Source organism: Mauremys reevesii, linkage group 11 (assembly GCF_016161935.1).
Source record: "Mauremys reevesii isolate NIE-2019 linkage group 11, ASM1616193v1, whole genome shotgun sequence".
In the NCBI taxonomy this organism is placed as follows: domain Eukaryota; kingdom Metazoa; phylum Chordata; order Testudines; family Geoemydidae; genus Mauremys; species Mauremys reevesii.
The window spans coordinates 19,149,011-19,725,726 of NC_052633.1; the positions used below are offsets into that span (position 1 = coordinate 19,149,011).

A 576,716-nucleotide genomic window follows, 5' to 3' on the forward strand; every position below is an offset into this window, starting at 1 on the left:
ATGATGCTGCAATATGAATAAAAGGGCAGCCCTCTGCACCCACTCAGTGCCTCCAGAACTTGCTTGGGTCTCATTGCAGGAACCTAGATAGGCCTGGAGACAGATTTACTGCTCAGCCCTACACGTCTGTCTTCTGTGATAAAATACCTTGGATAACAGAAAATAACCTGTTTAAGGTTTTTGAACCATCCTATAGGATTTAAGAGAATTATAGTTTTGCTACAGAATACAGTAGAACCTCAGTTACAAACTGACCAGGCACACGCACCTCATTTGGAAGTCTGCAATAAGGCAGCAGCAGAGCTAAAAACAAACCAACCAAACCAAACCCAAATATAGCACAGTACAGTGTTAAATGTAAACTACTAGAAAAATAAAGGGAAAGTACCATTTTTCTTCTGCACAGTAAAGTTTCAAAGCTGAATTAAGTCAATGTTCAACTGTAAACATTTGAAAGACCAACCATGTTTTGTTTAGAGTTCTGAACATTTCAGCGTTATGAACAACTTCCATTCCCGAGTGCTCGTAACTCTGAGGTTCTACTGTAGAAGTTTATAGGACAGTTTAAAAAAAGCCTATAGAGGCAATTTCTCTACCACCCTATTGGTTTTGTTTCTATGGGACTTTTCCACAAGGGCTGTACTGCTGCTGCATATGTTGACCCTGTTCTTGACTAGAGGGGCTTTCTGTCTGAATGCTTTGACAAAGGCGCTAAAATGGCAAACCTAAACATTCACTTAACACCCCCCCCAGCCAACCAACCCCACACACATTGGAGAAAAAACAGTTGCCTACTGGAAATGACAAAAAAATGTATTTTTGAGCTTTTAATATGAAAAATGTACTATGTGTTGGTAAGGGAGCAGATAGCAAGGACCCTTGAACTGCTGCCTGTAAAATAAGGCATTTTGTTAAGAAAGAAAAAAGTGCAGCTGGGCTGATGACTCATGAACTGAATCTTAAGACTCATCCAATTTGCAATGACACATATTAAGCAATGAAGAATGGTTGCTTACAGTGTTAAGCAAATCATTCAGTCACACCTTTAATGTCACTCAAAGAAGTGTAATAACATTAATGTACCCATGCTAGAAACTTGTATTCTGGGCATTTATCACTTTACTTCCTCCCATTTCTATCAGCACTTGGCACAGTTTCTAGCTGATATGGGCAGTGAATTATATGGGCACTGACCACTACAGCTAATACAAGCTATTCCTCAGATGTTAGCTTCCTCCACCAGACTGCGCCAGATTCTTCTCCCACTTACTGATTTTTACACCAGTGTATTGTTTGCATTCCAGGAACCCTAACTGTGCACAGTGCAGATATAGATAAGTTTGCAGCTGCTGTGGAGTTATTCCCAATTTACACCAGTATAAGAGGTGAATAAGCATTGTGTGTACCTGACACTTTAATGGACATCACAAGAATACATCTTATCCCAATTCAGGGAACTCCGAACAGAACTAACAGAAGGTTGATACTTTTGGACAATTACTTTTGAAAGAGCTTCCTAGTGTCTAAATCATCATTCCCATTGTGTGACAATCAGAAAGCGAATGATGGCCTTAAGTATACTACAAAGTCAGCTATTCTCAGATAAGTTCTTAACAGATACAGTGTTATTCTGCCACTCCGAGAATAAATTATCCTCCATTTTGGCTCCCCTACAAACCAGGGATATTTTAAAATAAAATTGTGTATACTTATTTTTTCCAAAGAGAGTTTTGGAAATATCTGCAACCTTTCGGAAAATTGAGTTTTACATAAGCAGTGAAGCAAGGCTTAGGGTGCATTGCTATCTGGGACAGGCCCAACCTTCAGTTACATGGAGGTCAGATTAATGGAGCTTTTGTGTAATTCATTATGAAATAAACATCAGTGAGGTGCAAGGGGCTGAAGCACACAGTGATAGTTCTTTTTCTGCCAAGAAAACAAAGATAGTAAAATCTCTCTTTTCCTCCCACTACTATCATTCTGAAGTTTTGAATCTCATCAGCTCCACAAAAGCAGAGCAGATGTTCTGAACCCAAAGGCAGGATTTTCTGTTTCAACTGAAGGTGGCGTCAGATGTTAATCCAATCAGAGCCACTAGGACACTGTTTAGGCTGGCAGTGAGCAACAATAAAGAAACAAAAAGACACTTCTAGAAGAGCAGTGTTTCCCAACCTGGAGGTGCCAGAGAAAAGGAGTAGGTGAAGAAAGCTGCAGCTGCCCAGATCTATCTTCCCCACCTGAAACATGCTGACCCTTCTGCAGATAAGGTAGAAGGTAGCTCCTTGGAAGCTTCTCCCCTTCTGCTGTGGCTCTTAAAATGGCTGGTTGCAAGAGCAGCTCACATGTTGGTGGCTGCAGGCTGAAGTAGCAGCCTTACAGCCCAAGCTTCTCTACTCCACCCCCAGATGAGCACGGCCAGCACCGTGTTGAGAGAGGGAATGGGGATCAGAGTCATCAGAAGTAGGTTTAGGGGGAGGGAGAGCAGTGGGAAGGGGGTGAGGAAAACACGTATAAAAGGAAAAAGGAACAAGGAAGAGTGAGAAAATGGACAGAATAAAGGAGAGAGGACAGCAAATGTGTCAAGATTTAGGGCAAGGGGGACATGAGGGCACCAGCCTGTCTATCCCATCCCAACATGAGGACAGGGGACTGGACTCGACCTCTCGAGGTCCCTTCCAGTCCTAGAATCTATGAACATGCTAAAAAAAAAGCGAGGTTGGGAACCACTGTATTAGGGCAATGAGAGGGAGAGTGCACAAACAGGCTGTACTTGGTGCTAATTTGGCTAACAATGGTTGGGAAGAGGACTCTTTTTACTTGTAAATCAGAATGTTAACCCAAAGGCTTATAAAATCAGCCCTCTCCACTTCCCCCAGTTGCTCTGCCAGCCTTGCAGTGACCTGATGCTGTGCGATGAATGATGTTCAGCAATCATTCCTGATGCTGATTAAATCAGATTCTGGTCTCAAAATCTGCTGGCTGCAGAATCCCTGCCTGGTTCTTTTTAAAACTGCCACTGCCGTTTTAGCAGGAATTGGACAACCATTTCCCTCCCCAGCCCTACGTGACCAGCCAAGGCTACCCCTCCCCACCAGCACAGTGCAGTGGACTCCCTCACAATCAGGGAAACTAGGACTCAGGTGATGCCTCCTGGCTTCCCCTCACCTCACCCTATGGCCTTGAGGAGAAACTGGAGAGGAACCAAGCAGAGACCCCAACCAGCTGGAGCTGCTGGGCTGAAGCATCCAAGCAGGGGCCTGGGCCAGTCAGAGAACTTCCTACAGTTTTGACGGGACTGTCTCTGCCCTGCACTGATTGGCTATTTGCTCCAACTCTTAATCTCCCTATTCTCCCTAGTTGCTTCACTTCACACCTGCCCCTTTCCCTCTTCTCCCCTGCCCCCAACACTCCTCTTTTCTCCAGCATCCCCTCACCCCTCCCTTTTCTTTCCATGTAGTTTATCCTAACTAAAAGCCTCTAAAAAAGGCTTTTACGAAACTAATATGCTATTTGCTGCCATCACACTCTGCTGGGGTGTTCTACCCCTTCCCCCACCTGTGGGCATCTTGCCTATTGAGACTGTAAGCTCTATGGGGCAGGGACCAGCAGAAGACTGTGTGTATACAGTGCCTAGCACAATGGGGCCCCATTCTTGGCTGGTCCTTAAGCGCTATTCTGATAAACATGATTAATAACAGTCAGTTCTATTAAAAATCTCTCCATGCCAGCAGGCGTACACAGCTAGGGATCCAGTAGCTGTAATTCCCATCTCATTTTCTAGCACCCCTGCGCCCCATCTTATCAAGATTGCAGTGATACAGATACAGCTAGAGCTCACAGGGAAGGCACATACTAGTTAGAACAAAAATATACAGGGCTCTCAATCTTCATGCCTCCTGAGCCTTATCAGTAGCTGGGGTCAGGAAGAAATTTCCACCTAGTACAGCCTTGCATTAGAGCAGAGGTGGGCAAACTATGGCCTGGGGCCACATCTGGCTCTCTAGATGTTTTAATCCAGCCCTCGAGCTCCCACCGGGAAATGGGATCTGGGGCTTGCCCCACTCCAGCCAGGGAGCGTGGTCGGGGTCTTGCCCCACTCCACACAGCTCCCAGAAGCAGCAGCACACACCCCCTCTGGCTCCTACGCAAAGGGGCAGCCAGGGGGCTCCGCACGCTGCCCCCATCCCAAACAGTGGGGTGCCTTTGCACAGGGGCAGCGCCTCCGCATAGGAGCTGGAGTAGGGACATGCTGCTGTTTCTGGGAGCTGCTTGAGATAAGTGCCCTCCAAGCCCCTCCCATGCCCCAACCCCCTGCCCCATCCCTGATCCCCCTCCCGCCCTCCTAACCCCTGGGTCCCAGCCTGAAGCACCCTCCTGCACCCCTAACTCCTCATTCCCACCCCCCACCGCCGGAGCCCTCATGCCCTCCTGCACCCCAGCCCCCAAATTTGTGAGCATTCATGGCCCGCCATACAATTTTCATACCCAGATGTGGCCCTCATGCCAAAAAGTTTGCCCTGCATTAGAGGGCTTTATGGTTTCCTCTGAGGCATCCAGTTTTAGCTACTGTCATACAAATAATGGGCTAGCTGGAGTACTGGCTTACTCCAATACTGCAGCTCTTATGAGTAAACTTTAAGATTATGTTGCTTCCTTGAATACAAAATGGCTAGAGGTCAAAATAAATGTATCCAAAAGGCATAAGGGATTAAATCTACTTTAATATGACAATTTTTTTGAGTTATAAAAAATACCAAGAGGCTGCTGGGTTAAGAACATGGAAGGTAATGAAACGGTGATGTTAAACCCTCGACCAGTTCAGCATGATGCAGGAGGGTTCCTTTCTGAGGCTGGCTCTCTCTCACTCCTGGCTTTGTTCACTCAGCTTCTCTTGGATACAGTTATCCATGCTTCTTCCTTTGGCGAGGTTACCAGCTCATATTTGGTCTCCATGACCTGCCCTTTCACGGGATGCAGGTATAATTTCCTTACCAACATACTCAGCAGCACTGTAGCCACCATATAGGCAAACCTAGGGGGAAAGAATTATAAAAGACAATAATGAGATGAATTCTTCTGCCAGGGCTGGTGTTCAATACTTGACAAGTTGAAGAGGAACAAGCTGTTCCTTCCTATCCCTGCATCCACACATACACAACTGTTTCTTTATCTCACCTCAACTCCGGGCACTCCTGACTTCCCGAAAAGCCCAGTAGGGAAAAGTTTTTCATAGCGGATTCATCATTGAATCTGTCTGGATCAAATCTGTAAGACAAAACAGGGACTGATTCCTTCCTGGCTATGCATGCGTGTGTGCACATCTGTACGCATAAGGGGCAGAGACTAATGAAATCCTAAAACTCGGGAACCCACTACTTTGCTATCAGCATCAATCGAATGCCTTCTCCCTCCTACATCATGCAGGTTGCGAAGAGCACATGCAATCTAATCTCTCTCTCCTTTCCTTCTCCACTGCTTACATGAACACTTCCAATTCTTCTTGCCCCTCACCCTCCACTTCAAGCAGCTGGCATGTGTGTGGGGGAAGCTGATGATTCATTAGGATGAGAAGAACTTGTTTAAGCATTTGGTTGATGAAAGCTTTAAGGGAACTACTGGTTTAATTAAAATGAAATTCCCATAATCAAGAAACCGACAGGAGACTAAAAAAATGCCAGGCAGCTTAAAACACGAGCTATGATATTATAGAAAATATGCAATTAGATGACTTTAAGGCAATTCTCTCTCACCGTGTATTAGATCCTTTCCATTACACTTCAAACCTCTGGCTCCCTGCCTGTACCTACGAACTACAGCTCTGATCCTACTCCAATTACAGTCAAAAGGAGCTTTCCCATTGACCTTCAGTGGCAGCAGGAATAGGCTCTACATTCGCACCCTAATTAAAAGTGGCAAATTACAGATGGTATAACAAGAAGGGAAACGCGGTCATTTAGAAAAACCTGTTGAAAGCAGATGTTCACCCACACTATATTAGGACTGGACTGTGGCTAAACTTGCTCAGGTGGGGAAAAGGAGGGCACACAAGAAACCCTCCTCCCCCAAGTCAGCCACAATCTCAGCCCTTGATCTACTGGCAGGCAGTGACTGGGTGTGTGTTGTGCTGACTGTGGGCCATGGCCCTGTTCTCCAGCTTCCTCTCCAGCCAGTGCCCCCTTGCCGAACTAAGGACAGTGCAGCTATCATTCTGATGTATGATCCCCTAGGAGGCATCAGCTAGCATGATGCTGATAGGGCAGAAGGTGTCTCCACCCTCCCTCTTCCCCTGAAGCAAGGGTTATGGCTGTAAGAGAAAGAATAGAGCCCTTTGAGCAATTTTTTCTCCCACAAGCTCCACTGTCTGTTCTCTCAGACTAGAATCACTGACCCACATTCCTTCCTGCCTAAGCTATGTTAAACCAGTGTTAAAAATTGCCACCTGGAGGCCAAAGCAAGCTACAGCATTTCCTTTTGCCCTCTGGAGTCCTAATTTTCAGGCCAGGATCCTTTTTGTTTTCATGGGTGGAAATAATGAGGTAGAGTTTCCTTCCCCTTAAAAAACAAAAATCTTTGACTGACATTTCCTCCCGTGAGCCATTGTTTTATAGTAATGAATAGTGATTTCAAATCCATTTTAATCCCTGTTTTCCCCTTGCAGCAAACCTGAAAATTGGCCCACAGCATTTGCCAAGGGAGGGCTGTGAATAACCAGAAAATCTGTTGTTGTACTCCTTAATACACAACGAATATGTAGCCTGCAAGATCACATTTGGAGTTACCCAAAACCCTGTCCTTGGAGACAATCAAGAGACCACAACAAATCTTAGCAGGGAGTTCCTTCCACCTCTCTCCTCGACAGGCTACTTAAGGAAGGTTTGACAGCCTACCCACAGGGACACAGAGGCAAAATCCAAAAGAAAAAATGAACAAACTATAATAAAGTTTTTGGTATCCCATACTTATAGGGTGAGGCCCAAGCTGAACTGTCCTGAAGCACCACACCCAGAGCGTAAAGCACAAGAGTCTGAAATGAAAAGAAAAGAAAAAACACATCTGAGTCAGCGTAGAATACACAACAGGGATAAAGTTACCTCTACACAGTAACCATTAGACAGCCCTTATGGAAGAGTTCTATATAGAACATAACAGAAAAGGACACACCATTCATTTGGGGGTTTTGGGACCATCACATCACATTTAATAGCATATCCTATCCCTAACACCTTTAATTTTTAAGCTATCATTTTCTATTCAATTGCTATAGGTCTTTAGAGCAACTTTAATTGGACCCTGTTGGTCTCTATAAAGTGTGGGGAATCAAGCCACTAAGTTCATATTCAGATCCAAACTTCCAGGGTGTTCATATCCAGAGTTCAAATTTAACCCATATTGAGATAGAAGCCAGTCACAAGTTCAGGCACAGATTCAAACTTCACTAAAATTCTGGAGGTGTTGGCCATGGATCTGGTTAAAACCCATCTCTAGTACACAAAGACAAAACCTGTTTCACACATGATCTCCTCATTCCTCCCACAACTAGTCAGGCACAAATGATACAAAGTATGTTAAAGATTAGGACTGAGCCCACCACTAGCATAAATTCAAGCCATCACTTTCATTTGTGCAAGGAAGCTACTCAAAACCATATTGAAATTAAAACAGAGCATGTGTGTCAGGGAGCAGTTTAATGTAAGCAAAGGGGAGCCAGCACCATCGTGTCAGCTCTGCTCAATCCAACCAAGTACAGAGAGAGAGAGAAAAGAGACCCAAACACTCAAAAAGCAGCACTGCCTTGTAAATGTCAACCTTATATGGCTTCCAAATGTCCTTAATCACAATCCCAGGGCCCTTTACTTTTTTTTTTTCTTCCAGCGCCTCTGTTGTGACATACCTGTTCTGAAGAGTTTACAATCTACAGGCCAAGTTCTGTTCTGTTTATGTGAGTCAGTCCCATTGGACCAAATCACACCTGATGCAAGCTGATGCGACTCAACTGAAATAAATGGAATTGCAATAGATTTTGTTCTGGTCAGTGAGTAAGGCAAGCAGCATCTGCCAATAAATTAGGATTTTATAATTTAAGGGCCCAGTTCTGCCACCCTTGCCCATAGTTAGGAGTACCTTAGGGCCTGATCCACTGCCCTTCTCCCACTGATTCTATGGGCTTTGCATCAGTCCCTTACTTTGCAAGTAAGTCCCACTGGAATTAGTGGACTGCATGCAGAGTAAAGTCTTTCTCTGTATCTGTAAAGGTGACAGTATCAGACCCTACTTGGTGGAATGATGCCAGGAACTTGGTGGAGTGATGACAATCAATGGGACACCAATACCAGGGGACCTAATATATAGGCCATGCTTGTGGGGGCATGGCACCATATGTGAAAGAAAGCATAGAGTCAAATATAATAAACATCTTAAATGAATCCAACAGTACCACAGAATCTCTATGGATAGAAATTATGCTTGAATAATAAGAGGATAGCTGTAGAAATATATACCGGCCACCTGACCAGGATGGTGATGGTGATTGTGAAATGCTCAGGGAGATTAGAGAGGCTATCAAAACCGAAACTCAATAATAATTGGGGATTTCAGCTATCCCCATACTGACTGAGTACATGCCACCTCAGGACAGGATGCAGAAATAAAGTTTCTAGATACCATTAATGACTGCTTTTTGGAGCAACTAGTCCTGGAACCCAAAAGGGGAGAGACAATTCTTGATTTAGTCCTAAGTGGAACACAGGATCTGGTCCAAGAGATGAATATAGCTGAACCGTTTGGCAATAGCGACCATAATGTACATGAGTGTGGGGGAGAATACCAAAGAAGTCCACCACAGTAGTATTTAACTTTAGAAAGAGGAACTACACAAAAATGAGGAAGCTAGTTAAATGGACATTAAAAGGAACAGTTACAAGAGTGAAATGCCTGCAAGGAAACTTTTTAAAAACACCATAATAAAGGCTCAAACTAAATGTATATCCCACATTAATACGAATAGTAAGACTACCAAAATAATGCCACCAGACTAAACAGAGTAAAAGAAGTGGTTAAAGTAAAAAAGGCAGCCTCTTTTTCTCTCCTGCTGATAATAGCTCACCTTAACTGATCACTCTCCTTATAGTGTGTATGGTAACACCCATTGTTTCATGTTCTCTGTGTATATATCTTCCTACTGTATTTTCCACTACATGCATCTGATGAAGTGGGTCTGTAGCCCACAAAAGCTGATGCTCAAATAAATTTGTTAGTCTCTAAGGTGCCACAAGTACTCCTCTACAATTTGTTGTGTAAGACTCAACAAGGCTTTTGTAAAGAGAAATCATGCTTCACCAATCCATTAGAATTCTTTGAGGGGGTCAACAAACACATGGACATGGGTGATCCAGTGGGATAGTGTACTTGGACCTTCAGAAAGCCTTTGGCAAGGTCCCTCAAAGCTCTTAAGCAAAGTAAGCAGTCATGGGATAAGAGGGAAGATTCTCACATGGATCAGTACCTGGTTAAAAGACAGGAAACAAAGGCTAGGAATAAATGGTCACTTTTCAAAATGGAGAGATGTAAATAGTGGTGTGCCCCAGGGCTTTCTACTGGGATCAGTGCTGTTCATCATATTCATAAATGATCTGGAAAAAAGTGTAAACAATGAGGTGCATGGTTTGCAGACAATACCGGTAACTATCTTGAGTAATTTTTTAAGTCCAAAACAGACTGAAGAGTTACAAAGGGTTCTTGGAGAGCTAGGTGACTGGGCAACAAAATGGCAGATGAATTTCAATGTTGATAAATGCAAAGTAATGCACATTGGAAAATAATCCCAAGTACACATACAAAATTATGGTCTCTAAATTAGCTATAACAACTCAAGAAAGATCTTGGAGTCATTGTGGATAGTTCTCTGAAAATATCTGCTCATTGTGCAGTGGCAGTCAAAGATCTAACAGAATATTAGGAATCATTAGGAAAGGGATAGATAAGAGAGAAAAAATCATAATGCCATTACATAAATCTATGGTATGCGCATGCCTTGAATACTGCATGCAGTTCTGGTCACCCAATCTCAAAAAAAGAGATATATTAGAACTGGAAAAGATACCAAGAAGGGCAAAAAAAATGGTTAAGGGTATGGAACAGCTTCCATACAAGCAGAGATTAAAATGACTGGAACTATTCAACTTAGAAAAGAGCCAACTAAGAGGGGGGCATGATAGAGGTTTATAAAATCGTGAATAGTGTGGTGAAAGTGAATAAGAAAGTGCTATTTATTCCTTCCCACAACAAGAATCAAGGGTCACCCAATGAAATTAATACACAGTAGGTTTAAAACAAAAAGAAGTACTACTTCACACAATGCACAGTCAACTTGTGGAAATCGTTGCCGGGGATATTGTGAAGGTCAAAAGTGTAACTGGGTTAAAAAAAAAGAACTAGATAAGATTATGGAGGATAGGTCCACTAATGGCTATTAGCCAAGATAGTCACAGATGCAACCCCTTGCTCTGGGTGTCCATAAACCTCTGACTGCCAGATCTGGGACTGGATGACAGGGGATGGATTCACTTGATGACTGCCATGTTTTGTTCGTTTCCTTTTAAGCATCTGGCCACTGTCAGACAGGACAGTGGACTGGATGGACTATTGGTCTGACTCAATATGGGCATTCTTATGTTCTTCAATTAGGATCTTCTGTGCACAACTTAGCCCAGAAACAGACACCTCAGCAGAAGGAGTTCATGGAAGGGCATTATAATGAACCACTCAGGGTTCTAGAATAGCCTCTTCACCGAGGAAAGGGGTAGAGCACCTTTTAGGCGCCAAGATAAACTGCACAAATATCAAAGACAGACTGTCATCTTGGTGTAAACTGTGCTAGAGAAATAATCGGGCTCTGACAGTAACTGGGCGCAGTGCTCCCCTTCTCCACCGTAATGGGAGCTTCAGAATCGCAAAGAACAAAGTCAAGCAAGAGGAGAGGGCGAGTTTGAGCTCCCAGCTCTGTCCTACCTCTTTGGGGATAATATGCTGGTCAATTCTTCCCTCCAGCTCCTGCAGCCGTGCAGCAATTGGCGTAAGCTTTGCTGTCCGCACTGTCTCACACAGGACCTGCCGGCAATACCTGCAACCAGAAGTCTGTGCCAATAAAACTTTTTCTGAGACAAGCAAGTGCGTGTTTCTGTGGTATCAGGAATGGCTGTTCTGCGGAACGCTGCCCTAGACTTGCTGACCCTCTGCATTTGAGATCACAGCTCCTCTCCCAGAGCTGCTTCCGGGACACACTCAGTGCGGAGTCCTGAAACATTTGCAGATGAAGCAAGAGGGTTTTTATGGGCGGTTATAAAAATAATATATCTGTTCAGTGGCCAGCTGATAGCAGCTAGACAACAAACGACATCAAGGAGAGACTAGGAAGCTCTCTCTCCAGCGTTCCACTGCTCCACAGGGCCCTACAAAAGCTATAGCAGGGGACTGCAGAGGTATGCTGCATCAGTGGCTGCAGAGAGAGACTCTGAGGTTTGTTTAAGGCATCTAGCACTGTGGCATCCAAGCGCTGAGGGACACGCTTTAGGGACACTGGCAAGACTCCTAATCCTCCTTGTTGAAGGTGCAACGCACTGTGCCCAGTCCCCAACCACCACCTCAGATCATGTCCCCACTGCTCCCAATCACACCTACTTTGGAGGGCCCTAATCCTGTTAATCCTCTGCACCTTGGTCCCAACTCAGTAAAGCACTGAAGTGCTGAATAAGGGTGGGGACTGTGTTGTACTGCACCTCACGTAAGAGGGCCCACTCCTGATTGGGCAACACAAACACCACCTACATTACTATTATTAGTAAGGCTGAAACTAAGAGGTTCTACAGAAATTTAACATGGTACTAGTGAAACTGTCTAAAAACCTACACAGTTGAATAGAGTCTAACATGTTTTTTTTTTAACCATCTGGTAGAATCCTATACCACGGATATAATTCTCTGTTGCTTTCTATAAGGTGGTTCTAACACCTACAGAAAAGGTCTCTCTCCTATTCACTCCTCTTGGACTTTAACAAAGGGGTACATAGCCATCAACAGTCACCAGCCAAGGATACCCCCTTTGTTCCTGTTCAAAGGAGTGGCAAGACATGGTTCAGAGCATAGCTTCCAAGCCCACCACAAGGCATCCTGTTATGGGACCCAATCCAGCTCCAAATGAAGTCAAGGGAAATGCTCTCATTGACTCCAAGCAAACTCTGCCTGGGCTTCTGATGGGCATGCTCCCTGAATCACTGGACACACTGTCAGTATTGCTGCTCCCCCTCCTTTCACCAGCATGGAGAGGAGTCAGCCTTTAGCATACAGGATCACAATGACATCTTATTTAGCTTATTTAACTCCCACTCTTAACGTGGACCCACCTGAGTTGCTCAATTTTCTCATGTGTAAGTGGGCCCTTTCCGAGAACTCGGTCCACCTCCTTGTAGAGGTTCTGCTGGACTTCTTCTGATGTTGTCAGGAAATAGACTGCCCAGGTGCACACTAAGAAAGGAACAAGGAGAGTGCTGGCTCAGCAAATCCATCTCCTCATTTAAGGGGGACAAATCAACTCCAGTCTTCCTGCTCTTTGTTTCTGCAATGTTACTCTTCTAATGCAGTGAAGAGGCATTAGGGAGACACATGAGATGCAAATGTGAAAGGAGAACATCTGTATGAACTATAAAATGTAGCTGTATAGAATTTACCCAGTAGACTGTATTGATTCTATACTGAGTAATAGGACAGAGTCTGAATGATGCTATCTAGGGATACTACAATCTGGAATCCTTTTCCAGAAACAAGAAACTTGGGAAATACTGGAAAATGATCAAACCAAGTGGATTAAGAAGGAAATGGTCATTTAATGGGCTTGGAGTGCTGCAGCCTCACAGCTCCACGATCCAAACACAAGAGAATAGACAGTCCTAAGAAGGATCAACCACTCCATACTGCTGCTCCTCCCACAATCCCCAGAGTATAGCTCCTACAACAGTCATACTGCCTGCACACAGGCCAGCACTCAGGGTAATCGGAGAATTTAGACCATCAGGCTGGATTTAACTAAAGGGTCCTGAGTAGTAAGTCTACCAAACTGAGGCTCCAACACAGGTGGAGAACACAGCCAAAACCTCCGCTCCCGCAGGTGGGTAATAGGAGAGTGGACAGTGCTGGCCAGGAAATGGATGTTACTGAGCAGTTGGGGATTCACTGATTTAGCACTTTCCCTCAATGGAGCTCTTATAGCCCCCTGGTGGAGCTCTGATGGGAAGGTGGCAGCAATATTGTCACTTGCCCTCCTTTTCTCTCTGTGCACAAGAGGGATTCAGGTGGCACAAGGGGTGTATAACAACTCCCTGTACCATGGGGCTGGATCTGGTCTTTTGTGTATCTGGCAACAGACTTATGATATACTATCTAGGCAGATTTCTCCGATAAAATTATCAGAAAGATAGACAGCTCTAATATGAAATAAGCCTATGTCAAGTAGTGTTTCCAAGCTGCAAGAAGCAAGAGTGAGCAGGCATTTTGCCATTTTCTACTCTTGAGGTTGTACAGGGGCTCCCATCAGAAAATTAAACAGACAAAACACTGGTAGAGAGAGTTCCCTGTATCAATTACATTCTCTTTATGTGAGCTTTGCTACTTGACTTTCAATACCCTTCAACATCTTGGTTAAGTGCTATATTTGGATGGTTGTCTTCGGGATTCCAGATAAGTGGATGACTTTGGGCCTGTTAATCTTGCAGATTTAGTTTAGAAAAGTTCCCCAACATAGTAACAATTTGTGCAGCCAAAAGGTTTCCATTTGGTTCTTATTTCTGTTTCCTTTTCTCATAATCCTTATATGAAATCAAGTAACTTAAAAAAAAAAAAAAAAGTCAATAGCATACATGCTGTAGGGAAACATGAAACAGCCAGTCAAACATCAGATTGCTCTAAATCGTCCAAGCGCAACACAGTTTATTTCAAGGGGTGATCATTTTGGGCTGCTTCCCTTTGGTACAATTTCATCTAATTTAGCATCACTGGATGGGTTTAGAGTCCAAGTGAAGAACAGCAGCAGGAAATTCTAAGACTCACTACATGACATGGAGGGCTATCTAACAGCTTGGCTTCAATCCACTAGAACCCACTAACTAGAAAGGTGCACCAACAGGGCACCTGGACAACGCTGTAGAAATACCTGACTGAATACATTTCTAGTATAAGAGAAAAGGAAAGGGAAATTTTGTTTTTGCTTTACATGAAAATAAATTTCATCTCACCATGCTTTTTTTTTTTTAAATATAGATTAGTCCCCTTATCTCTGTTACAGAGTTGAAAGCTGCCTGCGTATTCTACTTACGATTAGCCGTGATTACACACCCCGCCAGAGAGAATATCATCGTGTCTTCCAGAATCTATGAAACAAAATCTGGTTCAGGGGTATGGAGTCAAAAAAAACATTAAAGAATTTAATGACAAATCACATCTTCCATTCCACCACACTAAATCAGCTTAACTCAAGACAGCATGAAATCCAGCATGGAAGGATAGGACTGAACTCTCTCTATAGTGCTTCCCCTGGAAGGGTTTTGGGATTCCCTCCAAGACCTTTTCCACTTGGCTTATCCAGAACGCCTTGTCCAGTTTTGGGAGAACACTTTATCCAGTCCTCTGGAATTCAAAAAACTCAGTGCAAATCTGGACTTGTCCCTGATGTTTCTTTATTGGAATTTCATAAAGCTATAACTGAGGTGATCAGGCTCAGGTGTAGGGGTTGGTTAGGGTGCACCACAACTCCAACACACATAATTAATTATATACCGTATTTTCCGCACTATAAGGCGCACCTAAGAGCCTTAAATTTTCTCAAAAATTGGCCGTGCGTCTTATAATCCGGTGCGCCTTATGTGTGCACTGAGTTCCAAAATCTGTAAAAATGTTGTTGTGCGACTTTGGTAAGCGCTTTGCTTGATTGACTGTCGGACCATTTTTCGCTGACACAGGGACGTAATACGTAAACTACGTACGCTGGCAGTGATAAACCAATCAGAGAACATTACGTAATACGTACAGTACGTACGTTTACCTTCTCCACTCCTCCTTAGACATTTGTTTGTCTAAGGACCCCTGAAAATGGCACCAGTGAAGAGACATGCTTACGAGGCATAATTCAAACTACAGGCTATCAGTTATGCGGTTGTAAATGGGAATAGAGCAGCTGCGAAAGAATTCAACATCAATGAATCTATGGTTCGGAAGTGGAGGAAGCAAGAAAATGAACTGCGCCAAGTTAAGAAGACGAAACAGAGTTTCCGCGGGAACAAATCGAGGTGGCCACAGTTAGAAGACCAACTTGAACAATGGATTATTGAACAAAGAACAGACGGGAGAAGCGTCTCTACAGTCACCATTCGACTGAAGGCAACAACGATAGCACAAGACATGAAGATCGAACACTTTCAAGGAGGTCCGTCTTGGTGCTTTCGTTTTATGAAAAGGCGTCATCTCTCCATCCGCGCAAGAACTACCGTGGCGCAGCAACTGCCGGCGGATTACAAAGAAAAGCTGGCCATCTTCCGCACCTACTGCAGTAACAAGATTACCAACAAAAAGATCCAGCCCAACCACATCACCAACATGGACGAGGTCCCCCTCGCTTTTGACATCCCCGTGAACCATACTGTGGAGAAAAAGGGGACCAGCACGGTATCGATACGCACCACAGGGCATGAGAAGTCGGCTTTCACTGTTGTTCTTGGTTGCCACGGTAATGGACAGAAAGTACCACCTATGGTCATTTTTAAGAGGAAGACGCTGCCAAAAGAAAAGTTTCCAGCTGGAATCATCGTAAAGGGCTGGATGGACGAGGAGAAAATGAGAGAGGTGTATGTAAAGAGACCGGATGGTTTTTTCCACGCATCACCGTCCCTGTTGATCTGCGACTCCATGCGTTCCCATCTTACCGCTACTGTGAAAAACCAAGTGAAGCAAATGAATTCGGAGCTTGCCATCATTCCGGGAGGATTAACAAAAGAACTCCAACCGCTGGACATTGGTGTAAACAGGGCGTTCAAAGTGAAGTTGCGAACGGCGTGAGAGCGATGGATGACAGACGGCGAACACACCTTTACTAACACTGGGAGGCAGCGCCAGGCGAGTTACGCCATCATATGTGAATGGATTGTGGATGCCTGGGCTAAGGTATCTGCTTTAACTGTTGTCCGAGCTTTCGCGAAAGCCGGCATCATTGCTGAACAGCCACCTGGCAACGAGACTGACTCCGACAATGATGAGAGAGAACCTGGCATGTTTGATGGCAAAATTGCCCAGCTGTTCAATTCAGACACAGAAGATGAGGACTTTGATGGATTTGTGGGAGAAGATTGATTAAAAAATAATGTGAGTGTATTGTTAAATAGTAGAATAAAGTTCAACTAAACTCACTGTTTTGCTTCCGTTACCTTTTTACTACACTATGAACACTGTTACCTTTTTTTGTAGACCGTATGTTTTAGCATGCGCCTTATAATCCGGTGCGCCTTATGGTGCGGAAAATACGGTACATACTCTAAAAGAGTCCAACACATGTGCATTATATTCTGCATTCTATATTTACATGCTTTATGAGTGGCTTACTAATTTTGCAAATCAATCCTTGTATAGATTATAAACTGTTCATGCGCTACAAAGTGTGCTAGTAAGCAAAGCTGCAACTGCAAGCTTATCACACATTACTCTTCTTCTTACTACTTCTTAATCTAATAGCTACGTATTAGTTACAACGCCACTTGTGAATTCATGCTTTGTCCATTGTTAACCTCTGTTTCCTTACTTCTGTTTTTTTCATAGTTAATGCAAGGCTTAAAACGGGTACTTAAGCAAAGAAAGATTCTTAATACCAAATACCCATCCAGTTCATAGAATAATAAAGCAGCAAAACGGAAAGTAACCAAAAAAGATTGGAAGATGAAAATAAATGCACGTTATACTCTAGTGAGGAATCTGGACTGAACGAGATGCAAAACAGACAATTAATCAAATGCTAAGATGTAATTAACAACTGATCTAGTGAAACTTCATTAGCATGTAATGGTATGTCCACAATAGCTGTACATACCTGCTTGTCACTCAGGTTCCCCTGCAGTAAGGAGTCTATGAAGACGTGTCGGTTGAAGCTCCTGCCCCGCCGCTCCTTTGTGACTTTCTTTAAGACGGATTCCATCTCCATCAGAGCTTCAGGCACACAAACAAATCATTATTTTAAAAGCTGGTCACCCCCAAAAGCAGCAGAGGACTCTTCTAGAATCCATCTTCCCAAATAGCCTTTCAGGCAAACTGTCGATCCTGAGTCCACTGACAGAAGAAGACTCTGTACGGAGCATGTTACTTAGTGTCAATTTGCAAAAAGTTTACTGTAATTTAATCTAAAAATGTGCGAGTCAAATGGAGAGATCTCACAAAATAAGCAAAGATACATAAATGGTACAGCTCAGATCTTGAGAGCAAGTTCAAATAACATTCAGGGTTTAACAAATCACCCCACAAAACATCTTATACTTCACTCAGATCTCACAGCCTGTGTAGTCTATAGAGTTATTGCTACTAATAATTCACATTGTTGTAGCACCTCGATCAACATAAGGGCCCCATTGTGTGAGGGATTGTACAAACATATAGTAAGAGACAGTCCCCCTCCTGAAGAAATTGTCCAGCTAGAAAAGACAAATGGTGGGGAAAGGGAAGTATTTATTATCCCCATTTTACAGATGGGGAACTAAGACACAGAGCGATTAAATAACTTGCTCAAGGTCACCCAAGAAGTCTGTGGCAGAGCCAGGAATGGAATCTAGATTTTTCAAGTCCCAGGCCAGTGCCTTCAGGACAAGACCTCCTTCCTCTCACATGCTGTCTGGGGACCCCAGCAGAACGTACACATAAAATAAAGGAGATCAGAGTTTGTTGTTGTGTCATACTGCTATAAAACTGGTGTAATACTAATGAAGGCAATTCTGGATATACATCAGTTTAACAGAGCAGAATTTGGCCTAATGTCCTTAAACACAAAGCACAAGTGCAAGAATGGGAACACCCTGTTTTTGTGGGTTTAAATTAAGTCCTTAAAATTAACTTTAATATTTTCATAATAATTAAAGAGAGACAAAACAGCACAAAAATAAAATAATCTGATATGGCAACATATGAAAGTTGCCATGAGAGAACCAGATGCATAACTGAAAATAGTAAGCTGTACTGGGAATACCAATGTACAGCACGGAAGGCATTGGTTAAAGCCACAATTCAGGACTGCTACATTCTGCTTCATGGCTAACTAAGGAAGAATGGTCTTGTAGTTAAGTCACTAAACAGGGACTCAGGAAATCCGAGTTCAGTTTCCGGCTCTGCCACAAGCTTCCTGTGTGACCGTGGGCAAGTCATTTAACCTCTCTGGGCCTTGTCTGTAAAATAGAGATGACAAAAATTCACTACTGCACAGGAAAATCGATAATGTATGAAAGGTAATCAGATACTATGGTGATAAATTCCACAGAAAAGCCAATACATAAATAAATATGGGCAAATCAAACACCTTCATATGGTAGTTACCTCAAACACAGTAACCACAGGTGTGTGAATGAGTCGATAGGGGGATTTGGGGAGTGGTGGAGAAACAACTTACCATCTTCATATATCTTTTTCCTGGTCATACTTTTGTCAAGTGACCCATCCAAGAAACCCTTTCCAATTTCTGCCCAGATCTGAAAGAGGTACAGATGAATTCCATTACCCTCCAAGTCACAGGTTGCTGGCAGCTCTGCCTAACTTTATCCTGACACACGCCCAAAAAAAATCAATACTTCTCCTTCCCTATAGGAATAGGAAATAGGTCTTGTTTTAAGTGTGGGCACAATCACATGTGCTGCTGTGTTTGTGAGGCTGTTTGCAAAGTGCTGCTGGAACTGAGCTGAGATGATGCAGTCCTGGGGATTAATTACAACTGAAAAAATGATATATATCCTGAGTGGGAGAAGAAAGGCCCTTTACTTTTACGTCACTGATTGGGATCTGTGAGGCTCAGTTGGTAGCCCAAGTCTAAGTGACTGGAGTTAAAAGGAAGAGCTTTTGGTCAGACTGTAAAATTCTTTGGTTCTGTTAACAAGCATTTAATTCCAATGACTACTCAACATCTCAGAGAAAGGATATCTTTGTTAAAGATCCAACACCCCTGTCATTCTAGGTGAGGTGCAAAAGCTCACAATGTACATTCCAGAGACACCTCAGGGATTCCTCTAGCACAGAGGTTCTCAAACTGTGGTCTGCAGACCACCAGTGGTCCAGGAGCTCCATTCAGGTGGTCCGCGGATAGCTCCCTCTAAGGTGCGTGTCTGGGGAGCCACACACAAGAGAATGAAGGGCCACCCAGTTAATTAGTGGACTCTGGAGAAGACACACATGTAAGGTGAGATGGCGGCCTGAGGGGAAATAGGGGGTAGGTGGGAGGGGGCAGTGGGATGAGAAGAGGGGGTGGGGGGAATCTGGGACGTGCAGGGCTGCCATGGCCAGAGAAAGAGGCGACTTCCCCCAGCTCCAGGGCTGTGGTGAGAGAGAGGGGCCTCCATCCCAGCCCCAGCTCAGGGGCTGCCGCAGCAGGGCAGAGGGGGAGAGACCCCCCCTCTTTCCCAGCCCCATCTCGGGTGTTGCTGCGGCAGGGGAGAGAGGGTACATACATCGCATTAGAAAGGTAAGACTACTGATATTAAAATATGAGTTGTGTGCTTTAATTTGTAGAACAAAAAAACATTAATTATTATAAAGTTTTTTTTTATATAGCACTTTTATCCAAAGTGCTTTACAATAGTTAGCTAACGGTACAAACAACATTTGAAAAGATCATTAAGTGGTCCATCGAGACCCTCAGCAATTTTCAAGTGATCTGCAAAAAAAAATTGAGAACCACTGCTCTAGCAAAACCTGGGAAGACGAGACTTAACATTCCTAATATTTATAAAGGGTATAAAAAAATCCGCTGTATGCCTCATTTATCCACAAGGAAGCAAAAAAGGTTACAAATCCAAATAAAAAAAAAAAGCCTTTGCAGATAATCTTTAAGAGGCCTTTATCATATCTGACAGAACCACTGGGTTCCTGTTTTCTTCCATTCCACCCTTGAATCCTCATCTTCGGAGCCATCAGCATTCTGACTGAAGGCTGGAACTCACATGATGGGTCTCAGAGATTGCTTTTGAGAGAAAAGTGTGAAACTATGGCCTCAATTTACAGAATTGCCAAGCACCCACAGCTCCCACTGACTTCAGCTAGAGTGGTACTCAGCACCTCTGAAAATTAGTTCCCATATGTCCACTTCCTGGAGGCTGAACCTACCTCTATTAGCAAAGACTTCCAAGCCATGGTGTCCCAAGGCACAAAAACACCAGGGCCACAAATTCAATCTACTTATTCTGCATGTTAGAGGAGCATCCTACCATAGGTCACATCATATTTTTACTCTTGATTTTAGAAAGGTCCATAAAGGATCCAAGATATGCTGGTCAAAGGGAGATGGCACAACATCCAAGATTCAAAGTAACTTATAAGAACTAAATAGCATTTACCCCATTTAAACCTTTACAAAGGGATTGCCATTCATTCCCAATTTCACCTCAGTATTGGGCTTCCTGATCACAAAATACCAATCTTGCATAATTACCCTTGCAGGTAGCGTGATGGTTCTGTAAGTGTGGATGGCGGCCTCTACTTGGACTAACTGTGGTCCCCTCAGACGTTCTCTTTATTCACAACACTGAGGGTTTAAGAAGGGACCAGAAATCAAAGATTTGGGATGGGATTTTTGTAAGAGTTTAAGTGAGTTAAGCACTCAAATGCCATCAGATTTCAAAGACATTTGCACACACCCAGTTCCTGTAGGTGCTTTAGAAAACTCCAGCCTTACAAAAATTACCATATACTTATAAGCTTATGGCCAAATAAATCTGTTAGCCTTTAAGGTGCCACCGGACTCCTCATTGTTTTTGCATATACTTATTAGCTATTTCTTTATGCTGACTAAATGTAATTGGGACAAAATAGTGGAGAAATCACCTGCTTGGAGACCCTACCAACCTGAACATCCAAGGTTTTGTACCTCTTGCTCCAGCGTTTTGTACCTCTTGCTAAACTATGCAGTGATTGAGGCTAATGCCATCAACCTGGAAAATTGACCGGATCTAGGAGAACATTCCTGGCTCTTTCCGAGACTTACCGCATCATGGTTCCTGCGAAATCGAATTACTTCCAGGTCATCTTCAAAGCTACTGCCCATTGCTGTCTGTGTGACAGACTTCATGGCAAAGCCCAGCATGTGTTGGCAAAGGGGCACATGTTGAGACTCAGGAAAGGACAGCCATTTTGCTAGCAACTCTTCAGACAGCTAAAAGAAAGGAGATCAGAAAGCTACAATAATCTCCTTGACCTATCACTTCACCCCATTATTCTCTAGAAACACACCTTAAAGAGGAAGTATTCTCACCCAGCTCTTAACAGTCCAGACACTGGATATGGCTCATACGTAACTCCTTCTTGCAGGTTTTTTTATTATTATTATATTATTATTATTAACTTAAAGAACAATAAACTTCAGCCTTGGGTTCCTGCTAAGGTTGGCTGTTCCTACGGTTTTCCCCCATAGGACCCCTGAGAGCCTGCTCCCTCTACCACAAAGGAATGCTTACACCGTTTAGTACTCATGGGTTGGAGCTAATAGGACTTACTATATTTGGCTGCCAGGGTGAGTCAGCAGAAGAGCTCTGTATCCGAGTACAATCCCAACATCTGGAATCCTGCCCTGCTCCCACCCTCTGGAGATACACCTAGAACTCAGACACTACAGCATTTTTAGTTGTACCTAATGTCTTGAAATAAACGTAACCAAACCCTGTCCTTCCTTCTAAATGTATTGAGCTAATGCAAACAAAAGCATATTCATTCTGTATTTATACAGTCAGATGGATACTACCACCACCATTACATTTATCTGTGAAACTTGCTATCCAATATTGTTGCAAGTAACAAAGACAACCACACCTGGAATATAGAGGGGAAAAGCATTTCTTTCACTTTGTTTACTTTGTGCATCTGACATCAATTTATACATCAGTTCCATTGATTCCTCTGTCTTAATATAGAAAATAATGTGCTTCATCCATGTGTCTGTCTCTTCACAGTGTGCATGAGTGCCAGTGATCTGTTCTGGAGGGAATGCCAGACCTGCTCAAGAGTGTGTGCCAATCAAGTGATTTATCCCCTGTCACCCATTCCCAGCTTCTGGCAACATTTTGTGTAAATAACCTCAAATTTACCAAATCTCAGACCAGGAATATGTAAAATGCAAAGTGGAAATTATATTTGTGAGGACTTTGAGGGAGAGAGCAAAAATAAATAAATAAAAATCAGACTTATAATGGAAAGCTACCACCTCTCCATAATAATAATAGAAGAAATAAAAGTCCAGAAGTTAGAATACTGAGATTTTAAAACATTCTCAAAATTAGCACATGGTTCTGGCTCCAGAACCAGCCTTCCCTCTGCTCCTTTACCCCAACCTCGATCCCCATTAACCTCTCCACTAAAAGGCCACAAATTGCTGTTCTCTCTGGGAAAATGTTACAGCTGGCCTGCAAACTGCAAGCCTTCAAATCAAGTAATTCACCTTCTGGATGACAGCAAAATTACTCTGCAGGGACTTGGTCACACCGTTTTCATACAGCTTTTTCCTCAGATGACTCTCCCCCGCATCCCCACTGAGTCCAGACTGGTACCTCAACAGGGACTTTAGCATCATTTCAAAGGGATCCGCTGAAACAAACCAACAACAAAAAGTCTGAAATATCATCCGTCAAAACAGATTTTTGGGGGGAAGAAATGGGAAATTTAGAGAATCCTCTAGGATTTCCTCATTTTGCCCTTGATGTCCTCCCTGCTCAAAGGCTTCCAAAAGTGGGGCAACCTAACCTTCTGAATAAGGACAATGAACACAGTTGCCTTTGAACTCAGTTGGTGCTGCTTCTAAGTTGATAGCAATACAAGGCATTTCCTCCTTCCAGGAATGGTCTCCACAGAGCTCAAAACCTCTCTTGTTCCATGAAATCTGGGACCCAGAACTGGATCCTCCATGTCACAGTACAGCATGCTGCTCCTCACATACCTAGGAGTGTCTCCCTGGAGTGCAGTGCCGCCAGGCCACATAAACAGTCAACTGGCTCTTCTCGCCATTTTTATGAGAACTGCAGCAATAAGTTATAACTCGTTAAAGGTCCCTGGCTGATAACGTCATCAACTTGGTACAGCATCACATGACACTACAACCCGACCCCAAAGCAATCAGTTAGCAGTCTGGCTCACTTACAATCTGTTTACATCTTACCTCATGGATACAACATTGCTGTTCTACTGCTCCACAAGCTCATCTTAGAATCAATTATTTCATGGGATGGAGGCCCAGAGAGAGGCATGGATACAGTGCTGCTCGTCCCCTTTCTCCTACCGCTCTGTGGCCTCGCTTTACCCACTAGCATTGCAGACATGCACACAATATTTCAGACAATGTGAAGGAGCTGGGGGATGTGCACTACCTTCAACAATCGTGTCAGGATATAATACGGGGAGATCTAATTCCAGAATCTTTTACTTTCGGCTATAACATTGCTTCTCATACAATCCCTAAAGTGCCACACCAATGAGCTCTTATTGCACTATGGTTACTAACACCTACTCCTCTTGCCCATCTGCAGAGGAGTGCCAGGTCTCTTATGGAACACAGTGTCATGTTAAATTATACAGACCCCCTTTCACCTTCTGCAGCAGTGGATTTTGCCATTTCAAAGGGAAACAAAGGTCCTGACCCTTATGATAGTAAAGGAAACATTTCAATTGTAAACAGAGTGCAAACTGAGACAGTGATGTCTGGCTGAGTCTCCAGAGAGCCTGAAAATTTAGCTCAGTGTGTGAACTGCATCCATTCATCTCAGTAAGTTGGTAACTTTAAAACCTAATGATGACAATTTAAACATGACCATGGGTAGCTAGTTAGCTGCTGATCCAACCAATGTGCTTATTCCTACTGACTCAAAACACCTGCCACACCTTCCCAGTGCCAAAAGCCCCACTTCCCTCCTACCCTGCTGCCAAAAAACCCAGTAGGATATTTCCCTTGACAATTTTTATGAATCCAATGTTTTTTCAATACAGAATTTTGCTACACAAAGAAAAATAAAATATACAGGACTTCTTAAAATAAGCTAAATTTAATATCTGCACTAATTGTATTATCCATTTTCAAATTTAATTTAATAAAAAAAATTTATGCAATGCACGGTCAACCTCTGGAACTCCTGGCCAGAGGGTGTTGCGAAGGCCAATACCATAACGGGGTTCAAAAGGGAGCTAGATAGAAGGGAATGGAAGGTAGGTCCATCAATGGCTATTAGCCAGGATGGGCTGGAATGGTGTTGCTAGCCTCTGTTTGCCAGAAGCTGGGATTGGGTGACAGGGATCATTTGATGATAACCTGTCTGTTCATTCCCTTTGGGGCACCTGCCATTGGCCACTGTCAGAGGACAGGATACTGGGCTTGATGGACCTTTGGTCTCAATATGGCTGTTCTTATGTTTAAAATCATCCCTTTTAAAATTCATTTGAAACTACCACAGAATCTGTCCTGCTGCCTTAGAGTGCAAGAAAATTCAGAGGCCTTGATGCAGATATAAACCAAGCTTCTCAATGAGTACATGGGGAATTGGCTATATTTGCCTTTTTAATTCATTCATGTCACCAAAGTCTAGTGCTTAGAAGAATTCTATTTTCACAGAGAAATAGAATTTAGTCAGGAGACCTGTGAGATCATCTAGCCCAGTGCTGGGTTCGTCTCTTCCCTACAGTACAACCCACACTATTTTGTCCAATCTATTTTTAAGTGACCCAAAGTGAAGGAGCTTCCATTTTCACTCGAGAGACAGTGTAACAGACCTCACAGTAGAAGTTTTCCTACATTTTTCCTGGTGGGACTCCCTACTGAGGTGAGAGGTTGGGTAGATTATTCTCCATGACCATTCTGGCTTTGGGCTCTCTGTTTAATGAGGGCTGGTTTGTAATGTGGATACTTGCTCACTGGGAAGTGGACACAGATCACCAAACTCATTTTATAAAGACCACTGGATGGTTACAATATTTTGTCACTTAAATGCAATCTCTATAAGCAGTAGCAGAGACTCAAGCTCACACCACTCATTCAGTTTCAAGCTGAATCTCATTCCTTTAAATACTGTGAATGAAATCCTACCTCCCTCAAAGTCGATGGCAAAACCCTCATTTACTTCAGCAAAGCCAGGATTTAACCCTGGGCAAAAGTGAACAGAGAAACAAATCTGAGAGAAAGCAAATTAAACTTACATGTCCTGTTGGGGTTAATGTGTTGTTTCAGGAGATCAATGGACCCCACGCTGACCACAAGGCGTCTTCCAAACCAGAAAGAGATAACAGGGCCATACTTCTCATGCAGATTCACCAGGAACTCATGCAGGCTGCCACTGTTTACAATGTCTGGCAAGTTCCCATCTCTGAGGGAAGAGTAACAGAAATAAAAAACACAGTTATATGAACAGTGAGAGCAACAAAGGTCAAATAAAATGAATGGGAAGGAGGAAGCCACTTACTTTTCATCTGTTGGAGTCATCCCTGGAATACCTGAAGCTTGTCTAGAAGCCTAAGAGGAAAGAAAATGATGCTCAAAGTTCTGCATCAGCCTCAGAAGATTCACATTTTAGCATCTATTGGCTTGTTGCTTCAAGCTTTTCATAACAGTTTAAAAGACCAGTTTGCAGGTTTATAACCTTTCATCGAATTAATAATTTTGTAACAGGACAAAATTGTTCAACACCCCCCCACACACACACACGTCTCTCCCTCCCTTAAATAGTCCTATACACACAAAAATTAGCGAATCTTCAGAGATTTGCGCTCTCCCTGTGTATTAAGGTGAGCTAATCAAAAATCATATTTAACTAAATGCCAATAGCATTTTTTGAACATGGACACCAGAGTGTTGACTCAACAGTTTGTCACTTGCCCCTCCAAAGTGATGGTATGGTTTTAGGACCATAGTTTTATCAATTTTACGATTGTTAAAAACAGTGAGAGAGAATCCTTTTTTTTTTTAAATCAGAAAAATGTTTTTTGAGAATACCTTCCATCACCAAAACCTTTTTGTCTAAAATAGCCACTATTATCATGCAACCTGCAGAAACACTATAGTACTCTCTGCAGCCGCTTTTAACTAACACCATTCCTAGTGCAATCTCAACATTATCAAGAACACCGGCCCCATACAGTTCTGTTATAAACTCAAAACACTGGCACTAAGCAAAAAACAGCAGTTTGCTTAAGCATCTCTAGTTAATAAACTGAGGGGAAAAAAAACAGTGCTTGTCAAACAGTGATGCCACATTTGCACTGAAAAACCCTATTTTGTTTAACTATCAACAAGGGAGAGGTTAAAAAAAAACTATTAAAAATGTGTCAGTGCATCATTTGAAAGAAAAATAAATTCCAAAACTGGGCAAGATACATCCCTTGGCCCCAATCCTGCAAAAATTTACACAGGTGCTTAACCAGCATGTGTGCGGTCCCACTGATTTAAAGAGACATCTTAAAGAGAAGCACCTGCAGGATCAAGGCCCTATCACTGATGTTTTGCCTTGATCCTGCAGTGGAGACCTGCACAAGGGTCCGCCCATGAAGACTTCATTGCAAGGTGCTAAAGCACTTACTGGGAGAAAGGAATCACTGTCCAGAAGGGTGCTCTGCAGACGTATTTTATAAGATCTACATTATACTAATTTTCCAAACTTCCATAGACTGTAGGTTCTAAGATCTATTGCAGTGGACACAAAGGCATTGTCTACGTCAGGATTAAAGTCATGCTAGTTACAGGACTACCATCCTCAATCCCATCGGCATGGTAGAAACCAATGCATTGAAGGACTCAGTTATAGTTTAAAAAAAAAAACAGAAAAAACAAGATTTAAACATGGTTCAGTCTTGCAAGCCAAGAGCAGATCTTGTTTTCATCATGTCCCCAAGGCACGGTACAGCCCCTGAGCTTGTCAATACTTAAGCATGTATAAAACTTTACACAATATGTGAGTAAGTGTTTTCAGGATTGGGGCCGTAAATCCCTCAAAGTTCATGATTTGGGGACATGATTCAGTCCTGTTTTAATACCACTGGGAACTTCCATACCATAACCAGATCTCCTGACACAGATAACTTTATTGCATTCAGATACGATGGTGCTGGGGAAACCGGCAGATGGACATAGCTCTGGACAGGGCACATCTCCGTGCAGCAGCAAGCTGTCTGTGATCAGCATATGCCCCTGCCTGTCCCACCTCCCTGACTCTGTACCGTTTGCTCCAGCAACTTTCTCCTTACTGCAGAACCTGAAGTGGGCACCGAGGGGTGATGGACACAGACCCAGCAACAATAACTCATTGAATGGTAAAAGGTGCAACCAGGTGGCCAGGGACACCACCTCACCCCAGCTGCTGCACCAGGGTATGACAGACCCTGCCCCCGCCTCGCATGGCATGAAGCTAACAACGGGCAGGGAGGGCTAAGCCTGGGAGAGCCCTGGACATGGTGCAGCTGCCCCCACACCCAGACAGGATATTGGGGGAAGAGGGGTGAAGAGCAGTTCAGGAAGGACGAGATAGTGCACCTCAATGGGAGGGAGGGGATTCGGCCAGTTACCGAGCACAGGCACGGGTAGATCACGCCCTGCCCCGCCCCGCTGTGGCAGTTACCGGGTACAGGTAGAGCACGCCCCGCCCCGCCCCCTCATGGCAGTTACCGGGTACGGGTAGAGCCCGCCCCGCCCCCCTCCCCCGGCGGCAGTTACCGGGTACGGGTAGAGCCCGCCCCGCCCCGCCCGGTGGCAGTTACCGGGTATGGGTAGAGCCCGCCCCGCCCCGCCCGGTGGCAGTTACCGGTACGGGTAGAGCCCGCCCGCCCTGCCCGGTGGCAGTTACCGGCACGGGTAGAGCCCGCCCGGTGGGAGTTACCGGGTACGGGTAGAGCCCGCCCCACCCTGGTGGCAGTTACCGGATACGGGTAGAGCCCGGCCCGCCCCGGTGGTAGTTACCGGTGCGGTAGAGCCCGGGCCCGCGCGCCCGTGGCAGTTACCGGGTTCGGGTAGAGCCCGGCCCCGGGCCGCCGTGGCAGGTTCCGGGTACAGCCCGGCCCCGCCCCCGGTGGCAGTTACCGGGTACGGGTAGAGCCCGGCCCCGCCCCCCCGTGGCAGTTACCGGGTACGGGTAGAGCCTGGCCCCGCCCCCCCGTGGCAGTTACCGGGTACGGGTAGAGCCCGGCCCCACCCGGTGGCAGTTACCGGGCACGGGTAGAGCCCGGCCCCGCCCGGTGGCAGTTACCGGGCACGGGTAGAGCCCCGCCCCCCCGCCGGTGGTAGTTACCGGGTACGGGTAGAGCCCGCCCCGCACCCCGTGGTAGTTACCGGGTACGGGTAGAGCCCGCCCCGCACGCCGTGGTAGTTACCGGGCCAGGTAGAGCCCGGCCCCGCCCCCCCGTGGCAGTTACCGGGTACAGGTAGAGCCCGCCCCGCCCCCTGGTGGCAGTTACCGGGCACGGGTAGAGCCCGCCCCGCCCCCTGGTGGCAGTTACCGGGTACGGGTAGAGGCCGCCCCGCCCCGTGGCAGTTACCGGGTACGGGTAGAGCCCGCCCCGCCCGCCGTGGGAGGTACCGGGTTCGGGTAGAGCCCGCCCCGCCCCCCCGTGGCAGTTACCGGGTCCGGGTAGAGCCCGCCCCGCCCCCCCGTGGCAGTTACCGGGTACGGGTAGAGCCCGCCCCGCCCCCCGGTGGCAGTTACCGGGTACGGGTAGAGCCCGGCCCCGTGCCCCCGTGGCAGTTACCGGGTACGGGTAGAGCCCGCCCCGCCCCGTGGCAGTTACCGCGTCCGGGTCGCGCCCGCCCCGCCCCCCCGTGGCAGTTACCGGGTACAGGTAGAGCACGGCCCCCACCAGGATGAGCAGGAAGGTAACGGCGAAGATCGCGAAGTCCAGCATGGCCCAGGCCGTGCGCGCCGCTCCAGGGGCTCTCCACGTCCCCGCACAGGTCGATTGGCAGCTAGGCGGCCTGGCCCAACAGACCAGAGCAATCGAGCCCGGCGCGGTGACCCCTCTGAAGGCCCCGCCCCCAACAGCACGGGCCGGACTCGGCGCGCGCGGAGAGCCGCAGAGCCCGAGGGGAGGGGCCGGTAGCCCCGCCCTCCACCGGGGCCGAGGTCAGGGCGGGGCCGCGCGCCGGCTTCCGCCCCTGCTCAGCGGCGCTTTACACCCGCCTGCGCTGATGGGGCCCCCTAGGCGGCTGCTGCTGGTGTCCAACTCCAGCCTGCGCGGCGGAGGGTACCTGGGCCACTGCCAGCAGCAAGTCCGGAGCTTCTTGGGGCAGTAGGTGCCGGCGCCCGCCACCCCGCCGGGGCAGTAGGGTGATCAGCGAGCAAGTGTGAAAAACCCGGGGCGGGGCGGGGGGGGAAAATAGGAGCCTATATAAGACAAAGACCCCAAAATCGGGACTGTCCCTATAAAATGGGGACATCTGGTCACCCCCTAGGAGGCGGCTCTGCTCTCGTGACTTGTGCTGGGCACTGCCCGGACAAGCCTTCAGCCAGACTCCGCTGCCCCACCGGGCTAGTGCCTGCGGCGTGTGCAGAGCCAGGGGGCAGCTTGTGCCTCCCCCCCCCCCCAAGTGCTGCCCGAGACGTGGTGCCTGCTGGCGCCCGCCAAGAGCTGGAGGGAGGCGCGTGTGCTGGCCTGGGCCAGTGGCCCGAGCGAGCGGAGAGTCTGTGCCTACTCTGCAGTGCCTCCCTCTCGCGAGACCCCCGGGCAGGGCTTCCAGTGCTGCCTGTTCTTTAGTCCTGTGCCCAGACAACCAGCAGCACCTTCCAGTTGTACACCAACGCAGGTGCTTTTCAAAGCTGCTGCCACCGGTGTTTGGATGCCCAGTTCCCGATCATTTAAATAGGAATGGGGTTGCCCAGATCCCCTGGGCAGTTTTGAAAAATTCCAGCTTAAATGCCTGTGTCTGAACTAGGGTGTAAACTCATGGCAGCCGCCTCTCTCTGTCTGCTAAGCACAGACGGGGTGTGCTGCCCTGTGCACTTCATAATGGTATAGATCAGTCTTGGATGCTCTAGCGAAGAGAACATAGTGGTTACATTTTAAGCAGATGTATCAAACAATGTGCTGTAGAGTGTGTGTGCGTATGGGGCAGGGAGGAAGGGCTCCCTGGACCATGAGGCACGGCTGGATTTCTGGTATAGACAGTGATGCATTGGGACTGTGGCCCTTCTAGGGCCCTATGTAGGGTCCTGGACCAGAGACTGGTATACTGAGAAATAATGCTGCAGTATTTAGTTTTCAGAGAAATTCGTAGGGCTGAACACAGGCTGATAGAAATGGGAGTGTAAATCACGTGTCACACAGCAGGCATAAGTTAGTCACAGCCTGGACTTTATTCATTTTTAAAAGATTGTTAGTACCCATTATCAGCATTGTCACTGAAGATGATTTGATGATGTTCAGGTCTTTGGAAATCAGATGTTGTGGGTGAGGGAAGTAGAAAAAGCAAACAGTTTTTTTTTTGTTTTTTTTTTAATAAAAGGAAGGAAGAGGAGGGCTACTTTATCTTAGGCCTTCTTAAAACCTCTTCTTGGTTGTATCAGGAAAAGCAACCCTTCCCTTTCGCTCCGTTAGCGTGCAACTTTATGTCCACTCAGCAATATGAAGCTTTCATCACCACTTGTGATCTCTGCATTTAACTCCAACTTGTTAGGTCACAAGGAAAATTTAAATGGGGGTAGGGGACAGAGAGAGAAACCAAGTAGGTTAAACTTTGGGTCTGCTGTTACAACTAGTTAAGCCCATATAACAAAGCTGATGAAGCCCAAACTGTTTGCCCAAGTTGTGATCATGTTATCTGTCCTTCCTAGGAAGGTGAAGAGAGTTTTGTTTATTCCCTACGCTCTTCATGATCGAGATGCCTATGCCAAGACTGCAAGAGAGAAGTTTGAAAGTTTAGGTAAGACAGCATCCTGCTTATGGACCTGGAGTTTCTGTAAGGGAGGGAGGGGGAAATCAACATGGTGACTGATAAAAATATTTTGCATGAACTTTAGTTCAGTGTTTTTTTTCTGGTGAACAGACATGCGAGCTTTTTCACGGGGCCAGTATCCAGGATTAGAGGCTGTTGCATGACTTCTATATCTGTCTAACTGGTGTACAAGATCTAGTTAAACAATTCTGCCCTTCAAAAATAAAACAAAATCCCCCCTCAACAGATAACAGCAGATGTTATCTTTGAACTGTCCACAATGACACCTAACAGGCCACTTTCCTGTGTGTCTCCAGGTAACTGAAACCTCAACAATGTAATATGAATAGTTCATTTATTCATTCCAGTATGTCTTTGTCTGAATAGTGCAAATTATTCCTTGCCTTGCGTTTTGCACTGTATTGCCCAATCCTGTATTTCTGTTAGGGCTCTCTGGTAATTTCCACACTCTCTCTCTCATCATGCTTAGCATGAATAGTTTTGTCTACTCATCTTTAAAGTTTGCCAGCTTCCTCTTAATCTCCTTTTCCAGAACACCCATAAATCTATTTAACACCACCATTGCTATAACAATCCTGTGGTGCGCATACCTCTTAACCTTTTGCCAGGCTGAAATTGACCTCCTCCTTCTACCTCCTGCCTCCTAGCCAGCTTGTACTGTATGACAGTACTTTGCATCTCCACCCTGGCTGCTATGTGTCCTTAGTAGCTTCTTGTAAGAGGTTTTGGAAAATAGGTGAGACTTATATCTTATCTTTATTTAAATAGAAATGGCAAAGGTAGATAAACACATGTTTTCTTGTAGGATATGGGTTAGACAGTATTCATGAATCTTCAGATCCTGTAGAAGCTGTAAGGAAATCTGAAGCAATATTTATTGGTAAGTGTTAGTTTTTGGACCTTTTTTTCCCTTAAGTATAACATGGAAAAATTAGTGCAGTCTCACCCAACACTTATATAGGAGAAACGGGCCTGAAAGACCTGATTCTGTCCAAGAGGGCTAGTCATTAAAAACAACTCAGATAAGAAAACATTTCTAGTTCCCAGTGGCAATTAAGAGTTCCCTTTTTAATTAAGATTAGGAGTGTATATTGGGGTGGGGGCTACATGTTAAGACCTGATCTTGCAGAGACTTAGACATTTCACTGTTTATATTGTTGCGTGTCATATTGCATCTGAACAGTGAAAACTGACATCTGTTTCAGGGTCTCATGCTCTAGTGGAATGCTGAAATGTTGGGAATACAAAAATTCTATAAGGGTTTGATGTCTGTCTCAAGAGCTCTCAATTTAAAGAGAATTAATTATATTTGGAAAACCCTATAATTTAAGTCTAAACTCTGATTGGCCCTCCTAACAACATACTACACTGTCATGGCTTGGGTTGGACATCTAAACTAAAAATACACTTGAGGCAAAGGCAGAACAAAAAAGGTTAGTAACAGAATATTGCTTTAAAAAACCAAGAGAATCCAGGCTGTTTCCCATTTGATGGAGGCAGAAATAATAATGTGACTTGAATTCTTCTGGAGTTCAGGTACTGTGACTGAATGCATTTTCTACACCAACCCTTGCTGAGCATAACTTTAGACTATAGCCCATAAGGCTAGCTTGCCTTTATTACATTCTCTACCTTGCCTTCATTATATTCAGCACTAATGCAGGGAACTGACAGGCTTGTATCCTTGAAGACATTGGCTTCAGCAGTTAGCATGAGGCTTGAGGCCTATGAACTTTGGCACAGATACATGGCCCAAGAGTAACTCCTAAATTTTGGGGAACTGGAGAAAGAGTGTAAGGGGAATTTTGTCAATATTGACATCAGCCACCCACAGAAACATGAGCTAAACACCAGCTTTTGGAAAGTTCTGGAAAGAACATCCAACCACAAGAGTGCCATGGCAATGAATTGACATATATGGTATATGATAATAAATTAAAATGATTAATATACTAACCTATATAAGAAGGACACCTCAACATTAGTAGGATGAGGAAATACAAATAAGGAAGAGTGGAGAAACCCCTGAATATGCATTAGACACAATGGTGTCAGCGTAACCTATTGTAAAAGTTACCTCCCAGCTTGTGGGCTACATCTCTTCAGGGCCGCCGAGAGCGGGTTTGGGGCCCGGTGAAAAATTTTTTTTTCAGGCCCCCCAGCAAGGGTGGACTGGCTAAACAGGGCCGACGATGCCAGGGAAGCTGGGCCCTGGACCCCCTTCCGGACCGCCAGGCCCCAGTAATTTGTACTGGCTTCCTCCCGCCCTCCTCCCCCCATCAGCCCTGCATCTCTCGCCCACTGCCCCGGAGATGTACCAGAATGATGGCCACTGGTGATGAGGAGGAAGGTAACGATGAGGAAGATAATGGCTAACATTTCAGGTTGTTCTGCAAGAGATGTAGCGAGCATGGATACTCAGAGATAATACAGAAAGTACATCTATCTACCTTACTGAGTTGGAGGGTTTGACTGTGCTAAATGTATTTATTTGTAAATATAGAAGAGTTCCCAACTATATAATAATCTGAATAATACTGGGACTGAGCTTGGGACAAGAACCTGTCTATCCTCAAAGTGATAACTGAGGATTCTTAAGTAATCAATATAATTAATACATAATCTATGGATCAGGCTACAAGACCTAGTTTTCAATTTATTTGTAAATGCTTCAGAAAATGTTCTTGTTCTCCATAAGCGCACAAAGTGTAGTCAAATCATGAACCTTGACCAAGAGGGTCTAGTCTGCTTCTTGTACAGACATTAATAAACTTCTTCTAATCACGACTGTCCAGAGTGCAGTTGCTGCATTGGAATCAATTTGCCAATAGGGAATCTAGTTGTAGTCACAGCACTGAGCCCGCTAAATTCACCAAGCTTTAATAAAGACACTTCTCAGAGTGTTAAGTTCTTACCAGTTAGATCTGATTCTTGCCGCCTTCTCTAAATTCTTTGTCAGCATAGGAAGGAATGATCTTTTGTAGTTTGAATAAACAGAAAATTGAGTTTTGGATTCTTTCTCAGACATCAAATCTTCCTAAAAACTGGAATGAGATCACATCGCTATAGTATAGGATTGTGTTGAGACTAATAATTTAAAAACTTTACTCATGTGCATATTAGACTGGTATCTTCAATTACATTAGCTAGGGTAAATGTGACAGAGATTGTCTAGGGCATAAACTGATCCCCAGCTGAGGTCAGTATTCCTTTGAAGCAGCTAGCTCTATCTGCTGCTGCAGGCAGGATACCAACTAGATGGCCCATTGGGGTTTTCCAATCTGGCAATTCTTACAGTCTCAAATAAGGCAAAGCTACACTGTTTTCCTGCAGGTGGTGGAAACACATTTCGGCTCTTGAAAGCTCTTTATGACAACAGTCTGCTCCAGGAGATCAGGAAAAGAGTTCTTGAGGTAACCTAAATGATTCACAAACTAAATTACAAAGGACATGGATGGATATTGTTCGGTTTGTATTCCTTAGTGTTTGGAGAAGCTTTTTAAATTGCTTATACATGGTTGCTACACTTTAGAATACTATGGTTCAAGCCTGGAGGCTTTATGCAGGAATTACTGGGTGAAATGCTATGTCCTATGTTATACAAGCAATCAGACTAATGATTATAATGATCCTTTGTGGCCTTAACATTTTATTGATGTCCATATCTTCAACTGCAGACTCATAGCCACCTCAACAAAATTTAGTAACTCATGCTGTAATCTAGTAATAGCTGCCATATGTTTCTCCCAAGGATAAACCACCATCTCCCTACTTGAGTTAAATCAACCATTATCTCTCCTTTAAGAAACTCATGTGGGCAGAAAGAAGAGATGGACTGGCTCAGGATACAGGTAGCAGGAGAGAGACACTTGAAGGTCAAGTATCCATCTTGTCCACTATAAACACGATTGAAACAACCACTCCTTTCACATGTAATTTGACTTGGAAGGATTAGCTTTATCAATAAACATCCATTTCACCATACACACATAAACCAAACAAAAAATTAATCATCAAAATGTACAGGTATGCAAAGTAAGAAATGCTTGAGAACTTGTTTGTGTGATTTAAGGTTGTTTATTTTGTATATTTTTGACATGATGATACTGTGTTTAGCTGTTATAAAGCTTTAACTTTTTGAATTGCAACGTGTGTCATTAAATATTTTCTGACCCCTCTAATGTCCCGCAACTGTGAAAATGTAAATAGATAAAAATTGAAAAATACTCAAAACCCATAATTTTGTGCAACTGAAAATTTAAATTGAGAATGCTTAAAATAGATATCCATAGAAATGATTAAAAATAAAAATTGACTTCTGCCAAGCCCACATATAGTGTAGAGTAGATGCCAGATGCATGTACTTCAGATTCAAGCCAGTCCCCAAGAAGTGAGACTCTGTATCTTAGTACCAATCCCCCAAGTCCTCCAGCTCCCTTAGCTAGGCTTGGGTGCATGGACTCAGGCTTCTCAGCAGCAGAACATCAAGGAACTCTTCTCCCATGAAGAAACATAACTGTTTCATCTCTGACTTCAGACTAGTCTTTGTAATGCAAGATTTCTCAAACACTGCCTGGATGGGTTGACCAGGCCCAGGAAGACCAACTGACTAAAAGGACTGGCTGCCTGAAGACAAGCTCTGAGTAGAAGGGCTGGATCTGGCTGAAGACTCCTCAACCAACCCTGGTTTTGAGTTTATGGTATTCCTTTATTTTTGGATTTTAATACCCCATAAGAGACGGGAGTCAAGTTTGCTTTAGCCAGAGGGCCAAAGCGCCATGGCCCTAGCCCCTGTGAAAGGCAGCAGCCGGCTGTCAGAGACCCTGTGACTGGGTGAGTAGTGCCTCTTTGGGCCACAAGGCGATACCACTGAGGCAGGCCCTGTTGTACCCAACTACCCTTACTCATATTAGACTGATGCAGGATGTGAGTATGCAGCAAGTTGCCAGAACCTATGAGGGAAAATTGAAAAAATTGGTTTAGTCTGGAGAAGAGAAGACTGAGGGGGGACATAAGTTTTCAAGTACATAAAAGGCTGTTACAAGGAGATAGGTGAAAAATTGTTCTCTTTAACCTCCGAGGATAGGAAAAGAAGCAACAAGCTTAACTTGCAGCAAGGGTTGGACATTAGGAAAAACTTCCCGTGAGGGTGGTTAAGCACAGGAAAAAATTGCCTAGGGAGGTTGTGGAATCTCCATCATTGGAAATTTTTTAAGAGCAGGTTAGACAAACACCTGTCAGGGATGGTTTAGATCAGGAGCGTCCAAACTTACTGACCCTCCGAGACACATACACACAGAATCTCCCTCACGGAGCTCTCATCAAATACCGCTGACTTGGGCCATATTAATGATGTGGCTGAGAGTAAGGGTACGTCCATACTACCCGCCCGGGCCGACGGGTAGCGATCGACTTCTCGGAGTTCGATATATCGCGTCTCATCTAGACGCGATATATCAAACTCCAAACGCGCTCCCGTTGACTCCGGAACTCCACCACCGCGAACGGCAGTGGTGGAGTCGACGGGGGAGCCGCAGACTTCGATCCCGCGCGGTGAGGACGGGTAAGTAGTTCGAGCTAAGGTACTTCGATTTCAGCTACGCTATTCGCGTAGCTGAACTTGCGTACCTTTTTTCGAACCCCCCCCCCCCGCCCCCCGTGTAGACTAGGCCTAATTGAGCAACTGCTTTCAACCCAGCAAAAATAGCTACCTAGCAAATTGCTTGGATCCGTCAGTTGATCTCTGATGCTGCACAGCTTCTAGTACATTTGAGGTACACTTAACATCTCTACTGAAGACATGCAGGAAGAAGCTACAGATTTCCACACTATTTGGGGTGGTTTACTGCAGTCCACACAGATGAAGCCTGGGTGATTGCGGATATGAGCTATGGTATTATGTTGATCCAAATAGCCTCATCGGAATGCTTCCTACACCAAGCTCTTTCTGTTAAGAAAATTCCTGACACTCCACACCAGGTCCTTGTTAGAACAAGGAGCTGTTTTAAAAGGTCTAACATTCTCCGTGCCTTGCATTGGTCTGGTGGCATAAGCTCCCTTGAACTATTCCTTTTTACCTTCAGAGCTACTTCACTTCAGCGTGAAGTTGGTAGCTTGACTCTTCCCTGAATTATTGGCACCTTCCCCTTGCTGGTACTTTTGGTAACCCATCTTGGGTGGCACACTTAGCCCACATTAGCTAACATCTCTGGGCACAAATGAACTCAATTCTTTCCTTCCCGGGTGGAACACAAATATTGTCTGTGCAGAGCAGTAGTATTGAGAAAGAAAACTTGGCCATTGCTCTTCTCAAATGTGAAGAGGAGGGTGGCGTTGTTCCCCTTTGTCTTGAAGTCTGGAGGAACTGAGTAGCCAGTTGGAAGCCAGCACAAACTCAAAATTGGCATTCGAGAGAACATGAGACCCAGCTGCTGGCCTGTCTTCTTGATGACACTTTCAAAGGGAAGGGGTGAATCAACACCTCAAACTAGATGCTGTTGATGTGACAAAGCTGACTGGAACTGTAAGAAACTGAAAGTTGTGGCCTTTTGAAAAGAGCTTTTTACTGATACTCTAGGCAGGAACTCAGCAGTCTACTATCAAAAAGAGAACCAGGCTTTAGTTGTGAAAACCTTGACGTTCTCAGCAATTTTGTACACTTATCTCTGTGAATCAAAGGCCAGATTTGTAAAGGTATTTAGTGCCTAACTCCCATTTGAAATCAGTCTGATTGGGAGCGTATATACTTTCAAAGATATGGTCCTAAGTAAAGTAGTGATTTAAAAACCAATACACAGTAACCACTTGCCTCTCCATTCAAACCAGCATGAAACATTTTTCCAGCAGGGACCTTCGATAGTGAACATATCTCAAATTCTGTACTTGCATTATAACAATATTAACTTTTCAGAACTTCAGATGGTATGGTTAGGATTGCAGCACTCAGCTCACAGGTTGTTTAGATTGATGTATCTCCACGGACTTCACTGGAACTATGCAGATTTACACCACCAGAGGATCTGGCAACCTTACCTGTGTTTAGGGGTAGAAGTCTTGGGGCAAAATGGTCTTAGCCTCCAAAAGCACCAGCGACACCAAAAGTTTAGGCTATTTTGAACAGAATGAAAATGAATTCATAAAAATATAATAGACACACACTTGCTGTGCTGCCAACAGAAACAACCCCGGGACATGCTTGGTAAATAACACAAACAACGTAAGCATAATGTTGTCTAAGAATATGCATGTTTTCTCACCAGTGAGTATTGTCAGAACATATGCACTATCATTTCCTACAGAGTTTGACATGTTAAGGCACAGGATTGAGTTTATCTGGATTTAGTATCAGCTCTGCCTCAGAGTATGTAATTTTGAGGTAGTTACTTCACCTCAACTTTCCCCGTCTAGCATTAAAGATATTATAGTTGGGAAGTTTGACTTCACCAATTTTTTTATCTTACTTTTTACATCTCTTCTCTCAGACAGTTTCAAAAGGCATCTCTGGCATCAAGAACTGAGTTTCCTATTACAGTGCTGCTTTATCTTCCAGGATGGAATTCCATACATGGGGTCCAGTGCAGGAACTAACGTAGCTACTATCAGCATCAACACAACCAATGACATGCCAATCGTGTACCCACCTTCTCTGCAGGCCCTTGGATTGGTTCCTTTTAACATCAACCCCCACTACTTGGATCCAGATGTTAACAGCACTCACATGGGTGTAAGTAAAGTACCTCTCCGCCAGCTGCAGAGCTCGTACACTAAAGTATGAGTACAACGTGCATATGCTGTGACTTGTAAAGCTTGCTGCTGTCTAGCAGCTGCCTGCTGGAGTTGTCTGAAGTGTAAATGAAGCAAAGGAACCTTTGTTACTGCTAGCCTCCTCCTGGAAGGTTTTCCTTGGGAATGGGAAGGTTACTTGGCAACAGTATTACTGAGGTTGAACAAGTTTTGATGGCTAACTCAGGCCTTTTGATGACTAATACTGTTAATATTACTGTGATGTGTACTGCTTAGGTGGGCAGGGGAGAATACTAAAGGGCAAACTTAAAACAAACTTGAATAACGATACCTGCAGCATTGGGTAAAATGCAGTATTTCTGGAAAACTTTCAACATAGACTGTCTAACTTGCTGGTCCACTGTGACATTCCATCTAGAAATGTCTTGAGGCTTTATACACATCTACAGGAGTTTGCTTTTGAGACTTTCAGGTCAGGGTGGAGTGAAGGCCATCTAAGAACCCCTGGTTTATGGAACATGTAAGGGATATGGAAGTTACTACACCCACCCCAAGGCACTTCAGCAATAAACCTTAAGTTCTCAAATAAAGTGAGCTCAGATTGTAAATGGAATTCAGAGGGGAAAATATAACATCAAATATAGAGTCCATATACATAGACTAAGGTGCAGAGCTGTGCATTTAGGTCTACTCAGTAAGAAGCTAGGATAATTTAAAGTGTAATAGCTGAACAAACTACCTATAATTTGCAACTACACCGCTACCTCGATATAACGCTGTCCTTGGGAGCCAAAAAATCTTACCACGTTATAGGTGAAACTGCATTATATCGAACTTGCTTTGATCCATCGGAGTGCGCAGCCCTCCCCGGAGTGCTGCTTTACCACATTATATCCGAATTCGTGTTATATTGGGTCGCGTTATATCGAGGCAGAGGTGTAGTTAACTCCTAATAGCACAATTCCTGGAATTTTGCTCCTATGATACAAAGTACTTCAGCCTTTTATTTACAAGGATGGTATCCATCCGCACACAGGCAGTTTCTTGGAGACAATAAAAGATACTCTCCAGCTCAGAACCATGGAGAAATGGAGGACCCGGAACCAAACTTTTTAAATGTAGGTCTGTTTTAAGATGTGGATATACAGGTACAGTTAAATCAGTTTTGCAGGGAGAAAAAACTGGCTGCTGCTCTAGAGGCAAGCTAACAGTATTTCTTACTCAATTTTCTGCAGAACTTCTAGGAGGCAAAGCTCTGTGGAATATAAAATGCTTGTCTCTGCCCTTTGTGTTCCTCTGACCTTTTCATAAATCCTTCTGGCTTTCTTCTTTCCCTTTGTGTCCTTCTATCCCTTCTTTGCGCTTGCTTATTTCTGTCCCTCAGCTCACCAACAACTCCAAGGGAACGTGGTTACATGGCAGAGTTCTCCACCAAGGAAACCTGATTAGGGCTTTAAATGTCATTTCTATTAAGGAGAAATATGTAGCTAGTTCAGTGGTGGAAACCTTGTCCCCTTTCTCTGGAGACTCCTATCTCCTTCATTAAGAAATAACTTACAGACCTACCTCCAGAAGTATGAGGGACAGAGCGATATTTAATCAAATAGTTCCTTAACCTTAAAATAAATTGAAGTGGAACCTTTCTGGGTTTCCAAATTTAGATTTTTTTTGTTTGCTACATTTTAACAAAAGGTTAGTATTTGAGATACAGGGTGAACTCCTGGCTGCAGTAAAGTCAATCTTGCGATTGACTTCAGTATGGCCAATATTACATCCATAAGCTTCAAGGAAATGAAATTTTTCAGGTGGGAATGATACTTGCCTACCTCATAGGAACATTAGGAAACATTATCAAGTTAACATTTCTTGAAGTGCTTTGTGATATTTAGCTAGAAGTTTCTAAATTCTAGCTAAATATCATATAGCGGAAATTACTTAAACCTAGACTCACACTAGATCCTACTATTCCAGGAGACTCGTGCAGAGAGGATACTTCAGTATCATGAGGAACCAAACACCCCTCCAGTACTGGTGAGTAATACATCCCAATCAAACTCTCATCTCCAGAACTCAGTCATATGAATGGACCCTCTCCAATCAGGTATTGAATTTTAGATGTCTTAATCTTTCCCATAGGCTTTTCTATCCATCTTCTACCACAGAGACTTTTCACTGCTAGCTTCAACCTTGTTCAGGTTGCTCTAATTTGCATCCTGTATATTCAAGGCTTCTCGTTCTATGCAAGAAAGACCCTGTATGCAGCACTGCCTCTCTCTGCCATTAGCTGCAGAGAGTAGAGCAGTGGTGCCCAAACTCTTCCCGTCACACTCCCCTTACCAGTAATGGAATCTGACCATGCCCCCTTCCATTACAGCACAGTTGGCTCAGCAGAGGAGCTTAGGCTGAAGGCAGAACTGGGGCTAGAGGCAGAGTAGGGGACGGAGTGGACCTGAGGCTGGAGCTGGGGGCAAAGCATCCTTATCACTAAACACTTGTCATGACAACACACTGCTGTGTAGGAGGTCAGCATTCAGAGGTTTTCCATCCTAGCCAGCATACCCAATCCCTGCTGTCTGCGAAATACCTAGTTGTGGTTTCTAACAGACTCCACTGGTTGCTGTATGGCAATCTTGACAAACTAGACTTTGAGAATGATGGTAGTTAAAGCTAATGAAGGATCACAAGGAACCATTTTATTTCTCCTTCACGTGTTTTAAAGACACAGTGAACTGATTGTAGAAAGTGAAATCATCCTTGTAACACTAGCTATGATTTACCTACTTGTCCTAGTGCCTCCGTCTCTGAAGAAGTGCCATCCTTATTAGGCACAGGGGATGGAGTCAGCATATAGGCAGTAATTCCTGTCTGTGCCCAAACAGTGTATCTTGGGACTTGCCCATCTGAGACCATACGGTTCACTGTGAGAACTACTAGTTAAAATTAACACCAGGTTGCCAGAGATGAGTCAAATGCTTTAAGCGAGCTGAAATAAAATAACCCTTAAGGTAACTGGTGGTTAGATGCTCAATCAGAGATACTTTTTGTATTATCGCTATCTACCTTACTGAGTTAGTGTTTGTGACTGTGCTAAATTTATTAATAATACTTGTAAATTCAGAAGAGTTCCTATAGTGTGAGTGTTGCAACTGTGCACATCGAGAGTCCCAACTATATAATAATTTGAATAATACTAGGTCTGATCTTGGGACAAGAACCTGTCAATCCTCAGTGATAAATTCCCAGTTAAATTAAGAATTCCCAGTTAACTTGGATCTCTGGTTTTGGAGCGCAAATGACAGCTTGGGGTTTTATTTCTTGTCAATTCAGGGTTTGCGCGAAGGAACAATGTTACTAGTGGAAGGAGACAAAGCCACCCTGCAAGGAGTAACTGGAGCAAGGCTGTTTTTGAGGTATTCAATTTGCATTCAATTCTGTGCAGCTTTTAATCAAAGTTTGTGTTTTTCTTCAACAGCAGAAAGGATGATGATTGTGGGGTTAAGACACTGGACAGGGACTCTGAGATCTCAGTTCAGTTGCTAGCTCTGTTGGTTCTTCCTGTGTCAACCTACAGTAGGGGAGTCATTTAATTTCTTGCCTCCATTTCCCACCTGTAAAATGGGAATTCTTCCCTGCTTTGTGGGGATAGTTTGAGGTGGGCTGATATTGTAATAAAGGAGAACCACGGATAAAGCTAAAGTTTTGGTTGCATTTGTCCTTTATACTGTACCCTTGTGGGGTGTTACACCCATTCACAGTTACTGGGCTACAACGTGCCCTTTCAAAAATGAGTTGCAGCTGTGTGTACTGGTAAATGAGCCTTACTAGTTCAGGGCCTGATCCCATAGGGTATAGCTCCAGTGCAGCTCAAACTGGGGTGCTAAAAATAGCAGTGTACCTGTTCCAGCTTGGGCAGTCTTGAGAGTGCAAGCTGTAATGTTCACATTGCTACTTTTAGCATGCTAGCTTGAGGTGGCCTTCCCCAGGCTGGGAGACTCACTCCCAGCTATCTGTAGACACAGCAATCCTCACTTACTGGATGGTAATGGGTGCCAGACTGAGTCCTAAAAGCCTAAACTTGTAGTTCTTAGTCACATGAGGAAAAACTATGGATTGGAGTAATGGTGAAGGACTAGGCCATAAGATTCAATACCTAATAGCAAGTAGCCCAAGAGTTCCACATAGCTTCCAGGACCCAGATCTGATAGTAAAAGGAAGCAAAATAGACTGTTCACCTTTGTACTTTGACTGCCAAGTTTACAGCATGGTTCTTGTCTTCGGTCCAGAGGTGAGAAACCAACTGAACATGAGCCTGGAACAGATTTCAGTTTCCTTCTGACCGATAGCAACTCCCAGAAGCCCTGACCTTTCCTGCAGTGAAATACCAGATGCTAAAGGAAGATAGTGAAAGGAGGAGATCCCGGGTCTGGAAACAATACATTTTGTAAATAAAGCACGATTTAAAGAACTCATTACTCACCATTTTTATTTTTGTAGGAATTGACTAATCTCAAACATTACCTTGCAGCACTAGGGGAGAATACCCTCCTGAGGCTAGTTTATACAGGTTTAACCTCTGTAGTCTGGCACCCTCGGGACCTGACCGGTGCTGAACCAGAGAATTTGCCAAACCACAGGAGGTCTCCACAGGCATGGGAAGTAGGCGTGCGGGGGGTGCTGCAGCACCCCCAGGCTTTGCACTCAGCCGGCCGCTCCAATGCTGGCCTCAGGTCCTCCCCCTCTCTCCCAGAGCTTGAATGCCACGAATCAGCTGTTCACAGCGCTTTGCAAGCACTGAGAGGGGGGAGGAGAAGTTGGTAAGTGTGGGGCCGTCGGCGTGCAAGAGGAAGAGGCAGAGGGGGCAGCTTGGCACCGGTGGATGCTCTGCACCCACTAATTTTTCTCTGTGGGTGCTCCAGCCCTGGAGGACCCACGGAGTTAGCGCCTATGCTGGACCACGGATGTTGACGGACCAGAGAGTGCCAGATTAGAGCGATTCAAGCTGTAGTATGGATTTAGTAGTTTGTGTAGCGAATTGTGGGGGCACGAGAGAAAGCAGCTCCCTCTTCTCCCCTTAGCTGCTGAAATAAGGATTTGCCATGCAAGGGAGACTGAAATAGGATCACCAGAAACCTATATCCATCTGAAGATTTTATGGTTCTCCAGCCTTTCCTGACAGCACCTTACCTGGAAGCACAAAGACTCCCCTATTCACTTGCTTGCTGAAGGGAGATCTGCTCCTTCTTCACTAAAGGCCAGGAGGCCAGGTCACATCAGTTCATGCTGTCTAGCCTAGGTTTTTTCCTCCCACTTGTTATTCCCCCTCCAGAGCCTATTATTTATTACCTGTTTTAATAAAAAGTGCAACAGACTAGTAATGGTTCCTGTCTTAAATACACCAACCCTCTTGGTATAGTTATAAATACCTGGACCACACCATGAAAAAAGCACAGAGAAATCATACATTTGATTATTATTTATTTTCTCCAGCCCCAGCTGTTATATACAAAGCTAATTTAATAATCATTATGTACAAAATAAGTGTGCATTTAAAAATTTAGATTACAAATTTGCAAATACTAGAAAAAGTGCAAAATTTTAAAACATCTTCCATCATGCTGTACAGAAACAAATCCAACATTAGCCAATATACACACTTAAAATTATTAGAACTTAGCCATTGGAACATAATACATATTAAAATAAGACAAACAGTATGTACGAAATCGTAAAAGCACCCAGAAGGGATGAAGGTATTGCACAGAATACTAACAGCAAATTCATTACACTGCTAGAAGGTTATTAGTGTTGAATATATCTAGTTTCAACTAACTAAAATTTGACTTTATTTAAAGGCATTTTTGGCATTAAATCCATTTGTAATCATATAATTGCACAATCATAATTACTAGAATTAAGAGATGGTTAATTGTCACACTATAAATAAGGCTTAGTGTTCTCTTTCCACCAAAAGTTATAGCGATTTAAGCAAATGCTGAGGCACATCTTAGTGAGTTTCATTTTCCACTCTTAAAACTCCTTAAGAAAACTTTGTTTTAAGTAGCAGCACTATCTCCAAGAAATTGATCAGAGAGGGTGGCTTTTTACAGACAGCATGGCTCTAACCCTTCACTGAGCAATGCCTGGACTGCTCCTGCAGAGCTCATTACAGGAGCAGAACACAAAGCGAACTTTCACTACTTGAGTCCTTACAATTACTTTCTTTAAGTTAGGATACCACTGAACACAGCTTTTGTTAATGACTAAAGAAAATCTCCTAGTTAGATGCACATGGGATTTCTGGTTTTAAGGGTTTGTTTCTAGGCAAATTATGGTTTCAGTTTAGGAATAAAAATTCATTATTGGCATTTGAAAATTGTCCTTGTTATATTAAAAAAAATTGGCCTCTGCCACTCCCTCCCCACTGGCAAATTTTATTGGATATTTAATCTCGCTCTCTTGCTTGGGTGAGGTCATAGTTTAAAACTGGAAACCCTGTATCTACCCTCACCCCATGGTTGGGAACTATGATTGGAACAGGAGACCCTCCCTGCCCAGCATTTTGGAAGGATGGCTAGAAATAGCGGACAGTTTGCAGTGTCGGAAAGAGCCAGTACGATTTCTATACACTAGTAGCAAGACCCCATAGAGCAGTCAGATTTGAGCACCAGAAATGTCTAAGAATCCAGATGGGAGCAACACATGAATAGAGCTAGAGGAACTGGGTTCTGAGGATAGACTGAAATAACTATATATGCACAGTTTGGCAATTAAATATAGGATGTGAAAGACTTAGGTATCAAACAGAAAGAAAACATCCCCAGTGTCCAAGGGAATACAGCTCAGTGTGGGAGAAGAAATTGAACAAAGGGAAGTCTAGATTAAATATCAGCAATAGTTCCTCAAGCATCAGGTTTATTAGACTGTAGAACTATTTTCCAAGAGTAGAAATGGAAACCCTAGCACCTGACACATTTAAGCTACACCAAGCACTCTACGTTTAGTGTAAGGAACAATTCTGGACTGTCACCTTGGGATAGACAAAATAGACCTTTTAGGTTATCTTGCTTTCTTGTACTCAGTCCCGAGGTCAGTGATGCTAAGGTGCTTAGGCTCCAACGGAAGGGGTCAACCCTATTATACTATCTGTACAGCTCCCGCTACCTAGTTTGAATTGCAGTAGCCTGGCAGGAGACTGCAGACCTTTGGAAGAGTGGAATAACAAGGGGTATTAGAAGAGGTGAGGAATATAGAGTGAAACTGGGTTCCTCAGAATGCATGGACTCACCCACTGAACTCCCTGCCTGTATTGCCTCAGATGTGGGCATCCAGAGAGGCTATGTACAGATGGCTATTAGAAAACTCTACCACCAAAACAAGGGAGGAAGTTCACCTTTGTAATACTGAATGCAACTCTTGAGATTCAGCAGAAGAAATGATTTTAAAACTACATCTATAAATCATTACAGTTTGTCACGGGAGCACTTGATTAAGTACCTTCCTGGTACTTACATCTCAGACTTGTGGATCTTAATTATTTGTTACATAGCCACCCATGACTGCACTTCTACAAAGAATGACAAACTCAATAAAATGGATTAAAAATAGCCCAGTTTGCACCATTACTGCATAGCAGTATCGTGAAGTGTAAATGATCTAAGAACAACCTCTTTTAAAAACTTCTTAACCCTCTTAATACTTAGCTTGTGTAGAACTATTAACATTTCAGCATATAGTTAGTTCATTCTGTTAATCAAATCTGAGACTGAAGATTTGTTCAAGATTCCTGATTTGTAGAATTTAATCTGATGTTTAGAGAATCTATATGCCCAATCCTCTGAACATTAACAGATATACTGCTCACAACTGCAAGTCACTCCATTGCTGTCACAGTAGTAAGCTCAATGAGCTGGTTCAAGAAAGCATTCCCCTTCAGGACAACACTTGAGTGCTTTCCAGAATTAGGGCCTTCAGCTGGTTCACAGGATTAGGCCTAATAGTATATTTAATAAAGAGTCTTAGCATTTCCTCCAAATAAAAGATCAGATTTTTAAAAGAAAAGAAAAAAATGTAACCTAGTCTCAAACTCTCTACAGTACTGCAGTCCATACACAAACATACTTCTTCAAAAAGTAACCTACAAGATGAAATCTTTTTCTAGTGGATGATAGCTATATATGGAATCTCAAGTAAGAACATTTAAAGATAATGGGCAGGATTTTCGTAAGAGCCTGAGGGAGTTAGATGGCCAACACCCACTGAATTCCATTAAATCACAACCATCTTAACCCAGAGTAATGGGAGATCACTCACTGGCTATCCCTTCCTAGATTGTGGGGTTTATTTTTTTTAAACGGGGCGGAATACTATTGTTTTAATCCTTTGCATTACAAGAGAACTCTGTTTTTAAGACATTAAAGAGGCTCTTTATCAAAACAGTCAATTCAGTAGGCTACTTAAAAGCCCATATGACATTTAAATTTAAAAATTTATAACAATATTTGTAGTTAAAGCAGGTATTGAAGAAAAGCTTTGCTTAGATGAATATCTAGATTAATCAAAGATCTTACTGGTGCTTTCTGAATTAAGATTCCCCCCCCTCCACAAATATTTTAAATAAGAGGAAAAAGATTGTTTAAACAGGGTTTTTTTGTGTGTGTGCTGGTGGTGGGAAGATAGGTGGATGATGGAAAAGATAAAGTTTCAAAGATTGCATAAGGTGAGTATGATACACAGAAAATAAAGAATACGCTGATGCAATATTACCCACGTGTTTTTTTTAACCTTAACTTGGACAATGAGCGTATAACTCTTTGAATGCTGGCATTTCCCCAATGAACACTTAGTATGATATTAGATAACATTCTCCCCAGTACATAAAAATAAGACAACCAAAAAGAATTACCACCACTGAGGCTTGCAGCATAAATGGATAACATTGATAATCTAACACAAATTTTATTGGAAACAAAATTATTCTAAGCACTTCCCCAAACTGTAAGTGGAAGTTACTGAATACTGCTAACTGGTGAATCCAGTTTATTAATTACTAGGCGGAGATGAGCCAATATTCAGCTTTTTTTTTAAAAAACAAACAAACATATGTTTACAGTGCTGACTTAGCTTTTCTTTTAAGTCCACCTCACAGGTAAGCTATATTTTTTAGTTTCCATAGATATCACTGTGGCCTCCAATGGTTAAACAAAAGACAAGAACACCTACAAAAGGGACTTTAAAAATTCTTAGTGTTATAAAGCAACTGTGTATTCAGACTAGCCTGATCTGAATTCATAGTCAGAACTGCATCATGTCACAGCTTTACTTTCTAAAACAAAGTTAAATAAATAAATCGTAGTGTAAAAAGACTAAAGAGAACTTGTATTTTGAGAACTACTTTCCCTCTCCGAGAAGAACAGAGGGGATGGTATCCAAGAGCACTATTAGCTTGAAGAGTCATCAAAAGTAAAAATGTAAATCTTAGAAGAAGTGCAGTGCACTAATTCAGTGTCCACTGCTCAATGTGGACTGCAAACCAGCCACAACCTATAAAACCACAAAAAAATGGTATAATTAATTCAAGAAAAATTGAAAGAAAATAAGTTAAACAAAAACAAGTGGAACACCAGGTAAATTCTTCCTTACTTATAGCTCTCACATACACACTGCATCTTTTATTTACAGCTTCCTTTTACAGATTAAGCAAAGTATAGTGCTGCTTGCAGATAGACATTGTTGAGCAGTTGAGAAAACTGACTGCTGCTGGTGCATGAAAAGACGACAAATTGGAATTTAAGTAGCACCTTTCATTCTCAAGGGATCAGATGCTCAGCTATGGCCAATCTGCACAAAATGCAAGTAGTGTGTAAATGTGATTTAACACTCACCTTTGTACTCCCATGATCTTGCTGCTGCTTTGCGCAGGGTTGGTCCCTTAGCGCCAAGACAGAGCATTATGAGGGCAGCTCTAATTTATACCAGTAGCTAACATTTGTGAGGCTTAACGAATTTCAGTTTGTAAAGCACTGAAATCCTTGGATTAAAGTGTTATATATTCAGATTATCATTATTATAATACAAATGCCCGCATCTCTCCAATTTCTGAACCTACATTACATTTTGTGGAGGTTGACCAGTTTCCCTGATTTTCTTCCATGGATACAAATGCTAAAATGTTCACCAGTTCAAAAATTAAAACTTTTGCATAAAATACCTAATACGAATAAAGATGCTTTCAAAAACTCACATGTGAACCTCTCTGTACAAATGACAACAGAAAGACTTATGTTCTGGCCAAGCATTACGCAGAACATTAACTTACTAAATTTCTCCACTTTGATTCTGCTAGTTTTAAAAAATTCCAAATATACACATTTAAGATCTTAAATGTACAGTTGTAAAACCATCACCACAGTACCCTCAAGCAAATTCATTTGAAAATTCAATATAATCCCACTTAACTATAATAAAATCACACATTCAAAACTGTGATTCTTCTAAACTTCTGTCTCAATAACTCTTCAAAATCTCTTACTTTTGAAATTACAATAGACAAACCTACTTCACATTCACATACACTTAATACTTCCAGAGTATCCTTGCTATTGTTATTGTATCAGTAACTAGTTAATATTTTTTTCCATGTAGACTTTCTTCCCATGTCCATAACTCAATGCAAAGTGGGGAGGTGAGGGGGAGAGGGAGTGAGTGACAGAGAGAAATGGGGTTAAATATCATACTGACAAGTGCCACAGAGAAATGTTTCCATTTCCACATAAATTCCAGATGATTTGATCTGTCACAGTGATTAGTGTTACAGTTATACATAATCTCATTTAATTTGTTCACTGATCAGATATAACAATGTAATAATTGATATAATTTGAAAGTAACGGTTAAAACAAGCAACACAATTCTTTTTAGATTAGTTAGTAATAAGGTCATTAAAATATTCAGTGTATAAAAGCATGATATAGGATCATTATTTTCTTTATGAAATTAAGAATGGGATGTTGGTTTAAGAAAAAATGTGTCTTGGAAAAAGTGATTACTACTTCTATAGACTATCAAGAAATATTGCACTAAAATGAATGAAATTAGATTATACTGTATGGGGTGCCTCGGTAGTTCAACAACTCCCCAGTGGTAGGGGAAATCAGGCAATATTTAGAAAAGATACAACACATACTTCCATAAGTAATAAAATAAGGAAGAAGAGGGGAGAGGTGTCTGAGAAGTATTAACTAAATCAATTCTGTATCTGCATTGGCTACAGAGACATCTTGTTTTCAATTATTACCACTTCCACAAACGATGTAAGGGAACAATATTTTCCTCTATTTATATAGTCATATTCCCACCTAAAAATTTTTACCCTTTGCCCTGAAGGTAAAGTTTTCCCAAGAGTACTTGAGCTTTTGAGTACTATTTTTGTTGTTTACCGTATATGCAGGGCTGTGATGTCTTCCTCTCCCACATATGCATATAGTACCTGGATTTTTCTACTGACTTTTCCAGCAACATGAATATGGCTAAACCAGGTTACTTGTCTGACAAATACAGAGCCAAGAAACAAGGTATGGTAAAGGTAAATTATGATGCAAAGTTTTTCAAGTGATCTTAATGTTGAAATTAGACATTTTGGTTTGCAGTAATTATGCTATTAATGAAGAACAACTCAATCTTGACAGACATGGAAATGTGATTCTCATTCCCTCTGTATTAATACGAGGCCTTAAAACATGCAAGGGATTTCTAAATGTGTGTGTTGCTTTGCCAAACAACATAAAGAATGCTCTGCAGCAAATATTCACCCTACCCCAATTCCTACCAGGTTATAATTCATTGTTGTACGTCAGTTAAACAATTTCTGACAATCAAGTAGTGCCATTGAGGTGCTCCCTGCAGAACATTCTCAAAGGGATTCTCTCAGGAGCCATGCAATAGAGGATTATTAATAATCATTTACAGTAGTACACAGCAAGCTGATTGGTCTGAAGAATATATTTGAGGTCATAACTCTCAACTGTCTCAATTTTATCAGTATATCTGCAATTGAAGGAATTTTAAGTTTATGATCCTGGAATTACAAAGATGTAAGATGAGAATGGGATGTTTTCCTTGAATTTGAGTTAATATCTTCCAAGCAAGAGAGGAATATCTAGCATTATTCACCTGTATATGATATCATTTGTGTTTTAATGCACTTAGAGGTCTTTCTCTGAAACTCAGTTCCAGCACATAATCTTGAAAGAGTTCTTCTGCTACCAAATCAATGTGATTAGGAAAAAAGCAATAAAAGCAATTGTGGGCTAATTTGCATGTGTGCATATGTAAATTACTGTACCTCTACCATATGTTGGTCTTCAACTGACTGTCAAGGACAAGTCCCTGAAACACTCATCAGAAAGTTGAGAGATATGTTTAGAGTGACCAAAAGACTAAACAAATTTCTGGAATCCATGAGAGAATTCAGGAGCAGCAATCACTTGGAATCTTGAGTGTTATATTCAGTCTCTCCCGATGAAATCTGGCTGAGCCGTTTGCTTGATCCCCACAGCTTTCGGGAAAGCTGACCTGAGCGCATCTGTTTAAAGTAATCCAGAGAAACAAAAGGAGGGGGAAGGGATAAGGTGGATAAATTAAAAAAGGAACTTCAGATGCTGATTCTGGAGAAGTGCAGACAATACAAGGTACTGCACAAACACAAAATTATACCAACAGAAATTATTTCAGACAAACAAACAAAAAAGGTAACATTTTGGGATGATTCTTCGATTGGCACGAAAGAACAAAAAGACAAATGTTGATCATTATCTTTTCCACTTTTGAACAGTTAAAGGGACACTGTCAGGCAAGATAGGTCTAATATTTTACCTACTTTAAAATTGTTCTTATTTTGTGGGGAGTGGGTTCTGGATTCTAAATTGCTATTTTGTTAAAAAGAAAAAATGATTGCCAAGTGGAAATGAACAAAATTAGTAGGAAGAGCATTTTATTTTAAGAGGGAATTACTAGAAATGAAGAGTAAAGATAATTAAAAAGGGTACTTGACAATGTCCTGTAAGTGATGGACTACTGCAGGGCAGCGATGGCAAAATGGGAGAAAGAGATAGAGAGGAGTTCTCATGATGCCAAATTTCTAGACTTCCACTGATCCTGGGTGAAGTGTTCAGTGCAAGAATTATTAAACAAATGTAATCTACAGTGAATATTCCATAAATAAAGACATGTAATAAGCTGTTAACAGTGACAAGTAACCAAAGGCAATGTTAAATCATGGATTTAGTGAATTTGTATGATATTTGAATATCGGACAGTATTCTGTCAGAAACTGTTTTAATTAACTTCATAACTACCAGACCTGGGATTGACCAGTGGTGATCCTATTCTGGCAATAGACCAGAATATGAAATCCCCTATGGTTAAAGAAAATCATCCTTTAATGGCACAAAGTTCAGAAAAAGTTTCTCATCATAAGTCTGGCACTTTGTAACTATATATTGAGTGTCAGCTCAAACAGGGAATGATCCTGCAGACTTCTGCAGTGTTCTAAGCAACTATATGGTTTTCTAAACCAGAACACAAATTCATTATACTCCATCTCTGATTATACTGTCAAACATAAAGGCAAAAGATCAACCTTAGTCTCAACAGCATTTTACAATTCTGTTTAATAGAATATGTAGAAAGAACCTCCTTTTGTTCTAAGGCTAAATATAGTATCACCACTGAAGCCCAACTCCTAACAGAGAGTACCTTCTGTAGGAGGAATTTGAAAGTCCTTAATTTCTTATCTCCATATTTTACTTGTCAAACAAAAAAGTTAATACCTTTTAAACACAATAAAATGATTTTTACAAATCAGAGGAAACAGGAAAATATGGAATAAATGTTGTCCCTACCATTATTGTTTTTTAATCTGTTTATACAGATATTAATCCTCCAAATGCTCTGAATTATAAACTGAACACACTGATAAAGCTTGTGGAAAAACCTGCATATCCTTAGGAGGAATCCAACCCTAGGAACGTAGCATAGTGGGGAACTCAGATTTCTTTGTTCTTAATTAAATTTACTTTAAGTCTCAGATAATGAATGACAAATTCCAGCCTAGCAGAGTTTTTCTAAGACTGGTGATTTTTAAAAAGCTATCAGAAGAGCCTCTTATCTACAACACAAGAAGCTATCTATTAATTCTATAATAGAAAAAGTTGTTTAATTTGAAATGGATGGAAGTTTTGCAACTGATTTCAATAGAAGCAGGATCAGGCTCTCATTCTGTGAAGATCCTAAGCAGGATGTATTTCAGTAAATTATGTTCCCTTAACTAGAAAAATTTCAGACACTTAGAACTAACATGCCAGTATGTTTTCAAAATTAATAAAATATACATTACTTTAATACATACTTTTCTAGCAAATACTGAAGGTCAAGCAGACCTCAATTTAAAGTCACCCTTCTGGCTGTAATAGTTAATAGTACGAGCTTTCAACTTAAAATATACTGTTGCACTCCAGAAATTCAGAAAGCCTAACCCTGCCTCTCTTCATAATATTGGTGAAATACTTTGACAGAGGTGTTACAAGTAGTTACTGTGAAACCCCTGTTGTGAACATGACAAAGTGGGTATTGCTATTTTACATAGGGATGCTCTGTAAGTGATAGTGCATATGCAGTACCTACAAATTTACATCCACCGTAAGGAGCACAGAGGTGGCTACTCAGGGTATCTTTGTGCAGTTACAATGAGAGATTCTGAATGGTGAGAAATATGGATTTTTCCAAAAAAAAAGTAGCTCATTCTTTTTTGTTTCCAATTTTCTTCTGGGAAGTTACTTCCTCATTTATAACGAAGGTATCACATCCTATTCAGAACTTGTTTGTGAGAAGTGACAGACAACACTAGCACATGCAGAAAATGTTAGTTACTCTGACCTCTTGCTTATTCGACTATGACAAAGTCTGCAGGTTAGTCCAACTGAGTCTGCTTTTTCCCATCTGCGTTCCCTACATGCTCGTTTCTTATAGAGAAATCTCTATGCATAGAGCCGTCTCAAAAATTATTTCTTCCCCACTGAAAACTCAAACTTGCTCTTAAGTTTGCCCTGCCATAGAGGAGACCTCTTGCTCAACTGGAAAGCAGAAATAAGTGAATTTCCCACTGTTCGGTAGACAAAGTTCTTGATGGTGGGTTTTACCTCAGCTGGCTTGCCAACACCAACGACAATCAATTTGCCATCCTCCAAGCCTACAAGGATGTGGCTGTATTCTTTGGTAACAGAAATGCAGCGAATCGGCAGTCGCATGGCTAAGGGGGAGATGCTGAGATTCAGGCTGAAATAAGCAAAACCACACAAAAAATACCTTAAATACTTGACTGCTATATATTATACATAATGGATAGAGCCATACTACAGCTGAACTCACTGAGTGTGAACTCAGATGCATTATCGAATAGGGTTTCACTGTAAGTCCCAATGTGTTTCAATACACTATAATTCAAGTTATAGTGAACTTCTACATAGAGCAGGGGTGGGCGAACTTTTTGGCCCAAGGGCCACATCTGGGTATAGAAACTGTATGGTGGGCCATGAATGCTCACAAAATTGGGGTTGGGATGCAGGAGGGGGTCTGGGGTCAGGCCAGAAATTAGGAATTCAAGGTGCAGGAGGGGGCTCTGGGCTGGGGAAGCGAGGTGCGGGGAGGTGGGGGGAGTGAGGACTCCAGCTGGGGATGCGGGCTCTGGGGTGGGGCTGGGGATGAGGGGTTGGAGGTGTAGGTGGATGCTCCAGGCTGGGACCAAGGGATTCAGAGGGTGGGAGGGAGATCAGGGCTGGGGTGGGTGAGGGCTCCAGCTGGGGGTGCAGGCTCTGGGGTGGGCCTGGGGCTGAGCGGTTTGGGGTACAGGAGGGTGCTCTGGGCAGGGGGTTAGGGTGGCCAGGGGTATAGGCTCTGGGCGGCGCTTACTTCAAGTGGCTCCCGGAAGCAGCGGCTTGTCCCCCACTCCGGCTCCTATGCGGAGGCGTGGCCAGGTGGCTCTGCTGCGTGCTGTCCCGTCTGCAGGCGCCACCTCTGCAACTCCCATTGGCCGTGGTTCCCGGCCAATGGAATGCATGGGGGCAGCGCTTGAGGCAGGGGCAGCATGCGGAGCAGAGCCCCCTGGCTGCCCCTAAGCATAGGAGCTGTAGGAGAGACTTGCCGCTGCTTCTGGGAGCCATGCAGAGTGGCCCCCTGACCCTGCTCCACAGCTGGAGCCCCAGAGCAGGGCAATCCTCAGACCCTGTTCCCCAGCGGGAGCTTGAGGGCTGGATTAAAACGGCTGGTGGGCCGGAGCTGGCCCGAGGTCCGTAGTTTGCCCTCCCCTGACATAGAGGGTCAAATCCCATCCCCAGGCTATAGCCTTATTAACAGGGTTGTGCACTGGGGACAGAATCAGTAAAGAAAGAAATCCTCTCTGCAGAGTGACAGGAGAGCAGACTTAGTGCTGCAGTTACCCCTGGAGCAAGTATGTTTCCGCCTTCTGGGGGCAAAGGCCAATGAATCTGCACAGCAGAAAGAAATGGGGATTTTAAACTGACGTTACAGCTGCACACCATGGGCTTGATTCTGCCAGGAGCTGAGCCCACAGCACCCACTGATTTTGATGGGAGTCTTGGATACTCAGTATCTTGCTGGATCGAGCCCCAAGTCTGCATCCAACTCTGTCCCTTCCCAGATATTGAGGGGGACATTCCCAGTATTGGGATAAGGGCTGTCAGTGCAGTCATGCACCAGAAGTGGCATTCCTAGCTTACAAATAGATCTTTTCTGCCCTTCAGTGTCCAGAAAATCCAAATAGGAGCATAAGGGACCCGGTTGTAGTTTTGGATTTCCTTTGCAAATTGATTTTCCAGTATCAGGTGACAGGGCAATGAGAGAATAGCCATCTGTGACCTCTTTTTCAAAAGAATGACAAGTCACACCCTTCATGATCTCCACATCATACACCAATACCTATATGTAAATAAACCACCATGCTGGTGCAGTACATCTTATCTACTGATGCTGGTCTCTTACCTATAGAGATCTCGTATGGAAAGGAATCCTTGTAGGCTCCCCATCACGATATATTCGCCAGTCACACACATGTCTGACACTTCCTCCTTTAGATTCTCAGAGCCCAAATACTTCCCGTTCACAGAATAGAGATGTAATGCATTCTTATCCTGAAGAGATTAAAAAGAAATTACTCATGGAGGACTGAATGGATTAAGGATTTATTACTTATAGATTCAGCTTGTTAATAGGAATTTAGCCAAGGTTGGTAGTAACTAAAGCTGTTGGTATCTGATGGCAGTTTGTAGAATTAAATACAGGTTGAACCTCTCTAATCTGGCACTCCCTGGTATGGCAACATCCGTGGTCCGGCATAGGCGCCGACTCTGTGGGTGCTCCGGGGCTGGAGCACCCACAGGGAAAAATTAGTGGATGCGGAGCATCCACTGGTGCCAAGCTCCCCCTGCCTCCTGCTCCTCTTGTGCACCAGCCCTGCGCTTACCAACTCCTCCCGCTCCCTCCCAGTGCTTCCGGAGCACCGTGAACAGCTGATTAGCGGTGTTCAAGCTCCGGGAGCGAGGAGGAGGACCTGGGGCCAGTGGCTGGAACCCCGGGCGAGGGGCTGGCAGCTGGGGCCGGCATTGGAGCCCCCAGGCGGGAGGCTGGCGGGTGGGAGGCTGGTGGCTGGGACCCCAGGTGGCAGTGGGGCCCCCACTGGGTGCGTTGCAGCACCCTCTGCACCCCTACTTCCCATGCCTATGGAGACCTGCTGGCACTCTTCATTGACCTCCCATAGTTTGGCAAATTCTCTGGTTTGGCACCAGTCAGGTCCCGAGGGTGCCGGACTAGAGAAGTTCAACCTGTATTTATTTATATTTTTACCGCACTACAATCTGATCTATGGGCATGCTGACAAACTTAAAAATACATTCATACTTAAACAGCCTCTGGCACTCACCCACAGATAGCACTACCCCAGCAGCAACACGAATACAACAAACAAATAATAAGCCGCACCAAACAAACCAGAGTCCCCCTTCCCAGCCTCACCCAGCCTCCCAAATCCTACAGGGCAAGGAGAAAAGCTGGGGCTTGTGGCATGTCCTGAAAGTTAACAAACACAGTCTGTTAACATTAGGTACAAGCCTCTTCCTAATTCTTGGCGCAATTACACAAGCCTTCATCAAAAGAGGCATCCCTACACTGAATAGGCAGTGAGAATGAATTACATCATGAACCCTAAAGGTTGTCCCTCTAGGTCAGGCTGTCCCTCTCAATGTTTGAGAAACATTGGTGCATCTGTGGAGCAGCTTGCACACAGAATTTCCTAAGAAACTAGCTCTACTGCAAAAAAAAAACCAGGTACATTTATGGTTAGTGTTTACAGCAAAACACACACCAGCATTCTATGACCTTGGGTTGAAACTTGTGAAGTACCTTCAGAGTAGTCTTTCCTTCTATACTGGTGTGGACAACTATGTGTCCTTCCCAGGATACAGCCAGGTTGGGAACAGTCAGCAGAAGGGAACTCTCACAAGGTGGTCGCAAAGTCCTCATATACAGACCTTTCCGAATAGTATGAATAATCACAGTGCTATCCTGTTAAGACAAAAAACTCAATGCTATTTCTTTATGGTAATATTCACATACGGTAATTATTTGGAGCAAGGGAAAAGAACATTTTAAAAGATCGTAAGGTGCAGCAGTAGTTCTGGAAGAAGGAACTACTCAGCGGCGTAGCCAGGTGGAGGGAAGAGGGGGAGCGAAAGGAAAAAAGGCACCACCCGCTGTGGCGCTTTTACTGACGGGGCGGCGCCCCAGATCTTTGGCGGCACCTCGGCGGCGGGACCTTCATTCGCTCCGCAGGTCTTCGGCGGCATTTCGGCAATGAAGCTTCAGTGCCGCTGAAGACACCCGAAGCAAGTGAAGGTCCCGCCGCTGAAATGCCGCCGAAGACCCAGAGTGCCGCCCCATCAGTAAAAGCGCCGCAGCGGGTGGTGCCTTTTTTTTTTTTTTTTTTTGGCTTCCAGGTGAGTAAAATGAAAAAGGCGCCACTTGTGCTCGGTGGGGGAGCAGCTGCTCCCCCGCGCCCCCTCTAGCTACTCTACTGCTACAGGTAGCAGACAGGAATCAGGGCCCCACTGTGCTAGGCACTGTACACAGATAGTGAAAAAAACAGAGTCCTTCCCCTTAAGAGTGCCAATCTCAGCATATGAGGAGACAACAGGTGGAGAAAAAACAAACAAATGCGGATGGGGGAAGGAGGAAACGGTAGCAGTGAAACAAATCATATTTCACACAGAAAGTAGCAGTCACAGGACACCCCGGTGTAGCTGTTATCAAGCGTCTTGGAGGCATCATGGCAGAACAGCGAATTTGAAGGAAGACAAAAGAGTGGCTTTGCAGATCTTTTATGGGGAGCCTCCTCCCATGCCTGAGGGATGGAATGGGACAAAATGTGAAGGTGCTTGAGGTAGAATTGGGCTATTTAGTGATGGAAGTGGGCCATCATCAGAGTGGAAACAGAGGTCAACAGCTTGATAGAGTTGGTAGGTAGGGTGTGGTTAAGCTGTGGAGAGCCTCAGAGGTAAAGACAAGTAGTTTGTGTTTGCTGAGGCAGAAAAGGAGTTCTGTAGCATGAGTATTCCTATAGGAAACTGGATTTCTTCAGATGGTTACACACACTTCAGACATTCACCTGTGCAAAAGAGCTGTGGCCTACTCTGTGAGAGCAGTATGAGAGTAAGTGAATTATGCAGTGTGTGTGTTGACATGGTGCAAGACTTGCTCCTTACCCAAAAAGGAAAAGAGGAAACAGTAATGTTTTTTCCAGCTACACTAATCCTAGTAGTAAATATCACTCCTTCGAAGGAAAATCATGAAGACGCTTACCCTGGCTCCAGATACCACCATGTCCAGTTCAGTGCTGATGCTAACACTGGATACCTCATCAGTATGTCCATACAGAATCTGCAAGGGTTTAGGTGCCAGGCCTACAGGAACTCCTCCCTGATATCAACATAAAATGATACATTTATAGATTTTCTCACAGCTGAAGAACACATACAGGATATCTTTAACATCAGATGCACTGGGTGCCAGACACCACACTTTACTTCTATTGTTGCTCACATTTATAGCCACTTCTTTTTGTGCCTCAGTTTATTAAATCACAAGGATGAATTAAATTCCTTTGATCTTTGTGTTCACTGTCTTCTTCAGAATGTAATTAAAGAGAGTGAAGACTATTTTGCATAAAAATTATATCAACTTTGTTTCATATCCCGAGGCAATATAGAAAAACAGCCAATCTGATTCTGCTTTGTGAGAGATATAATGTATCTCTTACAATATTTTTCACAAAACAACTTCCTGTAAGGGTACAGCTTTCATTAAGGGCACTCCAACACTCCAAAACAATTTGGTACTTCCATTTCACTTTGACATAATGTAACTATATTCAAAATCACTTTAAGTGGGGTCTGTTGCTGGCATGCACAGTGTCTAAAGAGATGGGTACGAAAACAATTTCTCTTCTGCCTTACAGTATGGAGAGATGAATGCCAATCAAAACTTTGAAAATATGAGGCACACATGACAGTGCCAAGAAGCAAGAAGATATATCAGAACACACGACTGGATGAGGATCCAGAAAATAATTTGACAATGAAGAGCAACGGAGTGAACAAGTGGCAATAGGCAGGACATTTGTCCCACTGCTTTCATATTTGTGGGGTCAAAAACTCTTGGCACTGTAGGGGGTGCTAGCAGATGCACGCAATGGGACACACCATGGCAACAGGGATATAGGTTCAGGGAAAAGTAGCATGATTGGTTCAGAACCCAGCGAGTGCAAATGCTGAAAAACACAGCAAGTGCAAGATTTACTGATCTGTCTGCCATGGGTATTTATAGAGCACCAATCCCCATAATATCTAGGCACTGAACACCCCTTGGGAACGGGTCATATTGCACCAGTACAGCAACTGAGAAAGTGAGTGTGAGCTTATGGTTGTAAGCACCTTTGCATTGCCCTAGTCGTGGGGCCATTAGGTATTGGTTCAGTCCCCAGTTCCCAGTTAAATGTCTATGGCCCTCATGGCAGCAGGGATCTGGCGGAGATTGCAGCTTCTTGGCCACACCCTATTTTCCTGACAATGACCCCTACATGCTCCCTATACTGGACACTACAAGGGAGGGAGTCAATTACACAGGCCTTAAACTACCCAATGATCCCCCCCCCCCCAAAAAAAGTGGCTTAACTGGTTTCTGGGGATTCCTTTGAACGCTGCTTTGCACTGTTGGGTAGGGCAAAAGAAGCAGTTTTAGCAGGGGCCTTAGTCTGACTAATAAAATAAAATAAACAAGGAGAGCTTGTCGGGACTTTCCCATTGGAATGATTTTCCGACGGAAAACGCAGTTTCTGCAAAACCAAAGTTTTCCACAAGAAAATTTTGATTTTGCCCAAAATTTCAATTTTCCATAAGGAAAACCTAAATGAAATATTTCATTTCAGGTCAGTTCAACCTAGATTGGAATATTCTGGTTTTCTTAATTGACCAGAAACAACTAGCTTTGAGTCATGCGTCTGACGAAGTGGGTATTCACCCACGAAAGCTCATGCTCCAATACATCTGTGAGTCTCTAAGGTGCCACAGGACTCATTGTAGCTTTGAGTCAGTTCAACAAAACCTTGAACTGCATTTCCCTATCAGTACACTGTCTAACGAGAGTTGTAGTTCAGGCCCCTGATTCTCTCCTATGGCTGGGCTCCCTGGAGGACAACATCTCCCACAATGAAATGCAGATTTCTCTGCCTGAGCTGCATGGTGAATCATGGGAGTTACATGATTACATGCATTACAGGAGATGTAATCCACCCAAGGATCACGACCTGTATGGAAGAATGCGTGCATCTGTCTCCTATTAGGTAATGCATCACTATGGGAATTCATTTCAATCAATAATATCAAAATCTTGACATGTCTTAATCAAAAATTTTCATAATTTCTGTACTGACAAAAATTTCAAAATTTAAACTTTTAGTCCCAATTTGGCACAAACAAATGCTAAAATGTCAGAATTTCTTGTGAGATGGAAATTCTGAGGTTGCCTCCATTTGCGCCAACTACTTTCTTTCTGAAAGCAGCTGTAAAATGTTCTCAGTGTATAACATGTCAAACATGTGGTATCCTGCTAAGTGACAGCACGATTTCGTGTTCACTGCATACATCTGTCAGAGTATCTGTTTACGTGCCAATGCGCTGACATTACAGCGTGCTAGCTGGATTTAGCCCTAAATGACTCTTATACAAGACACAAGAAGATAAAATCAGGCATATTGTCCACAAGACACAGCAGGAGCTGTAGCTTGTAACACTTACATTTTCCCTAATAGCCTTAATAAATGCAACTTGCATGTTGAGGGGCAGAGGTCTGCAAAGAACATCTGGTAAACCAAGATAATCAAGGGGTATCGTAGGGCTAGGCTAAGTTTTATTAACTCAGAAAACTAGTAGCCCTGCTGGTACATCAGCATAAAGACAATGATGCCAAAAGCCACTACTACCAAGTTAATCTGTTTGTGTATGCAGTCCACTTTACTTCTTCCCACTCCTGCTTTCATGTACAGGAATTACCAGGCTTTCAAAAGTGTAAACAAGGATATTTTCCTAGTTGAAAAGTTGCCTTTTATAAAGAAGAATGAAAACTTATACTAAAATGATCTTTCCACTATCATCACCTTTGGGTCCTTCTTTTATTTAGACCCTGCCATTTTGTGCTATGTTTAACATTGGTAAAGGCAACCTCACATATTAGGGGCTTAAATTCGCACGCTAAAAATCATATCTACTTTCCATTTGTGAAATCACAAGTTAGATATTAAAGCACCCTGGCGGGCCAGGCAGGTTTGTTTACCTGCCACGTCTGCAGGTTCGGCTGATTGCGGCTCCCACTGGCCGCGGTTCACCGCTCCAGGCCAACGGGGGCTGCGGGAAGCGGCGTGGGCCGAGGGATGTGCTGTCTGCCACTTCCCGCAGCCCCCTTTGTTGTGCCACTTCCCGCAGCCTGGAACGGCAAACCGCGGCCAGTGGAGCCGTGATCGGCCGAACCTGTGGATGCGGCAGGTAAACAAACTGGCCCGGCCCGCTAGGGTGCTTACCCTGGTGAGCCATGTGCCAAAGGCTGCCGATCCCTGGTGTAGATGTTCAGGCTTGGGCTGGAGCCCAGGCTCTGGGACCCCTCGAGGGGGGGAGGGTCGAAGAGCCCAGGCTCCAGCCTAAGCCGGAACACCTACACCGCAATTAAACAGCCCCGTAGCCTGAGCCCAAGTCAGCTGACACAGGCCAGCCCTGGGTGTTCAATCGCAGTGTAGACATACCTTATCTCCCCCTGGTCTCTCATTACCAGACCTCTCCCTTACCTATCACAGAGGCCTGATTGAGTCATATGACCCAGAGGTCAAATACCTTCATTGTCCCCATCTGGGGAAGAGAGTTGGCTGAGACCCACTTCTCTTTAAAGAGCCAGCCACCCAGTGACAGTTACACATCAGTATTTCACACTAAGGAAACAGAACAGAAGAGAGGCGACATGGTCTAGTACTGTGAGCACAAGATTAGAAATCAGGAGCACCCGAGTTCTAATCCTGCCTCTGACACAAACTCTTGAGATGCTGGACAGGTCACCTTCTCTAGTTTATAGCTTCAGTTTCTCCATCAGTAAAACAGGAATAATATTTACTTATCTACCTCAAAGGGCTGCAAAGCACCTTAACCAAATAAAAGTGCTCTAGGTAACATTATTAATGCCACTATAATAAATGGAGCAGAGACACTAATAAGTGTACTTGAAAACCATGGAACAGTCTAAGAGAGATACAGAACTCATCATCATTTTTAGAAGTCTGTTTTACCCTGCAAACATGACAGACAGAGCAAACAAATAAGCAAACAACAACTCTAATGAAACACTAATGAGTCTGTAAACATACTGGACTGGTAGATTGGTGAACAAAGCACTAAAGCAAAACCCTTCAGAAGGCTGCTTCTAAAGCTCTGCAGGAATACTTACTTGCTGAACTATTTGCCATATCATACACGTTGTGTCTCTGGAACCTGAAATTAAATGGATTCCACAGAAATCTATAGCCAAACAGGTCACAATATCTATAAAGGAAAGAAAACAAATTACCTTAACTTTCCATCTTATCTAAACATTTTATCCAGCTTTAAAACGGATGGACATTTGGTGGGAATGGGATGCTGTGCAGCATGTCAGCAATGTAGTTACATTTGCAAACAAACACAAACTCTACACCGGGAATGTGGTATACATTTTCAAGACTGATTAAAGTCGAAGATCCTAGTTGTAGTAATAAAGCCCTAGCCAGGAGCAGGACAAACATTACAAGTAATCATTATTATCTTATCTTAAAAAAATAAAGATTGTTTTTAAAACACACTGGACTATTATTGGAATGACTATATAAATACATGAGCGCATAGGTTTTCATTAGTCCTACTTGAACCAGAGAGTGTGATGGCAAGAATGGGAAAAACTAGCGTAGTCTCTCATTACAATGTGGCCCAAGTACACTATTCTATTATTCTTTATAAAAGACTGAGCCTTGCAATAGTCAAAGTGTCAGATTTTTGTGTTACAAAAACCATGTATAAAATATGTAATTTCATAATTCAAAACAAAAATAGTTTACTTACCCATGTGTCTGACATGCTGTCCAATTAATTTGCCCTTTGTGAGCGATGTCACTCTAATACTATTGTCCCAGTGCCCTCCACTGAACAGCAACTTTGCATCATGGGACACTACAAACAGTTTAGAGGTGATCTCTAGCCCTGGAGCGAAAGGACCACTTATGCTACGTTGGGTTCTGCAAACAAATTTTACAATTAAGATTTGCCCTATGTTAATATTATGATCTATAAAGAGTATGTACCTAGGAACACTAGGGGTGAAATCCTGGGCCCCCCGATATCAATTAAAAATTTCCCTTTGTCTTCAGGGCAGGTCAGGATTTCATGCTAGTTCTTTATGCAATATCCTACCTGGCTTGAGACTCTGTGGATAACTTTAATCCGTATTAAATAGTATTTATAGAAAAACATTTTTTCAAAATTCTGTAAAAAGACAAACCTCTTGTAAACAATCAAAAGGCGTGGTACAGTTTGTAATCTGAAGTGTGGTTCTGCTGTGAAAAGGGACTATAAATGGTAGTTTTTACTCAGGAAATCTACTCCTCCCATGTATTCAGTCTCATATCTGTTCACTTTGATGAAAAGTGTTTTAACTACTCTTGACTCCTGTTAATACTGTCGAGCTAACATATGTAAGGAAGAGTGAGCTCTATTCCTCTTAGTCCATCACCAACAGAGGAGTTTATTAAATTCCATTCGGTTACCCTTGTGCAAACCCAGTGAATGCAATGGGAGTTGCAGAGATGTCACTGAAAACATAGCGGGAAGATATGAATTGCATAGGTATAAACAAGGCCACATCTGCAGAACATTTATTATGAACAATTATGCATGAGAATAATGAAGCAAGCTTGACTCTCAGATACCAGAATGAGTTTGCAGGGCTGGCAGTTAGAAAAACATTTTAGTAAATTGGTTTGAAAGTCAGTAATGGACAATGAAGACAGAACCTTACAATAGTGTTTTTATTGTCACTTTTCAAAGAAAAACTGTAGTTTAATTAATATTAAGAGATGTCAAAGCTTTGAAAAATGTAAAGCACACTATATAGATATTAGGTTTTAATTAAAAATCACAGATGATTAAAGCAATGCTATCAAATCACTATATAAGAAGACCGTGTACCTATCGTACTTTGACTCATACTATTTTTATAACAGAGTTCACTACTGCACCTTTCCTCCTCTTTACTTACTTGGGATTTGTCACAGTTGGATCTCTGATGAACGTAAAATAGTTGGAGATATTTCTATCATATGGTAGCCACCCGTGGGTTCCAATAATGCAGTTCAGATTTGCTATCACCTGAAAAAGTTTGATAAAAATCAATGAAACTGTGTAATGTTGCAAAGCCCTCTTCTTTGCATGTCTTTCCCAATAACAGAGCTTGCATCTGAGCCAACATAGGTTTCTTGACAGTTTACCACCAAACGGATCCAGCTGAGGCTAGCACTATCATGAGGACAGGATGGAGAGTCTGTGAGGTTTTTTGTTTTATTATTTTTTTAAAACAACGAGTTATGACTAAGGCTACATATGTGTCATGGACGCCATGGAAGTCAAGGAATCCGTGACTTCCAGAGACCTCCATGACATTCTCTGCTTCAGACTCTGGAGCTGGCAGCTAGTGGGGCCCTGGCAGGGTTCCAGCAACAGGCGGCCCCCTGCAAGGTTCCAGCGACAGATGACAGACTCTTGAGTGGGCCCTCCTCAGGGTTCCAGCAAGAGGCAACAGACTCGGGTAGGGAGACACACCTCGGGTGAGTGGCTGGGGGTGTCCCATTTTCTCTTTGGGAAATATCGTCACTGTGCCGCTCCCAGCCACAGTGGGTGGAGGGGGCCCCCCCTGCAGCTTCCAGCCACCATGGTGGCAAGGGAAACCATGGAGCCACAGCAGCAAAAGTCACGGACAGGTCACGACTTCCCTGAATTTTTGTTTATTGCCCGTGACCTGTCCGTGACTTTTACTAAAAATAACCCTGACAAAATCTTAGCCTTAGCTATGACTCTAACGTGTAGTATATACTGCCTAGATAGAACAGTGAATGATACTTGTGTGTGATATATATATTGGCTAGATAGAGCAGCGATTGGTACTTGAGATGCAGGCTGGTAAGAAGGCCTATGCTTTGCACATGCATTTCATCATAATTATTTAATTCTTGTATTTTATTTTCTTTGAAATACTCAGTGGTAGTAACTCGCATTTAAAGTTATGACAAATTAAAAGACATTCCCAGAGTCATTTTGTTACTGAGCCAGTGTGAAAGTAATTCCATCTAGTTTTAATGTAGTGTACTATTTTTTTCAGTGACTTGAAAGGAATAGAATCAAATCTTTAGACACAGGTGTACAAAATCTGACTAGCCACAGGTTTATTTATGCCTAATTTGGCCTACACAAATGTGAGTAGAGGAAATTAAACAATATATGAGCACTTCCAAAGAGATTATTAAGATGGAGACTGTTATAAGAACCTAGATTCAGATTGATAGTAACACATTATCTCATGATGACATCTAGAACATTACTAGCACCCACATTTTGTAAATATAAAGGTTAATTTTAGGAACAGTGCAGTCATATGTAACATAGAGTTTCAAACAGCTGTACCGACACATCCAACTCACCAGGATCTCTGGGCTCCCTTGAGACATAAAGGAACGTGACTGGTTCCTGGGAACACCAGCCTTGACAATGGGAACACCATCACTGATACCCTATGAGAAATGACATTTTCAGTTGACAAACATCCATAGGTAGAACAAATACTTTAGTTACCTGGGAGACAAAGAATCCTGTGGCACCTTATAGACTAACAGACGTTTTGCAGCATGAGCTTTCGTGGGTGAATACCCACTTCTTCAGATGCAAGAGACTTGCATCTGAAGAAGTGGGTATTCACCCACGAAAGCTCATGCTGCAAAACGTCTGTTAGTCTATAAGGTGCCACAGGATTCTTTGTTGCTTTTACAGATCCAGACTAACACGGCTACCCCTCTGATACTGGGAGACAAAGTTGCACTACCAGGTAGAGGTACACACATCTTAAATAGCTAAGTTCAGCCACTAACACTAGGGGAGAAATCCTGACCACTTTGAAGTTAATGGGAATTTTGCCATTGACTACAGTGGGGCCAGGATCTCTCTCTCCAGCCTGCATGTAGGCACTTGGAAAGTAGGAAGGCTAAGGAAGCAAAAAAGGATAAAATGTAACATTTAGACAGTTAAAATAAGTGTTACAGAATCACTGCAGGATGAGGGTAAGTAAACTTACTCAACCTCTATAAGTTCATTGCAAAGAAACATCTCCTTCTATACAAATAGTTTATTAGATGTTTTGTACAAAATTTTCTTTACATTATAAGCAAGTTTATTTTTAGTCTGCTGACAACCTTTTATTCCAACGTATTAGATGTTTCAGACTAGTCTTAAAACATGCAATGCAATAATGTGTCAGCTGCTACCTCTACGAAGAATGACTTAAGTTCAGGGAGATGCTGGAACAGATTCAGGGTTGAGCTGTCACTTTTGGTCTGTCTCTGTACTACCTCCTCTGCAGATAATCTCGCAGGATGAGGCTCCTAGGAGACAATATCGATTTTTAAAAAAAATCAAATTTATACACAATCTCAGCATAGCGGGAAATAATCTTTTTTTGAACTGTTCAAGTCATGTACGGTATTCAGAGTCAAGAGAATGTAAATTCTAGCTCAGTATATTAATTTCAGATGAAGGAATTCCTCTGGAGTTACTGTTTCTAGACCATTTTTCTATACAAAGAAAACCTTGGCTGATTTACTTGGAAGATTTACTCTACAGGGGATAGGGAGAGGGAAAGATTTTGTTAAATTCATTTGGTGGCTTTTTCTTAAAGCTGGTTTTATTATTTGAGAAAGAACGATTTACCATTCATACCAAAAAAAGGAACATTTAGATTTTATTACAAGCCATGTTGCTAATCCTTCCTCTCACTGAAAGCTAGCATGAAAGGGTTACTATACATAACACCTGTAGAATGTCACATCTGTTCTAGAATTTAGACAGCCTTAAGACTAGACACTAAGGAAACTGGAGTGGAAACCTGGACAGAAAGGAATGAAAGTGGAGAATGAGACTAACACCAACAAAAATGTACTTCCTGTCTTACAGGAGCATATTTAACAAAATACCTAGTACTATACAATAATTATTAAAGGCATGCAGACATGCAGAAGGCAAACAACTCCTATGAATAATCCAATTTAAAAAATTGACTGGATGGCAAGTCTATCTGAAAGGGCTTTTCTCGGAGCTATAATTAGCGCTCAAAAATATTAAGTGGCAAAATTATGAAGAAAGTTGTTTCCACATCTATTTAAGTTACATCAGAAGATGAAATACCAGAGATAAATTTTTTAAAGACTCCTAAGTGACTTTGGAGTCTAATTCCCATTTTCAAAAGTGACTTGGGCCTGGTCTACACTGGGGCAGGGGAGTGGGGGGATCGATCTAAGTTATGCAACTTCAGCTACGTGAATAATGTAGCTGACGTTGACGTACTTACATCAACTTACCGCGGGGTGGACACCACGGTGAGTCGACTGCTACCACTCCCCCGTCAACTCTGCATGTGCCTCTCACCGAGCTGGAGTACAGGAGTCGACGAGAGCGCGCTCGGGGATCGATGGCTGCCCCTCAATCCAGCCGGTAGCGAAGACATACCCTTAGATACTTAGGTGCTTAAATTTAATTGAAAGTCAATGGAACTTAGGCTCCTAAGTGTCTAGTCACCTTTGAAAATGGGAATTAGGCTTTTTTGAAAATTTTATACCAGGTCTCCTTTATTAAAGTTATGGGTTTCCTACAATTTACAGGTTATAATACCTGGAATAGACTCTTAAAGGAACAATGGCCATCACAATGGTTGCATAATCCTTCTACAAGCCCCTGCCATTCAAGTGTATATCTTCCCAAAACTGACTGATATGGAACTTGTGTGTTTATTGCTACAAAGAGAAATTTACCTTCAGCAGCTGACAGGGTGTTTGTCCAAAATTGTTAATCATCCCTTCTAAAGCTTTCCTTTCCTTCTCATCTGTTAAGGCATCTAAATCCACAGCTCCTGGAATCATAACCAGAGTAGTAGAGGGCAGTAAAACAAAAAGCAGCATTGTCTACACATAACTCACTGAAGAAAGAGATACGAAACAGATGTAGGAAAATATACACTAACTGCAAAACCATTACCCCTTCTCTCTATAAAATTATCAACCACCATCAGTTTTATTTTACGTAGTCTTCTAAAAGTTCCATTCTGCAAACTTTCTCCTACAGAAGAAAGTAAGTGTTTTGGTTGCAGCATCTGGCTTTTGGGAAGATAAATTTTCTTTATTTAATGTGCGCAAAAAGTAACCCAGAATATACTTTCTTGATTAAAGACTTTCTAAAGTTTACCTTCTAAAATATGTTCTATAGTAAATTACTATGACTAGACTCTAAAAAATAAGTTCCAATATGTTTCCAATGGAATCTTACAGAACTGTTTGTTAATGGAACAGAAGCAATTATAAAGTCCCTACAAAAGGGCTAAAGAGGGTTTTTAATTAAAAATTCACATTTCCTTATCTGAACATCAAATATTCTGTTCTTTTACCATATGGCACTATACTGCATTCTTGATGAGGAATCTGTTTCCAGATATTTCTCAAACCCCACAAATATGATTGCAGTGACAAGAAGAGAGCACAGTTTTGTACCTTCATAAGTACAGTAATAGAACACATTGAGCGCCTCCACTGCAGCTGGTCCCCTCTGTTTGTAGCCAAAAATCAAATCTATCCATTCATGGAGATGAGCAGAGACATACTCAGACTCCTAAGACAGAAAGAATTAATATCAGCAATTGAAGTACTAACTCTTTCTCCCAGATATACAAAAAAATTAGAGTGTCCACAAACTGCCTAAGATGCATGCACATCAGCAGCAGTTCAACAGATGTGTAAGAATATGCATATGTGCTAAGGACATTAATGTGAAGAAAGGAGAGGTATTATTTAATAGGGCTGTCGATTAACTGCAGTTAATTCACACGATTAACTCAAAAAAATGAATCGATTAATCGCCCTGTTAAACAATAGAATACCAATTTAAATTTATTAAATATTTTTGCATGTTCTTCTACACATTCAAATATATCAATTTCCATTACAACACAGAATAGAAAGTGTACAGTGCTCACTTTATATTATTTTTATTACAAATATTTGCACTGTAAAAATGATAGAAATAGTTTTTCAATTCACCTCCTCCAAGTACTGTAGTGCAATCTCTTTATCATGAAAGTTGAACTTACAAATGTAGATTTTTTTAATTACATAACTGCACTCAAAAACAAAACAATGTAAAACTCAGCCTACAAGTCCACTCAGTCCTTCTTCTTGTTCATCCAGCTGCTAAGACAAACTCTTTTGTTTATATGTATGGGAGATACTGCTGCCTGCTTCTTATTTACAACATCACCTGAAAATGAGAACAAGCTTTCGCATGGCACTTTTGGAGCCAGTGTTGCAAGGTATTTACGTGCCAGATATGCTAAACATTCTTATGCCCCTTCATGCTTCAGCCATCATTCCCAAGGACATGCTTCCATCCTGATGATGTTCGTTAAAAATATAATGTATTGATTAAATTTGTGACTGAACTCATTAGGGGAGAACTGTATGTCTCCTACTCTGTTTTACCTGCATTCTGCCATATATTTCATGTTATAGCAGTCTCGGATGATGACCCAGCACATGTTCATTTTAAGAACACTTTCACAGCAGATTTGACAAAACGCAAAGAAGGCATCGATATGAGATTTCTAAAAATAGCTACAGCACTTGACCCAAAATTTAAGAAGCTGAAGTGCCATCCAAAATCTGAGAGAGACCAGGTGTGGAGCATGCTTTCAGAAGTCTTGAAAGAGCAACACTCCAATGCGGAAACTACAGCACCCGAACCACCAAAAAAGAAAATCAACCTTCTGCTGGTAGCATCTGACTCAGATGATGAAAATGAACATGCATCAGTCCGCTCTGCTTTGGAGCGGTATCAAGCAGAACCCGCCATGGATGCATGGATGCTGGAATGGTGGCTGAACCATGACAGGACATATGAATGAATCTTTAGCACATCTGACACATAAATATCTTGCAAAGCCGGCTAAAACAGTGCCATGTGAAAGTCTGTTCTCACTTTCAGGTGATACTGTAAACAAGAAACGGGCAGCATTATCTCCTGCAGATTGTAACCAAACTTGTTTGTCTGAGTAGTTGACTGAAAAAGAAGTAGGACTGAGTGGACTTGTAGGCTCTAAAGTTTTACATTGTGTTATTTTTGAATGCAGTTTTTTTTGGTACAACATTCTACATTTGTAAGTTCAACTTTCATGATAAAGAGATTGCACCACAGTACTTGTAGGAGGTGTATTGAAAAATACTATTTCTTTTGTTTTTTACAGTGCAAATATTTGTAATAAAAAATAAATATAAAGCGAGCACTGTATACTTTGTATTCTGTGTTGTAATGGAAATCAATATATTTGATAACGTAGAAAACATCCACAAATATTTAAATAAATATCTTATTGTTTAAGAGCGCAATTAATCGCGATTAATTTTTTTAATCACTTGACATCCTATTATTTAATAATTGCAATAAAGGATTACAGCTAGGAGTAAAGGAATGAAATTTTAAAAAGGAAAATGTAAAAGATCAACAGTAAACTTCCTGATGCTTAGTCATAGATTAGAAAGCAAGAAGGGACAATTGTGATCATCTAGTCCAAGGGTGAGCAAACTTTTTCTGGGTGGGGAAATTGCATGGAGGGGCATGAATGTAGGGCTGGGGAAGGGGGTTGGGGTCTGAGATGGGGTGCAGGACAGGGTGCAGTGTGCAGGAAGGGGCTCAGGGCAATGGGTTGGGGCACAGGAGCGGTGCGGGTGTACAAGGGATCTTAGGGAAGGGGGTTGGGGTGCAGGAGGGGGCGCGGAGTGCAGGAGGGGGCTCAAGGCAGGGGGTTGGGGTGCAGGAGGGGGTGCGGAGTGCAGGAGGGGGCTCAGGGCAGGGGGTTGGGATGCAGGAGGGGTGCACCATGGGTCTCAGGGCAGAGTGTTGGGGTGCAGGAAGGGTGCACCAGGGTTCTCAGGGCAGAGGGTTGGGATACAGGGTGCAGCAGGGGGTCTCAGGGCAGGGGGATGGGGTGCAGGCAGGGAGCTTGGCAGGGAGTTGGGGTCCAGGAGGGGTTCAGGGTGTGGGCTCTGGCTCGGCACCTCTTACCTGGAGCGGCTCCAGGGTGGCAGCGGCGTGCAGGGGGGCCTGCCCTGGTCCTGCACCGTTCCTGGAAACGGCCAGCACTACATCCCTGCAGTCCCGGGGGGGTGGGGAGAGGGCTCTACATGCTGCCCTCACCTATGGGTACCTCCCCTGAAGCTCCCATTGGCCACGGTTCCCCATTCCCGGCCCTTGGGAGCTGCGGGGGAGCGGCTGCTCTGGCGGTTTTCCAGACCAATAATCTCTCTTGTGGCTCATCTCTGAACCCTCTCCAGTTTATCAATATTCTTCTTGTATTGTGGGCACCAAACTGGACCCAGTAGTCCAGCGGCAGCCACACCAGTACCACACACAGAGGTAATATAATCTCCCTACATCTACTCAATACTCCTTTGTCTATATATCCAAGGATTGCCTTTTGGCCACAGTGTCGCACTGGAGCTCATGTTCAACTGATTATCCACCATGACCCCCAAGTCCTTTTCAGAGTCACCACTTCCCAGGATAGAGTCCCCCATCCTGTTAGTATGGCGTGTGTGTTTTGTTCCTAGATGTATGATCTGACACTTGGCCATATTAAAATGAGCAGTATGCTTGCTCCCTGCTTATCAAGCAATATAAATCTATCTGTATCCATGACCTGTCCTCTAAATTATTTACCACTCCCCCAATCTTTGCGTCATCTGAAAACTTTATCTGTAATGATTTAGTTTTCTTCCAGATCATTAATAAAAATGTTAAATAGCAGAGGGCAAAAAACTAACATCCCTGGGACCCCACTAGAAAAACACCCTCTTGATAATGTTGCCCTATTTACATACTGAGACCTATCAGTTAGCCAGTTTAAAATACACTTTGAAGTGCACCGTGTTGATTCTGAATCCTTCTAGTTTCTTAATGTCATGTAGTACCAAGTCAAATGCCTTACAGAAGTCTATTACACCAGTACTATTACCTACAAACCAAACTTGTAATCTCATCAAAAAAGATAAAGTTAGTCTGACAGGATCTTCTTTCCATAAACCCATGTTAATTGGCATTAACTATACTGTCCTCCTTTAATTCTTTATTGAGTCCTATATCAGCCATTCTGTTATTTTGCCTGGGATTGATGTCAATCTGACAGGCCTATAGTTATTTGAGTCAACTCATTGAAATATCGGTACAACATAGCTTTCTTCCGCAGTGTTCCAAGACTTAATGAAAATCACACACTAGTGGGCGAGAGAACTCCTTGGCCAGCTCTTTTAAAAAACTCTTGAATCAGACCTGCTGATTTAAGAATGTCTGACTTTAGTAGCTGCTGTTTAACATCCTCCTGAGTTACTGTTGAAATCCAAGACCAGCACAGCCTTTGCAGACCTGTCATTGGCCTATGATACGGTCTGGATTAAAGCCCTGATTTTGAAAGCTTGCAAGGATCATCCCCTGCCTCAAAACACTATGCCTGCTATGGACAATGCTGAACAATAGGTGACTATGTGTCCATTTGAGCGACAGTCAGTTTGCCCCGGTTCCTCCACAATGGACTGCCACAAGGCTCAGTACTCACCCCAACACTCTTCAAATGTCTACACAAGTGACAAGCTGCCAATGAAGTCATGCAAATTTGCATATGCGGATGACGTTGCCCTGGTAACGCAAGCAGCCACCTTCAGTGACACTGAGTCCACCTTGAATGGGGATCTAAACATCAGGGAGGAATATTTCCAGAAATACAGGCTCAAACCAAACCCCCACAAAACAACAGTCAACGCATTCCATCTTGGTAAAAGGAACACTAAGCAACCCTGAAAGTGACCTGCTGCTGCAACACTGTGGAACATGACCCCACTTAAAAACTTATCTTGGAGTGAAGCTGGACCACATGCTAACCTTCCACGACCATCTGAAGAAAGTAGCCACCAATATGAAGACAAGTGTCAATCTTGTGCAGAAAAATAGCCACACTCGACTTGTTGATGTCAAACTGAACACTGCAATATGGTGCACTGGCGGAACCCTCAGGTCAACCCCAACACCCTGGCTGCCTGTGCTGTCACATATCACTCCCCCCATCCGTTCTCCATGATGCTGCAACCCTCTGGGAAGTCCAGCAAATCAAAGAAAATGAATATCTCCTCTTCCACCAGGACCTCAATGGTATCCCTCACCACTGGTTGAAGTCACGCAAGCCCTTTTCGACCTATGCGCTTAACCTTCAAAATGCAACTTCAACACTGATGAAGCTTGGAAAGCTGAATGGAGTTCACAAGAAGCCACAAACAAACATCTTGTGAAAGACCCAATGCAGAAGATTCCTGGTTTCAATCTTCCCCAAAGCTTATGGGCAACCCTAAACCTCATCCATTCAAACCATGACAGATGCAGATACTTGATGCACAAATGGAAAATTAAAAACTCTCCAGTGCACGACTGTGGTCACCCAGAATAGACCATGGAACATATAACAACTCAATGCCCGATTCACAAATACGAAGGAAGCATCACAGTGATACACTGTTACTCCTGACGCAATTATCTGCCTTAATCACCTACATGTAAAATTATAGTTGTTGCTCTACATCTACATCAGCCATACGAAGTAGACAACCACTGTTGAAATGGAAAGTATATTCTATTTATATGATATGACTACATCATCTGGCTTTTTCCCAAGTACAGAACAGAAATATTTATTGAACATGTCTGTCTATTGCTGCATCATTATTTATAATTATATCATTTCCATCCTGCTATAGACTAGTACCATTGGTAGGACTTTTTTTTTTTCTTAATACATTTAAAGAAATTCATTATTATTATCGTTAACTCTGCTGGCCATAGATTTCTCCTTGTGTCCTTTTGCTTCTCTTATCAATCATCTAGTTCCTAGCTTCTGATTTATATTGATTACTATCAACTTCCCATTTCGTGTGTGTGTGTGTGTGTGTGTGTGTGTGTGTGTGTGTGTGTGTGTGTGTGTGTGTGTAAAATAAAAATAAAAGCATGTACTGTATTTCTGTTTCATTACTTCATCCAAAGATTAAGGTAGTCATTGTCTTACCAGTGCTTTCCTGTGTTTACAAATGAAGTCTTCAGGTGACTTGGCCCATTTTGGGAGAACAACATCATTCACTACTTCTTTGGAGATTTGTAGCTGACCCAAGTTAAACTCTAGGGAATATAATTAAGACAATTTGGTTTCAAAAGTTATTACAATATGTTTCAAGTATCTTGATCACTAGATCAGAGATTAAGAAGCTGAATAAGTAAATCTAATAAGTGAAATGCAAGAAGCCAAAAAGTGTAATGTCTCATGTCAACATGCAGGGAAAGTTATCTTTAACGACATAGGTTATGTTTAACAAGAGCTTTCTTACTTCTGAAGAATCCTGGAGTCTTAGACTGCTGTAAATTCAAGTTATACAAGACCACATTGGAAAATACCAGTTATGAGTCTAGATTCTGCAGGCCGGTCTAATTACAAAAAGATCTCATGTTCCGGGTTAGCATATCTCTTCCTGAAGAGGTGGGTTTAGGATCCAGAACAGTTAAAGCAAGTTAACTGTAATGAGTGCAATTTAGACTGTTTAACTTTTTAAAAAAAAAAAACCCTTTTCTTCTTTTGGATTAAACCAAACATCAATACTTTTAGCCATCCCAGAACTCTGGGTAAGAATTTTAAATTACAAAGTTAAATAGTGGCTTAACATAACTGGCATCTCACTAAATGGATAAAAGGTAGTATGACCGTAAAGTAATTTTCACATGTTCAATCTAATCAAGAACAGTTTTCCTCAATGTTCTTAAACAGGTTCTGACAATGCTCTCTAGTAGTGTGCGGGATGCATGTGCTATTCAATAAATTCTGAAAAGTCTGTTTACTATTTTGATTCTCCAAGAACTCTGGGAAGTAGAAGAACTCTGGGATAAGCTCCTTCACATCATTTGGGTTATCCATAAGGGCTTGCCATGTTGCAGGAATGGAATGGAACTGCCGATCTGCACAGTCAAACCTGCAGGTTGGAAAGCTCAAGTTACATTTTGAAAGCTCCCATTAAAAAGCCATCATTGAAGCTGAGGGAGAAGAGACAGATATTAATGTTCATTCACAATTTACCTGCCACTCTGAAGCTGGATATGCAGTGTGGTGAAAGGCTCTACTCGAATGAGATAATGCATGACACCAGCAGCATTTGAGTAGTGAGTACCATAGTGAAACTTGTCAATCGTCCCAAGAGGATCCTCAAAATTCTCATATCTAAAAGACAGAGCTCAAGATCTTTAAAATCATAACTACAGCACTCTACGTCTGATACACACAGATTAAAAATTACAGCAACATATACTGAGTGCCTCTGATTGCAGGAAGAAGAGGTGGATTTAGGACTTAAATAACTATTTTCCCATTTCAGGTCCCAAAAGACACAGCCAGCAAGTTCCCACCCAGTTAATGCATCAGATAGCAGATGTATCACTGAATGCCATGAGGCTGGCAGGAAAAGCCATAGAAACAAATTCAGTGCCCAGGAACCAGCACTGACTCCAACCATGGATATCAGGTAATTATTCACAGTAAATCCTCCGTTCCCAGGAGAAACCCTGTTTGGGAAGAAACTTGACAAGTGCTGCCTGACAACCAAGACAAGCCAAAGTGTTCGCTCCCCACTCCAGCAAAACTTAAGGATGACTACGCTCACATGTGAGTGGAAGTAGCTGTCATTCCTATCTACAACAACGTTACCAGAGAAGAGATTCAACTTATTTCAAGGATAAAATTTGGACTCAGAACACCAGGAGAAAGCCCAGACCCAAATAGGATAATCCCTCCTTCTAGTCAAATCCATCAGCATGGCTGTATCTGGGATGCCTTTATCCAGAAACATGTATAGGGGACAAGATAAATTTTCAATCATCTGGATCCAGTCAACTTCAGACAGGTGCCCCTTAGTTCCTCTGAAACCCTGTGTTTCCTCTCTTGAACCCTGAGAAACAAACCAACCTGAAAAAGATTTCTTACCTCCTAGAGCTAGAGGCAATAAAACTTGACTCTTTAATGTTGCATATGCTGCTGTTAATATAACAGTATCGCTGCCTAATAGTTCCAAGCTATATGGCTAATGTATGTCTTTGCCATCAAACAGGCTAATTTTATAACAATTAATGTCACAGTTACAAATAGTTATGGAATTCTCAGAATGAATTATTATTAGTCTTAAAACGAGAAACATAACTGGGAATTTTAATACTTACTTTTCTTGCACAGCTTTGGCATTCTTTTCATTCACCACCCCAATGGGTTTGGAGAGATCCCTAAAGACAGCAGGATTATTCAAGTCCAACTCTTCTGAAGTGTAATCTCGCAGGACCCAAGGAAACTAGAAAGCCACAGTTCAAAATTCAGATATAAAATCCATCTTTCCACAAAATAATCACATTTATCCAGTGACAATTAACAAAAAAAAATTTACCACAGGATATTGGGCAAGGTCATTGTAAGTTCGTCCCGCCATGGTGTTCAATTGAATGAGATAGTCAAAGTTTGATATTTCTCTGTTCACCCATTTCTGAAGGAGACAAAAGGCGACACTAAAATCATTAAACTGAAGAAATTCTTGTCGTTGTAGAGTGTCTTGTCAATGCTTAGCTACCAGGAGATATTTCTCATAGTGAGGGGCACTAAACACATAAGAATTTGCAAATTTCAATTTTCATAACTTAGTTTAAAATTCTTCCTGCATCTGTGGCTGTGCTCTGTTTCTTGATGAGATTATCTGACACCTGACAGAGGCAAGGGGTTATCAAATTCAGGTTAAATGCAGGGGACAGCTAACAGCCCCAGGCTGGCAATAAATTTTTTTTTTAAACTAAATGAAACTACACAAACAAAAAGGACAGAAGAAAGGGGGAAAGAGCAATAGTGGAGAAAAAGCAAAACAGAAAAAAAGCTGAAGAGGTAAAGGAGAGAGGTAAATAAATATTGGAAAAAGGGAGCATTTGATAAAGAATTCCAATAACCAAAAAAAAAAAAAAAGTCTTTTGATCTTCCTCAGTTAACTGTATATGCATCAGTGAAATATTCCAGTATCCTTGTGAAAGTGCTGCAGACTAAGTATTTTATATCCTTAAGAGGAAGGAGTGCCTTATGTAACTCTGAACCTTCCTTCTAACTAAGGATTGGTGGTGATAACTTCTTTCCCATTCCTCTTTGTCTAGGAAAGTGGCTGAGGTGCAGAGCTAGGAAGGCCAAGGTACAAAAGAGGAAACTGGAGAATTCTTAATGTTAATAAGATCATACATTTCTCTATTTCTCACAGAAAACTACAGGATCTGTTGATGCCCAAAAAACCCAAAAACCAAACCAAAACAAAAAAACACCCCAGAAAAATAAGACTGCCCTGTGAAGTTAGATAAATTGCCAAAATTTCATGATGTTTCTGAAAATTGACTCTTCGCTTACAAGCCAATAATACTGCACCTGAAGCAAGGAACCATGGCCACACCTCTACATCTTTAAGTGGGTTTTGTTGAAAGCACCCATAATAAGATAACAAAGCAAATAATTTGTACACAGAGCAAAAGAAATTTTCACCTAAGCCCCATGTACTGACACCAGAAGACAAATTTGCAAAACTGTCCTCTAATTTTTGTCGTACGTCTAACATCTGCAGACACAAATAGGCCTGCAAAGTGGTATAACTGCAATAACTGGGCGCACGCACAACTGCACATGCAAAAGTTTAGAGGTCAGATGAAATATCCTAGTTTAACTACTTTATTATTAAGCAGTTCTTTGAGAAGCACTGAAACACCCTAAATCATTTCAGCTGAATTCATCTTACCTGCATCAAGCCTGAAGCTTTAAACAGTTCCTGTGGAGATCTGGTCCCATAAATATTTGGAGAACGGAGTGACAAGATTCGACTGTACACTTTGTTTCTCACCTGTAAGAAAACATTTACACTGGAAAATTCAGCTAATAAAACCAAAAGCAACTGCTCTACGGATTAAATTCTTAATGAAGCAAAAAATTACTACATTTTTTAACTGTGCTGCCCTCTTGTTGCCAAAAAGATATTTATTTATCTTTAGATACTTATTTAGCTGCAGGAGTTAAAAATGGGTATTATTTGTGATTAATTTAAATACTACTTTTGCAAAATCATAACCCAGCAAAATTACACATTATTCCCACGTAAACATAATAGAAAACACTGCCATTTTTCATGTTTAATATTATATCAGTCTTTTTCTACACAAGGTACTCTGATGAATTATTCACTTTAAATATTCACCAGGTAACAGCTATTCATAACATTTACCAATTCATCAGTATCTAACCCAGCCCTGTTCAGTTATTCATTTTAGCCTCATCCTATTTAAATTATCCAAGAAAACATTAGCACAGCATTTGCAAACCATCCGAAGGGCAAGATATAAATAATTTCCCACTCTGCATGATAGTAGGATAGTAATTCTCCATTGCTTTGTAATTCATTTGTACAAAGTTTTTATGATTTGTTTAGTACAAAGAAGTTGAAATTACCCTGGTATAATTTCTCATGAGGCAGAAATTAAATAGTAATTGCACATGAAAAAATAAGAGTTTTGTTCTTCTTTTGACTATTCAATTTTACTGGAAACCAGACTGGGGTTTTCAACAACATAAAAAGATCCATATTCTAATTTCTCAGAGCAGCTCAATCTAGCAAGTACTTTGACCTAATATAATGCTGCAGAAGCTGCCAAAAATCACATTAGCCATAGCCAGTAAACTAGAATTTGTCACTTATGCTGACAGTCCACCAGGGGAGCTTTGACAATTCCATACCTCCTTATTGAAGTTAAGGAAGTAGTTGGTCTGATCAGTGAGGAAGATCTCCAAGGCTGACCGCCTCAGGTTGTATCGGCGCAAGTGTATCTCTCGAATTTGAGAAAGGGACCATTTGAAATCAAAACCTACTCCTGTGAACAGAACAACTTCAGTTATTGATCCAGTTTCTTTTGGTGAAACAGTGCAGTTAATTTTCTGAAGATCAGTTTCACGTATCAGAGTTAAACTATACACCTTTTTATAAAAGCTCACCAAACAGATATCGCTGATTAATGCTTACAAACTACTTTTCTTATCAATTCATACAGGTGACAAAGCTCATGTGGTTAGCATAACTGGTGAACACATGGCAGAAATCATAGGGACCTGTCAATTACTCGTATAAATTATACAAAGAAATTTTGTTCCTTAGACTATGATTAGCAGCCTTAATGCTACCCCAGGAGAGGGGGAAAAAATTTAAGACTGCACTAGTGAAATGGCTCAGTGGATAGGCTACATTTACAGACACCTTGCTCGAAAGGAACAATATGAAGTCATTAGCCTAATGAACATTACGATGCCCACGTGCTTGGCAGATAAGCGGCCGGCGGCCGGGCGGGAGGGCGGGGCGGCCGGGCGGCGGGGCGGCGGGCGGGGGGGGGGGGGGGGCGGGCGGGGGGCGGCGGGGGGGGGCGGCGGGGGGGCGAGGCGGGGCGGGGGGCGGGAAGCGGGGGCGGCGCGCGGGCGGCGGGCGGCGCGAGCGGGCGGGGGCGGCGGGCGGGGGGGCGGGCGGGGGGCGGCGGGCGCGGGGCGGCGGGCGGCAGGCGGCGGGGGCGGGAGGCGGGGCGGGGCGGCGGCCGGGGGGGGCGCGGCCGGGCCGGGCGGGCGGGGCAGGGCGGGCGCGCGGCGCGGCGGGGGGGGGGGGGGGTGGGGGTGGGGCGGGGGTGGGGGGGGGGGGGGCGGGGGGGGGGGCGGGGGGGGCGGGGGGGGGGGGGGGGGGGGGCGGGGCGTGGGGGGGCGGGGCGGCGTGAGGCGGGCTGGGGGGGGGCGGGCTGCTGGGGGGGGGGGGGGGGGGAGGGGGGGGCGGGGGGGGGGGCGGGGCGGGGGGCCGGGGGGCGCGCGGCGGGAGCGAGGCGCAGCGGCGGAGCGCAGGGCAGGGGGGAGGCGGGGAGAGGAGGGGGGCGGGGCGGGCCGCGCCGTTTAGTAGTTTACCGCGGGTAAAGGCGGCGTCTTCGCTGCTCTTGAGAGATATTATTATTAGTGAGATTAAAGAATCGACATAACATAACCGAAAAAAACCGAGACAAAGAAGAGGAGTGGTTTTTCTTCTAAAAACGTCGACGACTTACGATTGGCAAGTTAACCGAGGTCGAGATAAATGGGTTCGACTGTATATGCAACTCTGTTAATTAGCTAAGAGAGAGGTGTCTAGAGGTCAACAACACTGGTATTTGTTCTAAAAAAATAAAGTTTAGCTGGAAAGAACATGTTGCTGAACTAAAAGGAAGTAGCGCTATTGTGATGCTCACCTTCCTCTTTTTCAATGCTCCCATCATAGAAGCAGATGTGCTGGGTAGTGACCTCCAGTCTGCCAGGTATTACATCAATTAGTGTAATGAGTTCACATTCTTCAGACAGTACCAATTTTTCTTTCTGACCCTGCTCCTCCTTTTCATCCCTACAACAACAACATCACCATCCCATGTTATGTGTTTTTCTAGACTGCACAGTTCGACCAGGCACAAACTAAAAGCACAATTTAGAAAAGAATCAAATCTGAACTGTCTTAAGAGCATGTCATACAAAACATTCCACTATTTCACTTTAATTAGTAGGCTCATGAGTTCTCTGATTCAATGTTTATACCTCAACCTGTTTATTTCATAGCAGAGCTTTTTAATCTTTCTATTCCAGTCACTTATTTTGTATAATAAGATCTTACAGGATGGATCTGCTATTGTTACGGTATAAGGTATAATGCCAACTTTCATATCTCTGGATTAATAAAAAGGCAAAAACTTAAAAATAAGCCAACACACAAGCTCCAACTATAAAAGAGTTGAATCTGGGTAAGTCTCCTTGCCCCCCTAGTTCCAAGAGACAACAAACTGTGGCAATATTTTAAATAGAAGTTACTGAAAAGTTCATAATACAAGGTTGTTTAGTTTTTAAATAAATACGTGAACTTTTGTAACTTTAAAAGGTATAATATAAGGCAGTATATAATTATTCATGTAAATAAAAATATTCTGATTACTTTTACAGGCCTCTCTAACAAGGCTACTTCTTTGCACCTACAATTTTATGGTACAAAGAATTGTTTGTGCAATTTTGCATCTGCAGTTACTGGGGCAGATTATCATCTCCATTTCACTTCTTTTGAGCCACTCAGATGGCATAAAGAACACATTTCCCCAGATTTAGGGGATGTCTCTGGTAGGCACACAGCCCAGCATAGCTGGCAACTACATGGCTCTTTTCCTGCCTCTTTTGGTGCGGCAGACATGTCAGAGGCAGGTGGGGAGGGAGCAGAGGAAGGGGCAGGACTGAAGTCTGCTATGGGGGGAGGGATAGCTCAGTGGTTTGAGCATTGGCTTGCTAAACCCACGGTTGTGAGTTCAATCCTTGAGGGGGCCACTTAGGAGTCTGGGGCAAAAATCAGTACTTGGTCCTGCTAGTGAAGGCAGGGGGCTAGACTCAATGACCTTTCAAAGTCCCTTCCAGTTCTAGGAGATAGGATATCTCCATTAATTTAAATGTATGCTTCAGCTATGCTTAATTTACTGATGGCCCCATGGGAATCATTGCTACCTGGCACACGTTAGAGTAGCCATGAGGATGGTCCAACTTGAGCCCAGGACCAGGGCTAAAGAGAATCAGGGATAGGCCCACTCCCCATCTACAATTCTACCCCATTATTTTAGCAAGAAGGGTGAAGAAAGCCTGTTTCTGCTTGCTGCTGTTTTTTTTATGAGTGGCGTATCACTATCCAATCCCCATGCTTGTTAGACAATCTGCGTTTATCCAATAGTAGCTCCCTTAGGGTATGTCTGCACTACCCACCGGATCGGCAGGCAGTGATTGATCCAGTGGGGATCGGTTTATTGTGTCTAGTTTAGACACAATAAATCGATCCCCGAGTGCTTTCCCGTGGACTCCTGTACTCCAGCGCTGCAAGAGGCGCAGGCAGAGTCGACGGGGGAGCAGCAGCTGTCTACTCACCACGGTGAAGATGCCTCGGGAAGTCGATCTAAGTAGGTCAACTTCAGCTACGTTATTCATGTGGCTGAAGTTGCGTAACTTAGATCGATCCCCCTCCCTGGTGTAAACCAGGGCTTAGTGAGGAAGAGCTACCACTGCTCAAGGAGGTGCCATGCTACCACCTGGGAGTGTAGCAGCCCTCCTGCTTGTCCCTGTCCTGCAACCTGAGCTGGCTGTGAAGGGCTGCCCCTTTCTAAACTGAGATTATATTATTGTAAGCCCAATGGCAACTTTTCCACTGGCAACACTATAAATACTGGATTGAATGGCTCAGGGCTTGTCTACATGAGAACACTCAGGAAAATTAATCCAAATTAGCTAAGCTCTACACTCTACTACTCGAACTACTAGTACAGGGCATTCAGCTTGAACTCAGAGCCTTGAAAAAGCTTGACTACCTAGTTTCTACTCTACCGATCCACAGGCCGCGCGGGCGCGCGGCTCAAGCTCGAGACTCCTCTCTCCTCCCTCTCGCGCGTGGCCGAGTACCGGAGTTGAACGCCGCGCCGGGGTTCAACTATCGCGATCTAGACAGCGACGCGTTCGTTCTTCACTACTCCGAACTTCGCGCCGCCGACCCGTCCCGTAAGTGTAAACGTACCCTAAGTGTGTGAATTTAATGTGGATTAGTTAAACTACAGGCCCTTTAATTCTGAATGAGGGTCTCCACACAGAGGTTTAACACAGTTTAACAAGTCCAACTAAAAATCCACATCTTTAGTTAATATGGTGTAACTTTCCTGAGTGTCCCCATGTAGACAAGCCATTAGTCATAACAGGAAATAAAGAGAGCAGTTTTGTGCACCATCTACCCCAGTCCAGGAGATATTTCCCACTCCTTATCCCTAGTGGAAAGATGAATTTCAGAGTTCCCCAAAGTGCTGTACATACATACATGCTTGCACCAGCAGTTGTGTCCTCTTCTGGCAGTTCAAGTATATCATCCTCCATGTCACTAACTTTCACCTGCTTCACCACCTCCAGGAGCAGTGACTCACTAGATGGCTGTGTCTGCTGCATCCCTTTTGGAATAAAGATATTTTCAGCTCAAATAAAATATAGATTTGTATTTCACCACAGTACTATTGGATAGCTAAACTGTGGCAGCTGACTACAATTACTGGAGTTGAATAGTATCCACGGGCACGTCTACACAGGGACATGCAGGAAAATTAATCTAAATTAACTAAAGGTGCAGATTTGAAGCGGATTGCTTAAACCACATTAAATACCCGTATGGATGTTGTTTTTCAGAATTCAAATGGACTTAATTCAGTTTAGTTTAATTTACTTTGGAAGTGAATTAAACCAAATTAAGGCCACTTTAATTCTGAATGAAGGTGTACACACAAGAGTTTAATGTGGTTTAAATAATCTACTTCAAATCTATACCGTTAGTTAATTTGGATTAATTTTCCTGCATGTCCCCATGTAGACATGCACTGGGGAAGGGATGGTTTGCAATCTTACAAAATATGGTTCTGGGGAACATAGAATAATTTAAAATACCCCCAACTGTGAAAAATGCAACACTTAACCTCTCAGTTTATAACTCACAGTTATAACTGTGGCCAAATATTCGATCACATTTATAATTCTTCATGATACCACATAGGCTTGATTCAAGTTTAATGCGATAACTTCAACATATTTTAGTCTCAACATTTACCTTGCTTAAAGAAATATAAATATTGTAAAGGTCCCTGAAAAACTATTTGTTTGCTCATATGAAAAATAGAGTTGGGAGGGGTTCTTTTGTTTTTTTCTTTTTAAAAACACACATCATTTTTGGCAACATGAACATGCAGACATAAAGCATTCTCTAGGGATGCTGAATAAGATTTATTTTGAAGGACGATTCCGCTTTAGATCTAAGCAAGTTGACAGTATCCCATTAAAACAGATTTTTCAAGAAAACTTTATTCGAATCAACCATATATCCTTTTTTTAATCTTACAACATATATTTCCATTATAAGGAAATGTGGTTTGTTTAGAGGAGAAAATAAAAAAAGCATTTTAAAATAACTACAAAACCCTATTTAAATTTTGCAAAAGGTTGCTAAGGAATCAGGAATATAAATAGTCCATGATCTAAATTACAAGTGAGGAAATGCAACAGTGAATTTGGATCTTACCTAAATTGTCTCTCAGGTCACTGGCCTCCTGATGGGAGTGGAAATTGTAATTTTGCACTAGTTTTAACCTCATACGCGAGTAGTTTTCCACATTTGAAAGTTTCCAGTGAATGGGATTCTGTATTCTAGAAATAGCAAAAATATTTATTCTAAGATATAAAAAACAAAAACTTAGAGGGAATGAGTTGATTCTATCAGAGTCTGTATTTAAAATCATAATGTAAAAAAAAAAATCATATACCCTTAAGAGTAATAGATAACAAATGTAAGATACATTGTACAATATCTAACATTTCAGCACCTAACATACTATGCACATCCTCCACTGAAATAAAGCAGCTGTTTAACAGCTCACAGCAAGAGTACCTGACAGTTCTGGACAGGCAGTAAAGAATATCTTATCCAAATGAAATTGATGGGGAAATTCAGGTAGGCAAACACGATAATCATATTCAAATTTGTCTTAACCCAGGTTTTAGCCTTTGTGTTTGTTACAGAATACCAGCACTGTGTTAAATATCCATTATATCTCATCATTCTGAAACATATTACATAACCGTAATATTGGTCTTTAGTACATTAAGTTTCTCTCGTGTAAGTTTTAAATTTCCTTCATGCATAGCTACTTTTTACACGTTACTTTTCAGTAAAATCTAGTTGAGCTACATATTAAACTTTAGCACTGGTATTTTGCTAGTTAAATGTAGATAAACATTAAAAAGAGAACATTCAATAGTAATCTTATATATCAAGGATGATTACCAGAATACTTTAACAACCTTCTGCAATTACAACCATATGAAACAGAAAGCAAATTGATTGGACAACTTTCTATAAGACGTAAGATGATGTGAGAATAAAGTATTTCACTCTTACCTTTCAGCCCAGGGGCCCTGTTCACAAGTCAAGTAAAGTTGGGCTGCTCTCCACTGCCTCAGAGTAGCGGTGTGTTGACTATTAAGCTGTTTTAGCATGCTGTTATAACGCAGGTTCTCCTGGCGTGCCTTTCGGTTAAATGGCTCCACAAAACACTCCTGAAAGCAACATTGCAAGTAAATCTGATGCAGTTTCCTGTAAGAACCTTGTCTTCAGTAAAAACCATTTTGCCTCATGCAAAGAATAAAACCTTCACCAGTAAGTAGGAAATATTAAAGGTAACTGCAAAAATTCTGCTTACTTCAGCAGTATGTGCTGAATAGCTTCACATCCACGTTAAATGAGGACAGGAAACACAAGCATCTAGGCCAGGATCCACAAAAGGAATTTAGGCGTTACAATGCTGAGTGTCACAGTGCCCAACTTTTAAGTGCCCATAAAAATCACAGGAACAACACGGCACTGTACAAACCTGTGTTTGAATGGGGAGAGACAGGCGCCTTACAATGTGCCTCTACGCTAGCCATTGGGAGACGCTGATGAGAGGGATGTGTGCTGAGCCCCAATCCTCTCTCGAAGATGGGCACCTATGCCCAGCCTGCAGGGAGACGACCAGCTCTGCTTAGTGATCCACGAACAGGAACCAGCCGTATGGAGTCACAGGGCATTTTTTGTGAGAATGCCTGCCTTGCTCCACACAAAATGGTCAGAGTTGGAGGAGATTGTGGTGGTGCCCATCATCTAGCTTTTAGTCCACAGGTGAGAGCACTCACTTGGGATCCGGGAGATCCAGATTCAATTCCCCATTCAGGCAGAAGGGGAGAAAAATATTTGAACAGGTGTCTCCCATGTCTCAGGAGCAGGCTGAACTATGAGATATTCTGATGTGGGACTCCCTCAATCTCTCCTGTTGAAGCTGTTCCACTTTGGATAAATAATGAAACAGTGACTATTTAAGTATTAATCCACAGTGGAACAGTAATTGGGCCAAAGAGAGAGAGTGAGAATGAGAATGACTCTATAATCCAATGGTTCAGGCATCTATCTGGGAGGTAGGAGACCACGGGTCCAGTCCCAATCACTCCAATCGCTCTTTCACTATTTACTCGATACCTCAACAGGTAAACTTCATTCTACAGTGAAATTTCTACAGAAGCTGTCAAGGTGGAGCATGGTACGTGCTGTATATCACACTCAAGCATCAGCCAGTGTGATCTGCAACTCTGGGGAACCAAAGAGCTAACACCAGGGAGTGTTTACTTCTGCTACATTGTAACTACCATGGAAATCCATAAGAGCACGGAACTAGCCTTGGGAGAATCAAAGAAGGACCAGATCCAAAACAACAAACAAGGAGACATTACTACCATATTTCTGAATAAAAAAAGATCCACCGGACAAAATCAGAGTAGCTGTATTTGACTGTTCTTTGTTAATGAACCATTAAGATGATATTCACAGAGTTTAATTAGGGCTGGAAATCATTTCAAATGACCCGGGGGTCAAACAAATTTGTCAAAATCACCATTTAAAATAAGTTTGAAATATTAAAAGGTTTAATACTGGAGAACAGACAAACAGCATTGATTTAAATTAGTGGGAAAGTGGTTATCAATACTGGATCAATAAAATAATTTCGCACAATCCGCATGCAAAATGGAGGTATAATGATGATGAAGGTTAGGATCTCTCAATACACATGATCACTGGCAGTGCTTTTCCCCCAACAATCACTGGGGTCAGATCAGTTTCAAACTAATTTCCTACCCTTGCTCCTGAAAAAGTACAAACTGTTTTTAGAAAAGCTAAAGACTTTACCTGAAATTTGAGTTTGCTTTCTCCTCGTTCTCTGTCTCGCTTATGCATATTCACCATTAATGCCTCATAACAGTCCTTCCAATAAAGTGCCATATGCTCATGACCATCACTGAATGTACTGACTTCATACTGTTTCATATATGGAATAATCTGATGCACAAGAAATATTTAAAAAAAAATCAGGATGATTGCTGAACAGATTCTCTCCTCCCTAATGGAAGAAAATAGAGAAAAAGCCAAGAAGAAGCCATTACTTACATATTTATCAATATAAACTTGCCATTCATCAGAGCTGCAATACTCCCGGAAGTCCTCAAAGAAAGAGGGGCTGCCATTGGTGAGAGGCAACGAAGGTAAGTGCAGGTTCATGAAGAGAAGTTGGTAAACTTTGGATACCAGCGTTCGAACAAGGGGAATCAAGAATGCGTATGTTTCTGTCTTCTCTTTGATTGATCTACTCAGGATGCCTTCCAACTTCCCCAAGAGATAGCACGCCTCAGCTTGGCTTTCAATTACTTTGGTCTGAAGAAGAGTGTTTAGCTTGGCTGCTGCCATAGCACAAACCTGGACAGAGAAAAACCAAACCAAACCCCTGTGAGACTAGTGCATGCTACATTTCACCACAGGGTTTTGTGTGACTCCTACTGCTGTTTGTTAGGTAGTGTGAAACTTCCAGTAAGTTAGAGAAGTATAGGATTTCAATACACTTAGCCATTATTAATTTATTTGCATTATGGTACTGCCCAAATGCCTCTGGCTGGATCAGAGTCCCATTGTGATAAGTACTGTACACAAAGACACACCCAGTAGAGATGGCTCTGGCTTCAAAGAGCTTACAATCTAATGTATTAGAAATGCAACTGCTTTCAGGAGCTGAGGGTGGAGAGGAATGTGTAACAAGTCTGCATGTGGTGGCAGCAGCTGAAGCCTCTCATTTATAACAAGTTTGAGGATTGTGACGACATCAGCAAGCTCACTGAAGCGAACTGCATCCCTACAGTCACTGAAAGTTCTAGTGTTACATAATCAGCATGAATGTTACATACAGTATTAGACACATTAATATATAACAAACCTGTAAGTTATCTTGTCCAATGAATCCAAGGAGCAACTGGACCTGCACTTGGGAGAGCTTGATCCATTCTGGGCCAGCAGAGTACCAGAGTGACAGACTGTCAATGAGTGTCACCAGCTCTTCTAAAAGCTGTTGCAAAAGTGAAAGATTTGTGTGAAGAAAAAAGAAACAAAATACGAAATGCTGAGACACTAGTATAACTACAAGTAAAGTCACCCAATAATCATTTTGAAGGCCTGATGAGGACTATAAGGGTATGTTTACATTGCCCATGGCAGCAAGCCCCCCAGCCCAGGTCAACAGACTTGGGCTTGTGCTGCCTTGCTAAAAATACCTGTATTGAGGATGTGGCTCAGGCTGGAACTCAGACTTAGAAGCCTAGAGAGGAGGGTGCGCCTCAGAGCCCAAGCTCCAGCCCAAGCTACAATGTCTATACAATTATTTTTAGTGCAGTAATGCAAGCCCAAGTCTGTCAACCCCGGCAGGGAGGCTCACTGCCACCGGCTGTTTAGGCATACCCTACCACAACAAACAAAGCAGGCTGTCCCCCATACTTCAACTTAACCAAAATTAATTAATTAAATATACTCTGTGACAGAGGTTCAACAAATAATTGTGACAGAATTCAGGACTGCAACAGCTACCGGTGCAGTTTGACAAAATATCTATCCCCTGAACAAAAATAGTTATGTGTGTATGTAAAAATAAAATTAATACTCTATTTCTCTAAGTCATTCCCAGTAAGTGTCAATTCTACAAATACAGTGGCTGAGAATATGATTGTTTTGATTAAAAAAGGCTCTACTCTTAAGAGCATACACACCATAAAAGGTAATACATTTTAACTCAGGGTGCATTTATGTTACATTCCTTTCCATTTAAATGAAAAATTAATTTATTGTTTCACTACCCACAGTGGTGTGCATGATGCTTTTGAGAGAATTAAGCAAACAGGATCCCTGCCCTGTTTGTAATCTTCAAGTTTGATCCTGTGAGGTGCTCAGAACCTTGGGCCACTTCCATTCTTTCTATTTTTATTCCCAAGCTTATATGTTGATGTCATTAATCATATACTAGGAGTAAAATTAATCTTTTTATAATCTAAGAAACATAGTGCATTTCGCCTTCAGCAGCAGCAGCATCCTCGTCACTGGATAAAGGAGGAGCTGGGTGGGGGAGTAAGTTGGCACAGTACTGAGCGAGCTAGAGTAAGGTCGGTACCAAGGAGTGGGGATTACAATCCTAAGAATACCAGAAGATCTTTGGGGTGGAAAAGCTGCTGTGGTACTGAGAGCATCAGTACCGAGGAGGGCGTTGTCGGCAGTACCAATGTCTTTACCACGGTTGTTGGTGCCAAGGGTTGTGCACTATGAGTAAGGCTACGATTTAGTCACGGGTATTTTTAGTAAAAGTCATGGACAGGTCACGAGCAATACACAAAAATTCACAGCCCGCGACCTGTCCGTGACTTTTACTAAAAATACCTGTGACTAAATCTTAAGGGGGTCACTGCTGGAGGCACTGGGACTGCTGCTGGGGGAGGGATGTCTGGAGGGGCCACTGCTAGGGGAGAAGCCAGGGGGCTGCTGCTGGGGGGGTATTCTGGGAGGCGCTGCTGGGGGCTGTCACTCGAGGGTGGGCAGGGCCAGCTGTGGCACCAGCTGCTGGGGGCCACCAGCAGCGACTGCACCGGCTGCCCGGGCACCACTATCAGGGGCTGTCCGGGGAAGTAGCTACTCTGGCCACTCCAGCCACCGGGGACCATGTCTGGCAGCAGCCGCATCGGCCACCCGGGGAAGCAGCTACTCCGGCCGCCCAGGGACCACTGCTCAGGTGGTCCCTAGGATCGGCCACACTGCCCAGGGCTGGCTGCCCAGGGCTGCCCGAGCAGTGGCCAATGCCGCAGCGGCCGGTGTAACTGATTGCGGGTCCGCCAGAGCGGCTGGGGTGACTGTCCTCGGGGCCACCTGACCAGCTAGTCCTGGAGCCAACTGCTTGGGCAACGCTGGGCCCAGCCACACTGGGCCCTGAAGAAGTCACGGAAAGTCACGGAATCTGTGACTTCCGCGACAGACTTGCAGCCTTAATCATTATTCATAGATTATACAAATGTTAGGGTAAATTGTAAGTCTGTGTAACTTGCACATGGAGCAGACAGAAAGCAGCCCTGTAGCAGGAAACACAACCAACAAGAGGATGGGAGCCTTCTTTATTTTATACCTCCTTATGCTTTCCTGTTGGTTGCTTTTCCACTACTACCTCACCCTTCTGTCCCCCTTGGCATGTAAATTACACCAGCTTGACCTAGGGTGACCAGACGTCCCAATAAAATCAGGACCGTCCCGATATTTAGGTGTTTGTCCTGCGATCTTTGGTCGGGACGCAATTTGTCCCAATATTTCACTCCGTCAGCAGCACTCGCCTTATTTTTTTTGCTCCACCGGCGCGCCCCCCCCTCCACCCCATGTGTCTCAATATTTTCCCCGTCTCATCTGGTCACCCTAGCCTGACCTTCCATCTGAATTTGGAACTTTCACACCCACCCACACACTTCCACCACCCATTTAAGTCACTTTTGCATCTGACCCAAAATCTGTTCAAAAACATGCTGGAAGTAAAATCAGGGTTAAAAATCCAAAGTGCCCTTCCTCAGTTTGTGACAAAGAGCAGAGAATGAATGAATGCAATGATTTTGGCTGCCACTTTAAATAACACATACAATATGAAGCATACCATTTGACCACTGGACCAACACCTACTTAGAAAATGGTTAGCACTGTTTCATTTGTTCTAGCATTCATGTAGCTTTTCTGTAGTCTGTAAAGATAAGGCTCTTTAATCAGGAGTGCCATTAAGGACTCATGTACTTGCAATATTAACTGTATTCCCTATGGCATGTGCTTATAAAATTCCAGTATTTAAAGGGGCAGTCAAATCTAATCCACACTCTGCTTAGTCTCTAGTTAAAACAAATGTCACACGATTAGGGGCCTACCAAATTCACAGCCATGAAAAACATGTCACAGACCATGAAATCTGGTCTCCTGCTGTGAAATCTGGTCTTTCATGTGCTTTTACCATATACTATACAGATTTAATGGGGGAGACCAGTGTTTCTAAAATTGGGGGTCCTGACCCAAAAGGGATTTGCAGGGGGTCACAAGATTATTTTAGGGGGTGTCATAGTATTGCCACCCTTACTTTTGCATTGCTTCAGAGCTAGGTGGCCGGAGAGCAGAGGCTGTTGGCCAGGTGCCCAACTCTGAAAGCAGCACCCCGCCAACAGTAGCACAAAAGTAAGGGTAGCAATACCATACTATGCCACCCTTATTTCTGCATTGCTTCCTTCAGAGATGGGCAGCCAGAGAGTGGCGGCTGCTAACTGAGGGCTCAGCTCTGAAGGCAGCAGTGCAGAAGTAAGGGTGGCAATACCATACCATGCCATGCTTAACTTCTGCTGGACTCCTGGCCAGCAGCCGCCGCTCACCGGCCACACAGCTCTGAAGGCAGTGCTGCTGCCAGCAACAGGGCATAAATAAGGGTAGCAGTACCCCCTGTAAGCCCCCTACAATACCCTTGCTACCCCACCACCCAAACTCCTTTTTGGGTCAGGACCACTACTAATACAACACTGAAATTTCAGATTTAAATATATGAAATCATTAAATTTATTATTTTTAAAATCCTATGATTGTGAAATTTACCAAAATGGACTGTGAATTTGGTAGGGTCCAACATATGATTGAAGAAAAGGGTGACATTACTCAAACTGACAACTCTTTCATAAATGTTTTAGCCCCATATCATTTACAAGAGTTTCCATTAGGCAGCTACTATACCTTTTCTGTCCATAAGTTTGAATTAACTAGCCCTTCTGCCTGTAGAAAGTCCTGTACAATGAGCAGGAGCCGGAAGGCATTTTCAGCATGTGTCGGAAGAGCTTTTGTGTCTCTGTTATCAGTGACCGTCCATTCCAGCATCTTCTCTAGCAAGCTGAATGGAAAACAAAATCCCAAAGTAATTATCACATGTTCTAAGAGTAAGTGGCTTTTAAAAAAATTCCATAAAGTATTTAACTGAGCCTAAGTGTACGTAGTAATATTACGGTCTTCTACTCTGTAAACCAGTGAGATTAAGGAGATTGTGATCTTCATAAAAATCAGGGGCATACAATTTTAAGTTCTGTCAAATAAATTCAATTTATAAATAGGTACAGATGTGTAGATATACGTCTGATCATACTTGTATGAGAATGAAGGGGATCAAAGTAAATCAATTCAATGTCTTTCACCAGGATTTAATGTAACTCTGATTCCATCTTTTTTTCCCCTTCCCCTCCAAAAGAAAAGACAAAATCTATACTCACTTGAGTTTTATTTCATCAGAAGGTTGCAGTAACTCATTAGATATCCCCAGTTTGGTCAGTGCAGAAAACACCTGTCCCCTCTCAATCCAGACAGCATCATCAAACCTTTCTAAACCTTTCCACATCACACAGAGCAGGACATCTGTGAGCAACTGTATGAGCTCCTCTTCAGATCCCTATGAAACAGTCAAGGAATTCACACGCTTTATAGTTCGGAATGCCTCGAAGAGGCTTGTTATTCGTTACAGTACACAATGCTTGGAAAGTTTCATCATCTTTAACATTGTAGCCTAAAGAGTCTGCCCACTAACTAAATGAAAACATTAACCTAAAATTATGCTGCAATGATGTTTAGTCCAGATTATTAAATTAATATTTGCTTTACTTTCTATGCAAGAATTTAGATTTGAGTCTTAGTACCACTGATTTGGCCACAACAGAACTTTTTCCTTGATGAGGATGATACAGGTCATTCCAATATAGCTTTGATTTAAAGAATAATGTTACAATTTCAGCCAGCAATCTTAAAAAAATCCAACAACCTTGAAAGCTGGATGTTTATTCTGCAACAAACAGCACTGATATCCACAGCCAATGAGCTGCTTTATCCGCTCTTCTGTTAGAGGGAGAAGAGCATAACTATCTAATTGGGGAGGGTATTTTAAAAGAATTAAAAGTACTGTGAATTATACATGTTTAGACAGGATGGGGAGGATTACTTACTCCTTGGTTTTCAAATAATGAAAGATCAACGCTGAATCCCATATCACTGACGACGCTTGATTCTTTGTCAGGCTGACCAGAGAATGGCTTCGAATTTTCAATGGGTGACGGTGTGCTGGGTAGGCTATCTGTCATCTGATTCCCACTATCAGCCAGCTCATAAGAGTCCATGCTAGACAGATCTAAACGCAAATGTGAAGGATTACTGTGCCATAACTCTTCTTGATCCTCTGACCTGAAAGTCATCTCTTCCACAGAAGTACCTTCCAGCAATGTACCAGAAAAACAGCTGGTGACATCTAAAGATCTGCTATCTTCCACGCTCCACTGATCATATGAACCATTAATTGAGGCAAAGCTACCAGCTTTCCCCCCCTCTGCCTGATCAGGATAGCATTTCCCAAGCTCTTCAGAAGGAATTTTTTTTTCATCTTCCTTTGTAGAGTCAGTCCTGCTCTCTTTAAGTCCATTCCTGATGTCAGAATTTTCTTTTAGGAATAGTCTAACCAATGTCTCCTGCCAGGCTAGCTGTTGAGAAATCTGCTGCGCTGCATCCAGCTGGGAATGTAAAAGCTGTAAAACCTGTAGAGAGCACAAGAGGTCAGGCTAAATATCCAAGCATGTACACGTTAATCTTTGCTACAGAACTGCAATCATTCTAGCCTTTAATCACACATTTCGTACTCCATAACATTTTATGCCTTCTGTGAAAAAAATGCTTGTAATATAAATTAGTCAACAGACATACAGCACATATGAGCTATAGATAATTCTTCACAGAAGAAAGTGAAATACATATTTAACTTTCTCGTGTTTGTACGGATCTTCAGTATTTTGCATGAATTAAGATCATCACATAGTAATCATTTACAACAGAAAACAAAGTTAGACATCAGACAGCCATACAATCATTTTGAAAATTGCACGTATTTCTTTTATTCTACTAAACCTACATCTTATTTTAATGAAGAAAATAATGATTGGTGTGGTAAGAAATAGAATGTAGATGGTTAAAAGCTAACAATGTATGATTTAAAAAAATACAAAAAAACCCTATTAATTTATTATTAAATGCAAAAACAAAGTTTCCTTGATATTGAAATAAAGTACAAAGCTAACTATAGCACATTGGTAATGTTTGCATCTCTTAGGCACTGTTTTGCAACTATTTCCACAAAAAGCAGTCATATACCCATATTCAGAACACTGGTTTACAAAATCAACACAACAAACTACAAAATATATCAGATTAGAAACAGCTGAGCTAGAATAAAAAGGACAAATAATGGTGCTCTCTCTCTCTACACACACACACACACACACACACACAGAGTAGAGTTGCATCATATGCGCATTAACTTACGCAAATTCAACTATACGCATGCAATGAGTGTATGCCTCGGAGTGAGTATGAGATGGGAGACGTGAATCTGCTGTTCCTTCAGTTGGTCTCATTCCTGCATGCTTCTCATAGTGTGAGCATCACCGCGCTAAGTGTGATTCTAGTGTTTAAAGATACGTATTTTTCGTACAACATGGTCCCTAAACACAAGCTAACTATTTCATCTGGTGCTCAACCAAAGAAACAGCGATCTGTTCCAACACTGGAGGAAAAACTGGCTGTGCTGGACTTATTGAGAGATGGTACGGCGGTCTCTAACGTGGCATGTAAATATGGCCACAACGAATCTAGCATCCTTGCCATCAAGATTCGAGAGAGAGGGAGAAATTCGTCAAGCCGTGGCATCAAGTGCTCCAATAACTGCTAAGGTGACAAGCTAGGCCCGTGATAAGACTTTAGGGAAGAGTGAAAAGGCATTAAACTTATGGCTGGAAGACATGAACCGTAAACGTGTGCCTATCAATGGCAACACGTTACGAGAAAAGGCTCTTAGCCTCTACGCACTCTTCAAACCTCCCGCCGAAGAGGGACAGCCTTCTGATGAGAAGGAATTGGCTTAACAGTTTTAGGAAGCGCTTCAACCTCAAAAATGTGCAGACTATTGGTGAAGCTGCATCTGCCGATGAAGAGGCAGCAAAAGCCTACCCCGAACAATTAAAGAAAATCATAGAAGAACAGTATCGGAGGGGTAGCTGTGTTAGTCTGGATCTGTAAAAAGCGACAAAGAGTCCTGTGGCACCTTATAGACTAACAGAAGTATTGGCACATAAGCTTTCATGGGTAAATACCCACTTTGTCAGATGCATGGCGTGAGTCTGACGAAGTGGGTATTCACCCATGAAAGCTTATGCGCCAATACTTCTGTTAGTCTATAAGGTGCCACAGGACTCTGTCACCTTTTATAGAAGAAAAGGGCTATCTTCTAGAACAAGTTTTTAATGCTGATGAGACTGATGGAAAAAAATGCCCAACTGCACTTACATTTCAAAATCAGAAAGACAAGCCCCTGGCTTCACAGCAGCTAAAGACGGTGTGACTGTGTTGTTTTGTTGCAATGCGGCTGGGCATTTAATAAAGCCGGGCTTGATCTACAGGGCTTCAAATCCCCGTGCCCTAAAAGGCAAGAACAAAAATCTCCTGCCTGTGTTATGGCAATCAAATAAAAAGGCTTGGGTGATGGCGGTATTATTTCTGGATTGGTTCCACAAGTATTTCATTCCGGAGGTCAAGTGGTACCTCGAAGAGAAAGGACTTGACTTTAAAGTGTTGCTGATGGTAGACAATGCTCCTGGCCACCCTAAGGCACTCCAGTTTGCACATAACGACTTGAAGTCGTTTTTCTCCCCCCCACAATACCGCTGCCATCCTCCAACCTCTCGACCAAGGTGTGATTAGCTGTTTCAAGGCCACGTACACAGAGTCCTGATCCCAATCTTAATGTGATGGAGTGCTGGAAGTCCTTCAACATTGCCAATTGCATCACTTATATTAAACAGGCAATGGATGCAATCAAGCCTGAAACAGTCAATGCATGTTGGCGAAACCTATGAGAAAAAAAAGCGTGAATGATTTTAAGGGTTTCCTGACCACTGACAAAGAAGTGAAACACATTGTTCAGGTAGCCAGGCAAGTGGGTGGTGACGGCTTCATTGACATCCTTGAGGAAGAAATTGAAGAATTAATTGAGAGCCATAGAGAAACACTGACTAATGAAGAATTACAGGAACTGATAAAATCTTCTACAGAAAATGAAGATGATGACGATGAACAGGAAGAGCCAGCAAGTTGGAATCTTCATAAATTTGCTGAAGTGTTCCAAGAAGCAAAACACTTGAATGATTTAATTTTTGAATACGATCCCTCTATGGAACGAAGCCTCAAAATCACACGTAGTATAACGGACAAATTTGAGACAGTATCAAGAAATGTTTGAGCAGCTCAAGAGACAATAGTGACAGTTGCCGATCACCATGTTTTTCAAGAAAACACAACCAACAGCAGATGAGCCTGGCCCATCATCTCCTGGATTGACATCAAGCCCTGACGACCGCCCAATAGTGTCATCGTCGTCATAGACTAGCAAGAATATCCAGGATGAATGGTGAGTGTTTAGGTTTACTGTTTTCCCTTTTTATTCTTTCATTCTTCCGTCTCACTCTCTCTTTTATGTAATTAAAAATACAGTACCGTAAAATTATATTTTGCATATGTACTCTTTATTATATACTATACATTACTGTATACATATTACTGTACAGGGTTGTATACTGTACACAAAACCATGTATACTGTACTTTATGGGTGATTTAAGGGATTTTCAAGGGTAATTTTGACTATATGCGATTTTCACCTTATGCGCTGACTTTAGTACCTAACCCTCGCGTACGATGCGACTCCACTGTACGTACGTACATACGTACGTACGTACGCACACACAGAGTTGAGCATTCACGCACCAACACTACAATCAGAATCTACAGCTCACTGGAGAAACTGTGATGCAACTTATGACAAACAATATATTATTGCTCAGCCTTTCCCTACACAGTAAAATATTTCAACAATCTGCACCACCACCAACAGCTTAGGATCACACTAAACTCGGTTTCTGCCTTGCACCTTTCCTCTGCTCACAACCTACCTTTTTAGGAATGAATTAAAATAAACCCAAAAAAAACACAGAAAATGTTCTATTAAAATAACTGAGTAAATTCTGAAAGTAACCTCTGTTCATGACCTTTTGAACATCCTTTGAGAGAAGTTGGTCATTAAAACAGTTCCGTGTTTCCTTTCTGTAGAAAATACACGACATTTGACAATCATAGAACGTAGAACAGTTTAAAAATTACTGATAATACAGTAATGTGGAGTACAAACAGCAGGTCAGGTTCATCAGAGATTCACATTATTAGCATGAGTCATAATTTAAAATTAACATAATGTCATATACCCCTAATATATGCACGGCAGCTACCCACGTCACTACCAACAGGAAAAATGGCCTCCTGTTTTTAAGAATACTAACCTTTTTGCAGATGGCCACTCTAACATTTATATCTGCTCTATGAGAGAGGTGCACCACAGCTACGAGGTCTCTGTAATTCACAACAGGATCTGCAGGGTGGGAATACAAACAAACAGGCATCGTGCAAGCAGGAAAAAAAAATGAACAAAAACCTTTAAGGCCATCTTTATACATCAAGGATTAGTAAATGGGACAAATGTAAGTTTGTTTTGCAGCTCACTTTAAGAAATTATGTTTAAACACTAAGCAAATTGAAACCATCAGCATAAATGTGTTAACCTGGAGCACATTTAGAATAGAATAACTTTACTAAGTAGCTTGGTTTTCATCATCACTATACAGACTAGGGGGTGGAGGTTTAAAATAAATAAGGGAATAATTCATAATCACACGTTTGTCTTAAAAAAAATCCAGCAGGGATTTAATACTAGTAGGCAATCTGTCAACGTGTCTTGGATTACCTGCATACAGAATTTGGTTAAGAAGATTTTTAATAAGAGAAATGGTAACTGGGGATTCATTCAGAAGGAGCCCTAGCCCAGAGTATCCCACGTCTCTGAGTCTCATACGTTGTTTACTCCGTTCATAGACTTTAGTACATTTCAGCATCTGCTCTACAATCTGTGAAGAAAGATCACATAAATCACATACATACAGAAAATTACACATGCCTTCTATATACAAATACCAAGCAATCTTATTAATAGAGTCTGAATTATAATTTGTCTGTGCATAATTTTTTTAATAAATATGCCCCAAAAACATAAATACTAATACAAAAATAAATGCAGGTGCTCTCTGATCTTCAAAGATACCAAATCTTCAAATATTCTACTTCACTGGAAGACAACATTATGGAAAGTACAGTAAGTAGCAACTGTGAGGAATTTATAATTTCTAGTCAGTGTACTACTACTACTAAAGAATAACTATAAGCAGGTTCACTAAATTAATATATTCTACATAAATTTGTATCCATTTTAAAACAGGGTTTAACTGCCAAAGAGATTTCAGATGAAAGAGAGCATACATTTGCAAAAGTTACCATTAAAGAACTTATACTAAATATATTACCTTGAATACAAGTTCCCTTAGCCTGTCAGAATATCTCTGATTCAGTAACAGAGCATAGAGAATATCAGCATTTCCTGGTTCAAAAAGCAACAAGAAAAGCTGGTCCCGGGTTGGGCTTGTATGAAGTAGGCTGAAGAGTACATCAAGAATCCCACAGAGCTACAAAATAAAAACACACACCTAAATAAACCCCATAATCCATGCAACCTTGACTATAATGCCCAACTCAAGGGGAAACATCCTATTTTCCCTCTAAATACAGCATCTTACATCACATTTTCAGAACAGTCTCAATGCCCCTTTCAACCATATTATATTTACAATCAGCTTTAGTGGCTGTAAAGGTGTTCCTAAATATATATACACACATGCACAGAGGGCACTTGCATAAAACTGTAAACAAAAGAGGCTTAAATTGAGCAAAAGGATTTGTCATTACTTGTATTACCGGAGAGCCTAGTGGCCCTAGGACCCTATTGTACTAGGTGCTATACAAACAAACACAGAAGAGAGGAACTCCAGACAGTGATTATATACAACAATGAAGAATCCTGTGAGGCAAGTAGATTGTATGTGTTTTAGAGAGAGAGCTGCAGTGAACACCACCCACTTGCAGTGAGCAAGCACAGGTTGGCAGGGGCAAGTATGTATATAAAGCAAAGCAAGAAGCAGCAAGCAAGAAGAGGCAAGGAGATCAGGAGAGGATCAGGAGGGAGGAAGCAGCTGAGGAGTGACTGTGAAAAAGGAGGAGAGCCATCTGCAATTGATTCACAGTCTTTATGTACAGTCTAAACTTAGTCCTGTTGTGATGTCAGTTCAACAGTTTCTCTTTTCTGGAGGCTCTGGTTTTTTTTTTGCTGTTTCTCTGGAAGTTAAAATTTTTTTTTTTCAGTTTTAGACTAAACAAAAGACTGTAATTCTCTTACAATTACACCAATGGTTTCTCTCCTGGTTTTTCCTCCACCTCAGCTGTCCTCTTCCTCAATCCTCCCCCATCTCCTGCTCTGATCTAACCATCTCTCTCTTCTTCTGCTTTGCTATATATTACATGCTGCTGACCCTTCCAACTGCCACCTGCTGTATCCAAGAAGTGGTGGGTGTTCACAAAAGCTCAATGCTACAAAACAATGTTAGTCTATATAGTGTGCAGGAGATTTTGCTGCTTCTACAGAACCAGACTAACACGGCTACCCCTCTGATACTATATACAACAATGTGCTCAACGAGCTTCAAGATGAAAGCGAGAAAGGAGATAGGGCTTTGAAGAGGCAAGTGAAGAGGAAGGGTAGGTATTTTTACAATGGGAAAGACTAAAGCGTGTTTGTATTGTGAGATGAAAGAGCCAAAACAGAGTGAGAGGTTAAGAAGAGGAGTAAAATAGGGAATGAGAGTGGGCAGAAGGGAGACCAGGAGATGGGACGGATCACTGGGACAAGTGGAGGCGTTAGAGAAGGAGAGCAGATTAGAAACTTCTGCATCAGTGATCAGCCAAGGGGAGGGTGAAGGTCACATCATCTTGTCAACTTTCTCTTGAAAGAATCCTGTGCTGAAAGAGAAATGGTGGCAAGAAAACGGGAAGGGAGGGTTTGAGGAGTGAGTCAAAAGGTGGCTAAAAAGTCAGTTGGGACTGTGGGTATGAGATTCAATTAAGTTGGTGAAGACGACTTTAGCTAGGAAGATGGCAGAAGTGGAAGAAAAGAAAACAGATTTGTAATGGAGGAAGTCAGCCTGGTCACAGGACTTTTGCCAGCAATGCTACACAGCACAAGAGCGGGAATGTAGGAAGTAGACACTGGGAATGAGCCAGGGTAGACCTTGTGATGGGAGAGAGGGAAAAAGAGAGTCAAGGACAGAGGAGAGGGAGAATGGAGAGAACCAACCACCATATCAATGGAATATAAACAGAAAAAATAAATCATTACAACTTTAGAGCAATGAAGTCCAATTATCTCCATTTTATTCAGGCTTAGAAAAATACTGATATCCAATCACGCTGCATTTTACCCAACTCGCATGCTTACCAGAGAAAAAGGAATAGGATCATCAGTTAAAGTCTTGCCCATTGCACAGTCCCCTATACAGTTCCACAATGGGCTTAATTCTATAGCCTGCCACAACTACAAAGTAGTAACATATATGCTGCACTAGATTTTGCCTGCATCTTTTTTTCGTCTCTTCTTTCAACAAAGCTATGGTCAAAACTCCTAAACGCTAAAAGGTAGGAAACAACTGCAGATGTTCACTGTTGCCATATTAAATACCTGCTCCTCTTCACTGGTCGCAGCTATATATCCCATGATGCTCTGTATTTCTTCATGTGTCCCACCTTTGCTTAGGAAATATTTGATCAGTCCATATAGGAATGTTTGTATTGTTCTGAGGTCATCTGGAGCTAAGTCACTGTCTTTATAGCCACTACTAACACAGACAAGGAAAAAAGGACAGTTAAAAAAATACATTTCTTGCATTACACATTTGTGATTTACAAATATTAAATTTGTGATTTACAAATATCACTCTGCTAATACTTCCACTACTTGTTTTAGTAACCCTGCTACCTTATCCTTGGAGTGATACTGAAGATGACAAAGTGGGAGTAGCCAAAAGCAAAACTGGGGTTTTAGAGCCTGATAAACCCCTAGATGTGGACCTAAACCTGATTTGGGGACTTACTATTATTACTAAGCATTTTTATTATGGTAGTGTCTAACGGGCAACCAAGAACAGGGCCCCGTTATGCTAGTACTGTACTAACAGCAGATGGTTCTTGTCTCAAAGAGCTTACCATCTAAATAGAAATGTAAGAGCATTTCAATTTTCATTTTTATAAATAAATCTCTAGCCACTTTCCTTGAAGACACCGTTGAAAATTATAAGCAGTTATAAATTGATGTAAGCCTATCACACTAAGGGTGAAAGCTCGTCCTGAAGATCCCAAAGATGATGTTACTCAAATTCTTTTGGGACAAAACTTTCCTCCCACTTTAAATCCTGAACATAAAGCTTGTAGTCAGCCTATATTTTCTTGATAATTGGGATGCTGGGTGATTTAATTAACAAAAAATAAGAAGAAAAAAAAAGGTGTCCAGAATGCTGCCCCTGAAATTGTGCCGCCCCCACCAAGCACGTGCTTGGTTTGCTGGTGCCTAGAAACGGCCCTGGAGCTTACTACAGTCTAGTTCTAACACAGGGGTCAAGGGAAAGTAGTAATTTAAGTAAAGGAGAATTAAACTCAAAAACTTGATCTCTCACTTTTAATTCATGTTTTCTGCCTGGCCTTTTGTGAAAAAGGTAACAATAGCATACAACAAATTAAGGCGCATAAACCTCATACCCATAATAAATCCTGAGTGTGTCTAGTAGAAACTGCACTCCATACTTCTTTCTGAAGAGCCTCCTGCTGTCTTTGATGATTGTGGAAAGGTACTGTATATGTCCTAAAATACAAAGCTTTCCATTAGAACCTAGACAGGGGTTTATGAAGAGCAAAGGTTCTGTGTTTTAGCATAACTAGCTCAAGTTGTATGATCTCACCAATCCGGAAAGGGAAGTCTCCACGGTTCCAGATACTAAAGTCAAAAAGTAAATGTTGATACATCTGTTGCAAAAGTTGCACATTTTTTTCCACGGAGACCTGTTCTATCAATAACTGCAGAGCCATCAGTACATTCACATCCATCAACCTGCCTGGTACCTAAAATTCAAACAGACGGGTACAGGGTATATAATAGTAAGTTATTTATTTAATGAGCAGCATATGCATTTTCTATTAAACTGATATTTAAAAATCAGATCAACTCCCTAGTCTTGCACAACAATACAGTATTTGTTTTCCTTACAACAACTCTGTTAAACCGAACAGCTGTTAGAAATAATTCAACAATTCCTTTGTCATCTGAATTAAAGGTTTTTGACTGAAATTTTTATCTGATTTTTGTTCTAGTTTAAATAGTTGAACTGTGAAATCTATAACACACACAGCAAAACATAAGAATGGCCATACTGCGTCAGACTAATTGTCCATCTGGCCTAGCATCCTGTCTTCCAACAGTGTCCAGTGCCAGCTGATTCAGAGGGAGTGAACAGAACTCTATGACTAAGAGTCATCAATGTGATCGAGCCGTGAAAAATTGCTAATGCAATCCCAGGATACATCGGGAGAGATAGGGAAGTGTCATTATCATTATCCAAGGCATTGGTGAGATCTCATCTGGAATACTGTGTGCAGTTCTAGTCTCCCATGTTTAAGATGAATGCAAACTGGAACAAGGCTACAAGGATGATCAGTACAGAATAGTACAGAAGGGCTACAAGGATGATCAGACGAATAGAGAACCTACCTTACAAAAGGAGGTTGGGCTTGTTTAGCCTAGCCAAGCGAAGGCTAGGTGGAGATATGATTGCTCTATATGAATGCATCAGAGGGATAAACATCAGGGAGGGAGCGGAGTTATTTCAGTTAAGGGCTGAAGTTGGCCCAAGAACAAATGCATATAAAACTGGCCATCAACAAGTTTAGGCTTAAAATTAGATGAAGATTTCTAATCATTAGAAGAGTGAAGTTCTGGATCAGACTCCCCAGGGCAAAAATCCTAACTGGTTTTAAGACTGAACTTGATAAGTTTATGGAGATGATGGTATGATGAGATTGCCTACAAGGGCACAGGCCCCATTTGTGACTGCTAGTAGCAAATATCCCCAATGGGTGGAGATGGGACACTAGATGGGGAAGGTTCTGAGTTCCCCGGGAAAGCATTCACTGTAATGTCTGGCTGGTGAATCTAACTGATTGCCATATTTGGGGTCAGGAAGTAATTTGCCCCCAAATCAGACTCGCAGAGACCCTAGGCAGTTTTCACCTTCCTCTGCAGCATGGGGCACAGGTCACTTGCTGGTTTCAACTAGAGTAAATGGTGGATTCTCTGTAACTTGAAGTCTTTAAATCATGATTTAAAAACTTCACTAACTCAGACAGAGGTTATGGGTCTATTACAGGAGTGGGTGGGTGAGGTTCTGTGGCCTGCAATGTACAGGTCAGACTAGATGATCAAGATGGTCTCTTCTCACCTTAAAGTCTATGAATTATCAAGTGATCCATATTGTCCAGTCCCACCTTCTGGCACTCAGAGGCTTGTGGACACCAGGAGCATGGGGTGCATCCCTGACCATCTTTTATCATAGCCATTGACAGACCTATCCTCCATGAACTTATCTAATTCCTTTTTTAACCCAGTTATACTTTTGGCCTTCACAACATCCCTTGACAATGAGTTCTACAGGTTGACTATGTGTTGTGTAACGAAGTACTTCCTTATGTTTGTTTTAAACCTGCTGCCTATTAATTTCATTGGGTGTCCCCTGGTTCTTGTGTTACATTAAGATGTAAATAACACTTCCTTATTCACTTTCTCCACACCATTCATGATTTTATAGTCCTCCATCATATCCCACCTTCTAGTCATCTCTTTTCTAAGATGCATAGTCCCAGTCATCTTAATCTCTCCTCAGATGTCTTATTTCCAATCCCTTTCCTAATGGTTCCTAACATTCTATTAGCCTTTTTGACTGCTGCTGCACATTGAGGGTATGGCTACACTTACGAGTTGCAGCGCTGGTAGTTTGCAGCGCTGGTTATCCAGCTGTGTAGGAACAGCGCTGGTGTGTGGCCACACTCACAGCTACCAGCGCTGGTATGTGGCCACATTTGCAGCATTTGCAGTGCTGTTGGGAGTGATGCATTATGGGCAGCTATCCCAGCGTTCAAGTGGCAGCAACGTGCTTTTCAAAAGAAGGGGGGGGTGTAGTGTGACAGGGAGCATGGGGGGAGAGAGAGAGTGGATTTTTGGAGCCAACACTGTGTGTTAGCTTCCTGCCTTGAAAAAATCAGAAAATGTTTCCGACCCCTTAGTCTTAACTCTTAATTGCAAACAGCCTGCATCTTCTCTGTCAAGCAAACACTCACTCCCTGCCTGCCTCATTCACAGGGGTTATCTCATTTGATTGATCACAGCAAACAGGAGCTGTGTTGGTTTTTTAGATAAGCAGCTCCGGTAGCAACGAGCCGGAGCTCCGAGTTCACAACAAAACAAAGAGAGGCTGCATAACAAAACAAAGAGAGTAATTTAGTTAAAAGCATTCTGGGATATCTGCTAATACCCTGGAGGCCAATAACAGCGCTGGTGTGTGTCCACACTTGATGAGCAGCGCTGGATCACCAGCGCTGCAATGCTTATTCCCCATGCAGACCCAGGTGTACGGCCAGCGCTGCAGCCAGGGAGTTGCAGCGCTGGATGTGTCCTGCAGGTGTGGACACTTACTAATTGCAGCGCTGGAAAGCCTCCACCAGCGCTGCAAATCTCAAGTGTAGCCATACCCCTGTTTTCAGAGAACTATCCACAATGACTCCATGATATTTTTCTTGAGTGGTAACAGCTAATTTAAATCCCATAATTATGTATGTATAGTTGGGATTATATTTTCCAATGTGCATTACTTTGCATTTATCAACATTGAATTTCATCTTCCATTTTGTTGCCCAGTCACCCAGTTATATGAGATCCCTTTGTATCTCTTCACAATTTGTTTTGGACTGAACTATCTTGAGTAATTTAGTATTGTCTGCAAACTTTGCCACCTCAATGTTTACCACTTTTTCCAAATTATATATGAATATGTTGAACAGTATTGGTCCCAGTACATATCCTTAAAACATAAGTAGACAAAGTTTCACAAGTATCATAACATCTTGTTTTCAGAAATTTACAAGAATGTAAAAATATTATACTTGTCTATGTATTGTATCTGTACATATGCAAGACAGAAGGGAAGTACAAAGTTATGCTAACTCTATGTTCCTATGCACCAGCAAGCACAGATACTCGCTTGACAATAGTCTGAACCTCAGAAAACCTTTGAAATTTAGAATGAAACCATGGCCTAATGGATTTCAGTGGAATCACCCATAACATTGATTACATGAGAAATAACTTCTCACCTTCTGTAACAAAGCTCCTAGGGTAGCAACTCCATGGGAGTGAATGAGATTATCTTGGTTAATAGGGTGTCTTTGAATAAAGTGCTTTATCATCAAGATGAAAGTTGCAACAATATTCTTCTCTAGACGAGCCTCTGCAAAACAGATCGTTCTGTTAAAACCCTTTTTTATCATTTCATTATCATGTCAAATTAGGAGGAATAAGAAGTGAAATCAAATGTTTTTATTCTCCACTATTTTCCTGAGCTTCCTCTCTCCACTGATATTTGCTACTTTGCTGTAGATGGTGTTTAGATCCTGTGATGCTGAGGCAAAGTCATTATATGCTTCCCCAGAACAAAGCAAATGCCAGTCGTGACTTCAGCTGCTTTGTCCATTCACCTGTGGCATTGGACAAGATACTCTTCTCTAAGCCACAACCTGGATCGTCTTTTGCATGTTCTGCACTTGCTCTAAACATACATTTCCTCCTCTTTCCCCACATCTGGATATGCCTATTATATCTAGAACTACTTTAATTGGGAGGGAGAAATAATGAAGCAAAATCAAAAGTTGTATCATATTTCTTCACAAGTCTTAATTTCTAAGAGGCTTCTGCTAAGATTACAAGAATTCTCTTGAAGCTGTTAATTCAGCACAAAATTTAAAGAGGGAAATCTGTGGTTTCATATGGGTTTTTTAAAGCATATTCATAAATTACTAAGAACTTCAATAGTTTAACTAAAATTCTGCAGGCTACTGGTTTGTAACATGAAATACGACATTATCTCCCCAATTCAGGGCCCACTGAACAATGGGAAAATGTGCCATTGACTTCAGCGGGATTTGGATCGGACCCTTTTTAATTTTTCTAGGTACTCAAAAGAACCACTTTATTTAGAAATAAATGTGCACATTTTGACTCAGTACATAAAGTTAATACAGCAAAATACTGCTATTAAATTCATTCTATGAATGTGTCCTGTGTGTTGTTGAAGTTAATTTTAAACAGTGCTGAAATCCTATCTTATTAGATGTCCAACTCAGAATAAAAATAGTTTATTAAAATTACATGGCTACTATAACAGAGTTAATACGTAATCATATAAACCAATTCTTTCCACTGTTGTAGTCCTCCGTTTTTATTAAACCTTTAACTTTAATATGGTCGCAAATCTATAGTACTTTCCTACCTGAAGCCTTTGTGGATGATAACACCACCCAGTCTCCCTCTATTGGAGTCACCAGTTCCTGAGGTACAGTTTCCCCTTCAGACCTCTCAGGCACCTGTCCACTGAGAAAACTGATCTGCTCCAGTAGTGGAAACAGCACATTCAATCCACCAATACAATTTATCATATCCTACAGGGAGGGAGAGAGAGAAAGCATGCACAAATTTGTAGGGTTTTTGTTGTTGCTGTTGTTTTAATGTAAAAGAAATACCCATTTAATATTTAATGTAAAAGAAATAAGAAGGGCACTTATGTACTTATGAGTTAATCAGAATTCCATGTCACTTGGAAACTAATTAAAAAGAACAATAACAACTTCACAACAGTTTTAAAAGTAGGTTTAAAGGTGTTTCAGACAACAATTGTTAGCAAGTCTTCCAGCTAACTTCTGCGGCTTTACAACAATTTGTTTTTTCTCTCCTCTGTTGCTGCATGAAACACCTGCACAAATAACATGGGAAACTCATTCTAAGTGAAACAGACTACGTGACAGAAAATACTGTGAAATACATATACTGGAGAACCAGAAAGAAATTTACTCTCTCTTCTGATCTCTTTGAATTAACACTAAAAAGTATATTAAAAAGTTTAGATACATGTGAATTTTAGTTTAATAGTGTCCCTATGAAAAGTCTCTGCTTCAGAAAGTTTAAATACAAATAAAATGATAAAGCAAATTATTTCATTTGCTGAGTAAAGTTAATGAAACTTATATTCCTTTACTACTCCTTTACTATTTCCTAAAATTCATCATCATTTGTACACTAATAGGGATAGCATGGAATTTGACAAATCCAGTAAGTGGTTAGCAAGCTAGCCAGGGATACTTGTTATGCTCTCAGTGCATTGAAAACCAAAGTGTATCAGAGTTTTTTAATAAATCACATGAATGGTCACAATTTAAAGACTGATTTTGAAGAGATATTTCACAGCACATACCATACCTACAGACTAAAAAGAATTATTTTTCTCTCATTCTCTCATATGCAGAAATCTCAGGTGAACAAACAATAAAATAAAAACCACCAAAAACTATGTGGGTACTTCCCCACTTCTTCCTTTTGGGTACTGGGAAGGGGACACCACACTCCCTCTCCAATGTTTACCTCCCCATCTCTCTCATTACTATCTCCTTCCACTGCTTCGCTCCACCCCATACCTCTTCACAACACCTCTCTCTTCAGCCTGCAGAATCCCTCCCCTGCAGGCCCGTGTCAAGTTTTTTCACACCTAATGTATCTCTCCAATAGGCCCTTGCTGTCTCTGTGAGAACAAAACAGGAAGCACCTCTCAGAGGCAGTACAGAGATATGCTACATAGGGACAAGCACAAGCCAGCTAGTTAACATGCAGAACACTTGTCTGAAGTCTGAGACTGCTATCTCGTTTCTCTTTAACCCTGCAGAATTCCTAGACAGTGCCCCCACCCACCAGCACCTATGCAGTGTCTTCATTATGGGGCTTCTAAAGACCACGATCGGGGGTGGGGGGCTGCTGGCTCCTGACACTCCCATAATGAGCTCTTCACACTTTCTGCTGAGCAGAACTATGCTCAACATAGCTCCACACAGAACCAGTGGTGTACAAGCAGCGTTCTTACACTTCTGGGCAAGGATAACAAAATCATGGCATTTTCAAACTGTTCATATAAATTGGACCACCCAAAATTAACTAGTAAATGTTCCTACACTTTCTGGAAGCATATCAGTCAACTAACACAAAGCCTATTCTCCTACAACATTCACTTTGAGAGAGACAGTGAGAGTATCAGTACAGAATAGCTGTCATTAAATGTACACTATTACTGGCACAGGAAGTCTTTCAGAAGAGTCTGAACTTCATGTTCACTGCAAACAGCTACCATTTATTTGTGGATATATTAGTCCTCAACTATAGTCTTCTACTACAAATTCCCTACACTCACAACTCAGGTCAACCCCTTTTGTAACTTGTTCTTCGAGGTGTGTTGCTTACATCCATTCCATTGTAGGTGTGTGCGCTCGCCACATGCACCGGTGCCAGAAGTTTTTCCCTCAGTGGTATCCATAGAGGACCGGCTCTGGCACCCTCTGGAGTGGTGCGCGTATGCACCAGTATAAGAGGTGCCACTGGCTCCCCCCTCCCTCAGTTCCTTCTTGACAGAACTCCAACAGAGGGGAAGGAGGGTAGGTCATGGAATGGACACGAGCAACACTTCTCAAAGAAAAGTTACAAAAGTTAACCGTCTTTTCTTCTTAGAGTGCTTGCTCATGTGCATTCCATTGTAGGTGACTCCCAAGCAGTACTACTGGAGGCAGGTAGGAGTTCACGGAGGCGGGTAGGAGTGCCGATTGCAACACAGCTCTGCCAAAACCAGCGTCATCTCTGGCTTGCTGGGTGATGGTGTAAGCATGAACATCTGAACTGAAGATCACGTCGTGGCCCTGCAGATGTTCTAGATAGGGATATGCACCAGGAAGGCAGCTGCACCCTAGTTGAGTGAGCCTTCACTACTGGTGGAGGCACAGCCTGTGCCAACTTGTAACAAGTGCGGATGCAGGCGGTGATCCAATTCAAAATCCTCTGAGAGGACATCGGAAGGCCCTTCATCCTGTCAGTGACTGTGACAAAGAGCTGGGTCGATCTATGGAAGGGCTTGGTGTACTCCAGGTAGAAAGCCAGGGCGCACCTGACATCTAGAGTGTGCAGCTGCCTCTCCTTATTGGTTGTGTGAGGCTTTGGACAGAACACTGCGAGGAAGATATCCTGGTTGACATGGAAGTGTGACACCACCTTTCGCAGGAAGGCCAGATGGGGCCACAACTGGACTTTGTCCTTGTACAATACCCTGTATGGGGGCTCCAAAGTGAGGGCTTTAATCTTAGAGACACATCTTGCCGAGGTAATAGCTACAAGGAATGTAACCTTCCATGACAAGTAGGAAAGGGAACAAGAAGCCATAGGCTCTAAGGGTGGACCCATGAGTCTGGAGAGGACCAGGTTGAGGTCCCATTGGGGAACTGGGTCCCGGATCAGTGGAAAGAGTCTTCCAAGGCCTTTCAGGAACCTGACCCGACACCTTATGCAAAAGCACCGATCTACCCTGGATGCGACAATGGAAGACCGATATTGCTGCCAGATGAACCTTGATCAAAGAGTATGCGAGACCGTGGTGCTTTTAGTGAAGCAGGTAATCCAGGATGGACTGCAGAGACACCTGAGTCGGGGAGATATTCTGCTCTGACGCCCAGCAGGAGAAACAGTTCCATCTTGCCAGGTAAGTTGCTCTAGTGGAGGGCTTTCTGCTCTCCAAGAGAACCTGCTGTACCTGACTAGAGAAGGCTTGTTCCTCTGGATTCAGCCACGCAGCATCCAAGCTGTGAGGTGGAAAGAGGTGAGGTTCGAGTGCAGGAGTCGACCGTGATCCTGCAAGAGTAGGTCCGGGCCGCTAGGAAGTGGACACGGGGCTGCCCCAGTCTGGTCCATGAGTATGCCAAACCAATGCTCGTGAGACCATGCTGGAGCAAATCATAATGACCTGTGCCTTGTCCCTCTTTATTTTTTAGAGGACTTTGCTGATGAGTGGAACTGACGGAAAGGCGTACATCAGGTCTCCTGACCAAGAGAGGAGAAAAGCATTGGATAGCGAGCCTCCGCCGAGGTCTTGGAGAGAACAAAACCAATGACACTTTTTGTTCTGTCTGGTGGCTAATAGGTCCACTTGGGGAGCTCCCCACTTGTGGAAGACCACTCTGACAACCTCTGAGTTAAGGGACCACTCATGGTGAGAAAAGAAGGACCTGCTGAGGAGATCAGCCAGTGTGTTCTGGACACTGGGGAGGCGAGAGGCTTCCATGTGGATTGCATGCTGGATGCAGAAGTCCCACAGACGGAAGGCCTCCTGGCACAGAGCCGACGATCGAGCTCCCTCCTGCCTGTTGACATAGAACATGGAGGCCATATTGTCCGTCGATACCTGCACCATCTGCCCAGACAGTTGGGGAAGGAAGATATCACAAGCCAGGCAGATGGCTCTGAGTTCCCTGACATTTATATGCAATGCAAGCTCCTTTCAAGACCATAACCCTTGAGTCTGCAGTGTACCGAGATGTACTCCCCAACCGAGGTCAGACGTATCCAAAAACAGGGAGACAGTGGTTGTGGGCTCACGAACAACACACCTTCCAACACCAGAACCAGGTCAGACCCTTTTGGGAAGGGATCCCAGTCTGTCCCCAGTACCATGGGGTATGGTAACTCCTCTACTACCCCAACCCGTTACCAGGCAAAATTGCCCTTCACTCCTAGGGGCACCTGGGCCACGGGGCAGGGCTTCCAATCCCCTTGGATGCATTCCAGCTTCAGCCTTGCCTCTGGGATAAACCAATGTGGTGAGAGGGCCAAGGCCCTGTCCCCCGAGCCCCTCTGGGGCTTCCTCCTCGCCCACACGGGGATGGTGGGCAGCCCTTGCTTCTTTTTCTGCCCTCCAATCTCAGTCCAGATGCAAAACTTGGCTAGGCCACATTCCATCTCTGGCAGTCCCTACATTTATGTCCTGGCCGTCCACATCACCAGCACACAAGCTGCTCCGGAAGACTAGGGGCTCCCTTGATCGCCTCCTCCTTCTTCTTCTCCGAGCTTCTCCCAGGGTTTCCTCCCCCACTCGAGGTCTCGGCATGTCCTATCCTCCTTTCAAGGAAAATTCACCTCCACATACTCCATCAATTTAACAGCAGCCTCTACCGTATTCGGCTGCTGTCGCCAGGCCCAGACTCACATAGTCTCTTAGAGGCCCTGTAGAACTGCGTAAGGATCACCCTTTCCATGATTTCCCCCACCATTTGGGTGTCCAGCCAACACGTGGCCCAGTCTGTCAGCTTTCAGGCAAAGGCTTGGGACCTCAAACCCCTCATCCACCGGGCTAATCGAAATTTCGGTCGGTACTTCTCTGCCGAGTGTTCCACCCGGTCTAGGGTGGCTGCCTTCACCATGTCATAATCCTTGGCCTGTTCATGGTTTAGCGCCATATAGGCAGCCTGCGCCTTGCCAGCCAGATAGGGGGCCAGTCATAGGGCTCAGGTTGCCCTATCCCATCCGATGCCCATGGCCACCCGCTCAAACGTATAAAGGAAGGCATCGGGGTCATTGGCGGGGCGCACCTTACATAGGCCTAGTTCTGGCATTTGGGTGCCATATCCTCCCAGGGGCCTCACCAGCTTTTGCAGGAGCTGCTGCTGCACATTGGCCTGCTCTCTGATAAAGTCCTGGAGAGTCTTTGGCTGTCCAGCCTGTCAGGTGAGTAAGGCCAGCCTCTCCACCTGGTGGGATTGCTGGAAGGCCTGCAGTGCTTTCTGCATCTCCTGCTGCTTGGCTAGCCACTGCAAGGTTCCCTCCATCTTCGGGTTGCAACACCCTGGTGATGGCTTGTAGTCCTGGACAAGCCCCCATGTGTAACGGGGTCCACAGTGCGCCTCTGGGTATTCGGCCCCTTGGCCTCCCTCTTCAACGAGTCAGGGACACTTTAGTCTGGTGCAACACCCATGCTCTTTATTCTCAATAGGTTTCCTACCACCAGTTCCCAACTGTATACAGACTTCACAGCTACTTTGCCTACAACAGGCCTAGCCTGCAACAGACTAGGAGATTCCCACCTCCTTCTGTGCTTAACTTTTCTCTTTCCCTTCCCCCCCCATTCTCTGGCTTCCTCCCAGCCTTTATAGCTCTGGGCTAATAAGACTGGGAGGTGTGGCCAGGTACCGGGCTATTCACCCAGCTCCAATCTATTCCCCTTGATCAGGGCTGGAGTGGCAGGAGCTGACTAAGGGCTTCTCAACCAATACCCTCCCACAAGCCGGTACCGGGCATGAGGATTGGCGCTGGTTGGAGGTTGGTGCCAGCAGCGTGCTCTGGACCAAGCCACAGTGCTTGGAGCAGAGTGCAATCTCGTTGGTTCCGAGGCCAGTGCAAGAGCTGACTCCATAAGGAGCGCTCAGAGATGAATGTCCCGCTTCTTTTTAGTCCGTGGCCTGAAGCTCTTGCAAATGTGACACTTGTTTCCCCTAAACACTTCAGGCAGCTTCTATGGGGATGTTTTTTCAACAGTCACAAGGTTTGAAGCCCGGGGACGGAGGCATGCCCCGTACCTAGGCCAAGTCCCATACAGGACTGACTGACTATTCCTAACTTAACATTAAGGGAACTATTAACTAAACTACTTTATAAAACAAACAGTAGAGACAGAAAAGCTTGCTGAAACAAGGAGATGTTCCAGCACCATCACTGGCAGTAAGAAGAAACTGAGGGAGCGGGGAGCCAATGGCGCCCCTTATACCAGCGCATACACGCGCCACTTCAGAGGGTACCATAGCCGATCCCCTATGGATACTACTGAGGGAAAAACTTCTGGCACCACTGCATGGGGGTGAGCACGCACACTTACAATGGAATGGACATGAGCAAACACTCGAAGAAGAAAAAATATTTTGTACCTGAGGATTCCAGCTTGGTAGTTCATTTCGAATTGTACACCAAGTAAGTGAGCCCTAGCCTAGATGATACTTTTGGGTCAAAGTCAGACCTGGAAATCAATGTTGCTCCTATATACAGTAGGTCTGATTCTGATCTTTGAGATTAGTGCGTGCTAATGAGTTGGCAGACGGGTGAGTTAGTGAATAAACAGGTAAACAATGACATAATAGACTAAGCTGGTGCACACTCAGTGAATCTCTTCCTCTCTCCATGAATCTGCAAGAACTAAATCATTAGAGTATTTTTGGGGAAGTGGGAACATGAGAGAAACATTGGCCTATATGGAGGACTAGGTAAATTAATTAACTGACGTTTGTTCAACACTTTGAAAATGTAATCGCTAGTACTAAGTGTTATTAGGGAGAAAAAGGTAGAGGTCATAAAATGCTTTCAAAATATAAAACGTATTACTTGCAGTACCACAAAACTTTTTAATATTCTAATTTTAAGTTTGTTTTTAAACATTATCTATGACTGTGTTAGCATGACTCCGCTTTCCCAAAATTTACTTTGACACCACCACAACCCTAAAATTCGCTTAATTCACTTTGAAAACACTGCTATGCGTGGTGTTGCTCCTGCACAATGGGAACTTCTAGCACTCCTTAAGCATCCAGTATACGATAACTACTTTGTATTTACATCAGACTGTGATGATTTAATATTAATTTACCTTGATGTCCCAGTTCACTACTTTGTTTCCAGTTAGTCTTCCATGTAAAAGATTTGTGGAGAGGTCAAGGCAGATTGGGTTTCTGCAGGCCTAAGAAAGGAAGAAAACATGAGCTTCAGCATTACTTCTGAAACAAATGCAGGGTCATTGAATTACCTATAAATTTATGTAAGAGTGCATGGCATACTGAGGTAAGGCAGGAAAGCATTGTGGTGATACTAATGGAAAGATTTCAACAATATGGGATACCCAGAATACATTTCCTAATACCTTGGATTCACTATTCACAATTTCACCACTTACAGCATTCTTGGCCTTTTGGTAGAATAAGAAATAAAATACACAAATGTTCAGTTTAGTTATGGACAGTGCAAGGCCTAATCATCCAGGAACCCACACTACTCATGTCAATGGAAATTAGTTAGATTATCAACTTGTCCTTCAGGAGAGAGTGCTAACTTGTACCCTTTATACCAAGTGAGGCATTAATACCGGTGCCGGGAGATAGTTTATTCAACCATTCTAACCAAAAGGTAAATGCACAGAAAAAGCTACCAACCCTAAAAGGGTGGGAAACAAAACACACTATATTTCAGTAAAAGCAGGAGGGCAAGAATGACAGGCTCACAACACTCACACTCTGATACCACCCCAAAGGGCCATCCAGCTGTGGTTCTTTAAGTTTTATTCCACAATATCATGTAAAATGACCTCACCCTTCATTAAGCAGTGGAGGCTATTGTCTGGCTTGTAGGAAAAGGTGTGTGGCCCCTTTAAAGGCTAGACAGCCAGAGTGCTGCAGCTTCAGACCAGGTTAGTGTGGGGATGGTGACCCATCCCCCACCCCAGGTGACTGGAAGAAAGGGGGGACTATTTAGGTCCACCCCAGTGCAGGAAAAGCCCTCTTTTAACTGGACCAGCTGTGTAGCAGGAACAGCTGCATAAGCTTCACTCTTTGGTGGCTCCACATGGTAGCAGACTGGTGAGAACAGGGAGGTGGAGCGGGGAGGAGTCCTCCCTCCAACCTGCAGCAGGAGAAGCAAGTGTTTTGTAGCAAAAGGGGAAGAAGTTGCAAACTCATTAGAGCAGAGCTCTAGCAGATTTGTGAGAACAGGAGGAGGGAAGGTGTCCCCCTTCCAGCCAGGGATGGAAGTTCCAAACCAGTTCAGGGTGCACAGAGTAGGACTTGAGAGATCATGGGAGACTGGAGATGTGGGATCTTCACTGCATGGGCAAGGCCCGGGGGTAGGTGGTCCCCAGCGTGGTCTGTCTACCAAATGATTCCCCTCTGCTGGGAAGTAACATGGATCCTGGGGAAGCAAACACTCCCCATGGTGAACTAGCTGCATTTGGGGGTGGGGTAGGCAACAGAGAATTGATTCAAGCCATCTGGGTAGTTGCTTCCAAAATTGTTTCCATAGCACTACAAGGCTTATAAGGTGCAGTGGGTCACCCACAGCCAGGACATTTGAACAAACAGATTGCAGGACAGGAGAATGACCAGGCTGGTAGCATCAGAGTGTGACCAGCACCGGATGGAGGTTGCAGAGGCAGGGCATGAAAGGGAGTCCTTTGTGTCCAATACTGCAATGGGTATCCATTAAGGCTGTCAAACAATTAAAAATATTAATTGCAATTAATCAGGAGATTAAAAAAATAATCACGATTAATCACAGTTTTAATCACACTGTTAAACAATAACAGAATACCATTTATTTAAATATTTTGGATGTTTTCTACATTTTCAAATATTTTGATTTAAATTATTCCACAGAATGCAAAGTGTACAGTGCTCACTTTATTTATTTTTTAATTACAAATTTTGCATTGTAAAAAAGATAAATTAAAGAAATAGGATTTTTCAATTCACCTCATATAAGCACTGTAGTGCAATCTCTTTATTGTGAAAGTGCACTACTGGATGAGGAATTACAGGTAGGATCCCATAAATGTAAACAAACTTGTTTGTCTTAGTAATCGGCTGAACAAGAAATAGGACTGAGTGGACTTGTAGGCTCTAAAGTTTTACATTGTTTTATCTTTGAGTGCAGTTTATATAACAAGAACAAATCTACATTTGTAAGTTGCACAGTCAGGGAGGCATTTCCAGTAGCATTTTTTGGAGCTTTAGGATCAGTAAACTAGTACTTGAGTCCTGTAGGGATTCTTCTGGGAGGGCTTTAGAATTGAGGGTTATATATTGGGAGGGGCAATCGGTGATATTAACTTTGAAGATGTCAAAGGCAGATCAAGGAGGCCAGAGTGAATTCATTATTCTACAACAGGGCGGTGAGCCTGGGATCTGCAGAGTGGAGGCTGTGAGAGCACACATGGCAATAAGGCCAGGAAAAAATGGGTCCCTCTTTGATTCATGACGATGGGAATCCCCTCACAATATACTAGTTTGTTACAGTTTTAAGACAGGGCCTGACAGGGTTGGGGCTTTAGCACATGAATTGGTTCCCACTCATTCAGGATCGGGGTGGTAACAGTAGTGGCCCATCTAGGTCTGGGGCCTAGTGCAATTCAGGTAATTGGGTGTAGGCATTCTGAAGCAAAAAGAACGTATGTGAGACCCCAGGTGGGGAATCGGTGTTAATTTTCCCTTATGTCTGTATTCCAGACGCTGGCAGGCCAGGCAGACGGCGGTGTAGATCTGTGGGCACAGTATTGTTTACTGGGCACACATGCAGGCTTCCAGGTTGTCTGGAGGTTTGCAGCTGGACATCAGAGGTGAGGCAATCCTGAACTGGCAGGGGAGCGGGGGCATGTTATGGCCCATCTGTACACTGTGATGGCGTCTGAGCAGGCAACAAACAAGAACATAAGAATGGCCATTCTGGGTCAAACCAAAGGTCCATCTAGCCCAGTATCCTGTCTTCCGACAGTGGCCAAATCCAGGTGCCCCAGAGGGAATGAACAGAACAGGAAATCATCAAGTGCTCACTCCCATGTCGTCCATTCCCAGCTTCTGGCAAACAGATATGATTGTGGTTCACCTCAGGGAAAATTATTAGGGAATGTGTAAAAGGGTGGACCTTATTGATCAGAACTAAAAGGGACTTGGGGCAGATCCTGGAATTTTTACTCCAGGGAAAAGTTATCTGGTTTGACACATTGCAACGCAGGGTGTGGCGGGGAGCTGTGAAGCCCCCTCAGGTTGACAAGTCTAGGAGCCATGTGAATAGGGAGGTGGCCAAATCCACAGATGGCACTGGGGGGTCAGTAATTTCTCATCCGGACTCAGCATAGGGGGCATCAGAATGATTCAGGGAGGATAGGGTTTACCCTATCAGACTTGGGAGCTGACAAGTTTTTAACCAATATTAAAGAGGACATTAGTAGATGTCTGGGAGCCTGACTAGGTATGAGGGGGGAAGCAGACAAGCTAATTGCTGGAGCCTCCTTGTGGCAGATATCCAGTACAGGTTCTCCGTGGAGAAAGGATACGGTGATCAGATACAATGGATTGGTAAAGGATTTAAAAGAGGTATTCTTTAAAGGAGCAGAAATAGGAGTTTCGGGGCTAGGACTGGTACGTCAGCGAGTCAACCCTCTCTCCTTTATAGTCCCCACTCCCCAACCTCACTTGATGGGTGGGGCTGACAGCACTCATTCCCCCTGTGTATATGTAAATTGTTATGGAATTACAGTACTTGCACTGTACACTTTTATCTGCTGGGTACTCACAGACATTTAGGAATAAAGTTGTGGCCTAATTAAACCACAGCCAGTGTCTCCTGTCCTTCTTCCGGCATAGCCGGACAACATCACTTTAAGGAATAAAGAAAACTTTGTCCATAAAAGCAAACCTGTTGCATTCTAAAAGTTAATCAAAATTAATCTGTAGACATTTAAAGCTACTATTCAGAACGTTTTAACCTTAGAAAAAACCAACTACTGTAAAGTATGTAAGCAAATGGAAAACGTGCTGATTACTACCTTGGGTGTATAGTGAAGAAGCACTTTACTGGGCAGATCTGCCACTTCAGACTCTTGGGATTTCCATGGAGTTAAACAGTTTGGGCCTGTAAAATATTTTTAAGTACATGCTAGATTTAAAATTTGTGTTAATAAATTTTACTACGCTACACTCTGCTAGAGATACAAATAGGACACCTTGAACTACACATATCCTGACCAAATATTTGACATATCTCCTTAACCAAAAGATTATTTAAAAAAATAACTCTGATTCCATGGGGTTTTACTCTTTACAAATAACCCTCCGGCTAAAAAACAAATTAAGTTATATGAAATGAGATTTGTATGTTCAAAAATTGTCAGTATTTTGTCTTTACAAATATTCCATTTCACACTTAACTGTCATCTCTCCCTAAAGATCACCAGCAGTTAGGAAGATCAGATCCTGAAGACAGATTTATACAGTAACAAAATGAGATTACATTTATTTTAAAATGCTGTGATTATTCACTTATCAAAGTGCATTCTTTTTACAGTTTTTGGTAGTAATAAGACATGTAACTCATACACCTAATCTTTTTAAAGATAGTTTTATATACATCATCAAAATGATCTGGAAAAGATTATCTTTCAATTGCTAATGTAAATCCTAAAGGATGAGCTCCCAAGGCTGAATAATGACTTTTAAGTGGCTTATCAACCACAGCAATACACTTGAATACTCTCACTTACATGCCCATATGTTGACAAATAATGTGAAAAGATACTCAACGTTGCAGAATGGTTCACACTTCAAAGAGCTCAGCCTTTCAAACCCTTCAGACAAGTTTACAGTTTTCTTTTCAAGATCACACAGAAGTATGACTTATTTTTAAGCTTTATTAATTGTTAAATAATACATGGACTCTTGCATGAGGTTTCTGAATGGACCAATAATAAAACAGATACAGAACCCTGAAAATATCTTTAAAACACATGCAAAAGTAAGATGAAAATTGATATGGACAAAGCTGTGGCCTTTAACTGAATAATTTAATTGCCTAATCTTAATTGCCTAAAGATTTTAGCTGATGGGCCAAATTCTGCTTTCAGTTTAATTTGTTTAAACCCAGAGTAGCTCCACTGAAGTTAATGGAGATACTTCAGATTTCGCTCATGTAAATGAGAGCCCAAATTGGTTGATATCTGTCTAAATTTTTTTTTTTTTAACACCTCTTCAGGATTGGTGGATATACATTTTTGTGGACTTCTCTGCATGTCTATATATTTGATACATAATAGGGGAACAGGAGAATTCTGTGTAAATATAGCAAATATATTATAACATAAATGTGTTACTATAAAAAGATATGAATCAGCTCAAAAAACTGACACAGTTTATTTTTAAGGACATATCTACCAGTTTGCCACAGTGCAAGCTGTGTACTTAGACTATAAATTCTTTGGGGAGAGGGATCATCTTTTTGTTGTGGTGTTTGTACAGACGCAGCACAATGGGATCCTGGTCCATAGCTGGGACTGTAGATGTTCCCACTATACAACCGCCACCAACAACCACTTACCTGCCAAATATAAAGCTTTCACCTGAGAGGACTGCAGTGCTTCATGGAAGATGATAACTGACCCAAGCTGGCCCTCCAGTGATGTTGGACATCCCCATTCACTGTCCTGGGTACCCGCAGAGATCAACTTGGTGATCAGCTCTGATTTCCCAAGCAGTCCGCCCCAACTAGCTGGAGAGAGAATCCCACCTAGAGATGTTCGATGAGGCGTAATAGGGGAGGAGAAGGGTGGGTCCGGTATCTGAGATGGAGGAGGAGTGGTTGTCCTCTGACCAGCTGAACCAATGCAGCAAGAAGTAAAAGGCTGGAGATGTCGGTGTAGGAAAAATAAAAATAAATAAAATAATGTTATAGCCAAATGTCAAACATCCTTGAGGCTTTCACAAAATTAAACATAAAAAATAAGTGAGTTGAACTAAATCTAATGACCTTTCAGAGCAAATCTGCCTTGACTGAGGAAACAGGTATAGAAAGACAGCAATACATTGCTGGTGTACATTATGCACAAAAAGCACTAGAAAGTGCATACTAATCCTTCTCCAAGCAGGAGTAATTTGTTCCCCTGGCCTGTTACTGGCCTCTGCAGGGAGCATCAAGGCTTCTGTCCCAGCAGGCCATTCCCCTTGGATCATACTTTAGCAAGATGCATCTCCTACAATAATCTTGTCATATGAAGTATTCTGCTTGATTGCTTGCACTAATAAAAAGCTTCAATGCCATCATCCCATGCCATGTTGTGCAGCAAGAGGTGTCCCCCACCTCAAAGTGTATAAAAGAAGCTGAATAAATGTTTTAAAGTTTCTAAAGCTGTCACAGATGCATTAAAAAAAATCAATAGTTTTATCTTACAATCAGCGGTTATGTTTGCTTTTAATAACTAAGTACTTGATTCTTCAACCTTTACAGGAAGCACGTAAGTCATGCAAGTAAGTCATAATGAAGTCAATGGAACTACTCGTATGAATATATGCCCCAAACCAAGGAGGATTGCAGAACTGGGGCCTATAAAAATAAAAATAATGGCTCAGTATCATAACATTGTAATCCAGGTTTAAAACTGACTTGTTCCACAAAAAGGAGCAACCGTTTACAACAGCATCCACATATTATACATAATCATTTTGGCATTCTATTGGCTTGTGCTTATTAAGGTTAATTTAGTATTTAGCATGTAGAAATGATCAGTTAACAGCACCGAAAAGAAATGTCCCTATTAATGTATCCCCCTAACCAATACAGCACAGACAGTGTCACATGCAAGATTACTCAAACTTCCTGTGTGCTCTCAAATGTACTGAGAACCACTACGTGAGACATGGTAGTTCTCCGCTGTGCATTAACCTACAATCCTCTCTGGCAAGACTGCCAACAAGGGAGGCAGTTAGTGCTAATTGTGAGAGTGGTTTTTTAAAAAAAGAAACATCTCACATAAAAGGAGCTAACACAAGGTTACACAGGCCACTGAACCACCATCAAAAGATATTTCTTGGTCAACATCTAGTCCTCTTCTATTCTGCTGTATTTGAGATGGCCCAAAGAGACATGTTGGGGATGAGCTTAACTATCCTCAACACTTGAAAAATGAAAACTGCTAATCAGTTTCTGTCACGTTTTTAATCACGGATGACCCATTTTCCCTTTTTATTTCTTAGTTTTATCTGACCGCCATTTTACAAACCTTTGTTCTGTAAGAAATCCCTAGGATAGTGGTCTGATGGGAAGAACAGACTTACTTCATTCATCGCAGGAAATCTAAGTGGGGCAGAGATCTTCTGTTGTCCATTGACGTAGATGTAGACAAAGCTTTGACCAAAGGGCCTCTTTCCAGGCATATGAACAATAGTTATGTTGTGCTGGATAGGCAATATAACAGTACAGTTTGATTAGGTTCTTATTAAAATGCAACAAAACAATTCTGCATGTCTGCCCAACATTGCTACCATTAAATGGGTGAAGAAATTATAGCAGACAACAAACTTTTATAGCATCACTGAAAGAGTAGATCAAGTATCAATCAATGCCTTCCCTTTTTTAAAAAAAGTGTACATTACAAAAAGGTTTTGGGGGAAAAAAAAGATGTGTCGCCCTTCATAATAATGCAATGCAGTCCCTAAATACAGCCTCAGGAATGGGATGGGGCAACAGAGTAACTTATTCACATTTTCTAAGCCTTAGCTTTTGAACTAAATTATAGTTTATCAACTTTAGAAGTTCCCGTAACACATCCCACCACTCAAGAGCCATCTAACTGATCCAGCTGCATTTATGTTTCTTTTCCTTAAAAAACGTCAAAGGAATAGAGAATTACCATAACACTGACACGGCCCCTTTACAGAGATTGCAGAGACAGTAAGCATTAGTATGCTTATAAAATTTGTGGATGACACCAAGATGGGAGGGGTTGCAAGCACTTTGGAATTCAAAAAGACCTTGACAAATTGGAGAATCAGTCTGAATTCAACATGATGAAATTCAATAAAAACAAGAGCTAAGTATTACACTTAAGAAGGAAAAATCAAATGCAAAACTACAAAATGGGAATAACTGGCTAGATGTTAGTACTGCTGAAGAGGATCTGGGGCAGGGGGTTATACTGGATCACAAATTGAATGTGAGTCACCAATGTGATGCAGTTGCAAAAATTAACAGAACTATTATATTTAAGACACGGGAAGCAATTATCCTGCTCTACCCAGCATTGGTGAGGCCGCAGCTGGAATACTGTGTCCAATTCTGGGCAGTTTAGGAAAGATATGAAGAAATTAGAGTCCAGAGAAGAGCAACAAAAGTGATAAAAGGTTTAGGAAACCTGACCTATAAGGAAAGGTTAAAGAAACCTGGCATGTTCAGTCTGACGAAATGAAGATTATGGGCGGGGGGGATCTCTTAATAGTCTTAAAATACGTAAAGGGCTATTAAAGAGGACAGCAATCAATTGTTCTCCATGTTCACTGAAGGAAGGACAAGAAACAATGGGCTTAATTTGCAGCAAGAGAGATTTAAATTGGATATTAGCCATTTTTTTCTAACTATAAGGATTTCTTATAGTTATCAAATAGCTTCCAAGGGAGGTTGTGGAATCTCCATCATTGGAGGTTTTTAAAAACAGGTTGGACTAACATTTGGCAGGGATGATCTAGGTTTACTTGGTCCTGTCTCAATGCAAGGGGCTGGAATTGACTTCTCAAGGTTCCTTCAAGCCCTACATTTCTATGATTCTGTGATTACAGATCCTATCCTGTAATCATTACTTGCCTAAGTAGCCACATTGACATTTATTTAGATTTACCACTAAAAAACATATACAAAATTTCTAAGCCCCCTGACAATAATTAGACTTGCAATAACCATCCAATAGCATAAATATTAATGAACAAATTAACTCCACAAGCCAGCTGCATTAACTAATTAAATGGAGACAACACTTTACCTCAGCCAGCTGATAAATAAAAACAGCAACTCTTAAAAGCCTCTCACTGTTAAATCACACCCAGGAACATATCCTCATCCTACCCTCAAAACCCTATCCAACAAATAAGTCTACAATAAGATCTACTCAAGTGTTTAAGGATTAGGCCTTATCTTTAGAAGTGGAATGTGTCTTTATTCAAGAGAAAAAACCTAAATCACTTGTTAAGATTATCAGCTGCTTCTCTTTAGCTAAGGCTATTCCGTCCTAAACAAAGTACATTTAAGTAGCAAGTAGCAGATCTTACCCAGAGGGAATCACAAAAACAATGCTCTGGCAGCATCACTGTTGCATATTCTCTCTTTGTGCAAACCGCAACCACCAGCATTCCAGAGCAGGTAATGAAGGCCTCGAAACCCATCCCACTTCCTGTAAAAAAGCTACAAAATGAAAAATCCATGAGATAGTTTATCAGAACTGTTGAAAGGTATCTAGCAGTACGTGAATTCAGTACAAAACCTGTTTAAATTGTTCAGCGTGCCTGAAAACATTCCATCATCACTAGTCATATCTAATGAGTAAAAGGATCCTCAAAGTGACATTCTGGTTCACTTAATAAAAACAAACAACTACAAGTAAACCATAGGCACAAGGAAGCCTAAAACATGGTGTGCAGGACAAACTTTTACATGGAGATGCAAACCTTGGTTCCAGCATGTAACGTTTCAGCTTCAATCCATAGAGTTTATGCTGGTTTCAATATAAAGCACTGCATGTGGGGGACTGCAGTCTCTGCAAGCAACACCTCTATAATAAAGATGAATCTAGGCTTCAATCTGTGCCATTTTGTAAGGAGGGGGTGAAGTAAAAGGCTGCCTTTAGACTTGTGGTAATTTGCCAATACTATGTTTACTTGGGACATTTTGGAGGCTCCTGTTATAGGAATTAGGAAGTATTTTTCTAAATTTACTTTACATACAAAAGTCACTACCCTGTTATATTCGTGCTTTTACTTCTAACACTTTTTAAGGAATCAGATAACAGAACAAGGAGTAATGGTCTCAAGTTGCAGTGGGAGAGGTTTAGGTTGGATATTAGGAAAAAAAAACTTTTTCACTAGGAGGGTGGTGAAGCACTGGAATGGGTTACCTAAGGAGATGGTGGAATCTCCTTCCTTAGAGGTTTTTAACGTCAGGCTTGACAAAGCCCTGGCTGGGATGATTTAGTTGGTGTTGGTCCTGCTTTGAGCAGGGGGTTGGACTAGATGATCTCCTGAGGTCCCTTCCAACCCTGATAGTCTATGATTCTATGATTTTGACAGAAATTGCATGAAGTTTGAAATTGTTATAGGGAATTTTTTGGTCAGGTCTACACTTGAAATTTTTGCTGGTAAAGTAATGTCACGGGAGTGGGGGTGGGGTAATCTTTTGCAATATTTCTATACCGGCAGAAGCCCAAATGTAGATGCAGTATATACTGGCATCAAAGTGCTTTTGCTGGTATAGCTTATTTTGCTCACCCACCTGGTAGAAGATATATTGACAAAATCACTTCTTTGCCCGTAGAAGCTACGCTAGGAAGGCTTGCCAGGTTTTCTAGTGCAGACCTGGCTTGAGGCTCTTTTCATACCTTGAACACTTCATTATGAAAAATATGTGAAAAAATTATTGTCAAAGCCTGTTGCATTCCCTCAAATGTGGTTATTATGAGAAGCATTTTCACTGCAATTGTTATTAATCATGGCACTTACAGAATAAGCAGACTATATTAAGTGAAAGCTATATAAGTGTGCAGCAATTCTCCAAAAAGGTCCATAATTTGGGAGTTTAATGTACCCATCCTACACACATGCATACCACACATAATTTGAAAGCTTATTTTATGTATGTTTAGATGAGGTATAATGAGGAGCTCTCAAGTGGTGCTGTAAAGTAAATGAAAAAGTCTCATTTTTTGCACAATTCCAGAAACACTGCAAAATGACTATACTTACAATTTTTACTGTTTAAATTAATTTCAACACCTTAATACGGTGCTTCTTGGTCAAAGCTACCAAACAAGAATGTATTAAAAGACTTTGTATTGGTTTTGCATGGGCAAGACCCTTCCCAGAGATGGTGAAGCTGTTTAACATGACAAATACGGCAAATACCAACATTTTGGAATCATAGAACTGGAAGGGACCTCGAGAGGTCATCTAGTCCAGTCCCCTGCACTCAGAACAGGACTAAGTATTATCTAGACCATCCCTGACAGGTGTTTGTCCAACCTGCTCTTAAAAGTCCCCAATGATGGAGATTACACAACCTCCCTAGGCAATTTCTTACAGTGCTTAACCATTCTGACAGTTAGGAAGTTTTTCCTAATGTCCAACCTAAACTGCCCTTGCTGCAATTTAAACCGATTGCTTCTTGTCCTATCCTCAGAGGTTAAGAACAACAATTTTTCTCTCTCCTCCTTGTAAACAACCTTTTATATATTTGAAAACTATTATGTCCCCTCTCAGTCTTCTCTTCTCCAGACAAAACAAACCCAATTTTTTCAATCTTCCCTCCTGTTTTCTAGACCTTTAGTCATTTTTGTTGCTCTTCGCTGGACTTTCTCCAATTTGTCCACATCTTTCCTGAAATGTGGCACCCAGAACTGGACACAGTACTCCAGTTGAGTACGCCTAATCAGTGCGGAGTAGAGCAGAAGATTACTTCTCGTGTCTTGCTTACAATACTCCTGCTAATACATCCCAGAATTATGTTTGCTTTTTTTGCAACAGCGATACACTTTTGACTCATATTTAGCTTGTGATCCACTAAGGCCCCCAGATCGCTTTCTGCAGTACTCCTTCTAGGCAGTCATTTCCCATTTTGTATGTGTGCAACTGATTGTTCCTTCCTAAGTGGAGTACTTTGTATTTGTCCTTAATATACTACCATGAAATGTTTTGACATCACATATTCTTAATTGTCAAAGTATCTCAGAAGTGATAACAGTTATCTATAGTTTTCCGTTGAAATTTGCTGACTACATCAGTCCCACACTGAAGATTGTGTACCAGTAGCAGTAGAATGCATGCCCACAGTTTGTATAGCATAGTGGGTAGATATAAATGAACCTGAAGTATTAATATAATGCTGCTTCATTTCTAAGCTATTGCAGATACAATGTAGCAACTAGTCTGCCGGCTAGAATGTTTTAATTTGTAATTGCCTATGTATGCAGTGCTAGCCTTTGAAATATTCTAGGAACTAGCTTTTTAATTCAGTGACACTTATGCATAGGTCAGTATTAGTGCTAAAGATGGACTACACAGCTTCATATTATGAATATGCAAAGGCTATGAGAGAAAGTGGCTAACAAGAAATAGTGAAGAAAAAGTCCACAAACTAGTCTTGCCTTCTCACTTAAGAGGGAAAAAGAGCACGTTACAGATCTTATTATATGACAATCATATCCTGTGGCGCTTATCAACATATCTACTGGACTGCATGTAACATAGGATGTACACAAGTCTCTACTGAAAACAGAAGATGTTGGTGAAGAACAAATGGAGAGATTTGAGAGAGGTGCACTTGATTCTGATGGGACATATAGTCCAGTCAAGAAATCTGGCATCAAAACATTTACTGATATGGCCAAGATGACCAAATGTAAGAGGCAAGGGAAGAGAAATCACAGCAGCTGTCAGTTCAGAAGTTTTTTTCCTGCAGAGCCTTGTCCTTAGCAAGATGTAGCGGTGATGTTTCAAGGGGAACTGTTCTTAGTCACCCAATAGGGTCTATGCCTATGTTCCTCTTCCATGCTGATGGAACAATAAAAACCAAGTTCAATTAGGACATCAGCTGGAAGCACTACGCAGAAAGAATCCATGAGCTAAAAGCACACAACAAAGAAATGGAGATGCCAGGACAGTGTAGATCAGAGAGGCCAGGGCTGTCATACAAATGATAGCTGGAGACAAATTTCCCACATTCAATGAACCAGCTGCTAAGTACTGAAGGAAGGTCCTAAAAGCAGCTGACAACGCTAATTCTGTAATCAAAAGTCTGACAGATATGACAACAGTAACTCTGTGAAAACTGCAGAAAGACAGTGCTGGACATGATCTAAGATTGGATGCAAGAAATACCAGGTGATTGGTGGATGCCCTCTGTGCCACCATGGAAAAGTTTCTAAACATGGCATCCAACAAGCAGTCACTTGTAAAATTCCTCTGTGAATCTAGGGTTCAAAAAGCACCTGAGAGCGTAGGAGCACACTCAACACAAACACTCCTTCTTGCTGGAGGCTTTTCAAATGGTGAAGTAGCAAAGTCCATCACTAGTAGAGGTGGTGAAGAAGCCCAAGACTTGTATAGTACTCAAGAGGAAGAAGACACAAGGATGCTTCTGCATGCAGTATGTGCCAATATGGCTTTTGGGTTTCTTGGTGTCAAAAGAACCATAGTAAGGAGGCCACCTGATACAGATGTTTTCATCCTTGATGTTCACTACTTTCCAAAAATGAACACACAGATAACGTGGATTGAAACAGGCACCATTTCTAGCAAAACTGACAAGTGTCGCTTCATATCAGTGCATGCAATTTGTGATGCACTCACTCCTGACTTCTGTAACATACTTCCTGCAGCACATGCATTAATGGGATGTAATTCTGTATCATCCCTATTTGGTACTGGGAAAAAAATTGTATTTAAATGTGAAAACAAAAGGAGCTTACTGCTTCAGAGATCTTGCCAAACTGGGAGAAAATAATGGACAAGTCAGAATTTCTGCAGCAAGGAAGTTGGCAGTAGTGCTATGTGACCAGAGCGAGAAGGAAAAGGAGACTCACAGAGACCTGAATTGCTGGTGCCTAAATCTAGCCATCAAAAAAAGACAAGTCACTGGCCAAACTCCCACCATGTGAGGACAGTTTTGAAGAGCATTTCAAAAAAGCATCTCGACGAACAAAAATTTGGGTGTCTTTGCACACAGGTGAGCTGTATATTGGTTCACCATGCAACATGGATGGAAAAATGTGTATGCTGAACTACTTCCTGTATTCTTCAAGGGCACAATGGCATCTGAGCTTCTATAAGACCTTATTTGTGCCTGTACCAGTAGGTGTTGCTGCACAATCAACTGTCTTTTCAGTCAGAGCAAAATTCCCTGCACAGAACTTCATACGCACCAAGGCAACGAAAACTGGTTCCTCTTCCCATGCACTCTTGATAAATATCACAATGAAAAAGATGACAATAATGATGTTGACTAGAAATGTCACCAGTGCTATTACATTTCAATGATACCTATACAAATTTATTATTAGATTTTACTTTATCCTCTTGCAATACTTGTTCTAGAGGGATCGTTGAGGACCATCCGGCCCTCTGACTGCTAACCCATGCTAATCATTCATGTGGGCACTCATATACATATGAGGTATGACCATGAACAGATCAGAAGTGACTGCTGGGCTCTGGGAGTAAGGATGAAGGAGTTGGGGGCACAGGTGGCATTCTCTTCAATCCTTCTGGTCGAGGGTAGGGGTTCAAACAGAGACCAAGGCATCCTGGAGGTGAATCCCTGATGTCTCCAGCAGGGCTTCAGCTTCCTAGACCATAGGATGCTGTTCCTGGAAGAAGAACTATTGAGCAGAGATGGGGACTATTGAGGAAGGGGAAAAATATCTTTGGATACAGACTAACTAACTTAGTGAGGTGGGCTTTAAACTAGGTTTGACAGGAGATAAAAGCCCACAGGTAAGTCAAAAACATGAAGACCTGGGTGAAGGGTCAGAATCTGGGGGGGGAACATGGGCAATCACAGCTACGATGTGAGAAAGATAAGAGGGAACAGAGGGGAAATCAAATCAGTATCTTAGGCCATTCTTAATTAACAAATCCTAACATACATGAACTTCGCACCACAATTCTTACCTTCACAAGTCCCAAGCCCTTCCCCCCCAGTGGAATCCCAAGAATCCCCCCACTCCCAAACCCATTGAATTAGGATTTGTGGGATTGAAGATCAATCCCGGAAAATTTCCGCCGCCCCCCGCTCCCTGAAAGGTGCTGCGCTCTTCGAAAGCAGCACTGCGAGCATGGAGCGCGGTTACAGCGCTCGCGCCCGGCGCCCGCCATGGTAGCCGCTGCACACTTTATCGTCCACCTCTTCCACAGTCAGATGCTGAGAAACGCCTCGCGCGGCATCAGATGCTGAGAAACCCGCAGGGAGGCTCTCGGTCACAGCAGAGTGAGCGAGGAGAGTCCTGCCAGGCATGCCGGCTCCCAAAGCAGGGTGCAGGGAGCATGGGGCAGTCTGGTGGCAGTGGGTTCTGGTGGGGGGGGGGCCCGGCAGAGCTGGTGGACGGGAAAGTCTGAAGTGTCTGTCTGGATGACTGTGATGGCACAGCCTTCAACTGCAGTGACACTTTGTGAAGCCCTGTCTTGGTGCTCTGAGACCTGGAGGCGCCAGGGCGCCAGGACACATGGATATGAGGCGCCTGAGAACTGTGGATGCGAAAGCCCTGAAACTTGCACGCCTGAACTTGAACCACTTTCACTTGACCACCAGACAGTGGGATGCCACTTGTTCGCAAAATTCATGGGGATTTGGGGAACTCTGCTCGTCCACTGTGACTGCACAAAAACTGGACAAATCGCAAGTGACCGTCTGTCGATGGCCAGTCATTCATGATGGCTGGCGCCAGACAGGTCATCAGCGGCTATCCTGCGCGATGATGGGACTGCCAGCACATCCAGGGCCACCAAAGGGCCATACCAGCATGGGGCTACTTTTCAATGGTGCTGCAAGCTGTCAATGGTCAGCGTGGACGGGTGGTGGGCACATCAACTTCAGTGGTGGGTGGGCCTTTACCAACTGTGCTGGAGGCTGTGGTGCAAGGTAGGTTTCTTCCTGGACCTTCGCTTCTTCCAGGCAGGCACTTTTCCTGTGACCACAAAATAACGGTTGGGGATGTGCACATGCCCTATGTGAGACCCCTCGCCCCGCGGCCTTCTATACAGAATGCCCTCATATATGCTTTGGCCATACAAGCCCCTGACACTGACACACGAACGCTCCTGGTGGTGCTGAGCGGAGCAAGCAGAGAGGTGGAGTCTGCTGACCTCACACTCTCGTCGGCAGCCGGCTGACCCCGCAGCGAAGCGTGCGAGACCTGGAAGAATATCGTTGCTTGAGAGCAACTGCTGACCTTTAGTTTTTGAGCCTGGAGGGGGAGGTTATTTTTTGTCGCTGGGAGGCTGAGGCAATCCTGGCTCTGGTTGCAGTGCAGAGAGACACCAATGCCGATAGAAGAGATAAAAGGCCTGCATGAGCAGAATCACAGAGCAGGTTTCTGTGGATTTTCCTGCAACTTGCAACTGTTTAAGAGAGCCTGATCATAAGAGAGTAGAGACTCTAACAAACTTTTAGTTTTCCCACTTTTACTTTTTAAAAAATAGGACTAGTTTTTTGTTTTAATAAATTTTGAGATCTTTTTGCTGGGACTTGTTTCTTCTGGTTAAGTTAATTGGCTGACTTCTCAGTTGTGCTGGGTTGGGGGTGGGGTGCTGGTCTGATAGTGGGGTTTGGGGGGGCTGTGGGGATGGGGGTTAGGTGAGGGTGGGGGGGTGGGGGGGTGGGGAGGGGGAAGGGGATGGGGTCTCTCTTTGGGTGGGGAGGGGCCAAGGGGAGAGGATCTGGGGGGGGATGTGATCTTGGATCGTGTGCCTGCACACGGGGATGATGTCAGGCACCAGGCTGCACCGAAGGGCACTGGGCACAGGACCCTGCACAAGCATACACCCCAAGCAAAGACCCGGGCAGCATACAAATGCCCTGCTGTGTCTGTCTGTGTGTGTGACCCAGCTGTGTCTGCCTGTAGCATGGCACTGTGGCTATGCAGTGACATTACCTGACACCACAAACTGACACAAGAAGCTGACACACCAGAAATTAGACGGAAAAACTCCTATAAACTGACAAAAAGCTTTTTTACAGAACAACAGACAGTAATAAACTTTTAATAATGTAATACACAGTGGGGTTTAAACTGCTTGGAATAAGGACTGGTTGATGCTGTGTTCTCACTTGTTGTGTGCTACGTGCAGGGACACAGTTCTCTGCACTTGTACCTCTCGCCGGGCGTTGGCAGTCGGTTGGGGGAGGACTGCAGGTTGGGTGACTGAGGGAGGGCGGGGTGCAGGGGGGCTCTCTCCTCCTGACGGCGGTCTTGAAGGCTCCGTCTACGCGGCTCAGGCGCCGGCTCCGCCTGCACACTCCTAGCCTGCCCAGCGCTCCGCGCTGCTCCTCCTGTGCCCCCCTCTCCGCGCCCTCGGCTCAGCCGCGCCTGCTTGCTCCGCCTCCTCTCTGGCTCTCCTCTCTGCTCTGCCGCTCTGCTGTCTCTGCTCTGCCGCCTGGAAGCCTCCGCCTGCCCTTGTCTTTTCTTTCTTCTAATCCCTTGTCTTTTCTTTGTTCCTCTGCGAGGGGATGGCGGGCAGTCAGGCTGTGGAGCAGATGGCGGTAGGTGATTTAGGTGAACATTGAACACAGATGTGAAAAACAGAACACAGTCCAGATAGTATACATGTTGAACAACAGTAAAAAGGAGGAAAGTCTCCTCAAGAGACAAGACCAAGAGGAAAAGAAGTCTCAGGAGATCTCATGAATCCACCGCGAGATTGCACTGGAGAGATAGTGCATCCATGCAGATAGAGAGCACCAGTTGGAGGAAAGATAGCAGCATTTACAGTACATGCACAAGTCCCTGCTGGGCTGTATGCCTCTGTTATGGAGGTAGTGCAAAGCAAAGATGGAGGCAATGATGTGCAAAGAAAAAAAGTGAACGGAAAAAGTTCTAGTGGCTGCCTCAGCTAAAGTGCCTGTTGCAGCCGAGGCATGCCACAAGTGCTATAATAAGTGCTGTTTTCATTAAGCGAGGTCATTCTTATGCAAAGTAAAAACTTGCAAAAGAGGTAAAAAAGTAAAAAGGTAAAACTCTTCTAAAGTAAAGCAAAGTATAAAAGTAACTCTGTTCACCATGCATAGTAACACTACACTGCTAATTCCACACAGCACACTAAGCACCACGCACACACAGTCAGAATTGAGGCGTGCCAAAGGCACACAGATGTTAACAGAACGCTGCCAGAGAGCGAGACCCACAGGCCATGCTAACAGTGAGGCGCTGGTCCCGCATGAGAGGACCATGGTTGGGGATGGGCTGGCGATGCCCGAGGGTACTCCCAAGAAACCTCCCCAGAAAGCTCTTCTGGAACCTTCTTCTTGCTCTCTCCTTTTTTCCTGCAGCTTTGAACTATTTTTGAACTACTTGCTGTCCACCTATTGCATGTTCCTATGCTGTTTTACCTTTTATTTGTATATTTTTTTATTTATAAATTTTTTATTTTATATTTAAATCCTGTTATATATATCTTGTAGCTCCAAAAATAATGTCCTCTGTTTGTGATCCTTCCCGTTTCTCCTCCCGGACGGTGAGGAGGGGAGTGGGCGGCTAATAGGGTGATGAAGTGATGTGGATGAAGGTGGAAGGTGAGGGGAAGCGGGTCAGGTTGTCAAATGGGCCCCTCATCTTCCTCACGCCTCTCCTTCCATCTTCCTATTCCGTCAGGGAGTCAGGAGTGTGCCTCGGAGTCCTCCTCCTCAGGGTCACCTGGTGGCAGACCCTGGGGCATGGCAGCAGACCCACCTAGAATGGCATGCAGTGCCTCGTAGCGTCTGTCTGGGGTTGGCCCCCTCTGGGACTTTTTTGATACACTTTTTACCCTTTGTCTTCACTTTCACTCACACTTTTACTGCACCATCCCGGCGGTATCCTTTCTCTTTTTCCTGGCTTTCCTAAGGTCTTCTCGGTCTGTGGAGCGCTGTTGGAGCCAAGCAGCACAGACTCCTCGCCCACACATCAGATCAGCGATGGACCTCGGGACATCCTGCTTCTGACTTTCTATTTCTGGATTGGGATTGCTCTCTGCCTCTGCATCGCAGCTCTCTGCTGCGGCAGGTGCCGCATGTGTCGCAACCAAGGCAAACAGAATTCAAAATCGATTCACAGGAAAAAGAAAATGAATTCAAATGCCTGGCTGAGAATGGCTGGCCAGACTGGCCAGAGAATCTCGCTGCGACCAGAACAGAAGTGGTGTGGTGGTGGACTGTGGGAGCTGCGCTCCGGAGCGCAGCCACACCACACCCAGCCCAACGAGTGCCAGCAAGTGCGACTTAGCGCCTTACACCACCTGCCGGTGGAGTAATCACCAAGAGCCCCTCTAGTTTTCAATTAAATGGCTTCCTGTGGACGGTTGGTTGAGTTAGTTCGAATTAACGCTGATAAATTCGAATTAAAGTCCTAGTGTAGACCAGGCCTTAGATGTCTGTATACTAATGCAAGAAGTATGGAGAATAAACAGGAAGAACTAGAAATACAGTGAATAATCACAACTATGACAAAGTTGGCATCACAGAGACTTGGTAGGATAACACACATGTCTGGAATATTGGTATAGAAGGGTACAGCTTGCTCAGATTATCCAACAAGTTTTTGGAATGCACTGGAGACAATTTTTTGTTTCAGAAGGTGGAGAAAGCAGCTAGGAGAGAGGCTGTTCTAGATTTGGTTTTGACAAATAGGGAGGAACTGGTTGAGAATTTGGAAGGCAGACTGGATGAAAGTGATCATGAAATGATAAATGATTCAATGGAATGGTAGGAGGGAAAACAGCAGAATAAAAAGACCATGGATTTCAAGAAGGCAGACTTTAGCAAACTCAGCGAGTTGGTAGGTAAGATCCCAGGGGAAGCAAGTCTAAGGGAAAAACAGCTCTAAAGAACTGGTAGTTTTTCAGAGAGACATTATTAAGGACACAGGAACAAATTATCCCACTGCATAGGAAAGACAGGAAGTATGGCCAGAGACCACCCAGGCTTAACCAGGAGATTTTCAATTATCTGAAACTCAAAAAAGAGTCCTATAAAAAGTGGAAACTAGGTCAAATTATGAAGGATGAATACAAAAAAACCCAACACAAGACTATAGGGACAAAATTAGAAAGGCCAAAGCACAAAATGAGATTAAACTAGCTAGAGACATAAAGGGTAACAAGAAAACATTCTACAAATACATTAGAAGCAAGAGGAAAACCAAGGACTGGGTCGGCCCATTACTCAATGAGAGGGGAAAGATAATAATAAAAAATGTGGAAGTCACGTAAGTGCTAAATGCCTTTTTTCTTTCCGCTTTCACCAAAAAGGTTAGTAGTGATCAATGGTCTACCAAATAGTGAATGCCAGTGAAAATGAGGTAGAACTTGAGGCTAAAATAGGGAAAGAACAAGTTAAAAATTTTGTAGACAAGTTAAATGTCTTCAAGTCACCAGGGCCTGATTAAATGTATCCTAGAATACTCAAGGAGCTGTCTGAGGAGGTATCTGAGCCATTAGTGATTATCTTCAAAAACTCATGGAAGATGGGAGAGATTCCAGAGGACTGGGTGGAGAGCAATTACAGTGCCAATCTATATAAAGGGGAATAAGGATAACCTGTAGCGTTACAGACCAGTCAGCTTAACTTCAGTACCTGGAAAGATAATCGAGCAAATAAGCAAGCATGCAATCTGTAAACACCTAGAAGATAATAAGAGGATAACAGTCAACATGGATATGTCAAGAACAAATCACATCAAACTAACCTAATAGCTTCCTTTGACAGGGTAACAAACTAGATGGAGCTACTATAAGGTGGGTGCATAACTAATTGGAAAACCATTCCCAGAGAGTAATCATCAGTGGTTCACAGTCAAGCTCGAAGGACATATCCAGTGGGGTATTACTCCTGGGGGCATTCTGTGCCAATGCAAGGGCCCAGAATTCATATGGCCTGCATTTTTCTGTGCCCCCTGCAAAAATGCAAAAAAAAATCTTCCAGGGGACATGCACCTCTTCCCTGACAGCCCAGGCAGCATGTCTGTTCCAGTGTACCTGCAGCAGCCTCAGAGATGGGGGAGGAGGGCTGGGCATGCGTGCCCATGTGATCACTGTTGTGGGGAATCAGGGCTAAGTATACATGTGTGTCAGTGACTGTACTCCTGGGGGGATTCTGCGGGACTGCGCGCCTGCAGCAGAAAACGTACGTTCCCCCAGACACACACCTTTCCTGCTTTTCCCTGCAGAAAACGGCAGGGAAGCCTTGCGGGGGCAGGGAAATGCAACCATGTGTGCAGTTTTGGGGGGGACAGAGGTGAGGCATGGGGGGGCGCACGGGATTACATGCCACTGCCCCCTGCCCCTCCTCATTTCTGCAAACACAGAGCTGCCCAGCTTGGAGGCTTGTCGGGCTCTGCTGACTCTGCAGCTGAACGCAGCCTCCTGGGTCCCAGTGCCAGTTGTGCTCCCTTTCTGTGTTCTGGGAGCCTTCCTATTTTCTGTGGACCAGCGAGTTCCCGCGGTGAGGCTGGGCAAGCAGGGGTGGGGGAAATGAGGGAAGGCGGCTGAGGGGGTGGGGAAGGAAGGGCAGTGGAATAGGGCAGGGGGAGGGGTATGTGGGCACGAGGAGAGGGAGATGGAGAAGAAAAGGAGATAGGGGAATCAAGGGGGGAAGTGGAACCCTCACCCTGCCCCCTACACCTGAACCCCTCTGACAGGCCCCCCTACACCCAGATCCCCACCCCACTGAGCTCCAACCAGCTACACCTGGACCCCCACCCCATCAAGCCCCACTCCCCCTGCACCTGACCCCCCACTGAATTCCCACACCCAGACCCTACTGCCAAATCCCATCTCCCACACACCCAGACCCCACCGCTGAGCCCAACCACCATCACCTGGATCCCCTGCAGAGTCCCATTGTCCCTGCACTCAGAACCCCCCAACGAGCCCCTTTGAATCCAGCTCTCCCATTGAGCTGTCCCACAGTCATATTGCCCCAAACAGAAACCTCTCACCCCACACAGGATCCCTCCACATTTGGATCCTGCTGGGCTCAGCCTGCCGACCCACATCTGGTGCACCTGGCACAGAGGGTCAGGGCCCCAGGGTGTTTCTGGGACAGACCCAGCCCTTGCACTGTGTCAGGGTCAGGTGCATCCTCACTGCTGAGTCCCTGTACTGGGGGAGGAGGGGGCTTCAGGGTGATCTTCCACCTCAATGCATCCAGTGGCCTGTGCTCCTCACTGCCATGCTGAAGCCACATTCATTTATTGACAAATACAATTTGCAGAATTTTAAAATATTGTGCGCGTAATTTTTAATTTTTTGGCGCATAATTCCTTCAGGAGTATAGGTATTGCAGGGATTGGTCGTGGGTCTGGTTATGTTCAATATCTTCATAAATTATTATGGCATAGAGCATATACTCAATGTCTGACATATACTCAATGTCTGACAATATCAAGAGGGGTTGCAAGTGCTTTGAAGGGTAGGATTAAAAATCAAAATGATCCGGACAAACTAAAGAAATGATCTGAAGAAAACAAGATGAAATTCATGAAGGACAAATGCAAAGTGCTTTACTTAGGAAGGATCAATCAATTGCACATATACAAAATGGGAAATGACTGCCCAAGAAGGAGTACTGCAGAAAGAGATCTGGGGTATACAGTGGCTCACAAGCTAAATATGAGTCAACAGTGTAACACTGTTCCAGAAAAAAGAGCAAACATCATTCTGGCATGTATCAGCAGAAGGGCTGTAAGCAAGACAGGAGAAGTAATTCTTCCACTCTACGCCACACTGACAAGGCCTCAATTGGAGAACTGCATCTAGTTCCGGGCACCACACTGCAGAAAGATGTGGACAAACTGGAGAACGTTCAAAGGAGGGCAACAAAAATGATTAAAGAAAACATGACCTACGAGGAAAGATTGGGTTTGTTTAGTCTGGAGAAGAAAAGACGGCGGGGACATAGTAACAGTTTTCAAGTATCTAAAAGATTGTTACAAGGAGGAGAGTGAAAGAGATTGTTATCCTTAAAATAGACAAGAAGCAATGAGCTTAAATTGCAGCAAGGGAGGTTTACACTGGACATTAGGAAAAACTTCTTAACTGTCAGGGCAGTTAATCACTGGAACAAATTGTCTAGGGAGGTTGTAGAATCACTGTCATTGGAGGTTTTTAAGAACAGGTTAGACAAACACCTGTCAGGAATGGTCTAGTTATCACTTAGTCCTGCCTTGAGTGCAGGGGACTGGACTAGATGAGCTACCGAGGTCCCTTCCATTCCCACAGTTCTACAATTGTTGTTGTGATACATTAAAATAAAAAAGAAATCCAATTTTACATCTTGAAATAATACGTAGAATCATTAAACTCACAGAAAAATGCAAATATTTCAAAGTGGTCATTTTAATGTGTTGATGGTATCATTGTTCAGCCCCCACTTCTAAGGTACTAGCACTACTTGACAGGTCCACATCATACCTCATCTTAAAGTAGACATAATACATTTTCAAATGATGAATGCAGTGCATGTGTGTAGAGTGGGTACATTAAGTCGACCAAATCAGTAGTGTCTGCCCTTCACCTAATCTTTCACATAGAGACCACAAAGCATGGAGATAGCAGCTAGTTCAATCTTTTCTGTTGTATATTTAAAAAAGCATTTTCCACTGAAACAAAGTAAAGTAACCACATGTGTTTTTAATCGTTTATTTATTCTTGTTATCTATTTCCTATTTGCTATTATATTCCCTTCAATCAAGCATTTCAGAACTTAATCTGAGTAGAAAACATCAATCCCTATCTGGCAAGCAGCATATGCAGAGTAACATAGGATACCCTCTCTCCACCACACACTAGAATACATCATATTCTAAATTCAATTTAATGACTAAACATGCAAACTACTATTCTAGAACCATCACGTCCAAATGCAGCTGCAGCCATTTCTCCTTATGCTATAATACCATTAGATTTCAGAAACTATGCGGGTTTAGGTCAGGATTGAATGGGAGATCTTTTTAAAAAATAAAAGAAATGGTGTGGGGAATTAAGCAGATGGCACTTTTAACCAAGTCAGTACTATACTAATACCCCAGCATAGTATTCTGGAGCGCTGTGCTGCTGGAGGGCCTGTAGTTCAGATAATAATCAGAAGTGGTCGTTTATATCTTAAAACGAGTCAATCTATGGCATTGGTTATATGAGAAAAGGGTTAAAGTGGTGTCTTGGCCAAATTCCAAACTCAGAAATTTCCCCCTGCAGTTCCAGTTAGAAAAGGATATTTTTCAGATATTATCCTGAATGTTTGCACTTGTTTGCTGTTGAACACCTGTGTAAACACTAGAGGCAGTTACATTTTATGGCTCCTATACACGACAAAAACTATACTAATGCATGGTTACCTGTCTCAATTAGGGGGTCCTTTTTTCTTTTTTTAATGTCATCATGGATGAGAAAACATGTTAATATGCATTACTCAAATAATTTAATCTTAATATAGTTATAGAATTGCACCTTCCCATACACACTAGCAGTATAATTGTTCCAATACAGAAACCCTTAACCATGCATTTGCATGGCTATTCCTTTAGTATAGTCATGTCTTCGGTGGTGGATGAAGCCATTCCTGTTTACAAACTCAACCGATATTCAATTTATCAAGTATTTTGGTATGAAATGTGCTATAAAAATATAAGCATTGCTACCACGTATGCCATGGGATGCAGATTACCAAGAGATGTTCCTCCACACAAAGTAATCACAGTAAGCATACCTGTATAGTTGCTTCCTCTTGCCTCCTCCCTTGCTGGTGATGTCAGGTGTAACTTGGCCCTGGTCTAGACATAGCCAAGCATTGAAGGAAAATGCAGACCCTGGCCATTTGTGAATAGGTGGCACAGCAATTCCTGCCATGCTGGGGGACAAATTGAAATATTGCATCGCACTGTCCAGGCCTTGCTTCCGAGCCATTGCCAGAATTGCACGCATCACAGGGATGACGTAAGGGTGAGACTGCTTTGGTTCATTAGTCCTCAAGAGTCGTATTAGTCGATGCAGTTCTTCAGAGCTCATTGACTGACTTCCCAAAGAACCCTGGAGGGCAATCAGGTTCTCAGCACAAGTGCGATGGAGTGAAGAGTGGAAGTTTAATGTCTCAATGATGCGGATGCCCATGTTTGCATTGACACACGTGGCACGACTCTGCCTATTAATACAGCAGATTCGCTTCAACCAATTTGAGATGAAGATCTGCAGGTCATGTGACTCTAGCTCTGGAAGCCACTGGATAAGCAGCAATAAGGGCTGGACATTGCTAATGCCCAAAATTCCAACAGACACGTGATCACCTTCAGCAGCCTGGAAAAAAAGAGCATAGAACACAACGATGAACTATTGGCCTACTACAACAAAACAAGGGCAGAAAAGCTGTCCAGAAGTTCAGCCATTTTAGATAATGTTCAAGGCAAGCACGTCTCACCATATTCATAAGTTCTTCTAGCAACTCTCGTGAGGGCTGACCCAGAGATTTTAGTACTTCATAGATATGTGCATAACCAATCCGCTCTTTAAAGACTTCCTGAAGAGTTTAAAAAAAATAGTAACATTAATAAAAGTATGCAGGGCAGTTGTAGCTGTGTCAGTTCAGCATTTTAGAGAGACAAGGTTGGGGAGGTAATTATTGGACCAACTTCTGTTGGGGATAATAAAAGAGAGACACAACTAACTCCAGTCGCTAATTACTTACCTGCATTAATAGGGTCTCATCTAACAAAAAACTAGCTTTATTGTTATGTTACCCTTTATGAGAACATACTATAAACCTTATCTAAAGGCTAAAGAAGTTAAGGACAGTCTTTTGATTGACTTCAACGAGTTTTGGATTAGGCCCTATAGTTACAGATTCATGACACTACTGCATACAATATTATGTCATGCAAAAATATATTCTGTAGCTTAATAAATGTTTTAATTCTAGCTGGCAAATTACAACAGACGTGCACAGGCACAGAGAAAAGCTTTATTTTACTTGTTATAAACCATAAACAAAATCTCCAGTACAGTTGTTTTAATATATTTCAAAATGTTAGTCTTTTTAGTTTATTACAAAACACCAATTGTTTTATTATATAGGTGCAGAAGCTGAAGTAGTATATAATCATTTTTGAGTAAAATAGTCTCCTAGAAAAATGTCTTGATTTAATAATATTTGAGAAATATTTGAGATAGAAACTTTATTAAATATGGGAAAGTATTCTGAAAACTGGTTACCTTGCACAGAATTTATGGAAAACAACTCTCAAGCAGTAAAATCGACACAGTTATATACATCTATTATTAGTTAATGAACAGCAGTTACATCCTATTAAGTGAATTCCCTTCTCTTTGCATGGGCATTTTCGATTGTTATCTGTACGATGTGGAAAACACATTTTTAAATATGAGTGAATTGGTTGGAAGAAACAAGATTTTATGTGAAGTGCTTCTGGAATAAAGTAGCGAGAGGCAAAAAAGTAACTGGTGAAAAATTCACATAAAATGTGGACTATAGAGGTATCCCTTCAAACATTCATGGAACTTAACGCAATTTTCATTTCAGGAAAAGTTGTCAGAGAATATTACTTTACACTCGGTTTTTAAAGTTTCTGTTTTTTATTAACCAATCAAATTAGCTCTAATCCCAGAAATCATGTTCCAACTTCACATAAAATTAAATTAATGTCCAGCCCAAATGATGATGTAGTCCATAAGAGGAGCATGAGGAAGAAAAGCACAACGGGTTTCTTGATCTGGTTGGGGTCTGCTGTCTACTACTACTACTAATAAACAATTCTTCTAGGTTTTACATTAAAATGTTGAACAAGAAATCAGAAAGATGGCTGCCATAAGCAGACCTATGCGTGTATATGCTTACCTTCGCAGCTGGAGATTTGTGCAACACTGCTGTAAGGGCTTGAATGGTGGATACTGCCAAGCAATCTAGTTGTCCCTGAAACACCTGAAAGCAGCAGAGACAGGTGTTACTTACAAACATATTAAACAGAATTCTGCTCTGAAGGGTACTCTTTGCACTTCTGCCAGGATGAAAACCAAAGTTAATTAACATGCTTTACAATCATCTCCCCACCAACATGGATTTCATGACACCACAACCTACAAGAAAGGACACAATGACAGAAAACTAGCCATGTAGTTCAAGAAGAGGAAAGAAGCGTTGACACACATTACAGTAAAAGGTTCTGATGGACAAATGTACAAACTTTCCTCATGCTGTTAATGGACAATCTCAAGAGGGAGGGAGGAAAAGAAAGTAACAACCCCTTGTACTGTATGTGTGCACTGCAGAGTATATAGCTTTCTGACAATCAGTTCTTTAACAAATGGAGATGAACATCATTTTAATCTCAGTGCAGGCTCCTGCACACACCAAAGCAACACACACACACACTAGAAGTGATTAGTTATACCAGCACAGTCCAATAACTTCATCGCCTCTTACATCCATCCTAGAGGATGACACTCTACTTTCAAACCAAATAAGTCTCAAATAATTCTTTTCCTTTTATGTTTTCTATTAGTTAATTCCTCTGAATACTGATATTTTTCATGATAATTTATGAACAGAAAATTATGTGCCATATATCAGCAGGTCCCTTTGTAAACTTGACCAGTGGAACTATGCAAATGAACAGACACCATGTGACAGTCTCTGAAATAATATATTGCATATTGGACAATGAGAAGTTAGTGAATAAATGTTTACATGCAGATCCTCACACTGAGTTACCAACAGGATTGGCTATTTTTAAACAGAATCAACATTTCTAGACTACATACTTTCATGTGCTCAGCACTGCATTATCTATTTAAATGAGAACAAATCAGTAACAATCTCCACACTCCTATAAGGAGTGATACAATAAGAATTTGCATTTCATGTTTTCCATTATGCTAATGGAAATTCAAGACGACAAACTCTTCTCACCTCCCACATTCAGCCTGTCCATTGTATTGTGATCATCTGTTCTTGATGACAAGCAAAGAATCAGGACATCAACTACAACCATACAGATTCACAAACAAAGCCCCAGAACCCAATAGACCACCGTGCTGAGACAGAAGCAAAAAAGAAAAAACGAAATCACCACCAGGTTGATCGCATTGATACTGGGATTCTATTCCTGTACTTCACCCTCCTCAGATTAAAAGGAGCAAAATTTGTACTTGATATTTTTAAAATACCTACAGCTTGAAGCATCTCCATACATGTGAAGTCATGGGTGTAATTTGCTTATCATAAAAGATTACTTTCCAAAGACAATATGCATAGGTCTCTGCAGCAGTCTGAATTCATCTAGCTGCAGCAGTTTCAGGAGGATGGATAAGGTAAAGTACAGGAATCACTTTTCCCACTGACTTCTACTCTGTCTTGGCTTCAAGTGAAGCAAAATTATGTAGGTACCTGGTCCTCATTCATTTCTGTCAGTAATTTGTTGGCAAGGTCTTTTTCACTCTTGTCTGCCACCTTATTGTTAGCATTTAAAAACAGCTGTTAGAAACAGAGACAAGAATAATGGAAAGAGGTGCATTAAACATTACCTGCAGCTAATATCGTGAAGCCTGGGATTAATTTATGTTTCACATACAGCATACATGATCTCACACTGGTGAGTTACACAATTCTTAACAAATATCAGTCATTTGTTAATTCTTCCAATACTACATCAAACTATTGTTAATTATTCATTAGCTTATTCTGTTTTCCAGAAATAAACCAAAAGATGTAATTGCTGAGACATGGAAACGGTACTAATTACAAGTTATTTTTGTTACTGGCTTAGTGTTCTTAGATGCATGGCAACCAAGCGCAGGACCGGAGGCTCTCAACATTCACATTAAAAAAGGAGGGAGGATGATTGTAAGACATTAGAAATGTGAAGGCAAGAGGGAAGCACAGCCTCCTAGTTTCTCTACTTATGTTTCATCTTGCAGGAGGGCTGAAGTGACACTAACAAACAATCTAGAGAAGCCTGCTGTACAACACTTCAGAATCCAGAGATAGCGATGGCAGCAGCTTTGTGAGGGACACAGTCTTCAAGACTGGAAGGACTGGGGGAAATTTTCAGTCATCCTGATGAGTTGGCAGCTTGGCAAGAACTTTAACTCAGTCACCCAAGGATGGATCTATTCTGAAGCTTTGCCCTCTTCTGCTTTTAGATTGCGAGTCAAGAGGCTCTTAGAAATACATAGTTTTCCAGACCAAGTAATTAAAAAAAGACTCTTGAAAACAGAGGAGAGTGACAGCTTGTCACATTTCAGAGAAAATATCCAACAGAAAAATGAAATGGTATGCAAAAAACTATTTTTTAAAACCACTTCTTTTGTACTCACTGAAGATTGTGTGTTCAGTATATGGAACCTCACTCTGTAATCAAGGGCAAACACAGGACAACAATCAAAGATACTACTCTGCATTAAAGAAGTATTAAAAACCCCACAAAGTTAGAAACATTGCTTAGTTTGAAAGGCATCTGTCATGACCAAAGCTGTTATACTTTTGTTAACACTGCAAAATAGCTACAATATGGGGAGAGAATTACACCATTAGCAACTGAAGATAAAATTATGAACAGGAGGCAAGAACAGACATAGAAAAAACAAACTCATTCTAACTCATTTCCCATAACAGATATATAGAAGAGAAAAATAAGCAACTAGAGATTTTAAAACCATGCATTTATTAAAATGCCCAAGTAGATGGCTCTCTCTGGTTTTGAATTCTTGTATCCAGAAGACTATTCATAGAAGAATAATGTTTTCTTCACCCCACACAAGGCTGGGCAGAGTAACCACTGCTATTCTTCAAATTTGATCTATATTTAAGGAAAGTTTCCCATCAATATAAAACGCTCAAGATACATGAAGAAGCAGTGTCAGATGTTCTTAGTGTACCAATAAAACCCCTTTCAACAGCTATAAAGTGAAACCTCAGTTACCTCAACATTCCAGGGGACAGCCCTGAATAAACTGGGTTTCAGATCAACATCTGAACTGGCTGAACAGCTTTCAAAAAAACCCTCATGTTTTGGGTCCCCAGCCCCAAAGAAGAGTAAAGAGAAGACATCTCTCTTCTATAAGCTTTGAATTCTTTAGCTGAAGTTCATCTATCTTCTCTGAAGACAATCTGCAAAGCTGAAGACAATTTTGAGGTAAGATCAGAAATATGCCTCTATTATGTGGCTCCTGGGAGTATTCACAATAGAAATCAGTTTTGATTTCTTTTTTTACTCCCTCCCCTCTCTGCAAGTCTCCTAGTCTCCAGGTTCATAGACACGCAACACATTCTATTGTGTCAAGAACAACTGCTGACTCTTCTGTTATCTGTGGTGTTATACATTGGGGGGGTCACCAGCAAACCCAGAAGTGTGGCAGATTTTCAAGAATGAGGAAAAAATATTTTTAGCAAGATTCTACCTGGTTAGTGGAGGCATTTGACAAAAGAAGTGTACTAACCTCACAACTGACTTCATCTTTGTAGTCAGCCTCTGAAGAGCGTTGCACTATATGTGGAAAACACATGACCTTGTCCTTGGGGTCATTTAGAGTGTAAAAAAGCAAAACACTTGCACAAATTTGACAACACCGAAGAACCCCTCTGTGTAATAATAGTAGTAATATACAAGCCAATATACAATACAGAGGTCTGACTCAGTGAAGAGTTCTGATGACAAAAGGGTAGAGTGAAATTCAAGGAGAGAAGGATGGTTAGAACACAGGCATAATGCTGCTGGCCTTGAAGTCAATGGAGCAGGCCTAGAGTGCCCATGAACCAGCTAAATAATACCATCATATGATAATGTAAGAATCAGGCTAGAAAAAACATAAATCTCTCTTTTGTAGCAGCATTGCAAAGAGTGTAAGATCAGTACAGTAACAGGTACAGATTCCTAAAAGGAAGTGCAAAAAAACCTTGGTAAGGCCAAATAATGTACTTTTAAAATAAGTTAAAAACACAAACACGATACAACACACTCAGTATGGTTCCCACTGAAGTCAATCAGAATTTTGTCCCTGACTTAAATCAATGTAAGAAAGACTAGGTCAAAATTTGCATGTGGGCATTTTAAAGTACTGTTGCATTCAAATATTCTCTGACTAAATGGAATATTGTACAATAATTTACACATTGTAGCTAGCATTAAATTATCTAGAAGTGTTCAATACAGCCACGTCAACAACTTGCATTGTGAAGACAAAACAGAAATGAAATATGAAACTCCAGGAAGTTAGGCAGTATTCATATTTATGTAGTTTTTTATTTGGGAAAAATTTATCTTATAAAAGCATAACTTCAGTGAAAGGCGCTGGCTTACAATCAATGGTCATCTGGGATTAATATGGAATCAGAGAAAGTAGGAAATATGAATACTATGTCCTTTCTAAAAAGGAAAGGCATCCAAGAAGAGCATTTTGTAACAAATTAAATTCATTCCTAATCTCAGCTATGCAGGAATTCAGACCAAGTATTCTGAAACCCTTGCAACTGAACACCAGTGATGATGATGATGATTTTTTTTTTTTTAAAAGAAAACTGGCTAGATCGTCAGGCCCAACCGTTAGTCATCAATGGCTCGATATCTAGTTGGCAGCCAGTATCAAGCGGAGTGCCCCAGGGGTCGGTCCTGGGGATGGTTTTGTTCAACATCTTCATTAATTATCTGGATGATGGGATGGACTGCACCCTCAGCAAGTTCGCGGGTGACACTAAGCTGCGGGGGAGAGGTAGATGTGCTGGAGGGTAGGGATAGGGTCCAGAGTGACCTAGATAAATTGGAGGATTAGGCAAAAAAAATCTGATGACGTCCAACAAGGACAAGTACAGAGTCCTGCACATAAGATGGAAGAATCTCATGCACTGCTACAGGCTGGGGACCAACTGGCTAAGCAGCAGTTCTGCAGAAAAGGACCTGGGGATTACAGTGGACATGAAGCTGCATATGAGTCAACAGTGTGCCCTTGTTGCCAAGAAGGCTAATGGCATATTGGGTTGCATTAGTAGGAGCATTGCCAGCAGATTGAGGGAAGTGATTATTCCCCTCTATTCGGCACTGGTGAGGCCACACCTGGAGTACTGAGTCCAGTTTTGGGCCCCCCACTACAGAAAGAATGTGGACAAATTGGAAAGTCTCCAGCGGAGGGCAATGAAAATGATTAGGGGGCTGGGGCACATGACTTATGAGGAGAGGCTAAGGGATTATTTAGTCTGCAGAAGAGAAGAGTGAGGGGTGATTTGATAGCAGCCTTCAACTACCTGAAGGGGGGTTCCAGAGAGGATGGAGCTCGGCTTTTCTCAGCGGCGGCTGATGATAAAACAAGGAGCAATGGTCTCAAGTTGCAGTGGGGGAGGTGAAGGTTGGATATTAGGAAACACTGTTACACTAGGAGGAAGGTGAAGCACTGGAATGGGTTATCTAGGGAGGAGGTGAAATCTCCATCCTTGGAGGTTTTTACGGCCCAGCTTGACTAAGCCCTGGCTAGGATGATTTAGTTGGGGTTGGTCTTGCTTTGAGCGAGGGGTTGGACTAGATGACCTCCTGAGATCTCTTCCAACCCTAATCTTCTATGATTCTATGAAATGGAGAAATGCATCCCTCAAATTAGAAATCAATCCACCATCTGCTAACAGTTATAAGTGACTTCTCATAGTAGGAAAGATTGATTCTGACACCAAGCTAAACAAAATTTAGAGACAGATTAGAGTATATACAAGCATTTCTCAAAGAGAATTTGTGAGCATTCACTACTCAGTGTCTTATCAATACAAGCATGGTTAATATATTTGGAAGACAAGATGTACTTCTACTTCATAAATTACACATAGTTATAGAGTCTGAAACATTCACCAGGACAGTGGTACAAGTCCAATACTTGATACTCATAAGGATTATATTTAATTTAGAGCCAAGATACAAAGATGATTTACACAACTGAACTCTTACAAGAAGCCCAACATTTTGTTGAGATCAGAAGTAAATAGTTATTAATAATGGAACGTACCTTGCAGTTCTGCAGCAGTCGGATGAGATGCTCAAAGCAGTTACTATTAAGGAAAATGGCCTGCAGAACAGGCCTATCAGTGCAGTCTAACATGGCTGTGATGGTGTCTATCAAAATAAAAATAAACATCACAAAAATAAATAGTTACACTAATCCTTAAGCATTTTTTAACATTATACTGCTGACAAATTTAGAAACACTACATAGAAGACTCCATGGAAAAATTTTATGCACTGAGAACCATAGTTAAAAAATTATGAATGCTTTGATAAACACTGAAGTGAATTCCAGCATAAAATACCAGGCCTTGAGCAAAACATTCTGAAGCAGCAGAAACCAACATGTAATCTACTTATCTGGAGGAAACTTCAGCTACGGAATATATTCAATTGTTCTGAGGCTCTGTTTAAAATCACTGTCATTTTCACGTATATAAGAAGCATACCTTCTTATTTAAAATATGTATAAATATTTGCTTCCTCATCAACCAGTTATTCCTCAACATTCTGAAGCAGTCTTATTTTGTTTGCCAACAGTCAGTATCATCTCACACTGATATCAAAATGTTGAGAAAATGAAAGTACTGGTGGGCAAGAAATGCCCTTATTTACATCTCCCCATTCTCTACATCAACTTTAAAAAATACAAATCATAAATGAATGCTAACCAATGAATTATATCCTATGGTTTAAGGCTATTGTCTCATCTAAGGTATGCAACCTAGGGAGGTAGTGGAATCTCCATCACTGGAGGTTTTTAAAAACAAGTTAGACAAGAACTTGTCAGGGATGGTCAAAACTTAGTCCTGCCTCAGTGCAAGGGACTGGACTAGATGACCTATCAAGGTCCCTTCCAGTCCTACATTTCTATGGTTCTATGCAATAATTCCCATTACACAACTAAAAACTGGAAATATCTGCCACATTGGACTAGCTCAAATATTCCAGGTATTCCCTTTTTATCGTATAGGGGTTAACTGCAATCTCTCAGATACTGTTGTCTGGAAGCTGTTGCCAAATGATAACTTTTAAATGGAAGTCCATAACAGGAACCCGATCTTCTAATCTTTTTTCACTGCCCCTAAACTGTTTGTAGGCTGACATCCTTAAAACCAAAAAGTAACCAGTACATGCTGATTAATATTTTTTGAACAACAAGAAAATTGGCACATATTTGAATCAATTACAACAAGAGGAAAATATTCAATTTCTTACCTAAATAACAGTGAAAACACACTTGAATAAATTTATACTTATACTTGCTTAAATCACTTCATTAAAAAAGTTATGAAAATTTTAACAAAACAGATTTAGAGGAATTGTCTGGATGTATCACTCACTCAGCATTTGGATCTGTAATGCAATGAACCTATTCTCCCACTGCCTAGATCTCCTGGAGTTAGGCAACGCTGAATGGTCTGAATTAAGCAATTTGAAGTAGTTCTCCAGTATAGTACTGGTCTCCACTTGCCGCTGGTCTGAACTACTGGTGAGAAGGATATGCACTACTTCTGTCAGGCACTTAAGAGTCAGCTCTGCCTTCCTGCTCACTTCCTCAGGATCCCTATCATCCCAGGTGTCACAGTCTGCCAAAACACGCATCAAGACTTCCATGGTGGCAGGAGATATGGCTTGAAGAGCATTTCTCTGAAATCCACAATAAAAACAACTGTACTTTAATCTGAGGGTATCGAGCCTCTTCCAAATACTTAAAATCAACAAGTTTCAATTTGAATCATGCAAGGTATATGAACTCTAATAAGTATAGTACTAATAAGAACATTGTTAATTTATCTCCTCAGTCAACTATGATTGTGTTGATCAACATAGATTTTGGGCCAAATCCTGGTCATTCTACTCAATTAGACCTAATGGCTTCAAAGGGTACATTTACAGGGGGAAAGCAGAATTTGGCACTATATATCGTGAATACATAATGTATGTAAAGACCAAAAAAAGCCTGTTAATGACATGGTAGGGTTACACAGTTTTATAAAAATATTCTGAAAGAAATGCAAAAAATATTTTTCTAGTAATATTAACCCACTCATTTTATACATAAATGTACGCGATCTCTAAACCTCAGTTTTTGCATATCTTGACTTTTTTCTGTTTAAGTCTGTAATCTTAAAGTTGCAACAGCAGGGTTTGGTGTGGGGGGGGAATAAGATTTGGGTTTTTTTAATTAATTGTTTTTAAATTAATATTATTTAGCTATATGTCTAATATACATTGATTTCAATGTGAAAGGGATACTTATTTTGGTTGCAGGCTTTTAATTTTAGTGTGCATTTGAATTATTCAAACTGATAATAGAATATGTATATTATCAGTGTGTAATACATCTTTTGCCTTAGCAGAATTTAGAGTACAGTTTAAGTTCAGACTTTCATACACCCCCCCGTTTTCACATATCCCCAAATTTCTCAATTGGTTCAGAATTTCAACCTAAAATAGAATTAACTAATGATAAACATTTTAAGAACACCAGCCTTCCTGTATTACCCAGAGCAATTTTTATCTATGATTGGAGTACATACTGTATTACAGTGGTCACTGAGGGCCATGTAAATTCTCTTTGCTCATGGAGAATTGATTTTCTTTTTTTTGAGGTTGGATTACTATTCTAAAGACACAGTGCTCTCTGTTAACCTTTTACAAGATAAACCGGGTAAGCACCAAAGTGCCTTATTCTGTCTCGATATGTGTCTTCTTACAATTTGCAGTCAGATTGTACTGGACTAGACTTGCACAGAGGAAAAGAAATTCCCATACTTCCCTCCTATCAGTTATTAAAAAAAAAATTAAAACGGTCCTCACTCATACCAAGTCCTGGCTAACAGGCTACTTTTGAACACTGACATATCACTGATTTGACAGAACAGGCATGACACATTATAGCATCACTTGCTCAGACAGCAACATTTTTTCTGAGCTATATCTGAGAAATTCTGAACAGGAGACTGATGTTCAAATTAAATTCAAACCAGTGATTAATCTCACTCTTCATCTGATCTCATTTCCCTTTCCCTTCCCCACCCATATATTCTGTGCCACTTATGCTGCACAGGTATACTTCAAATTCCTTCCTCAGCAATGCCAGACCAAATGATTTAGTGTAAATACACTGCAATTCCAGTCTATTCTTGTACTCCTTTCTAAGTTTCTTGGCACCTAGCAGACACAAACACTCCTTTAATTTAGTACGCTATGCTCATTGTGCCAGCAGAGAACATATTTAGTTTTAGGGCAGGTCTTCGCATAAAATGCTGTGTCAGCACCACTGCACCGGTGTAGTTGTAGCGCTTCAGTGAAGATGCTACCAGGCTAACAGGAGAGTTTCTCCCATTGGTGTAGTTAATTCAACTCCGCGATAGCTATGTCGATGGGAGGAGAACACATATACACATGTGCATACACAGTTATTACAATTCACGACTACTCTTTGGGGCAGGAACGGTCTCTTACTAGTCTTATATAGCACTAAGCACAATGGAGTCCCAATCCCGGTAACACACACAACCAACTAATCCAGTCAATTGTTGATACAGTCCGTTCTGCAATACACACTTGTCTTTTGATAACCTATATTCCATAAACCATAAAGTTTACATGAGGAACAGAAGATGAACCCTACACATTGTAATAGCTGAGATTACTTTATAATATTTTTCAATATTCTCCTCACCTGTCCACCAGCCACAATGGCTCCAAAGAGATGTAGCAGGCAACACTTCAGGCTTTCCTTGAGATGTTCACTTTCTTGAAAGCATTCTATTGAAATAAGAGAAAAAGTCGTTTGTGTATCCCAAAATAAGGAGACTCATATCTGTTAATCTCTCTCCTCAAAAGAAAGTACCACATATAAACAAGCTTTAAAAAAATCCAATATGGAATGGCTCAGTGCAGCTGGATCAGTCCCAAACTGCCTGATCTTGCTCCGGTTAAAAAGTCACTGGGAAAACTATTGATTGCAATAGCGGTATGCACAAGCCCATTGTCCTGCATCTTTGTTCATACCATAACTTGACATAAACCACTTACAAATAGCCTTAGGAATTTTTCTGAGCAGTAAATGTTAACCTGGAAGTGTTTCTATAGCAATAACCTTAGACACACAGAGTAGCTACAACAAAACCACAAAGGATTATTTTGTTTGGAATTAGCCCTGTAAGAAACTTCCAATAATGTCACAAGCCAGCAGTAAAAACGTCACTTTTAAAATGCCTGAATAGTCTAACAAAAAAACAAATTAAATATATTAGAATAATTCAATGCAGGCTAAAACAAAAAACGACGTATATGTAAGAGGAACTAGCTTAACATTAGTGCCAAGCATATAATAAAACCATCAGCCCACTTTAACAGTGTATGGAGAAGTACTCCAACCCGATGAAGTGTCTGGTAGCTATTTTTATTTCTCCCAGTTCATTCTAAGCACACTCTTTTGCTCTTACATACTAGTGCATTTTGCCATACATACAAAGAAGAAAAAAAAGAATTATCTGAAATCATTGTTTACAGAAGGTAGCATTTATACCAGATCCACACTCTTCAATACATGGTTTGTGCCCATGATTAGGCTGAAACACCTCAACCTTAGAACTCACTCATATGTGAGTTGTTCCTCTTACCCGCTGGAGAGGCATAATGGGCAGTAACTGCCTTCTTCCTTCTTATGAGAAATGAGGAAATACAAAACTCATCTTCAACTATTCAAGGAAGTTTGATGGGTGGATAAATGAACTGGACAACAGTGGAGATTTGTTCACAAGGACTTATTGATTTTATTATCAGAACAAAATGTAAGGGAGCACTCATTAAGGCACCAAATCAGGACAGCACTTAGGTATGCACTTAAGCTCCACTGGATTCAATCCAATCTCCACTGTCCTGAATAAAAAGGCTTTCCTGAATCTGGGCCTAAAACAGGGAGATTACATCCATTGCATATGCAGCTTTTTTTTTTTCTTTTTTTAAACTTTCATGTACAGCATACAGTAACTCCTCACTTAGAAAGTCGTCCTGCTTAATGTTGTTTCATTGTTACATTGCTGATCAATTAGGGAACATACTCATTTAAAGTTGTGCAATGCTCCACTCTTACGTTGTTTGGCTGCCTGCTTTCTCCACAGCTGGCAGCCTCCCTACGCCCCCACCCACCCTGCACCTCCCGCCCGCTGGCAGACCCTGTGGATCAGCGCCTTCCCCCTCCTCCCCTGCCTCCTGCCCACAGCAATCAGCTGGTTTGCAGCTTTCTGGAGGAAGAAGGGAGAGGGGAGGAGCAAGGACTCACATGCAGGCTCCCCCTCCCTCCCCTGCCTCCTGAATGCGACAAGCCAGCTAATTGTCCCGGGCAGGGAGGAGCAACGGGCAGGGAGGAGCAACGAGGACTCAACACGCCTCCCCCCCTCCCTCCTGAACAGGGAAATCAGCTGGCTTGGGGTGTTTAGAAGGGAGGGGAGGGAGGAGGGAGGAGTCAGGACGCAGCGTGCGAAGTAAAGGGGGAGGAGGTGGGGGGAGAGAAGAAGCAGGTCAAGGGTGGGGATTTGGGGGAAGGGGTGGAGTGGGCGGGCTGAGGGTTGAGCCCCCCACCCCTGGCGTTTGCAGAGTAGGTGAAGCTGCCCTGGAACCTAACCCCCCCATTTACATTAGTTCTTATGGGGGAATTGAATTCGCTTAACATTGTTTCACTTAAAGTCGCATTTTTCAGGAACATAACTACAACGTTATGTGAGGAGTTACTGTATCATTTTCTTGTTTATGCATAAAAAGAAAAATCTTATTGCTGTAAATTATTAATACGAAGAACTATATGAACAAAATCTGAGAAAAACTGTTTTAGAAGGCAGAAGACAGTTGGGTCTACACTTTAAAGTTTTATTAGCATAGCTATGCCAGTTAGAAGTGTGAGGGGGAAAAACAAAACACCCTCCCTAACCAACAAGCTACGTTGGCAAAAGCGCTAATGTAGACACAGATGTTTCAGCAGAAGTGTCCTTTTGCCAGTACAGCTTATTTTGTTTGGGGAACTGACTATTTTTGCTGGTACAAACTGCACCTGCACTTGCTGGCATAGTTGTGCCATGCAAACCCTTTCTAGTGTAGACAGAGCCTAAGAGATGACTAAAAAAAGTAACTCCGACAAGAGCAGAACATGGGAGGTTTCATCTATCAGTAGATATAAACTAACAGAGAAGGCAATTATTGGCAGTTATGCGATATCAACAAATGTTTTGGCCGCATGCAGCTGCAGGCATTTAACAATTAGAGGGTTGAGTAAAAGAGGGATAGCTCAGTGGTTTGAGCATTGGCCTGCTAAACCCAGGGTTGTGAGTTCAATCCTTGAGGGGGCCATTTAGGGATTTGGGGCAAAAATCTATCTGGGGATTGGTCCTGCTTTAAGCAGGGGGTTGGACTAGATGACCTCCTGAGATCCCTTCCAACCCTGATATTCTATGATTCATCCACAAAGCTCCTTTGCATAGTTCTTCCTACCTTTAGAGAACAGGACAAAACTGTGTAGAGTGTCCTACAATTACTGTATGTCCTAGACACAGTAGTCTATGTAATGGTGTATCAAAATACAGTACATGCCTCTTGAGGCCCTCCCCTTTTGATTTCTCCTGAAGCCATTTGTAATGCTAAGAACGTTTGAAATCTAAAATACACAGTTGTCACAGCTACATTTAATGACTTGACCAGAAGAAACATAGCTTAGCACAGACGTTAGCAAACTATGGTCCAAGGAGCATTTGCTGGTTACGTGGTTCTGGCTTTTCTTGTTTCCAGTGGCTAAAACACATAAGAGGCAACTGAAAATACATAAATACTCTCCTAATATTACTTTTCCATGCCATAACTTCTGCTGTTGCCACAGCGATGTTATGTGAACACACATGGAAAGGCAGGTTGCGTGTGCAACAGAATAGGAGACAGCAGGTGAGCCATGAGACCATCTTTTCATTCAAATATGGTATGCTGCACCATGAAAATGCTTGAAAGATCCAGACTGAGAAAGTCCACAATACCACGGATGAGGATGGCATGATGGCACGCCAAACAAAGCCAAATTCTTAGGTACAAAAAGAGGTAGAGCAAACTTCAATAAGCCCTCACCTTGGAAAGGAAGCTTGGAACTATAGCACCAAGAAGTTTGTTCCTTGAAAGGTGATCAGTAACACACACACACACACACACACAGGCAATAGTACTTACGGTAAAAGAAAGGGATGAATTCCACTGTGAGGGAAGCAGGTTTATACTTCTGTCTGCTCTTTTCAACACTACTCAGGATTCGCCTACAATCAAAAAATGATACATGAGAGAAATCAGAGATGGCACCAATGTTTATTTGTGAATAGGTCACAAATACACTGCAGAAACAAACTACAGTATCTATCCTATAAGATCAAAAAGAAAGAATAAGTGTTTTCATCCTGAAAACTGAGTCACAAATAGTCATGTGTTCGCTGCTCCACACTTAAAACGGCTTGACATTTACAGTATGGTTTTGGTTTTTTAAAAAGAGGAATCTGTTATTTGATCGTAATAACAGCAACCAAGCCACCAAATTTATGCCAAATTTCTAAACCATGCAATTTGAAAATGGGCAAGAAACTGTATTAGGGGTTTATTATGGAAAAAGATTAATTTTAAGGAAAATTACTCACTGATACTGCTCTTAAATCTTTATTTCAACAGTGATTATATTAGCATTTTAATCTCATAAAACCAAAATGATTCCTTCTGTCATACTTCTCTCTCTCTGTTCATTCTGGCTTCCATCTTCTACCATTTAAAAAAAATAGCGTAGTTTTTAGAACAGAGAAAGAAATTGACAGTTTGAAGTGGATCAGTTGCAATCAAGCTCCCTCTAGATAAATGTTCAGCCTTTTTCTTTATAATACATGGGTAGGTGATAAATGTACGCAATCTCTAAACCTCAGTTTTTGCGTATCTTGACTTTCTTCTGTTTAAGTCTGTAACCTTAAAGTTGCAATAGCAGGGTTTGGTGTGGGGGGGATTAGGATTTTTGTTGGCTCAGATATCTCCTCAGTCAGCTCCTTGAGTATTCTAGGATGCATTTAATCAAGCCCTGGTGATTTGAAAACATCTAACTTGTCTAAGTAATTTTTGACTTGTTCTTTCCCTATTTTAGACTCTGATCTTACCTCATTTTCACTGGCATTCACTATTTTAGATGTCCACTCCCACAGTGGCTGGCAGGGGAGCCCGGGGCCCAGCTTCTACTCCAGGTTCCAGTTCAGGGACCCTCTACACAGCAGCCACGGTCTGTTCTCTGCATCTTGCTGCCTTTCCCTAAGCCGCTTCCATAAGTCCTTGCCTTCGCCACTCCCCTAGGTTTGCCAGTCTTTTCACTCCCTTCTCCCAGGGAGTAACTTCAGGCAACTTTGTCTCTGCAGCCCCCCCAACATTCCTTCCTTCTCCCAGGGAGTGACTGCAGATTTCTCCCCGCCCCCTCCTCTGCTCCCAATTTCCTGTCTATTGTAGAAGCCCCACCTGTCCCTCACGCATGATGTTCTCATTAACTAGCTACCTCCAGCCTAAAGCTCCCCTGTTTGCAAACCAATCGGCTGATTTGGCCCACCTGGCCTAACTCCGCTCTTGCAGGGCCAGTGTAGGGAGCACACCCCATCTCACCATGTAATGAGGAAAGCGTCTCCTAGAGATTGGGGATTGAATCTCCATCTAGAACAGAATTTCCTACACTTTGTGTTTGCTGCTATGGCAAAAAGGTTGACCTCTGGAAATCCACAAGCTAGGAATATTTTGTTGAGGATACGAGAGATAAATGTCTACTCAGGTTATCCGCCATGGTGTTTGTATCCATGGGAGGTAAGAAGCCAAGATGATTATTCGCTTGGCTATGCACCAGTTCCAAAGCTTTATTGCTTTGGTGCAGAGTGAGGGGGAATGTGTTCTGCCCTGCTGATTGATATACTACACACATGCTATGTTGTGATGATCTTAATGGACTTGATTTTGAGTAAGAGAAGAAAGTGGCGGCAAGCATTTCTGACCGCCCTTCATTCCAACAGGTTGATGTGAAAGAGCTGTTCCTGTTGTGGCCATTTGCCTTAGACTGTACATGGGCCCAAATGGGATCCCCAGCCCAAAAAGGTAAGCATCCAGTGTTAAGAAGAATGTAGGGGGATTCCAGCTGAACAGGATTCCTGCATAAATTTTGGATGGATTCATCCACTAGGTGAGTGACTGTAGGACCTGACTGGATACAGATATCTGTGCTTGTTGAGTATAGAAACAGTACTGAGCCACTCCTGGAGATGTCAAAGATGCAGCCTGGTATTTTGTGTCATAAAAACACAAGCTGCCATGTGTCCCACAGTTGCAGACATGTCCTTGCTGGAACTTGAGGGCTCTGCTACATACACACTTTGTATAATGTTCTTTAAAGCATGGAACCTGTCAAGTGGGAGATGAGCTTTGCCCATTATCAAATCCAGAAGCGCTTCTATAAAGACATTTTGTTGGGTAGGGAGTCAAGATCAATTTCTCGAGATTTATCTTCCTTCCTTCCTGAACTTGTTTGAACTGCTTGACCATACCTCGTGATATGACCGACTCTGGAGGAGCCAGTCATTGAGGTAGGGAAGACAGTTATTCCTAGATGACAGAGGTATGCAGCTATGACTGCAATGATTTTTGAGAATACCATGGGGGTACACTGTAGTACCCAGTACGGGTAATGATTGCAATTGAAAGTGAAATAAAGAAATCTTTTGTGAGAAGGACGAAGCACTACGTGGAAATAGACATCTTCGAGGTTGAGAGTCACAAAGCCGTTGCCAAATTGCAGGGAGGGAATAACTGCTAGGGACACCATTCTGAATTTCAAATGTTGGACATGCTTATTCAATCGCCTGAGACCTACTATTGGCCTCCAACCCTAATTTTTCTTAGGTTTCAGAAAATATCTTGAATAGAACCTTTTTTCTCTGTGTTGAAGTGGGACTGGCTCTATGGCTCCTAGACTCTGGAGTGATGAGATCTCCTGTGTCAGCAACTGCTCTGAGAGGGGGTCCCTGAAAAGGGAGGGGAAAGGGGTTGAAAGGGCAGGGTGGAGGTAAATTGGATAGTATAATCTGAAGTAATGGCCTCCAATACCCATTTGTCCAATGTTATAGCCTCCCATCTTTGATGAAATAGAGAGGCAGTTACCAAATTGAGGAAGCGGGGTTGTATCATGCAGCTGATAAAACCTAGTCATTGGGTGGTCAGGTCTCATGACCAAACCAGCAAAACTGGCGTTTGCACGATGGTGAAGGCTGGGATAAAGCAGTCAAGGTAGTTGCAGGCTTTTTCTTTGAAAACCTCAACCACTTAAACTCATTTCCTGTTTTAAAATTACCAACAGGGCTGGGGTTAGTCACTCCACTTTAGCAGTGTCCTTGAGACTCCAGCTACTCCAATGCTTTTTTTGCCTCTGTCTTCACGAACAAGGTCAGCTCCTAGACTGCTGCACTGGGCAGCACAGAATGGGGAGGAGATGACCAGCCCTCTGTGGAGAAAAGTGGTTCAGGACTATTTAGAAAAGTTGGAGGAGCACAAGTCCATGGGGCCAGATGTGCTGCATCCGAGGGTGCTAAAGGAGTTGGTGGATGTGATTGTAGAGCCATTGGCCATTATCTTTGAAAAGTCATGGCGATCGGGGAGGTCACGGATGACTGGAAAAAGGCTAATGTAGTGCCCATCTTTAAAAAAGGGAAGGAGGAGGCTCTGGAGAACTACAGGCCAGTCAGCCTCACCTCAGTCCCTGGAAAAATCATGGAGCAGGTCCTCAAGGAATCAATTCTGAAGCACTTGGAGGAGAGGAAAGTGATCAGGAACAGTCAGCATGGATTCAGCAAGGGCAAGTTATGCCTGACTAACCTAATTGCCTTCTATGAGGAGATAACTGGGTCTGTGGATGAGGGGAAAGCAGTGGACGTGTTATTCCTTAACTTTAGCAAAGCTTCTGATACAATCTCCCACAGTATTCTTGGCGGCAAGTTAAAGAAGTATGGGTTGGATGAATGGACTATAAGGTGGAAAAAAAGCTGGCTAGATCATCAGGCTCAACGGGTAGTGATCAATGGCTCCATGTCTAGCTGGCAGCTGGTATCAAGTGGAGTGCCCCAAGGGTTGATCCTGGGACTGGTTTTGTTAAATATCTTCATTAATGATCTGGAGGGTGGCGTGGACTGCACCTCAGCAAGTCTGCAGATGACACTAAACTGGGAGGAGTGGTAGATATGCTGGAGGGTAGGGATACGATACAGAGGGATCTAGACAAATTAGACGATTGGGCCAAAAGGAATCTGAATAGGTTCAACAAGGACAAGTGTAGAGTCCTGCACTTAGGACGGAAGAGTCCCATGCACTGCTACAGACTAGGGACCGAGTGGCCAGGCAGCAGTTCTGCAGAAAAGGACCTAGGGTTTACAGTGGATGAGAAGCTGGATATGAGTCAACAGGGTGCCCTTGTTGCCAAGAAAGCTAATGGCATTTTGGGCTGTATAAGTAGAAGCATTGCCAGCAGATCGAGGGAGGTGATCGTTCCCCTCTATTCGGCACTGGTGAGGCCTCATCTGGAGTACTGTGTCCAGTTTTGGGCCCCACACTACAAGGAGGATGTGGAAAAACTGGAAAGAGTCCAGCAGAGGGCAACAAAAATGATTAGGGGGCTGAAACACATGATTTATGAGGAGAGGCTGAGGGAACTGGGATTATTTAGTCTGCAGAAGAGAAGAATGAGGGGGGATTTGATAGCTGCTTTCAACCACCTGAAAGGGGGTTCCAAAGAGGATGGATCTAGACTGTTCTCAGTGGTAGCCGGTGACAGAACAAGGAGTAATGGTCTCAAGTTGCAGTGGGGGAGGTTTAGGTTGGATATTAGGAAAAAAAATTTCACTAGGAGGGTGGTGGGGCACTGGAATGGGTTACCTAGGGAGGTGGTAGAATCTCCTTCCTTAGATGTTTTTAAGGTCAGGCTTGACAAATCCCTGGCTGGGTTAATTTAGTGGGGGATTGGTCCAGCTCTGAGCAAGGGATTGGACTACATGACCTCCTAAGGTCCCTTCCAACCCTGATAGTCTTTGATTCTAAGATTCTATGATACTTAGCCAGTGGTTCCAGTAACCTAGGGAAGGTGGAAAATAGAGCAGGGCGAGATCTTCGTGCTGATTGAGACCTGCTAAACTTCCTTTTATTTGCAGGCATGTATATCCCTAAAGAAAGGCTTAAGTGTTGCCCTAGAGTAGGTTATGAAATGAGTCATCCATGGAATCTGCAAAAAGCTTCTGGCCACTGAAAGGTAAATCTTCCACAGTTGATTGATTCCAGTGAAGCTGGTCTCTTAGTAGTAGCATTCTTTGGTACTAAGACCTTTTCCGCTGAGGTATGGGATTTAATTGGAATCTTAACACGCTTCATGGTTCTGGAAGTACTCAGAGCCTCACTAGCACTCCTCTCAGGGCCTGAGGTCTCCTGTGATTGGATCTTATTTGATAAGGAGCTCTGTATTGTTTTCCTCCTCTTATCTCCTTCCTTTCCCCATATTTCGGGCAGTTGTAGTAGGGAAATGTTGTTATCCCTTGGAAAAACTGATAGATTCAGAAGACACCATTTTCCGGGAAAATAGGAAAGCTACTATAAGAAATTATTACTAGTAAAATTTTCAGATGAAGATTGGGCACATATTTGATTCAGCTATCTAGGTCTTGGTGCAACAGCTTCCAACTAAACTCAGAGCCTTTTAAAATTTTGTTTTGATACTATGGTAATGAATACCACAACAATGCTAACAAAACAACATCTGTTTTGTAAATAATAATTTGTATACTTGAAATATTTAATAAATGTTTTAAAAGTAAGCAGGAGTATGTAGAGATTTGTAATAGATTAATTATTTCCTCTCAATCTCTATTTTTAGCACTAAAATAAGGGAACAGGTAGCATCTCTAGCAAAAATCACACACGATTTCAAGTGATTAGAAACCAGCATATAGCATACATCATTAATCTGCTTCTAAACATGTACCTTAGGAAGTCCTCAGCTGGAACCCTGGCTATCTATTCTCTCCAGAACTTTCAAATAAAAAAACCTGGGTTTTTATTTGATGGAATTGGGATAGATTAGTACGCCAATACTCTTAGTGGCAGTGTAGTACAGTACCCTAATAATTATCAGTATGTCTGCTTCATAGTATTGATTTTGGTGCAAAGAGATACTTTCTTGATTCCTTCATTCATGTTTTCAATACAGAACATATCTTTGGGAAAGCTTATTGGTATCAAATCTAGTCCTCAGTGCTACCAATGCTAGTAGCTGCTAAAATGCAAGAGTACAAGTGTGTCAGTGTAATTATGTCTCATTTCAGCTTGGTGCGCAGTGACCATGGTTGCGCTGAAACCATAAGATATCATTATAGTAACATTTTAAAGAAATTATCACAGTACTAGAATTTAGTATATTAGGTAAACACATACCCTGCAATTTGCTGCCTCCAGTTTCGATACGGATCATAGAGACTTTCACAAAAAGCCAATGCGTGTCTTACAAACTCTTCTATAGGTGACTGATCTGCCACTTCTTTCTCTTTAGTTTTGCTTTTTAACTGAGAGAAAAGAAACAATTATGATCAGAATCCTTCTAGGAACACAAATTTGGTGAAGAAAGAAGTTCACCAACAGAGTTAAGGCTGGGATTCTCCAGAGACCTTAAGGGTGTTGGGCATCCGATTCTCACTGACTTTCAATGGCATATCTGAACCTGCCTCACTTAGGCTCCTTTGAAAATCCCAGCAGAAATTCCTTCTGCTTTACTGAGATATGCAATATACAATGTACTAAAAATAATCATCAACTCAAAGGTCCTACTATCTTCATGATATACGTGCATAACACTCACTGACACTAATGGCAATTTCACATGTACACTGTGGGGAACAGACCTCCACAATTTTAAATATTCCCTACCCAAATACTTCCTAAGTATGGCTGACATTTCAATATTGAAATCACCTCCTAACTAAAGAAACCAATTCTTCTAAAATAATTCTTTTAACTTCAATTGCTTAGAACACATTTTAAAACTGTTCTATTAAGACTTTTCAGATGCTTGTAAATAAGCAGTGAAAAAAAATGCATTACTGATCAAGAACAGGGATCGCTACATATAAACATGCAATGATTAAGCCTTCTCTTCAGCCTTTCACTAAATTCTACACTCATCCAACTTAGTATAAATTCCGAATACTTGGCTGTTCTAGAGTACTCTCAACTAAGGATTGTAAAGCCCTTTTGTATATATAAATAAAAGAAGCCTTAAATCATTGCAGTAACGTGGGTAGGTACTGTTGTTCTGATTTTAAAGATAGAAAACTGAGGTACAGAAAGAATGTGTGACCTGCCTAAAGACATACAAGAAGTTTGTGGCAGAGTTAGGAAGAAAATCCAGACCCCCTAGTTCCCAATCTTGAGCCCTCAATCCTCCTTCTGTATTTCTAGCAGCAATATATACAAGAGTTGTAATTCCACGTACCTGCTGAATGTAGAGTGTAGTCATGGTGATAATATGGTTAATGTAGGAGCAAGTCCCAATTTCTTCCACATTAGCCAGATTTCTGTAGGAGCAACATGAGCCACAGTTGTTTGTATATTGTAATATTATTTGAACAGGCCCCTGAAGCTTTTTTTAGCATTCAATAAAAAATAATACACGTCAATATTTTAAAAATATCCACAAAAATAATATACTGTAATGTTTATTCCTCTCACATTAAGATACTATACATGTGTGTCTTCCAGCTAGAAGAAAATTAGAGTACAGTCAGAGCTCCAGTCATGTCTGTTTTATCTGGAATCTCAGATTCCAGAAGTTAAATTGATTCACAGAGCATTCTAAATAAACAAAACTCAGAAATGGAATCTGATACCAAAGACAACAATTATTCCTCTGACATCACTAAGAAAACTGGTGGCTTAGCCACAAATGGTTTCTAAAACCCCGAGTGAGTTTTCCACAGGCCTATTATCAGTTTTGGGTTTTTTTCTTTTAATTAAAAGGATAGGCATCTGAGTGTATATTTTTAGAACACTACACAAAACATAAAAGGCAAAAGAAAACCACTCCTGCTTGCATATTGTAGGTGTTACAAACACACTTCTCAACCCTTGAGACGTGAACTAAAATAAGGAGTTCAGTGACAAAAAAGAATATTTTTTCAATGACTAACTAAAATTGACAAAGCACAGAAATCTGAAGCTACAGTTACTACTGTTTCCTTAACTTATCCTTAGGCCTGGTCTACACTTGGAGTGCGGGGTCGATGTAAGATACGCAACTTCAGATACGGGAATAGCATAGCTGAAGTCGATGTATCTTAATTCGACTTACCTCCCATCCTCACGGCACGGGATTGACGGCCGCGGCTCCCCCGTTGACTCCACTACTGCCGCTCGCTCTGGTGGAGTTCCGGAGTTGACGGGAGCGCATTCAGGGATCGATATATCGCGTCTAGATGAGACACGATATATCGATCCCCGATAAATCGATTGCTACCCGCCGATCCGGCAGATAGTCTGGACATACCCTTAGAATTTTAACGCAATTTGGGCACAACTGTCTCTTGCCATACAGTGCCTTTTCATTGTTCTGGCAGGGTGAAAGGACCACAAGGTTGGAAATGGTTCGTGAGGAATATCCCCAGCAAAAAGAGATTTCTCTGGCCAGAGTAGAGCTGGGTCCTTTCTAGACAACATCATGGGGACATATTGGAGGTGAGGAGTGTACATGGCCAGTGAGAGAGCTATGCTTATTTTGTAGATATTCCTCAGGGGACAGTCGCACAGTGTAAATTAGAGCAGCTCTGTCTCAATAGACATTGTTAGAGATAAAACTGTTGTATTCTAAATTGTGTTAATGAACAATTTAAAATTTCGGAGGAATGGACATTTTAGCCCTCTACTTATATGGTTGTTTGATATATGGTTAAGCAATAGCACAAAAAAGAAGATAAAAGTTTCAGAAGATGCCAGTAATATAAAATAAAATATTTTCCTAAACTAAGGGACATGTAAATATGTTAAGAATGTGAATCAACTTTCCCTGGACAGTTCCCTTGGAAGTTATTTCATGGCGAAAAACATATTAGCAATCTGTTTTGGGTTTGTTTTTAAATCTTGTTTCCGTTATGTAACATAGATTTGAACTTTCAATACAAATAATATGCTGTCATTTTCTCCACTCAGTCCCTTTCTCATCATGGCCTTCTTTATCCATATTATTGTTTTTTTCCTTTCATTATACCATGTGTTTTGACTGCAATATGGAGAGTCTCTGTCTCTACTGGGCAATGTTTTGTCACACTGCATGTGTATTAAGAATCTCTATCTATATCGTTTTAAGTAAATCAAGATTTCCCAGACAAAACAATACACTGGTGAAAGAAGCAGCCAGACTGAATAAATACCTGCAAAGGATAATAAAGAATTTGACAAGTAAAAGTGATAGGGCTTGTTGCTCCTCCTCTAGTCCATCTGACATTTTTTGGACACATTGTAGCAGCTGAAGCCTCAGGACCTGCAGAATATTATCAGGAAGTAGTGATATTCCAGGAGGTACATCATCCACCCTTTAAAAAAATACACAAAATAATTAATGTATGTAAATGATTTTTTTTTATTTATACATCTTGTGTATCTGTGTGCACTGTTTCAAGCCACTATAATACACATGTTCCTAAACTGGGGCTATTGGTGGTTCACAAATATTTGCTGGTGATCCACAAAAAACTGCCCGGTCACATTGTGCCGGATCTTCCTCCTTGTTCTCACCTGCTACATTGTATTGAAAGGCAGCTAAAAATACATTAAATGGTTTTCTTAACATTACTTGTCCGTGTAAGTAACTGCTGTAGTCACCACAGGAAAAACTAGGGGAACTGGTCTGTGCAATCCCAAATCAAGGAGAAGGTGATACAAAATATATTAAGGTAGGGCCACCCTATTAAAAATTTTTACAGTCACTGGTACTGATCAAAAGTAACTAAATAAATACAATATTAACTACAAAGTAGCCACTGAAGCCCAATTACTAAATATCCACAGTGAAATTTTTTAGTATCCTAAGTATACAAGACACACAAATAAAAAATTTAATGGGACTATTACATGTGAGAAAACTGGAAAATAAGGGGTCTGGCAGACAGAAATCCCCAGCAATCCATCTGATTCCTGGCACTTGGCTGGTGTATTAATAATTACTGCCCCATCACTACTTGTTTCTGGAGATCAAACCAGGAAATAGATTTGTTCCTCTACTTATTTTTAAAAAGAAACAGAAATCACAATACTGTTATGTTGGCACAATCAATGTATCAGAGTCCTGCCATGCCCAGACTTTGCCCTAGGGAACCATTATGCATTCTCACCAGTTGATCTTCCTATGTTCAAAAGATTTGTGTAAATATCAGAGAGGCTCAGAAGAAGAAAATTAGAGACAAAAACAGCAGCAAGACCAGAACACACAATACTGCTACATAGATTATTCTGGTTCAATAACATCCTGGAAATGCTCAGATGGGTTGGAGCAGCAATGTTTACTATAGACTCCTTCTGTCATTATCTCACTTGCAGGGAGTGCAGTTTTCAGTCCAAGAGCTGTTCATTCATTCTTTCAGCTGATGAAGAGATGCTCTGTCGTGTCAGCTGTCTGACCTAGGGAGGATACTTGAGGGAAACATATGGGAAATAGTTATGGGAAAATTAAGAGCTGGCAACAACTGGAGGACCCAGCCTGCAACAGCCTTTAGTTAGAACTAGATATGGTAAGCAAGAGAAATCAACCTCCAAAATCAGGTCCAACTCCAAAAGTGGAACTTTATGGATGGGGGGGAACAACTATTCAGATGATACCTACCAATATTTAAAAGGAAAATACAGCACTATTTGGGGCCAAAATAATTTGTATCTGTTAGCACTGGAGAAGAAATCTCTGCAGAGGAAAAGAGGGGAAATTGATATAGTTTGCTAAACCAACCAGAGAGACTCTCTCTCCTAAGTAGAACCCACTGGTATATATGTAAACATTGTATATTTCCAGAATATTAGTGCCATCTAGCTGAACTCAAAGTACTCATATACAGTACAGCTGTGCACACTCTTCTGATCCTTTAGAACGCTATACAAATGCTGTCTGAAGTAGACATACAGAGACAGGGCAACTACTACCTTCCACACAACCTCCAAAAAAGAAATGCATCTTTCTGTGAAGGCAGCCTCCTCTTTCTAGATACCAGTGTATATGCATAAGTCAATGTACACAGAATCCTTTATAGGCCACAAATTTCTCCATTGATAATTTCAATTAAGCTGGACAAGTAGCTTTCCAAAAAGGCCAACTGTAGTTTCTCAGCAAGAGGTTTAAATGCTGCACAGTAAAGTAAGCAGCAACTCCCTCATGCCACACACCCCGCTCCCCCCCAAAGACAGTGTGACCTGATAGCAAGTGTGAAAAATCGGGACGGGGCGGGCAGTAATAGAAGCCCATCTAAAAAAAAAAAGCCCCAAATATTGGGACTGTCCCTATAAAATCAGGACATCTGGTCACCCTACCCAAAGACAGGCTGACTGATGAGACAGAGGGGAAAAAAGCCTCAGGGAGCAATACTGGAAGTTATTACAAAACCACATTTGCTGTGCTACTGCACAAGCCACTGCGAAAAAAATTATAACAAGAGATTGTGTGCAGAGCAAAAAAAAAAGTCCATTTTTGTAGAGCTGCTCTGACTGAAAATATAATACAGGTTTATTTGAAACAAGCAAGATTTCAGCATATCACCTCAGCAAATCAGTCAGATTTGTGGAGGGTACATAAAGCACAGTATCAGCTTTTCCTAGTATAGTTAGCTGTGTAAACAAGACTATTTCAAAGGGGAATTGGAAAATCTGGTATTAACTGATGTTTGTTTTTTGTATGTATTTTTCTTTTAAAGACGTGGGTCAGAAGTTCATCCACAAGCCAAAATAAAATTCTAACTTGTGTACTGATTCACTAGCCATCTCACTTTCTTCTCCAGAAATGTAGATCTGAGCCCAAAACAGACTTGTTGAGGAAATCATAGTTAACAGCAAGGGACTGCAACACAGGGCCAGGCCTGAGAGTAGGAGTATGCTCTACACTGCAGACTAAGCCTGGGCTCTGACTCAGGTTTGAGCCCAAGCACCCCTTCTGTCCACACATAAATACAGTATCTCTGACTCAGGTCAATGGGCACTCGGGACCCAGTTCTAAGACCCTGCTAGGAGTGTTGGTCAGAAGCTGATTTTCCCTTGTAATTGAGGTCCAAGCCCTGTCATTTTGCAATATGGACACAGCTGAAACCACAGATCTGAATCAGAAGATCTGCACAGCACAGTATGATGCGTGAGCATGGCTGTGAGACTTGGGTCCAGCAACTGTAAACCCGGGTTACAATGCTGTGTGGACACTCAAGTGCTGGCTTGGAAACACTGAGTCCAGAAGCCTGGATCCCAGAGATGGGTTTACAATGCGGTGCAGATCTACAATAGGAGAATCACCTGGAGACATGTGATAGAGACATGTGATAGGGGGTTACACTGGAAGAGATTAGGAGGGGTCAGAGGTGCAATTCATTGGTAAGTGTGAACCACTGTCTTTACCGTCAGACTGTCAGCAAATCATCAAAACCTGGAAGTGAAAGAAATCTGATGCATCCGTGGAACTAATATAGTTCTCTCATTAATTATTTTCTCAATCTTTGCATTAACATGGGTGAACATGTTAATCCACCACAATAATTGTGTGAATGGAGTCAAACCGGTCTCCAACTGTTGTTCATCCTGCTGCAGTTTAACTACAGATTAGCATTTTTACAAAAGGAAGCACACACTTAAAAATATAAAAACTGCAGAAAATCACACTTCACTTTTTAGCCATAAACTCCTGACAAATGTGCTATTTATGTGACTTTCATGTGTCTTAAGTCATTTTTATGTGGGTTTGAACTCATACCATAAAGTATGTAAAAATATGTTTGATTTGTTTTTCAACAACTTCCTTTAAGCTTCTTTGTTGTAAACTGATAATATACTCAAACTGCCTTTGCAGTTATTAACAGTTATTAAACAGAGTGAAAAATTTCTTCCCAATTCAGCAAGGAAAATAACCTCTAACCAGCTGCTAAGACATTATCTTTTCAATTGTACATATAGTAAGATGCAACAGATGCTTTGAAAAATGCAAAATAGTGGACCGACAATCTCTCATGTTCAATGTACACAGATGGCAACAGATCTATTATACTGCTGAGTACTCAGCTTCCCAATGGAAGTGGTATAAACCCCACTGCTTGAAACACTTAAATCTAAACTAGATAAAACACTATAAAAAAACTATAGGTAGCAATCGTGCTGAGGCATGGGGTTGCAAAAGACGACCAACTCTACAACCAATAGTTCTTTCTCTGGCCTATAATACCTTACCATATATGTTTTATCCACCCTTCCAGAACAAATTCATTCAGAGTTTTTTGAGACATGTATTACACAAAATGTGATTTTTCAGGTTCCCAAACTAGGCATACAAGATTTAAAAGGAAATATATTTTTATGTGCAGAAAAATATGTTCTTATAATCAGACCCACTTGTGGTATTACCCATTTAGATTCAAATCTCAGTAGTGCCGACTCACTCCTTCATGTCTCAGAGACTAGTAAATTAGAGTTCCATGAAGTCAGCTGTGTTTTGGTCTTTTGGCTGATAAAATTGAAGTCCCATATTCTCTTCATGGACATAAATCCCATGGTATTTTTCATTCAAGTAGGGTGCCTTAGTTTGTTCAAAATTTCCTCTCCTTGCCCTGTTTTGCAATACTCATTCTCAGTTGCCTTTCACTCAGAAATGTCTATCAAGTGCTGCATGCATATGCAGTAGCTGTAAAGCATTTTGAGATCCTATCAGATGAAAGTACATATAGCATCTCTCTCTCCCTCAACAATTCCTCATTTCAGCTTGCAGAACGCAACCACTTCCAGAATCGAAGGTAGAATTAGCTTTTGATTAAAATGTATAAAGGGGAAACAACTCCGGGACACAAATTAGAGATTAGCTTTGGTACAAGTGAATGTCATGGTGTAATGTGCAGATTATAAAGTGATCTCTCCATATTTATTCTGAATTGTTTCTGATTCTTTTGTATTTCTTCTCTTTGAAATACTGCACCATCAAAGTTACAACATTTTATAATGTATGACAAAATAAATCCAGAAGGATGTCACCAAGTGTGATTATATCTAAACTCAATCAGGGACAGAAACCGATTTATTGTTAAAATTAACATAAACTGTCTCATAGTAGGATATTTATTTCTGGCCATCAAAACACAATAGTCACCTGCCTTCTCCCTTATTTTGCCTAGACATTTTCTCTCTACATCTGTTACAAAATGAGTCCAATCCTATACAGTCCTACTCTTTTAGGTCACAACACTAATCCTGTCATTAATCTCAGCAAAATACCAGATTTTATACTGAGCTCTTGAAACTATCACTCTGCACAATGAAGGCATTGTCATTGTTTTTGCACAGTTTATCTTTATGTTTATGTTTTTTCTTTTAATCTTCTGCCAGGTTGCTATTGAAAAAATAAAAACAATTCTGTAGTTGATAAACACTTCTAATTTAGTCCAGTTATTCCACTGTTAACATTTCTCATACTAAACTATGTTATAGAATGACAATTTAGAAGTTATGCACTTTCTAGGCAAAAAATATAACCCTATGAGGACACATTTTTGCCTCACCAAAGCAAAACTGACAGACTATGCAATACAAAACAGAACATTTTTAATTTTTGTTTAAAATTGGATATAATCAATTCTATATGAATATATTATATTAACTGAGAAAAGTATTATTACACATAGCTAAGAAAAAGTACACTTTTAAGCTGCTAGGACCCAATTTCAGGGTTCAGTGTTTCCTTGCAACAATTGTGGACACTGATAATACTTAAATAAAACCTGATCCAACATTGATTGTAATGGATTTAGGACCAGAACCACAGTACAGGGAGCCTCATTCTCTGCATTCATCACTATCACCTAAAACAGTGTAATATTGGCTATAGTACTATGGCTAGGGTGACCAGACAGCGAATGTGAAAAATCGAGACAGGGTGGGAGGTAATAGGAGCCTATATAAGAACAAGATCCCAAAATTGGGACTGTCTCTATAAAATTGGGACATCTGGTCACCCTAACTATGGCCAACTCTCATGATTTTTTCCCTGAGTCTCTCAGTATTTGTTTTTTCTTAAAAGCCCTAGTTCCTAAAGCCATGCTTTCGTTAAAAAAAAAAAAAAAAAAAATTCTAGCCCTCATGGCTGTGAAGAAAAGCTTGAGAACATGAACCCTGAAGGCTAAAAACCAGAAGGCATAAAAGAACCAAACATTTATTATATTTTAAAATTTCATGCTTCAAATCAATCTCATGACTTTTCAATGCTTGGGGGTGGTAACACTGCTGTTGCAGGACAATATACAAAAGCCTGAACTAAGGTCTAAGCAGACAAGTAAAGAAGCAGCTTATTTTCACATTTTTTCAACTATATTAGTCAAATTTAGAATTTTATCTCATCCTTAATATTAAAATAATCCCAGAGATTAAATCGCAAAACTATATCTACTATCCAGATCTTTCCCTTATATATTCTTTTAAACCATCAAAATATTATTTCACGCACCAGGCTTACTGCAGAATACTTATTTCAGCAACGTACAAAGAGCTGTAATAAGTAAATTTCTGCTAACAAAAACAAATTTATGTTGATGCCATTTCCTGGTTTGATGCAAATACCACTATTTACCTAGTTTCATCATTAGCAACCCAAATTTGACCTTTAAAGAATGGGACTGGGAGTGCCTGTCAAGAAATACTGGCATGGAACAAACCATTATATAATATATATTTTAAACAGGATTTGGAGCCCAGAACACAGTCAGGTTCTCTCCAGATATCAAACACAAGATGAGCAGATCTGAATTTCTACATACCTCGTGGGAAGCTTCTCAAAGTCCACATCCAGAAATTGTTCATAGCTAGAAACAAAACTGTCCAGCCAAAGCTGCAAATAATCTGGGTCTTTCTGTAAAGTGAAAGGAACACATTAAGAAAAAATTATGTTTACTGATGATCTACAGAATTGTATGAGAAATGGTATTGTCTACAAGACAGAAAACATTTAAAAATATTACTTAAAAAAAGCTTTGATGGGGAAAATTAAATTTTAGTCCCAAACCAAAAGATTTTCATCAGAAATTCTCAACTAAGTTGAGCTCTTTCCAACTGGTTACACATCCATTTTAGTACTTCTCTGCTTCCTGATATCAATTTCAAACAAAATATTTTAGACAGTCTATAACAAGCCTCAAATACTCTCCAGTGGTTGTCAGCTTCCTAAAAGATGCTAACTTTTTTTTTTTAAATCAACATATCCTTAGTATAGAGATTTAAATAAAATGCTCTGTATTTTGCACTAAAGTTAATTAGGATGACACTAGACTCTTGTTTTAAGGAATGTAACTTTTTTTTTTGCCCCATATCCCACTTCCTGTATCAACTCAATATAGGACTCAATTTGTCCTGCATTCCATCAATAACCATGCAAAGGATCATATATGGAATAAAAAACGTATAACGTGCACTGTATATAACTTCATACCATGAACACCACATTGGGGAGTGATCTCTATTAAAAATATACTTTTCCATATTTTTCATAGTTGGACTTCATCTCCTGGTAATAAGGGGGGGCAGCCTGAACATGAATTATTTTTTGTTCTTTATGATAGCACCCAAAAGCCTACTGTCAGGATTGTCCTGGGTGCTGTACAAATACTAAAACAGTCCCTGCTGCAAAGACCTTATAAATCTAAATAGACAAGACAAAGGGTACGTCTACGCTACGGGATTATTCCGATTTTACATAAACCGGTTTAGCAAAACAGATTGTATAAAATCGAGTGTGCGCGGCCACACTAAACACATTAAATCGGTGGTGTGCGTCCACGGTCCAAGGCTAGCATCGACTTCTGGAGCGTTGCACTGTGGGTAGCTATTCCGTAGCTATCCCATAGTTCCCGCAGCCTCCCCCGCCCCTTGGAATTTCCGGGTTGAGATCCCAGTGCCTGATGGGGCAAAAATCATTGTCGCGGGTGGTTCTGGGTAAATGTCGTCAGTCGCTCCTTCCTCTGGGAAAGCAACGGCAGACAAGCATTTCGCGCCTTTTTTCCCTGGATTGCCCTGGCAGAAGCCATAGCATGGCAATCATGGAGCCTGTTTTGCCTTTTGTGACTGTCACCGTATGTGTACTAGATGCCGCTGACAGAGGCGATTCAGCAGCGCTACACAGTAGCATGCTTTTGCTTTTGCATGACAGCAGAGATGGTTACCAGCCATACTGTACCATCTACCATACCATGACTTGGTAATAAGATGATCATGGTTACCAGTCCTTTTGCACTGCACCATTTGCTGTTGTCATAAGTGCCCCTGGCTGAGATCAGCCAGGGGCACAAAAGCCAAAATTGGGAATGACTCCCTGAGTCAATCCCTCCTTTTTGGTATCTAAACATGGAATCAGTCCTGCCTAGAATATGGGCAAGTGTACTAGAGAACCACTGTATCATAGAACCAGAGAGCACAGCTGCTCTGTGTCAGATCCAGCAGAAATTATGAGCTGTATGCTATTCACAGGGGGTGCTCCTGCAACAACCCCACCTGTTGATTCCGTTCTTCCCCCAGCCTTCCTGGGCTACCGTAGCAGTGTCCCCCCACTTGTGTGATGAAGTAATAAAGAATGCAGGAATAAGACACAGTGACTTGTTAGTGAGAAATGAGTGGAAGGCAGCCTCCAGCTGCTATGATAGTCCAGACAGGACATTAAGCAGTGTGGAGGAGAGGAGCCCAGCATCCTGCTGCTAGTCCAGGGACAATTGAATCTTTTCTTTACACATGAAGGGCGGAGGCTGATGGAGCTCAGCCCCCTGTTGCTATGATGAAGATGGTTACCAGCCATACTGCACCATCTACCAGGAAAAATCAGGAGCTTTTTATACAGGCGCCCATGATTGACCTCACTGAATGCTAGTCGGCATGGTTACCAGTCCTTTTGCACTGCCCCATGTGCCAATAGGCTGATGATGACGACGATGGATATCAGCCATATTGTACCATCAGCCACCCATGGCGGGGGGGGGGGGGAGAATGAGGATGTTGGTGTTGACTGCTGCAGCCTCGCGTCTATCTGCAGCATTCAGTAAAGATAGGGTGACATGTAAAAGAGTCAAGAGAGGATTGTTTTCCCTTTCCCTTCTGGGGGTGGGGGGGGGGTGCGTAAATTGCCGAGCTATGCCCTGAACCACCGCGGACACTGTGTTTGACCCTAGAAGCATTTGGAGCTCAGCCAAGCATGCAAATGCTTTTTGGAGACTGCAGGCACTCTGGGATTGCTTGATTCCTCCAGTCCCCGCTCCAGTCCCCCCTCCATGAGCGTCCATTTGATTCTTTGGCTTTCCGTTACACTTGTCACGCAGCAGTGCGCTGAGTCCCTGCTATGGCGTCTGTGTGGAGATTTTTTAAAAATAATTTTGAATTTCGTCTTCTGTAACGGAGCGCTGATAGAACAGATTTGCCTGCCCTTACTGCGATCACATCCGCATGGTCCATGCTGGAGCTCTTTTTTTATTTTGATTTTGGACTGCATCGCCACCCGTGCTGATCGGAGCTCCACGCTGGGCAAACAGGAAATATTCAAAAGTTCGCGGGGCTTTTCCTGTTTACCTGGCCACTGCATCCGAGTTCAGATTGCTGTCCAGAGCCGTCAGTGGTGCACTGTGGGATACCACCCGGAGGCCAATACTGTCGATCTGCGGCCACACTAACCCTAATCCGATATGGTAATTCCGATACTAGCGCTACTCCTCTCGTTAGGGAGGAGTACAGAAACCGGTTTAAAGAGCCCTTTATATCGATATAAAGGGCCTCTTAGTGTGGACGGGTGTGGGGTTAAATCGGTTTTACGCTCCTTAAACCGGTTTAAACGCGTAGTGTAGACCAGGCCAAAGGGTGAGTGGAAAGACCAAGTGATCACAGGAACGACAGGTTGACATCATGTTAGTAAATTAGAACTACCATGACATCAGCCAACCATCGCCTGTATCACACACAGATGTCCAGGGGTTCTGAAGATACCTCTCCTCAAGCCCAGCTCCTGCTGACACTGCTCCCCTAGTTAGCACCTCAGAACGAGTCTTTGTGCACTGGATAAGGACTGGCCTCCAAGGAGGCTGCTATTTCTCTCCCATCCCATGTGGTTTAAGGATATGCCCACTAGGGGCCCAGTGTGGGCTTGGAAAGGCATCCTTGTTTCAGTGTCTTATGGACAACGTTTTTTGTGTAAAGGCATTAAAGACTCATTGGTAAATCACACTATATACCAATACTGGATGGCAAAAATAACAAGGAGTCCGGTGGCACCTTAAAGACTAACAGATTTATTTGGGCATAAGTTTTCGTGAGTAAAAAACCTCACTTCTTTTACCCAGTGATGAGCTGCCAAAATACTAACAACCAGTTCCCTCCTCCTCACCCCAGGAGGGGGGTCATGCCCCCCCCGGGGGGGTCCTGCCCCATCCAACCCCCCATGTTCCTTGACAGCCCCCCCGGGATCCGTACCCTATCCACCCCCCTTCCCTGTCCCCTGACTGCCCCTTGCCACCCCATCCAACCCCTCCTCTCATTCCTGATGGCACCCAGGGACCCCTACCCCATCCAACCACCCCTTCTCTCTGTCCCCTGGATGTTCCTGGAATCCCTACCTCTAACTGCCCCCCACCGCCCCATCCAACCCCTGCTCCTTCCTGACTGCCCCCCCGGGACCCTTCCCCCGTTCAATCCCCCTGTTCCCTGCCCTCTGACTGCCCCGACACTAATCCACCCCCTGCAACTCCCCTGCCCTCTTCCAACACCTGCTCCCTTACCCTGCTGCCTGGAGATGGGGGCCCAGCTGGGCTGGGACTGGAGCCACCCGGCCGACGTCGGGCCGGACCCCGGGGGCCGGGGCAGGAACCGCAACCACGCCGCCCGGCCGGACCCCGGGGCCGGACCCCGGGCAGGAACCGCAACCGCACCGCCCGTCCGGACCCGGGGCAGGAACCGGAGCCGCGCCGCCTGGCCGGACCCCGGGCAGCAACCGGAGCCGCGCCGCCCGGCCGGACCCCTGGGCCGGACCTGGGGCAGCAACTGGAGCCGCGCCACCCGGCCGGACCCCAGGGCCAGACCCGGGTCAGGAACTGGAGCCGCGCCGCCCGGCCGAGCTCGCGGCAGGACCCGGGGGCCGGGGCAAGAGCTGCGCCGCGCTGCCCTGCCCGGCGAGGTCGCAGCTGGACCCCGGGGGCCAGGAGCCCCGCCATGCCGCCCTGCCCCAGGGTCCTCCCGCGACCTCGCGGGGCAGTGCAGTGCCTGGAGCCCTCCTCCCGCTGGGGCCCCGCCCTCCAGCCTTGGCCCCAGCTCAAACTCACCTGCAGGAAGCCTCTGCTTTCTTCTCAGCCCTCCCAGGCTTCCCGCGCGAACAGCTGATTCGCGGGAAGCTGGGGAGGGGGAGGAGAAGCCAGAGGAGATTTGAGAAGAGGAGGCGGAGTGAGGTGAGCTGGGGCCGGGGGAAGGGTAGGGAGCTGCTAGAGCTTTTATTAAATTTAAAAGCCCTTTTGGAACTAGTTGTTCCTCCAGGAACAACCGGTTCTAAACGGGCTTCTAAATTTAACAACCGGTTCGCTCGAACCGCTGCGAACCGGCTGCAGCTCACCACTGCTTTTACCCATGAAAGCTTATGCCCAAATAAATCTGTTAGTCTTTAAAGTGCCACCGGACTCCTTGCTGTTTTTGTGGATATAGACTAACACGGCTACCCCCTAATACTAGATGGTGACTCACTCCCAGAAAAAACAGGAGCCTTTGGCTTGTTTGTTTCTCATTTAAAAAGATTCATTCACATGCAATTTACAAATTAGTCACTACCTGCACAACAGCATGGAAAGAAGTATACCTGGGACTAGCAGAGAAACAAAAAGTTGTTTATCTCGTTAGAGCATATTAGTGACATTCACTATCTTTTGACTAGAGGCCAAATTCCATTCTCAGGGCACCACTAAGGGCTGTATTAATGGTTGCTGGCATTTCAGTGGGCGATGTCACTAAAGCTCCCCCCCATACATTCCTATCTCCCTCTACATTCCTCCCTTACACTGCAGGGTTCAAAGTGAGTAGTTTGTAGAGGGAAAGAGGGAGGTAACCTTGGCAGAAATGTTGGAAGTAGTGTCCCCTGGGAAAGCTTGTCAGAATATAGGTCATTTGGTGTACACTCATTTCAAAAGGCAAAAAATTTGATTTTTCAGAAGTAAACTGATGAACCAGAGATAAGCCTTCCCTGGCAGAGATGCTTTGGCAATATCTAGACATACACAAAGTGTAAATTCAAACTTTCGCATATTATTTATCATAAAATTTTGGTTCAACTTATTTTTGTTCTGCGGCCTTTTTCGCTTTTCCCATACTCTCTTCCATTTTTGCGACAGCTGCACTTCTCTAACAACACAGATCAAAAAGCTCAGGGCAAAGTGTGTATAGTGGGAGACAAAACATTCTTAGTCAATGGGATACAGCTATGGAATAATCTTCCAGAGGCGATCAGGCAAATCCAGTCTGACCATCTGTAGGAAATGCTGCAAAGCCTTCCTCATTGAGAAAGCCTTTCTCCGTAAGTAACGCTTGCAGCATGGACGTTTCTTTCTAATCCCAAACCCCTAACAGATGGGAGACACCTCCTAAAACAGGCAGGCACATAAGCTGTTAATCATTTTCAAGATACTTTGTTTTATAGAGAAAATGTGTTTATTCAGAACAAAAGCATTATGAAGGCTGGCTGGTCACTCGTTAACCCTGTCATTGGGAGAGAATAGGATGGAAGGTCCTGAACTAAACTCAGACTTGCTAAAATGACCACAGTGAATTGCAGAAGGAATTGCAGCCTAAATCCCCGGGTCTGGAGGGAGAAGAACACAGGTTCCCACTCTGAAACAGGTGATGGCTAGGGGCCTGAGACCTGAGTGGGGTGCCCTGAAAGAGGGATCAATATGATTTAAAGTACAGTGCTGTGATATATAGACAGGCCTTTTCCTCCCTTCCCCCCACCCCCTCCCAACCTCCAATGTCTGTTCTTCATTCTTTCCTTCCCTCCTGCTTTCTCCTTGCATTACATTTTGTTATTCCTTCCCATCCCCTTCTCCCTCCCTTCCTCCCAATCTCACTTTCTCTTTTTTAGCTCATCACTCTCAGGCTCTCCCTTTTTCACTCAACCCTCTTGGTTCCTTTCCACTATCTCCCCACTCCTACTCCCATCTGAAAAATACTCACTTTTCCCTTTCCAATGCTCCTCCTCAGGCTCTCTCTAAAGTACAATTTAGAGGTGTTTTAGAAGTATTCATTATGTTCTAATAGCCTAATGTAGACAAAGCTATGTATATTTTAATATGTTCTAAGCTGGTCAAGCTATCGTGATATACTGAAATCTATTTCCATCACTATAGCCAAATTACAAAAAGACAGCTGCTCTATTACAATGCTATTGAAATTTGGGGGGAAAAATCAAGAAACAGTAGAATGAAATACCCAACAATAAAAGTTAAATTGCAGGCAATGGAGAAGTAGATTCACTTATTCCACCTCATTTTCTTGCCAATATTCTCAATACAAAGTACTTGGGTAGATGCTGCTATGACATGGGCATCTATTCATGTCAACCACAATAAGTCAGGGCTAGAGATGAATCATTCAATTAATATACGTTTGCTGACAAAGTTTTAAAGAAAGTCAAACCACTGAAATGTTGGAAGTCATTGGCTAAGCACCTGAACCTTGTTGAAGTGATAAAGTAGTTTTTGATGGCAGTAGCCTTTTCTGCAAGATACAGAAAAAAAAATTTCTTTCGTTTGAACTAGTTCATTCGAAGTCGAGAAACTTACTCGGAGTTTAAAAAAAAAGCTTACTTTCTGTTTCCAGTATATGGGTGGAAAAGAATGAGATCTACTGGTTCTAAAAACTTGAAGGATGTGGAAACCAGACACATAATTAGCTCAATTTACCAGTGGTAGTAATTCCTTCATTTAATAAGTAAGTTAGTTTTAAATGCAAAGCATGTTTTGATAAACATTTTCCCTTATGTATCCATCACATTTAAGGTAGTTTCATTTATCTAATAAAAAACATTTAAGTGCTGTTTTTATGTATTTTTAATTGAATTCCAATTTCCATCTAAAGGCAGCTTGACACAAATGAGTAAAAAAAAAATCAATCTATTAAATAAGAAATGCCTCTGACCATTTTCTAACATGAGAGTAAAAATTAAGACTCTGAATAAATGTAAATTAAGCTATATAATTGCTGTGATACATGTATATAAATACTGTAGTGTATCTTCCTGATTAGCAAAACCTACCAACAGTGTAAATCCATATTTCTTTGCAAATCTACATGTTTTAAATGGATATACCAACCAGTGAGAATGAACCTCTCTTTAGAAAAATAACTAAAAAGTACAAATGCAAAACAAAATTAAAATCAATTATTTAAATTAAGGTTTCAATCCTGCTTTCTGATTAAAATTATGATTAAGATTGATGATTTAAATCAATCTACCGTGGTATCCATCTCTCCTAGATGGGGCCAGGGCAGCCAGCTGTAGACTTGAGAAGTTGAATATACAGACTACCAACAGTAAATGATGGACAGGAATTCAGACATACCAAAATCCAAAAAAGAATGGTCTAAAAATAGCATAAAATGATTTTAAAATGTTGCTGGCTTCAGATTAAACTATTATTGAAATATCAGATTTACTTTTCTTGATATGGTTTCTAAATTTTCAAAACACAGAAGCTGTAGTCATTTATTTTCTAATAACCCTACAGCAAATTATTTTCAGCAAACATATGGATTGACAGTCACAGGCATGTAAAGACTTCAACAAACAGAAAAGAGGGAGAAAGGGAGCCATTATTTCAGTAATTACTAGAGTATCTTCTTGGTTAGGAGAGATACAGTGATACTTTACAAATGGAAATCCATATGTTTATAGCTATGAATGTGTTCTTTAATTTGCTCAGCCTACAACTACAATAATGCTCACTGCTAGCACAGAAACTGGATCTGTTTACTTTCCTACTGATGTTTTCCTTGGAATGAATAAGCTCTTTTTGAAATGTAAAGTCAAATTACCAAAGTGATATTATTCTCAAATAAATTTATGTGTTGACACTACTGAGCTCCATCTTTAGTTGACAGTACACTTCTGTGACAGTGTTGGCAAGTAATGCAACCAACTCCAATATCAGACTCCATATTTGGTTTGTCAAAAGATAGTGGGGGAAGGAAGTCAGAAAAAAATTAGGTTAAATGCCTGTTTTGCTCCTTTTTAAATGGATATTGTTTTATTCTCAATCTACTTCAATCTTAAAATTCAAGTAAAGCTCCTTATCCTTAACTTGTAATGCCTTTATAAGACTAACAGTGCAGACAAGCAGTACAAGAGAACGTTACCAGACATGCAATACCGGTATGTAAGAAATAAATGATTATGTATGCCACAAAAGACAAAAAGCCAAAGATGTTAAACAGGGCCACAGATTTAAATAGTCTAATACTTGTAATGCACAGAATTAAATTCATCTTTGCAAGTGAAATGCCTGTAATGGGGGAACAGTTAACACAGCAGTGGGCACTTATTTCCTAAACATACATATTATATATCTAATATATTTTTGGTAAAACCAAGAGCTACAATATTATCTGGCTACTGCATGTAGCTTACTTTTTTTAATTCAACCATCTTCCTCCTCACCCTCCAAGCCAAATTATTATTCTCAGTCATTAGAATGATGAGTTTGTATGTCACAACACTGGTGTAAAGAAGTCTTTCTTGGTACATAAGTGTTGATACATTCACTGAGACAAGATAACTACAGGTTTTCATCCAAGTAACAACACAAAGCAACTTAAATCAAGGCAAGAAGGAAGGATAAAGTGTAGGCAAATAGACTATCTTCCATAATAGAAACAGAAGTTAAAGCTAGATTTTAAATTGTGAATCTAGTCATGCTTCTTCCTTTTTCACACTTGTAGCTAAACCATGATCAGCGCAGCTTCAGCAATATCCACCGCGGGCACTCGCTGTGAGCAGTCATACACATTTTAATTATGAGCAGTCCTAAGAGACTGAACTCACACTGGGGAGTGTTGATAGTGGTCAAGCAGTCACAAAACCTATGAGCTCCTGGAGATGGGGCTGAATACTCACCTTCATAGGTATAGTTGGCCCTACCTCTACTTAGGGGGAGATGGACTAGATGACCTCTTGAAGTCTCTTCCAAACCTACATTTCCATGATTCTATGATTCTTGAGGGCCATCCAATTTGTTTAGAAGACATCCCTTGGTTTGCAAAGTTGGAGTTTGGTGTTTTTAAAATACCGGTGTCTTCATTTTCCTTTGATATTATATTTCCATAATATAAACAGATACTTTATTAATGGATATCAACTCCTTTCTGTGCTTTTGGTGTACATCCACTGCATATCAGTAGTTTCTTCTTGCAAAGAAAGACATATTATGGTAAATTTTGATCCCCAATTTAAAATTTAATAAAAGTGGTTTTAGAATATTTTCCTGTCTGATTCCTCCTTCATTCATTTTCTTCTCCACTCCTCCTCCTCACAAGGGTTTGGAGTTTTGAGGGGGAAAAGGGGGGTAATTTTATTTTTCCACCACTTACTCTCTTTCCATGATGTAATTTGTAACCCAAACAGCAGCAGATCAGTGGGCAGGAGTTCATGTGCCAGAATCTTGGCAAGTGCATTTGATTACTAAGCACTGTTACATACTGGCATGCAGGTAACAGTTTTCATCTAGTGTGCGAATAGAGAAGCAGTTATAAGTTCTGAGGAACAACAGAAAACAAGAAAATTTGTTCCTTCCCAGCACTGAGAAATTGACATGAGAGGGTCCCCTTGTGGTGACACTCCTTACTACTCTGTCCCACCCCTACAAAGGGGTTGAGGCAAGGTCCCTTAGGATGCGTCTTCACTTGGGGAAAAAAGGAATGTTTTATCTTGTGTAACTAACACATGGTAATCAACACGAGGTAAAATCCTAGTGAAGACAGGGCAGTTTGTAGTTTTCACATGTTACCGGGTTGTGGTAAAGACTGTTGGGAGCTGAGGGTTGGGAAACCTCCGGTTCAATATGAAATGGGCAACGGCTTGCATCCTGAGGGGTTTTATTAGGGTTGACTGTACCAAATGCTTGAGCCACTTGGGACAAGATCTTTGGCTCAAGTCCAATTAATTCAATACAGTCATATGGATCCCCCTTCTGCTACAGACAAGAAAACAAGTATTACACTGCACTGGTTCAGCCCTCCCACAATATAGTGTCTCACATCTGAAAGTTACTCAAAGGCCCTGCTAACAGTAACAGTGGTAGAAGCCATGGAATAAGACTTTATCTTTCATGCCATAATTAAACTTTGCTGACATCTTGCAAGCAGAAATCTGGAGTTGGCCTAGATCTGTAATTCAGGCAACCATTATAAATTAATGTAATGCTGCTATGGGGAGATGCACCACACTCTCCTGACAAAAACTAGACGGTAGTATACTATAGCATCACAAGGAGAAACAATACGAACCACTGTGTATAATCCAGTGTCCTTGTACTAGTTTTCTCATGAAATGTAGGGACACTTTAACTCACGAAATAGGAAGAAGGGAATTTGATTTGCACTGTGGAGGGGGGGAATGGAGAAGCTGTAACTTGGTCAGACTTCATTATCTTATTTTTTATTACTATTCTTACTACTGTTCAATTGATGAGAACACAAATTAGGTCAACCTTCTACAAAAATAAGAGATTTCGCTAAGTTTTCTGTGATTAATATTTTATTTATTTTTATAAGAAAATAATCGCACAGCTCTTTATATCTTTGGGATTCAAATCCACAAGTCCATGGCCTAAAACAACTGATTTACCACCAAGAAAACTACCTCAAATAGTTTGCAGGATATGTTTCAAAAATTCCATCAATAGTTATTTAATATATATCTCCATATCTGTTAGGAGTTTCAAGACATCTACAGAATTATTTTAAGGCTCAGAATTCCAAGAGGTTAAATTAGAAAGTAGAAGTTAAATAATTATCCATTTACCTAAGTTTTTAGCAAGACAATTATAAAATATGTTTCACTTGTTGTGGAAGCAAAAGTGGGTTCAAAAATGTGCTAAGCTCTTTACATAATGATCAAGAAGCAAACCACAAATACTTAGGGTCTAATGCTAGGCTTTTGAGCTCAATGGGTTTGCATAGGGATAAAGAAGATTAGAATTTGGCCATTAGCCTTTACAGCTACTATGGCAACATTATTCAGTCATCTTGAAAAAAATGCAAGTCAACTAAAGCAAAAGATCTCTCAGATCATAGGGAAATGAAAATGTTTTCCTGTTCTTTCCTTTCAAATATTTTACCTCCCCCCCCCCATCAAAATAGCATACATTAAGCCTCCATTTTATAACAGACTCCTAAGGGAGTAATAATATTCACAGCTAGTTATAGTTTAAAAAGAAATGTTGCCAGATCATACAGTATAGTGATTCTTACAGGTCGTTTTAGAAGTCAATTGTATATTTTACCACAGCAATCATTACATCCCTTCAGAAAACAGCTTCAAAATAAAGCAGGTTAGCCAGCGTGTTAGACTACCTTATAGAAAGTTACCCTTTGTGAGCAAATACTTCTGTACAAACAGTAAATACATTCTGACTATTATATTAAATTTACAGGGAAATTCTAGCTCTAGCAAGGCAGTCTTTAAACTCGGTAAGTAATGCAATGGAAAAGTAAGCTTTCAATGATGGAAATCTTATAAACACAAATCCAAACAAAGCACAAAGTACCTAGAATTATCAGGTTATGCTCTCTTGAAGAACATGGCAACTTTCAGAAGCAACAATATGAAAAACCAACTGCAATCCAGTGTTAAGCTTTGAACTCAGTTGAAGACCAACAGGAAAATGAAAATTTTGCATTAGGAATAGGCATTTTTTTTAAAATGGTGAGAAAAGTAGCATCCAGTTACTTTTGATTTTTTTTTTATTGACTAGGTGTAAAATTTTTTAAAGGACCTAAGAGACACAGAACCCTAAGTCTCATTTTCAAGGCTCCTAAATCTCACTGAAAGTCAGTGGGGCTTGAGGGACTTAGGCTCAAGTCACCTAGTCACCTCTGAAAAATTTACCCTGGTTTCAAATTGACAATGTCCCTTGAATACTCTTCCAGTTTTTCATTTATTCATAAATCAATTGCTTTTAGGTTTAACTATATTTAGATTTCAGTGATCGCCTCATGAAACTTGCAAGAAAAGCAAAGAAGAGGTTTCACTGTGCTTCAATCAAACTTCAAGATGGAATTAGAAGAGCAAAGTTCGGTACAATTTTTATAGTTATATACAGGAAGTACCGGTACTGAGTGCTATAAACAAAAGTTGGATCTGCCTGCGGCTATTTTCAGCGTTGACATTCCATGCTCAACAGGCAAAAATCCCCAGCATGGCAATTCAGAATGCATGTCAGACTTGTCTGACAAGACAGTTGTTTGAAGTCATTAAATTTAGCTTGCTGTCACAAAACACTGAGCCTGGGTGAAGTTAAATAGTATGTGCATCTTTTTTCAGTCATTCAATCTTCCAAAGTCGACTACTAACCCAACAAGCTCTTCCTTGTATCTCATTATTGGTGCCCTTACAACAAAAGTAGAGCGGCAACTATTTTTTCCTGAGTATTATTAAAACAATTCAGACAATACTAAGATTGAACTACACTTACAAAAATTAATAGAAATAGAGCATTAAATATGAAAATCTGCCCTTAATTCACCTCCTAAGACTAACAGCTTTCATTCTAATTGAACTTGTCTATTTAAAGCAGAATTTTATGATAGTCTTTAAAACAGTTTTGGGTATTTTCTTTTATCATGGGGTCTGTTTTTTTGTGTGTGGGGAGGGGGGTTAGGAAATTTTTTTATAAAGACAAAAGAACGGTCTCACTGTAAGACCCTTCTGTGGTCTTCATTTTGACATTTGTTAGAGGGCACAAACTTATTTTAAAACCTTTTCAAAACTTTCCATTCTTCGTCTTAGCTGAAGTATAAAATATGACTACGGCTCCCACATGCTACAGTATTACAAGTAATATCTGTCCAAGTTTAAAATGAACAGCAGCTAAAAATGACTACTAATATCAGCTGACAGTCTAAGCTCAGATCTTGAACTAGTCCTGTTTTGACTTACATGGTTTAATATTTATTGACTTGCATTTTAAAAACTCATACAAGCATTTTGGTCAACTTTTAGAATTAATATTTTTATTAACATGGAATTGCAACAAACTATAAGACAAGTTATAGTCTCGATAAAGCAAGTAAAAAGAAATACCACTACAAACAGTGCCACTTAAAATATTAGAAATGAACTCAGTATTATTTCTTCTCTTCTCCACATGCTAATCAGGAAAAATGATCTTTCAGTATCACCTTTGACAGGCAATTGGATAATCACTAAAGAGCCGACACTCACACTCAATTACTTTTCTGATTTCTGAGGTTCCAAAGGCATCAGTGTTTAATGGAGAAGTCTGGAGAAAGTAACAGGTAGAAATGCAGCAGTACCAAAACACTCACTATCTTCGTTATCAAGCCAATACTTACTCTAAGACCAGTTTAAAAACCAATCAGAATCTTGTTCGAGTAAAAATAAGAATTCTCCTCTTTTTAAAATCTATTTATTTATTGGTGATGAGAACCCAACTGTGCACCTTTGGAGTTGGTGCATGGCTGTGAAATCACCTAAGAGACCCAAACCAGATAATAAAAAACACAGATCTGAAGAATGCCACCACAGTCACATTATGGTGACCTAGTGGAAAGAACAATGGACTGAGATCCAGATCACCTAGGTTCTATTTTCAGCTCAGCCACTTGCCTGCTGGATGACACTGGACAAGTAATTTCACCTCCCTGTACCTTAGGTTCCCCACCTGTAAAATAGGGATAATGATGCTTGTCTCCTTTGTAAAGCACTTTGAGATCCACTGATGAAAAGCACTATATAAGAGCTTGGTGGTATTATTCTTGTAAAATACCAACGATCCACATCAACTCTCTGTTCCAGCCCGCCCTACCACAGAAGTGCTCTGTACAGCTGAGATATAGCATTCCGCTTAGCCAGAGTCAACTGCTCAATAAATTATGAAACAGGAAGGGGCAAAAAACACAGGATTTACAATCCTGTGATATATTGATTCTCATAATTTTCACTTTGCTGTCAATAGAACTGACCCAACAGAGCAGAACTAGTAAAAGACGAAAGACACATGTAACAATTAGGGAACAGGGAGCATCCCAAGCAATTTCCAAGAGATCTAGAAAAAATATTTCTTGAGTGGCAATCCAAAGTCAGAGGGCAATGACCTTGGGTTAATGGAAATTCTGATCACTAGCTCAAAATAAGGTGTATGGTAAAACCCTGCTCCCACTGAAATCAATGGAAGTTTTGGCACTGGTTTAAATGGGAGCAGGACTCAGCCCTAAGTGCCTTTAGATTTTATTTTTTTAAAGTAGCCACTTTATTATGTTTGCGCAAAACTAACAAATACGAGACAAGTTTCATCCTGAAGTATATTTTTATAGCCAAGTGATAAACTTCTTATTTTTATTTTGAGAGTTTACTTCATGATCTGATTAATCACAAACCTACCCTCACTATATTTCTGTAGAAGACTGGCAATTGTCATGCCTTATCTGACTTTCCCAGTGTTCTTCCCATCAGCAGAAAAATGCGTACCTATGAGCCATATGACGGGACCGAGCTGATTTTGTAAATTAATGTCTAGATAATGGCTTAAGTAATTGATGATAAAAAGACAATTATAATATACCAATAGTTTTACACATTTCAAATAGAAAGTAACATTTTCAGTGGTTTCAATGAAACCAGACTAAAGCACTTTTGGCAATTTTCCCTCAGTTAAAAACATCCACATGTCAGAACAACGTGCCTGATAATGCCACTGTATGTTATACTAATCAGTCTCTACAGATAAGCAGTTATATCTGCTTGAGTAACTTGCTTAAAAAAGTTACTTCGTGCATGTCTACTATCAGCTAACAAGGCCTCAGATATACTCCAAGGAGATTCAAAAACCCTAGAAATTTCATCCGATTGTCCACAATATTAGAGAGACAAGGTAGGTGAGGTAATATCTTTTATTGGGCCAACTTCTGTTGCCAAAAGAGACAAGCTTTTGAGCATTCTAATATCTAGGAACCAACATGGCTATCATTACAATGGACACAATAGTGTAATTTATAGGAATATCACTCTGTTTGTATTGCCTGAGACTTGTTACCTGAAGACTTTCATTTCTGGGATACTAATACTAATGTATTATTTTTCCCCATTCTCTCTAACTGCTGGTAGAGGTAAAGTGAGGTCTACAATTGGTGCTGGGATTGAATTTTGAACCTTAGAACCTCATATTTTCTCCAGCTCTAACTTTGCTTAAACAACACAATAGTTCTCATCTCTTTCCATAAGGATAGCAATTTACAACACACTGAAATAGTTTCTGTTAGAATTTGAGGAGTGTCGTAGGGATATATCTGCTACTACCACCTGGACTGTTCATTAGAGTCCTATTTATTTTAAAACTAACAGTGGGTCTTATTTTGAGGCAAGAAGTCATTAAAGAACACACTTATCTGGGAACCATCTGCACCTTATTACTAAAAGGAATTTTCTTCTTGTTTTTAAGACAACTTCTCAAATTTCCCTGGTCACCTCATGAGCTTATTTGGAAGAAAGGATGCTGAAGCAATTAGAACCAGAAGACCTCAGTTCTAATTTTTGTTTTACCACAGGTTTCCTGTGGGATCCCATCACTCAACCTTTCTGTGCTTCAGCTTCCACAATTGCAAAATGAAGATAACATTTATCCTACAAGGGTGTGGAGACTAAATTCACGAATGCTTGAAAAGAAATTTGAATGCCTCTGATAAAAGGCATTATATAATGGAACATTATTTCTTTTAACATATTTTATTTCAAAGTGACACCTACTTTACTACCCATCAGATTCGGATTTTACTGAGTGTTGATTATTGTTTGTATAAACATGGATTTAATTGTTTTTTTTCCTCACTGCTTGATATCACCAGTTCTTGGCTTATGTTATATTGCAAATTATTTCATATATATTATACTAGTTTACATTAAGGCTGCAAAGACTAAGATTCAAAAGTTAGGAAATGCCAGAATTTGGCCCTCTTCTGTGACTTATGATAGTCTCTAACTACATGATCACATGTAACAAATGAGGCAGAAGTCCTACAGACACTGGCTCCAATCATTACACAACCCCATTCACTCCCGGAGCACTGTCCATCCTGTACATTGACGGAAGCAGGGGTCCTGTGGGAAAAAAATAGTATGCAATCAATTGTGTATGTGCTAGTAAGTGATCTGCAATTCTTCAGAGACCTGTAACTTGGCTGCATTTGGGTGAAATTCCACAGAGGCATATCTCTGATGCTAGGTTAAGCCTCCTGTCAAATTTCAAGCCCTTGTTCCTGAGGACCTAGAACTTCTCAGTGAAAAAGGCTGTAAGAATTTTTAACATGGGCAAAAATATACTTTTTCCAAACTTTGTTCTTCAAAGTTACTGAATCATTTTAGCTGAAAATTTCCAACAAAGTTCAGCCTGACGCAGGCACCTAACTGGAAAGTTTCAGCCCAAACAGTTAAAGTTTGGCAAAGGTATAATCAACTGAAAGCTGGGACTTATACACCTTTACCTCGATATAACGCTGTCCTCGGGAGCCAAAAAATCTTCCTGCATTATAGGTGAAACCGCGTTATATCGAACTTGCTTTGATCCGCCGGAGTTCGCAGCCCCACCCCCCGGAGTGCTGCTTTACTGCATTATATCCGAATTCATGTTATATCGGGTCATGTTATATCAGGGTAGAGGTGTAATTGAAAGCACTAGGAAAGCTTAATTATAGGTGTTGCTACCAACACGGCCTATGAGTCTGCACCTACAGTAACCAGATGTGTTAAGAGTTCTACTATAAAACATAACTATTTTTGGAGTTGTGGTCACTGAAAAAAGCTTAGGCTAGGCTTGTATTCTTGTCCACATAAACTTTCAGTTACTCTTTCACAGCAGCCAGGATCTCTCTTTAATCTTTGATTGATGCTTCTGGACAAAATAATTTTTTATTATTTCTTTTTATTCCTAGTGTCATCCTATATTCTTCCCACCAACTTTCACTCAAATGTATAGCTTTTTCCTATGGGGATGACAAATATCATGTGTCCTATCTTGTGATAATTCTAAAGGAGAGTCAAACTATGAATCCTTAATCTTCTCTTTGGATTCTATCGATATTTCTGACCTTATTGCCAAGGTGTGTGTCTATCTGCCCACCCCCTTTTCAATGTTTTTCCCCAGTAACTTCTGCCTTTCACATCCCATTGCTAGTTTTAAATTGTTTTATGGGATACTTCCATACGCTCTTAAGCATTTTCTTGTGAACATTAAAATAAAACTCCATTGGAGTCTCATCGCACTGATAATTAAATCAACCTAATCCATTGTTTGTTTCTGTCCAAACTTAAACATGTCCTCAAAAACATTTTGGTTCTTTTTTTTCAACCTTATAATTTAAATCCTGAATAGTCTGGCTTTAAGGGTGGTTAGCTACATGAAATTACATTATTTACGTTTTTGTAGCCAATTAATGGCTTAATACCTGCCTTCATTTTATTAGCTCTTACTGCTGTACAAGAAGAATAGTGCTAACTATGTGATGTTTATTTATCACCTGCTCATACTTATGTCAGGAGTCTACACTGCAGTGACGTTGTTCATCTCTCTTCAACTGTTCTTTCTGTAAAGTTTTCAAAAGTGCGTAAGATCAATAGGATTTAGGATCATAAATCACACAGGAGTTTCTGAAAAATCGCTCTTTTAGACAGAGGGTGGGAATAATACATTATTATATGTTCTTAGTTCTACTGCAATGTGAGGTCTCAACCCCTACTGAGAAGCTAAAATTGAATATTGTTTGTACGAGGGTGGAAATCAGGTTTAGATTTCCTTCCCCACACTTTTGGATGTTTGCTCCTGTTTTTTTTTTTGTTGGTGTTGTTGGTTTGTTTTTTTAAAGGTTGACTAAAAAGTTTTATTGGTTGGATCTTTTAGGAAGCTTTTCATTTTTGCCATTAGTAGGTGTTTGTTTGCTCTGATATTCTTGAGCTTTTGCACATTTCACCACGGTTTCATGGTATGTGATGCCTTTTAAGATTCAATGATTATTCTTTTAGTTTCTTTAATATTTGATTCTAAATAATTTTGAATGGTTTAACTTTTTTGTACTTGGAGCTGAATGTTCCTTATTAACTTGTAAAGAACAATACTTATCAATTAATAAGGGCATACAAAATCTGTGGCCATTTAGGAACTTCACAGTGTTGTCATTATACTGCACAGTAAGGACACTTGGAATTTGATATTAACAATGGGGACAGACTTCAGATCCTTCTTTTCAAAAGCAAAGGCCCTTGCCACCTAACCAAAAAAAAATTCCCATTAACTTAGTTCTAATATTGGGACTACTATGACATAATTAAATGGTTCAGATTCTATACAGTAGAGGGCAGGGGCACAAAACACATATTAGCCTGCTCATTACAATACAATCATTTTATATTTATTCAAACAACACTACATGAATGATTAGAAACAAATCTCTTTAGAAGTGAATAGTGACACTTTGTCATATGTTTCTAGAATTCAAGAACGACTTCTCTAGATGTCTGTGGAGTACTAATTTTTGTTTTAAATGTTTCATTAGTAACACTGTAGCTAGCAGAAGAACAATGTATGTTTCGCCCACTCATGGATACAGATAACTTTAAAAGAAAGAGTGTTCCCATGTCTCTCTCTCTGGCTGACAGAGAGCCTATCCAGTAGAGATTGAAAAATGTTATCATTGTACAAGGCACTGTTGAGACCTCATCTGGAATACTGTGTGCAATTCTGGTCACTGATGTTTAAGATAGATACATTCAAATTGGAACAAGTGCAAAGAAAGATTACTAGCATGATCAGAGGAACAGAGAACCTACCTTACAAGAGAAGCCAAGCTTCTTCAGTCTCAACCAAATGAAGGCTATGGGGAGATATGATTTTTGTCTATAAATACATGAGAGGGATAACTTAAACAATTCATCTCCCTCCTGGTGTTTAAGGGCCACTATTGGCACAAGAATAACCTTATATAAACTGGCCATCAAACAACTTTAGGCTTGAAATTAGATGAAGGTGTCTAATTATCAGCAAAGTGAACTTCTGGAACAGCCTCCCAAGAGGAGCAGTGAGGGCAAAAAATCTAAAAGGTTAAGACCAAGCTTGTTAAGTTTATGGAAAGGATATTACGATGAGATTGCTTACAATGGCATATGGCCCCTCGGTGACTGTTATTAGCAAATATCTCCAACAGTTGGAGATGAACACTAGTTGGGGAGGACTCAATTACCAGAGAGAATTCTTTCCCACATGTCCAGCTGGTGGGTCTTGGCCACATGCTCAGGGTTACCTCAACACCATATTTGAGGTTGGGAAGGAAGTTTTCCCAGATAAGATTGGCAGAGACCTTGGTGGCTTTTCTCTCTCTGCAGCACAGGTCACAGATCACTTGCTGTTTGAACTAGAGTAAGTGGTGGATTCTCTGTCGCTTGAAGTCTTTAAATCAAGATTTAATGACTTCAGTAATTCAGCCAGAGGTTATAGGCATATTAGAGGAGTGAGTGGGTGAGGTTCTCTGGCCTGCGATGTGCAGGAGGTCAAACTAGATAATCATGATGGTCCCCTTCTGGCCTTAAAGTCTTTGATATATTGCCTCTAATTAAATTAATTGTGAGAAAGCTGATTTTTTTTAAATAGTTCATTTATACTTCTGTTGCTTTAAATAAATCGAAATCCTCCAAGAATACAGGTAGAGGCAAGAAAGTCTAGTCTTATATACAACTATTTCAAGCAATCCAATATTTTCTTTTTGTCACTTTATACACATTCAGACTGTGTATAGAATGCTTGTTTATTTGACATAGAATTATTGCTCTTTTATGTAGTATTTTGTGACATAAATCACGTTGTCAAATCAGCAATTATACAACAAGGAAGACCTGTGCAAGTTCAACTGAGGATGACATCGGGGGGGGGGCAAGGAGGAAGACGTGGGATGGAGTGCGTTTCACAAGATTTAAAGTTGAATGCCAAAAAAGGTTATATTCTGGTTAAATAGCATACCTGTCACCACAACTAAACAATATAATTTTGCAAGAGCCAAGTTTGTTTTAGAAACGGAACTATAACATCATTTGTCTGAATGAATCAGTTTCAATTATGTGGTTCAACCTGGTCTTACAATGCAAAAGGCTGGTCTGATCACAAATCCATTTATTCTGTTTATAAACACACTATAGAAAAAACATGTTACAGCACAGACATCGCTAACCAAGACAGAGAGAACACTGTATACCAGCACTGTTATTGTAATGCAGATAGACTCTCTGAAAATAAAGCAGAAATCCAGTGCTCACAAGCATGGGTTTTTTTAAACGACTGGTTATGCACAACTTTTTGTTTGTTTGTTTTTCAAGGAAAAGCCCAAAAGGTTGGCAGTCTGATTGTCTCACCTGTCACTGTTACCTGCAGATCAGAATTTTAGGATGGCCTTAAGATTCTCAATATGCAGGGTCCTTATAGGTTGAAATAACACAAAGGTAGCACTCAGTCTCTTGGAAAAGTATGTATCCAATATCTGTCCTTCGTGCTTGTATTGTCCATATTGAAGCCTCTGATGCCTGTAGCCATTTACGCTATTTTTACCCGTGCTAGTGCAGATATGTCATACCTCAAGATCGTGGTGTAGACATACCCCGAACACCTGGCTGACAGACAACAATGTTGCCTTCAAGTCAGTGACTGACCTACAAGGCCAAAGATTAAGGGAAAATGTGAGGAACAAACACAGTAAAACCTCCTTGGGCAGAACTATATTACTTAAAGGGGAAAGGCTTCTCTACTGGTTACAAAATGCCGGAGTACTGGGGCTGCATGGCTGTGACTATATTTTACCACTCTACATTCTTTATCCTAGTTGTCTATAACATGGCAAATGGATTTTTAAGGTGACCCTCTCAGTTTTTAAAGCCCTTAAATGTAGTCAGGTCACATCCCATTAAAATCTTTGCTATGAGCCTTGTCCTGTGCTCTGGCACGACCAACTTTGTAGGAGCTTCACCACTGAAATTTAGCTTGATTACCTACCAATCCTGCCGGCTGTGGTGCAGCCATGTGCACCCTCTCCATTCCTCCCGACTTCATAGACAAGGTCTCTAAAATGGTTCATGTTTTCAGATGCTTCCCATTTAAAATTACTCTATATGCCTGTCTGGAAACTTCTGATTTGCAGAAATGCTGTGCACTCCCAGCTGCCACTGAAGTCAACAGGAACTGTGCTCTGAACATATGAAGCACTACATAATGTTAAGTATAATGGGGATAATGCTACTATCCCTTCACTTCATAAGGATGCTTTGAAAATAAATTCATTAATGTTTGTGAAGCACTTAGATACTGTAGTGATGAGCACCACTGGCTTTACGATCTTCAGATCAAGGTTTTAATAGTATGAAGTAAATGAGGCCTGGGGCCACATGTTGAACAATGAGAAGAAAACAAAATATTGCATAGCTGCTAATTAAGTAGGAACCATCCATCCTGTGCACAGAATGAAACGGGTCCTGTGGAAGAAATACTAGGTGATCATAGGAAAGAGACTAATCATATTAAATATACAAAATTGTGCCAAATTAAGGTTGCACAGGCAACTTTAGTTCTGGCATTCCTTAACTTCTGAGTGCTAGACTTTGCAACCTTAACAATGTTCTTTTAATGTAAGGTTTGTTTGGGTTAGGTTTTGTGTAGTATATATTAAACAGAAAAAGAAAAGAAAATGTAAAGTCACAAATAATGTTATCTTAATTTTTGGTGAGCTGGAATCCACACAGAGCTATTAAATAACCATCCAGGGGACAACAAAACAAACTAATACCTCCTGTTATTAAGGTGTGCAAAGAAAAAGTGTCTAAAAAAAAGAAAAATAAGAAAATAGTTACCTTGTTACAATAAAGCATCCAAAGTTCATACAGCCTCTCTCTGGATGCCATTCCTTCACCTCCTCTTCTCTCCTTTTACAACAATTTGTGTTCAAGATCCTACCATGCTCAGTTTATATTCCAAATTGTTCCCCCCGTACGTTTTTGCTTTTGTATCAGAATTCTGCCATAACCCAGGTGGAAACAATGTCAAGGATGAAAGCAAATGGATCTCAGTGTATCTCCTGGGTAAACAATGCTGCACAATTCAACCAGTCGAAGGCAACTGTCAAGTAGCTCCTCTTCATCAATGGCACTTCAGTATTAACTTCGGAGAGTAAAAATAAACTTTTCAGGCTTATGTTGTGGGAGAGAAATCCATATTTAAACACTGGAGACCTCAGGAACTAGGTATAGAATCTCTATTTCTCTTATCAGTGACATTATCTCTAACAAGGAACCAATTGGTTTACAACCTTCATGATCTTGTGTTTAGCAGCTGAGTTAAACAGGAAAAAAACAGGATAAAGCTACAAGGCAGAGAATACAATAGTCTTGGAGGTGTAGGGGGGAAAAAAGAGCCAAACAATATTAATGTGGATAATTGACCTGTAGAAAAAAAGAGAAATAAATTATGAACCAAAAAAACAAACACAAATCCTATATGCTGTGCATCTTATTTCTAGACTCCCATAACCCTCCCATCATTTTAAAAGTTAAATTAAATCTCTATGTTAAGTTTACAAAATTAACTAAGGTTTGTTGCCTGCTTTGTTTTTGTTTTTTTTTCTATTCCCTGAGACTACAAGGGCAAGCAGAACGCAGAACATCAGTAAGTTAAAACCCTCCCACCCTATGCCCAAAGCCAGGCTCTCCTGAGAGAAAGACGCAAATTAAGAAACCTGCAGCTCCCAGGTCTAAGGGCCAAAACACAGCGCTGCTTCCTAGTGTAGACACAGCCCAAGAGTTTCCCCCTCAAACCCCAGATGCAAAGGTAACAACAAACCTCGGAGGGTTACAAATTGATAAGAGCCGATAAAGGGCAAGCGGGCAGAGACCTGGCCACAAACTGCGATCGCTGCTTCGTCCCCCTCTGGCAATGCCCGCCCGCGCCCTCAGACCCACCCGCTGCCGACTGCCTCCAGCCCCACTCCCCGCGCCCTGCCCCCGGGGCAGCGATCTCTGGGGCGAGGGGCCGACTCCCTCGTTCCTCCCTCTGACACTCGCCTCCTCTTTCCAGCGGTCCAGCCGCCCTTTGCCCTGTCAGCCGCCCCCGGCTCTCACGCCTAGGCTGCGCCGGGCCCCGCTCCTCCCCACCCCGGCAGCTTACCCCGGGCGCAGGGGGCGGCCGGCCTGGGAGCGGCTCCTCTCCGCGCGCAGCCGCTAATGCAGGGGCCGGACACAGCTCGGCGGGGCGCAGGGAGGAGGCCGGGCCCGGCCGCACCGTCCCGCCCACATTCCAGCGCAGCCGGCTCCGGCCCCGCCCCGCCGAGCCGGGGGGAGCGGGAGGAGACGCCGCCATCTTGACTCCTGGCAGGACTAGGCTCCCTTGGCTCTGCGGGAGCCAGGCCCCGGGCGGGGGGGTCAGGCCAGTCGCCAGGAGGGAAGGGGCTGTCCCAGGGAGCCAGCAAGCTGGCCCTTAGCATGGGTGTCTCTGGCCCCTTCAGGGGACCTGCCTCCTCAGCTGACTGCCTGGAGGGACAAGGCAGCATCAATGTTAAGGAACGTCCCCAGCCAGCACACAGCAAACACGCAGCAGGCGTGGGGTGTGGGAGAGGGGCTGAGGGGGGCAGACAGGAGGCACCAGGGTCTCTTTTCGAGCGGGCGTTCCAGTCGAAAGCCAGACACCTGGCACCCCTATAAAGGTGGGTAGTGGGATATATCCAGAAAGCACTAAAAACGGCATTTCTGCTAACACAGCTTTTACTGTACAATGCTTAGCTATGTGGAAGGAAAGATACCAATGGTAGCAAGGGGTTTGTACATCATTTGAAATAAAAGTATTTAATTATGACATAAAACAAGTATTCAGTACCTTGAGCACTCCATGAATGGGAACAAAATATTGGAGATGCAGAGAAGCCAAATAATTTAATCACGTAGATCAATACCAGAAAAATCCTGCTCTCACACTGTATACAGGTCCAGGATTCCAGTTTATGGACTACAACAGTAATAAAAAACACGAGTTCCCATGTCTTAAGCAAGCTCTCCGAGGATTGGTTTGGGGCATATTGGCCATTATCAATTAAATATTCTTACCCCTTTTCTACTTTTAGTCTTATTTGAAAAATGTCCTTTATGTACAAAACACCAGTAACCTCCCATCATCTGCAAGTCATATAATCTGTTGCTATTTGAAAGTAGTTTAGTCCCCATTTAGAATGGGTTTTGGTTTTTCCAATAGTTCTTTTTTAGCCCATAGGACTTTCACTTACTTCCTTTTGCTCTTTCTCATGCCTGTTCTCAAAATATCGGTCTTGTGATGTCTACCATGTTAAAGCAAAGCTACCACAAGTTTCAGAAAGGAAATAAGACTTTTCTTAACAGTCTTTATTGTTTAGAGAGTTTATTTGATAGTGCCACTGTTTACATTGTTATATATTACTGCAAAAGTCATGCTCTCCTTTAAAACACAGAAATAACCAAGTTGTTATTTTAGTACATGGTAATTTGTTTAATTATCCTGTCACTACATGGTATTTCCCTAACTGATTAACAGTCAGGTCCCAATCCAGTAAACAATGGCTCTGCTCAGGTGCATAAAGTTAAGCAGATGCATAAATGTTTGCAGAATAGGAGCTTTACTGCTTAAGTAAAGGCTATTTGTATCAAATATTTGCACTTCAAAATAAAACTTTGCAAAATAAAGGTTATTATATTACAGCAAGACTCCACAGGCTACCTTACGTTTTGTATTTCTTTTCTGTTGTTTACATTGTGTGATTTTATTTCATTATTACAGATTTGTCATTTAATTAATTTTTCACATTTAATTTTTATTGGCAGAAGTAATAAAAGTAAAACAATTTTTATAATTGTTTAATGTAAAGAATATGTTTTATATATGTTTTATAAAGTAACTTAACTGGTTTGCAAATATTACAAGGGCTAGATAGTTTACCACATTCAACAGCATTGTGGGATCAAATCACTCATTTCAGAATGAATGAGAAGACTTATTTTATATCTGTCATAAGAAAACGGACAGCTTATTTGTAATATCTACCAGTGCACATCTAATTTTTTCTTCCAATTTGTTTGCACTGACTACTCTCCCCCCAAAAAACTCGAGGACAGCATAGTCAAAAGATTGCAGAGTTCACCCAGAAAAAAATTCAATTAATTATCCACATAAAAACACTGTGATACTTAAGGCATTCCTTAGAAATAATTTATTTCAGTTCACTGGGACAAGTTAGACTATTTTTGTGTTTGGATTTTTTGTTCTGGAGTACATGCCATGTTACTGTATTTTCTTCCATTATGTTTCCACGTTTACTATGTTTACTTCTGTTCTTTCACATATATACATTATTTCTGTTACTACATGATGCACGGTTTTTCAAAAACTTTTTAATAATATGGTTCACATTTTAATACAGACATCTTCTGTAACCACCTCTCCTCTCATCTCTGACTGTAGAACACCTTCCTTCCAATTTATCATCAAAACACCTCTGTGGCAACTAAAGCAATTGCTTACATAGAAAGTTAATATTGGGGGGATATTTTAATTTATTTTAAGCTGTCTTTATTGTAGTTTAGCAACAGAAATAAGTAGGAACCAAACACATGCAGATGCTGTTCATGAACCTTTGTTAGGGCCTCATCCTGCACTAATTGAAGTCTATGGCAAAACTCTCTGACTTTATTAGGAGAGGGTGAGGACTTTAGAGAGTATATTGCTGCTACCTATGGATTGTATATTTATTCAAAATCCAATAAAAACATTTAATCATAAAAAAAATATGGACAAATGTATATATCAGATTGTCTGCAGTTTCTGCTACCAAATTCAAGAATTAGTATTCTCTAGTCCAGGGGTCGGCAACCTTTCAGAAATGGTGTGCCGAGTCTTCATTTATTCACTCTAATTTACAGTTTTGCATGCCAGCAATGCATTTTAACATTTTTAGAAGGTCTTTTTTTTATAAGTATATAATATATAACTAAACTATTGTTGTATGTAAAGTAAATAAGGTTTTAAAAACGTTCAAGAAGCTTCATTTAAAGTTAAATTAAAATGCAAAGCCCCCGGACCAGTGGCCAGGACCCGTGCAGTGTGAGTGCCACTGAAAATCAGCTCGCGTGCCGCCTCCGGCACCCATGCCATAGGTTGCCTACCCGTGCTCTAGTCAAAAGTAAAGGAAACAAGTTTATAATATTACCGAGTTTATGACTCATTCACACTGCAGATCTCAATGGTTAACTGTTTAACATAAAACAAGCAAGATAAGATAGAGCCAATAGCTAAACTGAATGTTACAAAGTCTTTAATCGCACAATCTATTGAGTTGGTGGTGCTGCATAGAATACATAGTTCTAAGAAAGTCTATTTCTTTAACATATCCAAGTTTCTTTTTCCTTTTCCTTTATTTTAAGAACATTCACGTGGAAACAAGATCTTTGCTTCTCACAGAATGGTTGGAATGGTTTTGTGCAAGCTTGTTTAAAATTAGTGTTACAGAGAAATGACTAATTTTGATCTTTTAAAGAAAATATAATTTAGGATTTTTGAAGTCCCCATAGGCTCTGCCCCCTGCTGATATTTGCTATTTCTCTTAGCAGCAGAGGGCAGCAGAAGCTGCCTGAGGTTTGCACAAACAGTTTGGAAAGAAGTGCTACTAATATCAGTGAGGAAGGGGACACCTGCTCAACCTCACACACATCCTTTAAAAATCTGGTAGCCTAGGAACTAAGCAGCAGCCCCAGCAAATAGAGGCAGCTGGCTGAGCAAGAGAGAGAAGAGGATGGAAGAAGACATATCCCATCCAAGCAGTCTGAGGAAGGGGCTGGGAAAGAACTTCTCTACTCCAAATCAAATAAAGGACAGCTGGGCAATGCTGGGGAGTTCAGTCAGCTGTTAGTGCTGAGCTCCCACTTCCTCCTGCTGCTACTTATAGAGCACCCATTAGCCCTTCCATCCACTATGGAGAGGGAGAGGAAAAAAGGTAGGGCCTGTATAACTCTCTTCCACCTCCTCCCCTCAGGACTTGTTCTCTTGCACCTGCTGGATGTGGGGGTGGGGACTCCTTCCCACACCAACCCTGTATTGTTTACATAGCTGTTGTTTGCCAGACAGCTGCACCCTTGGGCAGTGTCTGCTGCTTGATTCCTGATGACGATATAACAATAAGCTCTCAGCAGGGTATAGAGCATGGGGAAGGAGGGAAAAATAAGGGCCAAAGACCCACTAATATATACACACGTTTATTTAAAAACTGGTTATTCATTTAATTTGCCACTCAAACAAAAGTGGTATAAGTTGTTGGAGTCAACTTTTAAGGGTTTTGATGCCTTATTAACTGTACTAATTCCCATCCTGGACTCATAATCCATTTTGACATGATTGGTTGCTGTGTAAATGATTATGATGTTACAAACAAAGGAGTAGGCTTTCAAGCTGTGACTAATCAGCAAGAACAAATAAATCCAAAAGAAACAAAACTGGCATTTTCCTACTGACAGCTTCATAACAGCAAAGAAAGAAATGTTTTAAAATATTTGCAAAGAGACTTTTGCAGCAGCTTTTCAAGAACTGGTTTGCTTGGTTTTTTTTGGTTTGTTTGTTTTTTGCATTAAATGGGTTGCTTCAGTCTTTAGTAAACATTAGTGTTCATATTGGCATCACTTGAACATACAAAAGAATTACTATACCAGCTCAGATCAGAACAGTGGTCCATCTACCAGCAAGCTGTCTTTGATAGTTGCCAGTACCAGACACTCTGGATTAAACTGCCAATCCCTCCAACTCCCCCCCCCCCCCAAGGAAAAATTATGGAATAATTTGCCTGTAAACAAAGTTTCTTCCTAACCTCCATCAGTTAGTGGATGGCTTATGCCCTTAAGCATGAGGGTTTATATCCCTTGTATGTAAAAAAGATAATGACTAATTTTATTTTGAATCCTATTCAATTCTTGGCTTCAATACAACCTTGGGGCCATGAGTTTCTCAGATTAATTATGCTCTGTGACAAAGTATTTCTTTTTTACAGTTTTAAAATTGTTGCCATCAACAAGGGCACACAGGATTGCTCAATTTAGCTTGTCTATCCTAATCATTGTTTTTATACCTTTTGTATACTAGGTTTTCAGCTGAGTTATCCAGTACAAAATATGGTATTGATCCACAGAATAAATACAGCAAGAAAAAATGAGGCATATACGTTCCCACATTTCCTGTCAGTATGACAACCTTGTTCTGCCGACTTCCTATAGTAGTGAGAACGTATTTACATATTCAGGTCTGTTCAGTCTGTGTCTTACCTGATGAGACTGCCAACAAAGATATCAATTCATGACAGTTTGGAGCTGTGCACTATTTACCAACTAACCTGAAAACAACACTTCATTGCACGAGCAAACAAATCATCATATTTTAAATACTTTAGGTTTCCTACCAACTGGATTTGAACCAGTAGCCTGGCCTGTAACTGCACTAGAGAACTGAACTAATGGGAATTGAGCGGATGGAGTATTTATGAGTTACCAGTAGAAGACTGTGTATGAAAATACATATGTAATTTAGAATGAAAATGATCCAATAGTTATTTATCAAAGAATCACCTGGATTCATACTATGAACAAGTTAGACAAGTTTGGTGTGGTTTAAAAAAAATAAATCCATTACAACTGCCCAGCATTTTGGGAAATCAGACCCACAATTTCTTCCAGTATCTCACCTCTGTTCATATGCTCCTGTCAGTAAATTCTCTGTTGCCTCATTTTAATTTTCTTTGTTATGATGATTCAAGGTACAAGAGACTTCAGTGCTCTACTGGATGTTTTTAAGTGATATCTCTCAGGATTAGTTTTCCTCGGACAACAGAATGTCAGAAATATATTAATTGCTCATGCGCAAAACTGGGTCAGCTAACATGTGGAGAACTCTAAAGCCTACATCAAAAATTTACACCATACTGCATTCATCATGATTAATGTCCTACATCTCAGTCCATGAACTATAGAACCTGTTGGAACAGACAGAAGCTACATTTTCCAATCCACCTTCCAGGCTTCCCCACCCCCATTTTCAGTATGATTTGTTATTATGTAGCCACTTAGGATATGTATTCCTATAGGTGGCCTAACCAAAGGTACAATTCTAAAGTCCTCACACATGCAACTTTCACAGAAGTAACCAGGGCCAGCTCCAGGCACCAGCCGAGCAAGCTGGTGCTTGGGGCGGCAGATTCCAAGGGGCGGCTTCCCGCCCAATCCTTTTTTTTTTTTTGTGCTTTGCTGCTTCCGCCGCCCCTGCAGTTTTTTTCTTTTTGGTTTGCTGCTCCTGCTGCCCTGTAGGGGGCAGCGGCACGGAGGAGGGGAGCTGCTGGGAGCAGTGCCAGGGCTGCAGCAAGCCCAGCGCAGCAGCCCGCGTCCTTCCCTGCCTGCCCACCGGAGCGGCGCAGCGGGAGGGGCCTCATGGCGAGCGCCCTGCTTAAGGAAGCCCTGGAGCCCCCTTCTCTCTCCCCCCCCCCGCTAGCTGGGGTGTGCACTCCGCTGCCCGGGGTCTGCAGGGCTGGGAGTTCCCCTGCACCCGCCGCCCCACAGGTATTTCTTTTTCTTTTTTTTGTTTTTTCTTTCCCTTCGCTGCTCCGGCCGGCTGGACGGTTTGTTTCACGCCCCCACCCCATTCGTTGCGCCGACTGGCCGGCAGGTTTTGCGCCCCCCACCCCCTTCGCTGCTCCGGCCAAGCGGCAGGTTTGTTCCCCCCCTTTGCTGCTCCGGCCCCCCGCGTAGGTTTTTGTTTTTGTTTGTTTGTTTTTGGGGGGGGTTGGGTTTTTTTTGCGCTTGGGGGGGCAAAAACGCCAGAGCCGGCCTTGGAAGTAACAGATACACATAAATTACAAGATCAGACTCAGTGAATCATCAGCTCTTCAAACTGTTTTCCTTTTGAGAGATGAGCATGTGCCTTCACCTCACATTTTACCTTTTTTGTACTTTTAATCGTTAATGACAAAAGAAAAGGTTTCTCCATTTCTGACTAATTCTCTTGGAAACTCGTTTGTACAAATACATTTTAAGTGGATATTCTTTCTTTAAAACCATATCTTGTCTTACTAACTTATTCACATCCATTGAGATAAAAATACTATTTGATTATTTTCAGCCTTAGCATACATGTGTTTTCATACACTACCTTGTATAGCTAACACAGAGAAAAATACTGATACATCTTAGGCCTCAATCCTGCATAGACTTATTCACATGCTTAACCTTTTGCACTGTGAGAAGTCATGTTGACTTAATTAGGATTATTCACATTGCGTAAAGTTAAGCAAGGATCACATTGCAGGATCAGGGCCTAATCTGTTTTATGTTGACTAAGGTACCAGAAATATATTTTGCTGGTGCAAGCCTGACATAAGTGGCGAATAGTTCTCAAAACTGCTTTTGAGAGGGAAGACATGGGGAAAGAGCACATATTTTTAGTCTGTTATATTTCTAAAATCTCACTCTTTATAATAATGATCACACATTATGATTTTAAAAAATATGAATTAAATGTTTTAATTATTTTGCATTTAATTGAAAACTTTAATTTAAAATTTCATCAGCAGTGTTGGAAACTCAAACATGTAAGACTGTGTGAAGCACATTTTAACAATCTAAACTTTAAGCCATATTATCAGCATCCCAAACATACTGAAGCACAACAAAAACTACAGCAGTAGTCAATGAACACTTTAAACTTCACATGGCTTCCTGATCAACTGAACTCAGAGACATGTTAAAATCTTTGTTCAATTTCTATTTGTATTAAACATATTGTTTAGAATGTGAAGGTATCTTAGGATCAAATATAAATAACAGAAAATCTTAACCTTATATAAAAATATCCATCTTGCGGAGAAAAACAAAATGGTGAAAACAGGTTTCCTTCTCAAAGCTAATAGAAATCAGATTACCACAGTGAAAAATAAGTTTACTTCAGAGTTCACAGCAGAAATCCAGGCAGGAACATTTACTTGTTGCATAGAAATTGGGTGAAAACTACTTTTATTTAAAATTCAAGTATTTTTGTAATATTCAAATAAAAAATTTGCGGTTTCACTTTTGGGCTTCTCAAGCTGCATCTATGCTATTGATCCCACCGGCCTGATTTCCTCAAACTCACTAGAACAATCCTTTCAAACTAGGTCGTGGTACAGCAATACCATGAATCAACCTTAGCTCAATATTTGGCAGGCCCTCAGAATCCTTTCCCTGTCCTATGTGGACAGGGACGTATCCATGCTGTAGTCCTTGAGTGCCTGTTGGAAGATGATGGTGGGTAGTGGTCAGGTCTAGAATACCTGCTTGATTCATGCTCCAGGAACTATAAATATCTTTCTTGGCCTTCACATGCTGAGAACTTGCCATCATTGTGAGTTTTCTCTCCAGGAAAAGATTTATCAGATCTTTCTTGAATATTTTCCAGTGGTTCTGTTCCAGAAAGCTTTGACACAGCTCATTGTCACTGAAAAGGATCAAAGATACTTGGTGAAAGCCTGGCTCCATTTCAGTCAGTGGTAAAACTCCCATTGATTTAATCAGAGCCAAAATTTCACCCTTGAATTCTAATTAAGTGAGAACGAGTTTGGGTAAATGATAGCCAACAAGCTTTTTTTATTTTGTTGAGCAGTAGTTCATGAGTACATGTCTCTGCCCAGACGCATTCATTTCACTTACCTGGGATACTTCGGCTGTAATTTGTGTAATTTCATTATTGTCGTATGATCTGCTAATTCCTCAAACTTCTCCTTTTTCAACCGAATGACCTCAGCTCCCTGACTGACCAAAACCATGCTCCGATCATCTTGCTTATCTTCAGGTAGAAGATGCTGGCTTATCCCCTGAGGGGTAAACAAAACAATAAAGAGCTATCTGCACATCACTGTGTACTCTGGATTGGTGTACCGGTACCCACACACCTGAATATGTGGTTTATGTTGAGTCGTGCAGAATTTGACAGTAAAACTTCTACAATATATTTAGGAGGTAGTTTGAAAATTTGTCATTTTGGAAATTCTTTATGGTTAATTAGTGATTTTTTTCTAAATTTTGAAGGAGATTTTGCTACTGTATAAACATTGTTTAGAAGAGTCACCCAAGCAAGTCCGGGAAGGTCTCAATTACCACATCCCTGCACCAACCTGGACACCAGAGGAAATTCATCTTGAGGAAGAGCAATTGGTGTTATCACTGGCTGCTCTCCCTCGTGGTTTTTGTCAGAGGGGAAGCAGATACAAGTTTCTGCTTGGACTCCATAGGATTCCCATCAGCAGAGAATTCCTAGGGGATAACCAAGGCAAGCAAAGATCACCGAGTCCAGGTATAACTCCTCCCTGACTACCTTAGTAAGTGGAACACAACAGCCCAGAGTTTGTGGTTATGCAGAAACTGTCCTCCATGAGGTCAAATGACATCATCTCTCACTCTGCACTAGTGTGAATTAATACCACAACACTGATCATATGTCAGCTCTTATGTAAGGTAATAACCCCATGGGCCTTAAGATAACAGGAAACAGCTTCTAAGACAGACAGCCTTGGAAATGTTGAGGGTTTTCTGTGATCCACAGACTTGGAAAGTACATATGATTCTTTGGGGCAATCTGTTCCCTTCAGCAGGGATAGAATTTCTCAAAGCATTCCATGCCATCTCTTCCACAAAGAAGTCCTCTACTGCAGGACTGATTACTAAATATATGGACCGTGAGACATGAAGAGCTGATTTGCACAAGTTCTCTACTTCATAATATTTGGAGGAACAGGAATGTGTAGCCTTTCACGGTTTGTGTGACTATGAGGTTGGAAGAATTTTTGCTGCTAGATAAGACACAAACTTATAACAGCAACTTTCCCTTCTGGATGTACTCACCAGGAGTTCCCCTTTATGCACATCATTGACCCTAGTGTAAATTGCTGTGGCAACAGCAGTGGGTATTTCTCCATGTGGTGTGAGAACAGTTAGCTTCTTCCGGAACAACCCTGATATTTCTTTCTGAATGACTTCTTTCTCATCATCACTGAAGTCGTCATATCTACAAAAATGTTAACTTATTTTCAACCATCTTTTACAAATATTTATTGTGACACCACCTCAAGCAAGGTAATTGTTTTTCACATCTAACAAACCAACAGGAATAGAATTTAAACAACTTTGTCATTTAATACAGTCAAATGCATTAGCCTCTCCTCTGTCCTTATTCTCTTTGATTTCTCTGCTACCTTTGACACAGATGAGTTCCCTCCTCCTTCATTACCTCTTCTTCCAAGGTGTCTCTAGCTTGGTACATTCTCGCTTTTCTTCTTATCCTTATAACTGTTCCTGGAGCAACTTTTTAGATGCCGCACCCCCTTTCTCCCTTTCCCTGTTTGAGGCCCCGAGTGCCCTGCACTCCCTCTTCTCATTGTAGACCAGTGGTGGGCAACCTGCGGCCTGCAGGCCACATGCAGGCCATCAGGGTAATCCACTGGTGGGCTTCCAGACCGTTTGTTTACATTTTCCTGGCCACCCGCAGCTCACCATTCCCGGCCAGTGGGAGCTGTGGGAAGCAGCATGGGCCACAGGGGCATGCCGGCTACCACTTCCCACAGCTCCCATTGGCCAGGAATGGCAAACTGTGGCCACTGGGAGCTGTGGGTGGCCTTGCAAAGGTAAACAAACTGTCTGGCAGCCCACCAGCGGATTACCCTGACGGGCCGCAGGTTGCCCAACACTGTTCTAGACTCTCTCCATGGGTGACCTCATTCACTCACATAGCTTTAACTGCTACCTCTATGCTGACGACACCCTAATCTCTCTCTCTATCCCCAACTTTCTCCCTTCAGCACCGTCAGTGATCTCCACCTGTCTATAGACTCAGACTTTAAGGTCAGAAGGAACCAATATGATCGTCTAGTCTGACCTCCTGCACAATGCAGGCTGCAAAATCTCACCCACCCACTCCCGCAACAAACCCCTGACCTACGTCTGAGCCATTGAAGTCCTCAAATCATGGTTTAAAGACTTCAAGGTGCAGAGAATCCTCCAGCAAGTGACCCATGCCCCATGCTGCAGAGGAAGGCGAAAAACCCCAGGGCCTCTACCAATCTGCCCTGGTGGAAAATTCCTTCCCGACCCCAAATATGGTGATCAGCTAAACCCTGAGCATGTGGGCAAGACTCACCAGCCAGACACCCAGGAAAGAATTTTCTGTAGTAACTCAGATCCCACCCCATCGGGCATATTTACTGCTAATAGTCAAAGATCAATTAATTGCCAAAATTAGGCTATCCCATCATACCATCCCCTCCATAAACTTATCAGGGTTAGGGTGTCCTGGATGTCTCACCATCACATTCAACATGTATGAAAAGGAACTAGTTATTTGAAACCCATTCCCCCTTTTCGGTCATTACCACCACAACTACTATTCCTGTTTTCCTTTGCTCTGCATAACCAGTTCATGTATTTATATATATACTCTAAGTTTTTTATACCAGTCTTCTTACAATGAAACACACTGTAGTCATTATATAATAAGGAGGTGACATTTTTTTCTTTGTAAAAGCTGTTCTGTGCTTGCAACATTGGGCCTGATTTTCATCTCCTTTTACATCAAAGTAATTTCATTCGCTTCAGTGGAATTGCTCCTATTTGCACTACCATAAGCAGAACTTATCGAAAAATTAAAATATATGTTTGTGATAAATTTTGAAGTTCTCATTTTGAAGCGTTCAGAATTGAACCATCTTTCTTTTTTAAATTTCTCATTCTCCACAATATTTTTCTCATAAACATTGATATTTTTGTTGTAGTAAATAAAAAAATTGCAATAATTTTTATAATGTTTTAGATTAACATTTCCAAAGTTTAAAAAGCACAAAAAAATGCAAAAAACAAGAAAAAAAATCAACTGACAAATTTTTCTCACACAAAAAATCGTTTTCGAAAAAGGTCTCCCCTCCCCCCCCAAAAAACCTTTTCATTCAAGAACCTTTGGCCAGCACTAACCATTAGTGAGAAGAGAAGTGGGGCTCAGAAATACTTTGGGAAGTATAACTTCATTTATTTATTTATTTAAAGTCCTGGTATAGAAAGCAAGCCTGGGGGTTCTACTGTTATTGCTCCAGATCAGTAATCTATGGAGGGACCCATAACTCATCCTACCTTCTACTGTCCCCTCTGTCCTGTTTCTCCAGCTTTGTGTGTGCATTTTTATATTTCCTATTTAAAGCCAGGTATTGCCTTTCAAAAATTTCATCCTTCTGATGATTAACAGGTGGGACATACAGCGATTTCAGATTACTCAGATCCTGCACAGGAAAGGACTTCCACATAAAATTACTGAATCTTTTTCTGCCTGTGATACCTGCAAAGAAAGGAAATGAAAACTCCTTTATAACTAGTCAAAGCTAAATTATTTAATTCTGTGAGCTCCACCAGCATGGGTCCTTATACCTGCATGGACTTAATAGGACATAATGTGGGCACAACTGTCTGCACGAACAGCTCCCTTTGCAGGATTGAGACCTTGCATGCCATTTAATTATGAAATGGTAATAAGATCCTGCTCACCAATGGAGCTCCAGGACTAGAGGCCAACGAAACCAGGGTGAATTGTCAACTTCCCATTCTCTTTCCTACTAGAAATAAGATTTTCGAGAATGGGAGTCGAGAAAACACGGCTTTGACCAATTGTATTGTGTGCCTTGGAGGTATGTGTAACCACAGGCGTTGGCTTCCTCATTTCCCTAGGGGTGCTCAACCCCCACCCTGCCCCAGGCCCCGCCCCCACTCCACTCCTTCCACCAATGCACCATCCCCACCCCCACTCCATCCTCGTCCCACCTCTTCCTGCCCCTGCTCCATCCCCACCCTGCCTCTTCAATCCCCGTTCTGCCCACTCCCCAAAGCACTCCCCACCCTTGCTTTCCCCTCCCCCCAGTGCCTCTTGCACACTGCTGAGCAGCTGATTGCGGTGGGCGGGAGGTGCTGGAAGGGAGTGGGAGGAGCTGATCGGTGGGGCCACCAGTGGGCGGGAGAGCTGAGAGGGAGGGAGAGAAACTGATCTGCGGGGCTGCTGGTGGGTGCTGAGCACCCACTATTTTTTTCCATGGGTCTTCCAGCGCCTATGTCTGTAACCCTGAAAAGCACAGGATTAGGGCTAGGTTCTGTTTTGTGAGCATCTGTGACTCCCCCTTCTCTATCTCCCACTGCTGAGTTCTAACTTGGCCTGTGTTATACAGGAAGTCAGACTAGAATGATGGTCCCTTCTGTCTTTAAAATCTATGAAGTTATAACAAAAAAATACAGATAAGAATAACACAAAGTTAGGAGTCACTCACTACTAAGCTATAGGCTGGTAATGCTGAAGTTTTCGAAATTATATGTCTGGAAATCACTGTAACATACCAGTCTCCATAGAGTAATAAGGACTGGGTTTAGGAAAATCCATTTGCTGACTGATCCACTTGTGATAGGATGGGCAAGCAGTGAGATCAACCAGACGTAAAACTTCACATTTCCCCTAATAAAACAGATGAGGAGAATAAAGTTAATACTGCAGCACTGCCTCTGACTTGCCATGTGGCTTTGGGCAAGCCATTTCCTAGTGCCTTGATTTCTCCACTTGTAAAATGCAGATGATATCTACCTTCTAAAGCACTTGTAGATCTATGGGCGAACAGTACTAAGAGTTAGGTATTATTATATTACCAATGGACTACCATTCAGTAATAATACTTGACACTTGTGGAACTTTAGGTCTTCAAAGTGCTGTGCAAGCACTGATTATATAATCCTTGTAATACCCCAAGGTAGATAGAGAAGTAAGCATTATTTTCATTTTACAAATGGAGAAACTGAGACACAGAAAAGCTATGAGGCCTTGGAAAAGGTACCTATTAATTCACTGACACTGCCAGGATAAGAACTTAGTTTCTAGCCCACACTGAGGCCTTGTATACACTACGGGGGGAGATCGATCTACGTTATGCAACTTCAGGTACGTTATTCACATAGCTGAAGTCCACATACTTAGATCTACTTACCGTGGGGTCCACACTACACGATGTTGACTGGAGACGTTCTCCCGTCAACTCCCCTTGCACTTCTCATTCAGGTGGAATACAGGAATCAACATGAGAGTGGTCTGCAGTTGATATAGTGGGTCTTCACTAGATCCACTAAATCAACCACTGATGCATCAATTGCCTTATGTCAAACCCCCAAGTAAGTGTAGACAACGCCTCAGTCCATCAGAGGACAATGCCTCTCAGAAGTACTCAATAATCCCATCTCTGGAGAAGTGTCTTTTTCCTACACAGATTATTATACTGTCCATACTGTAAATTATCTCAGATATAGCAAACAAATCTGCTCTAAGCAAATTAGGAACCAATCCTAAAACCCCTAAATCAAACAAGCAGTTCCACTGAGGACAGCAGGACTACTTGTGTAAGCAGAGAACACTTGCTGTCAGAAGGTTCTTATAACTGGGAATCTTTCCATCTACTTCAATGGGTTTTAAATAAGACCTTTATAATACAGCTGTTCAGCAGTAATTCATTGAATTAGGGCAATCAGGCCTTTGGGACCTGGATTGTCCTTCCAAATTATTTTTGTATAATTTTTTGTTGCCAAGTGACAATATATTACACTGAAAATAAAACAATCATTCAAACCACATCATCTCAAAATGGTTAGTGCATATAAATGCTAAAAATACACCAATTATTGTCTTTTATTCTGGATTTGAGCACAGTGACTGAACAAAACATCTACCACTGCATCATTTTGTTCTGCGTATTGGCATCATTAAGTTGGTGTTATCAAGCTAGTGTGCCATTGTTATTAAATATTTCGGAGAGTCCAAAAATATGCTAGATACCACTCAGGAACAAGTAAAAAACAATCCCTGCCCCAACAATCTTACAATGTATATTCAGACATGACTCAATAAATGACGATCAAAAAGTGACAAAAAGGAAGAAGAGGTAAATAGGAAAAAATAAGGGTTATAATAAATGGATGACATTGCAACTCAGTATCTCTGTGGATTTTAAACTCACTTTCCATAGGCAACTTGGCAGAAATTATTTGAATTTCATTAAAATTCCATAAACCTGTTACTATATATATATATATATATATATATATATATGTTTCATATGTAGTACTCTCTGTGTACAAAGCCAGTGTAACCCATCAGGAAATATGGATGATCATTGCAGTATTACACCTGAAAATTTGCAGGGTACTTTTTGCATGACTAAGTAATTTTAGTACCTGTTCCCTTAAGAAACTATGGTGCCATCCCTGTAAATTAAATTTGTTTCTGTCTGCCTGCCTATCTCAGGCATTTCTGTTGCAGCCAATTTTCTGTTACCAAGGTAATGACATCTATATTTACTCCTGGGGGAATTCTGCACCACTGTGCATGTGCAGAATTCACATCCTCTGCAGATTTTTCTTCTCTCCAAAGAATACATTCTGCTGGAGAGGTGTTGCAATTACACCTTTTGCCCACCAGGGTACAGGGTTTGTTTGTTTTGGGTGGGAGGGCAGTGGGAGGGGATTGTTAGAGAGTTGTGGCGTTTCTTTGATTTAGGGGTTTTAGGATTGGTTCCTAATTTGCTTAGAGCAGATTTGTTTGCTATATCTGAGATAATTTACAGTATGGACAGTATAATAATCTGTGTAGGAAAAAGACACTTCTCCAGAGATGGGATTATTGAGTACTTCTGAGAGGCATTGTCCTCTGATGGACTGAGGCGTTGTCTACACTTACTTGGGGGTTTGACATAAGGCAATTGATGCATCAGTGGTCGATTTAGTGGGTCTAGTGAAGACCCACTATATCGACCGCAGATCACTCTCATGTTGATTCCTGTATTCCATACTTCTCCCCCACACACCCAACAACCCTCCAGATTTACTCCCAGGCTCCTTACCAGCAATTAATTCCCTCTCCTTCAGCTCCTCCATTACCCTGACTCCCCCAAGCCTTTGCACTGCTTCTGAGGGGTGCAGGAAATACGGTTCTACGTTGTAGTTTAAATGAATTATTACTCAAAATTCTGCATTAATATGCCTAGTAACAGGTTTCAGAGGAGCAGCCGTGTTAGTCTGTATCCGTAAAAAGAACAGGAGTACTTGTGGCACCTTAAAGACTAACTACTCTTCTGGCTCTGTCAATCTGTTGAAAAGAAGGGAAAAGAGGGAAAAGAAGCCCTCGAGGAATTCCACCGTGATTTTAACAATTTCCATCCCACCATCAACCTCAGCCTAGACCAATCCACACAAGCGGTCCATTTTCTAGACACTACTGTGCTAATAAGCGATGGTCACATAAATACCACCCTATACCGGAAACCCACTGACCGCTATACTTACTTACATGCCTCCAGCTTCCATCCTGGACACACCACACGATCCATTGTCTACAGCCAAGCTCTAAGATACAACCGTATTTGCTCCAATCCCTCAGACAGAGATAAACACCTACAAGATCTCTATCAAGCATTCTTAAAACTACAATACCCACCTGCTGAAGTGAAAAAACAGATTGACAGAGCCAGAAGAGTACCCAGAAGCCACCTACTACAGGACAGGCCTAAAAAAGAAAATAACACAACGCCACTAGCCATCACCTACAGCCCCCAACTAAAACCTCTCCAGCGCATCATCAAAGATCTACAACCTATCCTTAAAGATGATCCCTCACTCTCACAGATCTTGGGAGACAGGCCAGTCCTCGCTTATAGACAGCCTCCCAACCTGAAGCAAATACTCACCAGCAACCGCACACCATACAACATAAACACTAACCCAGGAATTTATCCTTGCAACAAAGCCCGATGCCAGCTCTGTCCACATATCCATTCAAGTGACACCATCATAGGACCTAATCACATCAGACACACCATCAGGGGCTCGTACACCTGCACATCTACCAACGTGATATATGCCATCATGTGCCAGCAATGCCCCTCTGCCATGTACATTGGCCAAACCGGACAGTCTCTACGCAAAAGAATAAATGGACACAAATCTGACATCAGGAATCATAACATTCAAAAACCAGTGGAAGAACACTTCAACCTCTCTAACCACTCAGTGACAGACTTGAAGGTGGCAATTTTGCAACAAAAAAACTTCAAAAACAGACTCCAAAGAGAAACTGCTGAACTCAAATTAATATGCAAATTAGATACAATTAACTCTGGCCTAAACAGAGACTGGGAATGGTTGGGTCATTACACTAATTGAATCTATTTCCCTATGTTAAGTTCTCCTCACACCTTCTATGGGCCATCTTAATTATCACTCCAAAAAGTTTTTTTTTCCTCCTGCTGATGATAGCTCATCTCAATTGATTAGACTTTTCCTGTTGTTATGCATACTTCCACCTTTTCATGTTCTCTGTATGTATAAATATCTCCTGTCTGTGTGTTCCATTCTATGCATCCGAAGAAGTGAGCTGTAGCTCACGAAAGCTCATGCTTAAATAAATTTGTTAGTCTTTAAGGTGCCACAAGTACTCCTGTTCTTTTTATGCCTAGTAAGGAATCTATTTGTCAAAAACGTTTCCTGAATTTTGTTGTTGTTGTCTGTATCGTTACAGACATACTTGCTGACACGTATTTTGAAATAAATTACCAAAATAATTGAAACTGGCGTGATTATATTGTGTTTTTTTGACAAATAAAATATGCAGAATTTTAAAATTTTGTGCACCGAATTTTTAATTGTGTGAGGCAGATTTTTTAATTTTCGGTGCAGAACTCCCCCAGGAGTATATACTAGTGCAAACAAGTGCTCCCATCGAGGCAACAGAAATTAATCCATTCCAAAGTGAAGGAACAAGAACAGGGACAGGTAAGGCATTCATAGCAAAAGAGTTTTCTCCCCCCGCCCCCAGCATGTTTTGATAACTACCATTAATAAATATTTGTTTAGCACTGAAAATGAACTAGGTGCTTTACAAAACTTAGAGGAGTCTTAGGGTATATCTACACTGCAATTAGACACCCACAGCTGGCCCATGCCAGCTGACACAGGCTTGAGCTAAGGGGCTGTTTAATGGCAGGGTAGATGTTTGGGCTGCAGCCTGAGCTCAAGGACCCTCGCACCTTGCAGGGTCTTAGAGCCTGGGCATCTAGCCTGAAACATCTACACTGCAGTTAAACAGATCCTTAGCCCAAGCCCTGTGAAGCCAACTCAGCTGGCATGGGCCAGCGGTGGGATTTTAATTGCAGTGTAGATATACCCTACTTACTTCTGTGAAGAGTTTGTGGTTGACAGGTCAGATTCTGAGAGCCTCATTCATGTTGAGTAGTAACCAGGGCCGGCTTCAGAGGTTTTGCCGCCCCAATCAGCCCCCCCCCGCTCGCCCTCCCAAAAAAGCTGCGATCGCGATCTGTGGCAATTCAGCAGAACGTCCTTCGCCCCAACTGGGAGCGAGGGACCCTCCGCCGAATTGCTGCCGAATAGCTGGACCTGCCGCCCCTCTCCGGAGTGGCCGCCCCAAGCACCTGCTTGCTAAGCTGGTGCCTGGAGCGGGCCCTGGTAGTAATGTACTCTGCACAAAATCAGTGGGATTCCTGGTGGAGTAAGGTACCACACAGTGTGAGCAAAGATGTCAGAATCTGGCCCTTCATAAAGATATGACACCATTAACAGAAAAAAAATCACCAAGGCGATGTATCTGGGCAAGTGCTTCATTCCCCACTTTCACCTGTAATGGCCGCTGGTCACTGTTTTAGTCTGCTGGCCCAAGATGAACAGTATTGGGATGGATGGATCATACCTGAGTAATGAATATTATGCTGGCTGACTCCGTGATGTCCCGGACTACCACTTGTCCATAGTGAAATTTCTCTGCTTTGCAGTAATTAGCAATTTTCTCTACTGAGTAATCAGGCCATGTTGCAAAGAGATCTAGACCTCTGAAAAGGCAATAATACAGATATCTTTTCATATGACCACTTAATTCCAACTAAAGGACTCAAGGAAAAACTTATGTCACTGAGGAAAATGTGATCTTTTTAGTGTTCCAACTAATGGGAGGAAGGTGCTTTTACTGGCTTATGTCCTGATTCTGCAAGTTACACCATGCAGGCAGACCCATGCGCATCCAGGGAGCCCCAGTAACTTGCCTTAGATTATTCTAAGATTGTTTATAGAGTGGATACAAAAAGCAGGATTATGTTTTTTTAATGGAATCAAAGCATAAACATCCTTATGTTCATGAACTTCAGCAGACTTTTGTGCTCTATTCATTCATTACAATGCAAAAATGGTTTTCTCCCTCCCATTTCTTTCAAGGTATAATGAAAATTGTACACATCACAATATTCCTTCAGTACAACTGTATATAAGACTCTGTACTACATGAGATCAAGCTGTAGAACTGTAACAGTCATGAAGAAAAAGCATCCATTAACCCACGTCCCTCTAGAACAGGGGCAGGCAAACTTTTTCGCCTGAGGGCGACATCGGGTTTCTGAAATTGTATGGAGGGCTGGTTAGGGAAGGCTGTGCCTCCCCAAACAGCCAGGCGTGGCCCAGTCCCCACCTCCTATCTGATCCCCCCTGCTTCTTGCCCCCTGAAACTCCTGCCCCATCCAGCCCCGCCCCCCGTTCCCTGTTCCATGACACCCGCCCCGGGACCCCTGCCCCATCCACCCCCGCTGCTCCCTGTTCCCTGACCACTGCCGCACCCCCCACCCGACTGCCCCTCATGCCCCATCCAACCCCTCCTCTCATTCCTGACTGCCCCATCCAACCACCCCTTCTTCCTGACCACCGCCGGACCCCCCTGACTGCCCCCCACCAAACCCCCCTCTCCTTCCTGACTGCCCCCTCCTGGAATCCCTGACCCCATTCAACCCTCATTCCCCGCTCTCTAACCGCCCCGACTCCTATCCACACCCCCCGCCCACGACCACCACCCCGAACTCCCCTGCCCTCTATCCAACCCCCCCTGCTCCCTGCCCCCTTACTGCACTGCCTGGAGCACCGGTGGCTGGCAGCACTACAGCCGCGCCGCCCAGAGCTCCAGGACAGGCAGCCACGCCGCCCGGTTGGAGCCAGCCACACACCACGCAGCACAGAGCACCGGGTCAGGCCACGTCTCTGCAACTGCGCTGCCCAGCAAGAGCTCGCAGCCCCGACACCCAGAGCATCGGGCCAGCGGCGCAGTGAGCTGAGGCTGCAGGGGAGGGGGAACAGCAGGGGAGGGGCCAAGGGCTAGCCTCCCGGGCCAGGAGCTCAGGAGCCAGGCAGGAGAGTCCCGCAGGCCGGATGTGGCCCGTGGGCCGTAGTTTGCCCACCTCTGCTCTAGAATGACTGCTACTTCATTTCCAGTAACATCTTCAGTGAAGGCAGGAAAATCTTGCATACAACAGAGGTTACTACACTGTTTGGGCACTCGTTGGTAGAATTAGAATTGCTCATACTGTACTTGAATAGCCAAACGATTCAGCAAGTAAAAATGAAGTGGCAGAGACAGGAGTGAGTGATCTCAGTGGAAGAAATTACTTGAAGAAGCTGAAACGATACTGAAATTCTTTCTGAAGCTCCTCATCTAATTTATTAGCAAAAAAGTCCTCTTTATCCACTACCAATAGTTCTGTTTCCTCCATACAGACAACTGTAGCAATTCTCCGCCTGTCCTTTAAAAGAGCAACTTCCTATATACAGAGAAAAAGGAAAAACTGAGATACAGCAGGGAGTTCATCCTTCAACTTCATGCGCCAACTATTGACCTTGTTGGGAAACATTATATAGTCATCTAACCTAGCACCCTGTCACCAACAGTGACCAATACCAGATCCTTCAGAGGAAACCCTGTAGAAGGTGGTTATGGGATAACCTGCTCCCAGGGAAAGTTTCCTCCTAGCCCCCAATAGTTAGCTTAGCATAAATGCTGAAGCATGAAGGTTTATCTGCCTTCCAAAACTCTTGCTTATTTATTTTACTGTTTGGTAAGCATACAGCTCCCCTCCCACACTAAGACTAACAGGAGTTTTACTATAAATACCACTCACTCCAAATCCAGCACCTTTCCGAAGCAAAGTTGGATCTGGGTCCGTAAAGGCACTGCTCCCATCCTCATCTTCAGTAATGGCAACAGTACCAAAGTAGATAAAGTAGAAACTGTTGCCACAGTGTCCCTTCTTTATGATGACTCTCCTGCGTCCAAACCTAGAACACAGGAACACCGATTCTATTCCCACCTAGCAGAAAAACAGGCCTGCACTGGGACTTCTCCTGGTCAGATTCCCTCCCCACCATCACTAATCTTTTAGGGAGTTTGGAGCCACTTGGCAGCTAGGGTCTCACTCTGCAATGAACTGGAACCTCCAGAACTGTAGGGAACTTCAGAGCGCTCTATTTTCTAACTCAGAGTGATTTTATCTGGCAGATATCTGCTGACATCTGTTTTATTTATATAAGAGCTATAAGAAGTCAGGAACATATGTGCTTGAACTGATCAAAGAACATTCTTGGTATTTGCCTCTGCAACTTGAGTTCAGTTCCTGTTCCCTGTCAATCACTTCTCAGGGCCAGTCTTGCAGAAGAGTTGTGCCCATCTTCTAGGAAGGAGTGCCTCAGCTTACTCTACAGTAATCACCATCAATGAAGGAGCTGCAAAAATAGTCCAATCCAGACCTCCATTGGTGAGAAGGCTGGTGGCTGAGATGTCAAGGTCTGTAGAGGAGCTGATATTGAAGTGGGAAAAGTGAAGGGTTTTCTAGAATTATGAGAGAAGTGGAGCCCAACCCCTTCCACTGCCCTCATGGAAACCTATATAATTAAATATTTTATAATGCAATCAAGCAATGAAATAAAACCACCATAATGTATGTAACTATGGGGCACACTGTGAGGGAACTCATCACTTAACAATGAAACCCTGATTACTCTATGGAAGAATTCACTATATAGAGGAAACTTCTCTGTTCTTCCAGATAGGAGAAAAGAGTGCTGGCCAAAAGAGGGAGAAATAGCAAATGAAACTAGAGGTGAAAAACATTAGACTGATTTTTCTAAAGGCACTGCAGTGAGATGCAGGAGTCACTGGGGCAAATTTGATGGTCCATGTTATGTTGGAGGACAGAGTAGATGATCATAATGGTTCCTTCTGGCCTTAAATTCCATGAAATCTGTAAGGCCATCAAAACACTCATCATCATCATCCAGGAATAAAGCATGTGGAGCCCCACTTCACAGATCAGCACTTGTGCGGTGAAAGGAGGCCCTGGCTCCACAGCCCTGTCTAGCTAGGAGGATGGTCAGGAAGAAGATATGGCTTTCTCTACCCCCATAGAGCCCTGACTGGCCCGAGAACTGGCCCCTAATTCCTGCTGACAACTCTTCTCCAACTGGATGAGTGGGGGGATGCCACCCAAGAAGGGACTGCGTGAGCTGCAGGAGAGGGCACATGCTGCACTGCAGGAATCCAGGAAGCCCAAAGGGAGCTGAAGCTCAGGATTAGGCCCAAGCAGCAGCCTGAGTGCATGATCCCTATGAGCCTGCACCACACATAAGAATCAGCCACTGCCCAATGGGAAGAGGGTCCCTTAATCTAGGACTAAGGGGCTGAGGATGAAGGGGTCACTGAGAACCTTTGTAACTGAGATAGAGCTCCTTTTAGGCCTCTTGGACCTATGACATATTCCCATGGACTAACAGCTTTTTGCAACAACAGTGGGGCTTTCTACATGCTACTAAAGACGCTGGGATAGATCTGTACGTTGGAATGATTCCTCGGTGAATTCCTGCCTCCTCAAAGTCTGGAAAAACCTAGCAGAGCGGGGAGCCTCCACCACAATACACACCAAGGGCCATATTCAGAGGTAGGTGTGCACAGGAAGAGAGGCAGGCAAGCCGGGCTCACACCCACTCGAAGATAGCGTCCCACATGGAGTTCACATTTGGCTCCAGAGCCATGGGGAATGATTTCCAACATGAAGGTCATGGGACATAGTTAACACATTTTAGTGTGCACTCCCTGACCTTGACATCGCGTGCTTTGTGGAGAACACAGTCTCCTATTCCTGGCAGGAATAAATTCAGGCAGGAGAGGAAGTTCTACGTAGGAACACCATTAACGCTGCTTTTGTTTTTGCAGCATTAATGTACCCCCTTTAATACCATACACATGAACAGAGTCTGAATGCAACCCTCTAAGAGAAAGGCAAGAAGGACCAAAGAGCAAGAAGTGGGAGACAGATAAAATTTAAACCTGAAAAGTTTCTCACATGACATTTTTGGTTGAAATCTCAAAGTTCCCTAGGGGATTTGGATGCCCAATTCCTAATAATATTTATGAGAACTGAATGTCCAAATTCTTTGATCAGTGTTGAAAAATCTCACTCTAGAGTGAGAGAGACAGATCAGCATGTCACCGACTACACAGAGTAAATTAGATAAAGACAGCAAAAACACAAAGTCATCATTCAGGCTAATGTACATTCAATAGACACACCATAGACTGAAGATAAATGGAGAGTTACCCATGTAATTGTTCTAGTTTTTGGCTAAAAGGTATCATTTGGAAGCTTGAAATATGTACAATTCTAAAAACAGCTTTAAAGAAATATTATACCTCCCCAGAAGGACGTTTACCGTTCAAAGCGAATCACTTTAGCCAGAAGCAGCTGCAGATTCAGGCTATATTTTTGGTAGCTTTCCACAAACTGTAACCAGCTTCGTAACAGCTTTATTTCCTTCTCAGTTCTCCATTCTGGTTTCTTCTTGGTTATCTGGATTGCCCTGAGAGGAAAGTGATCCTGGCAAAACATCACACTCTCATTAGATTAAGGAGTCTCAAATGGGAAAAAAAAAAGACAAAAAGAACCTGCACTCCAGAAGCCTGAACAGTGTCATTTTCCAGAGACATAATAGAACTAATACCAAATTGTCTGTTTTCCATTTCACTTGAAACTCAGCCATCAGTGTCCAGAAACCAATTTATGTGGTCCAATGCAAAGCCCAAGCACAGACAAGGAAAACAACTTACAACTTACAGTGGTTGAGCTATCCCTGCCCATAACTAAACAAAGTCTGTGCAGGCACAATATTTTCTGAAGAATTGTTTTGATTAAATTGCTTGTGTTTATGTCACACTGTTAAATTCTATATATCTGTAAATGTTGTGAAATGGTTTCCTTGGAAGTATTCAGAAGGACATGTCAAATGACAAACAGGGTTCAATAGATGGACAGTTGACGTGTCCTTGCATGACAGGAGTGAGTTCCCCATTGTGTTTCCTGGAACTCACAAATTCCTGCTCCTCTCGCATGGGGACCCTTAACATATTTCAGTGTCGTGCACTGTAGATGAAAGGAAACCTGGCTGTAAAAAACAAGAGAAAGTGCATTCAGACCTTTCTGATCTTGAATTCATTGTGGTCGAAGGACAGTTTGGTATATTTCTTGTCCTGAATAAAAGAGGGGTAATGAAAAGGGAGAGGCATTGATTGCATTAGAAATATCACAGAGCTAGTGAAATACACAAACATTTCAGTGACAAGGCAAGCTTCTGAAAAACTATTGTACAAACATATTTTAACTTTAGTTCACCTCTTTGATAAAAAAAAACAAAACCACACACTGGAAAGGATTTAAAATAAAAGCCCATCAGATTTACTGAGAAAAACAATATATTTAAATTAAAATATACATAGTGGGCAATGCAGAATCAGGAGGATGCCACTAGTTCCTAGAACTGAGCCTTTTCTGTGCTGGCAATTGGTCAGGCTTTGATGTAAATGCTCACAGCAGCCTGGATAACTGCCACATTTGAACAGAACACAGAGAGAAATCATTATAAAAAAGGAAGAGGATGATTTTATTCTATGTTGTAAAATCCCTTACTTCTTCCATACCAAAGGTCAGGGATTGCTGGGCAGTCATATCAATGAACTGAAATCCCCTGAACCCCATCAGTCCCTTCCGGAATATCTTGCACACCCTGTTCATGACCACGATATCCAAAGCAAGCCTGTAGAAAGTCTTAAAAGAACAAGCACAGGAAATCATTAAGTCCAAATTAAAGTATAAGCATTTGTATTTATAATGGGAGGCACCATGGTCTAGGTGATAGACTGGGCATTAGTAGACCTGGGCTCTGTCACTGCTCCATTTTGTAACCTGAGGCAAGTCACTTCACTTATTAATTAATAATTGGAGATATACCAATCTCCTAGAACTGGAAGGGACCTTGAAAGGTCATTGAGTGCAGCCCCCTGCCTTCACTAGCAGGACCAAGTACTGATTTTTGCCCCAGATCCCTAAGTGGCCCCCTCAAGGGTTGAACTCACAACCCTGGGTTTAGCAGGCCAATGCTCAAACCACTGAGCTATCCCTCCCCGCTCCCTCTGTGGCTCTGTTTCCCCTCCCCCCTCTTTGTCTGTCTTACCCGTTTAGATTGTAAACTTTTTGGTCTCTCATTATGTGTCCCCCCAGCACCTAGTCCCATGGGGCCCTGATCTCAGTTAGAGCCTCTAGAGCTACTGAAATACAAATAATAACCATTACCATTTAATTTAACTAAGGCCTTGTCTGCACTGCTGGTGGCGTGTATGGTACATATAGCAACGCACAGCAGGATACAGCCTTTCACTGCTGCCTCCTCCCTGCCAGAGCCTTTCCCGGTGGCAGGGAAAGGCTCCAGCAGCAGGGAGGCAGCGGGACTCTACACTGCTAAAGATAGGGGAGGCAGAGCTTGAGCAGGTAGAGCGCCGTGTAGGTTATATACCCTAAGGTTCAGGTTTGTTGTTATCCTACTTGGCTAAACGGTGCCTCACCTTACATTGATATTCATACCCGTGCTAGGGGGGACATGCAGTGTAAGTACTCTATACACTGCCCTACGTGTACACAGCCTAAAGAGCAGAGCTACAAATCCAGTTCAATTATACTTTATTGGCTGAAAAGCTGTACAACTGCTGCCACAGTGTAAAAGACACAGACCGCATAGGTATCTTTGGAAAAATGACTAAAGATTGGATCTGAAGATCCACTATGCATATGTTTTTACTCTCCATTGCCTTCATATCTGGTACCTCAAAGTGAAGTGATCACAATACAACTAAGAATTTCTTCCTCCTGCAAGCCTTGTCGTTCTTCATTAGAAAAGGGCTTGGGGAAAGGGAGACATTTAATTAACTTAGACTAATGTCCTGTTTACCAATTACAGAATGGAAGTTTGTGCTCTGTTAGCTGTCAATAAGGCTGGAAAATGGATGCCAAGGAAAAGCAGACATTGATTTTTGAGGTGGTTACAGACTTTTGGAGAGAGCAAAAGTGCATTCTATTATCATTACTACTATTATACCAAATGGAAGGGGGAAAATAAGCAGCTATTTGGATGGTGGTGCAGAATGTTCTGCCTTTTTAGACCAGCAGCCAATCACCTCATCTCATTGGGAACAAAATGCCTCCTTAATGGTAACAAAAGAGTCATTCGGAAAAACTAGAGAAACCCCATTAGCCTAACAAGTGCTGAATGGTTCACAATCACCTCGTAAGCAGAACACTGAAGACACTGTATGGAAGACACATTTGAAATATGACAAATATGGCTAAGTAATCTGAATTGTAAACAGTTTCATGAATGCCAACCCATTTAAAAAAATAGACCTTGACTACCAGCTTCTCAAAACACAAATAAGAACATTAGAATGACCATACTGGGTCAGACCAAAGGTCCATCTAGCCCAGTATCCTGTCTTCTGACAGTGGCCAATGCCATGTGCTTCAGAGGGAATGACCAGAACAGGTAATCACCAAGTGATTCATCCTGTCGCCCATTCCTAGCTTTTGGCAAACAGAGGCTAGGGACACCATCTCTGCCCATCCTGGCTAATAGCCATTGATGGACCTATCTTCCATGAACATATCTAGTTCTTTTTTTTAACCTAGTTATAGTCTTGGCCTTCACAACAAATAAATCTATTATCTGTGTCTCTTCACTGCACTAAACGTAATTGGATTGGAAAGCTAGGCAACCTCTACCATAAACCCAAACATTTAGTTTAAACTGCTATATTAAAAACTAACTAGAAGCGGCAATGGTTCCTAGATGCAAAGATAGTGAGAGCTTGGGATGGGGGAGGTATTGGATCAGCGGCTTCTCTTTAAATAAAACCAAAACTCTCAACTTGGGAGGGATATCATCCCCCTTGCTTCAGGGCTTAAACTTTCTTTTTGCTATTGGGGAGTTAGGAAGCAACCTTCCCTGGAGGCAGGTTATCCCATAACTGCCTATTAAAGGATTCTTGCACTTTCCTCTGAAGCATCTGGTACAGACCACTGTTGGTGGGAGTATGCCAAATTAGCTGGACCATTGATCTGATCCAGTGTATTCCTAACTCTGCCAACTCCTATGCTTGCTGAGAGTTCCCACCACAGGGGGAACCCCTCAGCTGTTGCCTTAAGGCAACTTTCAGTCCCCTTTGCATTGCTGCAGATGAGGATGTAGCTCTAAATGTTAAATGTCTGCTAATCTTTCTGGATAGTTAGCATCACTCCATTGATTTATTTAAAGTAAATATACTGCCTGAGAAAGGTGCTGGAGGCTGTCAGCTATTTTACTCAAAGTAGCAGAAGTAAGTTTATACTGTCAGAAAAAAAGCTCAAACACATTGAGGTTTCTGCAGGGGAAAGGATCATACCTTCATTCTTCTTTGCTGGTTAGTCGTATCCAGCTCACTACCTACAATTAAATAATAAAGCAACTTGTTTTAAACAGTGCCTTTAACGCTCACTAATCAGATCTCAACATGTGCTGCTGTAAGAAGATAATTATTTCTGATGGGCTATTTGTTGCAGTTTATTCTGGGGTCAGAAAGCTTTGTCTAGACTGGGCAAATGAAGTTTCCTTAGCAAAGAGCCTATAAAGGACAGTGCAGTCTCCACAGCACCCAGTTACAGCCAGGTTCCATCACTACATGATAGAGAAACGGACAGACTGCCTGGTCTCCTGAACAGATTGCTTGTTGGATGGGCGTAGGGGGAGGAGTGCGCCAGAGTTTATCAGTAGATGGGGAAGTAGGCAGGCAGCTATCACCCAAACTGTAGTGAAGAGCTGGCAGGGTATGAAAGATAAGGGGATGGGACAGTTTCTCAATCCAGACCACTGGGAGGAACATCAGTTTAATCTATTCTCAGCATGGGGTGGAAGAAGCAGCAGAGATGGTGAAGAGAGCTGCCCAAATCGAACACAGACCCACACTGCTGCCCCCCTACCTTCCCCCCAACTACAAAAGATGTTTTGTTGCTGTGAGTAAAACCAAGTAGCTCCATGCAAATTAGCTGCCTGCCATTCCCCCTGTGCCTGTGCTGGTCCTTGTTGGGGAGTGGGAATCCTTGAGACGGGGGGAAAAAACCACAAGTTGAGAAAAAAAACCCACCAACCATAAAGGAAGGAGGAAAAAACAAGAGAGAGAAAACACCAGGAAAGAAAATGAACAGAAAAATTGACACACACAGAGGCAACCCTACCAGGATCTGGCAAGAGGGGCACCCACCAACCCCTCCCAGTGGACAGGAGAATCCAACAGCAGTAGACTGGGAACTGGGGTAGGTGGGCCTGTGATTGGTGGGCTTGGCACTGGTAAGGGGACAGGCTGAAGGAACAGAGACCTGCAGGGCTTGGGTGGAGATTGTGTGCATTTGGGATAGGGAGAGCTGAGGCTGTAGGAGTGGGGAGCTTTTAAAGGGAGATATAGGCTAGTAGGAGATATTAGGCCTAGGAAACAAGGAGTGGCTTCCTGGTAAAGCTGAGGGGAGAAGCCTCTCTTCTGGGTCAGAGGCTTGGGGAAGGGATTTTCTCTCCCCTGCTACAGGATGGCAGTGCCTATCAGCCTAGGGCCGGGAGTTTACTTATCCCTGGTACTGACCGAACCAGGAATAGAGCTGCAGGTCTGTGGGAAGTGAAGAGTGTCTTATCTTGTACATGGTTGCAGCTCCCCAGAGCAGCCTTTACCTGCTACAGCCACAGATTCCGCAGCCACGTCAGGCCTTTGTGACAGGTTCAGAATCCAGCTACAGAACTGAGGAACCCCATGGAAACAACCCATTGCAGCCCACATCAGTACCCTACTGAGGGACACTCAGCCCCAGCACCTTCCTCCCTATGGAGGCTCCTCCACCACCAGATAGAACACCCCAAGCCCAGCTCGTTCCTCTGCAGGGACCCCAGCCCTCAAACACCTTTCTCCTCATGAACACTACCCTACACCTATACCCCTCTGCAGGGAAACCCACCCTCCCAGAGTAGCTTTCATGCTCTTCCCTGTTGTGTCTCCTACCATCTCCCACAGGTTGCACTTTCCTGACCCCTCCTCAAGCAGCCCAAACATTCCTTCCTTTGGGACTCAGCTTTGCTGCCGCCCCTCCCCCACCAAAACCCTCCTCCCACCTCAATCCAGGAAAATACAGTATGAGGCTGTACAGTTTTCCCTGCTGAGCCCTCTCAAACCTACCCTGAAAGCACAGCTCCAATGAAGCCACACTGCCAGGAACAAGGTGAACCACCAGGAGCAGACTGAAGAGGCAAAGGTCCATCCCACCTATGTTTTTTCCCAGAGGCGGCAGCAAACTATGCTAGTATGTCTTAAAGCTAACTTGAGACTTCAAGCCCAATGGGGCAGGAACTTCATCTGCACATATCAATATGTACACCTGTGTTGCTGTAAAATAATATATGGATACTTACTTGGATTTAGGCATTTTCAACCTTTGCATATTGCAGTTAGGAAACATACAGTATAAGGACGTGTGGGTTTCTGGCTAGGAAACACACAATTCTATAGATTTTTTGTTTGGGAAAAAGAGTCCATGGAAATTTTCCTTTTAAACAAGCAAAACTTTTGTCATGCTGAGAATGGCCAGTTAACTCTAGGGTTTTTTTGTTTGTTTTTTTAATATAAGGCTTAGCATTTTCAAAGTTTCGGTATTTATGGACAGTTTCATGAGTCCATATTAATATATCTGTATCAAAAGCAATTATTTTAAATAAGCAGCATTAACACAAACAGCACCTCAAACTGTAGGAAAAAATACAGCCAAGACAATCATCACACAATACAGGCTGTTTCTTTAAAAAAAAAAAAGTTTACATTTGAACAAAGAACACTATACATTAAGTTACAATATATATAGATTTGTCTCTCTTTAAACTTTTTACAAACTGAAAGATTCTTCAGACCACACGATCAAGCTTGTGTCTTGACAGCACAAAAAGGAAAAGAAGACATTTCAACCTTGCTGGTTTCCAGCCTTGAATAAGAACCATGGACCCATGTCTTTTAGGTGATTTTTCTGCATTTTAACCACGAGTTTTTGCATGCGCACAGCCCTTCTTATGAAGCAGACCAATCACTCTTCGTGAGCAACTGACATAAGAAGGAAAGATTGGTGAAGAATTAGTTCATTTAAAACCCCGTGGAAGCTCAGAATTAAGAGGCTTGCAAAATAAGTGTTTTGAGCACACCAGAGTTAACTTTAGAAATGTTTCTAATACCTATTGTGAGCTCATATCTAACTGTTTTACATGTAAACTCAAATTAAATGACTATGCAACATACTCAGAACAGCACCCGGCTCGATTAATCTTTCATTCACACTAGTTTAACACTGATGTAACTACAATGAAATCCATGTAGTTTATACATGTGCATGAGAGGAGAATCGGGCCTTTTATCTGTAACCTTCAATTGGAACCTAGCGAACCAAAATACCAATTTGAGTACAAGTGGGCCTATGTGGCCAGATAACTTCAGCCTGTGTGAAACATAACACAAGTAACATAAACATAACTTTGTAAGAGGAAAGACTATGCGCTCTGCAAAGACAACAATGACATAACCAGAGTATACATTTAGAGGGAAAAGAATTAGAATTTAAAGAATTTGAAGTTAATTTTGAAACTACAATTTGAGTATCAGCCACAGAAATATTTTAAATAAAATCAGTTATTTTACAATGTTCTATAAATAAAAAACAGGAGATTTGGGATGGCAAAAACCAGGGATTAAAACTTGTACATTTATATGTAATTTCTTTCACTCCGTAACGGACCCCTTTAAATTTATCTCTATCTGCACTCTCTTGACAAAAAACTTCTGGTTTGATTCTTTTCAGGGGACTGTGCAATTCAAGCTAGATTGAGAAAAGTCACTCCTTAGTCTGCTATTCAAAATGGCCTAAAGGACCATTTCCTTTAACAGCCTGTATTCACCAAGAGTAAAGTCTATATCCTTTGAATTTTCTCCTGTTTAGTGTAGAATCAGATCATGTGTTACATTAGGAGGAATAGTAACTGGCAAAAAAATAGTCATTCCTCAGCATTGTCTCTGGGGAAATAAGTAACAATTGATGGGTATTTAATCAATGCAAAATTTTTGCCTTAGATTTTACATTAATCAGGAATCTAGAATTCTTTTAAACCTGTCACTGGTAATTTTTTAATATTAATTTGCTGTTCTGAATCAGGATTTTGATGTCAATATCACAGAATACCGAGGAGGGTAATTTATCCTGGAATGTACCAACTGAAATTGTAAGAGTAGCAGGAAAAGGTAAATGATATTCAACAGTAGCTGAGTGGGAGGAAGAATCAACTTCTAACATACTGTTGACAGAATTTTAAAGAAAAAGATAATAATCTGTATGCTATGCACTCCAGAGCTATAAATGAAGCAGGACAAAACATCCATTCTAGATGAGATGCCACAATTTTAACGGAAATATAAAATGCACAGCAAAATATCACTGAATTTACCTACACAGAAATGTATAAGGCATATCACAAAAGAAATGAGTTTAAATGCAATCTATGAGACTCCACACGAATGGAGATTCTATAACTGCCCACATGAAGTAATGTTGGCTCTTACTTAAAAAGAGCAGTCCCTGTTGGAACGTTCCATTTAAACCACAAAAATTAGTTTTTAACAATGTTAATAGTATTAGCAATACTCTCTGGAGTAAAGATTTTTAGAGGTAAGACCTTAATTGATGCAGCATGTAAAGATATTTGGAGATCCTAAGCACAATAGGAGATTTCAAGGATCTTTAGCTTTAAATGCACAAAAGTAAGGAATTCAGGATTATTTCAGATTTCGAATATTTAAAGACGTTTGTGCATACTTTGAACGCACATTAATAATATCAATCTGAACCATTTTTATCCTTTATATGCACAAATAATATTTGTAATCCTTTTTCCTTTGCAAATCTGTAAGTAAAACCATAGCCAAACTGATCTTGCAAGTTATATAAACAAGAGTGAATTGTTATGGCTGAGTTATCAATCCCTGGAAATATTGGTTAATAATGGATATGCTTGTAGAGCTGAACCTATAATGGTTCTGAATGCCGCTATAAACAACATCTGAAGCAAACCAACTGTTATTTAATTTGGTAGTTATGTTGTATCAGTTTTATTTCCTTTATTGCTTAAAACTGATTTAAAAATATTTGTAAGTATGAGTCATTCATTACGAATTCTGCCTGGCACATAAAATATAACTCAGTTCTTGCTGCTTGTTACGGACTTGACTTTGACGATGCAGGAAAAAAAATATTCCTCTAGCATTAATTCAATTAGCTCCTGAAACGCAACTGACAAGAAACAACACAGACCCTTGTTCAGTCCTAACAGCTGTCTTAGGCAAAACTTGAGACCCATTTATTTTCTGACCACCACAAAGACAGCTCTTCTGTATATTGTTTGTTTTTCTACTGCTTATCTCAGCACAGCAGATGGCTTACAGATTTGGAATATTGTTTTTAATCATGGTATCACTAATACCTACGCCATGACCATCAGCATATTAAATCATATGCCTATCTGAATGTAAACGATAAGTAAGCTAAAACACTACTACCAATCTTTCCACAGGAGATGCAACTACTTCATTTACTCATTATGACCAGCTGGCTACTGCCCTTTCAGAATAAAGGCTGCAGGTTGAGAAAGTAAACCCCATGATAAAGCCAGAATGTTAAATGCATCAAAACATAATCCTCTACTACTTTGCAATCTGTCTACCCCTGTTCATCACCCAGTTTTATTTTCACCTGGTAATTTCACCTTTCCATCACTAACATTCCTATCAGATGCAGTCCACATTTTTCATGCATCCATTGCCCTTGGCACTTTTAAAGTTCTGCATCTTGATTTCCAAAGACTTTATTTTTCTCTCAAAATGACTGCCATTGTTGATGCATTTAAGGGCAGATTCCGTTGTCTTCGGAGTACCAGGATAGGTGAGGGTTTGAAAGAGATTAGTGAGAGTAGCATTCTGATTCATATTATAAAACTTAGGGATTTAATTTTGGAAGACCTATTGAAATACTGTGCAAAATAGACCATCTGGATAGTATCTGAATTACTCAAAACTTGGAAGGAAAGAAGGAGGAGGTGTTCCACATGGGAACTGAATGACCTGGAATTGGCAGTGAACCGTATCAGCTGTAAATCAAAGCAGCTGTCTCTCAGAACTAGTGTATGGTGTCTATACTGACTGTCACAATGCCATTTTGAAGAATGGCATTGTTTGGAGAATATCCGCCTTCTTTTCCAAGACATTTTAGAGTCCTCTGAGTTGCAAATCCTTAATGCCTTCATGGATTTAAATAGTGGCAGAGTTCTGGCAGTCTCTGATTCTATCTGCCTCCACAGACAATGCTTGTTCTCTGGGTTCTTGTTTAACTTGGCCCACACAAATGGTACCCTCTGGATTTTCTTCAACTTTAAAAGCAAAACACAAAACAAAACATTAAGGTCAAAACTCCATCAACAACACTTAGCTCTTAAGAACTGTATACAATTAGAAGCAAAAAATGACTGTAGCTTCAGAAAATATGATGATTTAGGCTAGCACATGGGGCATTTGAGAGATCTGCATTTCAGTAGTTTAACAAAGTCATACACTTGCTGTGTTAAAAGATGAAGCAAGCAGAACTGAATTTGCTGAAATAATAAACTTCTGAACAAAAATCTGAAATATTTTTATGGACAAAAAGAACAAATGGACTAGAATCTATAAAGTTACTTTCTCTAAGGAGTTCTTTTTTTAAACAATATGAGGAGTCCATTCTTCAGGAATGAATCTTAGGTGTCTCTTATAAATATACTGAGACAAATTCAGCCGCGATATAAGTAAGTACTATCCTACTGAAGATGTGGGAGCTGTATGCAAGTACACAAAAACTGAATTTGGTCCGTCCACTTAAATACACAAACTTGTCATCTTAAACAAGTACTTTTTGGGAAGAGGGTGTCAATGAACAATTGTGGGTATGAAAGAGAAAGATTACAATAGAAAAGTTGTTTTAAATAATAGCTTAGAACTTCATCCTCAGTACATAGAAATGATTATACTGGACAGAAATGACCATACTGGACAGGTTACATATTTTCATCAGCCAAGCTACTCTAGTATTTAACTACCAGTCAGATAAGAGAGAGAAGCTGGATTGTAAGGAATGATTTTAACTGACTCGTCCTGAATGTGTATCTGGGACTAGTATCTCAGAATCCACAAAGTCCAGCACAAAAAAGTTGATTTATTCCTGTAGATGATCTCAATTTGGGCCTGCCCAATAACACAGGACTAACTGGAGAAAATTCTGGATCTCTCTCTAGATTGTCTCCTGGCTTCTCACTCTCCAGGATTCTCCAGCAGGATTCCCTGGCCCCGTAAGAAGGTGAAGTATCTGGTGTTGTTTAGAAACATCTCCTCCCGACAATAAAGGGGTGGCACTGCTCTGGGTTGAAAGGAGTCCCACACACTTCCCAGGCCAAGAAGGATGGTGACTATGAAGTGATTAGGGTGTACAGCACAAACAAAAAGAGGTACCCTCAAGGGATGTGGAGAGGCCTCCAGGAAGATATAAAAGAGCTACATTTTGTTGTTAAATTGTCTCATTTTTATAATTGTACTCCCTTTTGTTCTTTTTCTGTTTTGTATAAAATATTTATTTAAAAATGTACATAACTTTGCACCAATATTTTGCTTTTATGTATTTTAGAGAGACAGCACCATCTAGCTTGAAAGGCCACGCAGAATGACTGAAGAGACAATTTTGATGACCTCTCTGGAATCCTTATACCAACAATAAAAACAGAATTTTTTGAGGACAACAGTGAAGGTCAATTATAAGAATTTGGAATAGCTTCAAAAACAACATTCCAGTGCAGCAGACTGAAAGTCCAGGGCAATTTTAGGTACATTTAAACACTGACATTTTGGTTGACTTAAATTAGAAATAGATGATAAAATTAGTAAATGCTCCTTTGCATAATTTTGATGTTAATTTCAGTATATTCAATGCTTTTCCTACATTTTGAATTTTCAAAGTATTGCAGGATTTAGTACTGAGAAAACATAAGTGCACTTAAAAAGCTGTCAGTGAGGAAGCTGGATGGAGCTTGGCAGATGGTTAGGAGAGAGTTGTGGCTTTGGGCACTTGCAAAGATATGGGAGGCAATTTGAGATTGTAGGATAAGCACATTATTAGCTGGATATTTCTGCTAAACTGCTCAGAAGTCACATTTCAGAATTCTCAGACACTGAGAAAAATGGGCCTATTTGCAGTTATTTCTGGCTGTCTGTAGAGTCAGGAAGACAAGATTGCTTCAGTCTACATGTGGTCCACATTTGGAGGGTTTACTTCACAACCATTAGGGCTCAAAACTTTAGGGTTTTTTAAATGAAAGCTTAGATTCTGGAGCACAATTTATTAGCAGATGATGTATTCTGTACCAAATTCTATGGCAGAGATTCACAGAATATAAGGTCATGATGATAAGGGCTTTCAGGGGCTCTCTATTCTATGATAGGAGAACATTTTTGTTTGGCTTTACTATGATTTTTTTAATGCATTTTTCTGATAAATGTTTAAAATTCCAAGAAATTATATAATTTTAAAAGTTGCAACTGATCACCCCTGCACTCCATTAGGAGAAACCAGAAGAAAAATGAGACCTCCCAGAAGACAGTTTGAGTCAGACTAGCGAGGGGGGGAGGGAAAAAGAGTCACACAACATTTTCAAGTTGCTTATGTTTTGCAGAGTTTAAATGCATTTAAAACAAACAAACAAACCAAACAAACAAACCAACCAGCTCTCCTAACAAAATTTTCTTGTTGAAACTGTTAGTTTACCAAAACATACAGGGCTATTGTGAAACAAAAATATTTTATTTACCACAAAAACCTGTTTTTAGTAAACTAACATGTTTTATTTAGTAAAAAGCAGTTTTCAGTAAATGAAAAAAAAATGATGAAGTTTGAGTAAAAAGTCATGAAAAATTCCACAAACTGAAGTTTTTAGAAGTTCAACAGTTTTTGACACAAACAAGTTTTTTTAAAAAGGCCGTTTTCAGCAAAAAAAACGTTCAAAAATTTCCATTAGCTGTTTTAGAAACTAAGTAGGATCTGTTCATTCAGTTATTCAAAAGAGTATCCTGGTGATGACAGATTCCCCACGGCACCCCAGAATGCAAATGACTAAGAAAATTAATTCTCAATTTGTGCATTTAAATACCGTAGGCAGATTTAAACTTACTAAGAGCTGGATGGCTGTCTACAATCCGTATTGGAATGGTCTGGACGTCTCCCAAAAGAAACTGATGGATCCCTCCCTCCAGGCTTCCTGTATCCTCTACACCTCCAACAGTTACCAGCTGGCCCATAGTGACCAGATTTTGATCTGATATAGGCAGATTTCCAGTAGCGGAGGCAGCATTGTTGCTCTGGGTTAGACTGGCACCTGTGTGAAGGTTGTGTCCCTGACTGAGTACTAGAGAGTGGTTGGTTATCACACTCCCTATGGAATCCAGAAGACTTGCAGGGTTGGGAGAAGAATGGTTATTTACTGCTATCAGGGCTGTTGCTCCATCCACGGAGGTGAATGTTGGCTGCAGCTGTAATCCCTGTGAAACAGAAGACAGTAAAGTCAATATCACAGTGTTTCTACATCAATCAATACCATAGTGTGAAGAGTTTGTGACCCTCAGGGCTCTGAATTGGGGCTCCTGGGGCGACGTGCCAAACAGAAATTTGCATTTGATTATGAATGAAGGCTGGATTCCCCAACAGTGCTTTTTCCCAGGAGTAGAGTGGGTGTGAAGAGCAAAGGAGTCTGTGTCTGAGCAGCTGCTCCTTTAAGAGGAGGGAGCAGGCAGTGAAAGAGCAGAGGACTGGTGCCATGTGGTCTTCAAAGGAGGAGGACGGGGGAAAGCAAGCAAAACAGCAGCTACTGCAGGAGAAGGTGGGGTATCCAGGACAGAGAGCAGAGGGAAGATGGGCAGTGATAGCAAGGGACCCACAAATTCAGATGGGGCTCAGGAGCAGTTGATTTTAAGGGTGTCATGCTCCTATGGTAATTCCATGTAGGAGCATCATGGGCCCTCAGTAACTGACTTCAATTGATTTTGGGGGAGGAGAGAATTGGTTCTGGTCAGATAAGAGGAAATAAGCCAGAAAAGAGGAATTATTGAGGTGTGGGTGGGGGGGATGTGCCTGAGGAACATGGTTTGGGGAAGGAGGGAAAGATCTGCAGTTCCGAGTTTTTGTGGAGAAAGCAATGGTTTGAGTTCCCGGGGGCTGGTTGGAGTAGGACAAGACTGGGGTTCTTAGAGAAGGAAACCTACGGCTTCTGGGTCTGAGTTGGGAGCTGCTTTTTGGTTATCAATACAATTTTACAAGTGAGAGAGAAGGGAAATAAATAGAAGCCTTACATTTCCATTCCCTCACAATGGTGGCCTCTCCCCATTATAAAATAACACTTTTGGCCCTCATGAAAACGGTTGGACACCACTAGTGTAAGAGGAGTGGCTGTGGGGTTGGCTCACTGACTGCATTTATCCTAACTCGTCTATATGACAATCCCTGGATTTAACAGTGCTCACAGGATAGCAGTAGGATCACTTAGACGCCAAGTAAAAGCCAAAATATGTAAAAATACACGAAAGTTGCCACAGAGGGGGCTGACAGCTACTTCAGTTCTGGCTTCCCTTACCAAAAATTTGGGGGGCATGGATCAGTGTTCACATTGCAACCCAGGCTGGGGAAGCTAATGATCCAATTAGTGGACCACATTTGGTGATGAATCTTGGTCATGTGCCACCTGAGGCATGCCTCGCATATGCTAAGAAGAAGAACAAAAATTAATGTAGCGAGCGTCTGGGATAGTTAGCCGAGAGGAAGCTTACAGTCCTCAACCTCTCCATCAGGATTCCCAGAACAGCATAGGTTGAAATTCTGGCCATCTTGGTGAAGGTGTTAAAGAACTTGACTACCTGAAGCTGTGCAAATATCTTGGGCTGGAGTGACGAGAGCGACGACAACAGCTGAGCTGTCTCTGGAGGCAAGTTCTCCCCAGTCTGACTGGATTCCACTTTGGTGATGATTGATTCTCCTGGTGAACTCCCTGCTGCACCACAGAGACCAAATGAACAGAGATTATGACAAAGATTCTGTTAGTTTATAGAGCTCTTAATACCTACCTAAACCTCATGAACAAAAGCTCAAATACATTATATCACAACATTGAAACATATAAAAACATTTACATTTGCATAATAAATAGTCTGTATTTTGTGTAGAAAAACTTAGATGCCAAAGGAAGAAGAATAGGTTGGATGTGAGAAAAAGTAAATACAGGGGTGTATAAAGTTAGAGAGTTTACATTTTAAAAAAAGACAGGGACATTATTAAGGGAAATAAAGCAATTGCTCCCTATCATTCCTGTTATAAATTCATGGGAATCTATAAGCAAAAGAATTTCCATCGAAGCAGCAAGCAAATTGTTTGAACATACATACATCCTAGATAAAGCATAGAGAATAGGAGGAAAGACAAAATTAACTATGAATGACATGGTTCTTCAATAAAGCCTTATGCTAGAAATCCTTTAGGTTTCTTTCCACTGTTCATGGAAGTGGGGTAACTTCAATACAGGTAACTATTTTTCAAAGCCTTTTTATATAGAAGCCCTTCTGGTTTCCAGACTATTGTATTTTTCCATGCAAACCTCTATTTTATGGACGTTTCAGTTGCTCCTGAAACTTTATAAAATCAAAATTTGCCTAAATGGTTTCCCAAAAAAACCTCCATTGGCTCATCATATATTCAGTCCCTGTGAGACCCAAAATATTTGCAATTAATGACTCAAGTCTCAGACAGATAATCAGTTGTGCTGACCCAGTGTCCTCCTGGTATCTTGCAATTTTACCTTTGAAATCAGCAGATGATTTTTTTTCAGCAAGAAATCACATAATATTTCCAGCAACGTGAGAAGTGGAGAAGTCCTTCAACATGCACTGAGTCCCAAACTCTAGCTGCTTATGAAATAATCTCTGATTCTCTTTGAATACAATTATCTTAATATAGTGCAGTTGGTACAGTAATACTGTAGTTCTTGTTAATACTATATAATTAATCCTTGTGCACAAGAGAGAAAGGCTATTGCCTGATGTCCTATATGATACTATTGCAGCACATGTAAGAATGTTCCAGCTTCCTAGTCAGTGTATTAAATACATCATATGGATCTGTTCTGTAGATGTTTATTAATTCCATATGTATATGGAACACATATCACAACAGATATGAAAGAAAACCAAGGGAACTGATAAAGACCTCTAAAGCTAGATAATTACAGGGATTCCATGCTTATGAGAGGATAGGAGAAAGGCTGAAGGAGACATACATTGAAAGAAATGGATTTCTTCACAGTAAGCAAGCAACCCAGTTTTCCCCAGGTTGTTGCTTGATCATTTGAAGGAACAATTCTATATTGGCACAAATTGCAATAAAAGAAAAACTTATACACAAAGGAGACTGCTTGGACAGTCAATGTCTTTTACCCTTGCTACTTGTGCTTGAATAGAAGCTGGTATCCTCAAAGTCCAGCTTTTCTTTTTACACAGTCTTGCAATGAAGTTATCCTGTTTGTGACATTATATTCAGTTTCGGCAGAAATGAATGTGATGTCATAACGCAAATGGATATATCTGGGAAGGAGGATGCCATCTAACTACAGACAACTACAGCACCACCAGAGGAGATGGGAGAACTGGCTGCTCCGCGAGGAGGAGATTGGCTGCTAGCTATCAAGACCAAGAACTGGTATGCTGTACTGGCAACAGCAGGTGAGGAGCAAATCCCCATGGCTGAGGAGGAGCAGCCATTCACTCCCCCTAGGCTGGGAGGTGCACTTCCACTGCACCTACAAGGAGACGACATAGGATGCTGGTAGTCAGGGACTCCCTGCTGAGGGAAACAGACATCCATTTGCCAACCTGACATTATGTCCTGAGGGTTGTGCTGCCCGCCTGGAGCCTGCGCCTGAGACATTATGGAAAAGACGACGATGCTCATCCGACCCTCTGATCACTATCCTTTGATGGTCATCCATGTGGCCACTAATGATACTGCCAGGTCTGACCCTGAGCAGATCAGCTGTGTGACTACAGGGCTCTGGGAGCGAGGGTGATGCAGTCAGAGGCCCAGGTTGTGTTCTCATCTATCCTTCCAGTTGAGGGTTAGTGCCCAGGCAGGGACACATGCATCCTGTAGATGAACACGTGGCTGCACAGATGGTGTCGATGGGAGGGCTTCGGCTTTTTTGACCATGGGATGCTATTCCAGAAAGGTCTGCTGGGAAGAGATGGGGTCCACCTGACCAAAAAGGGGAAGGGCATTTTCGTGCACTGACTTGACAACCTAGTGAGGAGGGCTTTAAACTAGGTTTAATGACAGCAGGTGACAAAAGCTCAGGTAAGTATTAAAAAAAGTGACCTTAACAGATGGTTAGATGTTGAGGGGAGGATGTGGAAAATTACAAAAGGGTCAAAGGACTAACAAGAAGGAAATCAGGGGGGAATCTGATCAACATTTTAGATGTCTGTACACAAACAAAAGGAGTATGGGGAATACACAGGAAGAGCTGGAAGTATTAGTACATAAGCTAAATTATTAGTTAATTGGCATCACAGAGACTTGGTGGGATAATGACTGGAATATTGGTATAGAGGGGCATAGCTTGTTCAGAAAGGACAGGTGGGGGGGAAAAAGGGAGGAGGGGTTGCACTGTACATAAAGGATACATACACTTGTGCTAAGGTCCAGAAGGAGGTGCGAGACAGACCAGTTGAGAGTGTTTGGGTAAAAATAAAAGAGTTAAAAAAATAGGAATTATGTCATGGTGGGGGTCTACTATAGACTACCAAATCAGGAAGAGGAGGTGGATGAGGCATTTCTAAGACAAATAACAGAAATAGCCAAAACACAGGACCAGGTAGTAATGGGAGACTAACTAGTCTATTAATGGGAAAATAATATAGCAAAACACAAAATTTCCAATGAATTCTTGGAATGTATCAGGGACTATTTTTTGTTCAAGAAAGTGGAGGAAGAAATTGGAGGAGAGCCATTTTAGACTGTCATTTAAGGCAGCTGCAGGGTCCATCCACTAGGCTTGGGGCTGGGAGCTGAGAGGATGGGGCTAGCTGGGAGCTCCAACCCCAGGACAGAAAATATCACGGAGGTCAACTGAAGTCACGGATTCCGTGACATAATCATAGCCTTAATAAAAACTGCTGACATCAAGAAAGCTGAGGTGCTTAATGCCTATTTTGCTTCAGTCTTCACTAAAAAGGTGACCACCAGATACTTTACACAATTAATATTAGCAAACAGGGGGAAGGAATGCAAGCCAAAATAGGAAAAGTACAGGTTAAAGACTATTTAGATAAATTAGATGTATTCAAGTCATCAGGGCCTGATGAAATTCATCCTAGAGTACTTAAGGAACTAGCTGAAGCAATCTCGGAGCCATTAGCAGTTATCTTGGAGAATTTCTGGAGGACAGGAGAGGTCCCAGAAGACTGAAGAAGGGCAAACATAGTACCTATTTTTGAAAAGGGGAACAAGGAGGACATTGAGAATTATAGACCAGTCAGCCTAACTTCAATACCTGGAAAGATACTGGAGCAAATTATTAAACAATCAATCAATTTGTGAGCACTTGGAAGATAATAGCGTTATAAGGAATAGTCAGCATAGATCTGTCAAAAACAAATCAGGCCAACCAATTTAATTTCCTTCTTTGATAGGATTACTTACTTAGTGGATGGGGGGGAAGCAGTAAACGTGACATACCTTAATTTTGACACAGTTCTGCACGACATTCTCATATACAAACTAGGGAAATGTGGTCTAGATGAAATTACTATAAAGTAGATGCACAAATGGGTGAAAGAACATACTCAAAGAGCCGTTATGGTGTCAAATTAGGAGGGCATATCTAGTGGGGTCCTGCAAGGGGTCAGTCCTGGGTCCAATACTATTCAATATTTTCATTAATGACTTAGATAACAGAGTAGAGAATATGCTGATAAAAATCTGCAGATGACTCCAGGCTGGGAGGGGTTGCAAGCACTTTGGAGAACAGGTTTAAAATTCAAAATGACCTTGACGAATTAAGAGAATTGGTCTGAATTCAAGAAAATAAAATTTGATAAAGACAAGTGCAAAGTACTTCACTTAGGACGGAAAAATCAAATGCACAATGCGGAATAATAATTAATAATAATAATAATAATAAAGGATCTGGCGGTTATAGTGGATCACAAACTGAATGAGTCATCAATGTGCTGCAGCTGCAAAAAAGGCGAATATGATTCTGGGGTGTAATAACAGGAGTGTTGTATGTATGATACTGGAGGTAACTGTCTCACTTGACTTGGCACTGGTGAGGCCTCAGATGGAGTACTGTATCCAATTCTGGGCATTACAATTTAGAACAAATGTGGACAAGTTGGAAAGAGTCCAGGGGAGAGCAACAAAAATGATAAAAGGTTTAGAAAACCTGATCTATGAGGAAAGGTTAACAAAATGGGGCATGTTTAGTCTTGAGAAAAGAAGACTGAGAGGGAACCTGATAACAGTTTTCAAATATGCTAAGGGTTGTTATAGAGGATGTGATCAATTGTTCTCCATGTCCACTGAAGGTAGGACAAGAAGTGATGAGCTTAATCTTCAGCAAGGGAGATTTAGGTTAGATATAAGGAAAATCTTTCTAACTATAAGGATAGTTAAGCTCTGGAATAGGCTTCCACGGGAGGTTGTGGTTGCCATCATTGGAAATTTTTAAAAATAAGCTGGACAAACACCTGTCAGGGATGATCTAAGTTTACTTGGTCCTGCCACAGCACAAGGGACTGGACTTGATTATTTATCAAGGTCCCTTCCAGCCAAACATTTCTATGATTAACACATCCTTACGGATCAAATAGAAGACAAATCAGGCTGGAAAAAAAAGACCATCTAACTATACCCAATGGAGCCATGCATTCAGTTTCTGCAGAAGTCTCTCTGAATTCAGGTAGAATACAGTATCTCACTGGATGCTTACATATTTAATGGGCTCATTTGTCTTGGGGAGCCATCTGTGGAGCCAAAATAAAACAAGATTTGATTTTCCTTCATTACTGCCAGCATCCAGGAACCAAATACTATAAGCCCACCCATTCTCACATTATCGAGAACCACTTCTAAATGGCTTCTGGAGGCACAAATACCCGGTGTGTCCATCCAAAATACAGAAATACCTCCAGCCACTACTTGTTTTGAGGATAAAGGTGAATGCTATGAATCAGGTGGTTCTGTAAGATCCCCCTTTCTCTAACATGCGAGCCTTCCTCAAAAAAAGGGACACTGTTCAAATTATGAAGCCTTAAAAATTGACCTCCTGTATTCTGACAGTTGCCCATACTGAAATTCTTACCTTAAGAGTTCCAAGCATAAGGGGTGTTTTTCAGTTCAAAACGATCCATTGCAGCAGCAGCTAAAATAGAAGTTAAAAACAAAGGCCCAGCTTAGTGTGCAACTCACTGTAAATACACTGGTGTGCACAGAGCTTCGCATCATGAATCAGGTGCACCAGGTTATTTATGAAGATTCACACATCAAGCCAAACATTTGTTTTTGTATTTTTCCTGCTACAACAAGGGTAAGAATCAGTTTTGTGGGTGGGTGGGTGGATGGGTGTGTAGTGTGGGGCAAGAGCTACATGCCAGGAATCCTTCAGGCAAGAACTGCAACATAGGAGAACTGTTTCTGTGGGTAAATCTTTAAGCATAACATTAATAGTGCCCCTTTAATATGCTACAATAGAGTCCTCTATACAATATTCCTAACAAGTCTAGGATGCCTTGTCCCGAGGAGACAAAGATACAAGATAGCCAACTTGAATAGCGCTATTGAAGTTAACTAAACCACAGATCTCTATGGTGTTATTCAAACATCTTGCAAGAAGACAATCTTTCACATGGCTGCTATTGCTCCCTTACTAAAACTGCCAGGTTTTTTCAAGAGGTTCATCTTAATCATGCTGGAAGGGCATAACAAGTGGGGTCCCGCAGGGATCAGTTCTGGGTCCGGTTCCGTTCAATATCTTCATCAATGATTTAGATAACAGCATAGAGAGTACACTTATAAAGTTTGCGGACAATACCAAGCTGGAAGGGGTCGCAAGCGCTTTGGAGGATAAATTCAATTAAAAGTCAAAATGATCTGGATAAACTGGAGAAATAGTCTGAAGTAAACAGAATGAAAATTAATAAGGAAAAATACAAAGTACTCCACGTAGGAAGGAACAATCAGTTGCACACATACAAAATGGTAAATGGACTGCCTAGGTAGGAGTACTTTGGAAAGGGATCTGGGGGTCATAGTTGATCACAAGCTAAATATGAGTCAACAGTGTAATGCGGTTGCAAAAAAACCCAGCAAACATAATTCTGGGATGTATTAGCAGAAGTATTGTAAGCAAGACATGAAAAGTAATTCTTCCACTCTATTCTGTGCTGATTAGGCCTCAACTGGAGTATTGTGTCCAATTCTGGGCACCACATTTCAAGAAAGATGTGGACAAATTGGAGAAAGTCCAGAGATGTGCAACAAAAATGATTAAAGGTCTAGAAAACATGACCTACGAGGGAAGATTGAAAAAATTGGGTTTGTTTAGTCTGGAGAAGAGAAGACTGAGAGGGGACATGATAACAGTTTTCAAGTACATAAAAGGTTGTTACAAGGAGGAGGGAGGAAAATTGTTCTTCTGAACCTCTGAGGATAGGACAAGAAGCAATGGGCTTAAATTGCAGCAAGGGCGGTTTAGGTTGGAAATTAGGTTAGACATTAGGAAAAACTTCCTAACTGTCAGGGTGGTTAAGCACTGTATGAAATTGCCTAGGGAGGTTGTGGAATCTCCATCACTGGGGACTTTTAAGAGCAGGTTGGACAAACACCTGTCAGGAATGGTCTAGATAATACTTAGTCCTGCCTTAAGTGCAGGGAACTGGACTAGATGACCTCTCAGGAGCCTTCCAGTTCTGTGATTCTATGTTAAACAAGAACAGGAGAAAGAGAGCAGGGAAGGGGGTGTGGGTGTGTGTGTGTGTGTAATTTGTTTTAGATTTCCTACCTAATGAGGAGCCTGATCCAGCAAAAGCACTTAAGCCAGTGCATAGCTTAAGGCATGTGAGTAGTCAGTAGGTCTAAATCACAAGCTTTAGAATTTTGTTTTACTATATGGTTTAATCTGAAATAATAATAGTAGAATCCCATTTATGGCAAAGACACGATAGTCCAATGAACCTCTCCCAACAACAGATTTTAGAGCAGAATTCATTTTGACAAGGCAACTTCCTTCAGAAATCCATATTCTGGCTTTTCTTCGCTTCCTTGTTAAGTGGTATAGTAATTGCTGTGAAGAGATACTGCCCTCACTTTATGCATTCACCAAGAAAAATGATACTTCACAAGAATATCACTGAAGAAAGAGGGTAAGAAATGTGTCTCACTGCCTGGTTGTCAGATAAAATCTGTATTTTTACAATAAAAAAGTTAAAATGAATATCATCTCCTTCTGCACCATTCCACTGAGCAAGCACTAGAAGATTCTTTACACAGATGTTGTAAGGGTCTGAGCATTTCCTTCCAACCCAAATTGTTCTGCTCTTCAGTACACGTTAAAGGATGTTGTAAAAGACAAAGTCAACAGTTTTCAATCACTGCTATCTGCCATATCAGGAATTGTAACAAGTTCCACAGAAATGTAGTAAAGGGTGTGTGGGGGGAGAAAATGAGAATGGTCACTTCTTGGTGTGTTCAAATAAGGGAAGATAACGGCAAGATCTCTAAAAATCACGGAGGATATCTGTACTTTCATAATGCATGTAACAAAAAACAAAAATTGAACACAAGTAAGATATCAATATGCTCCTACCCTCTGTAGGTGGTGAGGCAAATGTAACAGTCACTGTTTCTGTGAGAACATTCCCACCGTCTGTGGTCCACTGGAGCTGAAAGGAAAAAGACCTCAGTTCTCAGAAATGGGACGGGTGCTGAGCAGGATTCCCTACAATACTGGTACAGACTCAAACTACAGTGAAAATCAGTGTCAAAACATCTTATTTCTGTATAGTGAGTGCTTTCTGAATTTTTGGGTTATTTCTTAAAACTCTTAAAGGTGAAGGACTGTGCTTTTAAAAGGATTCTAAATCACTTTCTGTCTGGTAGGCTAAATCCTCCTCAGAAGGGAGGTAGACTTTAAAACTGAAAATAGATATATTTTAAACACAAACTATTTGAAAATAATTTTCTCTATCATTTACAGGCTGGAACGTGAACTCAAGGTTCTGCATGTATCCTGCAAAAAGCAGACAACATCAGAAACTCCTAAGAAGGGTAAAGGAATTCTGTGCCGTGCCGTGCCCTGCTTTAGGTGGGATCACCAGCTATCACAGGAGAACCAGTCTTGGCAGATATTAAAAAACCAAACAAACTTTTCAGCTCTTGTGTAAAGTACATTTGTGAATTAAGCTCTTAAATACAGTATGTTTTTACCTATTTTTTTAAACTAAACATTCCAATTCACCTTGAAATGCTATGAAATTAAAGTGCCACCAGATCAGCGATACACAATCTGAGGCTCTTGAAACCTCACTTAGCCCTCCATGCGTTGGCTTGGAGTGAGGCATCACCCAGTGGCTGTCTGGGTCTCAGTCAGCCAAAAACCCAGTGGGAGTCACCAAATCTTGATACCACTTTCTCTACAACATACCAAAATAAATAAATAAATAAATAATCCATCCATCCCTCATCATCGATAGTTCTCTCTCACCTGGACTGCTGCAACCTCATCGTCTTGTCTCCCCATCTCACTCCCATTTAGTCCATTCCAAATGCAATACACACATCCTCACTCACCACCCAGACCACATTACTCCACTCTTCCACTGCCCTTCATCCAGGTTAGGATTCAAATTGCTGTCTTCAAGGTTATGCACCTGCCTTCATTTCAGCTCTTATTTATTACTATGTCCCATCATAAGGGATACCAGTCACTTACTTTCCTTCTTGTCTTCATGCCTTCTTCCATGCCATCCAATACAGATGAAACAGACTTCCAGTTCCAGCATGCGAAGCAACCATCCTTCATTCAAATCCCAACTAAAAACCTACTTCTCTTATAAGGCTTACAAATGCTAACCTGTGTCAATATAACATCCTCACCAACCCAGGTCTTCCAGTCCATGTCACTTTTCTATGTCTCTCAAAGTGTTTTTATCTGATCTTTGGTTCTTTAATGTTAACCTTTAGGCTAAATATTAAACATGCATCCAATTTACAGGACCAAATGCACTTGGGGGTGGTGGAGGAGGGCCTGTCTATCGCAGCAGCCTATATTAAGCAGCATAAAATCTTGTCCACATTACACTCTCGCAGAGCTGAGTTTGCCAGTTCCTTGACAATTCCTTCATAGCTAATAAAAAATCCTGTCTTACAATTGAAGAAATCCTTGTCAATGCCTGCCCAAAATTACTCCGTATATGAGAAGAAAATTAAGGGGCAACATACATTGAGGTACTGTGCACTTATAAAGATTTATATTTTGTATTTACTGTTAGACACATTTACTACATAGTAGAGTAATCATATTTAGCATTAATATAGCACTATACCCATTCAAAACATTGTACAGACATTAACTAGACCACGTGAGGTAGACAGGTAAGTTTCATCCCCATTTTACAGATAAGGAAAGCGAGAGAGACTTGTGAAATGACTTCCCCAAGGCAACACAGTGGTAGAGCCAGGATTGAAACTTAGGACCTTTGAACACTATGCTCATTTCTTCAACCACACTGCCTTAAATTCATGTTCTCATTATATACCTCAGTACTGCATAAAGTATCAACTGTTAGCAACATTTCATTGATAATATATGCTTAAAAAGGCCTACATTTAATCTATCCTTACTCAGACAAAACTTCCTTTGAAAATTTAACTAGTGGGAATAAAAAGTCAGTGGGAGCTTTGGCTGAATAAGGGCCAAGCAGTAAAATTTAAGTAAAGTCTGCAGGATTCATCTCAGAGATTCAGAAAGAAAGAAGGAGAAGAAAGCATGAAGCTCCAATAATACCGTTGCTGGGATGCTTTCTGAGTTATACACCATCTCCCCGTTTCCCAGGGACTTCTGCACCTCATGGATGTGGTTCTTGATGTCATTCACAGTTGGGAAGAAGGACAAGTTATGCCTCTCTGGTACTTCCTCAGGCTTGAATAATTCTCGCTCCACAAACTTTCTGTCAAGTAGTGGAAAGGGGAGGGGGGGAAAAGGGTGTTGTCAAAAGTTAAAGCACAGTTACAATATTAGGAGATGTTTCTCCTTCTTCTGCAGCCACCTCTGTCTCTGCCCTCAAATATGTTCCAAACATGTTAAAAATTACAAGACAAGAACAAGTTAGTAGATCCCATGACCTGGCTCTTCTCCTCAGGTATCCTGGAAATTTTACAGAGCTAACTCAATAATATGTACATTTCCAACACTAAGAAAAAAAGCAGCCCTAGATAGTGATCTGGTATGAGGCACTGCAAGGAGCTGAAATACTAGGTAGTTACATCTAAGGTAAAGTCCAATAAAAAAAACTGAGATGCTAATGCCATATGTGGGGATAAATTCAGCTAATGCTATATGTGGGGATAGATTCGTGAAAGCATCAGCATTGCCACATAGCTTCAAGTCAGATTAACTGAATGTATAGTTGATAAAGTGCTATGGAAAGAAGGCAGTACAGTTAGAGTAGATTATGCTATACCTTAGTTGTTTCCTCACTGCATAGACTTGTTCTATTCCCTGAGACACCAGTTCTCGGATTTTATCTGCTACTTGTGGGTGAAGTCGGGAGGGCAAAGTACAGTTCTCATCTCTCACTGCATCTTCCTCTTCCTCAGGAGACGATGTGGGGAAAGCGGACGGTGAAGGAGGGAGGCAGGTCTCCATTTCGTGATACTGGTGGGCCTGCTGGGTGGGTAACTGCACATACCATCTGACGAGAAGGAGCGTTTCCAGATACAATTCCAAAGCAAAGACAGTAAATCAAAATCATTTATTTAAATCCTTACCCAGGAAGGGAACAATGCTATTGAATGAAGACCCTCTAATCAGACCATCAACAAGACTTGTATATATACACACAACTAACAGCATTCATTACTAGCACACCCCCACATAGAACAGTGACTATGTCTGCCTTGTACTGCAAACACATAGTTAAAGGAACAAATTTACATAATTTTGAGTACAAACCTAAAACAAAACACTCCCAGAGATCACTCTTTTCTTTCAAGAAGCTTTAAATCTGTGCCCCAAAGCTTCCATAAAAGAGTACAATACTGCAGTACAGGATTTTTGGTTTGAGATCTGAAGGGAATATTCATTGAGCCACCCCTCTCACTGAATCTCTGCACTGTACCATCCTTACAGCTAAGCACTAGATAGGACGCCTTTCATGTCAATGATCCTCTTAATTGACAAGAAAGGTGGCTATTTAACTAGATAAGGTACTCTTCCTCTCCCACTCCTCCAGCTCCACATACTGCTCTGTAGCACTCCCCAATCCTGATGGCCCAGTGACAGAGAGAATCAACAAGGAATCAAACACAGCTCTCCCAAATGGCAACGCAGACATGCTGAGAGTGCTGAATCAGTCCATATGGGGGGCATCTTAAACAATGCTTTGACACCACATGCTTTCTGACCAATATGTAGATGAAATACATAAATACAGTTGCTCTGATGGACAGTATATTCCCAAACATGGAGGGTCCATCTATGCCTTTCTTTTTGAAATACTGTGGGACAGATTACAAGTGTGGTATAATCATTAGAGAAAAACTGGACAGCAGCACACTGCGAGGGTTATGCAACTGACTTGCTTTGTAGCTTTGAGCAAATAATTGAACCTCACTATGCTTCAGTTTCCCAGTCTGAAAATTGATAACAACAATAGTTAGTTACTTTGCAGGGATGCATGAGGCTTAATTGTGACGTGCTTTCAGATCCTCGGATGAAAGACATTGCACAGAAACATTGTTATTCCACTTTTTGTTTTTCTATTTAATACTTTTAGGTATTGCATGTAAACAAAAAATAATGTTCAAATAATACTAATTTACATTGACAGTCAAATATTCAGACTCACTACCCTTGGCTCACTCAGTTTTGCCTAAGCATTACAAGCAAATATGGGGCTTAATTCATCTCTGCAAGCAGAGGGAGGATTAAGCACTCCCTTCAGCCCATGGAAAGAGCTGCACCTAAGAGTGAATTCATCTCTTTGAAAGGGTAGACAGTGGTACTGCTGCTGCCCTTCGCCAAAGGGAATTACTTTCATTTGCAGTTAGGGCTTCAACAGGACTATACAGACAGAATCTGCGCCGATTCAGCACATCTCTTGGGTTCTCTCTAGCCTTGCTTTCTCCCTGGAAAATACCAGTCTGTTCCAGGTCCCCTAATGGAGTATAACTTTATAAAACATCCTCACCCTATGACCCTTCCTAGGCAGACATTCTGCCATTGCATGACTGCAGCCTGGATTTTGCTGGCAGAGGTGAATCAAATGCAGAAGATCAAACCCTTTAGGTAGATCCCAACTACACTTACCCATTAATGAGCCTTCTATGCTTACAGTATACAGGTTTTAATATCGTTCTTGAAACTGACATCTTCACCAAAAATTATTAATGTTCCCTTCCCCCCCCCCTCCACTCACTATGGTCGTATGCAAATAAAGCAAATGGGTCCAGTACTGCAACCCTTCACTCGTGTATAATCCCACTGATGTCAATAGGTCTACGTAAATACGTTCTACCACATGAATAAGGGTTTGTAGGGGGTGAAATCCTTCTTTTGGTCTCTCCGTCAGGCTGTTCACAGATGCCACACCTAGGATTTGTCTATTAACATTTTAAAAATTCTAGCCCAGATCCCTGCCTGTGAATCAGCAATGTTCAGCACGATTCAGCTTGGGGGTGGGTAGTGGGGAGGGAGTGTGTTATGTGTGCACAAAGATGGTTTTAAGTCACCTGTGTGCTCCTTTGATCTTGGGGCTACTCTGGTCTCCTGGCATAAGGAAGAGCAACTGATTTGAGGCTCTGCTACCTCGTGCTGGCTGCCAACAGCCCCAAGGATAAAGGACTGCTCTGACCATACCCTCCTCCTCTCCCAGTCATGCTCTCCGACAGCCACAGGAAGGCAGGTTGTGAAGGAGAAGCCATTGCACCAATGTACAGCATCTAAAGATCCTCCCATACTGGGAGTGATCCTCCAATTGTCATCTGTCTTTGGGACATAAAGCCATCCAGGTTGGGAGAGGTCTGGCTCATTGTTGGTAATGCCCACAATCCTATAATTGCTTCTGTCTGTGTTCTGAAGCATATTTTACATAACTCCCACAGTACAGTATGTTACACATTTACAAAACACTTAGGAGTTCCCTTATGAATGGTTTTCTACCTTTTACAAGATATTTTAATGAAGCCCCTTTTAAAAATAGCCAAACAACTGATTTTCCTCCCCTACCCCCCACCCTCCCCCCCATTTCTCAAGATAAGAAATGAGTGGAAATTTCACCTGAGGACCCCTCCAGCATCTATCAAGTTCTTCTTCAGCATGTTGAAAGCTTTCTCTTGCTCCATTCTTATGATTTTCTTGTCAATTTTGGGGTCAGTGGGAACTCTATACTCAGGAAACTTTTGAACCTTTTTAATATAGATCCTTCCAAGAAAAAACAAAACAAAACAAGAGAAATCCAGTTTCATTATACTTCTCCCTCAGGAGAAGGCAGAAACATCAACTATTTTATTTCAGATTATTTTTCTCATAAAGAAACTGCAGGAAACTCAAGCAAAGAGGTTCAAAAGGTGGAGAATCCCCAGAAGTACTCTAAAGAATTGGTCAGTCAGGTAAGAAGTGAACTAGAAGAGCGCAGAGCCATTCCTGAAACCCAGGAAGTTGACAGCAGAAAGCTCAAGGGGGGATGAGAATAGAGAAGATGCCACTGGAGTTGGATAGGAAGAGGTCTTTGGTGAATGGCAAAAGCTATACATTCCCTGATAAATAGAACTCCAAAATAACAGATTTAGGAGACCTCTCAGAGTCTAGCCACATCCACTTTCACAAGAACTTATCCTTCTTCTCTCTAAATGAGCATTAACTCCTACTTGTATAGGAGACAAAGCAAAATATATTTATAAATTTATGTCACAACAGAGTTACCAGTTAGGTTTTTTGAGATGCAAGCTCTTTTATATCAGTTATCAGCTTACCGTGCTGGACAAGTGGCTTTGTACAGCTGGCAGGAGGCATTTTCTGGCTCGCCAGTTTTTTTGGTCTGGAAACCTTTCCTCCTGGGCCCATACTGGCACTCCATCACAATGGCTCTGCTTCCTGTGGACAGAAAGCAACTGGCTCTGTTATTAATTCAAACATCCAACTGTTCCAGCCAGCAGACAACAACAACAAAAGATTTCTGAGGAGAGAAGAGTGATTTGAAGCACTTATTTTCATGCTCTTCTTGGAAGAACACATGTTCAAGGTTGTGGATGCCTGAGTTACAGAGTGGCTGCTTTCCCCATACTACTACTTAGCACTTATGGAACACATCACAGTTTCAAAGAATTTTCCAAACTACACCTCTACCCCGATATAACGCTGTCCTCGGGAGCCAAAAAAATCTTACCGCATTATATTGAACTTGCTTTGATCCGCTAGAGTGCGCAGCCCCCCCCCCCACCCCCCGGAGCGCTGCTTTACCGCGTTATATCCAAATTCGTGTTATATTGGGTCGCGTTATATACGGGTAGAGGTGTAGCTAATCTTCACAAAACACCTGTGAGGTAAGTAATTAAATATTATCATAGCCATTTTACAGGGGTAAAAATTGAAACACAAAGTTTTGAAGCCAGATTCTGCCACCTTTATTCATGTTTAGCACTAGCACTTTACACAATTAGTAGTCTTATGGCCTATTTATTGAGTAAGTTGCTCGTACTAAATGCAAGCAGAGGTGAAAGAATCTGGTTCTAAATTATCCAGCAAATCAAAGTGAAGTAATAGAGGTAGCCTGACAGAGCTGGGAAGAGAACCATTATTTGTTCTGAAGAACATTTAACTTTGTTCCCCAGCACCTACCGTTCATAATCCAAATACTTTAGCATCCTGATTTTTAAATATCATTTTCTAGCTTTGAAATAACAGATGCGTTTATTGTGTCACACTGCTGAAATATGAGCTGATTCTAAATGATGATCAATACTATTTTGCATGGGCATGTGATATTAAAATATCAACGCAAATAGAGATGCTATTCAAAAAGGAACCAGATGATATAGTGGAGTAGTGCACTGACTTTTCTTACTGAAAATTTGGGAATAGACATTGGCTTAGTTCACTAATGAAAAAGAATTTGGTAGTTTCAACCTCTTCCTTGCCTGCATGCATGACAAAAATAATTTGACGGGACCCTGATTTTACCAAGGTCTCAAGTGTCCAGAATCTTACTAAAAATCAGGGTTTGGATAATTCAAACTTTCTGTTTAACAATACGGAATGTTGGCCAGCTTCTTCAACGCTAACTGGTTCAGCAGAAGCAGGGACTGAAGAACAACTCCACTTATGCAGCGATTAGAAACTCCACAAGAACAGCACTTCAGTCCTGCACTGCTCAGGACCTCTGCAGGCCTGAAACTCTACTTCTGTAGAGCCTCAGTAAGTGAGACACCAGAACAACATAACTGATCTTCAATTAACTAAGAAGTCAAGTTAACTGGAGTTTGGTGAATCAGGGTTCCATTTTAACCCGCAGCCTCTGTTCAAAAGAAGTCTAGGATTTTAACAACAGGGGTGTTCAAACTAGAAGTAAAATTCATGAGTAGAATAGTGTGTACAACGTATATACAGTGCTTCCTTACCTCTCTGTCTGGCCAAAGCAGGCAATATTAAAACCAGGGTAAATTAATCCACAATATTTTTTAAAACGAAATATTAACTGAGCATGTTTTTACTCTCACTCTCTCTCGGAGAATCATTTGTTAAGCTAATCTCACAAGTTGCTAAAAAGATCTAGTTTCTCTTGGGATGGGGGAAAAAAAGCTTGTTTTGCTGGATTTGTCCTTTAATATATTCTTGCTCCTCTTCATGGCTGAATGGCCTTAGCTTTAAAATGGGTGATGACATTTCACTTTTTCAGTTACTTTCAGCTCAAACAAATGCATCCTGCAGTCAACCATGTATCGTATCCCATAGGTTCCATTTAATCAAGAAGAGACTTGACCAGTTTCACATCTAAAATTCACACTCACGCTCATACAATACTCACTCTATGACTCAAGAAATATGAAATCACAAACTAGTAAAGTCTACATATTTATTTAGAAGATTCATCTCTCTGGTTAAGTTTTCTGAAAAAATTGTTTAGAGTGATTTTAAATACCGTATAGGTTCCTACTGCCCAAGGTTTTCAGCAGGATCCCCAGAAACCTTAGTAATGTTGACGGATTAATCCCTTACCACCCTCATGAAAACTTCAATGTCCATACAGAGCAGACAGGACCCTCATCTTTAAGGCCTCATTCAAAAGATGCTTACGGTAATTAACCTAACTCTAAAGGATGAAGGGCTTGAATCACTCACATTGGAACATGAACCTGTGTTCCAGGGAATCTAAATGTTTCAAACTTGGGTACAGATCACTAAGCCATCCTTTCCCAAGTCTGTGCCTTGATTTTACCAATATCTAGTAACATTCTGCCAGAATACTAAGGTATAGCTTCATGAGGGTCCTTCTTTTGGCCAACTGACTGGTGATTTTGAAACTTTGAAAATAATTATTAAAAAAAAAAAAGTTAATTACCTGCATTGATAAAAGGGATCCCATCATATGGGACATACTGAGATTTCCACATCAACCGTGTGGCGGGTTTGGCTGGGCTTGGAGACTGGCGTGTCCCCCACACACTTTGTGTTTGCTGCTTGTGTAGCGTTAGAACACTCTCTAATTCTGTCTCGCTCACACAATAGCCGCGGTACGAGTCCCCAATTTTCTGCATGGAAAGGAGGTGAAATAATAGGATTATTCACCAATCTGACTGCTGTTGGTACCCAAGAAAATGAATGCAGTCAGGGACTCTGGCATGGTGGCAAGCGAGGAGACTGTCTGAAATGCTTTGTGCACTGGTTGCATCACAACCAGATTTACCATAGGGTCTAACACAAGATCAGCCTTCAGTGAGTTCATACCATAGGTGTTTGTCAGCAATCTGAGACCATAAGTAAAATACTCTGAATGTCTGAGCATTGGTCCATTATTATAACCCAGTTATCTACAGCATAACCCAATTTCTAAAGGTTTGGGAGATATCCAAAACCTTCCAAACACAAATACATTTTGGGTAGGTGAGGGAGCAAGGCATGCAATCAGGAGATGTAACTGACCTTCCATTAACTGATGTTTAGGTAAATGGGGTTATTCTCTATTACCAAAAGACAGAACCAAATGAGTTCCTTTATTCTGGACCATTCCCTTCATTTCAGACTTTTCTACTAAAATTAATACTTATTAAATGTCAGTGCATTTTAGAAAATATTTTTTGGTAACCTGCTGGTCAGATCTAAGAGGAGGAACAAATAATTCAAGCAGAGTTTCTTCCACACACGCCAGTCACTTGCATGCCATCTTGCATCATATCTCCAGCTGACTACAATGGACCTCTGTGGGCTCAGTGCTAAAAGTTCTTCACACTGACTCCACTTGACTTTCGTTGTTGGCTATCTGCTAAATGTATTAACTTAAAACAAGTGAATTCACACCTCAGCACCTCACGCAGCATCCAGACTCTGCAGGTAGTCATCAATGGGCTTCATCTATACCCCAATCCACCAACCAGGAAACAGATGAGAAAACCACAGAATGAAAAACAAATGCCACACAACACATAGCTGGCACCCGCCCCATCCCTCCCTCTGAGATGCTACAGGTTCTCTGCAAACCATTCTGGAGCAACTTGAAAATAAATACAGCCTCTTTGGGCTGCAGAGCTGGAAAACGTATGTGCTAGAAAAATGATAGTAGCAGATAGTTTGCTAGATGCCAGACACAGAAAGTGAGCACATTAAAACCCTTATAAAAGAAATGATTCAGAGTGGAAAGGTGTAACCAGACTTTTAGAAAAGTAGATGATACCATAGATTTAAGATGAAAGCTGAAAAGGGCCTAATGTACACAGTAAACCCACTGATGGAAGTACATTTTGTGACTGAGAAGGTAGACAGAGACAGAATAAAAAGCAGCAGCAAGAGTGCTACTGGACCTTAAGAAAAACCAAAACACGGTAGCGTTTCACGTGTCTTCATTCCCTTGATGTTTTTCCGGCCTTGCAAACAATAATAACTTGACTCCTTTGCAAGTCAATGGTTCCATGTTTTGAGCCAAATTCAACCCTGGCAACAGTAGATGCAACTCCACTGAAGACAATGGAGTTGTGCATACTTACAATATAACTGAATTTGGCCCAAATGATATATGACTAAGATTCGGTGTGAGTGCAGATGCTTGCAGAGTGAGAATAATAGTCTTTATTACAATTTTGACTATCTTTAGAATTAAAAATACAAATTTTTTTAAAAAAATGCAGAGTTGATAGAGTGAAGAACAGGTTGGACTGAATCAACCATGACAGCAGAGAAGTAGGGAAGTAAAGCAACTGAATTGGATCTGAAGATAGATAAATCATTGACTCTCAAGAGCATAAAAGCAAAAGCCTTGGAAAGTCAGGTTTTTAAAAATACATGTTCTGAGAGTTCTTGAGGGGGCTGAAGACCCAGACAGAAAAACTAGGTAAAATTCTCTCTCTGCAACACAAACATTAACTTTAAGGGCTAGTCTACACTTACCAGCCGGGTCGACGCGGTGAGTTCGACTTCTCGGAGTTCGAACTATCGCGTCTAATCTGGACGCGATAGTTCGAACTCCGGAAGCGCCGCGGTCGACTCCGGTACTCCACCACTGCAAACGGCAGTGGCAGAGTCGACCTTGGAGCCGCGGACTTCGATTCCGCGGCGTCTGGACGGGTGAGTAGTTCGAACTAGGGTACTTCGAATTCAGCTACGCTATTCACGTAGCTGAATTTGCGTACCCTAGTTCGACCCCGCTTCTTAGTGTGGACCAGCCCTAAGGGAGTTACTCTATGCTGGTGTGTACAGAAAATGTACTGTGTCTTTAGCTATTGGAAGAGCTCCAGGCACAACTTAGAGAATGGGGAGGCAAAATGCTTGTTGCTATTTCTAGCTGCAAGGACAGAAGGGATTTTGGCATCTGCCAGAAATTAAAAAAATCTGCTCTGTGCAGGTTGTTAACTCAGAGCACAGGTTTGAGAGCATTAAACCAAAGAGAGAACATTTAGTGTTCTCTGGAGAAAACATTCTTGAATAAAATACATCAGAGAAAATACATTCGCTTTATTCTCTGCAATGAAAACAATGGTTACATATAATAAAAACATATTTATTTGGATTCTTTCTTCCACTAAACACCTGATCAGGAAAAAATGATGAAGAATTACACAATGGATTGTGATTTTGAGATCATCATCATTTAACAAGTGGCAGCCTTGTACTTGCTGTAATCCCTCCCCCACCCATTATTTTATTTAATTGCTTTATTTATTGTGGGGGGCAGGCTCTCTTTTTTTAAAGTGTTACTTCAGACTTTATTTATTATTTGATTGGGCTAAGTTAAGAAAAAGTTTCACACAGAATTTAAATATTAAAAAGAAGGCTGATATCTGCTATACACCCCTTGTATTTATTCTTAATCTTATCATGTAGATTAGGCATACCAACACAAGATAATTTTCTACTCACGTTCCCACAATGGTATACGTCCATTGCAAAAGTAAAGATGCTCATGCATTCTTACCAGAAGGTCATGAAAACCTGCTTTGAGCTGGTTTGCCTGATGGTGGCAAGGAATCCCCTCCATTTGTATGTTTATTTTGCTTAGCTCTGAAACTGATATTATTACCTTGTATGTTTCACTCAGTCAACATTATAGTCTACACTAGAATATAAAATACAGAACAAGCTGATGCAATTAAACATATGCCCCACAACAACCACTATCATCAGGCAAATGCCTGAAAAAAAACAAAAAACCCAATTCTCTGCACCATGCTGGTCAACAGATTTGGGCTCTGTGAGACCAATGAGGGAAACAACTTCTAGAGAAAAAGGACCTCCATTGAGATTCCTTGCCTCCAGCCCGCCTCTACATTCAGATCTTAGGGATTTCTTAGCTCAGACACCCAAGGTTGAGCTCAAACCATCACAATGTTACACACAGAAAGAGGAATGCTCAGGTAGCCTGGACCCAGACCACATAAGGTTCTGCTGATCATACTAAACATCTTGAATTGCATGTAGACGTGAACTGAAAGTCCATGTTTGTGACAGAGAATTGATGCATTGTACTCCCTGCAGCCAGGTCTGCTATGTAAGTGAATAGCTGTATTCTGCAATAGCTGAAGCTTCTGTGCCTTCAAGAGTAGCCCCACCTACAGCACATGGCAACAATCCAATCTGACGGTCAAAAAGCTATGAGGCTAGTTAGTAGAAGGATGTCTAGTGAGAAATACAGTAACTTTACAGTAAAAGTTTGCAATTGCCTAGCCAAACACCGAAGATAAATAATTGGTCTTTTGGGCCAATTATGCTACCTGGGAAGCCAGGTGCAGTGAGGTTATCCAAACAAGCATCAGATTACACACCTCCTTTACAAAAGGCAGGAACATGTCTTCAATAATGGGAGCAAATACATCACCACCACACTTCCCAGAGGCTTCCATAACCAGCACCCCATCTTATTTCATTCGAGCCCCTACGTGTGCCAGGTACAAGCACAATGGACATGCCATCCTAGTGAGGTAAGACAGGCCTACAGTTGTATGTTGATGGCCCTGTAGCCCAAATAAAGTCAGTCTCCCACTGCTGCTTTACTTACACGCAGAACAAAGTATTTTCCTCAAAAAGGGGCCTTCAGATGGATGATCAGTTGTCTCATATCAACCCCTGGGATCTTTCTGGGAGGAAATAATGGAACCACAGAAAGTGTGAACCTATCTGCTCCAGTCATGGTCCACAAGTGAGTCAAAAAAAGCTTGCACAACTGTCCAATAAATCTGGCTTCTAGGAATGCTGTGAAGTGTTCAACGTCCTGCCACAAAGCTGAAAAGGCATTTCATTAATTCAACCCATCAAAAATCCTTTACTGTAAATTATAATCCTTCACTTAAAAAATAAGCTACATCAAAACGTCTGCTCCGATTCACCTCAGTGAAGTAAACTCCATAGCTTACGTGGGCCATTTAAATGCACAGACAAAGCTTGTAGTTTTGCATAAGTGATGTGTGATAAGTTGCCTGAAAAGAACAGATGTAGGGAGAATGGCTCAGTTGGCACAAGAGGAGCATGGTCAGCAACAGCCTTTGATGCTGACTTTGGAAAGGTGCAGCTTTTGCTGCTCTGTCCTTATTGCCAGACAGACATCAGTCCTACAGTCATGCACAGGAGCTGACTGCCTCACCTTCTTGAGCTGTGGAATGCTACTGGGTCCTGAGCCTAGTGCTCAAGGGAACAACAATTTTGTACTACAGCCAGCTCCTGCACAAGCACAATACGTAAAGCCCCCATGTGCTCTTTTCTCCCAGGGCACCCATGCAGGCGCTAACATTGTTAATGTTCAGTTTGTCCTGACAAGTGACTGAAAAAGTGGAATCCTGGGGTATCATGTTTATTGTCTCAAGTGTGCTCAGCTCAGCTGAGAAGTAAAGAAGGGTTTTCTCTACCTGCCAGCCCGGCAAACTTAGCTCGAGTTCTTTCCTTCTAACATATCGCCAGCAATAAAAGGTTCCACAGGACAAGCTCAGCTACGTTACATCTGAAAACCCCAATGGCTCCAAATTATGCCCTCAATGATACTTGTGCAACCCATTTGCCTTCAATGGGCTTGCACAGTATAACCGACTGGAACTTAGTAAAACAATTCTACTAATGATACACAAGAAGGAATGGAATTCAGCTCATTCCTGCTCTGCAGTGCTAACAGGAATAAAAAGCAGTAAAACAATAAAACTTATTTTTTTTACTAAAGGGAACAAAGTATCTCTGAATAGTTCTGTGGAGCAGCAGAGTGCAGATCTTACATTCTCACTATTCAGAGTAGAACTGCCACTTTAAACAGAAAAAAATACTGCTTCTTTTTCTTACAATATGAGAACATTAAATGCTATATGGATGCAGATCTTACAGTTATGAATTTAAACACAGTTGGTGGAAATGTTAAAGGGGACTCAGGGACCTAATCCCCATTTTACTTCAAATAAAGTTTTATATAAAATAAAATACTTTAATAAATGATTAACAGATGTTATGCAAATGTTACAGTTATGAGCAGCATGTGTGATATAGATGGCTATAAGCACAATAGAAGGGATTAGAGATGATTATCTGCAACAAATTGACCTGTTGGACTCTAACAGTTGATTAATCATTTATTAACCTGTTATAAGCTATGTATAAATGGAACCTTAATATGAAGTATGACCAAAAATTCTATCCCCAAATGATATGAGAGCTTTAACTTTGCAATATCCTAACAAGATTAACTCACCCATGTTGTACATACTGCATATATTTTTAACAGTCAAATTAGTAATCAAAATTAATGTTCAGTATGGTAAAGTTAATGTTACCAATTTCCTGGCTTTTGGGTGTGTATATCAATATACTTAATACTATATTAACACTTGCATGTTAAATAAATAAGGTCTTACCTGTGTTTTTTAATTAGTTTACAGATTATTTGAAGGTGTACACAGAGAGGAATTTTAAATTGCTCAGAAATTTAAAATCAATTGATGTTTACACGTGTCAGCAGCATCAAATTTAGCCACAAGGTGACATTTCTGCAATCAGACATTTGACAGCTTAAGAATATGTAGTTCTCAGATTTAAAAGCTGCTGATTCCTGGTTTAGTTAAAATGGCATGCTAGGTGGAAAGTTTAATTTAAACCGACTATGTAAATTCTGTGGCATTTATCATGGTGCAATGCTTGCACTATATCAATGGAAATAAAATCATTTTATGGATTTTTTTTTAAAATAACTAAGGGTAGGAAGGGGACCAGTCTGGTTTATAAATCTAAAGAATTTTCTATAACAAAATTAGCTGCATATGGGAAAGCTAAAGGAAAAAATATTCACTTCAAGGAAGAAAACTAATTGATAATATGAGAAAAGTCCTTTGATGAATGAGAGAAACAAGTACATATTGTGGTATCTGGGATAGAAGACTATTAAGTAAAGTTGTGTGATTTTATTAAAATATAAATGCCCTTCTGGAATACTGATATTATGATACCTTTACTCTCATAGACTAAGGGTCTGATCCTGCAACCAGAAATGGACCCTTACTCTCAATAGCAATCCCATTGAATTCAATTCCTGTTAAGACTACTCATGAAAGTAAAGTTACAGGCACAGTTGCAGGCTTGGGCCTCAAGAAAGAAATTATCCAATTAACAGATTGTTAAATGCAATCAAATGAAGCAGTGTCTTAGTACAAACCACTGAAGTTTGCACAACACCCAAGAATGGCTATAAAGCACTTCCACTTTTTAAAAGTGGTAGACTTTTTTTTTTTAATAGCATTGTGAAATTTAAAATGCAAATAATCTACATAACTAAAATTTTTATTCTGTGAGTTTCTTAATCTAGATGAATGGAGTATAATTACGATTGTTTGCAGCCCACCTCGCAGTTCCTGAGACGACGGGCCCACGTAGGAGTGTTTGGGGGCAGCGGCTGGAGAGGGACAGGAAAAAGGTCTTCCACTATCCTGAAAAATAATGCAATAAACATAGAGACAGATAATCAAAAGGGACATCAAATACAAAGTAAAAGCAATATTTGATTCCCTTTGTCAATATCCTTGTATTATGACTGCAGATAACTTTTATTGCCAAACTGTAGATATGGTAACAACACCTGTAACTGACAATTATCTTTGAATTTTTTCATAAATTTCCATTCTCAACATGACTCACAATTACTGTAAAACTTCACACAATGCCATATTTTAAAATGCCACTCTCTGGCTTCTGTATTCTCCTATTTAGTTGGGTCACCTAATTCAGCAAAAAAGAGACCTGAGCACTTAAGAACAGACCTGAGGAAGAGCTCTGTATAGCTCCAAGGTTTGTCTCTCTCAGCAACAGAAGCTGGTTCAATAAAAGATTTACCTACCCACCTTGTCCTCCCACAAAGCTCTTAAGCACATACTTAAAATATAAGCCATATAGCTTCCTGACAAAAATCACAGCTAGAACACTGTTAAAACAGACTGGTGGAGTTTGTTAAAGATTCCAGTACACAAGAAAGTCCATGGTAGAATTCTGGAGCCTACACTGACATCAAATACATGTTAAATGTTACTTGTTTTCAAATATAGCAATTCTTAAATTATTGAAAACAGCTACCAAAAAGTGCTTCAAGTGAGCATAATGGGGTCCCTACATGAAGGGTCACATTTTGTTTCTAACTCACTAAATCCATCAGCATCTCTCTACCATTCCAAGACTCAAGTAAATCACCTACTGCCAACACAAAGAGCCCTAAAATCCAGCTACAGATATGTTTGACTTTCAGGACATTTATTTTCCTGCATAACATCTCCAAAAACTTACATTCAAACGTCTATTCACAAAACATTTTTACTACATTTTAGAGACATCTTCAATATAGTCAGTTTGCAAAACAACATTATGCTGCAGTGATAATGACCTAACATGTTTTCTTTCCCACCAAATCCTAATGTAAGAAGGGAGGCTCACCAAAGAGGGCACACATGAAAGAAAAGGGCAAAATTACAATTTGTAGAGATTTTCTCTTTTTAAAATCAAAATTAATTATATGAAAAGAATCCTAATTTATTCTCAACTAAAGGCACAAGAAAAAGTGCATTGCCATATTGGAACCAAAAGGATATAAGATAAAAAGTGAGAAAGTAGCTTATTTCTAATTTTAAGAAATTGTGCTGCACTAATATATTTTTCAAAGGTCAACTACAGAAAAACTCTGTTAGCAAAGATTTCTACACAGAGTTCTCAGAAGAAGCCCAACGAATTTCCCCCTGAACATGAGCTGAAACAGGGCTTTCCCATTGACACCAACAGCCTCTCCATGTCTAATTGACTCTGAGTTCTTTCAAATTCCATTTTAAGATTCAGCTCTGCTTTTTGGCCTATAATTCCTAATAAATAGCCTCCCTCCCACATAGCAAATACAAAAAACTGTACTCAGCTTCACAATTTCCCTATGCTCAGTCACTGAGTCACTTTCAGATCTCATTTACACCAGTATTAATCTGGAGCAGGGGTAGGCAACCTATGGCACGTGTGCCAAAGGCGGCACGTGAGCTGATTTTCAGTGACACTCACACTGCCTGGGTCCTGGCCACCGGTATGGGGGGCTCTGCATTTTCATTTAATTTTAAATGAAGCTTCTTAAACATTTTGAAACCTTATTTACTTTACAATAGTTATTTACTAAACAATAGTTAGTTATATATTATACACTTATAGAAAGAGACCTTCTAAAAACATTAAAATGTATTGCTGGCATGCGAGACCTTAAATTAGAGTGAATAAATGAAGACTCGGCACACCACTTCTGAAAGGTTGCCAACCGCTGATCTGGAGTAACTTCAATATTTAAATGGAATTATTCTAAATGTACACCAATACGAAATCAGAACACATCCCACTGTCTCTGGAATTTAGATATTTTACCCCTCTTCTCAGGGCTGTGGCACATCTATAGCTGTTCCCTGCATGATATATTGCAGCCTACAATATGTCATTCAATAGTATTTACAGACTGCAATCACTTGTGGAGAGTTCTATAATAATTTTACAATAACAATTACAAAAATGAACTGAAATTGACGATATGACTAATTGTATGTGTCTGTGGTACAACGTGATATTTGATCTGCTCTTTACCGTCTCACCTACCTGGTTGTTGTCTTTTTGGACACGGTGAGAGATGCTTGGGGATGAAGTATGTAACTGCTTGCACTGTCTGCGATAGCAGCCACTGCTACTGTCTGCAAGTTCCCGTCACTGCGTTTCTCTTCTGAAACATCTTTGGGGGAAAAAAAAACACACCACCCTCCTGTTTAATAACTGCACAAAGAACGGGGAAATGACAAGTTATGATTTATTGTGATCTGTTGGAAAAGCAAGCATTTTTGCACATGAAATAAAGGAATAGAGTGAATGGCAGATTATAGAGAAATTAAATAATTATGAATGAATAGTGATGATTTATAAAATGTAGGAATATGCATGCAAATATATCACTGATGTTATACTGTTTCATCTTTGTAACTCTACTATAGCAGATAAATCCCTACATGATTAAACAAATAATTACAACTTGTAAAATAATCTGTCCTACATTTTCAAAAATCTCTATCATAGTTGCAAGTCTAACCTGGTTCGCTACAAATTACACATCTATTCGCTTTAATATTTTCAACAAGGGAGGTTTAAGACACTAAAATCTGTTTCACACCTAATCAGGAGCAAACAAATGGGGAGGCCCATGCCTCAGGTCATTCCATATAAGCATGCAAGGACATCTTCAACATACAGTAAATGACTAATCCTAATGGATGTATGCACTGCAGTTGTAGCTGTGTGGGTCCCAAGATATTAGAAAAACAAGATGAGTGAGGTAATATCTTTTATTGGACCAACTTCTGCTGGTCTCTCTTTCACCAAAAGAAGTTGGTCCAATAAAAGATATTATCTCATGCAACTTGTCTCTCTAATCCTAATTGATTTATTTGCATGTGAAAGTGATCATACTCATAGGCATAGTTTGACTTCTATATTTTGGAGGGCAGCTCCAGTCAGGCCGAGGCTGCACACTGGGGAGGGGCAAATGTCACACCTGCCCGAGGCTTGCAGTTTGGAGGGGACAATGCCCCTTGGCCCCCACAAACCACACCCATGATCATACTTATCACCTATATAGTTTTTTTAATCTTCAAAACAACATATTACCACAAATTAATCCTTACACCCCTAGTAAAGTACGTTTTTATTACTACCCATGTTATACAGCTAGGGAAATTGAAACAGCAAAGGTATTAGTCCAATACCACAGAGAGACTCAATGTCAATAGTGGGATTATACTTCAAGAATTTGATTCTAAGTCCATTTTTCTTTACTGAAAAATGTAATGGTTATTCAATAAATGGTTAGGATAAACGTTTCATCTACATTTGATCTACTAACAGCAGTTAGTACACACAGCAAATATTCCTAGATTGAGACACTTCCAAATTGTCTGCAGTTAAAGGAAAATTTGAAGAAAAAATGTGAATGTAATTAAACCAGTGTTTGTCTGAGAACGAAGACAAATTCTTGGTAGAAGTTATGTGGTGCAGAAATAATTCAGCTAGAAAGGCCTGTGGATGTTTGTTAATGAGTATCTCTTTATGAAATTCTGAGCAGCAGAACTTGTCTCAGAAATTTGGGATAAACAGATAAAGTCTCATGTTCAGCCAAATTTACAAGCGAACAATCAAATTTTTGAAATTCCACTAGGTTGCCTAAATTTTTCTTAAGAAAACAGCACAAACAATGGTGTCTTTCGTCGCACCTTACTGTGTGCTTAAAATGTATTCTTGATATATCAAGGGTGAAATCCTCCTGGCCCCATTAAATCAATGGCAAAATACTAATTTTTCTTCAATGAATACCCTAAGTACTCAGCGTATGTGGCTTCAGAGTAGATTTTTTTTTTTTTAATTTCCATTGTCTTCACTGGTCTTTGGATCAGGCCCATCATGTAAAAACACCACTTTTGGCATCATTTACTGCTTTGAAATGAGTTACCTCACTTTTATAAATTTAAACAATATAACAATAACTTCAAACTGGCAGTACCTGCTAACCGACGAAGCAGTCAGATTTGTCTGACTCATTACAAACATTAAAAAAATTTTCCCAGGAGAAAGTATTAAAGTAGATGTTACACATTTTTAAGTGTAACATCCCAAAAATCTCAATTTGGAAACATAATAAAATCCTTTTAAATTAAAAGAAAAATACTGCATTTATGAAAACCCCAAACATGTAATTATGCACGGCTTTTCTCTGTTCTAGCAGACTATGTTGCAAAAGACAAACAAAATAAAGAGCACACCACCAAGCCCCAGGGATCCAGCTTCTGAAGGTTTCTTTGTTTTTCAAATAATGCTTGAGGGGTAGGCTGGTGACATTTTTTTAAAAGGTCTGCCATAGGAAAGTTTCTTGAAAGCTGAGACTCCAGTGAAAGTCACTTTTCAAATGTAGGACTATTTTTAAAAAAGTCAAAATCAATGCTATGTACTGTAATTGAAATGTACTGTTCTCATAGCCTAGCTAAATAGTATAGACTGCTACCTACTCAACACAAAATTCAGATAAATTTGTTGATGTACAGTGTTAAAGTTAGGAGGGAAGGCTCTCTGAGTATTTGCTTGCACAGAGGAAGGCTGGACTAGGGGTTCGGGCATCAGCGTGGGACTTGGACATGTGCATTCAATTTCCTGCTCCACCGCAGATTTTCTGTGAGACACTGTGCAAGTCATTTGCCCTCTCAGTGCTCTCCTCTGCGAAATGGGGATAATAGCACTGACCACCCTCATTCCCTCCCTGGGTTTCTGTGAAATGCTTTGAGATCTACTGATGAAAAGCCCCATATTATTAATTATAAGATTACATAAAACTAGTAAAATGCAGATAATTTCATATCCAGAGCTATCACGACAGACTCATTGGCTGCGGACATCTGCTTCAAATGGTACAGTCAAAAGAACAGAACGCACAGGAAATAACATTCCAAAATCTTGACTAAAAAAAGTCATTATGCCCCAAAGCTATTTATTCACTATTGGCAACTTCATCTGCTTATTCTTGTGGGAATGATGCTGAAGGTGCCTCCAGAGATTTTATTGTTACCGGGTCTGGGGTTCCTCACTGATTTTTCACAGATTTTTTAGAATTATGGGACTGAGCCAAAGCCCTCTGAAGTTAAAGGCGGCTTTCCATTTACTAAAGCGGGCCTTGAAGCAGGCCTTATATGTGGACCACAGATACTTGTTCCTTCAGAGAAGGAGCAGAAGCCCCTAACTGCATAGATAGCCAGGAATACTCAAATTTGGTGACATACAATGTAGCTGAGGAAAGTGAAAGATAGACATGGACTCTATTTTGGCTCTACCTAGGGTGACCAGATGAGAGGAACAAAATATCGAAACACATGCGCGGGGGTCGTGGCAGCGGCGCTTGTGGAGGAAAAAAATGGAGTGCCACCGGCAGAGCAAAACAAAACACAACCTCGGTCGGGATGCAGGACAAAGAACTAAATATCAGGAGAGTCCCAATTTTATCGGGGCGTCTGGTCACCCTAGCTCTGCGAATCCCCACTGAAGTTTATGGGATGGCATGGGATGTAAACCAGGGCAGAATTTCACCTTCAATACCTCCACTTACCCATACTACATCTCAAATGGGCATAATATGTAATACTTATTTCACAAGGATCTTGTCCCAACTTAAATAACGTTTGTAAAGTGCATGGTGATCTTCAGATGAACAGTGCTGTAAATGCAAATACCGTATATACTCGTTCATAAGCCACATTTTTTAGCAAAAGAAGGGAAGCACCAGAGAAGGGGGTCGGCTTATGAACGAGTATAGAGAGGGAGAGGTGGGACACAGCCCCTTCCCCCAACAGAGGGAGCAAAGAGAGGCAGCACAGCCAGCAGAGCCAGAAGGGAAAGGCGGGGCCAGAGTGTCTTCTGACCACGCTGCTCTCCCCCCAGCCTCCAAAGCAGCTGCAGCCGTGCTGCTTGGTCCCGCCCCCCAGAGCAGGCTGTGGCTGCACCGCTTGGCCCGCCAGAGCAGGCTGTGGCCGCGCTGCCTAGCCTGCCGGAGCAGCTCCAGCCAGGCCAGTGACATCCAGATAAGGTGGGAAGGGATGGGGTGGGGGTCCCGGGCTAGGGGTGGGGTCATGTGGGGGGTGGTCACTGGGGTTACTCCCCTGACCCCCAGCTTCTCCCCCCCCAAAAATTTCCCCACCAGTTGTTGTCCCAGCCAATCAGGGTAAGCAGCTGGTGTGCCGGGACACTTTGTTTACTTAGGTTTACCTCTGTGCCTGCGGACGCTCGAGGTAAACAAACCAACCATCTCGGCCCACCAGAGGCTTATCCTGATGGCCCAGGAGCTAAAGTTTGCTGACCCCTGAATTATAGGGTCGGCTTATGAATGGGTTATAAAAATTTTCCATTTTTACTTATCCATCTTGGGGGAGGAGGGGGTCGGCTTATAAATGAACCGACCTATGATCATGTATATACGGTATTTAGTATTATATCTACAATATTAATTGAAAGAAAGGGGAAATAAAGAATTCATAAAGATGGATCATTTGATATGTGTTTGGCCACAAGAACAGACAACCCTCAAGTCCTACAGGTAAAACTCACCCTGCGTCCCAGTGACATCCAAAAGTTGCCCTTGAGGAATAATCACTTGTGCCATTCCTGGCTGGGTCGAGGGAATTACATGTAGCACCTGTCCATGTTCTGACTGGCTGGCAACAATCATCTATTAAAATAAGAATTAAAAATACTTTGTAATACTAACTATATAGCATGATCTGGTTAACCAGTTTTCAGTGGCATTCGCATGTTTTGGTTACTACCAGAATAATAACTACACCGCTACCTCGATATAACGGCACCCGATATAACATGAATTTGGATATAACATGGTAAAGCAGTGCTCTTGGGGGCGGGGCTGCGCACTCCGATGGATCAAAGCAAGTTCAATATAGCACAGTTTCACCTGCAACACAGTAAGATTTTTTGGCTCCCAAGGACACCGTTATATTGAGGTAGAGGTGTACCTTTGAACTTGTTTTACATTTGCAGAGTAATTTGATTTTACAGTATGAGAAATTTGAGAGGTTGTTTATTAGGAATTATAGGCTAAAGAGAAGAGCTGAATCTTAAAATTTGACAGTCCACTTTAACACTCTAAAATACAGTATGTGTCATTGATTTCTAACTGCTCAAACCCTTTTAAAAACTTAACAGTAAGCTAAAAATAGAGAGAAGCAATTGTGATTTTGTTCTGACATCCAAACAGCCTTGTTTGAAACTTTGAACACTGCAACCAGCTCTACTGAAAAAGATTTTTAAAAATATTCACTATCTGAAACAGAAAATCATTGCTGTTTCCCTAAATTAAAGTTAGAGTCACTTGTGAGGCATTGTTATATGCAAATTAATCAGGGGAGAAAGGTAGAAGGGGTATATTATTGGCTGACTTACCGCTGATGCCATATGTCACGTTGCACTCCATATGCTTTCTGAAAATATGCTTGGAATGTGAATATAATGTAACTGGAATATACTTCATGCAAAAGTTTTCTTGTAAGGTATCAATACAAAGCTTATAATCTACTGAGTGTGTTCATCCTATTTGTGTGAATGTATCATTCTTGTATCTGTAGCTAGAAATATGAAGTATTATTCTGAAGTTCTATTGTAATTATGCAGTGTGGGGGCCATTAATGGTGGTTTAGAATCTGGATGGCTTCCATTGACCAGGACAATTGGTTGTAAATGGCTCTGTTTACTTGTAAGCCTTCCTGTGTTCCTGTGAGTCAGGCCGGAAAGAATGGAGGCTTGGGGTCTCACAGGACATGTGACCATGTCACCTGGTACTGGAATCCATCTTAAAACTGGTGCTTTTCCATTTAGAAGGAAGGGTGGGAACCCAGAGAGAGACAAAGGATTTCCGCCTTGTGCCAAAGATATAAAAGGGAGTGGAACAGAACAAAGGGGAGTTAAGTCATGAGAAAACCCTTAGTTACCACCTGAGCTGGAATTAACAAGAACTGTACCAGGGGAAAGGATTGGGCCCAGACTAAGGAGAAGTCTAGTCTGTGAAAGAAGCTTACTGGAACATCTCTGCGCGTGACATTTACCCTGTATTTAGTTTCTTAAATGTATTAGGCTTAGACTTGCGTGTTTTGTTTTATTTTGATTGGTAACTTACTCTGTTCTGTCATTACTTGAAACCACTTAAATCCTACTTTTTATACTTAATAAAATCACTTTTGTTTATTAATTAACCCAGAGTAAGTGATTAATACTTGGGGGAGCAAACAGCTGTGCATCTCTCTCTATCAGTGTTATAGAGGGCAGACAATTTATGAGTTTACCTTGTATAAGCTTTATACAGCTAAGCAGTTTTTGGTTAAAGTCTTCAGCTTTTGGGGGTATGGACCAGACCTGGGTCTGTGTTGTTGAGCCAGACACGCTAGTCTGCTGCAAGGCAGAGTTCTAAGCCCCAAGCTGGCAGTGAAAAACAGGCTCAGTGGTAGTTTCAGCACATCAGGTAACAGTCCCAAGGGGGTCTCTGTGACCAAACCTGTCACAGTGGCGTAGTCAACCAGCATCTGTGCACAGTTGATTGCTTTGAGACACTTGTAGTGATTTTAAGTGAATCTTAAGTGTGCTGGCTGGAGAACAGACAAAGTGATTACTGGTTTGTTATTTTCTGTTTGCTTATTTCGGGTAAGAGAAATAGGGACAGAAAAGTAAGCAAATAAGTAAGAGTGAAGACGAGAAGCTAGAACTACACAGGTTGCAAATTGCCCAGGAAGGCTGAACACTGGGCGCTGGGAAAGTCCCTGTTAACTAAGAAGCCCCTGAGCTGAGTGGATTTCAGTTTCAGTGAACTGCAGTGAGGCGTGGCCCAACCTCTGGGTCTGTGCTGTAGCTGACTGGAGTGTTTAATTCCGCAAGACGGGAGTGGAGGGATGCCTGTTCTGGCAGGAGGGTTGTTCTCTGTGGTATCCCAGCTCACCGAGCAAATGGAAATTGATGCGCAATATGCACAGCTGCCATAAAGGCAGAAGCAGCCAAACAAAGGGCTGCACACCAGCAAGCACTGGACTTAAAAAGACTGAAGCACAGAAAGATGCTCAGGAGGAGAAGAAAAGAGAACTGGGTAGCAAATGCCCTATCCAAAAAAAGGAATTTTAGATGTACTACCTCCGCCATGGACAATGTCGCTGGCAGTAAGTTCAGGAGGAAGGTGTGACATTGCACTCCATATGCTTTCTGAAAATATGCTTGGGATGTGAATATAATGTAACTGGAATATGCTTCATGCAAAAGGTCTCTATAAACTTTGTAATGATACCTTACAAATCTACTGCGTTCACAATTCCCAACATTCAGCAAAAGTGGCTCATAGGGTAGCAGTAGAGAGACGAGGAGGAAAGAGTAAGCAGTAAAGGGGAGAAAGAAGAATGGGAGCTTTGAGGACTGTTCCCACTGTGAGATGGTCTTCTATACAGTTTGAGAATATGATGGTAGCACATTAGATTTTTATGAATTAAAGTCAGTAATGGCTTAACTCAGGATCTGGAGACCTCAGCAGAGGCAACTGAGAACTAAATAAACCACTCTGAGAAGCATCATCTTGTTCCCAGAGTCTGAAACATTTTTATATAGAAACTCTAAACCACTTCAGGACATTGTCCTAAACACTGTTCCTCTTTTGTGAGCTCAGCAGGTGTGTGGTTTTATATGTACTCACCATCTGTGTACTGGAATCCCCTAGTGACTGTAGTTCATATAGAGGCTGGCCATTCTGGTCTACCAGATGGAACTCTTCTGTGGAAAGAGGTTGCGCCTGGGATAGCTGCACTGGTGTATTCGATGACACAGACGAATTGTCTGAAACATGCACTGTGATGGGCAAGACTGCTGGAGAGTCATTCTGTTCAAAGGATGGATCCCTGGAATCCATGCAGGTTAGATGCTTTTACAGGGAAAAACAGTGAAATATACCTTAATCTTAGTATCAACTTGTTATTTCTATTTTAAATAATAATTTAAATATATTTTATACATATCTTGCTACGTTTCATTCTCATAGGGAACTTTCCCCCCAAGTGTTCAAGTGTCTATTGGCTAGTGATTTTATTTTCTGTTCCTGCTTCCACGATGAAAATATTATATTCTGCCTCCTAAAATAATCACTCTCTGCTACGGTGAAGCAAAACCACTTGTACCCAAGACTTGCTTCCAAAAATAGTTACATTTCAAAATAAAATGCTTGGATCCACCCAGAAGACTTAAAACCAAGAGGGCAAAGGTTTAAAAGGAAGGGGGGAGGGGAAAATGAGCTAATATAATTTTTAAAATCTCTAGACATTTTTAATTCAAATTTCTTAAAAATGCTACTTGAGTCTCAAATCAATACTTTTTCATTTTTGGCTGTCAATAGAACCACAACATAGAAATTGACACAGTATCTTTGTCAATTTTTTTATACAAATATGAAGCATGGAGGCAGTACAAAAAAGTAATACAATGCATAAGCTCCATATGGCAAGACTGAGAATCAGTGGGCTATGTAAACATCTCTTAAAAATCTATACTTATGATCTCACCAAACCTGTCAAACTTGGTCTAGGGTTATAGCGCATTCCATTTTCGTTTGGCAGCTATCAGCTGAAGCTAGGAAGCTTCTGCACTATTAGCAATCTGGGTACACTCAGAAACAATACTAGACTGAAGGAAAAATATGTATAAGAACTCCAAAGTAGACAGCTTTCTTGTAAGAAACCCATATGATGGGGTGTTTTAATGTCATCTGAGCAACCTAAAAAGAAGAGTGGAATTTGCTTAACTTCTTCCAGAAATCACACATTCATTATTTTCTGAACCTTTATGACCTAATCACTAGTACAACAGAAAGTTTGTTAATGACGAATTCTAATAACTGGAAAAATGTTTCTAAGTTCTATATGCAGGTCAGAAACTGGCCACATAGCATGAAAAATCTAGTACCCATTGTTGTACAATCAGTAGACAAAAGATTTGTGGCTTGGGGCCTATAAATAAATTAGAGTAACGGCAATGAATGCATGGAACTATTTGTTTTAAGATACACCGTATGGTACAGGGTACACGATCACATTGCCAAAAGAATTATTTTAAATTGTAGAATTAACTAAGAAACACATATGTATGTTGTCTGGATTAAAGACATTTTGATTAGAAATATATAACTACAGTCAAAATTCTCACACCTCAGTACCTAAAGTTAGACTCCTACATCAAAATGTGCACAAATATATGCAGCCTAATGTTCATAAGTGCTGAATACCTGAAGCTCCCACTCATTTCAATGGGTATTTCCTTCAGTGAAATCTTTCAGTAATGTTTAAAATTAAAAAAGTTCAAATACATCCATTGAAAGAAACAAAATGTTTTTATGTGATTTTCTAGCTTTGCTAACAGAATGCAAACTGATGAGAATCACACCAGATATTCACTCATTCCAAATTAATCTGTATTAGAAATCAATGTAAAGACAGTAGTATATGTTGTGTAAAGCCATTGTGAAATAATGAGAGAAAAACGGATTGCTTATTGATGTGCAGGGTAAACAGATTATTATGTTGTAGACTCTTCACCGAGGATGGAAAGAAACCAGCTTCAAACACAGTCATGTCCCAACTATTCTCTCACCTGAAACACTTGGCCATCTGTTTCCGACTCTCCTGTACTATTACAGTTGACTACCAGTAAGTCATTAGATGTTTCCAGGCTGACGTCATGGTCAACTCCATTTTCTTCCATTACAGGGCAGCCTGGAAAAGTCACAGTACTTTAATTCAGCCTCCCATCCAGGATGTACTTTTACCTCATCCTATAGGTCACCGCATTTATTTTTTATTATTTTAAAATGTAGAGCTTATGAACTTAGGCAAAGCCTCATTCCATTTTAAATCAATGGCAAACCTCCCATTGACTTCCATGAGACTGGGATATAGCCCCTGCTTCATAAAGTGCCAAAACTTGACATATCTTTATTCAGTTCTCACCCAAGAAAAATGTCAATTGATTTCTACAGGATCATGGATAGGCTCTTACCTCAAAAAGTTTTGCTTTAGTAAGACCGGCAGATTTTGATCCATTGTTTGTGCATATATGTAGTTTTATACAAAAAGTGACCATATACATTTATATAATTAGTGTCTTTCATCCAGAGGGATCACGAAAGCACTCTGTAAAAAATCCATTAGTGAAAATTTTATAATGAACACACAAGAATTGCTTCACCCATCTCTGACATGCAGCCAACTCTGAAGTGAAACAACTATTTTAAAGTACTGTAATACTTAACAACAGTGTCAGAATGAAGGCAAACATCTATTCTGTTAATTTACCAGGGGCATTTTTAGGCAGGAAGAGTGCAGTTACCCAAACTGGAATTTGGCCAGGACCATGGGATGAACAGAAAAAGTGCCAGAGGCTTTTAGAACTTCAGTTGTACCTCTAATTCCACAGAAGGCACCCCCAGCAGCAGTTTCCCAGAACACAACATTCAAGCATACAAAGAGAAGCGATACCTACCACTTTCTGCAGGACCTACGTTTTGCCTGGATTGAGCACTTTTTATCTTATACAATGATCGATAGAACACCAAGTGAGTTAATTCATTACATATGTTAAAGTGTACCACACACCATGAAATATACATGGCATAAAACAAGGCCATCTTTGTAGAAGACATTTTAATTTTGGTATCCTGATTTTTTCCAAGAGTTTTTTCCTCAAATAATTTTCTTTTAATAAGAAAAAGTATTCCACGGTTATTCAGCTTGCATATTGTACAAACTTTACACATTCGATCAGTTTCACCAGTGCGGCTGATAAATTGCGTAACTGGACCTATTTGGCTTTGCCTTTCAGCCTCTATTTCCTTCATCAGCAGAGCTTCCAAGTTCCATCAGGTTAGCTGGTAAATTTTTTGAACATAAACATTCAGCCTGTTTAGCACACAAGTTCATTTGGCTAAGCCACACGAGATGGATGGAAAAGGAAAGCCTGACCTATTTGGCTTTTGGAGCTAAGTGAATCATCCTTCAGAGATAAATTCTTCCAATGCATTTGAACAACATTTCAACTTCAAACATTCATCTTTAAATTTATTTAACCTATCTTCATCAAACTTGGATTTTTTTTAAATTCTCAATTACTAGAAATTAGGAACCTGTCCTTTTGTATAGTATCTGCCATGTTTAAACCAGGTCACAGAGGGAAAGCATTTTTCCCCCTCAACACTCCCATACCTCCAAAATATTTGAAAACAGTTAGCTTAAACTTTCAAAATAATTTCACTTATGGGGCTGAGACCAAATATGGAAAGTTTCAGCCACAGATACTAAGGATGTCAAGAGCAATAGAAAACATTGAATGTAAATTGAATTTTATTATTAAATGTATTATTAATCTCTCTAATAAAAATAGTAAAATAGGGTATTTTAGTCTAAGCAATAGAATTTAGTCTTTTGAGAAAAGTTAAGTGCACTGTCTGCAAAATGGCTTTCCACAGATGTAATTTTAATCTCATTTAGGAGTAAATAAATATTTAATAATAGATTACAAAATAATAGTTGCTATTATGTTCTTCAAATCAGACAGTTCAGTTATACACATGTTGAAGATTTTGTCTGGGTAAACTAGTATACCCAAATAACTCCCTCTCCCTTTGATGCAGCATTTACAAATCTGGAGTATCAAATATCTGGATTCTTTAAAATATATCTGGATTATTTAATACATACATTTATTTTATATTATAAATTTTACAGAATGTTGAGAATGAAGTTCTATTTTCATATTGGTTCCTCTATTGGCCTTTTTGTGTGAGTATGAATGAATTTAATGTTTCTGTAGTGCTGGATTGAAAGTAGAGCTCTCTGCAGGTGTGTCAGATAGGTACTGCACAAACATTTGCTGTACCCTGCCAATAGGCCTCAGCTCCACCTTGTAGGGGTAAAAGTGTATAGCCAATGGCTCTGTCTACAGTATGAAATTTAAAATGTACCACTGTTGCTATCACTGGTTCAGTTCTATAGATATAAATACTGGCAAGTGGAAGTGCGAGCATAGGCAAGGTGTTGACTGGCATCAGCGTTTTAAACACTGAGAAATATATACCTGTTCTGAGAAGAGTTACACAACATGAGACTTAAAATAATAGCTACCACCTAGAATCCAGTTGTATGCTAGTTCTCCCAGTTGGCAGTGAAGCTGAACCACTGTAGCTTTGATGAGACTTTTTAGTGAAGGGGAAAAAAAGCCTAGGGTACACAGAGACAATGCCCGTTCAGTCCTTTATTACTCTGATGAGACTATGGTCACCAATAGCAGTGGTTCTTTTAGTAATGTGCTGTATGTTCTTGCCAACTACTTTGAGATCAGCAAACTTATATTTATTGCGTAGGACACCAAACTCTAGAGAGGGACTGGGAACCAGCAAGATGGAGATGAATTTTTTCCTCTTTACAGCCCAGTTAACCCTCAGCAAACTACAGCTGTGAGACCAGTATTGTGACACACTATCCAATATTTTTATAAGAAGCTCTTACTGTAGTCAGAACACGATTTTTAAAATTTTTATAGGTTTATTAATTTTTTTCAACCAGAATATTTTTAAATTTATTTTGTGTATTTTCTTTTTTCCAACACTTTAGAAATTTATATGACATTTTTAGGTATCAATTAATAGAAACAGTAACCTGGGCATAGCAAGCAGTGGTTCCCAATGAGTGGCAGTTCCAGACTGAAGTGACTTTAAGTTCTCTTACCAAGTCTTGCTCCTGTTTTCCATAGATCTATTATTGTGAGGCCTCCTACTGAAGGCAGTGAAAGAGTGGTCCCTAAATACAGATGAGAGCACTAAGATTTAGAACTGAACTTCTAATTATTCTCATGACTACAGTATTTTAGTTATAGAAGAAAACTATGGCTGTGGCTACACTTGCATTTCAACCAGCGCTGGGAGAAAACTCTCCCAGCGCTGTCCTCCACCTCCCTGTGGGGAATAACGACAGCGCACTGGCGCTTTGTAGCGCCGCAATTTGCAGCGCTGCAGAGGGTGTGTTTTCACACCCTGCTGCAGCGCTGCAAATTTGTAAGTGTAGCCAAGCCCTAAGTCACAAAAGGGACAGGTTATTCCACTGCTCTGGCAGATAAGCATGCTTTGCATAAGAAGCATACACTGAAAAAACAGAGAGGGATTTGGAAAAAGACAAAGACACTTCTTGAAATCTGTACCTGGAGTAATACAAAGGAACAATCAAATTTGATATGTGCAATTCCATATTTTCTGGTACCAGTAAGAGAAGTTATGATGAGTAAATACCTTACTGTTGATCTTATTTCCATCTTATGATAGAAAAAAAAAGAGTTTTAAAGAAGTTAGTTATGTCTAGGGACCTACCAAATTCATGGCCATGAAAATCTGGTCTTGTGTGTTTTTACCCTATACTATGCAGATTTCACAGGGGAGACCAGTGTTTTGCAAATTTGGGGTCCTGACCCAAAAGGGAGTTGCAGGGGGGTCACTAAGTTATTTTAGGGAGGTAATGGTATTGCCTCCCTTACTTCTGTGCTGACTTCAGAACTGAATAGCCAGAGAGCACTGGCTGCTGGCCAGGCACACAGCTCTGAAGGCAGCGCCACACCAGCAGTAGTGCAGAAGTATGAGTGGCAATACCATACCTTGCCACTCTTACTGCTGCCTTCAGAGCTGGGTGACCAGACCGTGGCAGCTACTGATTAAGGGCCCAGCTCTACAGGCAGCAGCACAGAAGTAAGGGTGGCAATACCATACTCCACCATCCTTACTTCTGTGTTGCTGCTGGTGGCAGCTCTGCCTTCAGAGCTGGGCTCCTGGCCAGCAGCCGCTGCTCTCCAGCTGCTCAGCTCTGAAAGCAGTGCCTCCACCAGCAGCAATGCAGAAGCAAGTGTAGTAGTACTGCAACACCCCCACCAAAAAAATCTTTTTGGATCAGGACCCCCTACAATTACAACATCGTGAAATTTCAGATTTAAATAACTGAAATCATGAAATTTATGATTTTTAGAATCCCATGACTGTGAAATTGACCAAAATGGACCATGAATTTGGTAGGGCCCTAGTTATGTCATACTCAAGGAATCAATAGCAATATTGTCCCCAATTTTCCATGAAAATAGTGCTGAGTTATGAGAAACAGTTTGAGACAGTCACACAGCCTTGATGCAATTAAATGCCCCTTCAAAAGAAGTGTGTTTTATGAGACATTTCTACATCAACTAAATCATTAATAATGGGTACCGGTGAGAGTAAAGTAATTGAGCATATTCAATAGTCATGGCTTCTTGAATGAAAATGAATTACACTGGCCACACACATATTTGTAACATATGACCTAAATTTTCTTAATCTTTGTTGTGAGGGGAGCTAAGAAAGACTCAGAGAAACTGCTTATCCACTTATATGGTGCCTTTCATTTTATTTCTATAAAACTATAGAAATTATTCAGTAGGCTTTTTAAAAAAAATTGTGGAAAAGCTATTGCTTAGTGTCTTTCTGCAATTATTAACTAGGTGTACAAATTACAGATATAAAAAACCAACAAAAAAGCATTTACATCAATTACACTTGCAAGACATTGATTTTTTTAAAAAATGTGTTTCTGAAGAAAGCATATAAATCTTACTAATTTAAAACATCAAGACAACCCTTCCTTCTCTATGAGGTTACCCATAGAACCACCACACATTACAGACAGATACAGCTACTCACTTAGTCCATAACTAAGGAATCAAACAGATGCAAGGTAAACATCTTTCTCCAAAATACTGAATTCACTTATAAGTACAGTACTTTTTTAAAATCCACCAAATTTGATTTTAATAAAACTTTATTTTTAGATGTTGTGTTACATGAACATTAAGGTTCACCAAATCACATCAGTAAATCATCAACAGTGAACAAGTACATGAAACATACCCAAATCTTATACACCAGTAACTCAGTATCTCATAGAGAACTGTACAGGATGTGTGCATACATGTTATACGCATACATCCCAGGGGCTGTGTCCCCAACTCTACCAGCATAATTTGTAGAGGGAAATGTCAAACAATGATGAATGGACCTGTAAATGTCTCATTGACATATACAGCAAAAGCCCTCCGCTTCAAAAGGAAGAAGACAGTGGATCTAGGCTTGATAACCACTCTTCCATCTCCCCATGGGCCTTAACCTGAACCCTTAATCTCTCTCCCCACCACCAAGGGTATAGTAGGTCACGACCTGACTCCAGGAGGCACAGCCGGTCCTGTCCAGAGCACCCCCCGCCCCGACAGACAGCGGGTCCTGTCCTAACTACCCCTCTCCCGTCCCCTCACTGGGGGGGCAACGGGTCCTGCCCTGATCCCCCCCTCCCTCCACTGGGAGGGGCAGCGGGTCCTGCCCTGATCCCCCCCTCCCCACACTGGGGGGCAGCGGGTCCTGCCCTGATCCCCCCCCCTCCCTTCACTGGGAGGGGCAACGGGTCCTGCCCTGATCCCCCCTCCCCACACTGGGGGGCAGCGGGTTCTGCCCTGATCCCCCCCTCCCCACACTGGGGGGCAGCGGGTTCTGCCCTCCCCTGTCCGTCCCCACACTGAGGGGCTGCGGGCAGGGTCCATCCCCCCGGCGGGGGCGAGGCAGGGCAGCGGCTCTACCTCTCCTCACGCCGGGCGGCGAGCAGCGCCGGCGGCCGCGCTGCCAGGACCTCCCGGCGGCAGAGCCGGGCCCCCGCCATGTTGGCCCCGCAGAACAATAGCCCCGGGGGGCTGCCCCCCTCCTCCGCGGCGCCGCCCCACAGCCCCCGGCAGGTCTGGGAGCCAGAACGCCCCGCGCGCGCTGGGGGTGGGGAGGGCAGGCTGGGCGCGGCTCCTCCCGCCTCGGCTGCCGCGAACCCTGCAGGGGAGTCAGGGAAGCGGAGAGAAAATTCAGAACGAGTCTACTCAACCTCGTCTTGGCTCTCGCAGGCACCACCATGGAGACAGCCGTACAGCGCAGGCGCAGCAACGCACTCCCTACCGTGTGATCTGGTCCCCACGGGCCACCGTACAACCCGGAAATAATGGCCCCCAAATGCCCTTACTGAAGCTTACAGGTTGCACGGGGAAGAAATCGCTACCCTGCTGTGAGGCGGCGCATGGCACGTTGGGAGTTGTGGCCTCTCGCGCTATGCATGCTGGGATTTGTAGTCCCGGGACACCTCGTCCACTGCCATTCCCGTGGGCCGCGCTGCATGCTGGGACTTGTAGTTTCCATGGAGCCTGCCGTAATGAAGGGTGGCGTCTCTGCGTTTGCCTCACAGGCTGCAGCGTGAGTGCGTGCGCGAGTAGCTCCCATTCTCACCCAGCCAGGAACTGGTGGGCGGGGCGCCCAGAGTGGCTTGACCGGGGGAGCGGCTCCGGGCCCTTAAGAGCAGCCCCCACTAATCGCTGGCGGAATGCTCGATCTGCGCCGCTGCTCCGGGCTGATTGACTGCGGCTCCGAGACACGTGCTCGCTGTGCTTCGCTGGCTGGGGGGAGAGCGCTCAGGGCCGCGTCCAGCCTTCTCTCCTGCACTCCGTGTCAGTCCTCAGCTGGGCACAGACGCACACGCAGCCCCGGCCCAGCCTCGCCCTCTCCGACCCAATGGCCCAGCTCCAGGCTCGGTTCTTCACCGAGAACCACAAGTGAGTCTGGGATGGCCTAACTGCCCGGGGGGGAGCAAGGGAAACGCGGACAAGAACGATACTGATGAGCGATGCCTGGCATTGATATAGTCCTGGGCGGTCATACACCATGTGCAGACTACCACCGCGGGAGGGTGGATGGGAAGGAGAGCAACTAGGAGAAGGGAAATTGAGGATACTGCGACAGGGTCAAATCTTACTGGGGTAGGTGGGTGAGTGTTGGTTGGGGAAGATAGATTTATTTACTTCATCTTTCCTGGCAACAGCATTTCCCAACAAAACTCCATAAACTCCTACAAGTTAATTGAAAAGATCTGTGATCAAGATTTACACAGTGGCCTTTATTTTGCTTCCACTGAAGTCAGAGGCATCCTCTCTGATTTTAGGGGGAATAGAATCAAGGCCATAATCTAAGTGTTGGTAAATGTTGTAAGGGGTGGGGCTTTAGCAACTCTTTTAATATTCACTCATTTTCTATACTTTCTCAGTGCTACTGGCTTCTCTACCAGGTAGATTTCGCTTGGATCTTAGAGATTAATTTGGATACACTATAGTGTATATTATGAGCTATTGTATTTGTGAATGTTAGAAGAGTAGGTTTCAAAAAAGGTGGAAAAAAATAGTTCCTGGTTCTTGCTTGGCTACAGACGAGTTGAACTTCATAAAATCTTACCAAAGTGAGCCTAAACTATGCAGTATAATGAGATTATGATGGGCAGGATTCTTGAAACAACTGCAAATAAAGTATGCGTCCATTCAAACTGCAAAGTGATTAAAACCCTCACTTGCAAAAAGAGCTGTATCACAGACTTTTAGATAATGTGCTTATTTTGTACCAGTTGAGAAGTGCTGAAACTGATAGCTCAATGAGTCAATTCCTATTTTCTTCCCTTTAGGTATGTAGTAGATGATGTTCCATTCTCTATCCCAGCAGCCTCTGAAATTGCTGACCTCAGTAACATCATCAATAAATTGCTGCAAGCTAAACATGGTATGTATTTGGAAGGTGATTTACCTCTTTTAGAAAAAGGAATACTTTAAAAAAAATAGAAACTTACTAAAGTATTTAGAATCTCTTTATAAGTGTGTAAACTATAGGGGCTTAACATACAAAGGTTCCACTCCTGCAAAGACTTATGAACGTGAGTACAGCAAAGCATATAAGACTCATCAAGATTCCTTGGTTGGAAAAACAATTGTTTTCACAGTTGGACAAAATTCTCCTTTCAAATTTTCATAGAGGATCTTACCTCCCTTATTGTTCTTACTTGTCTTATAGTATCTATAACAGTTTCTAGGCATCGTACATGATCATTAAAAATATAGCCCTTGATTCTGCACTCAGATCTATGCAGATGGACCTGATGCCCACAAAGATATACTGTACATGTATACAGTATGGTGCCTATGCTGGCAAAGCTATGTTGGCATAGACCCCTAGCGTAGAAATAGTTTACACAGAGAGTTTTTATGTCAGTGTAGGAACATCCCCTCCCCAAACTTTAGCTGCATTGGCAGAGGCATTCTTCCGGGTATGGGTTTTTTCCACAGTGCTGACCGACATAGCTATGGCAATATAACTTTTAAGTGTAGACCAAGCCAGAGTTTGATTGAAGTCAGTGGAACCATACACAAGTACGGGTCTGCTTGCACAGGACTGATCGCATGAATGATTGGGGGAAATCAAGAGTAAAACTCATAAGCAGTCCTGCCCTTGATGGGCAGGATTCTTGAAACAACTGCAAATAAAGTATGCGTCCATTCAAACTGCAAAGTGATAAACCCTCACTTGCAAAAAGAGCTGTATCACAGACTTTTAGATAATGTGCTTATTTTGTAGCAGTTGAGAAGTGCTGAAAAAAAATGTTTTTAAAAATAAAAGAGAGACATACCTGTTGTGTCAATCTCACCGTTACTTTCTTCTCACTTTGTCTCTTATCTACCTTTTGTCTGGCTACGTATTTAGATTGTAAGCTTTTTGGGGAAGGGACTGTTACCAGCCCTCCATTCTATTTATACAGTACTTATCACATTGGGAGAAAAAAGAAATAAAAACAAAATTTTAATCCCGTTGACTGACTAAAACCTTGCAGTGTTATTTGAAACTCACCTGACTCTTTCCCTGGTGAGTAGTCAGGAGGGAAGTTCCAGAGGTTGGTACCTGGACTGTGGTTAGCCAACAACAGAGATGCTCCAGCAGACAGAAATGGAGGTATAACTGGGTCTCAGCCCATGTAAAACTATAAAAGTTGTTCTTAACTTCTCAAATTGTAACTAAAATTGAAGAGGTAACACCTTAGAAGCCTGGAGTCCTGGCTACAGAGACGCTACTTATAGAAACTTAGGTGCTGTTTTCCCCAAGGCATCCTTTGGGTCAAGATCTGCCCTCAGTTAAATCTGTGTAATCCCTTTTAGATAAGGGGGTTGCACAGTTGTAACTGGGAGAAGAAGGTGGCCCTTGAATTTATTTTAACTAAATTTAGTTTCAGTTCCTAAAATTTGCTCTTTTTTTCTGGATTGTATAAGTTAAGACTTGAAATTTAAACATTGTTTCTTGTTTGTCTTAGAGGACCACAAATATGTGGAGTTTGATTTCCTTGTCAAGGGCCAGTTCTTGCGTATGTCGCTGGTCAAACACATGGAAGCAGAAAACATCTCAACAGTAAGTCATACACACTTTCTGTGGACCACATTGTAGGATGATGGGATTTAAAGAGCCCGACCTAGACCATTTAATTAGATACAGATTTTAAATTTGATCTGGTTTACAGTTCTGATTAGGAAAGTTCTCCATATTCCATGTATTTTTCTCCCTTAGTATTCCTTTGCCTTTCTGATGAAGCCCAAATAATTTCCCTTATTTTCCTCTGAAGACCCTGCATTATTCTTTTGCCCATGGAGGATTCACCAAGACTTGGTTTGGAGCCTGAAAGTGCTCCTAATGACTAGAGTTTGCTATTGAGCAATCTGAGACACTTCCTTCTCCTGTTGTCTGGTTTCATACAGTTCTGGAGGGAGATTGGTCCCATTTTGGTCACCATCAATGTACTTTTGTCTCCTGCTCTGCTAGTCTGTGGTCAGTGGCACTATATGGGTCAAATGATATGAAGTATTATAGACACTCCACTACTAAGCATGATAAGCATAGTGGGGAAAACCTAGAAAAGAAAAGGAACAACACTGTCTTGCTATGGAAATCATTTGCAGCTACTTTTAAACACTGTATTAGTAATTTGATAAGCCAATAGGTAGCGTTGATCAGTAGTGACGTACTTGTACTTAAGGTATCGCTCATTCGCTAAGAGCCCAATCCTGCAAAAGCTTAAGCATTTATGTAACTTTAATCATGTGAAGTGGGCCCATTGAAAAAGGTAATTGGTATATCTCTAATTATTACCTATCTCCTAGAACTGGAAGGGACCTTGAAAGGTCATTGAGTCCAGCCCCCTGCCTTCACTAGCAGGACCAATTTTTTTGCCCCAGATCCTTAAGTGGCCCCCTCAAGGATTGAACTCACAACCCTGGGTTTAGCAGGCCAATGCTCAAACCACTGAGCTATCCCTCCCCCTCCTATTGACTTCAATAGGACTGCTCACCTAAGTAAAATTACACACATTCTTAAGTGTTTGCAGCACTGGGCCCTTAATTATGAATCTTTGTGCTCTGGGTCCTGATGCATTGCTACCATCTGTCTTCTGTTCAGTTATGCATATGCTTGCCTGTCAAGGAGTTAGGGCTACCTGAATCCCCATTTGCAGTAGCAGCTCAATTTCTAAGGCAGAGTAGAGCGCACACAGTCGCATGGAAGGTAGGGGACTCTGGCTTGTATAGTTGATACCTTTGTCTTGCCAATTGATACCACTGCTCGGAGCGGTTGGGAACTACTGTACTAGATCATTATGATTGTTTATTTAAAAAGAAAAAACACACTGATAGGCTTCTTGTCTTTTGAGAGTTTAGGAGGAAGTGGTGGAAATAGAATATGTGGAGAAGTACACAGCACCTCAACCCGAGGAATGCATGTTCCATGACGACTGGATCAGTTCTATTGAAGCTACAGAAGAATGGTATCGCAGACCCACTAAGCCAGTCATAAATATCCATCTTGGTTTCTCCCACTGTCTGTAGCTGATTCCATAGTTATTTATTGGTACTTCTTTTTAACAGTTTTCTTTCCATTCCAAATTTATCTTTTCTTTTAAATGATTTTTCTACCTTTTAAATAAATTTTTATATGCAGGCCATATGCCTGGGAAATTAGCTGAAGTTTGAGCTCCTCCATGCTACCTTGACAGTAACTTTAACCCAAGTAGGAAGGTACCATGCATAAGAGGATGAGATTTGCTCCTGGTATGAGTTAGAACTGATGAGTAGCACTGATGATATCTCCTTTAATAAAACAATAACATCTTGCTGTCTTTTTACATTTATTTCTAACATTTCAATATTTTATACTTCAAATATTCATTTTAAGTTATTACTATAGTTTCAAAACCCTTATCTGGAGTGCTTTAAAGAAATGTTTACCACACTACTTGTCTTTTCTACTACAGTAGAACCTTAGAGTTACGAACACCTCAGGAATGGAGGTTGTTTGTAACTCTGAACAAAACATTATGGTTGTTCTTTCAAAAGGTTACAACGCAACATTGACTTAATACAGCTTTGAAACTTTACTATGAAGAGGAAAAATGCTGCTTCACTTTTTTTTTTTTAGTAATTTACGTTTAATAGTACTGTACTGTATTTGCTATTTCTTTTTCCATCTCTGCTGGTGACTTCCGGTTCCAAATCAGCGGTGTGGTTGACTGGTCAGTTCGTAACTCTGAGGTTCTACTATAGATATTTCCAGAGCTGTTGTTCGCTATTGATTATACTGAGACTCCATTTATTAATGGATTGAAAATGCTTTGCTAATCAGTGTAAAGAATTTATTATAATTATTTTTCTTTGGTTGGTCTTAAATTAGACATGAGACTTCAGCATTTAATTTACCAGAATGATCAATATTCTCACTTCTCTCTCCTGTATACCTTGTCTAGAAAGCCACAGCTAATTCATTCCTTAAAGTTTGCTTTGAACCTATTAAAATCTAAATTTGATCCAGTTTTTTCAAACAAGTTAAATTTTAATGTTATTTTTTTTTATTTCAAAGAGGACTAAGATTTGCATAAAGGAGATGTTTTCTTTATTCATGTCTCTCAACTGGTTATCCTTCTAGTAGTCTCGAAGTTCCTCATGGAAAAGAGCTCCCATGATGCACCATTGGCTTTAAAGAATGTTTCAATATCTGTATCCCCTAGGATCTTGACTGGCTCTTATGATCAGACCTCTCGAATCTGGTCTTTAGAAGGAAAATCCATCATGACAATTGCTGGGCACACAGAGGTGGTGAAAGATGTGGCATGGGTGAAAAAAGGTCAGTACACCTTATACTGGTTGGGAGTGGGGCTAGAGCAATTTACTGGAAAACATACAGGTGCAATTCCCAACCTAAATGTTACAGCTATTGTAAGCACTGCTTGTAATATATTAGAAATGGAAATAATGGAGTAAAATCCCTCATGATAAAATACTTCTTAAACAAACGCCAGTATTTTCTAATAATTATTTAAATATTCTAAGTTAATCTTCATTAGTATTTGTGCATTTAAATCTGTGATTCACCAGACTCTCGCTAGAACGCGTGTCTGTATAGCATGAATTCACACATAACGCAGTTGCAATTAAAGTAATTAAATTTAGGATCCATGGCTGCAATTCATTGTAACGCAGTACCGCGCATGGATCCCAAATTTCACGTTCTAGTGAGGGTCTGGTGTATTTACATGAATCTCTTAATTTGTATTGGATCACTGTGTAAATTTTTAAAATCTTAATCTTGCTTCCTCTAAAAGGATTTTTAGAAGGACTTCCTTAATTGGATTTGTATGTTGGCACTTTCTTCCTTCCTTAGATAGTTTGTCATGCCTGCTACTCAGTGCCTCTCTGGATCAGACTATCCTGCTGTGGGAGTGGAATGTAGAGAGGAACAAAGTGAAAGCCCTTCACTGTTGTAGAGGACATGCTGGAAGTGTGGACTCTATAGCAGTTGACTGCACAAGAACTAAAGTGAGTTACTTGCTGAAAGAGGTCTGTGTTGAGCTAGTGAGTTGTGGATTCTGTGTTGCTTGTTTATATGTAAAAATCACATTTTTTTGTCCTGTGTGTGTGAATTGGTCATATGTTGTCAAGTGCATACAATTTGTATAAACCTATGTATTAATTGTGGATACCAAAGCACTTATAAATTGGTGATAGCCTTGCATTTGATATAATGGAAGTAATGCAGTGTATTGAAAAGAAAAGGTACATAAAACCCTTAATATTGCACAAAAAGCTGAAGATGATTTTAGTAGATTAGGCAACATTTTGAGCAGAATGATGACTTTCTGTGGCTTATGTGAACTAGTTGGATTTTACATAATCTTTTTAATAAAAAGTTTCTGTTTATCTAGTTCTGCAGTGGATCTTGGGATAAGATGTTAAAGATCTGGTCTGCAGGTAAGATGAATATTTTATGAATACTTTGCCTGAGATTTTTGGCTGTAACTTAGAGTTTTAAAATTTAATTATTTGGAATGACTGAAACTTCTGAATAGATTTTTATTTCAACCACTTAAAATGAGTATTGTCTTAATTTTTCACTTTTGAAGTTATATATATATATATATATATAGATACATATATATATATACATATATATATATATATATACATATATATATATACATATATATATATATATATATATATATATAGCTACTCAGTTATACCAGAAACTCTTATTTTGACGTGTTACTGCTTTTATACATTTTCCATTTGAGAATAATATGCTTGTTCTTGTGGGTTCCCCCCCCTTAAATATAGTTGCCTATAGTGGGGCAGAGCAACAAGCTGTTTCAGGCCATCCAGCCTAAGCTGGGGAGGCTACCAACTCCAGGGGTGGGGCTGGTAGCAGGGGGTGGGGAGGTTCAGGCCCACCCTATTCCACCGGATCCTAACCATGGGCCCTGACTATGGCAGAACCTTCCACCGCTGAGTGAGCAGGGATCCCACTGAAACACACTGACCTAGACTCTGGCAACCAAACCGGACTAATGTCTAGTGCCCCAGGGCTGCTTCCTACTGTACCTCCATCTCCTGGGTTCCTCCTTCTCCTCAGGGTACATGGCCAGTGGCAGTCCCAGCACCCCTTCAGGGGCCTCGGCACTGTAGAGCTCCGTCTTGGGCATAGGGCTCAGCAGCAGATGAGGGACATCTGCTCCTTTCTCCGGCTCTCACCCAACTGAGCTGCAGAGCCTGACATTTAAACTTCCTGTCCCACCCTTCTGCTTGGGGTGGGGGGGCCGCATGGCTTGCCTGGATCCACCCACCAGGGGATGGGGAGTGGTCCCTCCCCCTCAGTCTCTGAGGAAGGCCACACCTCCTCGCTATAGTCATTTATTATGGTGCAACGGTAACTGTGCCAAGATTGTATTAGAGAGTTCAGTTTTAACAATTTAACTTCTGGTTTTTCTGCAATAATGGACACTATTACTTAAAACAGATTAAAGCCCCCAGTCTGCATTGACATAATGTGGCAGACCTCTGCACAGATTTTAATTACAGGGTCATGGTCTAAACTTAACTTAAACACTTAGATTTCACGTATAGCTGCCAACTGGGTGCCTTTTCCCAAATACTATCTACAGATTTTAGCGTTCAATAGGCTCGTACAGTTTGTAGTTTTTAAAATATGGACGCTTTAAGAAGTTGTGGACTCTTTTCCTAATCTTCTTTCATAGGCATCGTGACTTGAGGGACAATAAATTGACTAAACTGATCCTGACCTGGTGACATAAAATAACCATACAGTCCTTCTCTAGCCAGTTGGATGCCTCCTTTCAAAGTGCCCATTTAAGTTTATATATAAATGTGTAAATTAAAATATAGAGTGACTGTGTACAGAATATAGGATGGATTTATTGAGTTTTTTTCCATGAAGGAAGGGATGGTCTTGTAGAGGAATTCCTCTAGGATGTGGAAGATCTGAGTTAATTTCTTTGTGCCTAAATTCCTCAGCTGTAAAATGGGAATAATAATACTGATCTAATTGGCAGGAGTGTTGAGGATTAAATTTATATTTGGCAGGCAATTGGATACTATGGTGATGGGGGAGGCCATGTAAGTACTTAGCTGGGAATGCATCCCAGACCCTTCTAAACCAAGCTTTACTTTCTTTCCATCATAGTGCCTACAGATGAAGAGGATGAAATAGAAGAAGCAGCAAACAGACCAAGGAAGAAGCAGAAAATTGAACAGCTTGGACTAACCAGGGTAAGAAGTGCTCAGGATTTATGTAGAACCTCAGCTGAAAAGCATGGAAATGGAAAATATTTTCCTTTTTTGATAAGTGTAGGGGGAAATTTCTGATGAAATATCTGAAAATTAATCTAAATACAAACATTTATTTGGTGAAATAATGGTTTTTTCCTACAATAACTAAGCCACCATTTTTCTGATCTTAATATTTTAATTTCTAGACTCCCATTGCAACTCTTTCTGGCCATACTGAAGCCATCTCCTCTGTGCTGTGGTCAGATGCTGAAGAAATTTGTAGTGGATCATGGGATCATTCAATTAAAATATGGGATGTGGAGACAGGAGGTCTCAAATCAACTTTGGTGAGATTTCTTTACATGTTGTACATTAAAACTTTTCACCAAATTCCCACTGGTGTAACTCCAGTTCAGTTTGAATTTAGAATTTGTACAAGAGTAGCTGCTAACTTATGACTTCTTTTCTTATGCAGACCGGAAACAAAGTGTTTAATTCTATCTCCTACTCACCATTGTGTCGGCGTCTAGCATCTGGGAGTACTGACAGACACATTAGATTATGGGATCCCCGCACTAAAGGTGAGCAGAAGTGAATGTGTGGGTAACACAAATGACTTTTCAAATTCATAATGAGTGTTGAGAGAAGGGGGTACATCTCAACACATATCATGAGATATACACACACAAACTTTGGTATTTGTCTGTTTCCTAACTGGGGGTACTAGACCATTTTAGCCAAAAATTAACAGGAGCGGTGGGGACAGGGAAAGCTGTATGAACCTGGATCCTTTCCACATTCCATTGCAAAAATGCTCCCATGACTGTGTAAAGTGATGAGAAGCTATCCTCATTCCCTCCCTGCTCTCTGAGTGAGCCTTGTTTCAGCTGACCACAGCAGTAGCTCATTTAATTGGCTATTCTAAGTACTATTGCTTTTTGAGGCTTGACTTTTTCATTCTTAATAACTTTCACATCCCTCGGTGCGCGCCGCTTCCTGCCACCCCCATTGGCCTGGAGCGGTGAACCGTGGCCAGTGGGAGCCGCAATCGGCTGAACCTGCAGAGGCGGCAGGTAAACAAACTGGTCCGGCCTGCCAGGATGCTTACCCTGGTGAGCCGCGTGCCAGAGGTTGCCAACCCTTGCCTTAGACAGTAACTTGGAAAACAAATCAAATTCTTCTCTTTTAAAGACATTTCTTTTTTTACTGAATTTTGAAAGCTGCCCTGCTAACAGCCTTGAAATCTAAAGTCACTTTTATCAGTGGGTTAAATGCCACTGTTTTGTCAGGGTGCCTAAACCCTGAATAGGGGAGACCATCTGTAGAAGTGGAAAAGTAGCTGATTACATGTCTGATCAATCTTTGGACTCCTTACAAGTCTGAAATGGCTGCCAGTCATTGCAGTTCATGATATAGACTGAGACTATCACACATCATAAGCCAGTCAGGAATATTTTTTTAGCCACTACAAACCAGGCCAGATTTGAACCAATAATCTAGAGATAAAAGGCTTCATATCCCATTACTGATCCCTAGAGCCATTCAGTCATCTTCATCAAAGAAACTCTTTCAACAGTGGAAAACGTGCCTCTTTGGTAACAATAAGGTGGTTAGATTTTTATCCTTTCTACAGGAGATTGTGTGCATGCGTGCGTGCATTTTAAGCTCTCATGCTGTCTGAAACAATCTTATGACATGATCAGGAAGAACTACCCGGCCCCCACCTGTGTTAATCTTGACTGCTTCTCATATACTGGTGGATTTTATAAATATCTTAAACTGACCTGTATACATTTCTGTAAATTGGGGTGGTGGGTTTTCATTTTTTCTGTCCCAGATGGTTCCTTGGTACTCCTCTCTTTGACCTCTCACACTGGCTGGGTGACATCTGTGAAGTGGTCTCCCACACATGAGCAACAGCTAATCTCAGGTTCTCTAGACAACGTTGTCAAGATTTGGGACACAAGGAGGTAAATGCCATTCTTTAATATTCACAGGTAGCATTTAGAGTTTCATGAGCCTAGTGACACAACAAAAGTATATGGGGAAGTTAAATGGAGACTCCAACTAAATTTCTGGAATCCGTATGGAGATTAGAAACACCTAATAGATGAGCGAGAAATGCACTTGCCTTCTGTCAGCAGCTCTGTGGCTGGACGTTGAAATCAACTGCATTGACCTTCCCACCCAGGATTTCTGTGGCAATACTGCATTGAGTGAGATGGCGTGGAAAGAGGTTTCATTAGTAATCTTGCTAGTGGGTTTAATTTTTTATTTATTTATTTTAAATCTTAGGTATGCTAGCAAGATTGTTAGATGTGTAGTTTGATTTGCTCCGCATTGTGGACATTTCATAACACGTAGCTGCAAGGAAAGGAGTAGTTTCTGTCTGAAACAGATACTTGCAAAAGCAAGAGGTCTAGGTCAGTGGTTCTCAACCAGGGGTCCATGTACCCCTGGAGATATGCGAGGTCTTCCGGTGTACATCAACTCATCTAGATATTTGCCTAGTTTTACAACAGGCTACATAAAAAGCACTAGCAAAATCAGAACAAACTAAAATTTCATACAATGACTTGTTTATACTGCTCTATGTACTATACACTGAAATGTAAGTATAATATTTATATTCCAATTATATGATAAAAATGAGAAAGTAAGACGTTTTTCAGTAATAGTGTGCTGTGACACTTGTATTTTTATGTCTGATTTTGTAAGCAAGTAGTTTAAGTGAGGTGAAACTTGGGCGTACGTAAGACAAATCAGACTCCTGAAAGGGTTACATTAGTCTGGAAAGGTTGAGAACCACTAGTCTAAGTCAAACGAGATCTGACTTGAAAGGGGTAATGGTAGAGAAGAACAATTGGTCTAGGGTTCGATTGCATAATCAAGGCTTTTATAATAAACTGTGTACCTAGTTTTTCACCTGCCTGCAACTTGTTTAATGAGATTAGTATTTTTGATTTTTTTCCTATGCTGAACATGGCAGGAGTAGAGCTCAAAACTCATGTGAGCTTCTTGGGGAGGTGTCTTGGACTTCATAGACTTGTGGATATCTGATGTTTGTGTTACCATGCACACCTTCATAACAATAGGTCCCACAAGACTTCCCAAACACAAAAATGGTGCCCTACTCACCAGTAGCCATCTGGGGTAGTCAGCTGCCACAGAGGAGTCACCACTCTTTTTTTCCCCACACTGAACAGAGCTTTCATCCTGTTGGTTTGGTGCTGCAGTGTTAAGGCTAGCTCACCACAGAAGTACAGTCAATTGTTTCCTCTATTCTGAGTTCTGTACCTACTGTTCCTGATGCCACACCTTGAACAACTTTCTCTTATCAGTCCATGGCCCTAGTCAGGATCCAAAAATTGCATTCCCTACGTGCATATAATGCTCAGATACTGCATAAAAGCTAGCTACTCCAGGGTGGGGGCACCAAAGATTTTGTCAGTAGCTACTGGGCTCTAATTTTGTCGCTCTGGAGGTGCTCTCAGAACATTCTCCATGGCCTTGCCTCAGATGCTTTGCAACTGCTCTTCATTAGCCTCATCAGAATCCTTTCTTATGGAGTAAGAAACAAGAGCTAAGCGTTCATCCCTGGTTTCCATTTTGCGAAAAGGAGTAGGAAATGGCACCGCTACTCAAAGCCTTATGGGAGCTTGACCTCTTATTCCACAATTCCTCTGGGCTCCCAGAAGGCCCTTCAAAATTTCCAACAAGGCACTGCTCCAGAGCGTACCCAAAAGGCAGTGCAACTTTCTAATGGTGTAATATAGTACAAGTGAGCATGTGAGCTAAAAGAGCATGTCTTGTGTAGACATCCTGCACCACTGATGCTATCTGACTGGTCTAGTTACCAATGATCCACTTACCTAGTATAGACACAATCGTACAAAAATACATCCTAGAATCAGGAACAGCTGTTGTCTGAATTCAGTGGTTGGGAAGACCAGCGTATGGCTTAATTCTGTTCTCCCCCAAGTAGTATAGTGGTAGAAGTATGGTTTTTAAATGTTACAAGATTATAGTGTGATCAAACCCAGAATTTTCTAGGAGTGAAAACTTTGTATATAATTTTACTTAATTTATGATTTATGACTCTAAATGTCTATCTTATCAGTTGCAAGGCTCCTCTCTATGATTTGGCTGCTCATGAAGACAAGGTTTTGTGTGTGGAATGGACAGAAGCAGGGGTAAGAACTTGAGGAACGGGATTTTATTCCTTACATGTGTGTGTTTTGGATGGGAAGGGGGCTGATGATGATATGATTGATGTTCTCTAGTTTAGAATTAAACATCAATGAACTTTTTGCTATTGGATATCTCCTGTTGGTGTGTGTGGATCATATTCTTCCTTTTGCTTATATGGCATGGAGGAGACCAGAAGGCCTTAATTGTAGCGTGATGGGTTAGGATGGACTCTCCATAGGGGAAAAGTAGATATTTGGCATCCTTACCAGATGGCCACTCCCCACCCATCCATGGGGATTATATGAAAGCTCTGCACCACAGCATTTGGGGGACAAAATCAAGGAAGGGTGGAAGTCAGAACACCCACTCAAGGTGGCATGTTTCTTTCTCTGGACATGGGAACTTATAATGAAAATTACTCTTGTGCTCCTCTAAGCAGCATTTTCTTCTCTGTGGCATTAGACTATGGAGGTAGCATGCACAGGCAGCTGGACCTGGCAAAGGTGTGCTGCCACTTCTTTGTGGTGTGGGCAGGAGCATGATGTTTACCTTGGGGCCCAGCTGCATGTATCTAAGCACAGCATAGGTTTTGGAGACCCCCAACTCCACAGTCCCACCTCTTAGACCAGTGAAAGCCTTAGACATTTTCACATAAGCTTTACCTTCCCCTAATTGTTTTTTGTAGGAGGGTAAGATATAGGCCTGTATTTCTGAATTTGAACCAATTAAAATGGACTATGGGGTTCACATCACCATTGTTTGTTACTCCTGACATTTAGCTCTTCAGAGGAAGAACAGAATCAGACTGCTGAGGAATAATTTTAAATATTTATTCAGCTCATATGTGTTGCCCAGGGACAAAAATTGTGCGGATATTTACTTGGTTTGACAGTGAGCACAACTTGTTTTTCCTCATTACAGTTGCTGTTGAGTGGAGGGGCAGACAACAAGCTATATTCCTATAGATATTCAGCAACAACCTCTGATGTTGGAGCATGAAAATGAATGGCAAGAAGATTTTAGAGGTTACTTTCCAGTAGCCCTAACCTGTTGGAAGTTTTTAGATAACGTACAGTTCAGCATCTGAAGAAAACAGCCTCCTAGAAAAAATGTCTGCTTCTACTTTGTACCAGAAAGCAGCCCTTTCTGGTTTTTGTATTATAGCAACATGTATATGTATTTATAACAGAAAGACAGAACCACCAAGCAACCTCACACTTATCTGGTCTGATACTGAAATCAAACAATTGTCCCCTTTTCTCTCATAAGGACTATATAAAGAACATTGGAGTTTACTTTTAATAGTGTTACTGAGATTGCTAGACAAATTACTCACTAGACTAAATTATTTTGTATTAATTCACGTTCTTTTTTTATAAAGCTTTTATCTATAAAGTTCAGTATATTATGGTCTGAGCTCAAGTAGGTACTTGAGTTACACAATTTTCAGTTTCTTCAGTGGGGGCTGGAGGTGCTTATTAGCTCAAGATTCACCCCTCACCCCTGAACAATGTCTGATCCTGCTTCCACTGAAAGAAATGGAATTAAGATAAGGTTCTTAATAGGGTTGTGATGCAAATTATGTCACCATTATAGTTTCAAGGTGTTCTCTCTTGATTTTATTGGCAAATGGAATATTTTGATTCCTGTCATTCATAAGTTAAAGTGGTGTAAATGTACACTTTAAAAAAAAATTACTGGCTGATATTGAAAAAATGCTCAATTCATTAGCCAGATTAACATACTAAACAGTAACGCATTAATGGAATATCCAACTGCTAAGGAAACCCTTATTGTGCAATATAGGGTGCCCAGTCCAAACTGAAACTCTAAGTACCCATTGGCAAAAAGACTGCAGACAAAGCAATGTTTTATCAGATCCATTTATTGTAACTGTCTATTCTGAGCTGTATACCCCAAGGAGTTGTGTATATGATTTTTTTTTCTTTTACCCTCCCCCACATAAAATTAGTAAATCATCTTAATCTGGGGTCTTCTGAGTAATATTTCCTATTAAATAATAAGGGTTCAACATGTGTGAAAGTTGCCTGAGAATCTCAGTACTAGAACACATTCTTTAACAAAGAGCAAGTTAAATGCTCAGATCTCTCTCTTTATATTTTCACATCAGCAAATAACTTGCATTAGAGAACTTTCTTTACAATTTAGTAGAAGCAATCTGTGCATTTAGCTGGGTTGAGGATGTGGCATTTAATGCACAATCAGCTTTATTTTAGAGGATGTAGATCAACAATTCACCTGTTTTCTGGGGAGAGGAAAACACAGAAATTTCACAAAGCTTCAGTCTTGTATCAAAATAGTTAGACATCCATGGGGGCTCACTTCCTCCCCTGGTGGTACTGTTTTCATTACAAGCTCTAGTGGAAGAGCTCTGCCTCATTAAATAGTATACAAATAGTTCAGGGTATCAAAGGAACTAATCATTCCTAAACTACACATTCTTGTTATAAACCAACCCCAAACATTTAAAGTCTGAGTGTTTTTGCATTTTTTTAAAAATGATATAGGTCTTGGTTTTCAATAAGATTAATATTTTTACAACATAGTTAAGTCACAGGCTAAGAATGGAGGTCCCCATATTATTCTTCACTGAGGACTGCAAAAAAAGACATTAAAATAATGAAGCAAAAACCATTTATGAATTATTAAAAGGGGCTAGAATTTAGTATTGTGGTTTAATTTTTTTTTTAAATGTAAAAATGTGGTATTTTTGTGCCTAGACATGTAATCCTTAGGCAAAACTGCATTGTAGAGGGGGTCTTGACTGAATAAAGACTGATGGAGTGGCCTTTTAGTTGATGGAGGGGGTTCAGAGATCAGTTTGCTCTCCTTTATCCTTTTAGAGTATTCCAAAGGCCATTTCTAGGTTTGTAATTTACATTCTTGCCTAGTCTTTATAAAAGTAACTGAGGGAAAAATTCTATTTTCTGATTTATTTATTTTTAACTTGGAAGAAAAAAGGGTCTGTGGTTTGAATGTATAGTGCAAGGACATCTAAACTTGCATTCTGATATGAATGATTAGAAGTAAATAATGTTCCAAAGGTTAAAATATACATTTTAATTGTAAAGAAAAAAAATCTCATGCACACAACCATTGTTACTGTGTTTTAATCAAATATACTGCTGCTTAGCTGTGTTTTCCACCAGCAGCCAATTAAAAAAAATGGATACATCAGTCAGTGAGTATTATTTCTCTGAATTACCAGTGCGTGAATGACCTATAGTTCTAGTTTCCACTTATTTTTGTAGCTTTGACAGACAAAATAAGTAGTACAGGTTATACACATGAGTTGTTCTTTTAAGATTAATGGATGCACATAAATAAATACATAATCTTGCCTTCCTCTCCTCCCATCCCCCAAAAGAACTCATGTTTTAACACACAGTCTCATAGGCCTGGGCACCTTTCTAATTGTTTCTGCTGTTGGATTTCCCCTTTAATACCAGAACTCAGAGTGAGCTGCTGATACACCACTTTCGTATTTCTTTCTAGTTATCCCTGTTGCCAAACTTGTCCTCTATTCAGAACAGTGTGAGGCTACTGTAAATGCATCTTCAGAATTCTGCTCTGCCTACAAATTTTCCCTGGGAGCAGGTATCAAGGCTGATTTTAAAGAAACAAACTAAAAGAAATCCAACAGCCAGTACTGGTAGAACCATATCCATAATTGCAAGCTCTGCATTCTTCCAGCATAAGAGAATTGTGACATGTTTCAGGCAATGAGTCAAAATCTTGTGTCTGCTACAGTTGCATCACTGAAGTGACCAGCTGAAGTTTTAAGTAATTATCAAATATTGTATCAATCAAAAAAAGCCCACTTGAAATTACAGTATTATGATCCATTGTGTTTACTGTAAGTGGTCACCTTTGGATTACACGCAGGTTGTAGTTCAAAAGGTTCACTTTTTTTTTTTTAAATTTAGAAAAGCACTATAACTTGCCCAACATTATAAAATGATACCAGATGTTACACAATACAAGATTACATCAGTATCTCCCCTGCTCTCTACTCAGTTTACATTCAGAGTCTATCTAGAGATTAAGGAAAATTGTTTAACTGGCCTTGAAAATGTTTTATAGATTCTGTTCGGGTCCTATGCTCTAATTTACAAAGGTCTTAATGAAGCAGTTTTTCCAAGAGTATGTGTGTTTACCTCTCATCATACCAATTTGAATGATCAGTATGAGCTGATTTTAAAATAGGGGACAAATAGTGAATCAATTCTTGGAACACAATGAAAATTCTCTAGAACCAAGGATGCTTGAGTATCCCATCTGAAGATGATTCTACTTCTTACCAATATATTTTTGTATATTTTTCTTCTACAGTTTTGTGTGTCCTAACTATACACGCAGACCAAGGAACTATATAAATAGACTGGGAAATAGTTTGTTTCTTTAACAATAAGATGAATGACAAGTGATCATATTGCAGCATTTACTCATTTTTGCCTAAGTGAGGACTGTAGGATTTGCAATTAAAAGTGCCTTTTAACGTTTGGATAGGAAAGAAGTGCCATGTCAGATTTTTACTTTGTTCCTGTTTAAGTTAAAAATAATTTCCTTTCTTCTACACCTTGTCTAAGCAATAGCCTGCTTGTGAGTTTCTTTTTTGAAGTTGGCATTAAAAAAAAAGAAAGGAGAATTCTAGTGCTGATTCCCTTTTAAGCCCTGATCCTGCATTTTATTGTACATAAGCACAGGGTCTGGCCATGGAAATTTGCAGGATTGGGGCTGTAGTGTGGAATAAATCAATAGTTTAAGAATACTGGACTGGATTTATGACAATTCCACAAAGATATTCAACTATGTTTCACTGCTGTGAGGACAGAATTGTATAGCTAACTATTCTTTCACCAGTCTTGTGCTCTAAGAATCACAATTTTGGTCAATCTTAACTGAAAAGTCTTAACAATTGTTCTTCATTTTTCTTATACATTTTACTTACATTGAAAACTTTAAGCAATTAGCAAAAGGTTTGCTAGCAGAAGCTGTCTCTTAGTATACATCAAATAATACTGTACTAGACAGTATAGAGCAATATTTTAAAGCGGTTATTTAAGACAAGAGGCTGCCTATTTAGTTTTTGGCACAGAGTAATACTTAAGTTTTGTGTTCATTTTTTTTTCCACTTGACTTTCCTCGTTTCTCTTTTTACCTCAGAGGTACATCTTTCACTCTGGATGATTTTTGTTGAATGCAAGAACAATAGTCTCAGCAGGATTTCCTCCCTCTCCCCACCCCATTTTAAATGTTTTGTTTTCAGGGCTCCCTCAACTGGAACACAATTAAATATTTGGGAAAAATGTGAAATTTTAAATGTCACTGGAATACGCAGTAAAATCTGCATACACCTATTACCTTTGGAGCTGGTTACCATCTTCAGAATTAAATGGGGCATAAGTAGTCCATAGGATTTGGAATGACAGTAGAGATGACTTTCTCAGAACAAAATTACTTCCAGGTTAGCTTTCCATCAGACATCGCTGCTCTGGCCTGTGCGATTAGCTCTCACTTTTATGCCTATATAGGAGACAAGGAAAAAACCTGTATCATCCCCATCCCCATCCTTGGCTGGTTGACACTATTAGGCAATGTCATGTCTAGTTTAGAGTGGAAGTTTAAAAAGGGCAGAGCCCATGTCTTCTTACTTGCCTGTAAAGCCCCCTGGGGCAAACCACCTCCACCAGAAGAGAACATGACAACACCAGGTAAGGCTGGATTAAATATTTGAGGGCACATGCACCCTTTCACCCCACAGTAGGTCACACCCCCATTATTTATAAAAGGTACCACTGAAATGCAGCCACCTCTGGGTGTCAGGGCAGCAACCAGACAGCACAAAGTGGGATGTGGGGCCTGCTGGCCCCGGGCAGATCCAGGTGCTCTGCAGGTTGGGGTCACGGACGCCCCCCGTTCCCTACTAGCCCGTGTCAGTTCGGCGGGGCGGGGCCGGACGGCAGTACAACCCCCAGCCGCCACCTGAACCGCCCCGCCGTGACAGACAGTCCCTACCGGTCTCGAGTGCTCGGAGGCGGGGCGGTTCGCCTGGTCCCAGGGACGCTCCACAGCCGCACCCGGTCCAGGGCGGCCCGCGGCTTCCTACAACGCTGGGTGGGGGCCAACGGGCCGAAACCGTCAGCGGCACCGGCCCCCGCAGGCTGCATGGCGGTGAGTGACTGGCCGTGGCCGTACGCCGGGTTGGGGAGGTGGAGACGGATTCCTGCCCCACACGGCACCTGACCGTAAACCTACTGCCCCTCCGCAGGGCTCCCGCCCCCCCCCCCCCCCCGCTGCCCGTTATCCTCCACACACTCAGGGCACGCGCCCCCCTCACCCCCCGTTATCCTCCACACACTCAGGGCACGCGCCCCCCTCACCGCCCGTTATCCTCCACACACTCAGGGCACGCGCCCCCCTCGCTGCCCGTTATCCTCCACACACTCAGAGCACGCGCCCCCCGTTATCCTCCACACACTCAGGGCACGTGCCCCCCTCGCCCCCCATTATCCTCCACACACTCAGAGCACGCGCACCCCGTTATCCTCCACACACTCAGAGCACACGCTCCCCACCCGTTACCGCCTCCCCCACCCACTGCCTGCCCTATGAATGCCAGTTACTGCTCCCCATCTCCCTCAATGACACTTACTGCACCCCCCAAAATCTTAGTAGCTCCACAGCGTTCCCCCTCAATGCCAGTTCATGTCCCTGGCATCCTGGCACCTCATCACTACCAGTTACTGCTCCCCCAACACACAGCACCACATCACTGCCAGTTACTGCCACGCATGCCTCTCACTGTTCTCAGCAACTTTTTCTTCTTCTCCTGGCTACCAGGGCCTTTCCACCCCAAATTTCCATGGGGGCCCTTATTGCAGGGCTTAAAATGGGATTTCATTTCCATTGGCTCCTGGGGATGCTACTTGGCATCCCTCTCATTTGAACAACATTTAACATACTGATCAGATATCAACTACTGCTACTAACATTTCTACAGCATCTACAGATCCCAATCAAACTGGAGACCCAGTGTCCTGGGGTCTGTACTAACAGGTATGAAGACATTGTGGGTATGTCTACACTGCAGTATAAACCCCAGGTTTGGACTCAGACTTAAGCCTAGCCTTCCCCCCCGCACCATGCATCTACACACAAATCATGCTAATCCAAAGCTAAGCAGCCACATTTTGGGAGTACACTAAGAAATCTGGGGTATGGGTGGCTGGACTCAGGCTTGCATAATACCGTGTAGACACTGGAACCCCACGTTGGGACACAGCATTCAACAATTCCTAAGGTGGAGCTACAAATGACTGTCAATGCTCAAACCCTAGGTTAACAAGCCCAGGACTGCTAACTCAAGTTCTAACAACCCTCGGCTTACATTCAGTGTAGATATACCCTGTCCCTCTCCTCCAGCCTTTACAACCTAATTAGCCCAGCTCAGAGGCATAGGTGCCCAAATAGGCTTTTAGACTAATCTCAGATTTGGATTTCTAAGGCCTGCTTCCAAAATCTCACAATTAGTGGAAGTGCTTTGGCAAGACAGTTCTTCCTTCCTGCTAATGTCCAGCTTCACTTTTAAAGTTAAGTTTGGTGTCGATCATTTTTTAAATGCAAAGAGAAACACAAGGTTTGGGGCAGAAGGGAAGCAGGTGAGATTAAAAGAGAAGACAAGCTCTGGCTTTTCAGTTTCCTCCACGTAGGCAAGTTAGCTCCTGCAGCATTATCCCCATTTCATAGGTAAGGAAACTGAAGCACAGGGGTTCAGTGACTTGCTCATGGCCACAGAGGAAGTCTGTTAGAGCCAACATCAGAAGCAAAGTGTCTCCAACTCCTATGTTCTGAATCCATTTCTATCTTTGTCCCATATGAGGATTTTGGGATTAGAAGAGGAATAGCATCTGTTGTGGAAAAGATGCTGGGGCAGGTGTTTTGTTTAATTAAATCCCATAGGGGTAGTGATGTTAACGGCAGCTCAGGAGCATTGAATTCTCTCATTTATACAACCACCTGTGGTGGTTAGTCGCATTTAAAAAGGCAGCAAGTAGGAATGTTAGTACACTGTCTCTAGGCCCTATGAACCTGATTTCTGGGCGTGGGAGGAGAAACAAGGTTTCTATGTGGCTGTGTAGTTTTAGAAGAATAGGAGTAGGCTTTGTAATGTACAAAATAAAAGTTACCTGTAATCAGAAAGTTGAAAAGGACACCAAGTTACACACAACAGCACTAATGCAGATATTCACAAATTTCACCATATAAAAAGCCATTCTTTATAGAGAGTATTTTCTTTGAAATTCTTGAAAAGAATTTCAGGACAAAAATATCTAAGACTTGTTAAAATATATAGATGTCAAAGGTGGTTTTGTGAGAACCATAGCCTTATTATTAGAGAGAGCTGGTCGAGCTTTTAGTTTAATCAGCTGATGTTGATCCTAGGTTCTAAAAGGTGCTTATTGAAAGAAATTAGACTCAGTTTTAGTTTCTGTTTGCTTCTTAAACAAACTAAAATAAAATCAAGAAAACTTATCACTAAAGCTAAGCTATTAATAATACTAGACTAAAAACAAAACATTGCATCAAAAGCAACAAATAAAATGTCAAGTTAGTCTCAATAGTGTACTGGAGTTAAATCCTCAAATTAATACAATTATAATCAATCCTCATAGAAATTCTAAAAAGGTGACTGCCCATTTGATTAAGAGTCCCAACTAAAGAGTTTGACCCAAATCAATCAAATCTATTATGTGAATTTAGTATTAAATTACTTAAGCAAAACCACTTTATTTAATGTCTAAATGCAATAATAAACCTTCCTTTTCAAACTTCAGTTCTTATGTGGTAGTTCACTCTCCTCCCACTCCACCAGAGATATAATTTAAAGTCTAACAGAACACTCTTAAAACAGAAGTTTGCCAAAAGTTATAGATGACAATCTCAAGTTTCTCAGGACTTTTAAGCACTTTTGATTGTCTTTGATACAATGTTTGGGGCTATTAAAACCCAGGGAAATTTTCTTTCTGGTGCATTCCCTATGTGAGCTTTTGGGTGTTTTCACACACATGGATGCACACAATTGCTTTCACATCCTAAAACTAAAGTAAGAAGGCTGTTACATCTCACAGATAATGAAAAATAGAAAATGGAAAAATAAGATACTTAAAATTTGTAGGAGTTCACAAATTCTTCAGTTCTCACAGTTTTCTGGACTCTCATGGAGTAGGTCTGGAACTGCAGTCAGGGAGCTATACTGTGATGTTCTGCTGGCACAGTGCTTCTAGTTAGCAGGCCTTATTTGGGGGCATGGAAAGACTGGTCAAATATTGGCATAGACTGTTAATTGATGTTACTTCCTCTCTCTACGGTGATCAGTCTTGATGATTCTGGAACATCAGTCTTCCATCAAATAGCTTGTTGACCTGAAAGGTGAGGTCTCTCAGCCTTACCCTGATTCTTATGATTTACAAGTTTCCCTTGGTCCACCTTGCATCTCCTTCCTCCAAGGTCTTTGGACAGATCAGGTGCAAGGCTTATTATGAAGCCATACAACTCAATCTAGTTAAGTTTGAATTAAGCCATTATTAGCAAGTGTCAACTTGGAAAAGGCCTTTTTAAGCCAGCAGTTTTAAAAAAATATTTGGTATTTTCAATATCACAGTAACTACTGGTCTGTAGTTCCCCCAAAATATGAAAAATTATGACACATAAAACCCACTTTTGAGGAAGCTGGCATGGTCTTATCAGAGTCAAATGTCTTAAAAAGTCACCAGTTATCAGAAAATTCAATATAAAACTCCTATAAAAATAACTAATGAGAAAACCCTTAACACAACCAAGCCAGTTCCTCAAACATTCATTCATCCATCACCAAATGAAAAATAATCCAGACTGATAATCCTAGTGAGGAGGGCTTTAAACTAGGTTCACTGGGGGATGGAAACCAAAGTCCTGAGGTAAGTGAGGAAATGGGATACTGGGAGGAAGCACGAGCAGGAGAGCGCAAGAGGGGAAGATTCCTGTCTCATTCTGAGAAAGCAGGACGATCAGTGAGTTATCTTAAGTGCCTATACACAAATGCAAGAAGCCTGGGAAACAAGCAGGGAGAACTGGAAGTCCTGGCACAGTCAAGGAACTATGATGTGATTAGAATAACAGAGACTTGGTGGGATAACTCACATGACTGGAGTACTGTCATGGATGGATACAGGGCCCGCTCCAGGCACCAGCTGAGCAAGCAGGTGCTTGGGACAGCCAAAGGGAAGGGGTGGCACATTGGGCTCTTCGGCAGCAGGTCCCCCGGTCCCTCTCGGAGGGAAGGACCTGCTGCGGAATTGCCGCCGAAGAAGAAAGCAGCGCGGTGGAAGTGCCACCGATCACAACTTTTTTTTTCCCCCCTTCCCTGGCTGATTGGGGTAGCAAAAACCCTGGATGTATATAAATTGTTCAGGAAAGACAGGCAGGGCAGAAGAGCTGGGGGAGTTGCATTGTATGTAAGAGAGCAGTATGACTGCTCAGAGCTCTGGTATGAAGCTGCAGAAAAACCTGAGAGTCTCTGGATTAAGTTTAGAAGTGTGAGCAACAAGGGTGATGTCGTGGTGGGAGTCTGCTATAGACCACCAGACTAGGGGGATGAGGTGTACGAGACTTTGTTCTGGCAACTAACAGAAGTTACTAGATTGCAGGCCCTGGTTCTCTTGGGAGACTTTAATCACCCTGATACCTGCTGGGAGAGCAATACAGCGGTGCACAGACAATCCAGGAAGCTTTTGGAAAGCGTAGGGGACAATTTCCTGGTGCAAGTGTTGGAGGAACCAACTAGGGGCAGAACTCTTCTTGACCTGCTGCGCACAAACCAGGAAGAATTAGTAGGGGAAGCAAAAGTGGAGGGGAACCTGGGAGGAAGTGACCATGAGATAGTCGAGTTCAGGATCCTGACACAAGGAAGAAAGGAGAGCAGCAGAATACGGACCCTGGACTTCAGAAAAGCAGACTTTGACTCCCTGAGGGAACTGATGGCCAGGATGCTCTGGGAGAATAACATGAAGGGGAAAGGCGTCCAGGAGAGCTGGCTGTATTTTAAAGAATCCTTGTTGAGGTTGCATGAACAAACCATCCCAATGTGTAGTAAAAATAGAAAAAGCAGATGACCAGCTTGGCTTAACAGTGAAATCCTTGCTGATCTTAAACACAAAAAAGAAGCTTACAAGAAGTGGACGATTGGACAAATGACCAGGGAAGAGTATAAAGATATTGCTCAGGCATTCAGGAGTGAAATCAGGAAGGCCAAATCACACTTGGAGTTGCAGCTAGCAAGAGATGTTAAGAGTAACAGGAAGGGTTTCTTCAGGTATGTTAGCAACAAGAAGAAAGTCAAGGAAAGTGTGGGCCCCTTACTGAGTGAGGGAGGCATCCTAGTGACAGAGGATGTGGAAAAAGTTAATGTACTCAATGCTTTTTTTTGACTCTGTCTTGACGAACAAGGTCAGCTCCCAGACTGCTGCACTGGGCAGCACAGAATGGGGAGGAGATGACCAGCCCTCTGTGGAGAAAGAAGTGGTTCGGGACTATTTAATAAAGCTGGAGGAGCACAAATCCATGGGGCTGGATGCACTGCATCTGAGGGTGCTAAAGGAGTTGGCGGATGTGATTGCAGAGCCATTGGCCATTATCTTTGAAAACTCATAGTGATTGGGGGAGGTCCTGGATGACTTGAAAAAGGCTAATGTAGTGCCCATCTTTAAAACAGGGAAGGAGGAGGATCCAGGGAACTACAGGCCAGTCAGCCTCACCTCAGTCCCTGGAAAAATCATGGAGCAGGTCCTCAAGGAATCAATTCTGAAGCCCTTAGAGGAGAGGAAAGCGATCAGAAACAGTCAGCATGGATTCACTAAGGGTACGTCATGCCTGACTAATCTAACTGCTTTCTATGGAGAGATAACTGGGTCTGTGGATGAGGGGAAAGCAGTGGATATGTTATTCCTTGACTTCAGCAAAGCTTTTGATATGATCTCCCACAGTATTCTTTCCGGCAAGTTAAAGAAGTATGGGCTGGATGAATGGACTATAAGGTGGATAGAAAGCTGTCTGGATCGTTGGGCTTAACGGGTAGTGATCAATGGCTCCATGTCTAGTTGGCAGCCGGTATCAAGCGGAGTGCCCCAATGGTCGGTCCTGGGGCCGGTTTTGTTCAATATCTTCATTAATGATCCAGAGGATGGCATGGACTGCACTCTCAGCAAGTTTGCCGATGACACTAAACTGGGAGGAGTGGTAGATATGCTGGAGGTAGGGATAGGATACAGAGGGACCTAGACAAAATTAGAGAATTGGGCCAAAAGAAACCTGATGAGGTTCAACAAGGACAAGTGCAGAGTCCTGCATTTAGGATTGAAGAATCCTATGCACTGCTACAGACTAGGGACTGCATGACTAGGCAGCAGTTCTGCAGAAAAGGACCTAGGAGTTACAGTGGATGAGAAGCTGGATACGAGTCGACAGTGTGCCCTTGTTGCCAAGAAGGCTAATGGCATTTTGGGCTGTATAAGTAGGGGCATTGCCAGCAGATCGAGGGATGTGATCATTCCCCTCTATTCGACATTGGTGAGGCCTCATCTGGAGTACTATGTCCAGTTTTGGGCCCCACACTACAAGGAGGATGTGGAAAAACTGGAAAGAGTCCAGCGGAGGGCAACAAAAATGATTAGGAGGCTGGAGCACACGACTTATGAGGAGAGGCTGAAGGAACTGGGATTGTTTAGTTTGCAGAAGAGAAGAATGAGGGGAATTTGATAGCTGCTTTCAACTACCTGAAAGGGGGTTCCAAAGAGGATGGATCTAGACTGTTCTCAGTGGTACCAGATGACAGAACAAGGAGTAATGGTCTCAAGTTGCAGTGGGGGAGGTTTAGGTTGGATATTAGGAAAAACTTTTTCACTAGGAGGGTGGTGAAGCACTGGAATGGGTTACCTAGGGAGGTGGTGGAATCTCCTTCCTTAGAGGTTTTAAAGGTCAGGCTTGACAAAGCCCTGCCTGGGATGATTTAGTTGGGAATTGGTCCTGCTTTGAGCAGGGGGTTGGACTAGATGACCTCCTGAGGTCCCTTCCAACCCTGATATTCTATTCTATGATTCTATAAATGTAATCAAGGCAGTTATGACACCAGTCCTATTTTGGAACAGGGCTATTGCTCAGACAATTTATCTTCTAAAATCTAGCTTTTTACAGAGCAAAGTTACTTTAAAGCTCATCAATTGTAATTAACTTTTTCAAGCTATGACACTGAAATCTGACAACTGGGTTTTAAAAACTTGATTGTAGCTTTATTGCACATTTCCTTGCCAGCTAAATGAACCTTGTTAAATTGTACCAATGACAAAGAGACCTATTGCAAGTTACTGAATTTTGCAAACTATCAAGTGAACAAAAATAAAAACATTTATGATGCATCATCTGTTTTTGTCAGTTATAGTTTAATTAGTACTGTATAATGTACTGGTAATATTCCTGCATATTATTCTTAATAACTGAAGACCTTATTACAGCGCTCTGTTATCACATCTTTGGGAAGTTTAGTTTAATTTAGTAATTTACTAGTACATACTAAACAAGGATTAAATGAGTTTAAGTGCATCTGCATTAGGGAGCATCATTTGTTTAACTACACAGATTTCAAATTAATTTAGTTAAAACTATACAACTTTTTAAATATAGACTAGTCCTAAATATTGAGAAAAGATGCATATTGGGTAAATGTCAATATGTATTTGTATAATACCGCACTGACTCCATTCATTAGATTTGCTTCATTTCAGCATGCAATCTGTTTTCTCTTTTAAAAATAAAAAAAGTCCCAGAGAAGATGTATGTGGTAAGCTTATCTACAGAACAGGTGAGACATTTAATGAACGCTCCTAAGGGCTAGAGTTTTTTTCTACATGATTTTTCTGTGGAGAACTTTGTTGTAGAAAGGAATCAAGGATGAGAAAAAAAAGTTTTCCAAAAGGTAAAGAACAAACACTTATTTTAAACCTCTCATGCTGTTCTAAGTTTCATGAATCAGCAAGCACCACTTGCTCAGTCACACAAGCTTCCTCCTCTCTGGTACTAACTCTGTAGCACGAAGAATAAGAAACTTACTCTTGTGTGGCAAGAAACTTGACACAGCTGATCAAAAAAGATTGCAGGGAAGATTGATGACATTGGCAAGTAAACAACTTGAAAGAAATGGTAAGAAAAAATGAAGATAGGTTAGAAGTGGCAAATTATGAAGCCTGGAGTGTCACAATGCTGGATGTAAAGCTTTTAAATCAACCACTTCCCACATAGACTTTTTTCTTTAAAAAAAGTCAAAGCACTAGAAAACTAGATGTAGATAAATCCAGGAACATTAGGAATGATAATCAATAAACCAGACAGATAATTCACCTTTTTTTTTAATTTACCAGAAAATCTGTTGGCTTGTATGATGTTTCTGGCTGCTCTTAAGGGGAGTCAGAGCTGACTGCATAAGCAGTGTCATGTTGGTAGCATATTTTGATCCTTGAGAAAGAGTGGATGGGGTGAGAAAAGAAAACTGGAGTTATGCATCATGAATATTCCCTCTGATTTAATGCTAATACTGTATCCAAAACAAATTGCATTATCAATTAGGAAAGAATTTGAGAAAGAGAAATGGTGGCATTAATAATGTAACCAAGGAAGCAATACCTCAAGGGAAAACATTTTCTGAGATAAGGATTCGGCCTCCCAACTAGATACAAGTGAGGAGGACTCCAGGGTAATCTAGTAAGGATTATCACTGCACGGGATTATACTGCAAAATAGTGGGATAGGTACCCTTTATCCTGTTAAACAGAGCAGGTTGAATATAATTTGGCATCTGACAGACATTGATATCAAACAAGTTTCACTGTTTTTCATTAAATGATTTATTTACTGGATATACTTTTCAGTATTCAACCCGTTCTATAGCTGTCTGAATATTTGGCAAATATTAAATATCTATTGGTGAAATACAAATACATTTGAATACTTTTTTCCTATGCTGTTTGACCAGCTCTTTTATTGAACATGGACTAGCTATACTAATTCTATTAGTTTCTCTTAGAATTTATCAAAATAAGAGGAGATACGGAAATACACAAAAAGGGTTCAGGGCATCTGGAATTCCAGAGATGCTTCAGTAAGGCTTCAATCCAAACCAAATAACAGAAAGCTAATATATAGTTAATACAGATTAGAAACAAGCAAGACACTTAAATAAATGGTTAGGAAGAATGGGGCTGCTACAGTTTTCTTTCCCTGAGGGGAAAAAGGGGGGGGGAGGGGAATTATATTTCAGGGCAGAAGACTTAATGTAACATTATGTGGACTTTAATCACCAGAGGAGAATAGTCAGTCAGATTGTCCTGTCACTTATAATTCAGCCACATGGCATACATTACAGTTAATATCTACAGAAGTCAAGAATTATGACAGGCTGATCAGAACAGTGGTAGATTGTCCAAGAAACTGTGCATAACTATCTTAGAGTTTGAGCACCTCTGAGGTACTATTTATTTAAAAGACCAGTCACTATTAACATACATTCTTCCCATTTAAAACCTCAGAGTTGAGATTTTTTCAAAGTAGCATAGGAGTTTTTAGACACACATCTTCCATTAATTTGTATGGGAAAGGCATCTAAAACCTTTGGGCTGCTTTGAAAATCTCAACCTAGATACAAAGATGAGATTTCATGCAGCTACAGCTCAAATAAAAAAGTAAGGATATGTTTTCTTCTGCCATGTATATAGTATAAAATATATATCTTTTTTTAGCAATCATGAAGTAGAAAACAACAACACACATGCCCTCTAATTCTCCTTTTGTTTTCTTAATTCTCTTGGAACAAGTTCCCTGCTTGTTATATTGCCTGCCCATAAATCAACTGCCTCAGAATCATCATCATTCATCTATCAAGCACCTGCTAATCCACCTATTCGCAGTGTACACAAGCTGTTTCGCTGTTCATTGCCAAAGCCTCTGTGGAGTCTCTTATGCCATAAAATACTACATATGTAGAAAAGGGCCAAGTACAGTTGATGCACTTTTTGACGTACCTCCAGAGCTTTATTTCCACTGGGCCCTATCCGTTTTCCCTAGGCCTTGCCTCCACACATTAGTCATCTAAAGTGGGATCTACAAAGGGACTAGGCATAGCAATGCCGAGCATCATGATGCTTTACTTTTAGACTCCTAGAAAATCACAGGAACAACATTGCAACCCAAAAAGTTGAGTTAGGTACCTAGGCTCCCTATACAATGAATGAGGAGAGAAAGGTGCCTTAGAATACAATTCACAAAACCAGTGTGCCAGGCAGGGAGCTGCCTAAGCTAACCAGTAAGAGATGCTGACGAGAGGGGTGTGTGTTAAGCCCTGCTCCCCTCTCAGTGATATGCACTTACGTGTGTGCTGCAGGGAGGAACCTAGCTATAGTAGTGATCCATGCACTGACCGAAGAAAGGTGCATGATTGCCTAAATTGTGTGCGGGACTTGAAACAAAACAGCCTGGAGAGAGAGGGAAGGAGGACCCCTGTTATAATCTTTAGCCTAGTGGCTTAGGGTAGTCACCCAGGATTTGGGAGACCACCAGTCAAGTCTCCCTCCTTCTCAGGGAAAGAAGGGATTTAAACAGGGATCTGCCACCTCTCAGGTTAGTGCCCTAACCACTAGGCAGTGGATTATTATTAAGTGGGTCTCCCTCAATTTCTCCTATTAAAGTTGTTCAACTTTAATTAAATACTGGAATATTTAAATATTACTTGAGCAAGAGAAAGAGTTAGAATATCCCTGTAGCCTAGTGGTTAGGTCCTCCTCTCCCCCAGCTGTTCTGTGTGAACTTGCCTGAGAGTCTGCATCCCAGATCAGGTCCCTGCACATTACTTGGGCAGTCTATCTTTGCTAGTTTGTGAATTGCTTTGGGGCTTTGATGGGAGACAGGTTCTGGTTTCCTATCATCAGACAGTAGTGTGCATGCTCAGGCAGGAGATACGCATCCGGGCACCTAAAGTCAGGCTGCAGTGCACATGCCCAGCATAAAAACCTAGGTACAGTATTTGTTTAAGTGCCTACAGGGTTAGGCAGCAGCTGAACAGGAGTTTTGTGGATCGCAGTGGCACTTAAAAACAGGACTTAGGTGCTAAATACTTTCAGGGGGTCCCACGGTGGTCCCTTATCTTGCAATTGGATCAGTGCAAGTGGGTTCTGTACCCTACAGAGCCTCCTTGAATATGCCTATAGTGCACGCTAAGCCCAGGTCTGCGAGATACAGGCTTGTGGACTTGATGTTTCCTAGCCAGCTTGAGCATCCACACTGCATTGTAAGCCTGGGTTTACAATTGTTGGACCCAGGTCTCACAGCCATGTTAACATGTCCGTACTGCACTACTCAGACCTTCTGGCTCAGCTCTGCGGCTTGACCTGCATTCACTCTGCAAAATGGCAGGGCTTGGACCCGAGTCACAGTGGGACTTGGGCTCTAACCCACACCCCTGGTGTCCTAGGACCCAGACTGATTTGTGCTATTTGAAGCCTAAACCCACCCAAAACTAAAGACCCTTCCCCTCTATTGAGAGGGAGGAACAACTTGACCTAAGCATCAGCTGACTACAGGAGACAACAAATGAAAAAACAGGAGCAGATGATGTTTGGTCAGAGTAACATCTTAGTAGGAAATAAGAGGAGTGGGAAATGGACACTAATGTAGGGTTGCCAACTTCCTACTCGCACAAAACCAAACACCCTTGCCCCATCCTCTGACCCCTTTTCCGAGGCCCTGCCCCCACTCACTCAATTTCCCCATCCCTCTGTCGCTCTCTTTCCCTACCTTCACTTACTTGCTCATTTTAACTGGGCTGGCTCAGGGGGCTGGGGTGTGGGAAGGGGTGAGGGCTCCAGCTGGGGGTGTGGGATGAAGGGCTTGGGGTGCAGGAGGGTGTTCCAGGCTGGGATTGAGGGGTTTGGAGGGTGGGAGGAAGATCAGGGCTGGGGCAGGGGATTGAGGTGTGGGATGGGGCCAGGGGTGCAGGCTCCAGGCGGCACTTACCTGAAGCAGCCAGCATGTCCCCCCTCCGGCTCCTGCATGTAGGGGCAGCCATGCTGCTGTGCTCTTCCCTGTCTGCAGGTGCTGCCCCCACATCTCCCACTGGCCGCAGTTCCCAGCCAATGGGAGTTGCACAGGGGTGTGCTTGGGCTGGGGGCAGCATGCAGCACCTCCTGGATGCCCCTACACGTAGGAGCCGGAGGGGGGACATGCCGGCTGCTTCCCGGGAGCCGCATGGCACGGAGGCTAGCAGGGAGCCTGCCAGCCCCACCAACCGGACAGTCAATGGCCCGGTCAGCAATGGTGACTGGAGCTGCCAGGATCCCTTTTTGACCAGGTGTTCCGGTCAAAAAACAGACACATGGTCATCCTATTAATGCCCAGTTCTATTCTGGGGATTGAAAAAGTAGGTTTTGTTTTCATTACAACTAGGTAGGAAACTAGTTTCCCAACCCAAAAGAATATGAGATTTCAGAAATTTTCCCATCCCAAATTGGGACAAAGTCAAAATCTCAAATAGTTGTGAACCAATAATCTAGATTGGATCAATTTAAATGTTTCATTCTGACCTTTTATTCCACCTTTTCCCCCCCTATAAATTAACTTACATTTTGAAACAGAAAGTAGTTTAAAAAAAAAAAAGAACTTTTTGGTTTAGAAAATGTTGAAACATCCCATTTCAACAATTTGAAATTAATTTCAACCTGGGAAATTCACTGAAACTGACCTTTTCCTGTGAACAGTTTTGGTTTTGATGAATTGTCATTTTCCAACAAAAAAACAATTAATAGAAAAATTCCCAACCAACTCTAGTTTTAATTTCTTACTCCCACAACCCTGAAGCTTGATTTCTCCAAGTTCTCAGAAACTTTAGATAAGTGTGAGGTTTTTTGTCTCTCTCTTTTGAAATATTGTTTTAGGTCAAGTCCCCTTCTTCCCTCCTGTAACCATGCCCCTGACCATGGTATCCTGCCCAACATATAATAAATTTCTTTTTATTGCTCTTTTATGATTCAGCTTTCAGTTGCTGTTCCTTCACTGTACTAAGTGTGCTTTTTCTGGAATGATGTGGTGGAAGTAGAAAAAAATGTTTTGGTCTATTTCCATAGGTGTAACAAGAGCCACAGCAGAATGGATAACCATCCTAGGTGAGTCAGGAGTGTGTTACTTTATAGCAACATATAATACCCAGAAGAAAAATATTGCTGAAAAAAGAGAGCCTATTGAAAAAATTTAGCATTATCCTTCCTGGGGGAAAAAGGCTGTAAAAAGATTGCACATGGTTTATAATGTTAAAAGAAAGAAAATAATCTTTTAAAAAATGTTTCATTTGACTAATTTCTTTTCCTACTATCCCTCTATCTCCTGTCCTGTGCATTGAATTTGTTTTCTTCGTGACTCCTCCACAACATGAGTGTTCCCTGACCCTGAAGTGGTTTACAAGAAGTGACCTGAAAAGTGTTTCAGGTAGCACAGCCATGTGGAAAAGAGGAAAGCTTCACACTGTTTTTGAGCCAAAGGAATAACATAGGCTTGAAAATTATATATATTTTTAAAAGGTCACCTTAGATTAAGACAGGCTACAAAATTATTTCCTGTAATGGTTTTCAAGATTGCTTTTTGAAAAAAATGTAAAAGCCAGTTTTGGCTAGGGCACAAATACTCTCTCTTTCCCATCTTATCTGATGTTCCTCTCCTTCAGTACACAGCCACCTTTCTCTTGTTTAAACAGTCTTCCGTATGAAAGTTCTCCTAGGTTGAGTCCACACTGTATAAAAGAACTAATCCCCTGGATCCCCTCTCAACTGGTATTGAAGTAATTTGCCTTGCTGATGTGTCAGGAAGCAACACTCCAGGTAGACTTACACTATCAGTACTTGCAGCCTGGGTTCCACAGGCACAAGTCTGTTCTAGTGTGTCAGCCTTAGCTTTGATATTCCCTTTTTATTTAGTTTTGTCAACCTAAATGTTTATTTTAACATTCTGCATTTATGTTCTTGAAGGAGATTTCCCCTCCCCGCCATGTTTGCCTCCTAGGAATTCATCTATTCTATATGGCTGCATACACTGTTTACATAGTTAGACCCCAGTCCTGCAAACATACAAACACATGAATGATCCCATTGAAAGTTATGCAATGTTAAGCATATACATAACTGTTTGCAGGATTGGGGCTTCAAGCACTAATCCTGCAAGCTGATCTGTGCAGATCGACCCCTATGCCCATGTGGAGTCTTGCTGAAGCTGATAGAAAACTGCACAGAGTAGTTTGCAGGATAGGGTCTTTAATAAAAGTGACCGTTACTTTTTGGTAGAAATAGCCCCAGTTAGGTCTTCATGAACTTCATTTGAGAAACAAAGAGATGCTCAGTATCCTGGTTACTGGGCACCTCTGTCCCCTTTCTGGTCTCTCTAAGTGCATGCCCTCAAGTATCTGGTCAACCCTGGGATGGAAATCTCTCATAAATAGACCAAGTTATTAGCTACAATACCCTGTGTATCAACTGTTCTTACTCTGCAGGACCAACTGAGTTCAAACACCTGCAGTTCTTCTCTGGGAGTCTTTGACCAATGGCATGCCGTAATAAACCTGTGATCTTAAAACATAAGTATTGTTTATTTTAACAGTAAGAACAATGCATTTAGAGAAAAAGAAATTTAAAACAGTCTACACATTTCTCTCTTACCTAAAGTCTTATCGTCACCTGGTTGTAAACTAGGCAGACCTAACTTCTTCCAACACTCTCAGTAGGTCCCTGTGTCTCAGTGTGGTTCCCCCAAACAACTCTCTCTCCCTTCTTTTGAAAGAGTAGTCCTAGTTAAACTTGCCACATCTCTTTTGATCTCCTGTGTTCTCAGGCTTTTCCTTTCTGGGCATTGTTACTTAACTCTCAAATGTGACTTATTCTGCGCCATTCTTTCCTATCCTGCTTGTTTTTCTCATCCTATTAAAACTAAATCAATATACTTATACTTTAAACATCCCAATAACCAGGTCAACATGCAGTATTCATAAATTACAGAGCAGTTCCAAATCAGTCACACCTAATAACCTGCAGGATCAGGCCTCAAGAGCAATAGTATCCAGTAGTGCTAATCTGCAATGCAAAGCGTATCTGATCCAGTTTCTAAATCAAGCTTGCATGTATCAAATGGAGATGTTGTGTCTGGCATCATTTTACAAGGCTTCTAGAATTGCAAGGTTTCAAATAACTTTCTTCTAATACACTATCTGACAGGATCTTAAAGTTGTGAAGCTGTTTAGACTTTCTCTTCTTTATTTAAGATAAATATATTGAAAAATGATATAGCAATGACAGATGGTTAGCCCTGATCCTCTAGAGCCACCTAACATATGTGCATGTCCACAGGCTTTAATTTCTTCATTAAAAATTACAGTATCTTCTTTATTATATAGACATGTTTAGCATTTGTTGTTGTTACCAGTTCCAAACAGTACAATGAACTGTCCACATATCTAAATAGTTGTAAAATATCTGGGACTATTCTATTATAGCTTTTTTTTTTAGTCCCACTCTTGCTAGTGTTCCTATTTATCCTGGCATGTTCTAGATGTGGTTTAAGATATTAGGGCTATGTCACATAAATATTTAAACAAGTCAAGAGGTGGAAATGTTTGACAAAGAGTAAAAAATTGATGCTCACTATTTCATTTCTGTTCTTTGAAAGGACATGCCTGCAAATCTGATCGTTTTTTTCACAATACAGGAGCTGAGGGATCTATAGTATAGTTTCTTTCATGATTTACTATGCCATTTCATTTAAACCTTGACAAAAAAATATACTAACTAGAATTTATATAAAATATGTAGTTAGTTATTACAGCCTTGGAATACATAATTGTGATGGCCTCTAGAAGGGGTGGCCCTTCCGTTACACTATCCCCATTGCACCTCTGTACAACTTCTTCTGTATTGCTGTGGAGAATGGACATTCATGATGGACCAGAGGCGCCAACTTTCTAATGTGCCGGGGGAGTTCGATCTCTGCTCTGCCCCAGGCCCTGCCCCCACTCCACCCCTTCCCCAAAGCCCCACCCCAGCCCTGGCTCTTCCTGACCCCCCACTCTGCCCCCTCCCCTGAGCATACCCCACTATCACCCCCCACCCCCTCATGCACACTGCAGAACAACTGATCATGGCGCAAGGGAGGGGGAGGCACTGATTGGCGGGGCTGCCAGCAGGTGGGTACTGATTGGGGTGCTGCTGGTGGGTGCTCATTTTTCCCCCCTGGGTGCTCCAGCCCTGGAGCACCCACAGAGTCGGTGCCTATGTGACGCACACCCCCTTTTGAAGAACAGAAATTAACCAGTCAGATGTCTTTCCTCTATCCCTGATAAAACAGAATGAGTGTTGTGTTGTTTTAATAGGATGATCAAAATTGCTCCAGTTGCCAAGCTGGGATTATTTTGGTCTAAGGATATGTCTTCACTGTAGAGTTAATCAGGTTATTTAGCCTCAAGTTAACTTTTCTTAAATTAGCCTACATGGAGTGAGAGTGGCCGCACTCTGAAATAACATTTGAGCGGTAGAGTGGTCATGTTAGTAGCTGACAAGTTGTACTAACTGCAGCTGTAGCCTGTACCCCAACAGGCCAGGAAACTCCAGTTACGAGCACCCCCACACTCAAGGGTTTTTTGTGGGTGGATGGGACTTGAATTGGGGCACCAATTGAGGTATAATTCTAACTTCTCTAACTCAGCAGTGAAGACAAGCGTTAATTGTCCTGTGAATTACAAAGAGAGGTGCAGCCGTATACAGTTACAACATTGTAAAGTTATATGAACTTTGTTTAAATGAGACAGATGCCTAATCAGAATGAAATGGAATCTACCAGATTGTCCCAATTAAGTGAGTTATACTAAAGAATGCTGAAGAAATCATAAACTATGACAAATTTTATTTAGCTTTGTTCTTTTTGTGTGTATTGTCAGTTTGGCAATTAGATTATTTTTATACAAAATTAAAACATGTAAACGTTGCAAACCTGTGAAATGTCTTCCAATGGACTCTTTAGTGAAAGTCAACCAATACTTGTCGGGTCTTCACATGAGATCTGAACTGGTGTGACTTTGGAGAACCTGAAAGATAAAAATTTTGAGGCAAGTTATGTCCCTTTGACTTTGTTATTTGGGGCAGTCATGATAGGTGCTGACTCTGAGGATGCTCTGGGACTGGAGCACCCACGGAACTGGCAGCCCCGTGAATCAGCTCCTCTCCCTCCCTATCAATGCCTCCCATCCACTGCGATCAGCTGTTCAGCGGTGTGCAAGAGGCTTTGGGGAGGAGGGGGAAGCAGGGACAGAAAAAAGCGGGCGAAAGGGGCATAATGGGTCAGGAATGGGGGCTTGTGCAAAGGGGTGGAGTGGGGGTGGGGCCTGGGGCAGAGCAGGGGTCCAGCATCCCTCAGGAAATCACAAAGTTGGCGCCTCTGGCATTCAGTATATATTTCATGAACAGATGTGGTTTTTGTTGAGTCAGTTGGAAATTACCTTTAAACCTTTGAAAGCATGCTAACATTCAATATATCTAACTGCTGTATAGACAAAACACTGATATAATTTCTATTGAATGAAAATCAGTTATCTGAGCTGTTGAGCCAAAAAGTTCCCCCATTTAGTGTTTCCAGTGCCTATATTCTACACATTTTAAAGTAGCTAGGAATTCTGATCTTTGTTTAGTCAGTGGCCATAAGCAGAAGCACCATGTCCAGTGAAGTAGCTAAGTATGGGGTAGAAAATTGGAAGTTACAGATACCTGCAACATTGTATATACAGCTGGTTGCATTTTTTTTTTTAAAGAACCTATTTCTCCCATTGGAAAATATGGGTTTGTCAAAATTGAACTTTCCTGTGGGAAAGTTGATTTCTGCAAATTTTTTTCCTTTCTTTCAGAAATCAAAACATTTTCTTTTGAGAAAAGTGAAATGTCAGCTCCAAAAGAAAAATATTTTTAACGGTCTATTTAAAAGTAAAGAGTATTATTTCAAATTGATATTTTGACAATATTTTAAAAATAATTTCTTAAAAATAAAATAAAATTCTTAAAATAATATTTGCATAATAACATTGTCAAGATGTTAATTTTTTAGACCTTTTTGTTTTGTGAACATTTGAGTTCCCATCCCAGTTTGGGATGAAAACAAATATTAAAATATCAAAATTCCTTTTTCCATATAGCTCTAATTGTACTAATCACTTTCAAGCTACGCTGCAGTAAATAGTCCTAATGATTAAAAATATGTAAGTACCCATTCAGACATCATTATGATGGACTATGGGGCTTTCATACCAACTAGACATAATGTGCAAATAGATTTCAAAGAGCATTCAGAAAGTACTATGTCAGCACTGATTGGCTAAATTGTTTTGCATTGGTAATATTTTATTAATTTCTTGCTTTGTTGTATACATAGTAAATTGTTGAAACAATTCTTTGATCTGTTTACTTATCTCTTTCTCATAGTCACTCCAAGGATGCCAATGGAAAATATAGGTCAGAGGACCAGTCTGTAGTCAGCAGAATGCAGAAGAAATACTGGAAGACAAAGCAAGTTCTAATCAAAGTTACAGGAAAGAAAGAAGACGAGCATGTGGTTGCATCTGATGCAGAGCTGGATGCCAAACTAGAGGTAAATGTAAGGATTATGTGACTATGTCTATACGACAAACTTTAGTTGATGCAAGTTACATTGCTGTATAGCCACCAAAGTTTGTGCATTGCTCGTGTGCATTGCTCATGTGCATGCATACTTGGCTGCTTGCGTCAGCACTGCACATATTCTCTAGGTGCAATTGTGTTGATTTAAAGTATGGTGCACCACGGGTAGATATCTCAGTGTGCCTCATGCTGCTGTTTGACGCAATATCTTTTGGGAACTTTTCACAATGTGTTGTGGGCCTGGAAATGGGACTTTGAAATTGTAAAGGCAGCAATAATTTCTTTCCATTTCATTGCACAAATGTAGTCCACTGTGGTGACGCATACACTAGCTGTGGCTCTCACATAATTGTGAAACTGTGGTTTTCCTTGCTGTCCCCCCATATGAAATGGTGGGGGTAAGGAGGTGGCCTATGATGCCACATGGAATGTGGGTGGGGGGGTGTAGGGAGTTGCTACTGTGGAGTTCTCCAAGGACAGCAAAAAGTGGGGAGGCTAAGATTTTTGGACATGTAGGTCAATCAGGGTCTGCATCATTTGGGTTTGCTGCCTGAAAAGACCCATAATGTCCTGATGCATCTTCCTCTCCTTTTCCTGCTGGGATTCCTGGGCCTGTCTCCTATCCCCTCTTTCCTTCTCCATGCTGTCTGACATGCCTGGTGTTTGTGGTCCAAAGCAGCATTGGTTTGCACAATCTCACTGAACATGTTCTCCCTCATCCTCTTTTTTCTCCTCTTCATCAGGGTTAGCTCTACTACACATATGGAGGGGGCATCCCTCAAAGCTGCAACGGCAGTAACTGCTGCTGATAAAAACAGACAGATATATCATTGGATTTACAGTCATAACAGAAAGAGAAAGAAAATTTTCAAAACTCCCTTCCCTTATTCCCATAAAAACTTTTAATAAGACACGTTTATTGACACTTTGGCTGTGGAGCACCTCTGCACAGCACCGCTCCACAACCCCAGCCATAATAACTATTGCCCGCTAGGGATGAGTATGGGGGAGGGAACTTCAGTTGCATGAAACAATAAATGTTCAGCTCTTATTCCATGGGTATGAGTATAAGGCAATGGCACAATTCTTCCACTCTACTCTGTGCTGATTAGGCCTCAACTGGAGTATTGTGTCCAGTTCTGGGCACCACATTTTGGGAAGGATGTGGACAAATTGGATAAAGTCCAGAGAAGAGCAACAAAAATGATTAAAGGTCTAGAAAACATGACCTATGAGGGAAGATTGAAAAAATTGGTTTCTATGATTCTATCCACAGGCAGTGGTGGTTTTAAGATGATATCCCATTCCTGAAGGCAACAGAGGCACAGAGCGCACAGCTGCTACTGGCGTTCTGAAACCACCTGGGTCCATATGCCTCTAGTCTGTTTACTGCAATGGTGCCAACCAAACTTATCACAGAGTGCTGTGGGAAAGTGTCCTACCAAGAAGGATGAAATAATGCAGCCAGCCTTATCACCCTTTGGAGATTATTGCAGAGTATTTTCATTCAAGTTTCCTCAAGATCTCACTGGAGGATACAAGGGACATCTCCCTATGTATATACACAAACTGCTCCACATGGCCTCCCCTGTCTTCCCCTCACCATTTAACTGAACAGGGGAATGAAAAACAGATGCCAACGCTACCTCTGCTTGTTGTACTGCTACCTCTTTAAATTTAAACATTGTAAGAAAAAAAATATGTGCACACTTACCCAAGGTCCCTTCCCCTTCATTAGGCTTGTCCATGCTCAGCTGCCAGGACTGTGGTGGGGTCTTGAATAGGTTCTGGTTCATGGGACAGCTGAAGCCCCCCAACTGTCCCCTCCTCTCTCTCTTCATCACTGTTCATGGCAGGGCTTTCTGTCTCAGGCTTCTCTAAGGTTTCCTGAAGGGTACTGGTAGGATCTCCACCAAGTATGGCATGCAGGCCTTGTAAAAGTAGCACATCTGTGGCTCAGCACCAGATTGATTGCTGCACTCCCTGGCCTTTTGGTATACCTGGCGCAGTTCCTTAGTTTCTGTGTGGCGCTGCTACTGATCCCTGTTATTCCCCTCTGCCTGCATCCTCCATGCATTCTGTTTGCAGATGTCCATGTTTCTAGAGCTGGTCCATAACTATGCTTGCACAGCCTCTTCTCCCCACAGGCCCAGGAGATCCAGTATCTCCTGTCTACTCCATGGAGCCAGCATGGTTGGTTGGGCAGATGCATACAACAAGGTAGAACTGCTAGCTGTACTCACCAAGGCAGGCAATCATGAAAAGGCATTTCAAAATAGGGTGACCAGACAGCAAGTGTGAAAAATCAGGGGGGTAATAGGAGCCTCTATAAGAAAAAGACGCCAAAATCGGGACATCTGGTCACCTTATTTCAAAAATATGCGAGGCACTTTAAAAGGAAGGGCTGTCTTCTGGTTTCTGTGACTCCTGGGCGGTGGAGTTTGCAGTTGTGACCAGAGCAGTCATTGTTGCAGGGAATGGGGCATTGTGGGACAGCTTCTGGAGGACTGTTAGGGTTGACACAGGTCATGCACTACATGCATGTCTACACTTGCACTGCATTGACCTAGATAGGTCAACCATGGCTCCATGCTATTTGTGGAGGTGGTTTTACTGGCTCACTGTAATGGGGCACTTACTTAGAGATAAATTTAAGCACAAGTAGATCGACAGCTGGCAATTTAAATTGACTTAATGTTAGCGTAGACTAGGCCTGTGCACATTGAAGCAACAGAATTGGTGTCTGGCAAAGCGGTGGAAAAAGTATCCATAGCACACTGCAGAAGTCTAGTGAATACATTAAATTTTCTTAGCATTTACTACCAGTGACTTAATGGTATATTGACAAGTACTATTTGCTTGCAGTAGAGTGGGCAATTCACACTAACTTGTGTACTTGAAGCTCACGTGGATTAATGTAAGAGTGGCCTTAATGTATTACCAATTTTTTTCAGAAGCAAAAGGAGTTATCACAATAAAATATTTTGTAGTTAACTGTATTGTCATTAGTATGTCTACACATAAATCACTGCATATTTTTAACAAACAATAGTGGGCTAATTTAGCTGTTTACTGTTTTCTGCATTATCTTAAGTGTAGCATGTAGGTTCTGCCAGCTAGATTGATGACTCTAAGGATATATTTATGAAAGGATTTTGGAATATGCTTTTCTGTTCAGTTTTGAACAGATGCAGCATTAAAGGCTACTGGGTGATATAACTCCTCCATGTGTCTGATTTGATAACTGACGGCACACTGCCCATGAACTAGGGTATATGGATGCCTTAAGTCATTTTCTGACAGTATGTGTTCTGAACAAATGTCTGGGGCTTGGGGTGCTGGGATTAGGGGTGCACTGGTGTAATGTGGGTTTATGTGTAATATGATATGTTTTTGGTTCACAGTAGACTGTGTCTTTTACATTCTTAACACCTGATAACACATACAGTAGGTTAGCCTCCAATTTAAAAGGCACAACTTTCTGACTCATTCCCACACCCTTGGCTATTCCTGGGTTGTTCATAATCTTCAATTTGAATCTTCTTTGGTTGGTTAGTGGAGACTTTAGACCTAATTCTGATCTCTTTTACTGCAGCCTAAATCTGGTGTAATGTATTTGACTTGCACTAAGATCTGAATCTCCACTATCTAGGTTTTTATACTAGTCCCACTCCCAGGATCTAGTTCCCCTCTGGAATCTAATTGTCCGAAAGCTTGTGTCTCTCACCAACAGAAGTCAATCCAATAAAAGATATTGCATCACCCACCTTGTCTCTCTAATATCCTGGGACCAATGCAGCTACAATAACACTGCATACTCTCTCTCTTCCACTCGTTGTACTTCTTTAAATATCACATTGTTGCCCCTGTTTGACCCGAGTGGTGAGTCAAAGTTTGGGGCCCTGAGGATGTTCTAATTGGAAGTAGAAATTGATGGAGTCTGGTATTTTATTTGATGAAATCTTGTTTATTTACAAGGAATGTACAAAGTCCTGCTTCTCCTAACGCAGGAGGATCCAAGAACAAAAGGAGCAGTTCTTCTTCGAGTGATTGCTCATATCCATTCCAGTTAGGTGTGTGCGCGCTGCGTGCACTTCGTCGGAAGACTTTTACCCTAGCAACCCCAGTGGGTTGGCTGAGCGCCCCCTGGAGCGGCGCCATAACGGCACCGCATATATACCTCAGCCGACCCACCCGACCCTCAGTTCCTTCTTACCGCCCGTGTCGGTCATTGGAACAGTGGAGTGCAGCTTGCCTGACCTCCACTTCCCTAGCTTCCTCATAGTTCTTCTCTGTAAAAATTTGTACATAGTTGATATCTTAGCTTAGGTTTTCTTGTTTTTGATAGTTTATTCAGTTCAGTGTTAGATAGTTAGCGGGTTCGGGGATTAGCCCCACCCGCACCCGGGACCGGAGCGTATGCCCGGCTCCCCGGGTTTCAAGCCGTGCTCAGCCTGCCGCAGGCCTATGCCTACAGGAGATCCTCATAGCTTCTGTTTGAAGTGCTTAGGAGAGTCGCACTTATCCACTAAGTGCCCAATTTGCAAGGCTTTCAAGCCTCGCACAAAGAGGGAAAGAGACATTAGGCTTAAACAGCTCCTAATGGAGGCAGCCTTAACCCCTCTGGCCGCGGCACCGCCCGCTGTCCCTCTAGACTCTTGCAGCGCCGCCACGGCGCCGGGCCACTCTGCTGTGCCACCGAAGGCGCCATCGGCACCAAAACCAGCCCAAAGACGCTCGCTCTCGCCAAAGGCGAAGAAGGGGAAGGCTGCTGCCTCTTCGGCACCGCCTGCTCCGAAGCACCAGAGTGCGCCCCGTCCGGACTGCCCGGCACCGAAACCTGCTGCAGCACCGGTTCCTCTGCCGCAGATGCTTCTGCCAGCACCAGCGACTCCGGCCCCTCAGAGGCCGTCGAGCCCGGCACCTGTGACTTCCCCGGCTCCGACCGCGGTAGACATGCCACTGCCGTCGACTCCGGAGACCTTCGACGCGGCGCGGGACCTCATCGCATTGACAGACCCAGCTGTGCCACTGCCCCCGGCGCTGCCGGTGCGGGCACCCCGTTCCATAGGCAAGCCGTCAATGCTTAAGCCGCCTGCCGGCACCGACCCCGACCAGCACCGATCCCATTCCCGCTCTCGCCGCCGCTCACGCTCTCGACGCCGATCTCGATCGGGGCACTGATCGCAACGCCGCTCGCAGTCCCGGCACCGCTCGACTACGTGGCACCGGTCAGACTTGCGGCACCGATCATTCTCCCGCTCTCCGAGTCGTCATTCCCGGCACCGTTCCGGATCTCGGTACCGCTATGGCCGCCGCTACTCGCGGAGTCGCTCCCGGCACCGAACATGGAGATCCCAGTCGACCTCCCGGCACCGCGCCGGTCGGAGGTCCCATTCTCGCTCCCGCTCTCGCTATTGGGATGCCTCCCGGCACCTGTCACCACAGAGGCGGGAAATGCGATCCGTGGGCACTTCGGCACAAGGGTTATCTGCTCCACCCTGGCCCTCTCGGCATGCCTTGACCTCTTCGCACGCTGACAGCTACTACGTCGACGACCATGACCCTCAGGTCCCTTCGGGAGTTTTTCAGCAGTCCCATTACGCGGACCAAGACCCTCATCACTGGGGTTATTGGACCCCTTGGGCCTACCATCAAGCCCAAGGTGCTCCTGTGCCTACCATGCGTACCGTACCACACGAGTCGCGCATCCCGGAGGCTACTATAAGCCGCCCCCCAGTTGACACTGAGGTACCATCGTGCGCGGAGGAAGGTAATCAGCCTGCCTAGGAACCTCTGGAGCAGGAAGCTTCACAGGTCCCAGACGCTGACCGGGACACCATCATGCCCGGAATTTCTTCTTCCTCCTCTTCCCCAGATGAGGCGGTGGTGGGGTCGTCATCGGTAGGTCCCCCGCCAATTGACTTACGGGCACACCAAGAGCTCCTTCGCAGGGTAGCACTGCGAATGGACCTGCAGGCGGAGGAGGTATCGGAAGTGGATGATCCGATAGTGACCATTTTGTCAGCGGACGCCCCTACCCGCATAGCCCTGCCCTTCATTAAGACTATCCAGGCGAATGCTGATACCATATGGCAGACTCCGTCCTCTATTGCGCCCACAGCCCAAAGGGTGGAACGCAAGTACATGGTCCCTTCCAAGGGATATGAGCATTTGTATGTGCACCCTATCCCATCGTCGTTGGTGGTGCAGTCTGTCAACGATAAAGAGCGTCACGGCCAGCAAGGCCCGGCTCCTAAATCAAAGGAAGCCAGGCGAATGGACTTGCTTGGTCGCAAGGTCTACTCTGCTGGTGCCCTGCAGATCCAAGTGGCTAACCAGCAGGCCTTGCTAAGCCATTACAGGCATGACACTTGGGCTGAGGTAGAGAAATACAAAGAGCTCCTGCCTCAGGATTCCCGACAGGAGTTCATGGCCTTCGTAGAGGAAGGTAAAAAGGTAGCGCTCACCTCATTACAGGCCTCCTTAGACGCAGCTGACTCGGAGGCACGTACTATAGCCTCGGGCGTTACCATGCGCCGGATCTCTTGGCTCCAGAGTTCGACGCTCCCTCCTGAAGTTCAGTACACCATTCAGGACCTTCCTTTTGATTCCAAGGTGCTCTTCTCCGAAAAGACGGATTCCAGACTCCAAAACCTAAAAGACAACAGGGTCACCATCCGTACTTTGGGGATGCATACCCCTGGTACCCAGAGACGTCCATTCCGCCCCCAGTTTAACCGGCCTTACTATATGCCTCGCTACAGGCAGGACTCTGGTCGGCGATGGGGTCGCGGGGGACGTAGACGGCAGCCTGGCAATCAACCGTCACAGGGGCGAACCCCCTCTAAACCACCAGGGCCTAAACCAGCCTTTTGAAGATGCGCCCGGGGACAACATACCAGATCTTTCTCCGGATCCCTCCCTGCCTTTTTCCAACCACCTTTCCTATTTCCTCCCGGCGTGGGCCCGGCTGACCACCGATGCCTGGGTCCTACGCACCGTGGAACGTGGTTACCAACTACAATTCATTTCACCCCCACCTTCCCACCCTCCTTCCCAGTCCCTTTTCAGGGACCCCTCTCATGAGCAACTCCTCTTACAAGAGGTGCACTCCCTCCTCGCCATCGGAGCAGTGGAGAGGGTTCCAGAGAGGGAGAGGGGCAAGGGGTTTTACTCCCGTTATTTTTTGATCCCCAAGTCCAACGGGGGACTCCGGCTCATCCTCGACCTGCGAGACCTCAACGCATACATGCTGAAGTTGAAGTTCCGCATGGTATCCCTCGGGACGATTATCCCTACTTTGGATCCGGGAGACTGGTATGCCGCCCTCGATATGAAGGACGCTTATTTTCATATCGCCATCTTTCCACCGCACAGACGATACCTCCGATTTACAATCGCTCACCTGCACTTCCAGTTTGCAGTCCTCCTCTTCGGACTATCTACGGCCCCAAGGGTGTTCACGAAGTGCATGGCCGTCGTCGCCGCCCACCTCCGTCGGCGCGGCATCTGCATTTTTCCCTACCTGGACGACTGGCTCATCAGGGGGGATTCGCAGGCTACGGTCCAGCACCATGTCACGGTGATCAAGGACTTATTCACGCGCCTGGGCCTAGTTCTCAATATAGAGAAGTCCACCTTAGTACCAACTCAGAGGTTGGACTTTATTGGCGCGACCCTGGACTCATCTCTAGCCAGAGCCTACTTTCCTCAGCTACGGTTCCAGGCCCTTACACAGCTAATCCGCGCCCTTCAGGCCTCTCGTATGACCTCGGCCCGTGCTTGTCTCCGCCTCCTCGGTCATATGGCGGCTTGCACACACGTCACTCCATTTGCCAGGCTCCGCCTCCGCCCGCTCCAGCTGTGGCTCCACTCCAGATACCGTCCGCATAGGGACCCTCTGGATACCCTACTCACCATTCCAGCGGGTGTCCTTCAATCCCTGGATTGGTGGCTGACCCCTTCACACATATGCGCGGGGTTCCCATTCCATGCTCCTCAACCTTCCCTTTCCCTGACAACGGCTGCCTCATCCCTCGGGTGGGGGGCCCATCTCGGCGCTCTTCGTACTCAAGGCCTTTGGTCGGTACAGGAATTGAATATGCACATCAATGTCAGGGAGCTCCGGGCAGTGCGCCTGGCATGCCAGGCGTTCCGAACTCGCCTCCATGGCCGTTGTGTCTCAGTCTTTACAGACAACACAACGGCCATGTACTATATCAACAAGCAAGGCGGGACCCGCTCTTCCCCCCTCTGCCATGAGGCGATGCTACTGTGGGAATTCTGCATAGCCCACTAGTGGCGTCGTTCCTTCCCGGCGTCAAGAACACCATCGTGGATCGCCTGAGCAGGTCCTTTCTCTGCCACGAGTGGTCGCTGAGAGCAGACATCGCTCATGCCATTTTCCAACAGTGGGGATTTCCCCATGTAGACCTGTTTGCATCCCGATCGAACCGCAAATGCCAGGAGTTTTGCTCCTTTCAAGGCCTGGCACCGGGCTCTCTGTCAGACGCGTTTCTCCTTCCATGGACTCATCATCTGTTCTACGCCTTTCCTCCGTTTCCCCTCATACACAAGGTCCTGCTGAAGCTCTGACGGGACAAGGCTCGTCTCATCTTAATTGTGCCAGCGTGGCCCAGGCAACACTGGTTCACCACGCTGCTCCGTCTGTCGGTAGCCAGCCCAATTCCTCTGCCGATTCACCTGGATCTTATAACACAAGATCACGGCACTCTCCGTCACCCAGACCTGCTGGCCCTCCACCTCACGGCGTGGCTCCTGAGTGGCTAGACCAGTCGGAATTACGCTGCTCTGCTCCCGTGCAGCACGTTTTGTTGAGCAGCAGAAAGCCTTCCACTCGATCTACCTACCTGGCCAAGTGGAAGCGCTTCGCTTGCTGGGCTCAAGCGCGCGACGCTATTCCTTCCGAGCTTCCGCTTCCAATGGTCCTTGACTATCTCTGGTCGCTGAAACAGCAAGGCCTTGCACTGTCCTCTATGAAGGTGCATTTAGCGGCTATCTCCGCTTTCCACCCCGGTGAGGGAGGGTATACGCTGTTCTCTCACCCGCTGACTACTCGTTTCAGAAAGGGCCTTGATCGTCTCTACCCCCAGGTGCGCCACCCGATTCCCACCTGGGACCTCAATTTCGTCCTCAGCAGGCTCATGTCCCCACCATTTGAGCCACTGGCCACCTGTTCTTTGCTGTACCTGTCATGGAAGACGGTTTTTCTAGTGGCTATCACATCAGCCAGATGGGTCTCTGAGCTCAAAGCGCTCGTGGTGGACCCACCGTACACCGTTTTTCATAAGGACAAGGTACAGCTACGTCCACATCCGGCATTTCTCCCGAAGGTAGTGTCCGCGTTCCACAATAACCAGGACATCTTCCTTCCAGTTTTCTTTCCAAGGCCTCACGCATCCTCGCGAGAGCAACGACTTCACTCCCTTGATGTTCGCAGGGCATTGGCTTTCTATGTTGATCGGACAAGACCGTTCCGCAAATCCCCGCAACTGTTTGTGGCAATTGCTGACCGGATGCGAGGTCTTCCTGTCTCGTCGCAGCGAATCTCCTCGTGGCTCACAGAGTGCATAACTTGTTATAACTTGGCTAATGCCCCTTTGGGCCATCTCACCGCCCACTCTACCAGGTCCCAGGCGTCCTCCGCTGCTTTTCTGGCGCAAGTACCAATACAAGAGATATGCCGAGTGGCGACCTGGTCGTCCGTCCATACTTTTGCCTCGCACTATGCCCTGGTCCAACAGTCGAGAGATGACGCAGCCTTTGGCTCTGCGGTCCTGCATACCGCCACGTCTCACTCCAACCCCACCGCCTAGGTAAGGCTTGGGAATCACCTAACTGGAATGGATATGAGCAATCACGCAAAGAAGAAAAAACAGTTACTTACCTTTGTAACTGTTGTTCTTCGAGATGTGTTGCTCATATCCATTCCACACCCACCCTCCTTCCCCACTGTCAGAGTAGCCGGCAAGAAGGAACTGAGGGTAGGGTGGGTCGGCTAAGGTATATATGTGGTGCCGTTATGGCGCCACTCCAGGGGGTAAAAGTCTTCCGATGAACATGCACGCGGCGCGCACACACCTAACTGGAATGGATATGAGCAACACATCTCGAAGAACAACAGTTACAAAGGTAAGTAACCGTTTTTTTCTTAGCTTACAACTCCAAGCCTCTTTAGCCAACATTCCCAAAAGTGCGCACTCTCTCTCTCTCTAGCTTTTTCCAGGTCACACTTTGTTTACCAGCTGCTGCTTGGCCTTTTTCTGTTTGTCTCTGCCTCCCTTTGTTCTTGTCTGTTTAGTTTCTATGTGGTCTGCCTTCCTTCCCACCCCCTCCATTTAGCAAAATCCCTCCACTCATTCAGTCCAAATTTCCTGAGTGGGTTCACAACATGCTTTTGTCTTAGGTGGGGAACTTCTGATTAACTTATCCTGACAGTTATGTCAACTGAAGGATGCCTTTATACCCAGTCTCAAAGAGGTTTGTGGTCCAGTCAGTCCCAAGTACCTCTCAGCATAACAATATTTTCGTTAGCACTTTTACATTTCAGCAGGTACCATGTTCTTATTTCATTATTTTTGGACAGACACCATCAGTGCCCAATCTGTTTAGCGATTTGGGAATTTGCTGGCTACCTACTTTTATACTCTGGTGTCTTTGCACTGCACAAAACATTTCCCCTGTTTCTTAGATCAAGAGATCAGTGGTTCTCTTGATGTAGCTACAAGATTTATAAGCAAATTAAATAATTGCCCTCTTACTGATAGGAACACAAAGTAAAACTATTAACCTGCCTCCAGCAGTGGACAGTTATTATTTTTAACAAGGTTACAGTAGAATAAGAGGATGAGAAAATCAGAAGGAATCCTAGATCTAAACTCCACTGAGCCAGATTCTGACTTCATTTAGACAATTGTAAATCCGGAGTAATTAAATTAAAAACAATGGTGCCATTCAGTCAGCTCTAGCAAAATCAATGGTGTTAATCCAGATTTACATGGCAGTAATTGAAATCCAGATCTAACTCACTGATTATATGACTTGAGGTAATTAATTTGACCTCCTACAGCCTTAATCAATCTAGTTTAAAATTGATAAAAGACTTAGAACTCCTTTGAAAAAATCAGATGATGTGTTTTAAAAAAAGCCTTCTCTTGGAGGAAAGAAATTACAAAATGATTTCTCTGTAGTAACTTGAATTTTTCGAAAAAATATGGTCAATTCTCCTCTTCTAATCCAGTCTATCCAAGCAAGGGAATCAGAGCAACAGATGTCTTATTAAGAAAAATAGTCTGAGATGTAGATGCCAGCCATTTTAAGCAATCTCTAATCTGCTACAAATTAAATGTCCAAATCCTGTTTTTTGCGTGCTAAATGGAGGCATTAATTTTTGCAAGGAAAGCCGCTTACAACCCAGACATTTCTCTACTATCCATTCTTCTGAATTTTTGGAGCATCTCCAGACCTTTGCTTACATGTAAGACACAACAATAACATTTGTGGTATGAAAGCTATTTGACTGCAATATGAACTATTGAAATAAGTGAGTTTCACATTACATTCATTAACTTTTATCCACATCATTTCAGTAGCCTTTCCTTTACTACCTAGGTTCTCTCATGAAGGATAATCTTTGGTTAAAACACATCTCCTTAATACATAAAAACAGAAGAATTTTTTCTTAGGTTATCACTGTCTATTCTTTCAAGCATGCATCATAATAGTGCAACAAACTGAAAAAAACACCATTTTTCAGACATTTGTGAAGCTGCATTTAAAACACCTTGACACACACTTGTAGCTAGTCAATTTCTTTAGCTAGTCTGACCATTGCTAAGGCAATGTTTTAGTCCCAGGTATTTTTAGTAAAAGTCATGGACAGGTCAGAGGCAGTAAACAAAAATTCATGGCCCATGACCGTTCCATGATTTGTACTATATTCCCCAAACTAAAACTTGGGCCAGGGTCTGTGGGTTTTCTAGGGGTGCAGTCCAGGGGTGGTGCTGGTGCTGTGCAGGGGCAGGTGGCACACAGCCTAGGATCCCCACTGGTGCTGGGGGCGGGGGGAGAGCAGGCGGCAGCATGCAGCTCAGGACCGCTACTGGTGCTGGGGAGGGGGAGGGTTGACTGGGCTGGCAGGCTCCCTACTCGGCTCTGACAGCATATCCCTGCAGCTCCAAGGGAGAGGAAAGGCCAGGGGGCTCCCTGTACTGCCCCTGCCACGAACTCTGGCTCTGCAGCTCCCATTGGCCAGGAACCGCAGCCAATGGGAGCTACGAGGGCGGTGCCTGTGGTGTAGGCAGCGCACGGCTGCAGAGTCCCCTGGCCCCTCCATCTAAGAGCTGCAGGGTCATGCCAGCCACTTCCATGGAGCCCCCCCAAGTAAGTGCCACCCTGCACCCCAACCCTGAGCTCCCTCCTACACCCAAAGTGCCCCAGCAGTGGCCGGTGTGGCTGGCTCCAGGGGATGCCTGATCTGTTCGAGCAGCCCTGAAGCCAGCTGCACTGGCCGCTGCAGAAGTCATAGAGATCATAGAAAGTCACGGAATCCGTGACCGCCATGCAGCCTTAACCATCACCTTCCACATTTCCTTATTCTCTGATCTCCTGTTACAAGCTTTTGATAGTGCTCTTTTAGGTCTATTATAGAGGCTTTAGGAGGGAAATGGAAACTATCACCGATGGCTGGAAGTGGTATTGCAGCAGCCTTGCCTCAATTTACCCAGTATTTATCTCTGACTCATTCTAGCTGTCTGGCCAAGCCATGTAACAGAGTCCAATCTTTTTGGGGTCTCAGAGTCTGTCACTTAAAGTCTACAGAACACAGCAAAACAACCAAATCTTCAGCCCAACCAGGCTTGGCTATTTGCCTCCTCCTTTGCAGGCTAACCCCAGCTGCAATAAACTGCCTAGAGGCTGGCATACTCTCCCTTTACCCAGGCTTTCAGGCAGGCTGTAGTCCCTGACTGGCTCCTGTCTTCAGCTAGGCCATAGGACAATCTGTAGCCTCAATTTTCCCCACTGCTGGGCTTCCTTCCTCTTAAATCCAACCCTACACAGATGTAGCAGGGTGGGGCTAACAGAACAGGGCTGACTGTCCCAAAGCCTTTTACCCTTAAAAGGGGCATGCCACCCTGTTACAGAAACATTTTACTCATTGCTGCAGTAGTACCATCTTGACATTTAGCTTCCTGAGTATTTGCTACCCTCTCTTCTCACAAGGAAAAGATCTAAACTGTCTAAAAAGAAACAAATCTCGGCCAGTCTCCCTGGCATCTCATGGGTGACTGGCCATCAGTTCAAGCTTCCCCTCTAAGCCCTCACCACCTATCATGGGTAGCAGCTACAACTTATCACTTCAGTATTCCTATATTCCCACATATATAACCAAAAATTGTTTACCGTATTATGGCATTTGAGTTGCCACTTCAAGCAGTGGCACTTGCGTTTGACAAACATCCATTCATGCTTGCATTCATCCTGCAGATGTCCCTGCTACTGATTTTTTCCACCATCAAAAGAATTACTAAACATCTGGAGAATGGATGGTGACTGGAAAGAAAATACAGATGATGCTGTAATGGTATTAGTTGTAAATGTCTTGGTTTTCAACCACTAAGAGGGCCCCATATAGTCCCCAGCATGGAAATAGCCATGGAATCTATATTTTGCTGTCCAAGTACTTATCTGTCTGAGATGGTACACACATACGTGGGGTAGCCAGCCCCTCCCGCTGCTGTGACTACATGGTAGCTTGAGCAGAGCTAGTGGAGATATATCTCCTTGAGCTGGAAATTCCACTTCCAGCTTGAAGTGCAGACATACCCTGTACAAGTAACCTTCATTTCTTGTGTGTGTCTATCCTGATTATATTGAGTAAGTTTGTTTGCAGGTCAAATTCAGCCCCGGTGTAAGGAGGTGCAAGATCCTTTGACTTCATTGCATTTGCTTATGCTAGAGATGAATTTGGGCCATAGGCTTTGGATAGATTCTGCCTAGAAGAATATTTGCCAATGGAAGTCATATATATGATTATCTCAATTGAAACAGACAAGTGATTTCTAAAAGAATCTCTCTAGCTTTAAATTTCTTTTACTGGTAAACTTGCTCAATCCTAGACCGTAGAACATTATATACTAAGCAGACATTTTCTTATTTATATTAACATTACTATTTCCATAGACTAATGTACTAACTCTTCTTTTCCAAGGTTTTTCACTCCATTCAGACGAGCTGTATAGATCTTCTAAAGACTATTGAGAAATACCAGCAGAGACTCAATGGTATGCAATAACATATGTATTTTAATTTGGTGTAATAACAATAACTACTTTTTTTTTAATATTTTGAATTTAAATCCATTGTTAAAACCAGATAACTGTTTAACCTAAAACAACCTTCTGGCATATTTGAAACAGTTTTTAATTTCTGGAGAATGTCACTATTTTAGTGTAAACCCTGAGTGCCAGATTTGGGATTTCTTGATAGAATACATTAATGCTACCTATATTTGTACTAAAGGCAGAAAATGAAGTACGCCGTTATATGGCTAATTCAACTAGTTCTAGTAGCCCTAATCCCTTATCATTAAACTAAGGGAAGCCATTACAACTATTAGAAAACATGACCAGTGGTTTATATAAAACTTAATTTTAGTTTCCCTAAATTTTCAGAAAAGCTCCTCCTTGTTAATGAAAATTAATTATTTTAAATAAAATTGTGAGTTTTTCCAGCTTAAATTATGGCACAGTATTATCTCTATAAAGTTCTACAGATAGTATAAGTAACAAAGGATAACAAAAGTAAGCAGACAAGGATCACCTCTTAAAGTACATCCTTTATGAATCAGAGTTCAATTAAAAGTATTTTTAAATGTAGTAATAAATTACCATAAACAACAGGATACTAATAATGAAAGTCTTTTGTGTAGTATGCCTCTATATTCTTTATCTCTGTCTCCTACCAAAGGGAGTCTCAGATGCCCAACTATCCCACATGAAAAAAAGTACTTGAGAAGTCTGATTTGGACATTTGCATGTTTTACTTTCAAACGTATTCCTTCTTTCCCTCCTCTCCCACCAATACATACCATATCCAACTGTAAATCTAAAGAACTTTCTATGCATCTTATCAATTTGAACAATAATGTGCTTGTTTTCCCACCCTCTGGGGACTATTCTTAATATGATTAAATACATTGGAAGTGTTAGTTTATTTATATTGTGCAATTATTTCCTTTTATAGTTATGTCTGAGGCGGAAAATGAGCTAGGGCTCCTTTTAAAGGTTCAAGGAGAGCAAGATGCTACTAAAGCTGGCAAAATGATGGAAGCCACTGGAAAGATCCTCTGTTCTTCTGCTCAACAAAGGTTTTCAATTATTTTATGTAGTCTTCCTTCAAGTTACATTTGGTGCTATTAATATAAAGTTATGTACATGAAATAATGCACCTGTTTGGTGCTTTAAGATTCTGAGGTTAGATCCATGGAAAGCAAATACAATTTTATGTAAAACAAATAGACTATAATAGAAGAAATATATACAGAAAATACAAATAATCAAGAAGTACAGACAGGAAGATCAGTGTAATTTGAATTGCAAATATAAATATAGACTTGAACTGAACTTACAAAAAAAAGCATATTGCTGCAAAAAAAAATACTGTGCCAAATTCTGCAGTCTACACTGTGGGGTAAATTAAATGTCATGAGTAAATTGATCAAAAAACATAAGTGGGTGCAAATGATAAAGTAGTATAGCTTGCACCAATATACTAAACATGTGTAACACTGAGAAGGGGCAGCAGGAAAATTGCAGCAGGGAACAGATCAGCATCTCCCCTATGCTGTTACACCATACTATTAGCTGGTTTTCCTGCTGTATTCCCTTGTTTGCACCTTTGGTGTGTAAGTTACTCATTTTAATCTCTGCTGAGATCTGTATTCTGCCAACCTTATTCATGTCAGGGTAGTACCTTACTATGTAAGCAGTCCCACTGCAATTAATAGGCCTATGAGTATGAATTATTACCTATTATGACTAAGGGTGGCAGAATCAGGCCTGATGAACTTCTCTTGCAAATTAGACTACCATATCATTTACACCAGTTTTCTGATTAATATACAGCATAGAAGTTAACCAGAGACTTATATGGGTGTTGCATTTATTTACACCATGGCTGCATTTTACGCAATATCTTCAAGTTCACAAAGGAAAAAACAATCTGATGTATAGAAGGAAGTAATATTTCTCTTTAAAACTGATTTCTTTGCTATCTCTGCCTTGAAATGGGTACTTCGGTTATTGAAAAGAGGTTCTTTAATAAGGGCATTCAAAATAGGTTTCACTGCTGTTTGAAACAAAGATAGAAGTGTCACAGAACATTTTAATTAGTATGGGGTGTGTTAGTTTATCTTAAATAGGGTGCTCCTTCAGAAAACTGAGCATGACACACTGGTATATCAAAACCTATTTTCAATTTGAAAGGATTTGGTATATGGACGTGTGACTTGGGGTCAGGAAACCTGGATTTCAATCCCAGGTCTGTCAATGATCTGATGAGTAATCTTGGACAAATTACTTCATATATTTGCCTCAGTTTTCCCCAGGTGTAAAATGGAGATGATAATACTTACCCTCCTCTAAAGTGCATTGAAGAGTTATATGTAAATTCTAAATTTTAACCTATGTTTAAGAAAAAATTGTAAAGTAAAGCATACCAAAACTTAGCAAGTTAAGGTTACCCAGACAATCTTAATTATGCCACTTTTGTCTTTGCATCATAATACATTCTTTTGTTAGTTAATGATCACATACTGTTATTTCCACTATAAATATGACTAATTCAGAGCACAGGTTGGATGAAGGCCAGTGGATTAAATATGTATTTTTAATCATGCTTCATTCACTATATAAAGTCTACTCTGTCCATGGAGGTCCCAGATGTGCTCTCAGGCTTTATCTAGATTAGGAATTAAAATAGATTAGCACACATTAGCTAACATATGCTAACACATCAGTCTAGTGCAGACAAGGCAAACTGCCTTTAACACATGCTCAGCTGGTCGAATTGAAGCCTGGGCTCCCCGCAGGTTTAACTTGACCAGTTTAGCATGTGTTAAAGGCAGCGTGCCTTATCTATAGCAGACTTTCAAGTTGTTTTATATATGCTAACACAGGCTAACATCACACCTTCAATTCTAGTCTAGAAAATGCCTCAGTTACACAAGTGTAAAGTGACTGATAGTTGCAAACAATTTGGCTCTCAGCACCTCTCATTGACTGTCTTACCTTGCCTCATTCACTATTCACCATTCAGCTTACACATCAAATGCAGCAAGGGACCTGTAGAAATAAATATAACTGAACAAGAAAGTGAATTTCACCTCTTCAAAAACAAAACAACTTGGGGCGTGGGGAAAAAATTCAGTTCAAATTGGGACAAATCAAAACCTCAATTTCTTGTGGAAATCAAATTCTGGAATATTTTGTTTCTGAAATGAAATATGCTTCTGGGTCTGTAAAGGAGTGTGGAGCCTGAAAACCCTGGCCTCCACTGCTCCCTGACTGCTCCCATCCCAGGAAACCTGTCAAGAATCTGGGAGCCTTGGAACTTGGCCTTGATATTTTCAGGCTGCTGAGGAGCCAGACACCTGGAACCCCTTGGAGCCTGAGCAGCCACTAGGCAGACTGATGATGAGCCAGGAGCTCAGAAAGCTCTGGCTAATTTCCTTTGAAAGATTAGCTGAGCCTGGAAAGCCCTGGGCAATTTCCTTTGAAACCTGCAGAACATTTTGCTTTTCACAAATTGGCATTTTCCAGCAAATAAATATTCTATTGGAAAATTTCAAACCAGGTTTAGAAATAATAGCATGTGATTGTGTAAGACTATCATAAGTCATATGAATGTGGGACAAAGTTAATTAACTTTTTGAGTTCTTCACCTTACATATTAAGTCCTGATACCATGAACACTTGTGCAGGTCCTTAACTTTATGCACAGGAAGACTCACATTTAACTTTGTATGCAGAAAATTAATCAGGATCATGGTCTTCAATTTCTTTTAATGCAGTTTTTTTCTTGGAGTTTCCTAGGGTTTTAAAAAAATTAAATGATAAAGTTAATTTCCAAAATGTAGAATTATTTGCCAGACAGTGCTATGAGGCAAGGCTGAAGCCCTTCAAAGACTGTATGGGACAAGGCAAGGATCCTCCTTAACCCTGCCTCAATGATAACACACTTGTGCATTGAAGGAGATAATTTTTCCACAAATTTTTAATGTGTTGATCTAAAATTTCACTCTGTTCTTTTGTGCATACATGTGCAGTGGTAATAGAATGTTGGGATATTAACGATAACCAATCTCCTACTCAAGTATCAGAGGGGTAGCCATGTTAGTCTGGATCTGTAAAAAGCAACAAAGAGTCCTGTGGCACCTTAGACTAACAGATGTATTGGAGCATAAGCTTTCATGGGTGAATACCCACTTTGTCAGACCCATGAAAGCTCACCCACGAAAGCTTATGCTCCAATACGTCTGTTAGTTTATAAGATGCCACAGGACTCTGTTGCTTTTTACATCTCCTACTATAATTTTTAAAGTTACAGTACCTTCATGATAAATTTTTAAAACCTTAGAGCTTGTCAAAATATTTGTATCGGACCACCAAAAAGCGTCAGTAAGTCCAATTAGGTATTACCGCTGTACCAAATGTTGTTTCTATTGCCTCCTGCTGAGGTGAGAACTGTAATGTGTGTGTTTGTATACATTAAACACAAAAAACTACCTAAAAAGACATCATCAAGGTTGCAAAATCAACCACTCAAAAGTTAAGAAATACCAGAATTAAGGTTGCCTTTACAACCTTTATTTGGTCCCCTTGCATGTAGGCATTATGATACAGTCTTTAAGTACATAACATCTTTTTTCCCCACAGGACCCTGCTTCATCCAGTGCAGAGAATGAATGGTGCTCACTCAATGAGCAGCTATTCAAAATTTTGTTTTATCCTCATTGTTCAATGTGTGGCCCCAGGCCTTATGTACTCCACGCTATTCAAACCCTGCTCTGAAGTCAGAAGTATTAATTTCTTCATGGGCTTGTCTATGGCATGCATTATTATAGTATCTGAGTGCTTCACAAATACCAATTTGTTTTCACAAGATCCCTGTGAGATGAATGGATACTGTACTCATTTTACAGATGAGGAACTGAGGCAGAGATTAAGGTCAAAAGTATCCACTAATTTTAGGTGGCTGATTTGTGACACCTGAGACCTGATTTTTCAGATTACATAGCATTATATAGCACTTCCTATGATCAAAGCACATTTGATATTGACTTCAGTTGCAGCTGTGGATGCTTAGCACTTGTGCATTTCATACCCAGCAACACACAATTGGTGACCACCTATGAAAAAACTAGTTTAACTTACTTGCCTAACATCACATACAAACACTGGTGGAGGCAGAGATAGAATCCAGTTCTGCCAGGCAGCATTCAACTGCCTTAATCATGAAACCATTCATTTCTTCCTGAAATCCCCTGCCTCATTCACTACACATTTTCCAACTCCTGGAGCAAATGAAGCAGGGGTTGTACAGACAACAGCCTTCTTCACTACACAACCCTGATTTATCCCCAGAGCAAGTCCATCCTATGCAGTGAATCAAGCAGGACTCCTGTGGGAAAAAATAGTATGTGATTATGTAATTAAAGACTGTATCATAACACATATGCACAAGGGAGCCCAAAGTAGCTTTTGTTTAATTTCTTAAGTTTTTAAAAAAGTGAATCGAAAAAATAGAAATTCCATCATATAGCATCATATTGGCATCCACAGAGGTCTTTTGCAGGGTTGGAAAATTTAAATTCTCCACACAGACCTCTGCCAGTTGAGCTAACAGAGTAACTGATAGTGAAAATAGGTTGTCATCCTCTATATGGACCTGGACTAGAGAGGGATGGGGGAGCTTTAAAAGAAACACAAGGCAGTACTTCTTCACACAATGCAAAGTCAACCCATAGAACTCGTTGCCAGGGGATGTTGTGAAGGCCAAAAGTATAACTGGGTTCAAAAAAGAACTAGATAAGTTCATGGAGGATAGATCCATCAATGGCTATTAGCCAAGATGGTCAGGGACACAACCCCATGCACTGGGTATCCCTAAAATTCTGATTGCTAGAAAGTGGGACTGGATGATGGGGGATGGATCACTTGATAAATTGCCCTGTTCTGTTCATTCCTTCTGAAGTATCTGGCACCGTCAGCTGTCAAAAGACAGGTACTGGACTAGATGGACCATTGGACTGACTCAGCATGGCCATCCTTATGCTCACCAGAATTCTTATTACATGGGCAAAACAACTTATTTTTCCCTTGCTTCATACTCGGAAATGGCTGAACCGTTTTGGCTGAAACTTTCCAAAAAAATTCAGCTTAAGGCATAGACCTGGCATGGGAAATTTGAATGGTTACAGTGTTACAAATTTATAAGCAACTGAAAATGTGGTCTTATAATGGGAAGCATTGGGCACCCTTGATAATAGGTGGGTTTGTCACCCATTTTATGCCAAAGGCATATTTTTTCTCCCATACTCTTTTCTCAAAAAAATGGTTCAACTGTTTTGTTCTCCCAAGGTTTGGTCTCCCAAGCAGAGACCAAACCAAGCAAGTTTCAGCCTGACCTCTGAGAGTTTGGCAAGTTATAAACAGCTGAAAAAGGGCCTTTAGAACAGAGTTGCTTAGGCAGTGTTAAACCGTAACCGTTATGCAGTCAAGTTATAAATGCCCACTTTCAGCCAGCTAGAGGTAGAAGACATTTTTAACAGTACTGCTGCTAGTGTGCAGAAACATACACTCATGGTATCAGGACCAGAACCTTCACCTGCTTGTCTAGTATGTGATGCCAAGAGCACAACATTACTCATTACTATTGTATGATATTTTAATTCCATTTGTGTTCTGAAACCTGGGAATTCCAAATGAATACTACATGAATGCATTCTTTCTGGTCCTGGCGGCTTGCTACATTTCTTTTAAGTTATGTATGACCATTCTCTTTTACGAATGTTGGCATTTGTAGCGTTTGACCACTTTAGGGTATGAGTACACTGCAGCCACACATGTGAATGGCAGCTTGTGTAGATGTACTCTTGCTAGCTTTTTCTATCTAGCTCACTAAATATAGAACTGAGGATGTAGCAGCATGGGCTTCAGCATAGGCTGCACAAGTGGGTATGTATTCGGGAGGGTCAGATGGGTATGTACAGCTAGAGCAGGGGTAATCTATTTTTTGTCAAGGTCCAAATTTCTTGGTTAAGGTATAGTCAAGGTCCGGACCCTAGAGAGAATAATACAAAGATAACAACAATGATAATAATAAGTAAATAAAAAGATTTTGTAGTCTGTTCAAAAACATCTGGTGGTCCAGATTTGGCCGCTGGTCCAGCTGTTGACTACCCCTGAACTACAGTATGGCTAGCGTGCGTACCTCTACATAAACTGCAAATTACACTTGTGGCTGTAGTGTAGTCATGTACCCTAGGTCTTATCCTGCAAAATAGCAAGCTCCATTCACTTCAGAGGGCATCTAGCAGGAGGTGGTCAGCACCTTTCAGAGTCAGGCCCTTTGAGGTGTTTTCTACATGCAAGAAAGCGTTCACCACAACATATAGTCACACACAAAAATTGTAGCGGGTCTCCTACTGGAATTTACTGTTTGTTTCCTCCCAGCTCTCCCCCACAACCTAATATGTATTTGCATTTGGCATATAACCTATTCTACTTGTTCCTTTCTTTTACCTCCAGGGTAGCCCTTTGTACCCCCTTGTCTCGCCTTGGGCAGGAACTGGCAACATTCAGTCACAGGGCTGTGTCTGATACCTTGTTAACTATTGATCGTATGGAGCAGGCCCGCACAGAATACAGAGGGGCCTTGCTGTGGATGAAGGATGTGTCCCAAGAACTGGATCCTGACACCTGCAAGCAAATGGAGAAATTCAGAAAAGTATTTATTTCCTTCTTGTTGCTAGCAATGAGTTCAATTGAACGTGGTTTAGTTGCAAGTGTCGACAAGGACAAACCATGTACAGTACCATTTCAGCTGTGGGGAGCCTAGCAGCTGCACCGACTCCAGGCACAGAGCTCACAGCTGGGTGTGTCTGGCCACCACAGCTTTATCTTTTATACTAGGATGCACCAGTAGGATGTTTTAAGTTTTCATTATAATATAGAGGTTCCATTTTGGTTAAGAACCCTCCTCCCACAGGGGTAACAGAAGACAGATCACCTCTCTTGACAAGCAAAGCAGCTTGCCTCATCATCTCCCCCAATTCCTGTTGTTGGTGGTGTAACTGCTGCCACTGCATAAGTTACTGGAGCTGATGTTGCTTCTCTTGTTTCTGTTGCTGTTCCTTTTACCACTTCATCAGGTTCTTCTGCTCCATGTTGTTAGTGTACACATATTATCCCTCTTGCTTTAAAATCCCTGACACTACATGTAAGCTGCTGAGGTAAGTCAGAAAAAATAAAACTGAAAAAAAAATTTACTGATTATTGAAGCAGAAGAAGGTGCTTATCAGCAAAAATCAGAGTATGTTACCATAAGCAAAAAATATACATCATAAAGATTTCCCAACTCAGGTGTAGCGCCTTGCCTTCCTCATTCTAGCCTCCCTGCAACTATTCTTTTAGCACTTTCCCTGACCAAAGAGAAGGGTGAAGGGACGTCACACTACTTACTTACTAACAGATACTGCCCCTGTATGCAGTCACAAGACCAGATTGTAGTGTATGCCTGCAAGTGGGCAATTAAAGGTGCTGTGGATTTCTGAATTTCCTGAGTGTTTATCTGAATGTTATGTCAACTTTAACATTGCTTTCTTGCATATAAACAGGATATCTTTTCATTTTGGCAGTGAAGAGACCATAATTAGCAGCTAATTTCTAAAATTTTTTACATTTGATTATAAATTCTTTAGGTCAGGGATAATCTCTACATTATGTGTGCATGTACAATACCTATAACAATGGGGCCTACAAATTACTCCTACAGATTGCCATGCAATCTTGAGTTTATAGATTCTCCAGGATGAGACTGCTATACATACTAGCACTGTGAAACATTTCCAGGGGTTCTTTTCTGCAAACACACACATATCTACAATCTCCTTTTGCTATTATATATTTCAACTTTCATGGTTCTAGGTGCAGATGCAAGTGAAAAATACCAAAGCCCAGTTTGACAAGTTGAAAATGGATGTCTGTCAGAAGGTGGATCTACTTGGAGCTAGTCGCTGCAATATGTTGTCGCATTTCCTTGCTATCTATCAGGTATCCGTGTTAGCTTCACAGAATGCCTTGTACTGGATATTTGAAGGAAATCTAACTTTTTAATATAATGTGGGAGAATGAAGTTGTTAAACCAGGGCACTAAAGTGTACAAGATCTTATAAGCAGCAATGCATTGGTGATGGCATCCTCTCTTCTGATATTTACAGGACATAGTTGATGGCCGATATCTCCATTGTGAAGGAAGCATTTGAATACACACACTGATTAATTTATAAATATTGCAATGACATTTTGAAATACATAGCAAACTTGTACAGACAATGCTCCTTCCTTTGGGATTTCTTGGAAGAATTTCTATTTTAATAAGAGGCTGTGTTGTATCCCAGGTTTAGAGAGTCAATGCATGAAGTTAAATTGCCATGAAGCTGAAGCAATGCTATGGTGGATCAGGCTCAGTAAGTTTGTGATCCATCCAACTTAAGAGTGTCCATTTTCCTCATTTCAATGCTTTTTGAATTTTAGCACATCTGGAGAAAACTCCAGAATGAGCTGAAAATAGGAGAGAAGGGAATGGAAACTAGAAATATGTATTGAAGAAAGGCATTTAGGTGGAAACATATACACACTATAGAAAGATGGGAGTCTTAGTTCTGATTAACGGGACTTCTTTTGAAGGCAAATGTTGCCATTGATGTTATATAGCCATTTTCTCACTTTGTCCCTAAAGTTACTGTAACACAGTCTCCACAGATTCAGCTATCAAAACAGAGCCTCTAACCAAAGAGCTTGTGCTTCCATGCAAGGCCTAACTGAGCAGAAGTACATGCCCAGATTCTGTTGCTCAGCTGTGTTTATTTTCTGCCACCTGCAGTGCTTCTGATATTCTCAGAACTCCCAAGCCGAATTCTCCATCCTGCTTTCCTACCTGAAGTGAACCCCAAAGGCTTTGCTCATCATTCGTCATGAGAACAGCTCTTAAAGCCTTCTGGATGGATTACAATGGCCCCTGGACAAGAGAACTCAGCTATAAGAACGAACCTGATCCCTGAAATAAACTGAACCCAAACAATTTTTTCCTTGTTTGGATAAATCTTCCCCCATCCAATATCAATCTTTTTCACTGCTACTCTCCCCCTAACTCTGCAGGCTGAAAAATCAGCGAGTCTCAAGTCACTCCTGTCCATGTTTCACAAGTAAGCGTGCTTCTGGCAGGAACCCTCAAAATAGAGAAACTTGCACATTTTTGGGCTTCTTGTTAAGAGGAGACTATCCATATTTATATATATTTTCATTCTTGTTGAAATAAAAAAATGGCAGAAGGGGTTTTACAAAATTGTTCCAAAAGATATCATGGACAGAGAGAAATCCTCCTTTCCAATCTTTCTCTCAACAGAAGAGTCTGTGCTCCTTCACACTAGTGAACTTTTCTGTTTTCTCTCTGTCCTGTCCTCTCCACAGCAATATCTGGAAGAAAAGACTGTAGTTTCAGAAGCAATTCTTCCCTCTGTGGAACATACAAAGTCCTATGAACAGCTGGCTGGGAGGATAGAGTTACACATTTCCATCTTGAAACATCCCTTACATATCATTCTTACTGAAATGGGATTCTCAGGATTGGGAAGAACTCCCAATTTGTTTAGAATTTGCTTATGTCAAAGGAGACAGGGAAATAATGATATAAATAGCTGTTAGAGGTAAGTCTGTGTAATATCTCCTTTGACTTTGCCCTTCTCAGATAACCCTTTTGCACTTCTGCAAGAAGACAGCAGGACTGATGTCCAAAATCCATGAGGAGTTCATAGGTGTCCACCCATATCACTCTGTTGCACTTGAGGTGAAGTTTTCATGTTATTTCTGTAAAATACAAGGTTCTTGAAATGAAAACTTTTTTTTCTGGAGAAGTAAATTTCAAATTCGAATAACCATTGTAATTTTTTTGTCTAGAATTAAACTAATGACAAGTCTGGCACAAACAAGTCCATTCCCCATTCTCATTTTGCAAGTCTATCAAATGGATAAATAAGTTGTTCATTTATCGGATTTTTATTTAAAATAAAACAAAACCAAAAAATCCTGTGGTCACACTTTATATTAAAGGTTCCATTTATAAAAATAGAATATATAAGGGGCTAATAAATAAGTGATATTTTAATAAATAGTTAATTGTTAGAGTATTATAGAGACCAACAGATCGCTTATTACTATCCATGACTTACAACTCCGTCTAATGATGTGCTCATAATCATCTATAACACATACTACTCATGTCTGGAACAGGCCTAAAATATCTATTAATCTTTATATAAATCATTTATAAATGGAATCTATATAAAGTATGACCAAAATTTTAGTGCATCTGTGATATTACAGTGTAATTACAGTCACAGTATCAAAAAGTGTAACCAGAATTTCTTAATTACAAAAAATGGTTGTTACAACCAGGTAATTGAGAGAAAAGTTACTGCTACATAGATTACCGTGTTCAAATCATTAGACTGGAGATGTGAATTTGTAGATATCATCAGTTCCCTCTCTTAAAATATATTTTCTCCACTTCTCAGCAACCACAGGAGCCTTCCCTAAACAATCCCACTGAAGAACATAAAGAGAAGATAGAGAAAGACACCATCAGTACAAACCTTGATAAGTAAGCAGGAAGAAAAATGATGTGAGATTGTAGAAGATTAAAAGCAACACGTTGAACATGTTTGGTGTGGGTATTAGGAAGAGGGTCTCTGCTTCCTAGTATTCATAAATAATAATATATAAACTTACTTTCTTCTCCAACATGCATTTTAAAACCCTTTTCATTCTTTTTCCACTTTGGCATTTTCTTGATTTTTTCTGTTTCCCACCCCCCTCCACCAAAAACAACATCTCATCTTGTTAGGTTAAAATAATTGTTTGTAGTCAGTGTTCTTAGCCAGATTAGACCTTCTTTGATGATAACTTGTTTATTAATTTATATATGTTAAACAAAAAATGTTACACAACTTTGCCAAAGTTAGCAAAGTTACACAATTGTTTATAAGAAATATGTCAATCTGTAACATCTTTTAGAACCTATTGCAATCTTAATAAAAACAAAACAGATATAGTAAATAGATATTAGCTTATATGAGTTACTCTCTATATATCTGTCAATACCATTTTCTCACTTCATTGTCTTGATCAGTTTCCATTACCTTAAGTTCACCAAGCACAGAGAAGTTAATTTAAAAAGTAAAAATACAAAATGAACACAGGCCAGGATGGTCTGAAAAGGACTGCCTAATGTTAGACTTCTAAATCAATAGTTGGGCATTTAATAAATGATGTAGTTTATAGAAGTGCTGAACACTTATTGGGAATTAAGGGAGTTCAGCCTTTTCAAGATCTGGCTTTAGCCCTGTAAATTTTGAGACAAGGGGCCAGATTTTCCTCTCTCTCATACCAGCGTAAAGCCAGAGCTACCTCATTGAAATTCTTCGAGTTACCTAAATGTAAAACCAACATTAGCGAGAGGAAAAGTAAGCCTTAATTCTTTCTTTAGCATTGAGCCAGTAACATTTCAACACATCTTGCATTTTAGTGCTCAATCTGACCAATTCTCTTTGGTTTTTGAATCAGGTTAATTTTGTTGGATGATGAAACTTCTATCAATTTGGAAAGTGAAGCAGGTAAGATGTTAAATACACATATATTTTGGATTTCAGGTAATTTGATTGGGTGACACAAGTAATGAACTCACTCCCAATTCATGCCTATAAAACCATTAGCTTGCCACACACCAATGTGTAGTTTATAGTCCTGATCTTACATGGTATATCTTTAAACCCAAACACACAGACTATATGCCTGTACAACCTTAATTCAGCGTCCTTGTGTATATACATTATGATACTATTGTTTCCACAGGGCTGAAGTCTCATTCGGTACATATGATGGACTGTGTTCTAGGGATGAGTTCCCTAGGTTTATAAAAAAGCAATGCAAAAACCAGATATTCCATTATATGAAGTGCAATCATAGCAACATCCAGAGGGGTCATCTGCAGGATTAGAACCTTTTGATCCACAGCACAGACCTCTGCTGCTTGAACTAACCAACAGCAGTAGTAGATTGGTTCACGTAGAGGATGACAGTCACTAGAAGGGGAATGAGACACAAACTTTGACAGGGCGGTTCACAGGTATTTGCTAACAGCAGAGGAATATTGAGATTTGGGAATCTTTGGTTCTATTCCTCAACCATTCTGGGTTTGAAGGGGATATGTCTAGTGGTCACAGATCCTTCTGCCTATTTCGTTGCAAGCCTGACTCCTGCCACATCACCTCCAGCCTGAGCTTTTCTCACTCTTATCTCTTCCCTGGCTCCTCATTCCAGTTCCAGTCTCTGCCAACCAACCCCAGGCTTCCCCAGACTCTCAATCCCAGTCTCCCCCAACTCCTTGTTCAATCTTAGGCTCCAAGTCCCCCCCGCCCTCCTTCCCCACAATGTCTCCCAGTCTCCTTGCCCACCTTTCCTAGTCTTTCTCTCCTCTCCACCCACACTGGCTCCCAGTCTCCTTAACTACCCAATCCTAGCTTCTCCATTAGTTCCCTGTTCCAGTTTCCCCATTTAGGTTTCTAAGTCCAGCTCTTGTCCCCTCTGTAGTCGACTCAGCAGCTTCCTCCTCCACATTGTCTGGTGAGGATTGAAAGCACAGGTAAGGCAATCATCCTGCTCTCAGTTCCTGTGCCCAATGCTACAACAGCAATTTCAGAGAAAGTCCTGCTTAGTCCTTTTAGTGCTGGGCTAGAGACTGCTCAGTGGAGATGGAATCTTCTGAGCATTTAGCTGCCAAATTCTAACAAGTTTCTATTGAGCAAATGCAAACAAATTTTTCAAAGGCTCATAGTTTGGCTAAATTTGTGTATTTTTTTCATACAAACAGCAAAAGGCAGATCTTTGATCCCAGGGGGACCCCAGACCATTTTCAAGCCCTTATTTGAAAGCATGTAGGCACTCCAGCTTCTGAACAAAACAGCTTTTTAAAAAACAACAACATAGGCAAAACAATGTATTTTCCCCTAATCATTCTTGGGAAAGGCTGAACTATTTTGCTGAAACTTTCCCAAAACACTCAGCCTGAGGCAGACATCCAACATGCCAAACTTTGGCAAAGTTATAAGCAACTGAAAACAGTTAACCGTTAATTTATGCACCCCCCATAATTGTTTTTGTTTTTTACATAAATGTAAGGTGCTTCTTAAAAAGAGATGGGCACTCTATTCCAAAGAGTGAAATCCACCTTGATCTGTGTGTGTGGGGGAGAGAATTGAGCAGGGGTGGGCAAGCTACAGTCCGGGGGCCACACCCAGCCCTCCAGACGTTTTAATCTGGCCCACAGGGGAGCGGGGTCCGGGACTTGCCACGCTGTGGAGCACCAACCGAGGAACTGGGTCGGGGGCCTGCCCCACTCTGTGCAGCTCCTGGAAACAGCGGCATATCCCCCCTTTGGCACCTACATGTAGGGGCAGCCAGGGGGCTCTGCACACTGCTCCTGCCTCAAGCGCCACCCCTGCAGCTCCCATTGGCTGGGAACAGCAGCCAATGGGAGCTGCAAGGGTGGTGCCTGCGGACAGGGCAGCGCACAGAGATGCCTGGCCATGTCTCCACATAGGAGCCGGAGGGGGGATATACTGCTGCTTCTGGGAGCTGCTTGAGATAAAAGCCACCTGGAGCCTGCCCTCCTGACCCAGCTCTGACCCCCTCCCAACCTCCAAACCCCTCAGTCTCAACCCGGAGCATCCTCCTGCACCCCCAAACCCTCATCTCCAGCCCCACCCCAGAGCCTGCATGCCCAGCCGGAGCCCTCACCCGCTATCATACCACAACGCTCAATTTCGTGAGCATTCATGGCCCGCCATACAATTTCCATACCCAGATATGGTCCTCAGGCCAAAAAGTTTGCCCATCCCTGGAATAGAGAAACAATCTCAAGCCCTATGTATTACATAGGTCTCTGAGTAGATCTATTGGGGAAGGCAGTGGACAGAGAGGATACACAGGGAGGACTTGGCACCCTCTGGAGGAGGGTCAGTGCTGGCCCCAAGTGGGCTTGTGCAAAAGTGGTGGTGGTTGGGCTGGAGGAGGGACTTCTGTGTCTGTGACAAGGCAGATCTAGTGACCAAAAATTCCTGTTGAGGAATCTGTGGAGGAATTGGCCCCTATTGCCAAAAAATTCTTTATGCCACTATGCATTATGCTGATTATATTTACCATCTTTTAAAAGATATTTTTAGAAAACATGCAGTTTTAAAATGTTTATTGATGCTCTTCCATATCACTCTGCCTGGTTGCCTTAAGTATCATGTACAGATCCGAGGGTGGAGAAGAGTTAATACTATTATATTTTTTAATTCTTGAAAGTTATAGAAAGCTATTTTAGCTAAATCAGGATGTTATGAATTTAAGGTCCAGTTTCATGCCTTGCTGTGGTTATGGATGAATGTTGTATATTGCTGGTCATCTTCTCAGTGGTATAACCCATGTAGTTCTAGCTATGGAAGCTCATAATTTCAGACCTTAAAACTTTCATGTTTCTTCTTTGAGTACTATCTCTGTGGGTGCTCCACTGTAGGTGTGTCTGCGTCCCACCACTGCTGATCAGAAAACTTTGGGAGCAATGTCCATTCAGCCCGTGCATGCGCTGCCCCTCATGCTCTGCCATGAGGCTAACCAACGCTGTGCAGGCGAACCCTCCTCAATTCCTTCTCAACTGCCCCTGGTTAGAGATGGAGCTTTAGCTGTCCATTAGCGCATTATTAACCTCTTTAATATTATTAATCTTTAGCTACCTTTTGAAGCTTCTTTTTCTTTCTTACTTAGTTTATCTTTTATTTGGCCATTGCTTTAAAAAACAAACAAACAAACAAACAAAGGACTTTGTTCTTTCTTCAACCCCCTGTCTGGGGACCCTCTGGGATAGGGTATATCTGGCTCCCCAGTCTTCAAGAAGTGTCTGTGTTGCAAGGAATCTATCCCAGTGACTGATGGACGGTCTCAATGCGTCCACAGCCTGGGAGAGAAACATCCCACAGAAGTGTGGTTCATGCCAGCAACTGAAGCTGAGATCCAGAAAGGTCAGAGAACTGAGGCTCAAACTCTAACTCATAGAGGCAGCCCTTTAACCATCCGAGCTTCACCAAGACCCTGGATGGCGGGAAAACTCACTGCAACCCTCTACATCTAAGAGAGGTGAGCCCAAGGTGATGTCTACGAGCCACTCATGTAAGGCCTCTGGGAAATGGGCTGTGAGTGCCCATAGTAAGCCTCGATTGAGCCAGAAACAATCTCTGGCTCAATCAGTATCACAGGTACCGACGGCACTGAAACTTTCTAAATCCGGTACCCGGGGCTTTCACAGTACTGTCCTAATTGAGCATATGGGGTTGCTGAAGGAACCAATAGGCACAGGCAAGGAACCACTGATACCGTCTGGGTGTGAGAAACATAGAAAATCTGCCTCAGGGAAGGCACTGCCGATACTGACATTAACATCAGTACTGCTTATGGCACGCCGGGCACCAACAGACCATACTACCAAGCCCACATCACCGATGCCTTCAGTATAGACATCTCAGCACTGACAACACTGGTACAGACACCTTTGGTGCCGCCAAACTTCTGGTATGTGCAAGGCCGGCTCCAGGCCCCAGCACGCCAAGCGCGTGCTGGGGGTGGCATGCCGTGGGGGGCACTCTGCCTGTCGTCGGGAGGGCGGCAGGTGGCCCCGGTGGACCTCCTGCTCCACCGGAGCCGCGGGACCAGCGGACCCTCCACAGGCATGTCTGCGGGAGGTCCACCGGAGCCGCGGGACCGGCGACTGCCAGAGCGCCCCCCACAGCGTGCCGCCGTGCTTGGGGCGGCGAAATTGCTAGAGCTGCCCCTGGGTATGTGATGGACTTTTCAGTGTCTGACACACCGGATTCACATCTGCTCAGAACTAGGGCCACAGTACCAAGTTTACCCAGAGCTCTTGACTTGCTGGTGACCTCTTGTCCTGCACTACCCTTTTCATCCTCCAAGTCAGAAAATGAGCAAGAGGACGTGGTCTCCCACTCTTCTCACCCTCCATATGGTGCCCAATTCCACTATGGACCACAACCACCTGATCCACCTTATCCACAGCCTCCCTGGTTTGGGGAGCCAGGGTACCAACCACCGGTCCCCTTCCCACCCTCACAGTGGCCCTACTAGGATTCCTGGCAGTCTCAAAAACAACATGTCTTCCATAACTCTAGTGTGGCCTACCAGCAACCAAGAAGACATCCTCCTTCAGCTGTCGCTGTGAGGGCATCTGAACCCTCTGAACAGATGAGGGAGGAACAAGAGGCTGAAGTTGAGGAAGAAGTTACCCCTCAGGCTAATTTCTCATCGACATCTGCAGATGAGATGGTGATGTCCCCTCCGCCATTGATGGCAGATGACTCTAAACTATTTCAGGAACTGGCATAGCAGGTGGCAGAGGCACTACAGATTCCACTATTGGAGGTGACCAAGTCGCACCACAAACTAGTGGACATTTTACATTCTTCTGCCTTGTTCAGAATAGCCCTACCTATTAATGAGGCTCTTTTGGACTCTGCCAAAATCATGGCAGACTCCTGTATCAGTCCCTCCAACATGTAAGTGGGCCAACAAAAAATATTATGTGCTGGCAAAAGATAGTGAGTTCCTCTTCTCACACCTCCCAATTCGATCATAGTGGACACGATTAATTCAAAGGGCCACCCGGTACAACTGGGATTGGAAGCACCTCGATCTTTTTGGCAGGAAAACACACTCCTCAGCCACCCTTCAATTCCACATTACAAACTATCAAGCCCTAATGGCGAAATATGATTACCAGAACTATTCAAACTCAATTCCTTTATTGAGCAGCTCCCAGATTCACACAAGGAACAATTCAAGGCCATTACCAATGAAGGCCAACTGGTGGCAAAGACATCACTCCACTCTGCAGTCAATGCAGCCATGGTGGTGGGTGAACTGCTGGCTTGGGGAGGATAGCCCCCCAACCCCGCCCCTTCTGCCTGAGTCCCCATCCCTTCTGTACCCACTGTAGTCCAGCCCCCACTGTGGCCGCAGGCCCTTGCCCCAGGCTAGTGCCCCCCAGCACCCTCCAGCCCCAAAGCGCCAGTGAGCCAAGCAGCACAGCCCCAGCCCCAGTGGCCCCAGAGAGCTGGGCAACGCGGCCCCAGCCTCCCCAGGCTGTGCTGCCTGCCCCAACCCCCGGCCAGCTCCCCTGCCCCTGAAGGCACCCCCTGGCTGAGCTGCCAGCCTCAGCGCTGGGCAGGTAGCACAGCTGGAGCAACCCCGGCCCTAGCAACAGGCGGGTGGTGCAGCCGGAGCGCCCCTGGCCCCAGAGACGGGCAGGTGGCATGACCCCAGCACTGGGAGGATGGGTGGCATGGCACGGCACGGCCCCCAGCCTGCCTGCCCCAGAGAACAGCAGGCAGGTTGGGGCCTGGAAGTGAAGCATGGGGCGGGGGACGTCAGACTGTTTGGGAAGGCAACGCCTTCCTGTACCTATGATACCCGCTGCCCATGAATGCAGCTGACATGGTGGCATGTTCCATCTTTATTGCCATCATGATGAGATGACCCTCTTGTTTGCACCTATCTGGCTTCCCAAAAGAGGTTCAAACAACTGAGGAGGACCTTCCTTTTGAAGGTACAAAACTGTTTGCCAAAAAGGAGTAACACTTCCCTCTATATCTTAAAAGACTTCAGGGCTACTCTTTGATCCCTTGGGATCTACACACTTGAGTAGAAAAAGTCCTCAGCCATCATTCAAACCCTGCTCATTGCAATATTCATCTCAAAGGTCATATGAAGCTCAGAGGAAGAAGTCCAGGTTCCCCAGACAGAAACCATCAGGATCTCAATCTACTTCCTCTCAACCTTCCACCTCAAAGCGACGGTTTTGACGGGTTGGCTGACGTGCCCACAGAACACTCTCCTCAACACCACCTGATGCTGGAAAACCTCACCCATTCCTTTGGATGCCATCTCACCCCTTTCCGCAGCACCTGGGAATGGATAACCTCCAACCAATGGATGTTGAATGAAGTACCCATCTCAAATAATCTCCGTTTCACCCCTCCCCCCCACACACCCTCCCAACACCCTTCCCCATCCCTCTTCAGGGACCCTTCTCACAAGAGCCTGCTACAACAGGAGAGAAACCATCTCCTCAGCACAGGAGCCATAAAACCAGTGCCCACACACCTAAGAGGAAAAGGTTTCTACTTTCAATACTTCCTGATACTGAAGAAAAAGGGAGGTTGGAGGCTCATACTAGACCTCAGCGCACTCAACAAATTTGTCAAGGCTCAGAAGTTCACGATGGTCACATTAGCAACAATTATTCCAGCGTTAGAAAAAGGAGACTGGTTCTTGGCCCTCGACCTTCAAGATGCGTATTTTTACATTTCAATCATACCAAGTCACAGATGATTTACACTAGGCCAAGAGCACTCCCTTTTTGGCCTGTCTTCAGCCCACAGAGTATTCTCCAAGGTCTTCTTGGTAGTGGCAGCCCATTTACACTCCAAGGGCATCATGATTTATCCTTACCTGGAGAATTGTCTCCTCAGGGCACATTTCTTTTTCGAAGCCCAACCAATCATCCATACCTCACTGGATCTATTCCAGAATCTGGGCCTACAAATCAATGCACAAAAACTCAAAATTAATCCCAGTACAGAGGTTAGAATTCTTAAGAACAGACCTTGACTCCATCTGAGCAAGGGCACTCCTCCCACATCACAGATTCCTCAGCCTCTCCACGCTTTTAGAAACAGTGCAATCCAGCCCCTAAATTTCAGCCAGACACTGCCTCCAGCTTCTGGGGCATCTGACCATGGACACATTGGTTATAGCTCATGCCTCCAAGCATGGTTCGGTTTACAGACGGAACAGAGACAACCTAAACAAGCTACTATCGATGCCCACCAAGATCAAACAATCCTTGAATTGGTGGAAAGACCCAATAAATGTCTGCACAGGAATCCCGTTTGTTCAGCCTGCCCGACTACTAATGCATCCTTCATAGGATTTGGCTCACATCTCAACAATCTCACAGTGCAGGGCAAATGGTCTCCATCTGAGACATGCCTTCACATCAACCTGCTCAAACTCAATAGTCAGGGAATGTGTGTGCTCACTTCATCCGGCTGATCAGAGGCATGCACACAAAAGTCATAACGGATCACACGGCCTGCATGTATTACATAAAGAAACAAGGAGGGGGTAGGTGACCCTCCCTGTGCATGGAAGCACAAAAGCTGTGGAACTGGTGCATTTCCCACAATATCAGCGGCCTACCTACTGGGAGTGCACAACATGACAGCAGACAGTCTCAGTCACAAATTCCCACACGACCATGATTGGGGACAATGGGAGACACAGACAATAGACCTCTTTGCCACTTACCAAAACAAGAAATGTCCACAGTACTCCTTCAGAGTGGGGATTGGACAACACTCCCTGGGGGACTCTCTCTTCCTCTTATGAGGCAAGGGCCTTCTTTACACCTTTCCCCCATTCCCTCTATTACTGAAAGTCCTTTTGAAAATAAAAAGCAAACATCATAATTGACCGCCCCTAGCTGTCCCAGACAGACATGGTATCCTTGCCTGTCACAACTAGTGCTATGTCCACCAATGACTCTACTTACAGGTAGTAAGGTACTCCGTTTTCTCCGACACAACTACTAAGAGGTTTCTCAAAGGCATAGCGAACCTCTTTCCTCAACCCAGACTTCCTACCCCACAATGGGATCTCAACCTAGTACTAAAAGGACTGACCAGACCGCAGTTTGAACCCATGGTCATTTGTCCTTTAACTCACCTCTCCATGAAGGCAGCGTTCCTGATCACCATCACCTTGACAAGAAGGATAAGGGAAATAGGGGCTCAGATGGTGTACACCCCTTTATAGTGTTCTTCATGCTTAGACCGCATCCAAAGTTCACTCCCAAGATGACTTCCGCACTTCACATGAACCAACTCATTCACCTTCCAACCTTTTATCCCAAACCTCACAGGATACTAGGGAAACCATCCTCCATATGCTTGACATGAGGAGAGCCTTGGCCTTCTATTTGGACGAGGCAAGAGTTTTTAGAAAAATCTCAGAGTCTTCCTCTCCATTGCAGATAGGCACAGTGATTTCAGCTCAAGGACTCTCCAAATGGGTCTTGAACTGTATCAAACTCTGTTACCAGATTTGCAGTGTAACACCCTCATCTTCAATACTTTCACACTCTACGAGATCGGTCACCTCATCCATTGCCTTCTCCAAAGGTATCCCTATATCAGAAATCTGCAGAGCAGCTACCTGAGCATCTGCACATACCTTTACAGAGCACTATGCCATCCTGGGGACTCTGCTGCAAATGCCAGATTTGGTGCCACAGTGCTATTATCTGTAACAGACTCAACTCAGAAGCCCCAGCCTCCAGTGAGGGGTACTGCTTGGGAATCACCTACAGTGGAGCACCCATAGGGACACTACTCAAAGAAGAAGAGGAAGTTACTCACCTGGTTCAGTAACAATGGTTCTTCAAGATGTGTGTCCCTAAGGGTGCTCCACAACCCACCCTCCTCTCCTCTGCTTTGGAGTTCTTGTCAATGACTCTGCAGTAGGAAAGGAACTGAGGAGGGTTCACATGCGCAGCAGAGCATGAGGGGGTGGCACATGCGTGGGCTGAATGGACACTGCTACCCAAGTTCTCTGATCAGCAGCTCAGGGATGCAGATACATCTACAGTGGAGAACCCATCAGGACACTCATCCCGAAGAACCATCATTACTGCATAAGGTGAGTAACTTCCTCATCCAAGACTGACTATTTCCAGTCTTGGACCAAGGTAATTTGCAGTCCCTGTGTCTGATCCTCTTCTTACACTGCTGTAAATGATGAGTAACTCCATTAAAGTTGGTGGAGATACAGTGGAGTAGAACTGGTATAGAGAAGAATCTGGCTCTCAGTGTTTACCTGATCCATACTTGGGAAGAAAACTGAGAAAAAACTTATGTTTCTATTCTTACTTTTAACAGCAGCTAACAGAAAGCTGCTCAGAGGATTGGAATGTTTGCAGTAGTCCCACTGGAGATGGATTAGAAGGAAATTGAGGCAGCCAGAAGTGCTAAACATATAGAATAAACTGTGTAATTATGGAATAAAAACTATGGTTGTAGATACAAAGGAATTTATTCTTTGGTTATTATAAACCACATATGCAGTATAAATCTCTATATAGAGCTCTTTCTAAAACTGTACTAGAAGGCCCTAAGCGATGGCTTCTGCAGATCAATCTAAATTGTTTCTATTAAATAGCTGCATAGATTACACATGGGTACTCCATCTTTAAAAATAAATCTCCCACTCTTACTGGAGGGGAAGCCACTACCTTTGCAAGCAACAAAAACAATGTTTTTCACTCCACTCATACATTTCCTGGTTTTTGTTTGTTTTTTAAGTAAATATAAAGGTGCTTCTTAAAAGGGGGAGTACCATTCCAAAGTGTGAAATCTGCCTTGGGTGTGTGCGCATCTTGAGGGGGAGAATAGAGGAGCAATACCATGCCCCTTGTATTATGTAGGTCTCTGGGTAGAGCTGTTGGGGAAGGCCATGGACGGAGAGGATACATAGTAAGGACCTTGGAAAAATGGGCAAAACAATGTGTTTTCCCCTAATCTCATTCTTGGCAGGAGTTGAACTATTTTTGCTGAAATTTCCCCAAAATGCTCATGCTGAGGCAGACATGCAGCCTCGGAAATTTCCGCCTGAACAGTTAAAATTTGGCAAAGTTATAAGCAACTGAAAACAGTGTTACAATGGGAAGTGTTGAGCTACCTTAACCTGCCATGATCATTGTTTTTTTGTTTGTTTTTTAAAATAAATGTAGGTGTTTCTTAAGAGGGGCACACTCTTTATTCCAAAGGGTGAAATCCAACCTGTGTGTGTGGAGGGGGGGAGAGGGGATAGAGGGAAAATATCTATATTTGCTTAATATAAAACAAGACAAAAAACTGATGGGTACAGAAAATATTTGTATTATTTAAGAGGATATTGCAAACAGTGGAGACTAAAAATCAAATTAATCAATATCCTTTTTAAGGAACACTATGAAGATGTAAAGTTTGGGAGTTTTTTAGGTAGGATAACAATATCCTTCTCTACAGTGGACTATTCACTGCCTACATTTTATATATGAACTTTAAAAAAAAATAAACAGTGATTAACTGGATCCATTCTTTTGGGAATTTCATCTGTGCTGCTGCCTTTACTTCGCAGCTTTTCTGGGATAGTTCTCTTGACTTAGGCCTTTCCCCCTCCCCCCGGTTTTATTCCTGTGACAGAAGAAGAAAAAAAATTCAGATGAATGAGCTTTGTGAATCTAAGCTTTTTTGCCATGAGAAAGTTAAAGAAATCTCAGTATATGGAGAAAGTTAACATCAGATTAAGCACTTTAAAAAAAAATTGATATTAGGACGTGTAATTTTTTAGAACACTTATTTTTAAGATCCTTTTGCAGAATGATCAGCTCTTTGTGCTGGCCTGGTAGGATCAGTCATAGTAAAAAAAAAAAGTCCGAGATTTAAAAAAATAGTTAAAAGCGCAGCATCAGGAGGGCCTCAATTAGAAATACATATACAAGCTTACATCCCACCCTAGATGGCTTAGTAAAAACACAACCATATTATACTGAACCAAACGTTAAATGTGAATGTATATGTGAATTGATAGGATTTTTGCCAAGCAGTATATGAACCCCAGAGTAGCAAGTAAAGGAACATATACAGTAGAATCTAAGAGTTACAAATTGACCAGTCAACCACATACTTCATTTGGAACCAGAAGTATGCAATGAGGCAGCAGCAGAGACCAAAAAACAAAACAAAAACAAAAGATAAAACAGTGCAGTACTGTGTTAAATATAAACTACTAAAAAATAAAGGGAAAGTTAAAAAAATATTTGACAAGGTAAGGAAACTTTCTGTGCTTATTTCATATAAATTGAGATGGTAAAAAGCAGCATTTTTCTTCTATATAATAAAGTTTCAAAGTTATATTAAGTCAATGTTCAGTTGTAAACTTTTGAAAGGCCAACCTTAATGTTTTGTTCAGAACTACGAACAACCTCCATTCCCGAGGTGTTCATAACTCTGAGGTTCTACTGTAGCAGCAAGTCTGATAATCTCTAGACTGCATTTAATGAAGCTGTTTTACAAGGCCCAGCCCTACTGTCTCTCAGGCATTGTCTACACATGAAATAGCCCCAATTTAGCTGTGTCTGTAGCTGCACCAGTGAGCTGACTCCTAAGTGTAGGCAAGGGCAATCCAGCCTTAGGATGGATTGAGCTAATCATGGTTTATATGGCCCCTGATTAGCACAATGGGTACAAACTCAAGCTTGCCCTTCTATGCACATAAGGGTGAACACCCCTGTATCTACACAGTTTGTTGAATCAGGGCAATTCCTGGGTATAGAAAAAGACCTAATAAGTTCCTGCTTTTTCAGCCAAATAAAGACCTACTTGGTTCACTTCAAAGTTTCTCAAGAGAGACAGACAATTAAGGCAACTAAGTAGTCACAGGGAGAAAAGTAAAGTTCTGTCATGGATTAGAAACTAAGAAATGGTAAATTCTCAACATGAAAGTAGGTTAATAGTGGGATAACTCCAAGGATCCATACTGGGATGAATAGTGATGAATATATTTATTTATAATCTGGAAAAGGGAATAGACATGAAGGTCAATAATTGCAGCTGACAATTATTTAGGTTAGTCAAAACAAGGAAGGACTCAGGAACTTTAGAGGGATCCAATAAAGTCAGTCAACTGGGCAACACTGTGGCAGAAAAACTGAGCATAGATAAGTACAAGAGAATGCACAGTGGAAAATGGCCAGACCAAATTTAAAAGTTCTTCCACACACAAGTGACCCTTTTTGATACAGGAAAAAAAAATCTCATTTTGGAAAAGAGGGCTTGGATATTTACTCTAAAGCCAACGCTCACTAAGTCTCTTCCTAAAATCCCTCAATTCCTCAGGCTACTTATTCAAACAAGGTTTATAATACAAAATAAACACCCATGTTCTGCAACAATCCTTTGGGGAGTCCAAAGTACTGGTCTCCTACCAGCAACAATTTTCCTAGGAGACTACCTGCCTTTGATGTGCTTTTGAGAACTAGGTGTAGTTGTTTTGCCTCCTTTCCTTGACTGCCCTTTCCTCTGGATCCTATATTTCTACCTCCCAGAGAAGTATTGCCTCCTTTCATTAGGGAAGCTGGGATGTGGTATAACATGACCACAGAGCTCCCCCTCCCCCCGCCTTTTGGGTGCTGAAAAGTCTATAATACCCTCACAGCATTTGTATTACTCTCACACATTGCTGGATTATAAATTAATTGTAGTTGTTCAGGAAGAGATCTGTACTCACTTTGGACTGCTCAATGAAAATAGCTCATTGACCAGTTGTCAAAAATGCAGAAGGATATTAGGATGTATTAAAAAGGAGAGAAAATACATACAATAACAGTATACTATTTTCAGTAAGTCAATAGCACATCATCACCTTGAATACCCTGTTCAATTCTGGGTATACATGTGGTGTTATTTTAAAGACAAGGTGTCACTGTGCCTCAGTGGGTCACAGCGGAGGATGCCAGATTCAGGACAAACTGTTGAGAAATAGGGTAGACTTACCCCAGACTGGTGGTTATTATTCAACCATAAGCTATACCATGACAGTAGCAAAAGTAAACTTCTGGCTCACCACACTGCTTAACCAGAAGTCAAAAATGCCGTCACCTTAGGCATTTCACCACCCAGACACTAGACTTAATTATGAGTGGTTATTGAAAATCAGTTTAATCAAACAAAAGGTTCTTCTGATCCCAAGAAATCAGCCACAAAATCAGGTTAGTATATAACTCAGACCTTACCCAATAATCACGCTGCTGTCTATCCTTTAGTAACTAAAATCTAATGGTTTATTTATAAGAGAAAAGAAAGATTTACAATGGTTAAGGAAATCACATGCATGCAAGTGATTGCACAGTTCTTATATCAGGTTTGAAGCAATGATGGAATAAACTGCTAGTTTGCAGAAGTCTCTCTGGAAATTATCCAAACAGCTTGGGGGTCATCAGTCCTTGTTTAGAGCTGCCTTGTTAGAAGTCCTGTCCAAAGAAGTGAATCAGGAAATGAAGACAAAATGGAGATGTTTCCAGGGTCTTTATACCCTTTCCCATGTTGATGAAATTTTACTGTCCCAAACAGAGCCCACAGCACAGTTTGTGGAAAAGTACAGGCACAAGATGGAGTCCAGGGTCACATGCCATTACATGGCTTTGACTCGCAGGAGCAGCCATTGCTCACTTGGAGACCAAGGCATCCACAGGAAAGCCATATATACACTAGCACTTATGTTGGCAAAATTTTTGTCACTCAGGGGTGTGAAAAAACCCACCCCCTTGAGTGACATAAGTTTTGGCAGCATAAGCGCTCGTGTACACAGTACTATATCGGCAGGAGAGTGTGTCCCACCAACATAGCTACCAGCTCTTGTGACCCACTAACTTCAGTAAAACCACATGCAGATGTGAGGGTCTGTCTTGTTATCTTGTCTTCTGTGCAATATGAATTCATATTTTTGGCCAAATCCTGCTTTCAGTAACAGAAGTATAAGTCAGAGTGAACTTATGGGTACACCTTTGTAACAGAGCAAAATATGACCCTTCATTTTATATTACAAAGTTAGCAGGAATTTAGTAATCATAAGGACCACAGTCTGTGCTATTATTTTCTCAAAAAATGCTCTTCCAACTTATTTTCTTTCTTCCTTCAGTTTCCAGCAATCTGCTGGTAGATTATTTGGAAGGAGAAGATTTTGAGAAAGAGCTGTCATTACTGGATAACATACTGAGTCCCTGTTCAAGTGCTGGAGAGATCATCCAGGAATGTCAAAATGTGCTTGGGAGTCCTCATACCAGTCTCCTTTCACATAATCCTGCTACAGAGTCAGAACCTCTGCCTAGTTCATCTGGATTCCTACCTTCACAGCTCCTTGACCTTGGCCTTCATGCTGCTGGAAGCTTCAGTAGTAAGCATCTGAATTACTCAAACTATAGATATCTTTTTTATGTTTGTACAAAAGGCCAGGTGCTGCTTCCATTTGACAATAATGGCAAAACTTCCATAGAAGGATTAGGTGCAAATGTATTAGGGACTAAAAAGAACTGTCTTGCAGTAATGATATTGCAGTAGAAGTTGGGCAAGTACTGCAGTGATAAAGCTCAGAGTATTAACTAATCCAGCCAGGAAATCTGTAAATTATCCCCCCTTTCCAATAACAAAGTTTTGCTTCTTTCCAAAAATAGCGTGCTTACCTTCTGGCATGTTATAGACATAACCAAAATCTATTGATTCAGATTTGGAAACACGTAGCTCTGCAATTTATTAAATTAGGTTTTGATCTTCCAACCTTTTGTGAGTAGCCCTCATGTCAATGGGACCACTTGCATGAATAAGGATTATTTATGTGGGTAAGACTTGCACAAATCCTGAATTTGTCATGTATACAATAGTGCTTTTGAATCCACAAAGTATGAGCAAAATCTGCTAACTTGATAGCACATGTTGAGAAAATCTCCACTGTCCTTATTTTTGGTGACCACACACTGTATCTATAAAATACACACTGTTTAGACATTTTAAATATTTATATTTTCTGGCTTTTATTTTTAAGCCCTTTATAATATAGTAAAAAAGTCAGATACAGACTTTGAAGTGAACTGCTGAGTCTGAGTTACCCTAGAATTTCCAATTTCTTCAAGAACATTCAAAGAAAGTGTTGGGGCAAATTCTGTTTCCAGTTACACAAGCCTAAATCCAGATTACCTTCAGTTTTTCTTGGTTTACACTTGTGTAACCCAGAACAGAAATAGCAGGATTTTATATACTTTGTGAATAAAGTATCACACTGTAGCATGTTTGCAACTGTGGGACATCCAGAACTATCCTAAAGTGTGTGTGTGTGTGGGGGGGGGGATTACTGTTGATACATTAAACATTTTGTAGGTGGATAATATTTTCTTAGGCTATCCAAAGCAAAAAGTCTGAATCCTACCAGCATTAGTGCAAGTTCATAGTTAATTGCATTTACCACAAAATAATCAGTGTTCTACGTGGGATCTGTGTGTTTCACTCAGATGATGTTTTACAATATCTTCGGTATGTGGTTGTTGCTCGGTAATCCATTACTTTTTCCTCTAAGGTTGGACATCTCAGTCAGAATCTGTGCTGTCTCTTACGCACTCACTGCCTGGTAACCAGCCATTCCCTTCACACAGCACTCCAAAGATATCACCAACGTGTAAGTTATTTCTGTATCTTTGCAGCAGCGAGGTTTCTTCATAAGCAGTGTTTCATACCTAACATTTTTGGCTTACTATTCCAAACAGAATACTTTGCTGGTGAGAGACAAGATAACTCTGAAAGTAGTGATATGTTTGTCCACATCTCTTAGCATTGAACAGTTAAAATAGAAACAGGACAATTACTTTAGCACATGGATCTGTGAATACTATCCTTCTGTATTTTATTTCAAGGTTGGATGCTAGTATCTTCCAGCAAAGACTAGCATCATATCAATACCAGCTCATATATATTAGCACGAGTAACTACTGTAAACACTTACAAAATGAGATTGGAATTTGGGGCTCTGACTTGTAAAACAGATACTGTACCCTTATGGTCATGTTTTCAGTAGTGTACTCAGTACATGAACCAGTGTCTTGCTGTCAGCAGATGTAAAGTCCAAAGTAACTTGGAGAGCTGAGAGTTTCTACAGCAACTGCAGTGCATGTGCTGGTGTATAACAAACACTTCTCAATTTCATGTGTCTGCATGTTTTGCTTGGTCTAGAGAATTCACATGCTGTAGACAGTGAAGATTTAATCCAGCCAGTGAGCAAGAAGGGAGCTTTCGTCAATAGGGACAATATAATTTTTACTACTGTTTTATTTGAAATTAATGCTTACATAACCAGCGTTTATCTTTTAAAAATTAAGTTATAAATAGATTATGTGTAATGATGTTTCAGTGTTTCACTAGGTTTATAAAACCCACAGGGTTTTGATAACCCCCCCCCAAAACCCCCACTTCCATGGTTGCATTTATATGCAAATGAAGTGTGCCTTTCCCTCTCAAATTATATTACAGTGAACTAGATTCTACTCCTCAATGTGCATTAGCAAGACTGCTTACTAAAGGTGTCTTCACTGTAGAGTTAACTCAGGTGGCAGCCAGGTGTGAGTACCCTGGTTGGCCTACCCCAGATCTGAGTGGCCACACTGCAAAGCCCTACCCAACTATGTCCACTTGACTGTGTGCACATTGGTGCTGTAATCACTGAGGTGAGGGGCTAGGACTTCTGGAAGCATATGCCATGGTTTTGTGCTTCAGTAAATTGAGCTCCTCTATGATTTTTTTCCCAGTGAATTGTTGGAAAACTTGTCTGTCTTTCTGGACACATGGAGGGAAAAGTGGGAATGCGTTCTCACTGTCTTAGTGATGTCATTATTCTACTGCTTCTCCAAATGCCCATGATGCCTTCCAAGAAAAACAGGGTAGAAAAGACCTGAATTTCTCATGGAAAAAATAAGTAGGGGAAAAAAACAAACTTATTTTAGAAAAAAATCAGACCACCTTTGTGCCCTCAGAAGATGCCAAAAATGGCACAAATCTATTTTCTTTCCTGTACTCTCAACATCCAAATGAACTAATCAGATACTATAGTGATGGGCAGCAGGACAGAGCACTAAGAAGTAGTTGGCATAGGGACAAAACTGGACCTATAATTTTTTTTATATTTCAAGAGGAAAAATAAAAACAAACAACTATAGTATTTGACATTTGCCACAATGACACATTCCAGTCATGTATTGCATATGCTTAAGGGGCAGAAAAAAAGTTTGGAGTGGTTTCTGTGTCTAAATTTTCATCTTTGCATTATGAACTGTTTTTTGGGGGGATACTAATGGAGGTTTCTGTTTCAGTAACACTTCAAACCATTTTACAGTGCATTTATTTAAAATTATCTTGCATGCACCCTGTGGAATAGTAGATAAGCTAATAACTTATCTTCATTCTTAATAAACTGTTCTGAAGTGCTAATGGAGTTAATAAATTAGTCCAGTAGCTATGGCTTTTGATTAAAGAGAACACATAGCAATTATCCAATTCATTTTACTAAATAAATGTGATAAGGCCAACTTAAATATTTTATTACTTAAAAGGTCTGGTTGAGTCAAAGAGCAGTTCAACAAAGAATGTAATTTTATTTGCTTTTTTTTTTCTAGCTATGGAGAGCAGTAATCAAGATATGTCAGCCTGGTTCAGTTTGTTTGCAGACTTGGATCCCCTTTCAAATCCAGATGCCATTGGGCGCTCAGACGATGAACTCCTCAATGCTTGACTACAGTTACCCAATGGACAAGCTCTTACTATGTCTCACTACAGCGGCCTTAAATATAGAACCTTACTTCCTCTTGCTTTTCTAGAGAGGATTTCAGATTCTAGCCCAGAAACACAACATCGAAACTGTAATCATAATGTCAGTCAGTAAAGTCCCAAACTCTAGAAAAAGCATTAAGGGTGGTGTTGAGAGCAATTGAGGAAAGTCACTTTATCTTTGATGCCTTGGTTTTATGGCTATTTTCAATATTATATGAAAATATGGCAAGCTGGTTAGGATCAACACTGAAAAGGCTCAGTTTCATCAAGACAAAATTACAAGACAAACAAAGCTATATCAAACTAGTTACTTTCCTGCATGCCCCTTTCCCCCAAAAAAGAGTTACCTTATGTCAATGTGAAAATGTTAATTTCCAGAAAATACTTCAGGACAGATAGTACCTTGGCTCTTTTACAGGACCCTCATTAACCTTCAAGACAATTGCACATCTTCAGCCAGACCCTCTAATCTGGCCAATTTGTGCATGAGGCAGGACAAATGGGGAGGGAGCAGAGGTAGTTTTAGATTGTCTTTGTGACTTCCTGATCCTGGGGGAAGGCATGGGCACGTGTGGCTCCCAGCACAACTTTGAACAGCCTCAGGGCTATTCTAAATTGCACTAAACTGCCTGTGCTTCCAAGGGCCAGAGTACAGGAGTACACTAGTCACATCCACTTTTCCCTTTCAGCTAGGCCAGGAAAGGCATAGAGCCAGTACATTAGCTGTGAGACTGCTGAGGTAGAGGATCTCTAGGTACCTGGTTAAACTGGCTTTACAGACACTTGGCTACACTTACAAATTTGCAGGGCTGCAGCAGGGTGTGAAAACACACCCTCTCCAGCGCTCCAAATTGCGGCGCTGCAAAGCGCCAGTGTGGTCAAAGCCCCAGCGCTGGGAGCGCGGCTCCCAGTGCTGTCTGTTATTCCCCACAGGGAGGTGGAGTACGGACTACACTTAGTGCTTCAGTGACAGAGCAGCACAGAAGGCCTGTATCATGGGCAGGACACAGCCTATTCATTCAATTAACCTTAGACAAGAAAGCACAGGCCAAATTCTGCCTTTGTTTGCTACTGCAGGTACTTTAGAGGGGCTGCAGAGATGGTAATCACGACTGAAGTTGGCTTACAGTAAATGCCATTAGAGTAGCAGTTATTCTAACAAGGAGCCATTTTATTCATCAGTTACAGAAGTGTAAAACTATAAACCAGATAAAGCAGCAGCAGAATTACCCAGCTTACTCCTCTGTAGAGACAGAATTTTTCTTTTCATTGTATTGTTAATTAGATTAAGTATTTTGTTAAAAAGGGAACAAGTAGAGCTCACCTGTACATTTTGAGCCTTTGGTGAGTGGGAGAGATTTAACACCTCATTACATGATCACTTGCAGCATGTTGGACAACTCACTCCCCCACATATACGGTAACTTTTTCTAATTTTTTTATTTTGAATTACAAGTTAAATCTTGTTGGGCAAGTTTGTATCTTTTTACCTTCATGCTTCAGGTTGCTGGGAGCTGTTTACTGTGATCCAACAAGATTCTTAAAGAGGAATATTAATGGATTGGCAGAATTATGGTATGATGTAAATCTCATTGTAATTAGGTGAGTGGATGATTTGTGATTCAGGTTCATGAGTGTACCTGCCCCATCCCAGTTTGGCGGTGGTAGGTCATAACTAAAGCCAGGCACCTGGTGTGGGGTCTGATTATCTCCAGTCAGATGAAGATAATTAAGACATAATCCTCAAGTCCTCCGAGACTCTCTGCAAGCCACAATGGAGGCCATAGTTTTCTTCTCACTGCAAGACAAGGAATTCCTGGTACCTCTGTGACTGATACCCCCCAAATTCTAGCAAATCATGCTACTCTCAGCTCTGGATCACAAAGACACAGCAATGAGGTTGCTGCAGGGGAAGAAACCTCTCTACAAGCCCATTTAGACACTCACTGCTGCAGCATGGAAATCTACACTGTACTGCTAAACAGAAATGTCATTCGGACATAAAATGTGAAGAAAAGTGAAACCAAAAATTGGTCACATGTTATTTGAAAATGAACACTGATATGTAGGAATTAATGAGATTCCATGTTAGTGCTTAGCAGGATAAGCAGAAATTTTAGACTGGAGCACCATTTTGCTTGCAGCAGTTAGTTTTCAGGCTAATATTGAAATACTTCATATAAGCAACTACACCAAGAGGGATGCAAAAAAGTGTTATTCATTACTGATGTGCTATTGTATCAAAACAAATCCAAGAGTCTTTGATCTTGGTTAGGGCTGGGGACCTTTTCTGATGCACGTGCTTTTGCTGCACACCAAGGCCTTATCTACATTAAAGGGAAAAGTCGATCTAAGCTACACAATTTGAGTTACATGAATAGCATAACTCAAATCAACATAGCTTAGATCTACTTATTGCAGGGTTCACACTAAGCAGTGTTGATGGGAGATGCTCTCCCGTCAACTCCCCTTACTCTTCTCAGTCAGGTGGAGTACAGGAGTTGATGGGAGAGCAATTGGCGGTCGATTTAGCGGGTCTTCATGAGACCCGCTAAATCAACTGCCGATGCATCGATCGCCACAGCATTGATCCTCCAGTAAGTGTGAACAAGTGCTTAGAGACAAGAATTTACATACCCCTGTATGCAAAAGACTTTTGTGTTAACACTGTTAGGGGCCTGCCTAGTTCTTACTACACATTGCATTGGGGAAGGTCTAGAATAGTTCTACATAGACTCGTAGACTTAAAGGTCAGAAGGGACCATTATGATCTTCTATGATCATTATGACCTCCTGCACAATGCAGGCCACAATCTCACACACCCACTCCTGTAACAAACCCCTAACCTATGTCTGAGCTATTGAAGACCTCAACTTGTGGTTTAAAGACTTCAAGGTGCAAAGAATCCTCCAGCAAATGACCCCTGCCCCCATGCTGCAGAGGGAAGGCGAAACCCCCCACCAGGGCTTCTGCCAATCAGCCCAGGAGGAAAATTCCTTCCTGACCCCAAATATGGCAATCAGCTAAACCCTGAGCATGTGGGCAAGACTCACCAGCCAGACACCCAGGAAAGAATTCTCTGTAGTAACTCAGATCCCATCATAACTAACATCCCATCACAGGCCATTCGGCATATTTACCGCTAATAGTCAAAGATCAATTAATTGTCAAAATTAGGCTATCCCATCATACCATCCCTTCCATAAACTTATCAAGCTTAGTATTGAAGCCAGATATGGTTTTGCCTCCATTGCTCCCCTTGGAAGGCTATTCCAGAACTTCACTCCTCTGATGGTTAGAAACCTTCATCTAATTTCAAGTCTAAACTTCCTGATGACCAGTTTATACATGATCAAGTTAGATCTGGTGACTACCTTTCTTCTATTCAAAATCTTCAAGGGATTTGGGGGCAGCAGGGAGAAGGGAAGGCAAGTAGCATCCCAGTGGTAAACTCTTTGAAGTGCTGGTACGCTGCTTGGAGAACACAAGCAAGGCAATACTGGGAAATGGGCGAAGTCTGAGCTCAGGGTTGATAGCTGGGAGTAGCAGGTTGTGGAACTAGGGCCTGGATGCTGCTAATGAATTGGGAGGTGATAAGGCTTACTTATATGTGGCAGTTCTACTGGGAGAGAGGGGAGGGGAACTGGAGAAAAGGTGTAGTGGTGATATAGAGATGGAATAAAATTTCCTCAGGAGTCTTGGGCAATACAGCATTCACCTGGATATTTCTTTCAACTGTTGAGGGAAATGGGCAGTCAATGTACTCTCCAAAGGCCACTCTAGCTCATATAATGTCTCCAGGAGTGATGATTTCAGATAATATATAAAACCAATTGAAATTCTGGAAAGAGTAATTAAAATACAAAAATGAGGTGTGGGGGGTACTGTTCTTGTCACATGGCAAGAAAGCCCTTTCCCACTCCTCTATGAAGCAATAGCAGAAAGGCAAGTCAGTCTCTCAGTTGTTCTGAGGACAATTTGGGGTGGGGGTGGGGGAAGAAAATGAACAGACAGCAATGTAAATGTTCTTACCCAATAATTTCCTTTCTGCTAGCAGCATCTCCCACAGTTCTGTTATATCTGACATCAAAATTGTGCCACAGTTTCTCAGCTGGATGCAGTAGCCTTGGGCAGAATGAGGGAAAGATAATGTCCTGGGAGACAAAGAAAGAGGAGTTCACTTTGGGGAGCAATGTCTGTGGAGTTCCCAGCACCACCTTATCATGGAACATGCAGTAAGTTTCCTGCATAGATAAGGCTGCCACCTGGTATATTCACCTAGCAGACCTAATGATGACCAATAAACAGGCTTTGATGGAAAGATGGAATGCTGATACTGAAATCAGAGGGCTGAAGCGGTGAGCTATTAGGGCTTTCAACACCAGTGGTATATCACATTTTGGGAAGACTGACCTGACCACCAGTTTGGCCAATTTCACTACTCTTGAACCTGGATACTTGGGGGTTCTTTGCCAAGGAACACAAGGATCCTGCTACTAGAACGCTACTAACAGCTGATACCTGGCTGAAGATCTTAGTACAAGCCTTCTTGGTGGAAGTCTGAAATAGCTGGGATCCCTGCACCTTACTGCAGTGTGCTCCTGGCACCAGACACTGACGTTGGCCCAGATGGAGGAGTAGGCTTCTAGTGCAGAGACTCTCCTGGATGAGAGAAAAATGTCATGACTGGAATGGAGGCAGAGTGTTGCTAACACTTATTTTTCAATAGCCAGGCTGATAGTTGCTGTTGGTCTGGAAGAAGAGGACGACCTAGTAGCTGTAATGTTGGTTCCATTTTTAGCTCTCTTGGGTCAGAAAACCAGGGTCCCCTTGACCAGTGCGGGATTATCATATAATCACTGCTTATTCCCACTTTGTCTGGATACTTTCCCTCGCAGTGGGAAGGATAGGTATGTGTATAGCAGGCCTTGGGCCATTTGTGTGACAGGGTATCTGTTTTCCTGGTGTAGTTCTTTGGACTTTTTGCATTCCTTTCGATTTGCTAACAGGTTGGCTGACAGCAGACTGAACTGCTGTGAGATCAGGTTGAAAACAACTTGGTTCAGACATGATTCCAAGTTTTTGATTTTGCATCTACTCAGCCAATCCACTTTCTGGTTCAGTTCTCCTTTTATGTGAAGTACTCTTAAGGAAGAAAGAAACTGTTCTGCACATCCGATTATGTCCATTGCTTCTACATGTAGCATCAGGCTCCTTGTCCCTCCTTGGTTGCTTATGTATGTGACGCTGGTCATGTTGTCAGACTGAACTAAGATGCGATTTCCCTCTAGGTGGCTCTGGACCCTCCATAGGGCCAGTTTAACAGCTCTCAGCACCAGGAGATTGGAGCCTTGGGAAGAGGAAACACAGCATTGGATTCCCTTGTGCTGTTTCAGGTCCCCACCTGTCAGGCTGGCATTGGTTTTGAGAAGCAGAGGGTCTGTAAGGTCTATAGGGAGGTCCTTGTGGACATACTCTAGGACTGTGCACCATCTTAAGGAGCAGAGGACCTGATTTGGGACCAGCACCTGATCTGTCATGCACTTGGGGAGTGGTCCCATATTTTGAAGTCAAGTCATAACGTAAATACTCAATTCAATTACAACAAGTGGTTGATGGTGCTATAGGTTAGAAGCACTGCAGTAACACAGATGATCTTCTTCGAGTGCTGTCCCTGTGGGTGCTCCACTCTAGGTGACTGTGCGTCCCGGCGCTGTCGATCGGAGATTTTCAGTAGCAGTGCCTGGTTGGGGCGCACGCACCCAGATGGTATCTCCCGTCTAGTTGGAATCTTCCTGAGTGCGTGCGCCCCACACCCTCCTCAGTTCCTTCTCAACCGTCCTCAGCTGAAGACGGGACTCGGAGCAGTGCTGCCTTCTCTTCCCTGATCTCTGTAGGAAACAGTAACAAAGAACATGGAAATAATTATTAATTACTTCCCAGTTGTTTCCCTTCCTTTAGTATAGTTACATAGTTAGTTACTTAGTTTAAAAAAAAAATCACTTCAGACTTGTCTCTCACTGAGACACTCTCCCCTGCCATTTCTAATTTACAATGCCAGGGGCTTCAGGATTCAAGAGGTGTGTTTTCTGGCACAACTCCATACCAAGGTTGGATGGGCACTCACATTGTGTGAAGTGCCTCGCGGAAGCCTACATCCCTGCAAAGTGCCTCTACTGTATGAGCCTCGAGTCGAGGGCTCGGCACGACAGAGACCTGCAGCTTAAAATGCTTCTCATGGAGAAATCCCCGCAGCCGCTTTCGGAGATGGGGAAAGTTAAACCCACTCCCACATCCTCCCCAGCCAGATCAAAACTGGTGGGGAGCGTTGCTTCACCCTCCCTGGAGCGGAGGCAAGAAGCAGAGCAGTCTCATAGGAGAGACTCTAACAAGGGTAAGGGGTCTCCTGCGAGATCCCTACCTCTGTGCTGACAGCGCCAAAGCTAGGCGCCTCAGCCCCGGATCACGCCTCAACAACGGCTCCCACAGACCGTAGAGGCGGAAATTCAACCTCCCGAACACAGAAGGATTCCGCGGCACCAAGCGCCTCAGCGCTAAAAACAGCCGCGGAGCTGGCTATGCGCTCTGCCCCAGTGCTGACAAAGCCGTCGGCACCGCAAGCCTCAGGGCGAGAGGGAAAAAAACAAAAAAGCTGCGGAGCCGGCTGCGCGCTCTGCCCCGGTGCCGACAAGGACGTCGGCACCGCAAGCCTCAGGGCGGAAGAAGGAGGGAAAAAAAAAAAAAAGAAAGCTGCGGCTCCGACCGCGTGCTTTGCCCCGGTGCCAGGAAGGACGTCGGCACCGAGCCTGCCTTCTGCCCCTGCATCAACAGCAGACCCCCTGCAGGGCACCTCCAACGGACCCACTGCACCGCTTTCACTTTCGCTTCTTAACATGACACAGCGCAGTCCCACCACCTGAACTGGCTACCTTCACTGAGCGCGAACCTGATCTACAACGGCAAGCAGAGTTCTCCGCACCTCCCTCACTGGAGCCTTTTTCCACCTCAGACTAAGGTCCGCAGCCTCCAGCCTCAGTTTCCCTACTTCGCTCCCTATAAATGAGGCACTCTTGGAACCAGCTGACGCTCTCTGCAAACTCCAGCTTCTTTATTACCAACCTGCAGAAAAGCCGAACATAGATACTATGTTCCTGCTAAGGACGCTGACTTCCTATTTTTTTCACAACTGAACTCTTTCATTATCAATGCAGTCGCACAAAGAACTCCGCGGCTCCCCCATCGACTCCACCACCGCCGTTTGCAGTGGTGGAGTACCGGAGTCGACCACGGCGCTTTCGGAGTTCAGACGCGATAGTTCGAACTCCGAGAAGTCGAACTCACCGCATCGACCCGCGCGGTGAGTATGGACCTGCCCTATGTCTGCCTACAAGGGAAACTGCCAGGCCTGAGAAATTTCCTCATAGCTGACATTATCCTGCCCCAGGTTTATCTTCACCATCTCACAAATAAATTATGATTATTTAATGGAGGAAATGAATACATTCTCTATTGTAAGTACATTGGGACAACACTCAATCTCAAGAATTCAAGAACTGTCTTCTTTGCAACTTGACTAGACAGGATCAATCTTTCCATTTCTTTTCACTTCATGCACTGATAAAAACCTGTACGAATTTGAAAGCACTCCCCATGGCCTGAGAAATTCCCCAAAATATTTCAGTATTAGTAACCTGCTTATCATTAGTCACACAGGTAACAATCTGCCTTTTAAAAGCAACTCTGAACTTGAATGTCTTTTAGTTACAGTACTTCAACAGGAAACACCTCATACCAGTCTAGTAACACCCAATCTCATCAACAGTTTCCTAACAGTCATGAGGAAAGATCCATTTTTCATTCAGTGAATTTGATTTATCTTAAGCAACTTGGTTTTTATAGCTTTTGTTCTTACGCTTTTTACCCATAAGAAGAATAAGTGAAAATAATTTATTTGGTTTCTGCACTTCTGTAATATTTCCAAAATCAACTGGATAGCAGACAGACATTTGAAATGCAAAGGAGGATCTGTTAAAAATAGAAGGGGAATAGCAAATCTTTCTTGTCTGTTGGATTCCTTCTAAACTTGTAGTGACTGGAGACATATTAGTGAAGATTGGGGAATTACGGCACTGGTTTGTTGAAGTACTCTTAGTTGTTAAGACGTTGCTAGTCTTAATCTATGGCAGTTTTACAGAAAATCTCTTACATTAAGGCAGTAAACAAATCGGCAACATGGTCTCACTTATGTTGTTGTTTTTGTTCTTGTCTGATGTCTCCAGTGATGAGCTGCCAAAATCTTAACAACGGGTTCCCTATAAAAAGTTCTGATGTAACAACGGGTTCCCTATAAAAAGTTCTGATTTAAGGGATGTGCGACAGCATGTATTTTTTGTACCAATAGGGTTACCATACGTCCATATTTTCCCAGGAGGTGATTAAGAACCGAAAAGCCTGACATGTCCAGGAAAATACAGATGTATTTTAACCCTACCTAAAGTTCTTTTTTAAAAAGATGGGGCTGAACTAGAAATGAGCTCCGTTTCACATGTGTGGGTGGTGATCAGGGACAGTCTCAATTTTTGGGTCTTTTTCTTATATAGGCTCCTATTACCCCTCACCCCTGTCCCCATTTTTCACACTTGCTGTCTGGTCACTCTAGGGTGTGCACATGTGTGGGTCCCAGCTGCTCCCTGCCCCCCCCCTCATTGAAGCAGGTGTGCAGGGTTACTGCCCTGGGAACTGCAGGGCACCAGTGGATGTGGGGCTGGCTGCAGATAGGGGCGTGGGGCAGGGCTAGCTGGAGGCAGGGAGTGACACGGGCTGGCTGGGGGCAGGTGGCTGGCAGGGGGGCAGGCTGTGGGCAGGGGCTGGCAGGGGGCTGGCAGGGGCAGGGGTTGCGCTGTGGCAGGGAAGGCGGGGAGGCGCAGATACTCACACGGGGCTGTGAGCAGCAGGACGCAGCCGGGGACTCACCAGGCAGCAGCAGGAGTCCCAGGGCCAGAGGTCCAAAGAGCAGGAGCAGCAACAGGGCCAGAAGGCAGCTCACATGGCTCTCGCAGCACAGCGCAGCGCCCCCCGGCGGCCGGGAGGAGGAATTACAGGCTTCCCAGGCAGAGCCCATCAAAGCTTCCCTCGCAGGGAAGCTAGTTAACAAGCGGTTCTAAAACCGCTTCTAAATTTAACAACGGGTTCGTGCGAACCGGCTCCAGCTCACCCCTGGATGTCTCCTATAATTCTAACCATGCTCCAAGGCATGCAGTGTCTTTTGTACTAGGAAAAAATGGCTAGAGTTATTTCTAAGGGTATCCAACCAACCACCAGGGAAGAACAAAAAACAACAAATATGATCAGGATTTAAAAAAATGCATTGAAACTAAAGAATCGTCTCCACTTCTTACACACCGTATCTGCAATTGCATACAAGAACTCTACTGTAATAGTGGTAAGTTTGATTACTGTCCCATCATCCTGCTTACCTGAACTGATTTTACTTAGCAGGCAAAATTTGAAAAGAACAAGTGACCAAACACTAATAGTATCATTGTCTCCCTATAGCAGCAAAGGTTAATAAAATATCCCAGAACCTAAACTCTCTCTCGTTCATGCCACATATTCATCAAGGGGGTACTCATGCATCACTTGTGCCTATTTCTATAGGGCACTACCTTCATAGGCCCACAGAATCCTTGGGCCCACCTCAACAGCAAATTGCAGGAAAGGCTTTTGGAACTTTGGCATAAAAAGAGGGGCTTTATGACAACACTTAAGAAAAAAAGACAATTCCATTTTAAAAAGGGGATTTCTGGGGAAGCGGTGACACCAAGCTGACAGACACCTTATCGCTGTCTAAAAGAGATAAAAGCTCCTAGGATTCTCCCAGGAACCCCATGTGGAGAATTAGAGAGGCCAGGCTGGGGTGAGAGTCTCCTGAAGTCTCTAAGTGGGCTGAGGACAAATCACTTCTTAATAGGTCTCCTGCCTCAGGAGCCCTGATGAGCATTAAAAAAGTCAGTAATCTTGTTCTATTATTCTGAATTTCTGATTAGCAGAATATTTATTTTTCTGTTCAATCTATTCACTTTATTTTTTAAAAGAAATCTAATACACTTTGACACTCACCTTGATTTTACTCCTTGTGGGCATTTCCAGGAAAGCGTCAGTCCTGCTCCTCCATCCTGAGCTCATATATGGCTCAGGATGATTTGTCAGAAGGGAAAATGTTCTGGCCTTCTAAACAGAAAGGATCTACCGAGAGCAGACAAATCTTAGCAACAATCAGCACTCTCACCTGACTTCAAGGAAGTTGCTCACAGGCATAGGATGAGCATAGTTCCAGTCTCTGCAGCAAAAGCCTCCTCCATCAGTAGGTCTGATTTGTGTGTGTAGAGATCAGCAAAACAAGCCAATTCTGACTCAGGGGCTGAAAGGGTATTTGGGGAGGCTACTTGAACCAAAATACATTAAAAAGAAAAAACCCAGAACGGTACGGAGCTTGATTTGCAGGAAATGTCTGAGCAGCTTCCTCTGTAAGGTTGCCCTCTCTATAGGCCACTTAATTAGTAATGAAGTGCAGCGGCTTCAGTGAATTAGGTTCCAGAGGAATGCACGTGTCCTCTTCTCTCCAGTCATCCATTCAGGGAGCCATCTGTTGGAGCTCGCCTCTCCAATTCTCTAGATTGCTGTTATTTTCCTTAAACAGGGTGGATCATAGGCATGAGGGATGTCAAAGGGTCTATAGAACCTACCAAATAGGTGGGAAAAATCACTCTCAATGTGTCTCTTTGAGGCAGTGGGGAATAGGGGTGAGGATTAACCTGTCATCTTTCAACCTAATCTTCCATATATCCTCCCTAACTTTTCCTTTGAAAAGGCCATGGCTCAGGTGTGATGCAGCGAAAACATCCACCACCCTCAGGATAATTAATGAAGCACCCCTCATTAGGCATGAGGAAGCTTCACACCCCTCATGCCTTTGTTCAGGCCACCACAGCACATAAAACCTTCTCAGCTGCCAAAAACAACAACAAAAGGTAAAAAAGTAGCTGGAAATTTTACTACTTTATTGTAGGCAAATTCACCTATTCTAGATTTTGAATATTTTCAGTGGAAAGAGTTCACAAATCAGAACTCGGATTCATGCTGTTAGGCAAAAGTAGCATGGGCACAAATAGCCTATCAAAGATAGAACGGTGTAAATCCAGAGCAACTCCATTTAACTCAATTGAGTTACTCCAGATTTACACAGCGTAAAATCAGAAATAGGTCCTTTTGGCACAGTATTTCTGGAAGACACCTCACTCACTCAACTTACATGTAACAAAGCCTACAGCAGAACCTCAGAGTTACGAACACCTCAGGAATGAAGGTTGGTTGTAACTCTGAAATATTTGTAACTGAACAAAATGTCATGGTTGTTCTTTCAAAAGTTTAGAACTGAACATTGACTTAATACAGCTTTGAAACATTACTATGCAGAAGAAAAATGTCGCTCTCCCTTTATTTTTTTTTAGTAGTTTACGTTTAACACAGTACTGTACTGTATTTGCTTTTTTTCTTTTGGTCTCTGCTACTGTCTGATTGTGTACTTCCAGTTCCAAATGAGGCCTGTGGTTGACTGGTTAGTTCATAACTCTGTGTTCTGTTGTATCAGTACAATATATATGAGCATCTCCACAAATTATCACTGTAACAGAGGAAAGAAATGACAGTTAAAGTTAACATAGAAAATAAAATTGAAGGGGGAATTCAGTATCTTCTTACCGCTATCCTCCCAAATTACACAATTTAATAAAAAGCAAGCAGTTCACAAAGTGTAAAATCAAAATTATATTCTTAATTATCAATATACTGAGGATTCAGATTGGAAGAAGTGACTAAATAGGTTATTTCTGAAGCTGTGAATGCTTGCAGGATACATTTCCTATGAAGATCTGATTTGAAATGTTGACTGCAATTTTTGATTACCTTTCTGCAATTCAGCCCTACAAGAGCTGCTGCTTTGCCAATTGGGGGGAGGCATAGCTCAGTGGTTTGAGCATTGGCCTGCTAAATCCAGGGTTGTGAGTTCAATCCTTGAGGGGGCCACCTAGGGATCTGGGGCAAAAATTGGTCCTGGTAGTGAAGGCAGGGGGCTGGACTCGATGACCTTTCAAGGTCCCTTCCAGTTCTAGGAGATTGGTATATCTCCAATTATTACCTTTATAATTACCTTTTGCCAAACATCAATCCTTTAGCAAAGTTGAAGTTCACAAACCTATGTGCAAAAGACAAAATGAATCCAAGAAAGCAGTGTTTGAACCGTTGGATGAAATATGGTTAATATTCTTTCCCCGTAACTATACACACAACCCAACATTTGCAAAAAAAGTGTCTCTGAATTAAATACCTAAATATACAGGCTGAGCACCCCCACATCCCATCTAAATCAATGGGAGCTGCAGGACCCTGCATTTTTAAAGTGCCCTGATTTTTGTGCCTATGTACCCAGCTTTGAAAACTGTGACCATAATCTCATAAAAGCTCTTTAACAGTAATGACAATTAGCTCTTACATTGTGCTTTTTTATCCGTTTTGATTATGATGGATGATCCCTTTACTAACTTGAGCTTTATCAAAGAAAAACAGCTTTGGTCTGGAGAGTTCTCAACTCCTGTTGAGTACAATAAGTGTGAAGGGCCCCTTGACTTCAGGACTGGATGAAGAGGCCCTGGTCCTCTAGTAACAATCATTTTGGGTGCCTATGACCAGGCCCTTTATTTTTGGTCACTGATTGTTTATTGTGAGGGCAATAATTAAATGAAAACAAAGAATAAATGAAAAACAACACACAAGCCCTGTTTTGGAGATATTTATTGAAAATGTGTGAAGAAATTCTGGGTGGGTAAGACAAGTCTGAACGTTTGTTCAAGAAGAAATTTCTAGCAGACATAAGTCTCACATCAATCTATAAAAATAGAGGAAAAAGGCCCCAAACAATACTAATATGTGCATTAAGAGACAGAAGTGGATCAAAATACCTGTGGGTACCCAAATATTATTGGTCTTTGCAACTACATGTTACACATTTTATTTCCATGCAGTTTACCAGATCAGATTGTTTCCCCCTAAAGTTTATGTGGAAAAGATGACTGGTCTTCAGCAAGAGAGAAAATAAATCAGAAAGGGTAAAACCTTTTTGATACCACTGGCAGTGAACTGATGTGTGGAAGTCACACCACATTATTTCAGAGATGGTGAAGAAGGAAAAAAAAAAAAAAGAGGGTACTCTTGTAAGGGACTTTTGCATGACCATTTATTTGCCACCGATGACACCAATAGCAAAGCTAAGTAAATCCTGAGATTGGGGAAAGGCTAATGGATGTCCCTAGTTGTTAATTTTTCTCATTACCAAAATTTATTTTTTAATTTCTCATAACTCCTTGCTTGAAAAGCTTTCTTGGCAACTTTAACCCATTGGGAATAGGAATTAAAAGTGGTAAATTGAGGCATAAGCACTGAGAAATGCTATCCTTGCCATAGGCCTAAAATTCACCAGCACTATGTTTTTTTCATGTGTTTGCTAACAGGTGTATAATGTTCATAATATTTTAACTTCCCCAGATACTACAAGGATGAGGGATATGTAAGTGCCTATCTATATAGGTCCCCTATTTTCCCCAATAGGATCAACTTCTACAGTACTCTCCAATAATTGCAATGTTTTGAGATTGGTAAACCATAATTTAAAGTAAACTAAAAGAATAGCCTTGAGAGTAAATATCCTTAACTGCTGTTGGCTTTATCAAAAACAACAAGGAGCACTTGTGGCACCTTGGAGACTAACAAATGTATTTGGGCATATGCTTTCGTGGGCTAAAACCCACTTCATCAGCTGCATGGAGTGGAAAATACAGTCGGAAGATATCTATAACAGTACATGAAAAGTACATTTTTTCATGTACTGTTATAGATATCTTCCAACTGTATTTTTCACTCCATGCAGCTGATGAAGTGGGTTTTAGACCACGAAAGCTTATGCCCAAATAAATTTGTTAGTCTCCAAGGTGCCACAAGTGCTCCTTGTTGTTTTTGCTGATACAGACTAACACGGCTACCATTTTGAAACTTGTTGGCTTTATGGAAATAGTATTTTCTGTATTTTCCATCCTTTCTTCTTTACTGGGGTCGCATGGATGAAAACAGGATTTTTCTTAAAAGTTAATACTCCTGGCATGTCATTCTTTTTTCTCTGACATCCCATTAAACTGTGATGTCACACACATTATGGCATCAGGTGAGGAATAAGCAGCAGAAGCAAATGAAAATTTAATAAGATCCTATTATCCTGTACCTTGAGTAACGAAGGAAGAAAAATATTCTAATAGCTGCAACTGCCAACCTAGAGCTGTATTACTACTACTACAATGGCACAGGCCTTTTATACTCTAGAAAGCTTATGAACTCCACAGACATTGGACTGTCTTTAATGTCGGTAGAAAATAAGGCCTACATTTTCAAGTGTTCACTAACTTTGGATGCTTCACGTTTGGGATGTCCAGTTTAGGATACTAAGGGCCTGATTTTCAGTGATGGTAAGCACTGAACCACCCACTGCTTTGAACTGTAGTTGGGAGTACTCACCACCTCAGAAAAACAAGTCTTAGGTGTATCAAGTTGTGAACCCATGTAAATCGTCACTGGAAAATTTTTGACTAAATAATTAAGAATTAGAGAATTCAAAAAGGTAGCTAGCCTTGTGCACTAGTTTTCACTGGGGATAGGTATGTCACAACTAATTTGACGTCTTTATGTCATACCATATTTGAGATATGTATGGAACACCCCCCATTTTCAAGACATTAAAAACCAATACACTATTCTAAGATCCATGTCTTTAAAAAGACCTATAAAACTTTACCAAATACCTCTGTTCTGGAACAAGAAAGAACATGAAAAATTTAAGGCTAAAGAATTTTTTTTGCAAAGTTTATCTTCAAATAGAAGCCATCTTACCACCTTAATATGAGTCATTGCTGTGGCATGTTCAAAAAAATTTAACATTAAAAAACGTCTAATTCAGTTTTGGGGTTTTTCAGCTTTTATAAAAAACTAGAATTTACATTTGGTTCCTAGGGGAGTAGCCCACTATTTTATATAGTACATTGTCTCATCATGCACTTCTATGTGAACTAACCAAATGAGGGGGTAATGTTCAACTATTACAATGATGGATACTACAGAAAAATCTAAGAGAGGAGATCCCATTTCCTATTTCAAAATATTCACTATGTTGAACAAAGACATTAGAATGCATTTGGACGGACAACTGTTAACCCCAAGACTAAAAGTTTTATTATATGCTGACTGTAGCCCTTTGGTACTTAACTATCCAGTTAAGATCTCCTGATAAGCACCATGCTGTTTGGCATTAATGGCAGAAGCACTTTACCTGTTACTATGAAAGAAGTAGAAATTAGTTTGGATGCCATACAAAAAGCCCCTTTGCCTAAGTATTCCCATCTTCCACAAAGCCAAAAATATCAGATTTTGTCCAAACCCCAACGCTGTCTAAACAAGCTACCATGATTTTTAAATTTTTTAGAAGGGAGACCTCTCTTAGGCGTCCATAGAATTTACTAGTAATGTCCCATTTATTCCTAAAATGGTAATCTTTTATAATGTAGCTTTGACCTACTAACCACTATCTTATCAAACTCTCCTCTCCTCCAACTTTATTGGTGTGGACCAAATATGTTCATTCGTGACCAAGTCCTCTTACTCACATGAGAAATCCCACTGATTTCAATGGGAATAAGTAAAGTGAGCAGGATTTGGTCCTCAATTTGTTAAGTAATTTAACAGATCTAATAACCCCATAAATAACCACAATGGACTAAGTGGTGAAATTTGGTTATTAGGTAACTTTAAAGAGGGTGCTCATTATACCACAAATGCAGCACTTATGTAGGCTGGTGCATTTTACAGTTATTCTTTTAGTAGATTTATTGCTATATGTTATTATGTGGGATTTATAGGAACTACCCAATGTGCATCATAAGTACGTAGAAACTATCAGCTGCTAAGACACAAGTATTTTTCCTGCCTCAGGTGTCTGCAACCAAATTCTCACTGTGTTACACAAAGAACAAAACTATTACATTTGTGATATGGTTCTTAAAAAGATGTAATTACAAACAGGTGTGTGATTATGCAGCTGATCCATTGGAGTTGTTTGTATGTAAGTCAATGAGAGCTGCACATATGCAGTGGGTGACTATTCAGACCCAGAGACTATACATTAAAACACCTACTTTGAAATGACTGAAGCCACCACCCCAAAACAGGGATTCTGTCAACTGATTTTTGTAACTTGAAGATACTTTGGTATCAAAGCAGCTGCAGATGTTTGGACTGTGATATTTATCTAAAGGCAAGAAGTGCATTTCAGTACTCTGGGAGAAACCTTACTGCAGTCCCTGAACAAGCTCTCTTTGAACATCCCTCCCCATTTTCATTTTTTATTTCAACAGTCAAAGAACCACAGAGGCATACAGGAAACTGGTAACAGCTGCAAACCAGAACCAGGTATCAACATATCTTCTCTCTGACACACTCGACAATGTTGCTAGTCAAAAAGGGAGAACATATCTGTTGCTGTTGACTGCTGTGTAACAAATACCATGCCTAACAAACTACTACCCTCAACACACCCACAAAACAGCATTATGACAAAGACGAGGAATCATGCATAGCCATCTCAGTACCATATGGCTAGGGTCTATAGTACAGTGATCAGCCACAACAGAGTGAATTTTGTGCCAAAAACTGATGCATGATTCAGACTGAATTACACAAGTAACCAAGAGGTCTCTCAAGAGTCAAGTGGCAGGTTTTGTTTTTGTTTGTTTGTTTGGGTAGAGGCAAGGAAGAGACATTTTTTAACCCAAACAAAAGTTCTATGGAAAAGTGATTACACTACTGGGACAAGTGCTCTAAAATGCTATTTTCTGCCCATGTAATTAAATGTACACAGGAATTCTATCTAGGGAGTAGGAGTTCAAGAACAATGTGGTTTACCAAAGCACAAATCTCTGATAACAAAAACAAATGCACATAACATACTAATATTGTTTTCTCTTTCCTTTTGTTTTACATTTTGTATGCATTAATTGATTTAATTTTGTTGGGGGTAGGAACTGTTGAACAAGGTCACATGATGAAGACTGCTAAAGTATTTCAACAATCCTTTGGTCCCAGCAGCTGGAAAACAGCTGAGAAAAAACGTACCACCCAAAGAAGGGAAAACAGTGGCTATGAAAGTGTCTTTTGAACAACCCGCTCTGTATCAGAAAATGCAAACTTGTTATAAAATATTCATTCCTCATACAAAAGATGGGTCTTGCAGTGCCATATGGTGACCCCTCCCTCTGTAAGTTACAGTGGTTGCTGGCATCAGCTGTCTCTCAGAATTTTTGCTGTTGCTGAAAAAGTCTAAAGGACACAAAGCATCACAATAACTGATCCTTCCAATGGCAAAGAATTAGTAACAGTCTGTCTTATCAGAGCTTGGAAAAAAAAATGCAGGTGAGAAACTGAACGTGAGTCTTCACAAGCAGAGAACAGCACTGCTTCATCTGCTGCTTCCTCCTAGATTTCTCAGCATGCTATCAATATTGTCATGGAGATCAGGAGAATATGACTATGACAATGTCATGAACTGTTAAAATGAACAAATAGGTGTGACCGCACAACTAGTTTAAACAAGGTCTTCCTAGCAGTCTCTCCAGAACAATGCCTGCACAAATGGAGACTCATCACTCAGCTTCTTCGATATGTCCTGATTGCTGGAGTATAGAGGTCTGTGGTATTACTGTACTTGTTCCACGAGAGATCCGGTCTTGCTCAGTGTTTGCAGACAGGGAGGCCATGGCAATGGGCTGTAACAAATTAGGTGTCATGCCAGAGGAGACAGTCAGGCTATGAGTAGTGCCTTTGAGTGTAAGATCCGGTGTGGGAAGAAGCGGCTTGAGAATACTGACAAGGCAGAAAGCAGAGCCACTTTTAGGAATGAAATTCACTTTGTTCTTGTCAGGACAGTAGAAGGCTGGAATTTCATGCAATGGCTTTGGCCTGCAAATAAAACAAAACGGTTTAAATTCAACACAGAAAAATCAGATTCACTCTCTGGCAGAAAAGCATAGACCATCTTTAAAAGGTGACCTGTGCATACTGTGACAAAAAAATCAACATATTTAGAATAATTTGCAGCATGCCCATACAGCAAGAGTAACAGCATTCATCATATAACTGACAGCATTTGTGACTTGGAGAAGAACTGAAGATCAAACACTTACGTCCCACCTTGCAGACCTACTGTCTCCTGATTCCCAAGATGCACTATGGTATAACTATGGAAGTCTGCTCTAGACTACATTAGGCTTAAGTGTGGTTCTACTCTGAAAAGTAATTCTGTTCAGAAGACATTGTGGGTTTCCATGTGTTGTTTCTCAGACTCTGAATCAACTCTGCCTTTTTTAGAGATAGATCTTTTTTCTAACTGCCAGTCCTGCAAACTGCTCCAAGGTACTGAAATGAAAAATCAAGCTGCTTTCTGATTTTTGCATCACTGTTACTATAGATTCTACCAACAAAAGTCAGCTCAGTTCAACCCAACTGAGCCCCAGGTCATCTGCAAATGTTACACATTTGTAATGGAAAGTAAATTACAGCCCCCAAACTAGTTAATTCTTGCTGATGTAGGAACCAAAACAGAGCACAATTTACTTCTCCTTAGGCTGTGTTGGTGTAAAGTAGGAGTAAAAAGTAGTCAAAGCTTATATTTTTTACACTAAAGTTAGCGGATAGGACACTGACATACACAGAGAAGTGGTATTGAGTAAGAAAGTACCCATCGACTTTCCAAAGCAAAACCACATTTGGAACAAAAGTTTGTAACCGATACAAGGAACCAGAGGTACAACTGCAAAAAAACAAAAAAAACCAACAAACATTTGGGAGCTTGTTGAAGAGTATTCAGAGGAATAGCATCTTTAACTATAAACATATCCATTTTGACTCCCACTACTACCCTTCCTGATGTTTCCCCAATTCTCATCCTGGTTTCCCTTCCAGAATACTATTTCTTTATTCCCATCTGGATACAGTGAGGAGGAAGGAAAGTGATGAGATGGAGGTGGTAGCTGCATAACAGCATCACCAGCAGGGAGAAAAGACCAAACACTGCAGTTTTACCTGATGCCTCATTTGTCAACACGTGTGTTCACCGGGACTCAGCTGGCAAAGGGTGTGGCATGGTTGTGGTGAAAGGAGAAAAGCAGCAGCTGGGAGAAGTCTATAGCATTGTTTCCCCCTACAATGCATCAGCAGCGCTGTGTATGCACATGTGCACAGAAAAGCACTAAGAGGAAGGAAAATGTGTGTGCGCAGGTGGAGGGGAACTATGTCCCTTTTATCCCTGTCACGTTGTGCCTATGCATATGATGCAAACTAAGTCCAATTTAGATTTTACAAAATCATGGTATTGTTAAATACACACATTATGGTATATTTTTCTTATAGGATAGCTTCTCCGTGGCTGCTAGTACACAGCCATAAAGGAAGATGTCCAATGGGAGTACAGTCCCTGAGGGAGCCATGCTGTTGGGTGCAAATGTTGTTGGTGGAAGATAATACCACAGGGGGCCAGCCTTCCTCAGAGTACCATGATGCGCAAAGCTGATAGCAGAATTCCCCTGGACTCTGGGTTTGGGAATTCAAACCTTCTGCCTCGTCTAAACTCTCCTCCTTCTGCAACTGAGGGTACTGATAGAAGGAAATTACAGTGAATTTTGAAGTTTTCTGGACCCCCAGTCATCCTTCTATGGGTTTGACTGCAGGAGGGTACAATATGGTCCTATATTATGTACAGAATACACCTCTTACTCTTGCTATTCAAGATATTCCTTATATAACTAAATTTATTTGCAGGTCATCTTAAAAAGGATAAAGGTCATAATTTGAAAGGTAGATTCTGGATTGATGATTTCTGCATGTAGTGTCATGTCAGAGCTTCAACAGCATACAATTTCAGAATCAGGAGCGTTTAAAGCTTTAAATCCTCCCTTCTGTATAACTCTATATAATTTGGAGACCATATGCAGCCTACACTGCACTACAATATATATTAAGTGCCCTCCTACATGGAGCAGAATCCTGGAAAAATAGTAAGTCTGTCCACTGCAATTTTATATGGTAACTCCTCACTTAGCAGATAGATATATGGAGATATGCCTATATCTCATAGAGCTGGAAGGGACCCCGAAAGGTCATCGAGTCCAGCCCCCTGCCTTCAGTAGCAGAACCAACTACTGATTTTTGCCCCAAATCCCTAAGTGGCCCCCTCAAGGATTGAACTCACAACCCTGGGTTTAGCAGGCCAATGCTCAAACCACTGAGTTATCCCTCCTCCCCCGGTAACGTAACTACAACTGAAAAATGCGACTTTATGTGAAACGATGCTAAGCGAATCCAATTTCCCCATAAGAATTAATGTAAATTGGGGGGGGGGGGGTTAAGTCCCAGAGAAATTTTTTTCACCAGACAAAAGACCTTATATACATATACAGTATAAGTTTTAAACAACTTCAAACAAACAGTTTAATATTGTATGCAGCAATGAATGACTGTGAAGCTTGGCTGGAGTAAGAGGATGGAATATTTCCCAGGGAATGCCTTGCTGCTAAATGATGGACTAGCACTTGGCTGAGCCCTCAAAGGTTAATACGCTGTTAATGTAGCCTCACACTCTACAAGGCAGCATGGACTGAGGCAGGAGGGAGGAAACACAATAGATGCAGGGCAGTCACTGCAAACACTTCTCTGCAAAAACTGAACATGATGATGAGCCCACACTATCCAGCTGGAGCGCACCCCTCCCTCCTCCTGACAGCACATGCACGGCTGCACAGGTGCTGACTTTCCAAAGTGCTGGGGGGTGCGTGCATGAGAGAGAGAGAGAGAGAGAGATGTGCATTTTCCCTTTAAGTATGCTGACCCCACTTCAAGTGCATTGCCCTTTTAAGCAGATGAGAAAGTTACTCACCTTGCAGTAACTGAGGTTCGTCGAGATGTGTGTCCCTGTGGGTGCTCCACTCTAGGTGATGGTGCGTCCCGGAGCCGTTGAGCGGAGATTTTCGGTAGCAGTGCCTGGTTGGGGCGCACGCACCCAGATGGTATCTCCCATCTAGTTGGAATCTTCCTGAGTGCGTGCGCCCCACACCCTCCTCAGTTCCTTCTCTACCATGGAGAATCATCACAGTGCTCCAAAGTAGAGGGGAGGAGGGTGGGGAGTGGAGCACCCACAGGGACACACATCTCGAAGAACCTCAGTTACTGCAAGGTGAGTAACTTTCTCTTCTTCTTCGAGTGCTGTCCCTGTGGGTGCTCCACTCTAGGTGAATGTGTAGCAGTACCCACTATGGCCGGTGGGACTTTGGAGATAAGGCAGGGAGTACTGAAGATAGTACTGTATGACCTACTATTGTGTCTGCCGTGGTGTCTTGCGTTAGAGCGTAGTGTTTTGCAAACGTGTGTTCAGATGACCATGTAGCCGCTTTGCAGATATCAGGAATGGGAATGTTGTGTAAGAAGACAATGGATGCCGACATGGCTCTAGTGGAATGAGTTCTAATGTCGTCGGGCGGTTGAAGATTCTTTGCACGGTAACAGGATCTGATGCAGTCAGAGATCCACTTGGATAGACGTTGTTTAGAGATAGCCATACCTTTTGATCTTTCGGTAATGGAAACAAAGAGTCATGGTGACTTATGAAATGGTTTAGTCCTGTCTAAATAAAAGGCGATTGCTCGCCTGACATCGAGAGTATGCAGGGTTGCCTCTTGCGGACTCTTGTGAGGTTTGGGATAGAAAGTAGGTAAGTATATAGGTAGGTTGAGGTAGAAGGTCGATACCACGTTAGGAAGAAATTTAGGATGTGGTCTCAAAGTGACTTTGTCTTTGGAGAAGATTGTGTAGGGAGGGTAGGCCATCAGGGCACTCATTTAACCAACTCTCCCTGCTGATGTTATGGCAACTAAGAAATGCACCTTCATGGACGTATGGAGATGAGAGGGAGCCAAGACCTCAAATAGAGGTTTCATGAGAGCATGAAGAACGAGGTTAAGATTCCATGCAGCCGCTGTTGGGTAAATTTCAGGGTATAGATTTTTCAGGCCCCTTAGAAAGCGTTTTATGGTGGTGTGGGTAAAGAATGAATAACTGTCTAATAGGTCATGGAAGGTGGTAAGCGCCATCAGGTGCACTTTGATGGAGCTGAGCGAAAGTCTGTCCTGTTTTAGATTCAGGAGGTAGTCTAGAATGTTCGGGAGGGTCACGTTATTGGGTGCTAAGTGATTACGTGAGCACCAGAGGGCGAAACGCTTCCACTTCTGCAGGTAGGTTTACGACTGGAGTCTCTCCTGCTGTGTAGGAGGACATATTGGACTTGCTCGGAACAGGCTCGTTCATGGGTTTGGAACCATGAAGGAACCAGGCTGTGAGGTGGAGCTTTTGGAGCTGGAGGCGAAGGACCCGTCCGTTGTCCTGGGAAATGTGTTCTGGCCTGTTGGGGAGAGCCCGTGGGTGATGGGAGGACATGCAGAGTAGGTAGGAATACCACGTCTGTCTTGGTCAAGCTGGGGCAATAAGGATGACCTGGGTCTTGTCGTCCGCAATATTCCGAAGAACGCTGTGTAACAGAGGGATTGGTGGAAGGCGTACAGGAGGGAGCTGTTCCATGGTATGAGGATTGCATCTCCTAGGGATGCAGTCCCGAGTCTCACTCTGGAGCGAAAGGGAACATTTTCGATTCTGGGTTGTGGCAAAGAGATCTATTGACAGGGTGCCCCAGAGGGAGAAGAGTTGTTGGAGTACTGCGGGGTACAGTTCCCATTCGCGTTGTGTCAAGAAGTGCCTGCTGAGTGCGTCGGCAGTAGTGTTGTGGCAGTCTGGTAGGTAGGAAGGGATTATCTGTATTCGATGTTGTATGCACCAGTTCCATAGTTTAATGGCTCCCCTGCAAAGGGAATGTGATCAGGCTCCCCCTTGTCTGTTTATGTAGTACATGCATGCTGTGTTGTCTCTTAATGCCCGAAGAGATTTGTTCTTTATGAGAGGAAGAAAGTGAAGGCATGCTCGCCTCACTGCTCTGAGCTCTAAGAGATTTATGTTTAGGCGCATCTCTGATGCGGACTACCGGACTTGTGCCCTGTGTTCCCCTAGATGCGCTCCCCAATCAATCAGGGAAGCGTCCGTGGTGAGCATGAGCGTTGGGGAACATTGCCGGAGGAAACCCCTGTGCAGAGGTTTTCTGTAGTTGTTTATCAATGTTGGGAAGCTATAACAATGGGAGGAGGAGTTAGCAGCATTCGTAAGGTGTGTCTGTTGGGTTTGGAATTGGAATTGAGCCAGTCCTGGAGACATCTCATGTGTAGCCTGGCGTGATGAACCATGAAGGTGGTGGCTGTCCTGTGACCAAGAAGCTGTAGGCAGAGTTTTGCCTGTGCCCTGGGACGAATAAAGAGCGTACGTTTGACCTGAGTGATAGCGAGGAATCTGTGATATGGGAGCGAGGCCCTGCTCTGGATTGAGTCGAGATGAGCTCTGATGAACTCGATCTGTTGTTTAGGTGTCAGGGTGGATTTTTGGATGTTTATTTGGAGGCCTAGGCTGTGAAAGAGGGAGATGGCAAAACGGGTAGCTTGAAGTGTCTCGCGTGCCCTTGATGAGGCAATGGTCCAGATAGGGGAACAGCGTGACCCCGTGTTTGCGGAGATGAGCCACGTCTACGGCTAGAGTCTTGGAAAAAGCTCTCAGTGCTGTGGCGGGTCCGAAAGGAAGAACTCTGTATTGAAAATGGTCGTGACCGATTGTGAATTGGAGAAAGCGTCTGTGAACTGGATGGATTGATATATGAAAGTAAGCATCCTGTAGGTTGAGAGCTGTGAACCAGTCCCCTTGATCCAGTGTAGGTATTATTGTGCCCAGTGTGACCATCTTGAATCTTTGTATCCTCATGAATTTGTTCAATCGGTGTAGATCTAGTATAGGGCTCCATCCTCCAGTCTTTTTCTGAGTTAGAAAGTAACGGGAGTAGAAACCTGTCCCTTGATTTTGCAATGGCACAGGTTCCTCTGCACCTAGCTGTAGAAGATGCGCCACTTCTGTGCGAAGTAAGTGGTCGTGAGAAAGGTCCCTGAGGAGGGACGGGGAAGGGTAGCAGAAAGGGTAGCAGTTGTACAGACTGCTGTGTCTGCCATGTCTAGAGATGCCTGTAGGGCCGTTCTAGAAATCAGTTGGTTCTCAGGTCAGGATTGATTTGAAGTCTGCTCTCCTATCCTCTGGAATGTAGGAGGCAAATTCAAAAGTTTATTGTAAATATCAAAGTCGTAACTGAAGAGGGGTGCAGAATAGTTTGCAATTCTGAATTGTAGTGTGGAGGACGCATAAACCTTGCAGCCCAAGACGTCAAGGCATCTAAGGTCCTTATTATAACTGTTTTGTCCTCTGTGCAACTGCATCCATGACCAGGGAGTTGGGTGGTGGATGAGGAATAGGAAGTCAGCGTCTTTAGCAGGGACATAGTATTTACGTTTGGCCTTTTTGCAAGTTGGTACTAAAGACGGTGGGGTTTGCCAGAAGTGTCAGCCGGCTCCAGGAGTGCTTCGTTTATAGGGAGCGCGATTTTTGAGGGTGCAGACTGTTGAAGGATTCTGAGGAGTCTGTGTTGCATCTCCTGAACCTCTTGAAAGGGGATATCTTGACTGAGTGCCACCCTCCTGAAAAGTTCTTGAATTGTTTACAGTTGTCCACGGCCCGTGGAGACGGAGGGAGGAGGGCTCCGTCCAGGGCTAATGGAGAGTTAGGAGTCGCGTAACTTGCATACTCAGGAGGGGGCTCAGGCACCTTAGAAGTGGATGGAGCAGGAGATTGAGGCACAGAAGGAGGATGATTGGTAGGAGGATGTTGCCAAGGGTACCACTGAGGCCAAGGCATAACGTAGGAGAACCCAAGTGTCGCCCCTGGGGGGCGAAATGGGGAAACTGAGGCTGGTGGCCTTGAACCATGACCTGAGGTGGCAGAGGTGCCTGTGGAGGAGAAGCAGGAGTGGAGAACTCCACTTGCTGCTGTAAATCAAGTTCATGGTCAGTGAAAACCAGTTCAGTTGGAGAGAACGGCAGTTCAAAAAAAAATATTAGCCCTATGTATCTAGGAGCAGAGAGTGAGGCTCAGGTGGCACCGAAAGCTCACATTAAGCGAGAAACTGTTGCTCCTGCTCCCTGGGCTGAGTTGAGCCTGCTCGCTGCTCTAGCTCCTTAGCAGGAGAGTGAAAGTGACAATAGTGCTGCAAATTGCTTGGAGGTATCCTGCAGGGGATCTGCTACTGAAGTCCGGGTGGAAAATAGGCTCCGTGCCAACATTCTTCTCCCTGCAGGGGAGGATTGCGCAGCCGGCGCCCAGGAGGGGCGCGCAGCCGGTGCCGCGGCCGTTTGCGGTGCCCGGGAGCAGCGCGCTGCTGGTGCCGCGGCTGTTTGCGGTGCCGAGGGGACCGGAGCCACAAGGACCTTCCTTCCTGACACAGGAGGTCAGGTCCCTGCCTCTGCGCTCTGTCCGAGCCACGGCTGAGGCATTAGAAAAGCTGAGGCACCTGTCTTTGGTGCTGTCAGCACAGAGGGTAGGGATCTCGTGGGAGACCCCCTACCCTTGTTAAAGTCTCTCCTGTGAGACTGTTCTGCTTCTTGCCTCCGCTCCAGGGAGGGTGAAGCAACGCTGCCCACCGGTTCCAATCTGGCTGGGGAGCATGTCGGAGCGGGTTTAACCTTTGCCGTCTCCGAAAGCGGCTGTAAGGATTTTTCCATCATCAGTATTTTGAGCCGCAGGTCCCTGTTGCGACGAGCTCTTAACGAGGCTCGCGCAATGGAGACACTTCACAGGGACGTGGGTGTCCCCGAGGCACCTCACACAGTATGAGTGCCCGTCTGTCCATGGCATGGAGTCCTGGCAGGAGATGCATCTTTTGAATCCTGAAGCTCCTGGCATTATGAATTAGAGATGGCCGAGGAGAGTGTCTCAACGGGGACAAGCCTGAAGGATTTTTTTTTTTTAATTAAACTAAGTAACTAACTATGTAACTACACTAAAGGAAGGGAAACAACTGGGATGTACCGTATTTTCCGGCGTATAAGGCGACTGGGCGTATAAGACGACCCCCTAATTTTACAGTTAAAACATAGGTTTTGGCCTATACTCGCCGTATAAGACTACCCCCCCTTCTGAGGGGGGGAGCCCAGAGCCTTTGAAATCCCAGCTGCGGCCGGGAATCAGAGGGCTCTGGGCTGCCCACTGCGTCGGGGAGCCCAGAGCCTTTTAAATCCCAGCCGCGGACGGGAATCAGAGGGCTCTGGGCTGCCCGCTGCGGCGGGGAGCACAGAGCCTTTTAAATCCCAGCCGCGGCCGGGAATCAGAGGGCTCTGGGCTGCCTGTTGTTTATACCCGGCGTATAAGACGACCCCCGATTTTTGGGGGTTGTTTTTTAGTATAAAAAGTCGTCTTATACGCCGGAAAATACGGTAACTAATAATTATTTCTATGTTCTTTGTTACTGTTTCCTATAGATACCAGGGAAGAGAAGGCAGCACTGCCCCGGGATCCGTCTTCGGCTGAGGATGGTTGAGAAGGAACTGAGGAGGGTGTGGGGCGCACGCACTCAGGAAGATTCCAACTAGACGGGAGATACCATCTGGGTGCGTGCGCCCCAACCAGGCACTGCTACCGAAAATCTCCGATCAACGGCGCCGGGACACACCGTCACCTAGAGTGGAGCACGCACAGGGACAGCACTCGAAGAAGAATTTCCTTTCCCCCACAGAAATGGGCTGCAGTGCTACTAGCCACCACTAGGGGCTGCTGGGCCCAGCAGAGCCCAGCTCACACCTAGAAGTCACTGCTGGGGCAGATGGAGCTAGAGGGTTCCCGGCAGCTGCAGTTCCCAGCATGCTCTGAGGGAAGGAGATGGTGGTTAGCAGGAAACTCCAGATCTCTGGGCTCTCAGAGGGCGGGTGTCTGGGCTGGGGGGTCCTGTGGGTGGGCTCTGGGGGCTAGGGGCTGGCCGTGACTGGGCTCTGAGGGGTAGGGGGTTAAGGTGTATTGGCTGGGCGGGGGGACGGGACAGAGAAACAGGAACTGGGTTATCATAGGGGTTTCTTTAACTCTGTACTCCTGGGGGGAAATTTTGTGTGTCTCTGCATTGTTACAGACATACTTGCTGACAGGTATTTTGAAATAAATTACCAAAAATAATTGAAACTGGCATGATTATGTAGTGTTATTTTGACAAATAAAATTTGCAAAATTTTAAAATATTGTGTGCAGAATTTATATTTTTGGCACAGAAGTCCCCCAGGAGTAATATGGAAACGACATCTACAGGTGCCTGTCATAAGAGCAATTATTTTTTCTTAACATACTATTATTTTCTTTGCAGAGAAACAAAACAATTTTTACTGATTCTACAAATTACAAATACAAAAAGAGAGGGGCAGGAAGTCACATGAATTGGAATTTTTATGGGAGCTAAACCAGTTTGTAAAATGTACCTCAGGACCGTTAATGACTACATGTGGTCAGGGTTTTGTTTCATCTAAAAGACAGCAACTCCAGTAGCCAAGTCCCCCTAGCAGTAAACAGATGCACTAGTTCTGTGCCAACTCAGAGCCAAAATCGGACTCCCTTAGTAGATGCTTAGGATTGTAGAGGACACAAAGAGCCTCTCTCACACATCTGCAGATCTTCTGTAAAGACCACTCACCATTCCACTCTCTGTGCTCAAAGGAGCAGAGCGACTGCTCCCTCTGTGTCCTCCATGCGAGATAAGACACCCCCACAGGGGTGGGGGAGCAGTCACTGCCCCACTGGCTCTGCACTGGCCCATGAAGAGAAACCAGACGCTCCAGGGAGAGCAAGTAGCACTAGCCTAGTGGACTGTGTTGCCTGTAAGTTCCTCCTTCTCCCAGTGTACGCACCAGTGAGCGCAGGGAGGGATCACGTCTCCCCGAGACAATTCCTTTAGGACTCTCCCTTGGGGCAATGGATATCCACATTGTCTGTCCACTTTCGTCAGTGCCTGTCAGGAACAATGTGGTCCTTCAAGAGAAAAGTGCCACCCACTGACTCACCAAGGGACCAATCCAAAGCCTACTGAAGTCAATGGAAAAAAAGACACTCATTGACTTCACTGGGCTCTGATTAAGGCTTTTGCTCCTTTTCCTCTAACACACATTTTTCTTGGACAGAAAAACTCCATGTGCTGAATTTAATTATACATAGTTTATAAGATCTAATGAGATAATAGCCAAGGTGGTATATATAAAATCAAACCAATTCACACTCACCCTATTAAGGCACTGACTTACACCTGTTTAAAATATTCCCACCATTCTGTAACTAGCTTGGGAATATTACTGAACTCTCTAAATACATTGTTATCGGCTACTGTACACTTTTGTCAGTTATAAAAGTCCTGTAAGCCTCAAGGCTGTATTTTTTTTTGCACAAATTATGAACATTTACATAAGAGTAAATGTATCTCAATAGATTATCCTATGCTAAATTTTCATTTTTTTCATCAGAAATAAGGAAGTACATATAGCCAGTTTTCCTAACCCTCTAGTACTATAAGTTGTCTTTTATACGTTATTATGGCGTAACATTTTCTGCTGGGAAGAACGATTGCTGACATGAAGGTTTTTTTTTAAAAAAAACATATCTTTCTAGATTTTTCCAACTGTTTTACTTATTTCCATAATTATTTTAAACAGTAGTAAATATACTAAATAGTAATTATTGAGAGCGAATTCACCCTCTCAGACCGAGGTCAGCTTGTTAAACAAGGTGCCAAGACTTCAAAAAAAAAATAAAAAACAAGGTGGAGGTCCACACGCAAAAACTCTGTATGTACCTTGTTGTATACAGAAGTCAACTGGGTATTATTTGTGCATGCACTTATTATGAGAGTGCAGTTACCCCATTTGTATGCACAACAGACAGGTTTTCCACAACTAACTGTAGATTCCTTCATATGTATGTATTCTCTGCCTCCCCCGTGTATTGCAGATGGACCTCATCACCTTTCCAAAACACTTTGGCTCTCAGTGTTTTCTTCCTGTTTAACTACTGCATTTTTCTACTGACTCCGGTCATCAAAACTCTAGGCACTAATGCAGAATAAGCTTTAGAAAATGCAGGCTCCTACGGCCAAATGGTTACATTAGCTCCCGAGCCCTGAACCACAAGCATCTGCTCATTTTTTCCTTTAACTTCTCCTCCCCTCAAAAGGCTCAACTTTGCAGTGACCTTTTCTCTACCAAATGAGGGTTGGAGAGACTCTCTTCAGAGCCCATCAGTGCTGTTGCTTGATGTTTTTTGGCAGCCTCTCTGGTTGATGCAAGGAACTCTCCCTCCTCCCAGGGACTGAGCAGACAGCCTTCACAGCACCATCCTGTTTTATTTACCCAAGTACAAGGGAATGTTGATCTTCCAGTACCACTGGACCAGATCGCAAAAATAAGTCTCACCTTTCCCAATATACCTAATTTCAGTTTGGAAGAGGTGTGTCTTAAGCCATTATGAACAATACTGAATATTGGCATCAAAGCACGTATTGCAATTTTTTCCACTCAGTCAAAACATATCCCTTTGATATTATCAATAGGAAATGGTTACTTACTATAACCATGGTTCTTTGAGATGAAGATGTGTATTCCACTTTGGCTCCAGTGTGCTGAGCGCACAGACACCTCAGAAATTCATCTAGCAGTATCCATAGAGGGACGGTGCTCACACCTCGTGGCCGTAACTCCTGCTCTGGCTACATGAGATGGCGTTCCACCACGACCCTCCCGCAGTTCCTTTGCGCCGAAGGCCCAGAAACAAGATTCTGATGCAGAGGGTACGTTATGAAATACGACTGTGGTTCTTTGAAATGTGACGCAGATGTGTAACCATTTCTTCTTTTTCAAACAGATGCAGACATTTATTCCACTTAGGTGACTGACAAGCATTACCTCCCATCCCCAGGAGGCAGGGCTCGGTGTTTAGATAGACAAGGACTGCAGGACCGCCCTACCAAAGTTTGCATCCACCGTGGAAGATGTAGTTATAGTGTAATGGTTTGTGAATGTACGTATTGATAACCACAGAGCAGCCCTGGAAATGTCCAATATCCCTGAGGAACGCTACAGACATTGCTTGTGCGTTCGTGGAATGAGCTCACGCCAGCTGAGGGGGCATAGCCAAAGCTATCTCATATGCCGTTTTGAAGAAGGATGTTTCCATTTGGAGATCGTCTGCAAAGAGACTTGATCTTTTATGTTGCATATGACATGAATAAATGAAGCAAAGCATGAAATGCTTTAAGTCCTGTCCAGATAAAAGGCTAGGCATCACCTGACATCTAAGGTATGGAGATGCTACTTCTCCGGAGATGTATGTGACTTAGGGAAAAAAAACCCACATGTAAATATCCTGCCTGGTTCAAATGTAGCTGAGAGACCACTTTAGACAAAAGTTTGGGGTCTGGTCATGAAGTCACTTCGTGTTTGGAGAATTGTGTACAAGGAGGCTCTGCCATCAGAGCCTGCAACTCTCATGCACTCCTTGTGGATGTTATCGCTACCGGGAAAGCAGTTTTTTGACACAAGAGTGGAAAGGGACAAGATGCTAGGGGCCTGAATGGAGGACTTGTCTGAAAATTGTCAATCAGCAGAAATGCTCTTAATGTCATGGAATCTAACAGGGCATCAATGGACTTGATTTTTTGAATGGGAGCCAAGGCTGACTTTCTGCTGCGTATGGTGAGTTTCAGATGGTCGAGCAAGCACAGTGTAGTGTAGTGTTGCCATGAGCAAGAACACCCTCTCCGGATCTGCCCTCGGTAACCAGTCATCCAGATATGGGAAGACGTGAATTCTCTTCTTGCTGAGATACACCATAACAATGACCATGCATCTGGTAAAAACCCAAGGAAGTGAGGCTGAATGGAAATGCGGTGTACTGAAAGCGGTGTTCGATCACAACAAACCAAAAAAAACTTTCTGTGGCTCGGCAAAATCGCCACATGAAAGTAGGCATCCTGAAAGTCCAGAGCAGCAAACCAGTCGTTCTGAGACAATGCAAGGATGGTTGATAGAGTGACCATTTGGAACCTCATGCACCTGATACATTTGTTGAGGCTGTGTTCCTGAGGATGGTGAAAGCGGGCCAGCCTGTCCCCAAACTGCGGAGATGAGGAGGGGGGAAGCAACCACTGGAACAATGCTTCAGTCCAAGGAATCAAAATGGGCACTTGGAGAGTGCAGTCGGAGGGCGTATGGATTGACCAAACCTGAGCCCACTTTCTTCTGTGGAATCTGTCCCTATTTCTGGGGTAGTCCTGTTACCTCGGAAGATGGAAAGGCTGTCCCAACATGCACAGTGGGCAATACTACTGCTGCTGAATGTGGTAGTGGTGCCTCTGCACTGCCAGCATGTACACCAAGGACCACAGGGTAGCCCTGGAGTCCTTGAAGGAGTGTGGCATTTCGTCAGTTTTGTCCGAGAACAGCGTTTGGTCATCAAAGGGAAAATCCTCAATGGCTTGCTGGAGGATTAGGCTTTAGGCCCTGAGAAACCATAGGAATCTGGAGCCACAAGTCTCTCTCCCTTCTAGTGTGGGGTGCAAAGCATAGCAAACCTCACACCAGAATACTGAGTGGGTCTCCATCAGACACAAAAGGCACCAAATATGGAGATCAGTCTCCGGTATGAATGACTGGCAAGAGGGGGCAACTCTTGAAGCCCTTAGAGGGCTAAGGACCTCCCATGGTCCCAATGAGAGCCAAAGACTCCATTGGTAAGGGCAGGCAATGTATGCAGCACTATTCCCTGCTACTCTATACTAACCTACTATGCAAGAGAATAAGCAGCTAGAGTAAGGGAAGAACTAGCCCGCAGACACAAAGGCAAGTTCCATTCACAGCGAAGGAAGTGAAGTGGATGGGGCAGGATGATCTCTCATGCACCACCCCAACGTACACAGCTTTTCAAGACAATTCCATAGCTCGACGCCAGGAGCACCACGGGACTACAAAGAGGCCTTTGTAGAAGTAGTAATGTTAACAGTAATAGTAGTATTAATAGTTAAGAGACTGTTTGAGGAGCAGTTTCTGTGCCAGACACTGAACTAAATTAACTGATGTCAGATCTGCCAGAATGATAAATTAGATATTTCTTATGAACTGAAGAACTACTTACAAACTTTCTTCAAAGACTTTCACCTTCTCGCAGCCCTCAGGAGGTTCACGCTTGAACATGTAGCTGTTATTGGGTTTTGGCGAGGTAGCATATTTGGGCAAGGGAGAGTTGTTCCCATTCTCTGTGTGAAAAGAATATCAAATTACTCAAATATACCAAAATATTTAAATGAACCCACTTATTTTAAAAGAAAGACAAACAAATCCAAACTGACTTTGTTACCAACATTACAAAGTTAAATAAAGAGTTTTCCCATTCCCCGTTACCCATGTTCTATGGAACATTTTTCTCCTCCACCTGTAGATGGACTTCTTCATATATCACAACTCTCAACCTCCTCCCTCCCACAACTCCTTTATATTCTTTTGAGACCCCTGCATATGCTCCACAGCACTCCAATTTTACAATCCCACATCTGAATCTTAATCACAACCTATCCAGCCAAGATGACCGGACAGGTCTCATTTGAGGTCTATCAGCAATGCACCTTAAATCAGGACAGGCTTCTGATGAATTGTGTTAAAACTTTTTAATCACACTTTTCTTTTTTAACACTATTTATACAAGTTTTTAAATCTTTTTCTTTGTAACAAACAAAACAAATTCTAGATTGTCAACATACAGAACAAGTACTATATATCCAAAACAAAACCAAAATATTTACACAACTTTTGGATTGCCATATGTTAACTGCAATATTCCCAACACAAAGATTTTTGTGGCACATATAAAAAACAACAAAAAAATAAAGAAAAAAAGATTAATGAAATTAAAAGCAAGAGGGAAAATGGACCATGTGGATTCATGCCTTTCATCCAGTCCTCCTTTAGTCAAGCAGTTCTAGGAAATTGTCCCCAACAGACTCAGATTTTAAGGCTGTGCTGTCTTTAATCACATTTTTCATCTGCCGATCTCAAAATGTTTTTTTAAAGCTGGATAATTGTTAGCAGCCCCATTTTTACAGATTAGGAAAAAGGTTAGGTGACTTGCCCAACATCACATAATGAGTCAATGGCGGAGCCACCAAGAGAACTCAGGTATTCTGATTGCTTCAATAAAGCATCTACTGAACTACATTGCGTCTCCTACTTCCTGTTGCTGAATAAGCAAGATAATGTATAATTGGCCAAGTTTTGGAAGAGTCTACACTTTCTAAAAGGTGACTTGATTTGGGGTGCCTCAATTTTTGGTTGCCCAACATGGACCACTTTAAAGGAGTCTGATATTCAGAAAGTGCTAAGCACTTTCCTTGTAAAGGGGGGAGGGCGGGAGGCAAGATCCCTTATAAGTGTTTCAAGTTGGGGAACATAAAATTGACGTACCCTAAAAATCACTAATCACTTTTGAAAGTTTAGGTTAATAATATCTGTTAAGATGGCTTACCCGAAATCCAATTTTAGTTAGTGTAATGTTTATATAGCACCTAGTTACCAGAATCTCTTGCCAGGTAGTTTACAAATAAAAGGGAAGGAAAAAGAGTAATTTCCCCCTCTTTTAAAAGGTTTATCTTTTATTTTATTATAAGCAGAACTCAATTCTACTAAATAAAATCTGTCATTCATAAGTCCAATGATAGCAAACCTTTAGCTAGTGATAAGATACTTTAATAAGCACAGTATTAAAAATCCAGTAACCTTTGGAAAAAAATTATGAAAATATTCTAGATACACCTCTACCCCAATATAACACGACCCGATAACACAAATTTGGATATAACGTGGTAAAGCAGTGCTCTGGGGAGTGGAGCTGCGCACTCCGGTGGATCAAAGCAAGTTCGATATAACACGGTTTCACCTGTAACACGGTAAGATTTTTTGGCTCCCGAGGACAGCGTTATATCGAGGTAGAGGTATAGTAAGCTTTATAATTTTTAATTACTAGTAACATCTATATAAAAACGAGACCTTTGCTTATTAAGAATTAAAGTATGCTGTTTTATTCATCTTGCAAAATCAATGGGAGATTGCAAATGTTGGCCTGATATAGCAGGTCTGTCTGATTAGGCCATCACAATTAGTTACCCTAGAGATACAAACCAAGTCTTCGAGTGAAGACTAAGCAGCAGCAAGAGATGAACTCTTATTAAACAAAAATCCTTTTACTGTTACCAGGGCCGGCTCCAGAGCCCAGCGGGGCAAGCAGCCGCGTGGGGCGGCTCCTTCCCGGGGGGGCGGCAGGCTGGGCCGGACCTGGACCGGAGCCCCGGGACGACCGGACCTGCCGCAGGCATGACTGCGGAGGGGACGCTCGGCCCGCGGCTCGGCTGGACCTCCTGGAGGCATGACTGCGGCAGTTCAACCGGAGCTGCCGGACCAGCGAACCACCCGCAGCTGCGGGAGGTTCAGCCGAGCCGCGCGACCAGCGGACCCTCCGCAGTCATGCCCGCGGGAGGTCCGCTGCTCCCGCGGCTCGGGGGCGCCTCCCGGGCATGACTGCTTGGGGCGGCCAAATTTGTAGAGCCGCCCCTGACTGTTACCACCTAAATGTTCCTAGTAACCAAAGAGAAATTAAATATAGCAATGCTAGGGGGTGCATGTAACAGGCAAGTGTTTTTTTTTTTTTTACTATTAGCCATTCACTACTTTCTAATTGGAGGTTTAGACATACAGAATATTCAACAATGCACAATTCTCCCATTAAAGGTCATGTTTTATATGATAGGATATGATAAAATGGCTAGTAATAGCATGTTCTTGTGGAATTTATTTTAAGGTACAACTAGAACAAAGACAAATTCCCATATTAAGATAGGGTTCCTTTACTTATAAGGAAAATCCTATGCTTTTATTCTCAGTCTATAAAACACAAGAAAAAAGGAATGGGCTACAGAGACCCCTGTCAGTGAGTTAATTTAAGTAAGGTTTTTATAAGCACTATTTTCAGTCTCAGATAAAGACATATCAAAATATAAGTTGCTAAACCTACTACAAAATTTATGAAAATATTTGTCATGATGTTGCCATCAAAAAGTAACCTTATATAATGGCCTAATTTTAAAAAGTCAGTAAACTGACAGGTGCCATGGCAAGTTCCATTTATACTACTTCCATCTTTATGTTCATCAGTCACTGGTTTATTAAACTTTTAGAGGAGTTTGTGTAGTGTTTTTCACTGTTGTCCATAGGCAGTCTTTTCTTCACTGTTTATGAACACAAATCATCTGAGTTCTCTGGCAATTTTTTAGAAATTTGTGTATAGTACATAAGAATGGCCGTACTGGGTCAGACCAATGGTCCATCTAACCCAGTATCCTGTCTCAGACAGTGGCCAGTACCAGAACTTCAGGGATAGTGTACATAACGGGCAATTTTGGAAATTTAGAGTTATGCCAAGTATGGCATTACATCCCTCACCATTTTGGCTAACAGCCATTGATGAATTTATCTTCCATAAACTTACCTACTTCTTTTCTAAACCCAGTTATATTTTGGCCATCACAACATCCCATGATAATGAGTTTCCCAAGTTAATTATGCATTAGGTGCAATAGCTTTGGGTTCTGATAACAGGAAACCTATAACTAAATAACCACACAATGGGTCTGATCCAACGTACATTGAAGTCAACAAGAGTCTTTTTATAGATGTCAGTGTATGTCCGATCAGCCTTATGCTCCAAATAGCATATAGGCATTGCTTACATATCTCCAAAATATATCTGTAAGGAAGTTAACAGGTCGGTCTCTCTCTTTTTAATTAAAGAAAAAAGAAAGAACAAAAACAAAACATGCACACGTGCACACCCATACCCCGCAAAAAGCCTTCAGTAAGTTACCCTTATGGCTTGTTTGATAGCAGCTATGGCAACATGTACCTCATGGTCTGCAGAGTTGGAGCTCAAAGTCTCAAACAGAAAAAAAGAGAAATATAGTATGCATTGTCCTTGCATTCTCTAAAAACTAGCTAAAGCAGTAGTTTCTGATCAGAATTTCCCCCTCTCAATTACCAAACTCTGATAGGTGTACAAGAGCGCACATGCACACACGATATCTTCACGCATGGACGAATTGGGAAAATAGGGTTGCCTAGAAGAAAAAGAAAAGTTAACTTTCCATCACTATACTAGGGACGTGAAAACTCCTTCTCCTAGTATACACCTTGGGGCAGAACAGTGAATGAGGAAAATCCATCATTTGAATATGGGTGGCTACATGTTATTTAAAAAAGAATGAAATAAATACTAAGACCAAATGCTGAATAGTGCAACTCTTTCTTAAATTGTAAGAGCAGCATAACAGTAGAGCTCATTTATGTAGTACCTTTATCTTTGGAGTCAGCAAGAAGGTCATCAGCAGAGCAAGGGCTTTCCTCACTGCCCTCATTTGAGATAGTAAGAAATGAGGTGGGGGACACAGACTGGGAACGGCTGCTGTTGTTACTGCCTCTGTCTGCTCCACCGGGTGTTTGGGTATCCATGTTGCGAGTACTGCTACTGCGCTGCGCCAGCGGAGGGGGAGCACGGTGCCCATCTGGAATATCTTGTGGCTGTTACAAAACAAAAACAAAAACCATACTTTTTCATATGTGTGAGGCTGCCCATCTCATCAGGAAAGGGATTACTTTACAGCTTAAGCAGTTTCTTATACCTGGTCCACTACATAACAGAAGCCTATTCTGAGGAAGATCAATTATTGTACTACACAGACTCCAACAGATTATATGATAGGTCAGATTTCAGGAGAGTAGGAAATTCCTTGAAGAGCAATACACTTAAAGAAAGCCATGAAGACAGTTTTCCCAAAGGCAACAGTCATATGAAAACATAGCTAGGCAATCATTGAAGAGTGTAACAATTTAATATAAAACACCAGTGGTTCCTTTTTAGGGTTGGGTGTGTGAAATAGTTACTTCTGAAAGTCACTTATAAAAAAGGACAACCATGAATACTGATACAAAAAAGGCAAGAATTTTCCTAATTTTGGGGGGGTGGGGGGGCAAGGGGAGGAAGAAGAAAGTAAATGCTATGAAAATGACTAAAGCAATTCTCACCAAAATACGTTTTAGAGAATTGTTCCTTTTTCTGTTGATTATTTATGGCATAAATGCATCCGTGTAAACATGGTAAACATGAAGAGAACAGCAAAAGATTTAAAGGAAGTTATTTTCTATTCATGTGGTGGTGGAAGACAGTTAATCATTAGGAAATTTTTTATTCTGCTTCAGTAGAAGACAACAAGTTAATCATGTGCAAATTTACATTACCAAGTTTGTACAGTAAGTCAATCTGAAAAGAAAAATTCTCTTAAAAAAAAGGAAGCTTATTTTGAAAACAGTTTTTTGGGGGCAGTAGATACTTACAATCAGCTGTTCTTCCTTGCTTCCTGTCTCCTTAATTATTATCTCAATCTCCTGATTCAGCCCCTCTATGCTGTTCCGGAAACGTGATCCTGTCGATTTGGTTATGGGTATAACAGGAACAATTACACTTTTTGGGATGGGAGCCTGGAAAACCAAAAGGGAAGATGAGTAAATAAATATTGTAGATTTACACTTAAGAAAAGAAGCTAAAAAATTTAAAGCATACTGTTTTCCACTGAAAGAATTTTTATCAAAACAAAGCACAAACTTAGTTGTGTTAAGACGAAAGATGTGCCTTTAGATGAAAACAGATGTTCTGAGATGATTTTGCAAGTTTATATGCAACAGGAGAAAAACTATTAACTAGACAATTTCTAAATAGCCACCTAATCTCAAAAGTCTTTCCCTGACCACTACCCAGTCTGCCTCCAGCTCCCATGTTGCTCTGCAACACAGGAAAGCTAACCTTGAATGCTTATTATTATTAAGGAATAAAGGAAGAAAAACCTTTTGTAATAATAATAGAAGTCAATATTAAGAAATTTTCCATTTGGAGAAGTAAATTTTCCTCAGAGATACCTTCCTGCTCTCTGCCTGGGATTTCCTGGATTTGTGAGTGCTCTACTTTGGAAACAATGTTATTTTAACAGTATTTTTTAAAATGTAGTTTAAAATACTCAATTCCACTCCATCTGCATTTCACTTACTGTATATTCATAGCCTTGCTGAAATTTTAAGGCAGTTTTGTTTAGCAAAGGAAATAATTTTTTCTCCTTAAAAAGTACCTCCAGAAGGTTACTTTGAATTTACACTGACTTAGTACAATTGGTGAAGAAAAAAATTACATAGATATGGATCTATGTTTTGTTTCCTCACCACATATTAGATATGAAGACATGGAATGCCCACCTAAAGTACTTTTTTTTTTTTTTTTTCCAGATCTCTCATATTCACTTGTAAATGATTGGGGAGCGTACTAGTAAACAAGGGCCAGAGAAAACCTGCCCTGCCCCCAGTACACACCCCCGAACCTCTTCTGCAGCTGAACCCCCTGCCATACCCCGTACCACTCCTGCACCCCAACCCTCTGCCCTAAGCCCCCTGCTGCACCCCTCATCCCTCCTGAACCCCACACCCCAACTCCCTGCCCTGCACCCCCTGGTGGAGTTGGGGTGGGGATTTTGGGGAAAGGGTTGGAATGGGGGCAGGGAAGGGGTGAGAAGAGGCGGGGCCTCATATAAGGGGTGGAGTTGGGGCAGGGCCACGGGCGGCAGGGGGGAGGTGTCAGTAATGCGGCTCTCATGTGGCCCTCGTGATCATTTGAGTTTGAGACCCCTGTCTTAGATTCTAGGATTAGGAAGATAACGGAACCCCATCTCAAACAAGAGCAGATCTTCTTTAGGAAAGGACGAGGAACCACACAGACAAATGTTTTTAATTCAGGAAGGAATGGAAAAATGGCTAAGGGACCAAGAGGATAGCTTCTGCGCTTTTATAGACCTAGAAAGATATACCAGAAGGCTCATAGAAGGATTCCCAGACCAGTGCTGAGGAAAGATGGAGAGTCTGAGGACTTAACTATGGTGAATGCCTTAGACAGATCACCAAAACAATTATCTGAACATGTTTTGGAATGACACACCCTTTTGAAAGTCAGATTGTGCTGGGTTTGGCTCTCAGTCTGCTGCTGTTTATCATATTGATGAACTATGTTAGTAGGAAATGGTGAGAAGCTGCTATATGCAGATGACATAGCAAAAACGCCATCCTCAAAATATGACCTAGAGGAAATATTAAACCAGTAATGTGATCAGCTGAGTAGGCGTGGAACGAAAATGAGCATGACTAAAACTGAGGTCATTTAGGTCTGAAGAGATGCTACAAGAAACTGGACACAGTGATTAATGGAATGAGACTAAATCAGACTGACCAGTTCAAGTACCTTGGCGGTTGGATTACAGAAGACTATGTGTTTTAACATGCGATACAGTGCAGACTGGGGAGTGCTGGACGAGCATCAAATACGATCTCAGGGGTTGCGTAGGACAAGTGTATGCCACTGAGACTAAAAGCCCAACTGTATGTAACAACGGCATGCAATGCTATACGGTGCAGAAACATTAGTGATACAGAGATGTTAGTTCAACACCTTCATGTGTCTGAGATGAGGCATCTTTGCCCCGTAAGAGGAGTTACACAAATAGACTTCAAAATGTAAGTATTAGGATGAAAGTCAAAGTTCATGATGTGGTGAATAAAATCCAGGAACCATGACTTTGCTGGTTCAGATACATACAGAGAATGAAGGAAGAGGACCTGGCAAAGACAGCATGGAAGAAGAGGGTAGTAGGAATGAGACCCTGAAGAAAGCTGAGGAAGCAATGGACGTATTGCATCTAAGCAGATGGGAAGGAGGTGAATCTTAGTGTCACCTCAGACAGACGAAGATGGCAGATGCTTGCACAGTGACCCGACACCTATCGATGTGATAAGGGAAAGAAGATTTGGACAGGGCTGCCGGGGGGGAGGGCAAGTGGGGCAATTTGCCCCAGGCCTCGCAGGGGCCCCGTGAGCCCTGGCCTGGCGGTGGTCTGTGTCTTCGGCAGCATTTCGGCGGTGGGGGGCCCTTCAGTGCTGCCAAAGACGCGGAGCAACTGAAGGCCCCCCTGCCGCTGAAATGCTGCCGAAGACCCGGACTGCTGCCGGGTGAGTACAAGCGCTGCAACTCCCCTGCTTTGTCCCAGGCCCCCTGAATCCTCTGGGCAGCCCTGGATTTGGAGCAGAGGGAAGGGACATAACATGAGAGGTAGAAGGCTGATTTAAGCATTAGTGTTTTTTTGAACTAAGTGGTAAAGTTGAATAGCAGACGAAGGAAACAGAGGAGAGAGGAAACACCAATAACAAATGGTTATTTACTCCACAGTAACTGTCGCTCTTTGAGAAGTTGTAGTGAGTGTGAATTACATTGTAGGTGCATATAGCCCTATGCACACAAGCTTGTAATCTTTTCTAAGTAGCAGTATCCATCAGCATGCACCCTGACCCTCCTCATGCTCCCAAAGGGAAGACTAGCCTCAGCACTCCCTCAGTTGCAGTTTGAAACCTGTGTCTGCTGTGCACTCCAAAAAGTGGGGATGGAGGGCAGGGCAGGGATCCACATGGACTACAACTTCTCAAAGAAGCAGTTTCTCTAGGGCTAATTAACCATTCTCTCCTCAAGTGTCAGTATGGATCCCATTGTAGGTGGCTGATGAGTATTTCTCAGGAGGGTGGGAATAAGTAACATAAATTCAATAGAGATTGGAGCACTACTCTCTCAAATTTGATATCCAATCTAGCAGCTAAATCCAATCCATGCTTGACAAACACAAGTGGATTGCTCCATGTAGTTGCCTTGAAGATTTCAAATATCTGCACATTTCAGAAACAGACATGTCTCCACCTCCTAAACAGCAGTGGAAAGACTGGGACCAGAACCTCACATAATACTTCACAAGGAAGGTTGTAGCTGCTCCCAGAGAGCCAAGAGGGGGGTAGGGAGTTTCATCTCATGATATATTTTTTGAGGATGAGGGCTATCAATATAGCTTTTGGTGGAAATAAAAGGACAAACTATGGCCAAACTGGCCACCAGGACTGTGATTTCCAGTCCCTCCCCTTCCTGCTACAGGCAGAACCAATCTAGGCAGCCATCTTCCTGTAACACGGAATAATGGTTCTTTGAAATATTGTGAGTAGAGAGCAGAACCTGCCCTTATAGGGTATGTCTACATTGCATGCTAAGCCCAGGTCTGTGGGACCGGGGCTTGTCAACTTGGTGTTTCCCAGCCTGCACCTGAGCATTCACACTGGACCAGGGTCTCACAGCCATGCTAATGTGACCATACTGCACTACCCTGACTTTCCGAGTCCGGTATGTAGCTTGACCTGCATCCACAGTGCACAATGAAAGGGCTTGGACCCGAGTCACAGCAGGATGAGGACCCAAGTCTTAAGTGCTTGCTGACTTGAGTCAGACTGATTTGTGTGCGGACAGAAGGGTGGCTTGGGCTCAAAACTGAGTCACAGTCCGTGCTTAGTGTGCAGCGTAGACACTAAGGTATATGTACTGAAATGTAATATATTCTTAGAGTTGTACCTTATATAAAACTCAAATCAGGGTCCAACTTTATAAATTTAGGACGTCATTTTCTTCTGTAACTATACATTACCTACTGTACATTGTAACTCTTGGTTTTTAAATCCTGTCATAGGTTTTTAAAACAGTAAAGTGGGAGAGGGGAGCAACAACTTTTCTCAAAGGAGGGAAGGAAAAAAGTTAAACCACACTGATAATGGAACAACTTCCCAAACACACTGATAATGAGTGATTTTTAAATCATTCGTATTTACCAAAAGGCTGGCTTATTTAATTCCACTGAAATAAAAAAAAAAAAAAATCAAAAGTATTAAGGACACCTTATTTATGTACATCAGCATTCATCATACTAATGTTATTTTCGTTTTAATTTCAATGTCCTTGAACTCTTACCTACATCCTCTCAGAAGCCCACTTCTGAATTTTCAATGTACTAAATGGCTTGGTTGAGACAATTATTAGTTTTCAAAACTTTATTAGTTCACTTTAGGGTGTTGGAAATGCTTACTTAGATTGCACAGATATACACATTATCTATACTGATTTTGTACAGAAAACTGAAAAAGCATTGAATCGTTTCATTAATATGAAATTACCATAATTTCTAACATTTTCTACACTGAGATCATAATTATCTTCATTTAAAAGGAAGTAAATTATTGTATTTGAAACAGTTAAGAACTATAAGCATCCAAAAGCAGCTATACAGAGTTCAAGGGAATCCACTGACAGCATAGTTAACTTGGATACAGTGAAATTCCACGTACAGGGCAAAATTCTTAAGTCTTTAAATGCTATTTTTCCCCCCCTCACTAAAACTATCACTATTCCCCTTACTAAACTATTAATATACAGGAATTTGTTCCAATAAGGAACTCAAGTTTGGCTCACAGCCAAGTAGAATGAAAGTCCCAGTTGTTTTAAGCACTGCAACTCAACTTCTAGGGAAATTGTTCCAAATCTGAGGCAGAGGAGGAAGGGCCAACAATTTAAGAGGAGTGCACTGTATATGTTGTCAAGGTTCCCTCCCCACTTTGAACTCTAGGGTACAGATGTGGGGACCCGCATGAAAGAGCCCCTAAGCTTATTTCTACCAGCTTAGTTAAAAACTTCCCTCAAGGCACAAATTCTTCCTTGTCCTTGAATAGTATGCTGCCATCACCAAGTGAGTTAGACAAAGATTCAGGAAAAGGACCACTTGGAGTTCCTGTTTCTCCAAAATATCCCCTCAACCCCTTTCCTGGGGAGGCTGGAGAATAATATACCACTCAAATAGGTAAACAAGGTGAGCACAGACCAGACCCTTGGGTTTTTAGGACACTAAAAACCAATCAGGTTCTTAAAAACAAAACTTTATAATAAAGAAAAAAGTAAACGCAGCACCTCTGTAAAATCAGGATGGAAAATAATTTTACAGGGTAGTAAGAGTTAAAACAGAGGATTCCCCTCTAGGCAAAACTTTAAAGTTACAAAAAAACAGGAATAAATCTCCCTCTTAGCATAGGGAAAATTCACAAGCTAAAACAAAAGATAATCTAACACATTTCCTTGCTATTACTTACAGTTGGTAATCTAAGATGCTTATTTCAGATATGGCTTTAGAAAAATATATATTTCCTACCCTGGTCCCTGTCTGTCCTGGAGATAAAGACAAAACAAAAACCTTCCCCCCACAAATCTGAAAGTATCTTCTCCCCTTATTGGTCCTTTTGGTCATGTGCCAACCAGGTTATTTAAGCTTCTTAACCCTTTACAGGTAAAGGAGGGATTTTATGCTACCCTTAGCTGTATGTTCATGACATGTGTACTTTGTGGAAATCTTTGCTTATGCTTTTTGTTTTGGTCTCTCACCGTCGGCAGTAAGGAAAAAATAAATGAGTCACTAGTTGCTTTGGAAATTTTCCACAGGAGTTACATGACCTTTCTTGCAGCTTAATCTAGATCATTTTCCTGGAACCAGTAGCCCATAGGGGATTCCACATGAAGAATGGAGATTCATGCAGTTTTCCAAAAAGTTTCTGCAGCTCTCCTATACTGGGTTAGAAACATTGTAACATCCACACTGCAGTTTTTAAAGTAACTGCAGATGAGGCATGGTACAGCATTCAAGAAGGACCTTTTCTTGCATCAGCAGGAACTTTAGGGACTGTCCTGAGTGGTATCTTCTCTAACAGCAAGAAGAGGTTCGGTACTGGTACCCCAACCATAAGCTAGACAGATCAGTGGAATGCTCTGCAGAAGCCTTTGCTCAAGTGCAGCTTTAGTCATAGGCTGACTAGAGAATGGCCTAAACTGAGAGAGAAATATTTCATTACTGCCAATCTCCTCATCTTTTTGCATTTCAAGATTTAGTACATTACAAATGTTCACTTGGTTTGTTTTACATAATTTGTTTTCTGGGCTTTTTTTTAAAAACTCAAGACATTTTCCACCATTTCTATTCTAAGACTTTCCAATTACTTTCAGCTTTCCTCTGTTTGTAATTGTTAATCTGAAACAGAGCGTGGTAAATACAGTCAGTCAATCAGCCTGCTCCCTCCTGGTATTCATTCTAATTTTTACTGATGGTGCTGCTTTGGGATTTGCCTGATGTTCTTCCTAGCAACTGAGCGTTCTCTTCCACTGAGCTCTTGCCAGTGATTGGAAGTGTGAGGCACTTTCAAGTCTTCAGGCACATTAGATTTGACTCTCCAGGGTTGGAAAAAAGTCTCTCCACAACACAACTAGTAGGTCTTCCTCCAATTTCAAGGGGTTTAAATTGGTAATTGTTAAAGAAAAAACAAAAAAACAAAAAGCAGTCTCTTCATAGAGCTATGATTAGCTGTGTGCTGATCTCTTGAAGGACAACGCGTAGGCCCAGTGTTCCAGTGACAGCTGATCAAAATAAAAGAATAACTCATGATTCCCAACCCCCCCAACCCCATTTTGGTCAATTTTAAACTGAATTTTTTTTTCCCAACCTGCTCAAGTTCTTTTATTATGGAATGAGAAACATGAACTGTGTACCATCTTCCTTACTTCTCCTAGAAAAGAGGTAATCTATTTAATGAAGCACCTGTTCTGCATCAGCCGGTGTGGTGAGTTTAGATGGATTGCACATCATAAAAGACACCAGGAGACACCACAAGTTTGGCAATCTTCATCCATGTTATAACCAAAGCACTAGCTGCTCCATAGTTCAGGTTGTCATTACTTTTTCAACTCTTGCTTCTCCACCTTCCACCCCTGCCCTTCTTGTCTGAAAAAATTTAGACTTTTCCATAAGAGGAAAAACAACTGAAGGCCAGTATAAAGAATTACTTCTATTTTTCCCAAACATGTCCAAAATCTTTGACTCCAATATCCTATACCTCCAAGTAAGTGTATATTATGCTTCTCTACATTTATATTCTTTCTTGGTCAAAGATAATAACAAGGAAGTGATTGGGAGGGTGGAACAGGACAGACTGATCCAAGGCAGTAAATCAAGAAAGCAGGTCAGTAAGTAAGAGCCAGACAAGTCAGTGGGATCATCAAATATCCAAGGATGAATGTGGGGAGACTGCGAGAGAAGATAAAGTAGTGAGGTCTGAGGCTGGGGGAAGATAAAGATGGGGGGCCAGATCTTTTAACTGGTGTAAAATCAGCTTAGCTTGATTTACAGATAGGTAGGGCAGTGGACTGTGGAGAGAAAACAGCGTTCTTAGGAACAAAATACAGGGGAGGGAAGACATTTGAGCTAGAAACCATGAAGTGGTCTGTAAATCTTACCGAAGTGAAAATGCATTGCAACATTAACATCAGAACCAAAGGACAAAACAAATAATAATGGAAGAGGGATCATCAAGCACCTTCAGTGCTACTCACTGCATCAGGAGTAAAAATTCATGTAAGAAAAATAAATTTAAAAATAGCTAGAAATTCAAAGGTTTGCTGAAGTAGTGGCCCAAATCAACATTGAACCTAAAAAGCCAATCTCATTCTGTTCTTGCGTCACTAAAATAAATGTAACAATTGCCTCATTACTCACCTGCTTCCCATCCAACCTTATAATGGAAGGTTCCAAAAGACCTACTGGAGACAGCACAACTCTGTGCTGACTACACTGCCACCCAAAGGAATTCCCCAACTACACTGAAAGAACAGGCTTCTTTGGCGGAAGCACTTGCTCAGGCAACTTAACACACGACATAAGCAACATATTTTGCTTTTTCTCTTGAAGCAATGTGATGGCCTTCAGGAGACCACACTACTGCATGCTCATGGGTTTTTGTGTTTGTTTTTTTTAAACAATGTATTTCTGGCATTAGTAGTCCTCTCTCTCATTGCTGATGTAAATGGTGATAATCTCAGGGTATTTGGGCACTGAAAATTATGGTGAAAAAGATAATAGCACTAATAAAAGCTGTTATCAGAGCAGATGTATTATAGATAAACTTGCTAATTCTGTCGCTCTTGCTTCTCTCCCTGGTTAGAACTGGGAGGGCTGCTTCATCAGTGACTTTTCACATTTTTCTGCTGGCTTATCTTTACTCTCCTTGCATACTTTTCCCACCACCACACATGCACTTCTTCCATGTTCTGCTGAAGTCTGAGTACTGTTAAAAGTCTTTTCCAAGTTTGGTGGTTCTGGGAACGCTGAATTTTTGTTGTTTACATGAACAATGAGTTACAAGCATTTCCTGGGCAGAAATTGCCACAGAGTTCTCTCTCTCATATATTTATGTGGTAACATTTCCTAATATACTAATTACACTATTACTCTTGCTACTTTTACTTATTACTTACTACTATTACTAAAGCATAGCCCTGCCTTAGAGAAACTGTTGTCTTTAAATAATCCAGAAACAAATCTACCCGGTAGAAGCATTTGGTCAGCTTCTTGAGAATGGGCACTTACTCAAAATAGTCCTATCAAGAAACACTTAGCACTAGACCTTGGGAGACTCCAATCTACATCTGAGGAGCCTTCCTGGGAATGTTCAAGCTAGCATGTGAGCAATGTCTGCTGCCTGCAAACTGAGTCATGCATGGACATGTGACTTGCCCATGTGACTCTAAACTCCATCTTGCTTCTGTGATTTTCCACAGTAAGAACAAAGGGGTTTCCTTCCACGTGGCAGAAGATATAAAAGGCCATGGAAACCCCTCCATTTGGTCTTCAATCCTGCTTCTGACCTCTGGAGGAACTGTGCTTGAAACTGAAGCTCTGAACGACCCATCCAAGCTGGGATGTTTATACTCCAGAGACTTGATTGGTTTAAATCAGCAGTAATCTTATCAAACCTGAAACAAGCCTGAACTAAGAACTTTGCAACTGTTGTATGTATTTAATTCCATTTAACCAATTTTAACTCTCATCTACATTTTTTTCTTTTCATGAATAAACCTTTAGTTTTTAGATTCTAAAGGACTGGCAACAGCGTGATTTGTGGGTAAGATCTGACTGGTATATTGACCTGGGTCTGGGGCTTGGGCCTTTGGGATCGAGAGAACCTTTTTCTTTTACTGGGGTATTGGTTTTCATAACCATTCATCCCCATAAGGAGCAGTGCTGGTGGTGATACTGGGAAACTAGAGCGTCTAAGGGAATAGCTTGTATGACTTCTGGTTAGCCAGTGGGGTAAAACCAAAGGGGAGAGGACGGAGGCGTAGTGTGGCGTATTTCGTCACAAACGGGCAGGCCGCCATGTGACCCAGGAGACCGAGGCAAGTGTGAACTGAAGTCAACGGAGCAACTTGCAGACTCTGGATGATGGCCACCATTGCGGTAAGCAGGCTCTGGCAAGGTTGAAGTCCACGGTGGCGCCAATGAAGTCTATCCTCTGAGTGGGAGTCAGAGTTGATTTTTCCGCATTGATCATTAGGCCTAGACGTAGGAAAAGGTCCTTGACAATGCCGATGTGATGGATCACTTGTGCCTCGGAGGCCCCTCGGGTGAGCCAGTCGTCTAGATACGGAAAAACGTGTATCCGACGGCGGCGGAGGTGGGCGGCGACTACAGCCACGCATTTTGTAAATACTCTTGGGGCTGTAGAGAGTCCGAAAGGTAGGACCACAAACTGAAAATGTTGGCGGTTGATTACGAACCAGAGGAACCTCCTGTGAGGTGGGTAGATGGCTATGTGAAAATACGCATCTTTCATGTCGAGGGCAGCATACCAGTCTCCAGGATCCAGGGATGGGATGATGGTCCCCAGGGATACCATACGGAACTTCAACTTTATCATGTATCTGTTGAGTTCCCGCAGATCCAGGATGGGTCTGAGACCCCCCTTTGCCTTGGGGATTAGGAAGTAGCGGGAGTAAAACCCCGTGCCCCATTCGTGTTCCGGTACCTCCTCTATGGCTCCTTTGGCAAGGAGCGTCTGCACCTCCTGTAGGAGGAGCTGCTCGTGAGAGGGGTCCCTGAAGAGGGACGAGGAAGGGGTGTAGAAGGGGGGGCATGAAATAAATTGGTAGGTGGTACCCCAATTCCAGCATGCGTAAGACCCAGCAATCTGACATTAGCTGGGACCACACAGGGAGGAAAAGGGAGAGGCGGTTGGAGAAAGGAGGGAACGGATCCTGTGACGATACTGGTATGATGCCCTCGGGCGCACCTTCAAAAGGAGGGTTTTGGCCCTGTGGAAGGTTTGGAGGAACCTTGGTTCTGGCCACCTTGGTTGCCTGATTGCCTCCGGCGACCGGTTCTACCCCGCCTTCTAGCAAAGTCCTGTCTCTGTCTGGGCTGAGGGTAAGAGTGGTGTGGCTGGGGGTGGAAGGGCCTGCGCTGGGTAACTGGCGTGTGCATGCCTAGTGAGCGCATAATGACCCTGTTATCTTTTAGGCTTTGCAGCCTAGGGTCTCTGTCTTATCAGAGAACAGGCCTTACCCTTCAAAGGCGCTCCGGGGGGAGGCCTGAGACTTGCAGCCATGAGATACGCCTCATAGTAACCCCAGAGGCTAGGGTCCTGGCCGCTGAGTCTGCGGCATCCAGGGAAGCCTGGAGGGAAGTTCTAGTGACCTCTTTTCCCTCGTCCAGGATGGCCGCAAATTCCTGTTGGGAGTCCTGCGGGAGCAACTACTTGAATTTGTCTGCCGCCGCCCAGGTATTCTGGTTATAGCGGCTAAGGAGGGCTTGTTGATTAGCCACGCGGAGTTGGAGTGCCCCTGCAGAATAGACTTTGTGCCCCAGCAAGTCCATGCACCTCACGTCCTTTGATTTCGGGGCTGGGGCCTGCTGGCCATGGCGCTCTCTCTCGTTGACCAACTGGACAACTAGGGAGCAAGGAGGGGGATGGACATATAAGTATTCATAGCCCTTGGAGGGCACCATATAATTTACGTTCCACTCTTCGGGCAGCAGGTGGGACAGAGGCCGCAGACTGCCAGATTGTGTTGGCATTGGCCTGGATAGTCCGTATAAAGGGGAGGGCCACTCTCGTGGGGGCATCAGATAAGATGTCCACCACGGGGTCCTCTACCTCTAGGACCTCCTCGACTTGCAAGTTCATATTCTGTGCCACACGCCGGAGGAGGTCCTGGTGGGCCCTCAGGTCGATTGGTGGAGGGCCTACAGACGACGTTCCGGCTACCGCCTCGTCAGGGGAGGAGGATGAGGAAAGACCTGGGACAAGCGGGTCAGTCAAGGGCTCTTCTTGCTGGACAGCCTCTGTCTCCCGTGGGATCTGGAAATCCTGAGGCTGGACCGACACTTCCTCCGAAGCAGAAGGAGGAGGGTGGCTTATCATGGCTTCCAGCACTTGGTGTTCTGATGTGGCAGAACGCGATGGACCTGGATGCGCACCTTGGGCCTGATGATATGCCCAAGGTGTCCAGAATGCCCACTGTTGAGGACCGTGATCCTGAGCCTGGGGCTCGTGGAATATCGCGGCAGGCACATTGGCGTCCTTGTCTTGGGCATACGCACTGTCCGCCTGCGAAGATACGGATGGGTGCCGGGACGGCCAGGGAGGAGCTGAAAGACCCTGGTAGAAAACCCTTTATCTTGCCATTGGTGATCTCCTCGGCACCGGGGATCGGTACCCGGAGTCATACCGGTGCCGAGAGTGAGACCGGGGCCTGTGACCAGCGCGGTGCCGGGAGGTCGACCTGGATCTCGAAGGTCTGCGGCGAAAACGGCTGCGAGAGTTGTGGTGCTGGGAGCAGAGCCGAGAGCTGGAGCAGTACCGAGAGTACCGGGCCAGAGGCTGAGATGTCGATCTATGCCGTGAGTACGACCGGTACTGAATGGGCAAGCGGTGCCGGGACTGCGAGCAGCATTGGGACCGTGATCGTCGAGACCGTGAACGGTGCCGGGACATGGATCGTCATCGGTACTGGTCTGCCGAGCCGACTGAGGGAAGCCTCATTATGGCTGGCTTGCCTCTGGAGTGTAATACCCGCACCGCCGGTGCCGGGGGTTGAAGCAGGACAGACTCAGTCATGGCAATAAGGTCCCTGGCTGTGGAGAATGTCTCTGGTGTAGAGGGGACCATAAGCTCAACCACAGGCCTCAGCGGGGAGCTCTCAGGGACCAGACTCGACGGCCCCCGCGGGACCGGAGTCAACGGTACTGCAGCAGTCGGTGCCTCAGCAGGTGCAGGTGCCGGGCGGTCCGAACGGGGCTGTGTCTGTGGTGCCAAAGGCACAGATGTAGAGGACTTAGATCTCTTCTGCTTCAGGGAGAGAGATCGGTGCTGAGCAGGACCCTGTGCCGGAGATGGCCGGTGCCGCGGTGTTTTGGCGGTGCTGGCACGGTCCGGTGCCGGAGGAGCACTGCTAGCAGTGCGCTCAGCGGTCGGTGCCAAGGACAGAGGGTTCAAAGCTGCCTCCATGAGGAGATTCTTTAGGCGAAAGTCTCTCTCTTTCTTTGTCCTCGGCTTTAATGCCTTGCAAATATGGCACTTATCTGTAATGTGCAATTCCCCGAGGCACTTTAGACAAGAGTCATGGGGATCGCTTGTGGGCATCGGCTTATGACAGGCTGAGCATGGTTTGAACCCCAGTGAACCGGGCATGGGCCCCGGCACTGGGCGCGGGGAAGGGGCTAATGCCCAAACCCTGCTGAACTATATAAGAACTATCAAATTAACTACAACTATAACTATACTATACTATACTATAACTATATACAACAAAGGTAGCGAAGAAATAAGGAGTAGCTAGGGAAGTGGAGGACAGCTAAGCCGCGCTCCACTGTTCCAACGACAGACATGGGCGGTAAGAAGGAACTGAGGAGCAGTTGGGTCGGCAGGGGTATATATCCGGCGCCATGGTGGCGCCACTCCAGGGGGCGACCCAGCCGACCCACCGGGGGTTGCTAGGGTAAAAATCTTCCAACGAACGTGCACGCGGCGCGCGCACACCTAACTGGAATGGATATGAGCAAGCATTCGAAGAAGAACTTACTGTTCTCTTGAGGGAGTACAACCCATATGATAACCTAAATATTAAATTATAAAAACTCCAAAAATAAGGATGTTTAGACAAAGCACTGCTCTCAAATGCAAGTCTCATTGTATTTCCTAAAATGATAGCAAAAGCAAATTTTTTCTTGGTAAGGAAATGAAATCTGCTACTTGAAGACCATAACTTTGCCCAGTATGCTGCAAAGCTATTAAGGAGTTCACAGAGTAGATGAATGAAGAGTATTACTATAACCAGATTCTTGGACCAGCCTCACTCACCAAGAGTGATAAAATTGCCAAGGGGTGGTTAGGGATTGGAGAGAGACCCTGCTCCCAACCTATTTACTAAACTAACTATGAATTAAAATGACTTAACAGAAGAACACTAAGGGAGCACTTGCTGAGCAATGGAGCACTATTCCAATGGTCATCACAGACAGTAAAAAGGAACCGAAGCGGGGGGAGGGTGGGAGCTGGTCGGCAGGGTCATATATTGAGCGCCATGAAGGTGCCACTCCAGGGGGCTCCACAGCTGACCTGATGGGAGCTGCTAAGTGAAAACTTTCCAATGACCAGGCACATGATGTGCGTACACCTGATTGGAACTGACGTGAACAAGCACTCAAAGAACTGTTATTTTCGGTGCAAATGCAAATCATAACAACCCAAATGCATAGGATCCTCCAAGCACTACAGAAAAATTCTTGGACATTTAATAGTCACCTTTAACACCCTCCTATAAAGAGAGCTTTATAATGTAATGTTTAGAGAAACTATTCAGACACTCAAATTGATTTCTTTACAAATCTCTAAAAACAGTGCTCTGCTCAGAAACCTTAACATATTTGGACACTAATTTACTACTACTGGAGTAGATTTTTGAACAGGCACTTATTTATTTATTTTTTTAAAAACAGGTTGTCAGACTATAAACAACTATAAACAACATGTTTTCACCTGTTAAAGTAGAGTAAGCATGTGGAAGAGATTGCTTAGAACACCAGCTCCATTAGGATAACCAAAGCTGGAGAGCTCTCTTCCAGACACCAGTTGCTCGGAACATTTCTTTGCAACAGATAAATCTTAGTAGCTATAAGGCTTCTTGAATCTTGCAGGGATATGAAACTTGTTAAATTAACAGCTTCCACCACCCACTCCCCCAGAACTAAAGCTCATTTTCACATGGGTTATTTATTGTGATTATTGCCTAGAGTTTTTGTCCTAGTTTAATCAGGACACCAAAGCTCTGAAGTGTCCAGTCAGATTGGGAAACTATTTTGACAACCAGTTTTAGAGACAGGGTACAAATCAGCAGTCATCTAGATAATGCTCACCCTTCAATTCCTTAAAGCGTTCAAATTTAATTCTACTGTCACCTCTGGAGAGAACTCAGAGGATAGGTGCTAGCCCAAGTGGCAGGGCAAAGAATTGGAAACACAGTTTCCCTAGAAGAATCTCAAGTACCGATAGTGACAGGGTCTATTAGAGAAGCATTCTATTAGTCCCTGGATTAACTGTGAGAATGTTCTTGTTGATTTAATCCAGAAATTCTTGATTAAGATCTGAGGTGTGTTTGTTCTTCTTTGGAAGACACATTAAACAAAAAAGGAGAAACATCCCAAATTTTGCTCTTCCCCTAAAACTAGACTTACTGCTCATTTTGGCAATCAGTGATGATTTGCATGACCATTTTTTTTCCCTGCCCAAGGGGAAACAAGAACAAAAATCTGCAAGGGAAGGAGCCAGAGACCTATGCTTGGCATGACTGGTCCTGTTTGCAATTTGTTAGATTAGAATGGAAATGTGACACCACACCCCATAATCTCCATACTAATATTATGATATGAGTATGTCATATTTATGATGCATTTTATGCAAGATAGATCATGTAAGATATCATTGAAAGGTTATGATTTACTGAATATGATTATCCTACTTATATGCAAGCATCATTTTGGTATTTGAAGTTAAGAATATTATCTATGTATCTATTAGAAACGTGTTTACACCTGGGATATGCCCACTAGGCAAAAGATCGTCAATCTAGGTGTCTGGCTGGGAAGGGCCCATTCAGGAGTACAACAGGTCTTAGAAGAAGCTAATTCTGAGGATGCTACAAACAGCCTCCTAGTCATGGCTGCTATGACACTACCGGGGCACGTGACCATACCACTTGGTATTAGACTTCATCTTGGAATACCAGTGTTTTTCCACTGAAGAGCGTTGGAACCAAGCTTGGAGATGAAGAGTTCCCACCATATCAAAAGCTATTTAAGGCAGGGGAGTGACATCATTGTGGTTCTTCACTGACTCTGGTCCCAAAAGGAGACTCTTGGAAACACCTGAGGAACAAAGACTGAACTGGGATAGAACTGCTGGACCCAGGCTAGAGGGATTTCTAGCCTGTGAAAGGAACACCTGGCGTTTTTAAGCTGCAAGCAAGGGCAGCTGGCCCCTTAAAAATCTGCAGCTGGCTTAAATCATCATTTAGGGTGAGAATTTGCTATTTATATCCAATCTCTTTAGTGTATTAAGCTCAGATTGCATTTGTGTTTATTTCCTAGGTAACCTGCTTTGATCTGTTTGCTACCCCTTATAATCACTTAAAATCTATCTTTTGTAGTTAATAAATTTGCCTTTGCTTCATCACAAACCAGTGTGTGGAAGTTGTACCTTGAGGCAAAAAGCTGTTGTATATTCTCTCTCCACATTGAGGGAGAGGGCAAATTTCATGAGCTTACACTGTACAGATCTCTGTGCAGCACAAGACGGTGTAATTTTGGGTTCACACCCCAGAGGGGGGAATGCTCTTGAACAGCGTGGAAGTTCCTTAGCTGTAGCTTCCCCATGCAGAGCTGATCACAGCAGCCTGTAAATTCTGCAGCTAAGTGTGTCCCTACCTGTGTGTATGCTAGTGAAAGAGCAAGCTTGGAGGGCTTGGAAACTTATAGCAGCACAGTGTGAGGGGAGGCCCAGGCTGGGGAGTCAGGTGGGGTCGGTGGTACCCCAGTTCCAGGTGGCACCCTGGGGGAAACCCGTCAGAGGAAACTCTCTATTAGGAACAATTAACATGATCATGAAGAACATTTTCTCAAATTCACATTGCTAGATACAAATGGAACTGATTTGAAAATCTAAGATGTGCAGAGATCATGATCTGCAACTCCGACAATTTCTTCAACTGGTTGTACATGTCTGATACTAAAATTTAAAGAAGTTTTTTTTTGAGGAATCATGGTAGGAATTCAGACTGTGATAAGATACAAGAACATGCGCCTATTGGGAAGATATCTATGCTTCTCCCTTCATCCTAAACACAAGGATGAATTTAGTGACACAGAAGTAGTAAAGAACTTTTGAATGGATATTTTCATACCCTCTACAGTTCTAGAGGAAAAATTAAATGCTTTGTAAATATATTCTTATCATCCTTCCTCTGCAGTTTGTGACTGAGGATTCACTATTCTTCCCTGAGTCACTCACAAGCTACCATCTTTCCAACCAAATGGGACTCCATTCAAAGGAAGTCAGCGTCAACTCCTAATCCCTTCATGTCTACCAGATGGACAACTGGGATACCTCCATAGCACTCAGCCCAGGACTGCCCAGTACCCAAGAGCCAAGAAGAAACTAAACTTTACTCTCAAGATGCTACCACCAGGCTGGTTCTATGCAGTTTTCTATATGCAAATTCATAACCCTAGACACATCACTTTACCTGTAAGATTATTTCATAGAATTAGATTAAATTTATCTATGCTGACTGACTTCTAATTCAGTGAACTGAACTATATTATCCTTCTGCCTCGGAGTCCTTACAAATTACGTTGTAAATTAGTATATTCTTCACCAAACTCCCTTTAAAGTTTTTTAAAATTTAGAGAAAACACACACACACACCCCACTTCAGCATGCTACAGAAAATCAGTTTCATCTCATAAGACAAAAAGGTTCTATACATTTCACAGATATACATCATTCAGCAGTAATCAAGTATTTCAAAACATATGGTGGTATTTTTTCTATAAAAATCACTACCTGGAACACACAGGAGTTAACATTATGTTAACTCCCACAATGCCCTGAGAAGTGGCATAGCCTTACCTGGCACTGATTAATGGCTGCATGGTTACCATGGAATGGAGACTGTCTCTCTTTATCCCGATGATGCCTGCTGCTGTGTTTACTTCTCTGCAACTGCTGACGCAATTTTGCAATCTGACAGGGGAAAGAACAAGAGTCTCAGATTTCCCTTTGCATATTCAATTCAATTACTACATGGACTATTATCAAAAAAGTAAAAGTGGAAACATTGCTAATTATGAGAATCTACTTGATATAATGTTGAGTCAGCTACTCTACAGATAAAAAACAATACTAAAATATTAGCTTTCATTTTTCTATGAAGACCTGCACATATTTCCAGTTCTCACATACCAGTATGACAGTACCTGAAGATAACAGGGTTACTTACTAGTAAACAAAGGTTATTTGAGATGCGGAGCCCCTATCTGTATTCCAGTGAGCGTTACGTGCATGCACCATATGCCCAAAGCTGGAGCTTTTGAACGTAGTGCCGCATTATAGTCTCACCCAAGGCAATAAAGGGTATGGCAGACTGCCTTCAGTTACAGGTAAGTAACCTTGTTTTCTTCTTCCAGTGATGGTCCCTTATTGTATTCCACTGAGGGCAATTAACAAGCAGTACCTATATGGGAGCATGGTGCAAGGACACTGTGGAATGGAGGACTGCTGCTCCAAATGAAGCATCCATTGTGGAATCATGCACTAGTGTACAGTGTGTGGAAAAGGTGTGTACTGAACGCCACATGGCCACACTTCATATGTTACTCCTGGGGGAATTCTGCGCCACTGCGCACATGCAGAATTCATGTCCCTCACAGATTTCTTTGCTTCCCTACAGAAAAATTACTTCTGATAGGAAAGCTGCAAGAACGGTCACAGGCTCCTCTCCGGCAGTGCTGGTGCATGGGGGGGAGGGGGGCTGGGGATGCCTCAGGTGGTGGCACCTAGCTTGCACTAGGCTCAGCTACTAGCCTGGGCTGAGGATGGAGGACCGACTTCCTCTTCACTTGCAAGGAGAAGGAGGGGCCGGGGCTGAGCCACCCTCAGAAACCTCCCCTGGCTGCAGGAAGCTCTGCACCCCCCTCTCCCCTGCTTTCTGCCCCCATCCCTCCTCAGCCACAGGGGATGGGGTTACTGTATGGGGGGTTACTGTATCTGCCCAACCCCCATGCATCTGGACCCCCCCATACCCAGATTCCCCCTGCCGAGCCTCACCCCCTCCACACACCCCTGCTGAGCACCCACACTAGAACCCCCACCCCAATGAGCCCCACCCTCTCTGCATAAGGACCTCCCAGATGAGCCCCCCACACCCAGACCCCCACCTCACTGAGCCCCAACCAGTTGAACCCAGACCCCCACCCCACCAAGCCTAACTGCCCAAGCACCTGGACCCGCCCAGAGTCCCTCACACCCAGACCTCCATTCCAAGCCCCAGACCCCACCCACTGAGCCCCAACCACCTTCATCTAGACTCCCACTGACTGGTGCATGCTCTACCAAAGGCCGCAATGTCTTTGGCCTGCTTGGTAATCGTATAATGTGAGGCGAACGTATGTATGGAGTACCACATGGCTGCTCTGCATATTTCCTGGGTCGGAACCTGTACCAGGAACACTGCTGAAGAAGCCTGAGTCCTAGTAGTGTATGCTGTAAGCGGAGGGGCAGGCATTTCTGCCAGATTATAGCATTCAGGGATGAAGGGCGTGATCCACAATGAAATTCGTTGGGAAGAGACTAGAAGACCCTTCATCCTGTCAGTCATGGCCACAAACAGTTGAATGGACTTCATAAATGGTTTTGTTCTTTCAAAAGTAGGCGGCTACTGCTCTGCGGACATCCAATGAATGAAGCCTCTGCTCCTTGCCGCTTGAGTGCGGCTTAAGATAGAACACTGGGAGAAAGATGTCCTGGTTCATATGAAATTGGGAGACAACCTTTGGAGGAAAGCTGGATGTGACCTGAGCTGAACCTTGTCCTTATAGAACACGGTGTAAGTGGGCTCTTATGTTAGGGCCTTGAGCTCAGACACCCTCCTTGCTGAGGTTATTGCTATCAGAAACGCCCCTTGTATGACATGTAGAGCAGGGAACAAGTTGTCAGCGGTTCGAAGGGTGGACCCATCAATTTACAACTGACTATCTAGTACCTCCTCTATGGTAATGTGTAGGGCATTAGCTAGTTTCCACAGCAATTCCTGTAACTGGCGATAGTCATCAGTGGGGAAGGAGGGGATTGAAGAGGCAGCTGCATCCTGGGAAGATGAGGGATGCCTCTTAGGATCTGTCAGTACTGTTGGAGTCAGGCTAATCAGTGCAGCATCCAGGGCTACGTTGGAATGCTTGTCTGACGAGAGTTGTGGTGATGAAGTGGGGGAGTCCTCCTAGACCAAGCGGGACTGTTCAGAGGGTGAATATTGTGGCCATGATCTCCGGTATGGCCAACCCGGTTGACTCTGCTGTTGTGCAGCTTGGGACCACAGCGCCCGATACAAACTCTGCAGGCAAAGCAAGGTGCGGAAGTGCCCCAGTGTTGTCGGAACCTTCCAGTAGTCGCGCTTCCGGAACAGGAGTGGTGGACCGTGTCAGAGATCCATATAATCCAAAACAGAGGATTCACAAACCTCACCAAATGGCGGTGCCATTAGGACTCTTGGAAAGGGAGGTGGCAGGAGCATAGCAGGCAAACGGTCCCTTCAACTTGGTGATCGGATCAGTGGTCGTGGAGTGCGAATAACTCATGGGGATCCAGGGCACCTCCAATTCTCCCAGGGGTCAATGGTATCTGTTCCGCTGGAGGAGTCGGTATCAGGAACTGCATCTATCTGGAGACCAATGGTTTGTGGGATGCCAGTGGAGTCACTGGGTCTGTGATTGATACCAGTGGATCTAGTGATCAGTGCTGCCATTTCTTATTCTTGTGAGACTTACAACGCACGGATACTTCGTGGCCGGAAACCGTGGATGGTGCCAAGTCCTCATTAGATTTGGAGAAAGACTTACTGCCATGCTTATGTGCATGCTTCCTTGGTTCATGACTAGGCCCCAGTGCAGGGTTCCGCAATAGAGGGGGCGCTCTTCGCCTGTTCAGGCCAATGTAAAGGGGGTGTTCCCCAGCTGGGATCCTATGTTGATCCCATGGCAGCCTCCATAAGGTGTTTCCTGAGGCAGAGCATCTGGTTCTCCTGAGTATGAGCAAGGGAGGCAGATACTGTACCTGGACGCAATGTGGGGCTTCCCCCAAGCAGTACATGCTGGTGCATGTTGCTGATGGAAAATGAGTGGGGGCAAGAATCACAGGTTTTGAACCCCGGCATCTTCAGCATACCTAGTACCCAGGCCCTGGTGCTACCATTTGAACTCCTCTCTCAGCTAACAGATAATTCCTCGATTTCTCATTGCTTTCCCTACCCCACTTCATTAAATATTGGTATCTTGCATGGTGATCCTATCAGTTAAAAAACAGATCAGCCATTATGTATTTCTATTTTCTCCACCTCCAATCTTTATATGGCAAGACTAAACACAAACGTTTGCACTTTCTTCAAACCTCATGGTAATAAAATATGCAGACAACAAGCCTGACACAAAACTCTATTTCAAACAATAGCTTTCCTGACCTCCTTGAGTTGGTCTGTGCTGCCCCAGGATGCTGAACGCTTGTGAGATCCTTTCTTCTTTTCTAAATATTCTTCAGCCCAGGCACTCTCTGTCTGTAACAAGAAGATTAAAGGATTAATTTTAAAAGGGTATGCTTATTCTCGCCAAAAAACAAAAGAAGAGAAATTAGAAGCAAGTAAGCTAAGAGAGGGCATGTAATTATGATTTTCTGGATTCAGACACTGCTGGAAAGCACAAGTCACTGAATGAAAGCCCTCTATGGCAACTTTGATATTCCTATAAGTAATCAGTATGAAGATGTCACCTCAGCCACTCCTATAATCTACATAGTAGATTTCTCCCCTATTTCATATGAACACTTATCACCCCCAACTATAACAGAAGAATTAACTCTAATTTAATTTCACTTAAAACACGGAAAGAATTTGGCCCATTAGGTTTAAGTGGGTACAAGTTCCAATCACTTTAGCACTCAGACCAGGGATTAATTTGATCCTGTGTGTTAACAGACATTTCTAGTACTGCTTGAGTACGTGACTAAAGGCCTGGTCTATACTACTGAGTTAGGTCGACGAAAAGCAGCTTATATCGACCTAATTATCTCAGTTTCCACACTACAGCCTTGCTTCCACCAATATAAGTGCCCTACTACAGTGACATAACTCTACCTCCATGCGAGGCTTATGTCAGCGTAGTTTGGGAAATGCAGTGTCCATATAGACACTGCAGGTTACTTATATCAACTATTGGCCCTCATTCTTATCAATTTCACGGCTCCGTGCTAGAGCCAAGAAATTGACAAGAGAGCCTGGCTCACAGCCCTGGCTGTCAGCTTGGGGTGGGTGGGTGGGGGGCTCCCTGCCCCAAGATGGGTTCCTGTCCAGGCTCTGGACTCCTCACCCCGAACTGAGCTTTTGCCTGGGCTCTGGGCATATAGCTCCCCACAGAAGCCACAGGGGAAGCCGTGCTCCCAACATGCAGTCTGGGGGGAGACGGAGGCTTCCATCAGGGAGCTGCACACAGAACTGAGAGTCCAGGCTCTCTCAGCTCCCTACACTGCCCCTCTTAAATCAATGGATGCGCACCACCAACAGGAGGCAGCCAGCGTGGACATGAACCACTGTAGTAATTACTGTGGCAGCTGTAAGTCGACCTAACGTTACAGCGACTTAAGTTCATAGTGTAGACATGCCACAAGCAAACAAACATTCTGGTATATAAGCAATACTGCACAATCAATGATTGCAATATCACACAAACAACTATACTATAGTCAAGCACTCAAAAGTTAGGAAATACTAGAATTAAGTTGCCTGGGCAACTTTAATTCAACCTCCTGGTGTATATGCATTATGATACTGTCTTTAATTACATGATCACATATTTTTCCCCACAGGTCATCTGCCTCATTCAGTGCACAGAATGGACGGTGCTACTGAATAACCAACTAATCAATAGCTTGTTTTATCTTCATTGTTCAATATGTGGCCTAGGCATTATTTACTATATACTATTCAAATCCTGTCCTGAATACAGAAAGAGGGTATTGTGACAGATGCAGCCATTTACTTTATTGATTTAAGTTTTAGTAGGCTTGGAGTCCATTGTATTAAGATGCAAAGTTCATGAATTGTGGAATTATATGTAATTTCTATAGGGGGAGACATGACCAATATAAATCCTGGGAAGTGTCATGAGCTTCAAAAGACTACATGAAACTATGTGCCAGACAAGAATGAATTTATCGGACAATGTTAGAGAATTTATTGGGGGGATGCATATGCAAACATACATCCTCAGTTTATGCAAGAACTCAGCCTTTCAAAGTTTCGCCCTGAGAAGGGAACCTTTGTCTGGCGATTACCTGTTCCCAGAGTCCCAAAATCAAAGAACCAAACAGCGTAAAGGAGTGATTCACAGATTCATGGGTGTTCTTTTTCTGAGCAAAAGCTGGTATGAACTTGTGAGTACAGAAAAACCCTACCCATTGTGGAGTTTGAAGGACTGAGCACCTACCTGCCACAGCCCTTCTTAGAGTTGGGTGTGATCTCTTGTAAGCTTATCAGCATGTGTGTAGATCAGGGTGGCCAACCAGTGGCTCTGGAGCCGCATGCAACTCTTCAGAAGATAATATGAAGCTCCAGCCAGGAGCCAACTCTGGGGGGAATATGGAGGGTGCTCAGCACTGAGGAGGCTCTGGAGGGGAGGAGTGTGGACATGGCTCACTGGAGGAGAGGCCCCCAAATAGGGCGGGATAGGGCAGGAAGAGGTGGGGTGGGGTGGGGTTGGGGACGTGGTAAAAGGAGTGGAGTTGGAGGCAGGGCCTGGGGTACAGCCAGGGTTATAGCAACCCCTGGCCAGCGCCTGTGTCTCCTTCAATAAAGCACATAGCGACTAGCTGGTATGGAAATTTTTAATCAAAATTTTTCTTACACCATCTAACAATGGCAGGCAAGTGCAAACAGAAAAGAAAATACACAGATGAAAATCGAGGCTTCCAACAGGATTGGGAGAATAAGTACTTTTTCGTTGAACATAATGGTAAGGCCATGTGTCTTCTTTGCTAGACGTGTGTATCTCACTTCAAATCTTCAAAACTTGCAGCGTCATTTTGCTTCGAGCCATGCACATATGGATCAAGAATTCCTAGAAGGTTCTGAACACTGCACTTTAAAACTGAAAACTTTGAAAAAACAAACAGATGTAGAAGCCCAGGTCTTCACCAGATTTGCCAACCGATTAACGTTGCAGTCTGCAGTGTCCTATTATGTGGTCTGGCACATAGCCCGTGCAAAAAAGCCCTACTCTGAAGGTGAGTTTATAAAAACATGCTTCACTGATGTGAAGTCAATCCTGTCAACAGAGAAGCAAGAATCTACAGAAGAAAATTTCTCGCCTGTAGCTTTCACACCACACAATAGAATGCAGAATCTCTGATCTTAACAGTGACATCGAATCGCAACTGTACTTGCAACTTCAACAGTGAGAGTATTTGAGCATCGCTTTAGATGAGTTGTGCGAAGTACAGAATAAACCTCAATTATCGGTATTTGTCCAGACTGTGTCTGACAACTGTGTTGTAAAGGGGAAGAACTTCTCGATATCATGCCACTAACAGGACAGAACTTGTGGATGAGATCTAAAGGAGGTATTGATGTTGTTAGTTGTGAAACACCACTTCCCTTTACAGAAGCTCACTGTCATTGCAACGGATGGGGCTCCATCCATGTGGGGATCTGTGAATGGATTAGTAGGGCTTTGTAAGTCTGACGAGAGCTTTCCTGAATTTTGGCCATTTCACTGTATTATTTATCAGGAGCAACTGGAATCTAAAAATCTCAAATTTGATCACGTCATGAAACCTGTCTTGCACATTGTGAATTTCATTTGCCCAAATGCACTCAATCACAGACAATTTCAAAATCTAATCAAAAGATCTGGATGAAGACGACTTCCCTGCCAATTTGCCATTTCACTGTGCAGTTCGAGGACTCTCGAGAGGTAAAGTTATTTCCCTTTTTTGGAGCTCCTGGAACCAGTAAAATTGTTTATGGAGAAAAAGCACAGAATACACCCTGAGCTTACAGATCCTGGGTGGGTTCTAGCTTTGGCATTTCTTGCGGACATGCTGCTGCATTTGGATAAACCTGGACTTACAAAGAAAATTCCGGTTGCCGTCTGATCTAGTGCAAAGTGTATTTGCGTTCATGAACAAACTGCAGCTATTTCACAGACAAATGCTTGAGAGAGAGCTGACACTTTCCCTCAATGTCACAACTTCAAGCCAAAGCAAAAGAAGATGCAGCAGAATCTCTAAAATGGAGCACAACTAGATGTGAGCATGATTAAAGAGCCTAAGGACAGTTTTGAGGAAAGATTCCAAGTTTTACAGTGGAAAAGACCTCAAATCAGATTTCTGATTGACCCTTTTGGTGCTGAAGCCAATTGTCTGAATCCCTCTTTAGTCACTGATGAAGCAATATCCCAGAGGGAAATAATAGAACTTTTGGAAGATGACAGATTGAAATCTGTTCAGAAGACAGAGGGGATCCTTACTTTCTGGAAATCTGTACCAAAGGATAAATACCCCAACATCAGAAGTTCAGCCCTAAAATTAATCTCAATGTTTGCCTCAACCTATCTCCGTGAGTCGGTTTTCTCAACATGTGAAATCCAAGCACTGATCCGTTTTGACAGATAGCCACTTAAGAGAACTGCTGCATGTGAGCACAACTGAACACAAACCAAACTTTGCTTTGTTGAAAGCAAAGAATGCCAGAAGTCCCACTAAGTAAAAGGTTAAGACAAGTTGTTATTATTAACTATACATTATAAATGCATAATATACATACATTATCGAATTGTATGATTATGTGTGTGCGCATACACACATACATACATATATATATATACACACACATACACATATATATATATATATATATATACACATACATACACACACACACATATATATATATATATATATACATACACACACACACACACACACACATGTATATAATCATTAAATATTTCTGTTACTCTTTGGCAATGTCCATTGGTAAATTCTGGCTCCTTCTCAGGCTCAGATTGGCCACCTCTGGTGTAGATGCTTTTATTGTTTTAATAGGTTTTCTTTGTAATTCTTCCACAAGACCCTTTGTTTCTCACTCAGACGTGAGGAATGCTCAGAAGCAAAACAGCATACATCAGCCACTAAAGTAAAGGTCCTCTTTGGATCCAAAGAGGAACCCAGGAATAGAGCAGGGTTTGAAGCCAGAACCAAAGACCTAGATGGCACTGGATCTAGTGAAATATTCAAATCCACCCCTTTGGTTCTCAAATATGAAAATGGAACCAGACTTGGTTTTGGAGCTGTAGAGGCCCTGTCGGAATCAGAATGATCTGACAAATCAGACATGCAGGATCTGGCACTGCTAACAGTGGCTGTCTTTTTCTGTGTCTTCCTCTTTGGAACCAACACAGCTTGAGTCCACAACATGGCTCTCAGTTATGTAATAGGCAGTCCGCCCTTCCCTATCAATAACAGTACCTTTAAAGACATGACTGCTTGAGCAGTGGGATCAGGAGCTTTACCCAATGAGGGTTCTGATTTCCTAGAAGCTTTAAGGTGCTTTGGCTTGCTGGAGGAAGTTACAGTAGCCAAAACTGGCCTCTCAGGGCTTGTCTTCACTACACAGCTAAATCAGCACTGCTGCAATCGATGCAGTGGCATCGATTTAGCGGATCTAGTGAAGACACGCTCAATCAATGGGAGAATGCTCTCCCATCGATTTCTGTACTCCACCTCAACGAAAGGAGGAAGCAATGTTGGCAGGAAAGCCTCTCCCGTCGACATAGCATAGTGTGGACCCTGTGATAGATCTAAGCTACATCGACTTGAGTTACGCTACCAACATAACTCAAATTGCATAGCTTGTATCAACCAGCAGCTGTAGTGAAGATAAGCCCTTAGACATTGGATCCAGAGGATGCAAGACTCAAGGAAAAGCACTTGCAACCTGTTCTGCCTCTCCTTGCAAGCTCTGGGTATGAAAATCCGGCCGACAGAACATCCAGAAGAAAAATGGTACTCCCTGAGCACTTCAGGCACCTAACATGGTAACCCAACACTGGGAAGACAGCTAGGCATGAGGCACATCTCTTGAACCCTGGTTTCTTCTTTTTCTTCAGTTCCATCATAACCTGGAACTGAACTACTAATTTAAGTTAATTGTCCATACTCAGCACTAAACTACAACCATCCTAAATGATTAGCAAAGAATGGAGAAAAATCTTGGATCCGAACAGACCAGAGTGGTCCACTTCAGTCTAGCACAGACTATAGCAGGGTTAAAAAAACCCAAACACCTAGATAAATTCAAGGAGCATAGGTCCATTAATGGTTATTAGCCAGGATGCGCAGGGATGGTGTCCCTAACCTCTGTTTGCCAGAAGCTGGGAATGGGAGGGAGGGAATGTTCTGTTCATTCCCTCTGGGGAGCCTGGCATTGGCCACTGTCAGAAGACAGGATACTGGGCTAGACAGACCTTTGGTCTGACCCAATATGGCCGTTCTTATATAGCACAATGGCTGACATGATAGAGGGCACTGCGCACTCTTATACATCCTTGCCCCCAGAACATTTGGTGACATTGAGGAGAAGGGTAAGAGGGGGAGTGGTCTCATGGATATTGCTTTGAGAAGCTTCTTTGCAATACCCATTAGAGGGAGCAGAGCCACTCAAAGAAGAACACCTTCCTCTTTTTTGAGCCAAGGGTGATCCAAATCCAGCTAACTACAGATGTAGCATTTCTGCAGAGACAGACACAGACAGATAGAGAATTTCAAGTAGCCAGATCCTAAGCTATAAAGGATCTTAGACGTCAAAACCAACACTCAGATGATATTGCTTACATGGTTCTGCTAAATGCACTAGCCAATAAGGCCTCCAGCTTTTACTAATAATGAAGCATTATAGAGAGAACAGAATGTATCTATTTTGTGTCTTGACAAACCAACACTTTTACACAGCATGGTTTTGAAGATTCATTGCACCAAGTGCACTCAAGGGAAAAGCATTCAAGGAAAGTACAATCAAGATATACTTGCTGTAAGCATGAGGCTAACTGGCTAGATGAAATAAAATTTTGATTTATGTGTGAGCAATTGGAGAATAGTTTCTTATGTTCTACATTAAAACAAAAACTCTACATCTCTGTTGCAAGCGATAAATGAGCTGAAACCACTCAAACGACCAAGTTTTTTACCCCCCAAAATATACTTCTCTTTTGTCAAGACTTTGACACCTAGACACCAGTTCCTACTCAATTATGATATCCCAGCATATGCTATGCTGAGAGAATATGCCCACCACTGAATCCCACAACAGAGTGTTGGCACTCCACGGTAGTATTTTCAAGGGGGCTAATACGTAAAGAAATTTTAAGGGGATGTTAAGTTTGGAAACTGTAAAAGGTAAAATAGTATGTTTAAACTTAGTAATGTTCTAAGTTACTTTCCTGCCTTGATCATTTGGCTAGGAGAAGGGGTGGAAGAAAGCAGGGAGGGATGACAATTCTATATATTCTTCTAAGATCAGATGAGAGTAGGAGGTTTTTAAAGTTGGGGGGTGCGTGTGTGTGCGATCAGAGGATGCTGCTTTCCATTTCTTGCTATAAAGAACATAGAAATATGCCAAAATGTTTAACAATTACAAAATTAAGCAACTCCCTACGTCTAAATGCAAGTATTTTTGAATGCTGTGTTCAGTACAGAAGCTGACAGTCAACTTTTACAGGTTGGTTTGAATTCATCACAGTGTGAAGTCAGTAGCAAAAGACTGGATCACGCTTTTATATTTTGTTACATGTTTTTTAAATGGTTTGGTGTACAAATCACTACAAATTCTGAAGGAAAAGCCAGAGAAAATAATTCTCATTCTATGTCATACTCTAAATATTATAAAAAATGGTTGCCTTCTTCCTTAACAGACAAGCAGCAGTGATCATTTTCAGAGCAGTGAAGGATTCTGATGCTCTCTACAGATTCCCAGACCAGGGTTCCTCAGGCACTTACTCCCACACAAGCAAGCAAGTGTTCAAATATGGTGATTTTAAATATTTTGCAATTCAGCTAAATCTCCTTAGAATTTCACAGAACAAAAGAAAAGGCACTTCCATAACCTAAGAGGTTTCTCTTTGCTGAGCATCAAAGGCCTGCTGCCAACCATAAAGGAGTTAATGCTTCTCAAAGGCAAAAAGTCACAAGAATGCCTGATAATGGAAAGTGTTGTGCCTCTATACTATACTCTATACTAGCTGCCTCTATAATTAAGGAGCTATACAAATAAAATGTCATGCAATAATACCCATGTAATAGTTTAAATATTACCACCACCAATGTGGTCCTCTAATCTGCACTTGAAGTTTGAGCAATAAAAAACAAGTTTAGATGCATGATGCACTAGTGCCTTTCTGACTTTAAATGAGTGACAACAGAGGTAGATCTTGTCTCTTCTGCCCCCCCCCTTTTTTTTGGGGGGGGGGACGTGTAAGGGTGCAAAGAATTTGGGAATAAATAGAAAAACAAACTCTCTCCAGGAATTTGGGAAGGGAAGAAAAATTCCAAAGAAATGAGCTTGGAAGGTGAATGTATACAGGAAGAAAAAAAAAAAAGATACACACCTAACAAAACTGTCTTACCTGCGTGGCTTTGTCCCTCATACAGGGAGCAGCCTGTCCATGATTATCACGAGGCCATTGTCCAGCGAGGTAGGGAGCAGCAAGTGTATCCAGTGAGGAAGTGCGGCGAATTATACTGGAAGGGCTTGATGAAGGTGGTCGTGATTTGTCAACTAGAAAAAATAAAAACAATAAGATTTCACAAGTGAAGTGTGGGTGTAAAATTCAATAAAGCAAATTTTCAATTAGCCATACTGGAAACAGAATTGTTATGTATTCAGTACAGAATGCACACGCACAAAATGTAATACCATAGGAGCTATGAGACACCACTTGGAAATTAAGCTCAGAATTTGCTTTTTGTTGTTGTTCTTTTAAACTTTGCCCCATGATTACATTGAAAACACATTTCATGAGAGCAGAGTTTCCCTATAAAAGCACAGAACAAAGCAATTACCAATATTATTAGGGCGGTTTTTGTTGTTTTTTTGCTGTGACTTTTAAGTACTACCAAAATTTATGCCCAATTTAATACTGGATTTATTTTTAAAGCCCAGACTGTTGATCCATATGCCAACTACTGCATAGTTTATTTCCACAATGATCAACAAAACTGAGCTTATACTACTAAGCAAAAAACAGCCATCCTGATGGACAGCTATGCATAAGGCTGCTAATGACTTTGGACTACGCATATGGTAACCTAGCCCAAAAAAAGAAAAAAAAGAAAAAGTGCACACGATCAGAGTTCAGAATGAGACACTTCATAGACGTAAAGATAAAGAGTTAATAGTTTAGCTGCTAGACATTTCAGTATGCAAAATATTTATATTTGTTTTCTTAATATTGGAAGAACAAGTAATTTAGACTCAAAATGTGATCTACCTAGAATATGGTTTTAAAATGATGCATGGAATGCTTGCCCTCCATACTGAAAATAAATGGGGTAGTCTCAGAAAGACAGGTTACCAATAGCTTGTTCTTAGAGAGGCACCACTGTGCATTCAGACTTGTGGAATTCAGAGTCAAGTTGTGAAACAGCACTGAAAAGCAGTACAGGAGGGAAGGATGTGTGTGTACATGAGCATTCTGATGCATAAGTGAAGTCCTCACCCTACTCTATACAAAGGGGTGCACCCTCCCAAACACCTCAGTTCCTTCTCTTTAAGAAGAGAAACCTGATTTTTCATAGAAATCCTAAGTAGGGGGTAGGTGTGTGGATAGTGTGACTACACAGAGGTAGTTCCCAAAGAACAGTAGTTACTGATAAGTAACCTTTTTCTTCTTGGATGGCCTCTGTGCATTCCTACTTGTGGGAGATTAACAAGCCATCAGGTGGATGGTGGGGAAGGAATACTCAGGAGTGCAAGTAGACTGGTACGCTCCAATATGCAGTACCGGCAAGAGATTTTTAGTGGGTACAGGGTACCAGAAACACTTGGGGAGGCTAGCCTTTCCCCCTCCAGAGGGGGGAGTGGAGCTGCACTCTGCTCCTTAAAAGAGCAGAATGCGACTAGGGAGGACAGTCATTCTTTATATAGGTTTAACAGCACAATACATATGTTAACAAACTTAAACAAAGGCTTTGTTTAAATTTGTTAGCATATGCATTCTGCTGTTAAATTGGTCGAGAGTCCTCAAGAGGGAAGGGGGTGGGACAGATGGAAGGTGTTTAAACAGTGGTTTTGACTCCTGCTCCAGCCTCTGGACTATGAACATATACTGATGGGACCATTCTAACCAAAGGACTGAGGACTTTAAGGTAATCTGAAGCCTTCATATTTCCTCGATCCTTTACAGATGGACTTATGAGTTGGATATGGTACAGAAACTGTTCTAGCCTCATTGAAGACTGACTTCTCCCTTGCAATGGACAAAGATCAGATGTCTGCTGACTTTCTCACATGAGTCAGCAGCCTTTGATACCTGTGGTATAAGCAACATGGCCCTTGCTTGAGTGGTTTTGTTCTTTCCTCTCCAAATGTCAAAGCCTGTTCCCATTGAACTCAATAGCAAAACTTTTTTTTTTTTATTTCAATGGGAACAGGATTGGGTTCTAATCCCGGTTGGCCATGGACCTGCTGTGTTGCCTTGACTGAGTCACTTAATCTCACATTACCCATCTGTAAAGTTTTATTACTCTTGAGGGAAGTACCATATAATCTTTAAAAGCTTTAAGTGGCCTACATGTATGTTTTATATCTCAAAAACATGGCACTTCAAAACTAAAAAATGCCATAACTAAGGCTATGAGTCTGTCACAGAGGTCACAGATTCTGTGACTTTCCGTGACCTCTGCAGCAGCCCCTGGGCCATCAGCAGCAGTCTGGGTGTGTGGGAGGGGGCTCAGGGTAAGGGACAGGAGTTTGGAGAGTGCAGGGGGGGTGCGGCCGCCCTGCAGCTTCTAGGTGGTGGAGGCGGTCTCTGCGCTGCCTGCAGGCCCCATCCCCACTGGCTGCAGTTCCTGGCTGATGGGAGCTGCAGCAGCCAGCGCTTGTGGTGGGAGCAGTGGAGGAGCCCATGCACTCCACCACCTAGGAGCTGCGGGGATGCGGAGCCAGGTGGGGAACCCCTGCCAGCCCTCCCTCACCCAGCACCAGTGGGGTTGCCAGGCCACATGCTGCATCCCGCCATGCCCCGCCCCCCAGCACCTGCAGAGCCCCTGGACTGCCCCCTTCCCCAACCCTCCAAGTTTTAGTAATGGCGGGTATTTTTAGTAAAAGTCATGGACAGGTTACAGGCCCATGAATTTTTGTTTATCGCCCATGACCTGTCCATGACTTTTACTAAAAAATACCTGTGACTAAAACGTAGCCTTGGCCATAACATCTTTATTTGTGACTTGATACATATTAAGAGCTATAGTTCAAAAGTATGCTCAAAATGCACCAAATAGTCTGTAGAAGTTACTCAGGGAGATTTACATGAGAAAAGCTTGTTGGAAACCTTGAAAGAAATAACCTGAGTGCAGGACAATTTATTGCTAATTTACTGTCTTTATTCTGTGAGTGAAGTAGAAAATCAAAATTTAGCAGCATAGATTTGAGAGCAGATTTCAAGTATTTGCACAAGCATTCCATCCCCCCTTAAGGTTTCTTTCCTTTTTAAAAAAAAAAAATTATAAACAAAAAAAAGGAAGTCTGATGACAATGACAATTTATTTCTCTCGCCTACTCTTCTCTTAAGGACACATTACATAAATGGAAAGAGTTCATCAGTTACCCCAATTTGGTATCACTCCAAGGTATGCTACAGGAGAAATCTCGAAAGGGACATATAGTAATAATTAATTTTGCTAGTCTAATTTGAGAAACAAAGCATTGAAATAAATTTTAAAAAGTAACCGTTTCCTCTTCTATATTACATCCAGAATGATCTGCCATCATATACAGTTTGCGTGAAATTTACCAAAATATTTTCAAACTGGTTAATATTTATTTTAAGTAGAGCTGTCAATTAAATCGAAGTTAACTCACGCGATTAACTCAGAAACATTAATCGCGATTAACTGCACTTATAACAATAGAATACCAATTGAAATTTATTAAATATTTTTGGATGTTTTTCTATATTATCAATATTGATTTCAATTACAACACAGAATACAAAGGGCACAGTGCTCATTTTATTTTTTTTATTACAAATATATGCAGTGTAAAAATGATAAATGAAATAGTATTTTTCAATTCACCTCATGCAAGTACTGAAGTGCAATCTCTATCATGAAAGTGTAATTTACAAATGCAGATTTTTTTGGTTACATAACTTCACTCAAAAATAAAACAAACAATGTAAAACTTCAGAGCTTACAATTCCACTCAGTCCTACTTCTTGTTCAGCCAATTGCTAAGACAAACAAGTTTGTTTACATTGACGGGAGATACTTCTGCCTACTTCTTATTTACAATGTCACCTGAAAGTGAGAACAGGCATTCGCATGGCACTTTTGTAGCCGGCGTTGGAAGGTATTTACATGCCAGATATGCTAAACATTCATATGCCCCTTCATGCTTCAGCCACCATTCCAGAAGACATGCTTCCATGCTGATGATGCTCGTTAAAAAAATGTGCTGATTAAATTTTTGACTGTACTCCTTGGGGAGAGAATTGCATGTCTCCTGCTCTGTTTTACCTGCATTCTGCATATATTTAATGTTATAGCAGTCTTGGATGATGACCCAGCACATGTTCATTTTAAGAACACTTTCACAGCAAATTTGACAAAACGCAAAGAATGTACCGATGTGAGATTTCCAAATATAGCTACAGCACCAGAACCAAGGTTTAAGAATCTGAAGTGCTGTCCAAAATCTGAGAGGGACGAAGTGTGGAGCATGCTTTTAGAAATCTTAAAAGAGCAATACCCTAATGCAGAAACTAGAGAACCCAAACACCAAAAAAGAAAATCAAACTTCTGCTGGTGGCATCTGACTGAGATGATGAAAATGAACATGTGTCAGTCCGCACTGCTTTGGATTGTTATCAAGCAGAACCCATCATCAGCATGGAAGCATGTCCTCTGGAATGGTGGTTTAAGCATAAAGGAACATATGAATCTTTAGCACATCTGGCATGTAAAAATCTTGCGACGCCAGCTACAACAGTACCATTCAAATGCCTGTTCTCACTTTTAGGCAACATTGTAAACAAGAAGCACGCAGCATTATCTCCTGCAAATTGTAGCCAACCTTGTTTGTCTGAGTGATGGCTGAGACTGAGAGAGAGTGACTTGTAGGGGTCTAAGTTTACATTGTTTTATTTTCTATTTTTGTTTTTTTTTTACATAATTTTACATTTGTAAGTTCAACTTTCATGATAAAGAGATTGCACTACAGTACTTGTATGAGGTGAACTGAAAAATACAACTTTTTTGGTTTTTTACAGTGCAAATATTTGTAATAAAAATAAAGTGAACACTGTACACATTGTATTCTATGTTGTAATTGAAATTAATATATTTGAAAATGTAGAAAACATCCAAAAATATTTAAAATAAATGGTGTTCTATTGTTGACCAGTGCGATTAATTGTGATTGAAATTAATTTGTTAAATCTCTTCACAGTCCTAATTTTAAATAAAATATTTGTGTAGAGACAGCTTCCAACAGCATTCTAGAGACCCCCCCCCCCAAAAAAAAAAGAATCCCAACCCCAAAGAGCCAAAAGATTTAAATTAGACTAATGTAGAACATGAAAGTAACACAGGAAAGGAGGAATATGGGTTAAATCAAAAATAACTGAAGTTGTACAGTGAGTGATTCATACAAATTCTATTTTTAAGTAGCAATTTGTGACTGTGGAAATGAAAAAATAGGTAGCACATGAACTGAAGTTCATAGAAAGCAAGGCAAAAATAGGGAATTTTAAGGAGGGATATGAAGGAAAGTGAGGATGTCTGCAAGACACAAAGAAAGAGGTTGTTCCAAGTTAGGCTGCAGCATGTAAGAAAACACAAGGTTAAAGTGGAAAGGTCAACCTACATCATTGAGTTGACTCTGTGTAACAAAGGCCATAAAATTTTGTCCAGTAATTCCCACATTAAGCCTATCTGTAAGGGAACGCAAAGGGGCAAGGTGAATGGTTAGAACACAGGGGACAAGAAGAGAAGCAACAGGAGAAGAGAAAAGATGGAGGCAGAGGCCTATATTCCTCCTGCCTGTACCAAGATAGAAGTGATTATATGAAAAAGGTAGCCATATTACCAGCAATATTCCTCATACAAATTTATGTGCAACTGTAAAGTTATTGACTGATATTGGCCTAAGTTGCTGGGCAGAGGACACACCCTAAAATCTACATTTTTAGGGTGTTGTATTAATTGCAATTGACACAGCACATGTAGGCCTACCTGAGCTAATTTTAATTGAGCTACCTTGCTAAAATTAACAGCATAGCTGCAACAGTTTGGGCAGTGGTATATGCTAGCCACCCAAATACATACCTAAGGTAACAGGCAGGATTGTTCTTGGATGGCTAACCCACACTACCACTTGTGCTGCCATGGCTACACTCCTTTTTTAGCAAGCTAGATCAAATCAAAGCTAGTTCAGATATGCCGACAAACCTTGCAACTGCCCCTCCTAACTGCTGTTTAGACATACCCTTAAAGGCAACATAATTGCAAGTCAGTCTGTTAAGAATGAGTGAGGAGGGACATTAGTGAAAAGAGACTTAATTTCAAGCATCTAACAGTGTTGTAGCTGACAGGGTCTCTAAAAACTTTAAATATTGTTACTTCGCATTTAGCCAGGACAGTGGCTAATTAAAGTCAACACTAACAAATGTACAAACAAATACCAGTGTAAACTTGGACACCGACATTTAAATCTGAAATTCTTCTAATTGCGAAAGGTGAGAGAAGCCTTACAAGCACAGCTATACTTGCAACACTTTTGAAAAGACTACTTTGAAATTTATCTTAAAATATAGCATTGAAATAAACATTAGCTTCATTATATTTGTTATTAATACACACTTTATATACTAAAACTATTTCTAGGAAGAGATCTGATGACAAGAAAAAGAGTTTATTAATAACAGTAGTACCTCAATTTTTTTTTTAAACACTTAAAGGGAAAAACTGACCATCATTATTTCTGAATTCCACAGCTGGCTGTTTCAGTTCCACAACCACAATTTAAAAATTCTCACAAAACTATGTAGTCAAATATGATTTTTCTTGGTGCACTGTACTTTTATGTACTACCAAGAATAAACCACCCCATCCTACAGTGACAGGCACACACCCTCTTACTTCAAATTCCTCTCCAAAATCCGCTTGTGGAGCCTACAAACATTAATCCCTTTTAAAACAGGCCAGCACCACCCAAAATTTTATATATAAAAAGTTAACTCTGAACTATCATCTGGTCTCTCAATGTGTTTTTGTCTGATCTCTAGTTTTCAATATATAATCTCTTTAGTGCAAGGGACCAAGTTTTCCAGTCTTTGTATAAGACTTCCCAAGTAAACAACAACAACAGAATCATAGAAATCTATAGCTGGAAGGGACCTCAAGAGGTCATCTAGTCCCATCCCTCCAAGCTGAAGCAGGATTAAGTATACCTAGACTATCCATGATAGATTTTTGTCTAACCTGTTCTTAAAAACCCCCAATGGCAGGGCTTCCACAACCTCACTCAGTAGCTTGTAATGTTTTCAAATGAATTCTTACTCAGTAGAGAATTATACTTTATAAAGTTCTGTTTCATATACACAACTTAGTATTAAATACTTAAATACTTAGTATTAAATGCAAAAAAACCTTGTTAATGCAAAATTAATGTTGCAAGAATAAGCACTTAATTCTCAAGAAATTCCAACAACTTTTGTTAAATGTAGCAACTTGAACTTGGCCACAAACAAAAATACATTAAGTGTACCACGTTAGAGTGTTACATTTAATAAATGAAAGGAAAAAATAAACAAAAAAGACCAACACAGAAATTCTACAGATACCTAACATGGCCAAGTTAAACACTGTCCTTATTGGAGAACAGCAATATAAAAGAATCTTTGGAATAACAAAATAGTTTTGCTTTTTATTCTTATGAATTTTAGACTTTTAAAACTTGTCATATATATTTTCAAATGATGAGAATTAGAAAATTGGTATGGCAGACTTACTGATAGGGGAAGAAATATACTATGAATTGTTTACAAGCTGATTACTGAATAAAAGCCTTCCAATACTTGAGAAAAAATCCATATAACTTCCAGTAACATGCAGTCATGTGCCAAAACTACTGTCGGTTTGACTTAAGTAAATTGCTACAAAATATATCCTATGCTATTCTGAAGCTCTTCATTTTGTTGAGTAAACAAGAAAATGTATGATCAATTGTTTAAAATCAGAAATATCCTATCAGCTATGACAGCTGGGGTCCTCGAAGTTTTCTGTAGCTAGACCACATTTTAGTAGGAACATTGCAGTTGGGAGGAGAGGCAGTCCATGAGACAATCAGATAACATTCCATTGTTACTACAGCAACAATTGCTTGCATGGAAAATATCAGGAGTGTGTGTGCACTAAAATAATAAAAAAATAAAAATAAAAAAACACCCAGCTAAAAATGCTATAATTTAGCAATCGAAAATGAAAACTAGCTTCATGTGATTAGCCTTCTAACTATGGTGCACATATCAGTTCAGGAACCTCCAACTCCACCAGTGGTTTATTCTTAATGACATTCAATAAAACCTAGAGAAGGTCTGTCCTGAATATGTCCCAAAGACAAATTGCCTTAAAACAAAAAAAAACAAAATCCCACATGGATGTAAGGGTTTGAAGAGGATTTTTCTGTATCAAACAAATTCACTAAATATTACTATGCACCACACTAGTGTTTTGCATAGTAATATGGTTCTGTATTCTGTAGAAGAGAAGCTGAATCATCAAAAAGGTTCTTTCCAGTACTCTCCACATCACATACTACAGGGAATTGGCATGTTAACACGTGGTCAGACTAGCAGCCTTGTCAGACTCCTCAGGATCATACACAAAATTGCTGCCAACAGCATACGCCAACCACCATTTAGACAAGATTTGTGTCCAGCAAGGCTTAACCACAGCACGAGTCTCCACGGTGTCACTGTGCTCCATGTTAGGGCCAGGGTGGACCCAAAAATACAATCAAAATTAAATTGCAGGCATATTTGGCCCCAACACTCCTCACATTACCATCCCACATAGGATCATCACTGTTGAGGGGGCCAATCTGAATCACTTTCTGCATTCAAGCCTACATTAAGTCAGGGGTTCTCAAACTTTTTCTTTCTGAGCCCCTCCTTGCTTACCCCCGTCCAACATACTATAAAAACTCCATGGCCCACCTGTGTCCCAATAACTGGTTTTCTGCATATAAAAGCCAGGGGTGGTGTTACAGGATAGCAAGCAGGGAAATTGCCTGGGGCCCCATGCCACAGTGGCCCCAGAGAAGCTACATTACTCAGGCTTTGGCTTCAGCCCCAAGTGGCAGGGCTCAGGGCCCCTGCCTTCAGCTCAATGTAGTAGGGCTTCAGCTTTCTGCCCTGAACCCCAGCAAGTTTACTGCTGGCCCTGCTTGGTGGACTCCCTGAAATCTTTCCCCTCCGCCCCAAGTGGGCCCCAAACCCCTGGTTGAGAACCACTGCATTAGGTGATTCTCAAAGAAAACACGTAATAGTTGTTCATTCAATCTGGCTCTCTGTACTATCAAACTGGTTAGTTACATTTAACATTATAGCACAAGGTAAAAAAAAGCATCATCTTTGGTCAACAGTGGACTAGAATACACATTCATGTACAACTCTTTATTAGAGAGGTTACATTTGCCTCTGAAGTGATAAGAAATGTCATGTTTTTAATCAGAGAAATGGCTATCACATTCATATCTAAATAAAGATCAAAATATTTTTCAAAGCTTTTCTTCCTCTTCAATAAGGTCCTCTATAAGAGGAGAAAGCCAAAGAGAGCTAAAAATTAGCAATCCAAGTTTGGTCAGTTACCTTACTAGTAAAATAAATAACTGCTTCAAAAGAAAGCACTGGAAACCACCACTGATACACCCACCCCACCTCCAAACACTATAATAAACTAAATGATAATTGAAATAATTATTTTGTTAGTTATTTAAATCCAAGCTAAGCAGTTGTCTAAATTTTATTAGAGATGCATATCAGATCCTAAAAACAGTTAGTGTGAATATTTCCCTAGACTTCTATTGCCCCTAAATATACCACAATGTTGAATTTTATTAAATTGTTAGTTAGATGGGATGGAATGGAGTTGACATTGAAATACAGTTTTAATAATCACTCAGACGTCTACTCTTAAGAATAGACCGACACTCACCAAATTATTAAATCCTGCCTTACTACAATCAGGCAAGTCTACCATTTAACTCCTCTGCTTGTTTCAAAATGCAAATTTCCATTTCAGTCAACTATTCATGGTGTTCTCATTGTAGTATTTTCCTCTACTCATGCTATATTACTTGCACCAAGTGCTCATCTGCTAGTTTCCCTTGATGTGACCTACATACAAGAGATCCACTTCCATCAAGACAACAATTACAACAGCTGTGCTGACGAAAAACAATAGAGCTGTTCCAACGAAAAGAGTATTAGATCTGTTTTTATTAGCCTAATTATCAACCCTTCCACCTCCCACAACTAAATCTGTTTTCCAACAAGGCGTTCCTGCAACTAATTTTCAATTAAGAAAAGCAAAAAACAATAATAAAAATTAAAAAAGTATCAATAGAGCGCACAGGATGTTGTGTAGGTCTATAGGGAAAAGCAAGTACTCTCTTTCATTATGTGTACATACATATTTTGAGGCAGGCAAGGAGCCTAACATAACTGTAACTTAACAGAACAAAGCTAGAGTAACAAATTTTAGATCCCTAAACTAATTTTTAAGTAAAAGTACTTTAAAAGTTCTAGAATTTAGACCCATCACTGCAAATGATGGGTATTTCATGAATTCTTTCATAAAGAACGAACAATGACTCCCATAGGGAGTCTAATTCAAGCTATCTCCTGGGGAGGGCGGGGGTAGGGGGAAGAGGAGGGGAGAAAGAAAACGAGAGGGAAGGTTTCCTCCCTATAGGGACATCACACAATGAAGTTAAAGCAAACCTGAAACTTCAAATTCACAACAGTGTAGGGGAAACAGAGGGAACATTTAAAGAAAAATATAATTATTATTGTAAACATGAAAATATAGTTTGAAGATTGATGATCTTAGTATACTCCAAACCAAAGTTGTTTCAATGAAAAAAAATAAAAGGCACAAAAGGGAAATCTTTGATTCTGGTTCTCTTGAATGTAATGGACCTCATGAGAAAAAAAAATACATATATGGTCCTTTATTTTGGATGTCAATATCTTTCACCAATTGTGTAGTGTAGAAGAAACATTTAGGTGAGGACCATTTGGTTCTTTTGTTTCTAATAGTCCAAAATTCTGTCCTCTGGTAGGAGCATGCCCAAAATGTACACTTTACAAAGGCAAGTTTTATAAATCCCAAAGAAACCAGATTTTTTGTTTTAATACCAATTTTAAAAAGTTTTTTAAAAAAATATGCATTACCCTGAACACTTTGTGGCATGGAACCTGATAATGAAGTTATAAACAAAAATGAAATTAGCTTCATTGAGTTTTCTGACTTGGGGGGGGGGGGGGGATGAGTACAGTTGGGATTCTAGCTGAGGCTAGGTAGCCCGTCAAGCAAGAAGGACTCAACCATTTTATCAAGATTCCAGCTCAGATCTATTTTAAGGTTGGTGAGAGGAACTGCATCCACTTCAAAAGCTAAAAACCACTGAAAGTAGCAGTGAACTGAGTACCTGTTCAGTTTTACACCAAGCTGATTTCCCTATTGTTATGTCTGTTCTATCTGAACATATAAAAACTTACCCAGTGACTGTGACTAACTTACTTACCTGGATTATCTTTTCTGCTTCAGCTTACACTTTAACAACTTTAAATACACCTCTACCTCGATATAACGCAAATTCGGATATAACGCGGTAAAACAGCGCTCGGGGGGGGGGCTGCGCCCTCCAGTGGATCAAAGCAAGTTCGATATAACGCGGTTTCACCCATAACGCAGTAAGATTTTTTGGCTCCCAAGGACAGTGTTACATTGGGGTAGCGGTGTATGTATATCAGTGGTCATTACAAGGCTGAACGTAAGTGCCCCAGTAGGAGAGAGAAAGGAATTCCTGAGACCAAATTGATTTCATGGGAGTGAATTGTCTGCAGAAAGGATTTATTTAAACAGCGTATCGGCAATATTAAGTACCTTTGCTTCTCTATGTGTGTTGGAGAGTTAATGAAATATTTGACATCATCCCTAACTGGACATATCAACACAAACCATTGGTTTGTGGATTATACAAGGTACGAGTTAGTACAGCACCAAAGTACACTAAAGATACTAGATGAGCAGCAGTGAAACCCTGTTGTGTTGTAACAACTTGAGGGCACTAACTCAATTTTTTTTTTTAAAAACTGGCAATGACAGGAGACCCCACTGTGTCATCATGACTTACCACTGGGGGGTCTTCAAAACTTGGCAGTTTGACAATGTATATCCTGAAATTAAGAGACTCTGTTCTCCACTCCACAAGATGTCTTGTAAAGATTCACAGGAGCTGAGCACTGTAATTGTACCTGCTATTAGACACTGGATTGGGGAGGACGGTATCCAGCTCCACTCAAAGATGGGGAATCCACTGAGATGGTGTTAACTGACATTCCCCATTTTTTACAAAACTGTGGCTCTGCAGCTCCTTAACTCAAAAGGTGCAATCTATGACCCTGCCACTGTATGAGGCTTCGCTAAAGAGGTTGCCCAACATGGGATAGACATGCCCCCCCCCCCCATCTGAGAGCTACTATTAACACTTTCATACACGCTTGCATGGCTGTTGCTAAACCTCAAGGCAAGTACCTGTACTGGTACAATTGTGCTCTAACAGCAAAGTATAGGAAGCCATCTGTGAAACTGTCAAATTGGGAGATGGAGATAAGTATCTTTCAAATATACTTGTGTATCATGAAGCCCTGTATGTTGATGGCAGCTAGTATACATTTGAAAAGCTGTCTTGATTTTTTTTTTCCTTCATAGATCTTCATAGATACAAGCTGTTCTACAACTGCTCTGTAGCCAACTTTTATTGGACTAGAAACAATAAGGAGTAAATGCCTTATTTCCTCTGTAAGAACGGGATAGGTTCCATTGCTCCCAATCATGGGAGAGCTAGGATGACTATGCGCATGCCCTGACTCCCACTCGTCCTCAAAAAAAAGAGCACTTTAAAAAAAGTAAGTCTGAGAGGAACCATACCTTGCAATGCTCCCTACCCATATTAGTATTGCTTGTGAAAGCATGCAGGGGGCACTTATATTCAGATGACAAGTTCATTTTGGTTTCTTTCTTTCTGTTGTTGGCTCTGAGAGTGGTCACATCCGAAGGAGAGGGCTGAGATGATGCCTGTCCAGGCTTGGCTACCTTTGAACAGCCTGTATAGCAAAAGGGCCACTCTCTAAGGTCTTAAAAAACACAACAAAACCTCCCAGTTAGAAGTGACAAGTCCCTGACCACCAAGGAAACAGGCATATTTATCTTTGTTAGTGATGCCAGAATAAATTTTGACTGGTGTACACTGAGGAACCTTTGAGCCTTACAAAACAGTGGCTTGGGGAAGGAAGGGATGACAGAAATTGGGGACCAAAAGGCCTCTAAAAGCCTGCCTATTCTTCTACATCTGGGCTGCTGTCCCTCTCCTCATTCCATAGCAATCTGCAAGGGGAAAGAGGTGGAGGGGGTGGCAAGGGCCTAGCAACCTGCAGAAGAAGCTGGGAACAATAATCTGGACATTAGGACATGGTGACCCACAGCAGCAAGAAGAAATTACAACCCAATTCTTTAGAAGTCTTAGGTGTGGCAGGAAAAACCTATCCCACTTTACACTTTCCCACAGAGGAAAGATATAGTTATATGTTGCCTTGGGCATCTGTGGTTGTCATAAGAATAGTTTACAATACTCAGTATGCTCTTGACTGAAAGTCTATCCTCTGTTTCCCCCCCCCTCAATATATTTTAATTATCTATGTCTCTGATTTGGAGTGCTGGGCTTCTTCCCTTAAGAGAGAATTCCCTTGTGGGAGGCAGCAGGGTAGAACATCCAAGACAAATGTTTACGGCTGAGTCTTTTCTGCCCTGATTTGCCATGAAGCATCTGTAATGGCCATGCTGTCCAGTGAGGAGGCATAGAAGAGAACGCCCACGCATACCTGACAGGGATATCACATCACTTTGGCGGGAACGGTCACTATGGTGTTCATGGACTGCTGGTTTGGTGAGTACACAGTTTGAAGCCACACCTGTAAGCACTGAAGGTGGAGCCAGGCATATGGTGTGACATAAATGAACGAAGCCATATGACCTAGGAGAGTGAGAAATCTTGATAGGTACTCAAGGACTGCTTATGATTTGGTCTATGAGATCATTCATAGTACGAAACCTGTCCCTTTGCAGGTAAGCCCTTTATGTGACTGAATTCAAACTAGTCTGCATAGGAGTGAGGATGAACTTTTTGGTGCTTACGCTGACCCCCAAAGAGAAGTTGCAGCATTGTCAAAGTTGATGCATAAGCTTCTTGGTATGACTTGGCAACAAGGAGCCAATCATCAAGTTAGGGGAAGACCGTGAAACCACAGCATCGGATATAGGCTGCTACTACAGAGAACACCTTGGTAAAGACCCTACAGGCAGTAGCAATGCCAATAGGGAGCCCTTTGTATTGAAAGGGATCAGAGTCCAGCATGAATCTGAGAAAGAATCTGTGAGTGGGATGAACATCCATGTGAAAGTAGGCATCCTTCACGTCAAGAGCTGTAAACCACGTCTTTTTCCAAGGATGGAATTACAGATGCCAATGTGACCATGTGAAACTTGACTTTGCAAACAAAACAGTTGAGATGGCAAAAACCAAAAACTGGTCTCCAACTGGCCACCTTTTCTGGTATTGGAAATTAAATTGAGTAAAAACCCCTCCCTTTCCACTGAAGAGGAACTCGCCCTATTGGGCCCCACTGTAAGAGGGATTCTACTTCTCATTTGAGAATCTTCTTGTGAGAGTAGTGCCCGAAAGGGCTGAGAAAGGAAGTTTTGAAGGGTGTAGGGAAGTATGCTATTGTATAGCCGGAATGGATGATGTTCAATATCCATATGTCCGTTGTTATTGCACCTCAGTTGTTGAAAAAAAGTGGTACACAACCCCCAAAAGATGCCTGGGGATGGGGTCAGGTGTAGACAGCTAACTCTAAAAACGATCAATAAAACTCTAAATGCTATTTACAGATGTCTACATATATGTTCACAGAAAAAGGAATAAAGCGAAAGCTTTGGACACTGGAGGTTCCAACACAAACCGTGTGGCTGTGATAGGGAACTGGAGAAGTGGTCAGTCTGCCCTGCCTTTTATCTTCTTGGTCGGAGATACAAGGGGAGCTAGGGTGCAAATGCGGACCAACAGACACTGCTTTCAAAACTCTCTGGTTCCAGGGGCACATAGCGCAGGCATACCCACAGTGTTACTTGTCCTATTCAATCTGTCAGTGCCCTAAGGACTGATTCTGTGGCTACATAATTTGGCATTTTTCAAGATGGCAAGGAATCCAGTATTACACTGAAGCCAGCTACTCTCAACCTTTTTTTCCAGTCTCTATCATGCTGGGCTTGCTTCCAGTTGCCTCTTGTCCTGCAACTTTCCCCACAAGGGGAAGTTAATTTAATTACAATGAAAAATCCTAGCTATTCCAAGCAGCAGCACTTGGAGAGCAAAAGACTGAATCCTGCTTAGAGCAAAAAAGTAGTGGAGACAAAAGTATAGACTACCAAGCTAGAATGCATGGAGATCAGGGAGAATCTTCTGAAGTCAGATACAGGCTCCCAAGGTCCCTGGGTACACAGGCAAGAGGTGGTTCCAAGCCAAGTAATTTAGGATATGTTTACACTGAAAAAGAAGACCCACATCACTGCCAATACTGGCCCAGGTCAGCTGAATCAGGCTCACAGGGCTATAAAATTGTAGTGTAGACATTTGGGCTCAGGCTAGAATCCAGGCTCTTCAGACCCACCCCTTTCCTCACAGGGTCTGAGAGCCAAGGCTCTAGCCTGAGCCCAAAACATCTACACTGCTATTTTTAGCCCCACAGCCCAAGTCAGCTGACGCAGGCTCTGAGACTTGGGGCTGCAGGTCTTTTATTGCAGTGTAAACATACCTCTAGACACAGCTCAGTAGTCTGGAGAGCATAACAAACACCCATCCTTGAAGACAAAGTGAACAGCTCCTTAAGCACTTATCTATAATGTGTATGGAAAAAAAGCTGTGTTATCACAGAGCACTTCAGTGGAGTGACATAGGCTGGAGGTCTCAGAACCATAACATCCTCATGATTTCTAAAAATTATATGGGTGGCAGTTTCTTAACTCAAAGAGAGTGTTGTATCCAACACAGGAGAATTCTATACTAGACCTTGTCTTGGCAGATAAAGAGGAACCGATCACAAAGCTAAATAATTAGTGTTGCCTTACTTGCTTAAATTTCTTGTGTGCAAACAAAATAAAGCCCAAATGAGTAACATAACTGGTGCTTTAGAAAGAACGAATTTCACAAAGGTGAAGATTCTGAGCCAAATCAGTGGATAGAAATAATTTCAACAGAAAAACATGAATAATAACTGGGAATTGTTTAAGAATGTTTTACTAGATGCCCAAAAGTCCACAACCCCACACCTAAGGGACAGTATTTGTTAAAACAACCACCTAACTTAGAGGGAAGGTGGAAACAGCTATCTAAAAAAAAAAAGGAAAAAAGGGGAAGTTGATAGTAGTGAATATAAATAAGAAACTAAGAATTGTAGAAAATTAATAAGGGAAGCAAAAGGACACAAAGAAAACTATATGGCGTTAAGGGCAATACGCAGTTTTTGTTTTTCAGTATATAGTGAACAAAAGGAATCCTAACAATGGTACTGACAAATCTACCATTTCCATCTTGTAAATTGACCAATAACAATGCAGAAAAGGCAAAAGTGCTTAACAAATATTTCTCTTCTGTATTTTGGAAAAATGCCAGATATAGTCTTATCGTAATGAAATACTTTCCACCCAGTAATAAATCAGTGGGTCTCAATAACTTGCATCTGAGAGTTTTAAAAGAGCCGACTGAGGAGCAATCTAAACTATTCCTACTGATTTTAAATAGGTCTTGGAACACTGGGGAAGTTCCAGCGGACTAGAATAAGTTAATGTTGTGCCAGTATTTAAAGGAATAAAAAGGTGACCCAAGTAATTATAGGCCTGTCAGCCTGACATTGATCAGAGGCAAAATAATGGAATGACTGATATGGGACTTTATTAACAAAGAATTAAAGGAGGACAAGAACAGTGAATGCCAAACAATGCGGTTTTATTGAAAATAGAGCCTGTCAAACAAATTAGATTTTTTGACGCGATTACAAGATTGGTTTATAAAGACAATAGCACTGACGTAATACAGGTTTTTGTAATGTATTTGACTATATACTGCATGATATTTTGATCAAGAAAACTAGAATGATACAAACATCAACATGGCACACATTAAATGGATTAAAAACTGGCTAACAACCGATAGGTCTCAAAATTTAATTGTAAACAGAGAATCACTGAGAAGGTGTGTTTCTATTGGTATCCTGCAAGGACTGTTAAATAGCTTAGGGCCAAGAAACATCACCAATAACCTGGAGGAAAACAAAATCATTACTGATAAAATTTGCAGATAACACCAAGACTGGGTGAATGGTAAATAAAGAGGGCAAGTCACTGATACAGAGCAATCTGGATCACTTGCTAGGCTGGGCACAAGCAAACAATATACACAAAATTATACATCTAAGAACAAAGAATGTAGGCCTTACTTACATGATGGGGTAACTCTATCCTGGACAGCAGTTACTCTGAAAAGGACTTACGTAGAAAGTCAGCTGAACACAAGGTCCCTGTGTGATGCTGTGGCAAAAAAAGAACTAACATGATTCCCAAACATATGGGAATATTGAGTCGGTCTAGAGATATATTATATTACCTCTGTATTTGGCAATGTCTACTGGGCTACTGTGTCCAGATCTGAAGACTACAATTCAAGGAGGATGTTGATAAATTGGAGAGGGTTCAGAAAAGAGCCACAAAAATGATAGAAGGATTGGAAAACATGCCTTACCATGGGCCTCAATCTATTTAGCTTAATAAAGAGAAGATAAAGTGGTGAATTTAGTCAATAAACACCTATATGGAACAAAAGTTAAAAACAGTAGAGGGCTCTTTAATCTAGCAGACAAAGGTATAGCAAATTCCAATGGCTAGAAGTTGAAGCTACACAAATTCAGATTCAAAATATGGTGCAATTTTTTTTTTAATAGTGACAATAATTAACCATAAGAAATACTTCCCAAAGGGTGAAGCAGATTCTCCATCACTAGTTAACTTTTAAATCAAGATGAGATTTTTTTTAAAAAATATATGCTCTAGTTCAAAGAGGAATTTGGGGAAATTCTATTGTCTGCATTATACAGGAGGTCAGACCAGATGATCACAAAAGGTCCCTTCCAGCCTTAAAAATCCACGAAAATAAATGGCAGTAGAAAACAAGTTTTACATCTATCAATGCGTATTTTCAACCATAAACCATAGCTGTGGGTACCTGTGTGGGAAATCTGGGATGGGAATGAGGATATTTCATGCCAACAGAATAAATTAGCATTGCTGTGAAATCTGGGGTTGCTCCCACAGAGTTCAGTCCTACAGTGCCACTGTGTACAGAGCCTCAAACATACTCACACATGGGACCAAGTTTGCAGAAAGCACTCAGGAACATTATTGAAATATGCAATAATTTAACTATAGTAGAACCTCAGAGTTACAAACACCAAAGTTACAAAATGACCAGTCCTCACACACCATGTTTGAAGCGGAACTGTGCGATCAGATGGCAGCCGGGGGAGGGGAAGGGAAGCAAATACAGTACAGTACCTTGTTAAACTACTTAAAAAAAAAAAGGGGGGGGGGATTTAAAAGATAAGGCAACTGTTTCTAAGGTAAGGAAACTAAGGTCAGGAAACTGTTTATATGCTTGTTTCATTTAAATTAAGATGATTAAAGCAACATTTTTCTTCTGCATAGTAAAGTTTCAAAGCTGCATTAAGTCAATGTTCAGTTGTAAATTTTTTAAAGAACCGTCATGTTTTGTTCAGAGTTACGAACAATTTCCATTCCTGAGGTACTTGTAACTGAGGTTCTACTGTATTTGAAGGGGAGGATTATTAATTACTAATAAAATGCTTGTATTTTGACACAAAAAACTTACTGCTTCTGCCTTCAAAAATCCTCAGGGAAACTCAGACCACACATTTTAAAGATCCTGATTTTTTTTAAAGAATGTAACTTCTCTAAGCAGAAATACATTGCCTTGTACTTAGGATCCTGACAACTTTTATCTTGAAAGTACTAATTTGTGATTTTCATTAATATTTTTCAAGCACATTCAGTTTCTCTTTCTACTCTAAATTGGTCATTTTTTATTATAAAGACTACTGGCAAAATATTTGTGTATACAATTCAGTCAGAATTTATAAGGGCAACATTCCTCTTCCATAAAAATGAAATTCAGTACATTTACTTTACACTGAAGTATTTTCTTCCATTTCCTCCCCTCCCACCCCCCCAATAACGGGGTCCCCTAAACTAGGACATCTGCCAGCCAATGCATCACAAAGACAGGTATCACAGTTTCCAGCTTCTGACAACTGCAAGAATTGGAAAACTCACTTTTTAAAAAGGCATAACAATGTTCCATTATAAATATCTTAATTCGTTCTTGGAATCTAAGTTACTTGCATAGGGTGACCAGACATCTCATTTTTAAGCCCTCCTGCAAGCGTCCCGACTTTTTGTTAAAAATGGGCAAATTGACTCGTATTTTCTATCTCCTCCCCATCAGTACTGGCAGTTCCTGCTGCTGGCCGGATCTTGCTCACCAGACGCCTGCCCACCAGTGGTGAGTGGGGGCGGGTCCAATGGCAGAAAATGGGGGTGGGTGTGCAAGGCTTGGGGGGGGGGGGTGTCAAAGACGCAGCACGCAGGGCCGGCTGCTCCCCCTGCTGGTCCATCAGTGCAGCCCTTGCTGCGTATCGGCTTTTGAGCCCCACCCCTCATCCCACTTCCGGCTGGCACTGGCTGCGCGCTGTCAGCTGCAGTGGCTGGTGTTTGTGGGCAGGCAGCAGCCAGTTAAATGTCACCTCTGCTGCCCACCATGAGCTCCCCCTCTCACTGTCCTCTCCATGCTTTTCCCCCTCCCCCACCCAGCCCCGTTGCGCCTCCATATTCCCTACCCCGACCGGGGCGCATTCTGCTCCCAGTGCTGTGCGGAAAACCAGCCCCTGGTCGGAGAGCACAGCTCACTAACAGCCTGGCCAACAGGCTCCTTCCTTTGCCCCCTGTTTCTGGCTGGGCCGGCTCCCCGGGAAAGCCCAAGACACTCCAGCCCAGGGCACTGGCTAGGAGGAGCCAAGCCCTGCATGTGCCAAAGCCCCGCACAGCACTGGGGAAGCCTCTCCGCCCCTCAGCTAAGCTCTAGGGTGGCGGGGGAGGGATGGGAAGCGATTTCCAGCCTGTTTGCACCCCAACCCTGCAGGCTGCACAGCAGCCCCCCAGGCAGGGGCTTAGCTCTTTTGCCCCCCAACCCCGGGTCCTGCCCCAGGGAGTGTGGGGCTGCTCCATCCTGTCCTCTAGGGACCCTTCTGTGCTGAGCCACTTCTCTGTCTGTGTTCACTGAAGCCCCTACAGTCAGGTTCCCTGGGCCCTGTTGCACAATACATCCTTAGAGCTTAACCCCTTCCTGCCTGTGCTTTAACCAGGGGACAGGAGGCAGCTGGGTTATGTTGATGACCAGCAGCAGACTGGAGGTCTTAGCTGCCTTTTAACACTGTGTGGGCAGGAAGGGACAAGCTGCTTCCAGCCACAGGGGAGGGGAGGGGGCAGATGGGTGCTGCAAAGACACTGGGCAGGTCATTCCTTCTCCTCCCCCTTGCCACTGGAAGCAGCTCCTGTCCCTTCCCTCCCGCACAGTGCCAAAAGGCTGCTGCTGACCACATTCTGCTGTGAACCCTGACAGAAATCTGGGGAGGAGAGGCATGTGACCCTGCATGGCACTCCACCCCAATGTGTTGCCTCAGGAACACGGGATGCCAGGTACCAGGAGAGGCAGGTCCATCCTGGGGGCCCAGCCAGGCTTAGAGAGCAGAGAGTGCCAGTCAGTGAGGGTCGGGTCGGTCATCCCCCCCCTTTTGAGAGAGAGGTGTACAGGAGTGTCTGTGTGTCACCTCTCTCCATGTGAGCCCTAAAGACTTAAAGATAAGAAGGTAAATTAAAATAATGCAACTACTTAGGCTGTGGCTACACTTAGCACTTCAAAGCGCTGCCGTGGCAGCGCTTTGAAGCGCTAAGTGTAGTCAAAGCGCCAGCGCTGGGAGAGAGCTCTCCCAGCGCTGTCCGTACTCCACCTCCCTGTGGGGAATAACGTACAGCGCTGGGAGCCGCGCTCCCAGTGCTGGGGCTTTGACCACACTGGCGCTTTGCAGCGCCGCAATTTGCAGCGCTGGAGAGGGTGTGTTTTCACACCCTGCTGCAGCGCTGCAAATTTGCAAGTGTAGCCAAGGCCTTAGTATTTCTTTTTAACAGGGTCTTAGTCAACTTGATGTTAATTTGAACGTTTGTACTGCATAGTTCTGATTGATTGCTGTTGAACTCATTTAAATATGAGTAATTTTACCATTCAGCATAGGGAAATGTGGTCACCCTATACTTGCATGTTACAACAAAAAGTGCTACTGAAACTTTAGTTTCAGACTTTTAAGATTAGATTAAGTGCTTACTTCCTGAACCTTATTAAAAGACACTTTTTTTTTAATTTTCATGTTTGAGGACATTACAGCTTAATAAAAACGTATTTTGTGCAACACACACAAGGACTAAGTACACACTGGCATCAAGTCTTCAGTAGTAGGTTTAGCAAGCCAACATTTAAGCCACATAGCCAGTACAAGTAGACAAAAACAATTATACTGGAACAGAAGATTTAAGTTCCCAATCAATTATAACTGACACAATAAACCTCTTCATTCTATTCAAATGTAACTGAACCAGTTTAACTATAGTAAAAGGTGTGATATCTGGCACTTAATCAACTGGAAATTGACTGGCATTTCTGATATCTCCTAATACAAATCTTCAATCTAGTAACCTAGACTACTATACAGCCCAAGAGGTTATGAAACTGCACACTTTGCACTCTACTTCTATGCAAAAGAGGCAGAAGACAAGTAAGCAGGCTGATATCATGGATTTATTAAAAAAAAAAGCAGCTTTCAGGGTATGTCATAAGGTCATTACAGATTCAGCCAAACCTCCTACGCCTTCTACATCTACAGTGATAATTGATGTTGATAATGATGACCAGAGGCACTGCAAGATCCTGAAGTGCCTTCTGAATCATCAAAGAAAGATTAAATTATGTTCAGTATAGTTTTAGCGTTACATTTTTTTTAGTGATCTGGGTGTACACCATACGCTGCCCACAGTGATATGTAGCGTCATAAAATAACCTACTGTATAGAAAATTTTACCCATATACACATAAGTGTATTAAGAAACCAACCACTCTGCAGTGCAGTATTACTACTGGATTGGTGAGCACCTGTATAGTATTTTATACTTTATTCATTGTATTGTATGTTAATTCTTTGAACATTGGTAATCCATTGGTAAGTATCCCTCAGCTAACTGGAATTTTTAATTAACCAGCACTCCCATTCCCACAGCATGCTGGATAACAAAGCTTTTACTGTACTAGAAGAAAGGAAGTTATAGGCCTCAAAAAAATCAAGGGAGAGTTAGCTCCCCTACTTGTAATTTTATCACCTTTGGGTGGGTACCTACTGCTCCCTCCATCTAACTACTGATAAGTAGCAGAAAACTTCCAGAGAAGTGTATGTATTAATCTTCAAAAGCAGTGTAATTATTTAAATTATAGGAATATTACCGAGCAGGCAGAGGGAAAGTGACCAAATTGGTCTCTCAAACCTGGGTGTGTCACTTACAGGAGCAACTTTTAATCTTCCCATTGGATGAAGTTGTGAAGATGGTGTATGGTGCAAAGGGACCATAAGTCTACTTGTGCTACCATAATCCCTATTTTCTTACAATTGGCTCCTCAGCTGTCTGAAGCAGCTTATTTCCACAACTTTTTCTTCAAGAAGTGAAACAAGAGTGAGGTTGGGTCAAGAGTTCTCCTAAAGAGAAGTTTGTGACATGAAATCAGGGAACTCTTCTGGCAATTCACGATGAAACCATGAAAATATAGTACCAGCATTGCACTGCACGTAAGGACCACCACAACCTTGTAAAAAGTAAGCCTTCATTAAAAGGTCATCTAGATAGTAGTGTACCTGGATGCTTTCCTTTCTCCGGCTGGCTATCAAAAATAACCTCTAGGTTCATAAACACCTGTGATGGGTGTACAAATCCCACACTGGGGAACAAGGGGCAGCTCTGGTCACAGGAGGCTCCACCCAGTCACACATGCTGGGTGTGCTCTCAACAGATGTGTAGCTTAAAAGGACCCAGCACAGCTCCGTCATGGCAGTTTGTGTAATGGGGCAGGAATTTCATATTGCCGTGAAGCCAACCTCAACTCAGAACTACTAGCCACCACAGAAGAGACAGCAGAGTAGCTGCTCCTAAGTGGGGAAGGCAATCTCTTGAAGAGGGTACTGTGCAGATCATAAGCCAAGCTTTCACTTTGCCTCTGAAGTGGCCAGGATATGGTAGAAGTAACCCAGGAAGTAAGCTGGACGATACCCATACCCAAACAACACACCTGAATTGCTTGCCTCAGGGCCCTGGGATGGAACCCAGAGGAGTGGGAGGGCCCTGGTTCCCATTCCACCAACCCCCTGGACTTGAAACACTGTGTACTACTGCCAACCCCCTGGACCTGAACCAGTAGGTGGTATTGCTGACCACTGTTCTGACCAGTAGAGAACATGGTCTAAGGAGACAATTCCCCATCACAACACCCAAGAAGCAGATACCAGCCCAAAAGGCATTACTTGCAACTGGCAGTTTGTCTCTTGGCTTGTGAACCACAGGAAGCATTAGTGGTGTGAACATATTGCAACATGCAGTAAGCTTCTTTTAGGTTGGTAGAGTGCACATGCATGCACATCTCTGAATAAGCAGAGTTATTTCCAGGATTAATGAGCTACATCCTCAAGGTATCCTGCAAATAGGGCTTGAAGGAGCAAAGCTAATCAAAGGTGTTAAAAATGCATGACTGGAAGGGCCAGAAGGGGATGATAGAGAGAGACTTTCCTGAGTCAAACAGACTGTTCAAATCATTTAAATCTGGGGTGATCAATCAGAGAACACTTGGAAAAACTGGGTGGTTTTAAACTAGGAGCCCCTGTTTGGAGAAATCCAAAAATGTGGATGGGAGGCAAAAAGAAGTAACATGCCCAGAACTGGGCCCTGCCTGGGACATTTTTGGCAAAAGAATACTCTAATCTCATAGTGACAGTTTGGAAGCCAAGGTTCCCCAACAGCACACATTTTCTCCCCGCTAGAAGCTTCTAGTACTAACAGCCAAATCAGTAAGAAGATATAATTTGAGGGGCACTGTATCAACAGGTAAAGATGAGTTACTAGAATACTAAATAGCAAGAACTTGTTCCCAGATCATTAATTTGGCACCAAATGAGAATGTCATTTGTTGACAGTGCAGCCCACTGATCTTACTGCTGGGTTTGGCTACACCACTGCAATTGCTTAGAAGTGCTGTGAAAACAGCTCCTGTATTAAGAACATCCAGCGCCTTCCTCTGCTGTTCCAGAAAAGAACTCTCCCACTACCAGACTGCTGCTAAGCATAGGGGAATGGAAGATGGGGGGGGGGGGGGAGGGAACTGAAGAGACGGCACTAATAAGAGCTCAGAGAAACCTCTCTGCCTTCCCAAAAGCAGCCTATGTCAATGGTTAGGACAGTGAAAAATCATCTCCTGCTTATTCTACTAAACTTGGCCATCCTTTGTTAAACCTTTGCCCAGCTTTCAATTGGCTTCTCTTTCTATTTCATCCACTGTTTATGCACTTTCTGGAACAGAGATTGTCTTGCCTGTTATTTGTTTTTACAGTGCCTAGCACAACAAAAACATGTTCCTTTGTGGGGGTTCCTAGATCACACTATAACACAAGTAACTATGTATAATAATACATGGTCCTGACAGGCCAAAGGGAGCTAGAGCTGGCAAACATACAAATCCAAGAAAGGACACTCTGAGGAGGAGCCAGGAGAGTGGGAATAAAGTGAACAAATTAATCAGTATCTAGACTGAGGGAGCTGGAGAAAGACATTTCTTGTCCTCAGTGAAAGCAGCAGGGAAAAAATACGGAAAAAGTACACCCCGTTGTAGTTAATTCACCATTAAGGCAACAAAATCTTTATTGGTGAATTGGTACTATGTTCATACTATTTAAGAACAAGAGTTCTGGAGCCAAGATCTATTGAACTCTCACCTTAACAAACATGAGAATCAAGAAACCAATCACATGTGGCTAAAATATAGTATATATTTTATATAGCTACTAATTAGGCTATTAGTGGACATAATTACAGAGGGCCATTACCACAAGGAGGAAAAATAATTTATCTTCCTCTGTTGCCTAATACATTTCTGACCTCTGAAGCATTTAATCAAAGGCTGTTTTTTTCCAAAGAGTGATGCCAATACTTAAGCCTTTTTTTGTGCTCCATTTTGACTGGAGGCTAACAGCAAGAAGAGAGTAAAAGTTGATGAACCTCAACTTCTGAGTTTACAAGTCAGATGCATAGGAAGAACTAGACAGCAGTAACTAGGGAAAAAAATCAAACAGCAAATTGAGTTAAATGTCAATCCTCATCTAAGTCACAACTCAGTTCAAAATCCCTAAACTAAAAATCAAAAGACAGCTAGTCATATTTCTAAGCTTCGAGTATCAGTCCTAGTCAAACACTGAGTCAAGCAGGTTTTAGCAAACTTATCCATTCAAAATTTCTCTTCAGCTGCTTGCCAGAATGATCACACCTTTTAGTAGAAAATTGCACAAAGGTTATGAAGCAGCATCTAAATTTAGAAGCAGACATATTTTGGCTAATCCCAAGGCAAGTTTTAATCTCCAAATTTGTGGTTACAATCATAGGTGCAATAGTTTAAGCCATCATTAACCGGTTCCAAAAGCTAGAAAGATGAAATTACTATTGAGCAGTAGATTATCTAAACATCACCATGAAGTAGTTTGCAGGTCCTTAGCTTCAATTTTATTAGCAAAACCAGTTAACAATACTCCAATTTTTCCCCCTACACAAGGGGGAAAAAAGTCTAGTCAACTCATTGTAACTACCAAAAATATATAAAGTAATGGACCACTCAGTATAAATAGTAACAACCATAATGAAAAACAAGCTTGCTTTGTTTCATAATTCAGGTCAACAGAAAAGCTGCTGTTTAAGATATTTAGACACTTGCTACTGGTTAAATGTATGTTATGGTACAAAGTGTTCCCACATCCTGATAGAGAACAGGTAGTTCCTTTATACATTTAAGATACGTTTGCATAAATATGTACAATTAGTGACCAAGTTATTGGTTTGTTGCCAGACCTTGATTTTTATGTAAACAAAATAATTAGCCAGATAGACAGTAAAGTAGAATTGTCAGTTTTCTAGACTAGGGAACTAAAGACTGTGCAGACAGGACTGTGCTCCTATCTAATGGTCTGATAAAGGACTGTACACTGCCACCTGAAACACAGGTTCAGAAGCAATCTTGTATATCTCCCCTGGCCAGATAAGACAGAAACATTGAGCAAAATGAGGCTTTCAGTCTGGGGGAGGTGAAAGAATTGAAAATTACAACTACTGAGACACAAATTTTATAGTGTGGATCAGCACATGCAACTTCATGAGACAGTAACAACTTCAGTAGCCATAACTTGTTGTCACATGCTTCACAGTCTTGTAGGGAAAAATAATTATAAATACTCCCTCATACTATTTCAGGCTAAGTTTTTTGACCAAGATTGCAAAGGCCTTACATTCAACTCAGTAACATTTCTCTGCATCTGTAACGTGATAACTTTTGAACACCACATCCAATCAATTCCAAGATCCCAGGGAATGTTCTAGGCATCAATGGCCAGAACCCTACTGATTTTATCTGGGGCAGAGGGGTGGTGGTCAGAAAATGGAAAGAGGGAAAAACAGGGACACGTGAAGCCCCTGATGGCTTGTTAGCACAGCCACAGCCTCAAGCACCTATGCGATTGTCTACAGATCATTCAAAACAACTGCATTCATGGCACCCATTAATGTCTCCCATAATCTCCCTCTACCAAGAGTTCTGTGTGTCCCTCCATTCCCCCTGCTCCCATACCAGGGTCCCCCGTTCTCCTCCCAATACCAGAATCTCTGTTTACACTGTCAATCCCACTCCCCCGCCATGCCCTTGACGACAGGGGCTCTGTGTCCCTCCTTCTGAGGTCCCTCCATCTCCCCTCAACAAGGAAACGGGAAGTTGCAAGGTGTCAGGGGCGCGGAGGGGGGAGGGAAGATGGGAGGGTGACAAAGGAGCTTGTGGGGGGAATGCAGGGATGCAAAGAGCCCCTGGTATGTACAATAAGCTCAGCCTACACAAACTAAAGCAGGGGTCTCAAACACGTGGCCTGCGGAGTTATTTCATGCAGCCCGCCATAGCTCCCCTCACCCCCTGCCTCTGTCCCCCCAAGCGCGCCGCATCCCTGCTCCTCCGCCTACCTCCCAGCGCTTAGGACTTTCCAGGAGGGAGGGGGGAGAAGCAGGGATGCAGCACGCTCAGGAGAGGAGACAGAGAAGAGGCTGGGAATTTGGGGAAGGGGTTGGAAGAGGCAGGGCAGGGGCAGGGCCTCATAGAAGGGGTGGAGTGGGGGCAGGGCCAGGGGCATGGGGGGTGGCTTTTGTATCTTTGTATGATAAAGTGTCAGTGATGCGGCCCTCTGGCCACTGTACTAGTCCTCATGTGGCCCTCGTGGTGATTTGAGTTTGAGATCCCTGAAGTATGAGGAGTGCTCCTGCACACACACTATTTAAGGCAAAACAAAACTGCATATGCAAGCATTTAGTACTATCTTCAGCTTCTACATATCCCTTAAGTTTTACTTTACTAGGAAATGTATTTTAATTATCTACACAATTTACTAATAGTAGCATGTGCTGTTCCCAAAATGCTTCATTATATTGGAAGTTTGTCATCGCTCCCCTGCACACACATCATTCTGCAGGGCTGACACTGGTGGCAGTTAGCGAGAGAGGCACTGCACATACATTTTAAAAAATTGTGAGTACCCTAAAATTAATACTTCAATTACCTCCTCCTGATCACAGACTCACAGGCAGCACTATCATGGAAATCAAGGAGTTCTCGTTGTTCCCTTTGTATGGTCCCAGTGCAATATTACAATCTAGACAACATCACACAGCTCATGGGTCTGAATCGGGACTAGTAGTCTACAGCAGTGGTTCAAAACCTCTTTTTTACTCAAGGGCCCCTAAACTTAAATAGACAAACCTGGGGCAATGGGGACAAACAGAGTCACGTGTTGTGTCCTCCCCCCAGATTTCTACCTTCCTTTTGGCCCTGCTCCCTAAACTGCTGATGATGTAGCAGGGCAGAGCAGCGGTGTGTCTCCTGGGTGAGCTGCTGCCTGCTCATGGAATCAGTGTCTGTGAGGTAACCCCTTCTGATGCAGGGGGAGATCTCTCCTCTGCAGTGATGCTCCAATTTTTGGTTGCGTCTCGCCCCACCCCAGAAAGGCTGGGTGGCACACTGACATGAGTCAGGGGGCGGAGGTAGTGGGGCTCAATCTCGGTCCTTGGTGGACTCCCTGAAATCTGCTCAGGGACCCCACAGGGGACCCTGGACCCCTGTTTGAGAACCAGCACTCTACAGAAGGTCTTAGTATTTTATCTCATTTTCTTCTCCCTCTACGCTTTTTGCTTTCTGTAAATACTAAGAACAGCATAAAAAAATACTGCAATACTGCCATTCTGTAACTGAAAGATGATGGAACTAGCAAGTGAAAAAAGTAATAATGCCATCAGCCATTCACTACATAAACATTGCAGCAAGCCAGTAAGTGAAGTTAAACTGGTCCTGAAGTCAGACAAGTCTGAGCACATCCCCATCTTTTCCTCATCCTCCCAAACCTCCTCTGCCCTCCAGAAATACTTGTTCTTACATAGAACTTTATGTACGTAAATTGCTGTTCAAAAAGTTAATTGCCATGTCCCCCTCTGCCACCAAAGCGAAAATCATTATACCTGAGTTACAGTCAGACATCACTTTGTCTGATTCTCAAGTGACTTGCTCAAAGACACGCAAGTCAGTGGAGGAACCAGGTATAGAACACAAAATGTCCTGACTTTCAGGCCCATACTAAACAATACTTTCCTCTGCAGCAAGTGATATGCTGAGGAGCTGGAACATCCATTACTACAAGGATATGTCTACATGGCAATTAAAAATCTGTGGCTGGCCCATGCCAGCTGACTCCTTTGAGGGATCCCAGGCTCCAGCCCAAGCTCAAACAACTACACCATAATAAACAACACCTTAGCCCAAGCTAAACTCACGCTGCAAGAGTGAGTTAGTTGACATGGGCCAGCTGCAGGTTTTTAATTGCAGCGTAAACATGTCCTGATAGAAAAAGTTTCCACTACTACCTTGGCTGCTGTAGCACTTCAGCACTCAGTGCAGCCACACTGGGCCGAGCCCTGCCATCACCCCCAGGAGATGAGGGCATCTCCTACCCACCTTAACCACGCAGGCTTTGAGCCACCACAGCCCACGTTTCTAATGCCCCATGCCGCCCTCTCCCTACTACCTTGGGGCCCCAGCCACCGTCACCACCATGACCCACATTTCCAATGCCCAAGGCAACCACCTTTCCACCTGACCGGGTCCCCAGCTACAACCCCCCGCCCCATGCTACCACTGTGCCACCCACAGACATAGGGCCTCGCCCCCTCACACCGTCAAGGCTGCGCCCCAGGGTCTCCGTTGCCCACACTCTCACCTTTGCAGACGGGGGAGCTCGGGCTCTTCCTCTCCGGGGAGCTCCTGCCCTGCTCCGGGGAGCGCCGCCGCGGGCGATGCCGGACCCTGCCCGCCGAGGCAGTGGCGCTGCCCTCCGGCAAAGGCGGGACGGGGGAGGCGCAGGGGGAGAGAACAGAGCCCGGCAGCGGAGGGGGCGGCGGGGGAGGAGGGGGCGGCAGTTGGTGAGGGCGCGGGGGGCTCCCACGCGCTCCCGCCCCGCCGGCGCGCGTGGGGCTGCCGCGCGAGGAGACAGAGGCGGCGGGGCCGCTGCCGCCCCTCCCCGGGCGTCTGCGTGGCCACCGCGGGGCTGGCGCGAGCGCTGCCGCCGCCGCCGTTCGGGGGCGCTGCGCGCGTGGGGCTGGTGCTGCGCGAGGCAGGCGCCGCGCGTGAGAGACCCCCGCCTGAGGCGCACGCGGCGCCGCCGCCGCCGCTCCTCGTGGGGCTGCCATGTTGCTGCTGCTGCTGCTGCTTGAGCTGGAAGGGCACCGTGGCCCGCATGGGCTGCAGGCGGCTGCTCGCCCCCCCGCCTGCCGCCACGGTCGCCCCCCCTCCCCCCAAGGAGGTAGCAGGGGTGGGGGAGCCATTGCGCCTCACGCGCTGGTGGGACATTGCGTGTCCGGCTCCGGGAAGCGGGGCTCCGGGAGAGACCGCGGGCGGCTCCTCCAGGGGGTGTAAACACCTCGCGCCCCCCGCCCCGAGCGCAAGGCCCCTCGCGCTGCCAACAGCCGAGCCGCCTGCTCCCTGTGCCTCATCAACAATAGTGCCCCGGACGCCCGCACCGCCCTCCGCCGCCTGCCATTGGACACGCCTCAGCCCCGCTCGCGCCGCTGCAGCGTCCTGATTGGCTACGGGGCGCGCTCCTGAGTGGCCGGGTGCGGGCTCTTAAAGCGGCCCCGCGGTGGGTGTATGTGCGCGTGCCCTAACCCCTTGCACACGCCTCCGGCTGTAGCCCACCCCACCTGGGCTCTCGTCTCCCTCGGCGGGCCCCACGCTTCCCTTCCTCCGTACACGCCCCTCACCTCGGCCGCGGTCCAGCAGGTGCCGCCAGCAGCAGCAGGTGGCCAGGTAGGTTATGGCTATAAATCTCCAGGCTACACGCGTGCTCTTTGTACACCCACAGCCAGTGCTCACACCCCCACCCACAGCCCCTGCACTGGCTCCACACATTGACCAAGTGCAGGTCGCAGCTACCGCTAGAAGTACGCGGGACCGTGCTAGACCAAGCCATTTTAGAGCTGAAGTGGCCTGTACAAGTGAGTTAGGGACTTAAATCCAAGCAGTGCTGTAGCACACCACTCTCTGAACGGATCTTTGATTTAGATCACATAGGGGAACGTGTAATGTTTTGCCTCAGTTACACAACTCACTCACTCACTCAAACAAAATCTGCCTACAATTCAACCTCAGGTACATAACTGGCCCTCATCACCACGACTCAGGGTTCTTTAATGTATTTCTGTTTGGAGCCACCCTGCCCACCACAGGCCAGGGACTACTATAATCCCTCTTCTACAGATGGGAAATTAGGTGATAGAGAGACCAGTGGAGATGTCCAAAGTCAGAAAGGAAGTCGGAAGATGAACAGGGAATTGGATTGCCCAATTCATTGTTACTAGTTCAAAATGCAGTAAACCAGTAATGAGAGCACAGTTACACAGCACCAAATTTAGAACATCACTCTGGCTAATTGGCTTTACTGATCCTACCATCTATCTGGGAGACAGCAAAAAGTATTAGCTGTAATTGTTTCAGCATTAGCTATCTGATGGATTCCTATTTCATATCCTTGCAAGGAAACCTGTAAAAATAACTGCCTTATAATTCATATGTTCAGATTATTTGGAATACACAGAAAAGCTCTTCAACTTCAAACCGTGACAAAATTGATACATGAACCTCTCTTACCATAGCTCCCTACCTACCACAACTGGCAAAATAGCCTGCCTTCCCTTGTTACTGAAAATAACTTAGATAATTTTTTCACATCTTAGCCAGGAAGGGTTTTTTTCCCACACCCCCCCTTTTTTTCTTTGCTGTCTGAGGGGGAACAGACACACCATAGAAGCCAGGGAGTCCAACAAGCAGTTTATTTTTTTTTCTTTTCTAGTTTCATAGCAACAAAATAGTTAGGCTGGCGCAGCCTGTGCATGAGGTTGAGATCAGGCACCAAAACCTTTGAAAAACAGTCTTCCCAAAGCAGCACGCCATGGAGAAGACAGACCCAGATCAAGCCCAGCCATCCAGCTCCATGACAGAAATGAAGGGAGCGGATGGGGGACCGGGACTTTCCAGGAGGGAAGGGTCAGCCTTCCCCCCGACCAAAATCCAGGTGCCAAGCTGGAAGGATGCCCTTAACCTAGACCAAGTTCTGACTTTGGAAGACAGGGATTTCTTCCTACAGATGATGGGTTTGGAAGCAGAGGGCAAAAGAGAGGCAAAGCACTTGGAGTTGGAAGTGGAGGAGGAGACAGGCAAAGCGCTTGGAAGCGGAAGCGGAAAGGGGCAAAGCAGTTAGAGGTGGAAATCAGGCGAAGTGCTTGGAGGTGGCGTTAGAGCTGAAGCACTTAGAGCTGGAAAAGGCTTAGCTGGATCAACCAGATAACCCTAACAGTGCTTCTCCAGGTTCTGCTCCCCATTCCAAGAAATTCCCTACATACAAGGTAGGTGACAATATAGAGGCTTTCTTAGAAAAATTTTGAAAGGGCCTGCCTTGGGTACAACAGCCCTATAGAGCAGTATATGGTGGAGCTGAGGCCGCAACTCAGTGGACCCTTATCAGAGGTGGCCGCTGAAATGCCTAAACACATGAACGAGTACAACCTTTTTAAACAAAAGGCCAGAATTAGAATGGGGCTAACAGCCAAGCATGCCCGTCAGCAGTGCAGAGCAGTAAAATGGAAACCAGATGTGGCATTTTCCTGACATATCTACCACATTGTAAACAATGGGGATGCCTGGATATCAGGAGCAAGAGTTAAATCTCTGGAAGATGTGTCTTTCCTAATGCAAATGGAGCAGTTCTTAGAGGGTGTTCCTGAGGAAATAGAAAGGTACATCCTAGATGGGAAGCCCAAAACTGTAACCGAGGCGGGGGAGATCGGAACCAAATGGGTGGAGGTGATGGAGAAGAAGGAAAGCTAGTAGCAGTTGGAGCAGATGCCAGAAGGGGCAACCCAAGACAACATCCCACTATCAGGGTCAGCCCAAAGCCCCAGCAAGGAGTTCTCCACACAGCCAGAGAGACCCCAGATGCCCTCTCATCCCACCACCCAACTCTCCAACCACCCACCTTGTTCCAGCCCACAGTCAGCTGGGCGATGCTTTAAATGTAATGAGCTGGGGCATGAGAAAGCCAACTGCCCCAAGAGCACCAGCTGACTACAACTCATCACCCCGGAGTCCCACCAAGAGCCTTCTGGCCCAGATGTCTCGCAAATACCCCCAGAGCAAAGGGAAACTTAGTGTGGGTGGGAGGAAGATTACTGCATGGAGAGACACTGGAGCACAGGTGTCAGCTATCCATCAATCCTGGTAGACTCCAAATTCATCCACCCAGAGGCCCAAGTGACAGTGCAACCCTTTAAGGCCCATCCTTTTAACTTGCCTACAGCCAGGTTGCCTGTCCAGTACAAGGGCTGGTCAGGAATGTGGACTTTTGCAGTCTATGACGATTATCCCATTCCCATGCTGCTGGGAGAAGACAGCCAACCATGTGAGGCTAACAAAAAGGGTGGGGATGGTTACCTGCAGCCAGGCTAAACAGGCCTCTACACCTAACTCCATTCCTGAGCCTCCTACAGGAACCCAGCCAGAGGTGGTGGAATGAGACTCCAGACAAGCGTCTATGGCAGCAGTTGTAGATCCAGTTCCTGGAAGCCCGTGTTTGCAACCCCACCAGAGTCAGGGGAGCCAGCACCAAAGGGCGCCACAGAGCCTGCACTTGCAGCAGCAGCTAAACTGACGCAAGAGGCTGAACCAGAGGCTGAAATACCACTTAGTGCACCAGCGGAGAGTGGTTCACAGTCAATGGAAACAACCCCATGACCTGCATTGCTTCCAGTGGGACCAAGCCCGAGTCCACAACCCAGCGAGGAACTAATGTCTCCAGCATCAAGGGAGTAGTTCCAGGCAGAGCAGGAAGCAGCTGAGAGACTCTGCACGGAGCGACCCACTGCTTCTTAGCTCTTCTAACAGGTCCAGGTTTGTTATAGAAGGAGGACTCTTATACAAGGAGACCCTTTCTGGTGGACACAAGGAGGACTAGAATCCGCAGAGACAGTTGGTAATTCCAACTAAGTATAGGGAAAAGCTCTTGAGCTTAGCCCATGATCACCCTAGTGGCCATGGTGGGGTGAACAGGGCCATGGACCGTTTAGGGAAGTCATTCCAGTGGGAGGGGATGTGCAAGGATGTTTCTACCTATGTCCCCTCTTGTGAGGTGTGCCAGAGGGTCGGAAAGCCCCAAAACCAGGTCAAAACCCCTCTCTAGCCACTCCCCATCATTAAGGTTCCATTTCAATGTGTGTAGCTGTGGATATTCTGGGTCCTTTCCCTAAGAAAACACCCAGAGGAAAGCTGTACATGCTGACTTTCATGGATTTTTGCCACCCGATGGCCGAAAGCAGTAGCTCTAAGCAATACCAGGGCTAAAAGCGTGAGCCAGGCATTGACAGACTTTTTGCCAGGATAGGTTGGCCTTCCAACATCCTTACAGATGGGGAACTAACTTCCTGGCAGGAACCATGAAACGTCTTTGGAAAGCTCATGGGGTAAACCATTTGGTTGCCACCCCCTACCACCACCAAACAAATGGCCTAGTGGAAAAGTTTAATGGGACTTTGGGGGTGGAGGGGCATGATACGTAAATTCGTGAATGAGCACTCCAATGATTGGGACCTAGTGTTGCAGCAGTTACACTTTGCCTACTGGGCTGTACCACATCCCAGTGTGGGATCATCACCTTTTGAACTTGTTTATGGCCATGAAGTTAAGGGGCCATTACAGTTGGTAAAGCAGCAATGGGAGGGGATTACATCTTTTCCAGGAACTAACATTTTGGACTTTGTAACCAACCTGCAAAACACCCTCAAAAACTCCCTTGCTCAAGAAAACCTACAGGATGCTCAACAAGAGCAAAAGGCCTGATATGATAAACATGCCAGAGAGCATTCCTTCGGAGTAGGTGACCAAGTCATGGTCCTGAAAGCACTCCAGGCCAATAAGATGCAAGCGTCATGGGAGAGGCCATGGGAGGAGTCACGTGGGGAGGTCAGTTGCTCCCCCCTTTAACTGGTGCCCTCTTTGTGTCCCTCCCATGAGTCACCCAGGGGTACCTAAATCCACATCGAGACAGTTAAATACAAGTAGCCTGATTTTCTGATTTCCACAGCACCCACTGATTGAATTGTAGGTGTTCATCACTTCAAAAGTTAAGCCATTTTTACTCAGGTAACTAAAACTGGAATTAGGTGCCTGAGATTTGACAATATTGGTCTTAATCTCTCCAACCAGTTTTTCAATCTGTAAAATGGAGATAAGATCACCTAATTCACAAAAATGAAAAAAACCAACCTTCAGGTACTTCACAAATAAGAATAAGACATTTGAAGTGTTAAATATTAACCTTTCTTGTACAAGGGATGCATTGATATGACAAAGAGCTTTTAAAAATGTTTTACAAGCTCAATCTCATCAAGTATCAACTGGATACAATTTTATACACATTAAAGGCCCTATTTTCGACTCAATAGTACTATATGTATATTGAGTACATACACTGTGTGTGTGTGTGTGTGTGTGTATAAACAGACTCACAAAGCTGTTTAGTCCATCTTTTTCTTGGCAGTTGTTGCTCAACGTTCAACAAATATACCCCGATAATAATTTCTCTTATGTGACTAGCCATCTTTTCCTTAATGTTGCTAATACTACTTGACTCACTTCTGCATAGTGTTCCAAATGCCAGTTATCTACTGTATGCTTGAGGGTTCTTAATTTTAAGGATGTCCATGAATGTTTCAGTTCTCTGGGAATTTTACCACTGATTTCATATATAATAGAAAGAAGGATCATTTGCATTATACCTAATAAGGTCAAGGCATAATTACATGCATCATGCACCATAACCACATAGCAGAATAAGGGAGCAGGAAAGCATCACTCACTCAAGGAGCAAATAGACAAGTATGAAAAAGGATCCTGTTTGATAATACCTTATATGCTTACTGCAAGAAAGAGTTGAGGGGGAAAAAAAATCCACAAACATATATGGTGAAATCTCCATAGGTTTGGTGTGGTGAAGAAAGAACCACCACAGAAATACTTGGAGAAAGGTCACTGTGCTGGTGTGTTGCTAAGGCACATTGGTCATTAAGGGCCTACAATGCCTCCAAAAAAAAGTGGCCTCTATCCCAGACAAGTAAGACCTTTTGTTGTATATGAATACGTGGCCTAATGTTAGAGGAGGCAGCTACATAATTTTCAGCTCCACTTCCTAGATTTGAGGGGATTTCTTTTAAGAATAGAATGGCCAAGGAATGTGCAGAGTAAAGTTAGCTCTTCATTTTTTCCAAGAGTTGGATTTGTGGGTTTATGATATGCTTGATCTTGGGGGTCAGTAGTGATATTTAAAATGTTTTAATTGCCTTAACATGAAAGGCCAATTCTTGTTTTCCTTACACAATTAGGTCACATCCACTGGGCTAAATTCTGTACTCAGTTTTTACATTGGGTCAGGGAAGATGACAAATAGGATTTGGACTAATGTAGCACTTCTTATACCAGTAAAATGGAAGCCAAAGAATGAAAGACTTTGTGGAACAGCTCCATTCTGTGAAAAACAAACTCCTATTGCCTCTAGGTAGCCCTGAGTCTCATACCCCATAATCTAAAATGAGATTAAATGAACAAAGGAAGAGATCTCTGGAGCAGTTTGCTATTGGTTCAGCCACAATGGAGTGCAATTATAATATTGAAAAATACATGTCCAGACGCATGCAAGCATACACAATCATTTACTTAACAGGTATGTTTTCTAGCTTCCTCAACTCTAGTTTATAGGAAAAAATCCTAATTTCTCCTTTATGTTTAAAAACAAGCTGGTCAGCAACCCTCCTATTCAGCTCACTCCTTCTCCAAACAGTTGGGCTGTGTACACACACACACACACACACACACACACACACACACACACACTCTCTCTCTCTCTCTCTCTCTCTCTCTCCCTCCCTCCCTCCCTCCCTCCCTCCCATATACTACTACTGATCATTCTCCCCAATCAGGGACAAGCTGAGATTATTACAGTGTTGCTGCTGCAAGAGATTTGCAATGGAAACTAGCTAGTTTAAAAATTTTAATGAAATAATCAAGATTTAAGTGTGACAAATCAAAAGAATAAGATTCTACATGTGATAAACCTCAGAAATTACACAAGTTTGTGTTAGTTTTGCTGATATGTTGTGTTTTCCTTCTATTGTACAATTGAAGTTTGTACACCTGTTTCTCCAGTGCAAGGTTAGATACTCTTCTGCTTCCAGAGAAGAATAGGAAGAAAATTCCATCAAGGGAATATTGGAGTTTCCAGCAAACTTATCCTCAGAGAGAGGATTTTTCTGTAGGAGGTGATGATCAGGCCCATAGTATTTAAACCTACTTCAAGCTTGTATCTGGTGATTCCAATGCATCAGGGTTTCTCTCATTTCTAAAAGCATTAAGTTACATTAACCCTATTGGGCAAGGCTTCTCACTTCGCATGAGCGCCTCCTAGTGGGTGTACACATGCCCGCTCTCTCTCTGCTTTTGCAGTGCTCTCCACCAACAGTTTCTCTTTTTCAGATGGGTTTTCCAGTAACTCAGCCCTCCATCTGAGTCTCACACAGTCCGTGTGAAATAAAATAGACTAGGGTATACAGTCCAACAGGGCCTATCACAGTACCCTTGCCGATCTTCTGCAGCCCTCCCTGGGCTGATTTTCAAATAGTCCCTGCTCTGGAAAGGAGTAGTGCCCCCAGGGGTTCCTCCCTGTAGACTCTTCACTCTATAGTGAGCTGCAACTGACCCACTCGTTCAGTTCAGTTCATCCCTCTTCCCGGGTATTAAAGTTCAAGGCATATGACCCCCTTTGGGGTCTTCAGCTTCTTTCCTGGACCTATGTAATCTCCCTTCTAAGGGCACTCAACCACTTCACCTGCGGGCTGATAGAGCAGGGAAGGGCAGAAGGAGACCTGGGCCCACCCACTACACTGGGTCCCAACCCAGGGACCCTACAAATAGCAGCCAACTGCTGCATCCCTTTAACTAACTTGTTGCTGCTACTGTTCCCTAGGCTACTTCCCCACACCCCCAGCATATTCAGCTTTACATTTACCTCAGGCTGAAGTCTTGCTTGAGTCCCAGTAGCCAAACCAAGAGCACCAGCCTTGCTCCTCTGGCTCCAGCCAGCAACGGAACTTCTCAGCTCCAGCAGCTCCTTTTATGAGTTGTTGTCAGTAGCTACCGGTGTGGTGCTCTGGTCTTATTCAATGATGATAACAGTCAGCTGCGTGCATGTTCCCACTGTGTGCTGCCCCGACTCTGCGCAGATAGCTGACACAGCAAACCCTGAGAGAACCCCCAAAGACCACAGACTCTAGTAAGGTACAAAGAAACCTGAGCCAGGTTTATTGTCAAATGAAGCACAGTAATAGTTTCCTATAGACTCTACAGGACATACGATGAATATGTGCCCCCTGGCAATGGACACAGCCCAGTCAGTGGCGGGACACTCCACTGCTCCCTAGGCTGGACACTCCGGGACCTACTTTTATATAGTTACAGGACAAATTACTCTACTCATCCCTAGTGACGTATTGAGGTACAGCCCCTTGGCTCATTAGAGTGCTGTCTCCCCCTTTGATCATGTTGTTTCAGACAAACAGATCTATCCATCATGCTGTCCTTTTGACCCTGTCTTTAAGATGCACCTGCCTGTTCCTTGTTAGGTCTATGGAGTGTCCCTGTGTCGGGCTGTCCAGGTGCCATCTTGGTACAAGTTCCTCTTATTAGCACTTATATGTGAATGCACCTGCTTCTAACAACCCTCTTCTCGCCAACTTCTGTGAGTGAGGCCTGCCTCTGGCTCACAGCCCAGCTTTTGCTTAGCAATGCCTGGAAGTACTTTGGTTCAGGCTTCAGGCCTCAGACTGAGCCTCTGACACAAGAGTGTATGTTTCAGGGCCTCATTTTACTACATGAGTCTGCTGGGCTCTGATTGGCTGCTTCACACTCAGCCTCTCTAAGCACCTTGGAGGACTCACCTGGGGTGGGGTATGGTAGGACCGTGAGGGTAAACAGTGAGTTGGCAACATTTGCAAATGGTACAAAACTACTCAAGATAATTAAGTCCCAGGCAGACTGTGAAGAGCTACAAAAGGATCTCTCAAAAACTGGATGACTGGGCAACAAAATGGCAGATGAAATTCAATGTTGAAGAATGCAAAGTAATGCACATTGGAAAACATAATCCCAACTATGCATATAAAACGATGGGGTCTAAATTAGCTGTTACCACTCAAGAAAGAGATCTCGGAGTCATTGTGGATAGTTCTCTGAAAAAATCCACTCAATGTGCAGCAGCAGTCAAAAAAGCAAATAGAATGTTGGGAATCATTAAGAAAGGGATAGATAAAACAGAAAATATCATTGTCTCTATATAAATCCATGGTACACCCACATCTTGAATATTGCATGCAGATGTGGTCATCCCATCTCAAAAAAGATATATTGGACACGGAAAAGGTTCAGAAAAGGGAAACAAAAATTATTAGGGGTATGGAACAGCTGCCGTATGAGGAGAGATTAAAGACTGGGACTTTTCATCTTGGAAGAGAGACCACTAAGGGGGGATATGATTGAGGTCGATAAAATCATGACTGGCGTGGAGAAAGTAAATAAGGAATGTTATTTACTCCTCATAACAGGAGAACTAGGGGTTACCCAATGAAATGAATAGGCAGCAGGTTTAAAACTAACAAAAGGAAGTATTTTTTTCCACACAATGCACAGTCAACCTGTGGAACTCCTTGCCAGAGGATGTTGTGAAGGCCAAGACTATAACCGGGTTCAAAAAAGAACTAGATAAATTAATGGAGGATAGGTCCATCAATGGCTTTTAGCCAGGATGTGCAGGGATGGTGTCCCTAGCCTCTGTTTGCCAGAAGCTGGGAATGAGTGACAGGGGATGGATCACTTGATAATTATCTGTTCTGTTCATTCCCGCTGAGGCACCTGGCATTGGCCACTGTCGGAAGACAAGATACTGGACTTGATGGACCTTTGGTCTGACCGATTATGGCTGTTCTATTCTTCCAGTAGGGGGCCTTTGGGCCTAGTACATCTGTCACACCTCTGTACCATTCCTCTTGTCTTCACCTAGGAAATTCTACTTATTCTTTGTCATTGCCAGTGTTATTCCTGAGAAAGTTTTACTTCTTCCAGAAATATTTGTTTCATTTTGTAGCAAGTTGCTAAAAAATTTTTTTAAACCAAACACACCACAAGAACCAGAAAAGGCATAAAAACATTCATAACAATTTCACACAAGAGTTCTTACTGCACCTGAAAGACCAAATGGTAAAAGGCACATTGATCAATGCTTGTTTTTAGGGTATATGGCAAGGAACAAAGCCACAATTCTGACTGTACTTATGGACAGAAATTTCAGTAAGGGCTATAGCACTCCCCATATTATGGACACACCCCAAGAAAAAAATGGCACTGTTCCATATGGTTGCTATGAGAAACACAAGCAAAGCATTTAAAAACACTGTTCACTAATTAACAGTTTTGATGGCTTTACATGCATTATGCCTAGTCAAAGTTCAGCATGTAAAGTCACGTACACGGTCCTAATCAAAACAGCACGTACTTCATATATTCATTTGTGTTAGCTGTAATGAATGTGTTCCAACAGGATTTTACTCCCACAACTCATGCAAGTGATATAAACAACTAAGCCAGAGATCTCAAACATTTGAGAAGATTATAACCTCCAATTATATGCAGGTTGAAAGATTTTTAGAGGCTTTTAAAAATTAAATAAAGTTCCAAGCCACAAAGTTTGGATCCAAATTCTAACTTTCCCCCAAATTCTAGTTTCTTGAATCTGGGTATTTGATTCACGTCCTGGGAGCAAAGCCATTGTTGGTAGATTTACTTTTAGATCTATCAGTATTACAAGGATCCTGTTAAATACATGTATTGCAAACAGTGCCCAAGAAGAGCTAAATACACAACACTCATTCATTAGTTAGGTTTGTTTAAAAGCATGTCAGGTAGTAAATTCTTAATGCCCCTAGAGACCGAAAGGTAAAATGTACAAGTGTTTTCAAATCAGGTGGAATGTACATAAAACATGAAGGTAAACAAGGTAGGGAGATGGGCAAAACAGTAAACATGACAGAAAGCAGAGAAATCAAAGAAAGAAATCTAAGTAAACAAATGGCCAAACCTGCAGTCCTGTCTCGGTTAAAACCAATGTCCTCACAGGCAGTTTTTTCAGACTAAAGACCAAGGGTTTGCGAGTAGAACTGTCCACTACTCAACCTAATGTACACAGAAATAGCATTGTGCTAAAAAGAAAAAAACCTGTTAAAACAGACGACACAAGTAATTTCAAAACACATTACAACTTTGTCTCAAACCTAAATCAATGGGTTAGAAGGACCTGGCTACCAAAGATGCTGCCTCTTTCCCCATACAACAGCACAACCGTTATGGAAAGCAATAGAGTTAAAGGGATGCTTTAGAAGTCACACTTGTGTCTGAATCTTTTTAACCTGCTATTATTACAAACAACATCTATGATTGCTGTGATTAAAAGATTAGAGAATTCGAACTCTAATCCAAAAATTAGACTCCACCCCACAACCACGTGACAGAACTTTGCATATAAATCCCCTGTATAGTCAGCCTTCCTGTGGGGACACAGGAGCAGGCATAATATTAAATTATTTAGAATTTTTTTAGCTGACTAGATTTCATGTTGTTGTCTCTTTTAACAGGAGGGAGTGCTAATAAAGCTTTGGACTGTGAGGTTTCCTTGATTCTGAAACTTGCACCTAGGTCTGCAAGATCCTCAATTTGTTAACCTTCCAGAGGAGCTGTAAAACATATTTCTTCTTGGCATTTGGGGTTGTGAGTGGACTGAAGGATGTGAGATATTTTGTGGTTTAACCAGGGCCAGCTCCAGACCCCAGCGCGCCAAGCGCGCACTTGGGGTGGCGTCCCGCGGGAGGGCGGCAAGTGGCTCCGGTGGACCTCCCGCAGGCATACCTGCGGATGGTCCGCTGGTCCCGCGGCTCCGGTGGACGTCCCGCAAACATGCCTGTGGAGGGTCCGCTGGTCCCGCGGCTCCGCCGTGCTTGGGGCAGCGGAAATCCTAGAGCCGCCCCTGGGTTTAACTTATGTAAAAGCATCCTGAGCAATGGATGTGTGCTTGAATATAAATCAAAGTAGATACCATAAATAAAATCTTATTAAAAATTTGAACAAGAAGCACCACCACATTTACATTATTAATGTCTTTTAAAAATGTTTTAGTATAAAACAGTATCCCAAGGCTTTGATCCGCTTACCTCCATTTAGATAATGCATGTTTGTCTGGCAGACCCTGTTCTCCAGTGTAACTGTGTTACAAAAGCAGACAGTACTTCCACCCGCAAGCCCACTATGTGCAACATATTATTGCCCCTTTTTACCCAAGTAGGTAGTCAAAGTTTGGAGCTCTGGGGATGTTCCAGTTGGGAGCAGAAATTGGTGATAGTCATGTATTTCTCTGATGCAGTTTGGGATATCTACAAAGAATGCAGAAAATCCTGTGTCTCTGAATGCAGAGAGAATCAAATAGCAGGCAACAGCTTTTTTTCCTCACAGTACCAAGCACACTTTTTTCAGCCTGCACCCACACTCCAAAAACCTCTTCCCAGGTTTCTTCATGGGTCAGACCCTGTGCTTTAAGCTGCTCCTTCCAGCTGCATGTCTCTCTCCCAGCTTTTTTTGTCTGCGAGGGGCCTTAACCTTGCAGTTTTGTTAATTGAAGAGTAAGTTCCTACTTATCAATTTCAGTGAGGTTTTAATTCAACCCATAACAAAGTTTCACCCCCCTTATAACAATGTAATTACTCAGGAAGAGGCACCAGGCTAATTTCTTTGAGTCAACACACTACATGTATGTACATGATTATAGCATACATGATGAGTTCATGATCTGATTTAAGAGACAACATTAAAAACAGCCTGGTTGTGAGCAAGATTCAGCTATTGAGGAGAACGAGAGACTTGAGTTACTCAAAATTCATCCCTCTGCCTGATAAGGAGCAGCCGAGAAAGCATCTGAAGGGGAATGTGGTCCATTTTCCCCTTAACTAGAATGAAGTGACTGAAACCCCTTATGGACTTCTGTTTGGGGAAAGGTTCAACAGCAGTAAAAAGATATTACCCACAGGATTTCTGAGGCATACTGATTTTTGGTTTTGGAGTCAGACACTAGCCTCTCTTCCATCTAAACAAAGCACAAGAAAATAAAATATGTAAGTTTACCTGTTGCAGACAATGTACTGCATGTTAATTTGTATTTGGAGATAAAAGTGCATCTTCCAACTTTAAAAATGGGGCGTGGCCATGAGCAAGCAAATTATTTTTCCTTAAGTGTATTTGGGAAAGTTTAAGATTTTTAAAGCCTAGACACACAGCTTATTCTAGCAGCATGATGGAGGTGGGACCCATATTTATATGGAGATGTAAAGTGTGCTTCTCTAGTTCCAATTTCAAGACAGAAGACTCCATTTGAATAAGAAGAGAGAACTCTTTATTAGCGGCACTAATAGTGGCTGCTATTAAAAGTTATCCACACCATGAGTATATTTAGAATAGGAAATAACCATGGCAGCTCAGATCTCATTTATCCAATTACCATACTGTGGTGATAAATGATCTATAAATGATTGATAGAAAGCTGTACATATACTTGTGCTTTTAGAGAATGTAGTGAAAATACGGTCCTTGCCCTCAAGAGTTCACAGTCTTGTTTTGTTTGTTTTTATATAACATTAAAAGGAATGTGAAATACAAATAAATATGGTCTCTACACATTATAAAGGAAGAGATTTTGAAATAGTTTTGGTTGTATATGTACTAATCCTCTAGTTAGACAAACCAATTAGCTCTATTTGAGTAGACTCTAGCAGAAGGAGGGTGGACTTCTTGTCTCTGGGAAAAGATCTGCTTAGAAATACCTGGTGGAGATTTCCTACCACAAAGTTATAGTTGTGTCTTTATGTAATTTGCTAACGTCTCAACCTGACATAGGGTTTGCTTAACATGTATAGTTTCCTTTTCACCATCCTGCTGAGTAGAAGCCCACTAAGTTTGAACTGCACTGGTATGTTGTCTACATTTGTTGTCAGAAATTCCCTGTAGCTTCATCTTGGAGGGCGACATTTTGATCTTTTGAGAGTTTCCAACACAGTCTAGGGGGATTTAGAAACTTCTCTTCCACTACTGATAACAGCATTTATACCATGCACTGTTCAGATGTGGCATCTCGTGTGCTCTTTCCTGCTGTGTCATTCTCCTTTATCATGACTTATACCACTGCTGCAGCAGAGATGGACCACTACAGGGCTCTTCTCATAGACGGAAAAGAAAATTCTACTGCTGGAAAGTTATTCATGTTAGTTTGTTCATGTTGCTAGAAGCTAAAAAACTAGAAGAGACAGGCATCTAGGCCCAGGTACTTAAATACCTTTGAGGATCTATCTTACATTAAATCAATGGGAGTTAGGGATCTAAATACCTTTCAGTACCTCAGAGCGGTAGCCGTGTTAGTCTGTATCAGCAAAAAGAATGAGGTGCCACAAGTATTCCTTGTTCTTTCAGTACCTGCATCTTAGCATTTCACAGCAGTTGTAAAGGGGGAGAAACCAGAGGTCGGCAACCTTTCAGAAGTGATGTGCCGAGTCTTCATTTATTCACTCCAATTTAAGGTTTCACGTGCCAGTAATACACGTTAATGTTTTCAGAAGGTCTCTTTCTATACATCTGTAATATATAAGTAAACTATTGTTGTATGTAAAGTAAATAAGATTTTTAAAATGTTTTAAACAGCTTCGTTTAAAATTAAATTAAAATGCAGAGCCCCCCGGACTGGTGGCCAGAACCCGCGCAGTGTGAGTGCCACTGAAAATCAGGCAGCACATGTGCCATAGGTTGCCTATCCCGGTCTACTCTATAGTTGGAATATGGAAGCAGAGACATCTAGTGGACAAAAGTGGATAACAGCATAGTTGAATTTTGTATTGAAATCCTGTATTGCAAGAACGTAGGAAGATGGGAATGACTATATTGGATCAGAAGACCTAAGGATCATTTTCCTGTCCCTGGCAGTGGCCAGTGCCAGATGCTTCAGAGGAAGATGTAAGAAACCCACAGTGCCAGATACAACAATTTCACTTTCATTAAGTCTCATCCTGCTCTCTAACAGGTAGAGATTGGCTTAAATCGTGAAGCATGAGGTTTAATAGCTTTTCCAAAATGTTTGTTATAATTATGCTAAATCTGGATAGTCTTGTTATCCATATAAATGACCAATCCCTTTTTGAATCATGCTAAGTTCTTGGCCTCTATGACACCCGGTGTGAAAAAGTATATTCTTTTACCAATTCTGATTTTTCCACCTTTTAATGTCATCAGCTGTCCCCTATGTATCACAATGTTCACTCAGATCATTTCTGTTCCCTGCGGTGTGGGACCAGACTTCGAGGAAGCTCCATAAGCTGAAGCTTCTACAGGAGCTGGTAGAAGACAATGGATTGGGAACAATTTGGGGCTGCTAGGAGGTAAAGTCTCTTTAAAGAGGGCTCTGTGGTGATCACACCTAGAACTTTGTGCCCTGCTGTGGTTATCTCCATAATAGGGAGATATTGGCGAAGTGGACAGAGTCCAGAGAAGAGCAATGGAAAATGTTAGGAAGAGGGAGAGATGGACAAGTGGGAAGAGAGCTAAATAAGTGTAGCTAAGCAAAAACACGACACTTCAACCATCTGAAGGGTGTAAGCACTAAGAGTAGTTCCAGGGGATAGAGCTAGGAATAATGGGCTGCAAGGGGAGCATCTCCCTAAGTGCTAGTTTTCCTGTCAGGGAAGGGACTATAACTACACTGTGGATCTGCTAATGTGAACAAAAGAGCCTAGATTCTTCCTTCCACTGACACACTGAGTAAACTCAGGGGTCCTAACATCAAAGATCTACAGATTCTGTCCCCTTTGCTGCATCCTCCTCTCCTGGAGGCAGGGCTGGGAACAACAGACTGGCCAGGGGACATGGCCACCTACTCTCCCAGAAGGTTGAGATATCAGACCTCCAGGGAGCAGTAGGGTGAGCACAGGCACTAGAGCCATATACTGCTCTTTGGCTCTTCCAAGCAGCAGCAGTACAGTTGGCTTTTAGCTCTGCTGCCATTGTCTTTCCCCCACCCATCCAATGGGGAGGGTCACAGAGCATGTTGCCGAGGAGCAGGGAAGGCTGGCTGGCAAATTTGTACATGGAGAAAGTGGAGATGTTTCCACATGAGCCAAACCAACCAGGAGCGGTGGAAGTGCCCTAAAAGTGCGGGAGCCACAGGTGCCCAAACTGTGCCCCCACCCCCTGTGCTGCCTCTGAGGCCCCACCCCTTCTCCTCAAGCCCCGATCCTCATGCTGCCCAGTCCCCCAAGACCCTGCCCTCGTACCCCCAAGGCCCCGCTCCTGCATTGCCTCTTCCCCCCCAAGACCTTGCCCCTCGCTCACGCCTCTCTGCCCCCTCCTCCCATCGTTCGCCCTTATGACTGGTAAAAAATGGGAGAGCCATGGCCCTCTGGCCTCCCCTGTTCCAGCATCCCTGAAACCAGCCGCAATTAATAGAGACAGTACTAGGCAGTAAATAACCGGAGTGACTTACGCTGCAAGAGAGTGCATCTCCCAGCTCTGCAGCACTGGAGCAGCTAGCATCTCCAGAATGTGGCTAGAAGTTTGAGCTGCAGGGAAGATATCAAGAACTCCAGGATTGTCTGACTATTTTCGTGCTCACTCTTCACAATTTACAGTTTGTTTCAATGCTCTAAGCCCTTAATTGCTAACTCTGTGTCTTACAGATCTCAGAGCATCTCCCTGTGGCTGTGGCACTTCTGTTTCTCTGCTGTCCTGGGGAAGGGCTGGTTTAGAAAGGTACATTTCCCTAAAGACTTACTAGAGTGGCCCTTAAAAAGTGACACTCAGCTGTGGGACTAATTCCCCTGCCCGTCCCCTCTTTTAGGTGTTCCTGGTGGAATACAGGCCTCTGAGGAAAATGGTGACTCTGAAAACCATGGAGAAGTCAGAGCTACGGGATGGGGACCTCACAGAAAGGTGAGTGGGAAGCAAGTCCGTGGCTGTGATGTGTGAAAGTACAGCCATTTGCCTTAAAAAGAAACAAGGGGCTACAAGGAAATCCCATTTCTAAGCATCACAGAAGCATTGGATGGGGCCCAGCATAGACTTTATTACGGGCCAGAGCATCCAGCTTTCTCAAAAGTGACTAATGAAAGAGGCTGCATGTTCTACATTGTCCTGTTGGGTGAGTGAAGCAGAAGGACCCAGCCTGGTTACAAGAGTAACTGAAGCTTCAAGTAGCTCTTGATGCCCTTAGAAATGCTGGAGGGAATTTACCCCCCTCCTGCCTATACCATTGGCTCTGATCTTGTTTTGTGTTTGCAGCCTGATGTCACAGAAGTGGGTACTGGAGGCTGTCAGTCAGGAGAAGATGCCCATATTTGATCCAGCTTTTCAGGTTCTTCCAGACCACAGGCCATCTGTGCTTTGTCTTAGAGTACACTCTTGGTGGGCATTTCTTTACCTTCTGCCAGGCGCAGTCCTCTCTGGACTTAAATCTTTGTCTAGGAGTTTGACAGATCCACAAACTTCCCTCTGCATGAAATCTAGGGTCTGATCCTGCTTCCATTGGAACCCCACTGACAATCCGCCAAGAGCGAGTCCCTCACTGACACCATTGGGAGCAGGACAGCATCTAAAGAGACATTTTCAAAGTCTCTCTCTCTCCCCTCCCCCCCCCCTCCAAAAAAAAAATCTCTCCAACAGGTCCTGCACAGGAGGGAGGATCTGGAGAGGGCATAGCAGAGAATGTGGCTGCTACCCAGCCACTCTATTTTCCATGTCATGGAGCAAGGCCACCTCCCTTCCTGCCACAGATCCTTCCCCAACTGTCACAGAAGACTGACCCCGTGGAGACAGGGGAGGGACCCTGGAAGTATCAGATACCTTTCTTGATGTGACAGCAGGAAAAGCCTGTCCTGCCCATAGAGAATCCTGGTGGGAAGAGGGAGGAATTGGGAACAATCAGGCTGCAAGTTTGAAGAGAAAATCCTGACTGAGGGCAGGACCGTGAGTTGTTCTCCTATCAGTTCCAGCAGCATCTCTGTAGTTTGGGGCTTGGCTCATCCATGGCCCTCAAATTACCTAGGTTGCTGCTGGACAGGGATGGGTTTGTGAAGATGACCATTTTGGCCTCTGCAAAGAAAGTATCTGTTCACTTGGGTCGCTCTACTGCCATCTCGGATGTGGACACTTGCCAGGTGCATTTTCCATATAATTTAATTTCATTACTCTGTGTGATATTTCTAGCCATTGTTCCATCAGTGTCACAGATCTGAAATATTCCAACCGGATTTTCAGCCAGAATAGAAGCAAAACCAACAATAATTGATTGATAAAGAAGACATTTAAAGTCACACTGTAGGGCATAAATACCAGGGATCTTAGAAAGCAGCACCATCTAGGAGTTCCTGGGGGTGTCCTCCTGTCCCCAGGGAATATTGCTGAAAATACTCACTGTTTGGTGCATTCCAAAGGCATGATTACTGCTCTCTTGGAGGATCTTTAAGAGACAGAAATAAATCAGTGAAGTGGCTGAAATGCACCAGTGTCAGTGAAATACCCTTTCCCATTTCCCCTGCTGTTCTAATTCTGCAAAGCACCCAGTAGTTTGCATACAGTGACTTATAGTCCCTTAGGAATCTATCTTTTGTTATAATCTCAGTTAATCTCAAATTCACCCCTGCTTTGTATTAGATATTGCTGTGGCCAGATCTATAATACTGACGTTCATACAGTGAAAGGGTTTGCTGGCCCTGCTCTGAGTTAGATACAGTGTGATATTTACCCACCACGGGGCATTGGCACTGAAGAGGCCTCTTTTTTCTTACCTCACCAGCCCTACCTTTATAATGGGGAAGAATGTTTATATTGCTTTGCCACAGATCATAGGACTCTTGTTCTGCTCCATGGGGCAGTAACTCTGACATCCTCAAATTTGGTAGCAGGATCTGTAATATTTAGCCAAGTCCAGACATTATGCACTTGGGGTGGAGGGAGATGGGCTAAAGGGCATTGCTTGGTTTCATGGAGATTTTCATTCTTTCAGGCGTTGGTTTCAGGACACTACAAACAGCATCTGTAGCACCCCAGAACCATTGCTCCAGAGGTCCTCCGAAGGGAGCCAAACTCCAGGGCTGTGGACTGGTGGGGTCTTGGAATAATCCTCCACCAGTTTATGGTTGGAGCAGTAAGTGTAGGCACACAAGCTATTCCTTCTAAGAGGGAAAAAGAAATTGAAATTTACACCCAGTGTGGCTCAGGGTGAACTAGCTTCAGGTGGCTGATTCCATTATCATACTCATGGAGATGCTGTTATTACTAGAGATGAGTCAAAAACAGGTTTCAGGAACCTAGAAGGCTCTGGTTCTGATTGGGGCCAAGATGGAGTGATGTGGTGGATCTCACTGGTCAGGATTTGGACACACTGGTCATATTGTCCCTTCCATACTCAGGGGCTGATATTACCAACATTGAAGCTACTGTTTCCAAGTCTTCAGTTTTTACATGAAGGCATCCACACATGCCCCTCAATGTTTTTCAGCCACCATTTCAAAGGCTTCAGTTACAGTCACTCTTTGTTCAGTGCTAAACATTAGTCTCCCAAGTCTGCTAATAGTTGCAGATGCAGCCCCCTGTTCAGCTCCCACCAATGTCACGTCACTAAAGGTACTTGGACCCTTGTAGGATCAAGCCCTAGGTCACCCTTTCCATGTAATAAAAGTCTGCACGATCCCTTGATTTACGTGTGCCTGGCTCCCTGCACAGTAGTGTATGCATCTCCCCAGAGAGATCTGACACTGTCATTGTTCCAGAGGCCTGTACAGAGAAAGCTTCCCCTCATCACTCACTTGCTTGACCTTCTCTTTAGGCAGAAATACCTGTGGAGACCACAGGATCTAGGGTGGGAGAATCTTCTGCCTATCCCAGTGAATGACTTTTCAAAAGCTGTATTGGTTTGACTGGTGATGTCTATATTCATTGTTTCTTTACCAAGTCCATGATTTTTAATGTATAGCAAAGTAATGAATTTAAGCTCCCAGGCCTGTCTTTTGAAGGCGTTGTGCAGGTTTCCTTTGAGGTTCTCCTTCCTGCCCCGAGCACAAGCCCATTGTAAGGGTGGTTGAGCCCAGCAATGGAGCAGCAGACTGAGCTGAAGACTGGCTGAGGAAGAGCCCCAGAGAGGTTTGGAAGGATTTTTGTTTCTGCTAAAGATATTTTCTGGCTGTTAGTTTGGGACAATTGGGACCCCAGAAGGGGTGAACTACAGGTGTGACCTGGCTGGAGGGCCGAGTTACCAGGCAGAGAAACCTCTACAGCACGGGGGTAACAATTGGCAAGGGGTGCTAGTCCCACCAGAGAGCTGTGCGGCACACCTGGTCGTAAGAAGGTGACTAGCCATGACTGGACTCGATTACGCCAGTGAACGAAAAAATACATTATTCATCCTGCTCTTGCCATGATTCCTGTGGAACCTGGGCTCCTGACTGCTCTTGGATTGGTGGAAAGATCACTGGCTCTGGCTCCAAGGACCTCCCAGCCGTGTTTATAACTCAGGTCACATGGCAGTAGCTGAGTTTAGGTGCTATTGGAGGCTTCCTTGTCTGCAGTCCATTCTGGAGCCCCACAGGGTGCAGTTGTGGTGCCGTCGACCTGAGAAGAGCAGAGTGAGTGCACCACTGAATGTGTATGCACGGTTTCCTCTCACATCATCACCCCTTGTTCTTGCACAGCATTGCCTAGTTCATGGCTGCATTCCACTGTTCAGATATATTGAGCCAGTGAGGAATGCTCTCCAACTGCTTCAGACCCCCACCTGGGTTTGGAAACACAGCAAATACAGGCTAATAGCAGTCTACCAGCTACTGGTACTGTGTGCCCACTCTCTACCAACACATCCTGATTTAAATAAGAAAAGTAATAGAGGCTAGAGGACAAGGCCTCAGGTCGGTATGGGCTTATGTGGTGCATCGGTGAGCTATAGCTCGTTGTTACCCTTGCAGGTATGGAAGAGCAAGAAACTCCAAACAAGCTACCTTCAGCTTGGAGAAAGAAGGGAAGGACAGGGAGTCTCATCTTCCCTGCTAGCGCACTACTGCCCCAGAGACCATTCGGGTGATACAAAGAAGAGTGAACCTAACCCAACAGAGCCTGAGTGAGTTTGGGCCTCAAGCTGTGCCTGGGAGATAACTCGGTCACATTTTGACATCTTGGGGATGACCCCCTGGCCAGAAATTTGGAATAACCAAAGAACAGACAGGCATACCCCAGAAAATCCAGCTTGGGTCTTTTACATTGTCCTCAGCTTCCACTGCCCTTCTGTGGTTTAAATTTCAGGGAGATGTTCTGCACCTATAAATGTAAGGCATCTCCTTGCCTTTCCACATGCTGAGAGCACAACACAATACTATACTGTACTTTCTCTCTCTTTCATGGAGACTTTGACTCATGCTTTGATGTTATCTTGACTGTGAAATAAACAGTCTAGAATCAAAGCGCCTTTAAAAAATATACTTTTATTTGGGGATAGAAAACAGAGCAAAGTACAGAATTGCAGAGACGCAAATATGAAATAAAAGTAAATGGTCTGCAATAACTATTCACATACAGACCAAAACAAAAATGGTAACATTTCCTCTCACACTCTTAACATGAGCAAAGCACAACAGGCTTTGTAGTTTCAATGTGTAGCTTAGACTCAGTCAAAGTAACAAAAGCACAGTAGCAAGATAATAGGATTTGTTTTATGCTTCATGGCAGTGTGATTTAGAAGTAAGTTTCCAGATCAGTAATGATTTTAATATCCAGCTTGCCATTTTCCTTGTCCCTTTTATGTGAAGGATCCCGAGGCTTCAGAAAGGATTAGATGTATGTGAATCACAGGAATAGCTAAAATTATACTAGGAAATATTAATAAACTAACCATGGCGTTCAGAAGGCATTAAACCCTCAAGCTTCAGGCACAAGGTAACTGCTACTGGAACTTGGGAGCAAACTTTTCCCCCTGGGTGCAGGTTCTCTCATAACTCCTTATTGCAGTAGTTCCTTCCTCTGAAACAGATTTCTTCCTCAGAAGCAGTAGTTACTAGCCATTATTGGACACAGGACATGGCAGTAGATGGGCTGCCCTATATGTGCGCCTCCAGGAGTAACATGTTTGCAGCCTTCATTTTGGTTCTCACATTTGGACTTTGGCAAGTTAAGAGATTTATGCCAAGTATCAACATGGTCACAACTCCCTTGGGGTGTGCAGTGCTTGCTGGCATTCAGTGTGTGCTGCCTCCTATGCAAGGTGTTCTGGGCAGAGAAGGGGTTACAGCTGCACTTTCTATTCTAGCCTACCCCCTGCAAAGGCGCACACACCTTGGGCCATAAGGAGAATCATTGCTTTATATGGGAAGTAATGAGCCCCCCCCCACCCCCCGCTCTCTGAGGTACATATATGGCCTCCATTACCATCAATCTCAGCACCTCACAGTCTTTAATGTGTTTCTCTCTCAATGGTGTTATCCTCATTTTGCAAATGGGGGACCTGAGGACAAGTGACTTGTCCAAGGTCACACAGGAAGTCTGTGGTAGAACAGGTACTTGAGCCGAGGTCTCAGCAGTCCTACACGAGTGCCCTAACCACTGGGACATTCTTCCCTTCCTCTAAAAAGTTTAGTTATATCTGCGATAGGATAAATTCCCAACTACAACTGATTATGCTTTGGTGGTAGACTTTGGAGCTAAAAGATTAGATTCATGCACTCAGTCCAAGTTCAGCTGGGTGCAAAACCTTTTGGCCAAATCCAACTGATAAATGATGAACATCCTATTTATGGGTGATGGGAAGATTCTAGTTTACTCTGAAATCACTTGAACCCATTTTGTTCATTTTTGTTTGGTTAGTGCTTTATACATGCAACACTGCACATTCCTCTGGGCAGGACCAAGGCCAAAACGTCTCCAAAGATCACGTGATTTAGCCAGTACGATTTTACCTAACTCCCCCGCCACGGTAGTGGCCTTGCTAATGGTATTGTCACAAACTCACGAAAGTCCACACTTTTTGTCATGAATATGATCTTTAATAAATGGAATAATGCATCGTTTTACAGCAAGCCTTTTAAACCTAAAGAATAGTCTTTGTTCTTATCCCTGTGTTTGTATCAATACAATCTCTTTATTTAGGTTCATATGTAACAAAGCATTTTCTTACAAGTATTCATAGAAAACTCTGTAGTGGCTTAACGATGTCAGCTTTCATAGTGGCATCCACAGATGATTAAAAAAGGAAAAGTAATTAGCTTTTTAGATTTCATACTCACACTGTTCCATAAAACACAACTTATACAGCATAGCGAGGTACTGGGCAGCTTATACAAAAGGAAAATAACTGAAAGTAACTATTTATAAATTCATACATGATATTTCATCTGTAATTTGAGAGAAGAAAACCCACAACAATACCCATCAGCAAAAGGGTTCTGATGATACTCCAAAATTATTTTAGGCTTTTTTCCCCCAGAAAAGCTCATTCAGAAATTAATGCTCTCTAGGTTATAGTTTTCCTTTCTTTCATAAGGAGAACAGCAGTTTCACATCTCCACACTTCAGCTTCTGTAAAAAACACCAAACCCTACAATCAGTGTTTGGCCATTGTCCTTGTATATCGGAGGGGGGGTGGGGGTGGAAGTAACCACCAACAATTGTAAGGTATGATTCCAGCATATATAAATGTGAATACAGCATATTTTCCTTTAAGGACAAGAAGCAGACAAGAAAAAAATCATACAAAAATCTTTTAAAAGTGTGTGTGTGAGAGAGAGAGCGCGCGAGCAATAAAAGCCACAACCCAGGAAAACCAAAGTGACAAATGAACTCAGTATTCACTAGGCCTTACCTGCTTTCCTCACCACCTTAATGTTACTTAATCCCATTAACTATTTCCTTTCCTTTCAGTGGTGACCGAACATGCATGTGGTAGCCTAAGACATATTACAATTAGGCTGCAGACTACATCATCATCAGGTTCTGAACACACAAGATTGAATCAAGTGCTCCAGAAAGAAATCTTGCAAATTACTACTCTGCCTGAAAAATGAGTAAATCAGCTGTGAAAAGGTAACTTTTGGAAGCCCCACGAACTACTAAACTCTAAAGAAGGGAGCTAGTTTCGATCTTTAACAAAACGGCAAAAGTGTGGAAATGGCCATGACCTTTCGTTGTCAATTGTAAAACAGCCAATTAGCCACCCCTACAACTCTGCCCCCTTGTCCCCAAACTGATGGATTAATTTACCCAAGAGAATGGAAGAGATCTGAAGGAGCTTTTCCAAACCTAGGTCAATTACTGAATTTGTTGAAACATGGATTATGTATTGAAATTAACTAGAATGGCACCTTTGGAATCACTGTCAACTTCAATTACAGGTCAGCCGTTCATTGGGTTCTGTTTTATTTTGCAATTATGTAAATTAAACCACTTGAGTAAGATTATTTAAAATGGCATTGGCATGTGCAGTAAAGTAAAAGTGTTTAATATGAATCCTGGACAATGGCTGTGACTACATCAGAGCCCAGACCACTATAAGGGAACCTTACAGTTAATGAGAAACAGGCCCTTTATCTTCAGATGTCCTGCCAGTGCTCCCACTGGTGCAGCTTTAGTTAGATTATCTAACCCTGCTCAAAATGCCAGCACCCAGAAGTGGCCTATGTACATTAGCATTCCCACTATTGGAGCTACACCAGTGGTAACAATGATGAGAAATTATAAAAAGGGGGGAAATCTGCTGTAAAGAAGGCCAGGGGGCCTGATCTTGCTTCCACTGAAATCACTGGCAAGATTCTCACTGACTTGAATGGAAATTGAATCAAGTCCTATACAAACTATTTCTTAGACAAAGTTATACCAAATAGAATTCCTATTTGAATTCCCAGGAGAGCCAAAAGCTTGATCCTGCCAGAAGTCATTGGAAGTTTTGTCATTGACTTCAGCGAGAGCAGAAGGAAGCCCAAAATGTTACATCTGTTTAATTATTATTTTATACCAAAACTAAACTACATTTAAAAAATTAAAAACACAAAACCAAAACAATATATTCCTGATGTGAAGCTTTGTATAACTTTTAACCCAAGAAGAAAAAATTTTTCAGTAGATTTAAGGCCCTGTGAAAAAATGGATTTATATTGGAACTGCACATATAACCTTAGCTATAACATCACAAAGGTCTTGTAAAAGAAAATGTCAAATATTCTTTAAATATCTTAGATTTATTTCAGACTTAATTTTAACGTTCTGAGTGTAACTTAAAAAAACCCCCAACAACCTTTAATTATTCAGCTTCAAAGGCATTTCATATCGACTGTATTCCTCATTTTTTACCTTTCTTCAAAGTACACACAGACACAGTCAATGACCAGGTTCTATTCTGAGGGATATTAAGTATTTAGGAGGAATTGCATTAGTTTCATAGTTGTAGTCCAATTTCTATTGCAATATGGAGAAGACGCAACTTAAAAATGGCCTGTGAAAAACTACATATTTGATCAGGACATTATATGTGCCTATTTCATACCCAACTCATAGTATTTAAAAATGGAATTAATGCATAACACATCTGCATCTAAATACATACACAATATTTCAAATACAAAAATATGTTATGGCTCCATTGCAGTATGTATAGCTTTTGCAGTAAGAAAGGGTTAAAAGTAATGCATACAAAATGTGATGAGCAACTGAGAAATACAAATCTACTTAACTGATGTGCTGCGCACCTGAGTGCAAAATCCGCGATTTAAAAGTAGAGAAAGTGCTGAATGATCTACAGTCCAGTTTTCATAGGCTAATGAGATGTCTATCTGTGGGTGAATGTTTGGTTAGATTGTTACAAATGAGTTCTGACATCTGGATAAGGACACAGCCTACGGATTTACTCTATACTATAGATTGTTTTAATCTTGTTTTTTCCTTTATCATTTTCTCTGTGGTAGCAATAAGGAACTATTATTTGGTGCATGTACATAGACACCAACTCTGTGGGTGCTCTGTGCCTCAAGCACCCATGGAAAAAAAATAGGGGCTGCTCAGCGTCCACCAGCCACACTGGTTCCGGCCCCGGGGCTGGCCGCCGATCAGCGAGTGACTGGTTGGAGGTGCTAGGAGAGGGAGGGGCAGAGAGGAAGGAGTGGCGGTTGGAGCAGCCTCAGGAGAGGGAATGGAGAGGAGTGAGCAGCGAGGGGCATTAGGTGAGGCATGAAGGTGGGGCCTCAGAGGAGGGTGCGGGGCAAGGGTGGAGCAGGGGGTGGAGCACCCAGCGGGAAAAACAAAAATCAGTGCCTGTGTGCATGTATAAATCACAGCACAATGTAAAACACTTGCCCTGTATTGACTTACGTGTATGCATTTTACTCATGACAGATGTTCAGGTTGCAATTTCTGTGTTTATAGCTGCCCATGTTTACTAACTCTTTTTATATGTACCAAAAGAGGTGGGAAGCAAATTTCATTATGGATAAGAGGTCAATCCTGAGAGGTGCTAAGCACCCGTAACGACAGATTTTATAGATCAAAGTCAGGATCTGGAAGCTGTGAATGTAAATCTATATTCAAAAATCAAATAATGTAAAAGATAACATAAAGATACATTGTTCGGACACATTTTGGCAGTAAAACCCACAGCATATATACTATTTCCAGAAAGGCTATGCTGTATAGATAATGTTAAGGGACAAAATAGTTGTGATGTTTTCATTTTTTATCACATTACAAAATGACTATCTGAATATATTTCCATGAGAGTTACACTAGTGGAATATGTATATTTTTAATTTCTCTCTCTCAAAAGTACTTTAGCAATATCATTAGAACACATGGAGGGCTCCAGCAAACTGCATGGCCCTGAAATTATGCAGCATATATATTATGTACATAAGATGTATCTGCTGAGTAAGAATATAGTACTTATCAAATTTTGTTTGATAATCTCTTCCATACATGTCTATGTTCATGTCTTTTTTAATATATGTATCTTTTCCTGTAGCATTCAGGATTAAAGAGCTTTTCTGGAGTAAGTTGTTGGGTGGAAGGATATTTATTTTCTAAACAACTCCATATCAAACATTTTTCAGTTTATCCCTGAAACCTGCCAACATCCCTCTCACTTTTGTTTCTGCCCGAATAAACTTTGAAAAAATAACAAAACTGCATTGCGACTAAAACCAGGTAATTTTCTAGATGTGAATGAATGACAGAAAAGACTGTGAAGTGAACTATATTAACAAAACATAATACAGACAAAATTTGTGGTTTTTACAATGAAGTATTCCCGGGGTTGGAAGATGATATAATCACAACGCATCCTGGTTTTCTTTTAAATGAAGTATTTCTTTACTTTTAGTTCTGCAATTTAAATACACCTGGGAATAGCAAGAGTGGGATTATCTTTTAATTATTTAGCCGGTGTGCACATATGCATTTGTGGAGCACTATCTGGAACATTTCCCCTGAATTTCCTCATAATCTACTCATAAATCTCTATTTTTGTTAAAAAGAAAATAAATCTATCACCATATAGGCATGTCTACACATATGGCTAGAATTCCTATTCTCAAAACTAAGTGTGTGATGTTGATAAATAACTTCATAGGAGTAGGAAATGTGTGAACAGACAACATATTTGCGTGGACAAGTCCTTTAGATTTAATACGTGTGATTTTCTAAAACCAATAAGATTTCTGAGTGGCCTATACATAGCTAGGTCACCTATGTTTGTTGTAACATTTTACTTGAATTCCATATTAGAAGTGAACATATAAAATATTCTACCATTGCTTATTTGACATTGGCACAATCCATTGCTATTTACATTATCAGTCTATTGTCATTTTGATACATTTATATTGTCTGCAATATGCATTTAGAAAAATGGTAATTTATCAACTTTCATCATTATCCATTGATGTATTTTTTTAACAACAAATAAATAAACTGGACTTTCCAAAACTGATTTACTGTACATTAGTTAACAAATACGTTTGATTTGTAGAATTCTCTCTCTTGTATTTGACTTGACCTTAAGTATGACTCTCCAAGGTACTTTTGTGAGCTATAATTCAATGTAATTTAATTACAGGAATTGTGTTCTGTGGAAAAGATAAGATTACCTACTGTGAGCAAAACAAAGGCTTTGCTAATTATACATCAGAATTAAGCCATATTTAGTCTCACCTCATCTAATGCTGCAAAATTAGAACATTTTAATATATACCTAACATTTGTATGGCTTGATCTTTAGAAGTAATAAAGCTGCTCCTTTTGACCTAGAATTCATATTGGGATAAAGTGTACATATTTCTACTATGTTACAAATGATATTTATCCATGATAGATTATACAACAGATGCTTTCTGACAATTGTGATTTACCCCAAAGGTTTTCAACAAAAGGTTAGAGGAAGACACGAGAAATGTGAAAGTTATATTTGCTTTAAGGATGCTTAGGAAAAATTGCAGAATGCCAGAAAGACTTTTCCATCTGGTACAGTGATTTTATTAAATCTTTGATTGCATCAAGCATAAAAAAGTTTGAATTCTTACAAAGGTTTGGCCTAAAACAAAAGCTACAAGACTGGTATAATCAGCCTTGGCAAAAGCAGCCTTGGCAGAAAGCAGTAGTATTTAGAGCAAATAATTTTTCTTTTCCTAGCATGTTTCAACTTAGGCCATGTCTATACGTACAGCTGCGCCGCTGCAGCACATCTGGTGAAGACGCTCTATGCCAACAGGAGAGAGCTCTCCCATTGGCATAATAAAACCTCCTCTGCAAGTGGCAGAAGCTATGTCAGCATTAAAAGCTCTCCCACCGACATACAAGTGTGCACATGAGTGCTTATGTCGGTATAACTTATGTTGCGCAGGGAGGATGGAATATTCACACGCCTGAGCGACATAAATTTTGCTGGCATAGGCTGTAGTGTAGACAAACCCTTTGATAAGAGTGTGAGTGTGTGATACAGATGCTCCTTGGCAAAGGGCCCCTGTTCTTTGCAAACCTCTCTGACCTCAGACCTGACAAACTCACTGCACCAAACACGTCTTACAGGATATTTATCCATAAAGAGTAATATAAAAGGTATCTATAGAAAGCTCATAACTTGTCAAGACTCAATCATTATGAGATGTGTGTACGGATATTTAAGAAATAATGTATTTATACTGAAAGCATGCTTTATGGACTTGGAGTAAAAATTAGTCACCGGAGCAACATGTTTCAATGATGTCTCATTCAAGCAAGAGGGAGTTGTTACCCCTCCCCAGTCAGCTGGCAGGGCAATGCAAGGGTCCATTATCTAACCTGGCCACATCCCAGAACAGTCAATGGAAAACCATCAAAGACAACTGCCAATGATTGACACCACTTGGAGGTGAAAAGGAATATTACAGCAGGCAGGATATCACCAGGGCTATGAGTAAAGACAAAAGAGTGAAAGGCACTCTGGATCCATTCACTGAGGAAACCACTTACGGAGCAGGGGGCTTTCATGAACATTTAGATCCTGATTCTTGCGACACCAGCCAGCTCAGCAATTGACTGAACCCTGGGGGGAAAGACTACCTTATTATATAGGAAAGGTAATCATTGGTAAGTGTAGACCCAGGTTTGCGTTGTCATAAGTTGTTTCTATCACTTTCGCTCACTTCTAGTTAAATCTTTATTCTTTCTTAAATAACCCTAGTTTTGTTTTAGTATGAATGCTCACAAGTGCTGCGTGGTTTACAGGTGCCGTGATTTAAGATAAAATGGGCGGGTCTGGAATTTTTGTGAGTAGCTAATGTTAGGGGCTGGATGTCACAGGGGAATAATTCAAAAGGACTCAGGGATTGGGGTGCAAGGTGAAGTTAGGGCTGGCATAGCTCAGAGAAGAGTGCGCAAGTGGCTGAAAGGCTCATGGTGTCAAGGAGCTGATGCCCAGCAACCTTAAGAAAGACTCCCTCTTGCTGGAGGTAGGGGGTAACCAAGGAGAAACACAGTCCTGGGTGCCCTGAGAACTGTCACAGAGTGTTTTACAGATGTTTTTTAAACTAACACTCTGAAACGATGATAAAGGTTACACTTAAGGCAAAGCAAAAAGTCACTAGAAGAGATGTGAGCAATCTTCATTATGCACGTGATATCGTGATTGTTGCAAAAAAACAAAGTATTGTACTCCAGAAATTCACACATAGACCCAAAAAGTGTGAAGAATTTCAAGTGAAGGTAAACCCCAAAAGAAACAAAAAGCACAGGCAATATTATGACTATAGTGCCAAGAATTCAGATCGGCGTGTAATGCAAGCCAACTGAACGAGTGGCAAGTTTTCAATATCTGGGATGTAAGATTGCAGCAGATGGCAAGCAGGAGAAAGAACTGAAAATAAAATGGAGAAAATTTTTTAGCAACATAAAGAGAAGCAGCTGAATATTTATACATTAGGTTAACAGAGTTGTGCCTAAGAGAAAAGCAGGGGCCTTTATTTGGGTGTAAGGACCTGGCCAGTGCTTAAAGAGCTGGAGGCCAAATTCTGCCCTGATTTACACTCCTGCAACTACACTGGGCCAGAGTCTGATTTCAGTTACACCAGTATAATAACAGAGTAACTCTGGATTTATACTGGTGTATCTGACAGCAGAATCTGGCCTACAGCATTTAGGAAGCAGGATAAGATGCCAAAGAGAGACAGGAATGCAAACAAGGAAGCTTGGAAACAGAGTCAGATATGGAAGGCCATATATTACATATGGCAGGTAATCATCAGAGGCTCAAAGAGAGTTAGAAAAAGTTACCTTATGGGGAAAGATTGTACCAGAGCAATATCAAGGAAATGAATGGTCTTGAAAGGACAGAAAATCAGATTCAGTCAGCTGAAAAAAGGCAAGTTTGGTGGCAAATCTTGACTGCCAGCGTCCTGCCATAGGGATTTGGCATGCTGACGGAATCATTTTTCCACAGTTTAAGTTAGTGTTCGAACATGAGCCATTTTCAAATACAGCTACAAAGCTTTGCTCAGTGCCACACTACGCTAGATACTTCAATTTTTAGCTAATTACTTCTTATTAAATTTATTTCAGCAGGGTAAATAATCACTCTTGAGACAAAGGCCTCATGTGGGTGGAATGGCCAGTAAGGACGTAATTACTTCTTTTTAAATAGACAACAAGTTCTATTACCCTGGGAAGAAGTTGTGGTCACTCACCTCAAGGGATTAATGGTCACAATACATGAAGTCAATGTATGTATTACATACGTTCTGAGTGTTTTCACCATAAAAAATTGAAATCTCTCCACATGGCCATAACTTTTAAAAGTGTATGTTTAAAATTCTAATAGCAAGACGAATTAAGAGGTCTATACAAAACTCTAAGAAAACTAGTTTTTACTTAACTCAGCTGCCAATTAGGATAAACATACTTGCATATGCAATTTGATGGACATGGCTCCAGACCTCAATATTTACCTCTGCAGAGGTATTTAATAGACGCTTAGCTGCTCATCACATGACTGTTTTGTGTCAATCATAAGTCAGGCTTTTTTCTCTTGTAAGTAACAAAATGCAACCTACTTATATTCAAGATCTTAGTAGGACAGTTCATTAGGATTTCTGATAAATACACATTAATAGCAATCAATAAAAAATGTTCATAAATACAAACTCTGAAACTGCAGCAAAAATCAAATGGAAAAATGGCAGACTTACTTTGTTTCCTCACATTTTGTTCAACACTGTCTTGCTTAAAGCTTCCCCTTCCAGTGTCATGTCTCCTATGAAGGAAACTGGTTAAGATATGGAAGGTTGAAAAGAAAGGCAGCTGAAATCATATTTTGTTTGTTCCTTTTAAAAGTCCTTTCAAGGTGGGGAAAATTCATGCATTTTCCATTATAATCTTAGAGCTCATTGATAGATATAGGCAGCTGCTTCAAGCTGGCTATGGTGTGCAAAGTTCATTGTCATTAATGACCGACTGCCAAACTGTCAGGAAAAAAATTAACAAATACGAATAGGGGGAGAATGTGTGGCAGTTTTATAAACACACTTTCCAATAAAGCATACTGTGAACTATAGACTATTGCACATTTCAACATAACACAAGAAAAGTAGGGCGTTCAAAAGATAATACACTCTGTAACATAGAAACATACTAATTAACTTGTGCACAGAAATCAAAACATGGGTACAAGACACCACTGCAGTCAAACCTGTCTTATAGTCTGCTTATGTTTTTAGTGACCTTTAGGAACTGGTCCAAACTGATTATCAGCAATAAATTTTTTTGTTATTTTTTTTAAAAAAATATTTTGAGACCACATTTTTGATACACATATATATAATTCTGTGGTCAAAACCAGACAGACTTAACTTTAGCGATACTAAATAAAAGTGCAAAAACGTTAAAAAAATGAAACAAAAAATATGGAAGCATAAGCTAAAAAATTTCTGCATAGCTGAAATCTATTTAAAGCGAGTTCTTGGCAGGGGGTGCTGACAGGAGGAGAAAGCAGTTTTTTAAAATGTCTTCTGCATGTTTGTTTCAAATAATGCAAAAATGTCATTTTGTCGGCTTTTAAAATATTTCACAGGCAGTTCACTCCTGCATCCTTAGACACCATTGTTGTGGCAGTACCTCCGTCTGCCAGGTAAACAGCAGTGTTGGATTTAGAGTGGACTGCCCTGTCACTGCCATTGTTGTTCACCTCGCAGTCCAGTGGTTCAGTGGAGATGACCCATGTTGAAGGGCGCCACCGCTTAAGTGAATATGGAGTTTTCACACGTTTCTTGATCTTTTCTCCTGAGCCCGGTTTGCCATCTTGTGATGAGTCACCTACTGAAAATAAAAGTCGAAAATAAAATGTTACAGGAAGAGTATGCTTGAGAGTTCAAGGTAGTTACATGTACATGTAGGCTGAAAAAAAACAAATCCTGTCAAAACTAGCAATAGTGACAGGAAAGGTGACTAGTATTTATGTACAGTGGGTGCCATTAAAACAAAGGGCCAGATCGTGCTCTCCATTATTACAGTGTAAATCTGTAGTAACTCCAGTGGAGTCACTTCAGTTACCCTACGCATACACTGGTGTAAAAGAGTAGAATCGAGCCCTCAGCATTTACATTAATGTGACTTTTGTATCCATGCTATTTTTCTATACTTGGAATGGGAGACAAAGCACTACTGCAATATTACAGGGCAGTAAATGCTGAGTTTTTAAATGGTATCAATTACATCATTTACCTTTTAAATTCCATTCTACCTGGCAAATAGGTTCTGACATACATGACCACAGACAAAACCTAGCTTTTCATTTTGAGGCCAAATGTTCTATTCCAGGGGTCGGCAACCTTTCAGAAGTGCTGTTCTGAGTCTTCATTTATTCACTCTAATTTAAAGTTTCGCGTGCCAGTAATACATTTTAACGTTTTTAGAAGGTCTCTTTCTATAAGTCTATAATATATAACTAAACTATTGTTGTATGTAAAGTAAATAAGGTTTTTTAAATGTTTAAGAAGCTTCATTTAAAATTAAATTAAAATGCAGAGCCCCCCGGACTGGTGGCCAGGACCCGGGCAGTGTGAGTGCCACTGAAAATCAGCTCACGTGCCGTAGGTTGCCTACCCCTGGTCTATTCTCTGATTTTCCTGAACCAGGACTTCAGTCTAGGATGGTGACACCTTTAAGACAGTTATTTGTCACCTTTTCTGCATTTAAATATCAGCAACTGAGATTTGACTGTTAAAAAAAAAAACAAAAAAAACCCCTACATCTTCTTTATTTAACCTGTAAAAAGGTGAGGTAAGAAAAAAGGACTACAATAAAAAAAACAACCCCAAACCTAACTGAATTCATTTTCCTAATTAGAACAAACTGAAGCTAGAAAAACATTCCACCAGTGAACTTTTAACTGTATTTAATGAGTGCTCTGTTGCTGGTTTGCACTCTTCCTTTCCAAAAAGTATCAGTGTGTTTTACATTGCTAACTTAAACATGTGTGTCTCCTCAGTTTCTGCTGGGAAAGCCCCCACATCCACATAACTTCGCTAATATTATATTCTCTGTCTGCCTAAGCACATTCAAAGGCTTCCAATCCCAGTTATCTTGGCTCCTTCCAAGAACACAGGGTATTTTGGAAATCCCCCCCCCTCCGAAAGATAAACAGGCCTTTCCAACAGTCCCTTTGAAACTGAACAGAACAGGGAATAACTAATGGAGGCTATAACCAATGGAGAGCTTAGCTGTAACCTTTTGTTACTTTTGCCTTGCAGGGAAAAGACAAAAAGCCCATTGTGGCTTCTTGTGTCCTTTGCTGTTGAAGCCCAAAGGGTGATTACAGTTATCCTGCAGTCTATTAAAGTTGTTTATATCTAAAAATATGTTGCTTTATGCTACCGTTGATTAATTTCTTGAACACAGACACTAGGTTGATAAAATATTTACTATTACACTGGGATTCAGACAAAAGTATGCAGCAGTCTGTAGTTTTTCTATCTAGTCTGAACCCCCATAATGGGACGTACTGATCTTCCAGGTCTCAGCCCTGGTATCTAATGCTAATCATACGTGAGAGCTGCATACCAGTATTGGGTACCAAGACATCAGCTCACAGGATTGGAATATTTCAAGAAAAGTAACTTATATAACTGTAATTGTTGTTACTTACCACAATAAAATCAGATGTACTTATTCTGAAAAGCTAATAATAATATAGTGCAACCAGTCATTTAAAAATAATGGCGTGTGTAACTAGTTATTGTAATCAGTTATTTTAACAACCCTGAAATATTGGACAGGAGGAGAGAGCTTAGGAGGGTCTCCAACATACCCAGGAGAGGAACCAGGACAGCAGTAGCAGAGAAGCTCTGCAAAGAGGAAGAGGTGTAGAAGTGATTGGATTTGGAGAGTGAAAGCAGAATTGATTAGAAAGGGGACCAATTTATTCCAAAGATGGGGGAGGGAGAAAGAACTGATATTTTTTCAGGCCAGGGGCTACAAATTTAATGTAATGGGAGGAGTGAAATTACACTAATCGAAATTAAATATGCATGCAATTTGGGGGGGGGGAGGGGGTTGGCTATTTGGGCTGTGAGACAATACAGGTATTTTTCATCCACGCACTTATGTTTAATTCTCAGGTAAGAAAATGTTTGGGAAATTTTTTGAGTCCTGTCAACACTTACACTGCAAGCTACTGCTGTCCAAAGAATTTGTGGCCGATAGATCTAGTGAATTAGGCCTCTGTGCTCTTCTAGTCTGGGTCTGCCCAGGATATGTTGTCATTCTCTGGGTGCCAAGTGTAGTAACGTCTTGCATTGGACATGGATTACTGTTGTTGTTATTGGCGTTTGTTCGGCCGTTATCCAGCGGTCGCTCTCTCCTGTCCACTAGACGATCCAAAACACCTTCATCTTGGCCAACTTGCTGCTCCCGTCTCAGTAAAGGTTCATGCTCATCGGGGCTTGAGTTAATATTCAGCCGACTGTCCTCTCCACTGAACTGATTCTGCAGCATTTCCTGGGCCCTGTGTGCCACTGAACTGGTTGTCTGGCCAGATGGCACTGCACCATTGGCATATTGGGTTGTTACACCATGCGAGTTTATGCTTTGGCTCCTCCCGGCCACTCCATTCATGGTAACTGTTACCACATGAGGTTCTGCAGCATTGATCGTGTTCATCTTGGCAACTCCAGTTTCCACTTGCTTCAAGTTTGATTTGTGCTTCCCACCAAATTTCAGTCGTGGCTCCTTTGTTGAATTTTTGGTGTTTAAAGGTAGACTAGTAGGCCTCTTCGGAAGGTTCTGCTGCTTGGGTAGAGGGTAGACCTGAGTAGATGGGACATCTGGAATCAAACATGCTTGACCATTCCCAGCTTGTGTGAAGTCCTGCTGTCCTGTCACCTCTGCTGCAAGTTTGATCAGTGGGTAAAGCAAGCTGGAGCTGGTGCTGCTGAGTGGATCTGGTCCACTGAACTGTTTAAGGGAATGCTCCATCAGATTCTCATCAGAGCTCTCCTTTAGGTTCTTATCTACTTCTTTTGGATCCAGCTTGTTGGTTTCTAAGTCCTCCTCTGTTAGCTGCAGACAAACAGGAGTTGGTCCAACAGGCTGCATGACATTTGTAGCATGGAGGTTTGTTTCATCTGAGTAAGGCATCTCAGATATGGTAGTCATGCCAGTGCTAGGCGTGAGGCCAGTTGTGTTGGTGGTAGTTGTGTTGGTGGACAAACTGGTGACACTAGTCTCAGGGCTAGGGATGCGAGCCTGTGCTTGCTGTCGTTCATAGTTAATGGAGTTTCTGTTCTTCTCCCCTGAAGTCAATGGTGTAGTGGACACTGAATGCTCAGAAGAAATGTTCTTCACTATACTGTCAGTGTGGTGGATTGAGTCTTCAATATAAGAGGAAGAAGAGTAATCTGGATATGGCCTGATTTTTGGCACACGCCTGTGATGTGACAGGTTGCTTTGAAAAGAAAAGAAAAGAAAAAGTCTGACATTATGACTTTATATATATATATATAAACAAACTGCCTCTCACCACTGAAGGCCTCTATTTTTCCCTCATGTATAATCCTAAGATCAACCACTTAAGGAGCTCTGATAACACACTATAGCTTCCATGAAAAATTCTGGCTGCCATGAAACTGAACTTGTAGGGCAGCAGGTTTCATCATGGATGTTATTTATGTAACAATCCTCTTAACTGTTTTTAAAGCCAAAAGTAAGGAATTTTGTCATCCCATTTGATGACTGCCCACTTCGCTGCTGAGGCTCCACTCTAAGTGCAATGAAGAGATCTTGGGGTGAGGGAGGTGAAGAGAGCCCTGCAGAGAGGATGGAGGAAATGAAACAGGAAAAATCATGGAGTTGCAAATTATGCTAAAAATCCATGATACATCATTTTAAACACAAGTTTAATATGATAAGAGACACTGCCCTGGGTATCAAGAGTATCCCCAAACAGGATCTCTAGTATACACAGAGCATTAATATCAACTCAGCTGACTCTCCTTCCCTTTGGGTCATTTACAGTCAGAAAAGGGAAATACGCAGTCTCTCTCTCTCTGCAGGTCAGAATCATTATAAAGTCAATGCTGACCTTGTGGTTCCTTACTTGAAAAATACAGGACTGGGAATCTGAATGATTTCCTGAACTCATGTCTCTCAGCTGGCAGTGAACACACAAAGCTTTTAGCAGAAACATTTTAAACAGAAATGTCATGAATCATTTAGCAAGAGTTCCTGAAGACACTTCATAATCACTTCTTTATTTTGACTGTGAAAGTTCAAGGCTATTTTTCAGGTAGCTATATAACTCAGTCAGAAGGTCTGATTCTCTCTCCCCAAAATACAGTTGTGTACATCATAGGTGTATTGAATTTGTGGGAATTTGGGGACCCAAAGCTACAAGGAATCAGTTAGTTGTGGATTCATATAGTAAGTTTGTGAAAAATCTACACAAAACTATGCAAAGTCCATATACACATTAGCTCACACATGTTCACATAAATATGCCAGTTCCCAAGAATATTCAGCTACTGTTAACATTCTAATCTCACTCCCAGGGTGACCTGTGTACTGAGGACAGCTGACTAACACCAGACTACTTCACTTCTTACCGTTCATTCTGCATGGCAGTAGACATAGGATTGACTGTTGGGCTGACTGATTTGTTTCTCTCCCAAATCATCATGAGTTCAGCCATCCTCTCTTCAGCACACTGGGCTGTCAGTCGAGCTTCAGCATCTTGGTCCCAACAGTCTTCGATTGTCTCTTTAAGGGACCTCACAGCCTGCAAGAGAAACTTTGTGTCAAATTATTCTCCTTTACATGTTGTGTTTTTAATCTACTTTCTTATGACTGATAGTGATCTGAATAAAGTGAAATACTGACTTTTAGCCATAAGCTGGTGTACATTTTAATGAGAGAATGAAGGTAAAAATGCACAAATCTGTTCATTTAAAGTTAGTTTACACAAAAGAGTGAGCATTTACATGATGCCTGTGCATTTACATGATGCCTTCTGGCTCTGGTGCATATGGATTATGATAGTCTTTAATTACATGATCACATACTTTTTTTTTAAATTGAGACCCTGCCTCATTCAATGTACAGAATGTACTCAGGAATACCATCATTTTTATCCTCATCATTCAATTGATGGTCCCTGCTTTATTTTGCTGGAGACACAATTAATGCAAGATCACTTATTTCCTCCTGGTCTCTTCCAGACTGCTCATCACTGTAGGCTCTGAGTACCTCACAAACATCAATGAATTTCTCTTCACTGAGAGATAAGAAAATGGTGTTATCCCCATTTTACAGATGGCAAAATGCGGAGAGAGAGAGACTCTCCTGAGGCAATTCCATGAGTCAGTGGCAGAGGCATGTGAGACTCTGAACATTCCTCCAGACCATGCTGCCATGCTCCACACATAGTGGCGTGGAGCATGCACAGCTGCAGTTACGAGTGCTCCACACTTCTACTTCTCCAGGGTCGTAAGTGGGGCACAGAGGAAATGAGAACACACTTAATGGCTACCTGCTAACATTTTGACTTAAGGCTTAAATTTTCAAAAGAGCCTGTGTTTTTTAGGAGCCTAGGACCCATTTTCAAAACTCACCTCAGTATTTCAGAGCCTCTTTTGAAAATGGGATTTACGTGTTTTTGAAAATTTTAATCTAAATTTCATGTTCAGTCTCATACACAAAAACAGTGGCAGAAATAGACCTGAGCTCTCCTGTGACAGTCACCTGCTTTAACCACAAGACCATCCTCTTTCTTCCTGTATTTCCCTCCCTGAGCCAATTACACACCTTCCAGCTTCTAAAGCAAATGAAGCAGGGAATCTACAGACTGTTTCATTCACTACACCACCCTGGTTATTCCCCAGAGCACCATCCAGTGCACCAAATGAGATGGGGCCCTATGGAAAAAATAGAACGTGATCATGTAATTATAGACTGTATCATAATTCAAGTTCAGCAAAAAAATTCCTGTAAATAGTAAATTTGCTAAAAAATGCATTATGTGCAACTGTAACTGTCATGTATCATGCATCACTGGTGGGGTTTGAACTCTGAAACTTTCACGCAGAACACAAGGCAGTTATTCCAATAGGGTGGGGTGGTAAAGATGGACCCAGCATATGTCCCCAGCGGTCTAAGGAGTGGTCAAGAGGAGCCCAGCCCTCTCTTCCCACTCCTCCCAGGAGGTAGGAAGAGCTCTTTCCCCAACTGGTGCCCCTAGAGTTGGGAAATAGGCCAGTGGGACCATGTCTTGGGTCTGAAGGAGGTGAGGGAAATTACTAGAAAATGCTTAGACCAGCTCTCTCCCCCACCCCTCTGAGAGGGATGTTGTCTGTTCCTAGTGCTCCTACTGAAGTGTGTACACTGCCAGGGCCGCCCAGAGGATACAGGGGGCCTGGGGCAAAGCGGGGCAGCGGAAATTAAAAAAGGCACCCCCAGCTGCGGAACTTGTACTCACCAGGAGGCGCTCCAAGTCTGCAGCGGCAGCGGCGGGTCCTTCACTCGCTCCACGTCTTCGGCAGCACTGAAGGACCCACCACTGAAGTGCTACCAAAGACCTGGAGCAACTGAAGGTCCCCCCGCCGCCGAAGTGCCACCAAAGACCCGGAGCAACTGAAGGTCCCCCTGCTGCCGAAGTGTCGCCAAAGACCCGGAGCAACTGAAGGTCCCCCCGCTGCCGAAGTGCCGCCAAAGACCCGGAGCAACTGAAGGTCCCCCCGCTGCCGAAGTGCCGCCAAAGACCCGGACCGCCGCCAGGTGAGTAAACATTAAAAAGCACCTCTAGCCAGGAAAGGGATTCTCGGCCATGGCTCGCAGAGCCCCTGTGGGGCCCAGGGCAAATTGCCCCACTTGCCCCCCTCCACCCCCGGCAGCCCTGTGTACTGCTACTGATGATTATTTTGTAAGCAGCATAGGCCCAGCCTTAGATTAGAATGTACATTTTCAGTTATTATTTTGGAATGTTGCCAAAATCTTAGTGACAACACAAGAAAAATGATAGTCACCTAAATATAGGGGCTACCAGTCCACCCCATAATAATCCTAATAGTTCTATAGTTCAACATAATTAGCATTTAAAATGCAAATCTGTAAAATAACATAACCCAACCTGAGCATCAACAGGGTATGTCAGCACTGCAACAACACACCCCTGGCTGGCCCCATGTCAGCTGACTTGGGCTTGTGGGGCTCAGGCTGTGGAGCTATAAAACTGCAGTGCAGACATTCAGGCTGGGGCTGGAGGCCAGGCTCTGGGACCCTCCCCCACCCTGAGATCCCAGCGCCCTGCCTCATCTAACCCAAACAGCTACGCTGCAATTTTACAGCCTCATAGCCCAAGCCCCACAAGCCTAAGTCAGCTGACACGGGCCAGACACAGGTATTTTACTGCAGTGCAGACATACCCAAAGAGTCCAATCAACATTGTGAACTGGACTAGCTACAACTGTGCCAAACTTGGTTCTTCCAGAGCGGTATTTACCAGCAATATAACATCAGTGCTGTAGTGAGAACAGTGCACCATGGTTTTCTTGAACAACATGATGAAACTGTGCAACCGTTTCTAGGTAGTTCACTTTTTCAAAAACGTCACAATGTCTTGCAATAACATTACTCTGGTAGACTGTGTCCATATCTGAAATGGTTTAAGACATGTTGACACATGCTAGAGCAGATATGGCCTTAGGTTCCCTATCACCTTGACAGTGCAGATTGTTACACGTCGACTACCAAAGTGTCTGATGGTTCAAGAAGACAATTTCAACCATTGAAACAATACAACTAGAAAATCACTTTTATTAAAAGCCAAATATTTAGTCCATTAATTTTTTTACCCACAATTTCTCTCACTTCTTTGACTATTTTTATATTTGTTGTGACATAAACATGTAAATCATCATTGTCTACCTTTAACAGCCTAAAGATCACCTCCTATTTACAGAGATTATTTTAAATCAATTACTAAGTAGGGAGTAGTGTGCAACAGATATTCTCAGTGCTGTATTGGCTCAGTGGAACAGACAAAAGTTGGGAAATTTTTCTCATCTCCTAACCAGAAAACTGCCTTATTTATATTTTTTGCGAATAGACATTTTTCAAATGAATATCAAATGAATAAGCAACATAATATTTCTAAAATCTGGTAATATTTATTAAATGATCAGTGAAAGCTGTAGGCTCTGCAAATGCTGAAGAATATACATCTTGGCAAAAGAAGATATAATTTAAGAAAGTACTCAGCTTTACAATCCCTATGTTGCTTAGCTTCAATAGCAAATACTATGTAATTTTTACTAGCTAAAATTTTGGGACATTCTTAGTTTATAAAATTTCCAGATATGGACTGTCTTGATATTTCTGCCTTGTTTACGTTGAGGAAATTTGGGCACTTGGCATATAATAATATTAATAATAAATATAATGTACTTTTGCACCTACAATACTTAAAAATCCAGTGGTAATTACAGTATTTCTCTTTTAAAACCCCTAGTTTTAATCTGAACTGTTTTATAACAATGAATTCTTTTAAACTGAATTCAGTATTTTAAAAAGTCCAGCCTGGAGCAGCTCTAGAACTTTAAATATTAATGTCAAGTAGAAAAAAATGGATTCAACATTTGGCTTTGAAAAGTGAGAGCACGACTTAGCTGCCTCAAGCAAATGCTTCTTTTTAACTTTCTATCTTACCAGACTGTTCTCTTTCCAAGCTTCTGGGAATTTTGGTCGTTGCTTCTCCCTAGATACCAGTACTTGCATATCTTCAAAAGTGGGATGGTTTCCAACTTCTGTCTGGAATGCCATCTGGTACTCTGGCACCGACTCCCCTGTTAGGAAAGAAAAACAAACAAACAAAAACCCCATAATGAAATCACAGCTGTAAAAAAAAAGAACAGGGAATCAAGAACTTTTACATGAGAGGAGGTGGCATGGAGACTGCTCCCTATGATGTTTTTTTCCCTTTCCCTTAAAACAGACATTTTAAATTAACAAAATGTAGTTGAGTTAGTTAAATATGAACAAGTCATTGTTTAGAACTGCCTAGGGAGGCACTCAAAGCTTTGCCCAATTGATGGGTGCATTGGCAACTGGCCAGGAACCTGTGGGACACATTTAATTTGTATGAAAAAAAAACCAGACTGTATTTAACATGGGAGGGAGGCACAATCAGACTATAGGTCCCAGCATGCAATGTACAGCTGTTCGGCTATAGATGGAATACTACATGCCAGCACCTGTTAAATCCACAGGCTGCACCTCACTAATAAATACAAGGGTGGCTATGGGCTGCATTCCCATGGGTTCCACTTTATCTGCCCATTTCCCCTTCTACCATATTACAGGCACTGAGTGAGTTTTCAGGGGATACGATATCAGTTTTCAGGGGATATCGAAAGAGTTTAGCATGAAATACTAAAGGAGTAGCTGTGAAGATCCACAATGAATCATTGCAACTTTCCATGCACACTAGAAAGGGCTGTTTGAGAGAAACATGGGATGCTACATCAATTCAATGGGCTGCATGTACTGATGGTTAACAGGGCACATGAACTATACAAGGACATGTGTTTCATCCATGTCCATTGTATTACAACTGAGTACACTGTACTAATTCCAATAAAATCCTTAACACTAGATGGCACTGAGATAATGGTGAAAAACAGTGAAGAAAAATCTATTCTGTAACACAAGTGTAATGGATTGTATTTTTATTATGTGAGAACACAAATTTGGTTTCTGATCCATATTTTTTATTAACTTCATTATTTCAGTCAATCCTTTAGTTACCTGGGAAGAGGTCTGTGCATCTCATGAAGATCTCCCAGTAGATAAGGCCTAGTGCATACATATCTACTTGTTTCAGAGCAGATTCACAGTCCCTCAAGTTCACTGCTCCTTCTAGCACTTCAGGAGCCATATAGCGGATTGTACCAACCTGCAGGAACAAACAGTTGCACTCTTAACTCACGAGGTAAAGCCTACATTTGACTCAGTTTATTATAGATCCTATTTATTATTCTTATCCTACCTTGTATTTTCTTCTATCATTTAGAAGAAAAAGCAGTTACTTCCATTATGTATATCCTTGGACTCTAACCTCTTATCACCAGCCTAGTCATAATAAAACCTTTCCTGCGCTATGTTGCTTCTGTTGTACTTATCAAATACATGCAAAATAAATGATTATGTCCCTTGTATTGTGTCCTCATATTCAGCAGGACACAGTGGAAAGCCTTTGATAGAGGAATAATAATTCCACAAATAACTTCACTTTATAGCAGAGTATTTTATGGTAACAGGAGAGGACCTACTGGGAAAAATAATTCATCTTCTTCACCTAGGAACGCTGGCAGGGCCTCCCCTTCTTTCCTGCAGGTTCAGGGAACATTGACAACTGTATGCCTACTCGCATGTCTATCGCCACACATATATACTCTCATTGGGGAACAGGTAGCAAGGTCAGCCCAGCCCTTCTTCGTTACCGATTGGGTAGTGTTAGGTTCCTCTTATGCTTGCCCTTTAAAAAGTGGTAACTTATTCTCTCTCTGCTTCTTTCTTCAGTTAGGCATTAAGTTCTGTATTTCTAGAGAATTAACATCTAAGCATTAAGAATTATTTATTTATAGCATATTATATTATTATTAGTATAGCTGAATTCCAAGGGAATTACATTAACACATTTGAACACACATTGAGAAGTGAGACTTCACTGTAAATGGACTGAAGCATTCTGGAACTTTCACTCTTCTTCACTTAAAGCAGTGCTTCACTGTAATTGAGTTTCCTATATTCAGATTCCACTGTATTCATGCTTCTACAAGTTACAGAAAGAAGCAGGTTCTTAAACATCCTTGCATGGGCCATCACCCCTCAGTCTCCACAATCTGACCATATAATGATGTCAGGGGATGATGGAAGGGTCTAAATGGCTTGTAGAAAGCTGGAAGTGGGACATGGAGACTTTACTTCTATGCCACTTCTTCAAATCCAGTTCAGGGTTGGTCATGACAAAAGATCATTACCATCTGAAGGTTGTTTGGGGCCTATACGAAAAGAACTGGCAATCTCAATACAAGACCTAAAGACTGTGTATCCACACCACAACAAACCCCACTGCAATTGCACCTATGTTTACGGATCTCAGCAGAGAGACAAAGGATTGAATTGGTATGGAGAGTCAATTACTCTCTGGGACCTAGCAGTGGTCTCCCCAAGTTTGGACCAAGGGGCTTTGGTGGGAAAATGTGCACTGCCACGGATCTGTCAGACCTATTCTATTGAAAGAGGACTTCCAACTCCAGGGCTGTCCATGTGTCCTCTTTCAAAAACACTACATTTGTTTTTAAATTTTTTATTAAAAGGGCCAAAGAACCTTATCGCCCCAATGCTATAACCCACTCTTTTCAATATCTTCCCTTCATAGAAATTGTGCAACCACTGCATTTACCCTATGACTTGAGGAGCAAGTATTTCAAGATTGCTTCCAAATTCATTTTTCTCTTGCTAGATACCATTTACAAATGCCCATCATTGTGTTTTCTTAATTCATGCTCACCTCACTAATGGCTGCATTGTCCTCCTCGCCCGGACGTACCAGTCGATTTCCAGTTAATCTCATGGATAATCCAAAATCACTAATTACACATGTTCCATCATTCTTCACCAATACATTACGGCTGTTCAAGTCGCGATGGGAAATTGCAGGTTTATAATGGTCTATTGGGATAGATGGAAATGTTCGTTATTACTTGAGTAGCTCTTTTGCTTGGCAAAAGAGGAACCAAATTGTGTTTGCTTGGTTTTTATAGAACTTTTGTTTTTAAGGCCGCTAACAATTTCCCCTGCTTACAGTGACCACTGCAACACGCTCTATTAACTACTGAAACACTGACAGGTGTTCATGATATTTTGCTATTTATGTGCAATGCATTATTATATAATTGTGATACATAGATCTAATAATAGTCAACAAGCTTCTTTTGATTCCAAAAGTAGTTCAGCATTTTAGCTGTACTGTATTTAAGCATGGATCTGCTGTCGTGGATCTAATGGCCAGTCCAAATGAGATCACCATATTCATACAGTCCTCATTTAAAAGAAAGCACCAGCAATTCACTATAATTAGCTTGGTGTCTGTGGAGAAACTGGACAGATGAGGGCACTTATATCAGTATATGTCTCACACTTATTCCAATGCTTGAACGCACTACAATACTATTGAAATGGATCTCAGTTGCCCCACAGGAGAACCTCAGATTCCTCTTAAATTTACTACTCCAGCTGGACAACTGAACACACATGGGTATGTCTACACTGCAATTAGACACCCATGGTTGACTTGGGCCATCAGACTTGGACTCGTGGGCCTTGAGCTAAAGAGCTATTTAATTGCAGTGTAGAGGTTTCAGATCAGGCTGTAGCCCAAGCTCCGGGCCCCTCCCACCTTGCAGGGTTCTAGAGCCTGGGCTCCAGCCAAAGCCTGAAAATCTACCTTGCAATTAAACAGCCCCTTAGCCTTAGGCCCATGAGCTCACGTCAGCTGGCACGGGCCAGCCAGAGGCTTTTAGTTGCAGTATAGATGTTTTTAGCAAATTTTTGTGGATTTCACTATAAATTGTATAATATAGCTGAACAAATTAATTATAAACCTTTCTGGAAAGGTTTATTACCAAGGCTTGGCAATGCTTTTATCATAAAATATTGTGACTATAATCTTAACAAGAATTCTCAAGTTACTACTGTTAGACAGTGGAAGAGTTTATATCCATTATTTGAATCAAGACTTGTTTACTACAACAGCCAAGACTATAGAGGTGATTTTGTTCTGATCTGATGTTCATAGAACTACAGGAGTTGCTTAAACACTGCGAGCTCCTTGCTGGCTTTTACAAATCAGTCTATTGCTCTATCTCTATGGTGGTGGATGGCTTACACAATTATAGCTGCTTACGGAGATACCTGGATGTACATTTCAAAATGATTAAATTAAGGTGGTGGCTGCAGTTTCACTAGCATACATGAATACCAAGTATGGTAGCACCAGGCTGGTATTTAGGTAGCTATTTTCCTTTATTTTTCACTGTCTTAGCAAATATCAATCCTTATTTTTATGTAACCTTGCTTTTAATCGAAAATTCAGCACCCTCTCAAATTCTAGTAGTTACTGGTGAACTGATCTTTCCACAGCTTTTTATCTTTTCCATTTGTAACAAAAAGGCTAATACCTCCCTGCCTGCCAATACTCTGTAATCTTTTACATCACACATCTCAGAATACGTCTGGTATATAATCATGATACTTAAGCTCCCAAAATGTTAAATGAAGCATGCAAGCACAGAAGAAAAACCCTTATATCAGTATGTTGTCCCATCTAGTGCTGTAATAAACCATTAAAGTATGTAGGTGATGTAATTTATACACCAAAAAGATATGATCTTTGTCCTGAAATAAAAAATGAAATAGTATGAAAAATAAAACGACAACAAAACAGAAGATTTAAATATTTTTCTTCCATATACATCATACCCACTCTTTTTTAAACCACATACACTACTTCAGTGACCTATATCTGAACTGCACAATGCATGAGAACACTTCATCCATTTTCTTGCATTTAGATACTGTACGTTAAATTCTTTAGATCTTTAGTAATTTGTTGCTATGATACAGCAGAATTGTGCAACTCTGCTTCTTGCTTGCCTGTTTATAGGATTCTAGCATCTCATTCCACATTTTCATAAAAACGTCTACAGATCTACGTCATGGTCCTGGAGTACTCAGGAGATCAGAATGTACTACAGGAAGCTCTTTGTAGTCTGTATTTTGAGTCATCATCTGCTCACATTAATTGATTTCTCAAACCATACATTTTCTCTTCACTACTAACATTAAAAACAAAACAACCATCCCCCGCCCCCAACTACTACCTGGTACCAGCCCAGTTATTGTGGTGTAAACATGTCCCTTCCTGACCATACCTCCTCGAGGTAACTCTGTGTGAAGGTATGCCAGGCCCCTGGTTACCGAATGCGCCAAACGACAGGAGCTCACCCAGTCGCTGGTGTGAAGACTCAAATACTTGCACAAAGAACCCTAGAGAAAGAATAAAAACAGTGCACTGAAATTTTATTGTGTTGAATAACCAAGTCAAAACCTTTTCAAGGGCCCACATCACACACGGTACTCCCTAACACCCTGATCCTGAAATTGCTCATCAGTCTACCTGCATCCTATCAGTTGCTGGATCAGGGTCCAAGTTTACCTTTATCAGTGTTTGTTGCTGCTATTGGTTTTTTGGTTTAGTCAGAAAATGAAAGTAGATAAACCAAGAGACTGCATTTATTTTTTGCAGCTGTTATAATATTCTGAAATTCCTGATGAACAGTGCCTGAACAAAAGTAACTGAAGAAACTATTATGTTGAGTACAAAGTGGTGGACTTTGAACAATATCAGGATTTTAGTCATAATAAGAGGTTTACTAATTTATCTCCCAGATATTTTCCCAGTCCCAGCAGATTTAGGCTTGGTCTGCACTACCAATTGATGTTAGCATAACTATGTCACTCGGGGTGTGCAAAATCCACCCCCGTGAGCAACACGTTCCTACCAACCAAAAAGACGGTTACTCACCGTTGTAACTGTTGTTCTTCGAGATGTGTTGCTCATATCCATTCCAGTTAGGTGTGTGCGCGCTGCGTGCACGCTCGTCGGAAGATTTTTACCCTAGCAACACTCGGTGGGTCAGCTGGGCGCCCCCTGGAGTGGCGCCGCGATAGCGCCAGATATATACCCCTGCCGACCCATCCGCCCCTCAGTTCCTTCTTGCCGGCTACTCCGACAGTGGGGAAGGAGGGCGGGTCTGGAATGGATATGAGCAACACATCTCGAAGAACAGTTACAACGGTGAGTAACAGTCTTTTCTTCTTCGAGTGATTGCTCATATGCATTCCAGTTAGGTGATTCCCAAGCCTTACCTAGGCAGTGGGGTCGGAGTGAGACGTGGCAGAATGTAAGACTGCTGAGCCGAAGGCTGCATCGTCTCTGGATTGTTGTACCAATGCGTAGTGTGAAGCAAAGGTGTGAACCGATGACCAGGTAGCCACCCGACAGATTTCCTGGATGGGGACATGGGCCAGGAAGGCGGCAGAAGAGGCCTGCACTCTTGTAGAGTGAGCAGTAAGATGGCTAGCCTGAACATGAGCAAGCTCGTAGCATGTCTTGATACAGGATGTTACCCAAGACGAGATCCACTGGGAAGAGACTGGTGGTCTGCTACAGCTACGAAGAGCTGGGGCGAACGCCGAAAGGGTTATAAAACGCTCTATATAAAATGTGAGAGCCCTACGGACATCCAAAGTATGAAGCTGTTGTTCACGGCGCGATGAGTGCGGTTTCGGGAAGAAAACAGGGAGGAAGATGTCCTGGTTTACATGAAAAGCAGACACCACCTTAGGGAGGAAGGAGGGGTGTGGTCGGACCAGGTAGCCGGACCAGGAGGTGCACCTTGTCTTTGTGGAAGATCGTATAAGGTGGGTCAGCCGTCAGGGCGCCAAGTTCTGAGACTCGCCTCGCCGAAGTGATAGCGACGAGGAAGGCTGTCTTCCAGGAAAGATATAAAAGGGAACACGTGGCCATAGGCTCGAAAGGGGGCCCCATAAGTTTGGCTAAGACCAGGTTTAAGTCCCAGGTAGAGGCCGGGCGCCGGACCTGTGGGTATAACCGTTCTAGTCCCTTAAGGAATCGGGAAACCATTGGGTTAGAAAAAATAGAACGGCCACCCTCGCTTGGTCGGAAGGCCGAGATAGCTGCCAGGTGCACCTTTAAAGAGGAGACCGTGAGGCCCTGCTCCTTGAGGGACCAAAGGTAGTCCAATATCGTTGGAATAGACACCAGATGAGGATCGAAGTCGTTCTGATTGCACCAGTGGGAGAAACGCTTCCACTTGGCGAGGTAAGTCGACCTAGTGGAAGGCTTCCTGCTCCCCAAAAGCACCTGCTGTACCGCAGCAGAACAACTCCGCTCCGCCTGGGTCAACCACGCAGAAGCCATGCAGTGGCCTTGTAGATGGACTCGAAACGCCTGGCACGCTAGGCGGACTGCCCTCAGCTCCCTCACGTTGATATGTAAGGCCAGCTCCTGGGGTGACCAGAGGCCTTGAGTGTGTAGGTTCCCGAGGTGGGCACCCCAACCCAGAGATGATGCGTCCGTGGTCAGCGCCACGGAGGGTTGGGGAGGGTGGAATGGTACTCCTGCGCAAACTACCGCGGGGTCTAACCACCAATTGAGGGAGTCGAGGATGTCCCGGTAATCGTGACCACCGAGTCTATACTGTCCCTGTGTGGGCGGTATAGTGACGCGAGCCATGTTTGAAAGCGCCGAAGCCAGAGTTTTGCGTACAGGGTCACAAAGGTGCATGACGCCATGTGACCTACGAGGCCGAGGCAGGTACGCACCGACGTTGTCGGGAAGGATTGGAAACTTCGAATGATCGAAGACATTGCCTAAAAACGTGGCAGAGGGAGGCAGGCCCTGGCCAGATTGGAGTCCAGAACTGCTCCAATAAATTCTATCCGCTGCGTTGGAGTCAGAGTAGACTTTTCTGTGTTGACCATAAAGGCCTAGCCTCCGGAAGAGGTCTGTGACTACACGCATGTGTTGGGACACCTGCAGTTGGGAAGTCCCTCGAATGAGCCAATCGTCGAGGTACGGGTAGATGTGTATTCGACAACGGCGGAGGGCGGCAGCGACCACAGCCATGCACTTGGTGAAGACTCTCGGGGCCGTGGATAGGCCGAAGGGGAGCACCGTGAACTGGTAGTGCTGGTGGTTGACGACAAAACGAAGATAGCATCGGTGTGGCGGGTAAATGGCAATGTGGAAGTACGCGTCCTTCATATCGAGGGCGGCATACCAGTCTCCTGGATCCAGGGATGGGATAATGGTCCCCAGGGTTACCATGCGGAACTTGAGCTTTATCATAAATCTGTGGAGTTCTCACAGGTCTAGGATTGGTCGTAGACCTCCCTTTGCCTTGGGGATTAAAAAGTAGCGGGAATAAAACCCCCTGCCCCTCATGCCCTCTGGCACCTCCTCTATGGTACCCAGACTCAAGAGTGTCTCGACCTCTTGCAAGAGGAACTGCTCGTGAGAGGGGTCCCTGAAGAGGGACGGGTAGGGACGGTGGGAGGGAGAGGAAGAAACAAATTGGAGATGGTATCCCGCTTCCACTGTGCGGAGGACCCAGCTGTTGGAGGTTATCTGGGACCAGGCAGGGAGGAAATGGGAGAGACGGTTGGAAAAAAGAGGGTGAAGGATCCGGTAGGGAAACTGGTGGGCCGTCCTCGGGCGTCCCATCAAAAGTTTTGCTTCGACCCCGAATATGGTTTTGGGGGCGGTTGAGTTTGGTTTCCCTGGTTGCCAGATTGTCTCCGCCGGTTCACCCTGCCACGACGTCTGGTGTCTTGTTGCGGCCTGGGTTGATTATAGGGGTGGTACGTCTGGGGCCTGAAGGACCTACGTTGGGTTACCAGAGTGTGCATGCCCAACGAGCGCATTATAATGCGGTTGTCCTTGAGGCTTTGGAGTCTTCGGTCGGTTTTCTCTGAAAAGAGACCCTGACCGTCAAAGGGTAGATCCTGAATTGTCTGCTGCAATTCAGGTGGGAGACCCGAAGCTTGGAGCCAAGATATGCGCCTCATCGTTATCCCAGAGGCAAGAGTTCTGGCTGCCGAGTCCACTGAATCCAGGGAGGCCTGGAGGGCAGTTCTGGCTACTTTTTTACCCTCTTCCAAAAGGGCCGTAAATTCCGCGCGGAAGTCTTGTGGTAGTAGTTCAGTGAACTTGCCTACAGACACCCATGAATTAAAGTTGTAACGGCTGAGGAGGGCCTGCTGATTGGCCACCCTAAGCTAAAGGCCACCAGCCGAGTATATCTTACGGCCTAGGAGGTCCATGCGCCCCGCCTCCTTAGCCTTAGGGGCCGGCGCCTGCTGGCCATGCCGTTCCCGTTCATTTACAGATTGTACCACCAGTGAGCAGGGAGGTGGGTGGGTATATAGATATTCATAGCCCTTCGACGGGACCATGTATTTCCTTTCCACTCCCCGAGCCGTAGGTGTAATAGAGGCTGGGGACTGCCAGATGGTGTCAGCATTGTTTTGTATAGTACGGATAAACGGGAGGGCCACTCGAAGGGGGGCATCCGCCGTCAAAATGTCCACCACTGGGTCCTCTACTTCAGCTACCTCCTCGACCGGTAGGTTCATGTTTTGAGCTACTCTCCGTAACAGGTCCTGATGAGCCCGAAGGTCAATAGGAGGAGGAACTAAGGAGAATGTTCCTGCTACTGCCTCATCAGGCGAGGAGGAGGAGAGGCCCGGTACCAAGGGGTCCTGTGGTGGGTCAGTGAGCGGCGGAGCTCCTTCTGCGTCACGAGGAGCTTCGGGTTCCGCAGAAACAAGTGGCTCGTCGTCTGTGCCCATGGGAGGAGGCCGACTGACCGTGGCTTCGGGGGCTCTATGATCAGCGGGACCTGAACGCTGAGCCGCGAAAGGGGCACCTTGCGCCTTGTGGTATGCCCACGGAGTCCAGAAAGCCCATTGAGGGGGGCCTTGCTCCTAGCCTTGTGCCTCGGACTGCTGGTAGGAAGCACTGCCAGCGCGGGATGAGATGGACGGGTGCCTTGAAGGCCATGGCGGTGCCGAGAGACCCTGGGACGGTGCCGCCGATTCAGCCGTTCGGTCCCGGGGTGGTACCAAAGAACGGTACCGGTCCTGTCGGTGCCGGGACTGAGATCGGGACCATCTACCGTGCCGGTGCCGGGAGGTCGACTGGGATCTCGAGTCTCTGTGGCGAGAACGGCTGCAGGACGTACGGTACCGAGAACGGTACCGGGAGCCGGACCGGTGCCGATAATGTCTGTCCGGAGACCGGGATCATGAGCGTCTCCACGAGTACGACCGGTACCGCGATGGAGAGCGGTACCGGGACTGCGAGCGGTGCCGGGATCGGGACCGGTGTGAGCGGGAACGTCTCCGAGATCAGGATCTGGAGTGACGCCTCTCTTGGTCAGGGGAAGGGGGCCTCATAATGGCCGGCTTGCCAACTGACTTGACGACCTGCACCGGCGGTGCCGAGGGTGGAAGCTGTGTCGACTCCGTTAGCGCAATTAGCTCTCGTGCCATCGAGAAGGTCTCGGGAGTTGAAGGGAGAGCTAGCTCAATCGCAGCGTGAACCGGGGAGCTGTGTGGTACCAGACTCAACAGCCCTTGCGGTGACGGAGTCGACGGTGCCACGCTAGGAGGAGCTTGGAGCTGCGGTGCCGGAGTTGATGGTGCTGGCGCAGGTACCGGGGTCCGGCCTGTGGGCCTGGGTGCATGCTCCTTTCTAGAGGATGTGGCCTGCGCCACACGACGTTTCCCAGAGGGGGAAAGGGATCGGTGCCGGGGAGTCGGTGCCGGCTGATGTTGGTTCCGGGTCTCGGTACCGGAGTGAGCTGGTGCTGAAGGTGCACTCCTCACCGATGCAGACTGCTGGGCGGTCGGTGCCGGTGCCGCAGGACTAAGTGCCGACTCCATTAGGAGCTGCTTTAAGCGAAAGTCCCGCTCCTTCTTTGTTCTTGGCTTGAACGATTTACAAATTCGACACTTATCACGAAGGTGAGACTCTCCCAAGCACTTCAGGCAAGATTCATGAGGGTCTCCCATCGGCATCGGCTTCTGGCAGGCCGAGCACGGCTTAAACCCCGGTGCCTTGGGCATGAGCCCGCATTGGGTCAGGGGGAAAAGGGGCTAGTCTCCCAATCCCCCGGTGGACTACAAACACTAACTATAACTAAACTAGTAAAAACTAACTATAACTACACTAAAATTGAACTATATACACAATAAGCTAGAAATAAGAACGAGAAGCTAGGGTTGTGGAGGACAGCAATGCCGCACTCCACTGTTCCAACGACCGTCACGGGCGGTAAGAAGGAACTGAGGGTCGGCAGGGGTATATATCTGGTGCTATAGCGGCGCCACTCCAGGGGGCGCCCAGCTGACCCACCGAGTGTTGCTAGGGTAAAAATCTTCCGACGAGCGTGCACACACCTAACTGGAATGCATATGAGCAATCACTCGAAGAAGAACTTGCAGTGTCGATAGCGCTACGTAGCCAGGAGGGCTTGTCCCGTTGACATAGTTACTTGAGAGGTGGAAGATAAATGTCGACGTAGATATTTATAGCGTCTTCACTAAGTGCTATAAGTGTAGACAAGCCCTCAGTCAGTCAGCAAACATTGCAGGGATAGAAACAGGAACATCATGATCCCCTTTCCCACCGAGAGAAGTTAAACAAGGAAATAGAGCTCCTGACAAAGCTGTGGAGGAACAAATCTGAAAGGGAAACTGAATGCTGTCATTTTGGGAACTGAAAAGATTCCAGATAGCTCTTATTTTCAAAACGTGTCTAGAGGAAAAACTCCAGTCTCTTCTATCTGGAAGATGCAAGATTCCAGTAAAATAAGGGCTAGATCCTGCCAATCTTTACTCCCACAAGCACTCCTTTATGCAAGTAGTCTTGCTAACATTACAGTCCATTAAACCTCCCCTCCCCACAGAGCCCAGCCACAGAGCACTCCCCAGCCCAGACACTCAGACCCTCTGCCCCCTCCCCAAGCCCAGCCATGAGGTGCTCCCCCAGGCCAGGCACCTGCACCTCCTCCCCACAGAGCCCAGCCATAGGGCACACCCCCAGGCCAGACAGCCACATCCACTATCCCCAGACCTCAGCTGTGGGTACCCCCCACCCCCGACACTTGCAGGCCCTCCTCTTAAAGCCCAGGAATCCAGAGTGAGAAACAGCCTGATGCTGAGTCCTGGGCTTGTACAGAGTTTCCTGCACACTGCCACCTTCCTTCAGGACATGCTGGGAAATGCAGCTGCCAGGAACTCTCCAGACCCCCCTTCTTCCCAACAGTGTCTTATATTTGCTAGCTAGGGAGCTGGTCTCTGCTGGGTCCAATGCCCCCCAGTGGCAGCCAGCAGCTCTGCAGCCCCAGTTCTGTGGAGGGAAAGGAAATTCTGTGCAGAACATTAATTCTGCACAAATTCTGCATTGCACAGTGGTGCAGAACTCCCCCAGGGGTAGTATATGCATTACAATACAGTGCTTATTCACATGATTGCATACTATGTTTGCCTATAAGACCCGCTTCATTTCATACTCAGGTACATAAATAGCACAATGGCAAAAGCGTATTTTTTCCACTGTCTTCATATTTGAAAATTAGCTGAACCAGTTTTACTTGATCTTTCAAGAACAATTTTTTCTCTCTCTCAGGTTATGACCAAATGTGGAAAATTTCAACTAGAAAATTAAGTTTGGGAAAGTGATTTGTAACAAAAAGGCTACTACCTCACTGCCTGACAATACTCTGTAAACTTTTACATCATACATCTCAGAATATCTCTGATATACAATCACAACACTTTTTTTGCTTGTGTAAACCACTGCACCTGAGGTCTGCATGTGACTCAGCTTTTCCTGTGGGAATTCTTGGTTTGTAGAGGTCTCTCTACTTACACATCCATCTATCACTGCTACTGCTTTTTCAGAGGCCTTTTCAGTTTTAATCACTCCCCAGCAGTCTCATATCAGTCCTCAGGGGCTTCTAATCCTGTTCCTTGAATAGCTTTCTGCCAGTCTGCTGCTGGTGCAAAGTGGTTCTCAGCCTCTCTGGCAGCAACCCCCTTCTGCCTAGGCTGCAGTTTCTTATGTCAACTGTTGCTGATCAACCAACTGGCCACACCTGAGGGAGTAGCTACTCACCCCTTAATCCCTTAGGCTGGGTCTACACTATCACTTATTTCAGTATAACTTACACTGCTCAGGGGTGTGAATAAAACCCCTCCTGAGCAACATAAGTTATACCGACCTAAGCACCAGCGTGGACACTACTACATCCTCTCTATTTTACTATTCTTAGGTATAAACAAACCAATTTATTTTCTATGAAGTACTTACATTGGGATAATATTCCATCACCAACAAATATTCCATACGTCCATCTGCAGTGAATCGCTCATCGCCCACAATGAATCGGGCAATATTGTCATGCTCCATCAGTGGGACTCTGTAAATGTTCCTCTCGTTGATAAAGTTCTGGCGGTTAGCAAAGGAAAATACTTTTACAGCCACTGGATGCTCATCTAGGGAACCTTTATACACAGCTCCATATCGCCCCCGGCCAATCAGCTGTAAAAAGTTAAAAGTAGTCATTACGTCGATTAAAATACTAATGATCAAGAAAGGTTTTCACGCTGCAAAGTAGAATGGATATGTATAGTTATGGGCCACATTTTAAATTTCACTATCATATACTCAACATGTATTACCAAATAGAGTGTCAGCATTCAAGAAATACATTTTCATAAAATTGAGGTTCAGATTTGCATGAAATAAATGCATACATATGCTAAAATTTGATAATGGGATAGCACTATTCTTCCACAAGGAATTACTCATTATGTACAGGCAAAGAAATATACATGTGTGCACAAATTTTTGGAATACAAACCTCTAACTCCAGTTTAAAAAGTTTCTTTTTAAAACTGTTACTGCCCCATGAGAGAAAGAGCAGGGTTCCAAGTAAACTATGAAGTTTTGAACACTGTACTGAATATGTTCTCAGAGAAGACAGATCCTACAGCTGCATTTCTGTGACCCTAAAAGTGTCTCAAACCCAGAAAGCAAGGGACTCTCTGGTATCTAGCACTGAGTTTCAGCTGGCTTGACCAGCCCAGATCCCCAACTCACTGTTGTCATAATCTGTATTTAAAAGGTGTCATGTAAGGTATCGGATGTGAACAGGTGACACACTGGTGATTAATATCATTGTGAAATGTACACATTAACATTATATATAAAATTACACAGAGTCTGTAAACCAGCCATGTAGGTAAAACAGATGTTTTTCTAGCCAAAGGAATGTGGATCTGCCTGCTTGAGTGTGTCTTCCATGTTATTCAAGCCAGGTACGGCCAAAAGACAATGGGTATCGGAGACTGCAGGAAGATCATTTGCATTGTAAAAAAAATCATAAACGGGGAAGAAACCAGCATAGCAACTACACCAGACAATGTGACATTTACATCCAGCAGGGGAAAGGAACTTTATTAGGGGATACTCTTCAGAAAAATGCATTCCAAAGGTTGACTGGACTATAAAGAAGGGGGGAGCGAACCCCTAAATCATCCTTCACCTGAAGAGTCAAGGAAACTAAGTGCTTTGAGCTCTGGTTAATGAAGGGGTTTGCCGTGATGGAAGAATGACTGGTGAGAAAAACTTCTTTGAACAAAAGACTAGTTTGAAGTTGAGTTGTAGTCTTAGAAGCATCTTTTTACTTTTGTTTTTGTTTGTAACCATTTTTACCCTTATTCCTTATACTTGGCATCACTTAAACATATGTCCTTTTGTTAATAAACTGGGTTTTACTTTTACCATAAACCAACTCAGTGCTTTGATGGAAGGGAAGGGTGTGTTAACCCTCTAGTCAAGTTAATAAGATGCTGTGTTCTGTGTCTTTAAAGGGGGCAGTGAACATAAGATTTTGTATGTCCTACAGTCAGAGGGGCTGTGCACTGGAGAAAAGTTGTCTCTGAGAGCTCAGGAACTAGAGTTCGCTGATTATAACCTGCTAAGCAAGGTTTGGATTGGCAAAGTCCTGAAAAGAGTTTGCTGGCACGGCAGACAAGTTGGTGTGTCAGGGAGCTAACATATAGCTTAGCAGCAGCAAAGCTCTCACTTGCTGAGGCTGAGAGAGGTAACACGGCAGCTCATTATTCCAAGAACCCTAGCACAGTGTCACAATTTACAACTGTGGTTCTACTTTGAGTAGTTATATTGTCAAAATGGCATTGTAGAATTCCATGTTTATTGTGTCTCACTTATTTTCACAGACAGCTTGCTGAAAGTTCGGAAATTAAAAATAGAACGATCCTTTTCCAAATGCCAGCCGCAAAGTCAGCCTGAGTCAAGCCGGGTTCCTTCCTTTTCCCACATCACCACCTGTGATGATAATGTTGCAGTACAAATTATGCACTCAGTTACATCTAGACATCCCATTATCTTCAAATGATGCTATCAGTTACATTTGTGCAGTCCCCTAAGCCTTCAGCCAGAGTTGCACAGGTGTAACTGAGGGCATAAGTAGAATTGCAATATATTTATTAAGATGCATGAGAAGAAAAGAAGCAAATCTGGCTCTCAGAGCCCAAGAGGAGTTTGCATCTAGCAGTTAAAAAAAACCCTATCTTTTTATTTCTAAATGGAACAATCTTGATATGAAATTAGCAAGACACAATAATTATAGGGTACTACTAAAAATAAATATTCACCTTTTAGGGTAGAATAATTTTTAAATGTTATTTAAAAATTTGTTTTAAAACCAAGCAATTTAAAACATTTCTCTGTTTGAAATTTTTTTTAAATCCCAAATAGAGTTTTTAAAGCAGCCATTGGGACACAGACCTTCAAAAGGAACAAATAAAAAATGGTGGCTGCAAGACAATCTGCTGGCATTTCACAGTTTTTGTATAGAAGGTCCTGAAGGAGCTACAGATCCTACACTGCAATGCATCATGAAAATGTCACTACTGCACAACCACATAGACACACTGTAGTGAATATATTGTACTGTATAACAATAACACAACGTTGTCCAAAAGTCTATATGACATTCCAGTGCAACCATAGGCAAAACTAGACTTTACTCCATTTCTCTCTGATCCAAATGTATAAATTAACTCATTTATTCAGCATATTTTTTAAAAAACACAGCACAGATAAAACCCATATTTTTTCTGTACTGCTAACTAATTTTCTTACCATCTAATATTTTGCAAAGTAAATGTTTTTTAACTCATGCATGACCAATCAATCTCATTGTTCACAGTTAACTGTATTATGGAACCTATTTTAGGGAGTTTATGAGCACTAAGTAATCTTACTTGCTGTATGTATTGAAAACCCAAAGAACAAAAGCAACGAGTTAAGGATGCTGTCTCAACCTCTCCTTGCTTTTAGTGGTTTGCATATCACCCTTAAAGACATACATACTTTCAGCTTGTTTAGGTTCTATATTTGCTCTGATTTAAAACTGTTATAATCTATTGCGGAAAGTCAAGAAAATCTAACTTCCACCTTTGCAACCTCCACTTTTCCATAACTCCCTCCCAGTTCTGATCCAAAATATAATCCGGTCCCAGCATAATTCCCAGTGCCTTAAACCAGTTCGGCTCCACAATAGTCCCATAGCAAAGTTGGAGGACAAGAGATCACCCAAGCCCCAGCAGGAGTGTGTCACTCTTCTCTCAATTTATGAGAGCTGATGAAGCCTGATCAAAAGAGTGCTGACATTCAGTCAAAACCAGAACATCACAATCATGAGTAATAAACAGAGTCACATCATCAATTTACGTGGAGACTCACTGGGGTACAAGCTCAAACAGGGAGAGAAAGGCTTTTCCAATACGCAGAACAGAGGCTTGATAGAGCATACAATATCCCAGACAGGGAACAACCCTGTCTGATTCCCCTACAGCAGTGGTGGGCAACCTGCAGCCAGCACATGGGCCGTCAGGTTAATCTGCTGGTGGGCTGCGAGACAGTGTTTACATTGACTTTCTGCAGGCACAGCCTCCTGCAGCTCCCTGTGGCCGCGGTTTGCTGTTCGCAGCCAATAAGAGCCGCGGGAAGTGGTGGCCAGCACGTCCCTGCGGCCCATGCTGCTTCCCACAGCTCTCATTGGCCAGAAACGGTGAACAGTGGTCACTGGGAGCTGCAAGTGCCCATGACTGGGGACGGTCAATGTACACAAACTGTCTTGCGGCCCGTCAGCGGATTACCCTGGCGGGTTCCCCACCACTGCCCTATAGACTGGAAAGCGGGCACTCAAAATACCATTCATCTTAAGAAGACGACTATATCATTATACACTACAGCAACTGAATGCAGAGGACAAACCTGGGCTCAAAACCAAAAGCACAAAGGATGCAAAAAAAACAAATATCTACGATCTACATGATCAAAAGCCTTTTCTTGGTCAAGGAAAATCAACCCAATATGCAAATCAAAGATTTTTGAGGCTGAAATTACCTCCTGCATTAGGAAAAGGTTATCAAAAATGGACCTGTAGGAACGCAATAGGTCTGATCAGGGTGCATGACTGAACCAGTCAATGTTCAGTCTATTTGCCAAGGCATTTGAAAAAGGGTTATATTCAGGGCAAAGTGGGGACACGGGTCTCCAATTCTTCACCTCCCCAAGGTCCCCATTCCTAGGCAACAAGAAGAACCACTTGATGACAACTGAGTGGCTGTTCTCTCTGATACCCCCTGAAAAACCTGAAGCAAGTCAGGCCCAAGAAGGGTCCAAAAGGCCTTATAAAACTCAATAGGCAAACCATCAATACCTTGTGCCTGCCTTAGAGCAAAGTCATTTAGTGCAGAAGTCAATTCTGAGAGTGCCAGATCCTGTTCAAATCCATCCACATTCAATGCTGAGATCCTAAGAAGATCCTCAAGGAGCCACCAAGTCTCAGATGGACACAAAGGCTTTGTGGCATACAGGTCTGAGAAAAAACTCACAGCAAAGTTCCTAATCCCATCCTTCATCTGCTGATGCTATTAAGTGTCTTGTTGATAGTGTTGGTTTATTATTTTTTGGGAAAAGGATAAACTTCTCCCTGGGACAATGAGTGAGTTGTATCGAATATTCTTCCCTTATTATCTCAAGCACTCATTTTCTGAGATGGTTCACTCCCAGAGACAGAGGAGGATGAAGGCGATGGGCTGAAGACTTGCAAACTTTTAAAAAAAGAGATGGGGAGGGCTTTGCTTCTCCTTCTCAACTACACCAGCATTGCTACATGATATACATGATGGCAGAGCAGAAATCCCTCCTCTCCTCCTTCCCTTGCCCTTTCCTTCCCAGGATTCAAAGAGGCTGAAGTGAACCCCCCTGCTCTGCAAACAAACTGTACAAACACCCCCCCCCCCCAGGGAGAAGCCATGGGGACTTGAAAACATGTCACTGACTGTGGCCTGGTCTTCGTGAAGGAAGCTTCCATAAAGTCAGCTCAAGTCTCTTGGCACAGACCTTGCCCAAACTCCAACCTGGAGCTAGTTTCACTGTGGCCTGCTCAGCTGTCTTAGAGATTACCTTGCCTACATGCCATCAGAAGCCAGACTTCCCTGCAGTGTCTCAGCAGGGACATGGCAGTTGAGTTCCTGTAGCCTGCTGTCATTCTCTGCCATTTCTGAGACATGGGGAAGAGGAGCAGCAATGCTGTCCTTCAAACCCTCCTCAGGGCCAATTTTTTTTTTTTTTTAAGTTTAACAGTTTTGAGGTGGAAAAACCTTTAAGTCAATGAAGAAACAGACACTCTATTAATCTTTTATACATCCTCTGAAAGTTCTGATACAAAGGGAGACCTGGAGTCAGCTGTTTGTGCCACCCACAGGCAGAGAATTCTGGAGAGTTATTCCTGATTCCTAAGCTCAGGCCCAGAGAAAAGATCTCTACCGCCTTCAGTTGCCATAGACATGGGGATCACCTCACTGTGCAGACTATTTGACATGAAGGAGATTGAGAAAACATGCAGCACCCCACTATTATTGAAATATACTACTGCAATCCATAGTAAATTCTATACTTACAGTAATGTGATGACAATGTTTCAGACTATTATTTTTGAAGTACATTATCTTACAATATTTTTGAACATGGTTATCAATGTCAAATAGAAAAAGCATTTTTGATGTGACACTGAAATACACTACGTGCAAGTACCCCTTACTGCTCTTCAGTAGGTAATGCTCTTCTAAAAGAAGAGCACATTCTGACTAATATCAATGACACTGCTGAGTAAAGAGAGAAAGTAAAATAATGTCTTTGGCTTCTGGTATTTCTGAGGTAACCTCTATTTGTTTAGTGATTTTGTTTATGGTATTTACCGCAGTTCACAACAGATACAACCAGGACAATACAAATGTGGGAAAACATAGCACATTTATTACATATATCTGTTTCTTAAATATTACAACAATATCTGGCAGGTAATTTGATCAAAGGTGGAGCAAACAATGAAAAGTAAATAAAGAGGCAGAAATTCTGAGTGGCATACTTACTTCTAGCAATTTTAGATTATCCAGGTCTAGTGAGGGCTCTGATGCTGCTGCCTCCATCATGTTCATACTGTGTAGACCTTGCTTACGGTCCCCTGCAGATACAGGAACCAAAAGTTCTGATAGTTAAGATTTTATGCAAAAGTACATATGAGAATGGTTACAGAACTATTCTGGGACTTGACAGCACCAGTGGCTGTTACAGTGAAGGACATGCCAAGCCAGGAGTAACACTGCAAACCCTTCTCCCCCGAGCTAGTAAAACTAAGATGGGAAGAGTAAGTGGTTGGGAAGGTGATGGCTACTTGCTACACAACTATTCTTTCATGCACTACATGGAATCCCACTGGTGTTGGCCTTAGAGAAGACTGATGGCTCCACTCCAGCTATTTGTTAAGCAGAGGATTCATGGAAGAAAAATGGAACCCAGATTGAAAACATGTGGGAGTCCTTATAAATTTCTATGGGCCATTAAGAAATGTACATCTCTACTCCGATATAACACTGTCCTCGGGAGCATAAAAATTTTACCGCGTTATATGGAACTTGCTTTGATCCACCGGAGTGCACAGCCCCGCCCTCTCCGGAGTGCTGCTTTACTGCGTTATATCCGAATTCGTGTTATATCGGGTCGCGTTATATTGGGGTAGAGGTGTATTTAAAGGGGTGGGAATAGAGGGAGGTAAGGGAATTATAATTGTGAAGAACAGTCAAAAGAATAATATGAATTCTACCTGCAAGCATCCTATATCCAAAGAATATAGCAGCAATCAAAACAGCTAATACAGAGACTGAAGCCAAGGCAATAACAATAGTTTCATCTCGATGAAAAGAATTAGATGAATCTGAAAGAAAGGAGAAAGAGTACAAGTCATTTTTTTAAATGTATATTAGAAAGATTCAGGACCATACAACAGACAAAGTAACCGAAACAAATCATGCTGTATGGATTATACTATATGTCCCTAATTTATTTTTACTATTAAAATTTGAGGAGAGAACAGCTGACTAGCTAAACATGGCTGAGAACGTTACCTCTGCAGCATCACCAGGGCCTTCCTTGCCTGTATGGAGAGTGGGACCTCCAAAACTGGAAACTGAATCACTGTCTTCCATATGGCAATGTACAGAACAACCACACAAGGTTGATTGTTAAAAATACAAATTGGAGGGGTGGGCCAATGTTATGAACAACAAAAGCTGTAACAAGCCCATTATATTACTAGAAAATGCTATAGTAGTATAATGTTCAGGACTTCTTCTAAAAGGGTCATTCAGTTATGTTGATTTAATGAACCTGGCATATAAATTCACCAGAAGGCTCCTCTATCTTCCTATGATTTCTACTTCTAACTCACTTGTTTTCCTCTCATCCCTCATTTCTCTAGGTTTTGAAACCCATAAACTGTACAAGGACTATATCTGAAATCAAGACATCTTAATATAATTAAAATCCTTAGTTTTCTTTCATGAATAATAATCCTTCAGAAATACACTACAGCATGAAATCTAGGAAATTAATCAGTAGCTGAAATTAAAACAAGTTAGATTCAAAGGTTGATGGTATCTCCCAAAGCCCTGAATTGATTCCTGGTCTCTCTAAATGCACCCACTCAGGTGTCAAGCCTCATGATTTTATCTATCCGAGGTGGAATTTCGCTATTCTCCCATTCATAGACTAGGCCTTGGGCTACCATACCCCATGTATCAAAAGTCTGACCCAGTGGGGCTGGGTCAGACTTGAGTCAGTGGCTTTGCAACCTGGCACATGGGGTTACAGTGCTACTCACATTTGGCCTGCCACTCACTAAAACCTGGCTGACCCTCTGTGTTGCTGTGACCTCGCACATGAGATCACAACACCCAGACCCAGGCCCATCCCCCCATGGAACCAGAGCCACCAGTGCTGGGTGTGAGGAGGGCTCCACACCAGGCTCATGACCCAGCTAGGATCTTCACAGGCACAAAGAAAGGAAATAATGGAAGTTTATGATAAACTCCGAATGGGGCAGCCCTAGGCACTGGAAAATCCAGCAAACAAGATGTCACAGGGACCTTAATGGCTGTTGGCCTTGGAAATGATATTTAGAGTGTGTATACAGCACTGTTTGCAAGGCCCTATAAAACCTTCAGTCAGGGCCGTTCTTAGGAATACACAGCATACGTGGCTGTGTAGGGCACCCAAAAATTTGGGGCACCATTCCCTCAGTGGACATAGTGTACTTAGATTTCCAGAAAGGTCCCTCACCAAAGGCTCTTACGTAAATTAAGCTGTCATGGGATAAAAGGGAAGGTCCTTTCATGGACTGAGAACTGGTTAAAGGACAGGGAACAAAGGGTAGGAATGAATGGTAAATTCTCAGAATGGAGAGGGGTAACTAGTGGTGTTCCCCAAGGGTCAGTCCTAGGACCAATCCTATTCAATTTATTCATAAATGATCTGGAGAAAGGGGTAAACAGTGAGGTGGCAAAGTTTGCAGATGATACTAAACTTCTCAAGATAGTTAAGACCAAAGCAGATTGTGAAGAACTTCAAAAAGATCTCACAAAACTAAGTGATTGGGCAACAAAATGGCAAATGAAATTTAATGTGGATAAATGTAAAGTAATGCACATTGGAAAAAATAACCCCAACTATACATACAACATGATGGGGGCTAATTTAGCTACAACGAGTCAGGAAAAAGATCTTGGCGTCATCGTGGATAGTTCTCTGAAGATGTCCACGCAGTGTGCAGAGGCGGTCAAAAAAGCAAACAGGATGTTAGGAATCATTAAAAAGGGGATAGAGAATAAGACTGAGAATATATTATTGCCCTTATATAAATCCATGGTACGCCCACATCTCAAATACTGTGTAAAGATGTGGTCTCCTCACCTCAAAAAAGATATTCTAGCACTAGAAAAGGTTCAGAAAAGGGCAACTAAAATGATTAGGGGTTTAGAGAGGGTCCCATACGAGGAAAGATTAAAGAGGCTAGGACTCTTCAGCTTGGAAAAGAGAAGACTAAGGGGGGACATGATAGAAGTATATAAAATCATGAGTGATGTTGAGAAAGTGGATAAGGAAAAGTTATTTACTTATTCCCATAATACAAGAACTAGGGGTCACCAAATGAAATTAATAGGCAGCAGGTTTAAAACAAATAAAAGGAAGTTCTTCTTCACGCAGCGCACAGTCAACTTGTGGAACTCCTTACCTGAGGAGGTTGTGAAGGCTAGGACTATAACAATGTTTAAAAGGGGACTGGATAAATTCATGGTGGCTAAGTCCATAAATGGCTATTAGCCAGGATGGGTAAGAATGGTGTCCCTAGCCTCTGTCTGTCAGAGGATGGAGATGGATGGCAGGAGAGAGATCACTTGATCATTGCCTGTTAGGTTCACTCCTCTGGGGCACCTGGCATTGGCCACTGTCAGTAGACAGATACTGGGCTAGATGGACCTTAATGAAATTAATAGGCAGCAGGTTTAAAACAAATAAAAGGAAGTTCTTCTTAGTCAACTTGTGGAACTCCTTACCTGAGGAGGTTGTGAAGGCTAGGACTATAACAATGTTTAAAAGGGGACTGGATAAATTCATGGTGGCTAAGTCCATAAATGGCTATTAGCCAGGATGGGTAAGAATGGTGTCCCTAGCCTCTGTTCGTCAGAGGATGGAGATGGATGGCAGGAGAGAGATCACTTGATCATTGCCTGTTAGGTTCACTCCCTCTGGGGCACCTGGCATTGGCCACTGTCGGTAGACAGATACTGGGCTAGATGGACCTTTGGTCTGACCCGGTACGGCCTTTCTTATGTTCTTAAACTGGCTGTGGCTGGAATCCTCTCTTCTCCGGCCCCTTCCGTGCACGGGGCCAGTGGGCTTCTCCCCAACCTCAACCCCACCCCCTCACTCCCTCCCTCCTCAGCTGGCCAGCTAAGGGCCCCAGCCCCAGGGAGCCCAGAGCGGCCCGGCCCACTGATGCCCAGAGCGGAGTCCCTCTCTGGACCCTGCCTGCCTGTGCCGCTAGGTCTCTGATGGGGGCCAGGCCAGGGCAAGGACAGGAGGAGTGATACTTCCACATGAGTCGGTGGTGAGGCGGGAGGACAGGGAAGAGTCGGGCAGAGCGGGGGAGGGAGGAAGGGGGGGGCTTAAAGTATTTTTCCCTAACTATATCTAACACACACACACACACACACACACACACACACACACACACAGAGTTTCTCTCTCACACAGACCAGTTCTCACACCCACATACATTCTGCCTCTCATAAGTCACAGTCCCCCAACACAGTCACATAAACTGTCTCTCTCTCTCTTACACACACACACGAGAAACATTACAAAAAAACCCTATGAGGAAGTGAATAATTCTGCATTTAGAGCAGGATGTGAATAATATGCAGTAAACAAGGGTTGGAGTAGCACGTTGAATGACAAGGATAAAATGGAACACTAAATAGCTGTTCATTTAGTGAGCACCATCCATGCCGTACATTGAACGAGGCAAGGGTCCTATAGAAAAAATAGTATGTGATTACACATTGATAGTCTTTAATTACATGCACAGAAGGGGCCCAATTAAGACTAAATAGGCAACCTTAAAAGTGGGGTTTCCTTACTTCTGAATGCTTGACTTTGCAATTATAACATTCATTTAATGTAGCTCTTTGCATGTAATATATATAAACAAGTAGACAATGTAGAATAGTTGTGCAGATTTGTGTGTATTATATATATCATATCATTCTATTTCAGAAGTAATATGTGATCAAATCATTAAAGACTGTATTGTAATGCATATTTTTATATACATTAAACAACTTCCCACTAGTCCTCTATGTTGCTCATTGAAGCTCAAGTGCTCTTGTGCATGTATGGTCTGCTTTGTACTCCATACAGTAAATGATTAACTGATTAAGTTTTTCTGGCATACACAGAACATGAGACAGTGCTAGAAGATATGCATATATGTATGTATGTTGTAGGTAAACACTTTATGGTAACGCATTACTTGAGAAATAGTTTGTGATTATTTAAATAAAGACTGTATTGTAATGAACAAACACAAGGGGGCAGGAGTTCACATAAGGTTGTATGTGCAACCTCAACCAGGGGCCTCTGTAGTCCATGATCTTTTGTCTGTAATATTTAGTGACATTAACTCTTGCCATATAATTGTACTCCAAATGTAAGCTCTCATTTAAAACACTAATGAAGTTTCCAACCTTTAAACATGCAAGGAAAACAATAAAATGTGAACTAATACAAATAATAAATAATAATAAAAAATGTACAAACAGGACAATGTTGTCTTCCTAATTCTTCAGACAACCTAACAATTGTTCAAGAAGAGGTGTTCTGCTCAATAAGCTGCTAACAGCAAACATGCAACACTAAATTTACTACGTCCATAATCCTATACAGCAGGGGTCGGCAACCGTCGGCACACGGCCCATCAGGGTAATCTGCTGATGGGCCACAAGACATTTTGTTTACGTTGACTGTCCAGAGACATGGCCCCTCACAGCTCCCAGCAGCCATGGTTCACCCTGTTCCCAGAGAATGGGAGCTGTGGGACACAGCGGCTAGCACTGCAGCCCACTACTTCCCGCAACTCCCACTGGCCAGGAATGGTGAACCGTGGCCACTGGGAGCTGGGGGCATGCCTCCAGACGGTCAATGTAAACAAAGTGTCTTGCGGCCCGTCAGCGGATTACCCTGATAGGCTGCATGCTGAAGGTTGCTGACCCCTGCTATACAGAGTCACACTTTTAACTCTGTGCAGTGAGTAACCCCGCTGATTTAACCAGGATTACTCAAAACATATAAAGTTAAACATACATGTAAGTTTTTCATAATCAAGACTTAGTAAGTAACACAAAGGATACGGTAGTGATAATATTCATTTTAACATTTAAATAAACAAAAAATTCCATCTTAAAATTTGCACAAAGCTTCCACAGAATTTCTAATCTCATGTACCAGAGTGTTGCAGAAACGAAAGTGGCTTTGCTGCAGAATACAGGTCCACCTTGCATCAGAGTACATGGGGCCTTGTTATTATTTGTATTACTATAGCACCAAGGAGCCCTAATGACAGACCGGGACTTCATTGTGCTATCCACAGAACAAAATGACAGTCTTTTGGACCTTAACTTTGTTGTATTCACTTCTGAATTCTTAACAGTGCAGCCTGAGGCCTGATTCTTCAAAATATTGCGTGTATGCAGATCTTTACAACCTATGTGGACTCCTATCAAAGTACACAGGACTTCACGTGGTCCTAAGGTACTGCCCAGGCAGATTGCTTTGAAGGATCAGGGTCTTAAAGCTCTCAATAAAGTTTCTCTGTTGTGACGGGTTTAAAATATTCATTTTGAAACTGTTATTGCAGGGTTTTTTGTTTTGGTGATTTTAAGTAAGGAATCTGAATGACACTGGAGATGAGATCACAAAAACAGAGAAGATCCTGAAGTTCAAAGCATGAACTTAATACAAAACAGAACTACAGAATATGTGCACGATGTGGCCTTCAGCTGTGGAGAACTGAACACAATGCTGCAAAGATGTAGCTTTTCCAAGTAGGAAAAAAGGACCTTGCAAGTATAATTAATTCTAGCTGCTTCTAAAATTATTTCCTTTCACAGTGTCCCTGCAGGACTTTTATGACAGTGCTTGGCTTCCAGCTCTCTGAACAGATACATAATATTATCAACTGTTTCCAAGAGCTCAAGTATTTCAGCTGTCATTCTAAATTTTAATCTCACACTGATTGGTTTATCACATAATGGTCTGTATGATCTAATTTCCAGTATCAGTCTCCTCACTAAAAATGGCAGCTAAAACATTTATTATTTATACTCTAAAATATTTGAAACTATTTTGATCCACTTGACCCCTCAGGAAACCACACTAAAATATAAACACAAAAAAAGAATCAATTCAGCAAGCATAGAATCATAGAAATGTTGGGCTTGAAGGGACCTCAAGAGATCAACTAGTCCATTCCCCTGCACCAAGGCAGGACCAAGTATAACTAGACCATTCTGGACAGGTGTTTGTCTAACTGTTCTTAAAACCCTGTAGTGATGGGAATTCCACAGTCTCCCATAGTAACCTATTCCAGTGCTTAACTATCCTTACAGTTAGAAAGTTCCCCCCTCCCTAATATTTAACCTAAATCTTCCTTGCTACAAATTAAGCCCATTACTTCTAATTCTGTCTTCAGTGGACATGGAGATCAGTTGATCACTGTCCTCTTTGTAAACTGCCCTTAACTAACTGAAGAGTTATCAGGTGCCACTCCCAGTTTTCTTTTCTCAGGACTAAACTTGCCCGGTTTTTTTAACCTTACCTAACAGGTCAGGTTTACTGAACCTTTTATCATTTTTGTTGCTCTCCTCTGGACTCTCCTCAATTTGTCCACATCTTTCTTAAAGTGTGGAGCCCAAACTGGATACAGTATTCCAGCTGAGTCCTCACCAATGCTGCGTAGAGTGGAACAATTACCTCCTGTGTCTTGCATATGACACTCCTGTTAATGAACCCCAGAATAATATTAGCCTTATGTGTGGCGTATAAATGAGGAGTAAGGCTAAGATATTTGTCAGATATTTTTAGTAAAAGTCAGGGACAGGTCATGGACAAAGAAAAATTCATGGAAGCTCGTAACCTGTTCCTGACTTTTACTAAAAATATCCCTAACGAAATGGGGAACCCAGCTTGGAGCTCCGCAGCTGCCGGGAGCTGCAGGGGGCCCCGCTGAGGCCAGGAGCTGCAGGGAGCCCCACCGCCTGCGGTGGCCGGGAGCTGTGTGGGAGGGGCAGCTCAGAGCTCCAGCTGCAGGGGGCCCGCGCTGTCTGCGGAGGCCAGGAGCTGTAGCCCCACTGCCTGTGGAGGCTGGGAACTCTGCAGGGTCCCCAGCACCCACAGCCAGGCCCACCAACAGGGGGCCAAAGGGAGCAATTACCCAGAGGCCCGGGTGATTTAAAAGGGCCCAGGGGCCCCCGGCTGCCGCCACTGCAGCAGGGGCTAAGGCAGGCTACCTGCCCACCCTTGCTCCACACTGCTCCCGGAAGCAGCCAGCACGTTCCTGCTTATGGAGAGGGGGTCTCCATGTGCTGCCCTAGACCCTAGAGTCAACTTCGCAGCTCCCATTGGCAGAAAAAACACCACAGTGGCCCAACACTGTGGAATTTAATTTCAGAAAGGGGAACTATACAAAAATGAGGAAGTTGGTTAAACAGAAATTAAAGGGTACAGTGCCAAAAGTGAAATCTCTGCAAGCTGCGTGGAAACTTTTTAAAGACACCATAATAGAGGCTTAATTTAAATGTATATCTCAAATTAAAAAACATAGTAAGAGAACCAAAAAAGAGCCACCGTGGCTAAACAATGAAGTAAAAAGTAGTGAGAAGCAAAAAGGCATCCTTTAAAAAGTGGAAGTTAAATCCTAGTGAGGAAAATAGAAAGGAGCATAAACGCTGGCAAATTAAGTGTAAAAATACAATTAGGAAGGCAAAAAATAATTTTAGGAACAGATAGCCAAAGACTCAAAAAAGTAATATCAAATTATCTTTCAAGTACATCAGAAACAGGAAGCCTGCTAAACAAGCAGTGGAGCTACTGGACGATTGAGATGCTAAAGGCGCACTCAAGGACGATAAGGCCATTGCAGAGAAACTAAATGATTCTTTGCATCAGTCTTCACGGCTGAGGATGTGGGGGCGATTTCCAAACCTGAGCCATTCTTTTTAGGTGACAGATCTGAGGAACTGTCCCAGATTGAAGTATCATTAGAGAGATTTTGGAACAAATTGATAAAACAAACAGCAATAAGTCACCAGGACCAGATGGTATTCACCCAAGGGTTCTGAAGGAACTCAAATGTGAAAATAAATCAGTTTTCAGAATGGAGAGAGGTAAATAGTGGTGTCCCCCAGGGGTCTGTTCTGGGACCAGTCCTATTCAACATATTCATAAATGATGTGGAAAAGGGGATAAACAGTGAGGTGTCAAAATTTGTAGGTGATACAAAATTACTAAAGATAGTTAAGACCCAGGCAGAGTGGGAAGAGCTACAAAAGGATCTCTCAAAACTGGGTGACTGGGCAACAAAATGGCAGATGAAATTTAATGTTGATAAATGCAAAGTAATACACTTTGGAAAACATAATCCCAACTATACATATAAAATGATGGGGTCTAAATTAGTTGTTACCACTCAAGAAAGGGATCTTGGGGTCATTGTGGATAGTTCTCCAAAAACATCCACTCAGTTTGCAGTGGCAGTCAAAAAAGCAAATTATTCGCAAAAAAGCTGGGAATAATTAAGAAAGGGATAGATAATAGGACAGAAAATATCATGTTGCCTCTATATAAATCCATGGTACGCCCACATCCTGAATACTGTGTGCAGATGTGGTCACCCCATCTCAAAAGAGATATATTGGAATTGGAAAAGGTTCAGAAAAGGGCAACAAAAATGATTAGGGGTATGGAACAGCTTCTGTATGAGGAGAGATTAATAAGATTGGGACTTTTCAGCTTGGAAAAGAGACGGCTAAGGGGAGATATGACTGAGGTCTATAAAATCATGACTAGTGTAGAGAAAGTAGATAAGGAAGTGTTGTTTACTACTTCTCATAACACAAGAACTAGGGATCACCAAATGAAATTAATAGGCAGCAGGTTTAAAACAAACAAAAGGAAGTATTTCTTCACCCAACGCACAGTCAACCTGTGCAACTTTTTGCCAGAAAATGTTGTGAAGGCCAAGACCATAGAAGGGTTCAAAAAAGAACTACCGTATATACTCGATCAGAAGCTGGTTCATTAATAAGCCGACCCCTCTCCCTCCAAGATGGATCAGTACAAATGGAAAATGTTTATGACCTGTTCATAAGCTGACCCTATCATTCAGGGGTCAGCAAACTTTGGCTCCCAGGCCATCAGGAATAGCCACTGATGGGCCGAGAAGGTTTGTTTACCTTGCGTCCGCAGGCCTGGAGGTAAACCTAAGTAAACAAAGTGTCCCGGCGCGCCAGCTGCTTACCCTGATGGGCCGGGTCAGCAACTGGTGGGGAAATTTTTGGAGGGGAGAAGCTGGGGGTCAGGGAAGTAACCCCTGTGACCCCCTCCACATGACCCCACCCCTAGCCCGGGACCCCCACACTCTCTCCATCCCATCCTTTCCCACCTTATCTGGGGAGGGCCAGGGGAGGATGTCTCTGGCCTGGCTGGAGCTGCTCCGGCAAGCTGGGCAGCACGGCCGTAGCCTGCTCCAGTGGGCCAGACTGGGCGGCATGGCCGCAGCGTGTTCAAGCAGGCTGGGTCGGGCTGCATGATCGCAGCGTGCTCCAGCGGGCCGGGCAGCACAGCCACAACCTGCTTTGGGGGGCGGGGCAGGGTGGAGCGGCACAGCACGGCACGGCTGCAGCCTGCCAGCCCCGGAGCTGCAGCTGCTTCGGAGGCTGGGGGAAGAGCAGCGTGGCCAGAACTGGAGAGACTCTGGCCCCGCCTCTTCCCTTCTGGCTCTGCTGGCTGTGCTGCCTCTGTTGGGGGGAGGGGCTGTGTCCCACATCTCCCTCTCTATACCCGTTCATAAGCCGACCCCCTTCTCTGGTGCTTCCCTTTTTTACTAAAAAAAAATTTGGCTTATGAACGAGTATATACAGTAGATAAATTCATGGACGATAGGTCCATCAATGGCTATTAGCCAGGAGGGGCAGGAATGGTGTCCCTAGCCTGTTTGCCAGAAGCTGGGAATGAGTCACATACCTTTAACTTGTAACATAAATAAATTCCAACTTTTTTTTTAAAGTGTAGTTTTATACCTGTGTATTTTAATCTACTGAAATCTTAGGTATTTTAATTAAAAAACAGAAACAAATTTTTCAGTTCTTTAAACGTTATAAGGAACACTTTCTACTTTTATAAGTAATATAGATAAATAGTTGAAGAGTACCTGATTTAGGTATTTGTTTTTAATTCCAAGGACCAGATCGTACCCCTGATATCTGTTCATGGAGGGGGTCTCTGTATGGGGAGATGTCCTCATTACCAGGTGGAATGGAGGCCAATCTCCTCTCATAGCTCAGTAGGAGGATTCCTCTGGACCTCATAGAGGGAGGAGTGGATGGAGTGAGCAGACTGGGAGGAGAGGGCAGGCAAGAGACACATGATGTCAATATGTGTGTTTCATATCATCAGTATTGCCAACACTAAGTGTTCAAAAATCATGAATCAGGCCTTAAAAACTCATTAGATTTTTAAATAATAAATTTGGGGATATTTTTATTTGCCTTCTGATTTCTGAGCATTTAGAGTAAACTTAGGTCACACGTTCATACTTTTCTTGATAACCATTTGGGGTAGGGTTTTAGAAAACAAACAAACAAACAAACAAAAGCTGAGGTTTCCATGTAACCACTTGACTCTAGGAACTCAGGCTTTAAGGAAAAAACACCAAATATCGTGAGACTTGCAATGAAATCACGAGAGATGGCAACATTAATACCCATCTAGTTCCACAAAGAGAGAGAGACAATACAGCTGGGACTGTAATATCTTTTTAGCGGAATCCCCAGAGAGGTCCTTGAAGAAGCATGGCAAGATTTTGGTAGTGTGGCTCCAGTGGTCCTCCATGCATATCTCTCTGTCTCCATGCAAATCCACCAGAATCTATAGTTGAGGTTTGGGCCCTTGGCATTTTTGCACACATGTAGAAAAAAATCTGCGCCCACTCCTCCACCCCAGCCCTGTCATGAGATAATGTAGGGAACATCTACACAAGGAAGTCCTCACCGAGACCTCCTCCTCTAGTGCCTCTGCGTTTAGTATGGGAGGGCTTGATCTAGACTCAAGTCTTACGTGTAAAAATTGTCATTTTCTTCAGCAAAGTCCTTAAAAGACCGATTCATCTTTTCTCTCTGTTTTCATTACTCTGAGTCCAGAGACATCTGTGGGTTAGCTTCTAATAGTACAGGGTGAAAAGACTGCCATATACTAAAATACTGTTTCTAATTATAGTCTTGATAGATCTGAAGTTCCTTGCTAATGTGAAATTAAACCTGAAGTAGGCTACACAACAAACTGCATTTTAAAAAAGTAAAGAGATAGATTCTTGGCTACTGAAGAAGTAAAGTGAGAGAAGGTCTCACCTCCAAAAGCAAATTGAATGAAGTACACTTTATCGTGGTTTCAAGATTAGCATTTAGCTGCTGGAAGATAAGCCATATACAATATCTGGTTTGCAATCATGAAAATGAAAATTATTTGAAAACTTTAAAAATGTTCTTTAATAAATGAGAAAAAAATTCACTGAAAGATAAAATGTCCCCTTACATTGATGTTGGACCCATTGGCCTTAATTTCTGACATTAAATCAAAGAGCAGCTAACTGCTTTCAATTGAGGGAAGTCACTTACTCAGCATCTGTAAAAGTGTTGGGCCACAAAAGAATGCATGTACCAGAACTATGAAAGTGAGACTACTTTACAAAGGCAGGTTAAAACTATTTTAATTGCAACAGACTCAATAATTAAATATTTCACAAGAGCAACATTCTTGGATATATCTCACAGACCAGAAAATATTAGAAACTGCAGAAAAACTGCTAGAAAAATATTTACATAGACTTTAAGGCCAGAAGGGACCGTCATGATCATGGCCTGGTCTACATTGGGGGAAGGGGAGAACGATCTAAGATACACAACTTAAGCTATGAGAATAGCGAAGCTGAACTCGATGCATCTTAGATTGACTTAGAATCACTTACTTCGCACGGGATCGACGGCCACCACTCCCGTCGACTATGCTTCTGCCTCTCGCCGATCTGGAGTTCAGCAGTCGACGGGAGAGCGATTGGGGATCGATTTATCGCGTCTACACTACACGTGATAAATCAATCCCTGATAGATCGATCGCTACCCGCCGATCCGGTGGGTACTGTAGACATTCCCATCTAGTCTGACCTCCTGCACATCGCAGGCCAGAGACCCTCACCCACCCACTCCTGTAATAGACCCATAACCTGTGGCTGAGTTACTGAAGTCCTCAAATTGTGATTTAAAGACGTCAAGTAACAGAGATACACCGTTTACTCTAGTTTAAATCAGCAAGTGACCCCGTGCTGCAGAGGAAGGTGAAAAAAACCCAAGGTCTCTGCCAATCTGACCTGGAGGAAAATTTCTTCCTGACCTCAAATATGGCAATCATTTGACCCTGAGCATGACAGCGAGACCCACCAACCAGACACCTGGGTAAGAATTCACTGCAGCAACTCAGAGCCCTCCCTATCTAGTGTCCCATCTCCAGCTGTTGGAGATATTTGCTACTCGCAGTTGCTTACAAGGGCACATGGCGCATCTGCAATCTCATCATACCATCCTCCAAAACACTTATCAAGTTCAGTCTTGAAACCAGTTAGTTTTTCTGCCGCCACTGCTCCCTTTGGGAGGCTTCAACCCTGCAGAACTTCACTCCTCTGATGGTTAGAAACTTTCATCTAATTTCAAGTCTAAACTTGATGGCCTGTTTATATCCATTTGTTCCTGTGCCAACATTGGCCCTTAATTTAAATAACTCCTCTCCCTCCCTGGTGTTTATTTTCTCTGATGTATTTATAAAAAGCAATCTTATCTCCCCTCAGCATTTGTTTGGTTAGCCTAAACATGCCAAGCTCTTTGAGTCTCCTCTCATAAGTTGGTTTTCCATACCGCTGATCATCCTAGGTAGCCCTTCTCTGCACCTGTTCCAGTTTGAATTCATCTTTCTGAAACGGGGGGGTGGGGGGTGGGGAGGGGGGAGTACCAGAACTGCATATGGTATTCTAGATGAGGTCTCACCAGTGCCTTGTACTGTGGTAATAACACTTTCCTTTCTCTACTGGAAATATCTTGCCTGATGCATCCTAGGATTGTATTAGCCTTTTTCATGGCCACATCGGATTGGTGGATCATAATCATCCTGCGATCGACCAGTTACACCCAGGTTTTTTTCCTCCTTTGTCGTTTCCAATTGATTTGTACTTAGCTTATAGCAAAAATTCTTGTTAGTCCCAAATTCCATGACCTTTCACTTTGCACTATTTAAATTTCATCCATTTCTATTACTCCAGTTTTCAAGGTCATAGAAATCTTCTTGTATTATATTCTGGTCCTCCTTCGTATTGGCAATACATCCCAACTTTGTGTCATCAGCAAATGCGAGCAGTCTAAAAATCAGGCTTTTAAATGGAGAGCACTCTGTAACTTCAACGTTATTACTTTTCTTTTTCAAAATATCTTTTTGGTGTTACAAAACTTAGGAATGCTGTCTATGATTTCAGTAAACCCATATTCCCTCCCCTCTCCAATAATTTTCACAGTAAGAAGGTTCAGCCAAACCTAAACACTGAGTTATATGTGCTTATGTGCAATAGCTGGGCTTGTACAAGCAGGCACTTCCTGCATGCAGATCAGAAGGAGAGCCACTGTCTGCCTTATTGGAGCCTAGGATGTTTCTGTTTACAAATCCTGGAGCCAGGCCGGGGCATTGACTGGAGGCGTCAGCATGCTGTCTGCTTCCTTGCTACACTCAGCCTTTGTCTGGGTCTGCGTCAAAGAAAGAACAACAGTGCTGTGCTAGCAGCAAAGGGTGGTTTAAATACAACGCCCCAGCCCAGATTCCTTAATCCTTTTACAGTTCTGTTCAGAAAGATAAACTAAGGATTAATGTGTTTTTAACAAAGCCATATGCCTTCTGGTTCAGGATTCAGTCGAGTTTTAAGTCAAATTTATAGCAAATATTCTAGTACTAAAATGTAGCTCTTCAGTAAATCAATACAACATTACATTCCCGTACTTTCAGTCAGCATAAGATTGTACGCATACAACACAACATTCCTGTACTTTCTAATTTGAAGGAACGTGTTATGGTTATGGAGCTGCGGGTTAAACACTTATGTGACATTTCAAAAATTATTGAGTTTGTCTGAAGGGTGTCTATTCAGATAACCAGTGCTGTTTTCCTATAGGTACTCAGTGGTTAATGCACTGATTTCAGTCAATGTGCCTGCATTACACACAGTAAAATACTTTTAAGATTTTTGATTCCATCTTCAATGATAATATATCCTGATCAGAAACAACCAGAGTCCGGAGGAACTGACAGTATGACTGGAAGAAAGTCTAATGTTAGAATACTGGGGGCATGCGTGAGAGGGAAAGAAACAGGACTATGCAGAGATACAAAGTTGAAGTGTCTACACAGAAAGGTGTGAAAGCCTCATTATTTATGCCTCCAGATAACAGTGTAAGCCTCAACTGTTCCATATGAACAAAACTTCCTATATTTAAATAAATTAAAACAAAAAACACCTCTCTGTTGGTCAGTAATGAGCGGGAAAATTGTTTGTGTTTATTTAAACCATGGATGTACTGTGTTTATTCCATGCCTAGAGAGATTTTAAAATGTCCAAATAATTCATATATATTGACAGTGGCCTGTAAAACTAGAGGAGTCAGAGGGGCCAGGCAAAAAACTAAATGTGAGCCCCATTTTTTCCACTAGCCCTGCAACTTCTCTGCTGTTTTCCCCATCTGCCTTCTCTTCAATAACCATTTTTTAATCTTTTACCATCTTGCTTAATTAGGTTTTTTCCAGTTATGTTACCAGAATAATTATTCTTGTTCATTCTTCTGAATAGCAGTTTATCTTACCAGATGATTCCGCAGGTCAGATAACTGTTGGGAAGGCCAGCAGTGTAGACAGTTGAGTGGATAACTGAGGCACACACAGCAGGCAGTTCAGGCCAGCAAAGACTCTCCAAATGTGTCTATGCCCTTCTGTTGTACTTTACCCTTGTCACTGAGGAAAATGGTGTACAATACCTCCCTCTCTCACCATCCCAGCTAGCACCCAATCACTTTAACTTTTTCTCATTCCCAGCGCTGCCAGCACTCTTTCTCTACCATTCTCTCTCTCTCAGTTATCCTCTTTCCTTTTCCTCCTTCCAGCCCCAGCTAGCACCCAATGTCATTGCAGAGTCCTCTCTCCACACTACCGAGGATCTTCTGTGTCCCTTCCCATTGTACAGCAGAGGTGGAACCTGCCATGGCTAGATCTTTTCATTTGGACACTGCCGACTAAGGGCTTGTCTACACTGGCACTTTACACGGCTGCAACTTTCTCGCTCAGGGGTGTGAAAAAACACACCCCTGAGCACAGCAAGTTTCACTGCTATAAAGCGCCAGTGTAGACAGTGCACCACCACTGGGAGCCGCGCTCCCGGCGCTGGTAGATATTCCCCTCGTGGAATTGGGTTTTTTTGAGCGCTGGGCCGTGACTACACAAGCCACGTTAAAGCAGCAGCACTTTAATGTTGCCAGTGAAGACGTGCTCTAAAAGGACAGTCTTCTCCTCTTCTATATGGCAGGCTCTGGGAAGGGCTGTTCTTCCTCTTTTCCTATCCTCGTCCAAGGGAGAGTTCAGTTTCCTTCTGGACATAAAACATTAGCTCCTGCAGGGTCTCTCCCCCTAGTTCAGGGGTATGTGGGGCAAAGTAAGGAAGTAGCAGAAATAGAGAAAAAACCTTTGTGATCCTTGATTCATTCTGACCACTGGGTAGAAAAAATAAATATATAAAATGAAAAAAGTTTTTAAAAATGGAGGAAAAAATCCTAAGGGAGGTGGGGAGGCGGAGACAGAAGTTAAATAGAAAAGGAGAAGATTTAGGGTATGTCTACACTACCTGCCGGATCGGTGGGGAGTAATCGATCTAGCGGGGGTCAATTTATCGTATCTAGTCTAGACGTGATAAATCGATCCCCGAGCACTCTCCCCTCGACTCCTGTATTCCACCGCCACGAGAGGCACAGGCAGAGTCGACGGGGGAGTGGCAGCAGTCAACTCTCCGCGGTGAAGACACCATGGTAAGTTGATCTAATACATTGACTTCAGCTACGTATTAACATAGCTGAAGTTGTGTAACTTAAATCGATCCCCTCCTGCCCTCCCCAGTGTAGACCAGGCCTAAGAGAAAATGAAGAGAAGGCAGAGACAGGGCAACCACTTAAAGGCATGCCCTGAGGAAATAGAAGGCTGGAGGAGAAGATTGCCTATCCAACAGTCCATCACATGGGGGAAGGGAGGGAGGTTTATTCAAGGTAGAGTGGCCCATTAACACCTCTGCAGTCATAGGACAAAAAGAGGGAGTTAGTGGGTTACAAATTGTTGCAATAAACTGTGACACTAGAGTACCTTTCCCAGACCTGAAGAAGAGCTCTGTGTGGCTCGAAAGCTTGTCTTGCTCACCAACAGCAGTTGGTCCAATAAAAGATATTACCTCACCCATCTTGTCTCTCTAATATCCTGGGACTGACATGGCTACAACTACAGAGTTTACACCTGATAGTTACCCAGGATCAAACAGCACAACTGAAATGCAGTTTTCATTTCTGAGAAACCAACTGAAAGTGGTTTCTGCCCTGCTGACTTTCACCAAATATATAACTAGCTCTTGTATACAAACTTTTTTTTAAAAAAAGGAAAAAGAGTATTTTCTAGTGGTTAGACTATAAAACCAGAAGGTAAGAATTCTATGTTCTATTTCCAGCTCTGCTACTGACTCACTGTGTGACCCTAGGGAGGTCACATCACCTCTCTGTGCTTCACTTTAGCCATCTGTATAACGGGGAAAATAATACCTTACCTAATCTCAGAGGCCTGTCATGACACTTGTTGGTAAATATCTTGAAGATGAAAAGTACAACAGTAATAAAGAGTAATACACATTTTGCACAAATGCAGAAGATTCCTAAGGATCTAAAATAGTTTAACTGTGGATGGAATGAGTAGGGCTGGGATCAGAACACTCCAAGCCCTTTGCTCAGACCAATAGATTACCCCACTACTACAGAGTATGTTTGGAAAAATACAATGCTACTTCCACTGTGACAAGTCCCACCTACCCTATATTAACAAACTTGGAAGTGCACCCCGAACAGTCAATAATACAGAAGTTCACAAAGAGACTGAACAGAGAGACAAGGTGGGTGAGGTAGTATCTTTTATTGGACCAGCTTCTGTAGGTAAGAGACACAAGCTATTGCGCCTAAGCAGAGCTCTTCAGGAAGTTTGCAGACAAAAGTCCAAAATTCTAAGGAACTCAAAATTTAGGGTGAATTCAATTCAAAGCCGATTTCTGAGTACTTTTATTGTTTCAGTCAAACCTTTTGCACACTGAAATACCTAGCTATTGTAAATATATGTGCCTTTAACATTTCTATTCTGGGAATACTATCTGCAATCTATTAAAATACAAACACTACTGAATCAATCCCAAACTGTTCCGTTTGCTTATCTTGCGCCTTGATATACTCCTTCTTTGACCATTTCAAAAACACATAGTAAAACTAGATAAGTTTATCACCGCAAGCAATAACTTCACAAAGCAACGATTCTTTACATAAACACTTGCTGGAAAAACCTGTAGTAATCTGATTAGAAATGAGTAAGCCAACCATTTTTTAAAAATGCTATAAAATGAAGATTTATTTCTGACAAACATACTGCATGCTGATTTACTCAAATCCTGAATGTACCATGAAATTCAGTGAAACATATAGCAAAAAGTAGACCTGTTAAAGGATAGAAATCCTTTGTGCCAAACAACATAGTATCATTATGATACTCCTGAAGGACAACCAGTTAGGTATTTCAGAGCACCTTAAAAGTAACTTTCTCTATTTAATTTGATAAATATTTAAAATCAATGGGATAGATGTTTCCATTCTTATTTCAATGGCTACATTATAAGACAAAAACGTTCATCTACTGACAGTGTAACGGTACCTAAATAAATGTACAAGACACTTTGACAGACATCATAACACAAGGAGCCAGTACATCAATGCAACTGCTATGATTTCAAACACACAATAAAGGTTTATCATTGTTAATTGAATTAAGCATATTCAGTATCAGCTTTTTTGACAGTATCAGTACCGCTTTGACTGATCCTTGTAAAATGTGCAAGATTGAGGCACTTCAGCTCTAGGGTAAGTGGAGGCTGTAAATGGCTGCAAGCAAAATCAAGTGATGATCTGAATTCTTGATGCTGACTGGTAAGTATCAAACCCCAGCCACACTGCCGATACGCTTTTCTCTCTTACAAGCATCAGGTTAGTAAGAGGCAGGGTTTGGGCAGAAAATGGGTTTATCTAGAGAGACAGGGAATAATGTGTGATCCTCATCATGCTAATCAAGTATTTAGCCATGCACTCCCCCTACAGTATCAGGTGGCCGTGTTGTTAGTCTGGTTCTAGAGAGCCCAAAGAGATCCTGAAGTTACAGGATTTAACAGATTTTTTTTGTGATGACTTTTGTTGAGTGAACCTGCACTTCTTGGATGCAAGCAGTGGAAGGTTCCAGTGTATATGTGTATATATATATATGTATATATACATATATCCACTACTTTCCACTGCATCACTCACGAATTCATAACTCATCTCTCTCTGTCTTCTGTTAATCTGCATCTGCATCTTTCTCTGCCCCTACAGTAGTTAATACTTCTGCTACTCATGAAAATAATATGGTGGCCACCCAGCTGTGCTCTCCTTCATGCAGGACTCTGCTACCCTCTATTCTCATCCTACTCATTACTGTGTAAACTAGTATTTATACATATAACACTGCACCAATTCAATGGAGGAGCCAGCTCAATATAGGGTGGGGGGAACCTATACACATTAACAACTTTTGTATCATGTTTCACGCTGATCTAATCTGTCTGAAACACTATAAAAGAGATAAAGAATTTACAACCTTGGAGTTTTTTCTGTTAGGAAATTTTAGTCTTCATTATAATCTTCACAACATGCACTGCAGCACTCTAAATCCTTTTCACCTTTTTTCTCTGCATGGCTTTATATCTTTTCTCTTAATTTGGAAATCAATCTAATTTAATTGACATGTTCATAAGATATTCAAAAATCTCATAAATTTGTTTTAAAAGTATTTGCTTGTTGTATGCTCTCACGTTGACATTACACACTTGCAATGATATGATAATGACTGACAGTTTGCTGCTGAAAACGAGAAATCTGGTCTCTTATTTACTCTCAAAGACTAAGCAATCTCTGCCCAGGTCTATCAAGTACCTGTCTCACTAGATGTTAACCATTTGGCTAAGTTCAAGAGAAACATTTTTGATTTACCTCTCAGACAAAAGATTCAGAGATGACTGGTCATTAATTTCCTGATTCTGTTTAATTGATTTAAATTACTGAATGTGTCAGCCAGTGCCACACAGTACAGTCAGCAGTTTGAAAAACTGAAACTCTCGTTTCAGCACTGTGTCAAAAATCATCAAAGGGAAAAAACTAACTCTGAGAATCCATAAAAAAGGAGGATTATAAATGTACCTCATCTCCATTTTGGGATTGTTATATTTGTTACCTCTTCTTCTTCCTCCCTCCCGCTGCACATTTAAGGACAAATAAAAAATGTGGTAAAGATTACCTAATAAATAGGTCATGGAAGTGACATGGCTGTTCTAGATTTGCATCTAATATGTATCTAAAAGTACAGAATAGCAGTGTTCATTGAGTAAGACACCTGACTACATCCCTGTAATTTGGTTAAAATACACACCTTTTACTAAAATTAAAAACAGCAACTAATGACAATATGGAATTTAATACTTTTAAAAAATACAGCTACTAATATACAAAGAGGTCAGGTCTATAACAGTCACATTAATGAAATTTGTCTAACCTTTTATTTCTACATTTATATTCAGTAATTGTTTTTTAAACAGGAGCAAAATATTTTTTATATATAATTACAGCAAAATAAAAGCACCCAGCAGAAATGGTAAGAAAAACATTTTTAAAAAGATGATACAATAATGCCATGTCTGTGGTATAGAACTGCCCCACTGACCAGTGCATCCACACTATGTATCAAGTTTCAGGCGCACAACGTGCACTGAAATGATATACAACACTCCTGTAAGAGTTGCAGGGCTTGTGGATTAGTGCATCTCTGCCAAAACTCCTGGCACAGCTCTCTGGAGAAGATGCATAGTGCCTTTGGTCTACAGTATATATTTAAATCTACTCATATTTTTTGTTTGCTCCAATGGATGCTATCTCTGAATCATCCTGGATCTGGGCACGTCTTGTGAAGACAGGGGTGTGCTTGCTATGTCTACACAAATGTAAATACCTTAAGGGACGTCTATAGCTGCTGACAAGACTGACCGTGGGTCTGCTAGCAGTGCTCAGAAAGGCAAAGAAGCTTAGATCCATTCTTCTAATTTGTTTATTTGATATTTTCAGATAGCTTTCTATTTTCCTTTAATTGTGGTTGGGCTTTTTGTGTTTTGTACTGCAGCTGTACTAACAGTTTTCTCTCTCTTGTTTTCCACTAGGTTCCAGAGACAGGGGTATCAGGACTTGTGTCCAAAAGGAAAGACATTCTCCATGTCTCTCACTGTGGCTTCCTCTGTCAGCTAGTGCAATGAGGTTCCTGGGAACGTGTCATTCTTTTAGGGGGGAGATAGGAGGAAAGTGGATGCACTTTGGATATAAGGAATGAGTATGAGAAGTAGCACAGCTGCATAACCTTTAACTGTGTTCTTTTTTTCAGATATCAGGTGTGTCGGAGATTCTATTAAAGCAGCACAGAGACTACCATGGCAACTGCCCTCACCTCAGAAAAGTACCTACATTGTGAAGAGCAGGAGAAGGGTGCGTCTGAACTTGTGTTTGTTCATCTTAGTCTGCTCATTAACCTGTGACTTTTTCTCTGTTTTCCAGGTGAAACTTCATGGGATAAAACGTATATATATATATATTTTTTAAAGTATACCTATTTTACAAAATATTAAGTTGGACTTGGCAAACCTATTTCTGCATCCCTTTGTTACACATGTGGTGAATGAGTAAAGAGAGAGCCAAGACCAAGAAAGAACATCCTAAGTTGCTCCAAATGAAGAGTAGGGTTGGACATAGCATAGATCAGCTGAATATTGATTCAGCCTTGTACATACAATTGGTGAATAGGTTGACAGGTGGCAAAGCCAGAGCTCTGAGCCACCACCTGGTAAGCAGGAACACTGCCTGGCTACAATGTTAGAATTAGCTTTACTACTGCAGTTCCAACACTTACATTTCCTGTCCAAATGTTACAATGCTGCAGTGACCTGATGAAGGATGCAATGGTACTTGAGCCTTGCTTGGACTAAGTATAACTTTGAAAGTGTGTGTATATCTGTGCACTACTGTAAGAAATTTTATACATGGACATGAGGTGTTTTACCAGCATAGTAATGGTATAGACATGGGTGTTCTGCCTTTTGCTTTGATGGGAGCAGGACTGGACCCAATCTTTTGAGAGGCGGAGAGTCCTCAATTTCTATGCAAATTAGTGGGAGGTAAACATCCTCTGAACCAGACAGAAGGCACTCAGCAGAACTGGGTTGCTAACTGAAAAAAAGACTGGTAGTCTGGAAATATATAATCAGTCTGACCGGGCTTTTCAAAGGAGCTTAAAGGAATTAAGTGGCCATGTCCCATTCAGGTTCAATGGGATCTGAGCACCAAACTCCATTGGGCTCCTTTGAAAATCCCAGCTTCTATCTCTATCTTAAAAAAACACATGAAAAAGGTAAGGACTACATGTGGCTTGGACAAGGAGCATGACTCATGTTGACCATGATTACAATAGTGATTTTTTTTAAATGAGGAATATAATGCTTAGTAACACATTTGAAAGGGTCTCTTCTTTCTCCTATACCAGTGTTTCTCAAACTGTGGGTCAGGACACCAGAGCGGGTTGCGACCCTGTTTTAATGGGATCGCCAGGGCTGGCGTTAGACTTGCTAGGGCTCGGGGCTGAGCCCCACTCCCCAGAGCTGAAGCCCTCAAACTTCTGCACCCTCCAGGATGGCAGGGTTTGGGCTTTTACCCCCCTGCCCGGGATGGTGGAGCTCAGGCTTCAGTCTCCCTGCCCGGGGTTGTGTAGTAATTTTTGTTGTCAGAAAGGGGTCACGGTGCAATAAAGTTTGAACAACCCTGTCCTACACCTTTCCTCTTTCAGTTTCGACACATGCCCTTGGGGGTTGAATTCATAATTCACCCTGTTTGGACATAAATCACATGTTGCTGAAGTTATCTAAAGAATTAGGCTCTTAAAAGCTGTGGCCCTGTATTTGTATGGATATGCACTATATGAACCATCCACAAGATCCATTCATTTATTCTTTTATAGATTAGATTTTAAGATAAAGCACATATCTGTTCCTTAAAAAATTTTAAATCGTGAACAAACACTGCAATATCCTTTAATGAATCAAACAAGATTTCTTAAAATAAACATAAGAGCACGCTAAACAAACATGCACCAGAAAAAATGTTGTATCTAGAAAGATCTGTATCCATTATGATAGTAGCAAGCAGCCCCAGTTAGGAAAACACTCCATAGGTTTCTAACAGCCTGAATAATCAGACTTCCCGTTCCTAAACCAGTACTAATGGAAACTGCAACAATGACAAGTTTCTCTCTCACACTTTATTAAGAGCTTGTCTACACTGGCAATTTACAGCGCTGCAACTTTCTTGCTCGGGGGTGTGAAAAAAAACACCCCTGAGTGCAGCAAGTTTCAGCACTGTAAAGCGACAGTGTAGACAGTGCACCAGCGCTGGGAGCCATGCTCCCAGCGCTGGTAGCTACGCCCCTCGTGGAGGTGGGTGCGACCACACAAGGCACATTAAAGGTATGGCACAGTTCTAGTCTCCCTTACCCTGTATCACGACAGTTGCTCTAACACAGGGGTTCTCAAACTGGGGGTTGGGACCCCTCAGGGGGTCACGAGATTATTACATGGGGGGTTGCAAACTGTGAGCCTCCACCCCAAACCCCACTTTGTCTTCAGCATTTATAATGGTGTTAAATATATAAGCAAGTGTTTTTAATTTATACGGGGTTGCACTCAGAGGCTTGCTATGTGAAAGGGGTCACCAGAACGACAGTTTGAGAACCACTGCTCTAACAGTTTCTAGATGGCATTCCCCATGCAGTTTCCTGTGAAACGTGTGCAACTGCTGCACTAGAACCAGCGGTGACAGGCAGGATATGGGCACAGTCCTTTAGAATGTTTATGTTCAGTTGTTATTCTGGCATGTTGCTCAAGCCCTTCATGTGAATTTACAGAATCAAGAATCTTGCTCTTCGCTGCACTCACCTTGGCACTGCTATTCAGAACGTGATTAAGAATTGCTCTTTAAACAATGAAAATATAATCAACAGCTGTACATATACCCTGCAAAATATAAAAACCACAAGTACATTTTTTCCCCTTGATCTTTCTTGAATCTCTCCCTTTTGCCAGCAGGGATTTTAATAGCACAATTATGTATATGGGGTCACTGGTGAAGCTTTTAGTGTCTTCATCACCTCCTGTCTGGATTATAAAACCACAATTTATTTGGGCCTGAAAGCATCAGATTTAAGAAAAACTGCAATCGGTGCACAATGCAGTAGCACTCCTAATCAGCAATACACATTACCAAAGTACCTTGCCATGGTGTTCTCTGCTCTCTTTGCTGGCTGCCCTCTGAACACATTGTTAAATGTAAATTTATTAAATCAGTCCTTATTTTCAAAGCACTAAATGGCATTGGCCCAGCATACCTAAAAGATTACCTCACCTTCTGGGACTTTCTCCTCAGAACCAATGGAACTTTCTAAAACAAGGGCAATGCTTGTTTGCACAGGAAGTAGGGCTTTCTCAGAGGCTGACTATAACACACACTCAAACCAGAACTAAGATTTATCAAAAAACTCGCTACATTCCAGTCCAAATACACTGTGCGCTACTTTGAAATTGCCTTCCCTTTGAACATTATAAAGGACATGAAGTTAAAAAAAGAAACACTACACTCACACACACAGTTTTCCTCTGGTAAGGCAGTAGGGTTCAGATTTATCACATTAGGCATACATTCATTTTTGTTAATGCCCACTCCTGGAAGACACTAAGGGTACATCCATACTACCCGCCCGGGTAGGCGGGTAGCGATCGACTTCTCGGAGTTCGATATATCGCGTCTCATCTAGACGCGATATATCGAACTCCGAACGTGCTCCCGTCAACTCCGGAACTCCACCACCGCGAACGGCGGTGGCGGAGTTGACGGGGGAGCCGCGGACTTCGATCCCGCGCCATGAGGACGGGTAAGTACTTCGAACTAAGGTACTTCGAGTTCAGCTACGCTATTCGCGTAGCTGAACTTGCGTACCTTAGTTCAAACCCCACCCCTAGTGTAGACCAGGCCTCAGATACAGTAGAACAAAGGTCAGCAACCTTTCAGAAGTGATGTGCTGAGTCTTCATTTATTCACTCCGATTTAAGGTTTCATGTGCCAGTAATACATTTTAATGTTTTTAGAAGGTCTCTTTCTATACGTCTATAATATATAAGTAAACTATTGTTGTATGTAAGGTAAATAAGGTTTTTAAAATGTTTAAGAAGCTTCATTTAAAATTAAATTAAAATGCAGAGTCCCCCGGACTGGTGACCAGGACCCGGGCAGTGTGAGTGCCACTGAAAATCAGCTCGCGTGCCACCTTCGGAACACATGCCATAGGTTGCCTACCCCTGCAGTAGAACCTCAGAGTTACGAACACTAGATTTATTAACTGACCAGTCAAACACACACTTCATTTGGAACTGTAAGCCTGCAATCAGGGAGCAGCAGAGACATACATACATACATAAAAGGGCAAATACAATAAACTTAATCTTCTAAAAAAAATAAAGGGAAAGTTTAAAAAAAGATTTGACAAGGTAAGGAAACTCTTTCTGTGCTTGTTTCATTTAAATTAAGATGATTAAAAGAAGCATTTTTCTTCTGCATAGTGAAATTTCAAACCTGTATTAAGCCAATATTCATTGTAAACTTTAGAAAGAACCATAATGTTTTGTTCAGAGTTATGAACATTTCAGAGGTGTTCATAATTCTGAGGTTCTACTGTATCACAAAAGAACCACAATACTATAGAGGGTAGTGACTTCTTAGACCGGATCACATGACAGAATTCACCAACAGAGGGTCTCATCTGAGGAACGCAGCAACTTATGTTCACGCACTGTTCAACAGTGGTCTCAGCATTCGTTAGCCACTTGGCCTGTAAATCCTATTTGGCACCTCAGTGGGCTATCACTTAATTGGTGTAGTCCAAAACTTGAGCGAAAACTTTAATCAGTTCAATCAAGATAAAAAATAAATCGTGTTTTTTTAAATGTTGGATCAGGGCTTGTCTCCACTACTGTGCTAAATCCCGTCAGCCTAACATGGCGCAGACACTACTTTAAGTCGATGCAAGTTATGTTGACTTAAAGTTACATAATTTACGTAACTTAACTAGAGTAATTTAGATAGACTTACAGTGTTAGTGTAGACAAGGCCCTAGTGCTAGACAAAGCTTTGTTTCAAATTTCAATCTGTAAATTTACCACATTACTGGACAGAAGCAAGTGCTTTTACAGAAAATACCTAATTAAGAAAACAGGAGCAATAAATTCCCTTGAGAGATTTTTAAAGTAATAATTCTGTATAAATAAATAAATAAGGTTATTCATACTTAATACAGTGATCTAAAACAGATCTATTCTACATTACTGGCATTCAATTTTGTGCTCAAGACTACTTAGATTGTCTATCTGCCTCTTGTTATTGATAACTTTCTGCATGCTAAGACCTGTCTCACAATGACCACATTCAGGTTAGAAAAAGTGTAGGAATTAAATGCCAATAGTATTAGCAGATGGCACCTGAGAATGCTTTACAACTAAAGCTTAAAGGTTGTCCTTGTCCCTTTTAATCTTAATGACTCCATTCAACCAAACAATTGTAACAAAAAATAAACATGGTAAATCTGTGCCCATGACAAAATCAAGTAAGAGGAATGGTAATAGCAAAGCAAAATAGAAGAAAGATGGATTTATAAATTATAATACTCTCAGTGAGGCTAATATCTCCAGATTATGAAAATTGGAGAATTGGGCTGAAATCAGTAAGATGAAATTCAAAAGACAACTTCAAAGTACTACACTTAGAAATGAAAAATTAAACACACAGCTACAAAATGGGGAATAACTGACTAGGCAGTAGCATTGTTGAGAAGGAGCTGGGTTATAATGGATCAAAAACGTAATGAGTCAACAATGTGATGCTGTTGTGAAAAAAGACAAATATCACTCTTGAATGTACTGTATTAACAGGAATGTCATATGTAAGTGGGAGGCTTCAGCTGGAGAACTATGTCCAATTTTGGGTTTAAGAAAGATTTGAACAAATTGGAGAGAGTCCAAAGGTGAGCAACGAATATGATAAGAGGATTAAAAAACATGACCTAAGAGGAAAGGTTGAAAGAATTGTGCATGTATAGTCTAGAAAAGAGAAGATGGGGGATATGATAACAGTATTCAAATACATATAGGATATGTTGGAATAGGATCTTCAGTTTATCTAAGTTCACTAAGGAAGTAAAAGGATCTACAAGCAGCAAACAGAAAGAAGTTAGATTATAGAAGAAAAATGAAAAAACTAAAAAAACTACAGAAAATACTAGATCTATAGAGGGCTAGAGAGGCTCCATCCTCACCATTTTGAGAAGCTTTTAGTATGTCTTCACTATCCGCTGGATCAGTGGGCAGCGATCTGATCAGCGGGGGTCAGCGTGGGATGTCTAGATGTGATAAATCAAATCCATCCTCCTCCCCGTCCGATTTCCTCCCTCCTCTCACCTAGAGAGGCAGGGCAGGGAGGCGGGGGGCAGCAAGCAAGTCAGCAGCAGTCAACAGACGGTGGGGAAGACACATCTAAGTCGATCGTTTTTCGATCGTTATTTCATCTGGCTGAGTTGCATGCATAGACTAGACTGATCCCCTCCCCCAGTGTAGACCAGGCCTTAGAGAAATACCTGCAGGGGTGAGTGGTGGTGGTGGTCTCTCTCTCAGTGTGGTGGGAAATAGACTACTGACCTCTTGGGTCCGAGGTCCTACATTTCTGTGATTTCTGATTCTAGGTTTGCTCTGGAAAGCAAAGCCTTTCCCCACAGGGTCTGTCTGTCATATATATAAGACAAATGTCTAATTTGTAAAACGTGGAGCAAATGAGTGGAGGGAAAATTGCATGTTTAATATTTACAAGCTGCATATTAATCATATTAGATATCTTTGAGCTTCACATACTTCAATAATGTATCTCTAATAATTTTATCTCTAGAAATTCTTAATACGCTATGATATATCTTGATGGCATATCTAGACTTGCCATATATTTCAGTTAATATACATTACTGCTTTTAATAATGTAACAGAGCAGCACAACAAATTATATTGCCAAAGTCTTGATCCATATATTCTCTTATTTTATATTCAAACTACAGTAGTAGAGCAGTCATCTCAATTTCTAGCATTAAAAGGTCACAGAACATGAGCATTACACCTCAGTCTACATTAACTACAACTGAGAAAAGTAAAATCATATAACACAGGAGTAGTCCACGTTCTTGGAATTCCAGTGTAATTACATAAATTAAGCTAGCTCTACAACTCTAGATTCAATTTAAGAATATCATTTTTGTGTGTTCGTATAACACAAATATGCAAATAGTAGCTCAAGGTTGAGTTTTGTGAGTCATGATCTGACACTATGAAGTTGGGTGGTGGGAAAAATGTATTGCAGGCAAGAACTGCTGATAGTCACAAATTACACGATTAAAAAACAAAACAGAGATTAGAATAGCTTGTGAAGATTCCAGTGAGGAAACTCATCTTGCACAGAAATCTTTTCTCTTATTTTAATTCTCACTCTTTTCTGTCAAAGTGAAGGCAATGAAAGTTCATCAGTTCAGATTTCTGGAGATTACTGGCAGTACTGTTATCTAAACCTTAATCAAAGCAGCATCTCTTTTGGTTTTAGCTCCGTCTTCCTACTATCACTTATGCCAGGGGTAGGCAACCTATGGCACGAGTGCTGAAGGCGGCATGCGAGCTGAGTTTCAGTGGCACTCACCCTGGCCACCGGTCCGGGGGGCTCTGCATTTTAATTTAATTTTAAATGAAGCTTCTTAAACATTTTAAAAACCTTATTTACTTTACATACAACAATAGTTTAGTTATATATTATAGACTTATAGAAAGAAATCTTTTAAAAACATTAACATGTATTACTGGCACGCAAAACTTTAAATTAGAGTGATAAATGAAGACTCGGCACACCACTTCTGAAAGGTTGCCAACCCCTGACTTATGCTATAAGATATGGTCTCTTTACAGTATAAAGTTACTATGTTGGGCAGTCTGTTTACAACTCTGTAGCACCCCAATATGCTTATCAAGGTGGTCCAGTATTGCTATGTAGATTCTGAATGTGTTTTAATCACGTTCCTGAACTTTACTACAACCCTACAAAATCCAAGACTGTACAATGATCAAGGAACACATTTTGGTCCCATATACTCTAACCAAACCATATTGTGCTTTAAGTTTTTGGGTACTACTGTGTACAACTTTACAATACATTGTATACAGAATCTAAAATGCCCTTTTCACAGTGGGATCAGAAGGGTGCTCATTATAACCATATTTATATATAATTGTTGCTAATGGGATTCTAGCATGGTTTCCCTGATCAGAATGGACAGTGCCTTTTTGACAAATAACCCCATGACAGACAACCCAAGGGGACAGTCTAAGGTACCATTTGGCTTGCATGCACTGGAAAATAACCCCTGACCACAAGAGGCACAAAAACCATGTTAGAATTCTTTAAGCAACAGCCATATTTGAACGTTCTTATAGAGATCACATAGTTCCAATCCCAATGTGTACAGAACCTAAATGATTTGAAAGTACAAAGCATGATAACGTATGACCTCTGTGAAAGAATAAAAACAGCAGTGAAGTGCCAATGTGCTTTAATTTAACAACAAACAACAACAGAAGCAGCACAGTATAGCTTTAGGTTTCTACCAATACTCCATAGTAGCATGAAAAAAAGAAGACTTTCTCAAATTAATTATACTTAAACCATGAAATCATGTACATCTAGAAGTTTTGACTTACTGAAAAGTGGTGTATCCGTTGGGTCAGGAGGAGGGAAGTTTTCAGTGAAGTTGACATTACACAAGTTAGTGCTGCAGCAGCAGAAGCGATACGTTCCATTCTGAATCAAGGAAGGGGTGGTTGTTACTATACACTCCTCATACTGACACTCCTGTAGGTCTCCTATGTGAGACCAGCATCCTGCAAAAGGAAGGAAGTGAAATGGTACCAAATGGTACCAAAATTGATTTTGCACCAGTGTTTACATTTGTATATACTAAATATAATTAATAAATATAATTAATTATTTTTTCTCCTCAATCTCTCACTCTCATCAGGCTTCTCTTGTTCCAGTATAAGCCTACTTTAGTCTCCCCCATCTTAAAACATCCATCCTTGGGCTCCCCTCACTCGTAAAACTAATCACCTAGGCTCTCTTCCTCCCTTCATCTCCAAATACCTCCTATGTGCCATCTACAACTGTAATCTGGAGTTCCTCTTCTGCAGTTCCATCCTAGACACTCCCCAAATCTAGCATACACCCTCTGTGCTTCCTTCATTGAAACTGCTCTACCCAAAATCTCCAGTGATCTCTTTCTGGCCAGATTTCAGGGCCAGTACTCCATCTTCCTCTCTTAGATCTGTGCCTTTGACGAACACGCTCTTCTCCCTGAAATCTTGTCCTCACTCAACTTTTGTAACTCCGTCCCCCCTCTTCTAGCTCTTCTCCTACCCTCTCTAATCATATTTTCACTGTTTAATTTGGTGGATCCTTCTTATCCCCCAAACTAACTTTCAGTGGGATTCCTACATGGCTCCATCCTTGGACCTCTTCTTTCTTTCCTTCCACAGAAGAGTAGGTTAATCTTATATGCTTGCAAGACTTCAGCTACCACAGGGGTTCTCAGACTGAGGGTCAGGACCCCTCAGGGGTTATTACATGGGGGGGTCAAGAGCTGTCAGCTGCCACCCCAAACCCTGCTTGCCTCCAGCATTTAAAATAGTGTTAAATATTTAAAAATTGGTTTTAATTTATAAGAGGGGGGTCGCACTCAGAGGCTTGCTATGTGAAAGGGGTCACCAGTATAAAAGTTTGAGAACCACTGAGCTACCACCTTCAGACTAATTACTTACAAATTCACCTGTTCTCCCACTCATCAAAACCCACATCTTTACCTATCTTTCTGACTTCTCCTCACAGGTATCCAGGTGTCACCCTAAACTCGACATGGCCAAAACAGAGCACTTGATCTTCCCCCCCGCAGATCCTCCCTTTTTCCTACATTTCTGCACCACGGGCAACAGTACCAACCTCTTAGTCACTTGGGCCCACAATCTGGATGTCATCTTTGTCTTGATCCTCTCTCTAAAGTCATAAAGTCAGGCCATGTCTAAATCCTGCAGATTATTCTTATGTAATATCTATAAAATTCTGTCTATTCTTATCTTGTATCTTGATAAATGCAAGTTCTTCCTCTCTGGTATTCATTAAAGCAAACTTGTCTCATCGAATCCATTTAAAATGCTGCCGTTAAGATTATCCTCCTGGCTTGCTGCTCTGACCACATTACCTCACTCTGAGTTCCACCAGCTCTACAAGAAAAAGTTTATTTAGTTTGAAAGCCCTTCCAAATGTAGCTTTGTCTTCTTTAACAGCTCTAATAATTTATTGCAATGTTCCCCATCACTTTCCCTTCACCACTGTTCCCAACCTTCTTCCCCTTAATTCCTTTTCCTATGCTCTTATTTTTAGGTTTACTAACTGCCCTATTCCTGATTAAAATAATAAGAGTAACTGACTGGGACACTGCACACTGTGTCTTTAAATATGAAGTGCTCAAATCATCCCTCTGTTATGCTACCTTCGACTGGATTAATCCACTGCACAGAGCCCCCTTGCAATGGAAAGTCTCTGGAGAAGGCCATTCAATAGCATGAGCCACCCACAATCATCACCCGTTCCAGGAGATCTACAGTAACCCAGTGTTGCCCTGGATACGCTGGCCACAATTTAAAACTTTTCTCCCTGGTAGAAACTCTAGAGGACAAAAGAGCAAATATCCTTGAGGTGAAGACCCCAAAGCATAGTTGCCCTATCATGCAAACGATTGTAATCTGCAACTATGTTGCCAGCAGAAGTGGATCAAGCCCCAATCATTTCCTCTAAATATATTTAAAATTTTGTGGAAAAGAACATTTTCTACATCCAGAATGGATTAAAGTACCATTCAGTTACCTCTAACTACTGATTAAAGAGAAACTGAGATAATCTAAGTGAAAGATTAATTTAATGTTCTAGCCTTCGGTCTCTGCTAAAAAATGACTTAGAAATGGCCTAAAAGTTCTACTCCTGGATTAAATGGCATTTGATCAGAGTAAATATGACTTTTACTGTAGCTATGACTCTCTTAACATCCTTGATCACTAAATACCAATTCTCTAGTGAGCAAGATTGGTTGATTAGTGGAAGTATTTTTGAGAAAATTATAATTTTGTGACATTTATTATATTCATGTATAGAGTCCTTCATAATCAAATACATACAGTTAATGTAAAATGAACATCTCTGATTAATGAGAAGTTTACTCCCTATCAGACATATTGCCTACTTAGGAAATGTACAATTCACCCAGGAAAGCAGCTTTAATCTTGACATGCAAGGTAATAAGGTGTTTTATGCCTAATTTGCCTTGAACTATGCACTGAAAATGTACCTATTAGTCTTTCAAAGCACTTTTCTTTTTTTCAAAAGGAACTTTCTGTTCACACCTAATAAACTGCTATACAGTAAGTTTCAGAAGAAGAAAAACAAGATTTATCTATTTGTTTAGCAAAAAAAACCCTCGCAATTTAAAGCCTTCATACTAACGGGTTACTTCTGCACAAAAGGATTAGCAAAGCTTAACTGTTACTTACCTTGTTTTACAAGATGTATGTCTCCTTCTCGTGTTTTTTCCCAAAGTCCATAGCAGGAGGTGCCTTTCACACATAAAATTGTGCCATTCTCCTGAGAGATTCGATTCTCACTGATTCCATGGTCCTGTTGATATGGGTCCTTAAATGCACACAACCGCTCCTCACTCTGGGTAGCTTGAGAAAAAAAGAAAACAAGAAAATCAATTTCTAGATTGTAACCAATTTTTTATAAAAATGTCTGTATATATGCATACATCATAATCAGCCCACTAGGTCTTGCATAGAAAGGGTGATTTAGGCCTTTCAAAAGCCAACCTTCAAGACTATTTTGTTCTTGGCATATGAACATCTATCCTTTAACCTGTAATCCTGCAGTCACAAACAAAGCTAAGGTCTACCACAAGGTTAATATGATGACGACAAAAGAAAAACATTACTAAGTGCATTAAAAAAAATGTAGATTTCTGAAACTTTACAGGTACGGAATACAAATTATTCCAATGCACAGTGTGCATCCGTTGGGAGGCTTCTCCAGCCTACCTGTTATGATTGCTCGGTAGCGACGTGGTACACATCCTTTTGCCAGGGCTAAGTGTATTATCAGTTAATTACTTCCAGATCCTTTTGGCATCAGGAGCTAAATCAAGCTGAACGCTGATGGGCTCCCACTGGACTATCCGTCCAGTCCAATATTGTGTATTCATCACCCATGGGCGGCGGGTATAGGAGGCTTTGGGAGGCTAAGCCTCCCCACATGGTCAAGAAATGCCGAATGCAGCATGCCTCCCTTTGGAGGCGTGCTGGCCTGCCACCTTTGGAGTACTGCCGCTGGAAGCCTGTGAGAAGTGGGGGGCCACTGGCACCCAGACCATTGACCTGCCCTCACTCTGCCCCGAGGCCCCACCCTTGCTTCACCATTTCCCCCAGAGGCTCCCTGCCGCCCGCAGCTCACTCCTCTCCGCCTTGGGGGAGTAGGGGCAGGAAGAGGTAGAGTGAGGGTAGGGCCTCAGGATAAGAGGCCAAGCAGGAGCAGGGCCTTGAGGCAGAGTACGGGGGGGGAGGAGGCTGAGCAAGGGTGGAGTGGGAGCTGGGGTCATGGTCCAGGCACCAGTGCCCCTCCCCACACTTTTAGGGAGCTTCCAGGGCTCATGCCCAGCCACCCCAAATGAAAGAATCACGTGCCACCTATGGAATAGCCCATTCCATTTTCTTTTTGTCTCCACTCTTCCATTGGGACCACTTTCTTCTCCTCAGCATCACGCCTATTGCTGCCTCTGCACACCAGATTTAGCAAAGAATGCCAAGAAAGAGCATTACAGTAGAGTGAAAATTATATGATACTGTCCAATGCTTCTGGGAAAACAAACGCTGACAGGAGCAGCAGCACATGCACAATCCTCCCCTGTGGGAATCACAGTAGGATATTTTAAAAATCCAGTAAAAGAGGATGAAAATGAATACCTTGATCCTATGCCAAATTATCTCTTAATCTTAGATAATTATCATTAGCCTTGTCTGAATATATATATTCCTTTTAGCGTTAATATTAAAAGATCAACAAACTTCAAAATATTTGAATATCTAGGAATTCAAAGCTTTTATCCACAGGATTTTTGTACTTTTTTCTATTTATATCATCATCACTTTCATAAAGGCATAGTTCATGATACTAAGCCTATATCATACTTTCATTAGTAACAGAACAAACAACATCTTTAAGGAGGACCTCAGTTGAAAGTCAGCAAGTGCGAAGCATCTAAATTAGTTGAATGAACATACTTCTTACAACACCAACATACTTTTCCTTGAAAGTGATTTTGTGAAAAGGACACACTAAAGTGGATGCACGGGAACGTGGATGCATGAATTCAAGCACACTACCATGATATTGGTCTACACTATGCTCCGTAGCAAAGAATTTCCTGTGAAGAATTTGCACTAAACATCTACATGTAAGCAGCTGTAATCTTAGCTCCTTCAATTCCAGGAAATGATTACTACTAACAGGATGCATTGTTTAATAGACAAGTGACCTTTTGGGATAATTAACTCTGAACTTTAAAAAAAAATCATTAAATTGTAGAACATAAAATTGTAAAATTATTAAATGCATTTATTTTGCTGGCCCACAAAGATGCATGTCTTTATGAGAATCTGATTAATACTGCAATAACATTCCCATATTATAACCAACCCAAAAGTGTTTATAACTGTTTGGTAGCAATAAGATTAAATAAAATTTCCAAAACTGGAAGTAAACTACTCTTAATTATAAAACCATAAATAGGCACTAAGGGCTCAAAAACTCAAGATATTCCTTATCCTGAGAACCCCATATAAAGGTAGACTGCTAAGCAAACTAGCCTATAAATAATTAATCCCAGCAACACTGTGGTATCTATAAATATTACTTTACACACAAAAACAACATTAAAGTTGCAATATCAACAATAAGGTTGCAAAATCAAGTACTCAAAGGTTCAGAAATGTCTGTTTGAAGGTTATCTGTGCAACATTAAATTGGCCCCTTCTGCATATGTATTATTTAATTACAAAACAACATACTATTTAAACAGAAACCCTGCCCTCATTCTGTGCTCCTGATGGATGATGCTCACTTAATGAGCAGCTACTCAATGTTTGTTCTCTGTTCACTGTGTGACCCCAGATCTTATTTACTGCACCTTATTCAAACCCTACTATGAAGAATTATTTTTTTCACTGGCTTTCTTATGGTGCTCATCACTATAGTATCCAAGTACTTCACAAACATTAATTTATTTATTTTCATAGCACCCTGTGTGGTGAGCTAAATTCCATCTAAGCTGCGCAGCTATCAAGGACCGCACAGGCAAGGAGAGGCACCTCTCCCCTGGCCCAGGGCTGCTGCTGCTGCGAGAGAGGGCTCGAGGGAGTCCTCTCTCCCCGCCACAGCCCTGGGGCAGCCTGCACCCCAAACTCCTCATCCCTGGGCCCCACCCCAGAGCCCACAGCCCCAGCCAGAGCCCTCACCCCTCCACACCCCAATCCTCTACCCTAGCCCTAAGCCCCCTCCCACACCCCAAATCCCTCATCTCCAGCCCCACCCCAGAGCCCTCATCCTCCCACATCTCAACCCTCTACCCTAGCCCTGAGCCTTCTCCTGGCACTCCAAACCCCTCAAATCTCCAGCCCCACCCTCAGCCAGAGCTCTCACCCCTCCACACCCTAGACCTCTACCCTAGCCCTGAGACCCCCGCACCCAAAACCCCTCATCCCCAGCCCCACCCAAGAGTCCGCACCCCCAACCTGAGCCCTCATTCCCCCACACACCCCAACCCTTTGCCCCAGCCCTGAGCCCTCTTCCACACTCCAAAGGCCCCAACCCCGCCACTCATCACCTCCATATTGGTGCACATAAAATTAATTCCACACATGGATGTAAAAGAAGAGAGGGAACATTGGAGGTGAGATATTATCCCCATTTTACAGATGGGGAACTGAAACACGGAGAGATTAGGGTCAGAGTACACACTAATTTTAGGTGATCAATATGAGACACCTTGGACTACATTTTCAGAGGATTTAGCGTTATATTGCACTTTATGTTCAAAGCACAGTTCCCACTGATGTCAGCTGCATCTGGGACTGCTCCGCACTTCTGCAAATAAGACCCCTGTGTCTCAAGTCAAGTGTGATGCTATATATATATGAAAGATGACCATTTGTATCATTGTTGATACTACTGTTACACAATTGCAACAAATCCTGTACAAAGAATGTCATGTAAAGTGTCAATGAAAAAGTTATGATTTGCTAAATATGATTATTTTGTTTATGCATGTATCATCTTTGTATCTGAAGTTATGAATATTGGCTATGTACTTGCATCTTAAACCTGTGTTGTATTCCTGGGTGACACCCCTCAAAGAGCTATCTAGCCCTAATGTAAATTCTATGTGTTGATGGCCTACCAAGGACACTTCACTCTTACAATGGGCCATTGAGGAAACTCATCCCATCCAGATAGCTCTTCCTGAGGATGCTTCACACACCAAGAAGCCAATGTCCACCTCCTGTAATTCAGCAAAATATGTAGGAGCATGCCATATGCTCATGTGACTCTGGACTCCATCTTGGGTTAGTAAATGTCCATGCACAGGGCAAAAGATATAAAAAGACACCTGAGGCACCTCCATGTTGCCTCTTCCCTGCTCTAATTTTCTGGACTGTGGATTTACAACTAAAAGGAGAATCTTGAACTATGGACTGAGAACCTTCCAATCGTTTGGAAGTTACCAGAGAGACTTTACAAGCCAGCAGTCTATTCCGTCACTGCTACAAACCTGATATAAGGACTTTGCAATCATATTTATATATATGATCTATTAACCATTTATCACATCTTGAATACTGTGTGCAGATGTGGTCACCCCATCTCAAAAAAAGATGAATTGGAAAAGTTTCAGAAAAGGGTAACAAAAATGATTAGGGGTATGGAACGGCTTCTGTATGAGGAGAGATTAATAAGATTGGGACTTTTCAGCTTGGAAAAGAGACAGCTAAGGGGAGATATGATTGAGGTTTATAAAATCATGACTGAGAAAGTAGATAAGGAAGTGTTGTTTACTATGTCTCATAACACAAGAACTAGGGGTCACCAAATGAAATTAATAGGCAGCAGGTTTAAAACAATTAAAATGAAGTATTTCTTCACACAACATACAGTCAACCTGTGGAATTCTTTGCCAGAAGATGTTGTGAAGGCCAAGACCATAACAGGGTTCAAAAAAGAACTAGATAAATTCATGGAGAATAGGTCCATCGGTGGCTTTTAGCCAGAATGGGCAGGAATGGTGTCCCTAGCCTCTGTTTGCCAGAAGCTGGGAATGAGCAACAGGGGATGGATCACTTGATGATTACCTGTTCTGTTTATTCCCTCTGGGACACCTGGCACTGACCACTGTCAGTAGAGACAGGATACCGGGCTAGATGGACCTTTGGTCTGACCCAGTAGGGCCATTCTTATGTTCTTATAACTCTTTTCTTTTCTTAATAAATCTTTAGTTAGTTTACTAAGGATTGACTGGCAGCATGATATTTGGGTAAGATCTGAGATTCATACTGACCCAGGGATGTGCGTCTGATCCTTTATGATTAGAAAGAACCTCACCTAAGGTGAAATGAGTTTTCAATAACCTCGCACTATATTAGATTGTGTTGCCTGGATGAGAACCAAGGGCTGGAGTATCTAAAGGGGTCTGTTTTCACTTCTGATTAACCAGTGTGGTACTGCAGATACTGTTTCATTATGGGTTTGGTGAATCTAATTATAGAGCAAACCACCAGATTTGGGGATAGTCTGTCCTATTTCTTACAATCTACCCTATGGGTGGCACTTTCATTGTGGCCCTTCCCAGGCACCCAGTCACATCAAGCACCAGAAAATGAACACACTATTAGTGACCACCTTCAAGACCCTGATTCACTCCAAGATCAGGTCAACCCTGTGCACTGAATGGGAAAAAGTAGGATATGAAAATATTACGAAAGATTGTATCATAATGCGTATACACAAGGGGGCCAAATTAATGTTGCACAGGCAGCCTTAAATTTTGGCATTTCCTAACTTAAGGGCTTGACATGGGAACCTTAATAATGTTCTTTTTAGCATTAGGTTATTTTTGTGTATAATGTTCTAGGTTTAAAAAAAATTGAAAATACAGAAAATCCATCAAGTTATATTGTACTGACAACCACGTGGATCATCAGCAGGGTGAGAACCTTTAGCTACACCACGCAGACTTAAGCTGAGTAACTAATAGTAGCAGGAGGCTGTCGTCCTCTATGTAGGCCAGTAGTAGAGGGGGATAGGATACTTTGCCAGGAGGCTTCACAGATATCTGCTGACAACAGCAGAATAGTGAGACTCAGGAATTTTTCTTGGGCCCATTCTAGGCTCTGTAGGGAAGCGTGTCTAGTGGGCACAGTGTCTTCTGTCCATTTCCCCCCAAGCTTGATCCCCTTCTACCTCATCTTCCAAACTGTTCCTGTCCCAGTTCCATCTCTTCCCCAACCTAGCGTCTCATCCCAGTCCCATTCTCCACACCCAGCCAGTCCTAATCGCCACTTCTCAAGCTTCTCATTCCAGTCCCAGTCTCCGTGCCCTGCAAGTCATAGTCTCGCTCCTCTAAACTCCCCATCCCAATCTTAATCTCACTCCTTCAGACTCTCCATTCCAGTCTCCTTGCCCAGCCAGTCCCAGTTCCTCTCCTCCTGGCTCCTGACTCTCCCCATCATCCTAACCTCCACCTGCTCCACCCTCACACATGTTCACCATCTGCGTTCCCTCTCCAGGCTCACCAGTCAACCTCCCTCTATGGCTCCTTGTCCCAAACCTCCCCCATGCTCCAGCTCCTTGTCAAATCTGTCTCCCCCTCATCTCTTTTCCTCTACCACACTGGTTCTCAGTCTGTCTATTTAGCCAGCCAGTCCTAATCTCCCCCCAGCTTCTCATCCAATCTCAATCCCTTACCCCCACCCAACACCTCCCAGTTCCAGTCTCTTTTCCCAGCCAATCCCAGTCTCCTCCCTCCAGCTGCCAGTCTCCTGGCTCATCTAGTCCCAGTCTCTTCCTCTGTCTTCCAGTTTCCATGCCCAACCTGTCCCAGTCTCTGTCCCTAGCTCCCAGTCCCAGAAGTCTTGCTCAACCAGCCCTTGGCTCCTCATCCAACCTCAGTCTCCCTCTCACATACTGGCTCCTAGTCTCCATGTCCTACTTTGAGCTCCCAAGCTCATCCCCTTTCCCAGCCAGTTCTAGTCTCTCCTTTCCAGCTCCTTGTCTCAATCTACTCTCCCTCCTCCTGCAGGTCTGGCTCTTGTCCCATGTGCATTTGAATTAGACAGCTTCCTCCTTCATGCAGCTTTTGCGGGGGTGGGGGTGGGGGGCTTTAAGAGCACAGGAAACACGGGCTCTCTGCCCTCAGTACAGGGGCCTGGAATGCTCACAGCAGCACAGAGTTACAACTGCAGGGGAAGTCCTGCTCAGGCCTGGGCCGGAGTGTACACAGTGTGGACAGAATCATCAGATAATTTAGCTGATAATGTTTTATTAGTCTTTACTGAATGTGTGAACTGCAATTTTTCAAAAGTTTAGAAGTTAGTCAAATTGGAGCAGATTTTCATGGGGAAAGCAAAGGTTACATCCCTTACACAAAAGCCAACGCCCCTTGCCAAATTTGAAGTCTCTTCTCTGATGAATGGGGCTCTTAGAACTTCTCAAGTATTTTTTTAATATGGGGAAAACAACATATTTTCACTAACCTTGTCTTGGAAACAGCTGAATTGATATGTTTGTTTTTAAAAAAAAAATCCAGCCCAAGGCAGACAACCATCATGGAAAATTTCAGCTCAAAAAGTTAAAGTTTGGCAAAGTTATAAGCAACTGAAAACAGGGTCTTATAATGGGAAATGATGGACAACCTGAATAACTGGCAGTCCTACCAGCTGCACCTATAATACAGAGTTCAGCTACACTACAAGTCCCTAATTAGAGTTCTACAAGGGACATATCACACTTAAAGTGGAGTTTATTATAATGTGAATATGCCAAAGAGTAGTATGAGCCTGAAAATTCAGTTGGCTATCTAGTATTTCATATCTATCCCTTTCTTTTCAAATGAGGATAGTCAGTTACGTTGCTGAGGACAAAAAGGTTCTATATTATCGACTAGCATATGTTGCCCTGAGAAGTACTTGCCAGTCACATGCAGTAGTTTTATTCACAGGAACAGATGCTTCACGCCTGGAATACTCAGCTGTCCTGCATTCTCTGCTCCATGACATGGGACTGGCCAAGGAAACAAATATATGAAAAGATGGTAGAATACTGTCATTCACAAACTGAAGCTAATTTCCTTGTTGAAAAGCAAAATTTGAGAATTATCACAGAAATACTGAAATGTATGACTTTCAAGAGAGAAGGGGAAGAAATCATGCATCCTTGAGACATTTTATCATCTTCTCCTAGGGAAACCCTGCAGACTTTAAAATTAGTTGCATGTGGTAGCTGAATATGGCTAGGATCACATGTGAAAGAAGTTTTTTCTACCTTCCCAAGTTGCTGCTACATGGGACCTTTAATAATTAGCCTTTACTGACAATGAAATCACCCAGACTTTGTTTCCTTATAAAAATTCATTGTGGCTAGTTTAAGGAAGAGGCTAATTTACATGAAATAAATCCAGAAAAACTGCTAGAGTGGTTTAAATGATTGAAAGGCTCTTATGTTTGCTTTCTACTCAGAAGTTTAAATAATATTTTTATTTGCATTGTGGTAGCACACCGCTGCCTCGATATAATGCCACCCGATATAACACAAATTTGGATATAATGCAGTAAAGCAGCGCTCTGGGGGGAACGGGGCTGCGCACTCCGGCGGATCAAAGCAAGTTCGATATAACACGGTTTTACCTATAATGCGGCAAGATTTTTTGGCTCCCAAGGACAGTGTTATATCGAGGTAGAGGTGTGCCTAGTCTCAGCGAGGTGGGGCCTTCATTGTGCTTGGCACTGTACAAATATAGTAAATGACAGTCCCTGCACTAAAGAGCTTTCTGTCTAAAAAGGAAATAGATTCTCCTCTACAAATAGCATTCTGGGGAATAAAAAGCAACTACAAGCATTGGCAATACCAATAAATAGTGGTAGAGAAATGAGTTCCTGTTTTGACTAGGTGTGACGAACTGGGAGGTATCAGTACTAATCTTATTAATATTATGTGTGACTTGGTTTCCCTGTTCAATTTTGTATTGCTGCCTCCTTGAATTTAAAGGATTAAGTCAAATAGGGTTGGCCTAGGCAGGAAACTGAAGTTAGGACTAAGAGATAAGATTGTCACAGGTACACCTTCAAAGCAACTAAGAGAACCCTGGGGAACTATTACTGGGAGATCCTAAAGATGAAAAGATCCTGACCGATTAAAAGGTCCCCCTTCCCTTCCTACCAGGAACAACTGTTCAGCATATAGGAAGGCTAACACAGAAACTGGGAGAAAAGAAGGAGCTGTAGGCAGGCAGTCTGTTTCTAAGATGGGCCAAGGCATCTAAGCCTGGAGCAGCTGAAAGGCCAAGATCCAGGCCTCTTTTTGTGTTATTTTTAATGCATGTCTCTGAATGCTGTAATACTGGTGTTAATACGAAATAATACTGTTTGAAGAAGCTGTGTGGTCACTGTGTATTAACTACTATCATAGCTCCTGTACAGAAGTCAACAGCAGGATCCAAACCCCAGATGGACCTGCTGAAGTAGTCATGGTTGGTACCCGGGGGCTGTAACTAAGGTCCTGATCTAAGAATGGCAGAATTGCAGAATCCACCCCAAGAGAGGTGAAGGACTGAGGGCTGACATCTGTGGGGTGCATTTGATGAGACCCAAGGAAGGGTTGACGAGATGGCAGCAGCCCACTCCCTCCCGGGCCCAGCTGCCAGGGACAGGGACCAAGCCAGCCAGAGCCCCCACTCCTCTCCGGCACCTTTCCGGCTCGCTTGACCCCTGTGGGGAGCAGAGAGAGTGGCCACTGCCACCTCCCTAGTGGGGCTCTCGCAGGCAGAACTATACTGTCAAGGACTGACTCTTTCAACAGAGACTGACACCTGTGAGGCCAAGTATTCATGCTTGGTTATAAATTATTGATGTGGATTCACTGTGACTGGGGATTTTCTAAACTTTTTAACCCCTTTGGTGGACAAAGCTGAGGATGGTCTCCCACAACTGAGGGATTCCTGCATTTTGGAACCAGAAAGTTTAGAGACAACACTTTCTGAAATAAATTTTAATATACTGGCATTTTCAAATGTTCACCAACAGACACCTGAACATTTCATGACTATGCTGGATGTTTGTGTCAGACCAGGATGCAGGAACATCTTGTCATATTTTGTTATTTGAATATTTATCATTATTCCAGTTTCAATGTTTCTGGATGGAGAAGATAAACTTTTAAATTGTGTCTGTTGTCTGCTTACTAAAGCTAATTTGATAGGGATTTCAGACTCATTCGTGTCAGGACATGCTCTGACAAATTAACGTTCTCTGCAATTATTTTGTACAATACCAATTATAGGTATGTGATTTTTTAAAAAAGTTAAAACAGAAATATCAGCAGTTATTTTACAAGAATCCAATTTAAAATACTTAAAACATGAGTCATGTTTTCATTAATACTACAGAAAGTCAACTGCATTAGTATTTGATCAACATGTCCTCTTCTCCTGTCTATTCAATACTGTGTGCTGCATTCACTCCTAAGGGAGGGGAAAAGGAAAACAATGGATTCCAATGTTGATACTGCTACACTTTAAAGATTCTATTCTTATTTCTGTTAGCGATTCTATTCTTATTTCTGTTGGTCAGGCTGAAATCAACATTTGCGGTTGCAGGAGTAATTTCAGGGGAAAGGATTTTTGATATTGCAACCATGTGTGAAAGTCAGAAATGAAAATTAAAAGAAAACAAAAACGTGCAAACAACATTATAGGGCAGAATTGCTACATGTTGGTAGTTGACAATAACAGAGATGATCAAAACATTATACCTAGTTACTGGTACAACTACACTTCTACTTCGATATAACGCTGTCCTTGGGAGCCAAAAAAATCTTACCGTGTTATAGGTGAAACCGTGTTATATTGAACTTGCTTTGATCCACCGGAGAGCGCAGCCCCCCCCCCCCCCCGGAGCACTGCTTTACTGCGTTATATCCAAATTCGTGTTATATCGGGTGGTGTTATATTGAGGTAGCAGTGTAGTTATATTTATAATAGGACAAGTAGAAGGAGGTGGGGGAAGAGCATGCAGAATAGCAAAGGAAGAAGACATGGTTGTTTCTGATAGGAGCTCTCCAAAAATAGTCTCTCTGCCTCTATATAATTCCCACTACCTATCTCTCTTGGAATCCCCCACTAGATTGCAACAATTTGAAAGCAGATTAAATTTTTGCCTCTTTAATTAATAAGATTTTAAATTAGAAAGGCCAGAATGGTAAAAGTTGTCCCCCTTTGCAGGGTATATGCTATTTTTGGGTGCTCTTGTGCCATTAAGGCACGAATCTGTTTTGGGAACAGTATGAAGACACTTTCACCTCATTGGAAGCACCAGGTAGCAGTATGCATCTTTATATCACTAGTCATTGAAGGGGCACATGTGACTAAAGTAACACATACTAGTACACAACTAAGTTTATTCATTAAACTGTTGATATTATTTTGACATTTGATGTACAAAACAAAATTTCAAGAATCATCACTTAGAATCCTGTGTTGTATTTTATTTTGTACATTGTATTTTATTGCTCAACAGAAGAAGGCATTTTAGTAACCACTTGTTTCCTCACACACATGCTTGTAGGTTCCATTGTGTTAGCACCAAATGTAAATTCATCAGGATTCTTATTACAGGCTAATCTTCCCTGAAAAAGTATTGTCTCCGGCAAAGAAATAATATTTTAGACAAAGACTATCTGAAATATTGATTTATGGTGAAAAGCCTTAAATTACTGGTGATCTTAAATGTTGTTACACTTTAAATTGACGCAAAACCTTGCCTAGCAGGATGCCATTAATAGCACAATGTGATATGAAGCATGGGAAAGAGTCCAAAAAATAGAAATTTTTCATTCCTCACCTTTAGCCCAGCTTCCAGGAGGATAGCACTTGGCAGTTTTAGGAGCACTGCAGAAGGATTCCAAAGGAAGCTAACCCCACTTTACCAGAAAAACAATCAACTGTATACGGCCTGGTGTACACTAACAAGGTAAGTCAATCTAAGTTACATTAGTTAAGTTACATAAGTTATGTAACTTAAGTTGAAGTAGCTTAGTTCGGCTTACAGTGGTGTCTACTCCACCTTATGTCGATGGGAGATGCTCTCCCGTCGATATAGCTTGTGCCTCTCGGGGAGGTGGAGTACTGAAGTTGAAGGGAGAGCGTTCTGCCATCGACTTATGTCTTCTCTAGACCTACTGCATCGATTGCAACAGCACCAATTTAGCCAGTAGTGATGACAAGCCCTAAGAAGCCTATTGTGGAAGAGAATTGGAGTTAAAAAGATTAAATAAACAGGAGACTCCAAAGGGTCAGAGTAGTGGAGAAGAAAGTGTTTAGAAAATTATAACCCTTTCCTGCCTTTTAACACAAGGGGAGAAACAAATGTGAAAGTTGTTTGAGTTCTGATTTATATTTTAATATGGCTTGCATATTGCAGTATACCAGAAATGTGAGAGTTCATATTTAATATGAAAGTCATTGGGAATATTTCATTCACATTAGTTCATGCCCCAAATACTACACATTTATATATTAATGAAAGTTATTTGGATTTATTCTGTTTTCACTTTGCAAAGTAGCAGTTTCAAATATTTGGCAATTACACAAAGCCATCTTGTGAATCCAAACCAGTGCCAAAACTGCAATGATTGGCAGTACCATCTCAATTTCAAAATGATGAAGCGACTGAGAATGCAGACAGCTTTAAATCATTTAACTTCATTACAAGATGCTGCTGATCTAAAATAGCATCAAACACTAGAAGATACATTCCTCTGTTGTTTTCTGAATCTGGATATGTTTTAGTCCTTCACATTCTCATTCCCATCTTTAAGAAAGTGATTAGTTAGAAGTCTGTGTTCTACCCCTCTCTAAGGCAGCGCAGTGTGCAGACTGCATTATCAGCACTGATAGAAATGCTAGCCTTTTTGGAAAACAAGATTTCTGTGCACTGGTATCTCAGTTGCTTACTGAAGTATCAATGGGCAACTACTTTCAGGTGAAGAACAGCGAAATAGTGCAATATGGATTTGTCAAGAAGTAAAAACTTGTTATATCTTTGGCTATGTCTTCACTATAGAATTAACTAAAGTTATCTACATACACTTGAGTTAACGTCTCTCAAAAGTTAGCCTAGCTCAAGTGAGAGTGGTCACACTAAAATAACACTCGAGGCACACAGAGTGACTGGATTTCTACACAAAGTTATTGTGTTAGCAGCTGACAAACTGTAGTCGACATCTCCTGATGAGCCAGCCAACCCAAATTTTCCTATAGAACATAACATGTATTCGTTATCAAATTAAAAAAAAATATTTTTGTCTGTACTTTCTGTGATTCCCAAATTCAAATTGTTAACTTTGGCATCATCTTATTACCCCAATTTTTTGGTATCTTTTTTTTTCCTTAACACTACTGCTTCCATTTTACTTTCTTTTTCCTACACAACTTAAATGTTTGTTGTTGATTTGGCACAGAATCCTGTTTACTTCCTTTTTCAAACTGCCTGTGTTCTATTTCAGTGTTCATCTTATGAACACATGTGTGTGTTGTCTGTTCAGTCCACTGTAAATCCATGGTATTTGAATAAAGCTGTTGACAATTGTTTTAAAATTTGTAACACTAACTACTCCAATAATACTTAATTTACCAGATTTTAAAGAGGAAATTCATAATTTAGAACTCTATATTACAAATTTAAGGCAAACGTAGGTCTGAATTAAATAAATAATACACCTGGCTTACAAAGCTGTAGAAGCCTTGAATATTTCATTTTCCTATCTATATATGGCCTTATTCACCAGTTCTGAACGAACAGTAACCTACTTATATAATTTAACTTGTCCTACTATTTTCAATGCAACATTGCTATTTAACTTACCTTTCATCAGCTGTTTTATAGAGGTTGTTTGTTTGGCTGGCTTTTGCTATCCTTTTTGTATGTCAACTCTGGGTACAGAATGTCCCTGGAATGTTGTGTTCAGGATCTCTCCTTTTTCCTAATCCCAGGGCTGATAGTGCAAAGAGGCTTGATCATCTATGCTCCTGCATTGCACTATCAATGAACAGCAGCAGGAGTTTAGTCAGGGATGTTTTTAGGGGCAGGTGAGAAAGGTGGTTACTCTCCACTTCCAGAGGGGTATCTCACTTCTTTTCCATGCGGCTGTTCTTTAATTTTGTTTCTCAGCTGCTGGGTGAAGGAGGGTTTCTGGCAGGGGCCTGAAAACCTTTTCTGCCTCAACAGGGAGAACACCACGGCCAGCCCTGAGTTACGAGCACATAGCATAAGAACAGACTCAGATATTCACTTAAACTAAGTAAAATAAAATGCTCTTTTTCCTTTAGTCTATAGTCAATGTTTTTGTAGTTGTTTAATACTACATTGAATCTAGCCTTGGTATCTTTGGTTGGACTGGGAGGGAGGGGTGAGAGTCTACCATCACCTAGGGCTTATCTAGATGACTAGATAGTGCACAGCCAGCTGGGGTATAAATCCACAGAACACTAGTGTGCCACATACAAACTGTCCCTATGGGCCCTGCTACTGCACATTAAAGTTCCCTAGTGCACTTTAATCTACTCTGCTTTGAACAGGACTAAAGCGTACCAGAGAACTTCTAGTGTGAGGCAGCAGGGTCCATATGGACAGCTAGTGTGTGGCACGCTAGTGTGCTGTAGATTTACACCACAGACTGTCACACACTTTGTCTAGACAACGCCTAACTTTCTCCCTCAAATTCTATCAGTTCCTGTCCTCTGTGTGCATATTGCTATACACAAGGCCAGCATAAGGATTTGATGTTGGGGGGTATTGAGTGTTTTGAAATTCTTTTTGCCCATCTCCCTCCCAAACTTAACCGATCATTTTTATATTAAAAACAGAGTGGAAGAAGGAAAGTTATTGGGTCCTAATGTAGAAATGGAAGTCAGCTACTTGCACTAGGGTCCATGCATAGTTACCAACAATTCTGCAAATAAGCAGCTAGACAGATCTTAAAACCATAGCTACAGGAGAGATGTGTGTCCAGTCTGGTGAATGTTAGCATCTACCGAATCTGATTCTCCTCTCACATTGGTGAGAATCAGAAGTACAGGTCTGTCGCATATTAGGCTCATTTAACATGCGCGATTTCAGCTTTACGCGGTCGGCAAAAACAAGAACAAAACAAAAAAAAAGAGAAAAATAACAATTTAAATACTGTTTCTGTAGTGCGGGCGATTCCGCCCACCATTACACTCAATGTAATTTTGACTATATGCGATTTTCGCTTTACGCGCTGACAGCGGAACGTAACCCCAGAGTAAGACGAGACAGACCTGTAACTTCATAGAAGTGTTAGAGGGGAATCAGGTACACATGGAACTTTACATACTTTAATCACTACATTATCCCTGTGGGATAGGGGTTATTTCTCTTTTTTCTAGACAGAGAAACAAACAAAATGTTAAATGGCTTCCCTCAGGCTACAGAGTGTGTCAGCATTCATGCAATGAGCAGAATGCATGTGTGTCCCTCGACCTCAATCCTGTGGCTAGTCTGGTACACCAGGTTTCCTCTCACTCCTCCGCACTTTCCACCACTCCAAGGCTAGAGGCTTTTTCAGGTTTTGAAATGCAGGAGCTGACTGGAAGAGAACTTGAAGCAACCACGGTGCCACCAGTGACAACTCGCGTGGCACCACCCACAGCTGTGAACTGGTTTGGGGTGACCTCTTAAAAATCAAGGGAACTGTGTATGGGTTTTACAGAAGGCCAGCCCTCAGCAGCTGTAACAACACAGGTGCCAACTTTCCCACTCCACCCTTTCCCCCAAGGCTCCACACCCAGGCCCGCCACCACTTCACCCCTCCCTTGAGCACACTGCATTCTCACTCCCCTCCCCCCCCCCAGGGCCCCCTGCACACCGCAAAACAGCTGACTGCAGCAGGCAGGAGGCACTGGGAGAGAGGGGGAGGTTTTGATAGGGGAGATGCCTGTGGGGTGCACCCACAGAGTCAGCGCCTATGCCACAGGATCTTTAAGAAAGATAACCATGAGACTATAACACTAATTAACAGTTTACATTTTAAAAAATATATTCACAGCAAAAGAGTTATAGCCATTTAAAAAAAAAGTTCAGATTAGTCTTGATATTCAAAAGGGGGTTTGGAAGAAATCACGTCGTAACACCGGATTTTTCATGCTCCAAATTGCACATATTTTAGTATAGTATTGCATTCATATAGCACTGATAGCAAGGGTAACATTTTCAGAAGTGCCTATGTGACTTAGAAGCCTAGGTCCCATTTTTTTCAAAAATGACATATGCACTTAGAAGTCTAAGTCTCATTACAAGTCAACGAGATATAGGCTAAGTGCCTAAATCACCTTTGAAATTGGGTCTCAAAATTTTTACCCCCAATCCCATTTTCTTATAAGAAAGCTAAATAAACAAGTCAAAAAATTTTAACTTGCATTTTATTAACAGAGATAAAACTGAAAAAGGTATTTCTGGTACATAATTCTTCTCAAGTCATATTACATAAACTTGAGCCAGAGGGCCATTTCAGGGCACCCCCTTGGGGCATAATGCAGCCCTGCAGATGTACTGCCTTTAGCTCCCTCATCTGGCTCTTGTAAAATCTCACTCCCAGACCAGAATACTTAAAGTAAGATACCCCTAGATGGGGTCTCATTTATTGAGCTTCTTACAACATATCACACTTTTCCTTCATCCCTCAAGTCCAACCCTTCTTCCCTTTGATTCGGCGATCCCATAGTTTTCTTTCTGGGGTCTGTTTGTGATATTTCAGGTATATTTCTGCTCCTTGAGTCAGGAGTCCCACAACCCTTCTTCTAGGGGGTCTGGGCTGCTCACTTGCTTAGGTTTCCCTCTTTAGGTAAGGAGTCCCTCCTTCTGGGATCTGTGTGGGATAACTCCAACCAGCTGTGACCTTCACTCAGCTTCTCCAAGCTGTCCCCTCTCAACTCTGTCCCTTCTCCCTAGACAAACAGGCAAAGCAGGCTGGCCTCCTCTCCCCCACTTTACCTATCTGTAGTGTTCTCTTTTATCTCCAGGCATGAGCTGATTTAACCACATAACTTTCCTGTTATGTGGCTATACTAATTTTCCCCACCTCAGGAGGAAGGCTGACTGTGTCACAGAGGGGGTGGGACCCATTACCTCTTAAAGGGTCAGTCACCCTCTGGCAAAGCCATTGCCCGGGGCTTTGGAAAGTAGCATACCATAAAATACAATCCTTCACTGGCAGAGGACTAGACCAGCTGACCTAATGTTTTTTTCCATATCTGATTTCTATCATTTTACGCAATAAGAAAGATGATGGAAATTTGTACAGTAATTATTTCTAAAGAGGCTGTATTATGAGACTGTAACAAAAGTTCTCCAAATATAGTCTAACGATTCAGTATTTACAAGAAGATTTGACTTTTATTTAAAAACATTCAGCTGTGACTGAACTAAGACATTGGTATAGAAAGTAAGAACTAATCTAGTTCTATGGATTTCCTTCTTCCTCCTTTGCATCTTTTATAATACACATCTACTGATTTTAATATTACATTATCACAGTGCAAAATAAAAGGACAAGTGTGTAACAAACAGATATGGTAGGTAAGTATCAATCTATTAATATATAATTTCTGACTATATCAGGTTTACCAGGAGTGAAAAACCCCTTCTCACACATTAAACACAAGATTATCTCACAGTAACTGTGCATGACTGACGTTCCCTCACACAAACATTCATTGACAAAGAAAAATAGTTAAATGGTTTGCAGCAACAGATTAAAGCGCCTGGGGAGGGAGAGTGTTAACAATACAAAATGGATTTTCACTTTTTTTATAATCCTATTTCAGCAGTTATTTGCTTAATCTTATAATACAGTATCTTTAGCTTTCCCCAAATTATAAGAAAGTTACAATTTATACACTGTACAACTACAAGTTCCATAGTCATACAGGGTCCAGCTAACATTTCCTGCATGGAAATGCCTTGGCATAAGCCACACCATCTCTTTGTAAGAGGTTGTCAATCCAAGAGTCTACGCCCTGTGCAGAGGCCTCTAATGGCCTGTATCAAAATTATTCCCTGGAGCGAAAGAGAAGTCAATTACTGGAAAGCAACTGTAAATGAAAATAAAATTTTAATGGTAAAGCCATAAAATATAATATTGTAGACGTTTCTAATCACATATTGTGTTTAACTACACTCATTTAAGGTATGTATCTAATATTAATAAATTAATGAAGAAAAAAGCATAACTGAACACTATTAACTCCGGACTAATACCCTTGTCTTCTGTAATAATCTTGGAGCTTAGTTCAACTTCAGGTTTTTACCACTGGTAAAATTTTTGAAGTATTGTTTGAGTGTGTCTGTGGGTGTTCATAAAAGATGAGGTGATTTATGAAGGGACATGGGTTTAAACTGTATTTCCTGTATTTTGATGGTTTTGAGTTTTACAGCATTGTGCCTTGGCAGCCCTAACTGTTTACATAGCATTTTTTATATTTGAAGAATATATAATTGCAATCCACACATGTATATCATGCCTGCCCCCAAAGCCTGAAAACTTTAGTTGATCATAACTAGAATGGACACTCTTGGAAAGAACAGGCCAGGCAGAGGGATGGAAGGAAAAAGGGAATACATTGAATACAGTTACAGGGTGAGTCAGAAGGCTGTCTCATGGATTTTTTTTAAGGCTGTGTGCTCAGACAGAGTGTCTGAGGAGCTCCTAGAACCACAGACCACTTCAGGACACAGCTATCTCTGGAGGTCCATGAAGTATTTTACCTTTGTATGGCTTTCTTCATGACCATCCAATCCAGCTTTAAATCCTTAATCCTCCCACTTCACCAGCACTTCCACAGATTTTGAAAGAGTTCCCCTGATACTATGGCTGCCAACCTGTAGAATTTATTGTAAACCTCGGTTTCTACAGAGCTCTGAAAGTGGAAAGCTCATCTCCTGCAGACCCCCTATGATCCTCAGGAGAGGTTTCCATCCTGAAACCTTTACTGTGGATGACAATTGGTAATATGGTTGTTGGGTACACTGGGACACTAGCTGAGCCAGCTATGTGAACTTAGAAAAGCTTTTCAGTACTCAAATTAACTTCATAAGAAACAATGTCACTTTCAATAACCTGCTGCAGCATTTCTCAAACCGGGGTCTGCGACAGTACCCCAGAGGGTCTGCTGGCCCTGCTGATCAACTCCTCCCTCTCCCTTCCAGTGCCTCCTGCACACCGGTGAATAGCTGTTCAACAGCATGCAGCAGGCACTGAGAGGGAGGGGGAGAAGCAGGGACAAGACTGCTGGCCCTGCTGAACAATTCCTCCCCCTCCCTCTCAGTGCCTGCTGCATGCTGCTGAACAGCTGTCCCCCAGTGTGCAGGAGGCACTGGGAGGGAGGAGCACAAGTTGAGGGAGGGAGGGAGGGGGAGGATTGAGCAGTGGGGCTAACAAGCCCCCTAGGAGTTCCCTTGGTTTCCAGTTGTGCAGGAGGCACTGGGTGGGAGGGGGAGGAGCAGGGACAGGGCACACTTGTGGGAGGGGGAGAAAGAGGCAGGGAAGAAGAGGAGCAGGAGTGGAGTAGGGGCAGGGAGAGGTGGGGACAGGGTGGGGCCTTAGGGGAAGGGATGGAGTGGGGGTGCAGTCTGGGGCTGAGTGGGATGCCTGGGGGGTCTGCAAAAATTTTTTAAATCAAAATGGGGGTCCTCGCGTTGCTAACGTTTGAGAACCGCTGAGCTACTGCATTTTGACATCCTATTCTGACATCCCTACTTCAATGCTTAGCATTTTGAATATGTTTTTCAATGTCTCCGATTGTGAAGTGCTCAAAACTGGAGCCAGATTTTCAAATAGCTCAGCTACCATATACAATATCTAAATCAGGGGCAAATTTTCAAAATTGCTCAATGCCGAACAGTTCTTTTTATTAGCATTATTTGTATTACAGTAGCACCTAACAGCCCCAATCGTGGATCACGCTAGGCACTAACAGAATAAAAAGACAGTCCCTGCCCCAGAGAGTTTACATTCTCAGATAGACAGACAGACAGGGGAGTACAAGGAAACAATAAGATCACATTGGTCAGCATGATAAGCACTTATATCAGCACACCAGCAGCCTCACTTTTGTCAAGTTTATTGTAGGCATCACAGCAAAGAAGAGTTTTAAGTAGAGACTGGAAAAGAGGATAATGGAGGTAGTTTGTGGATAGTCATAGAATATCAGGGTTGGAAGGGACCTCAGGAGGTCATCTAGTCCAACCCCTGCTCAAAGCAGGACCAATTCCCAACTAAATCATCCCAGCCAGGGCTTTGTCAAGCCTGACCTTAAAAACCTCTAAGGAAGGAGATTCCACCACCTCCCTAGGGAACCCATTCCAGTGCTTCACCACCCTCCTAGGGAAAAAGTGTTTCCTAATATCCAACCTAAACCTCCCCCACTGCAACTCGAGACCATTACTCCTTGTTCTGTCATCGGCTACCACTGAGAACAGTCTAGAGCCATCCTCTTTCAGGTAGTTGAAAGAAGCTATCAAATCCCCCTCATTCTTCTCTTCTGCAGACAAAACAATCCCAGTTCCCTCAGCCTCTCCCCATACGTCATGTGCTCCAGCCCCCTAATCATTTTTGTTGCCCTCCGCTGGACTCTTTCCAATTTTTCCACATCCTTCTTGTAGTGTGAGGACCAAAGCTGGACAGATGAGGCCTCACCAAAGTCGAATAGAGGGGAATGATCACGTCCCTCAATCTGCTGGCAATGCCCTTACTTATACAGCCCAAAATGCCGTTAGCCTTCTTGGCAACAAGAGCACACTGTTGACTCATATCCAGCTTCTTGTCCACTCTAACCCCTAGGTCCTTTTCTGCAGAACTGCTTCCGAGCCATTCGGTCCCTAGTCTGTAACAGTGAATGGGATTCTTCCGTCCTAAGTGCAGGACTCTGCACTTGTCCTTGTTGAACCTCATCAGGTTTTTTTTGGCCCAAGCCTCTAATTTGTCTAGGTCCCTCTGTATCCTATACCTACCCTCCAATGTATCTACCACTCCTCCAAGTTTAGTATCATCTGCAAACTTGCTGAGGGTGCAGTCCACACCATCCTCCAGATCATTAATGAAAATATTGGACAAAACTGGCCCCAGGACCGACCCTTCGGGAACGCCGCTTGAAACCTGCTGCCAACTAGACATGGAGCCATTGATCACTACCTGTTGAGCCCGACGATCCAGACAGCTTTCTATCCACCTTACAGTCCATTCATCCAGCCCATACTTTAACTTGCTGGAAAGAATACTGTGGGAGACCGTATCAAAAGCTTTGCTAAAGTCAAGAAATAAACACATCCACTGCTTTCCCCGCATCCAAAGACCCAGTTATCTCCTAATAGAAGGCAATTAGGTTCGTTATGGATTCACCAAGGGCAAGTCATGCCTGCTGACTGTTCCTGATCACTTTCCTCTCCTCTAAGTGATTCAGAATTGATTCCTTGAGGACCTGCTTCATGATTTTTCCAGGGACTGAGGTGAGGCTGACTGGCCTGTAGGTCCCCGGATCCTCCTCCTTCCCTGTTTTAAAGATGGGCACTATATTAGCCTTTTTCCAGTCATCCAGGACCTCTCCCGATCGCCATGAGTTTTCAAAGATAATGGCTCTGCAATCACATCCATCAACTCCTTTAGCACCCTCGGATGCAGTGCATCCAGCCCCATGGACTTGGGCTTGTCCAGTTTTTCTAAATGGTCCTGAACCACTTCTTTCTCCACAGAGGGCTGGTCATCTCCTCCCCATGCTGTGCTGCCCAGTGCAGCAGTCTGGGAGCTGACCTTGTTTGTGAAGACAGAGGCAAAAAAAGCATTGAGTACATTAGCTTTTTCTATATCCTCTATCACTAGGTTGCCTCCCTCATTCAGTAAGGGACCCACACTTTCCTTGACTTTCTTCTTATTGCTAACATACCTGAAGAAACCCTTCCTGTTACTCTTAACATCTCTTGCTAGCTGCAACTCTAAATGTGGCCTTCCTGATTTCGCTCCTGCATGCTGAGCAATATTTTTATACTCCTCCCTGGTCATTTGACAAATCTTCCACTTCCTGTAAGCTTCCTTTTTGCATTTAAGATCAGCAAGAATTTCACTGATAAGCCAAGCTGGTCGCCTGCCGTATTTACTATTCTTTCTACACATTGGGATGTTTTTTTTCTGCAACCTCAATAAGGATTCTTTAAAATACAGCCAGCTCTCCTAGACTCCTTTCCTCCTCATGTTATTTTCCCAGGGGATCCTGCCCATCAGTTCCCTCAGGGAGTCAAAGTCTGCTTTTCTGAAGTCCAGGGTCCGTATTCTGCTGCTTTCCTTTCTTCCTTGTGTCAGGATCCTGAACTCGACTATCTCATGGTCACTGCCTCCCAGGTTCCCATCCACTTTTGCTTCCCCTACTAATTCTTCCTGGTTTGTGCGCAGCAGGTCTAGAAGAGCTCTGCCCCTAGCTGGTTCCTCCAGCACTTGCACCAGGAAATTGTCCCCTACATTTTCCAAAAACTTCCTGGATTGTCTGTGCACCGCTGTATTGCTCTCCCAGCAGATATCAGGGTGATTAAAGTCTCCCATGAAAACCAGGGCCTGCGATCTCATAACTTCTGCTAGTTGCCGGAAGAAAGCCTCATCCACCTCATCCCTCTGGTCTGGTAGTCTATAGCAGACTCCCACCACGACATCACCCTTGTTGATCACACTTCTAAACTTAAGCCAGAGACTCTCAGGTTTTTGTGCAGTTTCATATTGGAGCTCTGAGTACTCATACTCCTCTCTTACATACAATGCAACTCTCCCACCTTTTCTGCCCTGCCAGTCCTTTCTGAACAGTTTATATCCATCCATGACAGTACTCCAGTCATGTGACTTATCCCACCAAGTCTCTGTTATTCCAATCACATCATAGTTCCTTGACTGTGCCAGGACTTCCAGTTCTCCCTGCTTGTGTCCCAGGCTTCTTGCACTTGTGTATAGGCACTTAAGATAACTCGCTGATTGTCCCGCTTTCTCAGTCTGAGACAGGAGTCCTCCCCTCTTGCACTCTCCTGCTCGTGCTTCCTCTCGGTAACCCATTTCCCCATTTACCTCAGGGCTTTGACCTCCTTCCCCTGGTGAACCTAGTTTAAAGCCCTCCTCACTAGGTTAGCCATCCTGCTTGCGAAGATGCTCTTCCCTCTCTTCGTTAGGTGGAGCCCATCTCTGCCTAGCACTCCTCCTTCTTGGAGCACCATCCCATGGTCGAAGAATCCAAAGCCTTCTCTCTGACACCACCTGCGTAGCCATTCATTGACTTCCACAATTCGACGATCTCTACCCAGGCCTTTTCCCTGCACAGGGAGGATGGACGAGAACACCACTTGCGCCTCAAACTTCTTTATCCTTCTTCCCAGAGCCATGTAGTTTGCAGTGATCCGCTCAAGGTCATTCCTGACAGTATCATTGCCCACGTGGAGAAGCAGGAAGGGGTAGCGATCCAAGGGCTTGATGAGTCTCGGCAGTCTCTCCGTCACATCGTGAATCCTAGCTTCTGGCAAGCAGCAGACCTCTCGGTTTTCTCGGTCGGGGTGGCAGATAGATGACTCAATCCCCCTGAAGAGGGAGTCCCCGACCACCACCACCCACCTCCTTCTCTTGGGAGCGGTGGTCGTGGAACCCCTATCCCTAGGACAGTGCATCTCATGCCTTCCAATTGGTGGCGGCTCCTTCTGCTCCCTTCCCTCAGATGTATCATGTAGTCCACACTCTGCATTAGTACCTGTGGAGAGATCATGAAAACAGTCGCTCACTTGTATCTCCATTGCTGGTACAGGGATGCTCCTCTTTCTTCTTCTGGAGATCACATGCTGCCAAATTTCTTCACTGTCCCTCTGTCCCCTCTGCGCAGCCTGCTCTGATTCTTCAGAACATTGTGCCCGTAGAAACCTATCCTGACGTCTGTCCAGGAAATCTTCATTTTCTCTTATGCAGTGCAGGGTCGATACTTGTTGCTCCAGACCTTGAACCTTCTCTTCCAATATGGAGACCAGCTTGCATTTTGTACAGACAAAGTTAGGAGAAGCACCTTCCAATCATGAGCAGCAGCATAGGAGAAAGCATGGAGGTGCTTGTTTGAAAATTTAACAGGGTGCCACAGAGGATGACATGATTGGCCGATCAAAGGCAGAAGTCAAGAGATCTTCTGACATTTCTGGCTTATACCTGCCAAGACCTTTCAAATAAACCTTTGTGAAACCTCCTGGAAAATAGCAAGTTAGCATGTAGCAAAAAAAGCATTAAATTAATTTTAAAACTGTTTTAAAAATCTCCCATACTTTAATCAGCTTCTTCAAATAATATCATGTTTGTTAAAAAAAACCCAACCCCTTCATATGTATGTATGTAATAAAAACCACCAGTGTTTTTCAAGAGTTAACAAAATAGTCAGAAGTTCATTTTTGTAAAAACCTAGCCTAGATGTTTCACTGTGAAGTTTCTTAGGCTGGAATAAATAAGTCTCTTATTGTCTGATCTCCCACGGTCTTGGAAACTTACTTTACGGGGAATGACTGTCGTATTTCTAAGCAATTCTTCATTTCCTCCATCATTACTCTTGCTTTATGTTATAGTCACTAAAAAAAGCTGTAGTTTTTAACAACATTTCTGGATTTATGAATTCCAAAGAGTGAAGCAGCTTGGCTGCAAATTGCAGTCAACTCTTAGGAGAGATATCGGGGGAAAAGTTATGAATATTTTTTATTCCACTCTGATTTCTTTTAAAGCAAAAAATGAAACATAAAACAGATTAAAAAGAACAGAAGTATTTGTGGCACCTTAGAGACTAACAAATTTATTTGAGCATAAGCTTTCGTGGGCTACAAATGTGTTAGTCTCTAAGGTGCCACAAGTACTTCTGTTTTTCGCGGATACAGACTAACATGGCTGCTACTCTGAAACCTGTCATAAAACAGATAGTAGTTACAAAAAATATAATGAGTTAACGCTATGGCTCCAATATTTATATACCATAAAAAGTTAAATTTATAGTGTTGAATTTCATTGAATTTAGTTTCATAATTAAAGTTTGAGACATTTTGGATGTATTTGCTACTTTCAGACAAAGCAATCAACATAGGTCAAAAACCCTGAAATGATAATCCTTATTAATTTAAGATGAGGTATAGTGTGTCATTAAGTTTTCCAATTCAGAAGGCCACTCAAACCCCAGCTTGAAAATCAGTTTTTCACTTCTACATGTGGAACCAGTTATACATGATAAATTGCTTATGGAAAAAGTTCAGTTTGTCTCTTTCTCCATCTCATACAATGTGACAAATACAGCAAATCATTCCCAACTCTTACCATAGGGCCATGCTAAAATGCTAAACAATATATGGTCCCAAATAAATAAAATAAAATAATTGTATTTAAGACAGGCTATGAGTGAGAGATATCATGTTGCCTATAAGCTCTGGAAATTATCCTCCTTTTTTCTCTTTATTAGGAGAAAAGGACCATTTTACTAAATAGATCATTGCACATTATCAATTCACATGTACATAAAGGAGTAAAATGATCCAAGCGCAATTAATCCTTTTGAGTTTTAATTTGTTTTACATTTAAAGTTCTGCTTCCCATTAAAACTAAATAGGAACATCTATCTAGTCTTGAACCTGGAGCAGGTGAGTGCAGTATTTTCAGTTAGTGGACCAAATCCTTCACTCACTCAGCAATATTTACATTTACTTCAATGGAGTTTTGTCTGTCTGAATAATTATTAAGCAAAGACTCCTGTTTATGTTTAGTCAAGATGGTGGCAATTCCAAACCAACCCTGACATGAAATCAAATACTGTAAGGCAGGATGCTTCCATGATTAACAACTGAGAAGAATTCAGTTCCAAAAGAAACATCTCCTGTATTCTAGGTAGAACATGGATACACAGCACTGTTGATTCTAAAACAAACACTCTTATATTTTAAGTCGATATATTAGCGGTTTCAGTCAAGGTGCACCAAAGTGCTCTCCACTGTTTGCCCTTTAAGGATGTGAATGTGTGTATATATAGACACTTATATTAACCTTGCAAAACTAAAACGTACCAGCTCAAACACAAAGTCTACTCACCCATTCGTTTCTATGATGTTTGATAATAAAACAAAAAACAATTAGAGTTTACATACCTGGGCAGATAGAACTTTTGAAAATTAGAAATTTTTGTAATGAAAATCTTAGAACTCATGTTAAAACATTTTTTGCTCAAATATACACACAATCCGTATTATACAGTTATTACCGGGAAACAACATAGTTAATGCCCCTAAAGATGAGATTTCCCAGAAGAGTCTAAGGGAGTTAGGGCCCAATTTCTATGACCTCTCAACAGGATTTGGAGACTTAATTCTCATAGTTCCCTTTGAAAATCCTAGCCTAAATTTAGTTCCTGGCAGTCATTAAACAATACTTCTGCATGATTTAAACCAAGATGGTACTGTATCAACTTTTTTATTTTTTTTAAATACACACACGCTACTGTTTTGCAATTCTGCCAAACGAGAAGTAAATTAGAATCTGAGTCACAAACTTTTCCCAGTGGCTGTTGTACATTCATTGGAGCTGGAAAAGACTGAATTCCTTATCTTTGCCCTGGACTGGAGTTCAGGGACTTTTTCTGGATATGATTGCCAGGCTTCTGTTTATCTGAGCTGTCACAGTGAAGTATTTGCTAGGAACAACACAGGAAGCCTTGCAGCAATGGGCAAAGTAAAGCAAAGTACTGGTATCTCTCTCAGAACACAGATGTGACAAACTTCTTGTAGAAACTCAGTTATGATTTCAGTATCTATAAAGATATCAATGTAAGGGTTAGTTATGGGAAATGTATTATAAAATATACATTTAATTTTCCAAAGGCAGTTCCACCAGACTCTTACAACCAAGTCTTTTTCCTGAAAGCTTCTTCAAATACCTTTAAATTAGTCAAAAGGAGTATATATACATATACACACTATGATATATATAATATACATGTATTTTACAATGTATTCCAAAGAACTCCCCTTCTGTGGCAAATATGTTCTACCATCATGACTGATGAGGAAATTTTGTACCATCCTAGTGGACAATGTCCTAGTTTCAACAGTACACCTTTTTTTTTTTTCATCCTGATGGGTAGACTACAGCAATGTTATCTTGAAACCCTCAGGCTTGACAGAAGTACAACTGGAGCAGAAGGCAGTAGCCTGCCTCTCAGCAACATGGGATATTGCAAGCACATCAAACCTGCCCTCTCATAACTCCCCAGAGAATACTGGGTCAACTTCAAAGTAGTAATCTTCAATGTATTTAATGATTTCGTCCCATAGTCTGGGATCAACACTTTGTCCATCCTGAACTCCACTCTGCTGGCACAACAAAATTATCCACTGCAAGGTGAAAGCTCATTATGCAGGGGGCAGTGTGTTACCAGGGATTGATCCAAGACTGTGGAACCCATTGCTGCAGGAACTGAGAACTACCTCCACCCTTGATACTTTGTGTTCCAAGTGAAAAGCTTTCATTAATAAGAACACATAGCTCTTGGCGAGAGAGAGAGAACAACCCCTCTCCCAGGTGCAGAAATGGAGAAGTTGCTCCATGTATCATAACGAGGAGGTACAAAAATCTGAGTAGAGAAGGTATGGAA

General features: G+C 42.3%; 10 protein-coding genes and 3 long non-coding RNA genes across 34 annotated transcripts in view; 5 read left to right on the forward strand and 8 right to left on the reverse strand.

The window, feature by feature from the left end:
* Positions 1-4,701: 4,701 nt before the first annotated feature.
* On the reverse strand, positions 4,702-29,256 carry LOC120374648 (cytochrome P450 20A1). Of its 5 annotated transcripts, none has more exons than XM_039494627.1 (13): positions 29,085-29,255; positions 25,706-25,755; positions 25,443-25,609; positions 22,705-22,850; positions 21,259-21,426; positions 18,679-18,757; positions 17,119-17,234; positions 14,362-14,416; positions 12,398-12,518; positions 11,008-11,119; positions 6,960-7,024; positions 5,176-5,265; positions 4,702-5,032 (listed from the first exon to the last, which is right to left on the reverse strand). In XM_039494627.1, exons 1-13 carry the CDS (start codon positions 29,127-29,129, stop codon positions 4,882-4,884), a joined length of 1,365 nt encoding a protein of 454 aa, XP_039350561.1. In that variant the 5' UTR covers positions 29,130-29,255; the 3' UTR covers positions 4,702-4,881. The 5 variants fall into 5 exon arrangements, 4 of the variants coding, with proteins under 4 accessions (XP_039350561.1, XP_039350560.1, XP_039350562.1 ...); XM_039494626.1 differs by having other exon boundaries at positions 29,058-29,255; XM_039494628.1 differs by lacking the exon at positions 29,085-29,255 and adding an exon at positions 27,854-27,866.
* Positions 29,257-29,353: 97 nt separating this feature from the next.
* Positions 29,354-43,388, forward strand: LOC120374649 (alpha-aspartyl dipeptidase-like). Its single transcript, XM_039494631.1, has 8 exons — positions 29,354-29,513; positions 31,055-31,143; positions 31,982-32,056; positions 34,510-34,589; positions 38,726-38,899; positions 40,891-40,950; positions 42,247-42,329; positions 43,203-43,388. The coding sequence occupies exons 1-8, from the start codon at positions 29,413-29,415 to the stop codon at positions 43,279-43,281; spliced, it is 741 nt and encodes a 246-aa protein (XP_039350565.1). The 5' UTR covers positions 29,354-29,412; the 3' UTR covers positions 43,282-43,388.
* Positions 43,389-44,377: 989 nt separating this feature from the next.
* Positions 44,378-194,601, reverse strand: NBEAL1 (neurobeachin like 1). Of its 4 annotated transcripts, none has more exons than XM_039494374.1 (56): positions 194,537-194,601; positions 193,228-193,815; positions 170,876-170,967; positions 164,273-164,434; positions 162,343-162,424; positions 161,289-161,416; positions 154,995-155,077; positions 151,465-151,550; positions 149,117-149,423; positions 147,778-147,884; positions 143,183-143,269; positions 141,635-141,718; positions 140,201-140,299; positions 139,496-140,079; positions 124,105-124,237; positions 122,122-122,241; positions 120,578-120,692; positions 118,845-118,930; positions 114,903-114,992; positions 107,685-107,853; positions 106,513-106,646; positions 103,053-103,212; positions 102,853-102,955; positions 101,780-101,936; positions 99,519-99,677; positions 98,906-99,065; positions 98,445-98,533; positions 94,018-94,599; positions 93,295-93,470; positions 92,768-92,921; positions 88,929-89,057; positions 88,112-88,417; positions 87,854-88,003; positions 86,036-86,193; positions 85,160-85,284; positions 83,918-84,044; positions 81,291-81,439; positions 79,777-79,910; positions 78,788-78,889; positions 77,417-77,512; positions 77,199-77,323; positions 76,066-76,206; positions 75,831-75,961; positions 75,010-75,119; positions 69,407-69,524; positions 68,675-68,772; positions 67,136-67,252; positions 66,299-66,388; positions 64,864-64,973; positions 63,672-63,844; positions 63,025-63,119; positions 58,843-58,959; positions 57,388-57,549; positions 55,972-56,120; positions 54,114-54,249; positions 44,378-51,499 (listed from the first exon to the last, which is right to left on the reverse strand). In XM_039494374.1, exons 2-56 carry the CDS (start codon positions 193,276-193,278, stop codon positions 51,398-51,400), a joined length of 7,989 nt encoding a protein of 2,662 aa, XP_039350308.1. In that variant the 5' UTR covers positions 193,279-193,815; positions 194,537-194,601; the 3' UTR covers positions 44,378-51,397. The 4 variants fall into 4 exon arrangements, with proteins under 4 accessions (XP_039350308.1, XP_039350305.1, XP_039350306.1 ...); XM_039494371.1 differs by having other exon boundaries at positions 120,389-120,692; XM_039494372.1 differs by lacking the exon at positions 194,537-194,601 and adding an exon at positions 194,332-194,431 and having other exon boundaries at positions 120,389-120,692.
* Positions 194,602-201,987: 7,386 nt separating this feature from the next.
* CNBD2 (cyclic nucleotide binding domain containing 2) lies at positions 201,988-223,423 on the reverse strand. 3 transcript variants are annotated; one of them, XM_039493812.1, is made up of 13 exons: positions 223,399-223,423; positions 222,086-222,126; positions 219,285-219,422; positions 218,795-218,848; positions 218,035-218,198; positions 215,451-215,607; positions 214,942-215,093; positions 213,209-213,347; positions 207,811-207,925; positions 206,566-206,767; positions 204,292-204,454; positions 203,101-203,264; positions 201,988-202,888 (listed from the first exon to the last, which is right to left on the reverse strand). In XM_039493812.1, the coding sequence occupies exons 2-13, from the start codon at positions 222,089-222,091 to the stop codon at positions 202,546-202,548; spliced, it is 1,797 nt and encodes a 598-aa protein (XP_039349746.1). In that variant the 5' UTR covers positions 222,092-222,126; positions 223,399-223,423; the 3' UTR covers positions 201,988-202,545. The 3 variants fall into 3 exon arrangements, with proteins under 3 accessions (XP_039349746.1, XP_039349745.1, XP_039349747.1); XM_039493811.1 differs by having other exon boundaries at positions 223,313-223,403; XM_039493813.1 differs by lacking the exons at positions 214,942-215,093; positions 215,451-215,607 and having other exon boundaries at positions 223,313-223,403.
* A 60-nt stretch (positions 223,424-223,483) lies between these two features.
* On the forward strand, positions 223,484-241,361 carry LOC120375196. Of its 3 annotated transcripts, XR_005586491.1 has the most exons (6): positions 223,484-223,973; positions 229,069-229,130; positions 229,455-229,650; positions 234,399-234,580; positions 240,730-240,863; positions 241,111-241,361. It is a non-coding gene; the product is annotated as an uncharacterized LOC120375196 (long non-coding RNA). The 3 variants fall into 3 exon arrangements; XR_005586493.1 differs by lacking the exon at positions 234,399-234,580; XR_005586492.1 differs by lacking the exons at positions 234,399-234,580; positions 240,730-240,863.
* On the reverse strand, positions 224,440-275,117 carry CARF (calcium responsive transcription factor). Of its 2 annotated transcripts, XM_039495931.1 has the most exons (16): positions 274,839-275,117; positions 268,915-269,048; positions 268,510-268,631; positions 266,567-266,791; positions 263,437-263,557; positions 258,907-259,036; positions 256,646-256,730; positions 249,692-249,881; positions 247,107-247,227; positions 246,412-246,555; positions 243,596-243,826; positions 242,920-243,082; positions 240,721-240,796; positions 232,727-232,860; positions 230,992-231,358; positions 224,440-228,171 (listed from the first exon to the last, which is right to left on the reverse strand). In XM_039495931.1, exons 3-16 carry the CDS (start codon positions 268,618-268,620, stop codon positions 228,053-228,055), a joined length of 2,217 nt encoding a protein of 738 aa, XP_039351865.1. In that variant the 5' UTR covers positions 268,621-268,631; positions 268,915-269,048; positions 274,839-275,117; the 3' UTR covers positions 224,440-228,052. The 2 variants fall into 2 exon arrangements, with proteins under 2 accessions (XP_039351865.1, XP_039351864.1); XM_039495930.1 differs by lacking the exon at positions 268,915-269,048.
* Positions 275,118-275,246: 129 nt separating this feature from the next.
* WDR12 (WD repeat domain 12) lies at positions 275,247-291,063 on the forward strand. Of its 2 annotated transcripts, none has more exons than XM_039495942.1 (13): positions 275,247-275,556; positions 276,453-276,547; positions 278,124-278,218; positions 279,517-279,623; positions 280,860-280,975; positions 281,513-281,667; positions 282,054-282,099; positions 283,829-283,914; positions 284,121-284,261; positions 284,390-284,495; positions 285,752-285,884; positions 288,035-288,107; positions 289,027-291,063. In XM_039495942.1, the coding sequence occupies exons 1-13, from the start codon at positions 275,516-275,518 to the stop codon at positions 289,102-289,104; spliced, it is 1,272 nt and encodes a 423-aa protein (XP_039351876.1). In that variant the 5' UTR covers positions 275,247-275,515; the 3' UTR covers positions 289,105-291,063. The 2 variants fall into 2 exon arrangements, with proteins under 2 accessions (XP_039351876.1, XP_039351875.1); XM_039495941.1 differs by lacking the exon at positions 275,247-275,556 and adding an exon at positions 275,579-275,760.
* A 157-nt stretch (positions 291,064-291,220) lies between these two features.
* On the reverse strand, positions 291,221-294,387 carry LOC120375197. Its single transcript, XR_005586494.1, has 2 exons — positions 294,145-294,387; positions 291,221-293,652 (listed from the first exon to the last, which is right to left on the reverse strand). It is a non-coding gene; the product is annotated as an uncharacterized LOC120375197 (long non-coding RNA).
* On the forward strand, positions 294,174-360,585 carry ICA1L (islet cell autoantigen 1 like). 6 transcript variants are annotated; one of them, XM_039495934.1, is made up of 14 exons: positions 294,175-294,300; positions 301,944-302,020; positions 307,326-307,364; positions 312,702-312,867; positions 327,130-327,202; positions 328,164-328,287; positions 334,730-334,928; positions 336,128-336,253; positions 337,950-338,048; positions 338,776-338,861; positions 339,824-339,873; positions 354,107-354,361; positions 355,535-355,633; positions 357,621-360,585. In XM_039495934.1, the coding sequence occupies exons 3-14, from the start codon at positions 307,348-307,350 to the stop codon at positions 357,734-357,736; spliced, it is 1,410 nt and encodes a 469-aa protein (XP_039351868.1). In that variant the 5' UTR covers positions 294,175-294,300; positions 301,944-302,020; positions 307,326-307,347; the 3' UTR covers positions 357,737-360,585. The 6 variants fall into 6 exon arrangements, with proteins under 6 accessions (XP_039351873.1, XP_039351868.1, XP_039351870.1 ...); XM_039495936.1 differs by lacking the exon at positions 301,944-302,020 and having other exon boundaries at positions 357,621-359,351; XM_039495938.1 differs by lacking the exons at positions 294,175-294,300; positions 301,944-302,020 and adding an exon at positions 300,007-300,025 and having other exon boundaries at positions 357,621-359,351.
* LOC120375198 lies at positions 326,388-331,012 on the reverse strand. The gene is made up of 3 exons (XR_005586495.1): positions 330,931-331,012; positions 330,209-330,262; positions 326,388-326,471 (listed from the first exon to the last, which is right to left on the reverse strand). It is a non-coding gene; the product is annotated as an uncharacterized LOC120375198 (long non-coding RNA).
* Positions 360,586-373,726: 13,141 nt separating the features above from the next.
* Positions 373,727-455,325, reverse strand: FAM117B (family with sequence similarity 117 member B). The gene is given in 9 exon segments (XM_039495932.1): positions 373,727-375,883; positions 390,098-390,218; positions 394,356-394,581; positions 395,395-395,538; positions 413,008-413,121; positions 416,609-416,701; positions 424,818-424,969; positions 454,533-454,815; positions 454,817-455,325. Coding segments are annotated over 9 exon segments (1,794 nt in total). The 5' UTR covers positions 455,162-455,325; the 3' UTR covers positions 373,727-375,567.
* Positions 455,325-480,690, forward strand: LOC120375195 (serine/threonine-protein kinase N1-like). 4 transcript variants are annotated; one of them, XM_039495947.1, is made up of 7 exons: positions 455,325-455,617; positions 466,591-466,721; positions 470,328-470,424; positions 471,718-471,790; positions 471,879-471,970; positions 472,319-472,391; positions 474,042-474,534. In XM_039495947.1, exons 3-7 carry the CDS (start codon positions 470,393-470,395, stop codon positions 474,075-474,077), a joined length of 306 nt encoding a protein of 101 aa, XP_039351881.1. In that variant the 5' UTR covers positions 455,325-455,617; positions 466,591-466,721; positions 470,328-470,392; the 3' UTR covers positions 474,078-474,534. The 4 variants fall into 4 exon arrangements, 2 of the variants coding, with proteins under 2 accessions (XP_039351881.1, XP_039351880.1); XM_039495946.1 differs by lacking the exon at positions 472,319-472,391; XR_005586489.1 differs by lacking the exons at positions 455,325-455,617; positions 466,591-466,721; positions 472,319-472,391; positions 474,042-474,534 and adding exons at positions 475,996-476,147; positions 478,937-480,690 and having other exon boundaries at positions 470,329-470,424.
* Positions 480,691-481,967: 1,277 nt separating this feature from the next.
* BMPR2 (bone morphogenetic protein receptor type 2) overlaps positions 481,968-576,716 on the reverse strand; it is a 168,412-nt gene continuing 73,663 nt past the window's right edge. The window contains exons 2-13 of the mRNA XM_039495929.1: positions 549,205-549,378; positions 546,310-546,489; positions 516,931-517,041; positions 516,200-516,291; positions 510,036-510,266; positions 502,006-502,120; positions 499,584-499,744; positions 497,816-497,963; positions 496,718-496,854; positions 492,622-492,794; positions 490,186-491,465; positions 481,968-487,840 (exon numbers count right to left, since the gene is read on the reverse strand). Coding sequence (XP_039351863.1) covers positions 487,590-487,840; positions 490,186-491,465; positions 492,622-492,794; positions 496,718-496,854; positions 497,816-497,963; positions 499,584-499,744; positions 502,006-502,120; positions 510,036-510,266; positions 516,200-516,291; positions 516,931-517,041; positions 546,310-546,489; positions 549,205-549,378 — 3,053 coding nt within the window. The 3' untranslated portion in view covers positions 481,968-487,589. The remainder of the gene's footprint in view (positions 487,841-490,185; positions 491,466-492,621; positions 492,795-496,717; positions 496,855-497,815; positions 497,964-499,583; positions 499,745-502,005; positions 502,121-510,035; positions 510,267-516,199; positions 516,292-516,930; positions 517,042-546,309; positions 546,490-549,204; positions 549,379-576,716) is intronic.

What these genes read in the sequence shown, in the direction of transcription:
- LOC120374648 (XM_039494626.1), bottom strand. Translation starts at nt 29,129, where the DNA reads ATGCTGGACTTCGCGATCTTCGCCGTTACCTTCCTGCTCATCCTGGTG. An exon ending in TTCGCAGGAACCATGATGCG is followed by an intron (nt 18,758 to 21,258) that starts GTAAGTCTCGGA and finishes TACCTCTTTCAG; the next exon opens with ATCTGGGCAGAAATTGGAAA. An exon ending in CAGGAGTGCCCGGAGTTGAG is followed by an intron (nt 5,033 to 5,175) that starts GTGAGATAAAGA and finishes CTTTCCCCCTAG; the next exon opens with GTTTGCCTATATGGTGGCTA.
- ICA1L (XM_039495934.1), top strand. An exon ending in ATCACTCTGTTGCACTTGAG is followed by an intron (nt 338,049 to 338,775) that starts GTGAAGTTTTCA and finishes TCCACTTCTCAG; the next exon opens with CAACCACAGGAGCCTTCCCT. An exon ending in TCCAAAGATATCACCAACGT is followed by an intron (nt 355,634 to 357,620) that starts GTAAGTTATTTC and finishes TTTTTTTTCTAG; the next exon opens with CTATGGAGAGCAGTAATCAA.
- CARF (XM_039495930.1), bottom strand. Translation starts at nt 268,620, where the DNA reads ATGGAAGAAAATGGAGTTGACCATGACGTCAGCCTGGAAACATCTAAT. An exon ending in AGATATTTGCACAGCTTCAG is followed by an intron (nt 231,359 to 232,726) that starts GTAGTCAAGTTC and finishes TCTGTTTCACAG; the next exon opens with GGATTACAGCTGCAGCCAAC. An exon ending in AGACAGCCATCCAGCTCTTA is followed by an intron (nt 228,172 to 230,991) that starts GTAAGTTTAAAT and finishes TTGCTTTTAAAG; the next exon opens with TTGAAGAAAATCCAGAGGGT.
- LOC120374649 (XM_039494631.1), top strand. Translation starts at nt 29,413, where the DNA reads ATGGGGCCCCCTAGGCGGCTGCTGCTGGTGTCCAACTCCAGCCTGCGC. An exon ending in GTCCGGAGCTTCTTGGGGCA is followed by an intron (nt 29,514 to 31,054) that starts GTAGGTGCCGGC and finishes TGTCCTTCCTAG; the next exon opens with GAAGGTGAAGAGAGTTTTGT. An exon ending in CAAACACCCCTCCAGTACTG is followed by an intron (nt 40,951 to 42,246) that starts GTGAGTAATACA and finishes TTGTCAATTCAG; the next exon opens with GGTTTGCGCGAAGGAACAAT.
- WDR12 (XM_039495941.1), top strand. Translation starts at nt 275,666, where the DNA reads ATGTGCAGACTACCACCGCGGGAGGGTGGATGGGAAGGAGAGCAACTA. An exon ending in ATTGAAGCTACAGAAGAATG is followed by an intron (nt 279,624 to 280,859) that starts GTATCGCAGACC and finishes TGTATCCCCTAG; the next exon opens with GATCTTGACTGGCTCTTATG. An exon ending in GTTAAAGATCTGGTCTGCAG is followed by an intron (nt 282,100 to 283,828) that starts GTAAGATGAATA and finishes TTTCCATCATAG; the next exon opens with TGCCTACAGATGAAGAGGAT.
- NBEAL1 (XM_039494371.1), bottom strand. Translation starts at nt 193,278, where the DNA reads ATGGCATCCAGAGAGAGGCTGTATGAACTTTGGATGCTTTATTGTAAC. An exon ending in GAAAGCTTTATATTTGGCAG is followed by an intron (nt 118,931 to 120,388) that starts GTAAGTGGTTGT and finishes AATATTTTACAG; the next exon opens with GCCCAAACTGTTTAACTCCA. An exon ending in TTAAGTCATTCTTCGTAGAG is followed by an intron (nt 66,389 to 67,135) that starts GTAGCAGCTGAC and finishes CATTTCTCATAG; the next exon opens with GGTATCAGTGATGGTGTTCC.
- LOC120375195 (XM_039495946.1), top strand. Translation starts at nt 470,393, where the DNA reads ATGGATTGGGAACAATTTGGGGCTGCTAGGAG. An exon ending in CAATTTGGGGCTGCTAGGAG is followed by an intron (nt 470,425 to 471,717) that starts GTAAAGTCTCTT and finishes TGTGTCTTACAG; the next exon opens with ATCTCAGAGCATCTCCCTGT. An exon ending in GGAAGGGCTGGTTTAGAAAG is followed by an intron (nt 471,791 to 471,878) that starts GTACATTTCCCT and finishes CCCCTCTTTTAG; the next exon opens with GTGTTCCTGGTGGAATACAG.
- CNBD2 (XM_039493811.1), bottom strand. Translation starts at nt 223,370, where the DNA reads ATGTACAAGATAAGACACTCTTCACTTCCCACAGACCTGCAGCTCTAT. An exon ending in TATCGTTTCAGCTTCTTCAA is followed by an intron (nt 213,348 to 214,941) that starts GTAATTTCTTCC and finishes TTGCCTTTTCAG; the next exon opens with AGGTCTAGATCTCTTTGCAA. An exon ending in GACAGAGGGGACAGTAGAAG is followed by an intron (nt 204,455 to 206,565) that starts GTAGGATGAGTT and finishes ACATTTTTGTAG; the next exon opens with ATATGACGACTTCAGTGATG.